This window comes from Dipodomys merriami, unplaced genomic scaffold, assembly GCF_024711535.1.
Source record: "Dipodomys merriami isolate MVZ:Mamm:240054 unplaced genomic scaffold, mDipMer1.0.p SCAF_142, whole genome shotgun sequence".
Classification (NCBI taxonomy): domain Eukaryota; kingdom Metazoa; phylum Chordata; class Mammalia; order Rodentia; family Heteromyidae; genus Dipodomys; species Dipodomys merriami.
This window is the reverse complement of record NW_027202738.1, coordinates 1,617,754-2,107,360: the sequence shown is the minus strand read 5'-3', so window position 1 is coordinate 2,107,360 and position 489,607 is coordinate 1,617,754. Positions and strand designations below refer to the sequence as shown.

At 46.4% G+C, this 489,607-nt stretch overlaps 15 protein-coding genes, 3 long non-coding RNA genes and 1 pseudogene across 31 annotated transcripts; 13 read left to right on the top strand and 6 right to left on the bottom strand.

Annotated features, from left to right (window-relative positions):
* Positions 1–16,115: 16,115 nt before the first annotated feature.
* On the bottom strand, positions 16,116–46,967 carry LOC138826384 (BRCA1-associated protein). Its single transcript, XM_070021482.1, has 12 exons — positions 46,716–46,967; positions 43,345–43,506; positions 41,894–42,089; positions 40,352–40,541; positions 35,207–35,320; positions 33,577–33,725; positions 28,160–28,235; positions 27,412–27,550; positions 25,967–26,076; positions 23,769–23,858; positions 19,082–19,185; positions 16,116–18,233 (listed from the first exon to the last, which is right to left on the bottom strand). The coding sequence occupies exons 1-12, from the start codon at positions 46,795–46,797 to the stop codon at positions 17,870–17,872; spliced, it is 1,776 nt and encodes a 591-aa protein (XP_069877583.1). The 5' UTR covers positions 46,798–46,967; the 3' UTR covers positions 16,116–17,869.
* Positions 46,968–47,013: 46 nt separating this feature from the next.
* LOC138826383 (acyl-CoA dehydrogenase family member 10-like) lies at positions 47,014–79,505 on the top strand. Of its 4 annotated transcripts, none has more exons than XM_070021480.1 (22): positions 47,014–47,116; positions 49,097–49,214; positions 51,047–51,246; positions 53,487–53,635; positions 57,822–58,016; positions 59,984–60,142; positions 60,921–61,080; positions 62,648–62,789; positions 64,746–64,814; positions 65,223–65,404; positions 66,068–66,218; positions 66,954–67,099; positions 68,738–68,911; positions 70,179–70,579; positions 71,355–71,495; positions 72,552–72,689; positions 72,787–72,877; positions 73,924–74,082; positions 74,723–74,895; positions 77,336–77,425; positions 78,345–78,422; positions 78,877–79,505. In XM_070021480.1, the coding sequence occupies exons 3-22, from the start codon at positions 51,060–51,062 to the stop codon at positions 79,015–79,017; spliced, it is 3,126 nt and encodes a 1,041-aa protein (XP_069877581.1). In that variant the 5' UTR covers positions 47,014–47,116; positions 49,097–49,214; positions 51,047–51,059; the 3' UTR covers positions 79,018–79,505. The 4 variants fall into 4 exon arrangements, with proteins under 4 accessions (XP_069877581.1, XP_069877579.1, XP_069877582.1 ...); XM_070021478.1 differs by having other exon boundaries at positions 77,336–77,479; XM_070021479.1 differs by lacking the exon at positions 47,014–47,116 and adding an exon at positions 47,136–47,672 and having other exon boundaries at positions 77,336–77,479.
* A 2,171-nt stretch (positions 79,506–81,676) lies between these two features.
* Positions 81,677–100,035, top strand: LOC138826382 (aldehyde dehydrogenase, mitochondrial). Its single transcript, XM_070021476.1, has 13 exons — positions 81,677–81,888; positions 87,849–87,953; positions 88,891–89,031; positions 89,859–89,938; positions 92,505–92,616; positions 92,969–93,097; positions 93,380–93,493; positions 94,179–94,281; positions 94,614–94,798; positions 95,830–95,994; positions 96,581–96,738; positions 98,389–98,503; positions 99,684–100,035. Exons 1-13 carry the CDS (start codon positions 81,763–81,765, stop codon positions 99,714–99,716), a joined length of 1,566 nt encoding a protein of 521 aa, XP_069877577.1. The 5' UTR covers positions 81,677–81,762; the 3' UTR covers positions 99,717–100,035.
* Positions 100,036–109,858: 9,823 nt separating this feature from the next.
* On the bottom strand, positions 109,859–112,422 carry LOC138826381 (uncharacterized). The gene is made up of 2 exons (XR_011371697.1): positions 111,872–112,422; positions 109,859–110,183 (listed from the first exon to the last, which is right to left on the bottom strand). It is a non-coding gene; the product is annotated as an uncharacterized lncRNA (long non-coding RNA).
* Positions 112,423–112,514: 92 nt separating this feature from the next.
* LOC138826379 (MAP kinase-activated protein kinase 5) lies at positions 112,515–136,564 on the top strand. 3 transcript variants are annotated; one of them, XM_070021473.1, is made up of 14 exons: positions 112,523–112,899; positions 118,969–119,042; positions 119,606–119,681; positions 120,962–121,059; positions 122,255–122,363; positions 124,117–124,206; positions 124,954–125,049; positions 126,303–126,383; positions 128,372–128,559; positions 129,063–129,183; positions 131,444–131,574; positions 131,824–131,945; positions 133,609–133,713; positions 136,373–136,564. In XM_070021473.1, the coding sequence occupies exons 1-14, from the start codon at positions 112,864–112,866 to the stop codon at positions 136,465–136,467; spliced, it is 1,422 nt and encodes a 473-aa protein (XP_069877574.1). In that variant the 5' UTR covers positions 112,523–112,863; the 3' UTR covers positions 136,468–136,564. The 3 variants fall into 3 exon arrangements, with proteins under 3 accessions (XP_069877576.1, XP_069877574.1, XP_069877575.1); XM_070021474.1 differs by having other exon boundaries at positions 112,524–112,899; positions 131,824–131,939; XM_070021475.1 differs by lacking the exon at positions 120,962–121,059 and having other exon boundaries at positions 112,515–112,899; positions 124,121–124,206.
* Positions 136,565–137,390: 826 nt separating this feature from the next.
* LOC138826378 (disintegrin and metalloproteinase domain-containing protein 1b-like) lies at positions 137,391–142,897 on the top strand. Of its 2 annotated transcripts, none has more exons than XM_070021472.1 (2): positions 137,391–137,601; positions 138,507–142,897. In XM_070021472.1, the coding sequence occupies exon 2, from the start codon at positions 139,066–139,068 to the stop codon at positions 141,523–141,525; it is 2,460 nt and encodes an 819-aa protein (XP_069877573.1). In that variant the 5' UTR covers positions 137,391–137,601; positions 138,507–139,065; the 3' UTR covers positions 141,526–142,897. The 2 variants fall into 2 exon arrangements, with proteins under 2 accessions (XP_069877573.1, XP_069877572.1); XM_070021471.1 differs by having other exon boundaries at positions 137,580–137,601; positions 138,654–142,897.
* A 1,096-nt stretch (positions 142,898–143,993) lies between these two features.
* LOC138826374 (disintegrin and metalloproteinase domain-containing protein 1b-like) lies at positions 143,994–152,991 on the top strand. Its single transcript, XM_070021468.1, has 2 exons — positions 143,994–144,255; positions 148,601–152,991. The coding sequence occupies exon 2, from the start codon at positions 149,160–149,162 to the stop codon at positions 151,617–151,619; it is 2,460 nt and encodes an 819-aa protein (XP_069877569.1). The 5' UTR covers positions 143,994–144,255; positions 148,601–149,159; the 3' UTR covers positions 151,620–152,991.
* Positions 145,161–199,128, bottom strand: LOC138826377 (uncharacterized). Its single transcript, XR_011371696.1, has 4 exons — positions 198,896–199,128; positions 165,381–165,462; positions 155,289–155,370; positions 145,161–145,276 (listed from the first exon to the last, which is right to left on the bottom strand). It is a non-coding gene; the product is annotated as an uncharacterized lncRNA (long non-coding RNA).
* On the top strand, positions 154,089–163,083 carry LOC138826373 (disintegrin and metalloproteinase domain-containing protein 1b-like). The gene is made up of 2 exons (XM_070021467.1): positions 154,089–154,349; positions 158,693–163,083. Exon 2 carries the CDS (start codon positions 159,252–159,254, stop codon positions 161,709–161,711), a length of 2,460 nt encoding a protein of 819 aa, XP_069877568.1. The 5' UTR covers positions 154,089–154,349; positions 158,693–159,251; the 3' UTR covers positions 161,712–163,083.
* On the top strand, positions 169,150–171,626 carry LOC138826348 (disintegrin and metalloproteinase domain-containing protein 1b-like; the record flags this gene model as incomplete). The annotated part of the gene is made up of 1 exon (XM_070021417.1): positions 169,150–171,626. A coding segment is annotated over exon 1 (2,289 nt), but the record flags the coding sequence as incomplete, so codon positions are not given.
* LOC138826371 (disintegrin and metalloproteinase domain-containing protein 1a-like) lies at positions 189,178–192,538 on the top strand. Its single transcript, XM_070021465.1, has one exon. The coding sequence runs from the start codon at positions 189,915–189,917 to the stop codon at positions 192,342–192,344; it is 2,430 nt and encodes an 809-aa protein (XP_069877566.1). The 5' UTR covers positions 189,178–189,914; the 3' UTR covers positions 192,345–192,538.
* A 12,655-nt stretch (positions 199,129–211,783) lies between the features above and the next one.
* LOC138826375 (endoplasmic reticulum resident protein 29) lies at positions 211,784–220,814 on the top strand. Its single transcript, XM_070021469.1, has 3 exons — positions 211,784–212,051; positions 217,621–217,759; positions 219,998–220,814. The coding sequence occupies exons 1-3, from the start codon at positions 211,803–211,805 to the stop codon at positions 220,498–220,500; spliced, it is 891 nt and encodes a 296-aa protein (XP_069877570.1). The 5' UTR covers positions 211,784–211,802; the 3' UTR covers positions 220,501–220,814.
* Positions 220,815–221,982: 1,168 nt separating this feature from the next.
* LOC138826372 (N-alpha-acetyltransferase 25, NatB auxiliary subunit) lies at positions 221,983–269,971 on the bottom strand. The gene is made up of 24 exons (XM_070021466.1): positions 269,885–269,971; positions 258,763–258,848; positions 257,025–257,163; positions 255,936–256,054; positions 252,450–252,524; positions 251,386–251,493; positions 251,030–251,108; positions 249,749–249,860; positions 247,930–248,019; positions 246,854–247,023; positions 244,561–244,673; positions 242,777–242,987; positions 240,823–240,912; positions 239,548–239,728; positions 237,161–237,260; positions 233,518–233,669; positions 232,939–233,064; positions 231,731–231,974; positions 231,242–231,365; positions 229,617–229,682; positions 228,243–228,340; positions 226,082–226,192; positions 225,246–225,392; positions 221,983–224,598 (listed from the first exon to the last, which is right to left on the bottom strand). The coding sequence occupies exons 1-24, from the start codon at positions 269,940–269,942 to the stop codon at positions 224,476–224,478; spliced, it is 2,922 nt and encodes a 973-aa protein (XP_069877567.1). The 5' UTR covers positions 269,943–269,971; the 3' UTR covers positions 221,983–224,475.
* Positions 269,972–269,983: 12 nt separating this feature from the next.
* LOC138826376 (uncharacterized) lies at positions 269,984–279,287 on the top strand. Of its 2 annotated transcripts, XR_011371695.1 has the most exons (5): positions 269,984–270,641; positions 271,085–271,141; positions 271,814–271,965; positions 276,455–276,584; positions 277,246–279,287. It is a non-coding gene; the product is annotated as an uncharacterized lncRNA (long non-coding RNA). The 2 variants fall into 2 exon arrangements; XR_011371694.1 differs by having other exon boundaries at positions 269,984–271,141.
* A 2,131-nt stretch (positions 279,288–281,418) lies between these two features.
* On the top strand, positions 281,419–293,771 carry LOC138826370 (TRAF-type zinc finger domain-containing protein 1-like). 4 transcript variants are annotated; one of them, XM_070021464.1, is made up of 12 exons: positions 281,419–281,489; positions 283,600–283,664; positions 284,287–284,422; positions 285,045–285,098; positions 286,307–286,712; positions 287,344–287,550; positions 288,035–288,111; positions 290,533–290,763; positions 291,499–291,619; positions 292,167–292,506; positions 292,752–292,821; positions 292,943–293,771. In XM_070021464.1, exons 2-12 carry the CDS (start codon positions 283,618–283,620, stop codon positions 292,994–292,996), a joined length of 1,743 nt encoding a protein of 580 aa, XP_069877565.1. In that variant the 5' UTR covers positions 281,419–281,489; positions 283,600–283,617; the 3' UTR covers positions 292,997–293,771. The 4 variants fall into 4 exon arrangements, with proteins under 4 accessions (XP_069877565.1, XP_069877561.1, XP_069877562.1 ...); XM_070021460.1 differs by having other exon boundaries at positions 292,749–292,821; XM_070021461.1 differs by lacking the exon at positions 281,419–281,489 and adding an exon at positions 282,109–282,240 and having other exon boundaries at positions 292,749–292,821.
* Positions 293,772–300,101: 6,330 nt separating this feature from the next.
* Positions 300,102–428,188, bottom strand: LOC138826369 (probable E3 ubiquitin-protein ligase HECTD4). The gene is made up of 76 exons (XM_070021459.1): positions 427,935–428,188; positions 402,791–403,308; positions 399,616–399,705; positions 398,768–398,898; positions 394,526–394,634; positions 393,052–393,190; positions 391,019–391,189; positions 384,563–384,755; positions 383,663–383,821; positions 379,469–379,582; positions 378,415–378,555; positions 377,157–377,389; positions 376,645–376,790; positions 374,780–374,850; positions 373,630–373,735; positions 372,944–373,064; positions 371,687–371,815; positions 369,707–369,831; positions 367,145–367,298; positions 366,626–366,726; positions 363,358–363,556; positions 360,834–360,953; positions 359,189–359,293; positions 358,183–358,346; positions 357,405–357,638; positions 356,079–356,271; positions 355,301–355,405; positions 354,131–354,219; positions 353,649–353,824; positions 349,793–349,928; positions 349,534–349,675; positions 349,277–349,443; positions 348,118–348,264; positions 347,096–347,280; positions 344,731–344,884; positions 343,035–343,315; positions 342,668–342,857; positions 341,027–341,108; positions 339,313–339,515; positions 339,075–339,210; positions 337,031–337,213; positions 336,428–336,592; positions 335,642–335,811; positions 334,514–334,629; positions 332,801–332,904; positions 331,291–331,452; positions 331,025–331,173; positions 330,558–330,637; positions 330,129–330,292; positions 327,696–327,933; positions 326,130–326,266; positions 325,592–325,718; positions 323,902–324,039; positions 322,174–322,310; positions 321,613–321,773; positions 319,446–319,627; positions 318,454–318,659; positions 318,058–318,188; positions 317,604–317,809; positions 316,093–316,272; positions 314,499–315,805; positions 313,064–313,271; positions 312,132–312,355; positions 311,885–312,036; positions 309,295–309,401; positions 308,750–308,873; positions 306,714–306,904; positions 305,714–305,860; positions 304,977–305,096; positions 304,377–304,532; positions 303,119–303,222; positions 302,788–303,009; positions 301,436–301,602; positions 300,936–301,131; positions 300,596–300,818; positions 300,102–300,331 (listed from the first exon to the last, which is right to left on the bottom strand). Exons 1-76 carry the CDS (start codon positions 428,106–428,108, stop codon positions 300,195–300,197), a joined length of 13,254 nt encoding a protein of 4,417 aa, XP_069877560.1. The 5' UTR covers positions 428,109–428,188; the 3' UTR covers positions 300,102–300,194.
* LOC138826338 (PACRG-like protein pseudogene) lies at positions 351,263–353,442 on the top strand (annotated as a pseudogene).
* A 9,136-nt stretch (positions 428,189–437,324) lies between the features above and the next one.
* On the bottom strand, positions 437,325–440,544 carry LOC138826368 (large ribosomal subunit protein eL6). The gene is made up of 6 exons (XM_070021458.1): positions 440,280–440,544; positions 440,091–440,189; positions 439,072–439,215; positions 438,670–438,718; positions 437,833–438,017; positions 437,325–437,513 (listed from the first exon to the last, which is right to left on the bottom strand). Exons 1-6 carry the CDS (start codon positions 440,520–440,522, stop codon positions 437,361–437,363), a joined length of 873 nt encoding a protein of 290 aa, XP_069877559.1. The 5' UTR covers positions 440,523–440,544; the 3' UTR covers positions 437,325–437,360.
* A 4,229-nt stretch (positions 440,545–444,773) lies between these two features.
* Positions 444,774–487,230, top strand: LOC138826367 (tyrosine-protein phosphatase non-receptor type 11). Of its 4 annotated transcripts, none has more exons than XM_070021456.1 (16): positions 444,774–445,007; positions 461,199–461,321; positions 463,573–463,767; positions 465,418–465,610; positions 466,132–466,248; positions 468,220–468,333; positions 473,296–473,392; positions 475,258–475,337; positions 475,448–475,606; positions 476,975–477,106; positions 477,347–477,501; positions 478,537–478,604; positions 479,078–479,229; positions 480,915–481,030; positions 482,247–482,312; positions 483,154–487,230. In XM_070021456.1, the coding sequence occupies exons 1-16, from the start codon at positions 444,994–444,996 to the stop codon at positions 483,164–483,166; spliced, it is 1,794 nt and encodes a 597-aa protein (XP_069877557.1). In that variant the 5' UTR covers positions 444,774–444,993; the 3' UTR covers positions 483,167–487,230. The 4 variants fall into 4 exon arrangements, with proteins under 4 accessions (XP_069877557.1, XP_069877554.1, XP_069877556.1 ...); XM_070021453.1 differs by having other exon boundaries at positions 476,975–477,107; positions 477,336–477,501; XM_070021455.1 differs by having other exon boundaries at positions 476,975–477,107; positions 477,336–477,501; positions 482,247–482,346.
* Positions 487,231–489,607: the final 2,377 nt, after the last annotated feature.

The window sequence follows — 489,607 nt, the reverse complement described above, 5'->3', positions numbered from 1 at the left end:
TGTTTCATTCCTTATCATTGCTGAATAGTACTTCACTGTGTAAACATGTATTTTGTGTACCTCTTTGGTACTTGATGAGACTTTGATGGTGTCACTTTTTTCTTTTTTGCTATTATGAACAGCACTGATGTGAATATTTGTGAGCATGTCACGTAACCACGTGAACACATGTTGTAGGTCCTTTGGCACTCAGTACTTTCATGTCTCTCAAGTAGTCTCCAATGAAAGGAATTATTGGGTGGTAAACTTTTTTTTTTTTTAAACTTTTTTCAAATCCTTTCCAAGGATACAGTGTCATTTTGTTTCTTTTCTTTTTCTTTCGTTTTTTCTTTTGGTCAGTCATGGTATTTGCACTCAGGGCCTCAGCACTGTCCTTGAGCTCTTATGCTCAAGGCTAGCACTCTACCACTTTGAGCCAAAGCACCACTTTCGGTTCTCGGGTGGTTAATTGGAGAAAAGAGTCTCATAGGGACTCTTCTGCCCAGCCTGGCTTTGAACAGTGATCCTTAGATCTCAGCCTCCTGAGTAAGATAACAGATGTTAAGTACCCAGCTACTGTGTCATTTTCTATTCACACCAAATATTTTCACGTTTACCATAAAAATTGGTTTCTTCTTTATATTAAAATGGATACTGAGCTGGGCACTGGTGGCTCACGCCTGTAATCCTAGCTACTCAGGAGGCTGAGATCTGAGGATCGCGGTTCAAAGCCAGCCCGGGCAAGAAAGACCGTGAGACTCCTATCTCCAATAAACCACCAGAAAACCGGAAGTGGCGCTGTAGCTCAAGTGGTAGAGCGCTCGCCTTGAGCTGAAGAGCTGAGGGACAACGCCCAGGCCCAGAGTTCAGGCCCCACGACCGACAAAAAAATAAATAAAAAATAAATAAATAAATAAAATGGATACTGATAGTTTCAGCCAGGAAGGAGGTATAGAGATGGGAGGATAAACACTGAAGGCCAGCAGAGTCAAAAAAAAAAGTTACTGCAACCTTATCTGCAAAAACAAGCAGGGGCTGGGAAGGTGGCTCAGTAACACACGCACACACACACACACACACACACACACACACACACACACGGGCTGGGAAGGTGGCTCAGTAACACACACACACACACACACACACACACACACACACACACACACCCAAGTGGGTGTGTGTTACTCATGTCTTTCACTTCATCTGTGGTAGAACTTGAGATAGGAGGATCTCAGTCCAAGGCCAAAAGCACCAGACCAAAAACATGAGACTGTATTTCAGCTAAAAATAAACTACAAGCAAAAAGGGCAGTGACTTTTTCAAGTGGTAGACTTTTTACCTAGCAAGCATAAGACCCAGAGTTCAAATCCCTGTTACAGGGAAAAAATTGGAAATCGAATAACTTCCAACAACAATGCAACCCCAGCATAGTCGGAGGGAGGAAGATTGTGAGTTCAAGGCCAGCCTGGCTACATAGACAATGTCATAGAATCTAGAAAACATAAAAGCATGGAGGGCCTGGGAATGTGGCTTAGTGGTAATAAGAGTGCTTGCCTAGCATGCAAGAAGCCTTGGGTTTTCTTCCCACTACCAAATACATGTAAAAAGCCAGAACTGGCACTGTGGCTCAAGTGATAGGGTGCTAGCCTTGACCAAAAAGAAATCTAGGCCCAGAGTTCAAGCCCCAGGACTGGGGGAAAAAAAAAAAAGCGTGGAGAAAGACTCTCAGATTTAGGAATTTATTCCTAACGATTTTTTACTTGCTATCTGATTTTCAGTGGAGCAAAACAAGGGACATGACCATGTTATTAGCCTGTGAAGTTTCAGGACTTCAATGATTAGTCAGAGCTCAGCATCTGGAGATGACAAACAACAAGGCAGAAATACCAAGAGTGATTTCAACTACATGGGCCCTATCACATGACTTAATCCCTAGCAGTGACTTCTCTTGCAATCATTTCTTTTCAGCTCACTCTGTTTTGTGTTTAATATATGATAATACATTATTCAATGGTCTTGATTTCACTTTCAAAATCATGAAAATTAAATCAAAACTAACTTGCACGCTCCCCCCCCCCCAAAAAAAAGTCCATCCTCTTCAAGTTTTTGTATGGACCAATCATCTTTAAAAAAAAAGAGCAGATGTAATTTCAAAAATAGAACCATAGCTATTACACCAATGTTTTCTTTTTCCAACCATGGTTATTCAGAATTCTTAGAGACTAATCTTAATCTGTAGACACCCCAGGAATCCCAAAAGACCAGAAGCAAAGAAAAGAAAAAAGTATGTGGGGTGGGGCTTCCAGGAATATGTTTATTATGTCTATATAATTTCTCCTAACTTTGAGGGGGGGTGGCAAATTCCTCAAGAACACAGCAACATTATTTGAAAATCTTTTGAGATGATCTGAAACCTCACGCAAACTTCTGGTTGTGAAATTGCTCATTTAGTTTCACATTGTGGGACCGAATAAAGATGCAGTAACATTGCTCTTAAGGCAAAGCTGGATGCCAGCGGAAACAGGCAGAGAAGAAAGAACCATTTATTTTTCACTGGAAATGCTTGGGCTGTGCAGAGCCCGAAATGTAAGAAACTTGAGTCTTCTGCTTTTCCTCTTTCTCAGCTTTCCTCAGGGAGCTATGAAACGTGGACGGTTTGGGGGTACACGATTGGAACATGGAAAGCAGAAGAGTCTAAATGGACTTGAGTTCATGCGGATTCACATCATTCTCTTGCTTCAGCTCCCTATTTGCCCAAGGACCTGTTTTGCGCCTGGCACTGGTGGCTCACACCTGTCATCCTAGCTACTCAGGAGGCTGAGATCTGAGGTTCATGGTTCAAAGCCAGCCCGGGCAGGAAAGTGCGTGAGACTCTTATCTCCAATAAACAGCCAGAAAAATGGAAGTGATGCTGTAGCTCAAGTAGCAGAGTGCTCGCCTTGAGCTGAAGAGCTGTGGGATAGTGCTCAGGCCCAGAGTTCAAGGCCCATGACCAACAAAAAAAAAAACAAAGAACAAAACAAATACCTGTTTTGCAAAACAGGGTAGGGTTAGAGAACCAAGTACAACTGCAGAGCTGTGTAGAGCATTCACTCTGTACTGGGTCAGTCTGCTTCACCAACTGCTGCCAACTTTCCCCTTTGTTACGCTGGTAGGGGCTGCTGCTGCCTATCTTGTGTACAGTGGCCAAGGCTGCTGCTTTGTGGTGTTTCCAAATAAGATTTCAGCCAGGGCTGGGAAGGTGGCATAAGTGGTAGAGTGCTTGCCTAGCATGCATGAAACCCTGGGTTCAATTCCTCAGTACCACATAAACAGAAAAAGCCAGAAGTGGTGCTGTGGCTCAAGTGGTAGAGCGCTAGCCTTGAGCTGAAGAACTCTGAGACCGTGCCCAGGCCCCAGGACTAGGGGAAAAAAAAAAAAAGATTTCATCCAGGCATTGGTGGCTCACGTCTGTATCCCAGTGACTCAGGGGCTGAGATCTGAGGATCATGTTGGTCCAACGGCAGCCCGAGCAGACAAATCTGTGAACTTGTGTCAGACAAATCCGTGAAACTTGTGTCTCTAGAAAACCAGAGTACAACTGTGACTTAACTGCCAATGAGTGGGAAAAAAGATAAGTGAGAATTCAGGCCCTAAGTTCAAATCCCAGTACTACCAAAAGAAGGAAAAACAGGGATGGTAAGGTGTCAGAGCACTTGCCTTGCATATTTGAGGCCCTGGGTTGGATTCCTCAGCACCACATAAGCAGAAGTGGTGCTGTGGCTCAAGTGGTAGAGTGCTAGCCTTGAGCTGAAGAGCTGAAGGACAGCGCCCAGGCCCAGAGTTCAAGCCCCACAACCAACAAAAAAGAAGAGGAGGAGGAAGGAAAAACATTAAGCGAGCCCAGCAGGTGTTGAGATAGGCCTGGATTGTGCCTAGGTTTTCATCCAGGTTGTTCTTCGACTGTGAGCTCTGGTTTCCAGCCTGTCTTCCCCCAAGGCCTTTGATCTCATTTGATTGAGCAATGCCCATTGCGCCACTCGACAAATATGCCACATATTCCAGGCCAACCTAGCAGGCTTTCCTTTCCCCTACTTCCTGAAGGACATTCACTTTTAGTAGAATGTCCCCGACACTAGGCTTGAAGGGGGAGAGGAAGTCTTGTAGTCACGGCTTACGTGAAGACAGATCTACTAGTTTAGGGTGTTTGCTACACGGGCCTCACTTGGCCTCCTCTTTGCTTTATGATTGTGTTCAGACAGAACTCAACACCTGGCCTGTGCTAAGCGGGCATTGCACAATGAGCTAGGACCCCCCCCCCCCCCGCCATTCTGTATGTTTTTAGAGAGTGATCAGTGTTTTTTTTTATTTTTTTATTTTTTTTATTTTTATTTTTTGGGTCCGGTCGTGGGGCCTGAACTCTGGGCCTGGGCGCTGTCCCTCAGCTCTTCAGCTCAAGGCTAGCGCTCTACCAGAGAGTGATCAGTGTTTATAACCTGATTGAAGAAATGGCTTACAGACATGCAGGTGTCAGAATTCATCACATAATACATGGCATGGATGTGCAGTCTGTTATGTACCCAGCATACCTCAAGAAAGTGGCAATAAAAACAAGATTTCATAAATTCAAATACTTTCAAAGAGCACAGAGAAATGGTCTCTCTCTCTCACCTTTAAACTCTGGGCCTGGGCACTGTCCCTGAGAAGGCTAGCACATTACCACCAAGCCACATTCCCAGTCTCCCCCCCCACCCTGCACATTCTTTTAACAGTACTGAGATTTGAACTCAGTGTCTATTGGTCTAAACCTATGAGAAAAGAGCTCCTGTTCAAGACAGACAGCAGAGAGCAGAGTCTAGAACGGTAAGTAGACAATAAATGGGGGTGTGTATGTGTGCGTGTGCGTACATGCACGCACATGTTTGCGCAGGTACTGAGGCTTGAACTCAGAGCAATGTCCTTGAGCTTTTTCCACTCAATGCTGGTGCCCTACTATTTGAGCCCCACAGCTCCACTTTTGGCTTTTTACAGGTTAATTGGAGATAAGAGTCTCAAGGACTTTCCTGCCCAAGCTGGCTTCAAATGGGAATCCTCAGATCTCAGACTCCTGAGTAGCTAGGATTATAGGTGTAAGTGACCGGTGCCCGGCTCTGGTTGTTTTTTTTTTTTTTTTTTTTTTTGTTGGTCCAGTCGTGGGGCCTGAACTCTGGGCCTGGGTGCTGTCCCTCAGCTCTTCAGCTCAAGGCTAGCGCTCTGCCACTTGAGCCACAGTGCCACTTCCAGCTTTTTTCTTTTTGCTTATGTAGTGCTGAGGAATCGAACCCAGGACCTCAGGCATGCAAGTCAAGCACTCAACCACTGAGCCACCTTCCCAGCCCTCCATGAGACTCTTATTTCCAATAAACTACTCAGAAAAAGCCAGAAGTGGTGCTGTGGCTCAAGTGGTAGAGTGCTAGCCATGAGCAAAAGAAACACTGGGACAGTGCCCAGGCTCTGTCCAAAAACTAGGGTGGGGAGTGGGGGGGGGGGCAAGAAATGGAATTTCAAGTCCAGTGCCGGTGGCTCAAGCCTGTCATCCTAACAACTCAGGAAGCTGAAATCTGGAGATCACAATTCAAAGCCAGCCAGGGCAGGAAAGTCCATGAGAACTTATTTCCAATGAATCACCAAAAAATCAGAAGTGGAGCTGTGGCTCAATTTCCTTCCTGCCTCTCCTCCTCTCCCCAAGAGGGGGGATGGCTTCAGTGACTAGCCTACAGCAAATTGCATATGGTGGAAGGGATGGTGTGTCACTACAAAGACTCTCCCCTTGTGCTGGCTCTCCTGCTCCCCTTTGGACGCTCACCCTGGCAGAGGTGTGTGGGGGTGGTCCTGATGTCATGTCGTGACCCCCTCAGGTAGCTGCAGAGATGCCCATGTGGCCAGGAAGCCATGGGGAAATGGAACCTGCCAGGGACTACAGGAACGTGCCTGGAGGAGCACGAGTCCTTGTCATGGCCAACAAGCCAGTCCTCACAGGTGGGGCTGGACTCCTAGCGGACAAATTCACTGAGGAATGTTGCAAGGCTCAACCCACAACACTGGGACTTAATCTTCTCCTCCTGCATCACTATTTACAAGCTGACCTGGTTCCTACGCAGGTGCTTCTTATGTGGTAACAGACAAGGCCCACAGCAGCTCCGGGCTTCCATTCCCACCAGTTCTGCAATCCTACAAAACAGCTTGAATAAAAGTTCTCGGGCCAGCCAGGGGCAAGAGGCTCATGCCTGTAATCCTTGCTACTCAGGAGACTGAGATCTGGGGGTTGTGGCTCAAAGCCAGCCCAGGCAGGAAAGTCCATGAGACTCTAATCTCCAATAAACCATCAGAAAACTGGAAATGGAGTTGTGGCTCAAAGTGTAGAGCACTAGCCTTGAACAAAAGAGCTCAAGATCTGAGCCTAGGCCCTGAGTTCAAACCCCATAACCAACAATAATAAAAGTTCTAGGGCGGATACTTATTGGTCAGGACTGTGTTACATGGTCTTTCATGGACCTACCACTGGTTCAGGTTTAGAATATGCTGACTAGTTAGGCCTAGGTCATGTGGCCTTTCCTGAACCTATGGTGGCTCTTCATGAACCTATCACTGTGCTTAGGCTTAGGACAGGTCAGGCCTGATTGGCCAGGCCTAAATCACATGGTCTTTCATGAACCTATGTTGCATTCATGAATTTATCACTGTACTCAGAATTGGAATATGCTGATTGGTCAGACCTGAGTCACATGAACACTTCCAGGGTAGGAGTAGGCAAAGGAATGGTGAAGGGTAGTGCCCTATATTTTGGAGGACAAAGTGACAGATGTCCACAGAACGGCCGATGTGTCCTTCTCTGCTTCTTGGCAACGTGCCCCAAGTGTCGGCCCATCAAATGTTCTGTGTCCCTGGAGCATCTGTATCGTTCCTTTTGCTGCCAGGCTTGTTCCCCTCAGGGGCTACCCCTCTGCCTGTTTTGGTCCTAGGTGTCAGGTGTCCACTCAAGATGCTGTGGCAGGGCTGGGAAGGTGGCTCAGTGGTAGAGCACTTGACTTGCATGCTCGAGGCCCTGGGTTCAATTCCTCAGCACCACATAAGAAAAAAGCCGGAAGTGGCACTGTGGTTCAAGTGGTAGAGTGCTAGCCTTGAGCTGAAGAGCTGAGGGACAGCGCCCAGGCCCAGAGTTCAGGCCCCACGACCGGACCCCCCCCCCCAAAAAAAAAAAAGATGCTGTGGCAGTGGTCACAGGGACCCAAGGCCCGATGCCAGGGCCACTGTCCTCCGCCTGCCCTGCTTGGGCTCTCAGCCACACGAAGCCCCTCCTCCCCACCTCTCACCTCTTTCCTCGGCACCCCGCAGGGTCCTCCAGCCTTCCCTTTCCACCCCAGTGCTTTCTTCCTGGGCATTCCTCTTCACAGCTGTGGCTGGCTGGGCCCAGGCCCACAAGGTGGACACTCAGATCCATCCTGTTCTGAGCTCCAGACCCCCTCCCCTGCCTCAGCCTGCTGTTCACAAGGGAGCCTCCCCCCACCCCAACACACACCTGGCCAGAGCAACGTCCCCACGTGAGGCTTCCTGGACTGGGTGACAGTTCTACAACTTGGCAGCTGAGAGAACACTGCTCCATGGCCCAGCACGTGCAAAGGTCCTGATAGAAAAGAACTCAGAAAGTCAAATTATGTATGAGTTGAACTGTGTCCCTCCCAAGTTTGTAACTCTGGTGAGAGATGGGTTTTTAGAGGTAACCAGTTAAAAGGAGATCATCGGGATGAGTTCTAACCCAGAAGCACTGGGGTCCTTATAAAAAGATGTGCACACATAGCTGGGCACCAGTGGCTTGCATCAATAATCCTAGCTACTCAGGAGGCTGAGATCTGAGCATCAGGGTTTGAAGCCAGCCTGAGCAGGAAAGCCCGTGAGACTCTAATCTCCAATAAACTACTCAGAAAAAGCTGGAAGTGGCACTATGGCTCAAGTGGTAGAGTGCTAGTCTTGCTTAGTCTTGAGCATAAAGAGGCTCAGGGATAGTGCCCAGGACCTGAGTTCAAGTCCCAGGACTGGCAAGAGAGAAGGAGGAAGAGGAGGCCGGGTGTCGGTGGCTCATGCCTGTAATCCTAACTACTCAGGAGGCTGAGATCTGAGGATCTAGGTTCAAAGCCAGCCTGGGCAGGAAAGTCCGTAAAACTCTTATCTCCAATAAAGCCATAGAAAACTCGAAGTGGCGCTGTAGCTCAAGTGGTAGAGCGCTTGCCTTGAGCTGAAGAGCTGAGGGACAGCGCCAGGCCCAGAGTTCAAGCCCCACGACCGACCCAAAAAAAAAAAAAGAGGGAGTAGTAGAAGGAGGAGGACACAGTTGGGAAAGCCATGTAAAATGGCAAGGCAGAGGCCAGGGTGATGCGTCTGGAAGGAAAGTAACAGTGAAGGCTGCCAGCAGCCCAGCGGAAGGGAGGAAACGCCTGGAACACATTCCCCTTCAGGCCTGAGGAGGAGGCAAGCCTGCTGGCCTTGACTCACATGGCTTGTTTCCAGACCAGAGTGGTAGCACATCTGGGTTTTGGTGTTTTTTTTGTTTTTTGTTTTTGCTTTTCTGTTGGTTGTGGGGCCTGAACTCTGGGCCTGGGTGCTGTCCCTCTGCTCTTCAGCTCAAGTTGAGCACTCTACCACTTAAGCCACCGCGCCACTTCTTGCTTTTTCTGCTTATGTGGTGTTGAAGAATGGAACCCAGGGCCTCATGCATGCAAGGCGAGCGCTCTACCACGGAGCCACCTTCCCAGCCCTGGGTGGGTTTTTGAGATGGGAGACTGCGTAACCTAGACTGGCCCTAAACTTGGAATTCTCTTCCCTCAGCTTCCTCCTGAGTACTGAGATTATAGGTGTGTGTCATCATGTCTGGCAAAATGAAACCCTGTGTGCTTCAAAGAGAAAGGGAGCTGAGCACTGGTAGCAGCAAGCCTGTAATTGGAACAACTCAGGAGGCTGAGCTCTAAGAATCATGATTCAAAGTCAGCCTGGGCAGGAAAGTCCGTGAGACTCTTATCTCTAATGAACTACCAGAAAAACAGAAGTGGCATTATGGTTTAAAGTGCTAGGGTGCCAGCCTTGAGTAACATTCAGGCCCTGAGTTCAAGCCCCACTACCAGCATGAAAGAGATAGAAAGAGAATGAAAAGACAGTCCACAGATTGGATTTAAAAAGAAAAAAAGCAAGCCGGGCGCTGGTGGCTCACGCCTGTAATCCTAGCTACTCAGGAGGCTGAGATTTGAGGATCGAGGTTCAAAGCCAGCCCGGGCAGGAGAGACCGTGAGACTCCTATCTCCAATAAACCACCAGAAAACCGGAAGTGGCGCTGTAGCTCAAGTGGTAGAGTGCTCGCCTTGAGCTGAAGATCTGAGGGTCAGCGCCCAGGCCCAGAGTTCAAGCCCCGCGACCGACCAAAAAAAAGAAAAAAGCAAGCTACACACCGGTGGCTCATGCCTGTAATCCGAGCTCCTCAGGAGACTGAGATCTGAGGATCTCAAATGGAAGCTTGTATGGGCAGAAAGGTCTGTGAGATTCTTATCTCCAACTAAGCAGCAAAAAGCTTGAAGTAGAGCTGTGGCTCAGGTGGTAGACCACCAGCCTTGAGTGAAAAAGTTAAGGGAGAGTTACTTTGCCCTGATGTTAAGCCTCAGTACTGAAACAAAGGAAGTAAATCAATGAATTAAATTGGTCCTGCTGTGTTAGAAAAAAAAGGTCCTTGTGACACATTTGCACACCAACACCTGGCACTGAAGCACTAGGCCTACTAATGCTTTATAATATCCCCAGTAGTTTATAAGACCGGCTTAACACTTCTTTCTTGCCTACTTATCCCATAATAAATTAAAAGCTGCAGAGTTCTCTGACCCCAGAGAATCTGGCTTATGCTCCCCTGCCCCCTCTTTTCTTTTTTTTTCTTTTTTATTTGGTTATGGGGCTTGAACTCAGGGCCTGGATGCAGTACCTGAACTTTGCTCAAGGCTAGTACTGTACCATTTGGGATACAGCTCCACCTCTGGCTTTTTTGGTAATTTATTGGAAATAAGAGTCTCACAAACTTGGGGCTGGGAAGGTGGCTCAGTGGTAGAGCGCTTGCCTTGCATGCAAGAGGCACTGAGTTCGATTCCTCAGCACCACATAAGCAAAAAGAAAAAAGCTGGAAGTGGCGCTGTGGCTCTAATGGTAGAGCGCTAGCCTTGAGCTGAAGAGCTGAGGGACAGCGCCCAGGCCCAGTGTTCAGGCCCCACAACTGGACCCCCCAAAAAAAAAAAAAAAAAAAAGAATCTCAAACTTTCCAGCCCAGGCTGGCTTCGAACCATGATCCTCAGATCTCAACCTCCTGAGAGGCCAGGATTACAGGCATGAGTCACTGATTTCTGGCTCCACTTCCAATTCTCAGCAAGTGCAAGAAATCTCTATTAGCTTTAGTGTCCTACCAATAAAACATTGCCTAACTGGGGTGACCACTGCCTGAAAGATGTCTCTTGTAAACCTCAAGCCATCATGATAAACCAGATGCGAGTGGCTCTCACCTGGTAGTTCACACCTGTAATCCTAGCTACTCAGGAGGTTGAGATCTGAGAATGGAGATTCAAAGCCAGCCCAGACAGTTAGCCACTAAAAAGATAGACTTGGAGCTGTGGCTCGAGTGGTAGAGCGCCAGCTTTAAGCAGGAACGCCAAGTGTACATACACACACACACACACACCACAGAAAGAATGTTATCTTGGAGGTAACAAGAGCTATCTAGGGAGGACAGTCTTTTTTAGATTGTTCTGTTTCTGAAGGCCATATAGCAATTATTTGCAACCATGAGAGGCAGAGGGAAGCTGGGAAAATAGAAGGCAGCTTGGAGAGGAAGAAAGACAAGAGGCAAGCCTTAGATTTTAGCACTACTCGGGCCAAACAGAACCAGGAATCTCAACAACACCAAAGTGCAGGATTGGAAGCGACTGAGAATCCTGCACGGACTTTCAGGAAAGATTCTGGGCCGCAGCATGGGGCCTCTTCTGTCTGGGCCAGGAGAATTCTGGCAGCAGCCCCCGGCCCAAGCATGTTCCTACATAATTGAAGTCAAATGTGCTGGGGGAGGGGAGACAGAGGCGGCCTGCGGTCCTTCCCGGCTGGTTGTATGCGCGCGTGCACGCAGTCCTCCTCGGTCCTGAGCCCTGCAGTTGGCCTTGTTTGGGATCAAAGCCAGTTAGTGTTGATTTTTGCAGCCTGGAAACAAATGCAATGAAGTTGTTTTCTGGAGGCCTGCATTTGGAAAAGAGGGTTTTAGTTGGTTTCCCTAAGGACAGGGTGTGTGAGTGTGTGTGAGTGTGAGTGTGTGTGTGTGTGTGTGTGTGTGTGTGTGTGTGTCAGGGCTCTGCCTTTGCAAGCCAGTGCAGGGCTTCTGCCCTAACAAAAGGAATCAAAGACGGTTCAGCTTCAGCTAAGGCTGCATCTGTCAGCAAAGATAAGTCCCCAAAATGCTGCTGCCAATCCCCTTGGGCCGTGGGTGAGAAGTCACCGTCTGGAGTGTTTCCGAGAGAAAAAAAGTTCCTGATGCCTCCTAAAATTTTCCACTGACTCTCCTTCCTTCTCAGGTCTTTCTCTGGGATCTTGCTTCTTCTGCTCCCGAAATGAGTCCCCTCAGCATGGAAGCCTTTGGTGCTCAGCACTGTTAATGGTGTCAAGTGACACGGGCAGATTTCTGAGGTGGTATTTAACAGGTGCCCGGACTCCTCTGGTGTTCAGGGGAAAGTCAGAGCCTTTTACTTGTTGGACCATCATGGAGGCAGCGAGACAGCTGAGGGCGGCTGCTGGACTCTCCTTATTTGCTGTGTGTGTGTGTGTGTGTGTGTGTGTGTGTGTGTGTGTGTGTGTGTGTGTGTGTGTGTGTGTGTGTGTGTGTGTGTGTGTGTGTGTGTGTGTGTGTGTGTGTGTGTGTGTGTGTGTGTGTGTGTGTGTGTGTGTGTGTGTGTGTGCGCGCGCTCTCTTGGGAATTGATACACTCATACCTAACTGCATGCCCAGCCTTAGGGCTCTTCCTTTGTAGAGGAGAAAAGAATAGACATGATCTGATCTGGGATCTGCTGCTTTTGGGCAAAAGATGGCAAAAACATCTCACTGGAGGCAAGATGGAATAGCTGTCCTGTCTGGCTTCCCATCTCTGCTCAGGGCTCCAGGTTGATTTGGATGATTTGAAGAATGGCCATACCAGCTGCATGCATTATACAGGGAGATTTTTTTCTTTCATGTGTTGGTACTGGAGCTTGAACTCAGGGCTTAGCCTCTGTCCCTGAACTTTTTTTGTTTTTTTGCTTGGTTGTGGGGCCTGAACTCTGGGCCTGGGCGCTGTCCCTCAGCTCTTCAGCTCAAGGCAAGCACTCTACCACTTGAAACACAGTACCACTTCTGGCTTTTTCTGCTTATGTGGTGCTGAGGAATCAAACTCAGGGCCTCATGCATGCAAGGCAAGCACTCTACCATTGAGCCACCTTCCTAGCCCCTGAACTTTTTGTTGTTGTTCATGGGGTTTGCATTGAGGGCCTGGATGCTGTCATTAAGCTTTTTCACTCAAGGCTAGTGCTCTACCACTTTGATCCACAGCACCTCTTTTGGTTTTCTGGTAGTTCACTGGAGATAAGAGTCTTACAGATTATCCTGCCCAGACTGGCTTCAAACCGTGATCCTCAGATCTCAGTCTCCTGAGTAGCTAGGATTACAGCATGAGTCATGGGTGCCTGGCAGCAGGGTGGTTTATTGTGGGTCTCATTAGCCCTCTTGGTGAGGACTGTGCCTGTGATTCCAGGCTGGGTCAACTGCCCTGCATTAATTCTGAGGCAATCTCAGGCTCTGAAAGGAAGGTTTCAGGTCAGGGGATTTAGAACAAGGTCTGAAAAGAAACAAAGCTGCTTTACTCAGTGGACTTGGTAATTAGTCTTGAGTAACGAATATTATCTGTAGCAGTGCAACACCCGTGACAAGTACCCAAACTACATTTTCTGGGTGATTCTGGACTTGGAACAATTTAACACGAGGCCCCAAAGTGAATGATCATCTTGTATGATTGTTCATATCTTCCTTCAATGCAGCAACAAGTGCACAGATTGAGAAGCTGCTGCATAAGTGTTTTTCCGTTCACCCTAAACTTGCAGGATCACCGTGGACTGCTTGGTTCCTCGGCAGAAAGCTTGCTAGCTGCCATGATTTTCAAAGTGTTGCCCTGTGGGAACAACCTTGAGAATTAATCTGCAACAGAACTTGCCTGTTTCTTCCTGGGAGAGATCCAGGGAGAGCCCATGTTGCTGGGATTCAAGATAAAGAAAGATGAGCATTAAAAACAGAAGTGAAGGGGTTGGGAAGGTGGCTCAGAAGGTGGCTTGCCTTGCAAGCATGAGGCCCTGGGTCTGATTCCTCAACACCACATAAGCAGAAAAAAGCCACAAGTGGTGCTGTGGCTCAACTGGTAGAGCACTAGCCTTGAGCTGAAGAGCTGAGGGACAGTGCCCAGGCCCAGAGCAGGCCCCATGACGGGCCAAATAAAAAAAAAAAAAAGGGAAGGTATTATGTTAGGATAAAGAGGGGCATGATTACCCCAAACCTGCAGTTAAAGAAAAAATAAAAAAGATACCTTTATAACCTCCCCTAATTCACAAATGAAAACTTGTTTGCTCTAAACAATGCTGGAGGGGATAAAATCCAATCTGTATCACTGAGAGGAGACATGTGGCTTTGGAGGATCAGGCTTCTGAAGGGGAAGCCTTTTCTATGAAATTGGCTATACCTGATGATGTCACCTAAAAATATTGTACTTTAAGCTGGGTGTGGTGGTGCATGCCTGTAGTTCCATCTATCTAGAAGATGGAGGCAGGAGTATTTTAGCATCTGGGCAAAGTAACACTTCATCCAAAAAGCAAAATAAAAAAAAATAAAAGGGCTGCTGAGAGCTGGTGGCTCACACCTGTAATCCTAGCTACTAAGGAGGCCAAGATCTGAGGATCAAGGCTCAAAGACAGTTCAGGCAGTAAAGTCTGTGAAACTCTTTTTTTTGGTCCGGTCGTGGGGCCTGAACTCTGGGCCTAGGCGCTGTCCCTCAGCTCTTCATCTCAAGGCTAGCGCTCTACCACTTAAACCATAGTGCCACTTCCAGCTTTTTTCTTTTTGCTTATGTGGTGCTGGGGAATCAAACCCAGGGCCTCAGGCATGCAAGGAAAGCGCTCTACCACTGAGCCACCTTCCCAGCCCCAAGTCTGTGAAACTCTTATCTCCAACTAACTACCATAGTGCTGTGGCTCAAAGTGGTAGAGTGCTAGCCTTTAATAAAAGAGTTCAGAGAGATCACCCAGGCTGTGAATTCAAGCCCCACAACCAACAAAAAACAAAAATGCAAAAAATGCAAACAAACAAACACAGGACAGGGCACTGGTGGCTCACGCCTGTAATCCTAGCTACTCAGGAGGCTGAGATCTGAGGATTGCGGTTCAACGCCAGATCGGGGGGGGGGGGGGGGGGTGGCCCTGGGAAGGTGGCTCAGTGGTAGAGTGCTTGCCTTGCATGCATGAGCCGTGGGTTTGATTCCTCAGCACCACATAAGCAAAAAAAGAAAAAAAAGCCGGAAGTGGCGCTGTGGCTCAAGTGGTAGAGCGCTAGCCTTAAGCTGAAGAACTGAGGGACAGCGCCCAGGCCCAGAGTTCAGGCCCCAGGACTGGACCCCTCCCCAAAAAAACAAAAAACAAAAAACAAAGCCAGCCCAGGCAGGAAAGACCGTGAGACTCCTATCTCCAATAAACCACTAGAAAACCGGAAGTGGCGCTGTAGCTCAAGTGGTGGAGCGCTTGCCTTGAGCTGAAGAGCTGAGGGACAGTGCCCAGGCCCAGAGTTCAACCCCCACAACCGACCAAAACAAAAAACAAAAAACCCAAAAAACCAAACACAAGACAAGCAAACAAACAAAAAAACCCACACACAAAACGTTGGGTACATCCAGAGTCTAAATGCAGCTATTCTAGCATTCCCATTTTAGTAGTTTTCACAGGCAAGAATGGAGTCTGGATGTGTAGCTCAGTGGCCTACTATATAGTTAGCTTAAACAAATCCTTGGGTTCTATCCCCAGTGCCAAGAAGGAGGAAAAAGAAATCAGTGGGGTTGGGGGAGCAGTGTATGGCTCCAGTTGTAGAGCAAGCAGGAGTGCCTACCAAGCAGGATGTTTTCAATTAAATCTTTAGTACTGGGGGTGGGGGGAGGAGGGATGGGGGTAGAGGTTCAGCAGCATGGTCACAGAGCATCTGGTGTGTCCTAGGTTGATGGCTGGGTCTGCGCACCCAGATGTCCCTGCACCATCAAGGAGGTGGTTCCTGACTCTTTCGAGGCATAAACTGTGCCCAGTGCATGGATGGGACACTGTGCTCAAGTTAACGCGTCTCTTAGATATGCCTAAATGCCATCACTGAGACAAAGTATGCCCTCAGCACCATGGCATGGTGTGCGCGGCAGCCAGATCTGGTGGCTGGTACTTGCAGTGTGGATATTCTGGCTGCACCAAAGGGTTTTCCAGCCACGACAGAAGGCTGTTCATATGCCATGTGCCAAGTTCTCACACCCTGCTGGCTGGCTGCTCACAGCCTTGGATGAGGACTTTGCTGTGCAGGCAGGAAGGGGAGCTGCTTCCCATGCTCTTTATTACCCAATGGGACCCAGCGAGTCATGTATGCCACACTTTCCAAATATAAAAATCGTCTGCTTGGTGTACGATCTACACAAGATTGACTTAGTTGGCAAGAGTAGTATGTCTGGGCTTCCCTCCATCCAAGCCACCAAATTCAGGTAATTTCCTAAAGTACCAAAAGTTCAATTTTTTTTCTTTGAGACAGGGTCTTGCTGTGCTGCCCAGGCTGTCCTCCTGGTCTCAAGGAATCTTCCTGCCTCCGCAATTTTCTTCCCAAAAAACTGGGTATGGGTTTGGGAAGCTTAAGGAAAGGGCTGAAAGGTAGATGGATGGATGGCTTGCTGGGCTGTGAGGAAGGTGACCTTTATGTGGCTTGTGAAATCCAGGCCACTGACCATTTCTTGGATTCTCAGACAGGTGCTCCCAGGCACTCAGAAACAAAGATTCACGCAGGGCTAATAATCCCAAAGGTTGGCTATTTCAATGCAATTTAATTGTTCAGGTAGTATGGACAAGTGGTTCATCTCCATCCTGAAGGAAAACACTTAACAGCTCCCACTTAAGTAATTCTGTCCAAATCAAACAATGCTTTAACCTTCTGACGTATCATGGTGTGCATCTTGGTGTGCTTGTTCCCCAGCACAGCCTTAAGTGTTTGTCCCACCGTGCAAAGCTGGGCTCTCAGCCGGGTAGGGCTGCCTGCTCGCCTGCAGGGGTGATGTTAATGAACCGCAGAGAATACTTTGCAACTACATCTGATTCTGGTCATTAGTATGCCACCACCCACCCTGGCTTCCCAGGGTTGTACATGCAGGACAAGCACAACAAGCACTTGGCCAAAACAGCAGGACTCTTAGCTAGTGTAAAAATAGATTTTAAATAAAATAGAAACTCTATAGGAAAGAGAATTTGATTATGCTTTCCATTCTCATTCTTGTTTTAAGATGTCTGTATATTCAAGTCCAAAGAGAGGACTTACAGTCTGGTCTGTCCTAAGCATGAGATTCAGAATGGCTGTGCACACTCATTCTGCAAACTCTCAAGGATTCTGGGAAGGTCAGTGGCAGCTCACATGGATGGCAACAAGGAAAGGGGGGTGGGGAGAATCACGGACTAAAGAAACGATTCAGAAATGTGCTAAGTAAAATCCTTTGGCTAATTAGAAAGCAAAAACCAAAACCCATGGTTGAACAGTAAGCCTTGTTAACCTAATCGTTACCTCTCCTAGAAGCTAAATTCTAACACGGTTGCATTTCAGTTTTGCTCAGTTCCTGTAGGTCTGGACTGATGCTTTCGGCTCTAGAGGAAGTGCACAGATACTGCTGGCCCACCACAAGCCTTACAAAGGGCTCTGTGGAAATTCCAGGTTCTGGAATTGGAAACAGCCTTTGGCTGTACCTTGAGAACATAACTGAAAACCTGCCCTGTCTCCCTCTGGCTGCAGCCGTGCAGGCCCATCTTCTAGCAAAACACATGAAGTGAGACAGGGACCCCCTCCCCCACTTTTACATGGATGATTATCCCTGCAATTTTTTTCACTGGATGCTGGGACGTGTGCTTGGAGATTTGAGTCTTGGAGTGGCCACCAAGCCTCTTTCTTAAGTACAGTGAGTAATGCTGTAGGGAATCACCAAAAATAAACAACATAAACTGCCACCATTTTCCTTACCCTGGGTCTACTCGGTCTAACTCAGGCTGTTTGTTTTTCCTGGCTAGACTTAGAGAGCAAGTTGAGATGGCTGCTGGGGACCAGCCAGCCTCTCTTCGTATAACATCGGAACAATCCTCCAGCTATGAGGCAGAGGGGTGGGAGGCGATGAGGGCCAAGCTTTTCCCAGCTCTTCGGTAGCGAAGGGACCTCTCACAACAGCTGCTCTGAGCCCTGGGAGGTCAGAGCTTGGGTTCTGGGTAATGTTACCTTCTAGATCACAGTAAAACTTCGTGTCTTAAACCGATGCCCAAAAGAACGATAAATACTCCAACTCAATAAATACAACTGAAAAATGCCCTATGGGGGTCGGGGCACCTACCAGGCAGAAGGCAAAGTGGGCATTGTGTAAGGTTTGTGACCAGCACCACGCTGAACACACTGCCATGGCCTTCAGCCCTGCACTCAGCACACCACACACAAATGAAAGGGCAAAGACCAGCTTATCCTCACTCCTGCTTCTTAGGCTCACCCTCCTGCAGTGCAGGGCACAGTCATGGGGACGCTTCTCCGAGGGTCACTTGCCCCGCTTGCTGCGGCCCTTCCTGGAGGGCAGCCTCCCACTGCTCCCAGAAGCAGAGGGGCTGGGGGCCGAGGCCACGGCGATGTTAATCTGCCCCTCCTGGATTTCCTGCCTGGTCTCCACAGGCAGGTGGCTGATCTGCTGCTGCGCCTCCAGGTAGAACATGACGTCACGCAGCTGCTCCTGGATCTCCGTGATCTGCAGGTCCTTCTGGTCACAGGTCTCCTTCAGCAACCTCTCCCCATCCCTCACCTTATTCTGTAGGAGGGCCTGGTTGGCGCGCAAACACTTGTTCATTTCCTGCTCCTCCTGGAGCTCGGTGGTGAGTCTGGCCACTTTCGTGTTCAGCTGGGAGCACCTTTGGCAAAACAAAGGGAGACAGAAACCCGTTGGCATTTGCTGACACAGTCCCTCTCCTGCCTGGGACTAAGCCACTCCTACCATGCCAAGGGAGGCTGTTCATTGCCACTGAAATCACTGTGCATAGCAATCCTTGATGTAACTTCAAGAGAGTTTTAAGAATCAGGAAACTTTCAATCACAGAAAGCTGTGATTCAGGCCACACTTGGAGGTTCTGCTGCGCCTCGGTGTGGCAGTCAGTGAGTACACAGGGACCCCAGAGCCACATGCTCTCGGAGAAAAAGTGACATTCTTGGAGAGTCAAGTGCTCTGACCTCACTGCATTTGCTGGAGGAAGAAAAAGGTTGTGCTGGCAGGAATTGGGAGCGCCCAATCTTACTTATTAGTAAGGAATGACAAGTTGAAGTACGTGCGTGCGTGCGTGCGTGCGTGCGTGCATGTTTGTGTGTGTGTGTATCCTGGGGCTTGAACTCAGGGCCTGAGCATCATCCCTGAGTTTTGTTTTTTCCCCTCAAGGCTAGTGCTCTACTACTTGAGCTAAACCTCACTTATAACCTTTTTTGGCTTAATTGGAAATTAAGAGTCTCATGGACTCTCCTGTCTGGGCTGGCTTTGAACGGAGATCCTAAGATCTCAGCCACCGAGTAGCTAAGATTTCATGCATGAGACACAGGCACCTGCTTCACCTACCCTTTTTTAAAAAAGCTGCTCAATCAGGGAACCCCCAGAGCCTGCTGACACACATGCTCAAAACTGAGGGTGTCCCAACATGAAGGGACTGGTTTTATTTCCCGGGGTCTACTGTCATACAGCAACACATTTCAAGGACAGATGAAAGCCACCTACTTTCTTTCCACAGATTGTTTTTCCTTGAGGAGATCGTTCAACCTGTGCTCCAAACTGTCACACTTCTCAATTGTTTCTTTAAATTTGGTCTTCATGTTGTTAATCTGAAAGAGCAAAATGGAGAGATCCTTGTTACTAATGTACACTTTTCCTTCCTAATTATGTGCACGTAACTGTGACAATCCAAACTTAGAAAAGGCAGGGTGAACAGCTGACAATTTCTGTGGTAGGAATACTAACAGTGAGACCCCTTTTCTTCTTTACCACTTCACTCTGCCTGGAACAAGGTGTAGAAGCTGCTGGCTATGCAGGGGAAAGCTGGAAATGAGCCAGCTGTTTAGGCTCTGGAATGTTAGAGGCCAGAGCAGAGTACTAATGCCCCTCCCGAGCTTACACGCTACAAGTTATTATCCACTGGTCACCTGACAAACTTGTGAGGGTGGCTTCTACTTATTTGATAGTTTTGTTCCAAAAATTTTCTCACCACGAGGCTATATGGAATGTAAGCAGTTCATGTTTTGCTTGGGTTTATGTATAAAGGTAATGTATCAAAGGAACTAATGCATAAAACGTAGGAAAATGAAGCCAGGTGCCGGTGGCTCATGCTTTTAATCCTAGCTACTCAGGAGGCTGAGATCTGAGGATCACGGTTCAAAGCCAGCCCGGACAGGAAAGTCTGTGAAACTCTTTTTTTTTTTTTTGGTCGGTTGTGGGGCTTGAACTCTGGGCTTGGGCGCTGTCCCTGCGCTCTTCAGATCAAGGCGGGCACTCTACCACTTGAGCCACAGCGCCACTTCCGGTTTTCTAGTGGTTTATTGGAGATAAGAGTCTCAATCCGGGCTGGGAAGATGACTCAGTGGTAGAGTGCTTGCCTTGCACGCATGAGGCCCTGGGTTCGATTCCTCAGCACCACATAAGCAAAAAGAAAAAAGCCGGCAGTGGCGCTGTGGCTCAAGCGGTAGAGCGCTCACCCCATGACCAGACCTCCCCTCCCCCCAAAAAAGAGTCTCAATCCTCAGATCTCAGCCTCCTGATTAGCTAGGATTACAGGTGTGAGCCACCAGCGCCAGCTCTGAGAGACTCTTATCTCCAATAAACCACTCAGAAAACCAGAAGTGGCATTGTAGCTCAAGCAGTAGAGTTTGCCTTGAGCTAAAGAGCTCAGGGACAGTGCCCAAGCCGAGTTCAAGCCTCACGACCTATCAAAAAAAAAAAAAAAGTTAGGAAATTACAAAATTTGGGATTAATGATGCGTTAGCAGTGATCCTAGCTAAGAGCATGCTGGAGTCTAACTAGGGGAGCGTGGACTGTCTCAGGGTGAAGGTTGGCAATTGTAGGAACTGCCTCACATCCACTGTCTAGGCACTGGGAGGCAAGGTGGGGAGGGAAACGGGCAGGTGAGTCACCAGGAGGTAATGACAGCAGGAAGCGACTGACTGAGGTCTTAAATCCTATGGCCCAATGCTGGTGGCTCAGGCCTGTAATTCTAACTACTCAGGAGGCTGAGATCTGAGGATCATTGTTCAAAGCCAGCCTGGGCTGGAAAGTCTGTGAGACTCTGATCTCCAATAAACCACCTGAAAGCTGGAAGTGGTGCTGTGGCAAGTGGTAGAGAGATCACCTTGAGTTGAAGAGCTCAGGGACAGCGCCCAGGCCTACAGTTCAAGCCCCATTACAAAAAATAAAAAAATAAAAATCCTGTGGCCCAGCTATTGACTATGTGTGTCATAGGCAGCGTCTTGTTCCTCCCTCCTAACAAGCCAATGTTATAGATAGTCCACTGTGAACAGAAACTCAGGCTTAAGAGAAAGGTGACACCATATGTCAAGATCACCCAAAATCAAGTCTGGGGTCAAAGCCAAGTTCTAAACCTTGCTCAGCACGTGGGAGTCTAAAGCTCTACAGCAGAGGAGACATGACCTCTGGGCTAGATTGAAGCTCTCCACAGAGACCCTGACTGTGGTTCATGTGACATCCATCGTGTCAGAAAAGGACATGCTTCTAACCCTTCTTTGTAATATTTTCTTTTTCTTTTTTTGGGGGGGTCCGGTCGTGGGGCCTGAACTCTGGGCCTGGGCACTGTCCCTCAGCTCTTCAACTCAAGGCTAGCGCTCTACCACTTGAGCCACAGCGCCACTTTCGGCTTTTTTCTTTTTGCTTATGTGGTGCTGAGGAATCGAACCCAGGGCCTCAGGCATGCAAGGCAAGCGCTCTACCACTGAGCCACCTTCCCAGCCCCCTTTGTAACATTTTCATATAACCTTCCTACCCAGCTTCTAATAGCACTGCCTTAAAAAAAAAAAATTGTTTTTTACAGAAAGTATGTTTATAGTCAACTTCATTAAGTTGGAAGAACATGGGAGACTTCTTGGTGACAGCCTAGTTAGCACAAAGCTTTGATTTCAAACCCCAATATAAAGGAAGGGATGGAAAGAAGGAAGGACCATAAAATTGCTCAAATTCCAGTTTGGTTTGTAAGTAAAGTCCACAAGAATTTGAACCCTGGTCAATCTCCATGAACAGGAATCTGCTAATAAAAGCCAGGGTCCAGGTCATTGTCCCCCTGCAGAATCCACTGCTGGAGAAACTTGTGGATAGACACTGGTCAAAAGTACAGATGGGTGCTGGCAGCTCACGCCTGTAATTCTAGCTCCTCAGGAAGTTGAGATCTGAAGATCAAGGTTCAAAGCCAGCCTGGGCAGGAAAGTCTGTGAGACTCTTACTTCCAACAAATCACCAGAAAACCGAAGTGGCACTGTGGCTCAAGTGGTAGAGCGCTTGCCTTGAGCTAAAGAGCTCAGGATAGTGCCCAGGCCGAAAGTTCAAGCCCCATGGTCAGTAACAACACAAAAAAGGTTCAGGACAAAAGGCAGCCATGAACTTAGGGGACAAATAACATTTGTTACTAGAAAACAAAAGCATCCTTTCAAGTGCTGTGAGCTTCCTTGTGATGCTGCCCTGGTCTCCACTTGTCCCTCCTACAAGCAACCATGAGTGATTTCCACAGTGCTTCCATTCCCTATTCCTGACTTACTTTTGTTGGCATGTCTTAGGGAATGGAATTAATCCTAAAGAAGCTTAACAGGTGGAGAAAATCCTGGGCTGAACCCTCAGGGGGCTGTGTGAGGCACTTTAGGTGGTCACAGCAATACCCAAAGTAAAACTATTATCAAAAGCTGCTCTGTCTCCCGAGTCCAAGGAGCTCAGCTGAGCCCAGCCTGTCCTGTTCCTCCGGTGTGCGCTCCAGCGAAGCTGGCTTCAGAGCAGAGTCAAGTGTCCTCAACGTGCCTCTGCAAGGACACATCCCCTGCTTGGATGGCTCTTCCCTAAGTTCTAACCAAACAACATTTTGTTACTGGTGTTAAGCATTATTTTACTCATTTATTTGTAAGCCTCCTTCTCTCACGGATAGGGCCCAGGTAATTAATGGTGGGACCTCACCAAGTCACTAAAGTCATCATTTGATTAAATTTAAAGCCTTCACTTAACACTAAGAGAGCCAGGCGCCAGCAGTTCACGCCTGTAATCTTAGCTACTCAGGAGGCTGAGATCTGAGGATCAGGTTCAAAGCCAGCTGGGTCAGAAAAGTCTGTGAGACTCTGATCTCCAATAAACCACTAGAAAACCGGAAGTGGCGCTGTGGCTCAAGAGGTAGAGTGCTTGCCTTGAGCTGAAGAGCACAGGGATAGCGCCCAAGCCCAGGGTTTTCAAGCCCCACAACCACCACCACCACCAACAAAAAGCTAAGAGAGTCTCTGAACTAGACACTAGCTGCAGGTCCACCGACTGACCCTCTGGAATCTAACTATACGAACCTCACTGGTTTTCAATGCACTTTCCTAGAACCTTCAAGGGTCCTTGAATCTGCTGGTGATGAGGAAATCACGCAGGAAGAGCTCTGGGATCTCCATGTGAGTTTCCACCAAAATCATAAAACCACTCTTCTTTTTTACATGTCATAAGTAAGCATATCACCTTACAAGATGTTTTTGGTGAAAACCACTATCCCAGGCCAGCGATTCACCTGAGACCAGTGAAGCGCCAACATCTCTGTCTGATTTTTTTTTTTGTCGGTTGTGGGGTTTGAACTCAGGGCTTGGGTGCTATCCCTCAGCTCTTTAGCTCAAGGCGAGCACTCTACTACTTGAGCCACAGCGCCACTTCCGGTTTTCTGGTAGTTATTGGAGATAAGAGTCTCACGGGTTTCCCTGTCCAGGCTGGCTTTGAACAGTGATCCTCAGATCTTAGCCTGAGTAGCTAGGATTACAGGTGTGAGCCACCAGCGCCCGGCCTCTGTCTGATTTTATTGCCTTCAGCTCAGAAGGGCTCAGCACTATCTGACTGCCTCACTAGCCCACTTCTACATCCCAACGCAGCTGTTCTCAAGTCCGCAAAGCAACTGGCCGACTCAAATTACAAACCCTCATCTACATACTTGGATGTTTTTAACAGAAAAGCACAAGGCACTAGAAAATCTGACTGAGGCCAGAAACTAACAGAACCACTTAAGGTCCCAAGACACCCAAAACACTAAATCCTTTAAATTCTTTTTAGAGGCAAATAGTTCTCTACTAATGATAAGACTATAAAGGAAAGATTCTAAAGATTCCTTTCTCCCTGTGCTCCCCCACCCGTCACCAGGCTGGCAGGCCATGCAGCGCCTCAGTAGTCATCAAACCAGACTTACTTCCTCGGCCGTGTCCTTCTCTATGCGAACGATCTTGTTTTCCCAGTAGATTCGCTGAGATTCCAGCTGGCTTGTTAATAAATACGAATACTAGAAAGAAACACAGAGAATAAACATCAAAATGTCAGCCAATGTTGTCGCTCTCTGAAATCCAATTAAAACCTGACCTTTCATGATCTACTGAAGAATAAAAGTGACAGCAGAATTTTCTTAAAGACAGTGTCTTGCTACATTGCTCACACTGGTCTAACAGCACAGGCAATCTACCTACTCTGCTGGGACCATGGCCACCAGGCTGGGTGTCTCAGCATATTACCCTTGGTGACTGTGACAATCAACAGGCACAGCCCGGGACAGAGAGTTGACAATCTAGTTGGAAGAACTGTTCATCGTATAAAAACTTATTCTAGAAAGTGGGGCTGTAGCTCAAAGTGGTAGAGTACTAGCCTTGAGCAAAAGACCTCTGGGACAGTGCCCAGGCCCTGAGTTCAAGCCCCACAAATGACAAACAAAAAAACAAAAACAGCTTTTGGGCTGGGAATGTAGCTTAGTAGTAGAGTGCTTGTCTAACATGCATGAAGCCCTGGGTTTGATTCCTCAGTACCACATAAACGAAAAGCTGGCCGTGGCGCTGTGGCTCAGCACAGAGAGGCTCAGGGACAGGGCCAGGCCCTCAGTTCAAGCCCCAGGACTGGCAAAAATGAAACAAAACAAAACAAATTTATTCTGGCCCAGCTGATTTCGAGAAAAACCACGTCATTTTAAGCATACATATAACTGGCCAGTGCCCATTTGGCTCCCGCTGCTCCATGCTTCAGGTTATTAGCACTGACCCTGGGTGGGGCTCAGTCATGGGCTGAGTTGGTTTGGCTCTGATGGCACTGGAACTTTCTTCAAGTGCAGATACTAGCTATACCTTGTGTCTCTCAGGCCTGACCCACACTGGATGTTGACAAATGCTTGCTACATTTGTCTGGTGAGGGGACAGGTGGCACCTAGAATAGGGTCCGGTGAGAGCTGAGAGGGCTTTTGACAGGAGAGAAAAGCAATCTGACTGCAGAGAACTTGGACCAAGTCAGAGCTGTGAACATTTAGGGTCTCCAGTGCTGGAGAAGTAACTGATAGCCTGGGCATTTAGGCAGGGATGGGACCTGTGGAGGGCTGTGGGCTGTACACTGAGACTGTGGTCCAAGGGGAACCCAAGGCCAAGCAGCAGTAAAATCATATCTCCATTTTGGAAAGGCCATCCAGAAGGTAGAAGGAACCTGAACATGTTGCGTGTATAGGCTACAGAGAAAGCACAATCAGGAGACTCCACTAGACTATATGCTGCATTCAAGGTTGTCTCAACCCCAGTCCTGGGGTTTCTGGGCACTGTCTCTGATCATTTTTGTTCAATGTTAGCACTCTAGCACTTGAGCCACAGCTCAGAGAACTCTGGGAGACTCTTATCTCCAATACACTACAAAAATGTCAGAAGCAGATCTGTGGCTCAAGAAGTATAGAGTTCTAGTCTTGATGCTCAGGGACAGCTGGAGCACTGGTGGCTCACAACTAATCTTAGCTATTCAGGAGGCTGAGATCTGAGGATCTCAGGCAGCCTGAGCAGGAAAGTTTATGAGACTCATCTCCAATGAACCACCAGAAAACCAGAAGTGGAGCTGTGTCTCAAAGTGTGTGACTCAAATGTGTCTCAAGAAGTAGAGTGCTAGGAACAATGCCCAGGCTCTGAGTTCTTGAGTTGCAGCCCCAGGATTGGCATGCGGGCACACGCACACATGCACACGCACACACACACACGCACACACACACACACAAAAGAAATCTAGAAAATGCCAGAGCAATGCGAATGAAAATGCTTCTGGTGAAGTAGAGACACTTCCAGGTCCTCCTCCTGTTCCCTGAGTGTACCCGCCCTGCACAGCTGCTAGGGTGCTGCCAATAGCACATTCTACTTTCCGCTTTATGGGAGCTTCGGAATTTGAACTGGAGACACCTAGGAACTTCACATCAAACAGAAGGCACAGAGAACATAAGACATACCTTCAAAGACGAAAAAGGGAATAAAAATATTTTAATCTTTCCCAACAATGTCAGACATGTAGGGTCAATGGAAAAGCAGAAGTGGAGCCACCTTTTGGTCTGGAAGGTAAGAAGCGCAGCAACAGGCACTTAGGGAGTGCTGTGAGTCATCTTACCTCTAGCTGCAAGGCATCAATTTTCTCTTCCTGGCAGGTGTCGCCCTCACACTCATACTGCACTATCTTTCCATCTGTTTTACTTGCAACAAGCCGGTGGACGTAATTATCTAAGGAGAAGAACAAGTCAACCAAACTGGACTTCTTCAAAGGAAAAAAAGGGCTCCATGAACACTGAAATCTGAGAAACTCTTTTTACAGATCTAAATTAAATAAATAGTTCTTTTTTTTTTTGTTTTTTGGGTCCGGTCGTGGGGCCTGAACTCTGGGCCTGGGCGCTGTCCCTCAGCTCTTCAGCTCAAGGCTAGCACTCTACCGCACTCTACCACTTGAGCCACAGCACCACTTCTGGCTTTTTTCTTTTTGCTTATGTGGTGCTGAGGAATCGAACCCAGAGCCTCACGCATGCAAGGCAAGCGCTCTACCACTGAGCCACTTTCCCAGCCCCTTGTAATAGTTCTTTAAAAGTGGGGTAATCATATGAAATTTTTTTTGTTCTGTTTTTGGTCAGTTGTGGGGCTTGAACTCTGGGCTTGGGTGCTGTCCCTGCACTCTTCAGCTCAAGGCGAGCGCTCTACTGCTTTAGCCACAGCACCACTTCCGGTTTTCTAGTGGTTTATTGGAGATAAGAGTCTCATGGACTTTGTTGCCCAGGCTGGCTTTGAACCGTGATCCTCAGATCTCAGCCTCCTGAGTAGCTAGGATTACAGGCGTAAGCCACCGGCGCCCGGCTTCATATGAAGTTTTTTGTTGTTGTTGTTCTTGGAGACCAGGATTCCAACAATTTTTTTTTTTTCGGTTGGTCGTGGGGCCTGAGCTCTGGGCCTGGACACTGTCCCTCAGCTCTTGAACTCAAGGTGAGCGCTCTATCACTTGAACTACAGCACCACTTCTGGCTTTTTCTGCTTATGTCGTACTAAGAAATGCAACCCAGAGCCTCATGCATGCAAGACAAGCTCTCTACCACTGAGCCACCTTCCGAGCCCCAGGATTCCAACTCGATCTGATGTTTTGTTTCTTGCCAGTCTTGGGGCTTGAACTCAGGGCCTGGGCACTGTCCCTGACCTTCTTTTGCTCAAGGCTAGCACTCTACCACTTGAATCACAGCTCCACTTCTGGCTTTTTCTGAGTATGTGGTAGTGAGGAATCGAACCCAGGGCTTCATGCTAGGCAAACACTCTACAGCTAAGCTAACTTCCTAGCCCTTGATCTGATGTTTTTGCTCACTGACACTCTACCACCTGAGCTGAACTATGCCTCCAAACCCTAATCATATGAATTTTCAGGAGCAGAGGCAAGAAAAGAAGTATAAAGCATCTTAAAAGGTGATTCAGACCATGCCTAGAAAGTAGAACCCCCAGGGGAAACATGAGAACTGTAGTTTGCAAGGTCTGTTGGGGAGGTACAGGTCAGACTGAGAGGGAAAGTTCCCACAGAACACTTACCGCCAGCATAGTCCCATACCCGGTGGTTGGTGAGCTGCATGGCATATGTGTGTTGTGTCTCCTCAAAGTGCTTGTATGCATGTCGACTCACATATCGCCCACATCCTATGTGCCCACAAATTAAGCAAATCCAAAGATTCTGTCATGGATGTAAGATCTGAATTAGTTACATAGAAGTATATGATCTTGCTCATTTGGCTTAGGAATGAAACTCAGAGTTGTTTCTATAGGAGTTTTGAAAACGTATGTTTAACTCTGAAATCTGTCTGGTCTCTAAGGAGCTCTGAGTAAACAGAAAAAAACAAAAACAAAAAACCCAAAAACACATCACTGATTTTAAAAGCCCGTCTTTTTTCTTTTGTCAGTCGTGGTGCCTGAACTCTGGGTCTGGGCGCTGTCCCTAAGTTCTTCAGCTTAAGGCTAGCGCTATACCACTTGAGCCACAGCACCACTTCTGGCCTTTTCTGCTTATGTGGTGCTGAGGAATTGAATCCAGGGTCTCATGCATGCAATGCAAGCATTCTACCACTGAGCCACTTTCCCAGCCCACCCAAGTCTTTTAAAAGGACAAAAGAAAATAAAGGCAGAGTTTATGTGGAGTAATATATTTATGTATGCATATACAGTACCTTGCCTTACTCTAGACCAAAAAATAAATAACTAAACCAGTGTCAAAAGAGATCTTAGCTACATTAACCAATAAAAATACCCTCAGCTGTTCATATTCGCTCTGCCACCCATTACTTACTTCCTGGACACCACATTCAAAACACTTATTTTCTTCTACAGGTTCTGGTGTTTGACAGTACCGGCACACAGGACACCTAACCAGGACAACAAAAGATAATGGTACAAAAGTCAAAACAGGGCATTAAGCCTCCTTTATTTTATTTTTTTTATAAGATTTTTACTATCAAAATACTGTACAGAGGGGTTGGTTACATGAGCAAGGTGATGAGTACATATCCTATCAAGCATTGTTGCATCCTCCTTTGTTTTTCCCCTCCCATCCCTTCCCTCCCACCTCCACAACTAAACCTTCCCCCCTTCCTCCTACTGTACAGTTCGTTTTCTTTCTTTTTCTTTTTCTTTTTTTTTTTGGAGTCCAGTCCTGGGGCCTGAACACTGGGCCTGGGCGCTGTCCCTCAGTTCCTCAGCTCAAGGCTAGCGCTCTACCACTTGAGTCACAGAGCCACTTCCAGCTTTTTTCTTTTTGCTTATGTGGTGCTGAGGAATCGAACTCAAGGCCTCATGCATGCAAGGCAAGCGCTCTACCACCGAGCTACCTTCCCAGCCCATAAAGTTTGTTTTCAACATAGTGTCTTGTACATCTCATTGTTACAATGGGTCAACCTGTATTCCCATTTAAGCATTTTATTTTTTCCCTTCCCCTCCCCGTATTAGAGAAGTGTATATACAAGATGCAGGGTAGGGCTGGGAAGGTGGCTCAGTGGTAGAGTGCTTGCCTTGCATGCCTGAGGCCCTGGGTTCGATTCCTCAGCACCACATAAGCAAAAAGAAAAAACCCGGAAGTGGTGCTGTAGCTCAAGTGGTAGAGTGCTAGCCTTGAGCTGAAGAGCTGAAGGACAGCGCCCAGGCCCAGAGTTCAGGCACCACGACCGGACCAAAAACAAATAAACAAACAAAAAACAAGATGCAGGGTACCAACATCAAATGCAGTGAAAACAGAGGTTATGCTGTGGGGGAGGAACACACAAAGAAACAAAAAAATCACATAGTACGTTATAAATGTTAGAAACACAATAGCAAGAAAGAAAAAAAAATATTTGTGTCCCTATCTTGGGGTTCATTTTCCTTAACATCATCTTATATGGTCATATGTACATAGCTTGTGACCTATTTTATTTGTCCTACACATATAGTAGTTTTTGCAAAAAAGGGAAACCATGGGACCTATGTTTCTTTGGGCCTGGCTTACTTTACTTAATATAATTTTTTCCAAGTCTTTCCACTTCCTAACAAATGGGTAAGCCTCTTTTTTTATGTACTATTCTTATTTTTTTTTCCTATTTTATTATCTTAATGTTTTGGTTTTTGTTTTTTTGGTCAGTCGTGGGCCTGAACTCTGGGCCTGGGCGCTGTCCCTCAGCTCTTCAGCTCAAGACTAGTGCTCTACCACTGGAGCCACAGCTCCACTTCCGGCCTTTTCTGCTTATGTGGTGCTGAGGAATGGAACCCAGGGCCTCATGCATGCAAGGCAAGCGCTCTACCACTGGGCCACCTTCCCAGCCCTATCTTAATGTTTATCATAGCTAAGGGCATGTTATCACATGTATTTGTGAGCTACTTCAAACAAATGAAATAACACAAAATTCTGATAAGGCAGAAAAAAATAAAAAAATTAATTTGTTGCACATCATTTCCTACTATTCTGACATTAGATGAACAAACAACTGAATGTTTACAAGCTAGCACTAGGACTCCTATGTCCTCATTTCCAAAACATTTAAAAGATTAAATACGTATCCTGTCCTTTCTCTATTTTTCCTGAGATCTAAAATCTGTAAAGTTACCTTTTTTTTCTCTCTTAAAAGATGGATATGAAGCCAGGCAACAGTGGCTCACACCTGTAATCCTAGCTACTCAGGAGGCTGAGATCTGAGGATCACAGAGTTCAAAGCCAGCCCAGGCAACAAAGTGGTGAGACTCTTATCTCCAATAAACCACAATAAAACCGGAAGTGGCGCTGTGGCTCAAGTGGTAGAGCACTCCCAGTGAGCTGAGGAGCGCAGGGACAGCACCTAAGCCCAGAGTTCAAGCCCCAAAAAATAAAAAAAGATGGATATGAGTTGGGCACTGGTGGCTTGTGCCTGTAATCCTAGTTACTCAGGATGCTGAGATCTGAGAATCGCGGTTTAAAGCCAGCCCAGGCAGTAAAGTCCGTGAGACTTTTTTTTGGCCTGTCCTAGGGCTTGAACTCAGGGCGTGGGTACTGTCCCTGACCTTCTTTTGCTAAAGGATAGCACTCTACCATTTGAGCCACAGCACCACTTCTGGCTTTTTATGTTTATGTGACAGAGAAATCGAACCTAAGGCTTCATACATGATAGACAAGCACTCTACCACTAAGCCACATTCCCAGCCCTGTAAGACTCTTTTTTATGCCAGTCCTAGGGTTTGAACTCTGGGCCTGGGCGCTGTCCCTCAGGTTTTCAGCTCAAGGCAAGCACTCTACCACTGAGCCACAGCACCACTTCTGGTTTTTCTGATGGTTTATTGGAGATAAGAGTCTTACGGGGGGCTGGGAAGGTGGCTCAGTGGCAGAGTGCTTGCCTTGCATGCATGAGGCCCTGGGTTCGATTCCTCAGCACCACATAAGCAAAATGAAAAAAAAAAGCCGGAAGAGGCGCTGTGGCTCAAGTGGTAGAGCACTAGCCTTGAGCTGAAGAGCTGAGGGACAGCGCCCAGGCCCAGAGTTCAGGCCCCACGACCGGACCCAAAAAAAAAAAAAAAAAAAAAAAAAATCTCAGACTTTCTTGCCCAGCTGTCTTCGAACCATAATCCTCAGATCTCTGACTCACGAGTAGCTAGAATTACAGGTGTGAGCCACCAGCATCCAGCCCTAAGACTCTTTTTTTTTTTAATTGTGAAATACTGAACAGAGGGGTTACAATTACATGGGCAAAATAATGAGTACATTTCTTATCAAGCATTGTAGCCTTCTCCTTTGTTCTCCCTTCCCATCCTCCCCCTGCCCCACCCCCAGCCAATCCTCCCCTCTCCTCCTAAGACTCTTATCTCCAATCAACCACCAGAAAACTGGGAGTGGAGCTGTGGTTGAATATGGCAGAGCACTAGTCTTAAGCAAAAAGAGCTGAGGGACAGTGCCCAGGCCCTGAGTTCAAGCCCCAGTACTGATAAACAAAATAAACAATTAAAAAACAAAGACGACAATGAAACTTCCAGAAATGTTCACAACATCTTGCCTAGCCATGAACATTGCCTACAAGAAACCATAGCTTGGAGTTTTTAAGTTTTGATAATGAAATCTTTTGGTGCCAGTATTGGGCTTGAACACAGAACCTGGGCATTAACTCTTAGCTTTTTCACTCAAGGCCAAAATTCTACCCTTTGAGCCACCTTGGTTTTTGGGTGGTTAATTGGACATAAGTCTCATGGATTTTCCTGCCTGGGCAGGCTTTGAACTGCAATCCTCAGATCTCAGTCTCTTGGGACTGGCATTACAGGCATGAATCACTGGTGCTGGGTTTATAATCCTTTTCTTAGTTAAGACAAAGTAGTACTGAAGGCTGGTCATGAATATTTTTTGGCCAACAGACCAACATGACACAAAGTCTTTCTGACTCAGACCAAAAGAAAAAAGGCTGACTGAATTGACACACAGAAAAAACAAAAAACAGAAAACAAAAAACTCAAGGTATAACTAGTATTGGCTTGTTTCCCAGCTGAGTCAAGAAGATGAGAAAAGGAAGCATGCAGGAACACTAAGTTCTCACTTCGTTCTCCTGAGACAAAGCTGGAGGATCCAGATTGTCTCTTCAGCATCAAAACGAAGACAGAAGGGCCGGGGGTGTGGCTCAGTGGTGGAATAGAATAACTGCTTAGCATGTGTGAGGCCCTGGGTTCCATTCTCAATACCCAAACTAGTGGGCAGGAGAAACCGAAGACAAGCTGGAAGGGTTAACAGGAATGGCAGCTGGTCAGTGGTGAGCAGCTCTGTGCGTCAGAGGTGGAAACCAGCTCTGTGTCATTCCTTCTGTGTGTGTGGTGCCTGGGGAGGCTAGATAAGAAAACAAAACTAATTTTGAAATTGAATTCAGATTAGATCTGTGCCAGAATGATCTTTCTGGAATTTAAATCTGGTGGTGAGAATGTAAAAGGCGAAACAAACTTATTTGTAGCATACAATAGTTTATTATAGCCCATCTCATGGGTTGATTAGAATATAGTTAGCAGTTTATGAAATCGCTCCTGCCTCCCTTGCCAAAAATACTCCAATTCTGTCTTCTCTGTCTTGTGGTTTCTGTGGACTTCCACTCCTCCTCACTTTTGGACTTGAGAATAGAATCCTTTTCCTTCCCATGCATGCCCTCCTGCAATGGCCTTCCCTTGCTCCTCATCCAACTCCCACCATCCTTCAATACCACTTCTCTGTGGCACTGGCAGTTTAGGTACCATGTCTTAGATTATAAGGCTGCACACTATGAGGGGTGTGATGTCACATTTAATTGGGCATCTATCTATTTTTCTCTCTGTACATGGAAGCCGCAAGGGCCAGCACTTATACACCTTTTTTTTTTTTTTTTTGGGTCCGGTTGTGGGGCCTGAACTCTGGGCCTGGGCACTGTCCCTCAGCTCTTCAGCTCAAGGCTAGGGCTCTACCACTTGAGCCACAGCGCCACTCCTGGCTTTTTTTCTTATGTGGTGCTGAGGAATTGAACCCAGAGCCTCAGGCATGCAAGGCAAGCGCTCTACCACTGAGCCACCTTCCCAGCCCCACCGGTTGTGGGGCCTGAACTCTGGGCCTGGGCACTGTCCCTCAGCTCTTCAGCTCAAGGCAAGCACTCTACCACTTGAGCCACAGTGGCCACTTCCAGTTTTTCTGGTGGTTTATTGGAGATAAGAGTCTCATGAAGTTTCCTGCCTGGGCTGGCTTTGAACTGTGATCCTCACATCTCAGCTTCCTCCTGAGTAGCTAGGATTACAGGTGTGAGCCACCGGTGCCCGGCTACTAATACACCTTTTGAACTATGTCTCACAGTGCATGTTTTGAAGGTATAATCTAACTTGAAGTAGGAAGAATACAAAGTACAGGTGCCAATGCAGTTCTCTGCAGCACTGACTTCTACAATAAAGGCCACTTGTACGCTATACGAAGAACATGTAGCTGTGTGCCTCATACCTGTTGACTGCTAGTGTCCCTGGCCACTCCACCCAAGGCATCAAAGCCCAGGCATTGCTCTTGGGAGGAAATAACAAGTGTGATGCTGCCTTGAGAAGTCCATAAGGATCCAGTCAGCACCTCCACTAGTGTAAGAACGCAGACCTGCTTGTGAAGGGAGGACAGGAGAGAAGAGGAGCCTCTGCTCTTCTGGGGCCAGGTTTGTGGAGTGGAACATGTGAGGTGGTTCACTTGTTCAAAAGGGCACGAGGCTGGCTATGTGGGGACAGCGCTGCACTCACGTGGTGTCGTCCCAGCGCTGCAGGCACTGGCTGTGAAAGCTGTGGTTACAGAGCGTGGTGAGGATGCCGTTCACAGACTCATCCATGCGCTCCAGACACACCGTGCATTTGGGGAGCTCGGTCAGGTCCATCACAGGGAGGCTGGCGCCCTGCAGGGAGACATCTTATATAAACCCCACTCCCCCTCGCCCCTCAGCCATCTCTCTTGTGACTCCCAACAAGGCATTCTCACACTGTCTACTCTGGGCAGACAGACTGAATGGGCAATGCGGAGTGTCATTTCCACCCACTCGCTATACTGGGCCCTGGGAACACAGGGGATGTGCCGGCTGTGCACGGCAGCTTCTTCACCCTAGGAAGGCGCTTCGGCCATAGCAGACTTAACTTACCAACCTAGAGTGGGGCCGACCCTAGCTCTGACCTGCAATGTCTATGACGATGACAGAGGCCAAAGGAATGAAAGGAGAAGTGCAAGGAGTGGGGATGGCTATCCACAGTAAATAATATCTCAACACAGTCTGTTTAGTTTCCCAGGACTGACAATGCTGACGTCATTTCTTTTTTTTTCTTTCTTTCTTCTTTTTTTTTGGCCAGTCATGGGGCCTGAACTCTGGGCCTGGGCGCTGTCCCTCAACTCTTCAGCTCAAGGCTAGCGCTCTACCACTTGAGCCACAGCGCCACTTCCAGCTTTTTCTGCTTATGTGGTGCTGAGGAATTAAACCCAGGGCTCCATGCATGCAAGGCAAGTACTCTACCACTAAGCCACCTTCCCAGCCTGCTGATGTTATTTCTTTGTGCATTTAGCACATACTTATCGAATCCTTGCTGGGTGTGCCACACAGCAACTGAGAGGAACAATGGTGAGCAAAACCAAATTTGGTGTGGGGTGACACAGTAATAGAGTAGGATTGATTGGAACATACTATAAGCATGTGGAAATGTAACAATATCCCCCTACGTATAACTAATGTGAGCTAATAAAAAAAAAAAAAAGGTAGGCGAGAACAGGTAGCTCACACCTATAATCCTAGCTACTCAGGAGGCTGAGATCTGAGGATCACAGTTTGGAGTCAACCCGGGAGAAAAGTCTGTAAGACTCTTGTTTTTTGTTTTTTTTTTTTTTGCCAGTTGTGGGGCTGAACTCTGGGCCTGGGTGCTGTCCCTCAGCTCTTCAGTTCAAGGCTAGCGCTCTACCACTTGAGCCAAAACGCCACTTGCGGCTTTTTCTGCATATGTGGTGCTGAGGAATCGAACCCAGGGCCTCATGCATGCAAGGCAAGCACTCTACCACTGAGCCACCTTCCCAGCCCTGTAAGACTCTTATTCATCAAAAAAGCCAGAAGTAGAGCCTTGGCTTAAGTGGTAGCGAGTTAGCCTTTAGCACAAAAGCTCAGGACAGTGTCCAGGACCTGAGTTTAAGCCCTGGAACTGGGAAAAAAGGAAAAAGAAAACTTCTACTTGTTAGCAAATTACTGTCCCTTCTTGCTTTCTTCCAGCTCCCTGGTAACAACTATACACCTACTTTCTATATCTATGGTATTCCTTTCTGGACCTTTTCATGCTATCTCAGCATCCAATGTTGTACCCATAGTCTACATTTACAACCCATCACAGGCATCCTTGTACTTACGTCTTCAGATTTCAGTACTTCGGCTCTTTCCACATAGACCAGCTGGCAAACGTCATCTTCTATGGAGTTAAACTGGCGGCCATTACATGCCATATAAAAACTGTCTGCATCAGCCTGTATATACAAATGGGAAAAAGGAAAAAATTAAGACAGATATACCGAAAATATGCTTCATATTTAAGATGCATGACCTCTGCTATTCTTCTCATCCATTTAAGAAATCTATACTTAGAAGAAAAAACAATCACTAGAAGTAATATGTCCTGCAGCAAGCTGGTAAACTGACTGAACTCTGAAGGTCCATATTCTATGTCCTGACTGTTTCCTGAGCCACGAACTGCCAGAAGGTACAGGAGTGCCACACGTAGGCAGCTAACACATACTAGTCTACCAGCCATATACATTTATCTTGATCCTTTTTCCCATCCAGTCAGCACTTACAGATGAGAAAATACTTCTGCAAAGCCTGGACTCAAATCACAAATGATTTGTATGGAGAGAATTTATTTTATAAAAATGTCAGCATCTGTGTTAAAAAAAAAAAAAAAAAAAAAGAAACCAAAGGACTGGTATGGGATGAAAAACCAACTCCTCTTCACTAAACCAAGTGGGAGTAGTAACATAGGGGAACTGGGTGAGGATCCCCTCAGGACAGTCTAGTAGCAGAAGCAAAACTCACAGTGAAGATCAAGAGATCTAAGACAACCAGACAACCAACCTTTAAGACACGAAGCACTGCAGGTACACCTGCAAAGACACATGCCCATTTATAAGCAAGGACTTAGAAAGCTACAGACAGATGGTTTCAGTTTTAAACTCAGTTAGCTTCTGCAGCAAAGCCACAGCTTGTCTGCATCACTCTCACATGGACAAGCCCTATCAATGGGAACAAGCTGCTTGGGGTGACTGAGGATTTTCAAAGAGACCACTGTACTGCCGTCCTCTACCAAGACATTCCAGGCTGAGCCAGGCAGGGAGTCCTGATTGGCCACTCTCACAGGGTTCTGAGTCTCAGCCACTGTAAGCTTCTTGAGTATCCAGTGAGGTAATTCCACATGGATTTAGTTATTTATATGCTCTTAACGTGACCAAGTGAGCTATGTTAAACCTCTGAGGAAGGATGAGCAGTTCTGCAGGTGAGGGGTGGAGAGGTTTTCACATGCCTGAAGGAAATAATCCATGCACTGGTTATACTACAGGGCTATGTACAGCAGGTTGCTGGAATACACATTTTTTAAAATAAGAAGAAGAAGCAACCTACAGAGCAACGGCTTTTCACTGAGATGCTACTGGATTGACATGCCAAGGAAACCAACCCGCAAGTCAGGCTCAGATCAGCACTTCAGGCCTGCAGCACCAGCAGGCGCTGGCTATAATGCAAGGAAAGGCAAACCCCTCTGGAGCAGAGCTCTGGAGATGTTTACCAAGTGACCAAGCATCATCACGAGAAGAGAAAGGGAAGAGACCAAACCTACTCAACACCTGAAAAACCATTTTCTTGGAACAGTTGTTGATCTGCAGTAAATAAAGGTAGTGTTGTATGTGTTTGTGTGTGTGTCCTGGAGCTTGAACTTGGGGCCTGTGTGCTATCTTTGAACTTCTTTGCTCAACACTAGTACTCTGCCACTTGAGTCACAATTTTAGAGCTTTTTGGTGGTTAACTGGAGGTAAGAAGCTCATGGAGGGGCTGGGAATGTGGCTTAGTGGTAGAGTGCTTGCCTAGCATGCATGAAGCTCTGGGTTCAATTCTTCAATACCACGTACACAGAAAAAGCCAGAAGTGGCACTGTGGTTCAGGTAGTAGAGTGCTAGCCTTGAGCACAGAGAGGCTCAAGGACAGTGCCCAGGCCCTGAGTTCAAGCTCCAGTACCAGCAAAAAATAAAAGAGTCTCATGGACTTTTCTGCTTAGGCTTGTTCTGAACCACAATCCTCAGGTAACAGCCTCCTGAGTAGCTAGGATTACAGATGTGAGCCACTGGCACCTGGTCTTTATTTTTGGTTAGTCATGGGGCTTGAACTCTGGGCCTGGGCACTGTCCTTCAGCTCTTCGGCTCAAGGCTAGTGCTCTACCACTTGAGCCATAGTGCCACTTCCCATTTTCTGGTCATTAAAGTCTCATGGACTTTTCTGCCTGGGCTGACTCTGAACTGTGATTCTCAGCCTCCTAAGTATCTAGGATACATGTGTGAGTCACTGGTGCCGGGGGCACATGCACTGTCGCTGTCTTGCTGTCTTTCTTTCTCTCTCTCTCTCTCTATATATATATTGTTGGTCATGGAGCTTGAACACTGTTCCTGAGCTTGAGCTCTTCAGCTCAAGGCTAGCGCTCTACCACTTGAGCCGAATGCCACTTCTGGCTTTTTCTGCTTATGTAGTGCTGAGGAATCGAACCCAGGGCCTCATGCATGCAAGGCAAGCACTCTACCACTGAGCCACCTTCCCAGCCCCTGTATTTATGTTTTAAGACATGGTCTTGCTATGTAGTTAGAGGCTTGCCTCTAAGTCCAGTTCTAGGATTATAGGCATGCACCATCATACTCAGCACAAATGTACTTAAAAAAAGACAACATCTACAAACAACTGAGGTTTCCAATTTAAAATCTCAGCATCAGAATGCAGCTTCACTTGCAGCATATTTTCTTAGCACCTACTATGTGCTAGGCGCTATGCTCAACTCTAGAAAGAGAACAAAGCACATATAGTTCCTGCTTCATCTCATGTCAAAATAGAATAAAAGCTTGAAACCAACTGTACAGGACAAATCAGTAACTTTTAATGTTTATATTACATGTAGCTAAAACTTAAAGAAACTGAACAGTTGTTTTCTCCTTGTGCCTGAACTCAGAAAAAGACAAATTAGTTATGATCTAGACTCCTTTAATGTCAGGGTCAAAGACATATTTAGCTTCTCAAAAAAGGGTACCAAAAAAAAAAAGAATAAAAAAGGAAGTAGCGCTGTGGCTCAAGTGGTAGAGCACTAGCCTTAAGCTGAAAAGCTGAGGGACAGTGCTCAGGCCCAAAGTTCAAGCCCCATGACTGACCAAAAAAAAAAAAAAAAAGGGTACAAAAAAGGAGCACATCTGGGGCATAGAAAAAAACGGGTACAAATACAATCTGATTCTAATTTCTTTTCATTTCCTCCATGTGTCCACTGATGGCGCCAATACTATCAACTCAGGAGCTATCAGTGAAGAAGAGAGCAATCAGGCTTTGAGTCACCACTGCATTTCACCCAGAGGGTTCTGTGGCTGGCTAGAAAGGTAATAGCAATGTCCCTACAGATACAACCACTTAGTGACTGGCAAGTTGTTTAATTCAGGTAATGAATATATTTGTTTTTGAAAAGTGTCACCTCTTTCCTCATTTTCTCCTGATCCCACTATCTTATTCTTATATGTGATAAGCATACATGCTCATAGGAATGGGTTAAGTAAAACCCCACTGGAGGACTGAGGAGTCTAATGTAGGAAATGAAATGGAGTGAACAGTATCAAAAAGTGTCTACAACAACACATAGACACTTTCAAAAACTAAAACAAGGACTCTAGGCATTCACACACAAACAGACTTAAGGAGGATATCCTTAGGGGAGAGAAGCAAAAGCGTAACTTCTCTGAACATTTAAAATACATTTATTAACATGGAAACATGTTGTATTTGTTATTGTTCTTTTTCCTTATTGGTCATGAGGCTTGAACTCAGGAGCTGGGTGCTGTCCCTGAGCTTCTTTGCTCAAGGTTAGTACACGACCACTTTCAGTCATAGCGCAATTTCCAGTGTTTCTGGCAGTTAATTAGAGATAAGACTCATGGACATTTGTATCCAGGCTGGCTTTGAATGGCAATCCTCAGATCTCAGCCTCCTGTGTGTAGCTAGGATTATAGGCCTGAGCCACCAGTGCAACATGTTTTTTTTGTTGTTGTTGTTGTTACTGTTGTTGGTTGTGGTGATGGTGTTTTTGATTTTTTTTTTTAGGGGGAATATAGAAAGCGAGGAAGGAAGGGTGAGTAAATACAATCATACTATTCAGTATGTACTATGTGGAAAATGACCTATAACTTATAGGCAGGGATGGGTGGGGGAAACTAGGGGAAAGCAAAGGAAGGGGTGTCATTGTCCACAAAAAGAAATGTATGTATTCATTACCTGACATCCAATCGTAACCCCTCTGGTATAACACCTTAGTAACAATTACTTAAAAATAACAACAACACAACTAAACCTAAAACATCATCTATTTACCAGTGGTTCTGGCTGTTAATTCTACTGGTTTCCAATCTGACCTGTCAAGCATCCCTAACACTCCAAGAAATGTATCTTTTTTTTTTTGGTCTGTTTGTGACTCTGGGTCTGGGCGCTGTCCCTCAGCTCTTCAGCTCAAGGATAGCGCTCTACCACTTGAGCAACAGCGCCACTTCCGGCTTTTTTCTTTTTGCTTATGTGGTGCTGAGGAATCGAACCCAGGGCCTCATGCATGCAAGGCAAGCGCTCTACCACTGAGCCATCTTCCCAGCCCTCCAAGAAATGTTAAAAAGAAAATTCCTTCTACTATCACAATTTTTTTTTAAAGGATATTTTTGTGCCAGTACTGGGGCTTGAACTCAGCTCAAGGCCTGGGTGCTTTTTTGCTCAAGGCTGGTGTTCTACCACTTGAGCCACACTTGACTTCTAGCTTTCTGCTGGTTAACTCAGATTTGTCTGCCCTCAAGGACTGGTCTGGAACTGTGAACTTCAGAGCTTAGCCTTCTTGAATAGCTAAGACTGCAGACAGGAGCCACCAGTGCCTGCCCAAAAAGGATTTTATTTTTCTAAATGTGTCAAAGAGCACCTTGTGAAAGAAGGAGTGATGGCAAATAATGTGATGGTATCAACTCCAAGTCTGGAAACTACTGCCTCACTGCACTAGAGACCATTGGATGAGAAAACTAGCCCCTGGACCCATACCTACTCGGCTGCATGGAAAGTCATGGGTACGACCTATAACTGTACTTCCACAAATTGGGAGATACAGTTACAGCAACAGTCCCTTAGAAGATATGTATGTCAAGAGCCTTAGGTGCAAAATGTCAATCACACATAGCTAATATCACACAGTTTATAAACAGTTTCTGTGGCAAAGAGATTTTTAAGATCTTAACTTTTACCTGTGCACTAAACTTTATCAGCACCATATATTGATTTGGAGTAGAGTCTCTGATGATTTTCATTTGTTCAATTACTTCATTAAATGGGGCGACAAACTTCATAAGGTCATGACTGGTCATTGTAGCAGGGACTGTGAGAATACACAGCATGGCACTGCGCCTCACATCTTCTTTTAAGGAGGTCATCTTACTAATGAGACAATAATTAGACTGTCTTCAATAGATGAGGCGTGGTTAGTTCAGATAACACTAATCAGACAACTCTTATGCCCAATAACAGGAAAAAAAAACTTGTCATATCGCACAAATCAACTTGAACAGCTTAAACTAGATGAGTGAATGTAAAATCCCTTACATATACCTGCAGTAGATTTTAAGGCAAGCTTTGAAATATTCCATATTATATATCCCCACAAGAATTTTCTGTCTTTAGTTAAAGGCTCATTGGGGTAATGAATTTGCATGAGCAAATTCACAATTTTTTTCCTCTTTTTTGTCGGTCATGAGGCTTGAACTCTGGGCCTGGCACTGTCCCTCAGCTCTTCAGCTCAAGGCTAGTGCTCTACCACTTGGGCCACAGCGCCACTTCTGGCTTTTTCTGTTTATGTGGTGCTGAGGAATAAAACTCAGGGCCTTGTGCATGCGAAGCAAGCGCTCTACCACTGATCCACCTTCCTAGCCCTTCTCTTAATTTTTGAATCATAATCTCTTGTTGGGTAAGTTAGAAATACAACTCTAGCTAGTGACATCTCTTAAAAGGTCTAGAAGCAAAGAGACTCTAAATCTAAATCTGCAAGACAATTCTAAACCTTGAGGATATGACTAAAGGTAACAGCAACTGTTACTGGGTTAGAACAGATTAGCCACACCTCCACGAGGCAACTAGCTTTTGAAATACTGCAAACTCACTTGAGAGCTATGAGCCAAAATGGTTGCTTGAATAGTCACTGTTTTCCCAGGAGGGACCTGGCAAACAGACAAGGACAAGGATAGCCTTTGAACATCAGCTACCAATTATCCAAGGAGCTGATATCCTAGCTTGCAGAATACCTAGCCAAATGCTTCCTTTCCTTGGGTGTCCAGAAAAGGATAAAAATAAACAATCAAAATACAACTAGTTAACTGACCTCCCTTACTTTAGTGAAGATTTGGTGGAACCTGAGACCACAATGATGCTGTGGAGCATTTCCTTTCCTTGCTTTATCACTCTTCCCTTCAATTCACTAATCAATGCCATGCCTACCTGCTTAGAGAACATTTCCTAGGCATTATCTTAAGTACATCTACATGTTTCTTCTATAAGGGAAAGGTTTGACACATTCACAAGGTCAAGGAAATGTAAAACATCTAAGAATTCCGTAATACACAATCTATGAAAGAACTGTCTCTCTGAAACTCCAACTACCCGTCCTTGTCCCCGTCCCTGGCTCCCTGCCCACCCCCCACCCCACCCCCAACCAACAAGACCAAGAGAGTTTCTCTGCCCAAATGCAAAACACAAACAACACAGACCAACCCAGAAGGAGAAAAAGTTTTTCTTACTTCGTCTTGTATAGGTGCATAATACCATGAACTATTTCAACGGAAGGATTTCCACTGAAGAATGAAATCTGGTCTGGAAGCTGTTTGGATGGGGAATCAGGAGCTGTATTTAAGCATTCTTTACTTTGATCTCGGCTTCTCTGTGCAGTTGGGGATACGTCTGAAGACTTTTCTTCCATTGTATCTTTTAGCTCATCTTTCACAAATCAAAAATCAACAGATTAGAAACATGCTGAAGGACTTTAATTAGGTTACGAGTTCAAGTCAGAACAAAGTATGGGAAAACTGTAACATGCCACATCAAAAACAATATTCAAAGAACAGCCATGTTGGTGGTATCCCAACTTTAAAGTTCTCTTTATCCCATATCCCATATCCAGGTCAGCTCTTACATCCAGCAGTGCTACAATACAGGCAGGCATCTTCCATCTCATTTCCTAAGTGGGACAGGGCTATTAAAGTCCAGACCTACAAGCTCTGCCCACACACCTGCTCAAGAGGCAGCACATTCCCTCCACCTCAGCTGGAATGAGCTGGCAGAAGATGCATTTCATGATCTGCTGGACTTAAGTGGAAAGAAGTTCTCTCCCACCAGCTAAAGCAGCAAATCCAGTGTGGTACGACTAATCAATTTTTCTTTTTCCTGGGCTTGGGCTTGAACTCTGGGCCTGGGTGCTGTCCCTGGGCTCATTTTTCCCAAGACTAGCATTCTACCACTTAAGCTACTGTGCCACTTCTGGATTTTTCTGTGATTAATTGGAGATAAGAGTCTTGGTCTACAGGCTTGAGTCACCATGCCTGGCTTTAGGTTTAATAACCTAACATAAAGAACACAGGCAGAGGGGCTGGGAAGGTAGCTCAGTGGTAGAGTGCTTGCCTTGCATGCCTGAGGCCCTGGGTTCGATTCCTCAGCACCACATAAGCAAAAAGAAAAAAGCCGGAAGTGGTGCTGTGGCTCAAGTGGTAGAGTGCTAGCCTTGAGCTGAAGAGCTGAGGGACAGCGCCCAGGCCCAGAGTTCAGGCCCCACGACCGGACCCAAAAAAAAAAAAAAAAAAAAGAACACAGGCAGAGAAAGGTAAAAGTATAATAGAGGTCAACATCTTGGCCTTACCAAGTATGTATAAAACATTTCACAAGCCGGGCTCCGGTGGCTCGCGCCTGTAATCCTAGCTGCTCAGGAGGCTGAGATCTGGGGACTGCAGTTCAAAGCCAGCCTAGGCAGGAAAGTCTGTGAAACTCTTATCTCCAATAAACCACCAGAAAACCGGAAGTAGTGCTATGGCTCAAGTGGTAGAGCACTAGCCTTGAGCTGAAGAGTGGAGGGACAGTGCCCAGACCCAGAGTTCAAACCCCACAACCAACAAAAAAACAAAAAATGAAAAACGAAAAAACAACAACAACAAAATAAAGTCACATTACAACAAAGGATCCAGGGTTTTCCACGGCATACCTGGGTTTGCCTTCATGGTTTCAATGATCACATCTGTCATTTCCCGACGGCCAAGGTGCTGATGAATGATAGCTGCTTTCTCCCCGGGTGACTTCCCTTCTAAACAAGCTACAGCTGAAGCCAATGTCTTCTTTTTGATCTCTTCATCAGACATTTCCCCAGCTAAAGAACACATGAATCATTAATACCGATAATAAAACAAGTTCCTCTCCATTTTCAATTTACCTGTAGATGCGTTTCCTTTTTCTCTCTGATGGTCCCTTTACCCTCATAAATGATACACCTCTGGGACTTTCACAGTACCCTCAACAAACAATCAACAGTCAGTACAATAAACTGAGAAATGCAGGCTGTTAAATCATATGCTTTCACATTAATCAGGCTGAAGCTTGCCTGAAAAATGAAATTCCTGAGTTCAAACTCCAATATGACCAAAAGAATCTAACAGTTTTCTACAGTGGCCAGTAGCTAGTGGCTCACGCCTATAATCCCAGATACTCGGAGGGCTGAGATCTGAGGATCACAGTTCAAAGCCAGCCTGGGCAGGAAAGTCCGTGAGATTCTTATCTCCAAACCACCACCAGAGAACTGGAAGTGGTGCTGTGGTTCAAGTGGTAGAGCGCTAGTCTTGAGCTGAAGAGCTGAGGCACAGTGCCCAGGCCCAGAGTTCAAGTCCCATGACTGACAAAAAAAAAAAAAAAAAAAAAGTTTCTACAGTGATTATGAGTAAACTAACATATGGGTAATACCTGAGAAACTGAGACCCTGGTGTGAAATCTAAGCTTAAGGTAGTTTGTTCGTTAATAGAAACCCTTTACAAGTCATAGTCCTAAACATCCTGGATACTGGTGGCTCACACCTGTAAAGCTAGTCTGAGATCTGATCACAGTTCAAAGCCAGCCAGGCCAGGCAAGTTCTCATGAGACTCTATTTTTTTTGGCAGGCGGGGGGTGGGGGGGGTGTTAGTACTGAGGCTTGACTCAGGGACTAGGCTCTGTATCTGAGTTTCTTTTTTTTTTTTTTTTTTTTTTTTTTGGGTCCGGTCGTGGGGCCTGAACTCTGGGCCTGGGCGCTGTCCCTCAGCTCTTCAGCTCAAGGCTAGCGCTCTACCACTATGAGCCACAGCGCCACTTCCGGCTTTTTTCTTTTTGCTTATGTGGTGCTGAGGAATCGAACCCAGGGCCTCGAGCATGCAAGGCAAGCGCTCTACCACTGAGCCACCTTCCCAGCCCTGTATCTGAGTTTCTTTTGCTCAAGGCTAGCACTCTACCACTTGAGCCACAACGCCATTTCTGGCTTTTTTTCTGTGTATGTGATACTGATATACTAATAGAATATACTGATACTAATAGAACCCAGGGCTTCATGCATGCTAGGCAAACACTGTACCACTAAGCACATTCTCAGCCCCCCCCCCCACCTCCAATAAACCACTCAAAAACCAGAAGTGAATGCCCTGTTCAATGGCCATGAACACCACCACCACAAACAACAAAAATCCTGGGTTATCTTCACTCTATGAATCAAACTATGAGAATCTATGCTTTGTTTAAAATTAATGGAACACATAAAACAAAAAAAGGAATCCAGACGTGACTAAAATACCCTTCATATCATAACAGCTGTCAGAATACAGACCAGCTTGTGTCTTCCAGATACCACTAGAATTTGTTGAATGATTCTATAACTGACCCATGTAGATGTCAATTTAGTTTACTTTCAAAACTGAGGGGAACCTTGGAACCCTTGAAAGATGCTCATAAACCTCACTGAACTCATACTCAGTGGTGACCAGCCTAGGCAACATGGTGCCAAACACATAAGAAAATCATGTTTAGCTGGGCGCCAGTGGCTCACGCCTGTCATCCTAGCTACTCAGGAGGCTGAGATCTGAGGATCATGGTTCAAAGCCAGCTGGGGCAGCAAAGTCCGTGAGATTCTTATCTCCAATAAACCATTAGAAAACCGGAAGTGGTGCTATAGCTCAAGTGGTAGAGTGCTCATCTTGAGCTTAAGAGCACAGGGACAGCGCTCAAGCCCAGAGTTCAAGCCTCACGACTGACACACACAAAAAAGGAAAAAAACAAAAAGAAAATCATGTTTAGCCTTAATTTGCAGCTCCAAAGTGCACATACTTAAAGAAGTGTCCATAACAGCACCCATTCCCACCCCAGCCACTCTGATCTCGTTAAGTTTCCTCGACGCTGTCTCCTTTCTTTCACAACACTTCAGCACAGTGCAACCTTACCCTTACTCTGTACTTAATTCACCTGCCTCCCCATTGAACTGCTGGTCCAGCAAAGCAGAGACCATGTCAAATTCTATACACAAGGAAAGCTCCAGCAGGTGTGGTGCATCCCATAAATATCTCTTGAATTAGTTATTCCTTGGTAATTTCAGAGGGACCAAGGAAAAGAAAATGAGCCCTTTTCCTTGCTGAGAAGTTGCCTGGCTGGTGTTGCTCAGACCCAAGCCAGCTGAGTCAGAATCCCAGTTTCACCAAACCTACCAGCTCTCTGGGGCAAATAGCTTCTTGCCTAGGCCTGGGTTTCCCGAAGTATACAAGACACTCCCCTATCCATCTCCCACCCAAGATGCTGCAGCGATCTTTAAAGATAATGCACTGTCGGGGGTGGAGAGCAGTTGCTCATGCCTTGTAATCTTAGCTACTCAGGAGGCAGGGTCGGAAGACAGCGGTTCCAAGCCAGCCTTGCTGGGCAGACAAATTTCAGCGACAAGAGTCCCAGGAGCTTAACTACCAGAGCAGGCATGGACTCGCGATCCCTGGACCTCAGCCTCCTGAGTAACTAGGATTACAAAGACTCATCGTCAATTAACCACCCAGAAGGCCGGAAATAGAGCTGTGGCTCAAATGGTAGAACGCCAGCCTTGAGTGGAAAAGCTCAAGGACGGCGCCTAGGCCCTGAGTTCAAACCCCAGACTGGCACACTGGCACACACACACACACACAAAAGAAAGAAAAAAGCTACTGCCCCACGGAGGTCGGCGCGGGGTAGAGGCAGCGCGTGATGCCCGCGACTGCTATTACGATTATTGTTCTGGGACGCCCCGACGTGCGCCGGTGCGAAGGGGGACAGGGACGGGGGCGACGCCGTCGGCGCGTCCGCCCCACAGCCCGACCCTCACGTGGGACGCCAACGGCCGGCGGTGGGCTGGGCTTGGCGGACAGCACGTCCTCCAGGCCGCGGAGGGGCGGACGGGCCTCCTGGCCCCCACCCCGTTCCCACCTCGGCCTGAGGCCAAAGCCCCCGCCCCCCGCCCCCCGCGAGGCCCGTCCGGGTCCGGCCCGAGGCCCCGGCCCGCGAGGCCCCGGCCGCGGCTCCGGAGTGGGCCGGCGGAGCGGCACTCACCCGCGGCGCTGAAGCCGAAGTCGGCAGGGACTGGCGAGGGCTCCGCGAGCTCCAGTCGGATGACTACCAGTGACACACTCATAGGGTGGGCGCTGGCCGGCGCGGGCCCCGGCGGGCTCAGCTGAGGCTGGGAGGCGAGCCGAGAGGCCGAGCGGCCCGGGGCCGGCTGCGCCGCCACCGCCTCAGCGCCGCCGCCGCCGCTGCTTCAGCAGCAGCAGCCGCAGCCTTCCCGCAGCTCGCGGAGCCACAACAACCTCCACTTCCGCCTCCCGGCCTCCGTCGCTGACCCGCGAGGTCACGCATGCGCGCGGGGGTAAGGCGGGGCCGCGCGTGCGCCGTCCGACCGGAACGCCGCGAGGTCGGCCGGGAAAGGACGAGTCCTGGGCTCCGCGGGCCGAGCGGTGGGTTTGCGCCCGCGCTGGGATTATTAACCTCTGCCTGTCCGCGAGGCCGCGGCCTCAGCCCGCCGCGGCTGACGGCTTCGCCAAGCCTCGGGAATGCTCGCGGGTCCCGCGCTGTTCCCGCAGTTACGGCTCCGACACGGGAGGGTGGTGGTGCCCGGCCCGCTTCCCGAGCGGGACGCCGAGGCCGGGGGGCCAGGCCGGGGCCGGGGGGCCAGGCCGAGGCCGGGGCCAAGTTGCTCCTCGGAGCACCCGTGGGGAGTCGGCTGAGGGACGGCGACGGCCAGGCCGAGAGCGCAGTGCCCGGAACAGATCGGCGCCCTGTCCCCGCGGTTCCACCGACGTTCAACTGAGCGCCTAGACGTGGGGTGCACACTGTTGGGGTACCGTGGCGAATCGAGTAAACACGGTGTCTGCCCTTGTGGAGTCGACCTTCATCTCCGCCTGCGCGATCGTGAACTGGCCGCTGCATGGTTATCTGGTGGTTGTGGAGATGCAGTGGCTGCGTATGGAAGGCGATGGCGTTATTTCCACTCTGCCAGACGGCCGTTACCACGTAGATACTGACCATAAGCATTCTAGAGGCTGGGGGGGAGGAAGTCAGGTTCAAGATTCTGGGCTACCTAGACCCCTGTCTCAAAGCATCAACACCTAGACTGTAGCTTAGCACGAGCATGCACAAGACCCTGAATCCAGTCTCCAGCACCAGAAAGACAGTAACAGCCACAGGCTGGTATTGCAAGTACAAGACAGAATGCTATTCTGGGTACATGCTGTAATGATACACAGGGTGTGTCGGAGGACAGCATGGACATGTGTGTATCATGAGCAGAAATATGTGCAGAAATATAGCTTGTGACTGCATTCTATGTAAACATGCCGCATACTTTGCTACTGAGTGGCTCAACCTTTGTACCATTGACATTTTTTGAGCCCTGATAATTTTTTGAGGGTTGAGGATGTGCCCTGTGACACATTAAATGCCAGTGGCACTTTCATCCAGTGGTAATTACTCAAACCGTGTGCAGATATTGTCAAATATTCCTTGGAGCCCAAAGCACCCTCTGTTGAGAATAAAAAGTGCATTAGTCATACACAACCTAGTATAGGCATATGCCTTGAGACATATGAACTTTTAAAGTAGTGTGTAACATGTTTTGCTGGTGCTGGCCTCTCTAGGGTCTTGAGCACACTGAGTACATATTCTTCCACTGAGACACACTCCTTTCCCATTTACTCACGTATTAGGTACTAACCAGAATGTTTTACATACTTTATCTTAAGCAATGAGAACACAAACTATGAGATACTTTGTCTCCACCTTGTAGAGAAGGTAGCTTAGGTACAGGGAGAGTAATGTGCCCAGGATCTCAGTAAATGGACAAAATCCTTAAATCTCTTTACTAAACCTTCTCAATATGGATAGGAATTATGCATTATTCTAAACTGATTATTCTCATTGGCCAGCAGAAGTCACAGGAGATGCATGCACTAGAGAGCTAGAAAACTAGATTTGTTAGCCAGAAATGGACAAAGGACTTTTTTTTTTTTGTGGCTGCCAACTCCTATGCAAGTCTTCAGCTTGTCCCCATTTTCTTCCTCTTTTCTTTCTTCTTCCCTCCCTCCCCCACTCTGACCTGGAACTCTAGATCCTCCTGCCTCCTCCTCCTGACTGCTGGGATTACAGCCCAGCTCTTATTGTCTGATGTTATCCACGTTATTCATCCCTTCAGCCCATGTGCTGAGCACAGGCTCTGGGTCTAGAAACCACTGAGCCTCAGGGAATAGATGTATGTGAATGTGAGTAGCATAAGCCTTGCCTCATTGTCTGATTTATGAAATAGCGACCCCTTCACATAACACCTTAATAATAGCAGTATAATTATGTGTGTGTGTGTATATATATATATATATATATATATATATAGTGATAAGCTTGTCTTACCATGAAAGGAGCAGATACAATGTTTTCTGTAATAGGGTAAGGGATCTACTGAAGGTATGAAGAAGGAGCAAGAGAAGTGAAAATTGTCTCAATCTGCCTGGGAAAAGAAAAAGAAGACTTCTATTAGAGCAGATAAAAAGGCAAGGCTGTGAGGTAAATGTCAATGGCAACTCACTAGGCAGATAAAGCCCAGAAATGTGCCAAGCACAGCAGGTTCTGAGGCCTGGGGGGAGGGGAGGTCCAGGACTCTCCTGATCTGAAGAGCATGACTTGCCTCACGTGTCATGTGTCCATTAGTAGGAGTGTGGGAAGAACTGGCCTCAGAAAGGTACTTTAAACTTGGCCCTTTGGGACTCAAATATTTTTTCAGCTCTTCCTCACACAAAATGTATAGAACTTTTACAGGCCTATCGTGTGGTGTTTTGTTTTGTTTTGTTTTTGCCAGAACTGGGGCTTGAACTCAGCCTGGGTATTATCCCTTAGCTTTCTTAGCTCAATGCTGGTGCTCTACCATTTGAGTCACAGCTCCACTTCTGGCTCTTTAATAGTTAGAGATACAAATCTTACACCTTCCTGCCTTGGCTTGTCTTTGGACCAGGATCCTCAGATCTCAGCCACCTGAGTAGCTAGATCACAGGTGTGAGCCATTAGGCTTGGATTTAAATTAATTTCTAATAATCTTTGAAAAGGCCTATCAACCTTCCAGCCTTTTTTCCCCCCAAATCACTCCCAAACTCAACACATTTCCAATTACCCAAGAAGTAACATCATATCATTTTCAAAATTTACTACTGAAGATTCTTAGCTGGTTGGAGTGGCATATGTCTATAGTCCCAACTCCTTGGGAGGCTAAGGTAGGATGATCATTTGAGTCCAGGAGTTCAAGACAAAGCATCATCTTAAGAAAAGAGTTCTTCCCATGTTTTTTTCTTTAGAGGCTTCATGAAGAAATGAAGCTACATGTCTCCAAGGAGCATTTAGACTTAGGCAGGCAGCAAGAGCAGCATTCCAGATCAAGGGCACAGCCTTTACAAAGACACAGGAGGATATCATGTTTTTTTTTTTTTTTTTTTTGTCTTCTTTTGGTTTGTCGTGAGGGCTGAACTCAGGGCCTGGGCACTGTTCCTCAGCTCTTCAGCTCAAGGCTAGCGCCTGACCACTTGAGCCACAGCACCACTTCCGACTTTTTTTCTGTTTATGTGGTGCATCCAGGGCCTTGTGTAGGTGAGGCAAGTACTCTACCACTGAGCCACCTTTCCAGCCCGTTTTTTTTTTGGGGGGGGGGGTGGGGGTCAGTTGTAGGGGGCTTGGGTGCTGTCCCTGAGCTCTTTTGCTCAAAGCTAGTGCTTGACCACTTTGAGCCACAACTCCACTTCTGGTTTTGGTTTTGTGAGTGGTGGAGGTAAGTTTCACGGGGACTTTATCCTGCCCAGGTTGGCTTTGAACCATGTCCTCAGCTCTCAGCCTCCTCAATAGCTAGGATTACAGATGTGAGCCACCAGTGATCAGCCCTGGTCCTTTTAAATTTTGTTAATGTGTCCATGCTGGCTGGAACTTTAGGTCCTGCTGTCTTAGACTCCTGACCAGCTAGAATGACCTCCATGTGCCACCAGGCCTTGCTTCCATGGGAGCTTTTAAATGGATTAAGGTGGGACCAGATTTGCAGTTTTGCTCAATGCCTTTGGCCAGTGAATAAGGAAGGAATTGGAGGGTGGTTTTCCAAGAAGCAGGAGACCAGCTGGGATCTGAGGATGGAGATGGCAGCAGGAGAGGAGGAAGGGGGGTAGTTAGCAATTTCCAAGGGGAAGAACAGACTGCACAGAATCCCCACTTGGTGACTAAGGTAGAGAGGGAGGAGGCACGGAGGTGAATGAGGAGTGTGATAGTTGGTGTCCAGTTCCTCCCCTCCTCCCCCAGGCCTCAGGATGGAAGCCTGGATGGAGATGGTGCGGCCAAGCTGTGCCCTGTGTCCTTCTTCCTGGCAGCCTCGAAATCACTATGTACATAAGGCGGCTTTGCTGGCCCTCCCGTCTCCAGTGTGCACGGAGGGCAGCTGTCCCGAGACACGTCCAGTGCAGGCAGCAGGAAGCCCACCGATGGAAACATTTGGGGTGCGGTACCTACCGAGCGGTGATTTTTGACATGGGCGGAGTTCTCATTCCCTCTCCAGGGAAAGTGGCTGCTGGTGAGTTCTTTCTTTCTTCTTCCTCTTTTGGAGACCAGGGGTGGGAAGAAGAGAACAGAGGGTGATAGGAAGACAGAGAAGGGATCTTGGGCAGCAGTGCACCCCAATGGGTAGTACTCTGGCCCTGAATCAAATTCCAAGCACCACTTCGTCTTGGAAAAGTTAGTTTCTCTGTCTTAGTTCCTCACCATGAAATAGCAATTTATATTATAGTAATAAGTTAATCGTGTGACTTAGCATGGGACTTGGGGCGAGTTAAATGAAATAGTTCATAGGAAGCCCTATTTAGCCCAGAGAAGGCTTGTCTCAACCCATATTCTCAGTAGATGAGAATGTGTTTATGTGTGGTGATTCTTGTGTTTAAGCACTTTACTCTAGGAACAGGACTACTTCTAGAAGCTTTTTTTTTTTTGGTCCTGGGCTTGATCTTAGGGCCTGGGTGATTTCTTTGACCATTTTCAGCCCAAGGCAAATGCTTTATCACTTGAGCCACAGCTCAGCTTTTTTGTGTGTATGTGATTAATTGAAGATAAGAGTCTCATGGACTTTCCTGCCTAGGCTGGCTTTGAACCTAAATCCTTAGATCTCAGACTCTTGAGTAGGTAGGATTGTAGGCATGAGCCACTGGAACCTAGCTTACCTCTAGAATTTTTTTTTTTAACCAGTCCTAGGGCTTGAACTGAGAGCCTGGGCACTGTCCCTGAGCTTCTTTTGCTCAAGGCTAGCACTCTACCACTAAGCCACCTTCCTAGCCCCTACTTCTAGAATCCTTTTTTTTTTTTTTTTTGGTCAGTCAATCCCTTTTTTTTTTTTTTTTTTAACTCTGTGTTTGGGCGCTGTTCCTGCACTCTTCAGCTCAAGGCCAGTGCTCTACCACTTGAGCCACAGTGCTACTTCTGGTTTTCTAGTGGTTTATTGGAGATAAGAGTCTCATGGACTTTCCTGCCTGGGCTGGCTTTGAACCCAGATCCTCCGATCTTGGCTAGGATTACAGGTGTCAGCCACTGGTGCCCAGCTTACTTCTAGAATCTTAAATGCTGAGTGAACTCCCCCAGGAACACAAGACTATGATCTTTCCTTTCCCCTACGCCTGCTGCCTAAGACACCCCATCAAACTCTGCTCCGTGGCTCTCCCTTTATCAGTCCAGTGCACTGGATTCATTTTGGTACCAGGTTCCAAGCCAGCCCAGGCTGAAAAATCCATGAGACTCTTTATCTCCAGTTAACCAGTAAAAAGCCAGAGGTGGAGCTGTGGTTCGGTTCAAGTAGTAGACAGATAGCTTTGAGCAAAAAAGTCAAGTGAGAATTTGAGGCCCTGAGTTCCGTGAAGACCTGAGTTCAAGTCTCAGTACCTGTACAAAAAACAAATTACATCCTAGAAATATAATTATGGTCCTGGGAGTATCACTTAGTGGTAGAGTACCTGCCTAGCATGCGTGAAGCTCTGGATTCCATTCCTCAGTACCACATAAAAGAAGCAGAAGTGGCGCTGTGGCTCAAGTGGTAGAGTGCTAGCCTTGAGCAAAAGAAGCTCAGGGACAGCGCCTGAGTTCAGGCCCTAGTACTGGCCCCCCCCCCCAAAAAAAAATATGAGTATGTATGTTTATATATATATATATATATATGAATTTTATATATAACACATATAAAGGCTCAGCAACTGTATTATAATGAAAAAATAAAAACCTCAGTCTGTACAAAAAATTAGATATAATAATGTCCAGATATTCCCAGAATCAGGTCTGTGAACTACTTTAGTCTTGTGCATAGAAATCACCTTATTTATTTCACAAGGAGAGCAGCCCTGTGTGCCACGTGGCACAGTGCTGCGCTGCCATAAAAGATTACCGTAGCTTACAACATCAAGGGAGGAGGAGGAGGTGGTCAGAATCAGGCACAGTCCCTCAGGAAGCTCCTTATGTGCCAGGGCTGACTGAGTGACCTCATGTCATTGGTGTAGCCTGTCATTGCCTGAAGCCAGTGTAAGGCCTGATGCTCACTGGCTTATTCTCTCCATCATACAAAGTAGAAGCTCTCCTTCAGAGGGCTCAGGTTGAGTTTGTACGTCATATATTCCTCTGAATCCCCAGTGACCCCTGTGTGGGCATCACCATGGTGCCATAGGACCTGGCATAGAAATTCTCCCAGCCAAAAAAAAAAAAAAAAAGAAATTCTCCCAGCCCCTGAGTCCCAGCTATGTGGGGATGTATCTCACTTTTGGATGTTTTACTTCCGATAAGAATGGGAGGTTCGGAACCAAATCCCTCCTGGAACTATACTGAAGGCCTTTGTCAAAGACGGTGAGAATGGGATCTGGATGAGATTTATGAGAGGAGAAATAAAAACCAACGATTTCTTACAAGAATTTGGGAGAGTTTGCTCTGAAATAGTAAGTAATAAAGATATTTTCTGTTTCCATATTTGCCTTTTTTGCCTTTTAATGTAACACTCCACCCTGTTGATTAGCTTGAAAATAAAATGAAACCCCAATAACCCATTATATGATTCTAAGCTATTTATCCCCCTCCCTAGGCACTCAACTTTATACATGAATAAATAAAAATGTTCTTTCCTCAAAGCCATCTGCAGGTATTGAAACAGGAGCCATCTGCATAATGGCTTTGATTCCCAAGCTTATGAAATCAATAGAAATATTGATCATTGCCCTCATGCTAAGCTCTTATTTCTGCTAACTCACATAACCTTCACATAACTCTACTAAAATATAATTTAAAATGTAATAGAAAATTTCTGTGGTGTGGACAGATGGTCCTACAAAAGTGTGACTTAATATCACTTAAAAATTGTCAAAATGGTAAAATTTATGTTATCTACACTTCCCACAATTAAAAAGAGTACCTAAGTGAAGTAGTTCATCTGAAAATCATGAAGCTGAGTGAAGAAGCCAGTCAGAAATTATGGTGTGAGGGCTGGGAAGGTGGCTCAGTGGTAGAGCGCTTGCCTTGCATGCCTGAGGCCCTGGGTTTGATTCCTCAGCACCACATAAGCAAAAAGAAAAAAGCCGGAAGTGGCGGTGTGGCTCAAGTGGTAGAGCGCGAGCCTTGAGTTGAAGAGCTGAGGGACAGCGCCCAGGCCCAGAGTTCAGGCCCCACGACCGGACCCAAAAAAAAAAAAAAAAGAAATTATGGTGTGTGTCACAATTCTAATTGAGCATTTCCAGCATACTCAAATCTATAGATACAGAAAGTAAATTATAATATATACTAATAAAAAAATCTTTAAAATTGGGCAAAGGAGCTAAGGAGAGACTTCCCAGAAGAGGAGGTAAGAATGGCAAAGAAACACATGAAGAAATGCTCATCAGCCCTGGCCATAAAGGAAATGCAAACCAAAACAACCCTAAGATTGCATCTCACCAAGTTAGACTGGCCATCATTGTGAATTCAAGCAACAGTAAATGTTGCACTGTTGGTTGGGCTGTAAAACTGGTATAACCACACTGGACAGTAGTCTGGGGGTTCTTCAAAAACTAAATATAGGTTTTTCCCTATAATCTGGCCATACCACTGCTGGGCATCTACCCAGAACATCACAAGCCAGGATACACTAAAGACACCTGCACATCCATGTCCACTGCTGTATTATTCACAATAGCTTAAGTTGTACAAACAGCCCAGAAGCCTCACAATAGATGAGTGGATCAAAAAAAAAAAAATGTGGTACCTAAACACAATGGAATTTTACACAGCCATTAGAAAGAATATGTTATTTACAAGGAAATAGATGGATCTAGAACAAATCATGTTAAGCTCAGAGAGACAAAACAGTGCATGTTTTCTCTCATATGCAAAAGCTAGATCTAAAATACACTGAGACATGATAAATTATACAGGACTGTAGGCCTTCACACACAATGTGGTTACAGAGGAGGACACTCTTAGGAGAGGAACACGAAGGCACAATGCCTACGTGCATCTGATCATACAAAATTCCATTTATCAAAATGAACTCCAGGAAATGGAAACAAGAGGCTTTTTCTTTTTTGCTGTTTTTGTTTTCTTTCTTTTTTGTTCTGTTCATTTATATGTCTTTGGGTACAGGAATGGAGGGACAAATAGTGAACAAATCCAACAGTGGTATCACTGGACACTATGTTGAAAAAGAACTATACAACTTGTGGGTGGGATGGAAGGGAAAAACTGGGAGAGCCAGGGAAGGGGTGACATTGTCCAAAAAGAAATGTACTCTTTACTTGACTTGTGTAGCTGTAACCCCTGGGTACATCACCTTTATAATAACAAAAAAAAACTTTTTAAAAAATAAAAAAAGGAAAGTAGATTTTTTTTCTTTCCTTTTTTTTGGGGGGGGAGTGTTAGTGGGGTTTGAACTCAGGGGCTTTCCCTTGTGTGGCTGATGTACTATCATTTGAGCCATACCTCTAGCCCTGTGTTTTGCTGGTTATCTTAGAGATGGAGTCTCATGGACTTTTCTGCCTGGGCTGGCCTTGAACTGCCATCTTCTAGATCTTAGTCTGATTAGCTATAATTACAGCTATAAGCCACCTGGCCTGGCTTGCTTTTGTTATGGTCTTGCTTTCTGCCTAGCCCAGCCTGGATCATAGTCCTCCTATATACTCTTCCCATATAGTTGGGGTGACAGGTACATAACATTATGCCCAGCTTTTTACTAGTTGAGAGGAGTCTCTTGAACTTTTTTTTTAAACCAGTCCTGGGTCTTCAACTCAGGGCCTGGGCTCTATCTCTGAGCTTCTTCTGTTCAAGGCTAGCACTCTATCATTTGAGCCACAGCACCACTTCTGGCTTTTTCTGCTTATGTGGTACTTAGGACTTGAACCTAGGGCTTCATGCATGGTAGGCAAGCACTCTACCACTAAGACACATTCCCAGCCCATCTCTTTTCTTTTTGCATGAACTGACCTTGTTTCTGTCTCTTGGGTGGTGAGGATTTACAGGTGTGAGCGATTTCACCTGTCTAGCCTAACAAGGGCAGGGCTCTGAGTTCTAAACCTAGTAGCACCACCAATAACAAAAGGATGAAAAAGGATTAGTGGTTTCTTGGACTTAGGGCATTGGGTGTAGGGTAGTAAAAGTGTTCAATAATTATGTGGTTGCACAATAATGTGTTCATATTAAAAACCACAGACTAGTACACTTCAGATTGGCAGATTGCTATGTCAATTATATTTCTGTAAAGCCATTATGATATTTAGGCATTTGTCTGGACTTTGCAGATTTTGATGCATTGACTGATTTTGGTGCCGAGGTTGAAATTAAAAACAAGAACATTGGGCTGTAGCTCAGTGGCAGAGCACTTACCTAGCATGCATGAGGCCCTGGGTTCAATCCTTAGCACCAAAAAAAGTCAATACAACTATAGTTTATAATGGGGATGCTAAGTAAAGGCAATATAAAATCATCAAATGCTTGTCTTCTAGATCATTAAAAATAAATTACTTCTGCTTAATATACTTTTAAAGTTTAATATATCTTCTTGTGATGTTCTGGCTTTTTTCTTTTCTAAACTGTCAATCCATAAGCAGAGTAACTGCAGTATTGATATTCTCTAATCATTGTAACTTTGTGGGGTTTTTGAAACAGTCTTACCATGTAGCAGATTGACCTTGAACTCATGATTCTGCCTCCATCTCACTAGTACTGAGATGATAGGTTTGTACCATCATATCTGGATTCTAGTCTGTTATTTTGTTTTTTTCTTTTTTTTTGTACTGCTCCATGGCCTAGGCTCAGCTCACGGCTAATGTTCTACCACTTGAGCCACAGCTCCACTTCTGGCTTTTTCTGGTGGTTAATTGGATATAAGAATCTCCTGGAGCCGGGTGCCAGTGGCTCACGCCTGTAATCCTAGCTACTCAGGAGGCTGAGACCTGAGGATCATGGTTCAAAGCCAGCCCGGGCAGCAAAATCCGTGAGCCTCTTTATCTCCAATAAACCACTAGAAAATCGGAAGTGGTTCAAGTGGTAGAACGCTCACCTTGAGCTGAAGAGCACAGGGACAGCCCAAGCCCAGAGTTCAAGCCCCATGACTGACAAAAAAAAAAAAAAAAGAATCTCATAGACTTTCCTACCCAATCTGGCTTTGAACTGCAATCCTCTGATCTGAGCCTGCTGAGGAGCTAGGATTATGGGTGTAAGCTACTGGTGCCTTGTAGCCAGGCACAATGGCACACACTTGTAGTTGTAGCTACACAGGAGCCTAAACAGGGGGATCCTTTGAGCTGCCTGTTTGGGGCTACTCTGGGCAACATAGTGAGACTGTTTCAAAAAACAACCAAATAAACAGAACTCCCCTCACACCTGTAATCCTTGCTTCTTAGGAGGCTTGTCCAAGTGTTGCTTTCAGATCTAGCCTTACCTCCAAAGAACCACCATAAAACTGGAAGTGGCACTGTGGCTCAAAGTGGTAGAGCACTTGCCTTGAGCAAAAGAGCTCAGGGACAGTGCCCAGGCCCTGAGTTCAATCCCCACAACTAACCAGAAATTTTAAAAAATCACAGGTGGAATTCAGCGTATAGGTGAGGAGCCGAGGGTCATGGATTGAAGCTCATCAGGGCTCCTCCCGTTTTGTGTCTGCAGTCAAAGACCACTGTGCCGGTGGACTCGTTCTTCTCTCTGATGACCAGCAAGCAGATGGCAAGGCCGTTCCCAGTGATGACCGAGGCCATTTCTCAGATCCGGGCCAAAGGCCTTCAGACCGCAGTCTTGAGCAATAATTTTTATCTCTCCAATGGGAAAAGCTTTTTGCCCCTGGACCGGAAACAGTTTGATGTGGTAAGCTGAGGGGAAGGCTGTGGAAACAGGGTCTCACACTCACCCCAGGATGTAACATTGAATGCTGCTTGTGTGCAGCTCTTAGATTTGACTGAGATAGGTGTTGGGTTGAAGTGGAGCTTTTACAGTGATAACTCAGCCCACACATCTGAAAGGGTTCTCTGACCTTTCCTAAGACCAACTAGAATCATTCATTTATTTAGGTTTTATTTCTGTTTATTTTCTAATAGTGTGCATTGATTGCACATTGTTTTATTTCTACACATGCAAACAATATACTTTGATCAAATTCATCTCAATTATTCTTTTGTATCTACCCTTTCATCTTTTTTTTTTTTTTTTTTTGTCGGTCGTGGGGCTTGAACTCTGGGCCTGGGAGCTGTCCCTCAGCTCTTCAGCTCAAGGCGAGCGCTCTACCACTTGAGCTACAGTGCCACTTCCGGTTTTCTGGTGGTTTATTGGAGATAGGAGTCTCACGGTCTCTCCTGCCCGGGCTGGCTTTGAACCGCGATCCTCAGATCTCAGCCTCCTGAGTAGCTAGGATTACAGGTGTGAGCCACCAGTGCCCGGCCCTTTCATCTTTTATTTTCTTCTTTTTTTGGTGCTGGTTCTGGGCCTTGAACTCAGGGCCTGGGCTTTTTTTTTTTTTTCCTCAAGGCTAGCTTTCTATTACTTGAGTCACACCTCCGTTTCCAGCTTTTCTGGTGCTTAATTGGAGATAAGAGTCTCACAAACTTTCCTGCTTGGGCTGGCTTTGAGCCTTGATCCTCAGATCTCAGCCTCCTGAGTAGCTAGGATTATAGGTATAGACTACAGGTATGGCTCCTTTTTTAAAAACAATTTTTATGTTTTATGGCTTTTATTGTTCTGTTTTCATACGTACATATGAAGTACTTCTGGCATGTTGGTCCCCTGCATCCTTTCCTTCCCTGCTTTGCCCTCTGACCAGTCTTCCCCAAAGCCCTCTTTTATCAAGACCAACCTGATTGCCCTGTTTTTGTGGTGCTAATTCCTGCACCATAATTTGGTACACGTGTCCTTTAATGTTTATGACATAATTTAGACACATCTGGCTTTGTGTAGATGTCTATTTATGTCTTACATAAATAGGATTGACCCTCTAGGGGATGCAAAGCCCACAGTGGCAAGAGGGTTTCCAGGGCCTTCTACAGGGAAGATGGGAACCCTATCACTGTCCAGCCAAGAGTTATGTCCTCTGGAACACACCAGAGGGAATTTCTCTGGCAACTTAAGTATTTGACATGTAACTTCACAGCACCATCTGTTTCTTTCCATTCTGGGAGAGGCATTAGGTGTGCTTCTAGGAGGTGGCATGTCCCCTTTGCAGCTTCACTTCTGCTCGACGTCACCATCGTGGGTGACAGGATGAAGTGCCGACATGCAGACAGTGAGGAAAGTGTTTGTGTGGCCACAGTGTCCAATATAGAACCCATGTTTGTCCCTCGGTTTGTAGCCCTGAATTTCCCAGCTTAAGAAAACAGCGCCGGGGCTGGGAAGGAGGCTCAGTGGTAGAGCACTTGCCTTACATGCATGAGGCCCTGGGTTCGATTCCTCAGCACCACATAAGCAGAAAAGGCCAGAAGTGGCACTGTGGCTCAAGTGGTAGAGTGCTAGCCTTGAGCTGAAGAGCTCAGGGACAGTGCCCAGGCCCAGAGTTCTGACCCCATGACTGGCAAAAAGAAAACAGCGCCATTTTATATCACAGCACTGTGAGCGGTTTGAGATTTAAGACAAGGTCTCACTAGATAGCACAGTCTGGCCTTGAACTCACAATCCTACTGCTTCAGCCTCCCAAGTCTGGGATTATAGATGTACACCACCATGCCCAGCTAGTACAGTACACTTTTAAGTTACATATTTCAATAAAACTCACGTGCCCACGTTCTGCGCTTTATCTCAAGAAGCATGTCAGAGCTCTTCCTTTAGGGGCCCGCTCTCCTCCCTAGGTGGTGGAGTCCTGTGTGGAAGGCATCTGTAAGCCGGACCCCAGGTTGTACCAGCTGTGTCTGCAGCGCCTCGGCCTGCAGCCCTCTGACTCCATCTTCCTGGATGACCTGGGACCAAATCTGAAAGCAGCTGCCAGCCTGGGCATTCATACCATCAAAGTAAGAGGCACTGTGCTTTGAACCCCCGGCCAGACACCAGGACTTAGTGCAAGCATCCCTGGGGGGGGTCCTCTTACATTTGTAGCTGTAGGTTACTTTCAGAGCTTTCCCCACCTCATTGTTATACAGTGAGGAAACCAGCATGACCCGCTCCTTGCGTTTCAGCGGGCAGCAAAGCTGCTGTGTACAAAGAAGGCCGCTGGAGTAAAGAGCTGCCAGGCATCCAGACTAAGCCAGGCTTTTCTATGATGGGAGCCAGGGGCTGCCAGGCACACAGGCTGCCCTGCTCCCCTCCCTTCCCCCCCCCTCCCCCCCGCCCTGGCCCAGCCCTGTGCGAGGGCTCTCTGGCTAGCCTTTTTACATTTGGATTTGTATGGTTAAGCTGAGTTGCTGGAGGGACAGAGCCAATGCTGTGTCCCAGTCATCTGCTCTCTTGGCACGAAATGTCTTCTGAACTCTTAGACAGGGTCTCCCTACATAGCTCAGGCCAGTGTGGATGCCCCTGCGATTACAGGTATGCACCACTATGCCCGGCTTATTGTAAGCTTTTAAGCAGCACTCTTCTGTGCATGTAGGAAGTTGAGAGTGGTTAGGAATTACATTAAAGAGAGTCAAACAGAACAGAATCTGTTTCCTCATTAGTTGAGTGTGCTGGCTCTAGAGCCTTCCTCAGAGGACTGACTCCTTGGGTGTTTCTCCCTGAGGATCGGCTCTGGGAGAGACAGGTGAAGACGGACAGGGCTCACCCCCATGAGGTTGAGATTCTCTTCCAAACCAGGTCGACGACCCAGAGACTGCAGTGAAGGAACTGGAAGCTCTTCTGGGTTTTCCATTGCGCATGGGCATTCCCAACACACGTCCTGTGAGGAAGAATATGGAAATTCCAAAAGATGCCTTGCAGACGTACCTCAAGAACTTGCTGGGGAGCGGAGGCCCAGGTATGGAAGGCCGCGGGGTTTTGTGGCCCTGTGCGCAGCCAGGCTTCCAGGCTGCTGCTCACTTTCAACCCCTGGTGGACGGGCAGAGAAGAGCCCTGCTTGCAGTTTTGTGTGGGGAAAGTAGCAAGCTCCTTTCTCTTTCCCTTTCCTTTTTGTGTCTTTCCTTTTCCCCCTTCTTCTTTCTCCTTTATTTTTCTTTCTCCCTTTCTCTTCCTTCCTTCCTTGCTTCCCTCCCTCCCTCCCTCCTTCCTTCCTTCCATACTAGGGCTTGATTTCAGGGCCTGGGCATCATCCTTTAGCTTTTTCACTCAAGGCTGGTCTTCTATCACTTGAGCAACAGCTCCATTTCCAGCCTATGCTGGCTTTGAACTGTGATCCTGAGATTTCAGCTCTTAAGTCGCTAGGATTACCGTACCCGGCTTACAAGCGCCTTGCTTTGGGATCACAACAGTACACTGTGGCTCAGCAGCACTGTCCTGCAAACTGCCCTAGAGGAGGAAGGAACTTGGGGGACTACTGTTTGTGCTCAGGGGTAGTTGGGAGTTTGTCAGTTTTTTTTTGTTTTTTTTTGGGGTCCGGTCATGGGGCCTGAACTCTGGGCCTGGGCGCTGTCCCTCAGCTCTTCAGCTCAAGGCTAGCGCTCTACCACTTGAGCCACAGCGCCACTTCTGGCTTTTTTCTTTTTGCTTATGTGGTGCTGAGGAATCGAACCCAGGGCGCTCTACCACTGAGCCATCTTCCCAGCCCAGTTTGTCAGTTTTTGACGCGACAGCTGGTTTGGTGGAGGTGAGTTCTAAGTTGCATGATTTAAAAAAAAAAAAAAAAAACAACAAGCTGGTGCCACTTTGTCTGGACTCCTTCTTTACACTTCAGCTCAGACAAGTGGTGTACCGATGCTGGGCAGAGGTTCCCACCTGCTACTCAACTCTGCTTGGTCCTTACAAGAGATCCACGCTGGGACGTCTCCCGGCGATTACAGCCGTGGTGCTCCTTTGGTTCTTGTGGGGACCACGCTGGCTGTTTCCAGCCTGCTCTCTCTGACAGGAATCTATGTAAGGCTCGGTGTTGTCATGAGGCCAAGTGTGGGTGAGGTCCACTTCCGCCAGGAGCTGGCAAGCAGGCCACAGTCCTGGAACTTTGGCTGGCGCTGAAGACACAACGTGTAGCTGACACATTGGTGTTGGGCACGGTTTGGTTGAGTGGGGTGAGGGACACACCAGGGCACTTTCCATCCTTGTGGCCAGCTGGGTTGTCATGTGTGTGCTGTAGTTCACGGGGCAGGAGCCGGCCAGGGGGACTGTGCGGAATACCAGGCAGCATGGGAAAATGACCAGGTACAAAGGAAGTGGTCTTTGCCATGCTGTGGTGACCTCTGACTTTGTCCCACGCCAACAGGGTGTGGCTGGGGCTCAGTTGCCTTACCCAAGGAGGAGGTTTCTGGGTTTTTTTTTTTCTGCACTGCTTCAAAGATGATGTTCTGTACTCCAAAGGCAGAAGTCAGGGAAGAAGGGGCATCTGTCCACATCTGGCTCTGGCTGTGCTCTGAGTATTGTTTGGAAACTTGCAGGTCCTCTAGAACTCCTGCAGTTTGATCACGGACAGTCAAATCCAACTTACTACATCAAGTGGGCTGACCACCAGCTGGTTCTGAGGAAGAAGCCTCCAGGGGCTCTCCTTCCGTCTGCCCATGCAGTGGAGAGGGAGTTCAGGTAAGTTGTGGGGCGGGGGGCGGGTAAGAGTGTGCAGCCCTGAGACCATAGGTCAGTTTCTGTGAAGGTGCCACGTAGTAGTGTATAAATCTGCATTGTAGCCAGGAAGCACAGCTCAAGCCTGTAATCCCAGCTACGTAAAAGGCATAGATCAGTGGATTGTGGTTTGAAGCCAGCTTGAGCGAAAAGACTCCATCTCAACCAATAGCTCTGGATGAGGTGGTGCACCTGTTATTTCAAATGGCTGGGCACAGTGCTGCACACCTGTCATCCCCAGCAACCCAGCAAAGCATAAACAGGAGGACCACATTCCAGGCTGGCCCCGGCACAAAGTAAGACCTTACCTCAAAAATAACATGCAAGCTGGGCACCAGTGGCTCATGCCTGTAATCCGAGCTATTCAGGAGGCTGAGATCTGAGGATTGAGACTGGAAAGGTGGCTTAGTGGTAGAATGCTTGCATAGCATGCATAAAGTCCTGGGTTTAATTCCTCAGTACTACGTAAACAGAAAAAGCCCAAAGTGGTGCTGTGGCTCAAGTGGTAGAGTGTTAGACTTAAGCAAAAGAAGCTCAGGATCAGTGCCCAGGCCCTGAGTTCAAGCCCCAGGACTGTCCAAAAAAAAAAAAACTAAAAAAATAATACCTTGAATATTCTACAAATGTCAGTCTAGTCAGCTGTTGATAGCTTTGTTCAGCTCTATGTCTTTACATAAATCTAACTTTGGTTCTATGGCTACTGAGAGGGATGTTTCTCCTCAGTTGTGATCATTTTTATGTATTTTGAAGCTGTATTATTATGCACATATGTGTTTGCTATTATAATGTCTTGTTTGTAATGTCCTCTTTGTCTCTGATAATTGCTCTCACTTATTAGACTTTTCAGTTGCATGGTACTCCTTTCCATCTTTTTATTTTCAGCCTATCTATGGTGATTTGTTCTTTTTTTTTTTTTTTTTTTTTTTTGGTCAGTTGTAGGGCCTGAACTTTGGGCCTGGGCACTGTCCCTCAGCTCTTCAGCTCAAGGCTAGCACTCTGCCACTTGAGCCTCAGCCCCACTTCCAGCTTTTTCTGCTTATGTGGTGCTGAGGAATCGAACCCAGGACCTCATGCTTGCAAGGCAAGCACTCTACCACTGAGCCACCTTCCCAGCCCTGGTGATTTGTTCTATACTGTTTTGTTTTTCTTTTTCCAACCCTAGGGCTTGAACTCAGGGCCTGTTTGCTGACTCTGAGCTTCTGTTGCTCAAGGTTAATAGTGTTCTACCACTTGAGCTACAGCTCCAATACTGGCTTTTTCTGAGAAGTTTTTTAAATTTAATTTTATTTTTTGTTGGTTGGGGAGCTTGAACCCAGGGTCTGGGTATTGTCTCTGAGCTCTTTTGTTCAAGACTAGTGCTCTGCCACTTGAGCTACAATGCCACTTCTGGTTTTCTGGTGGTTAAATGGAGATAAGAGTCTCACAAACTTTCCTGCCTCGGCTGGCTTTGAACTGTGGTCCTGATCCTCAGATCTCAGCCTCCTGAGCTAGGATTACTGGCATGAGCCATGGGTCCCACGCTATATTTTTTAAAGTATTCCTTTTGTAGACCTCATATAGTTAGGTCATATTTCTATCCAGCCTGACAATTAAGCTATTAAATTTAATGTAATTGCTGATATATTTGATTTAAGTATTTTCTTGTTTTGTGTTTTTCTTACCTACTTTTGGGTCCCTTGAATATTTTTTAGAATTTCATCTTAGTCTTTGCACGTCCCTTGTGTGTGTATGTGTGTGTGTGTGTGTGTTGTTGTTGTTGTTGTTGTTGGGGATCCAACTAAGGGCCTCCTGATGCAGCTCAAGCACCATACCACTAGGTTACAGCCCAGCTCCAGCGGACTGTGTTGTAAATCAGAAAAGCAATCTGCAGAGGCTCATCAGTGTTTCCCCCGCAAGGCTCATTTTTCTTTGCTCTGGCAGAATAATGAGAGCCCTGGCAAACGCTGGCGTGCCTGTCCCCACTGTTCTGGACCTCTGTGAAGATTTGAGGTAAGGTTCACATGGTTCAGCGACTGTGTATCCAAGTGAAGAAGAGAAAAGCCCCTTCACTGGCTCAAGTGCCATTTTGGTAGAGATAAAGCAAATACAATTTGGGTGGGAGAGAAAAGACTCTATAGCCACTTCCCTCATGCACGTGTGCGCATGCACCAGTACTGGGGCTAGCACTTAGGTGCTATCCCTTAGATTTTTGCACTCAAGACTGGCCCTGTCACTTGTATCACTCTTCTACTTTCAGTCTTTTGCCAGTTACCTGGAGGTAAGAGTCTCAGACTCTAAACGCCCTGTACTTATGTGTAGAGGGACCAGGAAATGTCTAGTATGGCCAGGGTGAGCTCTTCCCGGGCACCATGCCTACACTTGGCCCCTGAACACCTCTGTGTCTCCCCTGCCCCCCAGTGTTGTAGGCACACCCTTCTATTTGATGGAATACTGCCCAGGTCTCATCTACAAAGACCCCTCCCTGCCAGGCTTGGACCCAAGCCATAGACGAGCCATCTACACCGCCATGAACAAAGCTCTGTGCACAATTCACAGTGTGGACCTGAAGGCCACAGGGCTAGAAGGCTATGGGAAACAAGGTGAGCAGAAGCTGCTGGGCCTCTGCAGTTAGGGTCTGGATGGTAGCCTTGAACTGAGGCCTTGCACTCTTGCTCGGCTTTTTCACTCGTAACTGATGCTCTATCACTTGAGCCACACCTCCAATCCATCCATCCACTTTTTATAAAATTAATGCATGTGAGTTTTAGGTGTTTCTCATTCTGCTACCCATTTCCTTCCTCCCTTCCTTCGCCCCTCTCTCCCTGTGTCCCTCCATCCCTCCCAGACAGAGCCTCACTGTTTTCTAGGCTGGCTTTGACCATTTTGGCTCAGCCTCCTGAGTAGCTGGTACCCAAGGCTTTACATACTTTATCATCCCAGAAACTTAGGAGAATCATTTCATGGATGAGAAAGATAAGGCACAGAAGGGTTAAGTCATATGTCTGCTTGTCTGGCTGCAGAGTTCATGCTCTTAGTTGGCCATTGTTGTTTGGACAAAAGGGACTGACTCTAGGCTATTAGGAAGCTTACAAGGTATGCAAGATGGCCGGGGTTCACTAGGAAGGCCACGTGGAGCATACAGAACCAAACAAGGCAGACACTGACATAACACTCCAGTGTTTCTGAGGGTTTCACCACCCTGGCTAGTTTTCAAAGCCTTTGTAGGTTGCTGGCACCACAGGTTCTAACTGTGGTCCCCACAGGGGACTATCTTCCCCGCCAGGTGCAAACCTGGACCAAGCAGTACCGAGCCGCGGAAACCAGCACCATCCCCGCCATGGAGAGGCTCATCCAGTGGCTGCCGCTCCACCTCCCCCAGGAACAGAGGACCACGGTGGTGCATGGGGACTTCAGGTGGGCACATGTCGGGGAGTGGAGTACTAGATGGGAAAGATGATGGGCAGGGCCCTTGAAGAGGGAAATCAAACCATGGGCCATGGTCCATTTGACAGGAGGAATTATTCCTCTTACCTCATGCTTTGTCAGCCTTGACCCTAAGGCATTTGGGGGGAGCTGCTCTCCATGGTGGCTTCTCCCCACCCCCAAGTTGTAACCACTAGAAGCACCTGTAGACAGTGTCTCCTGGGCTTTTTGGCTGGTGGCTCATGGCTTTGAAGGAAGCCTTGTCACCTTTCCAGACCCAACCTAGACCTAGGAGTCCCCCTGCATCCCTGCTCCTTACCGTGTATTTGTTAGGGGCCTCAAGAGGCGAGGCGTTAGGCTGGAATTTTTGTGGCATGACCATCAAGGACTTTGCACCTCTGCTTTCGAGTCATTGGAAGGTAGCTGTGGGGAACGGGCTGCCTGGCCAGCGTTGTGGTCCACAGTAGAGGAATTCTGCCACCCTCCGCCCTCTGCCAAAAGGAAGCTCGGCAAATAACTGGTCAGGCAATCTCCCGCCAGTGCTTCTGATTGGCTGAGTACAGTGGGAAGTCAGAACAGGTGACCCCGCAGTCCACATTCCCAGCACAACCAGGGCAAGCGGGGTAGGGAGGGTGCTTGGAAGAAGGAGTGGACCGTGCTGGTACAGAGCATACCTTCGGGCAGAGTCCCCAGAGCCATCCATCTCATTCCTATGTGGCTTTTCAGGCTCGACAACCTGCTGTTTCACCCAGAAAAGCCAGAAGTGCTTGCTGTCCTGGACTGGGAACTTTCCACCTTAGGTGACCCCCTCTCAGATGTCGCGTACAGCTGCCTGGCTCACTACCTGCCGTCCAGTTTCCCACTGCTGAGAGGTAAGAATGGCCCCGCCTGGGGAGCCAGCCAGCCCAGCACTGGGAGCTAGTCTGGCCGAGGGGTGACTGGACTAGGTATGACCACACAGTCCTGGGCTGGATGTAGAAATCATGTAATGTGTCCTGTCACTGTTGGGGTGAGTGGGTGTACGAGGCATGGCAGGGGATCAGTGTGCCTGCCTAAAGCCCTCCTGCACATGCTCACACATGGCTAATTTCTACTTGATTTTTAAATTAAAAATACAATATTAGGGATAAAAGTGTAGCTCAGTGATAAGGTGCCTGACTACCTAACTCAAGGCCCTGAGTTCAAACCCCAGTATTGCCAAAAATAAAGAAACTTCAGCTGGGTGCTGGTGGCTCATGCCTGTAATCCTAGCTACCCAGGAGGCTGAGATCTGAGAATGATGGTTTGAAGCCAACCTGGGCAGCAAGTTTCCTACGAGTCTCTCTCTCTCTTTTTTTTTTTTTTTTTTTTTTTTTGTCGGTCATGGGGCTTGAACTCTGGGCCTAGGCGCTGTCCCTCAGCTCTTCAGCTCAAGGCGAGCACTCTACCACTTGAGCCATAGCGCCACTTCCAGTTTTCTGGTGGTTTATTGGAGATAAGAGTTTCACAGACTTTCCTGCCCAGGCTGGCTTTGAACTGAGATCCTCAGATCTCAGCCTTCTGAGTAGCTAGGATTACAGGCGTGAGCCACCAGCTCCCAGCCCCTATGAGACTCTTTATGTCCATTTAACCACTAGAAAACCAGAAGTGACCCTTTGGTTCAAGTGGTAAGCCATGCCTCCAATTCTGACATTTTCCCTGGCTAATTGGAATAAGAATCTCCAGGATTTATCTGTCTAGGCTGATTCTGAATGATCACATCTGAGCCTACTGAGTATCTAAGATTAGAGGCACTGGCTGCTGAGACTGGCATCAGTGGAATTTTTAATTTATTTTAATTATTTTTTGCATAATTTGATGGGGTGCTCTTCCAATGCCTCTGTGTGTGTGTGCGTGTGTGTGTTTTGCTGGGAATGGAACCCAAGGCCACGTGCTAGTCAAGTGTTCTACCACTGAATTGCAGTCCCAGCCCTTCCTGTGCTGGTGTTAACCTGGCCAAAGAACAAATATCTTCAAATGCTTGTTGAGAATATCTACTTGCTGTGAACTGTGGTCCAGGTAGAATCTGAGGCCACAGTCCTTCCTTTACTGCTGATTTTTTTTTTTCTTTCATTCATGGGGCTTGAACTCTGGGCCTGGGCGCTGTCCTTCAGCTCTTCAGCGCAAGGCTAGCACTCTACCACTTGAGCCACAGTGCCACTTCCGGTTTTTCTGCTTATGTGGTGCTGAGGAATGGAACCCAGGGCCTCATGCATTCAAGGCAAGCACTCTATCACTGAGCCACCTTCCCAGCCCCTACTGCTGATTGCGTCTGAAACCTTTCAGAGCCAATTTGTGATGCATAGCTCCATGCCTAGAGCCCTGGCCATCTGATGGAGGGAGAAGGAGCTGCTGACATCACAAGCTTCCTTCTGGAGCTGGATATGAACTGAATTTCTAGGGCCTCTCGAAACCTGCATGTTCAGCCCCTCGCCAGCCCTGGGGCAAGGCAGGCACTGGCTGATGGCCCAGGTTCATCTCCTTCACTGCAGGTTTCAGTGACCAGGATGTGAGGCAGCTGGGCATCCCCAGCGCAGAGGAGTACTTCAGGATGTACTGTCTCCACATGGGCATCCCTGCCATTGAGAACTGGAACTTCTACCTGGCCTTCTCCTTCTTCCGTGTGGCGGCAATCCTACAGGGAGTCTACAAGCGGTCGCTCACAGGTAACGGGGTGGCCATTCTGATGAATCTCAGCCAAGACAGTGCTCAACTGCTCTTCCTCTTACCCTAGAGGTATGGCAGGAACTGGTCTGACCAGAATTCTATAATAGTTTATTCATTCATCATAAAAACTTAATAGGTAATATTTCTCTCTCTTTCTTTTTTAAATATCAGCTCTGGGGCTCGAAGTCATGACTGGGCTGTGTCTCTGAGCTTTTTTGCTCAAGGATAGCACTCTACCACTTAAGCCACAGCTCTGATTCTGACTTTTTAGAGGTTAGAGATAAGAGTCTCACAGAAGCTGGGTGCCAGTGGCTCACACCTGGCTACTCAGGATGCTGAGATCTGAGGATCACAGAAGCCAGCCTGGGCAGGAAAGCCCATGAGTCCTTTATCTCTAATAAACTACTCAGAAAAGGCCAGAAGTGACACCGTGGTAGTGTTACCCTTGAACAAAAGAAGCTCAGGAACCAGGCACTGGTGGCTCACACCTGTAATCCTAGCTACTCAGGAGGCTAAGATCTGAGGATCGCTGTTCAAAGCCAGCCTGGGCAGGAAAGTCCGTGAGACTCTCCAATAAACCACCAGAAAACTGGAAGTGGCGCTATGGCTCACGTGGTAGAGTGCTAGCCTTGAGCTGAAGAGCTGAGGGACAGCACCCAGGCCCAGAGTTCAAGCCTCATGACAAAAAAAAAAATCTCACTTTCCTGCCCAGGCTGGCTTTGAACCTCGATCCTCAGATCTTAGCCCCCTGAGTAGCTAGGATGACAGCTGTAAGCCACTAGTGCCAGCTTAATTATTCTTTAAATAGGAAAAACAGTCCTCCTGAAAAGACTTGGTGCAGGCATTTCAGAGAGCATAGGGCGAGCAACTCAAGTGAGCAGCTAGTGCTGCTTGCTGATCCAGACAAAATGCTGAGTAGCCCCTAGCCATCTGTCATCACGTGACTGTTGTCCAGCCAGGTGGCTGAGCACAATACAGGATGCCTCCTTGCCCGCCGGTGCAGCACGAGTCACTGGCGCACCCATAGGTGAATTCAGTTTCCTGAAGTGAAGCACAGAGGGCAGGTAGACCTGCCTTTGACTTCGAGTTCCCTGTCCGTTCATTGGCAGCTTGAACAAGTCACTTCCATCCCTGAGCCTCAGTTTCCTGTGCAAAGTGCAGATTAAGACAGTGGTATGGCTGGAAATGAGCGGTAGTGGCGGTCACCTTTGCACATGTCAGCATCCCAAGATGCCTCTAATCGCTGCTGTCCCTCGTTCTGCTTAGGGCAAGCAAGCTCAGCGACGGCCGGACAGAGCGGCAAGCTGGCCGAATTTATGTCTAACTTGGCATGGGACTTTGCAACTAAAGAAGGCTTCCGAATTTTCAAAGAGATGCCAGTCACCAAACCACTCACAAGATCCCACCATGTGTGGAGCCGAGTGCAGGGCCTGCTGAGCCCCACCGGCACGAGGAGATACAGCTCTGTTCCAGAAGCTTCGCCAGCTCATGCCACCAAGGGGGATCTGGTCCTCTCTCCAGAGGGCCTCTCCCCCAGGGTCAGGACGCTGTATTGCCGGCTGCAGCAGTTTATGGAGCAGCAAGTGTACCCTGCAGAGCCAGAGCTGCAGCGACACCAGGCCTCCGCCGACAGGTGGAGCCCTTCCCCGCTCATAGAAGACCTCAAGGTAAGGAAGAGCTGGCCGCGGGTAACATGGCCGACCTCGGCCCTTACTCCAGGGCTCATCTGTGGCCCTCAGGCCCGCTGAGCAGAACTAATCTTGGCTCCCCATTCTCGGTTTTATCCTGAGTTCTGGCTGTGTAGTCACAAACACACAGATGGGTGTGGAAGAGGAAGGCTGTGTGGGCTTGGAAAGCCAGGCCAGCCGGGCTGTCTATTTCAGAATGGAAGCGATAAAGTGTGTGTGGTTTCCACTGATTTCAACCCCAGTACCAACACACACACACACACACACACACACACACACACACACACACACACACACACACACACACACACACACACACACACACAAATACCCATGTAGCGCGCGCACGCACACACACATACACACACACACTAATACCCATGTAGCACGCACGCACACACACACACACACACACACACACACACACACACACACACACACACACACACACACACACACACACACACAAATACCCATGTAGCAAACACCTTGAGAGAAGTAATGCCTAGTATAAATCTTTTTTGGTTACTTCTGGTCATACCTGAATAAATTCAGATATGTAAACCTGGGGGCCAGCTGACGGCCTGTCACTGCTGGCTGGCTCCGGCTGTTCCCCGGGGGCTTCTTGTGTTTCTGCATCTACCTATCCAGCCAGCGGCAGCCACTCAGGTCATTGTTCTTGAGACCACTGCATCTCTACTGCATCTCTCATCAGACATCCTTTTTGACTCTGGCTCATGTTTTTCTGTGACAGGACAAGGCCAAGGCTGAAGGACTTTGGAACCTTTTCCTTCCTTTGGAGAGCGACCCAGAACAAAAATACGGAGCAGGACTGACCAATGTGGAGTACGCACATCTGTGTGAAGTCATGGGCATGTCTCTGTATGCGCCTGAGGTACCCTTGCCATGCCTTGCTCAGTTCAAGAAGAGCAGCTCCCCACCCAGAAAGGCAGACTCAGGGCAGCTGACAGGAGCATAAACTTTTCATCTGAAAGGAGGACAGCGGTCAGCTCAGCAGGGCAGTCACCCAGGGATGGCAGAGACTCCAGCCCGGGCGCACACAGAGGGGTCTGCAGAGAATTTGAGATTTCATTTTAAAAATGCACGTGTGAGGGCTGGGAATGTGGCTTAGTGGTAGAATGCTTGCCTAGCCTGCATGAAGCCCCGGGTTCGATTCCTCAGTACCACATACACGGAAAAGGTGGGAAGTGGCACTGTGGCTGAGCAAAAGAAGCTCAGAAACAGTGCTGCGGGCCCTGAGTTGAAGCCCCAGGACTGGTACAAATATAAATAAATAAAAATGCATGTGTGCCTATAATTCTAGTTACTGAGGAGGTGGAGATCTGAAGATCCCAGTTCAAGCTTGCCCAGGCAGGAAAGTCTGTGATACTCTTAGCCACCAGAAGAGCACCCAGCCACTCTTCGAGCACCCAGCTTGATAGAAAAAGTTCAGGGACAATGCCCAGACCCTGAGTTTAAGCCCTACTACTACTACTACTACCACACACAGACACACACACACACACACAGACACACACACACACACAAACACACACACACACACACACACACACACACACACAGGGCATATATGAGCATTTTCTTTCTTTTTCTTTTTTTATGTCGGTCGTGGGGCTTGAACTCTGGGCCTGGGCGCTGTCCCTCAGCTCTTCAGCTCAAGGCGAACGCTCTACCACTTGAGCTACAGCGCCATTTCCGGTTTTCTGGTGATTTATTGGAGATAGGAGTCTCACGGTCTCTCCTGCCCGGGCTGGCTTTGAACCGTGATCCTCAGATCTCAGCCTCCTGAGTAGCTAGGATTACAGGCGTGAGCCACCAGTGCCCGGCATGAGCATTTTCATAGAGGGAGAGGAGGAGTACTTCCACGAGTCCTCAGCGGGAGTTTGAACGTGGCTGTGGGGGTCTCTGCTGCACTCTTTGTCCTTGGCAGATGTTCAACTGCTCTGCGCCAGACACGGGAAACATGGAGCTGCTGGTGCGCTATGGCACCGAGGAGCAGAAGGCCCGCTGGTTGATCCCTCTGCTGGAGGGCAGGGTGCGCTCCTGCTTTGCCATGACGGAGCCCCAGGTACCTCCCTTGGGCCATCCTGCCTTGCTGGGCCCGCCTAGTCTCTGCACAGAGGCAGGGACAGTGGCGGCGCTAACTGAAACGTGCTTCCACGCAGGTGGCCTCGTCAGATGCCACCAACATTGAGGCTTCCATCCGAGAGGAGGATGGTGTCTATGTCATAAACGGTCGCAAGTGGTGGATCTCAGGTATATGGCCTAGAATCAGCTTTCAAATACATGACAATGGGTATCAGCGAGCACGCTTCCTGAGGCCTGGTAGGCCAGGCAGCTCTCTCTTAGGTGACACTAAAAAGGTATTGAGTCAGGTGCTAAGCCTGTAATCCTAGTTACTCAGGAGGCTGAGATTTGGAGGGAGGATCAGGGTTTGAAGCCAGTCTGAAAAAAAAAACAATCTGTAGGATTCCATCTCCAACTAACTAGAAACATGCTGAATGAGAGCGCAAGGCCCTGAGCTCAAACCCCGATACCTGCCAACACCCCCTCACCACACACACTCACAAATCTAAACAGGGAGAGCCCGCCTCTGCTCTCAGCAGGAGTGCCACATGGGGTACACTGCTCTCACATGCTGTGTCGTGGGGACAAGGTATAACCCACCTGTCACCATCTGCCCCACATGTGACTCTGATCTGTCCCCTCTGTGATGGTCCCCTGCTTTTAGCTCAGGCGTGTTATATCAAAAGGGTTAAGAGCCTGGCCCCTCCCTGGGGTGTCGCCTCTCCCAGGCCCCCCACAAACATTCTCAACTGTCTCACTGACCCCCTCCCCCGTTTCTACAGAAGGCAGAGATTATCACCTAAAGTAGGACTCTGAGAGTGACCAGTTTCTGGGTGGCCAGTGGGAACCCAGAGGTCAAGTTCTGCCCGGCCCCAGGCCTATGCCAGTGCCATTGTTTACACTATGGGAACAGCAAAGCGCGGAGAGCAAAACTAATAGTATCTGTGGTGATTATTTCAAATCCAGTGTGACGATGCTGTTTTATAATCTTGTTATGCTGGATTCATGCCTCACTGGGACAAACCCAGTTTTGTTTTGTTTTGTTTTCCCTCAGTACTGGGACTGAACCCAGAGCTTTGCCTGGTGCTCTTGCCATATGAGCCATGCTCCCATCCCGTTAGCTCACCTGTGGTCCAGTTTCTGCACACTCGCTCATCCCTGACGTCTTACAGAGCTTGTCTTGCCTTGATGGCCCTGGCGTCAGCTGACAGGGCCTGTTTCTCCTCTCCTGGCAGGCATCCTGGATCCTCGCTGCCAACTCTGTGTGTTTATGGGGAAAACAGACCCGCAGGCTCCTAGGCACCAGCAGCAGTCCGTGCTTTTGGTTCCCATGGATACCCCCGGGATACAGGTCATCCGGCCTCTGACAGTGTATGGGCTCGATGATGCTCCAGGTTAGACCTCTCAGGGCCGGTCACCCCAAGTGTGGGTCTGATGCTGGGGAACAACTTTGGCGGCCCTTGCTCAAATTCAGGACCTGCCTAAGGTACGGGTCTGATGGTATTGGGAGTACCATGTTGTTCTGCATTGTATTTCCATAGTGAATACCAACCATGGATCAGATTTCAGATGTACTTGCATGGTATTTGCATGCATTGCCTCTTGGAAAGTGAGAGGAGGAACATGAGTCTGACATAAGGAAGCTGGGCAGGGCAGGGCAGGGCAGGGCAAGGCAGGGCCGCCCTCCTGGCCAGGTTCCAGCATGCACTGCAATCTACAGGGAGGCGGCAGCCCCCATCAGCTCCCCCCACAGTGTGAGAGGTGGTGTCGCAGGGTCATTACAGTGGCGAGCACATAACTACGAAGTTTCAGCCTCAGGTGCCTTCATTATGTTTGCATGGAGAAGTGGCCAAATGCGCAAACGGGTCACCATAAATCAGTGAATCCATCATCTTTAATGGTTCCTTGTGGCTCCCCTGCCCCCGCCCCTAGCAGGAATGTTGCCAGCTGAGCACCTGGGTCGAGGCTAGGAAGAAACACAGTGAAGGGAACCAGGATGGACCGCGGCTCATGGTGGTGTGTTTGGTCTTTCAGGTGGCCATGGTGAAGTCCTATTTGAGCGTGTGCGTGTGCCCAAGGAGAACATAGTCCTGGGCCCTGGCCGTGGCTTTGAGATCGCCCAGGGCAGGCTGGGGCCTGGCCGGATCCATCACTGCATGAGGCTGATCGGGTTCTCAGAGAGGGCCCTGGCTCTCATGAAAGCCCGCGTGAGTACCCCTTGCCCGTCTTTTCTGAGAGCAGACTAACCAGTGGAGCCAGTTGATGATGTGCTTCCCAGCAGCTGGGTCCTCAGCTTGGCTCTGCATCTGCTGCTTTGCCACTCAGAGCAGAAAGGCCCCACTCTGTCCAGGCGACCAGAGAGGGAAAGCCAGGCTCTGTGGCAGCTGATGGAGAGGTTCTCAGCCCCAAAGAGTCACAGCCTGCTCAGAGCCATTTGTACTCCTCCTGGTACATGGCTGAAACTGATGCCAAACTGGGTGCCAGTGGCTCACACCTATAATCCTAGCTACTCAGGAGACTGAGGTCTGGAGGATCGAGGTTCAGTGTTAGCCGAAGGCAAAACGTCTGTGAGAATCCATCTCCCAAGTAACCAGCATAGTTATAGGCCAAAGGCATGGATCAAATGGTAGAATGCTAGCTAAGGCAAGTGCAAGACCCTGAGTCAAACCACACTACTGGCAAACCATCAAAACCCAGATGCCAGGGTAAACCCATCTTGCTTGCTTCTTTACCCTGCATCTGGATTCCAGCATCTGGCCCTGGATTGCCCTCCTACTTCCAGCATGTTCCAAAAACGTAATGTGCTGTGGGCCCCTCAGAGGTTGGAAGTCTATGCAAAGGAGAGTTATTGCTAAGGATAAGAGTTCCATCACTGCTATTGATTCCACAAACATGAAGCAAACCTTGACACAAAAACAAGTATCTAACAAGAAGTGCTCTGCAGAGAACAGGAGCCATCACATGCACTTGGGTTCCAGAGCAGAACTGTGATATACATCCTTTTGCTTGAGACAGAACAGTTCTTGGAAAACACAGATCACTGTACCCCTTATTATATTACAACTCAGACTGGCCGAGTTTGACTGTAGGTGTCTGAAGTCCTCAGAAAGCAGCTGGCATTCACATGGCAACTCTACTCAGCGGGTGCATGGGCAGAGCTAAAATCTACAAAAGACTTGCCGCCAGGAGTCTAGCGCAGTACTGGTCCTTACAGCAAAATGTGTGGTATAGTCTTGCAAGGCTAACAGTGGATGATGGATCAGGTAAACCATGATGTAACAGACTAAAATCTAAAAAGAGATATTGTAGCGATCTACTTAACATAGCTATTCACTGTATTTTCTTAAGTGGAAAAGAAAAGTACTTAAAAAGCAATATATAGAGTATGACTTCATTTTTTTTTTTTTTTGGTCTGGTCATGGGGCCTGAACTTTGGGCCTGGGTGCTATCCTCAGCTCTTCAGCTCAAGGCTAGCGCTCTACCACTTAAGCCACAGCACCACTTCCGGCTTTTTTCTTTTTGCTTATGTGGTGCTGAGGAATCGAACCCAGGGCCTCAGGCATGCAAGGCAAGCGCTCTACCATTGAGCCACCTTCCCAGCCCTGACTTCATTTTTTTTGCCAAATAAAATGTGAGTAGATAAGTCTAGGACAGCCACAAACATATGGCTTTAGTTTTTTTTTTTTGCCATGGACCTTTGCTGTGTTGTCCAGACTAGCCTTGAACTCCTAGGCTCAAGTGTCTCCTGCCTGAGTTTTTTCCCAAGTAGCTGGGACTACAAACATGTGTCTCCATGCCCTGATCTGACAGCTACCAACTGTTAAATATGGGTGATTAGATGGTGGGACAGTAGGTAATTTTTTTTTTTTTTTTTGGTCGGTCATGGGGCTTGAACTCGGCCTGGGCGCTGTCCCTCAGCTCTTCAGCTCAAGGCGAGCGCTCTACCACTTGAGCTACAGCGCCACTTCCGGTTTTCTGGTGGTTTATTGGAGATAGGAGTCTCACGGTCTCTCCTGCCCGGGCTGGCTTTGAACCGTGATCCTCAGATCCCAGCCTCCTGAGTAGCTAGGATTACAGGCGTGAACCACCAGCGCCCGGCGGTACTTTTATTTTTTGTCTGAAAACTGATGATAGTTTTTTGTTACTAAATTGTGTAAAAAATTAAGTTACACACACACTCACATACACACGCACAGAATGCTTCTAACCCTTTCTGATGTCTTTTGGCCTGCAGACTTTAAAATCCTCAGTGCAAATGGGGCAGCCTTGACTTCCCCGCCTTGCTGCTGGTGGTGCTCTGGGTTGGGGGGTGCGAGGCTGGCTGTGGTCAGCAGGGGGCGCTCGACTCCTGTATCATGTGGGGCTTCCACAGTCATTCCCTATCTGCCAGCTTAAAGGGAAGCAGCCTTGGGCTAGAGCTGCCCATCCCTCTTGCTGTGTACGCTCAGTAAACAGTTCCTGGGAGTCATGTGCCCTGTCATCACAGGACTGTGCTCAACAGCACTCAGCTCTCCCACAAGTGCCCATGGCTGGCGAGTGGGCAGAAAGCGCGGCATGCTCCTGTCCTCCAGTCCACCCCGCGGGTCACTGCCTCCTCAGCCCTGCCCCCCGCCCCCCACAGCAGCCCTGTGTCTCTGGTATCCGCAGGTGAAGTCCCGCGTGGCCTTCGGGAAGCCCCTGGTGGAACAGGGCACAATCCTGGCAGATATTGCCCAGTCCCGTGTGGAGATCGAGCAGGCAAGGCTGCTGGTGCTGAAAACTGCCCACCTCATGGACGTGGCAGGAAATAAGGTGGGAGGCCGAGGGCTGAGCTGGCAGCATGGAAATCTGTCCTCTCCTCCTCAGCAAACATGGAGAAAACTAGGCTTTTTGTCATTGGTGGCTACTCATCTCTGCTATTCAAGGGCAGAGAAAGGCTCAACGAAAGACTGAGCTTGCAGTTTTACTGACTGGCTGGACTTGAACTTGAGTCTCACAGAACTGTGCAGCCCTGGTCTCCCAAGGCTTTGGTGCAGGAGTCAGACCAGACAAGTGAGCCAAGGAGAAGGACTACCAGCCCTGGCCCGAACACAGAATTGCCAACAGAGAGGTTCATTTCAAAGGGTGACAATACTCACTAGGTCAAAGCTCTTTTGTAACAGCCACCATTGCCTAGCGCCTTGTCCAGCTTTTCTGGGGGGTGGGCTCCATCCCCTGCCAAGAGCCTCTGTCTTGGGGAGCCAGCCCAGACTCAGTTGTGGGTTCTTTGACACAAGCGCTCATACACTGGAGGCTTTCAGGCACCTCACTCCAGTGCCCTCCGCCTGGACAGCTATGTGGCTTAAGCTTTTCCTGGATCCGCCTGTGCTCAGTCCTCTGTTGCTTGAAAATGGAGCTGCTGTTGCTGCTGCTATTCTTGTTTGTATGTTGCTGGGGCTCAAACTCTGCCTTGTGCCTGCGAGCAACCTCTTCAGCCCCAGCCCGCTGTGAGCTGGAACACAGCACCAGCCATTCCTCTCCACGTCCAGCAATGTGAATTCCCTGACAGCACAGTCCGCACTCGGGGCTCTGCCTGGGGGTGGGCTGTGGTGGGGGTGTTTTAATTTTTTACTTCTGGTGAAATGCATTGTTCTTCCAAGCACTCTGCCCCCTTTCTAATCTTGACCTCTCCTTGTAGGCTGCCGCTTTAGAAATTGCCATGATTAAAATGGTGGCCCCGTCCATGGCCTATCGAGTGATTGACCGTGCTATTCAGGTGAGCACCAACCAAGTGACGGTAGACATGTCACCCCCTGGCCTTTGGCTGCCCACGCACCGTGCATGCCCCTCTCCTTTTCCTCTTTGAGATGAGCACTGCCAGGGGGCCCATCTCACCCCAATAGGAACACGAGAAAGCAGGCACAGTGCAGGGCAGTGACCTGCCGTAGCTCACTCAGCCTGCGCCCTGCGCAGGGCCACTTCCTCCCGTCCTGTCACCCGACTTCCCTGGTGGCAGAAGCTGTCTTGCAGAGTAGGCTTGGTGAGTCTGGCATCCAGGTGACATGTGCCTCCATCCACATCTCTGGAGCATGCTGTGTCACACAGGTGTCGCCAGGGACACAGTGGGAAGACGGTGGCTGCTATCAGCCGTGCTGAGCAGGCTGTCATTTGCGGGGCCTCTGGGATGAGGGCTCAGCCAGGCCTCCCCCTTCCCCCGCCCTGTCTGCCAGGCCTTCGGAGCGGCGGGCCTGAGTGGTGACTACCCGCTGGCTCAGTTCTTCGCCTGGGCCCGAGCGCTGCGCTTTGCTGATGGCCCTGACGAGGTGCACCGGCTTGCCGTGGCCAGGATGGAGCTGAAGCCTCGGGCCTAGCCCTGTGGGAGTCCCTGCTGCCAGCTGTACCTCGCTGCAAATGGCGCCCCCTATCTGCCACAGTCATTGTGAACTCAGCCTTCCCTATCTTCATGGAAGCCATTTCCTTGTGAAGCTGAGACTCCTACTACAGGAAGGAAGAGGCGGGAGGCGGGTGGGGGGAGCAGAACAGAGTAGGCAGGTCCTCACACTCAGGTCTGCTCTCTCCCTGGCTGCAGGAATGGGGACACATGAGGAGCCTACTGGGTAACATGCTGCTTTCTCTCTGGAAACAGGCTGGAAGGAGAGGGTGGCCGGGGCCCGAGGGGGTGCTCTGGGAACACAGAGTGAAACCCGAATGGTGAACCTGATTTTCTTCTTTCATGTGTTACATCGCAGAGCACCTAAAGGGTTGTTTGGGGAGGGGGCTCGGGACGAGGACAGAGCACATCTCGTAGGCTTTGGGAACTTTCTATGTCACTGACACTGGAAATAAAAGTTCCACTTCACACTTGTTTCCCCAGCCCTTCCCTAGTGCATCAGTGACCCCACACAGGAGATATTGGGGGGTGTGGGTGTCTTGACTCCTGGCAGGTCCAGAGTCCCTGCTGCTGCGGCAGGTCCAGAGTCCCTGCTGCTGCCGCCTCACTGCCTATCTCCACACTCCTGTGCTCATGGAAATGTCACCAAAGGAACTGCAGCGTTGGGCGTGAGGCCCCTCAGCCTGCTGTGTACTCTGTCCGGGGGAGGGGAGCCAGCAGGCCACGTTCTGCTGTCAGAGGTCCCAGAGAAATGGGTGCCCCGGAGTCCCAGGCAGAGCTAAGCAATGCCACGCGATGCTCATCTCTTCACTTGTGATGGGGCTGACATTCCAGGCAGACAAGCAGGCAGGACCATGGTCCTTGTGTGCCGCTTTGCACACGTGACCACACCACCTGGAGAAACTGCTCACTGCTGAGGTGAAATCCCCACCTCTACTAACTGCGTTCACAACACCTGCACAATGGCGAAGAACCCCCTGTAAACTCTGGCAGGAGCCCAGGGGTCTGGTTTCTGCTTGGGACCTTGGGAAAAGGAAGTGGTTACAGTCCTACATTACATGCTCCTTAACCTGGTGCAGCCACAGTATGCCCTGGGTATGACCCCATTGCCCCTCGTGTTCCCTGCTTCAGGGCTGGAGGAGCCAGGGCAGCACTGGGAATGCTGCCTGCAGCATGGCTGGGCCCAGGGACGAGTTCACTGCTCAGGGTTGTCAGTTCTGTCACCGGCTCACTACCCATGGGGCGCAGCCCTGAGCTGGGCTGCTCTAGTGGATGTGTAGGGGAACACGGGCAAAGCTGCTTCCTTATGACAGTTATCTCCAGGGGCTGGTTGCTATTGACTTGGTATGACAAAGTGCCCAGAGTGGGTGTGATACGGTGTGATTTGGGTTTGTTTTTTTTTTTAAGGATCCACACTCCAAAGTTTACCAGGACTGAGAATAAAGGGATTTAGAGTTGGTTTGAAGTTCCCTATCACAGCAGAGGGCTCCAAAGGAACTACCCACAAAGTAACAAAAAGTAAACACAAGATAGGAGCAAGAGATCCAGAAGTAAGAGAGACTCTGACCTGGTCCCAGTCTCATTGGCCCTCCCCTCGACAGTGCGGGGCAGGGTGCACAGTGGCTGGGAAAGGCACAGCACATCATCAGAAAGTATTTTTCCTCTCACAGGACCCTGGTGCAGACAAGGGTGGGTGCTGGCTTTCTCTTGGTTGACCCCTTCAGAGACTCTGGGACTGCCTGAGCCCCCATAGTTCCATCCAGGATGCTGACTTGGGGGGGGGCTCTGACCCCTCCCTCATCTTCCTTGCAGCCACCTCTGGTCTGGGCTCTGGTTTCAGATACCGTCGAGATAATTCCAGAACAATCCAGAGGGGGGTTTTACTGTGTAGCCACTGGAATTCCAGAGCCTATCTCTAGAAAAATGCAAGGACAAGCCATTTGCTATCAGCTTTGCTGTGCAAAGCAAAGCAGCACCAGGTCTGGCTGGCCTCCTTCGGCCCGAGGCTCAGTGCTTGTGCAGAACACTTGATGGACAGCCAGCCTCACCGGATCATGCAGGCCACTCCTTAGCTTCGGGGGCCCTTTCCCCGAACTTCTCTGGACAAGCCACTGCTGGCACAGCTCAGCTCCTCACCTAGGCCTTGGCTCTGACACCTCATTGCTGTGCCCTGCCCTTGCCACCCATCGCCCTTGTTCTGGCCTTCTTGCGCCCCCAGTGCCACTTCAGGATGTTCAGGAGATAAACGCATTTGCAAACCCCTCACTTCCACGTGGCGTTTCTAAGGATCCGGGTCAAACCAGCGCTTCTTCCCCCAACCTCCACCTCTCAGCCTTTTGCACTGCTTCTCCTCCCTCGAGGCCGGCAGGCCCTCCGTTCCTCCCCTGCCTTAGCCCAGCTGGCCCGCCTGGCATCCCTGCGGCCAGCCCAGGAGCCGGAGGCTCAAGTGCAGGTCTGTCGGTACCCGCGGTTCGCGAACAAGCGCGCGAGGCGGGAAGGGGGAGGGGCGTTCGGCCGAGGGGAATCCTTCCTTCCAGGCCCGCCTGCCCATTGGTGGGAACGTCCCCAGGTCCGGCCCGTCCATTGGTGGGCGCGAGGCGGGCGGGGTCTCCGCCGCGGGGCTCCTTGCACCTCGGCCTCCGCACAGTCCGTCCTGCGCAGGCATCCACGCCGCGCTCCGCTCCGTCCCGGCCCCGCGCCTGCACCGTCCGCGCCCCACCGCAGCATGTTGCGCGCCGCCGCGCTCCTCGCAGCCCGCCTCGGGCCCCGCCCCAGCCTCCGCTCGCTATCGGCCGCCGCCTCCCAGGCGGTGCCGGCCCCGAACCAGCAGCCCGAGGTCTTCTACAACCAGGTGAGCTCCCCCGCAGGCCGGGTGCGAAGGCCGTGGGCCGGGGCCTCCGCTTACCCACCGAGGGTCCCCGGGCCACGGCCCCGAGTGCAGCCCGGCTTTGGGGGTTGCAGCCTCGTAGGCCCCGAGCGCCGTGCGGGCCCCACCGTTATTCAGACGGGCCGGCCGCCCTGGCAGGAACTTGCCCCACTTCTACCCAGGGAAGTTCAGAAGGATCTGCGAGGAAAGCAGCGGCGGGGTCCCCTCGAGCCTGCGGCCGGCCAGGGGCGCCCCCTCCTGACCAGGCACCCCCCCCCCCGTTTCTTGCTCAGCCAGAATTTTGGAGTATGTTTTGAACCTCTGAGTTTGGGTAAACGTTATGAAACAGTTCGTTTTGTTTATGCAACAAGTACAAGCTGGCTGTTCTCCTGAGCTTGGGTTTCCTCTCCCTCCCTCCCTCTCTGCCTCCCTCTCTCCCTCTCCCTTGCTCTCTCTCCGCTTTTTCTCTCTTTCCCTCCCTCTGTGTGTGTGTTGTTTGTAACAGTACTGGGCTTTGAACTTGTCAGGCAGGCACTCCACCATCTGAGTCATGCTTCCATCACTTGTGCTGGTTACTTTTGAGGAAGGGTCTTATTTAAATGTTCAGGCCGGCCTGGATGGGTTCCTGTTCATGCTTTCCTGTAGCTGGGGTAACCGGTATACACTAAGTCCCTGCCATTGGTTGTTTCTGCAGGTGCTTGCTTTGCTTCCAGAGGGCATTTTGGGAGATATTATTCTTTAAACTCGAACCTCTCCTGGATTGGCAGGGGTTAGTGACAAGCACACTCTCTCTTTGTGTATCAGTACTGTACTGGCCTTGAATTTAGGGCCTTAGGCTCTGGCTTGGCTTTTCCCATTTAAGGCTGCCACTGATTGTCACATCCCCACTTTTAGCTTTTTTTTTTTTTTTAATGGTTCATTGGAGATAAGAGTCTCATCAACTTTCCTGTCTGGGCTGGCTTCAAACCATGATCCACAGATCTCAACCTCCTGAGTAACTAGGATTACAAGTGTGGAGCTTGAACTCTGGGCCTGGGCACTGTTACTGAGCTCTTCAGCTCAAGGATAGCGCTGTACCACTTGAGCCACAGTGTCACTTCTGGTTTTCTGGTGGTTACCTGGAGATGTCTCATGGACTTTCCTGCCTGGGCTGGCTTTGAACCGTGATCCTCATATCTCAGCCTCCTCAGTAACTAGGATTACAGGCGTGAGCGACCTGTGCTCAGCTTTTGTTTGTTTTTTTAATGGCTTTCAGAGCCTTCTATTACCTGCTCAGAATCTACAGGACAACCCTGACTTACAGATGCCTGGGCTGTAATGTATGTGATACTGGGTCAAGCTGAATCCTGAACATGTGTGTTATGGACATGCGTATGTATTCCCTGTTCCCTTAACCACAGTTTTTGGTCACTTGTCTCTCATGCCTGCTCAGAGGACTTCCGTCTGCATCCTTCCCCTTCTTTCCACTTACAACTCTGTCAGCGAGGGGTTGTTGCTATAATCATGTCAGGAGAGAAAGCAGAGGCTCAGCAGCCATGTCATGTGAATTTTGAATTTCTAGGTGGGAAACAAGCTTCTGCCCAGCTCTGCCCAGGCTGCTCGCACCGTTACTAGCTGCCACACCGCCTTGTGACTGTGCTGTTGTTCACACGTATTTACATAGCAAAATATAAGACATAGCCAGTACTTACATAGTTACAAATACATAAACATTTGAAGTCTGTGCTGTTCATGTTTATATTCCCAGCCCTGAGCTTGGCATGGAAATACTGTTATATAAATATTGATGAGTGTCTGATGGTTGCCTTTTATGTAATTGTGTCTATGATTTTGTGTTGTAGGAGCCAAGAAAAAGGTCACTTAATGGGCGCCTAGTATTTTTTCAGGGAAAGGCAAACATGAGAAAGTACCTGGGAGTTTGCAGGGGCAGGAGGCGGGAACACATGGGCGGGTTAGAATTCAAGTGGGAGAGGCATGAGCAGATTAGAGCTGCATATTTGGCACAGTAGTTGTAATCCTCCCATCCTGGGAGTAATGAAATTGCAGCAATAGGCCTGGGAATGTGGCTTGGTGATAAAGTGCTTGCCTACCATGCATGAAACCCTGGGTTTTGATTCCTCACTATTATATAAACACAAAAGGCCAGAAGTGGCACTGTGGCTCAAGTGCTAGAGTGCTAGCCTTGAGCAAAAAGAAGTTCAGGGACAGTGCCCAGGCCCTGAATTCAGGCTCTAGATCTGGCAAAAAAAAAAAAAAAAAAAAAAAAAAAAAAAAAAAAAAAGGAAAAAAGAAAAAAAAGAAAGGAAGGAAGGAAGGAACTTGTAGGAATACGAAACTGCTGAGCCAGATAGAGGGTGAAGAAGGGGAGTGCTGGGGTTAGGTGTCAGAATATCACTAGCAAGTTTGGGGAGTTGGCTGCCCTTGGCCTTGATCACAAACTTATCCAAGATTCTGGATGATGATTGCCACTTAAAAGCTGTCAGGAATCATCCCATGCTGGAAACACCTAAGTATTTGCTCACTCCCAAGTAAGGAACTTGGATTTCCTAATAAACAAACCCTAATTCTTTTTTTTTTTTTTTTTTGGTGGGTCGTGGGGCTTGAACTCTGGGTCTGGGTGCTGTCCCTGAGCTCTTTAGCTCAAAGCGAGAGTGCTCTACCACGTGAGCCACAGCACCACTTCCAGTTTTCTGGTGGCTCTTTGGAGGTAAGAGTCCATGAACTTTCTTGTCTGGGCTGGCTTTGAAGCATGATTCTCAGCTCTCAGCCTCTCAGTTAGCTAGGATTACAGGTGTGAACCACCAGTGCTTGACTCTTGAACCACCTTAAGTCACTGCTACTGAACATTGTCTGATTTCACTGGGGACTCTGGGCAGATGGTGCCTCCTTGTTGTACTGGGATGAGGGGCAGTGGCTGGAATATCTTCTTTCCCATCTGGGTTGTGCTCTCCCCCCAGGGTCCAGCTGTCCTGGTCACTGCCCTGCTGACCTTGCCCAACTCCTGAGTCCTCCCTCCCCTGTTTCCCCCAGCCACCACCACTGACTCCTAATCTCTACGTGCACCTTGTTATCTGTAATCTGCTGGGCCAGGAAATAAACTGCAGCAAGGAATCATGCGTCCTTTACCTCAGCAATTCAGAGTTTCACACAGTGACCTGCCCTGAACAAAAATGCCTGTAAGTCGGAACTGGCTACTGCCAGGGGCACTGTCTTCAAGGTGCATTTTTAGGATGTGGGTAGGTGAACTGTGGTCTGTGTATGCAGGGAGGAATCTAGGCAGGGGGGTCTGCCTGTGACATAATGCCCAGAATAATCTGTGGTTGAGAGTAGGCCCCGTGGATGCTTCTGTCTCGCCCCTGACTCCAGCAGCAAGTGCGACCAGGGCTACCAGGGCTGTGGCCATGCTTGGCGGCCACAGGGGCCCTTCCTGCTGTCACTCCTCAGGCAGCCCCCACCCCCTGCACCATCCCACCCCTCTGTCTTGCGTCCAGCCCGTTCCTCACTCCTCACTTGCTTCTGGTTTACTCCCTCCTCTCCTGGAATCTAGCCAAGCAGCCAGGACTTTGCTGTTTTTCCAGGGCAGTGGTTCTCAGTAAAAGCACAGGGTAAGAATCTACTTTGATAATACCAACTGTGTATTTATGGAAGTGCAGAGATTAGAGCTTGTTGATGGAAACTTTTCATGTTTTACCAGTATCCAGGTTCCATCTGTCAGTTCCCAAGGCTCTGCTTCTAGAGCAATGTTGAAAGAGGAAATGTGAGCTGGGGGCTCCTCCCCAAGCCCGAGAAGGGTGACTGAATGTAACATGTTATGTAAGTGAGGCCTGTATTGCAGCCAGGAAGTTTTAAAACATCTGGCCTGGCCAGATATCTCTGCTCTCATGTCTTTTCAAACTGTCCTCACGTGGTGTGGAGCCGCTGCAGGAGCTTGTGCGGAGAGCCCTGCCTGCCTCCCCACTGAATCCAGCCACAGACCCCTGGGGCAAACCCTCATTACCTTACTAGCTGAGATGGGAAGACACAGTCACTCCTCAACAGTGACAGCTAATTCAGGGCTTGTAACCCTTCTAGGGCCTGGAGGGAATCTTCTAGAAGGGGAAGGCCACTAGCTAGATTGCCCACTTCCTTTTCTTCCTTCCTCATCTTTGCAAATGACCCATGAACATGGAAAGAGGCAGGTGGAGATCTGACCCTTGCTCTCAGGGATCTTAGGTCAGAGCTGCAGGATGCAGAGTCATGGAACAGGGCCCCTGAGCCAGGTCCTGGCCTAGGAATCCTCACACAAGTCCCCACAAGTACTGGTTCAAACCCAGATCTGTCTGGCTCTGATGGTGCTTTTTACAACATCAGATGAAAGTGGGGAGCAATCTGAAAAGGTGGGGTTGTAGGAATGAGAGCCCCAATCTCTGGAAGGCAGTGTGAACTGTGATTAGAGGCTAGGTTGATATCATGCAAAGAGCACAGGCCTTGGAGCCCCACAGCCTGGGTTTAAATCCTGTATGACTTTAAACCAGTGGCCTTCCCTATGGAGAGAATGAAGTTTGTCTTCTGTGAGGTTTGATGGGAACCCTTCAAACACCCACAACTCTGGGCACAGGGGCTGTTTACGGCATACAGGTAGCAGGAGGAGGGGAGGGGAGGGGAGGCAACATGACCAGCCAAATCTCTTCCTGCCACCTCCCCTTCCGATTTTCTTTGATGCTTTGCAGCAGTTGGTGTGAGGCTGGGCCCTGGGCCGGTGCTGAGGGTAGAGATCGGAGCAGATGCCCGGCTAGGGCCACCCAGTGCCTGTGCTAACCTGCTTCACCAAAGCATCTTCTGGAGTACCAGTTCCAGGCTTCACTTCTCTCCGCACCACCCCAGCAGGTGCTGTCTCGTGGCTCCAGGCCTGAGCTCTGTAGCCACACCTGTTCCCCCTCCCTGGAACTGCACAGGTGTCACTGCCTGATAATCACATGCCTAATTAATTAAAGATTAATGCTGACTAATAAAGCACACAGTTGCCAAAGTCTGGTTAACATTTATGCCCGGATCTGTGACTGAGTGCACAGAGTGCTCTGTGGCACGAGGGTGGTGTGGGATGGAGCAGAAACACCAAGTTGCATTCTGGTAAAATGACCTGCGCCAGCTCCTTCCCTCACCACTCCTTCCTGGGACCCAGGAACTGTCATCACAGCCGACACTTCCCCCCTCCTGGTGGAGAGGTGAGGCCTCCTCTTGGTGACAAAACCCAGAACAGAGAAGCCTGAGTCATCCAGCTCCAACTCCAGCCCTTTTTCGCTCTGGTTATTTTTAAGATTGTATCTTGATTTTTGCCTGTCTGGACTGCTATTGTCCTATTTACACATTTCACTGCTGTTGGGACGACAGGGGCATGCTATTGGTTGCAATGGGGTTTGGAGGACTTTTTGCTTTGAATCACAATCTTCCCAATCTCCACCTCCAGATAGGTCATGTGACTTTTAGGCTGGGCTCAGGAAGCCTTTAAGCTTTACGTGGGTCTCTCAGGACACTGTGGAGAGGCCCATTGCCACGGAGTAGCCAGAAAAGAATGAGCACACCAAGCAGGCTGGAAGTAAGGCACCATGTGGTGACTTGCTACCACCCACATCCAGCTTGGGTGGCCCTGGCCTAGCTCTTTGGACTGCAGCCCTCCCAGCAGATCCTAAAGAGGGGACATAACTCAGAGATTAGACACCACCTAAGCCACTGAGTTTGGGGGTGATCAGTTTCACAGCAGACGATCAATGGCACCACTGGAAACACGAAGAAGCCAAGGTGCTGAAGGTCAGGAGACTTACCCAAAGTCACATGGCAGAGTGGGCATTCCAGAGTGGACTGTCTCCTGCAGGCTTGTGAGGTGATCCACAGTTCTCTGCATGTGTTCTTCCTGATGTCTTTTTTCTTTTGACATCTCAGTACCAGGCTCTTCGTTCTCATTGTAGATCTTCATAAACAATGAATGGCATGACTCCGTCAGCAAGAAAACCTTCCCCACCGTCAATCCGTCCACGGGAGAGGTCATCTGTCAGGTAGCAGAAGGGAACAAGGTAAGAACTGGGGACTCATGGCAGTGTGAGCAAGGTTTCACTATTCATTCTGTGTGCGTCTGAATGGCTGAAACTTTTACTATCTACATACTATTGCATTCATTGTTTTAAAAGGCCAATTAAACATTTTGAGTGAATGAAATAAAGAAATTCCTGCTTCAAAACAAAGGTGCTAGATTGCATCTAGCCTCTGTAATTAATACACGGGTGGAGTGTCAAGAAAGGAGTGTCAAGAAAGGCTGATGCACAGCAGATGGAGTCTGGCTGGACAGAATTTGGGTCTTGAATGATAACAGCTCTGGGACTAGTCTGCAAGATGCATATTCACATAGATATCTATATAGATAGTCATTAGACATGAAAATGTGATAGTGCTCAGAAATTAGTTTAATAGTAAAATTATTTTTGAAATAATTTAAAACGTTAAAAACAGTTCAAGAATATTTCCTGCCCTCTGCATGAAAACAGTTCTGGGCACTTATCACATGAGGCCTTGCTTCTTTTGCTGAACACAAATGCAAGTACTCTTCTGGGCAGTCTTTTGCATATAAATAAGAAGTCTGTGCACACCTGCCTCCTGAGTGCCATCCTGTACTTGTGGAAGGAGAGGGAAGCTGGTCAGGCTGGCTTTGCTGGGGAATGCTGCATCACAGAAGGAATGGCTTCTTGCTGGGCCTGACTCCTTAGGAAGCAGGAAAAGTGGCCCAGTTTTAAGCTCTGACCCCTGGGTGTCTCTTTCTCCAAAGCTCCTGCAGGGGGGGATGAGAAGTGCAAATGCACCTTTGATGAGGAGAGAAAAGGGCATGAGACTCAGCCTGGTCACTGGATCTGTTTTAGGGTGGTTTTCCATGCTAGCCTGTACTGACAGCCATCTGGGCAGTATTCCAGGCACTTGCTGCAGAGAAGGCCTGAGATGTCTCGGTGGGTTGTTTTGCAGGAAGACGTGGACAAGGCAGTGAAGGCTGCCCGGGCCGCCTTCCAGCTGGGCTCTCCCTGGCGCCGCATGGATGCCTCTGACAGGGGCCGGCTGCTGTACCGCCTGGCCGATCTGATCGAGCGGGACAGGACCTATCTGGCGGTGAGTCCTCAGCCTCCTGCTGTTTCCACACGGGAAGGGATGGAGCAGGTGTGGAAAGCCAGAGGCCATGCTGCTGACATGTGGATTAGGCCGGACACCTTTGGTAAACATCCCTGGACCAACCAGAGGAACTCCTCCCTCTGTCCCTGAAGCAGTGGACAGGAAACTGGGAAGGGGTGAGGAGCTATGTTGGAGAGACTGTCAGGATGTGTCACCTCTCCTGGGGACCCAGGATCCCTCTGCACGGTCACTCTCTCCCTGGCCACTAGAGACAAGAAACCAGGAGGCAGATCCCTTCCCCTCAACAATCCATTCTGCACACAGCAACCAGAGTGGGTCCTCCGCAAGGCACATTAGTTGCCTGTGAGGTGTCATGTACCGTTAGGACTCTGCACATGGTCTACATGACCTGAGAAGTACGGGAGGTTTCCCTTACTCATACAGCTCTGCTCTGCTCACAGGCTGCCTTTGAGTACTGACACCCAGTTGTCCTTGAGCACCAGGGCCTTTGCACACATACTTCCTTCTGGCGGGGCATGGTGCACTTCAGCACCACGTGTGCTGTCCCCTTGCCCAGCTGTCTTAGGTTGGCCTTGCTCAGATGGAGTTGGCAGTCTTTTTAGCATTAACACATGTGATGGGTGGATTATGTCATTATTCTCCATCTCTGCTCTGAAAACCCTGTGCCCTGGACATTCAGTGCCCCAAGTACATTCTTACTCTGTTCTCCTGGTCCATCAGTCCAGGCCACCGTGCCATTGGTCAGTCCATTCGCTTTGTTCCATTCTGGCACCAACTTGTCCCTGCTGACCTTGATCTCTCACCAGGCTTTGGAGACCCTGGACAACGGCAAGCCCTACATCATCTCCTACCTGGTGGATCTGGACATGGTCCTGAAATGTCTCCGGTATGGGCTCAGGATTCCAGTTCTTTATTCAGGTTGTTGCCAAAAGGCAGGGAGGGAGGGAGGTTGGAGGAAGATACAGAATCAGCAAAATGCCAGAGGATCACAGGACTTGGAGAAGCTGATAGACTCCTCACTCTGCTCACAATTGTAACGAGTTGTGGGTATCTTCTCTTTTTTCGTGAGTCACTTTTGGTAACTTGTGTCTGTGTTATCTAGGCTTGTCTAATTCATTGGGCAACATACAGTTCATCCTTTTCAGCCCTTTCTAGCACTGTAAAATTGGAAGCATTATCTCCATTTCCATTTCTGATTTTAGTTATTTCCCTCTTTTCTTTTTTTTTGGTCGGTTGTGGGGCTTGAACTCTGGGTGTGGGCGCTGTCCCTGTGCTCTTCAGCTCAAGGCGAGCGCTCTACCACTTGAGCCACAGTGCCACTTCCGGTTTTCTAGTGGTTTATTGGAGATAAGAGTCTCATGGAAGCCGGGCACTGATGGCTCACGCCTGTCATCCTAGCTACTCAGGAGGCTGAGATCTGAGGATTGCTGTTCAAAGCCAGCCCGAGCAGGAAAGTCTGTGAGACTCTTATCTCCAATAAACCACTAGAAAACCGGAAGTGGTGCTATGGCTCAAGTGGTAGAGCACTCGCCCTAAGCTGAAGAGAGAGTGCAGGGACAGAGCCCAAGCCCAGAGTTCAAGCCCCACGACCGACCAAAAAAAAAAAAAAAAAACAAGTCTCACGGACTTTCCTGCTGGGCTGGCTTTGAACCACAATCCTCAGATCTCAGCCTCCTGAGTAGCTAGGATTACAGGCTTGAGACACCAGTGACCAGCTTTCCCTCTTTTCTTAGTCCAGCTAAAGGCTTGTCAATTTGTCTACTTTTTTTTTCTGTTCTCTATTTCATCTCTCTGGTCTATTTTCTGCTGTTCCTTTTCTTTTGCTAGCTTTGGGTTTCGTCTAATCATAAATGTCTTACTGACAAAGGACAGAAGCTTCAGGAGAGTTCTTGCAGCTGCCGGTAACAGCAATTCAGCCCAGCATAGGCAATCCTTAGAGCCCCTGAGTCTCAAAAACAAAAGGCCTTTGGGTGTCTCTCACTCTGTGTTCCCTTGCTTCATTCTTCTCTCCTAGTATGGTATCCTTTAGGGCCGGTGTTTGTGTTGGAACTGTCTAAGATGCAGTCTCTCAGTCCTAATGTCATGTTCCTGTGGGAGGGACCACGGTTGGCCGGCTTAGAGTATGGCCGGTGCGGGCAAGGCCGACAGGGCAGTGTGCAGATAGTGGCTGCTTCCCTAGGACATGTGGGCAGAGATAGTGGGGGAGGATCCAGTGCCCAGCCAGGGCCAGCATGTCCCCAGGAGACTGTGGGCAAGACAGAGGCATTGTAGGTGCTCCTAGCACCTAGTGGGGAGGGCCGGAGAAGCTGCTAAGCTTTCTGCTGCACACAGGACAAGCTCCACCGCAAGGGCTTTCCCAGCCCTGGAGGTGAGGAAGAGCACCCTGAAGGTTAGAGCAGGGCAAAGCTGGGTGAAACTCAGTGCCGTTCTCTTTTCTGAGCTTAGCATTCTTCCCCTACCAACTGAAGACCCCATGTGAGCTTTGCCGACCAGCTGAGTGTAGAGCTGAGCCGCAGAGCAGTAGAGGAAGGAGGCGCCCACCACTCCACTGGGCAGACCAGCAACTCCCTGGCTGTTTTTCCCACAGGGTCACACACCCAGTGTTCCAGCCTGGTCACCTGTGGTTTTTGGTTTACCATGCCAGACGATGCTTAATTCTGAGGTCCTCCTTTGAGCCCCATGCTTCACCTTCCTGCCTCTTCCTGTCCAACTTCCCACACAGTGGGATATGTAGCTCGTTTCCCCCCCAAGCTCTGATTACCTTGCTTTTCCATCACCCGAGGTAGCACCCAGGAGGTGGGGCCCAGCTGGGATTTGTGTTTTCCTGTGCCTGTCCAGTCTTAGAAATACTATGAGTACAGGAAGTGCCTCCATTTCAGGGGTCTTCGACTGTGCCCCAGGTATGGCCTGAGGTTCTGTGGTGCTCACCTGCAGTGCTGGGCAGGCCCAATGGTCACCATATAGTAATACGTGTGCACAGCCTGGATTGAGTGGGTTGGAAGGGGTCCCTGGAGCTGACACTTCTTACGAGTACCGCAGGGGTTCTGAGGCCTCAACTCACAGAGTGAGTGGGTCACTGACCCTGCCAGTTGTCCAGGATCATCTGGGGATAAACAGAATGTAAGGGCAGTTATCAAAAAAAACCCACTTGAAGACGTGTGGAGGTGGTCATGCCTGTAATCCTAGCTCCACAGGAAGTTGAGATCTGAGGATTTCTGTTCCAAGGCAGCCGAGGCAGATAAAACCTTGAGACTCTTGTTCCAGTTAATTGGAAAAAGCCATGGCGGCTTGGCTGGCTCAGGTTATAGAGAACCAGCAGTGAACAAAAAAGCCAGTGCTAACATACACGTAGACACGTATGATCCCCCTCACCCTGACCAAATTGGGTCTTTCTGTAGGGAACTATGGGGTCCTCAGCATTGACTAAAATTTGGACTTTTCTTTTTCCAAAGTTATTATGCCGGCTGGGCTGATAAGTATCACGGGAAAACCATTCCCATTGATGGAGACTTCTTTAGCTACACGCGCCATGAGCCTGTTGGGGTTTGTGGCCAAATCATTCCGGTGAGTGCCAGCTCCCCAGAGGTCATGGAGAGGGTGAGGCTGGCTATATACAGAGGGTCTGCAGGTGGCATTAGAAGGCGGCTGGGCAGTGGCTGAGAATGTGGGCTTTGACAACCCTACCCAGGGGCCTTGGGAAATCATTCATGTCCCTACCGTCTGCTCAGGGATGTATGAAGGGCTCAGCATGGTACCGAGGGTGGAAAATCAGTGCACTCACTGTTGTGTCACTTGCTCTGTTTTGGAGAACGTGGGCTTCAGAGGGCTCTGCTGCCTGTTCTTGGCGGCATGTTCTGCCATCTGGCGCGGTTCCTTGAAGTGGGCTTAGCTTTTGGCTGGCTGTTGTTTTGGGCAGTGGAACTTCCCCCTCCTGATGCAAGCATGGAAACTGGGTCCGGCCTTGGCGACTGGAAATGTGGTTGTGATGAAGGTTGCTGAGCAGACCCCGCTCACTGCCCTCTACGTGGCCAACCTGATCAAGGAGGTATGCCACCTGCTTCTGCCCTGACCACTAAATACCCTTACAGGAGTTCATGAACACGATTCTCACCTGAGCTGCTTAGGTAGGGGCACTCCCCAGGCACTACCCCACCCACAAAGCTGGCTTCTGTAGGAAGAGTGAGAGCTCAAGGCCACCCATGGCTGTGTAGGGAGAACCTGCGCATGTGTGTTCCCGTCTTGGCCTCTGGGAAGGGCAGGGGTTTGTCCTGCTCAGGCCCTGGGGGCAGGAGGATGCTGCCCGGGGTCTCCTGGCTTCTGTCTGCAGGCTGGCTTCCCACCTGGTGTGGTCAACATTGTTCCTGGCTTTGGCCCCACAGCAGGGGCGGCTATTGCCTCCCACGAAGATGTGGACAAAGTGGCATTCACAGGGTCTACAGAGGTGAGCTGCTCCCTGACCTCATGTTCTCTCCTGGTGGCTCCATCATCCTTACAGGAGCTTCGGAGAGGAGGGGCCCTGGGGCATCCTCGGTCAGTTTCTGTCAGGCCCCCCTCTGCTGGCTCCAGTGAACCCGTGTCCCAGGCGTGACATGGCAGGGCTGAGCCCTCTGTGGTCTCTGGGCCACTCCCGCTGCTGTCGGGAGGGGCTGTCCCCTTGGGGAATAAGGACTGGCTGACCTCTTGAGGTCCAGGGCTGGCCACCTCAGGCACCTTCAGCAGTACTGTTGGCATGGGCTTCGGAAGGCACAGGCTCAAGTCCTGGCCTTGCTCTTGTGACTAGGGGTGACTGAAGCTCTGTTCAGCTCCTTGAGAACAAAGTGGTGCCCTCGGCACTCAGTGGCGGCGTAGTGGGAAGGTGGCAGGCTCTGGAGCAGCACTCACTTGCCATGCACCCTTGGGACAGCCATCTAAACCCTCCACATGCCCCTCTGTAAAATGGGGAGTGAACCTACAGAGTTGAAGTGCCTTGCTGGGTGGCTGGTTGAGTGTGGCCCGGCTGGCGTGTGTGCAGGGCAGCAGGGAGGCCTGCTGCTGTGGTGACTTCCTTGAGCTGGGGTTCTCCATCTGTCTCTGTAGCACATTGACGACTCCTTCTCCTGACGAGAGCCTGTTTCTGTGACCTCCAGGTTGGCCATCTGATCCAGACTGCTGCAGGGAGCAGCAACCTCAAGAGAGTGACCCTGGAACTGGGGGGCAAGAGCCCCAACATCATCATGTCAGATGCTGACAGTAAGCCAGGGGCCTACAGTGATGGCGGGCTTGATCCCCTCCCATGATCCTCTGCTTCAGCCCACCCTCACCCTGGTCCACTCACGTCTATAGGCCACTTGGGCCTCCATTGCTTCCTTTGTTCTGGTGCTGCCCACAAACTCTTAGACTTTCCCTCCCCGCAAGGGCTCCTCCTCTTGCCTGTCCCCCGGCCCATTCCCAGGCTCCCAGATGGAGAGAAGCTCTGCCTTGTGCTGGCCTAATGCTGGGCGAATGCACTGCCTGGGTGGGCGATGCTGGAGCCAGGGCCTGCCTTCTCATCCTCACCATCCTGTCCCGTCCCCTCTCCACAGTGGACTGGGCTGTGGAGCAGGCCCACTTTGCCCTGTTCTTCAACCAGGGCCAGTGCTGCTGTGCTGGCTCACGGACTTTCGTGCAGGAGGACGTGTACGCAGAGTTTGTGGAGCGCAGCGTTGCCCGGGCCAAGTCTCGGGTGGTTGGAAACCCCTTTGACAGCCGGACCGAGCAGGGACCACAGGTGAGTCTGGCAGCTCTAGGTGGGCCTGAATGTCCGGAGCCAGAAGAGGTGCAAAAAGCACACTGGCTCAGTCAGGTGGGGCTGCTTCAAGTCTCACCTCTACACATACCTTCAATTTGTCCTTCTGGTGTGAGCACAAGACCCCTGTTACGGTTTCCCATTTTTGCTCTTTTTTGCCATACTGTGGTTTGAATTTAAAACCTTACACTTGCCAGCTAGGTGCTCTACCACTTGAGCCATGCCCCCAACTCTTTCACTTACTATTTTTCAGTTAGAGTCTCATATTTGTTCTGGAACCAGCCAAAGTCTGTGATCCTCTTGTTTTCTACCCTTTCAGAGTTGCATCACAGGTGCACACCACACTTGGCTCAAAGGTTGAGTGGGGTCTTTGTTTTTTTGCCTGGCCTGGTCTTAAACTGTAATCCTCTGATCTCTGCCTCCTGAGTGGCTGGGATCATAGGTATACATCACCATGCACGGCCTTATTTTCCACATTTTGGAGGCCTCATAAATCTGGGCAAGGGAGCTATAGCCACATGGGAAGATAGGAAGGCTGCCCCGTGGAATGGGGCTGTAAGCCTTCTCTTTTTCTTTATCGCGTCTACAGAGATACAAGCACACATCAGAGTATGCCATTTTAAGTGTATAATTCATGAATTTTTTAAAAAACAGTATATTCTCCATTATATTTATTGCTACTGTATTTTTTCATCCTCACTTTGGTGCTCTTGATTGTACTTTTTAGGACAAGGTCTTGCTAGGTAGATAGGCAACTTGCCATTCTCCGAATGCTGCTCCAGAGTGCTGGGACTACAGGCATGTGTGCTGCCCCACCCTGTCAAAACAGTGAGCTTAATACACATTGCTTATGGCAAATGAGATTGAATTTTGTGTATTGTTTCCGGGCCCTGTGTTTCCTCTTTAGCTCTTGTTACCTCAAGTTCTTGGTCCATTTCTCCGCACCCTCACTGCCTGTGTGTTTACAAAGCCCAGGAGAGTCTGGCATCTCGGTGTTGTGCTTTCTCTCACAGGTGGATGAAACTCAATTTCACAAGATCCTTGGCTATATCAAGTCAGGAAAGCAAGAGGGAGCGAAGCTCCTGTGTGGTGGGGGCGCAGCTGCTGATCGTGGCTATTTCATCCAGCCCACTGTGTTTGGAGACGTGCAAGACGGCATGACCATCGCCAAGGAGGAGGTCAGCAGCCAGGGCACTTCAGGGAGGAGAGGGGATAGCCTGGCATGGTCAGGCCAGACATTGGCTCTGGAATGACTTGAGGATAGAACAACTTAAAGTTCCCACTCGATAGCACTCTCTTGATGGCCAGCACTCTTGGAGAACACCTGACTTCCTGAGTCTAGTAAGGTTGTCTCCTGGCCCTTCCTGAGGCCTTGCTATAGCAGGATGAAGCATTAGACCCCGGCTGACTCCCTGCTTGGTGCTTGCCGAGATTGGGAGGCAGCATTTCTGTCTACTCTTTTATACTCCCAGCACGTGTGTCTTGGTTTCTAAATGTCATGAAATGAGCCAGAGCTTGAGGGAAATGGACCTTTCTGGGACTGGGGGAGGAAAGTGCAAGTGAAGCCCGCACCACGTGGAAGGAGGGCACCACACTTCGTTTGTAGCCGTCTCTTTGGTGTCCTGTCTGTGTCTGGTGCATTCACTAAATTTGGTAGACTGCCAGTTAGGTATGGAGACGTGTCCTGCCTTTGCCATCACTGCACAGCGCTGAGGCTGGCAAGCAGGTGCCTCCATGCAGCCCACACTCACACTCCCCTTTCAGATCTTTGGCCCAGTGATGCAGATCCTGAAGTTCAAGACCATTGAGGAGGTTGTTGCCAGAGCCAACAATTCCAAGTATGGGCTGGCTGCAGCTGTCTTCACGAAGGACCTGGACAAGGCCAGTTACCTGTCCCAAGCCCTCCAAGCAGGCACTGTGTGGTAAGAGCCTCCTGGGAGTCCCCGCAGATGTTTCTAGAGCCCCGATCTTCTAGACTCCGTTTCCTCTGAGTCAGGAAGCTTCCAGCCCCCCTCTCCCCTAGGACCGAGCTCCTTCCTCTGGTAGCAGTGTCCTTGAAGTTCTCCTAAGGCATCCAGCACTGACTGGACGGACCCCTGGCCTGACGAGCCTGCAGTGCTGACCTTAGAGCTTAGCACATTCCAAACTCACTGGGATGGCTGTCAGTTGAAAACAAAACTAACCAAGAAGAGAGGTGGGCACAGGAGACTGATGTCTGAGGATTGTGGTCTGAAGCCAGCCCAGACAGGAAAGCCCACGAGACTCTCTCTTATCTCCAATTAACTACCAGAAAACTGGAAGTGGAGCTGTGGCTCAAAGTGGTAGAGTGCTAGCCTTGAGCACAAACACTCTAGGACAGCACCCGGGCCCTGAGTTCAAGCCCCAAGATCAACAACAAAAAAAAAAAACAAAAAACTGAGGTTGAGGAGAAATTAGAACCTCATACATCCCTTGTAGGGTAGGGGTAATGCAATTAGTGGGGAATAGTTTAGTAGATCCTCAAAAAGTCTAGTGTAGACTTTACCACGTGACCCACTGATTCTATACTTAGGTACATACCTGAGGAAGAAAACACAATTGTACAAAAACACGCATGTAAGGCTGGCATAATGGCTTATGCCTGTAATCCCAACTATGTGGGAGGATGGAAGGATTGTAGTCTAAAGTGCAAGATGCTATCTGAAAAATAAAGTGAAAGGGAAGGGGATGTGGCTTAAGAGGCAGAGCACTTGCCTAAGAAGGGAGAAACCCTGAGTTCAAACCTCATACTACCCAAACCCAGTAACAAATGTCCATCAGTGGATGAATGGATCAGAAAAATGTTGTCTACCTATAAGTGAAAAATGATTCAGCCGTGAAAAGGATTGAAACCAGGTGTCAGTGGCTCATCCCTATATTCCCAGTTTCATAAAAAGGTGAAATCTGGTAGGTTGTGGTTCAAAGCTAGCCTGAGTAGAAGAGTCCAAACTAGCAAAAAGCCGAGCTGGAGACATGGATCAAATGGTAGACTGCCAGTCAAGAAAGCAAGCTGAGTAAATCTAAGGCCCTGAATTCAAACCCCAGTACTGGGGAGAAAAGGGGAGGAATAAAATCCCGATGCATGCAAAGAGCATAGCTGAATCTTGAAAGCATGCTACTAAGTGACAGGAGTCATAAAATCTCTGGACTCAAGCCAGCCCATGAGGACAGGAAGTGGACTAGTGCTGATCAGGGGCAGGGTGACAGGGAGGTGCTGCTTATTGGGCACAAGGATTCCTTTTAAGGTCAACAGAAATGTTGTGGGATTGGGCCGCAGTGATGGACACATCACAATGGAACCACTGTATACTTCAAAGTGAAAGTTAAGTTCAGTGTTTAAGTTGATAAAAGGAGGAAAGAAAAGCCTAGCAGCCAATGATTCGAAGTGATTACATCAAGTCTGAAGGTGTCACGTGGCACAGGTATGACATCCATCTGACCATACCGTGAAGGATGCTAATGCAGCAAGGCTCGGTAAGACTGTAGAGCCCTGCAGGATCCCAGGGCCAGGCACATCCCTGATCGAGGTCTCTGCCTCGCATTTCTACCTACAGGATCAACTGCTATGATGTATTTGGGGCCCAGTCCCCATTTGGTGGCTACAAGATGTCGGGGAGTGGCCGGGAGCTGGGCGAGTATGGCCTGCAGGCATACACTGAAGTAAAAACGGTGAGCACTGGGCCCCCTTGCGGTTCTCCATGTGTCCTTGGGCTGGAAGGCATCTGTGCTTGTTATGTCTCTCATTTTTTTTTTAATTTAATTTTATTTTATTTGAGAACATACTGTACAGAGGGGCTACAATTACATGGGCAGGATAATGCATACATTTCTTACCAAGCATTGCAGCCTCCTCCTTTGTTTACCCTTCACCTCCCTTCCCAGCCTCCCCCCTCCCCCCACACATGTCTCTCATTTTTAAGCCAGAGAAGCCACAAAAGAGGTTAAGAGCTCAGTAGACAGAAGCAGCGAGGAAAACTTGAGTAAAAATTAGCCTGGTGGCAATGAGAACCTAGGCTGTACCACAGCCACCGAAGACTTGGTTTTGCAATTTCACTGACTGGAACACAGCCCGAGAAGCCAACCTGAAACTCAAAGTATGTGGTGGTTCCATGTGTCGGTAACCACCAGAGCGCTCTTGGAGGAACGCCATCCCAGCCCACAGCCAGGCCTTCCCCATCCCCGCCCCATCCAGAATTTGTGCTTTATCCAAACTGCAAACCTGTAGCAAGATGGCAGGTGGGTGGGAAGCTGGCCCAGGGTTCCAGAGGTGACCTTGGACAGGAAGCCTGATTCAGTGAAGAGACAGTCTGAAATCTTGGGTGTGATGTTGAGGATATATAAGGACCTGATTGACAAGGTAGGCTTAAGCTGTTATGTGAGCTGGAAGAGTAGGTTCTTCGAACAAGGGAGAAATTTCACCATGCCTGACTGGAGGCAGTGCTCTCCATTTTCCAGACAAGGAAATATGCCACATCATCACCCAGATACAGCGCAGATCTTCTACTTTCCCACTCAATAGACTGTGAGGCCTGCACGCTTGTGCAGATGCATTTGCTTTGCAGAGAGCGCAGGGAGGTGGGTCTGGTTTTCCGAGGCCTGGATCATTCCTTGTTTGGGAGGCTTTGTCTTTCATCCCCTGTGACAATCAAATATGTCCCCTGGGGGGGCCTGATCACTGTTGGCTGAGAACCACTGGTTCAGGGGGAGAGGGGATGACATCCCACAGAGCAGAGCCCTGCAAGTTCTGCCATGGGTGGGCTGGCATTCTACCATGAGAACACCTAGCTCCCCAGCCGTGCACACACCAGGAGCATGGAGGTTTAAACATTCCTTTCTGTCCCCACTGCAGGTCACCATCAAAGTGCCTCAGAAGAACTCATAAACAACCGTGCCAGCTTCCTTCCTTCTCCAGTGCCAGAAAGCCTCACAGGCCCAGCTGGAAAGCCCAGGAAAACCACCTCTGCAGGCTGCAAGTCTCAAGGGAGAAACCTCTCCTACAAAATCTGTTGGGTCAAGAAAGTCTCAGGATTTGAATTGAAAAACAGGGTGGGTTATTCAGGTGAAGCCCATGTGGAAAGCTTCCCCCCTTAAATTAGTAGACATTAGTTATATGGGGCTAGGGGAATTGTGTTGTGACTTGTGGCAAGCGTTCAGGGTGGTTTCTTTCAAAAATATATTCAAATGTTTTCTTTCTGCTGTAACTTGTCTGTCTGGGGGAGAAAGTCATTGTTTCTAGTTGTATGAGCATTGAGGGGACACTAGCACCTTGCTTTTGTGTCCTGGCCTAAAACTTGTTAAAAAACAAAGCCACTGTGGGTAACTGCGAACTGGTAAAATGCCAACACAGGAGACAGAGTGGGAAGCCAGGTGCATTTGTTGTGCTTGAGTGAGAACAGGTACGTACTTTCTGGAACCAGATCTCCTGAGTTGCCTTCCTTTAGTCAGAGGTCCTGGTAAATGAGTTACGAGTGTTCTTTAGCAACAGTTAATCAAAATGGGATCGGTGAGGGCTGGGAATGTGGCTTAGTGGTCGAATGCTCACCTAGCATGCATGAAGCCTTGGGTTCGATTCCCTAGTACTGTAAGGTTTTAGGCGAAGAAAGACAATGCAGAAGGAGGTAAAGGTGATGAAAGGAAAGTTTTACTGAGGTACTCCTTGGTTGGGATCAGAGAGGTCATGCTGGGTCTAATTAAGGCTGGGTTTATATGGTTGGGGGGTGCGGAACATTTAGCCAGGGGGATTTTTAGTAAAGAAGTGTTTTTCTCAGCTGCCTGTTCCCTCCAGGGGCTGACAAGTACCACATAAACAAAAGCCGTAAGTGGTAGAGCGCTAGCCTTGAGCACAGACAGGCTTAGGGACAGAGCTCAGGCCATGAGTTCAAGCCCCAGGACTGAAAAAAAAAAAAAAGGGGATCAGTGAGGTGAAATGCAGGTTATGATGTTTGTGATGGGGGAAGGGAAGGTGAGACTCCTTTGAGAACAGAAGGAAATTTGCCCTGTCCTGAGAAAATCACAGCCCAGTGTGATTTCTGCACATGCCTGGGGTAGACAGATGACGCTCACTAGTTGGACCCTAGTCTTTCACCTAGGGTAAGACATCTAGGTAAGGCATCCCTATTCCACTGGAGACTAACTTTACTTATATGATTAATAGATCACAAGTTTTTGTGGGAGTTGGTTGTGAGGCTTGAACTCAGGGCCTGGGCACTGTCCTTGAGCTCTTTTTGCTCAAGGCTAGTGCTCTAACACTTTGAGCCCCAGAGCCACTTCCAGTTTTCTGGTGATTAACTGGAAATAAGTGTCTGACAGAGTTTTCTGCCTGGGCTAGTTTTTTTTTTGTCGGTCGTGGGGCTTGAACTCTGGGCCTGGACGCTGTCCCTCAGCTCTTCAGCTCAAGGCGAGCGCTCTACCACTTGAGCTACAGCGCCACTTCCGGTTTTCTGGTGGTTTATTGGATATAGGAGTCTCACGGTCTTTCTTGCCGGGCTGGCTTTGAACCACGATCCTCAGATCTCAGCCTCCTGAGTAGCTAGGATTACAGACGTGAGCCACCAGCGCCCGGCCCTGGGCTAGTTTTGAACTGTGATACTCAAATCTCAGCCTCCTGAGTAGCTAGGATTAGTGAGCCACTAGTGCCTGGCTGTATCACAATTTTTGTCATACATATATGCATATATCCATACTGTTAACTCACCATTAAACTAATTTACCTTTTAGTCTCAACATATGAAAACACCTTATGCCCATACACAAAATTAAGAAAGAATTTAATTGCCTGAATCTACAGACAGCACCAACCAAACCCATATGTTACACAGACTGGAAAGGGAACCCAGGTCCGGGCAGGGTGACGGGATGGTTGGCCTTCAGCAATGTAAATACCTGTCAGTCTAAATTCCAAAGTGAAATGCGGAAGTCAGTCATGTAAAAGCTATGAATGAATACAGATGAACGATTTCAACTTGTTCACGAACCAGAGGACCAATAAGACTAGAGCAAGGCAAACGACCTTACTGAAAGATTGGGTGTGGCTGTGAAGGGATGGCAGGGAAAAGGTGACATCAGGTGACAAGCCTGGTTAACGGCTCCTGAGGCAAGATGCGGTCCGCTTGCATCTCCAGGGAGCGCAGACCTATACCGCAGTACCGATCATGCCACAGAATCTGATCTCTTAAATTCAGACGGTGGTACCATCTCCTACAGTAGGCTTGACAAGTCCTTTCTGTCAAAGGCTGAAGTGGAGAATGTGCAGGCAGATTGTGACATCGTTGCCAGCAAGGTGAGTGTAGTCAGAAACACACCATATACTTGAAATTGAGGAGAGTAAGCTGAAACGGTCTCACCACAGGCTATGTGAGACATATTAATCAACTCACATCGACATTTTATAATGTAGGCGTATAAAACATAAACACTGTATGTCCTGTCCCTCAGGTCTCACAAAAGCTGTGTCAGAAAGCCAAACAAAGTCCTGGGAGAAAAGGAATATGGTCCCTCATTCCCAGTCTGGCTGTAGCGGTGGCTACCGCTTGATACCCAGCCTCAAAGCATTTCCATTTCCTGGCTCCACCCTTACTTGTCAGTGGGGCCCATTTTGTTTTTCTCTCCTGAGAAGAGCTAGCTTTCCTCACACACCTCCAGCCTCACCCCTGCTAGGCTCTCAAGTCTGCTAACAAGGATAAAGTGCTACACTAGCTAGCCCTGCCATCCATGCCACCTGGTCCAGCTGATGGGATGACCCCTATCCCCAAACACGTGCCCGAGGGGTGGGGTATAGTGAGGAACTTGACTGACAAGTGCCATGCCTCCTCCCCGCCCCCCCACTTGGCCCACAGGGAAGGTATGGGACCCTCCAAACAAAGCCAGATCTATGGCATGAAAAGGAGGAGAGAGAAACTGGGAGTTAGCTCCCTGCCGGCAGCTACACAGGACCTCTTTGGGGGCCAATCAGAAAAACAGAAATGTAATTCTTGTGCTCTCACTGTAAGAGAACCAGCTCTTTACATCAAGGAGTCACAAAGGAGATGCCAGCTATGAAGATTTGTCGGTCATACTGGCTTTGACATCCTAGACACCTTAATCCCCTGGGGCTATCAGTGACAGGAACCAAGTAGAACTTTAAGGAACTACCTGAAGTAAAAACAAAGTTCTCAGGTTATGAACAACCTAATCTCCCTGAGTTTTTGGATGTGGGTCAGTCACAGGAGTATTGGGTGAAAAGCTGCTATTTCTGGGGTTAACCCTGGTCAAGCCCCCAAGAGAAATATCTGGATTCTGGTTGAACAAAGGGCAGTGGGAGCTTTCTCTGCAGCTGCCTAAGTGTCAGCATCACCTTGTAGAATATACGTAGAACTATTGTGCTGTTCTCTCCAACAGCAGATACAACAGGCCTTCTTGCTGCAGACAATGCAATGAGGATCAAGAATTCAGGGTCAGCTCAAGGGATAGAGCATCTGCCTGGCAAGCTCAGGGACTGGGATTCAATTCCAAAACTGCATAAACAAATAAATACAAAATAAGAGGGAGCAGGCAGGGTATATACCTGAAGAAAAGAAAACAGGTACTCTAGCTCAACCCTAATGTCCACCAAGGGATGAATGGGTTAATGGCATGTAATAGAGCCGTACAATGGGATAATACCCAACTATAAGAAGGAATGAAGTTCTGACATGTTACGGTGTTGACCTTGAAAACACCATGCTCAGCGAATGAAGCCAAACACAAAAGGTCCTGTGTTGCACCAGGTGCTGGTGGCTCACACCTGTAATCCTAGCTACTCAAGAGGCTGAGATCTGAGGATTGTGCTATGAACTTAACCCAGGTTGAAAAGCTTGTGAGACTCATCTCTATTAACCACCAAGGATAGTAGACTGGAAGTATGGCTCAAGAGATAGGGTGTTAGCTTCAAGGGAAAAAGCTTAGTGGGAGCACAAAGCCCCGAGTTCAAGTTCTGACATATCACACAATGCCATTACATGAAATGTCCAGAAGAGGCAAATGTGCAAGCACGGAAAGCAGATTTTGGTGACTGCCAGGGGCTCACACATGGGGCAGATTATAGGCAGTGGGTGGCCTTTCAGGATCAGGAAAATGTTTGAAACTAAATACAGGAGGCGTAGTTCCTCAACACAGTGAGTGTACAAAAATTATTTCCTCTGAAACAGTGTCATGTTATGTCAAGTTCACTTCAATGTAAGAAAGTAATCTGATCATTATACATCATATACAGTTACTGAAATGCCTGTAGCTCACAAACAGGTTGCAATCATTACATACTAAATAAAATACATGTAAGTATCTAAATGAAACCACCCCTCTTTTCCCTCCTCAGCACTTCTGAAGTGTAAGTGCGCATGAGAAGCAATGCCGGGTATGGGAGGGCAGCAGGTCCGTCCTCACAATGGCTGCCCTGGGCTCCTAGGGGAACCAATACACCCACAAGCCCTGCAACAAGGTGTTCTTTCTCTTTCACACATCATGGGAGGACCAAAGCTACCTTCAGAAAGCTTGCCTCTGTTTTGAAATTATTTCAAACTTCCAGAGAAGTTGTAAGACTGGCACCACTCTCTCACGCTGCCCCGATTCACTTATTTCCTGTATCTGTCACACTTGATCTGTACCACTGCCCCCTCTACCCACTTTTGTGCCATGTTTTTTTCCTAGGTTCTGAGTGGGTTGTAGGCATCATGCTCAACCCACTGCTGAGTTTGGAAATTTATCTAAGACACTCCCCACAATAACCAGTTTACTTTCTAAACTTGGGGATTTAACTGAATCTGCCCTGACACAGTACTTAAGGCAGTGTGTGACAACACTGCAAACATCCGAGGAACAGGAGTATCCTGGGCCAATCAGGTAACATTTCCTGGTTTTAGGCTGTCCACACAGCTGATGGGCCCCTGTTGGGACATTTTCTACCAGCCCTTCTGGAGAAGGGGCCATGCACATGGTACTTCTGCTTCCAGGGCAGGGTGGACACCTGAATTTGACACTGTGTTGGGTGAGGTGGAATGGAGAAAGTCCTTGCAGTCTGGAATGGTAGATCAACCCTGCAGACTACAGAAAGCTGGCATGACAGCAGAAATGAAGGCCAATCGTGCTAGAAGAAATCTATTGCTGCATAACCAATGGCCACAAACTGCAGCTTTAAACAACCCACACTTATATTTTTTGTGGGTCAGAAATCCGCTGCAGCTCCAGCAATCCCTCCTCTGGGCATTTAGCTAAATGACCACAAACAAGACCATACTAAGGCTACCAGCACAACTATGTTTATCACAGCATTATTTACCAAAGCTAAGAAATGGAACCAATCCAGATGCCCCTCAGTAGATGAATGGATCAAGAAAATGTACTCAGGAGGCTGAGATCTGAGGATCGCGGTTCAAAGCCAGCCCGGACAGGAGAGACAGTGAGACTCCTATCTCCAATAAACCACTAGAAAATCAGAAGTGGCGCTGTAGCTCAAGTGGTAGAGCGCTCGCCTTGAGCTGAAGAGCTGAGGGACAGCGCCCAGGCCCAGAGTTCAAGCCCCATGACTGACAAAAAAAAAAAAAAAAAAGAAAATGTGATATGCTTGCCTTGCATGCATGAGGCCCTGTGTTCGACTCCTCAGCACCACATAAGCAGAAAAGGCCAGAAGTGGCACTGTGGCTTGAGTGGTAGAGCGCTAGCCTTGAGCTGAAGAGGTGAGGGACAGCGTCCAGGCCCCATGACCAGCCAAAAAACAAAACCCAACCAAACATATGACCACATAGGATGATGCTAAGCGAAATGAACTCCAAAACATGGACACAAGGTTTTTGTTGTTTCTTAATGTACTATGATTTTTTTGTTTCCTTTGTATGTTCTTCCCCCTATAGTATATCCTTTGTTGTTACTGTATTTGATTTTGGTACCCCGGTATCGTATATACGTTTATCTGAATTAGAGAAGGGAAGGAGAACAACAGAATGGTGAGACAAAGGACAAGGAGGAACCAATGCACCAATGCACAAGACAATATGCTGGAAACGATCTGTACAACTTGAGGGGAGGGTGGGAGAGGGGAGGGGAAATAGGAGAAAATTGAGGGAAGGGGTAACAAGGTTGACAAGAAATGTACTTATTACCTTATATAACTGAAATCACTCTGTACATCACCCTGACCAAAAAAAAAAAAAGTGCTGTGGCTTTGCTATGTGCTTAATAGTTTCCAACAAGGTCAGGGCTCAGTCACCTCAAAGCTCCACTTTGGAGTCCATTCATTGGATCCTGTAGGTTCAGGTACCACACACAGACTCCTCTACAGGGCAGTTCACAATACAACTAATATGGCGGTTAGCACACCTCAAGGAAGCAAAGAGAAGCCAGGCGCTGGTGGCTCACACCTGTAATCCTAGCTACTCAGGAGGCTGAGATCTGAGGATCGCGGTTCAAAGCCAGCCCGGGCAGGAGAGACCGTGAGACTCCTATCTCCAATAAATCACCAGAAAACCGGAAGTGGCACTGTAGCTCAAGTGGTAGAGCGCTCGCCTTGAGCTGAAGAGCTGAGGGACAGCACCCAGGCCCAGAGTTCAAGACCCACGACCGACAAAAAAAAAAAAAAGAAAGCAAAGAGAAGTCACAATTTGTCTATTTATTTTTTGTGTGCTGGTACTGGAGCTTGAACTCAGGGCCTTACACTCTTGCTCTATCACTTGAGCCACAGCTCCACTACTGGCTTTTTTGGCATTTAACTGGAGAGAAAAGTCTCATAGGTTTTCCTGCTTAGGATGGCTTTGAACAGTGACTTTTAGATCTTGGCCTCCTAAGTAGCTAGGATTCCAGGTGTGAGCCACCAGCACCCAGCTACTTTTCATCTTTCTGAGACCTTAGCAAAACTGGTGTCTTTTATTCTATTTTTTTGTACTGAATGTGTCTCCTATAAATTCTAACATTAAAGCTCTGATATCCAATGTGACAGTAGGTAAAAAAACGGGGTCCATGAGAGATAATTAGGCTTATGTGAAATCATGAAGTTGAGTTTAGTACACTTCTGTGAAGAATGCTCTTTCACGTGGACACAGTGAAAAGGCCTCCCGAAGAACCAAATCGGCTGGGATTTCCTGGCCTCGCAGAACCGTAAGAAATACAGGTTTGCAAGTCAACCGCTCTGTTTCGCTGTAGCAGCCTTAGTTTAATCCTGAATGAACCTTATTCACACTAGGCAGAACAGGCAGAGCTGCTATGATGATTCAAGATAAAAACCACACACACACAACAGAAGCTTATTGTTCCTCACTTACCAGTTCTTAGTGGACACGTAGAACAAGGGAGAGGACCCAGGGTCTCCTTTACCCAGAAATCTTCAATCTTTTTGTTTTTAATTGTGAAAATACTGTACAGAGGGGTTACAATTACATGGGCAAGATAATGAGTACATTTCTTATCAAGCATTGTAGCCTCCTCCTTTGTTTCCCCTTCCCTTTCCATCCTCCCGAAATCTTCAATCTTAAAGCCTATCATCTTCAGAATCTGGTCATCATTGGCTTCTGGCTGACAGATTAAATAACAGCATGAAGGAGCACCTGTTGAAGGCTGGTACAGGCCAGGCCTGGGCACTGCACACTTTCTTCCATTTACATTCCATTAGCAATAGCATAAGTATAAGCCCAAGGAACAGACTACAGGTGTATGGACAATTCTGGTGGAGAACTAAGTCTCCACCATAACATTCAATTATTTGATTTATCCTCTGGATGATGCCAGAAGAAGCTCAAATTAACAGGGAGTAAAGAACTCTGGCCAGGTGCCGGTGGCTCATGCCTGTAATCCTAGCTACTCATCATGAGACTGAGATCTGAGGATGGCAATTCAAAGCCAGCCTGGGCAGGAAAGTCCATGAAACTCTTATCTCCAATAAACCATTAGAAAACCAGAAGTGGTCCTGTGGCTCAAGCAGTAGAGCACTCATCTTGAGCTGAAGAGCTGAAGGACAGTGCCTAGGCCCAGAGTTTAAGCCCCACAACTGACAAGGAAAAAAAAAACAACCAACAACTCTGGACTGCTCACCCTCACCCTGATCAAGTCTTTTATTCACAGAAAGCAGGCATGCTCATCATCCATCCTTTTGCTTTAAGCCAAACATACAGAAGTTATCCACAACTCATCTCTTATCTTCCCTCCCATATCTAATGCTTCAGGAAGACTTATCAATGCTACTTCCAAACATCCTTTTTATCTGTCCTCTTTCTCCATCTTTACTGTCACTGCCTTAGTTCAAACTTCTCTGCAGTCTCCAACAGTGCCCTAATAGTATTCTTGCTTGTGTATATCCCATTCTCTAGGCAGTTCACTGATATTTCAAAACAAAATCTTAATCTATTACTCTTCAGTTTAAAACTCTCCAGTGGTTAAAAAAAAAAAAAGTAAAGTAATAAGATCACTGAGGTATTTATGATGCAGCTCCTGCTCAACTCTCCAACCTCACCTTGCCATTCTCCTATTCGTTCTACTGAAGCACTGTTACCAGCACATAAAAAAGGTGACCTCTTGGGAGACTGGGGCCTGGGGGAGGGGATTCCATGTCTCACCAGAGTCCACCATGCAGATAGTCTCATGCAAAAAGATGAATTTAGTGGGGAAGTGGATAGCTGACTGGCCAGGGACACAGCACAGATTCGGGAGCTGTGGCTGCGACCCCAACCAGTCCTCAAGCTGGGGTTTTTAAGGGCAAAAACCATGTGAACATGCCTGGCCAAACGCAGGTGGCCAATGGGATTGTCACACACAAAGCCTGCATAGTCATGTCAGGGCCACACACAGGTAGTCAATTGAAACTGGAGTGACAGCCTGCCTCACAGTAACTGTTTGAACTAACCTATCATATTGGTTTGAATTGGCAAGCAAATTTGGTGAGCAAAAGGCTGGGTTTACTTTTTGGCAGGCAAAAGGCAGGCTTTTTCCAGTAAGTTTGCCCATCTGCAAATCCTTTCCAGAAACAAATAGGGCTGCAGGGCCTGGCTGGGCTGTTTTACTATTGTTAATCTCCAACAATTCACAAGGTGGGTCGTCAAGATTACACAATCTTGGGGCTGGGAAGGTGGCTCAGTGGTAGAGTGCTTGCCTTGCATGCCTGAGGCCCTGGGTTCGATTCCTCAGCACCACATAAGCAGAAAAAGAAAAAAAAAGCCGGAAGTGGCGCTGTGGCTCAAGTGGTAGAGCCTAACTTTGAGCTGAAGAGCTGAGGGACAGTGCCCAGGCCCAGAGTTCAAGCCCCACGACTGTACTCCCCCCGCCCCCGAAAAAGATTACACAATCTTATCACAGCAAGCAGAGGGACTTTCCAGTTTTGACATTTCCTGGGGTCTCAACAGATACAGCATATTTCCTGACCCTGAGGTGCTTGTGAGAAACCAGTATTTTGATTTTCAGGGGCAGGAGAACTCTTAGTGTGTTGAAGATGGAGTCAGTTTTTGCTCTCCTTAACACTCCTCCCTTTTCCTTTAGCCTAGTCAAATCCTTGACTCAGTTTCTTCCATACTGAGAGGAGGGTATTGAGTTAGTGGAATTTAGTACTGTGAAGACGGAGTTACAAGAGCCCATTCAGGGTTAGTGGCATCCTCCCCCTCTCTTCTTGAGTGAGGCTCGTGAGTTAGAAGACGCAGGGTGGAGGGACTGTTGTCCTGGGGGCATGAGCAGGTTTGAGCTTATGGTTTGGGCTTGGGCTCAGAATCTGGTTGGGTCCAATAGGGCGTGGGGGGTCTCTGATGGTATAACTCATTATAGAGAATTTTGCTCCTCTATCTGGTCCTGACTTGTAGTATCTAATTCCCCAGGTACACCCCAACTGCCATTTTTGGTCTGACGGGTTTTTAACTTATATATATATATTTGTGCATGGTCTGGAAACCGAGCGGGTCCAATCAAGCCAGGGACTACATCCATCTGTTGTTATATATCCTACCTCAATGTCTGGGTCTATGTTGGTCCCCCATGCCAATGCAAAAAACTGTCCAGGCTTTTCACAATGATTTGTCCTTCGGGGACACATATAAAACTGGATGGCATCCAAACTAGGGTTTATTGGAGCTAAGTGACATAGAGAGAGATTAAACTGAACAGTCTGTAGGGTATACCATTCTTTTTCCTGTATACTTTCCCCATCCGCTGCTCTGTACAATCTCTACAAGAGTCTTTCAGTCTGATTGGGTGCATCTTTGTCCCTACCACTCTGCATCCAAGCCATAAGATCATTACTAATCTAAATTTATTACAAACATCCATTTCAGTGAATTGTCGCAGGATTGCACCACCTTCCATTTGTCCTCCTTGGTCAGGTTAGTTGCCTTGATGTGGGAGGCTTGGATCCAGTCTTCAGGCCGTCCACCTTAACAGCAGTAGGGGTAGTCAGAATTATGGTGTAGGGAGCTGGGTGCCGGTGGCTCACACCTGTAATCCTAGCTACTCAGGAGGCTGAGATCTGAGGATCATGGTTCAAACCAGCCTGGGCAGGAAAGTCCATGAGAATCTTTTTTTTTTTAATTGTGAAAATACCATACAGAGGGGTTACAATTACACCGGCAAGATAATGAGTACATTTCTTATCAAGCATTGTTGCCTCCTCCTTTGTTTCCCCTTCCCATCCTTTCCCATCTCTCCCCACTTCCCCCCGCTCCCCGCCCCGCTCCGCTCCCGCTCCCGCTCCCGCTCCCGCTCCCGCTCCCGCTCCCCCTCCCCCTCCCCCTTGAGAATCTTATTTCCAATAAATCATTAGAAAACTGGAAGTGGTGCTATGGCTCAAGCGGTAGTGCGTACACCTTGAGCTGAAGAGCACAGGGACAGTACCCAAGCCTTTGTTCTTACCTCATCATTCTATTGACTGATACTTCCTAACATTATACTCTGTGCTTCTTCCTTATTTTCTGATTCTATTTTCTGAAAGATCTATGAGCAGGTACTATATGTCTTGTTCCTAGCATTAATTCCAGCAAGATACTTTGCTAGGTTTTGGTTTAAATGTTACCACAGTCAGCACAATACTCTTATCCTCATTCTTTGTGCCCAGTGAGACAAGAATTCAGACAGGATGTGAAATGTGACAGCAATGTTCATTAGGAAAGGATTCCACCTCCTTTCCAGAGACTGAAAGCCAGTCAATTCAACTCCTGGGTGAGACTGACAAGAATTTTTACTCACGCACAGGTTTTTATTGAGGTGTAAGTACATCCCCAGGGCCAGACCAGTTACAGTCTCAAGGTATGAGGCATTTATTGAAGTTTTTTTTTTTTGCCAGTTGTGGGGCCTGAACTCTGGGTCTGGGCGCTGTCCCTCAGCTCTTCAGCTCAAGGCTAGCATTCTACCACTTGAGCTACAGCGCCTCTTCCGACTTTTTCTGCTTATGTGGTGCTGAGGAATTGAACCCAGGGCCTCATACATACAAGGCAAGCACTCCACCACTGAGCCACCTTCCCAGCCCAAGTTAAGATTTATAGTTGCAAGAAAATGTGGACCTGCTTTAGGCTGGAATGAAGCCAGTCATTAATCTCGTGTGTGCGTGTGTGTGCCCCCAAAAAAACCACCTTGTGACATCCCATGACCCTGGTGGGCCAGACAGTATAGTCACCTTTAAGTTAAGAGGCTTAATTACGATATTCTCTGTCAAAGACCCTGTCATCTGGGTCTCAGCATTTCCCCATTGCTCATTTGCTGTGCCACATAAAAAAAAATCACAAAGCTGGGCTGGGAAGGTGGCTCAGCGGTAGGGCTTTTTTTTTTTTTGGCCAGTCCCGGGGCTTGAACTCAGGGCCTGGCGTACTATCCCTGAGCTGCTTTTTGCTCAAGGTTAGAGCTCTACCACTTGAGCCACAGCGCCATTTCCGGCTTTTTCTGTTTATGCGGTGCTGAGGAATCGAACCCAGGGCCTCATGCATGCAAGGCAAGCACGCCACCACCTAGCCACCTTCCCAGCCCAAGGGGCTCTCTTTCTTGACCACTCTCAGCTGAGCATCTGTGCCTCAGTTTACCAAACTTTGCAAATCGGGAATGAGAACATATTTACCTCAGTGAAAAGCCTACCTTATAAAGATGGGAGGAAGCAATGGTGGATAAAGGCTCTGGAAGAGCTAGCAAACACTGTTCCGTTTCCTCTGGGCAGGCCACCTCCCGGTGCCCATTCAACTCTGCCTCACCCACAGCCGGGCGGCCCTCAGCGCTCCGTCCTCCGTGCACGGTGCCTTCCGCTGGGTCTTCCACCCGGGTGCCGGCACGAGGTTGTGTTCAGCGTGCGCGCGCAGAGCACGTGCCGGCCAGCGGCGATTTTCATTGGCCCGACCCAGTCGGCAGCCCCTTACGCCATCCTGAGGCGCCAACTGGACCTAAGGCCCGGGGGCCTGTCTTGCTGGCGGCGTAGTCCGGGCAGGCCTGTGCAGACGCCTGACTATCAGCCAAGGGGCTCCCGAGCGTCTCTGAAACCCCAGCAGTCGGCGGCGAGGGGCGCGTGGAGCTTGGGGCCGCGGAACCGGGCGGCGGGAGGGGGTGTCCCGGCGTGCCAGCGGGGCACAGCGCGGGCGGCGGCCGGCGGGGCTGCCCGGCGCGGGTGTCCCGGCGATGTGTGGCGCTGAAGCGGCGGCGGGACAGGCAGCAGCACCGGCGGCAGCGGGCTCGGCTTCGCGTCGGTGCCGGCGGCGGCGGCGGTGGCGGCACAGGTTCTCTGGGAACTGGCGAGTCCAGGCCTAAGCGGCGGCCCTGCGAGGCCCGCGCACGGTGCCCCGGGCCGGGGCCCTCCTGGCCTAGCCCTGCCCCGGGAGCCCGTCTCCCCGGCCGGGGATGAGGCCTGGAGGCGGCCGCGCGGGGCCCAGCACAAAGGCTCGTCCCCAGGGGCCGCCGCCGCCGGTGGCTTAGAGCCGCCCGCCGAAGCGGCGCGGGCGCCGGGGACTTCCTCTCTGCCGGCCCCCGGGGGCGGCTGCTGCCCGTCTCCCCGAGCCCCGAGCTCTCTGCCCCCTCGGCTGCCAGGGCACCGCGCAGCCGCGCAGATTGCACCGCTCTTGGCTGTGGGGACCCGGCGGAGCATGTCGGAGGAGAGCGACATGGAGAAAGCTATCAAGGTAAAGGGAAGATGCCAAGCCTCCGCGCTGTTTTCTTGTCTTTAGCCCCAGAAAACCGAGAGTGTTCGGGGCGAAAGGCTTCGACTATCCCGGGGTTTCGGCCGCCTCCACCCCCCGCCCCCGATTCCTCGGGCCGAGTTTGACAGCCCTGGGGCGAAGGGATCGTGTGTGTGTGTGTTCGTGTGTGTGTGTGTTGGGTTGGGTTGTCGGGTCTCTTCCGCTTCCCCGAGCAAGGTGAGTGGCATGAAGATGAGTGGGAGGGAGGGGCCTGCTACCCCTTTTCGTTTCCATCGCCCCCAAGTGCCTCCACCTAGAGATTTGCTTCCGTGTGGTCCCGTGTGGTCGGCTGCAGCTACGTTTGCAGAGTGGCTTTCATCCATCCCTCTTGATGTGTTTGAAATCACCTCCTCGAAGACTGCAGTGTGACAAGAAGGTGGTTCGTCTTCCTGTGAAAACCTGCCCTTAGGGGAATAGATTGCTCTTTAATGTGTTTTCTCTTCCCTCTTCGGTGCGGGGGAGGGGGGGAAATCACTGAGAGGCGCGCGCGCGCGCGCGCGCGCGCGCGCGTGTGTGTGTGTGTGTGTGTGTGTGTGTATGTACGTACACGTTTCTTTGTATTTAGAAAGACTTAACAGTGCTCGGTTTCTTTCTGTTGTTTTACAAAAGAAAAGCAAACATGTTCTGAAATTACTCAAATAAAATAATAAATTTTCTGAAACGTGTGTGTGTGTTGTGCGCAGCGTGCCAGTATGGGGACTTGAAATCAGGGCCAGGGTGCTGTTCCTAAGCTTTTCAAGGCTAGTACTAGGTCTCCCACTTGAGCCACAGTTCCACTTCCGCCCTTTTGGTGGTTATTTGGAGACAAGTCTCAGGGACTTTTCGTCCAGGTTGGCCTCATAATGATCTCCATGTCTCAGCCTCCTAAACATCTAGGATTACCGTTTGAGAACCTGGCTCCTAGTTATTTTTTTATTAGCATAATTAATTGTATGAGTGTTGAGTTCATTGTGATACTTCCACACATCAATGGACAGATTTTATGAGTTGTGTGTCTTATAGTTAGGAAATTAGGGTTCATGTAAAGCTAAAGTTAATGTTTTACATCTGTTAACCTAGTGCATTTAGAATTTCATTTTCCCTTGAGGGACATACAACTATTGGCAGCTTGGGGTTATTTTCCTCTTCAAGCTATTTCAGGATAGTCTCTAGTGCTATATAGTACAGTATATAGTTTATCAAAATCCTCAGTGATTCCAAAGAAAAAAGTAACTTTATTTTTTACCTTTTGTGGTGCTAGGTAGGCAAGTGTGCCACCACTGTGCTATACAATCTTACTCGGCAATGTCCATGGTGGCCTTGAACTTGCCATGTAGTCCAGGCTAGTCAGCACTTGGGATCCTCCTGCTTCTGCCTTGAATGCTGGGATTAAGGTATAACACCATGTTTCACATGCTTGGTGAGGCTGCATCTTCTTTTTTTTGTCGGTTGTGGGGCTTGAACTCTGGCCTGGGCGCTGTCCCTCAGCTCTTCAGCTCAAGGTGAGCGCTCTACCATTTGAGCTACAGCGCCCACTAAGGGTTTCCTGTATTTTTTTTTTTTTTGGAGATAAGAGTTTCACGGACTTTCCTGCCCAGGCTGGCTTTGAACCGCTATCCTCAGATCTCAGCCTCCTGAGTAGCTAGGATTATAGGCATGAGCCACTGGTGCCCAGTGAGGTTGCATCTTCTAAAGGAGTTTTAAACATATATATTGGACTGTGGATATAGTGCAGACAACATAAAATAACAAGCTGGGTATTATGAGAAGTCTATTCGAAATTCAGGTAAAAACAGCCGTCTAGCTAGGGCTTCTACATTCCTAAACCCTTTTATCCTTATTTCTTCTAGCCCTCAAAGGACAGTCATTTGGTGATGATGTTTTCCCAGCACAAATCCAGATACAAAAATCAGAGGTTTAAAAAAAAAAAGAAATCAGAGGTTTGGGGGTGGGCATGTAGCTCAGTGATACAGTGCTTGCCTAGCATGTGCAGAGCCTCAAGTTCTCAAGTTTCTTTTTTTTTTTTTTTGTCGGTCGTAGGGCCTGAGCTCTGGGTCTGGGCGCTGTCCCTCAGCTCTTCAGCTCAAGGCTAGCGTTCTACCACTAGAGCCACAGCGCCATTTTCAGCTTTTTCTGCATATGTTGTGCTGAGGAATCGAACCCAGGGCCTCATGCATGCAAGGCAAGCACTCTACCACTGAGCCACCTTCCCAGCCCCTCAAGTTTGATTCTTAGCATCACAAAAACAAAAACCATAGATAGATCAAATTTTAAATAATAAAAATAAGGATTCTGAGAGACTGCTTTGATATATATTTTCCCCCACTTGGTTTGGGTTTTAGCGTTCGTTTCTCTAGGTAGACTAATGATTAAAATCCAAGCCTCGCCATTTATTAGCTTTGGGTTCTTGTTTAAGTCACATCATTGCTCTGTCCTTTGTCTCCTATACAAAGAAACTGTTTCCCAACTTATAGGAATTTTTTGAGGTTTAAATGGAAAAATGTACTAAAAATATACTCAAAATAACAGAGCTCAATGAATATTAGCTTGTAGCAGCATAAGCATGATTTAGGAAGAAATTTTTTTAACCAGTTGTTGATTATTGTCTAGCCTAATTTTCTGAAGTTTTCAAAAGCTTTTCTGCACTAAAATTACTTGATAGGTCACTAGTGAATTTCCCTATTAATCTGGGCTTGTCTGACTAACTGATGGAGTTAAAAATTTCTGATTTGGCAACCAGTGCTAACTAGGATATACCCCCTTTGGAAGCAAATTAATATTACAGCAAATAAAACTTTTTTGAGCTATTTCATTGTGTTGTTTATTGTTTCACTTTTTTGAGGTGTATATCAAATAGTCCTGAGACCTGTAGAGTTCAGCTAGAAACCTGTTGTCCTGGGCTTTTACCACAGCCTGTGAAGTTCTGTGGCCTTACTATCTTGAGAGTACACTGATTAGACTCTTATTAAATGCTCATTTTTATTACTTTAAAAAATAGCCAGCCGTCATAGCTTATACCTGCAATTCTAGCTACTAAGGAGGTTGAGATCTGAGAATCAAGGTTCAAAGCTAGCCCAGGTAGGAAAGTTTGAGACTTATCTCCAATTAGCCATTAAAAAGCCAGAAGTGGAGCTGTGGCTCAAGCGGTAGAGTGCTAGCTTTTAGCACAAAAACTCAGGGACAGTGCTCAGACTCTTGAGTTCAAGCCTCAGGACTGGTGCGCATGACTGCACACACATACACACACTATATATATATACCTATATGCATATAAAAGGCATCGTGACTCATGCTTGTAATATGATCTGGAGAATCACATTTAAAAGCTAGGCTGGTCAGGGCTAGGAAGGTGGCTCAGTGGTAGAGCACTTGCCTTGCATGCCTGAGGCCCTGGGTTCGATTCCTCAGCACCACATAAGCAAAAAGAAAAAAGCTGGAAGTGGCGCTGTGGCTCAAGTGGTAGAGTGCTAGCCTTGAGCTGAAGAGCTGAGGGACAGCACCCAGGCCCAGAGTTCAGGCCCCACGACCGGACCCAAAAAAAAAAAAAAAAGCTAGGCTGGTCAGAAAAGCTTTCACAGACTCCATCTCCAAGAGACCTGGCTCAAGGGGTAGAGTGGTAGTGGAGAATGAGACGAGCTTAAAGGCCCGAAAGTCAAACCCCAGTATTGCCAAAAAAGAAATTAGGACAGTAACTGAGCCTGGGAACTCGGGCCTATAATCCCTATGGTCAGCTACTCAGGAAGTGGAGATTAGGATTACAGTTCAAGACCAACTCGGGAAAAACTGAGATTACCCCCTCCCTTCACCCCTGCATCTCAACCAAAAAGCCAGGCATTGTGGTATGCACCTAGGATCCTAGCTATGTGGGAGGCCTTAGGATGTGCCCCAGGCAAAAGAAAAATATATAAATAAAGCCTTATCTGAAAAATAAAGCAAAAAAGGACCTGGAGGACCTGGAATATTGCATGAGAGGCAGAGTACAGCCAAACCTGAGACCCTGAGTTCATACCCTAGTACTGCTCCCTCTCCTTCCCCCGAAAAAAAGCTCAAAAAGCAGATAGTGTTTTCTATCCTCACAGCCCACTGCTTAACTACCAAGGCACCTAACATGTACCCCAAAATGCATATCCTGCCCAGTGCTAGTGGCTCATGCCTGTACATCTCACTACTCAGGAGGCTCGAGATCTGAGGATGGGCGAAGTGGAGGTGTGGTTCAAGGGTTAGAGCACAAACCTTGAGGGGCTGCTCCCAAACCTTGACTTCAAGCCCCAGAACTGGGAGAAAAAATTAAAATTGAAATTAAAAATAAAAAAAGAAAGGGAAAAAAATAACCCTCTTGGGTAAGTTTTCTGTTGTTTTTGTAGCTGTTCTCTTTGAGGAGTTTTCTCTAGGTGATATATTACTAGTCTACTTTGGGATAATACTGACTTAAATCTGATAAAATAAACTTTTGCTCCAGTATCACTCTAGTTTTTCCTTCCTCCTTTGTGTACTTATTGCTAAGTGTATCTGTTATATTTAACGCTGACAGTTCAGTTTAGTGACTTGTCATTTTTAACCATCTATGTTTATTAAAGGAAGAGAAGAGCTGAGCATGTCTCGCATTACCAGTAATCCCAGCACTTGGTAGGCTCAGCCAGCAGGATCATGAGTTTGAGGCCAACCTGAGTTAGAGAGCCCTGGTCTCAAAATTCAGGAAATGAATGAATGCAGGCATGCATGATTTTTCTTCCATGTTTACTTGATCTGCTCCCTTTCTGTGCATCCGAGTTGCTGCTCTCAGAAGTGCTTTCTTTAGTTCTTGTAGAGCAGGTATTCTAGCAATGAATTATTTCATCTGTTAATATCTTTTATTTCTCTGTCGTTTCTAAGGGATATTTTTATCCAATACAATTGAATTCTTGAATTTTTCCTTTCAGTGTGTGATTGTTATCTCTTAGCCTTGTTTCTGATGAAAATAGCTATTACTTGTTTGGTATATGTTTGTATATTTTACGTTCAACATGTTTTGTATAATTCTGTATACTTTATACATATTTGAATATAGTAGTTGTATATTTTGTATATGAGCTGTCACTGTTTTTCTTCTGCTTAAATATTTTTCCTGTCTTTCAGTCTTTTGACTAATTGTTTATTATTATTTGACTAATGTGTTTTTGCCTACTTAGACTTTGATGAGCTTATTGGAGCAATAGACTGAATGTGCTTGCATTGTATGAGTCTCATACAGGTTTTGGAGCTTGAATTCAGAGCCTAGGCACTTTCCTTTAGCTTTTTCTGCTGAAGGCTGATGCTCTACCACATGAGCCATACCTCCACTTTCAGTTTTTTGCTGGTTAATTGGAGATGAGAGGCTGGCTTCGAACCTTGATCCTCAGATCTCTTGAACTGCTGCTGGTGCCTAGCTCAAGCTTTTTTTTGGTCAGTTGTAGGGCTTGAACTCAGGACCTGGGCACTGTTCCTAAGCTTTTCTCCTCAAGGCTAGCACCCTATCACTTTGAGCCACAGCACTACTTCCAGTTGTCTGGTGGTTAATTGGAGATAAGAGTCTCACAGATGTTCCTGACCAGGCTATGTTTGAATTGCAGTCCTCAGATCTCAGCCTCCTGAGTAGCTAGGATTACATGTGTGAGCCACCTGTGCCCAGCTTAACTCAAGCTTTTCTTTTTAGTTCAGATTCTTTTGCTACCTGGAATCTGTTGGGCTTCTCTACTGAACTTTTCATGTTAGTTATAATAGTGTTGGTTTCCATGTGATTCTTCTTCGTGGTATCTGTTACTCTGTTGAAACTCCTGTATTTGTTGGATATGGTGGTACACACTTGAGACCAGCAGTTTGATGAGCTTGAGCAGCACGATGAGAGGCCACCTAAAAATTAAGTCCTGTTTTGTCTCAGCATTCATAGTTCCCTTTATTCTTTGAACTTATTTAAAATAGTTGCTTTTAGTTAGGCTTAGTGGCTTAAGCCTGTAATCTGAGCAGCTTCTCAATAGAGGAGTCATTATTTGCCTTCTCCCTTTTATATTTTAATAGGAAACTTCCATCTTAGAAGAATACAGTATCAATTGGACTCAGAAGCTGGGAGCTGGAATTAGTGGTCCAGTTAGGTAAGACACCCATGAAAGAACTGTGGTAAAATTGTTCAGAGCAGGGGTTTGTGAAATATGTCTTGAATAACAAGTATCACCTGTGCCAGGTGATAATAGATAACTGCTGGGAATTGAACTTAGGCCTTGTGGGTATTAAGCACAGACCCTTCCACAGAGCCACAACCTCAGCGCTAAGTAGATTTCATGTTAGTTTCTGTTTCTTTCTCCTGCATCTGGAAATATAGCTGAAGTGACCATGTCACATGGTCTGTAGTAGGAATGGCAGAAGATATGGATACTATGAGGCCACTTTGAGAGTTACCTGAAGCAGAAGAGCCATTGCTTCTTTATTGGCTTATGTTGGTGAATTAGTGTTACACACTCAGGACCTGAGACCTGAGCTAGGGCGCTGGGTAAAGTGAGATGCTTTACTCTGTCATCACCTGCTGCCCTGGGTGACTTCATTTTGCTCACCTGGACATATGTCCTTGATTAGAAGTATAATTCCCAAACAACAGACTTGGAAAATTAAATTTTCTGTACATAGACTATTGCTGATCTTTCTCTCCTTCCAAATCTAGAGTCTGTGTGAAGAAATCTACCCAAGAACGGTTTGCACTGAAAATTCTTCTTGATCGTCCAAAAGCTAGAAATGAGGTATGGTCCTTTACTGCCTTGACTTGCATATTCAAGGAGCCTAAGAATTCATTTATTTATTGGCTGTTTTCCCTTGGCAGTATTGGGATTTGAACTAAAGTCCTGACTAGTGCCTACTAATCACCACCAAGCCGTGTCTCCAGCCTTGGTACTTGGACATTATTTTTGAGATAGTCTTGCTTTCTGCCCAGGCAGGCATTTCATCACAATCCACTTACATTAGACTTCCTGGACATTAGGAGAACAGACCTCTCCATATAGCTCTTCCTCAAGAAGGAGTCTTGTGAACCTGGCTGGCCTCGAACTATGATCCCCACAATCTCAGTCTCCTAAGTAGCTTGGACGACAGACATGAGCCACATGTACCTGGCAAGAATTATTCCTTTTATAATTACGCTGCTTCCTGGAGAGAAGAGATGCAGGAGAAAAATTTTGTCTTCCCTATTAATGTTATCATTATAAAATAGTCTTATCTTTCCATATGGAAAGGTATTAGCCTGTAGTCTAGTTTCCTTCTGGCCTCCTCACATCTTTTTAATTTCTTTCTTTTTGCCAGTCCTGGGGCTTGAACATGGGGCTTGGGCTCTGTCCCTGAGCTACTTTTTGCTTAAGGCTAGCACTCTACCATGTGAGTCACAGCACCATTTCTGGCTTTTTCTGTGTATGTGGTACTGAGGAATTGAACCCAGGGCTTCATGCATGCTAGGCAAGCACTCTACCACTGAGCCACATTCCCAGCTCTTACATCTTTTTTAATTAATGATCTGTTGTATTCTGATATATTCCAGTTTTACTTCAGTTTTTGCTTACTGAACATGGTGCTTAAAGGATGGAAATAAAATAGATTGATGAAGGGTCAAATGAATGCTGTATAGATTCTGAAGGAGGATGCGCGCGTGTGCGTGTGTATGTGCGCACATGCACACACACATGTGCTGGTACTCGGGCTTGAACTCAGGATCTGGGTATTGTCTCTTAGCTTTTTCATTCAAGTTTGGCACCCTACCCCATGAGCCACAGCTTCATATCTGGCTTTTTTTTTTTTTATAGTTAATTGGAGATAAGAGTCTAAGGAATTTTTCTGCCTGGACTGGTTTCAAACCACAATCCTCATATCTCCACCTGGTGGGTAGCCAGGATTACAGGTGTGAGCCACCAGCACCTGCTGAAGTAGACTTATCCCTTAGGCTTAGTGTGGTCAGTTCTGAGATAGTGGGAAGTGTAGAGAGAAGATGTTGTCATCCTCTTGTCACAGAAACATCTCCTCTTTTCTCTTCAAGGTACGTCTGCACATGATGTGTGCCACACACCCAAACATTGTTCAGGTTGTTGAAGTGTTTGCGAACAGTGTACAGTTCCCACATGAGTCCAGCCCCAGGTAAGACCACGCAGCGGCAGCTTCACATGCCTGTGTGCGGGCCACAGTATAGCAGTGTTCCTTTCACTTATGTACTCTTTCCTTCCCCTTCCTCTCCCTCTCCCCTGCTATCCATTTCCTCCTCTTTCTCTTAGAATTTTGGAGAAAATTTAAACATACATAAAAGCAGATCGAATTTTGTAATGAAGCCCCGAGTACTTATTACTCAGCTTTAGTTTTGTGGAAAATCTCTGCATAATTGCTTTCTCTTAGAAAATAAAATATATAAAACATTTAAGGGCTGAGAATGTTGCTTAGTGGCAGAGTGCTTGCCCAGTATGCACAAGGCCCTGGGTTTATTCCCCAGCTCTAAAAAATAAAAAATGAATGGATAGAAGGAAGAGAGGAAAGCAAAAGGAAAGAGAAAAATAGATAAAGGGAGTTTCCAGTTTAACAAAACACTTTAGAAGTAGTTGGTGTACTCCTATAATTCCAGCACCTGTGAGGCTGAGGCAAGGATATCTAGAGTTTGAGGCCAGCCTGGGAGACCACAGAAAATCCTGTCTTAAAATAATAATAATATAGAAGATAAACAGATTGTATTTCAAATAATCGAAAAGGGGCCAAATGTTATTGTAGGCAGAGTCTTAGGCTGCTATATAGCACAATACCGTCTTGGTTAGTCTAAAAGGAAAAAGTTGACTTTATTCTTTGAGCTGTCAATTGTTTGGCAGGCACACTGGGTGGTATTTGAAGTGCATTCATTTGGAGATGGAGATGAAATCACCCTGCAGGCAGTGTTGGTAGGACATGAGTACAATCTCTGACTATTCTGATTCTTACAAGGACAGGCACTTCTTGTGTCTGAGAGGTGTGATGTCCCAGAAACATGTGAAGTCTAGCACCTGAAAAGTAGGTATTTTACAGGTGGAGGAAGATGACAGAAATTTAAAGTTATTTTTTACAACTATGCTCTGTTGGTGAAAGCATTTGGATGGAAGCTGGAAGCATTTATATCAAAGAATGGTAACCAAAATTCATGGATTTTTTTTTTTTTTTGAGAATGGGAGAATTTTTCCTTATATTTAGTAGTTTGAGTAGTTCGTATTATCTTGGGCTTGTCTTACAGATTTGATAGGTGAGATCTCTTTAGGTCAGTTTTTTAATGTTTAGTTTTTTTTTTTTTTAACTTAACAAATCAAATGCTTTCAAACAGGGCTCGACTCTTAATTGTAATGGAGATGATGGAAGGGGGCGAGCTATTTCACAGAATCAGCCAGCACCGGCACTTTACAGAGAAGCAAGCCAGCCAAGTAACAAAGCAGGCAAGTGAACCCCGGGTACCAATCAAACTACCAACTATGTTGGTTAACCAGTGCAATTTCATTAGGGAGAATAAAAGAAAGCTTAAGAAAAGCTCTATTTGACTTCTCATTGCCTGCTTTGTTATGTAATAAGAGAGGATGTCTTAACTGGAGAAATGTGACCCCTTTTATACTTTTTTTGGGGGGTGGAGGGCCTATTATTAATTGGTTGTCAACCGCTTCTTGAGGCCTACTGTAAACAATAAACTGAAGGAAGATAATCTTACCTCCTTCAATGACTGTTGATATTATATTTCAGGTGCTATCCACAACATTTTATCTATTGGACTTTGAGATAAAATGCTGTGGACGGCACCTGAAAAGCTGGATGGTACAAACAAATAAATGTTCTAACGTCTTTGCACATAGGATGCTTCTTGCACAAGCCAACTATCATTTCTGCCGATTTTAATAGGATTCTCACATCTTTGTAATTCCAGGTTATTTCCAGTTCTGTTTGACATTACATTTTTATTGCTGTAGAAATGATTATTTAAGTCACATTCAATACTAGGAATCTGACTGGTGCCGATCTCTTGTCCAGATAAAAAACTCAAGGTCTATCTTCAGACCAAGTAAGCAGGACAGAGAGAAGCCAGAAGCACAGTCCACTTAGATTTTAATAAAATCTTTCTACATTTCCTACAGTCACTTTTAAAACATTATAAGTAATATTTGGAATGCTGAAAAAATTCCATATTGAGAGTTGGAGAACATTAGAATTTGTTCTTTCCATTATACTTCTTTAAATCTTTCAGTTTTTAAATATTAGGACTAAAAATGATCGCTAATGATCTGTAAAACAAACATCAAAAATCCACTCAAATCCATACAGGCAACAAAAGTAAAAAAGGGATTTTGTTGTCCGTGCCAGTCCTGGGGTTTGCACTCAGGGCCTGGATGCTGTCCTTGCTCAAGGTTAATGCTCTACCACTTGAGCCACAGCTCTACTTCTGGCTTTTTGGTGGTTCACTGGAGGTAAGAATCTCATGAACTTTACTGCTCAGCCTCCTGAGTAGCTAGGATTATAGTTGTAAGCCACCTGTGCCTGGCAATATTTCAACAAGTAATCATGACATAAGTTGGAAAAACCCCATTAGCTGGTTTGAAGGAGCCTGCCATCCAGCTCCCTCAAGAACAGTTGTGTTTTGAGCCAAGTAGACCTGTTCCTGCCTAGTTGGGGAAATCCATGCACACTGAAGATTGCAGCTAAGTTTCCTTTACAGTGCCTGTCACACCTCAAGCAAGTAAAAGTGGGAGCAAGTGATTTTTTTCTATTTCTTACAGTATGTCATTAGTTTTTGTTTGTTTTGCTGGACGTGGGGCCTGAACTCTTGGCCTGGGCGCTGTCCCTCAGCTCTTCAGCTCAAGGCTAGCGCTCTACCACTTGAGCCACAGCGCCACTTCCAGCTTTTTCTGCTTATGTGGTGCTGAGGAACTAAACCCAGGGCCTCATGCATGCAAGGCAAGCACTCTGCCACTGAGCCACCTTCCCAGCCCGTCATCAGTTTTTTTGACAGTTATTTTAATGTTATAGTTTGTGTTTTTTTAAATTATTATTTAACAAAATCTAGGTTATAGGCTAAATTAAAGCTGACCACTGTCTTAACCGACTTAATGATGGCTTACTTTTTTAAAGTCCCAAGTTTTCTCCCATAGGATATTCAGGATTGTTCTTTTCTCAGAGGTGGCTGCCCACTGTGTCCTTTTTCAGATAGCATTGGCTCTACAGCACTGTCACTTGTTAAACATTGCACACAGAGACCTCAAGCCTGAAAATCTGCTTTTCAAGGATAACTCTTTGGTGAGAAAACTTAATTTTCTGCATGCTTAATGCTTCCACTCTTAACACAGTTTAGGAGTAGGGGTGTGTGTGTGTGTGTGTGTGTGTGCGTGTGTGTGTGTGTGTGTGTGTGTGTGTGTGTTGCTCCAAATCCATGGTGACAAGGCATTAAAAGGGTTTCTTGTACTTCTTCTTCCCTTACTAGAGACTCAGAAATTCTGCCATATCCTTGGCACTAGTAATTTTGGATGATACCAGTACTTTTTTGTGGGATTTAGGATTTTAAATATTGTTTGAAGGGCCTTTGGGAATCTATACATTGTTAAATATTACTTTAAAACTTTAATTTCGGTTACTGTTTGCCCTGACAAGGTATGTTTCTCCCTTTATTCCCTCTCCTTACTCCATATCCCACCAAATAAGTTGTCGTAGCTGTCATGATCAGGGTGAAGCAGAGCCCTGGATTAATAACAAGGAAGGGTTCCACAGAGTAAGGGCCAGAAGGGCTAAGACGTGGACTTTAGAACTGCCTTTGCAAGTTATAAATCAAGGCCAACCAAATGGATAGGTAGAAATCCCTTTTCTTCTGTGTTATAAAGAACAATTTTTCAATGTGAATTAATGTCTCTAGACTGGGAAGATGTTATTCATAGCTTAGTCTTAGCCAGAAATTTGTAAGAGCTCAGGGTCACATGACCTGCATGTAGATTTTTCTTTCAGTGTTTACTGAGAATTCTGAAACAGTGACTCCTGTTTATTTCATGTCAGGATGCTTCCGTGAAGTTGTGTGATTTTGGATTTGCTAAAGTTGACCAAGGTGACTTGATGACACCCCAGTTCACCCCTTACTATGTAGCACCTCAGGTAAGTAAGCATGTACTATTTTTGCTCTGCAGTGTATCAGCAAGCTGCCTACTGTCTCAGGTTCCTTCTAATTTGTACCAAAAGTATGCATGTTTCGTAGCTGGGAGGCAGGAGGTGGGCAGCTTAGCTCCAGAAACCTACCGACTACTTCCATTTGGCACAGATAGTCTTTCTTTTAAAAGCTGGAAAAGAGCCAGGTGCTGGTGGCTCATGCCTGTAATCCTAGCTACTCAGGAGGATGAGATCTGAGGATTGGGGTTCGAACCCAGCCCCGGCAGAAAAGTCCCCATGAGACTCTTATGTCCAGTTAACCACTCAAAAACCCGGAAATGGCGCTGTGGCTCAAGTGGTGGAGTGTTAGCTTTGAGCACAAAGAGGCTTAGGGACAGTGCCCAGACCCTGAGTTCAAGTCCCACAACCAAGAACAACAACAACAAAAATTCTCTCCTAAAACTTGCAGGGGGGGCTGGGAAGATGGCTCGGTGGTAGAGCGCTTGCCTTGTGTGCATGAGGTCCTGGGTTTGATTCCTCAGCACCACATAAGCAGAAAAAAAAAAGCCAGAAGTGGCACTGTGGCTCAAGTGGTAGAGCACTATCTTTGGGCTGAATAAGCCAGAAGTGGTGCTGTGGCTCAAGTGGTAGAGCGCTATCCTTGAGCTGAAGAGCTGAGGTACAGCACACAGCACGCAGGCCCAGAGTTCAGGCCCCACGACCAGACCCCCCCCCCAAAAAAAAAACAAAAAACTTGCAGGGGGTATGCTTTTACTCAGGCAGAGTCATCCCCAGAGTCACTGATTGCAGATTTTTTTATATGTAGAAACAAGACATTTAGGGGATAAAGATAAAAAGGACTTATGTGCTTTACCTGGATGTGTTTTTGACTGATTAATTATTGCTTTTGGTTTGTAAAAGTGCTATGTTGGTGTGAAGTTAAGATTGTTTTATTGTGGGTTTTTTTTTTTGGGGGGGGGGTCTGGTCGTGGGGCCTCTGGGCCTGGGTGCTGTCCCTCAGCTCTTCAGCTCAAGGCTAGCGCTCTACCACTTGAGCCACAGTGCCACTTCCAGCTTTTTTCTTTTTGCTTATGTGGTGCTGGGGAATCGAACCCAGGGCCTCAGGCATGCAAGGCAAGCGCTCTACCACTGAGCCACCTTCCCAGCCTGTTTTATTGTTAACTGGCAGTTAACTTCTAGTAGTCTGAAGTTGTAGGACTTTGGTGGTATGGTTTTCAGTAAGATTCCTTTTGGTCTGACAGGTACTGGAAGCACAGAGAAGGCATCAGAAGGAGAAGTCTGGAATCATACCTACCTCGCCAACACCCTACACCTACAACAAGGTAGGGAAGAGGTACTTATACCTGCACTGCCTGTGTAGCCTCTGTGTTCCTGTGAGCTATTTGTGAGATTGGAAGTGGCCAGAAGTAATACAATTAGCTAACTATTTATAAATATTTTTGTGCTGTTACTGTGGCTTGCACTCAGGGCCTGGGCACTGTCCCTTAGCTTTTTTGATCAGAACTTACACTGTATCCATGGAGCCATAGCTCCATTGTTTATTAGTAGTTAATTGAAAAGAAGACCCTCACAGATTTTCCTGCCTGTGTAGTTTGGATTACATGTATAAGCCACTGACAGTTAGCTGTAAAAATTATTTACAATTCTGCTTTTTTTCCTTACCATTTAGCTTCTGCAGTGAAATTAAGGCTGATGGTCACAGATTATTTATTTGGCTGGCTGTACAGGCCATTGATCACGTTAAGAGAATGAGGTTGGGTTACATTTTTAATATACCAAAGCTAGAGAACTAGCTTTTTGGTGATCGTTTTGGTATCATTCATTCATTCTTTTTTTTGTCAGCTGTAGGGATTGAACTCTGGGCCTGGGTGCTGTCCCTCACTCAGCTCTTCAGCTCAAGGCAAGCTCTCTACCACTTGAGTCACAGCACCACTTCTATGAACAATGTCTAGTACACATTACAAGTGTTTCTAATATTACTCATTACTTCTTCACTTGTAGGCCACCTAATGAAGCATTTTTTTTTTAATTGTGAGAATACCGTACAGAGGAGTTACAATTACATGGGCAAGACAATGAGTACATTTCTTATGAAGCATTGTTGTCTCCTCATTGTTTCCCCTTCCCATTCCTTCCCATACTCCTCCCCTCTCCCCACCCAATCCTCCCCCCACCCCCACCAAAGTAGTTAAGTTTGTTTTCGACATAATGACTTGTACAACTCATTGTTGCAATGGGTCCACCTGTATCCCTAGTTAAACAATTTTTTTTTCCCTTTCCCTCCACAAATTATACCAACATCAAATACAGTGAAAGTATGGGTTATACTGTGGGGGAGGGACATACAAAGCAACATAGAAATCATCTTATAAATATGTTAGAAACAATTGCATGAAAGGAAAAAAAAAAACAGCATTTGAATACTTATATTGGGGTTCATTCCACTAACATCAACTTATCTGGCTTCTTCTGCTTGACAGAATTTTGTTTTGATGCACAAGAAGTTTGGTGGGTTTTTTTTTTTTTTTGGTCATGGGGCCTGAACTCTGGGCCTGGGTGTTGTCCCTTAGCTCTTCAGCTCAAGGCTAGTGCTCTACCACTTAAGCCACAGTGCTACTTCTGGCTTTTTTCTTTTTGCTTATGTGGTGCTGAGGAATTGAACGCAGGGCCTCATGCATGTGAGGCAAGCACTACCACTGAGCCAACTTCTCAGCCTGATGTTCAAGAAGTTTAGTGTTTCTAAAAACAGGTCCTGGCATTGCTGAGTAGATGAAAAAAAACGGTGCTGTTTGTGGATTTGAGGCTAGATATGGATATTAGAGGATAGATAATAGAGGACAGGATATCAGAAACTAGATACTGGGCTGAGGACATTACAAAGACTGGGACATTTGCTTTGATCTCACCGTTCTTCACCTGTGTTGATTGACTGTGGTATCAGTTTCCTTATCTGTAAAGTGAAGGCTTTGAATTTGGTCATTTAAAAGAATTCTTTTAGCTAGATATTATAGTCCTTGAGCCTCTTAACTCCAGTTAGCCAGCAAAGAGCTGAAATGGACACATGGCTCAAGAAGAGGTAGACCACCAGCATGAGCAAAAATGCTAAGTAAGAGTAAGAGGCCCTGAGATCAAGCCCCAGTACTGGCATGAAAAAAGAGAAGTTAGGTTTCCTAAGATGTTCTGAAACAGTTTTAATGTCGGTTAAATAACTCTTGGAGGTATCACCTTGTATTATACGTCAGGGTTGCCTTTGGGTCTTACTTTGGAGCTGTCTCTGCTTGTGAGTTATTGTTTTCTTTTTTCCTTTCAGAGCTGTGACTTATGGTCCCTAGGAGTGATTATCTATGTGATGCTATGTGGATACCCTCCTTTTTACTCTAAACACCACAGCCGGACCATCCCAAAGGATATGCGGAAAAAGATCATGACAGGCAGTTTTGAGTTCCCAGAAGAAGAATGGAGCCAGATTTCAGAGATGGCCAAAGATGTTGTAAGGAAGTGAGTCCTTGGGCTGCTGAATGGGAGGTCTGAGAAGGCCTTGAGGTGGTAGAATCAAGATTAATGTTGGGTAGGGAAAAGCCATTTGTTTCCCTGGTAGCTTCAGCCAATTTTGATGTCAGGAGTCTGAGGTAAGAGCTCCCAATGTCCATACCTCAGTCCAAACTTTTTTCTCTGTTGCATCCTTAGACTTTCCCAGGGTGGTGAACCCAGGTACCTCTGTAGCCATTCTCTCTGGCTATTACTCGGGCCCTAAATGGTATACTTGCTGGTTTGCCTTTTTTTTGCACGTAAGCCAGCTGATGAGGGGCCTGATGTCAGGATACTGAACTAGGGTGCTGACATAACCATGACACATTTGGCTTTTCACATTTTGGATACTGTCAATAGTATGTGATTGTGTTTGACTTTGAAGTGAGCTAATTGAAGCCAGATCTAGGAACTTCCTGTGCTTCCTTTTAGGGCATCAGTACATGGCAGACCTGTTGGTGTTTTCTCTGTAGGCTCCTAAAGGTCAAACCAGAGGAAAGACTCACCATCGAGGGAGTTTTGGACCACCCCTGGCTCAACTCAACTGAAGCCCTGGATAATGTGCTACCCTCTGCTCAACTGATGATGGATAAGGTTTTGAATGATTGTTTTGTTGGCTGAAAAGGCTGTGTGGAGAAGGAAAGTTGGGGCTTGACTCAATGATGGGTTAAGGGAAAAACAATGGAGATCATGCTGTCTTTACTCAAAGATTATCTCTGGTTTTCTGAAAATCAGGATCTGAAATAAAGAACTTTCCATAAAAGACCAAATTAAGCCAGGCACTGATGGCTCACACCTGTAATCCTAGCTACTTAGGAGACTGAGAGTTGAGGACCAAGGTTCAAAGCCAGCCCAGAAAGAAAAGTCCATGTGACTTTCATCTCCAGTTAACCATAAAAAAGCCAGAGGTGTCGGTATAGCTCAAGTGGTAGAGTGCAGTCTTGAGCAGAAAAAGCCAAGCAAGAGAGAGTGTGTGTGACAAAGGACAGAGACAGAGACCTACCAACTGACTGACTGGCTGGATCAGAGCCTGCTAAATAATGCACTAAAGGAACACTCAGGGACATTATCCATATTTGTGCTATGGGTTTGTGGGACAAACAGCAATGTAAGATTACCTTTGCCCAGGGCATTTACAGAAGACTGGTTGGGAAGGCAAAAAAGTTAAGAGATCAAAGTGTCTCAGTGGGAAAGTCAGTCTGGCCTCACTCATGGAAAGTCAGTGAGATGGGTACAGCAGGACCAGACTTTGCCAGAAGAGTTTAAATCTAGGGGAATGGAACTGAGAGGCTATGGCACACTTTTGAGAACAATTTTACCTCTGGGAATATATTTAGGCGATAGTCAGTTAGACGTGCACAACTGCCAACCTGTGGCTTCAGGAGCAGTCTTCTGCAGGCTAACTCAGAGAGATACAGATGAGAGAATGGGCTCAGTCTGCAAATGGAGAAAAACAAAATTCTAGCTTTAGGTGACCAAAGATCTAAGGAGGTGGTGGCTGGCCTATGTGAGGATAACGTTGATGAACAGAGGGAAATCAGAGGAAGGAGGCTAATTTGGGGGAAGTGGAGTCTTAAGACACTGTTTGAGGTCAGAGGGACATTCAAATGAGTGGTTGTGTAGGGTAGAATAAGAAATCAGCTAAGAGCAAGGGATGGGTTTGAAATTTGACAAAGAATAAATGAATGGGGGAAAAAAGTGCTAGGTTTAGTAGGAACATAGAAGAAAGAGAGCTGGAGGAACAAAATTCTCTGTCATCTCTTTGATTTGTAGGTGGTTGACTTCTTGGTTTAAGTATATCCTCTTGTCCAGAAATGGTTTGGTCAGCTCAAAAGAATTACTTAGATCCTGGTTGCCAGGCACATGGCGGTTACAGTTTGGCATTCTTCAAGACATTGGAAATAAGGAGGTAACATTGCCTCTGGAATTACTTAAAAATCACTGCACGATGACTCAAGTCTGAATACACAGACTTTTTGAAAAATAAGAGTGGCTTTAGGCCTTGAAGGTGATACTGCAACTTTACTCCATTTCAAAGAAATCCTGTGTTCAAGGTGGGAATGTTCAACCATGTATACAAATGTGGAATAGAAACCATCTGAGTCTTACTCATGAGCCTGAGCTCAGGATCTTGAGCTATTTCCATGGTTTTGGTTGGGTCATTGCGGATGAGATGGATATAAGAATGCAGCCAGGACTGGCTATGAATACACGGTGTCCTTAGATGAAGAGTAGCTACTGTTTAAAGTTGTCAAATACAGAGGTGTTAAAAGAAGGAATTCCCTTTCACTTTTCTGCCAGTCTTTCTCCTTATAGATGAAGTATTCTATGAGCTTGATGTATCATGTATCCTTCCTGGTATTTTTCTGGACACATCTGGACATATTCCTGCAAAATAGTCTGTCATTTGGTGTCAAATTGCTGTTATCAGTGACTAAACATGAGCCTGTTAATATATATGTATTTTTTAGTTGATTTTCTGTTCGCACGGTCAGGGAAAAAGGGCTAGCTGATGGCTTTTGGTTGGCCTGGGCCATAGTAATTCAGGGGAAAAGTCCTCTGCCTTATCAAAATTTGTATAGCATCAGTACCAGAATGAAATTGCCATTTGAATACTTGGGGCTTCTCCTTACCACTTTCCTAGACATGGCTGTTTAGGTATCCAGCAATTAATGTGAAAAAAGGCTGACAAAATTGGGTCTAGTGGTTGGCGCATGCTTCTGGTCTCAGCACTCAGCAGGCCAGGGCAGGAGAGCTGCTTCACTCCAGAAGTTTGAGACTAATTTGGACAATATAACAAGACCTTGTCTTAAAATAAAAAACAAGAATAACTGATGTCAGTGTTTACATCTAGGCGGTGGTCGCTGGAATACAGCAGGCTCATGCAGAGCAGTTGGCCAACATGAGAATCCAGGATCTGAAAGTCAGCCTCAAACCACTGCACTCAGTGAACAATCCCATTCTAAGGAAAAGGAAGTTACTTGGGTAAGTGAGCTTATTTCTTCAGTTCTTCTTCTGCCATGTTTGAGGCTCCACATGAAAAGCTCTGTCAGGAGTCTGCCTTTTTTCTTTCTCTTTAAGTGGGTGGAGAACATAAGCTCTTTGAGTGGCATCAAAAGCTGGACACACTCTGTAGTAACTAATCTGAAAAATCTATTATCTTGTGTATAGAGTTTATAACCCAGAATTGGGTTCTGAAGTATCTGTTTTTGCCTCTCCCCCAAACTCTTAAAGCACCAAGCCAAAGGATGGTGTTTATATCCACGACCATGAGAATGGCACTGAAGATTCAAATGTTGCCTTGGAAAAGCTTCGAGATGTGATTGCTCAATGTATCCTCCCCCAGGCTGGTAAAGGTCACGCCATTTACTAATGCTCTGTGTACATGTGACTGTGTGCATGCGTACATGTGTGTATATACATGAAAAAGAGTGGATTAATTTGATACATTAGCTGTTTTTTCTTTGTATCATAAGTAAAAGAAGTGCATTATATAAATTAGCTTGTACACACTGAAAGAGTAGACACTGTAAATTTAGAAATGTGGTGAAGTCCTTCCCTCCTTTTCTTTGCTGTAACATTCTAGTATAGACTTAATGGCCAATGTCAGGTATAGCATGTCATTTTGGTTTACTTAGTCTTGACAATGGAAGCACAAAGTATAGGATAGAGAATGAAGATACGGACAGGTTCAGGAATAAATTACAAACTGTAAACATCATTTCCAGAGCCTTTAAAAATCACTGCTGTCAGGACTGGGAATGTGCCTTAGTGGTAGAGTGCTTGCCTAGAATGCATGAAGCCTTGGGTTCAATTCCTCAATACCACATAAACAGAAAAGGCTGGAAGTGGGCTGTAGCTCAAGTGGTAGAGCTCTATCCATGAGCATAGAGAGGCTCAAGGATAGTGTCCAGGCCCTGAGTTCAAGGCCCAGGACCAGAAGGGGGGAAAAAAAATTACTGCTGTCAGCTGGCCACTGGTGGCTCATACCTGTAATCCTAGCTACTCAGGAGGCTGAGATCTGAGGATCGCAGTTCAAAGCCAGGCTGAGCAGGAAAGTCTGTGAGACTCTTATCTCCAATTAACTACCAGAAAACTGGATGTGGCACTGTGGCTTAAGCGGTAGAGCACTTGGCTTGAGCCGAAAAGCTCAGGGACAGTGCCCAGGCCCAAAGTTCAAGAACCATGACTGACCAAAAAAATAAAAATAAAAATCTTTAGCCTGTGAATATAAAGAGAACATCTCCCTAGTTCAGAACTAGCCCTTTTGCTTCTTGGCTTAGACAAAATTACTTGCAAATAGATAAGCTTTCTTTCTCTTCCTTTTTAAAGTGTTGCGATGCGAGCAATTATGCTCAGCTGATGATGGTTTCATGTAACAGCCCAGGAAGTGTTGAGTTGACCTGTCTTGCTAGACTCCTGTGTCTTAAAAAAACTCATATAATGCATCTCAGCCTTTTTTTTATTTTTTATTTTTTGGTCCGGTCGTGGGTCCTGAACTCTGGCCTGGGCGCTGTCCCTCAGCTCTTCAGCTCAAGGCTAGCGCTCTACCACTTGAGCCACAGTGCCACTTCCGGCTTTTTTCTTTTTGCTTATGTGGTGCTGAGGAATCGAACCCAGGGTCTCAGGCATGCAAGGCAAGTGCTCTACCACTGAGCCACATTCCTAGCCCTGAAAGCCTTTTTAATAAGCAAAGGATGAGCTTAGGCGAAACAAAGTAGTACACTCCTGTTCTTCCTCCCTTTCTTAGTCTCAGGCTGCCCATGTTTTTGCTCAGTAATAGTTTTGCTGCAGCAGAACTAGACTTTGGGGCTCTTAAAGCATTTGTGCAAAGATAGTAAAGTAGAAGAGCTCAATGGCCAGAAACAGTGGCATATAACATAGGGATTCACAGTAAAGTTAGCATCTGGTAAAGTTTTACGCATTTAGTCATCATTTCTCAACTGGTTGGACATCATATCCTTCTATTTTTGACACATAGTATTGAAGTGGCAACTTCCTCTTCATTCTTATCAATAGGAGAGAATGAAGATGAGAAGCTGAATGAAGTAATGCAGGAGGCCTGGAAGTATAACCGAGAATGCAAACTCCTAAGGGACACCCTGCAAAGCTTCAGCTGGAATGGTAGGAACCTTAATTGGTCCTCGAATGCAGACAAGTAATTCTGTGTGGAACATGTAGGATCTGTCTGGGGCCTGTGCTGGGACTCTAGGTGAAGTAAGGCTGGTGAGTGGACTATGGTGGGAAAGAACTATGGTGGGAAGAGGGTTAACCCTTTCTTATTTGTTCCGGTATATCTGAATATCCAGTCTTTTCACTTGTCCAGAATTAAGGGTTGCACATTCACCACCAGATCGTCCCTATCACCCACCACAAGGCAAAAAAGGCGATTTCTGAACTTCTACATATAGGCAGCTCAGCAGGTCATTAAACAACACATTGTGAAAGGGAAAGAAGGATTCCCTGCAGAAAGTTTACACTAATGATGTACTTAGCATAGAGGAGAACCCTGAAACTGAAGAGTATAAGGTTTACCAAATAGTTGCTAGTGAATTTTTTTCCCCAAGTAAACAAGAGATAGATTTCTTCTTACTTAAAACATTATTGGCACTTTTAATTTAGATTTTATGTTGTCATTGTAGTTAGGCAAACTACATTTAAAAAGTTCCAGGAGGGCTGGGAAGGTGGCTCAATGGTAGAGCGCTTGCCTTGCATGTATGCGGCCCTGGGTTCCATTCCTCAGCACCACGTAAGCAGGAAAAAAAAAAACAACCGGAAGTGGTGCTGTGGTTCAAGTGGTAGAGCGCTAGCCTTGAGCTGAAGAGCTGAGGGACAGCGCCCAGGCCCAGAGTTCAGGCCCCACAATCGGCCTCCCCCCCCCAAAAAAAAAGTTCTAGGATCCTCAGGAAGGGGAGCAATGTTTTTTTGTTTTGTTTTGTTTTTTAATACATCATTATCTAGCTTGTTTGTTATAGATGTGCCATAAGAAATTTGAAGAGTCCTATAGAATTTCCTACGTGGGCTGGCTTTGAAACGTGATATTCAGATCCATTTGCTGAGTAGCTAGGATTACAGGTTAGGGCCACCGGCATACAGGGATACAGGGATTCTGTTTTAGCCATTTTGGTTAGTGTGTTTTGGTGTTGTAGTGTGGGCTTAGCTGGAATCATTCTGATAGCAGATGGGACTGTGAACTTTTTTTTTTTCCTGCAGGTTTGAACTTAAGAGCCTGGGTGCTGTCCCTGAGCCATTTTTACTCAAGGCTAGCACTCTACTGCTTGAGCCACATCTCCACTTCCAGTTTTCTGGAGGTTAAGTGGAGATAAGAGTCAGGTCCCAGTGGCTCACATATGTAATCCTAACTATTAAGAAGGCTGAGATATGAGGATCATGATTCTAAGCCAGCCCAGGCAGAAAAGTTTGTGAGACTCTTATCTCCAGAAAATAGAAGTAGAGCTGAGGCTCAAAATAGAACATTAGCCTTGAGCAAAGAAGAGCTCAGGAAGAGTGCCCAGGCCCTGAATTCAAGTGCCACAACTAACAACAACAACAAAAAATAATAAGTGGCACAGACTTTCCTGCTTGGGCTGGCTTTGAACTGTGATCCCCACAGATCTCAGCCTTCAGAGTAGCTAGGATTATAAGTGTGAGCTACCAGTACCCAGTGACTGTTCACTTTTGAAATGTTTATTGACCAGTTAGATTCCTTCTTTTGTGAAGTGTGAACTCATGTTGTTGGCCATTTTACTGACTTGTAACTTCCTTATATATGTGAAGGGCTTCTTTATGTATTCTGGATATGAGTTCCTTGCCAGACACACCATATTACATAATTTTTTTTTTTTTTTTGCCAGTCATGGGGCTTGAACTTGGGGCCTGGGCACTGGCCCTGATCTTTTGTTCAAGGCTAGCACTCTGCCACTTGAGCTACAGTGCCTCTTCTGGCTTTTCTGTTATGTGGTATTGAGGAATGGAAACCAGGGCTTCAAGCATGCTAGGCAAGCACTTTACCTCTAAGCCACTTTACCAGCCCAATCTCTCTCTTTCTCTGTTTTGCTTCTGTGGCGTTGTAATGAACTTTTAATTTTTTTTTTATTTCCTGGATAATAGAACTTCCCAATTACTAGCTGAGAAATGGGAGCTGTTTTTATTTTTGATTATTTTTGTTTTTTGTTGGTTGTAGGACTTGAACTCAGGGCCTAGGTGTTATCCCTGAGCTCCTTTTGTTCAAGGCTAGCATTTTACCACTTTGAGCCACAGTTCCACTTCTGGTTTTCTGGTGTTTTTTTTTTTTTTTTTGTCGGCCGTGGGGCTTGAACTCTGGGCCTGGCCACTGTCCCTCAGCTCTTCAGCTCAAGGCGAGCGCTCTACCACTTGAGCTACAGCGCCACTTCCGGTTTTCTGGTGGTTTATTGGAGATAGGAGTCTCACGGTCTCTCCTGCCTGGGCTGGCTTTGAACCGCGATCCTCAGATCTCAGCCTCCTGAGTAGCTAGGATTACAGGCGTGAGCCACCAGCGCCCGGCTCTGGTGGTTTTTTTTGAAGATAAGAATCTTATAGACTTTTCCTGCCAGAGCTGGATTTGAACCATGACCCTCAAATCTCACCCTCATAAGTAGCTAGGCGTGAGCCACCAGCACCTAGTTAAACTGCTTTTGAGTGCGGTTGGCCCACTCATTTATGAGGGTAATTTCAAGAATGGTAGGGCACACCTCTTAGATTCCTAACAAGAGTCCCTCAGCTCAATCAGTGAGAACTGACCTTGTTCTTTCTTGGGTTTCAGGTCATGGATTCACAGACAAAGTAGATCGACTCAAACTGGCAGAAATTGTGAAGCAAGTGATAGAAGAGCAAACCACTTCCCATGAATCCCAATAATAACAGCGTCAAACTTTGTTTTTTAAGAATTTGAAAAATTATTCCTTAATGTATAAAGTAATTTTATGTAAATTAATAAATCATAATTTCATTTCCACATTGCTTACAGTTGTTACATACATTAGGGGCAGAGTTTAGTATACTTGTTTGTTGGTCAAAGCTCAAATCTTAGAGACTATTGATTTAGGATTGTTTTAGTTTTAGTTGTATTTAGCAATAATATTGTCAGGAAAAGACTATTTTACTTATAATGAAGTATTCATAAACCACTTGGTAGAGGTAGATAAAGGACCAACTAAGTGACCTACTGCTTAGTGAACAAACAGTTGAGTCTAATACTGTGGAATCTCGCTCAGTTGCCCTGTGCGTTTACCTTCTACACCAGTGATAGATTCACTCAAGTGCCAAGAAACTGCTGTAGATCTGTCGTTGCAGATGCACAGAGGGGCCTGCGAGCTGCTTCCTGTGATGGAAGAGGCGGGAGCCGTGTCCTTCCTTTTCTTGCCTCTTAATTCCCAGAAAAAAAGAGGCAGTATTTCCTTTTTGTCGTTATAAGTGTGTTGCTTAAATCTAGTAGAATTTTTGTGGTGTGTGTGTGTGTGCATGCGCTACTTCTGGGGCTTGAACTCAGGGCCTCAACACTGTCCCTGAGTTTTTATGCTCAAGGTTCATGTTCTACCACCTGAGCCACAACTCCACTTTCAGCTTTTTGGTGGTTACTTGGAGATAAAAAAGTTTTACAGACTTTCCCACCTAGGCTGGATGCAAACCATGATCCTCACATCTCAGCCTCCTGAGTAGCTAGGATTCCAGGCATGAGCCCTCGGCACCCCACTTTAGTTTTATTGTTGACATGTTTACGCACAGCTTCCCTTTCCCGAAGTCCCATTGTGTTGAGAGAGCCCTCGCCTCCTCTACTACTTTGCTTTCCTTGTTTTTCTTGTTTCTTCTGGGATGATTTCCCTGTGCTACTTATATATAACAGAAACTTGACTAGTGTCTAAGATGATCCACTTTTGTTTTTGTTCCCCCCAACCTCTGCAAGGTTTCTGCCTGGATTTCTCATTGGCATCCTCTGAGCTGTATTTGTTTTCTTTAGTACCCTCCATCTTCAGAGCAGCTGTTTGAGTGAAAGTAAGTCCAGATGCTTTTCTAATATGGGCACAATTTTGTTGCTTGTTGAAACTTTTTTATTGGGTAGATGTGTTAGTAATAGAAGAGCTCACAGACAAACTCCCATCCCATCCAGAGAATTCACTTAGTTTCTAATGCTCCTATTTTTTTTTCTGAGAATATGCTTTCACAATGACATTTGGTTAGTATGCCCTGTATGTGTGGAACTCACTATAGGAATATAAATGATAAAAACATAACATAGCCAGGTACCAGTGGCTCATGCCTGTAATCCTAGCTCTCAGGAGGCTGAGATTAAAGGATCACAGTTCAAAGCCAGCCCAAGCAGGAACGTCAGTGAGACTCTTAACCACCAAAAACTGGAAATGGTGCTGTAGTTCAAGTGGTAGAGTGCTCACCTTGAGGACTGACAAAACACAAACAAAAAACAAAAAAACAAACAAAAAAAACCCCACCCAGGGCTGAAGTTGTAGATTACTGGTAGAGGGCCTGCCTCTAGGGAAAACACCCATAGGTTGATCCTCACAACTATAAACAACAAACAAGTACACAGAAAAACTAAACGTCTGAGCCACAAAAATTACAGCCCACTATTGAAACTGAAACAGGAGTATTGTTATGTTTTTTTTACAAACCCTATGCTGATTATCTTGATTAAGAAGACCTGATTAACTAGAGTTCACTTTTACTCTGAACTCAGTTTTAATGTTGAGGCAGTTGAGAGGAACTTAACTTTGACCAGGTCTCATATCCTTACCTGCTGAAAATAAGATCACACAACACTATGTCTGCTTTAGGAAAATGTCTTGGCAGAGAGGAATTACTTTTCACAAGATAGAAAGTCCTAAATCCATTTACTAAAAACAAAGAATAGTGATAAAAACTTGGACTATCATGATTTTCAGGGAGAGAAAAATACCAAATCACTGACTAAGGAGGACTGAACAGAGAAACATCATCCAGAAACCTGTAGACAAGAGGAAGAGGCAGTGGGCAACAGAGAACACTGTCCTGCTCAGAGATCCCCAGAGAATCTGTATCCCCTCCCCCAGGGCCACTTGCCAGAATGTTGGATTTGAAAGAATGAGCAGATTAACGGCTATCAGGAGCAGTGTGGCCTGGACAAAACAAAGTGAAATCAGAAATACTGTACTGCTGAACCACACCAAGCTTTCTACCTGGTTCATCTCTCCATGAACATAAAAAGAAACTTAGCCAGGGAACGTCAAACTGTGGCTGTTGAAAGGAACTCCTGTCTGCTGACTACTACTGAAGGCCAGGTAAGAAACAAGAATAGGAAAAGACACAGCCTGAAGGCCGTGCTTAAGTGTTGGTCAGCAACTGCCCACAAGGAGCCAGCACACCTCCGGGGATAGTACCCGCGTCTCAGAAGAGCTTGTCAGGCAACGTGCTGCTGATGGACACAGGCCTGGCGTTTGCCTGATCAACTGATTCCTTTGGGCCATGTCAGTGGTGACATCACCGAGAGTCTCAGCCTCCATCTTGCCTTCTCTGTGCAAAAGGCAAGTGACCCTAGAAGCAGTGGAGGTAATGTTTCAGACTTGGGCTCCCCAGACAAAGGGACTGAGGCCGGAACTTGCGCCAGGACATCGGTGTGCCAGGCTGGCAGCCATGTTGCTCCTGGGGGTAATTCTTCTCCCAAGCATGCACTGTGACCTGGAATCGGTACACGGCTCTTCCCATGAAATAGTCATCCCAGAGCAGCTGACAGTCAAGAGAGGTGAAGGTCTGGTCCAAACCGCATCGTACATGCTGTTCATACAAGGCCAGAAGCAGCTGGTTCACCTGAAGGTGAAGACAGACTACTTTGTGAGCGGCTTTCCCGTCTACAGTTACCAACGTGGTGTCCTGGAGCAAGCAGTGCCTTGGATCTCACAGGACTGCCACTATGAAGGCTACATAGAAGGAGTGCCACATTCTTTTGTTTCTGTCAACACCTGTTCAGGCCTCAGGGGCATCCTGATTAAGGAGGAGGCGTCCTACCGCATTGAGCCCATGCCCTCTTCCCAAAGGTTCGAACATGTCTTGTACGCCACGGCACATCAAGCCCCAGCCTCCTGTCGTGTGGCTTCCACACACAGCCAAGTGCTGCCCACTGGCCGGCAGCAAGAGAGCAGGGAGCCTCATCACCTCCAGGGGCTGTCCTACTTGTGGTCACACACCAAGTATGTGGAGATGTTTGTGGTGGTCAACTACCAGAGGTTCCAGATGTGGGGCAGTAACATCAATGACACGGTCCAGGGAGTACTGGACATCATTGCTCTGGCCAACAGCTTCACCGGGGGACTCAATACAAAGGTGGTGCTGGCTGGGGTGGAGATCTGGACCGAGGGGGACCTGGTAGAGGTCCCGGTGGACCTGCAGGTGGCACTCAGGAATTTCAACAGCTGGCGGCGAGACAAGCTCCTCCACCGTGTGAGGCACGATGTTGCCCACATGATCGTTGGGCATCATCCCGGACAGAGCATGGGCCAGGCATTTCTCGATGGTGCCTGTTCGAGTGGTTTTGCGGCGGCTGTGGAATCCTTCCATCACAAAGATGTCCTCCTCTTTGCAGCACTCATGGTCCATGAGCTCGGGCACAACCTGGGCATTCAGCATGACCACTCAGCCTGCTCTTGTAAAGGCAAGCACTTTTGCCTCATGCATGAAAACATCACCCAAGGAAGTGTCTTCAGCAACTGCAGCTCTGACTCCTTCTACCGTTTCCTTCTCAGACACAAAGGGGCTTGTCTGTTTAACAAGCCACAGCGCAGAAGCCGCAGGCACAGGAGTGCTAGGTGTGGAAACGGTGTGATAGAGGAGTTGGAGGAGTGTGACTGTGGGGATTCATGTGAACAGAATCAGTGCTGTGACACAAACTGTCACCTGAAGAAAAATGCAAAGTGTAGTAATGAACCATGCTGTTCTAGCTGTCAATTTCGAAAAAAGGGATTTCTGTGTCGTGCTCTTATGGGGTTGTGTGACCTCCCAGAATACTGTGATGGTGCTTCAGCAACGTGTCCTGCAGACAGGTATATGGAAGACGGATCCGTGTGTAATAAGAATTTCTATTGTCGTGGTGGTCGTTGCATGGACTATAACGGTCAGTGTACCTTTGTTTTTGGGAACACATCAAGATCTGCCTCAAAGGAATTATACATTAAAATGAACAGGAGAGGTGATCGATTTGGGCACTGTGGCCGTGTCCCTGGGCCTCCAGAAAGCTATATAAAATGTTCAGAAGAGAATGTGCAATGTGGAAAACTTGTATGTGTGGGTATTACTGTAATGCCAAAAATCACAGCCAGTCAAACACTCATTCAGATTCCTTATGGGCAGGCATTCTATTGGAGCATGGATGGATTTCAAAATACAGGTGTCCGCGATGAAGGAGATGTCTGGCTAGGTACTCTTTGTGGTAGAAAGAAAACTTGTCAAAATTATAATTGTATTCATACCAACATAATCAGGCCTACGTGCAATGTAGAGAAAATGTGTAATTCAAAAGGAGTTTGCAATGATTTGAAGCATTGCCATTGTTTAGTAGGCAGTGCCCCTCCAGACTGCAAAGATAGAGGAAATGGTGGGAGTGTGGACAGTGGCCCACCTGCAAATCCAAAAGAAAGCCTAGAACTTGCACAAAATGCCATGCAAAGAACCAATGTGGTGCAAAACCTTAAATTAGTAGTACTAATTACAGTAATGACACTAGCTATAATAGGCCTAACAGTTGGCCTCGTCTACATTATTAAAGGTGGGGAAAGAGAAGTAGTAGAACCAGAAGAGGAAAAGGAGGAAGAAACTTATCCAGAGACCCCCAAAGAGGTTCCAGAAGCCCCTACAGAGATCCCTGAAGAGATTCCTCCAGAAGAGGTGCCATCAGAAGAATCATTTAAAGAACTGCCACCAGAAGTGAATTAGAGTTAGAACAGGACGAATTAGAGTTAGAACAGGACGAAATATGAAGCTCATCATATCCAGCTCCTCAGGCACCATGCCACACTGAGAAGGCTGGGGAAACAGATGAACCTAGTATTTCTGACTGGAAGCTCTACAGACTAAAAGTATACTAATGTGGCAGGAGTGATTCCTCTATTTTAATTATTCATTTAGTAAAGACATGCTTATTAGCATATCAAATGCCTTAGTACATTTACTTTTTCATACTTCATTTGAACTCATCACATATATTTTAAATATCAATGTCCTTGTCACTATGGACTACTGCTATAAGTCCATGTATCTTGTTTGACATATAGTAATATACATTTCTGAATTTATGACTACTACGAAGATTCTTTTATTCAGGTTAACAACTACCCATCATATAAGGGCAATTTTCATGTGATTTGACTATTCTAATGTAACTTCTAACTTTGTATTCATGAAGCAAGAAGTTTTTAAATCTAAAGTAAATAAAATGTAATACACTAGATTACTAGACATGTATTCAGGGACCATGTAGACTTTTTTGAGGCCATTGAGTTTTGCAGCGCTGTTGGAGGGGTTATGGCTGATAAGGAAGAAGACCCTAACTGTTATCTAGGTTAACACGCTAGCACTAGAAGTGGCGCTGTATCTCAAGTGGTAGAGCACTCATTGTGAGCTGAAGAGCTGAGGGACAGAATTCAGGCCCAGAGTTCAAGCCCCACGACTGCCAAAAAAAAAAAAAAAGAAGAAGAAGAAGAAGCTAGCTCTGAGCCAGATGTGTGTGCACACAACTGTAATCCCAGCTACTTAGGCAGTGAAGACAGGAGGACCAGGAGTTTGAGGTCAGCCAGGCAAAATTAGCCAGACCCTCTTAAAGGATGTAGTTTAGGTGGTCAAAGCCCTGGATTCACCATAGTACTCAAAACAAAAAAATAAATAAACAAAGACATGTCAGCATTAAGCCGGGGACTGTAGTGCATGTACCTAACACCAGCACTCAGGGGGCTATGGTCAACATACATAAGTGATAATCTATCTCAAAACAACAAAAAGAAAAATAAGCCAACACTGGAGGTATGTGGTATGTGTTATGTGACAGATGTATATTTCCAGGTGCTCCCTACAGTCATGTTCTCTTTTTATTCAAAACATGTTCTTACAAGACAGCCTCTGTCTCCTTTCACTTTTACTGGCTAGTGATGAATTGCACACCCCTAAGTATCTCATAGCCAATGAACATCACCTAGCGTTAGGTAACTATTTTAAACCAATTTTATAATACTTATTATAACTAAGTTATCATACTTAACAGGGCTGAGAAAATGCATGGAATTAAAATGTTTCTTATTTTCTGTTTTAGAAAGTGTCTATTTGCATTCATATCCTGTGAGAGACCGTCAGGTGGCCCCTCTCCAGTGCAGGCTACAGAGCTCTGGAGGCGGGAGCTACTTCTCTGGGGGGAGGGCACAGAGCAAACGTATTATTCATACTGCTCATTCTGTGCCAGGAACAGGTGTCAATAAGCATTTGACTTTCATTGTCTTCACTGAAAACTCAGGTTGTCTTCATTTCAATCTCATGTAGCTCAGTGGTAGAGTGCTTACATGAAACCTGAGTGCTTCCCAGCACCACCTCCAAACCAAATCAAAACACATCAGACCAAACCAAAGGAAACCTCTCAGTTTCCCAAGGAAACTTCTCTTTGCTACTCAAGCACACAGACATCACAGAGGTTGCTCTTGGCCTAGACAATAACTGCTGAAGTCTACAATCCTTTTGCAGGTGTGACTGAATCTATGCTCTCCAGTACCTGATGAGCCTTTCCCTTCAGTAGAAAAGAGAAGATGCTGATACAGTTTTCTTGCCCAAAACATGTCTGCTTTCTCAGTGGATGCTAAAACAAAGGCCTTACAAGTGAACACTGTCCTCAAGAACCTACCGAATTGTGTAGTCATGAGAATCACAAAGTATCCTTTCCCCAACTAGAGCTGGACTGCATTGAGTGGCAAGCTAGGAACATCATTCAGTTCTGTAGAACCAGCTGACCAAGATGGTCAACACCTGCTAAACAACTGGATGCTTTAAGCAAAGCTAACATTAAAAAGAGAGGCAAGCCAAGCACCAGTGGCTCATGCCTATAATCTTAGCTCCTCAGGAGGCTGAGATTTGAAGATCATGGTTGGGGGGCATCTCAGTCAAGAAACTGTGTGGGGACTAAACTCTGGGCCTGGGCGCTGTCCCTCAGCTCTTCAGCTCAAGGAGAGCGCTCTACCACTTGAGCCACAGCACCACTTCCGGTTTTCTGGTGGCTTATTGGTGATAAGTCTCATGGTCTTTCCTGTCCTGGATGGCTTTGATCCATGATCCTCAGATCTCAGCCTCCTTAGTAACTAGGATCATAAGCGTGAGCCACCGATGCCCTGTTGCTCTGATCATTTTTTAGATGGGGTCTTGCTCGTTTTCCCAGGGCAACCTGCACGGTGGTGCTATTGTTTCCTACCATAGCTGGAATGGAAGCTGCTGATCACCTTGCCTAAAAAAAGCATAGCTACCAGATGCAAAGATTCTTAAAAACTTTCCCCCTGGGCTGGCCTGAAATAATAATCTGGCTGGATTTAACAAACAAACAAACAAATAAAACTAGATCGTGCTATGGAGCCTAGGGTGCCCACTGAATTTCATGATCATCCTGCATTACCCTCCTGAGTGCAAGAACTACAGGTATGTAGTCTGTGCCTTTGGATAATTCACTTATATTCTGAGTATCTGCCTCTCTTTTTCTCTTCCTCCCTCTTACTCCTGCTCTCACTCTGCTTCTCTTCCTCCTCTTCTTTCTCTATCTCCTTCTCTTTACGCAAAGATAAGATTTATTTATGATTCATGGGATTCTTGGGATGTGCCCTGGCACATCACTGCATGCAAGATCAAATGTAATGTCAAATCTAAAGCCAGAAAGGAGAACAATCATTCAGTTCCCAAAGGAACATTCACAGCTTAACTATGACACTTTCCCTTGAGTTTATGAGTATTAAATTAGTGTTGTTGAAACAATATGTTGAGGATGTATAGACTATCTTGTGATTTCTTTTAATGTATCTATAAATAGCATCATGGAACAGTTTTTATATCTCCCATTTTATGGCCATACTTTTTTTTTCTTTTTCTTTTTTGCTGGTCTTGGGATTTGAACACAGGGCCTGGATGCTGTTCCTGAGCCTCTTTGTGCTCATGTGTAGCACTCTACCACTTGGCCCACAGTGCCACCTCTGGCTATTTCTGAGTAGTTTATTGGAGATAAAACTCTCACGTACTTTCTTGCCTGGGCTGGTTTGAACCACGTTCATCAGATCTCAGCCTCTTGAGTAACTAGGATTACAGGTGTGAGCCACTGGTGCTTGGCAGCCTTATACATTTAATAAGACAAATGTGTTCATGGAACCTCCAGCCCACATCTTGTACTTATCTCTAAATAAAACCTATTCTTATTGTCAAGTAGAGTTTTAGTGTCCATGTTTCTTAAGTCACATTTGAGAACTCATCTCAATTTCAGATGTGATCTCTCACCAACTGGTACATAAAATTCCAGAAGACTCAATACTGGCATTCATCGTCTGTCAACCCTTTCACATACCCTTAGAAAGTAATCAAATTTGGACTTACCCAGATTATGTTAATGAAATAAGCTTTGGAGTTGGGCCTGCTTCCTTCTCATCAGATTGGACTGCTTGTTTTGCCATTTGGGCTGGACATGGAAAATGAGAATATAGAGACATTATTGGCCTGACGCATAACAGTGAAGGTATAGAGAGAGAACAAAAGAAAGAAGAAACTGGTGGTTGACGGAGAATATTGCTGCCTGCCCTGATAGTGGCATTAGTTAAATTTGAGACAATAGTTACTTGAGGAAGAGTTACTTGAAATTATCATAGCTTAAATTTGAGACATAGTTACTTGAGAAAGAGTTACTTGAAATTAAAATAGCTGTCTAGTTTGAATAAATCTACATTGATAAAAGTGTCAAAAGCAGGGCTGGGAAGTTGGCTCAGTGGTAGAGTGCTTGTCTTGCATGCCTGAAGCCCTGGGTTCCATTCCTCAGCACCACATAAGCAAAAAGAAAAAAGCCGGAAGTGGCGCTGTGGCTCAAGTGGTAGAGCGATAGCCTTGAGCTGAATTGCTGAGGAACAGCACCCAGGCCCAGAGTTCAGGCCCCACGACCGGACCCAAAAAAAAAGTGTCAAAAGCAACAGTGCTGCCCCAGCATGGCTGCTTTCACACTGGACCATGTTCACTCCATAGGGGCTAAGTGCTTCTCAACAAATGCCAGGTACCTGAAGACTGGCTGGCCATGGCAGGTACATGTTAGATAAATCACAGATCACTTTGCAGGATTAGATTACTAATATATAAAAATTGTATACTACCTCTCAGAATAAAATATTCAAAGAGTTTCCTAGTTTTCATGTCCGTTACACATCATGTTAAACAATCCAAAAAAAAAAAAGGAGGGGGGGAAACTAGTAAAGCAGATGGAAGAATAACTTCAGAGAAGTAAAGTGATGTGTTGAATTACTCTCAGGGAATACAGCAAACTGAACTTCTAACTGAAGCTCAGTGTTTCTAACCATCCATTAGATGACACAGATTATGATTTTCACAGGCCCTTTCTTCATAATAATAGAACTATAGTGGAAGTTCAAAGAATACCTTTTTTTTTGGGGGGGGGGGTTGCTGATCCTGGGGCTTGAAACTCAGGGATTGGCCATTGTCCCTGAGTTTCATTTTGCTCAAGGCTAGCACTCTCCCACTTGACCCACTGTTCCACTCCTGGCTTTTTTGGTATTTAGTTGGAAATAAAGGGTCTCACAGACTTTTCCTGTCCAGGCTGGCTTTAAACTGTGATCTTCAGATCTCAGCCTCTTGAGTAGATAGGATTATAAGAATGAGCCACTGGCACCCAGCCTATAGAATTCTAGTATTTAATAGATGAGACTCAAGGAACTGTTGAACAATGTCACATGGGCCAGTAGCAAAGAATTTTGGGCCATCCGATTTTAAGATCAGTTTTCAGCCTGGTATTTTTGCTATAAAAGAGGTGATTATTATCTGCTTCTGGGTGTGGTTATGATAGAAGAGGAAATTTTATTATAATTATATTTTTAAGTTATAAAGGAGAATGTTCTTCAATTATTGAACTTGATCTTTTTACCCCAACAAAAGAATTAACATAATTGGTCCTGATTATTTTGATATGATACAGGGAAACACCCATCAATATTTGACAATTGCCAAACTTCAAGTTGAAGAGGCTTTGCTCTTACAGAAACAAGAGGAAAAGATATCCAGTGGAAAATCATTTAACCTTTAAAAATGTTTCTGTGTGTGCCAGTACTAGGGCTGGAACTCAGGGGCTGGGTGGTGCCTCTGAGGTTTTATAAAAGGTTGAGCTCTAGTGAAGCCACAGCATCATTTCCAGTTTTTAAATGGAGAGAAGTTTCACTTTCCACCCCAGGCTGGCTTTGAACCATGTTCCTCAGATCTCAGCCTCCTGAATAGCTAGAATTACAGCTGTGAGCCACCAGTGCCAGCAATGGTATAATTTTTTTTTTTTTTTTTTGGTACGATCATGGGGTCTGAACTCTGGGCCTGGGCGCTGTCCCTCAGCTCTTCAGCTCAAGGCTAGCGCTCTACCACTTGAGCCATAGCACCACTTCCAGCTTTTTACTTTTTGCTTATGTGGTGCTGGGGAATCGAACCCAGGGCCTCAGGCATGCAAGGCAAGCACTCTACCACTGAGCCACCTTCCCAGCCCAATGGTATAATTTTTAAATGGGTTTCTGACATACCAATATGAATAAATATTCTTACTAGAAGCAAATAATAGCTATACAAAAATGAAGTATTGAGAAGAAATATCAGATCTTATAGAAGCATCCCATTCTATAGTGAAGTAGACAGGGCATTTCTCCATTATTCAAACACTCCCTTGTAATCATGCCTTGATTTTTTTAGGTCTGAGATTGGGACTCAAACATGGTACCTTCCACTTTACCCCACCCATATCTTGAATTTAAAGGTTGTAGACTGGAAATATTTGACTTCATATAAAGTTATATACATGTAAGGTAAAATGAAGTACAGTCTCATTTTAGGTATCCTTAAATACACAGAAGTTATCGGTAGACAAGGTTTCTTTTGCTTTGTAAATTTAGTGCTAGATACAGTGAGGAATTATTATTATTATCAACATCAAATCCAATCCTAGTATTCAGGAGGCTGAGGCAGGATAATTACCATTTGAAGGATAGCCTGGGCTATATTATATAACGTTTGAGTTGGCTAAACTTGATGACATTTTGAGACCCTGTCTCAAAAGACTAAGTGTGAGCCTGGGAATATGGCTTAGTGGTAGAGTGCTTGTCTATCATACATGAAGCCCTGGTTTCCATTCCTCAGTATTACATAAACAGAAAAAGCTGGAAGTAGCATTGTGGCTCAATTGGTAGAGTGCTAGACTTGAGCACAGAGAGGCTAAGGGACAGTACCCAGGCCCTGAGTTCAAGCTACAGGACTGACAAAACACAAACAAAAAACAAAAAAACAAACAAAAAAAACCCCACCCAGGGCTGAAGTAGTAGATTACTGGTAGAGGGCCTGCCTCTAGGGAAAACACCCATAGGTTGATCCTCACAACTATAAACAACAAACAAGTACACAGAAAAACAACGTCTGAGCCACAAAAATTACAGCCCACTATTGAAACTGAAACAGGAGTATTGTTATGTTTTTTTTTACAAACCCTATGCTGATTATCTTGATTAAGAAGACCTGATTAACTAGAGTTCACTTTTACTCTAATCTCTGTTTTAATGTTGAGGCAGTTGAGAGGAACTTAACTTTGACCAGGTCTCATATCCTTACCTGCTGAAAATAAGATCACACAACACTATGTCTGCTTTAGGAAAATGTCTTGGCAGAGAGGAATTACTTTTCACAAGATAGAAAGTCCTAAATCCATTTACTAAAAACAAAGAATAGTGATAAAAACTTGGACTATCATGATTTTCAGGGAGAGAAAAATACCAAATCACTGACTAAGGAGGACTGAACAGAGAAACATCATCCAGAAACCTGTAGACAAGAGGAAGAGGCAGTGGGCAACAGAGAACACTGTCCTGCTCAGAGATCCCCAGAGAATCTGTATCCCCTCCCCCAGGGCCACTTGCCAGAATGTTGGATTTGAAAGAATGAGCAGATTAACGGCTATCAGGAGCAGTGTGGCCTGGACAAAACAAAGTGAAATCAGAGATACTGTACTGCTGAACCACACCAAGCTTTCTACCTGGTTCATCTCTCCATGAACATAAAAAGAAACTTAGCCAGGGAACGTCAAACTGTGGCTGTTGAAAGGAACTCCTGTCTGCTGACTACTACTGAAGGCCAGGTAAGAAACAAGAATAGGAAAAGACACAGCCTGAAGGCCGTGCTTAAGTGTTGGTCAGCAACTGCCCACAAGGAGCCAGCACACCTCCGGGGATAGTACCCGCGTCTCAGAAGAGCTTGTCAGGCAACGTGCTGCTGATGGACACAGGCCTGGCGTTTGCCTGATCAACTGATTCCTTTGGGCCATGTCAGTGGTGACATCACCGAGAGTCTCAGCCTCCATCTTGCCTTCTCTGTGCAAAAGGCAAGTGACCCTAGAAGCAGTGGAGGTAATGTTTCAGACTTGGGCTCCCCAGACAAAGGGACTGAGGCCGGAACTTGCGCCAGGACATCGGTGTGCCAGGCTGGCAGCCATGTTGCTCCTGGGGGTAATTCTTCTCCCAAGCATGCACTGTGACCTGGAATCGGTACACGGCTCTTCCCATGAAATAGTCATCCCAGAGCAGCTGACAGTCAAGAGAGGTGAAGGTCTGGTCCAAACCGCATCGTACATGCTGTTCATACAAGGCCAGAAGCAGCTGGTTCACCTGAAGGTGAAGACAGACTACTTTGTGAGCGGCTTTCCCGTCTACAGTTACCAACGTGGTGTCCTGGAGCAAGCAGTGCCTTGGATCTCACAGGACTGCCACTATGAAGGCTACATAGAAGGAGTGCCACATTCTTTTGTTTCTGTCAACACCTGTTCAGGCCTCAGGGGCATCCTGATTAAGGAGGAGGCGTCCTACCGCATTGAGCCCATGCCCTCTTCCCAAAGGTTCGAACATGTCTTGTACGCCACGGCACATCAAGCCCCAGCCTCCTGTCGTGTGGCTTCCACACACAGCCAAGTGCTGCCCACTGGCCGGCAGCAAGAGAGCAGGGAGCCTCATCACCTCCAGGGGCTGTCCTACTTGTGGTCACACACCAAGTATGTGGAGATGTTTGTGGTGGTCAACTACCAGAGGTTCCAGATGTGGGGCAGTAACATCAATGACACGGTCCAGGGAGTACTGGACATCATTGCTCTGGCCAACAGCTTCACCGGGGGACTCAATACAAAGGTGGTGCTGGCTGGGGTGGAGATCTGGACCGAGGGGGACCTGGTAGAGGTCCCGGTGGACCTGCAGGTGGCACTCAGGAATTTCAACAGCTGGCGGCGAGACAAGCTCCTCCACCGTGTGAGGCACGATGTTGCCCACATGATCGTTGGGCATCATCCCGGACAGAGCATGGGCCAGGCATTTCTCGATGGTGCCTGTTCGAGTGGTTTTGCGGCGGCTGTGGAATCCTTCCATCACAAAGATGTCCTCCTCTTTGCAGCACTCATGGTCCATGAGCTCGGGCACAACCTGGGCATTCAGCATGACCACTCAGCCTGCTCTTGTAAAGGCAAGCACTTTTGCCTCATGCATGAAAACATCACCCAAGGAAGTGTCTTCAGCAACTGCAGCTCTGACTCCTTCTACCGTTTCCTTCTCAGACACAAAGGGGCTTGTCTGTTTAACAAGCCACAGCGCAGAAGCCGCAGGCACAGGAGTGCTAGGTGTGGAAACGGTGTGATAGAGGAGTTGGAGGAGTGTGACTGTGGGGATTCATGTGAACAGAATCAGTGCTGTGACACAAACTGTCACCTGAAGAAAAATGCAAAGTGTAGTAATGAACCATGCTGTTCTAGCTGTCAATTTCGAAAAAAGGGATTTCTGTGTCGTGCTCTTATGGGGTTGTGTGACCTCCCAGAATACTGTGATGGTGCTTCAGCAACGTGTCCTGCAGACAGGTATATGGAAGACGGATCCGTGTGTAATAAGAATTTCTATTGTCGTGGTGGTCGTTGCATGGACTATAACGGTCAGTGTACCTTTGTTTTTGGGAACACATCAAGATCTGCCTCAAAGGAATTATACATTAAAATGAACAGGAGAGGTGATCGATTTGGGCACTGTGGCCGTGTCCCTGGGCCTCCAGAAAGCTATATAAAATGTTCAGAAGAGAATGTGCAATGTGGAAAACTTGTATGTGTGGGTATTACTGTAATGCCAAAAATCACAGCCAGTCAAACACTCATTCAGATTCCTTATGGGCAGGCATTCTATTGGAGCATGGATGGATTTCAAAATACAGGTGTCCGCGATGAAGGAGATGTCTGGCTAGGTACTCTTTGTGGTAGAAAGAAAACTTGTCAAAATTATAATTGTATTCATACCAACATAATCAGGCCTACGTGCAATGTAGAGAAAATGTGTAATTCAAAAGGAGTTTGCAATGATTTGAAGCATTGCCATTGTTTAGTAGGCAGTGCCCCTCCAGACTGCAAAGATAGAGGAAATGGTGGGAGTGTGGACAGTGGCCCACCTGCAAATCCAAAAGAAAGCCTAGAACTTGCACAAAATGCCATGCAAAGAACCAATGTGGTGCAAAACCTTAAATTAGTAGTACTAATTACAGTAATGACACTAGCTATAATAGGCCTAACAGTTGGCCTCGTCTACATTATTAAAGGTGGGGAAAGAGAAGTAGTAGAACCAGAAGAGGAAAAGGAGGAAGAAACTTATCCAGAGACCCCCAAAGAGGTTCCAGAAGCCCCTACAGAGATCCCTGAAGAGATTCCTCCAGAAGAGGTGCCATCAGAAGAATCATTTAAAGAACTGCCACCAGAAGTGAATTAGAGTTAGAACAGGATGAATTAGAGTTAGAACAGGACGAAATATGAAGCTCATCATATCCAGCTCCTCAGGCACCATGCCACACTGAGAAGGCTGGGGAAACAGATGAACCTAGTATTTCTGACTGGAAGCTCTACAGACTAAAAGTATACTAATGTGGCAGGAGTGATTCCTCTATTTTAATTATTCATTTAGTAAAGACATGCTTATTAGCATATCAAATGCCTTAGTACATTTACTTTTTCATACTTCATTTGAACTCATCACATATATTTTAAATATCAATGTCCTTGTCACTATGGACTACTGCTATAAGTCCATGTATCTTGTTTGACATATAGTAATATACATTTCTGAATTTATGACTACTACGAAGATTCTTTTATTCAGGTTAACAACTACCCATCATATAAGGGCAATTTTCATGTGATTTGACTATTCTAATGTAACTTCTAACTTTGTATTCATGAAGCAAGAAGTTTTTAAATCTAAAGTAAATAAAATGTAATACACTAGATTACTAGACATGTATTCAGGGACCATGTAGACTTTTTTGAGGCCATTGAGTTTTGCAGCGCTGTTGGAGGGGTTATGGCTGATAAGGAAGAAGACCCTAACTGTTATCTAGGTTAACACGCTAGCACTAGAAGTGGCGCTGTATCTCAAGTGGTAGAGCACTCATTGTGAGCTGAAGAGCTGAGGGACAGAATTCAGGCCCAGAGTTCAAGCCCCACGACTGCCAAAAAAAAAAAAAAAGAAGAAGAAGAAGAAGCTAGCTCTGAGCCAGATGTGTGTGCACACAACTGTAATCCCAGCTACTTAGGCAGTGAAGACAGGAGGACCAGGAGTTTGAGGTCAGCCAGGCAAAATTAGCCAGACCCTCTTAAAGGATGTAGTTTAGGTGGTCAAAGCCCTGGATTCACCATAGTACTCAAAACAAAAAAATAAATAAACAAAGACATGTCAGCATTAAGCCGGGGACTGTAGTGCATGTACCTAACACCAGCACTCAGGGGGCTATGGTCAACATACATAAGTGATAATCTATCTCAAAACAACAAAAAGAAAAATAAGCCAACACTGGAGGTATGTGGTATGTGTTATGTGACAGATGTATATTTCCAGGTGCTCCCTACAGTCATGTTCTCTTTTTATTCAAAACATGTTCTTACAAGACAGCCTCTGTCTCCTTTCACTTTTACTGGCTAGTGATGAATTGCACACCCCTAAGTATCTCATAGCCAATGAACATCACCTAGCGTTAGGTAACTATTTTAAACCAATTTTATAATACTTATTATAACTAAGTTATCATACTTAACAGGGCTGAGAAAATGCATGGAATTAAAATGTTTCTTATTTTCTGTTTTAGAAAGTGTCTATTTGCATTCATATCCTGTGAGAGACCGTCAGGTGGCCCCTCTCCAGTGCAGGCTACAGAGCTCTGGAGGCGGGAGCTACTTCTCTGGGGGGAGGGCACAGAGCAAACGTATTATTCATACTGCTCATTCTGTGCCAGGAACAGGTGTCAATAAGCATTTGACTTTCATTGTCTTCACTGAAAACTCAGGTTGTCTTCATTTCAATCTCATGTAGCTCAGTGGTAGAGTGCTTACATGAAACCTGAGTGCTTCCCAGCACCACCTCCAAACCAAATCAAAACACATCAGACCAAACCAAAGGAAACCTCTCAGTTTCCCAAGGAAACTTCTCTTTGCTACTCAAGCACACAGACATCACAGAGGTTGCTCTTGGCCTAGACAATAACTGCTGAAGTCTACAATCCTTTTGCAGGTGTGACTGAATCTATGCTCTCCAGTACCTGATGAGCCTTTCCCTTCAGTAGAAAAGAGAAGATGCTGATACAGTTTTCTTGCCCCAAACATGTCTGCTTTCTCAGTGGATGCTAAAACAAAGGCCTTACAAGTGAACACTGTCCTCAAGAACCTACCGAATTGTGTAGTCATGAGAATCACAAAGTATCCTTTCCCCAACTAGAGCTGGACTGCATTGAGTGGCAAGCTAGGAACATCATTCAGTTCTGTAGAACCAGCTGACCAAGATGGTCAACACCTGCTAAACAACTGGATGCTTTAAGCAAAGCTAACATTAAAAAGAGAGGCAAGCCAAGCACCAGTGGCTCATGCCTATAATCTTAGCTCCTCAGGAGGCTGAGATTTGAAGATCATGGTTGGAGGGCATCTCAGTCAAGAAACTGTGTGGGGACTAAACTCTGGGCCTGGGCGCTGTCCCTCAGCTCTTCAGCTCAAGGAGAGCGCTCTACCACTTGAGCCACAGCACCACTTCCGGTTTTCTGGTGGCTTATTGGTGATAAGTCTCATGGTCTTTCCTGTCCTGGATGGCTTTGATCCATGATCCTCAGATCTCAGCCTCCTTAGTAACTAGGATCATAAGCGTGAGCCACCGATGCCCTGTTGCTCTGATCATTTTTTAGATGGGGTCTTGCTCGTTTTCCCAGGGCAACCTGCACGGTGGTGCTATTGTTTCCTACCATAGCTGGAATGGAAGCTGCTGATCACCTTGCCTAAAAAAAGCATAGCTACCAGATGCAAAGATTCTTAAAAACTTTCCCCCTGGGCTGGCCTGAAATAATAATCTGGCTGGATTTAACAAACAAACAAACAAATAAAACTAGATCGTGCTATGGAGCCTAGGGTGCCCACTGAATTTCATGATCATCCTGCATTACCCTCCTGAGTGCAAGAACTACAGGTATGTAGTCTGTGCCTTTGGATAATTCACTTATATTCTGAGTATCTGCCTCTCTTTTTCTCTTCCTCCCTCTTACTCCTGCTCTCACTCTGCTTCTCTTCCTCCTCTTCTTTCTCTATCTCCTTCTCTTTACGCAAAGATAAGATTTATTTATGATTCATGGGATTCTTGGGATGTGCCCTGGCACATCACTGCATGCAAGATCAAATGTAATGTCAAATCTAAAGCCAGAAAGGAGAACAATCATTCAGTTCCCAAAGGAACATTCACAGCTTAACTATGACACTTTCCCTTGAGTTTATGAGTATTAAATTAGTGTTGTTGAAACAATATGTTGAGGATGTATAGACTATCTTGTGATTTCTTTTAATGTATCTATAAATAGCATCATGGAACAGTTTTTATATCTCCCATTTTATGGCCATACTTTTTTTTTCTTTTTCTTTTTTGCTGGTCTTGGGATTTGAACACAGGGCCTGGATGCTGTTCCTGAGCCTCTTTGTGCTCATGTGTAGCACTCTACCACTTGGCCCACAGTGCCACCTCTGGCTATTTCTGAGTAGTTTATTGGAGATAAAACTCTCACGTACTTTCTTGCCTGGGCTGGTTTGAACCACGTTCATCAGATCTCAGCCTCTTGAGTAACTAGGATTACAGGTGTGAGCCACTGGTGCTTGGCAGCCTTATACATTTAATAAGACAAATGTGTTCATGGAACCTCCAGCCCACATCTTGTACTTATCTCTAAATAAAACCTATTCTTATTGTCAAGTAGAGTTTTAGTGTCCATGTTTCTTAAGTCACATTTGAGAACTCATCTCAATTTCAGATGTGATCTCTCACCAACTGGTACATAAAATTCCAGAAGACTCAATACTGGCATTCATCGTCTGTCAACCCTTTCACATACCCTTAGAAAGTAATCAAATTTGGACTTACCCAGATTATGTTAATGAAATAAGCTTTGGAGTTGGGCCTGCTTCCTTCTCATCAGATTGGACTGCTTGTTTTGCCATTTGGGCTGGACATGGAAAATGAGAATATAGAGACATTATTGGCCTGACGCATAACAGTGAAGGTATAGAGAGAGAACAAAAGAAAGAAGAAACTGGTGGTTGACGGAGAATATTGCTGCCTGCCCTGATAGTGGCATTAGTTAAATTTGAGACAATAGTTACTTGAGGAAGAGTTACTTGAAATTATCATAGCTTAAATTTGAGACATAGTTACTTGAGAAAGAGTTACTTGAAATTAAAATAGCTGTCTAGTTTGAATAAATCTACATTGATAAAAGTGTCAAAAGCAGGGCTGGGAAGTTGGCTCAGTGGTAGAGTGCTTGTCTTGCATGCCTGAAGCCCTGGGTTCCATTCCTCAGCACCACATAAGCAAAAAGAAAAAAGCCGGAAGTGGCGCTGTGGCTCAAGTGGTAGAGCGATAGCCTTGAGCTGAATTGCTGAGGAACAGCACCCAGGCCCAGAGTTCAGGCCCCACGACCGGACCCAAAAAAAAAGTGTCAAAAGCAACAGTGCTGCCCCAGCATGGCTGCTTTCACACTGGACCATGTTCACTCCATAGGGGCTAAGTGCTTCTCAACAAATGCCAGGTACCTGAAGACTGGCTGGCCATGGCAGGTACATGTTAGATAAATCACAGATCACTTTGCAGGATTAGATTACTAATATATAAAAATTGTATACTACCTCTCAGAATAAAATATTCAAAGAGTTTCCTAGTTTTCATGTCCGTTACACATCATGTTAAACAATCCAAAAAAAAAAAAGGAGGGGGGGAAACTAGTAAAGCAGATGGAAGAATAACTTCAGAGAAGTAAAGTGATGTGTTGAATTACTCTCAGGGAATACAGCAAACTGAACTTCTAACTGAAGCTCAGTGTTTCTAACCATCCATTAGATGACACAGATTATGATTTTCACAGGCCCTTTCTTCATAATAATAGAACTATAGTGGAAGTTCAAAGAATACCTTTTTTTTGGGGGGGGGGGTTGCTGATCCTGGGGCTTGAAACTCAGGGATTGGCCATTGTCCCTGAGTTTCATTTTGCTCAAGGCTAGCACTCTCCCACTTGACCCACTGTTCCACTCCTGGCTTTTTTGGTATTTAGTTGGAAATAAAGGGTCTCACAGACTTTTCCTGTCCAGGCTGGCTTTAAACTGTGATCTTCAGATCTCAGCCTCTTGAGTAGATAGGATTATAAGAATGAGCCACTGGCACCCAGCCTATAGAATTCTAGTATTTAATAGATGAGACTCAAGGAACTGTTGAACAATGTCACATGGGCCAGTAGCAAAGAATTTTGGGCCATCCGATTTTAAGATCAGTTTTCAGCCTGGTATTTTTGCTATAAAAGAGGTGATTATTATCTGCTTCTGGGTGTGGTTATGATAGAAGAGGAAATTTTATTATAATTATATTTTTAAGTTATAAAGGAGAATGTTCTTCAATTATTGAACTTGATCTTTTTACCCCAACAAAAGAATTAACATAATTGGTCCTGATTATTTTGATATGATACAGGGAAACACCCATCAATATTTGACAATTGCCAAACTTCAAGTTGAAGAGGCTTTGCTCTTACAGAAACAAGAGGAAAAGATATCCAGTGGAAAATCATTTAACCTTTAAAAATGTTTCTGTGTGTGCCAGTACTAGGGCTGGAACTCAGGGGCTGGGTGGTGCCTCTGAGGTTTTATAAAAGGTTGAGCTCTAGTGAAGCCACAGCATCATTTCCAGTTTTTAAATGGAGAGAAGTTTCACTTTCCACCCCAGGCTGGCTTTGAACCATGTTCCTCAGATCTCAGCCTCCTGAATAGCTAGAATTACAGCTGTGAGCCACCAGTGCCAGCAATGGTATAATTTTTTTTTTTTTTTTTTGGTACGATCATGGGGTCTGAACTCTGGGCCTGGGCGCTGTCCCTCAGCTCTTCAGCTCAAGGCTAGCGCTCTACCACTTGAGCCATAGCACCACTTCCAGCTTTTTACTTTTTGCTTATGTGGTGCTGGGGAATCGAACCCAGGGCCTCAGGCATGCAAGGCAAGCACTCTACCACTGAGCCACCTTCCCAGCCCAATGGTATAATTTTTAAATGGGTTTCTGACATACCAATATGAATAAATATTCTTACTAGAAGCAAATAATAGCTATACAAAAATGAAGTATTGAGAAGAAATATCAGATCTTATAGAAGCATCCCATTCTATAGTGAAGTAGACAGGGCATTTCTCCATTATTCAAACACTCCCTTGTAATCATGCCTTGATTTTTTTAGGTCTGAGATTGGGACTCAAACATGGTACCTTCCACTTTACCCCACCCATATCTTGAATTTAAAGGTTGTAGACTGGAAATATTTGACTTCATATAAAGTTATATACATGTAAGGTAAAATGAAGTACAGTCTCATTTTAGGTATCCTTAAATACACAGAAGTTATCGGTAGACAAGGTTTCTTTTGCTTTGTAAATTTAGTGCTAGATACAGTGAGGAATTATTATTATTATCAACATCAAATCCAATCCTAGTATTCAGGAGGCTGAGGCAGGATAATTACCATTTGAAGGATAGCCTGGGCTATATTATATAACGTTTGAGTTGGCTAAACTTGATGACATTTTGAGACCCTGTCTCAAAAGACTAAGTGTGAGCCTGGGAATATGGCTTAGTGGTAGAGTGCTTGTCTATCATACATGAAGCCCTGGTTTCCATTCCTCAGTATTACATAAACAGAAAAAGCTGGAAGTAGCATTGTGGCTCAATTGGTAGAGTGCTAGACTTGAGCACAGAGAGGCTAAGGGACAGTACCCAGGCCCTGAGTTCAAGCTACAGGACTGACAAAACACAAACAAAAAACAAAAAAACAAACAAAAAAAACCCCACCCAGGGCTGAAGTTGTAGATTACTGGTAGAGGGCCTGCCTCTAGGGAAAACACCCATAGGTTGATCCTCACAACTATAAACAACAAACAAGTACACAGAAAAACAACGTCTGAGCCACAAAAATTACAGCCCACTATTGAAACTGAAACAGGAGTATTGTTATGTTTTTTTTTACAAACCCTATGCTGATTATCTTGATTAAGAAGACCTGATTAACTAGAGTTCACTTTTACTCTAATCTCTGTTTTAATGTTGAGGCAGTTGAGAGGAACTTAACTTTGACAGGTCTCATATCCTTACCTGCTGAAAATAAGATCACACAACACTATGTCTGCTTTAGGAAAATGTCTTGGCAGAGAGGAATTACTTTTCACAAGATAGAAAGTCCTAAATCCATTTACTAAAAACAAAGAATAGTGATAAAAACTTGGACTATCATGATTTTCAGGGAGAGAAAAATACCAAATCACTGACTAAGGAGGACTGAACAGAGAAACATCATCCAGAAACCTGTAGACAAGAGGAAGAGGCAGTGGGCAACAGAGAACACTGTCCTGCTCAGAGATCCCCAGAGAATCTGTATCCCCTCCCCCAGGGCCACTTGCCAGAATGTTGGATTTGAAAGAATGAGCAGATTAACGGCTATCAGGAGCAGTGTGGCCTGGACAAAACAAAGTGAAATCAGAGATACTGTACTGCTGAACCACACCAAGCTTTCTACCTGGTTCATCTCTCCATGAACATAAAAAGAAACTTAGCCAGGGAACGTCAAACTGTGGCTGTTGAAAGGAACTCCTGTCTGCTGACTACTACTGAAGGCCAGGTAAGAAACAAGAATAGGAAAAGACACAGCCTGAAGGCCGTGCTTAAGTGTTGGTCAGCAACTGCCCACAAGGAGCCAGCACACCTCCGGGGATAGTACCCGCGTCTCAGAAGAGCTTGTCAGGCAACGTGCTGCTGATGGACACAGGCCTGGCGTTTGCCTGATCAACTGATTCCTTTGGGCCATGTCAGTGGTGACATCACCGAGAGTCTCAGCCTCCATCTTGCCTTCTCTGTGCAAAAGGCAAGTGACCCTAGAAGCAGTGGAGGTAATGTTTCAGACTTGGGCTCCCCAGACAAAGGGACTGAGGCCGGAACTTGCGCCAGGACATCGGTGTGCCAGGCTGGCAGCCATGTTGCTCCTGGGGGTAATTCTTCTCCCAAGCATGCACTGTGACCTGGAATCGGTACACGGCTCTTCCCATGAAATAGTCATCCCAGAGCAGCTGACAGTCAAGAGAGGTGAAGGTCTGGTCCAAACCGCATCGTACATGCTGTTCATACAAGGCCAGAAGCAGCTGGTTCACCTGAAGGTGAAGACAGACTACTTTGTGAGCGGCTTTCCCGTCTACAGTTACCAACGTGGTGTCCTGGAGCAAGCAGTGCCTTGGATCTCACAGGACTGCCACTATGAAGGCTACATAGAAGGAGTGCCACATTCTTTTGTTTCTGTCAACACCTGTTCAGGCCTCAGGGGCATCCTGATTAAGGAGGAGGCGTCCTACCGCATTGAGCCCATGCCCTCTTCCCAAAGGTTCGAACATGTCTTGTACGCCACGGCACATCAAGCCCCAGCCTCCTGTCGTGTGGCTTCCACACACAGCCAAGTGCTGCCCACTGGCCGGCAGCAAGAGAGCAGGGAGCCTCATCACCTCCAGGGGCTGTCCTACTTGTGGTCACACACCAAGTATGTGGAGATGTTTGTGGTGGTCAACTACCAGAGGTTCCAGATGTGGGGCAGTAACATCAATGACACGGTCCAGGGAGTACTGGACATCATTGCTCTGGCCAACAGCTTCACCGGGGGACTCAATACAAAGGTGGTGCTGGCTGGGGTGGAGATCTGGACCGAGGGGGACCTGGTAGAGGTCCCGGTGGACCTGCAGGTGGCACTCAGGAATTTCAACAGCTGGCGGCGAGACAAGCTCCTCCACCGTGTGAGGCACGATGTTGCCCACATGATCGTTGGGCATCATCCCGGACAGAGCATGGGCCAGGCATTTCTCGATGGTGCCTGTTCGAGTGGTTTTGCGGCGGCTGTGGAATCCTTCCATCACAAAGATGTCCTCCTCTTTGCAGCACTCATGGTCCATGAGCTCGGGCACAACCTGGGCATTCAGCATGACCACTCAGCCTGCTCTTGTAAAGGCAAGCACTTTTGCCTCATGCATGAAAACATCACCCAAGGAAGTGTCTTCAGCAACTGCAGCTCTGACTCCTTCTACCGTTTCCTTCTCAGACACAAAGGGGCTTGTCTGTTTAACAAGCCACAGCGCAGAAGCCGCAGGCACAGGAGTGCTAGGTGTGGAAACGGTGTGATAGAGGAGTTGGAGGAGTGTGACTGTGGGGATTCATGTGAACAGAATCAGTGCTGTGACACAAACTGTCACCTGAAGAAAAATGCAAAGTGTAGTAATGAACCATGCTGTTCTAGCTGTCAATTTCGAAAAAAGGGATTTCTGTGTCGTGCTCTTATGGGGTTGTGTGACCTCCCAGAATACTGTGATGGTGCTTCAGCAACGTGTCCTGCAGACAGGTATATGGAAGACGGATCCGTGTGTAATAAGAATTTCTATTGTCGTGGTGGTCGTTGCATGGACTATAACGGTCAGTGTACCTTTGTTTTTGGGAACACATCAAGATCTGCCTCAAAGGAATTATACATTAAAATGAACAGGAGAGGTGATCGATTTGGGCACTGTGGCCGTGTCCCTGGGCCTCCAGAAAGCTATATAAAATGTTCAGAAGAGAATGTGCAATGTGGAAAACTTGTATGTGTGGGTATTACTGTAATGCCAAAAATCACAGCCAGTCAAACACTCATTCAGATTCCTTATGGGCAGGCATTCTATTGGAGCATGGATGGATTTCAAAATACAGGTGTCCGCGATGAAGGAGATGTCTGGCTAGGTACTCTTTGTGGTAGAAAGAAAACTTGTCAAAATTATAATTGTATTCATACCAACATAATCAGGCCTACGTGCAATGTAGAGAAAATGTGTAATTCAAAAGGAGTTTGCAATGATTTGAAGCATTGCCATTGTTTAGTAGGCAGTGCCCCTCCAGACTGCAAAGATAGAGGAAATGGTGGGAGTGTGGACAGTGGCCCACCTGCAAATCCAAAAGAAAGCCTAGAACTTGCACAAAATGCCATGCAAAGAACCAATGTGGTGCAAAACCTTAAATTAGTAGTACTAATTACAGTAATGACACTAGCTATAATAGGCCTAACAGTTGGCCTCGTCTACATTATTAAAGGTGGGGAAAGAGAAGTAGTAGAACCAGAAGAGGAAAAGGAGGAAGAAACTTATCCAGAGACCCCCAAAGAGGTTCCAGAAGCCCCTACAGAGATCCCTGAAGAGATTCCTCCAGAAGAGGTGCCATCAGAAGAATCATTTAAAGAACTGCCACCAGAAGTGAATTAGAGTTAGAACAGGACGAATTAGAGTTAGAACAGGACGAAATATGAAGCTCATCATATCCAGCTCCTCAGGCACCATGCCACACTGAGAAGGCTGGGGAAACAGATGAACCTAGTATTTCTGACTGGAAGCTCTACAGACTAAAAGTATACTAATGTGGCAGGAGTGATTCCTCTATTTTAATTATTCATTTAGTAAAGACATGCTTATTAGCATATCAAATGCCTTAGTACATTTACTTTTTCATACTTCATTTGAACTCATCACATATATTTTAAATATCAATGTCCTTGTCACTATGGACTACTGCTATAAGTCCATGTATCTTGTTTGACATATAGTAATATACATTTCTGAATTTATGACTACTACGAAGATTCTTTTATTCAGGTTAACAACTACCCATCATATAAGGGCAATTTTCATGTGATTTGACTATTCTAATGTAACTTCTAACTTTGTATTCATGAAGCAAGAAGTTTTTAAATCTAAAGTAAATAAAATGTAATACACTAGATTACTAGACATGTATTCAGGGACCATGTAGACTTTTTTGAGGCCATTGAGTTTTGCAGCGCTGTTGGAGGGGTTATGGCTGATAAGGAAGAAGACCCTAACTGTTATCTAGGTTAACACGCTAGCACTAGAAGTGGCGCTGTATCTCAAGTGGTAGAGCACTCATTGTGAGCTGAAGAGCTGAGGGACAGAATTCAGGCCCAGAGTTCAAGCCCCACGACTGCCAAAAAAAAAAAAAAAGAAGAAGAAGAAGAAGCTAGCTCTGAGCCAGATGTGTGTGCACACAACTGTAATCCCAGCTACTTAGGCAGTGAAGACAGGAGGACCAGGAGTTTGAGGTCAGCCAGGCAAAATTAGCCAGACCCTCTTAAAGGATGTAGTTTAGGTGGTCAAAGCCCTGGATTCACCATAGTACTCAAAACAAAAAAATAAATAAACAAAGACATGTCAGCATTAAGCCGGGGACTGTAGTGCATGTACCTAACACCAGCACTCAGGGGGCTATGGTCAACATACATAAGTGATAATCTATCTCAAAACAACAAAAAGAAAAATAAGCCAACACTGGAGGTATGTGGTATGTGTTATGTGACAGATGTATATTTCCAGGTGCTCCCTACAGTCATGTTCTCTTTTTATTCAAAACATGTTCTTACAAGACAGCCTCTGTCTCCTTTCACTTTTACTGGCTAGTGATGAATTGCACACCCCTAAGTATCTCATAGCCAATGAACATCACCTAGCGTTAGGTAACTATTTTAAACCAATTTTATAATACTTATTATAACTAAGTTATCATACTTAACAGGGCTGAGAAAATGCATGGAATTAAAATGTTTCTTATTTTCTGTTTTAGAAAGTGTCTATTTGCATTCATATCCTGTGAGAGACCGTCAGGTGGCCCCTCTCCAGTGCAGGCTACAGAGCTCTGGAGGCGGGAGCTACTTCTCTGGGGGGAGGGCACAGAGCAAACGTATTATTCATACTGCTCATTCTGTGCCAGGAACAGGTGTCAATAAGCATTTGACTTTCATTGTCTTCACTGAAAACTCAGGTTGTCTTCATTTCAATCTCATGTAGCTCAGTGGTAGAGTGCTTACATGAAACCTGAGTGCTTCCCAGCACCACCTCCAAACCAAATCAAAACACATCAGACCAAACCAAAGGAAACCTCTCAGTTTCCCAAGGAAACTTCTCTTTGCTACTCAAGCACACAGACATCACAGAGGTTGCTCTTGGCCTAGACAATAACTGCTGAAGTCTACAATCCTTTTGCAGGTGTGACTGAATCTATGCTCTCCAGTACCTGATGAGCCTTTCCCTTCAGTAGAAAAGAGAAGATGCTGATACAGTTTTCTTGCCCCAAACATGTCTGCTTTCTCAGTGGATGCTAAAACAAAGGCCTTACAAGTGAACACTGTCCTCAAGAACCTACCGAATTGTGTAGTCATGAGAATCACAAAGTATCCTTTCCCCAACTAGAGCTGGACTGCATTGAGTGGCAAGCTAGGAACATCATTCAGTTCTGTAGAACCAGCTGACCAAGATGGTCAACACCTGCTAAACAACTGGATGCTTTAAGCAAAGCTAACATTAAAAAGAGAGGCAAGCCAAGCACCAGTGGCTCATGCCTATAATCTTAGCTCCTCAGGAGGCTGAGATTTGAAGATCATGGTTGGGGGGCATCTCAGTCAAGAAACTGTGTGGGGACTAAACTCTGGGCCTGGGCGCTGTCCCTCAGCTCTTCAGCTCAAGGAGAGCGCTCTACCACTTGAGCCACAGCACCACTTCCGGTTTTCTGGTGGCTTATTGGTGATAAGTCTCATGGTCTTTCCTGTCCTGGATGGCTTTGATCCATGATCCTCAGATCTCAGCCTCCTTAGTAACTAGGATCATAAGCGTGAGCCACCGATGCCCTGTTGCTCTGATCATTTTTTAGATGGGGTCTTGCTCGTTTTCCCAGGGCAACCTGCACGGTGGTGCTATTGTTTCCTACCATAGCTGGAATGGAAGCTGCTGATCACCTTGCCTAAAAAAAGCATAGCTACCAGATGCAAAGATTCTTAAAAACTTTCCCCCTGGGCTGGCCTGAAATAATAATCTGGCTGGATTTAACAAACAAACAAACAAATAAAACTAGATCGTGCTATGGAGCCTAGGGTGCCCACTGAATTTCATGATCATCCTGCATTACCCTCCTGAGTGCAAGAACTACAGGTATGTAGTCTGTGCCTTTGGATAATTCACTTATATTCTGAGTATCTGCCTCTCTTTTTCTCTTCCTCCCTCTTACTCCTGCTCTCACTCTGCTTCTCTTCCTCCTCTTCTTTCTCTATCTCCTTCTCTTTACGCAAAGATAAGATTTATTTATGATTCATGGGATTCTTGGGATGTGCCCTGGCACATCACTGCATGCAAGATCAAATGTAATGTCAAATCTAAAGCCAGAAAGGAGAACAATCATTCAGTTCCCAAAGGAACATTCACAGCTTAACTATGACACTTTCCCTTGAGTTTATGAGTATTAAATTAGTGTTGTTGAAACAATATGTTGAGGATGTATAGACTATCTTGTGATTTCTTTTAATGTATCTATAAATAGCATCATGGAACAGTTTTTATATCTCCCATTTTATGGCCATACTTTTTTTTTCTTTTTCTTTTTTGCTGGTCTTGGGATTTGAACACAGGGCCTGGATGCTGTTCCTGAGCCTCTTTGTGCTCATGTGTAGCACTCTACCACTTGGCCCACAGTGCCACCTCTGGCTATTTCTGAGTAGTTTATTGGAGATAAAACTCTCACGTACTTTCTTGCCTGGGCTGGTTTGAACCACGTTCATCAGATCTCAGCCTCTTGAGTAACTAGGATTACAGGTGTGAGCCACTGGTGCTTGGCAGCCTTATACATTTAATAAGACAAATGTGTTCATGGAACCTCCAGCCCACATCTTGTACTTATCTCTAAATAAAACCTATTCTTATTGTCAAGTAGAGTTTTAGTGTCCATGTTTCTTAAGTCACATTTGAGAACTCATCTCAATTTCAGATGTGATCTCTCACCAACTGGTACATAAAATTCCAGAAGACTCAATACTGGCATTCATCGTCTGTCAACCCTTTCACATACCCTTAGAAAGTAATCAAATTTGGACTTACCCAGATTATGTTAATGAAATAAGCTTTGGAGTTGGGCCTGCTTCCTTCTCATCAGATTGGACTGCTTGTTTTGCCATTTGGGCTGGACATGGAAAATGAGAATATAGAGACATTATTGGCCTGACGCATAACAGTGAAGGTATAGAGAGAGAACAAAAGAAAGAAGAAACTGGTGGTTGACGGAGAATATTGCTGCCTGCCCTGATAGTGGCATTAGTTAAATTTGAGACAATAGTTACTTGAGGAAGAGTTACTTGAAATTATCATAGCTTAAATTTGAGACATAGTTACTTGAGAAAGAGTTACTTGAAATTAAAATAGCTGTCTAGTTTGAATAAATCTACATTGATAAAAGTGTCAAAAGCAGGGCTGGGAAGTTGGCTCAGTGGTAGAGTGCTTGTCTTGCATGCCTGAAGCCCTGGGTTCCATTCCTCAGCACCACATAAGCAAAAAGAAAAAAGCCGGAAGTGGCGCTGTGGCTCAAGTGGTAGAGCGATAGCCTTGAGCTGAATTGCTGAGGAACAGCACCCAGGCCCAGAGTTCAGGCCCCACGACCGGACCCAAAAAAAAAGTGTCAAAAGCAACAGTGCTGCCCCAGCATGGCTGCTTTCACACTGGACCATGTTCACTCCATAGGGGCTAAGTGCTTCTCAACAAATGCCAGGTACCTGAAGACTGGCTGGCCATGGCAGGTACATGTTAGATAAATCACAGATCACTTTGCAGGATTAGATTACTAATATATAAAAATTGTATACTACCTCTCAGAATAAAATATTCAAAGAGTTTCCTAGTTTTCATGTCCGTTACACATCATGTTAAACAATCCAAAAAAAAAAAAGGAGGGGGGGAAACTAGTAAAGCAGATGGAAGAATAACTTCAGAGAAGTAAAGTGATGTGTTGAATTACTCTCAGGGAATACAGCAAACTGAACTTCTAACTGAAGCTCAGTGTTTCTAACCATCCATTAGATGACACAGATTATGATTTTCACAGGCCCTTTCTTCATAATAATAGAACTATAGTGGAAGTTCAAAGAATACCTTTTTTTTGGGGGGGGGGGGTTGCTGATCCTGGGGCTTGAAACTCAGGGATTGGCCATTGTCCCTGAGTTTCATTTTGCTCAAGGCTAGCACTCTCCCACTTGACCCACTGTTCCACTCCTGGCTTTTTTGGTATTTAGTTGGAAATAAAGGGTCTCACAGACTTTTCCTGTCCAGGCTGGCTTTAAACTGTGATCTTCAGATCTCAGCCTCTTGAGTAGATAGGATTATAAGAATGAGCCACTGGCACCCAGCCTATAGAATTCTAGTATTTAATAGATGAGACTCAAGGAACAATGTCACATGGGCCAGTAGCAAAGAATTTTGGGCCATCCGATTTTAAGATCAGTTTTCAGCCTGGTATTTTTGCTATAAAAGAGGTGATTATTATCTGCTTCTGGGTGTGGTTATGATAGAAGAGGAAATTTTATTATAATTATATTTTTAAGTTATAAAGGAGAATGTTCTTCAATTATTGAACTTGATCTTTTTACCCCAACAAAAGAATTAACATAATTGGTCCTGATTATTTTGATATGATACAGGGAAACACCCATCAATATTTGACAATTGCCAAACTTCAAGTTGAAGAGGCTTTGCTCTTACAGAAACAAGAGGAAAAGATATCCAGTGGAAAATCATTTAACCTTTAAAAATGTTTCTGTGTGTGCCAGTACTAGGGCTGGAACTCAGGGGCTGGGTGGTGCCTCTGAGGTTTTATAAAAGGTTGAGCTCTAGTGAAGCCACAGCATCATTTCCAGTTTTTAAATGGAGAGAAGTTTCACTTTCCACCCCAGGCTGGCTTTGAACCATGTTCCTCAGATCTCAGCCTCCTGAATAGCTAGAATTACAGCTGTGAGCCACCAGTGCCAGCAATGGTATAATTTTTTTTTTTTTTTTTTGGTACGATCATGGGGTCTGAACTCTGGGCCTGGGCGCTGTCCCTCAGCTCTTCAGCTCAAGGCTAGCGCTCTACCACTTGAGCCATAGCACCACTTCCAGCTTTTTACTTTTTGCTTATGTGGTGCTGGGGAATCGAACCCAGGGCCTCAGGCATGCAAGGCAAGCACTCTACCACTGAGCCACCTTCCCAGCCCAATGGTATAATTTTTAAATGGGTTTCTGACATACCAATATGAATAAATATTCTTACTAGAAGCAAATAATAGCTATACAAAAATGAAGTATTGAGAAGAAATATCAGATCTTATAGAAGCATCCCATTCTATAGTGAAGTAGACAGGGCATTTCTCCATTATTCAAACACTCCCTTGTAATCATGCCTTGATTTTTTTAGGTCTGAGATTGGGACTCAAACATGGTACCTTCCACTTTACCCCACCCATATCTTGAATTTAAAGGTTGTAGACTGGAAATATTTGACTTCATATAAAGTTATATACATGTAAGGTAAAATGAAGTACAGTCTCATTTTAGGTATCCTTAAATACACAGAAGTTATCGGTAGACAAGGTTTCTTTTGCTTTGTAAATTTAGTGCTAGATACAGTGAGGAATTATTATTATTATCAACATCAAATCCAATCCTAGTATTCAGGAGGCTGAGGCAGGATAATTACCATTTGAAGGATAGCCTGGGCTATATTATATAACGTTTGAGTTGGCTAAACTTGATGACATTTTGAGACCCTGTCTCAAAAGACTAAGTGTGAGCCTGGGAATATGGCTTAGTGGTAGAGTGCTTGTCTATCATACATGAAGCCCTGGTTTCCATTCCTCAGTATTACATAAACAGAAAAAGCTGGAAGTAGCATTGTGGCTCAATTGGTAGAGTGCTAGACTTGAGCACAGAGAGGCTAAGGGACAGTACCCAGGCCCTGAGTTCAAGCTACAGGACTGACAAAACACAAACAAAAAACAAAAAAACAAACAAAAAAAACCCCACCCAGGGCTGAAGTAGTAGATTACTGGTAGAGGGCCTGCCTCTAGGGAAAACACCCATAGGTTGATCCTCACAACTATAAACAACAAACAAGTACACAGAAAAACAACGTCTGAGCCACAAAAATTACAGCCCACTATTGAAACTGAAACAGGAGTATTGTTATGTTTTTTTTTACAAACCCTATGCTGATTATCTTGATTAAGAAGACCTGATTAACTAGAGTTCACTTTTACTCTAATCTCTGTTTTAATGTTGAGGCAGTTGAGAGGAACTTAACTTTGACCAGGTCTCATATCCTTACCTGCTGAAAATAAGATCACACAACACTATGTCTGCTTTAGGAAAATGTCTTGGCAGAGAGGAATTACTTTTCACAAGATAGAAAGTCCTAAATCCATTTACTAAAAACAAAGAATAGTGATAAAAACTTGGACTATCATGATTTTCAGGGAGAGAAAAATACCAAATCACTGACTAAGGAGGACTGAACAGAGAAACATCATCCAGAAACCTGTAGACAAGAGGAAGAGGCAGTGGGCAACAGAGAACACTGTCCTGCTCAGAGATCCCCAGAGAATCTGTATCCCCTCCCCCAGGGCCACTTGCCAGAATGTTGGATTTGAAAGAATGAGCAGATTAACGGCTATCAGGAGCAGTGTGGCCTGGACAAAACAAAGTGAAATCAGAGATACTGTACTGCTGAACCACACCAAGCTTTCTACCTGGTTCATCTCTCCATGAACATAAAAAGAAACTTAGCCAGGGAACGTCAAACTGTGGCTGTTGAAAGGAACTCCTGTCTGCTGACTACTACTGAAGGCCAGGTAAGAAACAAGAATAGGAAAAGACACAGCCTGAAGGCCGTGCTTAAGTGTTGGTCAGCAACTGCCCACAAGGAGCCAGCACACCTCCGGGGATAGTACCCGCGTCTCAGAAGAGCTTGTCAGGCAACGTGCTGCTGATGGACACAGGCCTGGCGTTTGCCTGATCAACTGATTCCTTTGGGCCATGTCAGTGGTGACATCACCGAGAGTCTCAGCCTCCATCTTGCCTTCTCTGTGCAAAAGGCAAGTGACCCTAGAAGCAGTGGAGGTAATGTTTCAGACTTGGGCTCCCCAGACAAAGGGACTGAGGCCGGAACTTGCGCCAGGACATCGGTGTGCCAGGCTGGCAGCCATGTTGCTCCTGGGGGTAATTCTTCTCCCAAGCATGCACTGTGACCTGGAATCGGTACACGGCTCTTCCCATGAAATAGTCATCCCAGAGCAGCTGACAGTCAAGAGAGGTGAAGGTCTGGTCCAAACCGCATCGTACATGCTGTTCATACAAGGCCAGAAGCAGCTGGTTCACCTGAAGGTGAAGACAGACTACTTTGTGAGCGGCTTTCCCGTCTACAGTTACCAACGTGGTGTCCTGGAGCAAGCAGTGCCTTGGATCTCACAGGACTGCCACTATGAAGGCTACATAGAAGGAGTGCCACATTCTTTTGTTTCTGTCAACACCTGTTCAGGCCTCAGGGGCATCCTGATTAAGGAGGAGGCGTCCTACCGCATTGAGCCCATGCCCTCTTCCCAAAGGTTCGAACATGTCTTGTACGCCACGGCACATCAAGCCCCAGCCTCCTGTCGTGTGGCTTCCACACACAGCCAAGTGCTGCCCACTGGCCGGCAGCAAGAGAGCAGGGAGCCTCATCACCTCCAGGGGCTGTCCTACTTGTGGTCACACACCAAGTATGTGGAGATGTTTGTGGTGGTCAACTACCAGAGGTTCCAGATGTGGGGCAGTAACATCAATGACACGGTCCAGGGAGTACTGGACATCATTGCTCTGGCCAACAGCTTCACCGGGGGACTCAATACAAAGGTGGTGCTGGCTGGGGTGGAGATCTGGACCGAGGGGGACCTGGTAGAGGTCCCGGTGGACCTGCAGGTGGCACTCAGGAATTTCAACAGCTGGCGGCGAGACAAGCTCCTCCACCGTGTGAGGCACGATGTTGCCCACATGATCGTTGGGCATCATCCCGGACAGAGCATGGGCCAGGCATTTCTCGATGGTGCCTGTTCGAGTGGTTTTGCGGCGGCTGTGGAATCCTTCCATCACAAAGATGTCCTCCTCTTTGCAGCACTCATGGTCCATGAGCTCGGGCACAACCTGGGCATTCAGCATGACCACTCAGCCTGCTCTTGTAAAGGCAAGCACTTTTGCCTCATGCATGAAAACATCACCCAAGGAAGTGTCTTCAGCAACTGCAGCTCTGACTCCTTCTACCGTTTCCTTCTCAGACACAAAGGGGCTTGTCTGTTTAACAAGCCACAGCGCAGAAGCCGCAGGCACAGGAGTGCTAGGTGTGGAAACGGTGTGATAGAGGAGTTGGAGGAGTGTGACTGTGGGGATTCATGTGAACAGAATCAGTGCTGTGACACAAACTGTCACCTGAAGAAAAATGCAAAGTGTAGTAATGAACCATGCTGTTCTAAATGTCAATTTCGAAAAAAGGGATTCCTGTGTCGTAATGTTAATGGTGTGTGTGACCTCCCAGAGTATTGTACTGGTATGTCCGCAGGATGTCCTGCAGACAGGTATATGCAAGATGGCACTAAGTGTCATGAAAATTTTTACTGTCTTGGTGCTCAATGCATGGATCCTAGCAGTCAGTGTGCACATATTTTTGGGTTTAGGTCCATATCTGGTCCAAAAGATTGTTATAAGCATGTGAACCGCCTAGGGACACGATTTGGAAACTGTGGTCGTTCCTCTGAATCTCAAAATAACTATGTAAAGTGTTCAGATCAGAATATACAGTGTGGGAAACTTGTGTGTACAAGAATTACTCTCCTACCACAAATGAAACCCCGCCATACATTTATACAGATGCCCTTTGGAAATGACTGGTGCTGGAGCATGGATGCCTTTCAGCAAGAAGATATCCCCGATGACGGAGATGTGTGGGGTGGCACTATTTGTGGCGCAAATAAATCTTGCCAGGATTTCAAATGTGCTGATGATCCTGTGATAAAGATTCCCTGTAATTCAGAGGAACTATGTAATGGGAAAGGTGTTTGCAATGATTTAGGGAATTGCCACTGTCAGCCTGGCTTTTCACCCCCTGACTGCAAAAATGAAGGAAATGGTGGTAGTGTGGACAGCGGTCCACCTGGTAATCTAAAAGAGGAAGGTGCCGGATTTGGCCAAAATCCTGTTAAGCAGGATGATTCAATTCTAAACATAAAATTATTATTATTGAATATAATTTTTGGAATATTAGTAATAGGTATCATTATTTGCTTCATCTACGTTGTTAAAGGAGCAGAGACTGACAAAGAAAGTCATTCAGAGACTACTGAACAGGCTTCAGAAGAAGCCTTGCCAAAAGAGGAGCAATTAGAAGAGTCATATGCAGAGCCACCACCAGAAACAGCAGAGGATAAAGAAGAATTAGATGAAGAAGAAGAGTCATATGCAGAAACCCCACCAGAAATGACAGAAAAAGAAGAAGCAGAGGAAGAAGAAGAAGAAGAAGAAGAAGAAGAAGAAGAAGAAGAAGAAGAAGAAGAAGAAGAAGAAGAGGATGAAAACTGAAGCTAAATACATCCACCTCCTCAAGTACCATGTGACAATGAGAAGCCTGGGATAACAGGTTAGGTGGGAACAGGTGGGACTAGTCTCTCTCACTGGAAGCTCTACAGACTATGAATATACCCATGTGGCTGAGGAAATTCCACTACTTTTATTATTCATTTAGTAAATGAGTGTTTATTACCATATCAAATGTCTTAGTATGTTTGCTTTTTCATATTTCACTTGGAGTCATCACATGTATCCATAGATATTAACATCCTTTTCACTTTTCGAAAATGGTTTTCAGGACATACACTCTTTTATGTCACTTGTTTGACAGTCAAATGCAGGAAATACTTTTATATGATTGACTGTTGTAATTTAATCTCTAAATTTAATGAAGCAAAAAGGTTTTTTTGTTTTGTTTTGGTGACAGTCCTAGTGCTTGAACTCAGAGCCCCTGCTTGAAGTGAGAGTCACTGCCTCTTAACTGTTTTGTTAAGTGGAGCCTCAGCTCCACTTCTAGTTTATTTTGTGGATAAATGGTATAAGAGTCTCACGGAGTTTTTTGGCTAGACTGGCTTTAAATCATAATCCTTAGACCTTGGCCTTTTGAGGAGCTAGGATTACAGGCATGAGCCCACCAGTGCCTAGAAAGCAAAAAGTTGTCACTTTTTTTTTTTTTTTTTGTAGTGAGGCTTGAAGTCAAGGCCTGGGAGCTGTCCCTGAGCTCTTTTTCCTCCAGTCTAGTGCTCTATCACATTCAGCCACAGAGCCACTTCTGATTTTCTGCTGGTTTAATTGGGGATCAGAGTCTCATGGAGAGCTAAGAATGTAGCTTAGTGGTAGAGGGCTTGCCTAGCATGCATGAAACCCTGGGTTCAATTCCTTAGTACCACATAAACAGAAAAAGCCAGAAGTGGAGTTGTGGCTCAAGTTTTAGAGCACTAGCCTTGAATACAGAGATGCTCAGGGACAAAGCCTAGGCCCTGAGTTCAAGCCCCAGGACTGGCAAACAAAACAAAACAAAAACGAAAAGAGATTCTCATGGCCTTTACTTCCTGGGCTGGCTTCAAATGGCAATCCTCAGATCTCAGACTCCTGAGTAGCTAGGATTATAAGTGTGAGCCACTGGCACCCAGATTAATGTTCTTTTTTTTTTTTTTTTTTTAATAGAAAACATGTTCTTACAAGACAGCCTCTGTCTCCTTTCACTTTTACTGGCTAGTGATGAATTGCACACCCCTAAGTATCTCATAGCCAATGAACATCACCTAGCGTTAGGTAACTATTTTAAACCAATTTTATAATACTTATTATAACTAAGTTATCATACTTAACAGGGCTGAGAAAATGCATGGAATTAAAATGTTTCTTATTTTCTGTTTTAGAAAGTGTCTATTTGCATTCATATCCTGTGAGAGACCGTCAGGTGGCCCCTCTCCAGTGCAGGCTACAGAGCTCTGGAGGCGGGAGCTACTTCTCTGGGGGGAGGGCACAGAGCAAACGTATTATTCATACTGCTCATTCTGTGCCAGGAACAGGTGTCAATAAGCATTTGACTTTCATTGTCTTCACTGAAAACTCAGGTTGTCTTCATTTCAATCTCATGTAGCTCAGTGGTAGAGTGCTTACATGAAACCTGAGTGCTTCCCAGCACCACCTCCAAACCAAATCAAAACACATCAGACCAAATCAAAGGAAACCTCTCAGTTTCCCAAGGAAACTTCTCTTTGCTACTCAAGCACACAGACATCACAGAGGTTGCTCTTGGCCTAGACAATAACTGCTGAAGTCTACAATCCTTTTGCAGGTGTGACTGAATCTATGCTCTCCAGTACCTGATGAGCCTTTCCCTTCAGTAGAAAAGAGAAGATGCTGATACAGTTTTCTTGCCCAAAACATGTCTGCTTTCTCAGTGGCTGCTAAAACAAAGGCCTTACAAGTGAACACTGTCCTCAAGAACCTACCGAATTGTGTAGTCATGAGAATCACAAAGTATCCTTTCCCCAACTAGAGCTGGACTGCATTGAGTGGCAAGCTAGGAACATCATTCAGTTCTGTAGAACCAGCTGACCAAGATGGTCAACACCTGCTAAACAACTGGATGCTTTAAGCAAAGCTAACATTAAAAAGAGAGGCAAGCCAAGCACCAGTGGCTCATGCCTATAATCTTAGCTCCTCAGGAGGCTGAGATTTGAAGATCATGGTTGGAAGGCATCTCAGTCAAGAAACTGTGTGAGGACTGGGGAAGGTGGATCAGTGGAAGAGCGCTTGCCTTGCATGCATGAGGCCCTGGGTTCGATTCCTCAGCACCACATACGTAGAAAAAGTCAGAAATAGCTCAAGTGGTAGAGTGTTAGCCTTGAGCTGAAGAGCTGAGGAACAGAGCCCAGGCCCAGAGTTCAGGCCTCATGACCAACCAAAAAAAAAGAAAAAGAAATCACTGAAATAAAGTATGAATTAAAAAAAAAAAAAAGAAACTGTATGAGACTCTTATTTCCAATTCACCACGAAAAAGCTAGAAGTAGAGCTATGGTTCAAATGGCAGACTTGTTAACCCTGAGCAGGAAAACTCAGGGATAGAATACAGGCCCTGAAATTCAACCCCAGGATCAGCATAAAAAGAAAGTAAGAAATACTGTCTCCATTTCTTCCCCTCAGCATTTCCTCTCTGCCCCCCCCCCCCCGCCCCGGACTGGCTGTAGCTCTCCCCGTTCTTGTTCTCACAAACACTGTGAAACTAGTACATAGCTTTCTATATTCTTTTCTGGGCATCCATTTTTATATAGGCATTTTAGACTCATCCTTTTAGGAAAGAAATCCATATTTCCATTTCTTTGAATCTGTTTTCTCTCTCTAGTGGCAAGCTCATCAAGTCGTACTTCTAAATTAATTCTTTTCCATGACTAGTATTTCATGACTTGTTAAGAATTTTTGTTATTTCTTCCATTTTCGCATCTCCTCAAGATTTTAATTTTGGTTTTAGCAATTACAAATAGAAGACCAATGAAACCACACAAATCAAAATATAGTCCATGTAGGAGTTTCTCCTGGACCCTCTAGTTCTTTTGTCCTGCCTGCTTGTTATTACGTCCCATTGCTCTCAACCCACACAATCCGGCTGACCCACAGGACAATGACAGTCATCATGTTCAGGAAACACAGACCAGGTAAGAAGACCACCAAATGTCCTACTTCAGTCAATCCTTTTTTCCCTGAGTTAATTTGAGTTTTGAGCTGCCTGTGTCCCACTTGTTATGGAAGACAATAATCTCACAGTTGAAATGTGTCACTGTCAGCAGTAAATCATGCTAAGGGGCTGATGGGAGCCCCTCCCTCTGTTTCATGGCCTTGCAGAGGCTGGCTCAACAGGATGCCATTCTGTGGAAGGAAATTATTATTATTATTATTTTGGGTCCGGTCGTGGGGCCTAAACTCTGGGCCTGGGTGCTGTCCCTCAGCTCTTCAGCTCAAGGCTAGCGCTCTACCACTTGAACCACAGCGCCACTTCTGGCTTTTTTCTTTTTGCTTATGTGGTGCTGAGGAATCGAACCCAGGGCCTCGAGCATGCAAGGCAAGCGCTCTACCACTGAGCCACCTTCCCAGCCCGTGTGGAAGGAAATTATTAACATCTGTCCCCAGACACCTGATTAAGGGCTAGAGATTAAGGGTTCTTTAAGTCTGTTCAACTTTCTGCCCCTTCAAAATACTGTCCAAAGCCCAGAACTGGTGGCTCCTGTGTGTAAGCCCAGCTACTTAGGAGGCTGAGGTCTGAAGATCTGGGTTCAAAGCCAGCCTGGGCAGGAAAGTCTCTGAGACTCTTTTTTTTTTTTTTGGTCGGTCGTGGGGCTTGAACTCTGGGCCTGGGCGCTGTCCCTCAGCTCTTCAGCTCAAGGCGAGCGCTCTACCACTTGAGCTACAGCGCCACTTCCGGTTTTCTGGTGGTTTATTGGAGATAGGAGTCTCACGATCTCTCCTGCCCGGGCTGGCTTTGAACCGCGATCCTCAGATCTCAGCCTCCTGAGTAGCTAGGATTACAGGCGTGAGCCACCAGCGCCCAGCTTGAGACTCTTTTTTTAATGGTCAGTCATGAAGCCTGAACTCTGGGCCTGGGCACTGTCCCTAAACTCTTCAGCTCAAGGCTAGTGCTCTACCACTTGAACCACAGGGCCACCTCCGGCTTTTTTGGCTTATATGGTATTGAGGAATCAAACCCAGGGCTTAATGCATGCAAGGCAAGCACTCTACCACTGAGCTACCTTCCCAGCTCTGAGACTCTCATCTTCAGTTCACCTCCAGAAAACTGGAAGTGGAGCTGTGGCTCAAAGTGGTAGAACACAAGCATTGAGCACAAAAGCCCAGCGATAGCACCTAAGCTCTGTGTTCAGGCCCAATCACCACCAAAAAAAGAAAACAAAACCACTCTCCAAATAAACTCTAAACTGCAAATAGAGACACGGCACGTCCCATCCACTGACCAGCTGAGGGTTATTAACAGAGGTTAGTCATAGCATCTGGACTTTGAAGTTAATAGTGACTCAAATTTGAATCTTTACCTTTCAAAATTTTTTTTCTTTTTTTGGTTGTGGGCTTGAACTCTGGGCGTGGCAGCTGTCTCCCATCTCTTCAGCTCAAGGCTAGTGCTATACTATTTGAGCCACAGTCCCACTTCCAGCTTTTTGTTTATGTGGTGCTGAGGAATAGAATACAGGGCCTTATGCATGCATTCTACCACTGAGCCACCTTCCTAGCCCCAATTGTGTGTGTGTGTGTGTGTGTGTGTGTGTGTGACTTTCTGTCTTTTGGAGATGCAGTGCTGAGTTTGAACTCAGGGCTGTAGGCTTGGTAGGCCACAACTCTAGTCTTTTTTATTGTTATTATTATTATTTTTTGGGTCCGGTTGTGGGGCCTGAACTCTGGGCCTGGGCACTGTCCCTCAGCCCTTCAGCTCAAGGCTAGCGCTCTACCACGTGTGCCACAGCACCACTTCCGGCTTTTTTTCTTTTTGCTTATGTGGTGCTGAGGAATTGAACCCAGGGCCTCAGGCGTGCAAGGCAAGTGCTCTACCACTGAGCCACCTTCCCAGCACCTTTATTGTTATTTTTTAATGTTTTTTTAATTGTGAAAATACTGTACATAGGGGTTACAATTACATGAGCAAGATAATGAGTACATTTCTTATCAAGCATTGTAGCCTACTCCTTTGTTTCCCCTTCCCATCCCCTACCCCCCCAGCTCTTCTCCCCCTCCCGCCCCCCCCCCCGCCAAAGTTGTAAAGTTCGTTTTCGACATAACGACTTGTACGTCTCATTGTTGCAGTGGGTCCACCTGTATCCCTATTTAAACGATTTGTTTTTTCCCTTCCCCTCCACAAATTATAACATCAAATACAGTGAAAGCAGGGGTTATACTGTGGGGAAGGGATACTTTTTTTTGTTTTTTGTTTTTTTGTGTGAAAATACTGTACAGGTAGGTGGGTTAAAATCACATGAGCAAGGAAATGAGTACATTTCTTATCAAGTATTGTTGCCTCCTCCTTTGTTTTTCCCCTACCATCCCTTCCCTCCCATCTCCACTTTATTGTTATTTTGAGATGGGGTCTTGCTCTTTTTCCCAGGACAGCCTGCACGGGGGTGCTACTGTTTCCCACTGTAGCTGGAATGGCAGCTGCCTAATAAACACCTTGCCCAAAGCACAGCACAGCTACTGATGCGAGGATTCTCACAAACTTTTCCCCTGGGCTGGCCTGAAATAATAATCTGTCTGGCTTTAAAACACAAACACAAAACCTAGGTCACACTTTGTAGCCTAGGGTGCCCTAGGCACTTCAATTTTAAAAATCTTATTATGTTTTGTTTGTTTTGCCAGTCCTGGACTTGAACTCAGGCCCTAGACACTGTCCTAACCTTCTTTTGCTCAAAGCTAGCACTCTACCACTTAAACAAACTAGTTTTAAAAAATTAGTTTGGGTGAACTAATGCAATGGTACCACTGAAAACTGTGTTCAAAATGAACACAGTGGCTTAGTGGTAGCGTGCTTGCCTTGCATGCATGAGGCTCTGGGTTCGATTCCTCTATACCACATATGCAGAAAAAGCCAGAAGTGGTGCTGTGGCTCAAGTGGTAGAGCCTGGAGTGAAGAGCTGAGGGACAGCGCCTAGGCCCAGAGTTCAGGGCTCACAACCGACAAAAAAAAAAAAAAAAAAAAAGAAAGAAAATGAACTATACAATTTGTGGATGAGGGGTGAGAGGGAGTGGGTGAGGGAAGAGATGACACTTCGAAAAAAGAAAAGCATTCTTTGCCTAACTCATGTAACTGTAATCCCTCTGTACATCACCATTATAATAACAATAAAAAATGAAAATAAAAACGTAGTTTCTCAAAGCACAAATAAATCTAGTTACCATACTAACAACCATTCCACCTATGGATACATAGTATGCCTCAAAAATATGAAACAAGTATCCATACGAATACTTGTACATTAGTGTTCATAGTAGCACTGTTAATATTTGAAAAAAAGAAACCAAATACCCATCCACTGATGAGTAGATAAAATGTAGCATATGTATATAATAGACCATTATTCAGCAATAAAAGGAATGAAGAGAGCTCAGCATGATCAACACAAGCAGGAATAAACACCTAAATATGCTCATAATTGTAGTTTTAGCTCAATAACTAACCAGGATGCTTTCAGTTACACAAGTGTTAAAAGAAAATTATATATATTTTTCTCTCTGTCCTGTCTTCTCCCTCCACTACTCCTACCCATCTCCATTTCCTCAAGTGTGGAAATTCAAGAATGTCTCTATATCTCCAGGCAGGGTCACCACACTCCTCTCCCATCTTGTTGACCATGGCAGTGAGTGAGAGAACATACAGGATAGCAAGGACACAATTCTGGAGAATAACACCTGCATTTTGGAAAACAAGTAGGCCTAAGGTCACCATGTAGGCCTAGTCAAGCCTTGGCACGTGTACCTGGAAGCCCATTTTCTTGGGCTTTTCTATGAAACTTTTCTTTCTCCCTCTCTGATTCTAAGTCTGTGCTTTCTTCTGAGATAATAAATATATCAAGTCCTTAATTTGCCTGGTAATATTAATGAATATTTATTTTCTTTTCTCCAAGGCCTGGATCTCATTATTTGTGAATTGGCATTGAGTTCTGGGGACTTGATCTCAGTATAAAAAAAAAACAAAAACAAAAAACAACCAATCAAACAAACAAAAAATACAACAGCCAGTTGCTAGTGGCTCATGCCTGTAATCCTAGCTACTCAGTTCAAAGCTACCTTGGGAAGAAGTCTGTGAGACTCTTATTTCCAATTAACCACCAGAAAATAAAAAGTGGAGCTGTAGCTCAAAGTAGTAGAGTGCTGGATTTGAGCAAAAGAGCTCAGGGACAGCACCCAGGACCTACATTCAAGCCCCATGGCTGACAAAAACAAACAGCAAAAAAAAAGCCAAACAACAACATCAACAAGAAGAACAAACCTGAAAATTTGATAATGGTGGCAGAACAAAGGGAAGAACCTCACCCTGAACTTAAGGGCAGGGGACACAATTCTGTGGGAAACCCCAGAGTCAAACTCCAAGACAGTAAGTGTGTGTGCCTGATAGGTAGCAGTTAGGCATGAGCGAAAGAGATGAGTGAGAGCACTAGGCACTGAGTTCACTCAGGTACTGGCCCAAAAAATAAAAGAAAGACTAAAAGAAAAAAATCTTATGACAAGCCAGGTGTGGCAGAACATCGGTATTCCCTAGCTATCTGGGAGACAGAGTCAGGAGGATCACAAGTTCAAAGCTAGCCCATGTAAAACTATAAAGACTTTATCTCAAAATCTAAATAAAAACAAAAGGGGGTGGCTATAGCTCACATGGTAAAGTGCTTGCCTGGTGAACATAAGACCCTAGTTTCAATCTCTAATACTATGGCTAGGGGGAGAAGATGTTAGAAGAGAGACAGCCCACTCCTCATCCTGAAGCTTTATCAAGAACTAGCACCTGTCATAGCCACCAAACCAGCACAAGTCCTGATTGTGTTCTCCCCATTGAAAATAAGGGAACATCTGTTCTCTATCTTGTGGCTTTGAGACTACAGCCACTCCTGCTGAAAGCTATGTCCAAGCATGCCTCTGGGGACCAGGGAAGAACCCATCAGTATACTGTATCTCCAGGATCAGGAGTACCAATGCCACAGTGCTATACCTGCATGGATACCAAAACCGTAAGCCAAAATGACACCTACACATGCCCTGGGAGACCTAGGGAAGGTGTCCTTCACAGGTTACAGACTTGAGCTTGATGTTGGTGTCAAATCCCTTATATGACTTTTTTAAAAATTTTTTTTGGGTCCAGTCATGGGGCCTGAACTCTGGGCCTGGGCGATGTCCATCAGCTCTTCAGCTCAAGGGTAGCACTCTACCACTTGAGCCACAGCACCACTTCTGGCTTTTTTCTTTTTGCTTATGTGATACCGAGGAATCGAACCCAGGGCCTCATGCATGCAAGCAAGCGCTCTACCACTGAGCCAACTTCCCAGCCCCCCTTATATGACTTATATTTGTTCCCTGGAACCTGGAGATAGTATCATCTGGTTCCCAGAGCTTCAGGAGAGCAGGTGTGAGTACAATAAGCCCCAGAACCACCTACAAACCATCCATAGGACCTACAGAAGGATTTCTTCATGTTCTATAACCTGAAGTCCCACAGGACCAAGCACCATAAATCCTAGCATCACCTGTGCTCATCCGACAGCACATGGAGAAGTTCCTATCCCATCCTGGGGCTCCAGAATTGTGATGGTTGAGTCCCATAGACCTAGATAATCTCTTGTATTCATTTGGAGAGATCTGAGAGGTCTGTGGGTGCTGGTATCATAGCCTTTGCTGTCAACTATGCTTTCCCTGACTGAAGACAGGTCTCTCTACATCCTGTATCACTGAGAATAAGCCCCAGTGACATCATTGCTCAACTCTGTGTAATCCTGGGACACATACATTTGGAAGTCTATGTCCATTGTATAACCGTGCAACTACCATTATATTTTGAGCATCAGGCGCTCAAAGACATTGCTTGGATCACCCAAAGTTGACAAAATTAGACGTTATACTTTGAGCTTCCCTATGACCCAGGCCAAACACCTTCCTGACTCTCTCTAACCTACCTAAACAAAATGTCTTCCTACATAAGTTACTCAATAAAACTGGTAGAGGCAAATATTACAACAGGTGTACAGACACTAATGAAGGTACTATAAAAAAAAAACAGGAAAAGATCTTTACCAGCTATATACACATCTGAAAAGGGCCTAATATATAGAATATTCAAGGAGCTCAAGTAACTAACACCACTATCCCCAACCCACTCGCCTCAGAACTCAATAAGTGGGCAAAGGGCAAAGGAGATATATAGAGACTTTTCGGAAGACACAATAATGAAATACATGAGGAAATGCTTAACATCCCTTGATATAAAGGAAATGTAAATCAAAACAACACTGAGATTCCATCTCACGTCAGTAATATTTGTCATTGTCAATAATAAAAACAACAAAAGCTGGGCCGGGCGCTGGTGGCTCACGCCTGTAATCCTAGCTACTCAGGAGGCTGAGATCTGAGGATCGCGGTTCAAAGCCAGCCCGGGCAAGAAAGACCGTGAGACTCCTATCTCCAATAAACCACCAGAAAACCGGAAGTGGCGCTGTAGCTCAAGTGGTAGAGAGCTCGCCTTGAGCTGAAGAGCTGAGGGACAACGCCCAGGCCCAGAGTTCAAGCCCCACGACCGACCAAAAAAAAAAAAAAAACAACAAAAGCTGGTTGAGAATTGAGGAAAAAGAAAGCCTATTATTATACTGTTAATGGGAATGTAAACTAGTACAACTACTCTGGAACAACCCTGTGATCCCGCAATATCACTCTTGGGCATCTACCCAAAAGGTTACAAGTCAGTAATATAATAAAGACATCTATGAAAACATGTTTATTGATGTACTACTCATATTAACTACGTTATGGAAACTGCCCAAATGCCTTACAATCAATGAGTAGATCAAGAAAACATAATAGATACATGCAATTGAATTCTACTTATCTATCAGAAAGAATAATATATCATTTTCAGGGAAATTGTAGGCCTAGAAAAAATTAAGTGAAGTCAGGCTCAGAGAGACAAATGGCATATTTTTTCTCATATATAGAAGTTAAATCTAAAATATAAACATACATGAAAGTGTACACAGGGTTATATGCTTATAGACACAACAAAACTGACTAAAAGGATGGTATACTCAGGAGGAGTCCAGGGGTATACCTCTTTTGAACAACTGATGAACTGTTTAACAAAATGAATATCAGTGAGTTAAAACAAGTTCTGGGGGGCAAGAGAGCACTGAGAGGGGGTGCACATAAATGGAGGAAAGGGGCAGCATATATAGTCATTATATTCTATATACATTATGTAAAACTGAACTACCTAACTTGAAGTATGGGGAAGATGGGAGAGAATGGTAGAAGGGGTGACATTATTCAAGATGCGTTATACTGACTTCTGGAATTGAAACCCCTTCATATAACTACTTGATAAAAGACTTTTTGTTGTTGTTGTTGTTGGTCATGGTACTTGAACTCAAAGCCAGGGCACTGTTCCTGAGCTTTTTTAATTTTTTTTTTGGTCAGTTGTGGGGCTTGAACTCTGAGCCTGGGCTCAGCTCTTCAGCTCAAGGTGAGAGCTCTATCACTTGAACCACAGCACCACTTCTGGTTTTCTGGTGGTTTATTGGAGATAAGAGTCTCACAGACTTTCATGCCTGGGCTGGCTTTGAACTACCATCCTCAAATCTCAGCCTCTTGAGTACCTAGGATTACAGGTGTGAGCCACCAGTGCCTGGCTTCTGAGCTATTTATGTTCAAAGTTAGTACTGTACTACTTTGAGCCACAGCACCACTTCTGGTTTTCTGGTAGTTAATTGGAGATGAGTCTCGGACTTTCCTGCCCTGGCTGGCTTTGAATCATGATCCTCTGATCTCAGTCTTCTGAGTAGCTAGGATTTTAGGTGAGAGCCATCAGCAACTGGCCAAAACATTTTTATTTTATTTTGTTTTTTGCCGGTCGTGGAGCCTGAACTCTGGGCCTGAATGCTGCCCTTCAGTTCTTCAACTCAAGGCTAGCACTCTACCACTTGAGCCAAAGCGCTACTTCCGGCTTTTTTTTCCTGCTTATGTGCTGCTAAGGAATTGAACCCAGGGCCTCAAGAACGCAAGGCAAGCACTCTACTACTGAGCCACCTTCCCAGCCTCCAAAACTTATTTTTTTAAAAAAGAGAACTGGGAAGGAGGCATAACATAAAATAGAAAACAATTATTCTCCAGAAATAGATCCCAATTGGGAGGAAACTATGAAGCTCCTAAAAAACAATAAAAAATAATGATCCTGAAGAAACTCAGTTATATGCAAGAGAATAGATACAGAGACACAGAGAGATAAAGAGAGACAGATACAGAGACAGAGAGAGATAGTGAATTCAGGGTCGGAATATGGAAGTTACCAGAAATGTTAAAAGAAACAATAAGTTACTAAAAAGCAACAATGAGAAGTATTGACGCTTGAAATTTCAATGAAATAAGGAGTAGAGATCTTCCAAAAGACACTACAACAAAGAAATGAATTTCTGAACTATATATAGGATGGGTATTTTCAATTAGCCAAAAAAGAAAGGGAGAGGGTGAGGGAAAAGAGAGATATGGGGAAAAGAGTGAAAATAGTCTAAAAGAATGAGAAAAGGCTAGGCATGGTGGCTCTTCCCTAAAATCCTAGGTACTTCTGAGCCAGAGATCTGGGGAAATCATGGTTCAAGGTTATCCTAGGCAAAGTGTCAGGGACATTTCATCCAAAACAAGAACAAGCTGAGTGTGGTACATGGACCTGTCATCTCAATTACATAGGAAGCTCAAATAGGAAGATCCAGGCTGGTTTCGGCATAAGCGTGAGACCTTATTTGAAAAATAACTAAAGCAAAAAAGGCTAGAGACATGGCTCAAGAAGCAGAGAACCTGCCTAACAAGCCACCAGGCCTTAAAATCTAGGACCATACTAAAATAATAATAATAGCCTGCAAGACTTAGGGAACAATGATAAGCAAAAATATCTGTATTACAGGAATTTCAGAAAGTAGAGGGAAGGAACTGAAAACCTATTGCATGAAAAAGAAAGTCTGAAAGTCTACCAAACATGGGCATGCAGATGCCAACAGCTCAAAAGATTACAACTAGATTCAACCAAATAGACCTTCATAAAAGGATATAATATAGAAATGTCAAAAGGATTAAGAGAAAATTCTACAAACAGCAAGGAACATCTGGTCTTGTCTAGCATCTTGTCGACTGGATTACAGCATATTTCTCAGTACAAAACTTATAGTCTAGAAGAGAATCAGATGATACATTTAAAGTTCTAAAAATAAAATCTTACCTACCAGTCAAGAACTAATATAACTTATGAAATTTCTTTTTTTTTGGGGGGGGGGTCCGATCATGGGGCCTGAACTCTGGGCCTGGGCACTGTCCCTCAGCTTTTCAGCTCAAGGCTAGCGCTCTACCACTTGAGCCACAGCTCCACTTTCGGGTTTTTTTTCTGCTTCTGTGGTGCTGAGAAATTGAACCCAGGGCCTCATGCATTCAAGGCAAGCGCTCTACCACTGAGCCACCTTCCCAGCCCTAACTTATGAAATTGAAACTCCTTTATACACTTACATACTATGGTATATCTATATTTTTGGCCAGCCCTGAGCCTCTTTGTGCTCAAGGCTAGCACTCTACCACTTGAGCCACAGTTCTACCTCTAGCTTTTTCTGAGTAGTTTATTGTAGATAAGAGACTCAAGGCAGTTTTCTGCCTGGGCTGACTTTGAACTACGATCCTCAAAACTCAGCCTCCTGAGTATATAGGATTATAGGCATGAGCCACCGGTGCCCAGCTATAGATAGTATTTATTATTATTTTTTTGTTGTTGTTGTTGGTTGTGGCTCTTGAATGACTGGCCTGGGCACTCCCTCAGCTGAATCTTCAGCTCAAGGTGAGCACTCTACCACTTGAGCCACAGTACCACTCCGGCTTTTTCTACTTATGTGGTGCTGAGGAATCGAACCCAGGGCCTCATGCATGCAAAGCAAGCACTCTACCACTGAGCCACCATCCCAATCCCTATATTTTTAAGACTACTATACTCAACAAAATTACCCTTCAAAAATGAAGAGGGGGGGGAGGATTGGGTGGGGGGCCGGGGGGATGTGAAGGGTAAACAAAGGAGAGGCTGCAATGCTTGATAAGAAATGTACTCATTATCTTGCCCATGTAATTGTAACCCCTCTGTACAGTATGTTCACAAAAAATAAAAATTAAAATTAAAAAAATGAAGAGTAAACTTATTTCAAAAACAATTATTTCCTAGACTCAATAGAAACTGAGGCAATCCATCACTACTAAGACTAGTCCTATGGGAAACAGGAAAAGGAATTCTATATTAGCAATAAATGGATGTTAACTTCCTCTATGAAAACGCTAAAGCATATGCAAAAGACAAAGAAAAACAGCATGAGTGAAAACTATCAATTATGAAAGTAACAGAAAGTGGGTAGGGACAAAGAATTTATAAACTGAAAAACAAAAAGATGAACAAATTTATACTGGTTGAATGCATTTAAGAACTTCCTCAGCAGTGTCTGAGGGTTCCATTTACTCAATATCCACAACGACTTTTGCTGTTGTTTATCTTTTCACTTTAGCTATCCTGGTATGTTTTGATACTACCATGTGGTTTTTATTAGAATCATCCTGATGACAGATGGGACTGGGCAGTTTTGGTTTTTTTTTTTTTTTTTTTTTTTTTTTTTTTACTGTTTATTGACCAGTTAGATTGCTTCTCAATTTCTTGGACATGTTTACTGACTTGTAACTTCCTTATACAATTGTAGGACTTCTTTATGTGTTTTGGATATGAGTTTCTTGTCAGATACAAATTACATATAAATCTTTTTTATTTTTTCATTCTGTGTGGTTAGAGTGAACTTAAATTTTTTTTATTGTCAGGCTAATGGAACTGCTCCATTGCTAGGTGGAAAACCTGGGCATATGAACTGCATTTGATTAGTATTGGGGTTGGCCCACTCATTTGTGAGGGTAATTTCAAGAATGGTAGGGCACACCTCTTAGATTCCTAACAAGAGTCCCTCAGCTCAATCAGTTTGAGAACTGACCTTGTTCTTTCTTGGGTTTCAGGCCATGGATTCACAGACAAAGTAGATCGACTCAAACTGGCAGAAATTGTGAAGCAAGTGATAGAAGAACAAACCACTTCCCACGAATCCCAATAATAACAGCTCAAACTTTGTTTTTTAAGAATTTGAAAAATTAGCCGGGCGCTGGTGGCTCACGCCTGTAATCCTAGCTACTCAGGAGGCTGAGATCTGAGGATCGCGGTTCAAAGCCAGCCCGGGCAGGAGAGACCGTGAGACTCCTATCTCCAATAAACCACGAGAAAACCGGAAGTGGTGCTGTAGCTCCAGTGGTAGAGTGCTCGCTTTGAGCTGAAGAGCTGAGGGACAGCGCCCAGGCCCAGAGTTCAAGCCCCACGACCGACAAAAAAAAAAAAAAAAGAATTTGAAAAATTATTCCTTAATGTATAAAGTAATTTATGTAAATTAATAAATCATAATTTCATTTCCACATTGCTTACAGTTGTTACATACATTAGGGGCAGAGTTTAGTATACTTGTTTATTGGTCAAAGCTCAAATCTTAGAGACTATTGATTTAGGACTGTTTTAGTTTTAGTTGTATATGGCAATAATATTGTCAGGAAAAGACTATTTTACTTATAATGAAGTATTCATAAACCACCTGGTAGAGGTAGATAAAGGACCAACTAAGTGACCTACTGCTTAGTGAACAAACAGTTGAGTCTAATACTGTGGAATCTCGCTCAGTTGCCCTGTGCGTTTACCTTCTACACCAGTGATAGATTCACTCAAGTGCCAAGGAACTGCTGTAGATCTGTCATTGCAGATGCCTGCTGGAATTCCCAGGATGCACAGAGGGGCCTGCGAGCTGCTTCCTATGATGGAAGAGGCAGGAGCCATAGCTTCCTTTTCTTGCCTCTTAATTCCCAGAAAATAAACAGACAGTATTTCCTTTTTGTCATTGTTTGTATATATGGTACCAGTGTGTTGTTTAAATCTAGGAGCACATGCTTTGGGGTTTATTCTTTTTTTTCTTTTTTTTTTCTTTTTTTTTTTGCCGGTCATGGGGCCTGAACTCTGGGCCTGGGCGCTGTCCCTCAGCTCTTCAGCTCAAGGCTAGTGCTCTACCACTGGAGCCACAGCACCACTTCCGGCTTTTTCTGTTTATGTGGTGCTGAGGAATCGAACCCAGGGCCTCATGCTTGCAAGGCATGCACTCTACCGCTGAGCTACCTTCCCAGCCCCTGGGGTTTATTCTTAACATGTTTAACCACAGCTTTCCTTTCCCTGTTCTCCCTTTCCTGAGTTCCCACTACTTCTTTCCTTTCTCTGCTCCTCTGGCCTCTGCTAGGATGATTTTCCTGAGGTAGTCATAAATATATAATAGAAACCTGACTAGCATCTAAGATGATTTACTTTTTTGTTCCACCAACCTAGAAACCTTCCCTTTCCTCTGCAATGTTTCTGCCTGGATTTCTCATTGGCATCCTCTGAGCTGTATTTGTTTTATTTAGTACCCTCCATCTTCAGAGAAGCTGTTTGAGTAAAAAATAAGGCTAGATGCCTTTCCAGTTTTCTGTGATGAATACGGTCACAATTTTGGGGTTTTTTTTGTTGTTGTTTTGTTTTTTGTTTCTTGATCCGGTCATGGGGACTGAACTCTGGGCCTGGGCACTGTCCCTCAGCTCTTCAGCTCAAGGCTAGCACTTTACCACTTGAGCCACAGCGAAACTTCCGTTTTTTTCTGCTTATGTGGTGCTGAGGAATCGAACCCAGGGCCTCATGCATGCGAGGCAAGCACTCTACCACTGAGCCAACTTCCCAAGCCTTTGGTATTGTTTTTGTTGTTTATTTGTTCAAGGTGATTTTTGATGGGTAGGTATGTTATTAACAGAAGAGTTCACAGATAAACTACAGCTCATGGAACAGAAGAAAACTATGAGTAACCTCAGTTATTTAGTTGTATCCCACCCCATCCCATCCAAAGAACTCACTTCTTTTTTTTTGGGTCCGGTCGTGGGACATGAACTCTGGGCCTGGGCGCTGCCCCTCAGCTCTTCAGCTCAAGGCTAGTGCTCTGCCACTTGAGCCACAGCGCTACTTCCGGCTTTTTTCTTTTTGCTTATGTGGTGCTGAGGAATCGAACCCAGGGCCTCATGCATACAAGGCAAGCAAGCCCTCTACCACTGAGCCACTTTCCCAGCCCCAGAACACAACTTATTTTCTAATGTTTCCATTTATGCTTTGAGGGCAAAATTTTGATAGCATGCCCTGTATGTACATGTAGGACTGACTGATGGAATATATATTGTAAAAACACAACGTATCTTTAAGTGTCTCATGGATTTTCCTCCCCTGGCTGGCTTTGAACCAGTTTTCTAAGTAGCTAGGATAAATAGGTTTGAGCCACCAGTGCCCAGCTCCACAACATTTCTTTTCTTTCTTTCATTTTTGTTTTCCCTAGGTTGGAGTTTGGTATATAAACTCATTGGTTAGTAAGCACTCTACTTAACCTGAGGCACACCTCCAATGTATCTTCTAAGAGTGAATTTATTAGTCAGGTGCCAGAGGATCACACCTACAATCCTATTCAGAAAGCTAAGATCTGAGGACCAGGGTTTGAAGCCCACCTGGACAGGAATGCCCATGAGATTCTTATCTCCAATTAACCACCAGAAAAAAAACACCAGAAGTTGACACTCTGGAGAAAAGTGGTAGAGTGCTGGCCATGAGTGAAAAAGCTCAGGGACAGTGCCCAGGTGCTGAGTACAAGCTCCATGACTGACAAGAAAAAAAAAAGAATTAATTAAACAGACATCTTGGAGTCTACATCAGTTAAGGAAATGCCACAGTTTAATACCAAGCACCACAACCAAACAAGCAGGCAAACAAATATCTACCAAACACTTACAGTTCAATTTTATTACAAAAATGGAAATAGACTTCTTATAGATCTATACTTATAATATTGATTGAGAAGTCCAGACCTGTTTAAATCAGAATTCACTTTTACTCTGAACTCAGTTTTAATGTTGAGGCAGTTGAGAGGAACTTAACTTTGACCAGGTCTCATATCCTTACCTGCTGAAAATAAGATCACACAACACTATGTCTGCTTTAGGAAAATGTCTTGGCAGAGAGGAATTACTTTTCACAAGATAGAAAGTCCTAAATCCATTTACTAAAAACAAAGAATAGTGATAAAAACTTGGACTATCATGATTTTCAGGGAGAGAAAAATACCAAATCACTGACTAAGGAGGACTGAACAGAGAAACATCATCCAGAAACCTGTAGACAAGAGGAAGAGGCAGTGGGCAACAGAGAACACTGTCCTGCTCAGAGATCCCCAGAGAATCTGTATCCCCTCCCCCAGGGCCACTTGCCAGAATGTTGGATTTGAAAGAATGAGCAGATTAACGGCTATCAGGAGCAGTGTGGCCTGGACAAAACAAAGTGAAATCAGAGATACTGTACTGCTGAACCACACCAAGCTTTCTACCTGGTTCATCTCTCCATGAACATAAAAAGAAACTTAGCCAGGGAACGTCAAACTGTGGCTGTTGAAAGGAACTCCTGTCTGCTGACTACTACTGAAGGCCAGGTAAGAAACAAGAATAGGAAAAGACACAGCCTGAAGGCCGTGCTTAAGTGTTGGTCAGCAACTGCCCACAAGGAGCCAGCACACCTCCGGGGATAGTACCCGCGTCTCAGAAGAGCTTGTCAGGCAACGTGCTGCTGATGGACACAGGCCTGGCGTTTGCCTGATCAACTGATTCCTTTGGGCCATGTCAGTGGTGACATCACCGAGAGTCTCAGCCTCCATCTTGCCTTCTCTGTGCAAAAGGCAAGTGACCCTAGAAGCAGTGGAGGTAATGTTTCAGACTTGGGCTCCCCAGACAAAGGGACTGAGGCCGGAACTTGCGCCAGGACATCGGTGTGCCAGGCTGGCAGCCATGTTGCTCCTGGGGGTAATTCTTCTCCCAAGCATGCACTGTGACCTGGAATCGGTACACGGCTCTTCCCATGAAATAGTCATCCCAGAGCAGCTGACAGTCAAGAGAGGTGAAGGTCTGGTCCAAACCGCATCGTACATGCTGTTCATACAAGGCCAGAAGCAGCTGGTTCACCTGAAGGTGAAGACAGACTACTTTGTGAGCGGCTTTCCCGTCTACAGTTACCAACGTGGTGTCCTGGAGCAAGCAGTGCCTTGGATCTCACAGGACTGCCACTATGAAGGCTACATAGAAGGAGTGCCACATTCTTTTGTTTCTGTCAACACCTGTTCAGGCCTCAGGGGCATCCTGATTAAGGAGGAGGCGTCCTACCGCATTGAGCCCATGCCCTCTTCCCAAAGGTTCGAACATGTCTTGTACGCCACGGCACATCAAGCCCCAGCCTCCTGTCGTGTGGCTTCCACACACAGCCAAGTGCTGCCCACTGGCCGGCAGCAAGAGAGCAGGGAGCCTCATCACCTCCAGGGGCTGTCCTACTTGTGGTCACACACCAAGTATGTGGAGATGTTTGTGGTGGTCAACTACCAGAGGTTCCAGATGTGGGGCAGTAACATCAATGACACGGTCCAGGGAGTACTGGACATCATTGCTCTGGCCAACAGCTTCACCGGGGGACTCAATACAAAGGTGGTGCTGGCTGGGGTGGAGATCTGGACCGAGGGGGACCTGGTAGAGGTCCCGGTGGACCTGCAGGTGGCACTCAGGAATTTCAACAGCTGGCGGCGAGACAAGCTCCTCCACCGTGTGAGGCACGATGTTGCCCACATGATCGTTGGGCATCATCCCGGACAGAGCATGGGCCAGGCATTTCTCGATGGTGCCTGTTCGAGTGGTTTTGCGGCGGCTGTGGAATCCTTCCATCACAAAGATGTCCTCCTCTTTGCAGCACTCATGGTCCATGAGCTCGGGCACAACCTGGGCATTCAGCATGACCACTCAGCCTGCTCTTGTAAAGGCAAGCACTTTTGCCTCATGCATGAAAACATCACCCAAGGAAGTGTCTTCAGCAACTGCAGCTCTGACTCCTTCTACCGTTTCCTTCTCGGACACAAAGGGGCTTGTCTGTTTAACAAGCCACAGCGCAGAAGCCGCAAGCACAGGAGTGCTAGGTGTGGAAACGGTGTGATAGAGGAGTCGGAGCAGTGTGACTGTGGGGGTTCTTGTGACAATGACCCATGCTGTAACCAGAATTGTGAACTAAAACGTAATGCAGCATGTAGTAATGAACCCTGCTGTGCTAGATGCCAAATTCAAAAGCGTGGATTCATGTGTCGTGCTCTTTTTGGGTTGTGTGACCTCCCAGAATACTGTGATGGTGCTTCAGCAAAATGCCCTCAAAACAGATATTTAGAAGATGGCAGTCCATGTAATGAAGAATACTATTGTCTTAATGGTCATTGCATGGACTATAATGGACAGTGTATGTTTGTGTTTGGGGAAAGTGCAAAATCTGCTCCAAGGGCATGTTATGTTGCACTGAACAGCAAAGGAAATAGATTTGGACACTGTGGCCGTGTCTCTGGGTCTTCAGGAAGCTTTGTAAAGTGTCCTGATGAAAATGCAGTTTGTGGTAAAATTGTATGTATGAGTGTAACTTCAATGCCAAAAATCACACCTGGTCATACCCTTATTCAGGTACCTCATGAGCACGATTTCTGTTGGACCATGGATGCTTTTAAGACGGCAGGAGTCCCTGAAGATGGAGACGTATGGAGAGGCAGTATTTGTGGTGACAGGAAAACTTGTCAAGATTATACTTGTATTCACACTGAAATAATAAAACCTTCCTGCAATTTACATACAATGTGTAATTCAAGAGGAGTTTGCAATGATTTAATGCACTGCCATTGTATACCTGGCACTGCACCTCCAGATTGCAGAAATAGAGGAAATGGTGGGAGTTTGGACAGTGGCCCACCAGAGCAGCCCAAGAAAGAAGGTCCACAAGACGAAGCAACTAAAACCAAAAATGAACTGGCTAAAAGCACACAAGTTATAATTGTTGTGATAATTTTGTCAATAATAGTATTAGGAGTAATTATTTACCTTTTATGTGTTGCCAAAGAAGAGGAAGAAGAAGAATTAGGGGAAATGGCAGAGAAACCAGAAGTGCAAAAGGAAGAAAAACCAGAAGAGGTGCAGAAAAAGGAAGAGGAAGGTGAAGAGGAAGAAGAGGAAGAGGATGAGGAAGAATCAGACTAATAAGAGGGAAAATGGAGTCCAGTATATCCAATTCCTGAGGCACGATGTGACAATGAGAAGGTCGGGGAAACAGGTTAGGTGGGAACTGATGGGCTTAGTGTCTCTGACTAGAAGCCCTTCAGTCTAAAATTATACTCATGTGGCAGGAGGGAGTCTTCTATCTTTATTATTAATTTAGTAAATAAGTGATCATTAATGCATCAAATGTCTTAGTACATTTTGTCACATTTCATTTGAACTTATCAAATGTATCTGGACATCAAAGTCCTTGTCACTTGGACCTTTTTTAAGTTATTAGAAACTCTTTTTTCAGGACATGCTGTCTTCCATGTAACTTGTTGGTGTATGATACATTCCTGAATTATTATATAGTATGATGTATTCCTGAATTTATATCTACCAGGATATACTATAATCTGAACCTAGGTCCTAGCACTTGCTAATCACTTGAACTAAACTCTTAGTTTTTGCTTTAGTTATTCAAATGGGATCTTGCATTTCTGTCTAGGTGGCCTTGGATCACAAGCCTCCTATTCATGCTTCCAGTATAGCTGGGATGACATGCACAGGCTATTATGTCCCTGGGTCATTGGTTGAGAGATTCCCTAACTTCTTTTCCAGGCTGGCCTCAGACCATGATCTCACTGTTCTCTACCTTCCCAAATAGCTAGAATTGTAGGTGAGAAGTACTACACCGAGTAAGCTCAGGTGGTGAAAGTTCCACAATCTGTAAACATTTCCAAAACCAACAGATTGTAAGCTTTAAATGGGTGAATTTTAGAGAATGTAACTTATATGTTAAAGATACTTTTCAGTATTTTTTTCTTTCATTACTTTTTGGTGATACTGGGGTTTGAATTTAGGGCCATATGCTTTCTTTTTTGTTTTGTTTTCATTTTTGCCAGTAATGGAGCTTGAACTCTGGGCCTGGGCGCTGTCCCTGAGCTCTTCAGCTCAAGGCTAGCACTCTACTACTTGAACCACAGGGTCACTTCCAGTTTTCTGGTGGTTAATTGGAGATGAGAGTCTCACAGATGTTCCTGTCCAGGCTGGCTTTGAATGTTCTTGCCTGGGTGACTTTGAACCGTGATCCTCAGATTTCAGCCTGCTCATTAGCTAGGATTACAGGTGTGAGCCACCAGGGCTTGGCAGGCCATATGCTTTCTAAAGAGGTCCTCTGCCACTGGAGCCAGCCCCTTTTAGGGTTTGTAATTTTCAAGATAGTTTTCTTCTTAATGCTCAGGCTGGCCTGCATTGTAATCTTCCTCTTTTTGCTTCCCTATGTCCGTGGGACATAATGTTCATGCCACTTCTCCAAATTAATCAAAATGTAGTCTTTTATCTTTTCCCAGGGTAATCTTGAACCACTGATCTCTGCTTGTCAAGTAGTTAGGGTTACAGGCTTGAGTCATTGCACCCAGCAAATATTTTTCAGCAAACATAATTAACTCTAAAAGGAGACACCAACGCTAATGCAAAAAAATTTGAGGAGAGTAACATTCTACTTTCGTCAATAGGCAGATCTCCTAGAGCAAAAATACCATCAAAAAAGCACTGGGGTTGGGCTGGGAATGTGGCCTAGTGGTAGAGTGCTTGCCTCACACGCATGAAGCCCTGGGTTTGGTTCCTCAGAACCACATACACAGAAGCCGGAAGTGTCACTGTGATTCAAGTGGTACACCACTAGCCTTGAGCAAAAGCAGCTCAGGGACAGTGCCCCAGCCCTGAATTCAAGCTCCAGGATTGGCCAAAAAAAAAAAAGCAGCAGAATTAAGCTAAACCATAGACTATATATTGTACATTTATAAAATACATTAACAGCTATAGAATGCTCAGAGAACAATCTCTATGGTGACAGGAGTTTAACTCAAGAGCACTAAACATGGAGGGAGAGTGCAAATAAGGGCACTCCGGAAGATGGGACAAAGAAGTGATGAGAAGAAAAAGAAAAACAGAAGAGAGTGTCAACAGGCAGGCACCATCACGTAATACTCAGAAATGTGAGCAGCTACACTCCCTGCAGGCAGCTTAGCTTTAATCTTTGACCAAAAACCCGTACCACTAACAACAAGTATATCCAGGAAAGGAACTGAGAAAGGCCCAGGATCGTTGGCTCTTTCACTCTGGCTATGACAATAGCATTCCCTGTAGTTTAATTGGCCTCCTGACTCTTCTATGAAGTTTAATAGTCATAGATTAAATTTGGTGTATTTTTTTAATCTAGGAATTATATGGAGAGATTGAGAACAGAATAGTTAGGCTGTAGAACATTATCTTGCTGATGACAGAAACACTTTCATGGGCAATTAAGTGAGAGATCTCTACTATCAAAGTTATGGCTAGGTACATGACAGTGTACAATGGCAGAAGGAAAAGTAGAATGGTCTAGGTCCTACTTCTGAGGATAATGGAAGGTTTGAGTTGTGAGGAAAATGAGATTGTCAATACTTTCCTAGTCAATACTCATTAAAGTAAGAAACATGCCTTTTATACAGAATGAGCACTACTTCCATGGGTATACTAAAATGGTCACCTATATTTTTTTCAACTACAGCACTTTCTCACGGCTAAAGGAAGTTCTGAATTGACATGGCACTGTCTATATATTTTTTGAGCATATGGTTGACATATGACATATCTGGGAAATCAGATGAATCTATGCAGTCATTGGAGATGAACAAGAGAAGCTCTGAACCACTTCACAATTTCAAAGCAGAACAGAACCAATTCCTCATTTTATATCTATATCTATATCTATATATGTATATATAGATATATATATAACATCTATATATATACATATATAGATATATATTCATAAATGGCTACTTCCCAAATATTTAGAAATGTTTATTGTGGTTGATAGTTAGTCCTAAAATGAAATAATGTATGTGGCAAAAGACATCCATGCGCTCATCAAGTATTACATGAATGTGGTAAATGTGCAAGTAACATTTACTCAGTTCAAAATAAGGACAGAAAGAAACCTAGTACAAATATTCTAGAATCTTGGGGCTGAGAAGGTGGCTCAGTGGTAGAGCGCTTGCCTTGTATGCATGAGGCCCTGGGTTCGATTCCTCAGCACCACATAAGCAAAAAGAAAAAAGCCGGAAGTGGCGCTGTGGCTCAAGTGGTAGAGCGCTAGCCTTGAGCTGAAGAGCTGAGGGACAGCTCCCAAGCCCAGAGTTCAGGCCCCATGACCAGACCCCCCAGAAAAAAAATATTCTAGAATCTGCAGACATCTTTTTTTTTTTCCTTTTTATTTTGGGTCCCTTATCTCCAATTAACCAAAAAACCAGAAGTGGAGCTGTGGCTCAAAGTAGTAGAGTGCTGCTAGCAAGAGCAAAGGAATTCAGGGACAGCACCCTCACCCTGAGTTCAAGTACTATGATCGATGACCAAAAAAAGAGAGAGAGAGAGAGAGAAAAGAAAAAGACCTTACCTTGGCAACATAAAGGCCACACCACCAAGTGGACAACTATAATCTCACCTATGTTAAGAATACATGTGAAAAACATCTTAAGACATTGTTATTCATATTACAATAAATGCCAGACCCAGATCACCACTTCCCACTCAATAGAACAGAGAGATTTCCAGAGCCAGTTTCCCTTCTCAAGCAATATTCATCATAAAATTCATGAGATGATTCTTAGCACTGGCAATGATAGAATTTAATCTGTATTACTAGAGTCTGAAAAATAGAGCAGGAAATTATGTAAGATTTGAGTACCCAGCCGGGCGCTGGTGGCTCACGCCTGTAATCCTAGCTACTCAGGAGGCTGAGATCTGAGGATCGCGGTTCAAAGCCAGCCCGGGCAGGAGAGACCGTGAGACTCCTATCTCCAATAAGCCTCCAGAAAACCGGAAGTGGCGCTGTAGCTCAAGTGGTAGAGCGCTTGCCTTGAGCTGAAGAGCTGAGGGACAGCGGCCAAGGCCCAGAGTTCAAGCCCCACAACCGACAAAAAAAAAAAAAAAAAAAAAAAAAAGATTTGAGTACCCATCATGATTGTAATTCTACCTACTCAATCATGTCTCTAATTCTAGCTACTCAGGAAACTGGGTAGATAACTACTGAGTATGCAAACAAATTCTCTTAAGAAAAAAGGCAAGTATGAAATCATACAGTAACCCTCCCTCTTTTGATAATAGTTTTGATAGATGTTTAGCTTTTTTCTTTTAGACCCAGAAAGAAATGATATTTTTGTACCTCTTGAGTGGAATGAAACTCTATAAAATACACAACTCGGGGCTGGGAATGTGGCTTAGTGGTAGGTGCTTGCTTAGCATGCATGAAGCTCAGCGTTCAATTCCTCAGTACCACATAAACAGAAGAAGCTAGAAGTGGCACTGTGGCTCAAGTGGTAGCCCTGAGCAAAAGAAGGTCAGGGACAGTGCCCAGGGCATGAGTTCAAGCCTCAGGATTGGCAAAAAAAAAAAAAAACACAAAAAAACAAGTACCTAACAGAAAAGCAATAACATGCCATTGTTGCTTTAATTGGGCAAGGTCAAATAAGCTCTTTTGATATAAAACCTTTAGATCCTAAAAAACAGAGTATGTAAAACTCTACTTGTTAGGTTAGTGGTATAGCTTAGTAGTAGAGTAATTGCTTAGTATATAGGAGGCCTAGGTTCAAAGCCATTGCACTGTAACACAAATATTCACTGCTTGTATCAGAAACTCTAAAATAACTTAAGAATTGTTGCTACCCACTTGGACTCTACAAGGAAAGATTTTGAACAAAGCATTAAAACAAAACAAAACAAAACAAAACAAAACAAAACAAAAACCAGGATAAGTCAGGTGCTGTTGGCCCACAACTGTAATCCTAGCTACTCAGGAGGCTGAGATCCAAGGACTGCAGTTTGAAGCCTGCCTGGGCAGGAAAACCCATGAGACTCTCATCTCAAATTAATCATAGAAAAAGCCAGAAGTGGTGCTGTAGCTCAAGGGGTAGAGAGGTAGCCTTGAATAAAAAAAGCTTAGAGGCAGTGCCCAGGCTCTGAGTTCAAGTCCCAAGATAAGCACACACACACACAAAAACACAACAACAACAAAAAACTCAATTAATATGCAATGAAATACTATTAAGCAATAAAAAGGAATTCGTTGTTGTTGTTATTGGTCATGGGGCCTGAACTCCGGGCCTGGGCACTGTCCCTCAGCTCTTCAGCTCAAGACTAGTGCTCTACCACTGGAGCCATAGCGCCACTTCCAGTTTTCTGAATGGTTTATTGGAGATAAGCGTCTCAAAGACTTTCCTTTTCTTTTCTTTTGTCCATTGTGGGGCTTAAACTCTGAGCCTGGGTGCTGTCCCTCAGCTCTTCAGCTCAAGGTTAGCCCTCTACCACTTCAGCCACAACGCCACTTCTGGCTTTTTCTGTTTACGCGGTGCTCAGGAATTGAACCCAGGGCCTCATGCATGCGAGGCAAGCACTCTACCACTGAGCCACCTTCCCAGCCCCTCTCACAGACTTTTCTGCCTGGGCTGGCTTTGAACCTTGATCCTCAGATCTCAGCCTCCCAAGTAGTTAAGATTACAGGCATGAGCCACTGGCGCCGAGGAAAAAAGGAATTATTCATACATGCTAAAATGTACAAACTTCAAAGCATTATATATACTACATGAAAGAACAATATACAAGATATCACATATATTATTTTTGCATTTACGTGAAATGTCCAGAAAGGCAGATGGATAGAAACAAAAAGTAAAATAATGGTTGCCCAGGGCGAAAAGGGTCGATTATAATACACAATTTGGTAAGTTTACTAAAAACATCACTGAATTTTACACTTAAACAGGGGAATATGTAATATGTAAAATATGCACATGTATACATTAAAAGTTCAGATGTGCTGACTTAGCATTCTCCTCTCTTATCATTACAATACTGGACAGTGTCTCAAATCCTGTTTGTGAATTGAAGAAGCCAAGATCCACCTTCTTTAGATCCACTTTGACTTTCTGCAAACCAATACTGTCATCATCACAGATTATACTAATATAGCAGAGGAGAACAAATGCTCTCCCTCTTCCAAGTCTGTATTGCCAATCCCAATGTAACAAATGCAGCGCCTCCCCTGGCTTTCTCCAAGATCTTTTCCTTTACTATAGTAACAATGATAGATTGACATGGAGCCAAAGATTTCCCTTATTGAATCAAACCAGGCAGAAATAGCAGGATTAGCAGTACTGCTAAATTATGTTTCCTATAATAAAACCTTTTTTTAATATGTGTACAGCAATGGAGAAGAGGAAGTAATGTCAACAGAATAGAAATTCAGTGGCAACATGTTTTTTTCTTTGATTAACCTGAAAAAAATGTGCCTCTAGTGCTGAGTGCTTATACTGTTTGGCATGGATATATAGGCTTATTTTAGCCTACTATTCTGGGAGTTTTTGTTTTGTTTTGTTTTGCGGTCGTGGGGCTTGAACTCTGGGCCTGGGCACAGTCCCTCGGCTCTTCAACTCAAGGCTAGCGCTTCCCAACTGAGCCACAGCACCACTTCCTACTATTCTTAACTATTAGTTCTGAATAAAACTTACCAGAGGAGATGTGTTCTGTCCACTCTGTTTCATTCTCAGCTCTGTATACAGATACCAGATGTAACTGACAGTGTAAAGAAATGAGGAAATGTAGAATATCTAGACAAAAATCAAAGCACCCCATCATAACTGTCCCACTCTAACTTCCTAAAATCTATTATTTTCTAGTATTAGAATCCTAACTACTGGCTTGTTGATAATATACCATCAGTATCCATACCACACAAATGAGATCACTTCTAGGTATTTCACTCAAACCTACCTAAAATAAGTTCAACTTACTATATATCCTTTTGATTGTTCAGAAGAGCAACAGAATTATTCACCTCCTCTTACCTAAGTACTCCACTTTTATGAAATCTTCTAATATTTATATATTTTTTTAATTTTTAATTTTTATTTTTTGTTGGTCATGGGGACCGAACTCTGGGCCTGGGCATTGTCCCTCAGCTCTTTGGCTCAAGGCTAGCATTCCACCATTTGAGCCACAGTGCCACTTCTTGGCTTTTTCTGCTTATGTAGTGCTGAGGAATCAAACCTCATGCATGCAAGGCAAGCACTCTACCACTGAGCACCTTCCCATCCCTTGTACTATTTTTTTAATTGAAAAGACAATATGGATTTTAATTTAGAATCATAATAGCTATAGTGGTCTATTTTCAGTATGGTAACAAAATACCTGAGGCAGGTTCCTTTTGTTTGACTTTTTTTTTAATGTGGTACTGAGGAATCAAATCCAGGGCTTCATGTATGCTAGGCAAGCACTCTACCACTGAGCCACCTTCCTAGTCCTGGCAGGTTCCTTTTGAAGAAAAAGGCTTCCTTTGATTCCTAGTCCAGAAGTTACAAATTCTACGGTCTTTGTCTGGTAATAACTCTTTTGCTAGCAGAGTCCTAGCATGATGTAGAACATCACAGCAATAAACAAGGAACATACATGTCTGTCTATGTATGTTACTCTCCCTCTGCTTATCCACCAAGATTCACCGTGGGGTCTCCACTCTATAAAGACCTTACATATCCTAGTCACTTCGTTAAGGCCTTGCTCCTAAACACCCTAGTCAAAGTAAGTTTCCATCTCTTAATATCATTAGCATATTTGATCTGGGGGCTTAAACTACCAAATAAATTTAAGGAAAGAAAACATCTTCAATGAATAGCAATCTAGGCTATTTCCATTCAAAAGAAATAAATATGCTGGATATTTATAAACATACTGGATCACTATGCTGAACTTTTTTTAAAAGATCCTTACAAAAATAAAAGAATGGCATAATAAGGAATTGGCAGGACAAAGTTTAAGGGCAAGAATTCCTGTTTTCAACATCAATAACAAAAATGGTTATTGTAATCTTCCTCCCCACCCCAAAATGGATTTTTTTGGATTAGGCAAACATTTCTTAGATGTAGCACCAAAAGGCCAAACTAATAAACTGGACTTCATCAAATTAACACTATTGCTCTTGAAAACTGTACAACTTAGTAATGTTGCCTTGCATGCATGAGGCACTAGTTGATCTCTAACACCACATGAAAAAAGAAAAATAAATGTTAAGTATGTGAAATGAAGCTGGGTGCCAATGGCTCATGCCTGTAATCCTAGCTACTTGGAGGCTGAGATGTAAGGATCAAGGTTCAAAGCTAGCCCAGGCAGGAAAGTCCATAAAACTCTTTTTTTTTTTAATTTATTTTGGAAATACTGTACAGAGGGGTTACAATCACATGAGCAAGGTAATGAGTACATTTCTTATCAAACATTGTTGCCTCCTCGGTTTTTCCCCTACCATCCCTTCCCTCCCATCTCCACAACTACATCCCCGCCCCTCCCAATCCCACCTAAAATTTAAAATTCGTTTTTCAACATAGCGTCTTGCACATCTAATTGTTGCAATGGGTCAACCTGTATCCCTATTTAAGCAATTTGTTTTTTCCCTTCCACTCTCCAAATTATACCAACATCAAATACAGTGAAAACAGGGGTTATACCATGGGGGGAGGGATATACAAAGCAACAACAAAAAAATCACATGGTACCTTATAAATACGTTAGAAACGATAGCAAGAAAGAAAAAAACCACCTGTGTCCTTATCTTGAGGTTCATTTCACTTAATGTCATCTTATCTGACATTTTCTGCTTGTCTCAGATATACTAGTTATTGCAAATAAGGGCAACCATGGAACCTATGTTTCTTTGCGCCTAGCTTACTTCACTTAGTATAATTTTTTCGAAGTCTTTCCATTTCCTAACAAATGGGGCAGTATCACTCTTTCTTATGGAGGCATAGAATTCCATTGTGTATATATACCATATTTTCTCGATCCATTCATCTACTGAGGGGCACCGTCAAACTCTTATTGAATAAACCACTAGAAAATCAGAAGTGGCACTGTGGCCCAAGTTAGAGAGTACTAGCCTTGAGCTGAAGAGCTGAGGGACAGCGCCCAAGCCCAGAGTTCAAACCCTACGACTGAATTATAGACAGGGAATAAATGTTTGCAATATATATACATAAAGGACTTGATTCTAGAATATATAAGAATTCTCAAAAATCCACCATAGGGGATAAATGAGCAAAATGATGGTGTATGCCTTCATCCCAGCACTAAGAATTCTAAGACAAGAGGATTGTGAGTTCAAGGTAAGCTAGGACTACATAGCAAAACTCTGTCTCAAAAGAAAGATAAAAGGAAAGAGGGAAGGAAGGAAGGAAGGAAGGAAGGGAGGAAGGAAGGAAGGGAGGAAGGGAGGAAGGGAGGAAGGAAGGAAGGAAGGAAGGAAGGAAGGAAGGAAGGAAGGAAGGAAGGAAGGAAGGAAGGAAGGGAGGGAGTGAAGGAGGAAAAGAAGATGACAGAGTGAAACAGTGTTATAGCATTATAACTCATTTATCTTTCTTTCCTTATTTCTGGTGTTTCTCCATGGGATCAGCTCAAGGAGATTGTCTTTAATTCACCCATCTTTACCTTCTAAGCACAGGAGGGACCTCAAAGGTAATATCTGCCAAGTATATTTAAAGGCAATATAAATAGCCTTAGCCTGCTGAGGCAAGAGATAACAGATGGGTTGAATAGCAGAAAGTAGCTAGGCAAGGTAGCTCAAATCTATAATTCTATTTGAGATGGCAGTCAAGGAATCACAGTATAAAGCCAAAACAGACATAAAGCAAGACACTGCCTCAAAAATAACCATGCCACTAAATGCCCACCAGCTGCTCACAGGCAGGAAAGTCTGCAACGCTCTTCTGTCCAATTAGTCACCAAAAATCCAGAAGCAGAGCTGTGGCTCAAGTAGTAGAAACACTAGCCTTGAGTAAAAAAAAAATCTCAGGGACAGCATCCAGGCTCAGTTCAAGCTCCAAAACCAGCACAAAAAGAAGCAGAAAGTTCTAGCCAAGTGGTTGAGGTGGCAGACTGTCTAGCAAGCAGTACCTTTACTGTATTATTTACTTGTTATTGTGTTGTTTGTTGATTGTGGGGCCTAAACTTTGGGCCTTGGCACTGCCCCTCAACTCTTTAGCTCAAGACTAGCTCTACCACTTGAGCCACAATGCCACTTCCAGCTTTTTCTGCTTATGTGGTGCTGAGGAATAGAACCCAAGGCCTAATGCATGTGAGGCAAGCACTCTACCACTAAGCCACCTTCCCATCCCCTGTATTTACTTCTACCCAAAGGTAAATGCCCAAGAGTGGTATCCCTAGATCATAGGGTTATTCTGTGTTTAGTTGTTTGAAGAATCTACACAACACCTTCCAAAGTGGTTGCAATTGATTACATTCCCCCCAACAGTGTAATAAGGTTACTTTCACCAGGATTTGTTGTTGTTCATGTGCTTTTTGTGATTGTGGGGCTTGAACTTGCTGTCCCTGAGCTCATTTTGCTCAAGGCTAGTGCTCTACCACTTTGAGACAGCACCACGTCCGGTTTTCAAACTCCAGTGTTTATTATATCCCAATAATATAAAACTATGCTGTCATTTCAAAAGTGGTTGCAGAAAAGTGTAACTCATTACATAGAAATATGGTCAAAATATTTTGACTAATAAAAGCTGATTACAAAAAGTATTAACACTACTTTGTGTATTAAAAATATACAGGTGCTGAGAATGGCTTAGTGGTAGAGTGTTTGTCTAGCATAGATGAAGCCTTGGGTTCACTTCCTCAGTACCACATAAACAAAAAAGCTGGAAGTGGTGTTGTGGCTCAAATGGTAGAATGCTAGCCTTGAGTAAAAGTAGTTCAGATGGGCACTGGTGGCTCACACCTGTAATCCTGGCTACTAAGGAGGCTGAGATCTGATGATCGCAGTTCAAAGCTAGCCCAGGTAGGAAAGTCTGTGAGACTCTTATCTCCAATTAACAGCTAGAAAACCAGAAGTGGTGCTGTGGCTTAACTGGTAGAGCGCTCCCCTTGAGCTGAAGAGCTCAGGGACAGTGCCCAGGCCCCCAGAGTTCAAGGCCCACAACTGACTAAAAAAAAAAAAAAAAAAGAAAAAAGTTCAGGGACAGTGCCTAGGCCCTGAGTTCAAGCCAAACAACCAATCAAATACACACACACACACACACACACACACACACACACACACACACACACACACACACACACACACACACACACACACACACACACACACACACACACATTATACATAGATATGATACTGATGGCACTGGTGGCTCAAGCCTGTAATTCTTGCAACTCAACAGGCTGAGATCTGAGGCTCACAGTTCAAAGCCAGCCTGGGCAGGAAAGTCTGTCAGCCTCTTCTCTTATCCAATAAACTAATTCTTCCCCCCCCACAAAAAAAGCCAAAAGTAGAGCTATGGCTCAAGTGATAGAGCCCTAGAACTGGCACAAAAAAAAGTGTATACACACATATAATATTAAAATTATTATGATGACTGGGCAATTTTTGTGTGTGTGCATGTCAGTTTTTCTGTTCAAGGCTGGTGCTCTACCACTTGAGCCACAGCTCTGCTTCTGGCTTTTTGGTGGTTAACTAAACATAAGAGCCTCATAGACTTTTTCATTTGGGCTGGCTTTGTACCTTGATCCTCAGCTCCGAGTAGCTAGGATTCAGGCAAGAGCCACTAGCACATGGCTGATTTTTTAATTGTTTATCTTTATACCTCTCTGAATTTTCCAAAATTTCCATAACAGATAAGTAGTGTTTTCTATTGGATTTTGTTTTAAGACAGAGTCTTGCTATTTAGCACAGTCTGACCTTGAACTCTGATCCTCTTGCCTCTACCTCTTGAATGCTGGAACTACAAGCACATAGTACCATGAGTGGTAGCAGTTATGTATATTATGAAAAATAATGAAAGCTATTCTTCAATGTATAACAATAAAAAATACCTCTATATTTCCCAGAATATATATCCTCAGCTTCTTATTTAGGTTTGATTGTGTGTGCACCCTTGAAAAATACGGTTAGTCTAATAGCACTTACCTGTCCAATTGTTTGCAGGTTATAGCAGATGATGTCCTTATGGGCTAGGGAAGTTCTATAGAAAAGTGCTTCAGTGAGTCGACAAATTCCCAGGAGCAGGTCAGAGAAGCTCAAATAAATGAGTGACTGTATCTACCAAAAGTCAAAATCTTCATTTAGTAAATGATGTAGCTAGGAAAATGTAACAATCACTTTGTTTGTATTGTATATGGGCCTCTTGCTCTCCCTGGGTTGCTCATGGCTATTGCTTTACCACTTTAGTAATGCCTTTATCTGCCATTTTGCAGGCTAATTGGAAACAGAGTCTCATGGACTTTCTTGCCTGGGCTGCCTTTGAACTACAATCTTCAGATCTCAGTCTCCTAGGAGGCTAGGAGTCACTAGTATTATAGGTGTGAGCCACTGGCAAACAGCCTTGAGCTATGTTTAGAAAAACAGTTGTTATATATGGTATATAACATGTGAGCACCGTTATATATCACAGACTGTGATAGACAATTTGCTCCAGGAAAGTTAGAATGAACTTGTGACTTTAAATGAGCATCATTATTCCACAATACTGTGAATTTCCGGAAATTAAGTAATCACTTAATCACAATCAAAAAAAAAAAAAAAAAGAACCTCGGGGAAGGGAGGGAGGGAGGGGATGGTAGGGGGAAAACAATGGAGGGGGTAACAATGTTCAAGAGGAAGTGTACTCATTACCTCACTCATGTAACTGTAACCCTCTGTATAGTATCTTTACAATAAAAAAAAACACAACAAATAACTAAAAAAAAAAAAAAAAAGAAAAACAGTTGTTAAACTCTTAAAATGTTCTCTGAGCTAGTAAATATACCACTTTCCCTATATTCTATTAGTAAGGAAGGCTTTAACTTGGTCTTTTTGGAATGAATAGTTTTACCAAGGATGTAATTTTGTTCAACATTAAATTTTAATTGCCTAGAACAGGGATAAGGAAACTTTTCTTTCAAGGGCCATTTGGATATTTGTAACATCATTCTTGGACCACAGAAATAATTTTCATGGCCCAAATGTTCTCCATCCCAAACTAAATGGACAGAATAGCAAAACAAGTATCTACATATACCAAAGTCAGGGAACTATCTCTAATAATTTTCCTAGGATATAATAATCAGGACTCTCCCATTCTTAGAGTGAATGTAGGCTTTAGTATTTCAATACTGTTTCCTTGATAATATATACCAAAGAAACCTAACATGATAATCAATATCTGAAAATTCAATGTTATAATTAAAATATTGCCTGGAAGAAAAGGGAGCAGTATTGACATTTCCTAAAATATCTCTACCTTATAATGAGGAATTTACAAACAGTTCATAAATTGATTCCATCATTTAGAGGTACTGTTTCTTTGTTACTTATTTCAATGCCTAAGTTACTAAAAGTTCAAATTCAACTGAAAGAATTGCTCATCTCCGGAGATTTCTGTACATTCTGGAATACAGCATAGGTAATAAGTGAGGTTGAATCTATAAGAGATATAATTGATCGTCATTAAAGCAGGATCCTAAGACTTCTTTACTCTTGCTATTTATTTTTAACAATTTTATTGATGCAACTAATGTAAAATAAATCACAAATATTTTTATGAAATATAGAATGACTTATGAATTTGCACGTCACTGTTCTTTAGAAATTATATCAATCTTCTCTATATCAGTTTTAATTTTTAATACATGGGATACTGAAGAAAGCACTTTGCCATTGATTTTGCAGTTTTTGACCAGTTTGTCCACTGATTTTAAATGTTATCTTTCAGTCTCTTTTTTGGTTATTATTGTTGTTTCTTAATTCGAAAGTTATTAACATAGTGAAGAATGTCATTTCTAACTAAAGAGTAAAAAACTGCAACATTCTCCAATTTTGCTTTGCTTGTGCTAGACAGTCATCGTATACAAAACTAAATGAACATACCTCAGAATAACCATGACAAACTGTACCCACTTTATTGCAGAAAACATCCAAGTGAAACAAAAATATACTTTTACATTTGATATTCAATCTAACACAAATCTCTGTTTATTAACCATCTCTTTAGCACAAATTCTTCTTTGAAGCCTAATCAAATTTACAAGTGTGAGAATGAGTGAAAAGGCTGATCAGGCTCTAAGAAGGCAGGGTGGCTTCTTTGTTTCTCTCATCTTCCTACTCCTCTAGGAATCAGTAAAATAAAAAGAATAGAAAATGACTGAACTTGAACATGGTGGCTCATGCCTGTAATTCCAAGACCAGCTTGTGCACAATGAGTCAAGATATAGGAAGATCTCGTCTCAACAAAAACAAGGACTAGGGCTATAACTTAGTAGTAAAGCACTTGCCTAGCATGTGAAATCCCCAGGATTTCACTACTACAGGAAAAAGAAGACCAGACAAACTATAATGAAATAATAAAATAAGGTGAATAAAAAAAGAAAAGTTGACTGGGAACTAATAAGCTGGAGAAGTAGAAAAATTAATTTTGACAGTGAGGAGGCAGAATACAGAAAGAATGAGTTACAAAGACAAATCCTAATGAAGTTGACAGACATAAAACAGAATAGTAAATGATAAAGAAGAAAAGTTAATTAACTGTGGATAAAAAATACAGAACAGAGGGCTGGGAAGGTGGCTAAATGGAACAGTGCTTGCCTTGCATGCACAAGGCTCTGGGTTCAATTCCTTAGCATACATAAGCAGAAAAAGCCAGATGTGGTGCTGTGGCTCAAGTGGTAGAGAGCCAGCCTTGAGCTGAAGAGCTGAGGGACAGCGCCCCAGCCCAGAATTCAGGCCCCATGACCGACCAAAAAAAAAAAAAAATACAGAACAGAGAGGTAGAAAGAGGAGCTAGGAATAGCTTTTCACCTCAGAGTCCCATTTGTCCTCCTGGGTGCTGGCCTCTCCCAGGAAGGCCATGGGGACTTCTGTCCCAAAATCCCCTCAAGCAGCGGATCCTCTTTGTCAGATTCTAAATCCCAAAGCTGCCAACAGGTAGTTGGACTTTTCCCCAGCTGGACTCCTCCCTATCTAATCTTATATTGTTTGGTACCTTGAGGGCAAAGCCAAAGAAAAAGTCCAAAAACAGAAAGAGCAGGTGACAAGAAAATAAAGGTACCAAGAAGTATTAAAAATTGTAGAAAGGTACTACAAGCAGGAAGAATGAAGAGAAAACAGAGAGAATGAGTTATAGTAAAAGATAAAGCTGTAAAAGAGATGGAACACAAAAACCAAAAAAGAAATAAATGGAGTATAAGGGAGATTTGCTTAAAACTTGTCCCTGTTTTGAGACTTCAGAAGCAGTGAAGGGAAAGAGAGATTCCATATTCAACTAATAAAGTTTTAGTAATAACAGTAAAAATTTAGGAAAGGGGAGGTTATTCATGCTTATCATATTAAATATTAACATCTACTTAAATATTGTGAATCCAAAATTTCTAACAAAAATGTTACTAAATTACACTATTCATTTAAAAAATATTTATACCTAAGTATCAGTATTCTGGGAAGCAGAGTGCTTTAGGAGATTTAAAGGTAAGTAAGATACATTTCTAGTCTTCAGGAGCTTATAATATACTAGGGAAAGAGCTAGAAAGCCAAAAACTCAAACTATCTGCATATAGCAACAATGAAAACAGTGGCATGTAAACAGGATTTCAAAGGACTAGTAAGATTCCAACAAAAAAATACTGTAGGAAAGAGAAAGCAAGAAAGGGCATTCATGTAAGTCTTCACTGATCTTTAATCTAACCATACTTTCATATTCTGCAAATGTTTGGTGCTAAGGATTGAACCTAGGGCTGCAAAAATACCAAGCATATATTCTATCTGACTGAGCAATAACCCCAACCCCCCAAAACTGTGACTGTACTGCAGTTTGAACTCAAAGCCTCATGCTTGCACTGAGCCACACTCCACCTCCCAAATATTTTTTGTCAGTCAGGGGGCTTGAACTCAGAGTCTGGACACTGGACAGTGTCTCTGAGCCTCTTTGTGCTCAAGGTTAGCTCTCTACCACTTGAGCCACAGCACCATTTCCAGCTTTTTCTGAGTATTTTTTGGAGATAAAAGTCTTGTGGACATTTCTGTCTAGGCTGACTTTCAACCATGGTCCTCAGATATCAGTCTCCAGAGTAGCTAGGAATACAGACATGAGCCACCAGTTACTGGTTCCAAATATTTCTTAATGATATAAATTGGGTCACTTGCATGGCTGGAATAACTTAAAACATGATATTCCTGTCAGGTTAAGATAATACTCTGGAGTGGAATATCAGGCATTATTAAATAAAAAGATTGTTGTAATAACTTTAAGCTAAAATTCAAGTCCTAGGAAATGATGGAAGAGGTGACGTTGATCAAGATGCACTGTACTCATAACCTGACTTACGAAGTTGGAACTTCTTTGTACAACTTCTTAATAATAATATAAAAATACTAGGATATCAAAAATCTCCAGCAAAAGGTCTTGGGGAATTATATGCCTACTTAATAAGGGTGGGGATAGTAATAACCATCATCAAGTAATAAGAAATGCTTTTGGAGGGGCTGGGAAGGTGGCTCAGTGGTAGAGCGCTTGCCTTGCATGCCTAAGGCCCTGGGTTTGATTCCTCAGCACCACATAAGCAAAAAGAAAAAAGCCAGAAGTGGTGCTGTGACTCAAGTGGTAGAGCGCTAACCTTGAGCTGAAGAGCTGAGAGACAGCGCCCAGGCCCAGAGTTCAGGCCCCACAACCAGACCCCCCCCCCAAAAAAAAAGAAATGTTTTTGGACAAAAGACTCTTGTCTAAGTACAAATCTCAAATTGTTCAGAGAATAGCCATGCCAAACTTGGGCTGTTCTTGACAACATACTCAATCTGAGAGAACTTTTCTCTTTAGCATTCCTTCTAATATGTGCATGCTACCTTCCAACATTTAGAGATTCAAATTAAACCCTGCCTTAAGTATATTAAGCATTTTTCCATTTGGAGTATCTTTGGAAACTCGTGCCCTCTTCCTTTTTCTAGCCCAAACCCACACAATGAAGCAGGTGGTACTTACTTTGTTTTCCCTTTTGTAGCAAAAAAAACTCCTAAACAAGTTCAAATACATCTGAGCTTTCATTTAATGTCATGGGTACAATATATATTACACATCCGTTGAAATTGGCCCCTTCATTAAAAAAAAATTGGGGGGAATGCCGGTCCTGGGGCTTGGACTCAGAGCCTAGGTACTATCCCTTAAGGCTTTTTGTTGATCAATTGGAGATAAGAGCATAGGGATCCTTTGCTGCCCTGGTTGGCTTTGAAGCTCCATCCTCAGATCTCAACCTTCTTGAGTAGCTAGAATGACAGGGTGAGCCACTGGCACCCAGCATCATTAAACTTCTACCAGGAGCATGTAACTCAAATAGATATAAAGGAACATACTAGTGTGGTAAAATATTTAAACAAAATGCTTCTAAAAATTAAAGATTTCTAAAAATAATTGATGTAAATTTTCAAGTGCTTTCTATGTGTAAAGATCTATCCTTGACAGCCAGGTGCCAGTGGCTCACGCCTGTAGTCCTAGCTACTCAGGAGGCTGAGATCTGAGGATGGAGGTTCAAAGTCAGCCTGGGCAGGAAACTTCATGAGACTCTTATCTCCAATAAACCACTAGAAAACCAGCAGTGATGTTGTGGCTCAAGTGGTAGAGCGCTCGCCTTGAGCTGAGGGACAGTGCCCAAGCCCAGAGTTCAAGGCCCACGACCAACAAAAAAAAAAATCTATCCTGGCCATTTTAATCCTTTACACAGCCTATGAGTTAATAAGTAGTAGTATTGGGGTTGGAGGCATGGCTCAGGTGGTAGGGTGCTTGCCAATGGTTGTAAAGCGTTAGAAACTGAGTTTGAGTCCAGGTCTTGAACAACGATTACAACAAAAATTAGTATTATTCCTGTTTTTACAAATGAAGAAGCTAATTAACAATTGTCAATTCTCAAGTTGGTAGTAATGGTCCACTTCTGCTTAGGCAAAAGGATTTCTGTCTGAGGCTGTCCCTAAGCAAAAAGCATGAAAATCTATCTGAAATTTTAAAGTAAAGCAAAAAGGGATGGAAATGTGACTCAAGTGGTAGGGCACTTGCCTAAAGCACTGAATTCAAATCCTAAGATTTCAACCCACCCACCCACAAACAGCTGTCCTTCCTCTAAGACCAGAGTTACCAAGTGGACACAACATTCAAACTCAGTCGGACTGTTGTGCACCAGTAGCTCACATCCGTAATCCTGGTTACTCAGGAAGCTGAGATATGAGCATCACAGTTTGAAACCAGCCAAGATAGGAAAGTCTGTGAGACTGTGTGTGTGTATGATGTGTGTGTGTGTCGGTCATGGGTCTTGAACTCTGGGCCTGGGCGCTGTCCCTCAGCTCTTCAGCTCAAGGCTAGCGCTCTACCACTTGAGCCACAGCGCCACTTCTGGCTTTGTGAGACTCTTATCTCCAATTAACCACAAAAAATCCAGAAGTGGAGTTGTGGTTCAAGTTGTAGGGCACTAACCTTGAGAAAAAAAACCAAAACTAAACTAAACTCAGGGACAGTATGCAGGCTGAGTTCAAGCCCTAGTACCAGTGGGCAATATGAGGTACTGGTTATATTATCATTCCTATGTCTCCTTTCCCAACAAGAGTTCCTTCAGCAGAGTCTTGCTCACCTCTACGCTGACTTCCCACAGGCAAAACCACGATGCGGCATAACATGTTTGGCGCAGGGCCGGGCTCACGGGCTCAATCTCCAGCGTGCTGGGATTGCAAGCTTGCACCACAGCGCGTGGCTGAATGAAGTCTGTCAAGTTTCCTGGAGCCCAAAACCCAGGTGGGCAGGTTTTCAGCCTGCGTTGCCTCCCCGGGGCCGCACTCGGGCAACAGGCCTCTCCCGGGCAGACCGGCCCAGGAGAGGGGAGGGTCTGAGGCCTAACCAGGCCGCGGCGCCTCGACTGAGGCTCACGGGGCGGGCTGAGGGAAACAGCACAGTAATAACGGGTTCCAACCGACTTCCAGACGGACCACAGGCAGCAGGGCATGATGGCCGGCCTAGTCGCTTCCAAGGAGAGGGAAGAGAGCTAGGAAACTCAGCGAAGGAATTCCCAAAGCTTCGTCGCACACGCGCTTTGCGCCTCTCCTCACGCGACCGCCCGCGAGGGAAGCCTGGCCGCCTGCGCGTGCGCGGCAGGCTCACTTCGCCCCGCCTCCCTTGCTCACGTGACCCAGATCGCGCTCTTCGCGCCTCATCTCACGAGGCGCCGCCAACCCGGCCAACCGAGGCGAAACGAGCCGACTGCGCGCGCGCGACAGTCCACTCTCACCCTCCCCCAGCTCACGTGATCCGCCGTCGCCGGTAGCCCGCGCGAGCATCTCCAAGAGCGCGTGCGCGACCGGTTCCACTTCCCCGTCCCGTCAGGAGGCCCCTCCCTCCCACCCTAGACCTGCTCGTGCTTACCCAGATGTCCGAGTGCGCACGCGTGGCCCCGCCCTTCCCGTCACGTGTCTGCCGGCTCCGCGCGTCCTCGCTACAGGTTTCCCACCACCGGCTCCCGGAATCCGGCGTTCTGGCTGCCGCCATGACCCGCGCCGCCCTTCTCTCTCCACTGCATCCCCTCCTCTTGGGACTCCTCCTCCTCTCCGCTCCGCAGGGCGGCAACGGCCTGCACACCAAGGGCGCCCTTCCCCTGGACACGATCACTTTCTATAAGGTAACGGGGGCCGGGGACGTAGCGCGCAGGTGCCGCCGGAGTGGGGAGGGGACCCGTGGGACCGCGAGCCCGGGGGCGGGTGGGAGGGGAGACGTTGGGCACGGAGGGCCGGGAAGAGGCGGCGTCCGTGCGGAGACCACGTCAGCGCTTCCCGCCATCCTGTAGGCCCCGTGGAGTCCGGGGCCACCCGGCTCCTCACGGCCGCGGAGAGTCGCGGAGGTGCCGCGGTGGGAGCCGTGTGCCCGCCCGCCTCCCCTTTGCCGGTGGGGCCGGGGCCGGGCGCGGCCCGCACCTCGGCGCGCCGCGGGGCGCTCGCTCTGCCCGGGGAGGGGGCTGCAGCCTGCTCTGCCCTCCGTCAGCCGCACCCATCTCCCTGAAAAGCGCATCCGTTTAGAGTAAGCCCCACGGACGGGGTTTGGGGCCCAAGCGATAGAAGGTCTGCCTAGCAAGGGCGAGGGCCTGAGTTCAAATCCCAGTACCACCACCACCAAAAAAAAAAAAAGAAGCTCCAGGCCCGGCTCCCGTCGCTCACACCTGTTGTCCCAGCTGCTCAGGAGGCTGAGATCTGAGGATCACGGTTCGAAGCCAGCCCGGGCAGAAAAGTCCATGAGACTTTTATCTCCAGTAAGCCACTAGAAAGCCGGACGTGGCGATGTGGCCCAAGTGGTAGAGTTCAAGGCCAGTGAAAGAGCTAAGAGACGGCGCCCAAGCCGAGTTCAAGCCCCACGACCTACCCCCCCCCCCCCCCACACACACAAAATGCTCCAGTTTAACCAGTCTTTTTAAGGGAACATCCTGGGTTTGGGACCTCCTGCCACCATTCCCATTCCCCTTTCTTAAATTGTGGGATCCTGGACTGGGTCAACAAGAGAGTGGAGATATTGAAGGCTGAATGTAAAAACCCCCTCCTCTTCTATCTGTCCACAGCCACCTTTAACTTCCTGTAACTAGGCAAGCTACTTGTTGAGATAGTTAAAAGTTTCTTGTTTTGTAGTCGTTGGGGGGAAGTGATACCAAGAAGTGGCATTCTAAATATGTCTCTCCAGTGGTCGAAATCTTCGCTTATTATGGTCTGGGCACTTGTTCCAGTAATTTCCCAGTCTAGGTATAACAGGTTCATCACAATCAAAGTGTGACAGAGACATTGTACCATGAGACTTACCAGTATTTCCTCATCAGTGTGTGGTTCCATTTTTACTGCTATCACCCTGACCTAGGCTGTCAGACTAGCTTCTGCACTGAACTGACTGACCTGTTTCCACCTCAAAGCAAGTCTTAGATGATCTGCCCCATATCCCCCTCTGCCCCAGCCATACAAACCTTCCTTCTGTCCTTCAAATACTCCTAGTTTCTTACTGCCAGTGCACTAGCTGATCCTTGTGACTGGAACTCCCCAGGATTGAAAAGCCAGTTACTTCTCTTTGAGGCTTAGGTTAAATGTTACTTCCTCAAACCCTAGGTTTTGGACACTCCTAGGCCAAAGGGTTAGGCATTGTTTTTTCAGTAGGGTACTTTAACTGATTGTTTTTTCCTTCCCAATTTTATCATCTGTCTCGAAACTAGCTTATTACATACCTGTGAAGCACCAGGTCACTTTTGTTGCTGACCATGCACACAGCAGGTGTGTGAGAAGTTCAATAAAAACAATTGGTGAAATGAATGAGTAGGTATTTTCTCCAGTCTCTTGCAAAATGGCACTCTCTTCACTATTGAACACCGCGGGTTTTTTTCTTTTCTTTTTTTTGGGGGGGGGTCCAGTTGTGGGGCCTGGACTCTGGGCCTGGGCGCTGTCCCTCAGCTCTTCAGCTCAAGGCTAGCGCTCTACCACTTGAGCCACAGCGCCACCTCCAGCTTTTTTCTTTTGGCTTATGTGGTGCTGAGGAATCGAACCCAGGGCTTCATGAATTCTAGGCAAGCATTCTACTACTAAGCCACCTTCCCAGCCCTCAAATACTGCGGTTTTGTCCAGCAGCCTTGTTCTATGCTTTGCCTTTTAGGGGTTTCTAATACCTTTTTGTTATTGTTACCCTTTACAAACAGTGAAATGTCCACTCCTTTAAATAAGACCCTGTCTATTTTGCCCACTATTGTATTCTCTTGGAATGGTGTCTGGTCCATAATGGACCCTTTGCAACATTTTTTTGTCAGTTGTGGGGATTGAACTAAGACCCTTAGGTGCTGTCCCTGAGCTCTTTTGTTCAAGGCTAGCGTTCTGCCACTTGGAGTCACAGCTCTACTTCTGGTTTTTGAGTGGTTAATTGGAGATAAAAGTCTGAGACTTTGCTGCCCAGGCTGGCTTTGAACCGCAGTCTTCAAATCTCAGCCTCCTCAGTAGCTAGGCATAAGACACCAGCACCCCACATTCCCAGAGCATCTTGAGTTACATACCAAGTTTATAGCCAACATGGGGTCCACAGTGAGACCTCTTTAGATAAATAAATGAAAAAAATGAGTCCAAAAATAGTCTCTGCTTTGAAGAAGGAAGTTGTTTGGTTGTAGATAAAGTACCACAGTTACCTCAAGGATGAGAGAAGAGTGATTTCTTTTTTTTTTTTTTTTATGTCGGTCGTGGGGCTTGAACTCTGGGCCTGGGCGCTGTCCCTCAGCTCTTCAGCTCAAGGCGAGCGCTCTACCACTTGAGCTACAGCGCCACTTCCGGTTTTCTGGTGGTTTATTGGAGATAGGAGTCTCACGGTCTCTCCTGCCCGGGCTGGCTTTGAACCGCGATCCTCAGATCTCAGCCTCCTGAGTAGCTAGGATTACAGGCATGAGCCACCAGCGCCCGGCAGAGAAGAGTGATTTCTAAAGCAGTTAAATACAGACTGCATAGAATAGAAAGTTCTTCATGCAAGTATTTGTTATTCAGAACCACTGCTTTATCCTTGTTAGCTAAGAATGTTGAACGTAAACATTTTTAGTTGTAGTGGTATTAGATTACTGTATGATTATTAATTTTGTCCTGTTATATAAGTATACTCCTCCTCCCCTTTTTATTTTGCATCGTGGGAGGTGGGGGGAGGTCCAACCCAGGGCCTCATGTATGCTGGCAACCACAAACCACTGAGCTATGTCCCCAGCTCGAGTGTAGGCAGGTATTTGTGCAGTGAGACAAGTATGTTTGGTTTTTTTTTGTTTTGTTTTGTTTTTTTGTGGGTCGTGGGGCCTAAACTCTGGGCCTGGGCACTGTCCCTCAGCTCTTCAGCTCAAGGCTAGCACTCTACCACGTGAGCCACAGTGTCACTTCCAGCTTTTTCTGCTTTTGTGGTGCTGAGGAATACAACCCAGGGCCTCATGCGTGCAAGGCAAGCACTCAACCATTGAGCTACCTTCCCAGTTCTATAGTTTTTGGGGTTTTTTTTTTGAAGCATTTTCACCCTCCCCACTCATACCTCTAGATCGTAGCACCTGCTTCCAAAGGTGACCAGAGTTCTGTTCATCATACATTTCCAGACATGATGGGGCCCTAGGGATACAGAACCTAGGCCACAGAATGGCTGTATTCTCACCAGCATCTGTCCTAGTGGAGAGGATAGAAGCAAGCCAGTGGAAATTTCAGAGTGATAAACGCAGTGAAGAAGAGACATCATCAGGATGGAAGCTATGAAAGGAATGATGGAATATTAGATGATTGGTAGACTGTTAGAAGGCGACATTTGAACTGAGGCTTGTCTGAGAAAGAGGTGGCCTAGGCAGAGAATTCCAGCCAGCATAGCAAGCGGGGGTACAGTGCACTGCACTGAAACAAGGCCAGTTGAGCCACAGGGATGTGATCTGGTTTATATTTTAAGACTACCTGCTTTTTCAGCCCCTAAAATTCAGGCTTTTGGGTGTTAGTGACCACTCACAGCTTTTTCTGGAGGCTTTCCACCTTGCATGTCTAGGCATTGTTAATAGTCTCCAAAACCTAAAGCCAGATGGACATCAATATACAAGTAGGGACCAACAAAAACATTAATTTAGGTTCTTTGGTTTCTGCTGGACTTATGTCATCTTGACATAATTATGGGTAGTGACAGCCTATGCTGAAAAGCTGAAAACCTGACAACGGTGACCACTAGAATAGAAAAAAAAAGTTAAGGGAGGAGAAGAAAGCAGTGTTTCTAACTAAAGTACCATCTACAGGAGCCCCCGAAGTAGAAACCACCATGAGTATTTGTCAACCTATACATGTTTTCTTTTTTTGGGGGGGGGAGGCAGTCCTGGGACTTGAACTCAGGGCCTGAGCACTTTGCTTTTGCTCATGGCTAGCACTCTACCATTTGAGCAACAGAACCACTTCTGGCCTTTTCTGTGTATGTGGTACTGAGGAATGGAACCCAAGGCTTCATGAATGCTAGGCAAACAGTCCACCACTAAGCTACATTCCCAGTCTGATACATTGTTTCTATTCAGCCCTGAAGAGGTATGAAATTCTAGCCAGGCACTAATGATTTAACACCTGTAATCCTAGCTACTCAGAAGCTGAGCTCTGGAAGATGGCAGTTCAAGGCCATCCTAGGCAGAAAAGTTCACTAGCCTCCCCATCCCAAAATATTATTTATTTATTTATTTATTTTTGTTGGTCATGGGGCTGGAACTCTGGGCCTGAGCGCTGTCCCTCAGCTCTTCAGCTCAAGGCTAGTACTCTACCAATTGCGCCACATGCCACTTCCAGTTTTCTAGTGATTAATTGGAGATGTGTCTCATGGATGTTCCTGCCTGGGCTGGCTTCAAATTATGATCCTCAGATCTCAGCCTCCTGAGTAGCTAGGATGACAGGCGTGAACCACCAGTGGCACCCTGCTCATAAAAATATCTTTATAAGCATTAGACTAAGGCAAAGAAGCCAGATACAAAAGGCTCTCTATTGTGTGATTCTATCACAATAAGCAAATCTATAGAGCTGATGGGGGCAGGGAGGATGAGGTGGAGTACTTGCCTGGCTGCCACAGGGATTGGGGTGATGACAGTGATCTGCAAGTAGCTAGTATTGGGTATATAACATTGTCAACACACTAAATCAGGGTATCTTGGGCAAATTTTACTGCAATGGAAATGAAAATCTTGGCCTTCACAGCTTAGGACCCAGTCGTCCAGTTCAAGGGAGCTGTGGTCTGGGGAGGGGACACAGGCCCAGCAAGGGTCTTTCACCAACTTATCTGCCCGAACTTGCCTAGTTCACTTAGTCAACTCCTTTCAGATGGTTTGTTTTTGTCAGATTTCTGGTGCAGTGGGGTGACAGCAGGTGTGATGAGACAATGGAGTGCATGCTAAGGTTTTCTGGAACTTTCCAAAAGGGACTTTAGAGACAGAGGCACTCATTTTGCTTCCCTACAACTTTGTCTATTCTAGATAGCGTTGTACATGTTCAGTTAGTGTGAACATACACCTGAGGTGCCCAAGGCTTAGCAGATAGTCACGAAATAAAGTGACTCAGTGGGTGAAATGAGTAAATAGTAGTTTGTGAGAGCCCGTCTCCTTCACGGGCTTGCTTGTTTCCAATGTTTCTGAAACAGGGGCCCCTTGGGAAAGAGAAATAGCCCCCCATGTTCCCGGAACACCCCACTTGCTCAGCTCTATGCGCCCTCAGGTCATTCCCAAAAGCAAGTTCGTCTTGGTGAAGTTCGACACCCAGTACCCCTACGGTGAGAAGCAGGATGAGTTCAAGCGCCTGGCTGAAAACTCGGCCTCCAGTGATGATCTCTTGGTGGCAGAGGTGGGGATCTCAGGTATGGATGAGCAGGATGACTGGGAGGGCAGAGAGGGAGGAAGTTAGGAATGGTGTCCCTGCTCCCAAGGGAGAATAACCAGGGTCTTCCCAGATGAGCCACTCCCAAGGGTTTAATGGGATTGTGGACATCAAGAATTCATCAAGTAGATTCTGGGCCTTTGGAACCTGAGGCTTAGCCTTGAAGTCTCCTTCCCCCAACCTTTACCTTCCACTTGGCTGGCCTTCAAGGTGCAGTGAGAACTTTGAACTTCCCCGGAAGAGGACTGGGCCATGGGGCCTTTTAGTGGAGCAGCATAGTTGGCTCTATCTTCACCTTAGCATTTATACCAAAACCAGGTCTGGGATGTGCTCAAATGATTGGAATTTGGCTTTAGCTTGAGTACACTGGCTTACTGTTAACTCAAGGGCAGCTCTGAACCACACTAACTTTTTTTTGGTGCCAACCTCAGGGTTTGAACTCAGGGCCTAGGTGCTATCTCTGAGCTGTTTTGCTCAAGGCTAGTGCTCTACTACTTGAGCCATAGCTCCACTTGGTTTTTTTGGTGGTTAATTGGAGGTGACACTATCACAGATTTTTCTGTCCGGGCTGTCTTTGAACCATGATCTTCACCTCTTGGTCCCCAGATTAGCTAGGATTACAGGTGTGAGCCACCGTGACCAGTCCATAGTGACAGCTTTTAATAATAAATGTAATAGCAACACTTAACAGGCTATACAGGTATGATCAAATTTTTCATCTTCAATTGAACCCTGCTTGAGAAACAAGATGGGTTATCTCCACGTTCCATTTGAAAGGCTAAAGCCCTAGAAGTTTAGTGACCGTCTGGCCCTGGGGTGTGGAGTAACTTCACCCAGTACTCCTAAGTGTTTTTCCTGGCGGCTGTGATCTCCCGGCCTAGAGACCTGCTTTCCCTGTACGAGGCTGGCACTTATCAAAGCTTGGTCATGGTAGAGATGGCAGCCAGTCAATTTTAATGGACTTCAGTCAATTCCCTTGGTCCTTTTTGAATAACAGATAGCAACAGCTAAATGTTCACCCTGGTCACTGTGCTGTGTTTTATGTGTTTCCCTCTGTGATGAGTCTGGAGGAACCACTTCATAGAGGCACTGTGCCTCCCCCACACCCCCATTTTTTTAAGTCATGAAACTTGTTGCCAAGTGCACACCTTTAATCCCATGGCTTGAGGCCATCCTAGGAAAACCTAGCAAGACCTTATCTCAAAATAGAAAAAGTCAGGGGTGTGGCTCAGGGGGCAACACAGTTGCCTAGTAAGTGTGAGGTCTGAGGTTCAATCCTCAATACTGTAACAAAAACACAAAAACAGCCCACTTGCTTATATTAATATCAACATTATTGCCCAGTAATAGTCAGCTGAGCCATTTCTTCTTGCCAAAGTATAAGAAATGAATTAATGGGCTGGGAAGGTGGCTCAGTGGTAGAGCGCTTACCTTGCATGCATGAGGCCCTGGGTTCGATTCCTCAGCACCACATAAGCAAAAAGAAAAAAGCTGGAAGTGGCACTGGGGCTCACGTGGTAGAGCACTAGCCTTGAGCTGAAGAGCTGAGGGACAGCGCCCAGACCCAGAGTTCAGGTCCCACGACCGGACCCCCCTCCCCCCCCCAAAAAAAAGAAATGAATTAATGCAGCTTTTGACGACTGGTGTTTACTCTTAGGAAGGACAGATTTTAGCATAGAGTTCTTACTAGGTCTCAAGTACACAGGGACTTCCTCAATGATCACCTGCTTTAAGCCCCCATTTGTACAAGCCTCCTGTCCTCTAAACTCAGTCTACAGAGCTTCTGTGCTTTGGACTGCTTTCTCCCTGAGACATGCTTCCCAGATCTTCATGTGTTTGAGGGACATTCAGGTCGCTTGGGTGCTGGTACTTTCAGGCAAGCTCTATGATGACCTGCAATGGGCTTTCTTAGTGTTTTCATTGTGTCACGAGTCAGTTCATTTTACTTGTTCACTATCTCTCTTCTCACCGTTAGAATGTAAGAACCTGGATTTCTCACATTCTGAATCTAGGCCTCACACCTAGAACAGCTTCTGGCACCATAGATAAAGATTAAATAACTTGATTAATGCCATAGTTATCCATGGCATAATTAGAATTCAGAACCTACTTTGAACTGCTCTACAGCTAAGACTAGTCCTCTCCACTCAGCCCCCAGAGCAGTGTTCTGCCCCAGATGGATATAGCCTTGCACCTCATCTCTGGTTTCTGCTCACAGATTACGGTGACAAGCTGAACTTGGAGCTGAGTGAGAAATACAAGCTAGACAAGGAGAGCTACCCAGTTTTCTACCTCTTCCGGGATGGGGACTTTGAAAACCCAGTCCCCTATAGTGGGGCAGTAAAAGTTGGAGCCATCCAGCGCTGGCTAAAAGGGCAAGGGATCTACCTGGGTATGCCTGGTTGCCTACCTGTGTATGATACCCTAGCGGGAGAGTTCATCAGGGCCTCCAGCATGGAGGCGCGCCAGGCCCTCTTGAAACAGGGGCAGGACAACCTCTCAAGTGTGAAGGAGACTGAGAAGAAGTGGGCTGAGCAGTATCTAAAAATCATGGGGAAGGTGTTAGACCAAGGTGAGGACTTCCCAGCGTCTGAGATGACCCGGATCACCAAGCTGATTGAGAAGAACAAGATGAGTGACGGGAAAAAGGAAGAGCTCCAGAAGAGCTTGAACATCCTGACTGCCTTCCAGAAGAAGGGGGCTGAGAAGGAGGAGCTGTGAAAGGCTCCAGTTTCCTAGGGTTTGCTGGGGATAGGGAGGGAAGAGTTACCTGTTGGCCTTGAGACCCATGTAGGATGGATGGGGGGAGGGGGGAGGAGTTGGAAAAGGTGTTATTAAACCTGAGCCCTGAGTGTGTCTGGACGTTAACCATGCTTGGGCATCTCTCAAGCCCATCTGGGGAGAGCTGATGGCTCCACTCAGACAGCCAGCAAAAGGCCCCCTGGGAAGGAATTGGTGCTATATAAAGAGGGTACTGTCCACATCCACTACAAGAAGTTTCTGATCCAATAAACATCCCTGTGTTTGGTTAAGAACTGGAGCCACGTGGGTTTCTTTGAATTGTATTTCAGCTTTTTTGGATTTTTAAGCTGGTATCTACTCCACGTTCCTGGTAATCCTGCTGCAAGGCAGATTCTAGCACAAGGGAAAGCCTCCGTTGATTTCCACTTGTTATTTTCTACTCTTGTAAATTAACTGTGGCTCTTAAATATGTTGCCTATCTTCTTGTCCTTAAAACTCAACACTAAAGAACACAGCAGTTACTTTTCATGAGATAGGTATAGTATTTCTTAGTTTTACTGATAACCTTTTTAGAGTTTTAGATAACTAGATGATATAATTCAGTCCAACTTTAAAGTTTAAAAAATATTTTCTACTGACCACTGGAAATGCCATCAAACTGCATCAGAGATGATAATGTCTGATTTGTACACCAACAAAGAAATGCAAATTACGGGCTGGGAAGGTGGCTCAGTGGTAGAGCGCTTGCCTTGCGTGCCTGAGGCCCTGGGTTTGATTCCTCACATAAGCAAAAAGAAAAAAGCTGGAAGTGGCGCTGTGGCTCAAGTGATAGAGCACTAGCCTTGAGCTGAAGAGCTGAGGGACAGTGCCCAGGCCCAGAGTTCAGGCCCCACGACTGGACCCCCCCCCCAAAAAAAAAAAAAAAAAAAAGAAATGCGAATTACAAGGAGTTGGCAAATAAATCCTTAGATTGCTGCTTTTCTGCCAGTTAAGCCAGGTTGACATTTAAGTCACTGGAAACAAAAAGTGGAGGAGCTGCATAGAAAAACTCCTAGTAGCTTAGGCAAACAATTCAAAGCTTGATAAGAGACACATTTAAACATAACCAGCACAGATACTGGTTCCACAAAGACACTAATTTTAAATTTAAAAGTTGGCCTGAGCATAAAATTTAAAATTCACAAATAATTTGGTTGCAGATAGAGCATTCAATTCAAAATTGAAGTAAATTTTGTCATTTAGACTAAAACATGAAACGGGAAGAAGCGCCAATTTAAAATCTAAAAGTTTATATAAACCCATCCAATTTGAAGACGTCCTATGTATCACTTAGGAAGACTAGACTTCCTGCCTATATTAATGAATCACATCAAATTAGGAAGTTTCAATAACAAGGCTGTAGATACATTGAAACCCCTTTTATATTAAAAGTTAAAATGAAAGACAAATCCAGAGTGAACGTAAGTGATTGCAAAATATAATGCAATTTTGAACAAAATTATGAAAATATACAAAATTGATGGGCAACACAACTAGGCATTTGTACATCTTCCATTATGTGGAGAACACTAAAAATGTCTCTTCCTTTTATCCACAGAGATATGATTTAAACCAAATGTTTCCTATGGAGAATCTTTACTTAGGATCTCAGTAGTATAAAAAGCAATCATTTTTCAGTCTGTAAACAGTAGTCGTGGTTTCTTTCCTTAGCTTTTTTTTTTTAAATATGAATTTACCACACAAAAACAAAACAAAAAACCTATACAAACCATAAACAGCAGCAGCAGCACTGGGTTATTTGGGAATTCTCTTCAAATAGCAATGACATACAATTGCTGGGAGATGGTGGTTTTACTCACGTAAGAATATATATATATATGTATATGTATATATATTTAACTGTACACAATTTATAGTGCATGAGTTTTCAGAACAGATAAAAAGGTAGCTATTTCTGCATAATTTCATTCTTTTTTACAATTATCTCAAAATGTTAAGAATCGGATCTAACTGAAAAGCTACATTTAGTAGGAAAATCAGCAAGTAACAAAGAGAACGTAACTCCAGTCTAATGTTTTGTGTCAGTAACACTGGCAGAGGTCCTAGATGTCCCTGGGCAGGAGAAAGGTTAAAGACCACTAGTCATGCGGTGCCCTTAGGACCACTGCCAGCCCAAGTGCATGCTAGATTGATTTCAGAGCGTTTCTATTTGTATAGGAACATCATTCCCAGAACATGTGCCATATATACAACCCCTCCCTGCATACACACACAGTCCATCTGAAGTAGGCCATAGATCATGAAATATGTTGTTAAAGGAGTCACAATCAGAATGTTCAATTCATCTTTTTTAAGATCTTCCTTTTAGGATGGATCTATGACACTGTCTACTAATTTATATCAAAAATAGTATTTTACAATTACTCAATGGTATAGGCTTTCCAACAGACCATAGAGTAATTTCTAAAAGTTCCCATGAAGTTTAAACAGTTTTTAATCACCATATCAAACTGTTAATTTAAGAAAGTCAAGATGAAAGACAAAATGCAGGCTCTGTAAAGATTTTCCCAGCTGGCTTTTAGTTGCTTTAGAAATGACCCCATTTCACTGGAGCAGCATGTAGGAAGGGCTGTTCTTATCTACCAGACCCATCCTCCACCAGATGCGTACGGTTCCTCATCAAATTCATTTCTTCACTCGTATTACAGAATTACCAACTCAATATTCAGGTAACAAAGACCAAAAACAAGCAGGGATTCAAACACAAAAAAAAAGTTGTCAAACTGAAAATTGTGTAACATTTTCAAGAGCAATTTTTATCTTTTTCTACCAGGCAAACCTCTGGAGCCACAGTCTTGGGACTAGACTTGCAGGTAAAGTAAATAGCATCCTGGTGTGAGTCTCAAAGCCTCGAGAAAGTGAATCAAACATCAAATCCATTAGATAATCATTTCTTTTGTCAGCCTAAAACTTAAAACCCAGATTAAATCCATAATATACAATTCCTTCCTTCCCAAATCCCAGACTTAAAAACACTAAAAAAGTATATCTTATTTTCAAGCATATATACACACATATAAGAACCACCTGCAACAGATGACTCACAAAACCAATGGAATTAAGTATCTGACTCACCACGTAAGTTATATACACCTTCTCATTAGCCTAGTGATTCTTATCTTCGCTAAATGGATGACTCCAGGAGGCTTATGAAGTGACCTGTACTGCTTCTCAAAACAGCTGGAAATTAACAGCTTTTCCTGTCTCCCTGAGACTTAACTCTCAAAGAAGCTAGGATAGGGGATGTCTTGGCTATCAAGACTATTAGACTGAAGACAAGCACCTGTGGTCATCTTGACGGGTGCTTTCAATGGCAGGCTCTAATTACAAGCCTCCTGTGAGGCCCTCAGTGGACCTGCCATGGCTTCCGTGGGAGTTGGGAGTTGAGAAGCCTCGGAATGAGACTGCAGCTGTGGGAGGGCTCCATCCATCCCAATCTTGCCTCCTCTACTGCCTTCTGCCTCACAGCTCAAGGAACAGAGCAAAACTCCTACTGTCAGTATGGAAGGGCAACTCAGCGGCTTCAAAGTGGATGCTCTACACCTCAGTTCCATTGCTGCTTTTGTAGAACACCACCTCCCCGAGATGTGTCTGGTGATAGGAGGGAAGAAGAGTGTGTGTGTGGGGGGGGGGGTTCTCTTGTTGCTGCCACATACATATTAACATGTATAAAAAGTTGTCGAACCCACTTCAGGGCTCCTGCTTCTGCTTTATATACAATAATTTAATCAGTTGTACATATTTAATACCTCAAAAAATTAATTCACGATCAAAGTCCATGCATTTTATGAGGAAGTTCTGGATTAAAACGATGGTCAACTAGTGTGGCTTTTGCTGGGAAGATGGTTTCATCGTTTTCAGCTGTTGTCATCAAGGCCTGTGGATTGTACCTTCTTAAATCTTTAGCTTCTTTGTGGTCTCAAGTCTTTTTTTCAGCAGCTCCCCTGTCTCCAGGAGTGAGTGCAGGTAACTGCTTCTCACCTTCCCTTGAACAGTCTTTGAAACCTTCCTTTCTTCCTACAAAGACAGTCAAAAAATAAGCAGTCTTGCTCAAAATTCATTCTCACAAGTTAGAATTCCTCAGATAACAACTCACTGCAAGTGTCATTCGAACAGGAATTTTCTATGTCAAAGGGTAAAACAAAAACAAACAGGCTCAAGCCGGATGCAAGTGGTTCATGCCTATAATCCTGGCTACTAGGAGGCTGAAATCTGAAGATCATGGTTCAAAGCCAGCTGGGGCAGGAAAGTCATCTCCCCATAAACTACACAGAAAAGCAGAAGTGATGCTGTGGCTCAAGTGGTAGAGCACTTGAGTAAAGAGAGGCTCAGGGACAGAGTCCAAGCCAGGCAGGAAAGTCCATGATTCTCTTATCTCCAATCAGAAGAAAACCCAAAGTGTCATGTGGCTCAAAAGTGGTACAGTGTTAGCCTTGAGAAAAGGGCTCAGGGACAGTGCCCAGGCCCTGAGTCCACAGCCTGACTACCCACCAAAAAAAAAGGAACTACTTCCCTAAACCAAGCTCCCCCCCCCAAAAAAAAACTACTGCCAAATTACCTTCTAGTCTCCAGTCTTCAAAGGAGAGAATACCTTTTCCTTGTGATAAAAGGCAACATTTAACTATATACACTGAAAAACATTGCTGGTTTTCTATATCTCTTACCAGAGAGAATGAAGTATCTTCTAAAATAAGTTCTTCAAGCTTAAGTGCAATTAGATGTGCTTCAAGCCCTTTAACATGATCCACAACATTGGAGATTAAAGTCTGAAGTCCAGTAACATAGTCTTGGAAACTGGTGAAGACAGGCGGCTGGGATTAAAAAGATTAAAGGGGAGCTAAAAGATTATCAAACATTTCCAGAGTTTACATTACACAATGTGTACTAACTTCATTATACCAGTACTCGATGCTATTAACAACAGAAATAGGGCCAGGAATGTGGCTTAGTGGCAGACTGCTTGCCTAGCATGCATGCCCTGGGTTCCACAATCCTCAGTACCACATAAACAGAAAAAGACAAGTTGCGCTGTGGCTCAAGTGGTAGAATGCTAGCCTTGAGCACAGAGGGGCTCAGGGACAGTGTCCAGGCTCTAAATTCAAGCCCTAGGATTGGCAAAAACAAAAAACCAACGCCAGAAATAGACACAGTTTGGGACAGCAACACAGCACAGCCAGGCACAGTGATGCACGTGAGAGGTATAATATGCAACTGTCGGCCCAGCGGTGTAGGAAACAAATAGGATGGAGGCCAGCCCTGGCAAAGACACTTCTTGAAAAATAATGAAAATAAAAAGGCTGGGGCATGGCTCAAGTGATAGAATGCCTGCCTGGCACACAAAGGCCGAGTTCAAACCCCAGACGCACACACTCTTGCTTTCTCTCTCTCTCTCTCTCAGAGAAAGAATGCCTATAAGATCCGTAAGACTTGTACAACATGGAGGAAGAGAGAAAAGGCAGGCAGCCTGCAATGAGATTGTGACATAATTTTCTGATACTACCATGATGATGCTAGTTTCTTTTTTCTTCTTTTTCTTTTTTTGTAAATTTAGTTTGAACGGTCGCAGGATGCTCTCACAGTAACTGGATACCCAAAGGATAATAGAAATAGTCTGAAAGAGGAAAATTTGCAAATTCATCAATTAAAGATTATACTCAAGATTATCAGGCAGTTAAAGGCAAAGGATTAAACAAATTCTAACTGGTACTTATTTACGTATCTTTTCCATTTCTGTTGTCAATTTCCACTCTCTTTCCTATAATCACATGTTGATCTAGGTGTTAAGGGTTGCATGTGAGGTCTTCCCTAAAATAGCTCATGGGTTAAAGGCTTAGTGCTGTGAAGTGGTTGCACCATAGACTGCTTTCACTAGTGGATTCACACACCACAGATGGATTTGTAATGACAGCCTTATTGAAAAGAGATGGAAACTAAGAGGTGGGGCCCCACTGGAGGAAAACAGGTCTGTATACTTGTCCCACCTCTTCCTGTCTCCCTCTCTTTCTCACTGATTCTTGGCTGCTGAATGGGAAGAGAACCCTACTCCACTGTCCCTACCCTTTCTGCCTCTCTGCTTCCTGGCCGCATAGATGAGCAGCCTCCTCTAGTGTGACTACCACCACCATATTCTGCCCCACAGAAGCCCACAGCCACAAGCTGATGACCATGGGCTGAAACTTCTGAAACTGTGAGCCAAAAAGATTGTTCCTCCTTTTAAGTTCTTTCAGCAACCAAAAAACCTAAGTCACCAGGCCTCTATCTACTCAGACTAGTGTAATAGCCTAACACTTTATCCTTTCTACTGGCTGCCAAGCTCGAAGCCACCCTCCACTCCACTCTGGTTTTCTTTAGCATTCCTATAGAAGAGGGGTTCTACAACTCTCTACTCACACAGTAAAAAGTCCAAATTCCTAGGCATGGAATCCAAAAGTTCTTTATATATATATGGCTCTCTGCAAACACTTACCAGGTAAGATACCATCTTACCTACACACCTTGACTTATGGAGGAACAGGAAGTATCTCTCCCTGTATTGATCATTTGGACATCTCTTCCTATGTTACGGTGTTTATATGTACATGTATGTGTAGTTACTAGTTATTTGCTTACTACCTATCTCTTAGGCAGTCACCACGTGCTAGTCACTAGAATAGTATATACTGCCTTCAGGAAATTACACACTAAAAGGGGGAAAGAAAACAAGTGAAAAAAAGGAATAGGATACTGGAAAGATACTGGATGACAAGGTCCTTCTCATTTAAAAAAAAGTTCTACTGCCAAGAACGGTGATGGAAACCTACAGTTTTAGCACTTGGAAGTTTAGCACATATAGTTATAGCATGAAATAAAAAGATCATGAATTTGAAGCCAGCCTGGGCTATGTAGTAAGTCCTTTTCTAAAAAGCACATCTGTGCAAATATAACAGTGATATCCCCCTCTGTATAATTAACAACATAACCTAAACAATTAAATATCAACAAAGAACTCCTGATTTAACAAATACAGCAAAAGGATGGGGATGGGGGCTGTAGATGTGGTCTAAGAGCTTTCCATCTACAAGTGCCTTCTGTACTAACCCATAGATTCCTTTATACTGCAGAGTATCTCAGTAAACAGCAAACAATTAAAAAAAGCTGGAATGATTTCCTTAAACTACATCTAGGAGAGTCAGAAAGGATAACAGAGAGAAAACAGCTAGACTTAGAGTAATTCTGGAGAATCTGAGATGAACAAAGCAACTTTAAAGTTCTACCTACTAACCTGAATGAAATATTAAGATTTGTAAAAGGAATTGATTTAGAAATTTATTTAAACTGGGCTGGGAAGGTGGCTCAGTGGTAGAGCACTTGCCTTGCATGCCTGAGGCCCTGGGTTCGATTCCTCAGCACCACATAAGCAAAAAGAAAAAAGCTGGAAGTGGCGCTGTGGCTCAAGTGATAGAGCACTAGCCTTGAGCTGAAGAGCTGAGGGACAGTGCCCAGGCCCAGAGTTCAGGCCCCACAACTGGACCCCCCCCCCCAAAAAAAAAGAAAATTATTTAAACTGCTTTTTAATGAATCAGAGCTGGGTTACGTAAATGAAACTGCAGGTATAAAGCAGCTATTACCTGCTTATTGTTGAAAAATGAATCCTGAACAACATGAAAAGAACAAAAACATACCTCCACAAAGAAGACAAGATTTTCTAAAAGAGTAGGATGTGTTTTCAAGTTGCCATCCTTAACTTCTAAGAGGTTGCCTTTACATTTACTGAAGATATCTGAAAATAGAAAAAATACATTTATTCATCTTGGCATTCAATACTACTTTTAAGAATACAATGTATAAACTGAATTATAAAAGCTTTTTAGGGGCTGGGAAGGCAAGCATGAGGTCCTGGGTTCGATTCCTCAGCACCACATAAGCAAAAAGAAAAAAGCCGGAAGTGGCGCTGTGTCTCAAGTGATAGAGCACTAGCCTTGAGCTGAAGGACAGCGTCCAGCCCCCCGAGTTCAGGCCCCACGACCGGACTCCTCCCCCCCCCCCAAAATAAAATAAAATTAACTCTCCACAAAGCAGTTGTTTCTTAAAAAAAAAAAAAAAAAAGCTTTTCATTTCTTTTAATCTCACATTTCAACTTAAATCAAACATCAGAGTGTAGCTTTCAATAAAAAAACATGTTGGGCCCAGCGCTGGTGGCTCACACCTTTAATCCTAGCTACTCAGAAGGCTGAGATCCAAGGATCATAGTTGGAAGCTAGTCTGGATAGGAGACTCCTATTTCCAATTAACTATTCAAAAAACAAGAAGTGGTAGAGTGCTAGCCTTGAGTTTAAAAAAGCTCAGGGTCAGTTCCCAGGCCCTGAGTTCAAGTCCCATAAAAGACAAAAAAAAAAAAAAAGAAACCAAAAACCACATTCATTACAGGTCTATAGTCTTCACATATAAATAATTGCCTTAAAATTTATATATACTAGGGCTAGACATTAACTAAGACATTTCAGGTATGTCATGGACACATTAACTTTAAGACTGAGTGAATGACATGTAAGAACTTGTGTCACTAAGGACTGAATAACCAAGAGTACACTGTGCAAACACCTCTTTACGCCATGTCTGATGCTGTACTCTTGACTATCTTTTAATTTTTCAGACATGCTTCATCTCAGCAATAAAGTAAAAGATGATTTGAGAAGAAAAGCCCTTACAGATCTAGAATTCTAAACAATTTCATTCCTAGAAATTAAATTCCAAAGCAATAATCAAGTATCCAAATATCCCAATACATGAATTTCAGTGATGATTATAAATGTAAGAAATAATCCTAACTACTCAGGAGGGTACTACTGAGAACAAATCCAAAGATTCTTATTTTTAATTAATTAGCAAAATACCAGACTGGATGGAAGAAAGGCTCAAGTGTTAAGAGCACCAGCCATGGGCAAAAAAGCAAGAGAGCACAAGGCTGAGTTTAAGCCCAGTAGCGGCCCAAGAACAACAACAACAAACCTATTGCTAATATCCATAGACAATTCAGGAATACACGGGTTACTTACCTTTTAACTGTTCTAGTAAATACTTAAGACTATTCTCTACTCGCTCCTGTATCTCCACTGTATCCTCTAGAATTGGGGGGAAAAAAATAGCCCTTTTTCAGATTTTCAAATAACATAAAGCAGGAAGATCAACATCTGGGAACAAATCATGAGCAAGGACCTTCTTTATCACTAAGAACAAGACATCTAAATTCCATTATTCATGGTGGGGATTGGGAGGGCAGAAAATGACAGAGGGAAAGGAAAAGAAAAAGAAAGGTACCAGGGCTCAGAAGGTGGTTCAGTGGTAGAGCGCTTGCCTTGCATGCATGAGGACCTAGGTTTGATTCCTCAGCACCACATAAGCAGAAAAAGCTGAAAGTGGTGCAGTGGCAAGTGGTAGAGTGCTAGTTTTGAGCTGAAGAGCTGAGGGACAGTGCCCAGGCCCAGAGTTCAGGCCCCACAATCGACCAAAAAATTAGGTACCACCTAATGACCTTTCTGCCAAAGGAGCATGTAAAATTGTGTAAAAAGATTTGAAATCCATGTGATTGGGGTACTTTAAACCTGTTAGGCTTGTAGAATCTACAAACCATATGCAATTAGGGAAAAAAAAAAATACAAACAAGTCGGCACCAGTGGCTCATGCCTGTGAATTTTAGCTACTCAGGAAGCTGTGATCTGAGGATCACAATTCAAAGCCAGCCCTCACAAGAAAGTCTGAAAGACTGTTATCTCCAATTAACCACCAGAAAACTGCAGGTGGTGCTGTGGCTCAAAGTGGTAGGGCACTAGCCTTGAGCAAGAAAGTTCAGGGACAGTGCCCAGGCCACAAGTTCAAGTCCCACAACCAACCAGCCAGCACACTCCATTGAGCTGAAAACTCAGAAACAAAATTGCTTTTGATAGTTTAGTATTTCATTTTAAAAATACAATCAAGCTGGGAACCAGTGGCTCATGCCTGTAATCCTTGTTGCTCAGGAGGCTGAGATCTGAGGATCACAGTTCAAAGCCAGCCAGGGCAGGCACGTCCATGAGACTCTTATCTCCAATTAATCACCAGAAAACCAGAAGTGGCACTGTGGCTCTACTGCTAGAGTACTTGCTTTGAACTGAAAAGCTCAGGGACAGCACCCAGGCTCAGAGTTCAAAAATCCCACGTCTGACCAAAAAATACAATTCAATGTGAAAGTTCAAGAATATCTAGAGGGGCTGGGAAGGTGGCTCAGTGGTAGAGCGCTTGCCTTGCATGCCTGAGGCCCTGAGTTTGATTCCTCAGCACCACATAAGCAAAAAGAAAAAAGCTGGAAGTGGCGCTGTGGCTCAAGTGGTAGAGCACTAGCCTTGAGCTGAAGAGCTGAGGGATAGCGCCCAGCCCAGAGTTCAGGCCCCACAAACGGACCCAAGAAAAAAAAAAAAGAATATCTAGAAGTACCTAGAAGCTCTTCCCCTTTTAGATCTAACACAACTTTAACACAGAGATGACCTCTCACGTAGCGCTTTGAAACCTGTCAGATATTTCCAGAACAATTTCCACCTTGCATCTATCTACTGCACCTGTTTCTAAATGTGAAAACTTAAATTTTATTCATTACTAGGTTTTCACTGGCAAAAAAAACAACAAGAAAGTACATGTGTATACTTACCTAAACCATTGGTATCCAGCTCATAAATATCATTAATGAGATAAAAGGAACTTATCTGGCATTGGGAACAGCCAGAATTAAAGAATCCACTCATTCTGGTGGGTACAGGACCAAGGAAAGGATACTGAAATGAGAAACAATGCTGTCCTTTAATCCATGCAAGTTAAGAAGACACTATAAACTATTAGGTAAAACTCAATCTGCCCGGGCCCTGGTGGCTCATGCCTGTAATCCTAGCTACTCAGGAGGCTGAGATCTGAGAAGACAGGTTCAAAGCCAGCCCAGACTGAGACTCTTATCTCCAATAAATCACCAGAAAACCAGAAGTGGCGTTGTGGCTCAAGTGGTGAGGGCTTGAGGGACAATGCCCAGGCGCAGAGCTCAAGCCCCACAATCAACCAAAAAAAAAAAAAAAAAACAACTCAAAGTCCTATCTTTTAAAAGAAAGTCTGAGTGTAAGTACTGTAAATGGCAAATATATATTGATACCTGAATTTCCTTCTCAATGAATCTCTTTCCCATTTCCACAGCTACCTCCAGCTGTTGAAGGAGCAAGCGGAGAATATCAATCCGGGAGGACACACCATTCTCAGCACTTTTCTCAGAGTTCTTTGGCTCCATGGGGTGGTTGAGGCTGGGAAGTCCACTAATAAGCCTTAATGTGAGGGAGCGGATCCTTAACCACAGGGTCTCTTCTTCCAAGGAAAGTCTCTTATGTTCTTCAGAAACATCCCTTAAACAGAAACATCCCAGACCATCTGTTTTATTCTGACCTGTTGCCTTCAAACCTTTCAATATCACTTTCACCAAGATGCCTCTGAATAGTCTCTCAACTTTCATTTACTGTCTGACTGATTTTAGACAAGCAGAGAAACTACTGATTCCCGTTAATTTTACTGTCAATAAAATGGGCATGATAACCTACCTAATGAGTCATTCTTTCTCTTAAGATTTTTTTTTCTCTGATGTTTAAAATACTACATGATAGAGGCTCAAGGCTAGAGCCCAGGCCCTGAGTTCAAGCCCCAGGACTTGCCCCCCCACCAAAAAAAAAAAATCCAGGCACCAGTGGTTCACGCCTGTAATCTTAGCTACTCAGGAGGTTGAGGGGTTCAAAGCCAGCCTGGAAGGAAAGGCCGTGAAACTCTTATCTCTAATAAAAACCACCAGAAAACCGGAAGTGGAACTGTGGCTCAAGTGGAGAGTACTAGCCTTGAGCTGAAGAACTGAGGGACAGCGCTCAGGCCTAGAGTTCAAGCCCCATGACCGACCAAAAAAAAAAAAAAAAGTTCTTGCCAGTAGAGCTACAGTTCTGAGCAAAAAAGCTAAAGGAGAGCACCCAGACCCTGAGTTCAATCTTGGTACTGGCACCCCCCACCCCCCCCAAAAAAATAAACAGAGTAAGATAGCTACCAAATTCCAAGAACAACAGCCATTGCTTAAAAATTGGCGTTGAGCCTATTAATCCATCTGGAATTTATTCTGATCTGAGCTGTGAAATATATCTAACCTTTAGATTAGCCACAGTCCTAATATAGGGTGAGACATATCTTATTTATCTGGCTTTACTTACATTTTCTGATCCCAACAACATACCACATTTACATCAAAAGGAGCCTTTTATTCACTTTTTCATGTAAATCTTAGATCCATCCTGATTCTTTCAAAACTAATTCTTGAGGTTGAGTTCCAGTTACCTGTCTTTTGGATCCCAGCTGAAAAAAACATTTAGGTCTCTGTTGTCTCGCAAATCTTCCCATGGAATGTCATCTTCTTCTGGCCTAAGATTCATTGATTTTATACTTTCTGCTAAGCTGCTCGATCTGTAATAAAGATAATTATGTTTTATTTCCATAACAAAGCAGTCATAAAAAATTAGGACTTTTTTTTCATTACAAAGAAAAAAGGGGGAAGAGGAAAAGAAGCTAAGGAGTAAGGCTCACATAAAATAAAATACAACACAGCAAGATAAATACTTCTTAAGTCCAACCAAGACAAAGACCAGCACTAACTTCTGAGAGCCCTGCTTGTAGAAGAGGGGAACCTGGTGAGTATATATGGACCAGGACATGAGGACCACAGAATGCAGCTCTGTGCGAGATGTAACTGCTCCACGATTCTTCACGACAGGCTCAAGAGTCTGTGGTTCCATTTCCACACTCTTACTCCCACCCCATTTTTCCTCAATTTAAATGGCAATGATACCCATAGTGGCTTGGAGCATCAGATCTAACCCCTTAGCTTCTGTGACTGTAAGTTCCTTATGAAATACTTACATATTTGCTTCAAGTAGAAGGTCTAACAGCATCCGTTCAGTACGGACTTGTGCAAAATGAAGAGAATTATTCAGCCTGTTCCTAAAAGCGATAAACTCTGGGATCTTCTCAAATGCACCATATTTGTAAGCTTGAATGATATATTCTGAGGTCTAAGAAGGAAAGATATCACCTTCGTGTAAATATTTCACAAGTCAGACAATGTAAGCAACGCTTCTATTTTTGGTCAGCAAAAACACAATACTTGTGGCTAAAAGTAAGGCTTTGAATCTGATCTTTAAAGGTCTTGGTCACCGAGCTTTAAAAAATAGTATTTTTCTTCCTTTAGTAGCTGAGTCAACTGTCCCTTTTCTTAGTGTTCCCAACCACAGTGGCCCAATGGTAGTAGGTATGGCTAGCATCTCACAGATTGGGCAATCCTGCCTCTCAGTGCAGCAGGACTGATGGTGTCAGTCAAAAGGCCCATTGTGCCATTCTGGAAGGGATTTACTCCATGTCTGTCTGCATCACAATAATCTACATTTTTATACAAAGATTCCAAGGATGCCAGAATAATATAGCCACACCCCACCCAGAGTGAAAACGAATTTCCTTCAAAAAAAGGCTGATCTCTGTTTCTTTCTTTTTGAACACAGCACCAGACACACAGGGCAGATTTGCATTCTTTCAGGATAGAAGACACTACAAAGATTCATAAAAACTCATGTCAGAATCCGTTCTGACAAAGACTTCCTTCCACAACCAACTTTCTATGCGTCCAGACTACCCAAGATCTCTGCTTGAGATTTCCAAGTAAAAGGAACACTCGCCACAAGCATTTTAATCGAGATTAAAAATGGATACATGAAATGGTACAGAACAGAGGCAAGATAAAGAATTGTCAATGGGAATTTCCATGGGAATCCTGGCAACATCAAAGGCACGCTCAGGGAAGAACATTTCACGGAAATGGGCCTATGCCATCAGGATCAGAAGACAGTGGTCACCTTTTTGGCCAAGAAAAAGATTTAGCTCAAAACTTTTCCCAACAAAGATCCTTTCTAGAAAAGCTGGCCTTTTGCATAGCCTCAGCTTGTCAGCTCGACCCCCAGCTCTATTGTGTCTCAGTAATTTGCCAAGTAGGAAAATAGGCCAATAGTCAACAACATACCCTCTGATACACAGCCTCGCAGGGTTCATTTCAGGCCGCGGGATTGCGCCGCGGGCGCTGCTAATTCAACTGCATTCGATGCGGCTTTTAAACCCCCATGGGACACCTCGGCGAGCTGTTTGCCTGCAGTATCTGGAGAAATTAAAGACGGACGGACACAAGAAAATTAAAAAGATTACTTGTGATCCTGTATGTTTAAAGAAGGACTATCTGAAAAAAGCTCAACTGCACCTTCTAGCTTGATGGAGGACAGTGAAATGCCCCATCAAGCGGAGGCCAGTACGTTAGTCAATCCTACAGCCCCTGGGCTTAGAAAACAGCGCAAGCTTTATTACCAGCTCTTGCAATAGGGAGTTACAACTGGAAAAAACTGGGAATATTTGATTGAGTAATCGAGATAAGATATATGATTTTTGCAATTCCAAGCACATTTATAAACTCCAGCTCCAAAATATGCTATGGTTAAAGGAGAAAACCCATCCTTCGCCAAGCATAGGGGCAGTTTTATTTCTGAGTGGTCCATGAAATACCACTTTAGGAAGAAACATATATTCGTTTCAAAAAAAGACCAGGCGGTGTAACTCCCCACTTGTGTCATTTAGATAGTCCTCCTTAAACACAGCAGCAAAGTACCGCTGCAGAGCCAGACAAGGAATTGGGGAAGTGCCGCTATGGGAGAGGACGGCCCCCACGGGAACTGCAGGCAAACCCAGAAGCCACAGGCACTGTGAAGACTTTTGAGTGGAGTATGGTGTCCGTAACCTACAACTTATTTACTGGTGAGGCTACTTAGATCCCGGAGAAAGTCCTGAAATGAACCCTGGTTACTCTAAAAAATAGCAAAGTGCATGGACATCAGACCCTAAACAATAACCTTTATGAATACAAGTACAATATAAGTACAAACATTTCAGTCATTTTTTGGATAGGAAAATCTACCACTGAACAAGGAGGCATCAGAGGCTTACACCTGTAATCCTAGCTACTCAAAAGGCTAAGGTCGGAGGGTTGGCTCAGGAAGACACAGCCTCCACTCTTATGCCTCATTAATCAGCTGGAAATGGAAGCATGACCCAAGTGGTAGAGTATCAACCATAAGCAAAAAAGGTAAAAAAACCTAGCAAGAGCTCAAGGCCCTGAGTTCAATCCCCAAAACTAGCATGCACACACCACGCAAGTAAATCAAATATATTTTTAACCTCCTCATAAACGCAGAAGGAAAGCCAAAATCATGAGATTTGATGAAACTACTTCTTTTGATTTTCAACAAATGAAATTCCTTGAAAACCTAAGAAGGCAAGCACAGACACTGACTGGACAGGAGTGAAAACTCAGCCTCAGCCACCCACCTACATGAAGAGATTTACAGACCCAATGTTGTAAGGGACACCAACCTGCCTCCAAGTCAAGCCTTGTGCTCAGGGGCTGATATGCACTTCCTATTCTCCCTAGTCAGAAGCTGTGTCTGATCAGCTATCAGTCACCGAGTAACAGGGAGAAGGGTCTGAGAGGCCCTGTCTCCTACATGCCTCAAGCTCTCCTTTGCCGCTCCACTCATGGAGGCCAGGCCCTAAAGTCTGTTAGAACATAACCACCAGAAACTGGGAACAAGGAATCTGTATTTAGCAATGCTTCTGCACTGCCTTCCATGTAATACACTCCACTGAAGAACCCGATGGCAAATAAAACAGCCATGGCTTTTATAGTTAAAAAGCGTTTTTAAAAATTCAAGAATGCTTCCAAGAAGATCTCCAGAAGGTAAATTCCTCAGCTGCAGAGAGAACATAAGAATGGAAAGCTATGGGCAAATATCCAGCACCCCCAAGTTCCAGGCAGGAGATGTGAAAACCAAGCTGGCAGTGACCTCACCTACTTCTTGTGTAGCTAGACCAAGGGTAGCTGACTGACAGCATTATTATTTTTCCCCCAAAACCTCCACTTAACCCAACTTGGCGCCCAAGTTGGCTTGCAGTAAACCTACAGTCCAAGTCCCATCCTGGAATTATGGCACAAAGAAGCTCTCAGTTACAAAATACAATTGACCAAGGTTTCCTTAAAAGTCCTTCAACTGATCAGCTTCATAATCCTACATACATTACCTCTAATTCTAACTGCATGCACCATTGGCACAGAGCACAGTGAACTTCACAAATTAAGGTAACAGGAACCAGGCGCTAGCAGACAATTCCACGGCATCCCAGGCTCCAAGCTTCCGGGCTACACTATAGCCTTAGAGAAAGGCTCTCAAAGACACATCTGAGAGGCAAAACACTTCTTAGTCTGTTAAATATCCGTTTTCAGTGTGACTTTCCAAGGACTCCATTGAACATATCCACATTTCAACATACACAATTAAGTCTACCTCTTTCCGAAGGACCTAGCCTAAGGACACCTGACAGTACTACAGCAGGGAGCCGTAGCACGTGTCCTCGAGACACAGGTAGTGAACTTTGAAACCATGTCAGTCAGTAGAAGAAATGGCTTTTCACTTACATCTTTCTGGTTGGAGTGGAAAAACCTGAGTGCGAAGTTACAGGACTGGGAGGCAGCAGCGTATTGACCTAGGGATGCGGCGTACCGGGTCAAAAGATAACTAGATGAGAGAAAAGAAAAAAAAAAACAAAACACATTTTCTAACTCTGGTGGCAAATACATGCTTCAAATTACTATGGCAAGGCATACTATGCAAGGTCTCCAACCAAAATAAACTAATACACAGAAATAAATTAAAAAATAAAAATCAAAGTTCATTTGGTTTTATGGGAAACCTAAAGTTCTATGCAATACTTTCTTTTCCTCAATGATGAATAGAACACAAAACTTGTAAGAAAACATAATGCTGTCTTTTCCCCACTTCTGCCCCGATCAGCTGTGGGGCTTGAATCAGGGACTAGGGGCTGTCCCTGAGCTATTTTTTTGGTCAAAGCTATTTGCTCTACCACTTTTGAGCCACACACCCACTTATGCTTTCTGAGTGGTGATAAAGAGTCTCCTGAAAACTTTTCTGCTCCGGCTGGCTCCGAACTGTGATTCTCAGATCTCAGCCCCCTGAGCACCTAGGATTAGACACTGGTGCCTGGCTAATGCTGACTTCTTAAACATCACTGTAAGGGACATTAAATGACCTCAAGTAATAATAGCCAAAACCCAAATCTGAAAGGATGTCTCAATAAGAAGTATATGTGTATTGTGTATGACATAAACACAAATATGTATGCATATAGTATACACACAAAACAAATATGTATGTATGTATACATATAAAAGGATATCTCAGGATAATAAAGTACATATCTCTATTTCAATGAGAAAGAAGACTTCAAAATAATGTGCTGCTGGATAGAGTGGCTCAAGTGTTTAGTCCTGGCTACTCAAGGCTAAGATCAACAGGATCAAGGTTAAAGGCCAACCCAGGCAAAAAGTTCATAAGACTTCATCTCAACCAACAAAAGCTAGACATTGTGGTACATGTCTGTCATTCCAGCTATCCTAGCTATTATGAAGCATAAATACGAAGAATCATGATCCAGGAAAATTCAAACAAAAAAATCACTACTCAAATAAGGCTGGCAACATCGCTCAAATAAAAGACTGCCTGGCCGGGCGCTGGTGGCTCACGCCTGTAATCCTAGCTACTCAGGAGGCTGAGATCTGAGGATCGTGGTTCAAAGCCAGCCCGGGCAGGAGAGACCGTGAGACTCCTATCTCCAATAAACCACCAGAAACCCGGAAGTGGCGCTGTAGCTCAAGTGGTAGAGTTCTCGCCTTGAGCTGAAGAGCTGAGGGACAGCGCCCAGGCCCAGAGTTCAAGTCCCATGACCGACCCAAAAAAAAAGACTGCCTGCCTAACAAGTACAGGCCCTAGTTTAAACCTTAGTACCATCAAAACAATAAGATATGAAGCCAAGTACTGGTGGTTCACACTTGTGAATCCTGGCTACTCAGGAGGCTGAGATCTGCAGATCAAGGCAGACAAAGCTGAGAGACTCTTACCTTCCAATTAACCAGCAAAAAGTCTGAACTAGGGGCTGGGAAGGTGGCTCAGTGGTAGAGCGCTTGCTTTGCATGCATGAGGCCCTGGGTTCGATTCCTCAGCACCACATAAGCAAAAAGAAAAAGCCGGAAGTGGCACTGTGGCTCAAGTGGTAGAGCGCTAGCCTTGAGCTGAAGAGCTGAGGGACAGCGCCCAGGCCCAGAGTTCAGGCCCCACGACCGGACCCCAAAAAAAAAAAAAAAAAAAAACTAGAAATAGGTTGAGGAACAGAGTCAAACCATGAGGGAAAAAGCCAAGCAAGAGCAAAAGCCCCAGTTCTGGCACACAAAAAAAGAAGGTTCAAAATACATATAGTTTGAGTCAGGCACAGGTGGCTCACACCTAGAATCCTAGCTACTCAGGAGACTGAGATCTGAGGTTCACATTAGAAGTCTGCCCAGGCAGGAAAATCCATGAGTCTCTTATCTCCAATTAATCACAGAAAAAGCCAGAAGTGATGCTGTGGTTCAAATGGTAGCATACTAACCTTGAATAAAAAGCTCTTAGGGACAGCACCAAGGCTCAGAGTTCAAGACACCCCCCCGCCCCCCCAGAATACATATAGCTTGTCAGCACACATAGCATTAAAAGGCCCTGGGTTTAATCATTAGCATCAAAAAGAAACTGTATGTAGCTGGATGCTGTCCTTGGGGGAAAAAATGTGACCATTTAATAAATGCAAAATTTTAAATTATCATAAAATCCTGGGTGATAGATGATCTGCAACAAGTCATAGTAGGTGCTAAATTAACATCATGAGCAGTTGTACTGCTCAAATCTAGTCAGAATCCTACATTGCCTTGCTGAGGTGGCTGCCTGCCCATTACTCAGAGTATATACTACCAACCCAATGGTATCATGCTGGATATGTTTAGCATCGAGGCTGGAGTAAAGATCCACCACCGGTTCAAATGCACCCAGCATACAGTAGATTCGAACAAGCAGCAATTTGAACTGAGCGTTGGAAGGGCTGTGGGCTAACCCTTCTTCCAGCAAAGTCAGGGCCTGCCACACCGCAGTCTCATCACCTAAAACCAGAGTAGATCATTATCCCCTGATCTTGACAGCAGAGTTTCTCAAAACAAATAAAGAAAAACCCTTTGATACCATCACCTCCCTTAAGTACTCCACAAATAATTTTAGGTAGCAAGTAATCAATTTTAGTTATAAACCTGTGAACTGAAATAGGAAATTTCCCTAATAGCCCCTCAATTGTTAAGCTAATTCTTAAATATGCCCTCTACAAAAAACTCAAGAGTTACTGGGCACCGGTGGGCTCAAGACTACAATCCTAGCTACTTAAGAGGCTGAAATCTGAATAATGTGGTTTGAAGCCAGCCCAGGTAGGAAAGTCTGTGAAATTTTTAATCACCAATTAACCACCAAAAAGCCAGAAGTGGAGCTGTGGCTCAAGTGGTAGAGTGGTAGCCTTAAGTGAAAAAGTTCAGGCCCTGAGTTCAAGCCCAGGACTGGCACAAAAAATAATAAATAAATAAATACATCAGAACTTACTCCAAAAAATGTACATCTGTGTATATAAAACTGTCTTAGGTAAATAGGCCCATTCTGTTCCATCTACTTATCATATTGCCATTATCATAGCTTTGTATTATTCAAACACACCTGGAAACAAACTAGAGATGTATGAACTTAAAATCATCCTGATTACAGGTAGCAGGATAAATTTAAGTCTTGATTCCTCTATTAGAGCCACTGAAGAGTACAAGAAAGACCTAAAAGCATGAAGCAATTCTTGAGTTACATCCTAAGGAGAGAATCCAGTACTTACAGTCATTAAAAAAAAGGAATCAGAACTGAGTTCTAGTGGCTCACACCTGTAATCCAGGCTGATCTAAAAATGGAGGTTCAAAGCCAGCTGAGGCAGGAAAGTCCATGAGACTCTTAACTACCAATAAGCCAGAAATGGAGGTGTGGCTCAAAGTGGTAGAGCACTAACTAGCCTTGAGCACAAAAGCCTAGGGAGAACGCCCAGTCCCTGAGTTCAAGCCCCAGGACAAAACCGAAGATAATGATGTAACAGCTGGCAAAGCATACTGCAAATAGTTCAATCCAAAGGACAAAAAAACAAAAACAAAAGTAACATTGAAATTATCAGACTCACTTGTTTCTCTCCATACATCAATGAGCACGTGGACAGCAAGGAGACAGTAATAGTCAGAAAATTGCAATTCTGTTTTCAAACAGGATTTTCCTATGAGGAATTAAAAAAAAGTAACATTTGTTCATTTATTACTATTTATTACTGTCCCAAAGGTTTTTTGTTTTCTTTGTGTATGTGTGTGTGTGTGTGTGTATATGTGTGTGTGTGTGTGTGTATGTGTGTGTGTGTATATGTGTGTGTGTGTATATGTGTGTGTGTGTGTGTATATGTGCGTGTGTGTGTGTGTGTGTGCGCATGCGCGTGCACGCCAATCCTGGAGCTGTTTCTGAGCTGTTCTGTTTTGCTCAAGGCTGGCACTCTACCACAGAAGACACAGTTCCACTTTTGGACTTTTGGTGTTTAGAGCTAAGAGTCTCATGAACTTTCCTGCCCAAGCTTCAAACCTTGATCCTCAAATCTCAACATCCAGCATGGCTAAAATTATAGGCATGAGCCACCAGAGGCCCACCCAAAAGATTTTTTTTTTTGTCGGTGTGGGGCCTGAACTCTGGGCCTGGGCACTGTCCCTCAGCTCTTCAGCTCAAGCTTAGCACCCTACCACTTGAGCCACAAAGCCACTTCTGGTTTTTTCTGCTTATGAGTTGCTGAGGAATCGAACCCAGGGCCTCATATATGCAAGGCCAAGCACTCTACCACTGAGCCACCTTCCCAGCCCCCTCCCCAAAAGAGTTTTTAAAGGAAGGAATGTGATGAGAAGAGGAAAGGGAAAAGGAAACAAAAACAGGCTGAGTACCAGAAGAAATGCATAAGGGCTGGGGAAGCAGCTATGTGGTAGAGTTTTGGCTAGCTTATGTGAGGCTCTGAATTCAATTCCTAGTTCTGTGCACTCTGGGTCATGAATGAAAAGATTAGATTATACTCAGCTAGACCAGAGAGAGCCCAAGCGAACACACAGTATTTAGCCTGGACCCAATGTGAAGGTTTCAAAAAGTTTTTAGGTAAAGAATCAAGGCCCATATATAAATAACTATATTAATATCATACACCTTACTTCATCTATTTTTTTTTTCTACCAGTCCTGGGGCTTGAACTTAGGTACTGGATTCTGCCCAAATGTCTCTGTACTCAAGGCTAGTGCTCTACCACTTAGGCCACAGCACCACTTTTGGCTTTTTCTGCATAGTTCTCTGGAGATAAGAGAGGCCAGGCGCCAGTGGTTCATGCCTGTAATCCTAGCTACTCAGGAAACTGAGATCTGAGAATTGTGGTTTAAAGCCAGCCCAGGTAGGAAAGACCATGAGACTCCAGAAAACCAGAAGTGGTGCTGTGGCTCAAATGGTAAAGTGCTAGCCTTGAGCTGAACAGCTGAGGGAGAGCACCCAGGCCCAGAGTTCAAGCCCCATGAGCGACAAAAAAATAAAAATTAAAAGATATATATATATATATATATATATATATATAATGGCTTAAGTGGTAGAGTGTTAGCCTTGATCAAAAGAAGCTCAGGCCCTGGGAAGAAAGAAAGAAAGAAAGAAAGAAAGAAAGAAAGAAAGAAAGAAAGAGAGAGAGAGAGAGAGAGAGAGAGAGAGAGAGAGAGAGAGAGAGAGAGAGAGAGAGAGAGAGATTCCTTTTCTTAACTATAGAGAATATTAAAGCCTATATGTGTGTGTGTGTGTGTGTGTGTTATTCCTTTTCTTAACTATAGAGAATATTAAAGCCTATATCCCCCCAAATATGACAATCATCAACTATGCAATTCATATAAAGCTCCATATAGCAGGAGCTATACTCCCAATTATAATGATCTTAAGCTCCCAGTGTGGGCAGTATCCCCACCCAATAAAATGTGCTCCTTAGCAAGTACAATGAGACATGTGGTGATGGCTGACCAAACAGCTGACTTGGAAGTATAAACAGGTCAGGCAAATACTGGACATCACACAAGGCTACTCACCAAATTCTAGTCCATGCTGGTACCTTAACATCAGTTCTCTGACCACACTCAGTTTCTGATTTTTATCCATAGTGTGGTACAAACCGAGTAACCTCGTCAGCTGCACCACACACAAATGCTGCTGCAGAGCTCGGATGTCAGCAGGCAGTGCAAGCTTATCATCCTCTGTGGGTGTCGACAAAGGAACGACTCCAAGTAACTGATTAATGAACTGCAGAATGAGAAAAAAAAGGAATACAAATCTCAAACTGTAACTCCACAAATAGAAATGGTCTGGATAAAGCTATCAGAAACAAAAACAAAAACATAAATTCCAGATTTAATACACCATTTTCCATCTACTAACAGCTTATAAAGGTGGCTCAGTGGTAGAGTGTTTGCCTAGCATGCATGAAGCCCTGGGTTCCATTCCTCAGTACCACATACACAGAAAAAGCCAGAAGTGGCGCTGGCGCTATAGTTCAAGTGGTAGAAGGCTAGCCTTCAGCAAAAGAGGCTCAGGGACGGGATAGCACCCAGGCTAAGTTCAACCCAACTCCCGAGGAAAAAAAAAAAAAAGATGTCAGGGCAACACAAATGCTGTGACTCAGGTGAACCTAGCACATTCCTTCACTGCTGTCCAAAACTATGACTTGTACCCTTACTACAGGTCTACAGAAATCAAAAACATCATAAAAATATTTCACAAGTTGTGACATCTTGAGTATGTACTAGAGTAATGAAAAGGTATCATAAGGAAGACTTAAAAAAAAAAAGGTAGCCAGGCATCAGTGGCTCACACATATAATTCTAGCTACTCAGGAGGCTGAGATTTAGGGATCGAGATTCATAGCCAGCCCAGGTAGAACATCCATGAGACTCTAAATATACATGAGAAAAGCCAGATGTGGAGCTGTGAACACTACTCTTGAGAAAAAAGCCCAGAGAGAAGGCCCAGGCTCTGAGCTCAAGCCCCAGGACTGGCGCACACACACCATAAACTGCATTTACAATAAATTATTTTGTGGACAGTATTTGGGTTATGAACTCAGGGGCTTTGTGCTTGCTACCACATGATCCATGCCTTCAGCCCTTTTGCTTGCATTGTTTCTGGAATAGGGTCTCATTTTTTTGCCCAGGTTGACTTAGACTAAATCTTCTCATTTATACTTCCCTCAGTGCAGAGAACAGTCATGCACCAACACACTCAGTTTTTATTGGTTGAGGTGAGTTTCTAGAACTTTCTGACCAAAGCTGACTTCTAACCTCCATCCTCCTTATCTCAGCCTCTTGAGTAGGGAGGATTATTGGTGTTGAGCCACTATGCCCAGTGATTTACAAAGAAATTTGCTGGGGGTACAGGTCCTGAGCTCAGGTACTGTTCTACTTTGCTTGCACTTGAGCCTCATCTCCAACTAACACAAAAATCTCCAGTTATCCCAGAATGAAATGATATAATGGGGGTAAGTCTCAAGTGACAGAGCCTAGTAGGCAAAAGTCCTGAGATGGGGGTGTGTGACTCCAGTGGCAGAAAGCCTGCCTTGCAAGCACAAAACCCTGAGTTTGATCCCCAATATCACCAGAAAGAGTAATTTTTAAAAAAGACTCCAATCACCTTCCAGGTGTTCATTCCCACTATAATTTGCCTTGAAGAGAAACTGTGCCTTTGATGTGATAGCACTCAGAGTACTTAACTGACCAGCGAACTCACCATGTACCTCATGTTTGCTGTTCCCACACATTAAGGAAAGGAATCCCAAATGCTTAACCTAGTTTTCATCAACAAAATTCTGAAAGGTACTTACTTTTGTACACTGTGTAGCTGGCAATAGGTCAACAAACACTTTAAGGTCTGTAAAACAACACGGTTTATCTCCAAACATTTTAAAATACTGGAACATCAATTCTTCCGGGTCTCCTAAAAGGGAGAGAAGAAAGTCACTAAATTATCCATAAACTTTAGCAATTTCTAAATCAAATGATTTTTATTTTATAGCATTCATTTTGCTAAGTGCTGGTGGTTCATGCCTATAACTACGGTTTGAAGCCAGCAAAGACAGGAAAGTCCTTGAGACTCTTTAACTCCAATTACCAAAAAAACTAGAAGTAGAGCTGTGCTTCAAAGTGGTAGAACATGCTTATGGCTCATGTCTATATCCTAGCTACTCAGGAGGCTGATATCTGAGGATCACGCTTCAAAGCCACCCCAGGCAGAAAAGTCTATGAGACTCTTATCTACAATTAACAACCAGAAAAATCGAAGTAGTGCTGTGGCTCAAAGTGGTAGAGTGCTAGCCTTGAGCAAAAAGAGCTCAGGGACAGTTCCCACGCCCTGAATCAAGTCCCATGACTAAAAAAAAAAAAAAAAAGGCAAGGGCTCTACCACTGAGCCACCTTCCCAGCCCCGATGTACTGTTCTTTTTTATTTTAATTTTTGGTGGTACTGGGGTTTACACTTAAAGCCTGTTTTCTTTTTTCTTTTGCTCATGCCTATAATCCTAGCTACTCAGGAGGTGATTCGAGGATCAGATTTCTCATCCAGTGGAAGCAGGAAAAGTCCATAAGACTTTTAGTTCCAATTAACCACCAAAAAGTCAGCATAGAGCTATGGCTCAAATGGTACAGCATTAGCCTTGAAGAAAAAAAAAAAAAAAAGCTCGGGACAATGCCCAGGTTATGAATTCAAGCTCCAAGATCAGTACCAAAAACAGTAATAATAAAAATATTAACCAGGCCAGGCACTGGTGGCTCACGCCTGTAATATTAGCTACTCAGGAGGCTAAGAGCTGAGGACCGCGGTTCAAAGCCAGCCTGGGCAGCAAAGTGTCTGTAAGACTCTTAATCTCCTATTAACTACCAGAAAACCAGAAGTGGCACTGTGTCTCAAGTGGTAGAGTGCGAGCCTTGAGCTGAAGAGCTCAGGGACAGTGCTCAAGCCCAGAGTTTAAGCCCCATGACTGACAAAATCATCATCATCATCAATGTAAAAAAGGGGCTAGCAGGCTCCAAATGGAAGAGCATCTACCCAACAAGCATGAAGTCCTGAGTTCAAACACCAGCACTTCCAAGGAAAAGAAGACATGATATCATAGCTATTCAACAAATGTGAAGATCAGGCTAATACCCATACCAGCACATTTGTAAGATATAAGCTGTTGAGTGGAAGAGGGAGCTAGGAAATCCACAGACATTCATGTTCAGATTGCAAAGAAAGTAAGCCTCCATTTCTGTGGCTAATATATCCAGTGAGGTCTAATAATGTAGCCCAAAAGAGGAAGCCAACACAGAACTAAACACTGGCTATGAATAAGCTACAAAGGGAATGACAGAGAAAGAATACTGATTTTAGGATGAACGGCCAAGAACACTAATTAGATAATAAAATGGGTGGAGACCACAGGACAGATGACATACACTGCAGGCGCATTATCACAGGACAAGTGGCCACCAGAACACATGTGGACCAGCCCTAAAAAGGACCAAACGTTCAGTGATAATGAAGTTTTTTAAAAGTTTCTTTGGGTCTCTCTTTTTCAAAAGAATACTGAAAAAAATGACAATTTTTACCTAAGTTTAGTGAATGCCAGAATTTAATTGAAACTATGAGACAGTTACCTTAGGGAAGGCATTCACAACATTGAAAAGTAGCAACAAGGGGCTGGGAAGGTGGCTCAGTGGTAGAGTGCTTGCCTTGCATGCATGAGGCCCTGGGTTCGATTCCTCAGCACCACATAAGCAAAAAGAAAAAAGCCGGAGGTGGTGCTGTGACTCAAGTGGTAGAGCGCTTGCTTTGCATGCATGAGGCCCTGGGTTCGATTCCTCAGCACCACATAAGCAAAAAGAAAAAGCCGGAAGTGGCACTGTGGCTCAAGTGGTAGAGCGCTAGCCTTGAGCTGAAGAGCTGAAGGACAGCGCCCAGGCCCAGAGTTCAAGCCCCACGACCGGACCCAAAAAAAAAAAGAACAGTATATGATCTATTTTCCAGTGAATACTTTCAGATGACTTCAGATTGCTACACTTCATCATCACTGGAATCAGAGGCACTGAGGACATCCCTATGCCTACTCCAGGGTCCACAAACACTGTACCACTTCTTACCCAGCTTGTACTCATCATTACACCCTTGATTTCGTAAACGCCTAATCAGCTCCAGTTTAGCCAGATGTGGTCCTCGGAGATGGCGGGAGCCTCTGGACTCCTCTGTTATCCGGTCTTCTATAAACTTCACAGCCTCTTCTGCTGAATAATGTACTTCTCCTTCTAAAGAGCTGGGTACAAACACATTAAAAAAGGTATTTTATTACCTCTACCGTCCTTCCAAAAGGTTAAAGCCAAGTGGAATTCATTGTTTTCTATGTGGGTAAGAGGGCAAGATGGGTTCATATTTGGTATCGTTTTTTTTTTGTCCAATGATAGGGATTAAACCCAAATGTCAACAACTCAGGGCTTGACCACTGTCCCTGAGCTTCTTTTGCTCAAGGGTAGCGCTCTACCACTTGAGCCACAGAACCACTTCCAGCTTTTTCTGTGTATGTGGTACTAAGGAATCAAACCCAGATTTTCATGCATGCTAGGAAAGCACTCTACTACTAAGCAACATTCCCAGCCCTCAAAGCTATCTTAAATCCACAACTGCTATTTTAGATCTCCTCTACCATAATTCCTATCTTAAACATTATTCCTGCATTCATTATTTTTAAAATATCCCATTTCTGGGCTGGGAAGGTGGCTCAGTTGGTAGAGCGCTTGCCTTGCATGCCTGAGGCCCTGGGTTTGATTCCTCAGCACCACACAAGCAAAAAAGAAAAAAGCCGGAAGTGGCTCTGTGGCTCAAGTGGTAGAGCACTAGCCTTGAGCTGAAGAGCTGAGGGACAGCGCCCAGGCCCAGAGTTCAGGCCCCATGACTGGACACCCCCCCCAAAAAAAATCCTATTTCTGTTTATTATAGTATTACCTATAATAAGAAAGAAAGAAAAAAGAAATAAAAAAAAACAAGTATCATCAATAGAGAAGTTAAATAAATCATCTCTAAGACAGAGGGAAAAAAATGAGAGAAAAAAATCTTACTTTGAAAGGATTTTACAGTTCAGACAGAATTCAATTAGCTTCTGCTAAAAAATAAAAAATAAAAACCTATTTGAAAGTGCTGTTGTAATTCAGGAAAGATGACTTACTGTTCACCTTCAGCGGGAGGGGTCCAGGCCTCTTCAATCAGTCGAAAGACAGAATCGAAATAAGTCAGATAGAACTGCCAGTCATCTGAGCTAAAATCAGATTGAATGATGCACACAGGATTAAATACAAGTTGTGATAAATCTGTCTTATGCACCATGTAGCATTACTTTTGTTCTAAGTTACGTTTCTTTGTAAGTAAGGAATGGTTCACCCATTCCTGTAGAAACTCTGCAACTCTTAAGAGAATATCACTCCAGAAGCATTATCATCAAAGTGAAAGACTTAAAAACAAAAAACAAAACAAACAAACCTGTGTCCCTTCAAAAAAATAACCATGCTGGGTACCACGCCTGTAATCCTAGCTACTCAGGAGGCTGAGAGCTGAGGATCTCAGTTCAAAGCCAGCTCAGGCAGGAAAGGCCGTGAAACTTTTTCTTTTTTTGGGGGGTCTGGTCATGGGGTCTGAACTGGGCCTGGGTGCTGTCCCTCAGCTCTTCAGCTCAAGGCTAGCACTCTACCACTTGAGCCACAGCGTCACTTTCGGCTTTTTAATTTTTGCTTATGTGGTGCTGAGGAATCGAACCCAGGGCCTCATGCATGCAAGGCAAGCACTCTACCACTGAGCCACCTTCCCAGCCCCAAGGCCGTGTAATTCTTATTCCCAATAAACCACCAGAAAACTGGAAGTGGTCCTATGGCTCAAGTGGTAAAGCGCTAGCCTTGAGCTGAAGAGCTGAGGGACAGCGCCCAGGCTATCAAAGAAAAGTAACCTTGTTGTTTGGTTAGTTGGCTGGTTTTTGCACTTACTAGGGAGGTATTTTACTACTTGAGACATGGAGCCAGCACAGTTTTTTCCAATTGGTTTTTAGGGTAAGTTTTGTACTTTTACCCAGGCTGGCCTCATACCTCTATCTTCCTATTTGTTTCTTGTTAGCTAAGCCCATGCCATCTCAACCCAGCTTTTTTTGGTTGAGATAAGAGTGTTACAAACCTTTTGCCTGAGCTGGGCTTGAACTGCAAGCCTCTCAATCTTTATCTCTTAAACAGCTAGGGTTACAGGCATAAGCCACCTTGCCCAACCTAGAAATTTTACTTAATAGATGACTGTCCAAATGAGCTCTGTTTTTTTTTTTTTTTTTGTCGGCCGTGGGGCTTGAACTCTGGGCCTGGTTACTGTCCCTCAGCTCTTCAGCTCAAGGTGAGCGCTCTACCACTTGAGCTACAGCGCCACTTCCGGTTTTCTGGTGGTTTATTGGAGATAGGAGTCTCACGGTCTCTCCTGCCCGGGCTGGCTTTGAACCGCGATCCTCAGATCTCAGCCTCCTGAGTAGCTAGGATTACAGGCGTGAGCCACCAGTGCCCGGCTTATGAGCTCTTCCTATATAGGAGGTGGTGTCCTAAGAAGGAAGACTCTTTTGGGCCAATATTGGTTGCAATACATTTATAATATTCAGCATTCATTCTCCAGGTCTAGCCACCATGGTGACATTAAGTACCATTGCACCTCCTTAGCAAAAGATGAAGGCTCTTCGAAAACTTGCTTTTTAAAAATACCAATGAGGAAGTGGCACTGTAGCTCAAGTGGTAGAGCGCTCGCCTTGAGCTGAAGAGCTAAGGGACAACGCCCAGGCCCAGAGTTCAAGCCCCACGACCAACAAAAGAAAAAAAAAAATGGAATCTTAAAAATACCAATGATACAACTACTGAGAGAATTTTCTCTCTACCTAGAAATCTCAAAATACACAGGCACAAAAATTGTCAATAATGAGTCCAGGAAACCCAATGATGATCTCAGCACAAAATCCAGGATCTACTCACTTTTTCAGTAAAAGGCGCCGGGAAAGAGCGTTGCACTCCGGCCACCTGCTCAGCTTCTTGTACATAGCCATGCATTTGTTCTCTCGACTCTGAATCTCACTTGTCAACTTCTCTATAACACAAAGTTACGAAAGTTGGTGAGTTGGTGCCATTTCCACCCCAAACCAGAAAAAAGTCCAATCATAAATGGGAAAAGGTTTCATTTTCCTTATTTACTCCTTAAAAAATGGGATTGCTCTTAAACCCAAGCTTATAATAAAGATTTCACTTAAGAGAACAAAGGAGGGGCCCTGGGTTCAATTCCTCAGCACCATATAAACAGAAAAAGCTGGAAGTGGCACTGTGGCTCAAGTGGTAGAGCGCTCACCTTCAGCTAAAGAGCTGAGGGACAGGGGTCAGGCCCAGAGTTCAAGCCCCATGACCAACCCCTCCCCAACAAAAAGAGAAAGCAAAGGATATTTCTAATGCTAAATTTTTATAATTGCTTTGTCAGTTAAAAACAAGGGTGCACTGGGCTAGGAATGTGGCTTGGTGGTAGAGTGCTTGCCTAGCATACATGAAGCCCTGGGTTCAATTACTGGGAAAAGCCAGAAGTGGTGCTGTGGTTCAAGTGGTAGAGTGCTAGCCTTGAGCAAAAGAAACTCAGGGACAGTGAGTGCCCAAGCCCTGAGTTCAAACCCCAAGAGTGGCCAAAAAGGAAAAAAAAAAAAAAAAGAGGTATACAATGGAGATTGTGTATGTGGAAGACTCATAAAACTACTCCAACAAATTTAGCCCAGGCAAACAGTTGGGGTTTTTTTTGTTGTTTTTTTTTTGAGGGGGGGGAGTCGTGGGACTTGAACTCAGGGTCTGGGCACCATCCCTGAGCTCCTTTGCTCAAGTCTAGTGCTCTACCACTTTGAGCCACAGTGCCACTTCCAGTTTTCTGGTGGTTCACTGGAGAGCCTCAGAGACTTTCCTGCGCAGGCTGGTTTTGAACCATGATCTTGAAATCTCAGCCTTCTGAGTAACTAGGATTACAAATATGAGCCACCAGTGCCTGGCACAGTTCTTTTGTGTATGTGTTTGTGTGCATGCATGTGACTGTATGCACTGAAGTGGTGCCAGAAAAATTAATTAACAACATATAGAAAAATCTGTAAGAATTTGTAATCAAAGTTATCAATCACAAGTGAATCCATAACATTTTAACATGTTTATTTTTTATGAGAAAAAATTTAGCACAATAAATAATTTTTATGCTTAAAGAGAAAAAAAATTCAGGAAAACTTTTAAAATTACCTCCTAATTTCCCCCTAATGACATCCAAGGCTTGCTGGTACTTCCCCAAGCGTTCCAGGATCATATAATAAAGTTCAACCTTACAGAAGACATAAATGAGGACAACCATTGCAATTTTTCAATAATAACATGATCACGTGTATGTTTTTGTTGGTTTTTTTTTTAACACTTATTTAATAGAACACTATCCTCCAGTGACATGAAACTTCCCACCCACACATCTCATCCTAGGGTATTTGCTAAAGACCAGAAAGCTTCAATTATAGGCAGGGCAGAGATGGAGAGGCTAGATGAAACTAGACTAGAGTTAACAGTACTTTAGCACAATATTGTGAGACTACTAAAATCACACTCACCTCAGCCTCAGCTTCGATCTTGTCCTCTTTCACCATTTTTTCTACCATTCTCTCGGCAAGGGGCAGAAACATGGTTTTAGACAGGTTTTCATCCTGTGCTGATATAGACTAGAAGGGGAAAAATAAATGTTTCATTCTAACTTTTCCCCTGCTTGCACTATTCCTATTAACACGCAACTCTGGCTTATAACTGTTGATCCAACGTGTCACATAGCTGATCTACTCTGAACCTGCCAACTGGACATCTAAGAGATTATGTGCTTTACAAGAGATTCCTTCACCACAGCTTCACCAACCAGTGCATTTTTGAGATGCTAGACTTCCACCATGACATATCCCTGCATTTCTTTAGAAACATAGGCCCTGTATAAGCTTGTCATACGTCAACAATGTCCTCAGCTGTAAGGAAGGAGAAATGCCGATTCTTCTCATTTATAGTTACTGGCTACAATTACCTTAAATACTGTCTGATCCCAGAATGCCTATTCTTAATCACTACATTTTAACTATTCTTCCGCATCTTCTCCTACAAAGAATCTCACTTTGCTGCTTACAGTAAGCATCTCCATTCCACAAAAGAGCAAGCCAAGGCTCAGAAAGGAAAACACTAAATGAAGGCTGACCCATTCAATGACTGCTCACTCACCTCTAACACTGCCTCTATCATCTCCAGACTGAGCTTCATGACTGACCAAATAATCCAGCAATGGATCAAACACTCAGGGGAAATTGAGTCTCTGTTATGTACAAATAAAATACCAGGCCTAAGGCCTGGTATCCCAGAACTCAGGAGGCAGAAGCAGCAGGATCTCCAGTTTTAGCCTAACCTGGGCTACTTAGAGTTCAAAGCCAGCCTGGGCTGTGTAGAAGAAAGGAGGGAAGAAGCGAAAGAAGTGGAAGAGAAGGAGGAGGAAGAGGAGAAAAAAGATACCAAGTATCCCTACCTAGGAAAATCACCTGACAATAAGTCTTATATTTAACACTCACTGCAGTACGTTCAGAAACACTTTAAGAAAATAAATTTTTAAAGACATACTTTGATGCATTCCAAATGCCATACTCACTTGCATAATTAAGCTCATCACAGACCAAAAGTAGTAAGGGTTTTTGGGGACAATCTTATATAGAGCCATGCCAGCCTGAAAGAGAGCCATTAAATTAGAATAACTAATTTAGAAAATATCACATAGAGATCAATTAATAAGCTAGGTATGAAGGAAACAATAAATAAAAATAATCTAGGTACGTAGAAGAAGTTTCCTAAAAGACCAGCATCACATTTACATATCCCAGATGAGAGCCAAGTTACTTAATGATGACAGCAGTCATCAGAAGGGGGTTCTACATCTTGAGTGCTATTTTCACCTTTCCAACTATCTTATTCTAAGAGAAAAGTCCAAATATTCACAGACTACAACATGATCTAATACAGTTCTACAGGCTACCATGCAAACACACAAGTCTTACAAATATTTATCAGTAAGCAATCATTCCTGAAAATGCCACAATAACCATTTATAGTAAAACAAAGAAAAGCAGATAGTAATAAGGCAGCGTGGCACATGCCTGTAATCTGGGCACTAATGAATCAAAGGATGGAATATCAAGAGTTTAAAGGCCAGGCTGGACTATATAGTACCAAACAAGCAAACAACAGAAAAAGAAAACAAAAAACCTCAAACAGAATATTTAAACATCAAAATCAAGAGTACAAGGACATAAATCAAAAATAATTCTTAAATTAGGGAAACAGTTAGGTTCTTTCAAGATAGCAATCAAAATTAAGCCTTTCATTGTGAAATGTACAATATGCAGCATTACTTCAAATCAGGGACATGACAAAATGAAATAATATACTTATTCAAGCATATCTGAGAACGTATTCATAATGAGCTAACTAGAAGCTAGAAGTCTGTTTACTAATCATCATAGTCACTGTTTTATGTCTTTTACTCTTCTGCCAACTGTCAATCCACTTCCAAAGTTACATGAGCCCCAATAAAGCTCTAAAAGTTAAGAAAAGAACTCTTGAAATCCTAGGTTTCATCCCCTGTAAGGCCAAAGGGTGTAGGGGGGAGGGGGAGGGGAGTAGCAAGCGGAGAAGGAAGGGGAGAGAGAGAAGAAAGAGAAGCTAGGAAGATATGATAAATACACAACTGCAATTTAATTAACAATAAAAATGCATACTAAAATACCATGGCAGTGCTGGGAATGTGGCTCAGTGGTAGAGTACTTGCTTAGCATGCATGAAGCCCTGGGTTCCTCAATACCACAAAAAGAGATAAAGCTGGAAGTGGTGCTGTGGCTCAAGTGGTAGAGTGCTAGCCTTGAACAAAAGCAGCCCAGGAACAGTGCCTAGGCCCGGATTTCAAGCCCCAGGACTGGCAAAAAAAAAAAAAAAAAAAAAAACACCATGGTATGGTAGGCTTTTCCAAGAAAAATTTAGTTAAGTTTATTTCCTTTCTACTTTCTTTAAGGAAAACTGGGAGGAGACTGGTATGTGTAAAGCCTCTAGGAAGCAGCACTCGTTCAGCAGTCAGACAGGTGCTGCCAGGCAAAGACCTGAGGTGAGGCTGTGGATGCAAGAACAAATATTTGGCTGGGGGTAAGTAACTACATCAGTTCTAAGATGGGAAAAATATCAAAATAAGTAAAAAAAAAACCTAGGTGAAGTTCAGAGGTAGCTTAGCAAACACGGGGTCTGTGTCCAATTCCCAGAACCCCTAAAAAAAAAATAAAAAAATAAAGGGCTGAGATGTAGCTCAGTAATAGAATACCTGCTCAGCATGTATGTGCAAGGACCTAATTATAATCTCCAGCACAATTTTTAAAAGGTGGGGGAGATCTTTGGAGGCATGGCTCAGGTGGTAGAGCCCACCTAGCAAGAACCTAGCAAGCACCTTGCAAACACCTAGCAAGCACCTTGCAAGCACCTAGCAAGCACCTTGCAAGCACCTAGCAAGCATAAGATGGAATTCAAAATCCATGTGCCAGTGGTTCACACCTATAATCCTAGCTACTCAGGAGACTAAGATCTGAAGAGCAAGGTTGAGGCCAGCCCAGGCAAGAAAGTCCATGAGTCTAATCTCCAATCAACTTGTGGGGGGAAAAGCCAGAAGTGGAGCTGTAGGCTCAAGTGGTAGAGTAAAAAGAAAAGCTCAGAGACAATACCCAGACCCCCAGTTCAAGCCCCAGGACTGGCACAGAAAAAAAGGAAGGAAGGAAGGAAGGAAGGAAGGAAGGAAGGAAGGAAGGAAGGAAGGAAGGAAGGAAGGAAGGAAGGAAGGAAGGAAGGAAGGAAGGAAGGAAGGAAAAGGGGTTGCAAGGCAGACTGTGGGTATCTTTGTTGAGAAGTCTTTGAAAAGGACTCTATAGAAAGCAGGGAAATGATACATATAAATCAACTTTTCAGGGAATTCTATGTTAGCACTACTGTGCAGACAGAAAACAGGAAGAAAGGAGGCATTAAACAAGGATGAGGTAGATCAAAAAGAGAAGAGGTCTGAAAGCAATATGGAGTATATTCCAAAGGATTGGACAGACAGCCTAGGATGGCCTGAAGTCCCTGTAGCTGAGACTGGGGTACACACACTGGAGGAATGGGATGAAAACCGTTAGAAACAGTCTGACATCATAACTGTTAATGAGCTTTTTGTGTGGGTGTTTCATTCTTCTCCAATGTCAGCTTTACCAATACACTAGTTCAGACAGGTCCATGTCAATGAAGCTCCCTCAAATACACATACAAAACACTAACTGGCAAGAAGCTGCCTCAGGAAAATATTAAAAACAAAAAGTCACTCAAACAATGAAGACTTTTTTTCCCCTTCTAAAAAATCTCACCATGGCCTGGCCCTAGCAGTTCAAGCCTGTAATCCTAGTTACTCAGGAGGTGAGATCTAAGGATTGAGGCAAAAAGCCAGCCTGGGCAGAAACGTCCATGAAATTCTTATCTCAAGTAAACAAGCCAAAAGCCAGAAGTGGAGCTGTGACTCAAGCAGAAGAGTATCAGTCTTGAGCAGAGAAAACCAAGAGTGCAAAGCACTGAATTCAAGCTCCAGTGCTGGTACAAATTTAAAAATAACCACAACAACAATGAACAAAAATAAAAACCCCAGCAGATTAGAGTTGTCCAGAGAGCATGGCTCAGCAGCATTGCGTTAGTTAAACATGAGGCCTAAGTTCAAACCCAAGTGCCACCTAAAATTTAAAAAACAAAAACAAATTCCAGAAGGCTACAAACACTTAAATTTACAAACTAGATGAAACTTTAAAATTATTCTCCCGATAATCTATTCATTTCAGATTGCTATCTGATGCAGTGGGACAGTTACCGAAACCAAACGAAACATACCATTTAAGCCACACAAGAACAATCAACTCTTTCTCAAATAAGACACCTTTAATAAATGTGGCTGATCACCACAAACCAACATATAATTTTAATTCTCTACACACACACACACACACACACACACACACACAGCAATTAAACCACATTACCACTTAACAGTAACCCCACAGCCCGATAGATATGGGGCTCAAGTTACCTGTTGCATTTTCTTGTATTCCCCTACTCTGGCATAGGCCATGAAGAGGTGCGAGTGGTATTCCTCACTATTGGGAACTTTCTTCACAGCTGCCTCATAAAGTTTTGTAACTAACTCCGCTAAGACAAAGAGAAATAAAAACTTCAGCATGCTTCAATAATCAAAGCAAATCCTAACAGCATTTAGTGTTCTCTCTATTTGGTACAAATGGAGGTGTGCTACCAGTGAGGAGGAGGAACGCATTCGCTTTGCCTTTACATCATCTGATATTCACTTTTTTTTTTTGATGTGTATGTGTACAGGTCCTGGGGCTTGAACTCAAGGCCTGGGTACTCTCCTTGAGCTTTTTCTTACTCAAGGTTAGCCCACTAGAGCCACAGCTCCACTTCTAGCTTTTTGGATAGCTAACTGGAGATAAGAGTCTCACAGACTTTCTTTCCTAGATTGGCTTCAAACTGCAATCCTCAGATCTCAGCCACAGGCATGACCCACCAGCATCTGGCTGATACTGACTCTACTAGCTGTTGTTTGGCAGAAGCACAAAGTAGCTCAGATCACCTCATTACATTTACAACATACAACAGCAGCCAGGACCCGCTCTGTCTCCTTCCTAATTCTTTCCCCTAGTACTTCATTGTTAAATTGTTTTAGTTCCACTCAGAGACATGAAATCTGGATATTGAGGCTCAAAGCCAGCCTTGGCAGGAAAGGTCAGTCCATGAGACTGACCCACAAAAGATATCCAGGCAAAAGACAGAAGTAGAGGTGTGGCTCAAGTGACAGAGCGGAGTGCTCAAGCCCTGGTACTAGCACCAAAAACAAAAGTGAAAACAAGGGGAAAAGACTTCATTTAGCAAATCATAATGACACAAATAAACTCACTTAAAACTTCATTCCACTTCATGGAACCTAACTCTCGTAAATATATTTTCTGTTCAAGAGCTTCCATCAACAAGCCCTGGCTACTGTGTCAATCTAACTACTGTCATCATGTAAATCATGGCTGATACCTAAACCAGACAAAGCAAATAGAGAAGTCCTCAGAAAAGGGGACAGCCTATGCTTCGCAGTGGAAAGAAAGCAACATACGCCGATGCATCTCCCGGTAGAGAATGGTCAGTGCTTGGAGTGAGTTGTCATCTGTGGGCTCCAGAGCGGCCACTTCCTGAGCCAGAGTGAAAGCTTCCTCTTGCTTTCCAGTTCTCTGTAAACCAATTGCCTTTAGGACCTACCAGCAAGGAAAGAAATGTCAGTTTTGCTTGTTTTTTTTTGAGGATGGGGGGGGGGGGAGTAGTACTGTGGTTTGAACTAAGAGCTTCATACTTGCTAGATAAGCAATCTACCACTTTAGCAATGCGTCCTACCAAATCCATTTTTAAAATGAAAAGCTGAGCTGGGTGCCAGTGGCTCATGCCTGTAGTCCTAGCTACTCAGAGGCTGAGATCTGAGGATCATGGTTCAAAGCCAGCCCAGACAGCAAAGTCTGTGAGACTCTTATCTCCAATTAACCACTCAGAAAAAGCTAGAAGTGGCACTGTGGCTCAAGTGGTAGAACACTAGCCTTGAGCACAAAGAGGTTCAGGGACAGCTCCCAGGTCCTGAGTCAAGCTCCAAGACCACCAAAAGAAGAAAAGGAAAAGCTGAGACAGGAGAAAGAAATGGAGAGTTCAAGGTCAATCCCTAAGGCAAGCTTATGTGGCAGTTTATGGATCAGCACAATCTTAAATTTAAACCTTAAATATGATATAATTTAAGATTTCTTCCTATTTGCTTAGTTTTTTGTTGTTGTTTTTTTTTTTTTGGTCAGTTGTAGGGCTTGAACTCTAGGCCTGAGCGCTGTCCCTCAGCTCTTCAGTTCAAGGCGAGAGCTCTACCACTTGAGCTACAACGCCACTTCCCGTTTTCTGGTGGTTTATTGGAGATAAGAGTTTCATGGACTTTCCTGCCCAGGCTGGCTTTGAACGGCAATCCTCAGATCTCAGCCTCCTGAGTAGCTAGGATTACAGGCGTGAGCTACTGGTGCCTGGCTATTTTTGTTTTTTGAGAGTAGTTTTTTGTTTGTTTGGGGGGGGGGGCATTGTTCTGGGGATCAAACCTCGAGCCTTGTACATTCTAGACAAGCACAATACTTGCTGGTACCTTTGCTCAGGACTGCCTCCAACTCAAGATCCTCCTGTCCCCTGAGATTACAGGAGTGTACCAACTGCCAGACAGACCTTAATTTAGTCATACTAAGAGTGTATAGTAGCCACATAGGGCATGCTATAAAATATTCTAAAAATGGCACAAATACATCTCCTTTCTTTAAGGAACTTAAAAAAAAAAAAAAGCTGGAGATGTGGCTCAAGTGGTGGAGTATTTGCCTAGAAAGCTCAATGCAAATGTAAACAATCCCAAAGCTCCAACTTCAAACTCCAGTACTGCCAAAAATAGTAATAGGGCTGGAAATGTGGCTTAGTGGAACAGTGCTTGCTTAGCATGCATGAAACCCTGGGTTCGATTCCTCAGTACCACATAAACAGAAAAAGCCAGAAGTGGTACTGTGGCTCAAGTAGTAGAGTGCTAGCCTTTAGCAAAAAGTAGCTCAGGACAAGGCCCAGGCCCTGAATTCAAGCTCCAGTACTGGGGGAAAAAAAATAGTAATAATAATAGTCTTTAACTCCTTCATGGGAAGCAGGAAAGGTTTCTATTTCTCCCTCCTTTAACCTTATTTTTATACTTAAAAAATTTTGCTAAAAGGAAAAAAAAAAGTTGTAAAAAAGGAAAGTCCAATTAAGAATTACAAATATAACCATATATATGAACACTCGAGCTCAAAAAAACTTACCTTAGCACAGTGAAGATCCTTGTGTTTCTTCAACAATTTGTCTGCCTGCTGAATTGCCATTTTATTATTCCCATTATCAAGATAATCTACAAAGAGAAAATATGTTATAGTCATTACATTCCTACAGCAAAAAATACAAAAAATGGGTGGCATTTGCAGGGAAATGGATGGAGCTAGAAGGAATCATGTTGAGCGAGGTAAGCCAAGAACGAAGAGACAAACAGTACATGGTCTCCCTGATAAGTGGATGATGAATCCAAAAGGTTAGGTGATATGACAAAACTAACAGGACTTAAGAAACAAAGAACTCCCACTCATCTGGTTGAACCACTACTAAATATCCCCATGCTGCTGATCACATATATGGTATATAACATATGAGCACCGTTATATATTACAGACTGTGATAGACAATTTGCTCCAGGAAAGTTAGAATGAACTTGTGACTTTAAATGAGCATCATTATTCCACAATACTGTGAATTTCCGGAAATTAAGTAATCACTTAATCACGATCCAAAAAAAAAAAAAAAAAAAAAAGAACCTTGGGGAAGGGAGGGAGGGAGGGGATGGTAGGGGGAAAACAATGGAGGGGGTAACAATGTTCAAGAGGAAGTGGAAGTGTACTCATTACCTCACTCATGTAACTGTAACCCTCTGTATAGTATCTCTACAATAAAAAAAATTAAAAAAAAAAAAAAATAAATCATATGCATGTAAGTTGGAAAAAAAAAAAAAAAAAAAAAAAAATACAAAAAATGGGGGAGGGAGGTTGTTCACATGGTAAAGGACCTGCTTAGCAAGCATGAGTCTCAGAGTTCAACTGCAATACTGAAAAAAAAAGAACTAACCACCAGGTACTGGTGGCTCAAACCTGTAATTCTAGCGACTCAGGAGACAGATCTGAGGATCATGGTTCAAAGCCAGCCTAGGCAGGAAAGTCTGTGAGACCCTAATCTCTAGTTAACTACCAAAAAAACGGAAGTGGAGTTGTAGCTCAAAGTGGTAGAGGCTAGCCTTTTACAAAAGACTCAGGGACAACACTCAGATCCTGAGTTCAAGCCCCACGACCAACAAGAACAGCAAGAGTCCCATGGACTTCTTTTCTGTCCATGCTGGCTTCAAGCCAAGATTCTCAACTCTCAGCCCCCTTAGAAGTTAGGATCACAGGCATAAGCCACCACAGCATATCTGACATACATATACAGTAGATTAACTTTCACTCATACATATCCATAACCTTGTGTGACTAGAGCACTTACAGTATATTATTAGTAACTATAGCCCTCAACCTGTATGTTAGATCTCTAGACCTGTTCATATAGCATAACCACACTGTGGCCTTATCACCTACATCTCCCTTATCTACCACTCCCAAACTTTGTCACCACTGGGGTGGAGAGGGAAGTCAAAGGGAAGGGGAATAAGCTCCTTTCTCAGGGTCTTCATCCCTGTCTCTTCATCTCTTCACCTAACTCCTGCTCTTCTTTCATATCTAAACTTATCACAGACCCTAGGTCTGATCCAGTATGGCCAAAAGATGAAAATCAGTTGGGATTACAAACTCCTAAAAATTAGAATCTTGTCTGTGTTGTTCTCATTCCCTTACCTTCCCTGTGCCTAACTTACAATAAGTTCTAAGTTAATATGCAGGATGAAGAAAGGAATTTATGTTGGGCCCCACTGGCTCACATTGAGATCTGAGGACCAAGATTCAAAGCCAGCCTTGGCAGACAAATCTTATTTCCAATTAACCAGAAAAAGCTGGAAATGGAGGTGTACCTCAAGCAGTTGAGTGAAAAAGCTAAGCATAAGCATGTGAGCCTCTTAGTTCAAGCTCCAGTACCAGCATCAAAAAACAAAAGAAAAAGAAATAAAAATAAATGCACAGGGGCTGGGAACGTGGCTCAGGGGTAGAGTGCTTGCCTTGCATGCATGAGGCCCTGGGTTCGATTCCTCAGTACCACATACACAGAAAAAGCTGGAAGTAGGTGCTATGGCTCAAGTGGTAGAGTGCTAGCCTTGAGCTGAAGAGCTCAGGACAGCGCCCAGGCCCAGAGTTCAAGCTCCACGACCAGCAAAAAAAAAAAAAAAAAAAAAGCACAAAAAAAATAAAGGATAAAGAAGAGGGCTGGGGGGCTAGGAAGGTAGCTCAGTGGTAGAGCGCGTGCCTTGCATGCATGAGGCCCTGGGTTCCACTCCTCAGCACCACATAAGCAAAAAAAGCCAGATGTGGCGCTATGGCAAAAGTGGCAGAGTGCTAGCCTTCAGCAAAAGAAGCTCAGGGACAGTGTCCAGGCCCTGAGTTCAAGCCCCAGGACTGGCCAAAAAGAAAAAAGAGAGGGTTGGGAAGGTGGCTCAGTGGTAGAGTGCTTGCCTTGCATGTGTGAGGCCCTGGGTTCGATTCCTTAGCACCACATAAGCAGAAAAAGCTGGAAATAGTGCTGTGGCTCAAGTGCTAGAGCGCTAGCCTTGAGCTGAAGAGCTGAGGGACAGCACCCAGGCCCAGAGTTCAGGCCCCACAACCGGAACCCCCCCCCCAAAAAAAGCAAAGAAAAAAGAGAGAGATGCACTTATCTGTAAGATGATACAAAGCAGCTAAACAATACTTATTTGAGCAGAAAAAGAAAGTGGCTGAGAGAACCTTTCCTTTAATCCAACAAAGATGATAAGCAATGGCCAGGTACAGAGGTACATGCCGTAATTCCAGCACTTGGGAAGAGGAAGCAGAATAGAGTTCAAGCCCAGACTGAGCTACAAAAATAGTTCCAGCCCAGTCTGTGCTACATAAACAGACCTTGACTGGAAAAAGGAAACAAAACACAAAGGGACCACACCAGGCAGCTCAATGCAAAGACTGGTGATACCTTTCAACTAATAAGGTAAATTTTTCAGAATGTTCTACTACCTTTTAAAGGACAATACATGTCACTGTAAAAACAAAACAAAACAGGATAAGGCTTAGCTGGGCTAGATGTGAGACTAAAGTGTGAAGGGAAAGGGAAAAAAAGACAAGTAAGCCAGGCACCAGTAGCTCACACCAGTAATCCTAGCTACTAAGGAAACCGAGATCTGACAAATGCAGTTCAAAGCCAGCTGGGGCAGACAAGTCTATGAGATTCTTATCTCCAATTAACAACCAGAAGTGGTGCTGTGGCTCAAAGTGGTAGCTAGCCATGACAGCCTTGAGCTAAAAAGCTCAGAGAGTGGCTAGGCCCTTAGTTCAAGCCCTCCCCCCCCCCAACAACAACAACAACAACAAAGTGAGAGAGCAAGGCCTTGAGTTCAAGGTGAGTACTTTAAAAAAAAAAAAAAAAAGCTTCCCCCAGCCCCCGCTTCAGTATTGAGGCTAGAACCCAGGACCTTGCACATGCCACCTGAACACTCTGCCACTAATCTCTGTCCCCATGACCACCAAAAACAACAAAGAAGTAGTGAAGAAAAAAATATGTTGCATGAAGTAATTTTTCTACAGAAAATCAAAAGTCTTCACTACCACAATACTTAGGGAAAACAGACAAAACTCATAAAGTTATTTTGCTTTTATGCCAGTCCTGGAATTTGAACTCTGGGCCTGGACATCGTCTCTGAGCTTTTTTTGCACAAGGCTAGCTAGCGCTATACCACTTGAGCCACAGCTCCACTTGCAGCTTTTTGCTGGTTAATTAGAGATAAGAGTCTTGTGGTTTCAAACCACAATCCTCAAACCTCTGCCTCTTGGGTAGAGGCATGAGCCACTGACGCCCAGCCAAAGATTTAATCATACTTAACAGGAAAGAAGTTCAGAATAAATATCGCCTTTGACTGATGATGCAGGAGCTTTCATTAATGAGTAAAAGCAGAATAATTTGCTGACATTTGACCAGACACTCAAAGGAAAAATTCAAACTCACCAAAGTGATCATGTCAGTGGCTCATACCTACAACGCTAGCTACTCAGATTTGAGGATCATGATTCAAAGCTAGCCTGGGCAGAAAAAGTCCATGAGACTCTTATCTCCAATTACATCAGAAAACAACTGGAACTGGCACTGTGGCTCAAAATGGTACAACGCCAGCCTTGAGTGAAAGAGCTCAGGGACAGTGCCCAGGCCCTGAGTTCAAACTCCACAACTGCCCCCCGCCCCCCCCACTCCAAAAAAAAGTGATTGCTGTTGAAAAGACACTGCTGGGAATCATGCATCCCTGAACTAGGCTGGTCAAAGACTGGAGGTACAACAGCTAGAGCAAGGATCTGTGCATGGGGCAGGGGTGCTAGTATGTATTTCTACTTTGAAATGTCACTATTCCTATTTTGCAATTTGCTAACCTAGTAATTCCCATATTCTACAGTTGTTAAATCTAATACCAGGCTATCATTTTCACTTCCAATTGGTTAAAAAGTGGTGAGAGGGTACTTCATTTAACAGAATCAAACTTTTTTTGGGGGGGGGGAGTCTGTTGTGAGACTTGAACTCAGGGCCTTGGGCACGGTCCCTGAGTTCTTTCCGTCAAGGCTAGTACTCTATTACTATACATCACAGCACTTCTTATGGTTTTGCAGTCGTTAACTGGAGATAAGTCTTCTCTAGGACTTTCCTACCCAGGCTAGCATTGAACCCCATTTTCGGATCAGTCTCCTAAGTAGCAAGGAGCCACTCACATCTGGCTTAAAAATACTTTTAAATTAAGCTGGGCACCGGAGGCTCAAGCCTGTAATCCTAGCTATTCATGAGGCTGAGATATGAGGATTGTGGTTCAAAGCTAGCCCAGACAGGAAAGTCCATGAGACTCTTATCTCCAATAAACTACCAGAAAACCAGAAGTGGCACTGTAAGCTCAAGGACAGTATTCAAGCCCCACAACCCACCAAAACAAACTAAAAAAAAAAGAAAAAAATTTTAAGTCATTGATGGTAGAAGAAAGTAACAAGTCATACAGGAGTACAAAAGCTAGTGGAGGGGTTGGGAAAGTGGCTCAGTGGTAGAGTGCTTGCCTCGCAAACATGAGGCCCTGGGTCCGATTCCTCAGCACCACATCAACAGAAAAAGCTGGAAGTGGCGCTATGGCTCACATGGTAGAGCCCTCGCCTTGAGCTGAAAAACTCAGGGACAGCGCCCAAGGCCCATAGTTCAAGCCCCAAGACCAACAACAAAAAAAGAACTAGTAGAAACTATATAGCACAATAGAACTATTTCAAAAAGTCAGCATGAAGCTGGACGCTGGTGGCTCATGCCTGCAATCCTAGCTACTCAGGAGGCTGAGATCTGAGGATCGAAATTCAAAGCCAGCCCAGGCGGGAAAGACTCCTATCTCCAATAAACCACCAGAAAACTGGAAGTGGCGCTGTAGCTCAAGTGGTAGAGCGCTTGCCTTGAGGCACAGCACCCAGGCCCAGAGTTCAAGCCCCATGACAGAAAAGAAAAAAGAAAAGAAAAGAAAAGAAAAATACTATCTTGAAAGAGCTGAAGTATCAGGCAAGGTTTCCCACAGCTGTAAAATCCTAAGACACTTGGCAGTCAGTACCTATGATGTCTTAGAGAGTTAATGATGGTAAACTGAACTTGGTGAAGCACTGGGCTCTCCTGTGAGCATACTGGTTCAATCCCAGATCTACGATATATTGATACAACACAGGGTAAGCTAATCTCCTTGGCCTTCAGTTTCCTACAATGACCCCCAAAATTCCACCTTAATAAGGCAGCCCAAGAGTAAGTAAGCACTCAATGGAATTACTCAACTTTTTTGTTTTTTTTTTTTTGTCGGTCGTGGGGCTTGAACTCTGGGCCTGCGCGCTGTCCCTCAGCTCTTCAGCTCAAGGCGAGCACTCTACCATTTGAGCTACAGCGCCACTTCCGGTTTTCTGGTGGTTTATTGGAGATAGGAGTCTCACGGTCTTTCCTGCCCGGGCTGGCTTTGAACTGCGATCCTCAGATCTCAGCCTCCTGAGTAGCTAGGATTACAGGCGTGAGCCCCCAGCGCCCGGCTTGAATTACTCAACTTTTGAATGGACAAGCTCCATCATAGACCACCTTGTTTACTTGCTAGCCAGTAAACATTAGAACTCAAGGGTTAACAGTTGTTTAAGAATATTAATGGAGGGCTGGGAAGGTGGCTCAGTGGTAGAGCGCTTGCCTTGCATGCCTGAGGCCCTGGGTTGTATTCCTCAGCACCACATAAGCAGAAAAAAAAAAAGCCAGAAGTGGCGCTGTGGCTCAAGTGGTAGAGCGCTAGCCTTGAACTGAAGAGCTGAGGGACAGCGCCCAGGCCCAGAGTTCAGGCCCACGACCGGACCCAAAAAAAAAAAAAAAAGAATATGGATGGGCACAGGTGGCTCATGCCTGTAATCCTAGCTACTCAGGAGGCTGAGATCTGAGCACCGCAGTTCAAAGCCAGCCCAGGCAGGAAAGTCCATGAGACTCTTATCTCCAATAAACCACAGAAAACTGGAAGTGGTGCTGTGGCTCAAGTGGTAGAGCACTCCCCTTGAGCAGAAGAGCTCAGGGACAGTGCCCAAGCCCAGAGTTCAACCCCTATGACTAACAACAACAACAAAAAAAAACCAGAGTATTAATATGTTTAAACAACAGAAGTCTGAAGTTCAAAATCAAAAGTGCTCTAGTCACTTGCTGGGCAATAGTGGCTCATGTGTGTAATCTACCAACTCAGGACACTGAAATCTGAGGATCAAGGTTCAAAGCCAGCCCCAACAGGAAAGTCCATGAGGCTCTTTATTTCCTATTAATCACCCCAAAAGAGCCAGAAATGAAGCTAAGCTTTGAGCAAAAAGACCTCAACCGGGCGCTGGTGGCTCATGCCTGTAATCCTAGCTACTCAGGAGGCTGAGATCTGAGGATCGCGGTTCAAAGCCAGCCCGGGCAGGAAAGACCTTGAGACTCCTATCTCCAATAAACCACCAGAAAACCGGAAGTGGCGCTGTAGCTCAAGTGGTAGAGTGCTCGCCTTGAGCTGAAGAGCTGAGGGACAGCGCCCAGGCCCAGAGTTCAAGCCCCATGACGGACAAAAAAAAAAAAAAAAAGAAAAAAAAAGAGCTCAGACAGTGCCATGAGTTCAAGTCACAGGACTGGCACTTCCCCCACCAAAAAAATAAAATAAAAATAAAAATGCTATAGTCTGTTCTCTTTCTTTTCCTATTCTTGCCAATTTCTGTTAATCGCTTTAGAGTTCCTAAAGAAAGCCTCTTCTAATCCTCTTCCCATGTTGACAATGAAAGTTACATAACTGTGACTTCTGTTTTGAGAATACATGTCACTTCAAGAAAATATGTTTAGCAGTGTGAAATGGTGCTTTTTATTAGACAGCTCAAAAACACTATTAATTCGAAATGAATATGGAACCAAAGGCATTTCTTTGTTCTCAAGAACTTTAAGAATTCAATTATTCTTAAAAGTACTCTTTTTTTTTTTGGGTCCGGTTGTGGGGCCTGAACTCTGGGCCTGGGTGCTGTCCCTCAGCTCTTCAGCTCAAGGCTAGCATTCTACCACTTGAGCCACAGCGCCACTTCTGGCTTTTTTTTTTCTGCTTATGTGGTGCTGAGGAAACGAACCCAGGGCTGAGGCATGCAAGGCAAGCGCTCTACCACTGAGCCAGCCCCTAAAAGTACTCTTTTCAGTTTAAAAAAAAAATTATAAGTCCACAGGCAAGCCAGGCGCTGGCGGCTTGCAGGGGTCCTGCCTGTCATCCTAGCTACTTGAGAGGCTGAGATCTGAGGAGCATGGTTTAAAGCCAGCCAGGGCAGGAAAGTGTGAAACTTCTCCAATTAAACACCACAATGAATCACACACTGATCCCTGAATTCAGTTTTTCTATCACCCATTCCATGCATCACTCCTGCCCTCTGAAGCAAGAGATGTTAACACCCAAAAATGGGAAAAAGGAAACCACTCACCACCTGTAGCCTTAGACAAGTCAGTGTTTACAACTCAAAGTGAGGGGATTTCTAGCTTACAGGGAGGGAGGCTGGGGTTCAAGTCCCAACTCCAAGGACTAGCTGAATGATTTCAAGTTTTCTTTCTTTTTTTTTTTTTTTTGGGGGGGGTCTGGTTGTGGGGCCTGAACTCTGGGCCTGGGCGCTGTCCCTCAGCTCTTCAGCTCAAGGCTAGCGCTTTACCACTTGAGCCACAGCGCCACCTCCGGCTTTTTTCTTTTTGCTTATGTGGTGCTGAGGAATCGAACCCAGGGCCTTATGCATGCAAGGCAAGCACTCTACCACTGAGCCACCTTCCCAGCCCTGATTTCAAGTTTTCTAAACTGTCAAAAAAAAAAAAAAAAAGTCTGTAGGCTGAGATCTAAGGATTGAAGTTTGAAGCCAGTCCAGGCAGAAAAAAATCCCTGAAACTCTATTTCTAATACAGCAGCAAAATGCTGGAAGTAGAGATGTGGTTCAAGTGGCAGAGCACTAGCTTTACACTAACAAACTAAGAGAGAGTGCGTCCCTAAGTTCAAGCCCTAGTACCAGCACTCCCCCAAAAAATTAAAGGGGCAGAAACATGACCCCCCCAAACAATATGTAACGATTAAATGGAAAATTCCATATAAAAGGCCAAGAATATGAAATATGTTAATGAAAACACTAAGAATGGAGACTTACGTGTATTCTCTACACTTTATTGTTAGCCACCTCATAGAATTGTTACTGGGATCAGATGTGAGAGGACTCGATCACGCAAAAAAAAAAAAAAAAAAAGCAGGATCCACTGAGCCAGAAACACGAACACCCACAACCCTGACAGTGCTCACACACACACTCACAACACCGACAGTCCTTACACACACACCGACAGTCCTCACACTCACAACACCGACAGTCCTTACACACACACACCGACAGTCCTCACACACACACCGACAGTCCTCACACACTCACAACACCGACAGTCCTCACACACTCACAACACCGACAGTCCTCACACACACACCGACAGTCCTCACACACACACCGACAGTCCTCACACACTCACAACACCGACAGTCCTCACACACACACCCCGACAGTCCTCACACACACACACACCGACAGTCCTCTCACACACACCCCGACAGTCCTCACACACTCACAACACCGACAGTCCTCACACACACACCGACAGTCCTCACACACACACCGACAGTCCTCACACACACACACCGACAGTCCTCACACACTCACAACACCGACAGTCCTCACACACCGACAGTCCTCACACACACCCCGACAGTCCTCACACACTCACAACACCGACAGTCCTCACACACACACCGACAGTCCTCACACACACACCGACAGTCCTCACACACACACCGACAGTCCTCACACACACACACACCGACAGTCCTCACACACACACCGACAGTCCTCACACACACACCGACAGTCCTTACACACTCACAACACCGACAGTCCTCACACACACACACCGACAGTCCTCACACACACCGACAGTCCTTACACACTCACAACACCGACAGTCCTCACACACACACCGACAGTCCTCACACACACACCGACAGTCCTCACACACACACCGACAGTCCTCACACACACACACCGACAGTCCTCACACACACACCCCGACAGTCCTCACACACACACACACCGACAGTCCTCACACACACACACACCGACAGTCCTCACACACACACACACCGACAGTCCTCACACACACACACACCGACAGTCCACACACACACACACACACACACACACACACACACACACACACACACACACACACACACACACACACACACACACACACACACCCCGACAGTGGTCATCCCTGTACCTTCCGAGACTACCTTTGCAAAAACCTTTGACCTTGAGGCTTCCCCCACCGAGGCCCCCGTCTGAGGGGAAGGAAATGTGGGGGGGGGGGGGCGTCTGGCGACGTTAGACCCGCTGCTGGGCAGGCCGCCTCACACTCAGCTCAGGGTGGGCGCCTGGGGTCGTGGCGTCGCGGTTCCAAAAGCCCGCGGGGACGAGGCCGAGCGGGGCGGCGGGGCGGGGGGGGGGGCGGGGGGCGGCGGGACGGCGGGGGGCGGCGGGGGGGCGGGGGACGGCGGGGCGGGGGGACGGCGGGGGGCGGCGGGGGGCGGGGGACGGCGGGGGGCGGGGCGGCGGGGGGCGGCGGGGCGGGGGGACGGCGGGGGGCGGCGGGGGACGGCGGGGCGGGGGGACGGCGGGGGGGCGGCGGGGGACGGCGGGGCGGGGGGCGGCGGGGGGGCGGCGGGGGACGGCGGGGCGGGGGGCGGCGGGGGGGCGGCGGGGGGCGGCGGGGCGGGGGGACGGCGGGGGGGCGGCGGGGGACGGCGGGGCGGGGGGCGGCGGGGGGGCGGCGGGGGACGGCGGGGCGGGGGGCGGCGGGGGGGCGGCGGGGGACGGCGGGGCGGGGGGCGGCGGGGCGGGGGGACGGCGGGGCGGGGGGACGGCGGGGCGGGGGGACGGCGGGGCGGGGGGCGGCGGGGGGCGGCGGGGGGCGGGGGGACGGCGGGGGGACGCGGGGCGGGGGGACGGCGGGGCGGGGGGCGGCGGGGGGGCGGCCCGGGAGAGCCGGGAGAGCCGCGCCGGGCCGCCCCCCGCCCCGCGCCCCCCGCGTGCGCCGAGCAGCTGTTTCCCCGCTCGCAGCTCGGCGCCCGGCGCCCGGGCCTCGCCGGGGTGACCTTGCGCCCCCCCGCGTGGACCTCCGTTTCTCCACGTGCACCCCAGCCCGGCCCATCGGGCAGCCCCCAGGCCCAGGCCCCGTGCGTCCGCTCTCTCCTCCCCCGGGCCGGGAGCCGGCACCACCCTCTCCGGAACCGGTCTCCCTGGCGGGGAGACGCCGGGCGCTCCCGGGAGCGGCCGTTAGCCACGCAGCCCGCGGGCGGCGCGGCCCCAGGGCAGGGCGCGCCCCGAGCGGCCTTCCGGACAGACCCGCTTCGCCGAGGCGCGCCGCGGCCCGGGCCGCGCCGCTGCCGAGCGGGGGCTCCGCCGAGCCGGGCCGGAGACTACGCGAGGCCGCCGCTGCGGCCTAGCTGCCCGCGCGGCCCGCCCCCTCGGCTGCCCGCTCCGCGCGCACGCTCCCTCAGTACCCCTCCCGGGCCCTGGCCCCGGGCAGGGCAGGCCTCGGCGTGACGGGCTGCTGACCAGGCTGGCCCCAGGCACTCACCGTAAATGGGCCGGAGGCGCCTGTCGTTAGGGTCCTGCACATGGCCCCGCGTCGCCATGATGACAAGCGCAGAACCGCAGTGCGCACGCGCCGGTCGGGCCCCCGGGAAGGGGCTGTTAAAGGGCCAGCGTCGATCCGGCCGCGGTATCGCGATAGTCGAGGGGCTGGGGCCGAGACTATGCGTGCGTGCGCGCGCAGAAGCGGAAGTGCTCCCCAACCCGTCTCCCGTGCCCGGCGCCCCTCTAATCCGTCCCGCTCAGGGAAATTAGCTGACAGGTGGGAAATGCTATTGAAACGGGGAAGAGGAGGAGAACGGTCTGGGCCGAAGCCAGGGCCGGGCCGGCCCCGCCTCTTTATCCCATCGGACCTCTGCCCCGAAGAACCAGCTCGAGAGGCTTTTCTCAAAATGGCATTTGTTACGCAGTGCGGAGGGATCGAAGCCCGGGCTAGGCGTGCCGGCTTGCACCCCACCACCGGGCCACCTGCCCAGCCCCAACGCCCTTAAAACACGAAACGAAACCGAACGCCGGGCTTGGATTAACTGTTGAGCTGCTGAGGAAAGGGAAATCCTCAGGAACCCTGACCCCAGGAAAGTACGGAAAAGAGGGCAGAGAGCCCCCTGGCCCGGGCCAGCCACCCTGGGGGGTGCCTCACGTAGACTCTAGGTTACGCTGGGGGCTCACCCCGGTCATCCTAGCTACACCGGACGCTGAGATCTGAGGATCAAGGTTCGAGGCCAACCTGAGCAGGGAAATCTGTGAGAGACTCTCTGATCTTTCCTAACCCGCTAATCTCCAGTGAACTACTAGAAAGTCCGAAGTGGAGCGCTGGCTAGCGCTTGCCTTGCACGCATGAAGCCCTGGGTTCCATTCCTCAGCACCACATAAGCAGAAAAAGCCGGAAGTGGCGCTGTGGCTCAAGTGGTAGAGTGCTAGCCTTGAGCTGAAGAGCTGAGGGACAGCGCTCAGGCCCAGAGTTCAAGCCCCATGGCAGGAAAAAAGAAAAACAAAACCAAACAACCCTTTTGCTCACTCTGGCTGAGGTTATTGGGAAACATTTAAATATTCCCCAAGATAAAGTTTATCAGACAAAACACAGTGTAACATTGGGAACATACTCATACATTATTATTTATCTGAAATTCAAATTCAGTTCAATGTCCTGTATTTTTGTTTGCTAAATCTGGTCATTCTATCTCAGGGAGAACGTCACGGTCACCGTACTAACCAACAAGGAAGGGAAGGGTGGGAGCCTCAAGTAAGTTGACCCCTGGATCTCTCTGAGAGGAAGTGACCAGGTATGACCTGGCTGAGATGGGAGTGGAGGGAGGAGACCTGGGGTTCACCTTTGGTGCAAGTGAGAGATGGAGAGGGCAGGGACTGTGGCTCAGTGGTAGCATGCCTGCCTAGCATGCATGAAGACCTGGGTTCCATTCCTCAGTATCACATACACAGAAAAAGCTGGAAGTGGCGCTGTGGCTCAAGTGGTAGCATCCTAGCCTTGAGCAAAAGAAGCTCAGGGACAGCGCCCAGGCCCTGAGCTCAAGCCCTAGGACTAGTAAAAGAGAGGGGGTGGGGAAGGGGAGGGGGAGAGAGAGAGAGAGATGGGGGAGTCACCTGGAATTTTCAAAATTTTCCCAGAATGGAAAAACACAGCACCCTGCGGAGGGGGTCACGGGAGGTGCCTGGCAAGGGCTGCTGCTGCTGAGTTACTCAGCTCTGTTTTTAGGTTACCTGTGTTGGCACAGCACCAGAGAAATGCTGGCAGGCTGGGCATAGGCTCCCTTCACTTGGCCAGGCCAGAACGTGGTGTGGGCCTGAGGTTAGCACCCTTAGTGGAATATATTTCCTTGTATGCTGGAAGCCAGTTTAACCTCCAGGTAGGAGGAATTGTACCTTCTCTTCTCCCATTTCTCTCCCTTGTTCTCAGAGCCTAGGAATGAAGCAAGGTTGCAGCTCAGAGCCTGTGCTCTGCTCCCTGGATGGCAGCCTCCACACCTTGGAAAGGGCTGAGCCATTTCAAGTCATTCCAGTCAAAAGAGCTGAGGAGCCAAATGTCCATCCTTGAAACTCTGAGAGAAGGTATTATGGGGTGGTGCTTGCTCAACATGCATCAGGTATTCCCATTTTCTCAACTTAATCCTGGCAAGTATGCACTTCATTCAGAGGTAGATTTGCTCTGGTGAGAAGCTTTCTCCCTGTGCTTCAACTGCTGGGGACATGGTGGTGGTTCTAGGTCTCTCCACCAATAACTCTTCTGGTATTTCTCTGCAGCCTTTATTTTTGTGCCAGTACTAGGACTAGATCTCAGAGTTTTATGCCCTTGGGTAGTATTTTTTCACTCAAGGCTTGTATTCTACTACTTGAGCCACTGTCCCTTTTTTGTTTGTTTGTTTGTTTGTTTTTACATCTCCACTTTTATTTTGGCTTTTTGGAGGTTAATGGGAGATACGCTGCTTAGTGGTAGAGTGCTCGCCTAGTGAAGCCCTGGTTCCATTCCTCAGTACCATATAAAGAGAAAAAGCCAGAAGTGGTGCCATGGTTTAAGTGGTAGAGTGCTAGCCTTGAGCAAAGGAAGCTCAGGAACAGTGCCCAGGTCCTGAGTTCGAGGCCCAGGACTGGAAAGAAAGAAAGAAAGGAAAGAAAGAAAGAAAGAAGAAAAGAAAAGAAAAGAAAGAAAGAGGAAGGAAGGGCAGGGAAGGGAATTACAGACTTTCTTGTCGGGGCTGGTTTTGAATCATGATCCTCAGATCTCAGCCTCCTGAGTAGCTAGGATTATAGGTGTGAGCCACCAGCGCCTGGCTAGTTTCCTGCACTTTTGACAGAATTAACAACAGTGCTGACTCTGAAATTGAATCGATTCCACTTCAAACCCAGGCTCTAACATCTATTGACTGTGACCTCCTAAGCAAGTGACTAGAAAGCCCTGAACTTCATCTGCAAAATTATAACAAAGGACACTACCTCATACAGCAAAAGAATAGACTCTGGTCCTTGTCCATATAAAGAAACAGACACAGACAGACATGATAGTGCATCCCTGTAATGCCAGTACTCAGGCTATGGCAGGGGGATTATGGGTTTGAGGAAAGACGAGTTTCATAGTGGCATGCTGTCTCATGAAGAAGGAAGAAGGAAACAGGAGGAGGAGGAAGAGGAGAGAAAAGATTTTATCTTTTTTTTTTTTTTTTTTTTTTTTTGGTACTGGGGATTGAACCCAGGACGTTGCGCTTGCTAGCCAAGCGCTTTGCCACTGAGCTACATCCCAGCCCAAGAAAAGATTTTTAAAAAGCACAAAGGAAGAGGGGCTGGGAAGGTGGCTCAATGGCAGAGCGCTTGCCTTGCATGCCTGAGGACCTGGGTTCGATTCCTCAGGACCACAAAAGCAGAAAGAAAAAATCCGGAAGTGGTGCTGTGGCTCAAGTGGTAGAGCACTAGCCTTGAGCTGAAGAGCTGAGGGGCAGCGCCCAGGCCCAGAGTTCAGGCCCCACAACCGGACCCCAAAAAAAAAAAAAAAAACACAAAGGAAGAAAGCATTAGCTGGGTATTGGTGACTCATCTCTATAATCCTAGATCTCAGGAGATTGAGATCTGAGGATCACAGTTCAGAGCCAGCCCAGGTAGACAAATCTAAGAGCCCTATCTCCAATTAACCAGAAAAAGCCATAACTATTGGCATGACTCAAGTGGTAGAACACCAGCAGTGAGCAAAAAAGCTGAGCAAGAGCTTGAGACCCTGAGTTCAAGGCCCAGGACTGAAAAAAAAAAAGTACAGGCAGATCAAAGCAGAGAACTACAGAACTGAAAACTAGAAGTTGAGATAAATTTTAGATATTGTCTTGATTTTACCAGTAGTTGAACGAGTGAATTTTTCCCAGCAGAAAAAAAGAGGATGGTGCCAGGTGCTGGCTGCTCATTGCTGTGATCCTAGCTATCTGGACGCTGAGATCTGAGGAGTGAGCTTCTAAGCCAGCCTGAGCAGCAAAGTGTATGAAACTCTTATCTCCAATTAACTGCAGCACAAAAGCAAATGGGGGGTGGGGGGGTGGGGGTGGGGGGGTGGGGGGTGGGGGCGGGGCGGGAAAGAGAATAGAGCACTTTCAGGCTCAATCCCTTTTGCTGTAGTTTCGCACTTCCAATTCTATCCACCAGATGGCACACAAGTTCCAAGTTGATCAAACCATTTTCCACATGAAAGGAATGTCTCATTGTTTTTCCTGTTTACGAAAACAGAATATTAATGTCATATATTATACATTACCAATCATTATTATTTGATACTCTAATTTCAAATATAGTTTTGTTATATTTTAATAATTTTACTTATCTTTATCAAGGTATAATTTATATCATAACATTCACCTGTTTTAGTTTGGAATTTATTTTTTAGTACCCATCCTAGGGCTTGAATTCAGGGTCTGGGTACTGTCCCTGAGTCTTCTTTTTTTTTTTCTTTTTGGGTCCGGTCGTGGGGCCTGAACTCTGGGCCTGGGCGCTGTCCCTCAGCTCTTCAGCTCAAGGGTCTACCACTTGAGCCCCAGCTCCACTTCTGGCTTTTTTTTCTGCTTATGTGGTGCTGAGGAATCGAACCCAGGGCCTCAGGCATGCAAGGCAAGTGTTCTACCACTGAGCCACCTTCCCAGCCCCTCCCTGAGTCTTTTCATTCAAGGTAGAGCTCTACCATTTGAACCACAGCTCTACTTCGAACTTTTTGGTCGTTAATCGGAGATAAGAATCTCACAGATTAGCCGGGTGCTGGTGGCTCACGCCTGTAATCCTAGCTACTCAGGAGGCTGAGATCTGAGGATCGCGGTTCAAAGCCAGCCCGGGCTGGAGAGACCGTGAGACTCCTATCTCCAATAAACCACCAGAAAACCGGAAGTGGCGCTGTAGCTCAAGTGGTAGAGCGCTCGCCTTGAGCTGAAGAGCTGAGGGACAGCGCCCAGGCCCAGAGTTCAAGCCCCACGACCGACAAAAAAAAAAAAAAAAAAAGAATCTCACAGATTATCCTTCCTGGGCTGGCTTCAAATCACAATCCTCAGACCTCAGCCCCCTGAGTAGCTGTGGTTACAAGTGTGATCCACCAGCGCTTAGCACTGTTTCCATTCTTAACACGTGAATCTTTGTCTTGTTTTGTTTTTTGTTTTTTGTTTTTCTGGGTCCGGTTGTGGGGCCTGAACTCTGGGCCTGGGTGCTGTCCCTCAGCTCTTCAGCTCAAGGCTAGCGCTCTACCACTTGAGCCACAGCGCCACTTCCGGCTTTTTTCTTTTTGCTTATGTGGTGTTGAGGAATCAACCCAGGGCCTCAGGCATGCAAGGCAAGCGCTCTACCACTGAGCCACCTTCCCAGCCCCAACACGTGAATCTTTGATCCATTTGGAATGTGTTTCCTTACGAGTAGTGAAATGGAGCTCCAGTTTTATTTGCACTAAACCCTTCCCACTGTAGAATCCATCTTTCACAAAGCACACAATGCCATATTTACCAGATTTTTAACTTGTGCATGTATTTCTGTCTAGTGGTAGAATAGCTTTCAGGCTCCAATCAAGGACCCAAACCAGGAGCTACAAGTAAGGAGTCCACAGAGCTAGTTGGCATCTGTGCCCTGAGCCTGAGCTTTCTCTGTGCAGCCTTGAACTGCTGCCTTTGGGTAAAACTGGTCAGTTACTTGAAACTGCCGGAGGCCAAGAAGAAGGAGACCCTCCAATCCAGACAAAGAGGCCCTGGGACAGCACTACTGCCTTAGAGGCAGGTATTGGGTATGATAAAGCCTAAGAGATAAGGGATTAAAAGAGCCAGAAAAACTACAAACCAACCCTAAAATTTATAAGTGCACATGACCTAGAATAGCCTAGAAGATCTTGAAAAACAGGAAAGCATAAGGTGACTTACATGACCAGATATCATGGCAATGTAAGTTACAGCCATTCAGACGACATCAACGTGGAATAAAGATAAACACAGAGGTAGAGAGAGTCCAAAAATGGATTCCATATATATGGCAGGAGCCCAAGTGCAAGGCAGTGGGTGAAGGAAGGAATGTTTCTCCCGGTATGTGCTCCATTGGGATTTATCTTTAAAAACTAGCCAGCCAGGTGTTGGTGGCTCACACCTGCATTCCTAGCTACCCAGGAGGCTGCGATCTGAGGATTCCAGTTCAAAGCCAGGCCAGGTGGGCAGAAAAGCCTCTGAGAATCTTATCTCCAATTAAGTACTAAAAATGAAAACAAAACTGGAAGTAGAGTTGTGGCTCCAGAGGTAGAGCACTGGACTTGAGTGAAAAAATGCTCAGGGACAGTGCCCAAGCCCTGAGTTCAAGCCCCAGGACTGACACACGAAATAAAAAAATTAAATTAAATTAAAATGAAACAGGGCCACAATGGGATGTCCTTAGGTGGGTTTGATCCTGAGCAGCGCAAAAAACAAGAAAAGGACACACTGTACACACTACATACTACACACATGTAAACTTAAATATAAAGAGACAATAGTAGCTCAGTGCTTGTGGCTCATGCCTGTAATTCTAGCTTATTCAGGAGTCTGAAACCTGAAGGGGTTTGGGGTTTCCACAGGACTGTCTCTCCAATTGAACAGCAAAAGGCCAAGCTGTGGTTGTAGCTCTGGGGTGGAGCCCCAGCCATGGACAAGGCGGTGCGGGGCCCGGAGCTCAAGGCTTGAGATGAGCAACAAATAAACATTCAGGTAGGTCAGTCTTGACAATTTGAAAAATGTGTTGGGGCTGGGAAGGTGGCTCAGTGGTAGAGCACATGCCTTGCATGCATGAGGCCCTGGGTTCGATTCCTCAGCACCACATAAGCAAAAAGAAAGTGACGCTGTGGCTCCAGTGGTAGAGCGCTAGCCTTGAGCTGAAGAGCTGAGGGACAGCGCCCAGGACCAGAGTTCAGGCCCCATGACCGGACCTCCCCCGCCAAAAAAAAAAAAAGAAAAAAAATGTGTCTATTATTCATTTTCCTTTAATTGCTCATTAAAGTCAAGGTGCATTCCAACTTAACCAAACACAGCAATTAATCTCAAACTTTTAATTTTATTTTTTTGCTGGTCCTGGGGCTTGAACTCAGGGCCTGGGTGCTGTCCCTGAGCTCTTTTGTTCACAGCTAGTACTCTACCCCTTTGAGCCACAGCTCCACTTCTGGCTGTTTTTGTGGATCATAAGAGTCTCACAGGGACTTTCCTGCCAGGGCTGGCTTTGAACCATGATCCTCAGATCTCGGCCTCCTGAGTAGCTAGGATTACAGTTATGAGCCACCAGCTTTACTCTCAGACTTTTAAAATGTAACTTCTGTGATGCCACCCCAGAAATATTTATTCATTTATTTGTTCATTTATTTATTTATTTTTGTAGGCCCTGGGGCTTGAACTCTGTGCTTGGGCACTGTCCCTGCACTCTTCAGTTCAAGGTGAGCGCTCTACCTCTTGAGCCACAGCGCCACTTTTGGTTTTCTAGTGGTTTATTGGAGATAAGAGTCTCACGGACTTTCCTGCGGGCTGGCTTTGAACCGTGATTCTCAGATCTCAGCCTCCTGAGTAGCTTGGATTACAGGCGTAAGCCACGGTCGCCTGGCTCAGAAATCTTTATCTAGTGTCTGAACCGTGGGCCTGGGAATCTGCATTCTCATCCTCTACGACACACCAAACTACTCTGAGAAAGACTGATGGAGCATAAACTATCTTCCCCTGAAATTGGGAAGTACTCTCCTATACAATGCAGGGGGAGACCATGGAAGGATTTTCTGGAAAACTCGGAGATACAAGTGCTCTCCTTACAAGGAGGACAGAAGGTATCTGGTCAGACATCTGGGGGAGGAAACTACCAGCAAAGGGAGGGAGCCCCAGCTCTTAGGAACTCTGCCTAGTAACAGGCTGGCCTGGAAAGTACCCAGCATGCTCTGAGACCTTGGGTCCAATCCCTGTCCTCATGAATATGTATGATTCCCCAGATGTCAACTGAGAACCAACCCCTCCTTTCTGCTCAAACACACACACACACACACACACACACACACACACACACACACACACACACACACACACACACACACACACACACACACACACACACACACACACACACACACACACTCTTCATCCTTCCTCTTCTCTACAATTCCTGGCAGAATCTCTAGTTCTGTGCTTAAAAACAAAGAAGAAAAAAATAATGTGAATATTTCATTTCAGGGTCAAGGGCACACCCACAGAGTGTATCAGGGCTGGCACCTCCATTAGGAAACTGGCTTCGAGCAGTGGGTTCACAAGCATTTTCCCAGTGACACATGAATATATTATTGTGGGTAGATACAAAATGCCATTAAAAAAAATCACACCAAAAAGGATGTTTACAGCCTGCCCTGAAAATCCTACATCCGTGAAGAAGACAAGGGCTCGCGGCGTGTGCGCTATACCTTGTGAGTTGCCTTCGAATATCACTCCCTTCCTAGTTTCCCTTTGTATCCTGTCAGTTGTCAAGCAGCTCTGAGCAAGTGACACACCATCAGCTTCCAGCCCTGGATGGCGCTGAGAAGCACCAGAAGAATATAAAAGACTTGTGGGTAGAAATGGAGAGGCTGAGACTGGGGATGTGGCTTCTGAAGGAGCCCTGTCCGTCCATGTAGGAGGCCCTGCGTTCCACCCTCAGCACCCACAAACAAGCAAAACAAACAGCCCAGCTTAGCTAAATACTGATGACTGGAGACCGGAGCGCCTCTGTTCACGTGGACACATGGCTGGATGGCTGCATTTTCTGGTTTTGGTGGTGATGGTGCTAGGAGTGGAATCCAGGGCTGCTCCACACCATGCAAGCACTTGATGGCCGCTGAGCTATACCCTCAGCTTTGTCGTAATACTGGAGGGTGGCATTGGTGTGGGCTTCTCAATTTACACTCAGAACCTCAGGTCCTTGAGATCCACTCATGAAAAGCTTTTCCAGGTGTCTCACCAGACAGAGAGGGTTACGGATTTGTTTTACTGTATTAGGGTTAAAGTAGGGAGAAAGAAAAAGATAAAACATTCTTGCTCCCCATGGTAATGGGCATTAAAGATTCAAAATGGAGGTTTTATATTATTTATTATTATTATTATTATTATTTATTAGTTGGTCATGGGGCTTGAGCTCAGGGCCGGGGTGCTATCCCTGAGCTCTTCTGCCCAAGGCTAGTACTCTACCATTTTGAGCAACAGCGCTCCTTCTGGTTTTCTGGTGACTAATTGGAGATAAGAGTCTCATGGACTTTCCTTCCTGGGCTGACTTCAAACCTAGATCCTCAGATCTCATCTCAGCCTCCTGAGATTACAGGATTACAGGTATGAGCCACCAGCACCTGGCTAGGATACACTTTAAATGGGTGAAATTCCATGTGGTATGGTATGTTAATAAGACTATTATATAATTTTTCGTTGCTCAGTACACTAATTTTTTATTTACTATATGTAATTCCAATAAAGTTTAAAACCAAATGCAAAATAATAGTACCATCCTTCCAGAGATACTTGAGAAAATGGGTGGAAAAAAAGGGATGTGGCTGAGTGCTGATTGGGCCACCATGAATCCAGGGCTCTGGAAGCTCAGGGTGGATTGCTACAGTTACCCTTTGTTGTATGCAAAAAAGTATCAGAATCAAAGCTGGGGGGCAGGGGCAGGAGGCAGTTTCAAGCTCGTCCTAGCTACTCTGGAAGCTGAGATCTGAGGAACAAGGTTCAAAGCTAGTCTGAGCAGGAAAGTCCCAAATGACTCTTAAGTCCAAATTAACCACCAAAAACCCAGAAGTGGAGCTTTGGCTCAAGTGGTAGGGAGCCAGCCTTGGGCAAAAAATTAAAGGGCAGCACACAGGCCCTGAATTCAGATGCCAGTACTGGCACCAAAATGAAAAAGTAAAAATTCAGCCCAGCCAGAACAGGGCTGAGGGAATTTAAAAAAAAATCGAATCCCATAAAAACATATTTGGTATTAGCCAAACAAAACAATGCTACCTTTTAGGTTTTTTTTTTTTTTAAATCATAAAGCAGCAGAAAGAAAGCTATTAAGTGTAAGAAACCGGTGAAAACTCACAAATACCTTGGTATCATTCTGCAAGTATGGCGCGTCTTCTACATGTCCTGGTGAGAGCTGGGCACCCGGCCAGGCATCTGTGACTCTGGACAGCTGCTGAGCTGTGAAAGTGGGAGAGAGGGAAGAGGCTGCAGCCTCAACCAAAGGAAAAGCTTTATTTTGTCAGGGAAAATCCTGAACTTTGAGTGGAGCTGAGACTGGAGGCAGCTGAGGACACTTGGGTGAGCAGCTTTGGAGGGACTGCTGCGGTGGAAGCAAGTCTCTACTGACATCTCAGCCTTGCGAGTGACAGCCTTGGCTGAATAGAGGGACCCAGCTCCCCGAAACCTACCTAAGCCTTGAGTTTGGCTGAATCGGAAAGGGCCTGAAACATCTCCCAGGGGCTTTATGAAAATTCCACACACACACACCCCCTTAGAGCCCAAGACACTGGCAATTCAGTTCATAGGATGCATTTGTGCAGATGAGGGGTCAAAGCAGTTGGGGGTTGCTCAAGAGCTTGACCTCAGAGCCTCAGGCTAGCCAGAAAGATGGCTGGTCCTCGATTTCTAGGGCCCTGTCTCTGCCTCTGGCATTTTGCTCCTTAATTGGAAGTCTCAAGGACTGTCCTGCCCTGGCTGGTTTCAAGTTGAGTAGTGAGAGCCTTGGGTGCTGGGCTTTGTTTACCTTTTTTCAGTAAGAAAAAAGTTTTTGTGTTCTTGTGTGTTTAGGTGAACTGCCTTTAGTTTTTGTGTTCTTGTGTGTTTAGGTGAACTGCCCTTCCCCTGTCATAAAACCGGGGCCCTTGGAATGCTAAGCAAATACTCCATCACTGTGCTCCAACTCCCAAACTTAAAAAAAAAAAAGTCTGCATATAGGTCAGTTAAAATAAGGTATCCCTAGGGATTGAGATCATCCTTATTTCTTCTTTATTCCTAGCTCTCCCGACCATGCTGCCAATCCTCCTGGTAAATTCTTTAATTCAAAGGAACCTCTGAGTCACCCACGCGAGGAGGACAGTTGTTCCCAGGAGACAGGTCTGCCACTCAGCCCCAAGCGGAGAAGCTAGCACTTGTACCTGTGTCTCAGGGCCTTGGTCCGTGCACTGCATAAAGCCGAGTGCTCTTATATGGTCAGAAGTCTCGCACAGGGCATTAGAGTCACAACAAGAGTGACAAATACATATTTATGGCCTATGACAGAACGCAATTAATTATCTTAATATATTAGGCTCATTCGTAATGTTTGCACAATATTATTCATGCAAATATTGTGTGGGGGGGGGCAGTTGCTAATCAGGCGCTCCGTCCAGATGTGCGAGGGGTTGGGGCTCTCAGGGACACGCTCCCTTGGAGCTTCGATGAACCAATCAGGGCTCGGAAGGCGGGGCCCGGAGAGAGACAGCAGTACTGTCCAATGGGCCCTCATCGGGGGCCGGCCCTGGCCAATGGGAGCGCTCCTCCGCGACGCCCCGCCGCGCGGAGGCAGCTCCGGGGGCCGTTGTTCGGCGGCCGTAGGGATCGGCGGCGGTGGCTGGCGCGGCCGCGTTCCTGCTCTCGTCCCGGGTGAGCCTGGCGGCGACTCGCGCCCGGGGACCCCAGGAGGCCCCGGGGGCCTCCGTTTCGGAAGGCGTCTGGCCCGCAGGGGCGGGGCGCGGCCCCGGGCGGCGGCGGGGCGCGGCGGCGGGGTCTGCGCCGGGCGCTGGCGGAGCGGCGCTGCGCTCGTCGCGGCCCGGGGGAGCCGGGGAGCCGCCGCGCCCCGCCGCCCCGCAGCTCCGGCCGCCGCGCCCGGGGCGGAGCTGGGCTCGGCGCCGGCCTGGGCCGGGAGCCCGAGCCTCGCCGGCCGGCGTGGGGTGGGGGCGGCCCGCGGGGAGCCGGGCGCGGCCTCGGAGCCGCGGGGCCCGGGTTCGAGCCCCGCTGGCCGGCCGCGAGGGTCACGGCCTCTGCGCGCCGCCTCTAGCCCGGGGCCGCGGCTGTCCCTCCCCGCGGGGCGCTCGGGACCGGAGGGTGTCGGAGCCGCGTTCAGCCGCGAACGCTCGCCCGGCGACGCCAACGGCCGGGCCAACCGCCGCTCGCCCCGGGCACCCGGGCACCCGGCCCGGCGCCGCCCGGGGCCCGCGGAGGCCCGGAGCCCCTCGGCCCCCTCGTGCTCCCCGCCACCCTCGGGAGCGCGGGGCAGCGGAGCGTCCCAAGGGCCAAAGCCCACAGGTGGCAGAACTCGCACCTCGAGCCGGGCCCGCCGGGCCCCCGCGTTCCTCCCTTCCCCGGCGCGCCCCGCGGAGGGCCGCTGCACCCGATCACCCCCGGCGGCCCGCAGGTCGGAGCCCTGCCGGGAGCCCGACCCCCCCGACCGGCTCTGTGCGCTTCGCATCTTAGGTTTGGTTTCGGTTTTTGTTCTTGCCGGGCCTGGGCGCCGCCCCCGCCGCCGGCCTTTCCCGCCCGGGCTGGCTTTGAACCGCGGTCTCAGACCTCAGCCTCCTGAGTAGCGGGATGACCGGCGCCCGGTGCAGCTCCGTTCAGAAGCCCCTTCCTGGGAAGCGCCTCCCTGGCCGCCCTCCTCCGAGTTCCCGCCATCTCATCCCTAGTTGTCTCTGCTTTCTCTTTAAATAGTCTGTGCAGGCCTGTAATCCTGCTCAGGAGGCTGAGAGCTGAGGATCGCGGTTCAAAGCCAGCCCGGGCCGGAAAGGCCGCGAGACTCTTCTCCAATAAGCCACCAGAAAACCGGAAGTGGCGCTGTGGCTGGAGCGCTCTCCGGGGAAGGGACAGCGCCCAGGCCCAGGGTTCAACAACGAGAATCCGCTTCATACATCCTCTTCGTTTTTCTTGGTCACCAAGTTGTTCTTTTGCCAGAAGCGATATATTTTTACAAGTTTGTAAACATTCTCAGTGCCAGGGCAGCTGGTTTGATCGTGCCAAAACTATTACAGAGCCTTTCTTAGGGCTCAGTGTTCAGACTTCTATTTTTTCTGTGTGTGTGTCATGGAAAGGAAAAATTTGAAGTAAATATTGGTAGAGAAGGTAACAGCGCTTTGCTTTCTGCATTGCCCTTTAAAAAGAAAGAAGTTTATTTTTTTTGGTTAGTCATGGGGCTTGAACTCAGGGCCTGGGCACTATTCCTGAGCTTTTGTGCTAGTGCTTGAGCTACAGCTCCACTTCTGGCTTTGTGGTGTTTTTTTTTTTTTTTTTGTCGGTCGTGGGGCTTGAACTCTGGGCCTGGGCGCTGTCCCTCAGCTCTTCAGCTCAAGGCGAGCGCTCTACCACTTGAGCTACAGCGCCACTTCCGGCTTTCTGGTGGTTTATTGGAGATAGGAGTCTCACGGTCTCTCCTGCCCGGGCTGGCTTTGAACCGTGATCCTCAGATCTCAGCCTCCTGAGTAGCTAGGATGACAGGCGTGAGCCACCAGCGCCCGGCTTGGCTTTGTGGTGTTTAATTGGAGGTAAGAGTCTCACAGCTTTCCTTCCAGGCTGACTTTACACTGTGATCCTCAGTCTCAGCCTCTGAGCAGCCAGGATCCCAGGCGTGGGTCACTGGTGCCCAGTAGGCCGGTGTTCATGTTCACTTCACTTTCTGGCACCTGGCATTTAACCAGATGGAGCCACACTTCCAGCGTGGTATTTTTACTATTTTTTGCATGTCACCCCCAAAGCAGAAATGAAAGTTCATCTTTCTTTGCAGTTCTCAGAAGAGTAAAAGATGGCGGAATTTCCCGATGACCAGGATACTCGTCTTTGTAACAACTGGTAAGAATTGAAACCTGATGTTCAATGAGGATAAACTAACCTCTGTAACAAATTGTTATTTTTGGTAGGTCAAAATTGCAACTGTATACTGTATTGTACAAGTCAGTAGAGCTAGAGCTGCTTAACAATTTTGAAAAATTGCCTGTTTTAGTCATTTGCTAGGGCAGCTGGCTTGGGTGGAGTGAGCAGCCGTGACCGGGCTGGGAGGCGGGGCTCTGCTTCCTGCATTTAATGACTGACTCTGTTGCATGGACTGTTCTGGAGCCTCATTTGCTTTCCTTGGCTTGCTTGGGATTGAACCCAGGGCTTTGGCATGCTAGCAGGCACTGTATCACTCTATATTCCTGGGCCCTAGACTCTTTACTTTCCTGAGAGATTCCATCTTGAAAATAACCAGCCAAGAAAAGGCCTGGCTCAAATGGTAGAGCACCAGCTGTGAGCAAGCAAGCCAAGTTACGGCAAAGCCCTGAGTTTAAACATTGATACCAGCAGAAACAAACCCTAAAAAAACAAACAAAACCCAACAACAGTAATTGAACAAATTTCCATATGATAGCACTGTTCAAGGTAAGGCACAGATCGATTAGTAATGCCTGTCTGTTGTTTTGGTCTGTTTCTGTAGCTCAAAAGAAATACCCGTGTTTAACTTTACCATCCATGAAATCCACTGTCAAAGGAACATTGGTGTGTGTCCCATCTGCAAGGAACCGTTTCCCAAATCCGAAATGGAGATTCACATGGCTACAGAACACAGTCAGGTGAGAGACACCAGTTCCCCCAGGGTTGATGTGTTTTACTTGCAGTTGTTCTTAAATGTGTTATACTTGTGATTTTGCAATAAGAGAAGAGCGTACTGTCTTTTTTTTGTATTGCTTTTTTCTTTTTTTTGCTTGGTTCTGAGGCTTGAACTCAGCCTGGGCACTGTCCCTGAGCTGCTTTGTGCTCAAGGCTAGTGCTTTACCACTTGAGCCACAGCACTACTTCTGGCTTTTCTGAATAGTTTATTGGTGGTAAGAGTCCCATGGACTTTCTTGCCTGGCCTGGAACCATGATCCTCAGATCACAACCTCCTGAGTAGCTAGTGCCGGCCACATTGTCTTTTTTTTTTTTTGTCGGTTGTGGGGCTTGAACTCTGGGCCTGGACACCGTCCCTCAGCTCTTCAGCTCAAGGTGAGCACTCTACCACTTTAGCTATAGCGCCACTTCTGGTTTTCTGGTGGTTTGTTGGAGATTAGAGTTTCATGGACTTTCCTGCGGGCTGGCTTTGACCCAAGATCCTCAGATCTCAGCCTCCTGAGTAGCTAGGATGACAGGCGTGAGCCACTGGTACCGGCCCACACTGTCATTTTACAGCTAGCTTATTCTGACTTTTTACCCTAGGTGGTCTGCAAATGTAACAAGAAGCTGGAGAAGAGGCAGTTGAAGAAGCATGAGGTTTGTAGTCATGTACTATGAAGGGAGGAACTTACATGGGTTGTTCTTACTAAGATTTCAGAGCACATGGAAAAACAGTTTGATAGACTTATTATAATTTTTTTTCTTTTCTTTTCCCTCCCTCTCTCCCTCCCTCCCTCCCTCCCTCCCTCCCTCCCTCCATTCCTCCCTTCCTGTCAGTTGTGGGGATTAAACTCAGGGCCTGGGCACTGTCCTTGAGTTTTATTTATTTATTTATTTATTTTTGGGTCCGGTCGTGGGGTCTGAACTCTGGGCCTGGGCGCTGTCCCTCAGTTCTTCAGCTCAAGGCTAGCGCTCTACCACTTGAGCCACAGCTCATGGCTTTGTAACCTGAATGGTTGCAACAGAGTCCAAGTGGAGTTTGTACTAGTGTGTGGCACCAGGAACTCTACACCATGTCCTTTGGATAGATCAAACACTTACGTCGAGTTCAGACTCAATGTCAAGTTCATTTTATGTACTGTTCTCATATCTTTTAGAGAAGCCTTACCTGGGGCCCATTCACATTTTTCAGGAAAATACTTTGGGAAAGCTAACAGTCTTTTTTTTTTTTTTTTTTTTTGCTGGTCATGGAGCCTGAACTCTGGGCCTGGGTGTTGTCTCTCAGTTCTTCAGCTCAAGGCTAGCACTCTACCACTGGAACCACAGCACCCCTTCCAGCTTTTTCTGCTTATGTGGTGCTGAGGAATCGAACCCAGGGCCTCAGGCATGCGAGGCAAGCGCTCTACCACTGAGCTACCTTCCCAGCCCCTGTTCTTGAGTTTTTTTGCTTAACGCCATCACTCATCACTTTGAGCCACAGCATTTCCCCTTTTCTGGTGGTTCATTGAAAATCAGAGTCTCACAGACTTTGCTGCTGTTGCTGGCTTTGAACTGTGATCCTCAGATCTCAGCCTCCTGAGTAGCTAGGATTGATTACAGGCGTGAGCACCAGCACCTTGCCTTGGCTGATTTTTAGTTATCGATGAACAAAACTACATGATGGCAGGGCAGCTTCGAAGATTCCTTCTAAGAGTTTCTTGAAGAACTCTGGAGACACACAGAGGAAACTGTAGTTTTCAAACCCTTAGAAAACTAGATGACCAAGAAAGCTAGGGATTGAAAGAGAAGATGGGAGTTTTCTTTTCTGTCCTAAAGGCACAGCCTCTTAAGAGTGTGTGTTAACTGCTCATTGCCGTGTGTTGCAGGAGACCGACTGCCCTCTGCGGCTTGCTCTCTGCCAGCACTGCGATTTGGAACTTGCTGTTCTCAAACTGAAGGAGCATGAAGAGTACTGTGGGGCCCGGACGGAGCCGTGCGGCAGCTGTGGACGCAATGTCCTCGTGAAAGACCTGAAGACTCACCCTGTCGTTTGTGGCAGAGAGGAAGTGGAAAAGAGGAACACCACTGCTATGTCTCCTAATGCGTATGATGAGGCGTGGGGTCAAGACAGAATCTGGATTGCTTCCCAGCTCCTCAGACAGATCGAGTCTCTGGACCCACCTGTGCGGCTGTCCTCGAGGCCCCTGAGAAGCCTTGAGTCAGACTCTGTGCACAGCAGGACTTCAAGCCAAAGGAATGTGCCAGCCCATTTTCCAATTCAGAATAATCTGTGTGAGTTACATTTGGGGTTAGGGTACCCCGGGAATGGCAGCACCATCCCTGGGGCAAATGAGGCCATGTAGATTATGATAGTAGAAGTCTGCCAGGCTAAGGAGAGTAGAGTTCCTACTTTTCCTGTGGAATAGCAATGTCAGAACCTTGGTAGATTTCTGTAGGGTTGATGCTGCTGTTGCTGCAAGTAGCTGATACTCCTTATATTTGTTTCTGCAGAGTGCTTTCCATGTATGAGCTCAGTTCTCAACAGGAAGAACATGCAAAATGTTTAGGCCAGTGCCTGGCCAGTAGTGGTGCTTAGTAACGGAGTGACTTTTCTTGTGCTGGGGAGGGAACCCACGTCCTTGGAGTTAGGCAAGCATGCCACCCGAGTTCCACCCCTCGCAATTGCTCGGTAACAGTACCATTTCTGTAGTACTGGAGAGTGAACTCAGGTCTCAACCTTGTCCATCCCCAAGCTATGCCCCCATTCCAGCGTTGCAGATCAGTAAAATACTGTAATAATAGTGCATCTTAATCTGATGGCACACGTAGGGTTCAGAGGATGCTGATGGACTCGTGTAGATTTGGAAACTTGAGGTCTGGCTATATCTCCAACGTATCTTGAGTGCTGATTGTTTTTGTTCAGTTGAAGAACAAGAAAGACAGGAAAGGAACAGAAGCCAGCAGCCCCCCACAAAGAGTGGTGAAGATAGCGCAAATCTGGACTTCATGCTGGCCCTCAGTCTGCAGAGTGAAGGCCAGGCCTCCAGCATGGCGGAGCAGGACTTCTGGCAGGCTGTGTGCGAGGCGGAGCAGCTGCACAGTGGTCCCGGTTCTTTGATTGATAGGAAAGGTAGGTGTGAACATTCTGCGTTAGACTAATTTTTGTTACATTATACAACGTGTAACATTGTCACACATTTTTGTAGGTGCTGGGATTTAATTCAAGGCTTCCTGGCTAGGCGGGCACTCTCCCTCTTGGGCCTTGTGTTTAGCCCTTTTTGTTTTTTGCTTGGGTTTTGCTGTTTTGCGTAGGCTAGCCTGGACTGCAATCTTGTGGATCTCGGCCAGGATCGGGCTTTAGCTACTGTACCAACCTGAAATATGTATATGTGTGTGTATATGCGTGTGTCACGGGGGATGGCAGGCATGCACCACTGGGCCTGTGCCACCGCACTCGGCCATTGGTTGAGTTTGAGTCTCCAATTTTCATCCCCCAATCTCTGACTGCCAAGTAGCTAGGATTGAGACACTTTGCCTGGCTAGGTTCTCACTTTTGTTGCTTTTTAATCAATTCCGTTTTTGTTGTTGTTGCATCTAACTGTGAGCTTACCTAGGTGCAGCAGATGAGACCATGCTGCCTTGTGAATTTTGTGAAGAGCTCTACCCAGAAGACCTGCTGATTGACCACCAGGTGTGTTGAGAACCGAACTGTGCAGTTGGTGAAGTCATACGCACACTCAGTGCCCAGCTGATGTGTGGCTGTGGAAGTCGGCCTTTTTTCCTCCTAGAAACACCATGCTCATTCTGGCTGTTGCCCTGTGAGATCACTTCTGGGTGATTTGGAGGTTTGCACCTCTGAACCAAGTTCCTCCATGGTAGCTTCTGAGTTTTCCTGATTCTTTCCTTTTTTCTTTTATTCTTTCCATTTTTATTTATTTTTTTTGCTAGTACTGAGGCTAGAACTCAAGGCCTGGGCACTGGGTCTTAGCTTTTTTTTTTTTTGGCTCAAGTCTGGCATCCTGCCACTTGAATTACACCTTCACTTCCAACTTTTTGGTGTTTTTTTTTGTTTGTTTGTTTTTGGTTGGTCATCATGGGGCTTGAACTCTTGGCCTGAGCACTGTCCCTGTGCTCTTCAGCTCAAGGCAAGTGCTCTACCACTTGAGCTACAGTGCCACTTCCAGTTTTCTGGTGGTTTATTGGAGATAGGAGTCTCACAGTCTTTCCTGACCTGGCTGGCTTTGAACTGTGATCCTCAGATCTCAGCCTCCTGAGTAGCTAGAGTTATAGGTGTGAACCACCAGCGCCCGGCTTTTTGGTGTTTTGTTTTGGTGTTTTGTTTTGGGTGTTTTTTTTCGGTCGGTCGTGGGGCTTGAACTCTGGGTTTGGGCGCTGCCCTTGTGCTCTTCAGCTCAAGGCAAATGCTCTACCACTTGAGCCACAGCACCACTTCTGGTTTTCTAGCAGTTTATTGGAGATAAGAGTTTCAAAACTTTCCTGCCCGGGGTTGGCTTTGAACCGCGACCCTCAGATCTCAGCCTCCCGAGTAGCTAGGATTACAGGTGTGAGCCACCGGTGCCTGGCTTTTGGTGTTTTGTTTTTTTTTTTTTTTTAAAAGATAAGAGTCGGGCTGGGAAGTTGGCTCAGTGGTAGAGCGCTTGCCTTGCATACCTGAGGCCCTGGGTTCGATTCCTCAGCACCACATAAGCAAAAAGAAAAAAGCCGGAGGTGGCGCTGTGGCTCAAGTGGTGGGGCACTAGCCTTGAGCTGAAGAGCTGAGGGACAGTGCCCAGGCCCAGAGTTCATGCCCCACAACTGGACCAAAAAAAAAAAAAAAAAAAAAAAATCTGTTAAAAAGAAGATAAGAGTCTTCGTGGACTTTCTTGCTCAGGCTGGTTTTGAACTTCGATTCTCAGATAGCAGTCTTCTGAGTACCTAGGAAACAGTCTTGCTGGGTGGCTGAGGCTGCTCTTAACTCTTTCCTCAGCCTTCCGAGTGGGACTGGGACTACAGACTTGCACCATCCTGCTAGTTTTACAAGGGAGTCCACTCGACTCTGACTGTTTGGCCTAATGCAGCATTTCCAAAATTGCTCAATGCTGTGGTATTTAGCTCTAGGTAATGGAGCAGACTTTCCTTCATGAATGGGATAATACAACTTAATACATGTACTTACTGATTTAGAAGCAGCAAAAGAAAACTTACTAATAGGAATAATAACCAGGTTGGGTGCCAGTGGCTCACGCCTGCAATCCTAACTACTCAGGAGGTGAGATTTGAGGGCTAAGGTTTGAAACTAGCCCAAGGCCAAAAAAAAAAAAAAAGCTTGAGACTCTTTTTGTCCAATTAAGCATAAAAACCTGGAAGTAGAGGTGTGGCTCAAGTGGTAGAGTTCAAGCCTTGATCAAATAAGCCAAGCAAGAGTGCAAGGCTAGGCTGGGAAGGTGGCTCAGTGGTAGAGCGCTTGCCTTGCATGCTCAAGGCCCTGGGTTCAATTCCTCAGCACCACATAAGTAGGAAAAAAAAGCCGGAAGTAGCGCTGTGGCTCAAGTGGTAGAGTGCTAGCCTTGTGCTGAAGAGCTGAGGGACAGCGCCCAGGCCCAGAGCTCAGGCCCACGACCGATGGAAAAAAAAATATAATATTTGCATCTTTCTCTTAGTTTGGTAGTATCTTGGATCTTTGTAAATTTAGAAAGAACAATCACATGAACAAAATAGGAAAACAGTCTAGGAGATGAGGGATGTGCTTTGGGTTCTAGTCCTAGTGCCATCCACACATACAAGATCATCCGGCTAGGTATGGTGCTCAGGAGATGAATGCAGGTGGGTACAGAGTTCAAGGTTGGCCGGAGTCGAAGTGAGATCCTACCTATTTCAAAATAAAGTTCCAAAGACAAGGCTAGAGGCATGGTTCAAGTGATAGAGTGGACTTACTGTGTATACAGCAATAGGTTCAATAACCAGAACCACCCAACACCATAAAGTAAACCAATAAAGATTCTAGTTATGTTCTCCTCACCCTTTTTTAGCCCTCCTCAATATTAAGTAGTAGTAAAATGCTTTGATTTTAACCTCTGATTTTTAAAATCTGGTGTTTGTTTTTTAATGACAGACAAGCTGTAATCCATCACGTGCCTTACCTTCACTTGGTCCTGACAGCTCTTCTTCCAGCCGGGTGGAGGATCCTGGCGATCTTTTCCAGAACATTCTGCAGCAGGCGACATATGACCAGTTAGGCTTTGTGACAGGCCTAAGCACTCTGTCTCCCGTGGAAGGCGGCGTCGTTATCCCATGTGAATTCTGTGGGGTGCAGCTAGAGGAAGAGGTGCTGTTCCATCACCAGGTACAAGCTCCTGGAGTGTCTGTCTGTCTGTCTGTTGAACCTCTGTGAGTGAATTTGAGCTTTCCGCACTTTAGCATTTCCACCTGTTCAGAAATTCATGCCCTGTTTTGGGACCTATCTGAGGGCCTGCCTTCTGGCCACGGACCTCAAACCAGGACTGCATTTATGTGGGCACAGAGCCTTTCGGGTTTCCTGCCTGAGCCACAGGTGCCAGCTTTACTTCACTTTTGTAAGAAATCTAAGCATTGGGCTGGGAAGGTGGCTCAGTGGTAGAGTGCTTGCCTAGCATGCAGGAAGCATGGAGCCTTAGGTTCGATTCCTCAGCACCACCTACACAGAAAAAGCCGGAAGTGGTGCTGTGGCTCAAGGGGCAGAGTGCTAGCCTTGAGCAGTCTCCAGGCTCTGAGTTCAAGCCCCCAGGAATGGCCAAAAAAAAAAAAAAAAAAAAAAAAAAATCTAGGTATTGGATGCACCACTGGAGACAATCAAGCGAGCTGCACTTGTCGGCACGCACGGCATGCTTCTCTGGGCCCCCGAGGCCAGCCCTTCCTCGGTGCCCTCAGTGCCTTTGATGCTGTGGGATGGCTGCTTGTCCCCACCGTGGGCTTCTTCCTTCCAGGACCTGCTTAGTGCCTGTCAGCCTCCCTCCACAGTGCATGATCACCCTACCTGCTGTGCCCCCTTTGCTCCCAGCCCTCTCAATTCGGATGACTAGTTTTGGTTTTGCTTGTTTAGGACCAGTGTGACCAGCGCCCAGCCACGGCACACAGCCACGGGACGGAGGGCTTCCGGAGACAGGATCCTCAGCGGCAGGAGGCCTCACCAGAGCAGCTCCGGAGGCGCAGCAGGCACCAGGGTACCCGCCCGGCTGCACTCAGCCGTGGCCTGGCCCGCCGCTGGCTCTGTACCCTCCGCCCCTCCTCTGTTGCCTTCTGGGGGCTGTGGGGATCTTGGGTTACCTGGCACCAAGGGTCTCCCGGGAAGCTCCACTGGGGCCAGTTGAGTGCCCCTGTTCTCCTGAGCTGTCGCCCTGAGGCTGCATTGCTGGGATAAAGGCTCTGGGTAGCCTTGAGTCCCATTAGAATTAGCTGTGCATCTCCTGTGCATGCACTGTTAGTACTGCTGTTAGTCACAAGACTCATGGCTAGAAAAGTGGACTATTTTCAAACTTACCACTGTAGAACCAATTAGAAATGAGGCTCGCACACACACTTTGTGAACCATTAGGAGACTCACTAGTGTGTGGAGTAGATCGTCCTGATTTTCTCCTGGAGTTCGGAGTTCAGGTATCCTTTAGGGGCCCCGTTGTTTTCTATTCAGAATAGTTCAGTTCCTGCCCGGAATCCAGCATTAATAGCAAGAGTAGACTTTGCTCTCAGGCTGTGACTCTTGTCTCTTCCCAGGAGACCTGTCTTCTGGTTACATGGAGGACACCAAGCAGGGGCCTGCGAAAGGCTCCGCCTATCCTCTGCCTCCCAGCAGACCCATGAATAATATGACCGCGACCTGCAACCGACTGTTAAAATCAACGCCAGGCCCCAGGTCTGGGTACCAGCCCAGCCCTCCACGAGTGCTGAAGCTCAACAACGCAGACGGCCAGGAGCTCCGGGGGCGGAGCTGGGGAGGACAGAATAGCTCAATGGCCACGGACCACCCCTCAGTGATTCACTCTATCCGAAATCTCTACCCCGAAAACCTGGTGCCCTCCCTCCCCCGTGGGCCTGCGGGGGGCTATGGAGCCAGGTAAGCACGGGTAGCTAGGGGTGGTACTTGGAGCTGGCACTTGAGCACAGCGCAGGGGAGCGTGGTCGGGTCTGGTCACTGCCTTGGCGTGCTGAGCACACGCTGCCTCCGCTGTCCGCCAGCTTTCCTGTTGATTTGCTGCGAAGGGCCGCTCTGGGCACCGCTGGGTTCTCGGTGTCCCTTCACCGTTGGACTCTGCTCAGGGGCATCTCGGGAGCTGGTGTTTCTCCCTTTTCTTCCAGCAGCAGGAGTGAAGGCAGCAGGAGCTCCCGGGCCGCCCCTGCCGCTGCCAACTACCGCAGCCGAGGCGCCAAGGTAGCGGGGTGGCAGGCGAGGTGGGGCTGGTTGTGGGAAGGACTTCCTTTGGCCTTTGGAGAGGGGGCTTCAGCCCCATTCCCCCCGCCGCTCAGCCTGCCTTCGTGTTGCTCTGGTGCAGGCGAAGCCAAAGCCACAGGGGGCTGGCGATGCTGAGGAGGAAGAGGAGGAGTGATGACATCCAGAGGCTTGAGCCCCGCGCCCCGCGCCCACCTTCTATGCACACAGCACTTGCCACCGCAGGCCTTTCTCTCAGGCTCTTCAGGCAGGAGAGGCTTCGTGGATTTTTTACTTTTTCTAGGTTCTGGCCATTTTGTGTCTTTGGGCTTGTGCTGCAGGACTCTGGGTGTGAGGGAGGGAGGGAGGCCGCGGAGGGAGGCCGGGAGGCACGTCCGGCCTCCACTGCCTCTCATGGCTCTGCCCACCAGGCTCTTGTGTTTTGACACTGCCGCCGCCGCTCCTTGGTGCTTTGCAGTCCTGGTGGAGGGAAGGGGGAGGGGAGGGTTTTAGGAAACTGGCAGCCACCAGTGATTTTTTTTTCCTGTGGGCTCTTAAGCTTGGGACTTTTGGGACCTTCCCTGTGTGCTTCCTGACCAGCTCCAGCCTCTGGCCTCTGATGCTCGCTCGTAGGCCAGTCATGGTGTCAGGAAGGAGGCCCGAGGGGAGTCGAGCGTAGGTGCGTGCGCGGGGGGCTGTGTGTTAAGCTGCTTCTGTGGCACTTGGCATCGCTGCCTCCTGTTCGGGTGGCTGCTGTGGCTTCCGGTCCTCACTGCCCTCTCCTCGGGCAGCTGGTGGCTGCCTGTCCTGGCTGGGCCCTGCTGTGGTCAGGACGGAGGCCCCAGGCCTAGGCTTGGAAAGCGCTGCTAGAGCCCCTTTCCCTTCTTTTTATTTTACTATTATAATTATTATCTGTTCCTTGTAATAGAAATAAAGTTTGTACTTGGAGTTCAGCCAGGCTGTCGGCTCCGTGGAGACTCGGGGAGCTGGTGGCGGGCAGTTTCTTCAGTACCCCGTCACCTGGCAGCCCTGCCGTGGGCATCCGGGGCTTGCAGGTGATCTGCCCCCTGAGCTGTGCCTGTACCCTGCGGCTCAACAGTTTTGACCTGGGCAGGCTTTGTGCCTGCCATGATCCTGCCTCTCCGCCTCCCGTGGGGAGATGGGTGTGAGCTACAGCGCCTGGTGTGGCAGCTTTTCAAGGAGAGGCTTGCTGAAGCTCCAGTGATAGCTCAGGGGGCCGGGGAGGGGGCTCTGACTGAACAGAGAAGGGCAGATTGTTCGCAAGCCTCAATTTGGAGCCAGGCACAGAAATACACCTCTGTAGTCGCAGCCCTTGGAAGGCCAAGGACAGCCAGGACTTCAGCTCCAAACAAAACCCAAGCAGCCTGCACGTGCTCTCATAGTGGCTCCTTGCTGGGACTTTCTCTGCCCACTCTGCCCATTGCAGTTTGTGCAGAGCCTTTCAGCCCCCTAGCTCATTTGAAGCTCATTTGTTCTTCCAACAAGCTAGTGTGTGTGTGTGTGGGGGGGGGGGGGGGAGGGGCGAGAGGAGAGGGAGGGCCAGTGCGGTGGTGGCAAGTAAGGCACATGGAAACAGTAGCAATTTACAGAAGGCTGTGCCACTTGCTTTTGACACATGGAGGACTCTGAACAAAGACTCATCTTGAGAAGAAAGAGCACTGTGCTGGGGTGAGATGTTACCCTGCTCGAGCTCAGGAAGAAGGAAAACCGTCCCGAGAGGCGCCAGGGTGGCCCAAGAGTGGCCACTGGCTTGGAGGTCCCTGGTAGCTGAAGTACAGCTCTTCCCGCCCTCAGCTGCGGGCGGGGGGAGGGGCAGGGGTGTCCCCCCAGGGGTGGGGCTTGGCTGTATCCAATCACGGTGGACTCATTTGCTTTCAGTTTATAGGAATGGATAGTTCCTAATAGCTTAGAAAGTGGATATAATTTTTGAAAATCTTTAAAGTCTTACCTGTAACTAAGAGTGCAGCTGAACAGTTGAATATTCATCTTAAATCATCTCCCCAAAGCCAACAGTGTTGAGGCTTAATTTTTTTTTCTGGTATTCACTGCTGTGTTTCTGAATGATTCATTTGACAGTACTTTTTTTTTTTTTTTTACTTCTATCACATTTGCTTTGTCATTCTTTTAATCCTTTTCCCTCCGGGACCAGTCTGCCTATTTTGGGCTGCCTGCCATAGCTCTAAGAACAGGCACACGTGCCATGATGCCTCGTGTCCAGGCTGGCCTGGAGCTATGATCCCCTCATCCTGGCCTCTCACAGCTGGGGTGACAGGCACGCACCTGTTGACTGAAGAAATCCCTTTACGTGCAGGCTGCCTCCCACTGAAATCTCCTGATCTCAGGCTCGAGTCACTGGTGCCCGGCCCGTTTGTGTGTGTGTGTGTGTGTGCGCACACACGCATTGAGTGCACCTACATGTGTATGCATGCAGGTACAGTAGCTTGAGATCCGCAACCTGGCATGCTCTCAGCTTGCTTGATTACAGCTGGCACTCTACCACTTGAACCATGCCTGCAGGACAGCATTTTACTGGTGAGTTGGACATGGAGTCTGGTGGACTTTACTGCCCAGGTTGGCTTTGAACGTCAGTCCTGATGTCAGCCTCCTGATTGTAGGCATGTGTCATTCACACCTGGTGTGGCCTTGAACTCTGACTTTCCTTGATGGCTTGACCTCTGTGAGTGCTGGTAGTACAAGTAGGTGCCACTATACCTGGCTTTAAAAAAAAAAAAAAGCTGGGGTCTTGCTGTGCTGCCTCAACTGCTCTTGAAATCCTGTGATGAGCTATCTTCCTGTCTCCAGCCTTTTTCTGTATAGCAGGGACACCTGGGCACACCACCACACCTGGGTCTCCACTTTAGAAATCACGGTAAAACAACTAACATGAAACTTAAACGGTTTAATCATTTTCATGTTTGTACATCGGTGGCGCTAATTTATTGTGTCGCACCATTATCACCATCTAGGTTTAGAAGTTTTCATTTAGTCACAAAAGGACAATCTTGAATCCATTAAGCACGTACTTTCTCAACTGCATGTCTGATTTGTCTCTGGGTTTTCCAGTTCTCTCCATTTGAAAGATGTTTTTGTTAGGTATAGAATTCTAGATGGTAGGTTTTTCTTTCTTTGAATTTGGTGCTGTAATTTACTTTTTTTTTTTTTTTTTAATTTAACTCAGGACCTGGGTGCTGTTCCTCAGCTCATTGTGCTCAAGGCCAGTGCTCTACCACTTGAGCCACAATGCCAATTCCAGTTTTCTGGTGGTTTATTGCTGAGGCTGGCTTTGAACTGTGATCCTCAGATCTCAGTCTCCTGAGTAGCTAGGATGACAGGCATGAGCCTCCAGCGCCTGCCTAGAGTTTATCTTGTTTGCATTGGTTCTATTAAGAAACTGGATGAAGGGCCCAGCTAGACCGTAATATTATTGTTGTTTATCTGTCTGGTTTGGAATGAGTGTAAAGCTTGATAGAACGAGCTTCGTGGTATTGCTTCCCTTTCTTTCAGTTCTGGCTCACACGACTCTTTCTCCCTGCAGCTGATTTCGGGCTCTCTCCCTTTGACAACTTGTGTAGTACCATGTTCTCCTTCTACTTTAAGTTACTTAATGAGTACTTTGTCTGGAAACTCATATCCTCTTTTTCTCCACTTTTCTTGAATTATGTTTCTCTTGGTTGCTACTCTTTTCAATTGTCTCTGTTTTTCTATTCCATGGATGATTTTAACCACATCCTTTGATCCTTACGTTCTTTTGTTACTGGGGCTTGAACTCAGGGCCTCACACTTGCTTGACTTGTTCACAGCTGGCACTCTGCCGCCTGAGCCATGCGAATGTGCAGTAGTGTCACAGCCTCATGGCACGGTGCGTGCTTCCTGTGAGGATGGTTAGGGCTCAGTCGCCCACGTTGCTGCGCAGTGTTCCGTGGAGGAGCTTCACTAGTTTGTGGCTGGGCGGTGCGCATTATTGCAGGCATGTATGTCATTTGGTAAGTGTATGTATATATTCCGGTTGGGTTTACACCCAGGAGCATTTCCAGTGCAGGAGATAAGAGTATTTGGTGCTAGTGTTTTCTAAACACAGTTGTAGCTACATTGCCACTGGCAGGTTTGTTTTGAACTCAGGTTCTTGCACTTTTGCTCAGCTGTCTTCACTCACAGCTGGTGCTCTACCACTTGATATACATTTTATAATCTTTTTGATGATTCATTTGGAGATGGAGTCTCAGACTTTGCCATGTGGGCTGGCTTTGTACGTCAATCCTCCATATCTCAGTCTCCCGAATAGCTGGGATTATAGGTGCGCCACCAGTGCCCAGATTCATAACAATTTTGAGTTTTGATTGTTCCAGTCTTCCCTGACTGTCTTTATCTTTTTAACCCTTTTGGTAGTGCAGTAAGTATGTGCTATTATTTTGCTGGTTCTGGGATTTAACTCAGGGCCTGGGTGCTATCCCTGAGCCTCTTTGTGCTCAAGGCTAGCGCTCTACCACTTTGAGTCACATCTCCACTTCTGGTTTTCTGGTGGCTAATTAGAGATAAGAGTGTCAGGGGCTTTCCTGCCGGGGCTGGCTTTGAACCATGATCCTCAGATCTCAGCTACTCCTGAGTAGCTAGGATGACAGGCGTGAGCCACTGGCACCTGGTTTGGATGGCATACTTTTAAGGTGTACTCATTTTTTTCAAGAGACAACCCAAGAAGATAGCCTTGGAGTTGGAGAATAGAGGAATGCTTTCTGTACTTAGCCAGGAGGAGCACAGGTCTCAACCCCCAGCATTTAAATCTAAACAAAGGTCTTCTCTTTGCTAGGAGGGGCTGTGCCCATCCACTTCCAGCACCCTGGGCAACACACAGGATGAGGAAGGGAAGAGGCGTGCCCCGTGCTCTCCTAATGAACACACAGTGGAGATCCTTGCTCTGAAAGTGCATTCATGAGGGAGGGGAAAAGAGGTGGTATGAGTAAGGATTCTCATGATAAATGAGAACCAAGTTAGGTTCTCAGGCATAGATGCTAGAGGCTATGTGGGGAGGGGATGCAGGGATGGATACAGACACACATGCACATTAACACACATACATATATACACACACACACACATGGGGGTGGGGAGGGAGAGTGAGCCCTGCCAGCTTCTTACCTCTTCATGCATCGCTGTGGCACAAAGTGGTGAGCTGTACTACGTGCTCCTGCAAGCCCGTGCCGGTGAACAGCCAGACTCCTGCTGTGGAAACCCTACCCCAGGCAGGGGAGCACAGAATGGATGGCAGGACACGCAGGCTCGGCTCGGCCCTGACCTTGGCTCTGGCTCCTTCAGCTGTCTTCCATGGGCAAGGTGGGCAGGTCAGAAGCCTGGTGGAGTAAAAATCACGGACTGCACAGACCATCGTCATTAGAAACACTTTAATTCCCAGCCACTTGGCGGCGCTCAAGGACCAGAGCCGTCCAAGCAACTCCAAGCTTTGAACTTGCTCAGCAAGAGTAGATGATCGCACACTTAGGGTAAATCAGAATTAGATGAAGGTTATTTATTGGTGTGACTTTTTTTTTTTTTCCTGTAGTGAGCTTCCTTTACACAGCATAGTGTAAATCGCATCGGATTGAATGAAAAGTCTGTTAAATGCAACCATAAATAATTATAATAAATATACATCAAGTAACTTTACAGCACACGTAGTTTAGGGCCGCGGTTTGGATCTGTCTGGACCTCAGTGTGCTCTGGGAGAAGCAGCTGAGTTAGCAGCGCTTTCCCATTCACGGCTCTCGTCTTCTGACCAAGTGATGGGCCGACAGAAGCTTCCAGAACCCCTCTCAGAGAGGCAGCTGACAGACTCCAAGTCCCTTCAAGGGATGTGGATTGGAGGGAACCAAGAACGTAGATACGGGGAAGAAACCACCTGTGATAATTCAAAGGCTCTTTCATTACGCAGAAGTGAAGTGAGAGGATCCTTGTGGGAGCGCATCCCGAGGTGCCCCATGCCTCAATCCGGGGGCAGGGGCGCCAGCCATCTTCTTTCAGAGCAGCGGACTTGCGGTGGACACTCATCTGGGGTGACTCTTGCCCGGTGTGGCTGTGGCATCACCAGGGACTAGGCTGATCTTGTCCTCAGGCTTGGGGGAGGGTCTTTCCTAAGACAGGAGGGGGGAGCCACTGCTGCTCGGGCCGCGGGGAAGGGGATGCGGTCCTCCCGTGCACCGGGCAGGCCCTCCGGGGCGATGTCACGCAACGTCAGCCTCCGTGGGAGCTGACAAAGCCAAGTGACAGCCTCCAAGGACGTCTGGGCCGCTCTTGCACAAAGTACCACTGGGCAGAAACTTACTTGGGGCGCCAATGCACTGGGTGTTGGGTGCACCCGCGGGCAGTTCAGCCCTGGCATGCACACACTTACTCGGGGCAGGAGGAATGTTGGGTGGGGTGGCCGGGGTGGGGTGGCAGAGGGACCCTCTGGAGTCTCCATCTGGACCTGCAGGTCTGAGTCATTGACGTAGACCCTGGGTTGAGCAGAGCACCTCAGTCTTGAAAGTGGGCCCGGAGCCCTTTTCTGTTCCTCGTAGGGAAGCGCCATCTCTGCGCACAGCAGCAGAGGACGCCCGAGTCTGTGCTTTCCTGATCAGTTTTGGGAAAGGCCCACCTTGAGCACTGTCCAGCTCCGGATGTCCTGTCCATGCTGGGCCGGGACACCCCAGCCTGCCCCTCCGAACGGAGGCCTGGAGTGGCCCCTGGGTCTCCGCTCCCTGGACGCCTCGGGGAACGCAGCCAAGAGGCCTGGAAGCGTGGAGGCAGATGGGGCTGCGTGGTGGGGCCGGGGCCCCTGTGGGCTTTTCCTCCGGAAAACCAAGGCCAGGAACAAATTGTAAAGCAGGAAGATGAACATCCAGCTCCCTGTCTGTCTCCTGCCTGTTTGGACAACAGCCCAACCATTTCAAGATGGAAGGAGGCTCACGGGAGCTGCTTGGGAGACTGGCTTTCCAGGAGGGAGGACAGGCCACTGGCTGTGGTCATCCCAGCTGCCGCCTGCGGGGGCTCCGTGGCGAGCAACCAGCGGACACCTCAGGGCATCAGAACCTGGTAGCCACGAGGGACAATGTCCAGGAAGATCAAATTAGACACAAACTGTCCAGGAACTAAACTATCATACACATACACCACAACAGGCAGCAAAAGGACCGACCCACCCACCACGAAATGGACAAGGACAAAGGCGAAGTCTCCTGAGAGACCCTGAACACGGACCAAAGTTCAGAAAAGCAAAATGTCGCCAACTCCTTGCGCAGGGCCCTGGAGGGGCGCGCCTGCAGCGCAGGCTCCCCAAGCCGGCACAGCGGTGCCACGGTGAAGGCCAGCTTTGGCGCTTTCTTCCATCAGCCACTTAGGGGGTCTTCCCGGTAGTGAATGGCGCAGCGCAGCTTCTCCAGCATGATCTCCGGGGAGGAGTACTGGGGAAGCTTGATCATGAACATGCACGTCTCCACGCGGATGTAGCGGGAGTCGGGGGATCCTGCAGGCGACATTGGGGTGCATGTCAGAGCTGAGGCCCGTAGCCGGGTCCGGGGAGCCTGCCTGGCCTCTGCCTTTGTCTCCTGGGCATTCCCGGGCCTGCCTCAGCTGCAGAACCTGGCTGGCTGTGAACAGGCTTCGTTCAGCCAGTGTCACCCCCATCCCTGGGCAACTGGGAACCGGGAAAGAGGTAGGGGGATGGGACGTTCTCCCTCATGTGGGGCCTGAGGGTCCCCGTTAGGAACAGGAGCTGGGGCGGGCAGACCTGCTGTGCCATCCGGAGGGGCGATCTTCATGGGGTACGGGGGCACATGGGCCGTGTCGGGGCCTCCGTCCTTGCAGGGACAGGTGAACGGGATGCGCTCCTGGTTGCAGGCAAACTTGATGAACTTGCACAGCTCCTCCTGTGTGAAGGTCTCCAGAGCCCCCCAGAAGAACTCGATGTGCTGGTCTGTCTCCATCAAGCCCACCTGGTACATGGTGTGCGCCTGGGGGTGCGTGAGGAGAGCGCCCTGAGCAGGTCCTGCTGCCCCCAGAGTCCCCTAGGCCCGGCTCCGCAGGCTGCATGGGGGCCACAGTGGGGTGTGCCTGGCCCAGCCACCTACCTTCAGGAACTCGAGGTTGATGTAGGGGAGGCCGCAGGTGCGCAGCTCCATCTCCAGGGGGCTGAGCGTGGTGAGCAGCTGCAGCGGGATGATGGAGCCCAGGCCGGCCCGCACGGCTGTGACGCACTCCACGTTGTGCAGCTCTCGAAGCCGTAGGCTCCGGATGGCCGCCGCATAAATATCCTTGTTCTCCCACCTGGCAAGGGGTGGGGTGAACCGAAGAGGCTGATGAGATTGCTCCTGGGCCTGGGGTCACTGTCCCCCCACCCCGGTCCCCCCAGGCAGGGTCCTGGCTGCTGCTCGCTCTGCTGGCTTCTGTCCCGGCACCAGGCTCTCCTGGCTCTGCCATTTCTCTCTACCCCTGGGGTCCCCTCCTTCACAGCTGCTGTTCCCTTGCAAAAGGCCTAAGCTCAAAACTGTCTTGCTGCCCCGGTGGCATCTGCCTGGCCCCTGCCCACCCCACCAGTGCCCTGGCTGGCCCTCCCGGCGCGCGCACTCACGCCACGGGGATGTGCCGCCCATGGCTGCACAGTTCCACCTCCTCGCCTGTCATGGTCAGGTAGGTGAACCTGCAGCAGGGCTTGCCCGGCCCTTCGGGGCTCTCGGTGGCCAGGTGCTGGGAGGCGATCTCGGCACACAGCGCCTCCAGCTCCGTCTCGTCGTTGATCTGTGGGGAGAGGGACGGTGAGGCTGGCCAAGGCCTCTGGAAGATATAACTCTGATCGGCAGCTGGACAGATGTCAACAGGTGGGACATTTCTCTCCTTGGCATATAGATCGGCCCAGGCCTGTCCACAGTCATGTGGCCTAAAACCTAGGGCCGTGCCAATTACTGTCTGGAAGTAAGCACCCAAAGAATAGTGGGCCTGCTACTACCATCTTTGCCGGCATGCTGCATGACATTGTCTGAGGGTGCTCAGTGGAGACAGGATCTTACTATGTAGCTCAGGTTGGCCTCAAGCTCACAATCCTCCTGCCTCAGCCTCTAGTGCTTAGATGCCATGCCTGACTTTGGAGACTCAGTATACTCCATGTCCCTCAGCCTCCTTCATTTCCTTCCGCCAGAGCTCTTGCTGTCTGCCCCAGATACTGGCTTGCAGCTCTGCCTGCCACAGTCCCTTGCTGCCACCCAGAGCCTAACAGAAACTTCCACTTCCAGCCCATGGAGGACATTCCTCAGACCTTAACAGACTCTCATCTTCCCTGACCTCCTTAGGAGCGCGGCTTTGCTCCCTTGCAGGCCCCCTAGTGGTGGTGGAAGGGACAGCTAGAGAGCCTGGCCTCAAGCCTCAGTGACCTGTTGCCTGTTGCGTCACACCAGTAGAGGCGGAATAAGAGGAACTTTCCGCCCAGGTCCCTGTGGAGCGTGGCCTGGGCCAGCCTCAGACTCAGGTCTCCTGGAGTAGCAGAGGGAGGCACCCCTCGGGGGCTGGCTCAGAGGAAAACCCCCTCCTCAGGTGCTGAGCGGCTCTGGCATAGGAGCTGGTCAGACCTGGGTCACTTGGTAGCTGTGCTCCCAAGCCTCTCCCTCCTCTGCCATGGCTGTGAGAATACAATGAGAACGGACGTGTGAGGCTCTTACTCTATTCTCACAGGAGTGTGTGGATCTGTGGTAGAGCACCAGCCTGGAGAGAAAAAGCTAAGCAAGAGCGTGAGGCCCAAGTTCAAGTCCTAGTACCAGCATTGCACACAAAGGAGCTGCAGCAGGAGCTCCCCTCACCCAAGCCCCTCTTTTGGCTGCCAGGGACACCCCACTGGGTCCTTGGGGGTGGGGACCTGGACGCCACGGTGCTCCTGCTGGGGTCTGGGTCTGGGTCTGGGGGAGCCAAGGCCCAGCATGCATTCTCACTTACACTCTCGAACTTCTTGATGTAATTGTAGGTGAGTATGTCTGCCTCCTGCAGGTCCTGTTCGGGGTCCACGGGTTCGCCCACCAGCGTCTTCCAGAAGGACGGCAGGAGGTCCAGGGGGAGCGGCACGTCTGCCCGGATGGCGATGCCCAGCAGCTGGCCCAGGAAGTGCAGCAGCTGCTCCTCCCCGTAGGTGATGGGGCTGGGCGTCAGGATGTACTTGCCCTGTGGGCGGAGATGGGGGGGACCCTCAACACCTGAGTGGAGGCTGCCACCGGGGCACCCCATGGCCGGGAAGGTTTGGGGAAGGTACAGGACAAGCCCGGGGCCTCACCTTGTTCTTGTTGACTGCGGAGCTGGGGCACAGCAGGAGCAGCGACAGCGAGGAGCTCTGCAGCTCCCGGCACACCTGCCACAGAAAGTGCCGGAAAGAGCCGCCTGCGGGGCAGACAGAGCATCAGTACCCAGGCCTGTGCCCACCCCCCACAAACACACACCATGTGCTTTGCCTGTTTGGAAAGAAAACTCAAGGACTGAGGACCTGGGGCCAAGTCCTGCACCCCTTGAGGTCTACCAAGGAGGGGAGGTGCTGGGGGGCAGCACTGTGCAGGCTGTGCCAAGAACTAAATGAGGGCAGGTCAGTCCGTGTCCCAACATGGGCCCCTCTCCCAGCCACAAGCACATCCTTGTTCCAGCCACATCCGTATCTGGGGCTGTACGGAGGGCGGGACCCCTGCTGCCTGGCTTGGCGCCACCCCCTGCCATGCTCCAGAGCCTGTCCTGCCACAGTGGTGCATCCAAGGACCGTCAGATGCTTAAATGCAGCGCATGCATCCGGCCCACGCTGGACTGGCACGCTGCGAGCACCGCGACCCTGCTCTTGGCACAGTCGGCCCTGCCCACAGTGCTTCCCGGATGCTGGTAGCAATGGCGCATTGGGCAGAGCAGAAGGCGGTGCAGGGACTCAGCCCTCTGCCCTCCTTCCACAGGAACCATGCAGAGCTGCAGGGGCCCGAGGGGCCGTGGGTGTGTGCTGTCACAGGCACCCTCAAGCTCTGGCCAGCTCTTTTTTTTTTTTTTTTTTTTTTTTTTTTATTGTCGGCCGTGGGGCTTGAACTCTGGGCCTGGGCGCTGTCCCTCAGCTCTTCAGCTCAAGGCGAGCGCTCTACCACTTGAGCTACAGCGCCACTTCCGGTTTTCTGGTGGTTTATTGGAGATAGGAGTCTCACGGTCTCTCCTGCCCGGGCTGGCTTTGAACCGCGATCCTCAGATCTCAGCCTCCTGAGTAGCTAGGATTACAGGCGTGAGCCACCAGCGCCCGGCTCTGGCCAGCTCTTGCTGGGCAAGAAAGCTGCCACCCCACAGGACGGTCAGCTGTGTGGCCACCACGTCCCAAGTGGGGACAGGGACCCTGGCAGAAGTGCAGGGTTGAGGATGTGGGATGGCAGCCCCTGGGAGTTTCTGTGCACTAACACCCAGCCTCCAGCAGGGGCAGAGGTGGGCAGGGGCTGGTGGTGATGGGCAGCAGTGGGCATGGGTGGACAGTAGTAGACAGCGATGGGCAGTAGTGGGCAGCGGCAGCGCTCACTTACTGGTGCCGTGGACTTCCTCCCCGGTGAAGCGGATATTGAAGGCGTAGGTGGGGTCGCCGCCACTGGCAAGCTTGACACAGAGCTGAGAGGATGGCACAGATGCCAGCTGCCTGGCAGCCTGGCAGAAGTAGGAGTTTTCAGAAGCTCTGATTTCCCCTGCAGAGGACACAGGAAGAGATGAGCATCTTCCCTCTCCATGTGGCTGTGCTGTCCTTCCACCCAGGCCTGTGCTGTCCGCCCCTCCACCTTCGTTCTGCCCTCAAGAGATCTTAAAACCTCTTGGCCTGGTGCCTTCTGCCTAGAACCACCTCCAAGGTCTCCAAGGTGCTGGTTCTTCATCTTCTAGAAGAAAGTAATCTTCTGATTACTTTCCTGACTTTCCCACCTGGCTTCTCCTATCTTCCTTCCTGCCAGTCTCGTCTCAGGCTATGCGGGTTCCAGCCCTGTCCCGGCAGCTCCTCCCTGTCCCTGACACCAGGCTGGGTGGCTCAACATGACAGCATGTGCCCGCTGGAGGATGCGCTGAGGGTAAAGGATTCTGGCCCTGTACACTTGCTCCCCTAGGAAAGCTATTTTGAGGCTCATGGCAGCCCACCGTACCTCCCACAATCTCCAGGGGGTCCAGGGTAATCTCGGGTGCGGCGTGGTCAGCCGTCCTCTGCACAGTGGCGTTCAGCACCCGATTCATCACAGTCACCTTCGTATCATAAAAGATCAGCCCTGAAGGGAAGAAGGTGGGAGACAGGAAGGATGGGGCTGCATCTCAGTCACCCTGGAGCACAGTGACCGCCTGCTGCCTTCCGGGCTGACCGTTAGAGGGTGCCATGCACGCCTTTATCCAGATGCTACGTGCTTGCCACACCTGATGCACAGCTCACACACATGCAGACGAGAGAGGTATCAAACCACCCTTTAAAAAATTATCTCTTGGGGCTGGGAAGGTGGCTCAGTGGTAGAGTGCTTGCTTTGCATGCCTGAGGCCCTGGGTTCGATTCCTCAGCACCACATAAGCAAAAAGAAAAAAGCTGGAAGTGGCGCTGTGGCTCAAGTTGTAGAGCGCTAGCCTTGAGCTGAAGAGCTGAGGGACAGCGCCCAGGCCCAGAGTTCAGGCCCCACGACCGGACCCCCCCCCCCCAACCCTCCCCAAAAAAGTCTCATGGACTTTCCTGCCTGGGCTGGCTTTGAACCATGATTCTCAGATCTCAGCCTCCTGAATAGCTAGGATTACAGGTGTGAGCCACCGGCGCCCGGCTTAGTTGTTTTTTTTGTAACGACTGCTCCCGGCATCCTGCTGATGTAAACGTGGCCTGGTCACTCCGGTGGGTCCGGGCACTCACCTTTGGCCTCTTTCAGCAGGGCGGCAATGCTGTGGGTGTACACAGGTGTCTGGCGGAGCTCTACCAGGGGCAGGAAGAAGGTCTCCAGTGTGGTGTTGAGCGACTGGAGCAGGGCAAAGCGCAGGCGCAGGCTCTCGATGGGCACATCTGGGGGCAGCAGCAGGTCAGTGTGGGGAGTGGGAGATGGCTGCTTGCAGGTGGCCCCGTCCCTGGGAGGGCCAACTAAAGGGGGGACCTAGGGCTCCTCCCCTGCTCTTGGGACTCCAGAGATGCCATCAGAGGTAAAGGGCCCTCACAATGCTCAAGCTGAGCTGGCAACAAACAGAACAAAGGGCAAGGCACTGGGACTCAAGGCCAGGCCAGGGCTGTATACTCAATTATTTTCATTCTGAACTCAGGTCCTTGAGCATGCTAATGAGTGCTCCAGCGCTGTTACAGCCCCAGCCTTACATTGGTCTGCTAACTTCTATTTTGGAATAATTAACAACAGGTAGTAACAAAACCAGTGCAGTCCTATGCATCTATCCCTTGGGTCCCAGATGGACGTCAGGATACCTCCTGACCCACCTTTGCTTCCTCAGTGTCCCAGAGTGGAGGCCCTGCAGCGGGTGGTGCCCTGGGCACAGCAGTGGCTTTGCCTGGCTGACTGGGAGGGAGCGACCTTTGGGGCACTAGTGCGTCACTGCTGCCATGCAGCTCCCCCCCCCACACTGCTGCACTGCCCGGCAGTCTGGCCTCTGTGGGCAGCACTGGCATGCCTGGCACGGGGTGGGTCTCTTATGAATTCCTGCATCTCCATACCCGTGGCTTGTTGCAATGAGCAGACAGAAAGCCACAGCCACAGCTCCAGCCTCCCTTTTTGCCCCATGGGTGCATGTTAGGGGTTCTCAAGTATTTCTGCAATCCATATCTACATGGCTTCAAGCCCGTGTAAACACATGTGTCCTGGAAGCACCCCTAGTAGGCCGGGGGAGGAGGGGTAGCCCCAGGGACCACATACTTGTGAGACAGGCCACCCTGGGGTCAGTGGCATCTGCAGAGTCCAGATACACCTCATGGGGGTGGAGCCGGGCAGGCGTGATCGCAAGGTGGCGGCATAGTCGGTTGATGTACTGCACCAGGGCCACATCCATTTCCAGAGTCCACTTCCTCGAGGCCTTCTGCGCATGTCGGACATCAATGCAGGCGCACCTGGGGCAGGGGAGGAAAGAAGGGCCAGGTGTGGCATTATCTACAGGGCAATGGTGGATCCCTCCTTCAGAGCCATGTCTCAGCCCTGGGAGCACATTCAGAAATGGCTTCCTCTTCCAGGGCGAGTGGGGAGGTGTGAATGGTGCAAGCCTCTGGCAAAACCAAGGCTCGATATAGCCCCGTGCAGGGCGCCGCCGGCTGCTGGCACTATGGCCACGATTACTCCCTGTGTCACCTCTGGCACACAGCTGTACATGCTCTGCTTCTTTGGGCCTGTGTATACTACATGAGGTTTGTAGTAGTGTGCACCTCCTTCCACAAACACTATGCTATTAACCCAAGATTGGCAGGTGGCCAGCCAGCAGGGGAAGGGGACGACGGGAGTCCCGATGGGGGCCTAGGGGCCTTGGGTCTGCCACAGAAATACCGTGCTGTTCTGTTATGGTAGCCTGAGCCAACTAGCACAGCTCCTAAGTCATGATGTGGAGGAACAGAATGGGGTTTGTAAAATGGGTCAGAAAAGTCCTTAGCAATTATGACAAGTTAGACTGGGCTCCCGCAGCATGATGAACAGGCAGGACGGAGCAGCTCCCAAATTGTGCATTCTTCCACACAGCTACTTGCTGAAAACTTCTCGTTTTTCTTTTGGGTGGTATTAGAGATTGAATTTAGGTTTTACACTGCAAGGCAGGTGTTCTACCACTAGCATCATGCTTCCAGCCCTTTTGCTTTATTTTCCCCACAGGGACTCCACATTTTTGCCCAGGTCACAATCCTATTTATGCTTCTTGTATCCCTGAATGACAGCGCATACCACCAGGCCCAAACCATGTGCAGCTATTGGTTCAGATGGGGTCTTGGGAACTTTTTTTTTTTTTGGGTCTGGTCATGGGGCCTGAACTCTGGGCCTGGGCGCTGTCCCTCAGCTCTTCAGCTCAAGGCTAGCACTCTACCACTTGAGCCACAGCGCCACTTCCAGCTTTTTTCTTTTTGCTTATGTGGTGCTGAGGAATCGAACCCAGGGCCTTAGGCATGCAAGGCAAGCGCTCTACAACTGAGCCACCCTCCCAGCCCTTGGGAACTTTTCTTTTTTCGTGCTGTTATGTGAACTTAAATAAGGGCCATGAAGTCTGGCTTGATTTTTTTTCTGCTCACGGCTAGCACTGTACCACTTGAACCACACATCCAATCCAGTTTTTTGCTGATTAATTAGAGATAAAAGTCTCATGGGCTGGGCACCGGTGGCTCATGCCTGTAATCCTAGCTACTCAGTAGGCTGAGATCTGAGGATGCCGAGTCAAAGCCAGCCCGGGCAGGAAAGTCCATCAAACTTTTTTTTTTTCTTTTTTTTTTTTGGTCGGTCGTGGGGCTTGAATTCTGGGCCTGGGCGCTGTCCCAGCTCTTCAGCTCAAGGTGAGCACTCTACCACTTGAGCTACAGCGCCACTTCCGGTTTCCTGGTGGTTTATTGGAGATAGGAGGCTCACAGTCTCTCCTGCCCGGGCTGGCTTTGAACCGCGATCCTCAGATCTCAGCCTCCTGAGTAGCTAGGATTACAGGCGTGAGCCACCAGCGCCCGGCCCGTCAAACTCTTATCTCCAATAAACCACCAGAAAAACAGAAGTGGCGCTGTGGCTCAAGTGGTAGAGTGCTAGCCTTGAGCTGAAGAGCTGAGGGACAGCACTCAGGTCTAGAGTTCAAGCCCCATGACCACTACCACCACCACCACCACCAAAGGAGTCTCATGGACCTATCTCTCTTGGGCTCAGATTTCTGCCTCCTGAGTAACTAAGATTACAGGTGTGAGCCACCAGTGTCCAGCTGAGAACTGAGGGTCATCTCTTACCTGTCAAAGTGCAGGTCATAGCCGCAAGAAAGAATCGCCCTCCAGACACTTCGGATGTCCTGCTTGGCTCGGTCAATAACGAATTTGTGGAATCCTTCCAACGTCAGGTATTTCTCCTCTGGGACTAGTGGAAGGGGGCACCAGTTCATCAATGTGGAGGAAGCTCAGAGCATGTGCCTCCCAGCATGCTCCTGTGTATAGCTGGACCTGCCTGACCCTGTCCACCTGCTGGGCTCCCTGCCCCAGGCTAGTCCCCAAGCAAGACAGAGATAGTAACTTTCTCCAATGCTGGCTGGGTCCCTGAGAGGCTGACATCTACACCTGGCTGAGGCAAGTGCCTTCTAGAAGAAAAGGGCCAACTAGATCTCCAAATCTCTAGTCACCACCATCTATTGTCCATCTTAGTTCCCCCTCTCTAAGCTAATAGGTATCACAGACAGCAGCCTGGCACGCCTAGCATTGCCTGTAACACTTTCTAGTGATTGCCCAAAGCCCAGGCAGCAGGGCCAGCGCACCCTAGCCAGCAGGCGCAGGCGCTCACTCACCCTCCTGCTTCCTGGTGGGTGACTTGTCTGGGTCCTTCTCGTCGGGCTTGCTCTTTTCAGGTGACTTTGGCTTTACAGTTGGCTTCTTCTCACTTAAGGCAGTCCTGCTGTGGAGGGACACTGCATGAGAACCCGTGTTCCAGCAGGGGTGCACACCCCACATGCTCAGTTCACAGACTGCAAGCCCAATGGGGCTCATGCTTCACATGGGTTATGTGGAAGACTGAATACCTTCCACGCAAGAAGAATTTCTGAGCAAATTACAAAGACAAATCAATGTTCCACGATGTAAAAAATTGTGAGCTTGGGCCAAAATGTTCACAAAAACTTGGTTTTTTTTTAAATGTGTGTGCCAGTCCTGGGGCTTGAACTCAGGGCCTCGGCACTTTCCCTAACTATGGTGCTCAAGGCTAGTGTTCTACCATTTGAGCCACAGCGCCACTTCCAGCTTTTCCTGGTGGTTATTTCGAGGTGAGATTCTCATGGACTTTCCTTCCCAGCTGGCTTTGAACCAAGAACCTCAGGTTTCAGCCTCCTGAGTAGCTAGGATTACAGGCATAAGCCACCAGTGCCTGGCACAAAACCCATTCTTAGCTCATGCTGGATGCAGTGGCATGCACTGTCACCATGGTTAAAATGAGAGGAAGCCCCAAGTAGATGGACTGTAGTCTAGGCAAGTGTAGAAGGCAAGGCCCCGTCTCAAAAATAAACCAGTGTATGCGGGTGCTGTGGCCCATGCCTGTAAGTCTACCTTTTTTTTTTTTTTTTTTTAGTTGGTTGTGGGGCTTGCACTCTGGGCCTGGGTGCTGTTCCTCAGCTCTTCAGCTCAAGGCTACCACTTGAGCCACAGCACCACTTCCGGCTTTTTCTGCTTATGTGGTACTGAAGAATTGAACACAGGGCCTCATGCATGCAAGGCAAGCACAATACCACTGAGCCACCTTCCCAGCCCAAATCTACCTTCTTGAGAGGCACAGATCTGGGCAGCAGTTTGAGGCCAGCCCAGGGAAAAAGTTCGCAAAATACCATTTCAAACAAGGGCTGGGCACAGTGGCTTGCACCTTTTGTCCCAGCTACAGGAAAGCGCAATACTGTGTGTGGTATCACCCCCAGTAACAAGGGAAAGCACAAGTAGAAGGACTGCTGCCCAGAAAGCCCAGAAAATTCTCCTGAAGGTAGGTTCAGATGTGGAATAGAATGCAGCTCCCAATATGGCGAGGGGAGGGAGGAAGCCAGGCCCCTGTGGGTGCCTGGCAGGTACAGCACCATGGAGCCTCAGCTGCAGGGTCACGCTCAGTCTCAGGGGCGTCGCTCTTTACTGATGTAGCAAGATGCGGTGAAACAGGAACACTGCAGAGCCGTGCTGTAGAGCCAGCACTGACACCGCACAGGGTGCACATGCGCACATACATTCTGTCTTCATAGACAGTTCTAGAAGGCCTTCCAAGCGATCTGGGTAGTCCTGGGAGGGAGCTTTGAGGTAAGGGTGGAGGGAGGAAGAATGTCTTCTCACTACATATGCTTTTAAGCTTTGGGCCATTTAAGAACATAATACAGAGGCTGGGAAGGTGGCTCAGTGGCAGAGTGCTTGCCTTGCATGCATGAGGCCGAGTTCGATTCCTCAGCACCACATAAGCAGAAAAAGCCGGAAGTGGCGCTTTGGCTCAAGTGGTAGGGGCACTAGCCTTGAGCTGAAGAGCTGAGGGACAGCTCCTAGGCCCAGAGTACAGGCCCCACGACCTACAAAAAAAAACAACAACAAAAAACCCCACAATACACATGCATAAATGAAAGGTTGTAGAGAGGCATTTCACTGTGTGGGTAAGTTGATTTGTGGATGCTGGGGATGGAACCCAGGCCTCACACAGGCTAAACATAGTTCTACACCCCACCACAAATTACATCTTCTTCAATGCACATAAACATTTTGTATCTTTCTGTAAGAGGTATGCACTATTTGTGTGGTTAAATGAAGTGGGATTTGGGTAGGGTGCTGGTGGCTCACACCTGTAATTCTAGCTACTCAGGAGGTTGAGGTCTAAGGATCACACAATTTAAAGCCAGTCTTGGCAGGAAAGTCTATGGGAGACTTATCTCCAATTAATCACAACCACAAAAAAAAAACCAGAAGTGGCGCTGTGATTCAAGTAGTAGAGCACTAGTTTTGAGCACAAAAGTTTAGGGACAGCAGCCAAGCCTTGAGTTCAAGCCCTAGGATGGGGAAGAAAAAAAAGAAGTGGAGGGGCTGGGAAGGTGGCTCAGTTGGTAGAGCGCTTGCCTTGCATGCCTAAGGCCCTGGGTTTGATTCCTCAGCATCACATAAGCAAAAAGAAAAAAGCCGAAAGTGGCACTGTGGCTCAAGTGGTAGAGCACTAGCCTTGAGCTGAAGAGCTGAGGGACAGCGCCCAGGCCTAGAGTTCAGGCCCCACGACCAGACCCCCCCCCAAAAAAAAAAAAAAAAAGTGGAATTTGAAACCTAATTCTATGCATTGGAGATAAGTTTTGCTGACGTAGCACAGTGGGCTCTCCACTTGCCTGGCCCGGGCTTCAGGGGATCAAGGACCCAGGACCCCCCACCCTTCTGCAGCACCTGACGCTGTTGAGTACAGCCTTGTCCTTGGTGGGTGGCTTGCTGGCGGGCCGCTTGGTGCTCACCACCTTCACTGGGTGCTGCTCCTTGCCCGCCTTGCTGTACTTGCTCTTGTCTACCTTGGGCTTCGGTACGCCATACTTCCTCAGGATCTGCAGGGCACAGAGGTGGAGAGGGGCTCTCTACCTGCCCCAATGACCCTGAGGCCCAGCCCGGGCAGGGCATGGGGCAGGGGGCAGGGGGCTACCTGTGTGAGCTGGTCCTCCAGCACCTTCTTTGGAGGCCGAACATTAGTGAAGAAGAGGTGGAGGAGGTTGCCGGGTGTCTGTGAGTTGATCTGCTCTTTGCTAAGATAGATGTCTGACACTCTGATGGGCTTTGCTGGTGTCAGGCTCAGCGTCTGCTCCGAATGGGCACAGCTCTTAAATATTTCCGTCAGGACCTCTCTGGCCCCAGGCACCAGCTTCTCACCTGTTCCAGAACAGTTCTGCTGTGACTATCTTTGGTCAGCACGTGCTCACAAGCATGCAGCTGACTTCTCACAAAGCACCCTGCAGCTGGACACAGTGGTGATCAGGCACCCCCTCTGACCTTGTGCCTCGGTGATGGGTCAGGCTGCGTGGCAGCAGCTCAACCTCCAGCTCTCGCACACACAAGGAATCAATGCCTCTATTGTGAGCTGCTATGGTCTCTTATAGTTTGGCCTATCGTAGCTTAAGCAGCCATGAACGGGCTGGAGAGTACCAGCTTTGGAGACACCAGCAAACTTCACACAACATTTTTGAAGGCCTCTCCCAGGGCCAGCGGGTACTCACTCTCTCTGCTTCAGGTCCAGAACATGCTGGAGGAAACCCGAGGGTGGACGGGCACCATGCAGGGAGAGGCAGGCAGTGAGTCCCCATCAGCCACCGAGGCCAGCACCGAGCCTCCAGCCCTGCCCTCCTCTACCCAGGGTGCTCGAGAGGGAAACAGGTGGGGGTGGACATTGCCACTCAAACTTCTGTAACCCAAAAACCGCTCCCATAAGAGGCCCATGATAGGGCTGGGAATGTGACTGAGTGGTAGAGTACTAGCTTTGAGCAAAAGCTCAGGGACGGTGCCCAGGCCCCAAGTGCTAGCCACAGGACTGGCAAGAAAAAAAAAAAAGGAGGTCTGTGATGACGAAACCCCACAGCCCACCTTTAATGGACTTGTCGTTGAAGTAGTCTTCCAGGCCCGGACTCCCCTGAGTGTCAAACAGACTCTGATTCACCACGGACACTGTGAGAATCTCCTCTGTGGACATCTCCATCAGTTCATCTTCCCCATCCAAACCCGATAAACCAATCAGATCGTTATTGTTAAAGAGACTCGCTCGAATTTTCTCAATTTTGGCTCGGGAGCGAATCTGTGGAGAAAGAAAAGGGTCAGGACCGGAAGCAGGGCTGCCCATCCCTCAGCAAGCATCATCCAAGGCCTCCCCGCCTCTCCTGGGAATTCCCCCAGGACCCTGCTCAACAGGCAGCGGGCCTTCCTGGGAGACTCCCATGTGCTGACAATGGTTACATTTAGGGATTGCTCTTATTAAACCCTGGCCAGGCCTGGGGCTTTGCTCTTCTGCACAGGCCAGGGAGGCCCCAGGAAGGAAGCCAGGGGATGGAAAGAGGCATTCCAGGTGCTGCTAGGAGAAAGCAATGCAATCTAAGGGTTTTACTTTTGTTTTCTGCTAGTACCAGAGTTTGAACTCTAGGGCCTCATACTTGCTCAGCTTGCTTACTTAGCTGGTGCTCTACCACTGGTGCCACACCATCAGCCTAGCTTTTTGCTGATTACTTTAGAGATGGGAGTCTACTGGACTTTTTTGCTCAAACTGGCCTGGAAACCCTGTTCCTTCAAATCTCAGCCTCCTGAGTAGCTACGATTACAGACATGAATTGCCAGTGCCTAGCTGCAACACAAGTTCTTAACTTGCAATACAAGTTCTTTATTGTCTGCTGGAAGCCAAGAACTTCTTTGGCCTGTCTTGGGCCTTGAATCCAGGATCTAGGTACTATTCCTGAGCCTCTTTGTGCTCAAGGCTAGTGCTCTACCACTTTAGCCATAGGGCCATTTCTAGCTTTTTCTGAGTAGTTTATTGGAGATAGAAACTCACAGACTTTCCAGCCCAGGCTGGCTCTGAACCGGAAACCAAGAACTTGTATGTATTGAGAACATGCTTTACCACTGAGATCCCCGAGAAATGCGGCTTTTACTGTTGAGTCTAAGTCTGCTATGCCTAAGTGTGGAAAAGCATGTGGTGGCAATCTGGGCCTGCACCCCATGTGGCTACGAGCAGTGTCCACCCTCCCTCCGCTCGGGTAGACACCATGCCTGGAGGCCTCTGAAGACACACCACCAGGGTGCACCGTGGCGCCCGACCCTGAGGCCCTGTGCTTGGCCTCTCAGCAATGAACTGCATTCGCCTATGACGCCAAACTGGTCATCGCTCCTGGACATGTGACCTCTGGCAGAATAGGTTCTGACAGTTGCAGCAGCCCTGGCTGTTCAAATTCCCCTCACTGGCCCATCTCTTGGAGATAACTCAGGATGCCCAAGGTGCAGGGGAGCAACACTGGAGAAGGCTGAGAGCTATTACCTCCACGACCGCAAAGCCCTTGATGGGGCGTGCCGCGAGGGGCTGGGTGTCCAGGGAGGTCACTGTGTACATGGAGCCCACGTCCGAGCTGGAGGCTGCCTCCGCGTTGTCCAGCGGCTCCCCCAGGCTGCCCAAGCTGCCCAGGCTGCCTGTGCTGCACAGAGAAATGTCCAGGCTCTCCTGACTAGACACCACGTGGGGCTCCAGCAGGCCCGGTGGGACAGGCAGCTCGAAGCCCGGGGGCAGAGGGTCCACCGAGAGGTCACTGACGGTCTGTGAGACGCCCTGGGAGCTGCACACGGAGGCCTGGCTGGTGGAGGCGGAGGCGCTGATGCTCATGGCAGGGGCCAGGCTGCTGGACGTGCTCCCTTCCAAGCTGTCTGCGCTGGGGAAGCCCAGCGTCTTCTCAGGCTCGGCCTTGCCGTCACTGCCCTCGGCCTTGTCTTTGGGCTTCTTGGGGTCATCGTCCTGCAGCGGGATGTAGATCTCGTCTTTGAAGACACCACCATGGGCATTGCAGGCCTTGCGGATGGCGCCCCTGACTACAGCCTCCTCCAGGTGGGTGGGGATGCCAGAGATGACCAGCAGGCGGCTGTGGGCAGTGGGGCCCACCAGAGCCTGGCAGGCATCAGCGATGGCGTCGCTCGTCACACCCAGGCCCTGCGGGTCCTTCCTGGCGAGGTGGCGGAGGATGAGGAGCAGGGTGAGGGCGCGGTGGAACCACAGCATGTCCTCGGGCTTGCTGCCCCCAATGCTGAGCACTGTGCTGTCTGAGTCCCCGCTGCGGGATGACTGGCGCTTCCCAGAGGAGGAGGCCTTCTCCCGCTTCATCTTCACTTTCTTCCTCTTGGACAGGAGGCTGGGGCTTTGTGGGGTTTGTCCTGGGGAGGATGAGGACGATGAGGACGAGTCACTGAGGTTTGGGGCGGTTGTTGAGGTCACGCCGCTGGCAGTGACACTCATGTTGGCGGGCAGGGTCACTTCAGCCACAGCCAGGCAGCCTTCCATGAGTGCGTGGAAATACGTGGAGAACCTGCCCTGCTCGCCTGTGACCACTGTCCCAGAGCCCCCACATGCACCACCCGAGACCCAGCCCTGGGTCTCCTCATCATACAGCTTGTGCAGCTCGGACTGCAAGGCCATGAGCATGGCCAGGCAGGGGTTGAGCTGGAGGGCGATGGAGGAGGACAGGCCGGCAGGGTGCTTCCGCTGCTCCAGAGCATGGATGGTGCGCAGCAGCTCTGCCAGGAGGTGGAAGACCAGCTCCTTCACGCACGCTGCCATGTCTGTGGTCCAGAGGAAGTTTCCTGAGCAGACAGAACACAGGAATAGCTATCACTCCACAGCGCTGAGGGCCAGTGAGAGGGGGAAGAAAGGCCCAGGGTACAGCCTACCCACTGGCCGGTGCTCCTCTGCTGCTGGAGCTCTGACCACCACAGTTTCCTATGGCCTGTGTGTTCCGCTGCTCGCTTTCCTGCCACCCTTCACCCCCAGGCACAGTGAGCGGCCACCCAGGTCACGGGCTTGGGGGTCTAGGCAGAAGATACTGAAGTCTATGTGCATGCCCCTACTTCCCCAGCGAGCCGGGCCTCACCAAGAAGCTCCACCACGTGCAGGAGGATGGAAGTGGGGATGGCATCAGGCTCGTCTTCTGCCCTCCCTTCGCCTTCCTCTGGTTTCCAGGACAGCAGCTGCTCGGCGAAGGCCATGGCCAGCGGGAACTCCAGAGGCAGGGAGTGTAACACCAGCACAGCTCCGGGGGGTGGGGACACGCCTACAAGGGCCCAGGAGGAAAGGGCATGGTTGGCAGCATCCGAGTCAGGTAAGCTTGAGCAAAGGAAGAATCAGGGGCAGAGAACTCAACCCTCATCTGCTCAAGGTAGGAGGAAGTATGAGTCCTGCACACTCGATTGAAGGACCTGCAGGTAGAGTGACAGAACCAACAGCAGGAATGGGAACCAAGATGGACAGCATCTCCTATTCTGTGATACCAACTGGTGCACTGGGCCAGATGTGGTAGTACATTGCCTGTAGTAGGGCTGTAGGAAGGCTGAGGAGGAGGATCTTGAATTTAAATCTAGCCTGTGCTACGCAGTTAGAGCCTGTCTCAAAAAAAAAAAAAAGAAAGAAAAGAAAGAATAGGAACTGACTTTATATTCCAGACAGAATTAACTCACCAGAGAAACTCTAAGGTTGGTAAAGAACTAATCAGTCCTAGGGGCTGGAGGTATGACTCAAGTGGTAGAACACCAGGCCAATGAGCAAAAGTGTAAGATACTGAATTCAAGTCAGTATTTTTTTTGTTGGGGTTCAGACAAAAAACAAACAAACAAACAAAAACCCCAAAACAGTCCTAGAAAGCATGAAGCCCTGAGTTCAAACCAAAGTACCTTAAAAATAAATAAATAAAAAGAAATAATCATTCATTTAATTTGGCTGAAATCCCATTAAGACCATTAAACCTAGTCAGGTGCTAGTGGCTCACGCCCTTAATCCTAGTGACCTAGGATGGCTGAGTTCTGAGGATTGAGGTTCAAAACCAGCAAAGTCAGAAAAGTATATGAGTTTCTTCTTCTTCTTTTTTTTTTCTGGTCAGTCATGGGGCTTGAACTCAGGGCCTGGCACTGTCTAGTTCAAGACTAGTGCTCTAGAGCACTAGTTCAAGACTAGTGCTCTATCACTTTGAGCCACAGCACCACTTCCAGTTTTCTGGAGGTTAACTGGAGATAAGAGTCTCATGGACTTTCTTGCCCAGGCTAGCACTGAACCTCGATCCTCAGATCTCAGCCTCTCAGCGCCTGGCAAATCTAAGATGGCTATCTCCAATTAACCAGCAAAAAGGTGGAAGTGGAAGTTTGACTCAAATAAGTGGTAGAGTGTCAGCCAAGTGGAAAAAGCTAAGGGACAGTGTGAGGCCCTGAGTTCATGTTCCAGTACACACGCACGCACGCACGCATGCACGCACACCCATATACCACTGCCCAGGCAGTCTGTTCTTCAACTGCATTTAGGACACAACAAGGTATGCTATCCCTCATATCTGCCTACAGAAGGCCCGCAGCCACGGCCATGGCTGCAGCCCCACAGGAGCTGAGGGGAACTCACCCAGTTTGATGTGGACCCTGTTTGTGGACAGGACCACAGAAGGGTACTGGTCGGCAGTGGGTGGAGGTGACAGCCCAGTGTTGGCTGGGGATGCATCCCGAGGGTAGCAGGCGGCCTCGATGAGATTCAGCTGGCCTGTCCGCTTCACTTTGTGGCCGAGCCCGTATACAAGCACGCGAGCCCATGGAGCCTTATACAGAGAGGAGCTGACAGGGAGAGAGCTGCTGGTTAAGACAGACTCACTACGCATGCCAGAAGGGGAGCTGAACCAATGTCAGCTCCACTGCCATCTAGAAGGCAGCTCTTCACCTGTGGAAATGTGGGAAGAACCTTAAATGATGGTGAAAGATCAAGACCCTGAGAGAGCTTTTCCTGTGCCAAGTCCCCTGCAAGGAAGCCCTTTGCTCTTCTCCTCCCCACCCGCCCCGCCATGTTGTTGAAAGGGGCAACTTACTCTTTGCGGAATCCAGACTGACTTTCTTTGCAAGACACCACCACAAAAGCAGCTCCAGGGAAATTAACGTCCATGTTGACCTTGGACTCAGAAATCGGGAACTCCTCGGAGGGGAACTGCTCCGGTGCTTTCTGCGAAAGGACACTAAGTAAGGACAGTGCAGACAGACCTAAGGGGCGGTATTTCATCTTCCCACCTCAGGAGTCAAAGCTATCACTAAGGCACCCACTGTGATAGACCCAAAATGACACAGAGGCCCTGTGGGATGAAGAAAGCCACCCAAGAGATGATATAGCAGCGGAAGAGCTGCTGAGAATGGGCAACCAAGTGGTGGGGGCCAGGGCAGGAGTGGGCGACTTGGCAGTAGCAGCGGTACGCTCGGGTGTAGAGCTGCACCTGCAGGAAGGCGCAGATCTGCTTGGTGAGCTCCAGAAGGCTGTCCTCGCCCTGCTGTAGGGTGCGGGTGATGGCCACGTGCAGCCATGCTCTCATTGTCTGGGAGCTGCCCTGGTAGAAGAGGTCGGTGGCGGAACAGTTCTGTGAATGGAGGCAGTGTTGCAGAGACTGCGCCAGGAGGATGGAGCTGGAGCTGATGGTGCCATCTGTAGTTGGGAAAGAAAATGGATGTGTCTTTAACTGCCATCCACAAAGGCTGGGCTGGATGGAGGCTAGCATAGATGGCACGTCACATCCTGGGTGACAGCCATCACCTACAAGGTCTATGGGGCAGGGGTAGGGGAGGTAGGACTCAGGGGAACAGTGGTGGCAAAGCTGTTGCCTGCAATAAGCTGCTTGTCAGATCACAGCGACACTGCTGGGTCTAAGAGATCTTTGGGCCTGACATATTTATTCAGCTGGGGCCGCACCCAGCTGGTCATCATAGGAGAGACTCTCCCATAGGTGTCAAGGGCCTCAAAGCCCTTGGGGGTGGCTGGCGGGTGCTGGGGTCCCACTGGGCCAGTGGGAATGTGGCACACACAGGTGCTGCCAGGGACCCCAAGGCTGCAAAAGCTGCAAGGCAGCTGCTCCCACTTCCCCACCTGCGCCCCCCTCTTAGTGGCTGGGAGATCAAGGGGAGCTGGTGGTGGCTGAGGCATCAAGAAGTCAAAGGGGCTCCGGAATCTTGGCCAGGCCAAGGCAGACTTCTCATGGCATTCAGCAGGGGACAGGCACAGGGTCCTTGAAGGTCATGCAGACACGTGAGCTTTGCCTGAGGTCTCTCTGCTTTGCAGGGCCCCGCAGCAGGCCTAGGTTTTCCTAAACACTCACTGTTCTGGACCCACCATTGAGGAGGCTCAGGGAGAACTTGGTAGATCACTACGTGACTCGAGTGATGAGACACTTCCATTTTTCAGAGTGAGAATGTGGCCAAGACTCTTGGTTCTTACCGGGGAGGGGAGGAGCGAGGAGCTGATCGGACAACAGCTGCAGGTGCTCCAGTGTGATGTCCTGGACGGCAGGGATGTGGAAGAGGCGGGTGAATGAGTGTGGCAGCTTGGGGGCGAAGATGCCGAGCAGGGCCACGCGGCAGTACAGCTTGGCCAGGGAGGCCTCACAGCGCAGCAGCTCTCTGTAGGGGAGAGAGTGTGTGGGAGGATGGTACTGTGTACCTCACCCCTGCACCCCTCCAGTGGGTGGGCTCCAGGACTGGTGGGGTTCAAGTTCTGCACCTCAGCAATCACTTTTTTAAAAAATAAGTTGTTGTTTTTTTTTTTTGCTGGTCGTGGGGCCTGAACTCTGGGCCTGGGCGCTGTCCGTCAGCTCTTCAGCTCAAGGCTAGTGGTCTACCACTTGAGCCACAGCGCCACTTCCAGCTTTTTGCTTATGTGGTGCTGAGGAATCGAACCCAGGGCCTCATGCATGCAAAGCAAGCGCTCTACCACTGAGCCACCTTCCCAGCCCCGGGTACATTTCTTATTAAGCATAGTTGCCTCCTCCTTTGTTTTTCCCCTAACATCCCTTTCCTCCCACCTCCACAACTACACTCCTCCCCACCCCAGCAATCAATTGTTTCTTAAAATCTTCACTAGTCATGTTTGATTTTTCCCAACTCAAAAAGCACCAAAGGAAAAAGAAGTGAAGATGTTTGTCTGACAGAAGCTCATGTGCCTTTTTACAGCAACACTGTTTCTAGTATTTTTGCAGTCCTGGGGTTTGAACTCGGGGCCTTGTGCTTCTCAGACAAATGCTCTAGCACTTGAACCACACCTCAGAACATTATTTTTATTATTATTTTTGTCTGTGTGTGCCAGTCCTGGGATTTGAACTCAGGGCCTGCGAACTATCCCTGAGCCTTTTTGCTCATGGTTCAGTGCTTTAGATCACTTGAGCCACAGCTCCACTTCCAGGTTTTTTTTTTTTTTTCTTTTTTCTTTTTTTGGTAGTTTATTGTAAATAAGGGTCTTACAGACTTTCCTGCCTAGGTTGGCTAAGAATCATAATCCTCAGATCCCCAGCCTCCTCAGTAGCTAGAATTACACACATGAGCCACCAGTGCCTGGTGTATCATCATTATCATCATCATCATTTTGCCAGTCCTCGGACTTGAACTGGACATTGTCCCTGAGCCTCTTTGTGCTCAAGGCAAGCTCTCTACATCTGAGCCATAGCACCACTTCTGGCTTTTTCTGAGTAGTTTATTGGAGATAAAAAGTTTCACAGACTTTCCTGCCCAGGCTGGCTTCAAAATATGATATGCAGATCTCAGATCTCAGCCTCCTAAGTAGTTCTGCTTATAGGTGTGAGCCACTGGCACCTGGCTTAGTAAGTAGCATTGTTTTTAAGACCCAAATTCCCATCAGCTTAGTGGTATACCCACACAGCAGAATTTTACTCAGCAAGAGACACAGAGATAAAACACCATGTGAGGAAGGAGGTGACACAGAGCTCTAGATGGAAATGAGCTCTGCATGGGGCCACAGTAAAGGGGGCAATGCCTGTGGAAGGGCACACAGTAGGGAGTGGGAAGGGCACAGAGCAGGGAGTGGGAAGCTCTAGCAACACCCACCCCCCACCATGGCAGGCGGTAAGAGGTGGGGCTGAAGCCTAGGTAGGAAAGCGATTGCCTCTGCAGATATGTAAAGCCCAGAAAGTGGGGGGAGGTTTGAGGGAGTACAGATCCCACCTTGCAGGCTACTATAGTTCCCTGGTAGATTTTTTTGTGAATCAGAGAGGCAACCAGGCAACAGCATGGAGGGGTGTTACATGGGGGACGGCACATCTGGACCAGGAGCAGCGGGAGGGAGAAAGTTCTCCAGGGACATCACACCTGCCAAACTTGCAGAGCATAGCATGCTTCCTGCCAAGACCCTGGCAGCCATGAGGCTGGGAGGTTACCATGACAACCTGTGGGCAAAGTCCATCCTTCACCCCAGGTGTTACTAGGCCCTTGAACTTCCTGTTGAAGGAACATCTGTGATGCTGCCTTGTGTACACTGAGTGGTACACACAGGCCCCACAGTACACACAGGGACACTCACAGAGGTACACAATGGTACATACAGGCCACACAGTCTGTGGGGCCTGGGCCCAGGGGAAAGAAGGGCTCAATTTTACCTGTGAATTTGAAGGTTGGTGTTGTCCAGTGTGACCAGCCCATTTGTGGCAGTCCTTCGGTAGCCTGCTGGTGGTCTTTCCAGCATATCAATGGGGTACCAATATCGTACCAGCACCCCTTCACTCCGGAGGTATGTTTCTACCTGCACCAACTCATTCACCTATAATGGGAATGAATGACTATTTCTTATTGTTTTTCCTCAGCATCAGCTTTGTTTTCCACATTTGTGCACACACACACACACACACACACACACACACACACACACACACACATACACACACACACACACACACACTCACTGAGTCTTGGCTTTTAGATAATGCAATCATAATTTGTACCTCCTTGCTATTTCATAGAGGAAATTAATGAACTAAAAAGGAAGTCATGATACTTTTTGAGTTTTTTTGGTGCTGGGTAAACCAAAGGCTCACACATGCTAGGCACGTGCTCAATCACCAAGCTATAACCACCACATATTGCAAGCTTATACTATATAAACTGGAGTCCGGGCCTCAATAAACACAAAAGGGTTAATGCACCTGTGGCTGTTCACTTACTGAATCAACATCCAGGACGACGCCATGAAGGCCAAAGGTTTTCAGCATCCCTCGGATGGCAAACTTTGGCAGAGCAGTTCCGACAGCACTGCTAGCGACGTTATTGCTGTCTGGAGAGCGGGTTACTACTGTGAGACCTGGGAAGAAGAAGTTCCTTCAGGAGGGAGTGCCACAGCACTTTGAGACCTGTTTTAAAGGGTCTGAAACAACTGCAGCCTTTGACAGCTTGCTGAGTCTTGTTATGACTTCAAAGGAACACAGCTCAGCTGGGAAGGTCATACAACAAAATAATGTGAAAACAATGACAATTCACAAATAAAAAAAAAAGCAAATCACTTAGAAATGGGAAAAGGGCTGGGTGCTGGTGGCTCAGGCCTACAATCCTAGCTACTTAGGAAGCTGAGATCTGAGGATCATGGCTTGAGGCCACCTAAGGCAGCAAAGTTCGTGAGACTGTTACTTCCAATAAACCACTCAGAAAAGCCAGAAGAGCACTGTGGCTCAAGTGGTAGAGCACTAGCCTTGAGCACAAAGAGGCTCAGAGACAGAGCACAGGCCCTGAGTCAAGCCTCAAGACCAGCAAAAAAAAAAAGAAAAAGAAAAAGAAAGAAAGAAATGAAAAGCATATGTAGCATATCCATAAAATGGAATTATTTATCCATAAAAAGAGTAGAGTAAGCCAGGCGCCAGTGGCTCACACCTATAATCCTAGCTACTGAGATCTGAGGATCAAGGTTCAAAGCCAGTCTGGTCATATAAATCCTTGAGACTTTTACCCCCAAATAGCTATCTAGACAGCAAAAGCTGAAAAAGTGAAAGGCAAGCACAAAGTCCAAGATCAGTACAAAAAAAAAAAAAATCCAAAAAGCCCAAAGAACAATAATCATGTGGTTTATTGGCTCAGAAGTCTGAAGTGAGCTGGAAACCTGTGTGCACAGAGTGAGTGTAGGCTCTGCCTTCTTCCTTCCTTCCTTCCTTCCTTCCTTCCTTCCTTCCTTCCTTCCTTTCTTTTTTTTTTTTAATTTTTTTATTGTAAAGATACCATACAGAGGGTTACAGTTACATGAGTGAGACAATGAGTACACTTCCTCTTGAACATTGTTACCCCCTCCATTGTTTTCCCCCTACCATCCCCTCCCTCCCTCCCTTCCCCAAGGTTCTTTTTTTTTTTTTTTTTTTGATTGTGATTAAGTGATTACTTAATTTCCGGAAATTCACAGTATTGTCCTTCCTTCCTTTCTTCCTCTCTCTCTTTCTTTCTTTGTTGATCATGGGACTGGAACTCTGGGCCTGGGTGCTGTCCCTCAGCTCTTCAGCTCAAGGCTAGCGCTCTACCACTTGAACCAAAGCATCACTTCTGGCTTTTTCCACTTATGTGGTGCTGAGGAATCGAACTCAGGACCTCATGCATGCAAGGCAGGCACTCTACCACTGAGCCACCTTCCCAGCCCCCTCCTCCTCACACTTCTTGACTTGCCTCACCCACATGTGCCAGTGATCAGTGAGATCTAGGTGTGTGGGAAAGACCACCAGAGACCAAACCCTTTCTTATACCCCACCAGGATGCTTGAGGGGCCCTTATGGGAGGGGCTAGAAGAGGGAAGTCATTCAGAGGGAAAGGAGACCCTAGGAGGGAGAGCCAGCGCGCTTGGCTCCTGCTTGGGAAAATGCACTTGCTCACTTGATGGGGAATTTCACAGGTAAAGGAGAAGGACACAGAAGCAGAACCTTTTCGAACTTTGTCAATTGTGAACTTGTTTGCTTCATCTTTAATGTCCTCAATGGTGGGAAGATAGAGGTCTCTTGGGATGCCACCATTCTCCTCATAGAGAAACTCAACTGTCTGCCGGGCGATGTCCACCATGCCTGAAAATAGAAGACACTGAATAATTCCCAGAGACCCAGCCTTCAGAGCAATGTGCCACTGCGCTGCGTGAAGCAAGGACACAACCTCTTAGGAAAGGCTGTGCCAGGTTCAAATTAGTACACGCATTATTTGTTCCTGCATCTCCCAGCAGGAACATGCACTGTAACAGTGTCAGCCCACAGTAACAACTAAACCATGGAGTAATGTGACAATAACATTTAGTTCTTACTCTCCAGATTTCCGTACTGCTCATCTTTACTATAATAAACACACGTTGCTGACTTAGAGAAGTAGACAGCCTCAGTGTCAGCTGTAACCCACCACTGTAATACGCTCTGTTTTGATTGATTGACATAGGGTCTCATTGTGTGGCCCGGGCTGGCCTCAAACTTACAAGCTTCCTGCCTCAGCCCTTGAGTGATGAGATTACAAGCACGAAATACTACACCCAGCTGCTGTGTTCTTCCCTCTCAGACAAAGAAGGTATCATTAAGTTTGAGGGCAAAAATGGGCACTGATATGCCAGGCACCAGGGGCTCATGCCTGTAACTCTAGGTACTTAGGAGGCTGAGATCTGAGGATCACAGTTCAGTCAGCCCAGGCAGGAAAGTCCATGAGATTCTTATTTCCAATGAACCACCAGAAAACTGTAAGTGGCACTATGGGTCAAAGTAGTAGAGCACTAGCCTTGAGAAAAGAGCTCCGGACAGCACCCAGGCCCTGAGTTCAGGCCCTACTACTGGGGGGGAAAAAGCACTGTTAATAGTCCAAGTACTACCTGGCTGAAGAAAGCACTGTGAGAAGCACAGTGAGGGGGGCTTAAAATCTTCCCTACTGGGGCTGCTTTATGTCCCACAATACTTAACAACTTACAGGCAAAAAAACAGCCTTGACAGCAAGCTGTTTGTCAGCAACACTACCTCCATCACCCGCATCTACTGCAGTGAAAAGACATAGGTGTAGTCTGAGTGCTTAAACAAAGAGCTGTCAGCCAGGGTGAAGGAGAAACTGGCCTGACATCAGCAGGCTATGGAATAATCATCTTTGCAACATTTCCAGAAGGGAGAGGAAAATACTACTCTGCTATCATTTAAGCAGGAGTCAGGGAACATGGAGGGGAGACCACAGGAAATCCTACAGAGGATGTGGTGGTTTCTTTTACCTCCTGGGGGCCCTGGTAAGAGGAGGGCCACTGGGCAGGGTTCTGCCAGCACTGCTGGGCATGAGAGCTATGCCCATGGAATGCTTACCACCTACCAGTCTGTTTTCAGGAGCTCTTCTATATCAACAAATTGACTTCCTGTGTGGGCACCACAAGTGACTCTCCTGAAGGAGGAAGCCCCAGCTCCCACAGCAGCCATATGGCTTCCATGGCAACCCTTCCAGCTGTGCATAGCAGCACGGTGACAAAGAAAAGCCTAGCCCTTGATGGAAGGGGAAAGACCCCAGCACACTGTCAAGGCAGGCACACCATGTAAGGAACACCTTCCTCATGGACATCCGCCTTGTCCCTCAAGCCTGTGTCTCCCTGGGAGAACAAAGAGCCCAGACCTAGTTGTAGAGCACCCTTGATCTGGTCCAGGCCTGATTTCCGCTCTGCCTCATTGCGGAAGCGTCTTCGGATGGTGGGGAAAACCTTGGTCTCCCATGCTTTCACCAGCAGGGCGTAGTGGTCCTCCTGTAAGAGGAGGAGGGAGACTCATGAGCTGAGAAGGAGCTCCTCTACAGCAGCACACCCTCCCCATGTGGCTCTCACCGGGCCTGGAACCCGCTCAGGGCCAGCCATGGAAACCCTGCTCCGAAACACCCTTCAGATGCGGGGAGGTACTCCTGGCTGAAGACATGCTCACAGCATTTGGAACTTCCTTGTGAGTAACTAGCAAAGTCCTCCATTCCTCAGCACCTGGACCTCTACCGGGCAGCAGAGCTCAGCCGACACGGCAACTGACAGGTGACTTCCCAGGCCCAAGAAGGAGCTAAAGGTACCCCACTGACCTTGACCTCATGTCCGAACCAGTCCCCAAGCTTGTCCTGACACCGGGAGCTGAGTGAGAACTGCCCAGGCCTGGGCCAGGCCACTGGTTCTCACCTGTGGGATGTCGTCATCGTCATCATCATCACTCTCATCGTCGGCAATGGGAGGCGGGTGAGGGTCTGGGCCAGAGGTGATGAAATTCTCATAGCTGAGTTCAACTTTGTAATGACAGGAGGTGTCACTGTCGTATTCTGCAACAAAGCATGACCAGATCAAATTCCAAGCAAGAGCTGGAGAAATCAGCAACTCCTCCCTAGCAAAACCTCATTGACTCTGAACCTGCATGCTAGCAACTAGATTCCTTGTAGAGTGAGACATTTCAAAGCACAGCAACACGGAATAACCAAGTATCTGATTACCCTGAAGCCTGATATCATCTTTTGGATATGACTTATTCATGTCAGAGGAGATTTGGAGAGTTCTTTATCATGAAAAAGCACCAAAGTTACTTTAGTTTGCAAATCAATCAGTATCCTTCAGGCCAACCAGGGCTTCCAGACAGTTTTAGTTTAGTGATTATTTGAAAACTTTCAAAATCAGGACAGAATTTAGTGCACTCACTAAATTTTACAACTGGAATTCTAATATTCTTTTATGACCTCAGCTTTAAAACATTTTTCAGTCTTTTTGATGGTGGTACTGGGCTTGAATTCAGGGTCTAGCATTTGTTAGGCAAGTGTTCCAAGCAATAGAGCCACACCTCTAGCTCTAAAATACTTTTAAAAAGCAGGTCACTGCTTCCGGCTTTTTTTTCTTCTGCTTATGTGGTGCTGAGGAATAGAACCCAGGGCCTCATGCATGCAAGGCAAGCGGTCTACCACTGAGCCACCTTCCCAGCCCTCCATGAGACTCTTATGTCCAATAAACTACCAAAACGGCTAGAAGTAGTGCTGTGGCTCAAGTGGTATAGTGTTAGCCTTGAGCAAAAGAAACTCAGGGACAGTTCCCAGGCCCTGAGTTCAAGCCAGGACCGGCAAATAAACCCCCAACTTCTTTTTTTTTTTTTTGTCGGTCGTGGGACTTGAACTCTGGGCCTGGGCGCTGTCCCTCAGCTCTTCAGCTCAAGGCGAGCGCTCTACCACTTGAGCTACAGTGCCACTTCTGGTTTTCTGGTGGTTTATTGGAGATAGGAGTCTCACGGTCTCTCCTGCCCGGGCTGGCTTTGAACCGCGATCCTCAGATCTCAGCCTCCTGAGTAGCTAGGGTTACAGGCGTGAGCCACCAGCACCCGGCTATGTGTCCTTTTTTTTTTTTTTTGGTCCGGTTGTGGGGCCTGAACTCTGGGCCTGGGCACTGTCCCTCAGCTCTTCAGCTCAAGGCTAGTGCTCTACCACTTGAGCCACAGCGCCACTTCTGGCTTAACCCCCAACTTCTTAAAAATGAGTAACCCACAGTTCAGGTTTTTAGCAGTCCACACTACTATGCTGGCACAACTCAGCAGACTTCTTGCAAGGGAGTTCACTTTCAGTGTGCCCTTCTCCTGTGTCTGGTTCTTCACCATGGCCTGTCATCCCATCATTATGGGACACCAAAGTCCACAGCCTCTGATGTTAGGAGCTGGCCAGGCACTTACCCTTCCCAAAGCAGTGGGGTCCCCGTGGGGGATGGGGAGTGGCTTACGTTGCTGAGCAGTGGCCACAGCAGCAATCCGGCATGGTGGCCCATGGGTGCCTGGGTCTGATGCTATACTGGTGCCAGCATCGTTGTCACTGTCAGATGCCATGGCAAAGGGCAAGGCCTCAAAGTTAGCGCTGATCTCCTCTGCCAGGTCAGTGCACAGGTCGGCGGCATTGCGGTGGGCCTGCCCTTCCGCATAAGCAAAAGGGCGGGAGCCAAAGTTGGCTCGAGTTTTGGTGTTCTAGAAAAGGGGATGAAATCAATGATTAAATGACCTAGGTTTATTTCTATTTATTTATAACACTTCAAGTGTACTTCATTAAGCATCAAATCAGGACTAAATGGATCAGTGATAATATGTCTGCCTAGCAAGCTTGAAGCCCTAAGTTCAAACCCCAGTACCACCAAAACAATAGCAAAACATCCAATCAGAGCAGCCCAGGGAAAGCAGCCATGAAGGACAGGTGCGACTGCACCCTACCTTACTCTCAGTCTCTTCCCTACTCACTCTACTCATTCCTCTGTTTTGGGATAAATCTATGTGGCTCAGGCTGGTTTGAACTCACAATCCTCCTGCCGTCGCCTCCCCAGTGCTGGGATTAAGGTGTCACCACCCGCAGCTAACAGTAATCTTGTCTGCCTGACATCACTGCACATATACTGCTCCCTCCACCTGGAATACTCTTTCCTCCAACTTTGTCTAGTTAAAACTAGATAATATCTAGACCTGGCTTAATTTTTTTTTTTTTTTTTTTTTTTTTTGCTGGTGCTGGGGTTTGAAGTAAAGGCCTGGGCACTGTCCTTGGGCTTCTTTTGCTCAAGGCTAGCATTCTACCACTTAAGCCACAGCACCACTTCCAGCTCTTCTGTTTATGTGGTACTGAGGAATTGAACTCAGGGCTTCATGCATGCTATGCTAGCAATCTACCGTAAGCCACATTCCCAGCCCTAACAGCACTTCTTCAAAGAACAAATTCTTAGTTCCATAAAGACAAATATTTTCATTCCCAATATTTGTTAATTTGTGATTTTACACACACACACACACACACACACACACACACACACACACACACACACACACACACACACACACACACACACACACACACACACACACACACACACACACACACACACACACACACACACACACCCCTCTGTGATAATCTAATGTCCAGTTCCTCTGTTACTATCCTATGAAGACAGGCGCCATATGGTTCACTCATCATTCTACATATAGAGCTTGACACAGTGCTTGACACATCATAGTATTTGTGGAATGTATTTGTGGAATGAAGGGATGGAAAAGGCTGAAAAATGATGTGTGAAATAATTCACTCATGTCAGGTGCCGGTGACTCCGGCACCCAGCCTGAGTAATCCTAGCTACTCAGGAGGCTGAGATCTGAGGATCACAGTTCAAAGCCAGCCTGGGCAGGAAAATCCATGAGACTCTTTTTTGTTGTTGTTGTTGGTCGTGGGGCTTGAACTCTGGGCCTGGGCACTGTCCCTCAGCTCTTCAGCTCAAGGCGAGCGCTCTACCACTTGAGCTACAGCGCTACTTCCGGTTTTCTGGTGGTTTATTGGAGATAGGAGTCTCACGGTCTCTCCTGCCCGGGCTGTCTTTGAACCGGGATCCTCAGATCTCAGCCTCCTGAGTAGCTAGGATTACAGGCGTGAGCCACCAGCGCCCGGCAAATCCATGAGACTCTTATCTTCAATTAACCACCAGAAAACTGGAAGTGGCACTGTGGTTCAAGTGGTAGAGTGCTGGCCTTGAGCTGAAGAGCTCTGGGACAGTGCGTAGGCCCAGAGTTCAAGCCCCCAAACTGACCAAACAAATAAAACGAAAAAAAAAATATCACTCTTCATGAGATGAAGGACAGTCAGACATGACATAGGCCAGGTCCTACAGACCTTATAGGTCATTAGAGACTTTTTACAGCAAGTGACATAGGAAGGCACTGACTGATCTGGAGAATCTTTTCTTTTTTGTGGCACTCAGACTGCAATTGAAGGCCTCACACATGCTAGGCAAGTGCTTGGTCCCTGAGCCACATGTATTTGGGGATGGGTATCTGAGTGTGGTCTGGGTGGAGATATGGATTTGGGGCTGAGCCGTATGCCATCAGTAGTTATGTCCTAAGCACATGATGTTGGGGCTCTAGGGAAAACAGGAGGCTAGAATGGGAATGCTGGATTCCTCCAAGCTTTGAGAGGACCCAAGAGGGCCACATTCCCAACATTCGCGACAGTCAAGAGAACACGGTGCTAAGTGCAGTTCAGGACAGAGCAGTGCCCAGTCCAAAGCTGTGGGGTTGACGGAAAGGAACCGACTCACTCAGGCTATCACGTGCAACTCTGGCTCATACAACAGCATCTTCCTTTCCTAACCAGGAAGAATCTGCTCTACTCTCCCTGCAAAGGAACTTGCCTTCTTCTGAATGTGAACCACAGGCCACATCCCACCCGAGACATCCTCGAGGTACGGTGAAAGGCGCTGCCCACAGTATGTGAAGTACACCCGGCCTTTGGCTGGCTGTCCCGGAGGAGGCGGGGTCCCTTCGGTTCTCTCCCAGCCAATTCCTGCCACATCACCTATGGCAGAGAACATTTTCCATATTGTAGATCATCAGGAACTCTCATTGCAATGTATGAGCATGTGAACAAAAGCAGAGAAGCCTATGCTAACCAGACAGGCAAAGAGGGTAGGGGCCTTGGGCGTGAACTTGGGGACAACCGTGACAAGAGTTTGGTTTTCACTGGAAGACAAGTTGTTCAATATATCTAACTCCTACCCAGGTAGACCCACACCTGGGGCCCCAGAAGCAAACAGGGCCAGGAGGCCCCAGCTGTCACTTACCAGGAGACAGAGTAACATCTAGGCGGACGCTTTTCCACTGCAGCAAGCTGGAGCCATTGTAGTGCACAGCCCGGCCATTGCTGGGAAGGAAAGAAGCAGGTCAGAAACAAGACTCACCTGCTTCCTGAGGTGAGAGAGAGGAGGTCAAGGGAGGCTTCAGCCTTCCCCAAATGCAAATGTATCCCCATGCTTGAGGAGAGAGGTTTTGGTGGAACTCCTCTAGCATCCCAAGGTCATGGCTGCACCCAGACTGCAATGGGTTTGGGTACATGTGGAAGAAGGAAAGCAGGACTGCAGGACAGCTCGGAAGGACCTGTGCCAGCATGTATGGGAGGAAAACAGCGTGCTGCAGTCCTCAACCTTGCTGAAAGACCCACCTTGATTGTGACTCGAGGGACGCTCCTGTTCTTTACCACAGGGACCCACTTTTCCTTTTTATAAGACTACAAGCAGCAGCAGCCACTTACTTGTGGAACAGGCAAGTGCCCACTGGATTGGTCCACGCCCCATCTCGTTTCTCTGCCTCTGTAGCAAAGCCAAAGGAAACGATTGGTCCGGTGTCGTCATCAGTGTCTCCATAGGAAACAATTTCAATTTCCCAGTAAAAGGATGGGGCCTGAAGAGACACCAGCACAGGTGACAGTCAGAGGGCTTGCCCAGGGCCCTGCCACCTGCTCCTCCTTTCATGGGTGAAGCAGAGGAGGAACCTGCAAAGACTGGCGCGTGGACTCACCTGCACTGGCAGAGGCGAGGTGGCATAGATGAAAGTGCCCCGGGGCAGACCTCCCCCAGCGCTGGGGTCGGCCAGGAAGGTGACGGAGGTCAGGTGGGATGAGAACATGCAGGCGCGCACTGGGGGGAACACTCTAGAGGGGCTCCAGGTGATCTCTCTGGGCTGCGAGGAGGAGAGAGGAGGGAAAGCCTTAGTCAGTACAATTGCAGACATAAATCCCACTGTCTTCTCAAAGAAGAAATAATTTTTATCTGATGATGTTAAAATCTCACTAAACATATACACACACTCACATATATTTATACATTTACTTAACCTTTGTGGTAGCTCTAGGTATTGAAGCCAGGGCCTCAAGAATGTTGAGACATGGGGCTGGGAAGGTGGCTCAGTGGTAGAGCGCTTGCCCTGGGTTTGATTCCTCAGCACCACATAAGCAAAAAGAAAAATGCCAGAAGTGGTGCTGTGGCTCAAGTGGTAGAGCGCTAGCCTTGAGCTGAAGAGCTGAGGGACAGCGCCCAGGCCCAGAGTTCAGGCCCCACAACCGGAACCCCCTCCCCCAAAAAATAAAAAAATAAAAAGAATGCTGGGACAACATTTGGAGCTATAGCCCAGCCCTATATACATAGTTAAAAGTGTTACCTATTTTTTTTCCCTAAAGGGAACTTGATTAGTTTACATCATGAATCCCTTCTATGTCTAGCCCTGTTCCCTAAAAATAACCATGCCTTGAACTGTGACAGGTAATGCTCATAGTTCCCTGCTTCTCCTTCTCATGCTTGCTCTTTGCCTTCTCCCTTTAAGCATCACTTTTCTTCCCTTAAAAGAAACATGGCCTGAATTCTGACACATGCTTCAATCCTTACACCAGGGAAGCTCATCCTTACAGACTACCTCCTAGTTAGAGGACAAATTTGGTTCAATTTCTAATCAGAGGGTACATTCCTACAACTGGATATGCAGCTCAGAGCTAAGCACAGCGCCTCGGATGATACTGTTGGGGTTGGTTCCCTCACTCTTTCACTTCCATAATAGTTAATATAATCATTGAAATTTCAGGCTTCTCTATCAGACAAAGCATTTTCTTTTTTGTACTAGAACTGGGACTTAAATTTAGGGCCTTGGCATTGTCCTTAGGCTTTTGTTGCTCAAAGCTGGCACTCTATCACTTGAACTACAGCTCGATTTTCAGCTTTTTGGTGGTTAATTGGAGATAAGAGTATCACAGACTTTTCTGGCCAGGCTGGCTTTGAACAGCAATCCTCAGATCCTGGGTAACTAAGATTAAAGGTGTGAGCTACTGGCATTTGGCTTCTTTCCTTCCTATTTTTCTCCCTCCCTTCTTTCCTTTAGCAGTCCTAGGATTGAACCTGAGGCCTTGTGCTTCCTGGGCAAATACTCTACCACTTCAGCTGTACGCTGAGCCCTCTATGATCATGATAGAGATGGCCTGCTGCCTGGCATTCTTTATAAGTAGCTGCAGTGTGGCAGGTGTGAGGCACTGAAGACTCACCTGTCTCCGGTCAGCCTGCAGGGGAGGCGGTGGGGGCCGAGCACAGTCCCGGTACAGCATCCTCAGTCGTTCGCACTGGACCTCCACAACTGCAAGCCGCTCACCTGTGGAGGGGAATCGACCTATGAAACACTCCCACCACCAAGAGGATACTGCACACTCCGCGCAGTACCTCCATGGTAAGAGTCACATAAAGAAATCATGGAAATCCTCACAGAAGACACATACACCCTGAGCCCACCCACTGTGTCTACTGCACCTCAGCACATGGTAGGCTAGGTAGGGCATGCTCTGGATCCAGCTGCCTATGTGCAGAGTCTGGCTCCATTACTGGTATTTTCTACCTCACTTCCAACTGGAGGATGTAACAATCCCTATGCCTCAGAGTCTCAATAAATGAGAGCTATTGTTCTTACTATCTAATAAATGAAGGCTGTTACCCTTTAATTCTACATTATTTTTTTAAAAAATGACTGCATACTGAATAACTCTTATAAGCAGTCACACTGTGAGATGCTGGAAAGCACAAAGTTATGATAAGATGTGGATGCACATGTTCTCTCTCTCTCTCTCTCTCTCTCTCTCTCGCTCTCTCTCTCTCTCTCTCTCTCTCTCTCTCTCTCTCTCTCTCTCTCTCTCTCTCTCTCTCAAGTAGGAGTCTGCAGATGTGGGCCCAGGACAGGAGAGTGGACGATGACTTCAATCCAGGACCTGAAATGGCCTCATGGAGACAGCATAAACTTACATCTCAGAAAAGACAGAATTTCAGTAGACAAAGAAGGAAGGGTATTCTGGTGGATTGAATCTATGAAGGTCTAGAAAAGTCAAATGCTAGAGGTATTAGAAATGCCTCTTATGGCACACAAAAATTAACATACAATGCCTCAAACACCTAAAGAAACCCCTGTAGTTAAAATTATAAAACTCTTATAGAGAAATCTAAGTTAAAGACCTTAGATTAGACACTATTTGTGGATTAAAAACTAATGGTTCTTAAAAAGTACATCAAAAGCATAAGCAATGAAACAAAATGGGATAAACTAAGCATCATCAACATGTAATCAAGCTGGGTGCTGGTGGCTCACCAGGCACTGGTGGCTCACACCTATAATCCTAGCTACTCAGGAGGCTGAGATCTGAGTATCATGCTTAGAAGCCAGCTTGGGAAAGAAAGTCCATGAGACTCTTAGCACCAATAAACTACTCAAAACAACAGCTGCAAGTGGTACTGTGGTTCAAGTGGTAAAGTACTAGCTTTGAACAACAGAAGCTCAGACCCAGAGTTCAAGTCAAGCAAATAAAAACCAACACATAAAATAGGAAAAAATGTCTGCCACTCTGATCTGGGATTAGTGTATGCAGAATGCACAGAGAACTCCTATAACTCAGCAATCAGAAAACGTGCAACAGTCAGAGGGCATGTGCCTACATGAGAGCTCACCAACAGTTCCAACAGGGGAAGAGAGACACTGGGTTAAAGCAAGTGGAGAACACAAAGTGCTCTGCCAACACCTGCTACTGGGCTGAGGAGGCCTGCGTATCTGCTGCCAGGGTAGCAGCTCCTCGCTCAACTCCAAGGTCTCAGGTGAGAGTGGCTCTGAGGAAGCCTCACGTCTGGAGCTCAGCTGAGTGATGTGGGTGTGGACACAGTCAAACTGCACAGGCGCTGAGCAGACTCAGCCCACAAGTGGGGACAGAGTCATAGGTACTCACCAGCACTACATTCATGGGCCACTAGGTTAAGGACTTCCACAGCTGCTGGGCACTGCTGTATGAATTCTTCACAAAATAAGCTGTCTTCCAACAGCTGGGCCATGACCAGGCATGCTCTTAATGTTAAAAGATTTATAATATTTCAAAATGATCAATCCATGTTCTTTTTCTCAAAAAGTTAACTGTGAAAAACATTTCAGCCAACTCTGTCCCTTTGTTGATGCTCCCTGCTTTTCTATAGGACTGATGTGGGCATGAGGATTCATCCTATATCAGATAGAAAACATGTGAACAACTGCATCTGCACTAGGCACGTGCAGATGTCTGTCTCCACACCTAAGGGGCGCAGTGTAACAAGTGCTTCCATGGTCCACAGCACCAGGTATTATGAAGTGGACTGAGGATGACTGAATTACATGACAAGTGCTGTATATGCCATTTTATGTGAAAGCTGGAGCATCTGAATTTAAGGGAGGATGGTGTAACTTTGTCACATGGTAACCACGGGGCTGCAGGGAAATGTCTGCTAGCTGAAGATACAGGCAGGTGAGGAGCCTTCTGAGCTTTCTCTGTACCATGTCCACTCCACAAGCAAGAGGAATCCCGCAGCTGGGTACAACTGCTCTGATTTCTCTCACTTGACTCAATATGTCAAAAAGAGAAACTCAATACTCCTGTTGAGTGGGAAGACTTGCTTCTCTTTCCTATACCAACACCCAGAATGTCCTGATTTTCCAGACATCATGTGGGAAAAGGAGGGGCCAGATAGAGACTAATGTGGCTTAGCCATCTTAGAAAGTGGCAGAATTAGCTGGGTGTGGTAGTACTGCCAAATGACAACACAGAAAGAAGTGACCGTTAATCCTGCAACAGAACAAGCAGGGCAGCAGTGCCTACATATTCTACACAGCACATTTCAAGTGTTTATTCTGTTGGCTTGATTTCACTGTGAAGTGAGGAAACAATCAGGGAACCACAGACTGGTGAGCAAAGCACAAGTCAGTGGTGGCTGCTTCTCACTAGCCTGAGCCTTGGGCCCAGAAAGGGGAAGGAGAGAGGAGGGCCCACCCAGTAGCCCTGCCTCCCTGGTCCTGGCTCTGCATGCAGGCGACATGGGGAAGGGCTCACCTTGTTCTGATTTCAGCCAGGAGCCGCACTACTGCCATCACAGGTGCTGCCCCATCCCCAGTGGCAGGAAGGGAGGTGTGGATAGAGAGACTTCCCTCCTGAGGGAACAACATAGACTGGACCGCCTGGACCACCTTCTCGGTGATGGACAGCTTATGAAGAGGCAGTGCCTGGGGGGTGGAGTGAGCAGAAGTCACAGTTGACTTGTATAGGAAAGGAAGGTGTTAGCATTAGCCAGAATTCTCAGTTTTTCAACGAAATAGTCAACACAGAAAATTGCAAACCAGATCAAAACTATCAAAAACAAATTATGCTGCACAGGTTGGGGTCAACTTACACCTATAATATCAGCTACTTTGGTGGTGATCAGAAGGATCTTATAGTTCAAGGCCAGCCTGAGCCAAAAGTAAACAAGACTCTGTCTCAACAATAGTTGGTGTGGTAGTACATCCGAACTATGCAGGAAACCTAACTAGGAGGATCATGTCTCGATATGCCTAGGCATAAATGGGAGACTCAAGCTCAAAAAATAATGAAGGCAAAGATTGCTGAGAGAGGTCCAAGCAGTATCAGCTTCCTAGCAAGCATGAGGCCCTGAGTTCAAATATACATACATACATATGTATTTATATAGTCACACCAATGTAATTATTAAATACCTAGAACTAATACATAAATACATAACAAGTAAAACTCAAGACCCCGGTGTCTTTGTGCTTCTCTGCTAGGCACAGAATCATTGCTCATTTCAGTACAGTAAACATTTGCAGTGACATTTTACCATACCTCTGATCTTGGAACACAGAGTCTAGACAACGGAATGGTCAAGGTGTCGGATGCCTGCGAAGTCTTTCGACAGTCGATGGGTGGGAATCTGACAGTAGCTATGCCTTCCTGCTCATTGATAGAAGCCACGACTCCAATGCTTCCTGATATTCCTCTACCTAAAACCTGCAGACAGAAGTGTATTAGTACCGCCCACTTGCTGATGTGCAAGCAGCTATCCAAAGTGAAAAATGGAAGAATCCATTACTGTCATCATTATCTGTGCTATAATAATTCTCTATTCTAGCGTGGATGCCATGCCCAGAGCATGGATGAAAACAGGTCCACGATCTTACGGCAAGGTGATGACAGTATGTATCATCACAGACCTTCAATTCTAAAATAGTAACAACATTACTGACATTATAGGACAAAGATATTGTATTTAGCATACCATATTTCATTAGTACCTGAATAAAGCACAGCATACTGTGAATTAAAATTCATGAGCTTCTTAGATTCATTACTTAGCTTAAAGGGCCAAGGACTGGTCCAACTTGTTAGGATGCTTACACATGGAAACAATGACTGGGGTGGCTGGGGCAGGATGGGATGGCTGGTTACCTGAACCTCAGATCCGATCTTAATCGTCTCCTTAAAGCCTCCCAGCGCACACAGTGCAGCCACAGCCTGGCGTGCAATCCTCTGAAGTTTGGCCAGTTTTCTGCCACTGCTGCTGCCATTTTCTAGAATACTTTCTGCATATTTCCCCAGCTGTGGAATGTACATCAATGCCTGAGACAGAACCTAAGCAGAAGAAGATACCAAGGATGATGAAGTGTCCACAACAGTGCCTGGGTCTGGTAGTATCCTGAAGGCACTCTGGATATAGGAGGGACCAAAAGCTATCAGGTATGGCCAGCAGCATTTTCCCCCATGTGTGCCTTATGTCATCAGACAAAATGTAGAAGAATCAAAAACCTGTTACTAAAGCTACTAAAAGAAGCAATCAGCCGGGCGCTGGTGGCTCACGCCTGTAATCCTAGCTACTCAGGAGGCTGAGATCTGAGGATCGCGGTTCAAAGGCAGCCCGGGCAGGAGAGACCGTGAGACTCCTATCTCCAATAAACCACTAGAAAATCGGAAGTGGCGCTGTAGCTCAAGTGGTAGAGCGCTCGCCTTGAGCTGAAGAGCTGAGGGACAGTGCCCAGGCCCAGAGTTCAAGCCCCACGACCGACAAAAAAAAAAAAAAAAAGAAGCAATCATTTATCTAAGGGAAAGCCAGGCCAGTATACTGCCCACATCTTAACGTGCAATTACCTTCAGGCCATGTCATAAGTGGTCATTTGAAGAACCACCATGAAAAGGAGGAACAATACAGAGCTCTGGTTCTGGGCAGCTGGAACACTGCTGTAATAACCAATTACTTGCAAGACTCAGGCAGTGGACTCACACAGAAGATGCCCTTGGGCCTCCTGAGTACACTGCACATGACCTCCAAGACACATGTCAATACCAGTCTAAATGTAAGCAAGAAGAAACAAGACTACCATTCTCTCTCTGAGGATACTGTCCTGGCCTCTATAAAATTAGAACAAGCAGGACAGGAGACAAATAGGAACAGAGCTCAAGCTACTCAGTCAAAACAAATGCCAGGGGAAAATGCCAATGAGTATACCTGACTCATATCCTACTAAAATGTCCTTTGTGCTGGGCACTGGTGGCTCATGCCTGTAATCCTAGCTACTTGGGAGGCTGAGCTCTGAGGAGTGCAGTTCAAAGCCAGTCTGGGTAAGAAAGTCGATGAGATTCTTAGCTCCAGTTAACCATCAGAAAAGCAGAAGTGGCTCAAAGTGGTAGAATGCTAGCCTTGAGTGAAAAAGCTCAGGGATAGCACCCAGGCCTTGAGTTCAAACCCCATGCCAGGACTGAAAAAAAAAAAATGTAGGCTGGAAAGGTGGCTCAGTGGTAGAGTGCTTGACCTTACATGCATGAGGCCCTGGGTTCAATTTCTTAGCACCATATAAGCAGAAAAAGCTGGAAGTAGAGCACTAGCCTTGAGCTGAAGAGCCCAGGAGCAGCGCAAAAAAAAAAAAAAAAAAAAAAAAAGGACTGGGCACCAGCGGCTCATGTCTGTAATCCCAGCTACTCAGGAGGCTGAGATCTGAGGATCACAGTTCAAAGCTAGCCTGGGCAGAAAAGACCATGAGACTCTTTTATTTTTTTGGTCGGTCTCGGGGCTTGACTCTGGGCTTGGGTGCTGTCCCTGCGCTCTTCAGCTCAAGGTGAGTGCTCTACTGCTTGAGCCACAGAGCCACTTCGGTTTATAGGAGATAAGAGTCTCACAGGCTTTCCTGCCTGGGCTGGCTTTGAACCGAGATCCTCAGATCTCAGCCTCCTGAGTAGCTAGGATTACAGGCGTGAGCCACTACTACAGCAAGACCATGCCACTCTTATCTCCAATAAACCACTCAGAAAAAAAAGGAGTGACACTGTGGCACAAATGGTACAGCACTAGTCTTGAGCTGAAGAGCTGAGGGACAGCGCCCAGACCCAGAGTTCAAGCCCCAGGACCAACTAAAATAAAATAAAATGAAATAAAATGTCTCTTGCTGTGCAGGATTCTAATGCAGGTGCCTGCTCAGTTAATCAGCAAGCCCACACTGACCTTTTCTGCCGTTGTGGTCCATATTTGAGCAGCATTTGATTCAGGCGCCATTAGCAAGCTGTGCAACAGGGCAATCACTTCTGCAGCCATGCTATTTGCCACGTGCCCGCTGATAAAGGGGCGGACGGGGTCAGTCCTGCAAGTGTCCACACAGAAGACTTGTCAATGCCAGTGATGGCTCCAAGTGTACCATCAGAGAGAAATATTCTTTACACACATGAAAAAGCAGAAGGTTTACCTGGCAAGTTCTGAGTTCCTCTCTCGGCAGATGGAAGTTTGGGCAGTTTTCTTCTTATCACCTGTGGACAGTCCACTCACAGTCTCAGGGTTGAGGGCTTCCACAGGGGGTCCAACGCTGACGATGAGGCCTGACTGTGCCCATTTGGTTGCTTTCCGCAGGGCGGCGGTGGCCTCTTCTGTAATGACTTCACAACAGCCACCCTGGGGGCAGTTTAAGACATTAATTACTCATTTTACTTCTGTCAGCTCTATGCCCTTTAAAACTCTTCCCCCATTACCAAAGCAAGTCAGGCTCATTTAAAAAATTCAAAACAGGGCTGGGAAGGTGGCTCAGTGGTAGAGTGCTTGCCTTGCATGCATGAGGCCTGGGTTCGATTCCTCAGCACCACATAAGCAGAAAAAGCCAGAAGTGGTGCTGTGGCTCAAGTGGTAGAGCACTAGCCTTGAGCTGAAGAGCTGAGGGCCAGTGCCCAGGCCGAGTTCAGCCCCACGACTGGCAAAAAGAAAAATAAATCAAAACAAAGTATTGTGTGTATGATGTTAAATTTCCATGCGTATTTGAGATAACTTTGAGTCCTCTAGATTTTGTCCATGCAAATTCTGATTTCCACAATTATAGGTCCTATTATATGCCTTTACATTTTGCTTTTAGCACTTTTCAGTTTATCATATACTTTATTATAGTTGTATATTTCATTATTCAAATATATGAATTTCATTAACTAATTTTCTATTTATGGATAGATGTAACCTATTTCATTTATTTTCCAAATAAAACTCTGAAGAACATGTTATTCATTTATTTTTGGTCATTTGAGAAGTTTACTTATCCTCACCTTGACAATAATGGGTATTTATATTTTACGTCTTTGCTTTTATTTGTTTATTTTTGTCGATTATGGGGCTTGAACTCTGGGCCTGGGTGCTGTCCCTCAGCTCTTTAGCTCAAGGCTAACACTCTACCACTTGAACAACAGTGCTACTTTTGGTTTTCTGGAGATAGGGGTCTCAAAGTCTTTCCTGCTCAGGCTGGCTTTGAACTGTGATCCACAGATCTCAGCCTCCTGAGCAGCTAGGATTGCAGGTGTGAGCCAACAGCGCCCAGCTTATTTTACATTTTTATAAATTGTTTGCTATAGTCCAAAATCTATTTTTCTCTTAGCAATCATCGTAATCTCAAAACCATTTGTAGGCTTTAAAAGAGCAAAGAAAAAATTATAAGTAAAAAATAAGAGTTCTCTTTTTTATCTTTCCCCAATCCTGGGGCTTGAACTCAGGGACTGGCTACCATCCCTGAGTCCCTTTGTCTTCAAGGCTAGTGCTCTATCACTTGAGCCACAGCGCCACTTTGAGCTTTTTCTGAGTAATTTATTGGAGATAAGAGTCTCATGGACTTTGCTGCTTGGGCTGGCTTCGAACTGCAGTCCTCAGATCTCAGCATCCTGAGTAGTTAGGATTACAGGTGTGAGCCACACATGCCTGGCTTCTCTTTTTCTCCCTCTCCCTCCCTTCTTTCCCATTAAGACATGATCTCAAATTTATCTTGAATTCATGACCCTCCTATGTTAGCCTCCTGAGAAGCTGGGACTACAGACACCTGCTACCATACCTGGCTGCATTAATTTTTAAAAGATTTCTCTTGAAGATCTAAAGCATGTCAAAGGCTCTTTCATTATAGGTTTTTTTCTGAGCAGGTCCCCTGTGAGGATTACCTTGGTCATGTCTCGATCCATCTTCACAACTTTCTCCATGTTGGCTCCAGTACCCAGTCGGAAGGGTCGTCCTTCTGAGCTACTGCAAAGGGGAAGGAAGATAGTAAACAGCCAGGAGGGCAATACTCATGGCCATGTGCTGCTAGGCACGGTCAGGATCAGGCTGTTCTGAGATGCTAACACTGGCTTTTTTAAAAAATTTTTTTTATTGTAAAGATACTATACAGAGGGTTATAGTTACATGAGTAAGGTAATGAGTACACTTCCTATTGGGCATTGTTACCCCCTCCATTGTTTTCCCCCTACTATCCCTTCCCTCTGTACCTTCCCCGAGGTTCTTTTTTTTTTTTTTAATTGCTAACACTGGCTTTTAAAACTCATAGTGTGCTGGGGGCATGGCTCAAGTGGTACAGTACAAGAAGCCCTGAGTTCAATCTGTAGTACTCAATAAATAACAGGCAATCCATAGATAGAGGCTTCGTTTTCCAAAAAGGAAACAATTTATTACTGCACAATTATAGCACTTATATAGAGCCACAAACAACAGCTATTTTTAGTTGTGGTGAAGCTCTAAGAAGCTATGTGAAAATGATGCACACACAAGAGCTGACTAGTGGGGGTGCTCTGAAGCCAGCTGCAGGGAAAGCCTGATGCCGGAAATAGCAGAAAGCTCCCTCCGTCTCACAGGGGCAGCAAGAGCTGTGGCAGCAGCATGGACCAGTTCTCTCTGCCTAGTAACTCTGTTCCCCCTACCTCCCCAACAAGCTCCACAAATGTCTTCACCAGATCTGGTCTGTGATTTTGGCAATGCTAAGAAAGTTTCTCGATTACTCTGCCTAAACTAACCTGTGGTGACCCTACAGAGGCAAGGCCATCTTGGCTGACAGTGAATTCATTATGAGAATGACAAAAGGGCCAGAGCCCTTGTTACCCCTCACACAAACACCTTGTGCTGCTCAGTAGGCCTCCCTGGTGCCCCGGATGCCACTAGCAAGGCTCTGTAGATCTATGATATATTTGAACAATATTTTTGCTTCCTGTTGTGCAATCCTATCACTCATCTGTCAAGGAATTAAAGCTTTAAAAAGCGTTTCCTAAGGGAAAAAACGAATGGTTTAAATAGGGAAACAGGTGGACCCATTGCAACAATGAGATGTACAAGTCGTTATGTCGAAAAACGAACTTTACAACTTTGGCAGGGGGAGGGGGAGGGAGGTATGGGGGGGGGAGATGGGAAGGGATGGGAAGGGGAAACAAAGGAGGAGGCAACAATGCTTGATGAGAAATGTACTCATTATCTTGCCCATGTAATTGTAACCCCTCTATACAGTATTTTCAAAATTTAAAAAAAAAAGTGTTTCCTTTCTTTCCCTCCCACTATATCTGTTGATGGCAACAGCTGAAACCCAGCTGCATGATTCCTCGTCACAGACAATGCGTGGTGTGAGTGTCCAGCACACAGGCAACGGCACACCTTAGAGAAGCCCCGTGTTAGGCTCAGAGCTTGAACCAGAGGTCAAGATCTGAGTTCCAGTTCTGTTTCACTTTCTTCCTTTTTCCTTAGGGGTCACAGTGGTGATATGGAAGGCCTGAGCCACGGGAGGAGCCATGGACACACAGTGTGGCTGTCACTATAGTCACCTTAGCAACGGCTGGAGGACTTCATGAGAGGACTGGTCTTCTCGCTTGTGAATAAAGATGGAGAGCTTGCCATCCACTGCTTCGCTTTCTTCTCCAGGATCCTTATCTCCTTTTAAGGAGTTCTTGGGACTGCTTTTTGTCAGTGTGGTATCAGGTTCAGAAGCAGTTGGGGAAAGAACTGTCTGACATCCTTAAAGCAAAAATCAAAGCCCATTCAGAAAAACTGCAGTAATGCCTGAGCAGTTTCCCAAACTATGAGAGGCTCATTCAAGGAAGCTCCCTCCCACTCCCTGTCTCCCCCAGTCTCCCTCCTTCAACACAGGACCCAGAAGGGAGCTATGCCACCCTCTGGTCAGGAGCTCCTCACCTGGGACTACATAGTCTGCCAGCTTGGCCAAGAGCAGGGAGGCAATCTTGGAAGCTGGATCGCTAGGATCCTCCTGCTCACTGTTCAGGGAGGGGACAGAATAGCTCCAGGGTGGGAGTTCCACGTTCCCACAGTCCTCCACGCTCATCAGAGGCAGGGCTGCTCGACACAGCTGGAGAATGATCAGGACCAGTTTTGGAGATGGCCGCTGGTCAAGCAGCAGGGAAAGGAGCTTGGACACACACGCTGGCTGGCTCAGGATGGCTTTTCCTATGTGACTCCTATAAAGGGAGCAAGAAGAGCTCACAACCCCGTCTGGAAGGGCTGCCGGCAGTCATGGAGAAGAGCTTCCTGGATGACCTTAAATAAGTGGACCTGGCATTTTTTTTTTTTTTGGTCAGTCGTGGGGCTTGAACTCTGGGCTTGGGCACTGTCCCTCAGCTCTTCAGCTCAAAGCGAGTGCTCTACCACTTGAGCCACAGCTCCATTTCTGGTTTTCTAGTTATTTATTGGAGATAAGAGTCTCACAGAGGGGCTGGGAAGGTGGCTCAGTGGTAGAGCGCTTGCTTTGCATGCATGAGGCCCTGGGTTCGATTCCTCAGCACCACATAAGCAAAAAGAAAAATGCAGAAGTGGCGCTGTGGCTCAAGTGGTAGAGCGCTAGCCTTGAGCTGAAGAGCTGAGGGACAGCGCCCAGGCCCAGAGTTCAGGCCCCACAACTGGACCCCCCCACCCCCCCTCCCAAAAAAAAAAGAGTCTCACAGAGTTTCTTGCCCAAGCTGGCTTTGAATTGTGATCTTCAGATCTCAGCCTCCTGAGTAGCCAACGTGTGTGCATGCACATGTGTGTGTGTCTGTCTGTCTGTCTTGAACTCAAGGCCTTGGCTCTGTCCCTGAGCTCTTTTTGTTCAAGGCCATTGTTCTACCACTTTGAGCCACAGCTCCACATCTGGTTTTCTGGTGGTTCACTGGAGAAGAGTCTCACAGACTTTCCTTCCTGAGTTGGCTTTGAACCACAATCCTTAGATCTCAGCCTCCTAAATAGCTAGTTTTACAGGTATGAGTCCCCAGTGTCCAGGCTGAGCAAAACATTTGATTAGCATTCACAACTAATCAGTGATACTCTGATTTTCTGATCTATGATATCTCAAGTTGGCATGTTCAATTCAGTGTGAGGACTAGACTATACCACCTAAGCTGGGTGCTTTTCTAACAGTCACTTCTTCATAATGTGTATCTCAAGGGCAAGGCTGTCAGACAGCTTCAGGGCTTGCCATGGCTGACTTGTCATCTCTCATGAAGATGTACTGAGCCCAGAGGGAACTGGAGAACACACTAGAGTATGAAGACAAACCATTGGGTCTCAGGCCTAGACCAGGGGTATTAGACCAACGTGGAACCACTCATGTTTAAGGTTAGAGAATGAAAGCTCTTGGCGGTTCGTGTTGTTTTGCTGGGGGTAGGGTGGTGGAGTGCTAGCACGTCTGCTCTCAAGGCTGTTGCCAGCAAGGTCCCCTACACAAACCTTCCCATTTTAGCACTAATATTTCATACCTCCATTCTCTATTGCTTTTCTTAAAGAACAGGGGTGTCAAAAGGGCCTAAAATTTGGATGTTTAAAAAGACAGCTATCAGCAAAAGGTAGTGTTACCAAAGGGGAAAACAAGCTGCCCTCTAGGCTTTGTGGGCTTCCAAACCTTGAGAGGTCATTGAGGAGGCTCAGGGCATCCTGCAGAGCGTCGTTCCCAGCAGCTTGGTTGCCACAGCACTCGGTTGCTCGGGCAAGATGGTTGGTGAGGAGGCTAGACACCTGACGGGCCAGGCCTGAGTGCACAGCCTCGGTGGAGCCACCTTCAGTTAAAGGAAGAAAAGGAAGAGGACAGTAACTATCTATGGAGGCCATAGACAGACTTTTCCCTTTGGCCTTTCTGCATGACAACCTCCCCAAGACACATCTTCTTCTTCTTCTTCTTCTTCTTTTTTTGGTCAGTCATGGGGCCTGAACTCTGGGCCTGGGTGCTGTCCCTCAGCTCTTCAGCTCAAGCCTAGCACTCTACCCCTTGAGCCACAGCACCACTTCCGGCTTTTTCTCCTTATGTGGTGCTGAGGAATCGAACCCAGGGCCTCAGGCATGCAAGGCAAGCGCTCTACCACTGAGCCACCTTCCCAGCCCCTTCTCTTTTTTTCTATTGTTGCTGTTGTGCCAGTATTGAGGCTTGAATTCAGGGTCTTGCTCTCTTGCTTAGCTTTTTCTGTTTATGGCTGGCACTCTACTACCTAAGCCATGCTTCCACCTCTGGCTTTTTCCATTTAACTAGAGATAAGAGTTTCTTTGATTTGTCTGCCTGGGCTGTGATCCTGAGATCTGTCTCTTTTTATTTATTTATTTATTTTTATTTTTAATTTTTATTTTTTTGTTGGTTGTAGGGCTTGAACTCTGGGCCTGGGCGCTGTCCCTCTGCTCTTCAGCTCAAGGCCAATGCTCTACCACTCGAGCTACAACACCACTTCCAGTTTTCTGGTAGTTAATTGGAGATAAGAATCTCATGGAACTGAGTGTTGGTGGCTCACGCCTATAATCTTAGCTACTCAGGAGACTGAGATCTGAGGATCTTGTTTCAAAGTCAGCCTGGGCAGGAAAGTCCGTGAGACTCTTATCTCCAATAAACCACTAGAAAACCTGAAGTGGCGCTGTGGCTCAAGCAGTAGAGCACTCACCTTGAGCTGAAGAGCTGAGGGACAGCGCCCAAGCCCAGAGTTCAAGCCCCATGATCGACCAAAAAAAAAAAAAAAATCTCATGGACTTTCCTGACCCAGCTGGCTTTGAACTGCGATTCTCAAATCTCAGCCTCCTGAGTAGCTAGGATTACAGGTATGAGCCTCCAGCACTCAGCTTTTTATTTATATATATATATATATATATATAGCCAGTTCTGGCGCTTGAACTCAGGGTCTGGGCACTGTCCCTGAGCTTCTTTTGCTCAAGGCTGGCAGTCTACTTCTTGAGCCATAGTGCTACTTCTGGCTTTTTCTGTTTATGTGGTACTGAGGAATCAAACCCAGGGCTTTGTGCATGCTAGGCAAATAAATCTACCACTAAGCCACATTCCCAGCCCCACAGATCTCAGCCTCTTGAGTAGATAGGATTACTAGTGTGAGCCACCAGTACCCGGCTATGACCTTGTTTCAAAAACAAAATAAAAACAAAAGGGCTGAGGGCATAACTTAATGGTAGAACACTGCCTGTTACGCGAGAGGCCCTAGGTTTATTCCTAATCTAAGAAGGGAAGCCGGGCACCAGTGGCCACACTTGTAATCCTAGCTATATAGGAGGCTGAGATCTGAGGATCACTGTTCAAAGCCAGCCCAGGCAGGAAACTCCGTGAGACTCTCATCTCCAATAAACCACTAGAAAACCGGAAGTGGTGCTGTGGCTCAAGCAGTAGAGCGAGCACTAGTCTTGAGCTGAAGAGCTCAGAGAATGTGCCCAGACACAGAGTTCAAGCCCCACGACCGACAAAAAACTAAAAAAAAGGGCTGGGAAGGTGGTAGCTCAGTGGTAGAGCGCTTGCCTTGCATGCCTGAGGCCCTGAGTTTGATTCCTCAGTACCACATAAGCAAAAAAAGAAAAAAGCCAGAAGTGGTGCTGTGGCTCAAGTGGTAGAGCACTAGCCTTAAGCTGAAGAGCTGAGGGACAGCACCCAGGCTCAGAGATCAGGCCCCACAACTGGACTCCCTCCCCCCCAAAAAAAAGAGGAAGGGAAGAGAGAGGAAGAGAGGGAAGGGGAGCAAATATGCAACTGCACAATCCTTTCCTAAAAATATGTATGTGGAAACTGTTAGTTGAGCAAGAGATAAAGAAACTGCCTTCTCTGTTTTTTGAGACCCTGTCCTCCTCTAGGGAACTTGGACACAGTGCCACACTGATGTCAAGGCCCTCAGGACATGGTCCACTGGTGAAGCTTACCTGAATAAGTGTAGCAGAGCCTTCCCCTGTCCAGCACAAACAAGTCACAGCCAGTCATGCCAACAGAAGTGTTAGGAGAAGGAGGCCATCCTCACCTTCCTCTTTCTCCCACTCCACACAGCGATTGGCCAGCACCTGGAAGGCAGCCCAGGCCATGGTGGCCACCTTCTGCTTCTTGGTCTGCTTCTCGCTGGAGCTGGACTCGGTCTGACTGCTCAGGCTGCATAGTCGGTCCATGAGCTGCACAAGGCCGCTGCGGACCAGGCACTTCTCTTCGCTCCTGGAAAAGGGGCACAGCACAGATGAAAGAACTGGACAGTCCAGGGAAAACTGACAGGAAGGTCTGTCTATATGCAAATAACACAAAACTTTGTTTCTTTTTCCTTCTTGTTTTCCTTGGCAGGTGGTCTGCCGAGCCACACCCCAACCCTTGTTTTGCTTTGGTTATTTCTGAGATAGTTTTGCTTTCTGCCCAGGACTTGCCTGAATTCCTCCTATTTTTGCTTCTGGTGATAGCTGAGATGACAGGCATGTACCACCATCCCCAGCTTCTTCCACTGAGATGGAATCTCAAGGACTCTTTTTGCCCAGGCTGACTCAGAACCCTGATGTTCTTGATCTTATGTGGCTAGGATGACAGGCACTCACCACCACGCTGTTATTGGCTGAGAAACTGTCTTGGGAATTTACTTCCCAGACTGACCTCAAACCTTAGTTGTCTCGATCTTAGTCTCCCAAGTAGCTAGGAATACAGATGTGAACCTCTGGCTTCTTATAATGACAATTTCCTTCATATACAAAAAAAGTCCCTCAACTTCTCTTCACATAATACAGCAAAAGTTTCCATAATAGAAAAATTATCATAAGAGTCATTAAAGATTGCACAAGTGCCTGACAACTCAAACTAGTAATTAAAATGACCATAGCCATGCAAAACTTTCCACCAAATATGTAAGTAATCTCCTAGGGGTTTTCTCTGAGGAGGCATCTCCTAAGGTTTCTTTGACCCTCCTCATCTTCACAGTGCGGTACAATCCATCATAAGTGAGTACTGGATAATAAAAGCATAATCAGCTGGAGTGTAACTATACATGGGAAAGGCTGTGTCTGTACTCACCTGGTATAAGGAATGGTACATAAGAGTCCAATGCTGTTGGCGCATGCGATAGGATAACGAGCACACAGAGACACAACCGAGGTCATGGTCTCACCAAAGGCTTCTTGGACCTGCTCCACCATCCCACCACAGGTGAGCTCTTCAATTCTATGAAACACAAATCAAAGCACATGCCTCCTGAACATGTCCATGACACAGATTGTGACTAGGCGAACAGAAGAGTTCCTTTGAGAAGCCCAGGGCCTCAGGAGGATCCCACACCAAAGGCACACCAGAACATACCATGCTCAGAGCCATAAAATACAGACCACACAAGACCACTGGGCAGGGTGTCTCTGTGTGCTTGGACACAGTGGTCCACATTCTAAAAGCAAGTCTGGGATATCCTAGCTTAGGGTAAGTTAAACAGGACTTTTTCTGTAGGACTTTTCAGAGCATGTTTCTGTTTTGTTTTTTTTCAGAGTATGTTTGGCAAGGCTAATGGACACAGTGTTTTCTAAGGACAATGTTAGGCAAACGATTCATTTGAACACAGGTACTATATTCCTCACAGCACTCAATACTGTAATCACAGATGCATTAATGAGAAAACCAAGGCCCAAATAAATCAGCCAATGTACTTGTTAAGTTCATGCTCCAATTATTAGTGAAGTCCAAGAGCCCAGTTGATATGAGTAAGACTTTTACAAACACAACATAGGGCTGATTCTATAGTAATTAATATTAACTGAGAATAGAAACTCCAAGATTGTAACATATATGTGTATATATATATATATATATATATATATATATATATATATATTTTTTTTTTTTTTTTTTGGGTCATGGGTCTTGAACTCTGGGCCTGGGTGCTGTCCCTGAGCTCTTCAGCTCAAGCCAAGTGCTCTACCAGTTGAGCCATGGTGCCACTTCCGGTTTTCAGGTGATTAATTGGAGATAAGTCTCATGGACTCTTCTGTTTGAACCGTGATCCTAGGATCTCAGCCTCCTGAGTAGCTAGGATTATAGGCGCAAGCCACTGTCACCTGACCCAATATACTATTTTTATAATAGCAAAAGTAAGACTGAGGCAAGGTTAAAAAAAAAACGGGATTGGTTAAGGAGTGAGACCCTTCTTGAGGAGTGTGTGGGTGAAGCAACAGCAGGAACAACTGACCTGGGTCCCCCCTGGAGGACCATTGTCACTGGCCCTACCAGGTGAGTCACTCCCCCGACCCGCACAGCTGCTGTCAGCAACTCCCGCATGTGCACCAGGGCCTGCTTGCGTGTGTTTCCCCGCCGCCACCTTGTCTGTGCAGCCAGAAGAAAGCTGCTGCTGGACACCTGAAACATAGGAGGAGGAAGCTCCTGATTCTGCAGACGGCCACAAGCCCCGCCACATCATTCCTCTGAGGGCTGCAAAACGTCACCTACTGCCTGGTCAGGGTTGGTGCCAATGAAAGCGAAGAGCTGCCCCAGCAGAACACTGTAGGTGGGCTTGTCCCTGCTGTCCTCAATAGCGAGTGACTGTAGGAGTGTGAAGGAACTGCTGCGGTGGCTGGTCCCATGGCGACGCCTACAGGAAAATTAAAGAAGCAGTAGACCAGCCAGACAAGAGCCACCCTTGGGGAGTTGGTTTTGACAAGTACATTCTTCTACATGTGAGCTCTAACCTTGGCCACAGGCCATTTACCTCTGATTAGCTCTAGTGAATTCTAGATCTTCATTTCCAATCATTTCCAGGTCAGAAGGAGCCGACATGCTGCGAAGAAAAGCCGGCTGCCGGACAGCATGAGATATCACTTTAGTTTCAGAAGCTGATTTACAAGCTGGAAGAAAAACAAATATAAGCTAACATCTCCACCACTGCATTGTTTATTTTGTTCTTGTGTGCAGTGGTGGGGCTCAAACCAGGGCTTGTACAGGTGAAGCCAGTGCTCCACCACTGAGCTCTACCACAACCCTCTGCTTCTGAATTCACAGCAACAGCAAAACTTAAGAGAACTAACTACCAAACAGAATGGATCTTTAGGCTTTCTGTCAGAGTCAGCTAGCACAGCATACTGGTAAATTTCAGACCAAAATTTTAAACTCAAATATCAGGCTCAAATTAGTTTAGCTTGAAAAATTAATTTTCCTAATTGGTCTTCCAACAGAAAGTTGAAAAATTAATTTCATAAGTGTGCTTATTTCAATATAAACATTCTAAAAAGCAAGAGAGGACATAGAATAATTTCTGCAAGAACAAGTTTCTTAATTCACATAAATCCAGACCCATTTTTACCGGGATGGCTTTTGTCTCTCTCTAATCTTAGATTTGTTTGGCTCCCTCATGGCAATTTGGTTGATGGTTCTCCTGTAACTAGAGCTGGTAGAGCCAAGGATCCACCTTGAGCTGGAATGTGACTGGCCTTTCCTGTTAGACATTTATTTTTTTATTTTTTTGGGTCTAGTCGTGGAGCCTGAACTCTGGGCCTGGGCGCTGTCCCTCAGCTCTTTAGCTCAAGGCTAGTGCTCTACCACTTGAGCCATAGCACCACTTCCGGCTTTGTTCTTTTTTTGCTTATGTGGTGCTGAGGAATCGAACCCAGGGCCTCAGGCATGCAAGGCAAGCACTCTACCACTGAGCTACCTTCCCAGCCCTAGACATTTATTAAGGGAAATCATTTTATAAAAGACTACTGAAATAGAAGCCAGGTACTAGTGGCTCACACTTATAATCCTATCTACTCAAGAGACTGAGATCTGATGATTAAGCCAGCTAAGCAGACAAATCTGACTCTTATTTCTAATTAACCACAAAGAACTGGAAGTACAAGTAGGCTCAAGTGGCAGAGCACCAGCCTTGAGTTAAAAGCCAAGCAAAAGCAAAAGGCCCTGAGTTCAAGCCCCAGTACTAGCAAAAACACAAACAAAACAGCAACAACAACAACAAAAACCAAACTCGTGGGTTATGCCCAGTATTGTGGATCTGTCTTAGGCAAGAAGACTCACTGATTTCCTTGAGAGACACATTGAAAGGCTAACAATTAAAATATGACCAAGACCCACAAAGCCTGTAACTTAGGTGGTGGCCAGTGTGAGTTGTAGTTGTTGGTGAAGCGAGAACTGGGCAGAAGCCCCAGTGTACAGAGCAAGGTGGAAGAGTAGTGGAAAGGAAGCAATGCAGAAATCAGATTGCTTTACAGATGTAAAGTTGAGAAACAGAGTTATCAGGTAACTTTGATCAAAAGACATCCACAAGCTCACCAATAAAATACAAGATGACAGTTCAGTGAGACAAATCCTCAAGACTAGTAATCCACTTGAGCCACAGCACCATTTTGGCTTTTTTTCTGTGTATGTGGTACTGAGGAATCAAACCCAGAGCTTCATGTATGCTAGGCAAGCATTCTACCACTAAGCCACATTCCCAGCCCTCTCAGTTATTTATTCTAAGGGAGATATTCCTTGCAGGTTAGTCCATGGTTCATAAAAGCACAGATTATAATGGGAATGCTCTCCTGAAATCCTTCCATTTGACCAGTTTCTTATTAGTTTAGCTGGGGGTCTGAGAGAAACAAAACATTCATATACCTTTGTGGCCAAGGAGAGTTTTAAAGAGTTATATTTATTTAAAGATGCTCCTGAAAAGGTTGTACCTTTGCTACCTAGGCTGATTCTGGTACTAAAGGCAGCTCTGGTCTATTCAGATGATGAAGTGTTTGGGAGAGGGTTGCGTGACCTGGTATAGTTAAGTGTCATCCTTGGTCCTTCTTCTAATGACCTGCTGACAAGCCTTTCCAAGAGACTAATGAATAAGAAGTTCAAGGAGCCCATCACTAGCACACTGCAGAAGCTTGAGCAACACGGTGGAAATGCAAGCCTTACAATCATCAAATCCAAAATTGCAACCTACTGCTCTATCTATATGCTGTTGGCTAAGGGAGCAAAGAGTTATCCTGCTTCTTTCTTACAAGTGTCATGCACTGACTACATGTACATATGGAATGTTTATTCAGTTCAGCTTATTCTTTTTTTGGGGGGGCCTGAACTCTGGGCCTGGGCGCTGTCCCTCAGCTCTTCAGCTCAAGGCTAGCACTCTACCACTTGAGCCACAGCACCACTTCCAGCTTTTTTCTTTTTGCTTATGTGGTGCTGAGGAATCGAACCCAGGGCCTCATGCATGCAAGGCAAGCACTCTACCACTGAGCCACCTTCCCAGCCCAGTTCAGCTTATTCTTTTATAGATCACATCCACAATTCATTAGCTGTTAGGTCAAGAGGAGTGTACATAATCCAGCCAAATCATAGTAAATGTTGTTTGTCAACAAAAGAAGACAGGTAATAACAGAAAGCTATTGAAAGAATTTCTGTAACAGTACAACTCTGTGGATCTTTTGTCTCATTTTTATCCTAGTATGAAAAACCAAAATTGAATTTATAATATCAGATGCATTTGTATTTATTTTCTAGTATATTTTTATTTAAAGCACCTCTTTGCAAATCTTTTTGTGCTGTGCACTTATTTCTATCCATGATTCTTTTGGTTATTTCTTGGTTTTTGTATTTTGCAGGGCTAGAGAAATTTAAAATGGAAGATAAGCAGTTTTTCTAAACATATATTTTATACTTGTAGAATGGTTGGAAGGATTTCATTCCAGAGAATTCTAGTTTAGGAAATTTGTTTTAAATATTCAAATTTTATGTATGTTGTTTTTTACAACTTGTTAAAAATTGCCTAAACTTTAGGTGTTAATTGTATTTAAGTAAATGTTATCTTTGAAATTCATAGACTGAAAATATTGATGTGTGTACAATGATATTTAGAAATAACAATCTTCTCATAAAAATAAAATGACCAAGAAATTGGCCATATTTTATTGACAAAATTGACAAAAACTTAAGCAGAAAGTTCCATAGAGCTTCTATAGAGGAAATGCAGGCTCAGCTCCTATCAAGAAGCAAGGATGGTGCATTCCAAGACTTACACGTTGGCTGTTTATACTACTGTGAACTATTATGTTTTTGGAGAAACCATGAAGAACACAGGGGCAATACATGCCGTTGGGCCTCCAGAGGCAGGCAAGGAAGTGCCACTGAGGCTGGGTGACTCAGAAACCACCACAGGAATCCAAGTACTTTGTGACCAGAGAAAGTAAAAGATAAACAGAGAAATGTTCACAGACCCTACCCCAATGCTTTTTGGTACTAGGGTTTTAACTCAGAGTCACACGCTGGCAAGGCAGGAATTCTATCACTTGAGCTATGTCCGCAGTCCATTTTGCTTTATTATTTTTAGCATCAGATCTCTCCTGTATGCCAGCTAGGACTGTGATCTTCCTATTTATGCTTCCCAGGTAGCTAGGAGGACAGCCACTGGTTGAGATGGGATCTCACTAACTTTTACACCAGATGGCCTCAACCCTGATTGATTCCCTCTTGAGTAACTGTAATTATAGGTATGAACTACTGAAACTGGCCCAGGAGCAAAGTCTTTTAGAAGTAGCTAATGTCTGTTTGATGAGGAGAATCAGCCCAGAAGCCCACGAAGCCTCTGGGGGCAGTACCTGGTGTCTCCGTGGGGGTTCCCGAGAAGCTCCTGGCGAGGCCTGTCTGGGCCGCAATAGTGACATGCAGCAGCAACTCAGCTCGGTTCATCAGACTCCTCACCAGGGCCTTTGTTTTGGCCAGTGGGTGTGAGGGCTTCTGAGTAAGAGAATTCACTTCTTGTAGGAACTTCTCCCTATAAAGAAACACTGAGGTATATTTACTTGTTCTTAGACTTGCCAAAACAAATTTTTTTAAAAAATGACACAGGACAGAGGGACAGAGGACAGAAGGAAACTAAGGCAGAGTATCCTAATAAACTTTGTTTACTGAGGGGAGTAGAACTATAACCTCTGGCTGGTTTTAGCTCTTTTTCTGTTTCAAATGCCTACGAAACCTTTTGAAGATTTGAGTCAAAGCTTCCAATTTACTACATGAGTTTCAACTCATATATCTCATGACAGCACATTAAAAAGGACTTAAAGAGCGTAGCATCACTAACCTGAGTGATAGGACCATGTTTTCAAGATCATTTCCATCAAAGGAGACTTCCTTCATTGAACACAAAAGTTCTAGTTCTTTCATTTTGTTCTAAAGAAGGAAAAATCAAGAAAAGATGGTATGCAGAATCTATGAAAATCAAGCTTCACTAAATAGTTATTAAAATGAACAGAAAATGTAAAGGAATAAGCATTACTTTTGGGCCACTTACAGTTACACTGAAAGTACTTTGCAAGTTATGATTTGTGTATGTGTGGGGAGAGGGTAAACACTGCGTCTTAATGGATATGGAACCCAGGGCCTTGGGAATGCAAGGTAGGCAGGCGTCTACCATGGAGCTATATCTCCAGCCCAGTCTATTTTTTCACTGTGTAGCTAGGGCTGGACTCAAACTCCAGTTCTCCTGCCCCACCTCCCTGGGCCTCTCTCCCAGGAGCTGCAATTACAATTTCCACATGTCCCTGTTGCTGGCCTTTCCTCAGTTTACATTCTGTAGACAGAATTCCAACACACTGTTCCATTCTCACAGATCACCAGGCAGCCTCTTACAATCCCACCTCATCACATGGACTAACATTTGGCTATTTTCCTTCTCATCTTTTCTTCTCCCACATTGTTAGATGTTTTGATGATTAAAAACTGCATGGTCGGGGCTGGGAAGGTAGCTCAGTGGTAGAGCACTTGCCTTGCACGCCTGAGGCCCTGGGTTCGATTCCTCAGCACCACATAAGCAAAAAGAAAAAAGCCAGAAGTGGTGCTGCGGCTCAAGTGGTAGAGCACTTGCCTTGAGTTGAAGAGCTGAGGGACAGCGCCCAGGCCCAGAGTTCAGGCCCCACGACCGGACCCAAAAAAAACTGCATGGTCTACTTTCTTATGCTATCTGTGGGATTTATAGTTCTATCTAATTTTTGCTTTTTTAACACTTGATAGCAAAACTTGATATAAAATATTGATACATTCTTTTGGCTTTATTAACTTTACTCAGTTAAGAACATCTATTTGTATAGACATGTTGATGTAATCTGTTTTCATTTAATCCCTTTAAAAACAGGCATGTTATTAAGAAGAGACATTACCTTATCTCTGCACATGTGTGTAGCACACACATACACACAATGCCTTTGCTCTATAAATGGCACTGTCCCTTTGGGGAGCCCTGGACATGGCTCACCTCATTAAAATGGTAATCATAAAAGAAAGGCATGTTGTTCTCCAGTCTCCCTTGAATGGCATCTTCAACCTCACTTTGCCACTTCTGTTCCAGTTCTGCAACACTCTAAGAGAAAAAACAAACAAACAAACCAGTCTCTAAACAGATGCAAAATGAAAACAAGATCAATCAATAAATTCATATATATGTATATATATATCTGTATATAAATATAGATATCTATATCTATATATAGATAAATATATGGGTTTTTGTGCCAGTCCTGGGGACTTGAATTGAGGGCCTGGGCACTATCCCTGGGCTTCTTTTTTTGTTCAAGGCTAGCACTCTACCACTTGAGCCACAGTGCTACTTCTGGCTTTTTCTGTTTATGAAATACTGAGGAATTGAACCCAGGGATTCATGCATGCTAGGCATGCTCTACCACTAAGCCACATTCCCGGCCTCATATATTTTCTTGTCACAGTAATTTAAAAAAGACTTAGATAATGGTTTGAACTTACTGTTGGTTTGGAGGAACTGGGGATTGCATCCAAGACCTCACATTTGCTAGGTAAGTGCTCTACCACTTGAGCTTTACCCCCAGCCAGCTCTTTTGTTTGTGAGATAGGGTCTCATTACCTCTGCATTGCTGACCACAAACTCAAGTCCTCCTGCCTCAGATTGCCAAGTTGCTGTGATTATAGAGCCGGCTACATTTTAAACTTCTCCAACTTGCCAGAGAGAAATGATCTCCAACAGTTATAAGACATGTAGAAAAGTCTTAGCTTTCACTCACTTGCAGCTGTCTCTCCATGGCATTAAGCTTCTTAAAGGTCTCTCCCATGATTTTACACAATAAATCATATTCCTCTGCATGTTCTTCTTGATATTGGAAATTGATTAGAGACTGCAGTGCATCAACCAAGTTCAAGTGCTTAATAACACATGATACCACCATCTCCTCCATCACATCCGGCTGAATCACTTCTCTGTATGACAGTGGAAATCTGTTAGGTCTAAGCCAAGCTCTCAGTTTATCAACACTGAGCTGGATAAGCTGAAGACTGCAGTCTTTGACTTAAATGTCTCACTGAGCCACCATACCTCCTCTATTATACTACTGTAAGGGTGTGAACAGTGTAGGTATTGTAGGTGGCAAATCATTCACTGGTAGATTTTTTTTTTTTTTTTTGGTGCCAGTCCTGGGGCTTGAACTCAAGGCCTTGGTATTGTCCCTGAGCATTTTTGCTCTCGTCTAGCACTCTACACCACAGCAGCCACAGCTCCACTTCCTGCTGTTTTGGTAATTAATTAGAGATAAGCATCTCACAGTTTTCCTGCCTGGCTGGCTTTGAATAGTACCCTTCGGATCTCAGCCACCTGAATAGCTAGCTAGAATTATAGGTATGAGCCACTGGTACCTTACAGAACTTTTAAGGGCTAAAAGTATGAAAATCAAAACTAAATATACTTCTTTTAGCATTTGTATATGTTGAGTTAGAACAGTGTGCTGGCACCATTTATATACTAATTTTTTGTAGTATTCAGGTGTGTGGAATTTAGTACATATGTGTTCTAGGATGAAAACAATGGCTTCTTTGGTATTTGTTTCACTTTAAGTTTCATCTGCTCCTTAAGTTTTGTGTTTTGGAATGACCCATCTTGCCTTTCAAGGCAGAGCAGAGGCCTACAAAAGAGACTTTAAACAGGAACAGCTCTAACACATTTGTGACTGCAAGGGTGCATATTCACTATTTCTCTAGAAGTCAAAAATAAAGTCATATCCAGACTCTGAGCAGGCCCCACCCCCAGAGTTCTGATTCAACAGGTATGCAACAGGCCTCTGGCTAACAATGATCCAGGTGCTCCCACCACAGCCAATGGGAACAGCGCAGCACAGGAACAGCGCAGCACAGCATGAGCACTTTTAACTGGGCACCAGCTGAGGGGTAGCATGCGTTCCCACTTCCTGTTCATTAATATTTGTGAGGACGTGCGCTCTACCACAGAGCTCCAATAAACATACAATTCAAGGTTCACTTACTGGACTATGAAAAGAAACACCCCCTTCACTGTCTAAACATCCCTCCCCGCCAACTGGAAAAAGTAAAATGTGACATACTTTATACTTGGTCTGAACTGAGGTCTAGCACGCCCAGAAATTTCCCTGAGCTTTATCATGACTCCGGGAGGCAGCCTGATCCGGGGCAGGTCGAGGTAGCCTCCGGCAGGGGGCACGAGGACATCGGAGGGGTAAGTGAACTCTCTGTCTTCCTCTATGGTGAGAGGCAGTGGAGATGGGCTTGGAGTGAGGGCAGGGGAGATGACGCCATTAGCTTCCACTTGCCATTGGCACCTGGCAGAGAGAAAAGAGCTCTTCAGTCTCAGATCAGGCCTCCTGGGAAACGACTTGATGTTTAGAGACACATCACACATATATATTAAGTATTTTTTCATCAAATCTTCAAAGACAAAAAGAGAAGTGAGACTCGAACAAGAGCACACCTTGGGAATCTACCTCCTCCCAACTTTTTATTATGAAAACATACAGAGAAATGAAAAGAATATCACATGCCACTGCCTGGCTCTACAGTCGATATATGGTCATGTCTAGCTATCATTTTGGGGACCCTTCAGTGGTGCGACACTCAGGCTGGAGAAAAGCTTATGCAGTTCAAATATGTAAATTTAATTTAGCACAGCGAAGGCCAGAAAGCACTATGGCATAAGTTTCATGTTCTTTTTCAGGCATAATGACACCCATGTCAGGGTCAGGCAGCAGGCACAATTCACTAGGAAACGTAATAAAAGTAGTTTCCCTGTCATTATGTGGTTCCCATTAGAGGAGTTTTCTTTTTCCTCTGTGGGCAAGAGTGGCTCAATTTGAACCCTTGTGTTACCTTTGCAAAAGTTTGGACCGCAATAGCTCCTGGCAGGCTTCTTCTTCTTTGGTAATTTCTGGTCCATTGTACAGGATTCTTAACATGGAACAAGCTAACACAGACAGACCTAAAGCCAGGTCTACCAGGAAGGGCAAGCCTCCTGAGACGTCCTCCGAGGACTCCTACAATGCAGACAGGGGCAAACCACACACGTCAGTGGACACCGGACTGCACTGTCCCCAGCCAGGCCTTACCAGGCGTCTCATGCCAGGGCTCAGGGACACAGGCAGAGAGTGCTCAACACCATGAGGAGATGGTGGCCCTGGGATGGCTACTGAGTGAGCCCTCACCACAGCTCTGTTCAGACTCGGCATAGAAATAGCACGAACCACAGAAGAAGCCAGCTTCTCTGGGGACTTCCTTTCCACTGTCCTATGCAGGTACAGATCACTGTTCCGTTTGTTGCTTCTACCCTGTGCTCAAACCATGATGTTGAGATTTGTTTAGGAAATATCTGAGTGCCTTCTATGTAGCAGCCAGTTCTAGGGAGATGGAGATATGTGAGAAGGCAAAACAAATGCCCTGTCTTCATGGAGCTTGGACGCTAGCAGACAGGCCCACTCTGGAAGAGCTTGGTTAAGCTTATGCAGTCGCTAAGTCTAAAATGCATTTTTAAAATCCAGAAACTAGAACATTGCTCAAGTAGAATTCCTACTGTTAAGATCCAGATTCCAAGTGTTAGATTATGTCTAGAGTGTTTGAGCAGAAGACGCTGGGGATGAGTTCCTCCCCAGGCAGGCCCTGAAGAGGAGACCCTCTCCATGGATTATTTTTGTGCCACTGAACTGACTTTAGGTCACGGCTGTCTCACTCCATCAAACAACACTAACTCGTAGTCACTTCCTACTGGCAGATGGAAGAGACGGATGACAGAGTGGCTCATATTCTGCCCTGTTTCCAAGGCAAATATGATGTATGTCGCCAAGGCACACAGGAGATAGCACACTTTGTTAGATTCAAGTACCTGAGCACGGACTGTGCAAGCAAAGCCCCACATAGCTTTGTCAGGAGTGTTGTGTTCACGGCCACTTCTCATTTCAAAGGAGAAGGTGACTGTATCGCCTTCCACCTTAAGATTGAAGGGGGGAGAATGCACTTTAAAATCAAGACACAAAATGTTTCAAGAGAACACTGTATTTCAGAGATTTACTTCCTTTTCTTTTTTTGAGACAGGGTCCTTCTGTGTAAGTCGCCCCAGTAGTTACCATTCATTATAGGCAGGCACTGAGGCTGCCTCAGAAATGAGTTTACTTTCTACAGGACCATAATAATACCTGACTCGTTCGTGTGTGTGCGTGTGTGTGTGTGTGTGTGTGTATACGCGCACGCACGCATGCGCACGCCCACACATACGTGTTGTGGTTTAAACTGAGGAGTTTCTGTCTGCTAAGCAGGTAGTCTACCACTTGAGCCATGCCCCTTGCCTTTTCGACTTTAGTTATTTGGGGGATAGGGTCCTATGTTTATGCCTGGGTCAGCCTGAACTACAATCCTCCTATTTATGCTTCCCACACTGCTGGGATGACAGGTGTATGACACCACACCCAACATCTAGTTGAGATTGCTAACTTGCTGCTTTGCGCCAGCTAAACTTGAAGTTTGATCCTACCCATTTCCTCCAGAGTAGTTGGGGTTACTGGCCTGAGCCACTGCACCCAGCACCTCTCACTTGCTTTTGCATTCAAATTTCATCCCTTCTCATTTAGACACCAATCTTTCAGGTGTCTCTCCTGACCAGATAGCTTTTGGGTTGAGGCATCTGTGAAATGGGCCATGACTGGATCAGAATGAAGATCAATCAAGTAAACTCCTCATTCTATTCCTTTTTCACTCCCTTTGCCTCTTCCCTCACTGGCAAGTGGCCAGTCCTTCAGAAGAACGTGATGCTGGAGGGCATGCTCCACACTGCAGAACCAGGTCCATGGGTAAGAACACAAGGCAGCCAATCAGAGGACAATCAGCATGTGCTGCCCAGATTTAGATATCGCCAGATCACACCCTGGACAGAATTAAAGATGCCGCATCCTATACACAATAAACAGAAAGTCTGTTTCCCTATGTCCTCAGGAAATAGACTTTAAGTACACTGTGGGGTTAAGGGGTTTTTGAGCTCATGTCACATTCTAGATACCAAGAAGTAGCTGAAGAGCCTATATATAAATCATGGCCTTAATCCCATCAGTTTGAGCAGGGATTATAGCTACCTCCAATGGCCCAAATTCACTTGAATAATTAACTTACCTAACTCAATATTTGTAAGTTGCAACAGTGCTGTGTGGTTCTAGGCTAGTGGTCTGTCATGAAGGAGTCTGGAGAAGTAACTGGAAGAACTAGCAGCCCCTTCCATGGAGGGGAAGGCAGAGCCATGACACACTCTGCAAGAAGGGACCAGTGCAGGGGACCCAGCTCTGAAATGCACAGGGGTCTGGCTTCCTACACATGGGGGGAGTCATTTTGAATGGAAGGAGTTCAAAGTTCTGGCAAAATAGCCCCTTTTCTATCAAGGCTGATGTGGCCAGTGCTTCCTGGCATTATGGTTAGTGCCCAGGCCACGATGAACCTAAATTCGCCTTTGCTTTCTAGAAGGCAATTGTGACTGGATACCATACCTTCACCAAGTCCTTCGGCCAACCAGTTCCTAAGACACTACGGCTGCCATATCCCAGAGTATTGCCTCCATATTCAGCAACCTTCCTACTGTTTGTGTTAGGCCCCGCGTATATCACCAACTTCAAAACAGAAAATAGACTGTTAGACTGTAAAAGAAAAACAAAAACAACATCTACCAATAAAAAGGCTGCAAAAATATTTGTTTAAAAACACATTTATAACCAGGCATTGGTATTATTACAACATAACTAATATGTCCTAATTAAGTCTAGTTCAGAGGCCATCAGCCATTGGCATTAACGGGACAGCCACAGACAAATAACAATGATAAAAATTAAAAGCTGTATTTTTATATTATCAAGTATTGTTGGCAGTAAAATTTAATTTAGTTATGCATATACATTTTTCAAATAGCTATTTTAATCCTAATTAATTACATATGATTCACTAGTAACAGAATTTGACCCCAAATTTAATAAAATGTGCACATACAGATAGGCAGATGGTTAATATCCAACACAACAAAATAAAAGCACCAAAAAAAAAAACCCTCCAATGAAGAAATAAGGATTTTAAAAAATGCAACAAATTGAAAACAAGCCATATATTCTTATAATATGCCTAATGGTGTAAGAACGTGACACAAACATAGGCTAGAAAGGGGTCTGTTTCTTCCTGGGTCCATTTTCACATGTCAGTGCTTTCATCCATAAAGAAATCACCTGGCTTTCTAAATGGAGGTGGAACACTGACAGCTCACTTCGCATTCACAGAGTTCCAGAGAAAAACTAAAGTCTGATGACTCTGCACTGCATTTGCATCTCTAGGCTTGGATGCTTATCAGGATGACTTCATATCCTTTCTGGACCTTAGGCTGACACCAGCAAGGGAGCACTGAAAAGTAAATGTACTTCCAATATGTCTGGAGCCTTTGTGCCTTATAATGTACATCAATGTCCATCATGGTGTAACTTAGAGCACATAAGAAGATGCAAATTATTCTTTTTATAGGAGAAATCAAATGATACAAAGTGGAGTGGGCACCTTCCATTCTCATATTAAACAGTCACTTCACCTGAACCTAGGAAATGGTGTAGCTAAGTAAATGCCAGGAGCCATGGAGCAGGCTAGGCTGATGCCATTGGATATAATTTTTTAAATATATATATTTATATAATACATAAATATATTTATATAACAGTATATAAATATATTTATAAAGCATATAAAGTATATTTATATGACATATACATTTACATAATATATAAATATACATATATATATATTATTTTTTTAAGGCCTACCAAAGACCATCTTTTTTATTTCTTGCTTCCAGCTAAGAAGAGTCCTGGGGACAAGCCTAAAACCTCTCCAGGCATCTGGGACTCCTGACCCTCCTAAAAGATAGTGGGGAGAGGTTCTGCAAATTCCAGTCATATGTTACACCATCTCATGGCAGACATAGTTAAGAAGTTCTTTTCTTTTTTGCTGGTGCCAGGGTTTGACACAATCAATCAAGCTTGCTGGCTTGCTTGACTGGCTAGCACCTCAACCACTTGAGTTGTACCTTCAGCCCAGCTTAATTTAGCTGGTTACTTTGGAGATGGACTCTCTTGAACTTTTCTGTTGAAGCTGGCCTTGAACATTGATCCTCTGAATCTCAAGTCTCCTGAGTAGCTAGGATTATAGGTGTGAACTGCCAGTGTCTGGCTTAGAAGTACTTCATTTTTAACCTAAAAGCCTCTCCTGGTGAGTGGGAATTAGTGCCATCTGCCCAGTTTACAGGTACAGAGGTAACATGTGATTCAGAGCTTTTTGTAGTAGTGTCATCAGCTAATCCTTCAGCCTTTGTCATGTTATATATCCCACTTTCATTGTCTTTCCTCAGGTCCATATGCTCGTCTACGATACACAATTAACAGCAGGAAACAAGACTTCAGCCCTCAGATAGTTCTTTTTTCTTGAAAACTGTTAAGGTACTAATTGGAAACCACTCTTTCTGAAAATCTACCTAGCAATGGTAAAGAAGAACAAGAATGAATGTGTGTGAGAGTGTGTGTGTGTGTGTGTGTGTGCGCACGTGCGCGCACACACATGCTCCAGATTCTAGCAAATTCTAGAAGCCCACCTTCTCCCCAAGATATATGAGCAGTCCCCGGAATTGGGCAGCGAGACCTTCCTAGATGAATGGCTATCACATATCTACCAGCGTCCCAAGAGGGAAGGCAGGAAGTCAGCAGAATAGAAGGCAATTGTCCCTTGACTCAGAACTGAGTTGTTGAAAGCTTGTCACAAAGGTATGCTCTTTCAACATGTCATCGGAACATTGCTCTGAGACTGCAGAGGTGGTGCTCCTTAACTCCCTCAAGCACGACCCTTCAAGGCACTATGTGAGGAAAGTCCTCCTCAGAGCTATCTGCAGACAGAAATAAGTCAGGACTGGTGGCCAGCAGCAAAGAAAAATAAGAAGCACTAAGAAGGGAATTCACTAGAGTGGTAGCAATATAATCTACTCTTGCTTACTTTGTCATAGTCATACTGTGAAGAGCACCTGCTGTCAAATCTCAGGTACAGGCAGCGAGCTCCAGGAATATGGACGGTCTCTTTAAACTTATAGTTGTCTCTGACGGGGTGAACTGTTTCCACGGTCTTCCCAGCAGCCCATGGGGCAGGAATCTTTAACCCAGTGAGGAAGCCTGGCTCTTCCTTCTCCTCCAGCACTCTACAAGTGGAGGAGGAACAGTGGAATGGCTCAGCAGCAAGTAAAAGCAAATGGTGCAAAATAGCACGTTCCATTTTCCATGGAGCACCCAGGAACACTGTTTTCATTAGTTCTTAGGTACTACATTACTTACATGGTAATATATAACCTTAGTATACATAAACATAATATATGTTTGGATTTCCCCCTTTTTTTCCTATGGAGAAGTCTGCTTGATTTACAGGAGACCTCACTAACTTTCATGTAAGGTTACTGGGGGGGTGGGGTGGGGAGAGATTGTAAAGAATCTTTAAGATTGGCATCTTTCCAAACCCTGTAGGCTTACTTCCCTGTGAAATTCCCTTTGGTGGGTGTTCATGCACCAGATGCCAAAAACTCCCCAATTCTACGTCACTCATTCCTGCTGGGATTTTTACTAGCAGAAGGTGCCTTTGAGCCCTCTTAACGTGCCTCAGAATGCAGAATGCAAACTCCTAAAACCCGAGCCTGGTGGCTTTGACCTCCTGTTTACTTTCAACTCCAGTGGTTGCAGAGCTGCACCGACTAACAATGCAGCTGCTACATTGGATTTCAAAGAAATAAAATGTGAAGCCCGTCTCTCAGTTACAGGGGCTTTGGATGGCACAGATACAAGTTTTCCTCAGTGCAACGACTCGCTGCATATATAGCTAAACCTGGAAAATCCCTTCTGACCAATCTTGAATGAAACAGATAAATAATACACTGCAAACATTTACAACATGCAACCTGGCAAGTTTTGATATTTGCATAGAGCCACAAAGTTTCCTTCTTTCCCTCTGCCACCTGCCCTTGTTCCCTGAGGCAATCACTGGATAGCAGTCTGCATTTTCTAGAGGTTGATATAAAGGGATCTGCGGTGTATGACTGGCTTCTTTCTCCCAGTGCAAGTACTCTGAGTCCACCCAATGTGCTGTTCGCCCACGGCCTGTGTTTTGCTGCTGGGGAGAAGCCTCTTCTGGGACAGCCCACAGTTTTCCACTCCCCCTGCTAAGATACACTGGGTTCTTTCCAGTTGTGAGTTTTGTTCGCTAAAGCCATTATAAACCTTCAGGTCTAAAATTTACAAACTAACAAAAAACTATAGCTGGGTTATATGGTAGGCGTATAAGTAACTTTTTTTGGGGTCCAGTCGTGGGGCCTGAACTCTGGGCCTGGGCGCTGTCCCTCAGCTCTTCAGCTCAAGGCTAGCGCTCTACCACTTGAGCCACAGCGCCACTTCCAGCTTTTTTTTTTTTTGCTTATGTGGTGCTGAGGAATCAAACCCAGGGCCTCATGCATGCAAGGCACCTTTCCAGCCCCGTATGAGTAACTTTTAAAGAAAAGAAGGCAGCCAAGTATGGTAGGTTGTGCCTAGTGATGTGGGAAGCTAATAGGAGTTTCAGTGGAACCCATCAAATTGGAGCCGACCTGGGAAACACAGGAAGACCTTGCTCCTTACAACAAAACAGGACAAAACAATAAAATCTCCTGAAACTGGTTTGGAAAGGGAGGGTAGGGAGGGTGAAGGAGAGTGACAGAAGAGTAAGTCTGATCAAGGTACATTGTATATACATGTGGACATGTGAAAATGAACTCCTCTTTTTTTGTCGGTCGCAGGGCTTGAACTCTTGGCCTGGGCGCTGTCCCTGCACTCTTCAGCTCAAGGCAAGTGCTCTACCACTTGAGCTACAAGGCCATTTCCCGTATTCTGGTGGTTTATTGGAGATAAGAGTTTCATGGAGGCTGGGAAGGTGGCTCAGTGGTAGAGTGCTTGCCTTGCATGCATGAGGCCCTGGGTTCGATTCCCAAGCACCACATAAGCAAAAAGAAAAAAGCCGGAAGTGGCGCTATGGCTCAAGTGGTAGAGCGCTAGCTTTGAGCTGAAGAGCTGAGGGACAGTGCCCAGGCCCAGAGTTCAGGCCCCATGACCGGATCCAAAAAAAAAAAAAAAAAGAGTTTCATGGACTTTCCTGCCTGTGCTGGCTTTGAACTACGATCCTCAGCTCTCAACCTCCTGAGTAGCTAGGATTACAGGTGTGAGCCACCAGCGCCCGGCTTTTTTTTGTGGAGGGGATGGGGGAGAGTTTTTTTTTTTTTTTTTTTTGGCTGGTTGTAGGGCTTGAACTCTAGGCCTGGGCACTGTCCCTGAGCTCTTCAGCTCAAGGCTAGCACTCTACCACTTGAGCCACAGTGCCTTTCCAGCCTTTCCTGGTTATGTGGTGCTGAGGAATCGAACCCAGGGCCTTATGCATGCGAGGCAAGCACTCTACCACTGAGCCACCTTCCCAGCCCCCCCCCCTTTTTTTTGTCGGTTGTGGGGCTTGAACTCTGGGCTTGGGCACTGTCTTTGTGTTCTTCAGCTCAAGGCGAGCGCTCTACCACTTGAGCCACAGCACCATTTCCGTTTTTTTTTTCTAGTGGTTTATTGGAATAAGAGTCTCATGGACTTTCCTGCCCAGGCTGGCTTTAAACAGTGATTCTCAGATCTCACCCTCCTATGTAGTTAGGATTACAGGTGTGAGCCACCAGCACCCAGCTGAACTCCTCTTGTATAACTAATCAATGCTAATAAAAAAAAAAAATGTGGAGCCAGGCGCCGGTGGCTCACACATATATCTTAGCTACTCAGGAGGCTAAGATCTGACAATCACAGTTGAAAGCCAGCCCAAGCAGGAGATTCCTGAAACTCTTATTAACAATAAACCACCAGAAAACCAGAAGTGGTGCTGTGGTAGAGTGCTAGCCTTGAGCTGAAAAGCTGAGGGACAGCACTCAGGCTTAGAGTTCAAGCCCCACCACTGACAAAAAAAAAAAATGTGAAGGGCAAAATACCCTGTCAAACTATTTGCTTAAGCCCTAATATTTTATTATATTCCTACCATTAGTATATGAGAGTTTCAAGTCAATTTCAAACTAATCATTTGATTCACAGGGCAATTTATTCTAACCTGATCCTACCATACATTTATAAAATAGTTGTAGTTATCTGTAAAATTTTATGCCAGTTTGATCATCCTTGCTGAAAATCAGCGTTGTAAAAGGACAGAAGACGGAAAGGACCAGCATTACCTCTCGTCTGGGAACAGCCTACACTTCTGGTCTGAAGAGCCACATGGCGAACAGCCCATCTCAGCAAAAACCGGACACTGAGTTTTAAGCAGCAGAGCCGTCTGAAACACAAAACCATATGTGTGTCTTAAAGTGCTTACTGTAGGTAACCTGGCTGCACAAGACACCAACTTACAATTCCCATTACAGTCATCGTTTAAATCCCAGTATGCTCTTTGTCAGTAAGAAATGCTTTGCTACTAAGGTCACCCAAAGTCATCTGCCTTAATCTGAGAGGGACCACATTCATCTTACTACTTTCAACTGCCCAGGTTTCAGTGGCTTTACATATTAATTTACACTTTTATAGCTGACTAGCTATCACCACTTGCTAAAAGACTAGCCAGTAATTTGCTCCAACAAACAAACAACACCTGTTCCCTGAACAGTCCAGTCTGTTTGGGGGACATAGCCCCCTTTCCTTGGATTCTGAAAGGCACAGGCAGACCCGAGAGCGGGTCAGAGGCCCGCAGGTCCCACCTGACTGGTGTAGAGCACCAGCTGTACAAGCTGAGGCATCAGGGCATCCGCCATGGTCAGGGTCTGCAGATTGGGGTGCATCAGGGAGGTCAGCAACACTGGGAGGAGGTGACCGAGCATCGTGGCCTTGGTGACTTGTTCCAAGCCTTTCAACCTACAAGTTCAAGAAAGTGCATATCATAAGCAGTGTCCTGACATAAAAAGAGGAAATCAACATTGTCTATGCTGACAAATACAGTGAAATACTTGTAGCTGTAGCCACCCTCCCGCAATTTCCCACCTCTTACCACTGAGGAAGGTTGACAGAGCTATTCATGGATTACCCCTCCAACCTGGACAGGGCCAAAACACACTTTACAAATGCATCCTGAAAAGCAAAGCTGTCCCCAGGTTCTTCTTGTCCCTACAGATGTCTTTCTGAGTCTTGCCCATAGTTGTGAAATTCTCTCCTGCCTGTAGCAATGGAGGCTCCTGTAGGGCACAGAAGTAGGCCCCATCGGGTTTTTCCACTTGTTTTTATTGTGGCAAAATTTATCCTCTTAACCATTTTTTCCCCAGCCTGGGGCTTGAACTCAGGGCCTGTGCACTGTCCTTGAGCATCTCTATGCTGAAGGCTAGCGCTCTACCACTTGAGCCACAGTGCCACTTCCAGCCTTTTCTGTTTATATGGTACCAAGGAATTGAACCCAGGGCTTCATGTGTGCTAGGTAAGCACTCTACCACTAAGCCACATTCCCAGCCTCCATTTTTTTTTTTCCTTTTTGTTGGTCACGGGGCCCGTGAACTCTGGGCCTGCACACTCAAGGCTAGTGCTCTACCACTTTGAGTCACAGCACCACTTCTGGTTTTCAGGTGGTTAACTGGAGATAAGTCTCACAGACTTTCTTTTTTTTTCTTTTTTTTTTTTTTGTCAGTCGTGGGGCTTGAACTCTGGGCTTGGGCGCTGTCCCTGTGCTCTTCAGCTCAAGGCAAGTGTTCTACCGCCTGAGCCACAGCACCACTTCCGGTTTTCTAGTGGTTTATTGGAGATAAGTCTCACGAACTTTCCTGCCCAGGCTGGCTTTGACCCTCGATCCTCAGATCTCAGCTTCCTGAGTAGCTAGGATTATAGGCGTAAGCCACTGGCGCCTGGCTTCTCATAGACTTTCTTGCCTGAGCTGGCTTTGAACTGCAATCCTCAAATCTCAGCCTCCTGGGTAGCTAGGATTAGAGGCATGAGCCACCAGCGCCTGGCCCAGCCATTTTTAAAGTACACATTTTAGATATGCAAACCACCAACATCTATCTCTGTAATGCTTCATCTTGTAAAACTCTACCCTAGCAAGTACTATTCCACTTTCAATCTCTGCAATTCTGACCACCTTAAGGAGGCAGATTTTGTCTTCAACATTCACCAGAAGAATTAAAGTATAAAATCTCCTAGGGCACTGAGGACACTGGTGCCAACAGAAACAGATGGCAGTCTCAGCCTGCCCCTTTACGCTCCACTCCTTCTACAAACCATGGGTGGATGCTACATGTCCTAAGCAGCCCTGGCACAAAGCGAGTCTGGGTTATACACTTCTCAGCCCTGTCCCCAGTAGCCCCCTGCCAGTGGGGGAGAATCAAGGAAATGGGGGCATACAAGGCCTATTGTCTGCATGAAAATTATGCTGCACTATTGTTTTTCCTCCATATCTCTTAACCAGATTATCACATAATGGCACACAATGCAGCTGTAAACACCAGCCAGGGCAGTCATCGCAATGGAAGGCTGAGAAGGACTGGGTGACTGTGAAGGAGTTGCCACCCTCTACAAAGGCCAGGCCTGGATCTGGAGAAGGGCAATTACAGTAAAATCTTGAGGTGCCATGTCAATGCTGACCTCTGTGTAGCAGCTGAGTATCACTTCTTCCTCTTTAAAGTGAATGTGGAGCTAAGCTAGACAGTGAAGAGAAAGGCCAATTTGAGAATGATGACAGAAGTCCCAAATGTGTTGTGTGCAGTAGCTCACATAGTGATCCTAGATACCCAGGAGGCTGACACCAGAAAGATTGTGGTTTGACACAAACTATGCCCAAAAATTTCTAAGACCCTATATTAATCAATAAACTGGGTATGGTGGTGCATGGCAGCCACTCCTAGCTATGCAGGAAGCATGGATATGGTCCACACCCACCCAGGCCAAAAAAGAAAAAAGAGAGAAAAAGAGATGAGAGATCCTATCTGGAAACAACTATAGCGAAAAGACCTGGGGGCATGGCCCAAGTGGAAGAGACTCTGTATAGGAAGCATAAGACCCAAGTTTAAAATGACAAAAATAAAATGATCCCAATGTCAGAGTTGAGGCTGTCACCAGAACCCTTCAATCCCTAGGTCATGGCTACTGGCTCAATCTCACCTCAAAGCACATTAAGGAGGAGGCTGATTGCTCGTGGCTTTGAAACATGGCTAGTCTAGCCTATTCTCACAGAAATGTCTCTCTATAGCAAAAGACTGTTTTATGATCTGCCCAGAAAGATCTCACTTTCACAGCAATTCTCCTGATGAAGGGTGCAGGCCCCATCCTGCCTGCCTCCTCACCTCTGCTCACGGTCGGGCAGGTCACTGTGGATGAGGGCAGTGGTGACCTGCTGTAGCATCTCCAGAACCTCGTCACAGCCCGTCAAGATCTGGGTGGCAAGAGCCAAAATACTGACCTTTAGCTCCTAGGTGGAAAAGACAGCATATTATTTTTAAGTTTTATGATGACCAAACACAGTGACAACATAACATGATGTATTTGATGATGCATTCTCAAATGAAATGAGGTGGCCAGAGTGAACCCAAAGCAGAGAGCCCCTCTGGGACGGCAGGCAACAATCTGATTTGGGAGGCCAAGGGGTGGGTGAGGCCAGAAATACGTAGTATTTCACTGGGAGCGAATGCACGCCTAGAAGGAAAGGCCTTGCTCCCATCCCATCCAGCACAGGAGAGCTCCTGGTGGCCAGCCCAGAAACTGTCCAGGTGGAAGACTGCCTTGGGTAGATGAGGACAGCTAAAGAGAAAAACAGAACAGTAAAGCATGTATAGGCGGTGAATAAAATGAGACAAAACCACAACATTCTGAAACAGTACGAGTGACCTTCTCTTCATGTCTCAAAACTCATTACACTGAAAATCAGCAAGTTTAATAATTCAAAGTAGCAGGCAGTTCTAGGCCATTAAAAATTAAAAATGACTGTTGGGGGGTTCATGGAATACACATACTAAATGTGTTAAGAAACACTAGTTAATATCATATAAGTAATTATTTTACGATTATTTTTTAATTAAAAAAAACAAATTAACTCTCTGGATGATGTCTATGTGTCTTAAATTTTCCCCTGGAAAACCTATACAACCAAGTTTTATTCTGCCTTTGTGAAGAGTCTTCATATTTCTCTCCATGATTTAATTAAGAATTTGAAAAGTTTAATCTTTCACATAGAATAAAAACCCTGGTATATATTTCTTGGTAATTTCCAGGGTTCTTTTTTGTATTATTAAATAAGTTTATTATTAAAGGAATTCTGAACTGACAGACTAGCTGGACCATGACTGTCACACTAATGACAATGATATCAATGAGAGAAAGAGAGAAAATGTTCTTCTTTGATTCATTTTCAGTGTGTTCAAGTCAACATTTTCAGGAAGAAAAAGTTCTGATTACTTTCTCTAGCTTTCCCACAAAGATGAAATGCTGAAGAACAATGCAAACAACTGCCTTGAGCACCGCTACAGAAATCTTTCAACTTTCTAACTGGTCAGGCGAGAGTGAAGGACTGAGCTCACACCGAAGCTAGCTTAAAAGTAAGGACAGAAAATGAAATGAACTATAGATTTAGAAATTAAACTATTCAATACAAAGAGAGAAAATATCTTTTTTTTTTTTTTTTTTTTGGTCAGTAGTGGGGCTTGAACTCTGGGCCTGCGCGCTGTCCCTCAGCTCTTCAGCTCAAGGCTAGTGCAGCGCTCTTCAGCTCAAGGCTAGTGCTAGCTTGAGCCACAGTGCCACTTCCAGTATTCTGGTGGTTAATTGGAGATAAGAGTCTCACGGACTTTCCTGCCTGAGCTGGCTTTGAACCGCAATCCTCAGATCTCAGCCTCCTGAGTAGCTAGGATTATAGGCATAAGCCACCGGCGCCCAGCAGATTATCACTTTTAAATGGTTATTTGGGTCAGAAAATATAGTAAACCATCAAATGTCAAAACTATTTAAAATGCTATGTTCCTCTGTGTGTGTGTAAAACTTCCAGGTATGATGAGGTCACTGGTGAGTGTGTATTTCATGGTTCTCAAAGAAAGATGACAATAAGCAAAGGCGCAGAGATTGACAGGAGCACGTGGATGCCATATCATGAGTCACAAGTATGGCAACCACTGTAATGACATTAAAATCTATGAGATGAATGGCCTGGCACTCCTCAGAAGACTCTAACTCACATGGTGAATTCTGACACCATACCACACAGAAATATGCCCATTACACTGTGCTTTACATACTGGGTAGAAAGCATCTTTAAAATAAAGCTCGGTGTTTACCTGTACCTTCAATGTCTCTCCCTGCAAGGAGTTGTCACTGTCATCATTCTCATCAGGTTTAATCAAAACAGTGTTACTGAGAAGGTGATTCTGAACTGCCATCAGATAGCGCAGGCAGGAAGATGCAGCCTTTAACACAAACAAGGGTGTTTAAGTGACTGAGCCCTCTTGAGAACAGGGCTCATGTAATCCTCAAGCTTTTATAAGATTCCCATAGGGAAACAAAAAGAAAAGTACAGAAAACAGAGCAGGTTAGTTTCTCAGGTTATTTATATGCATATGACTTCCAATATAGACTCTGAGACAGTACCTTCCTTCCTCCTTCTGCACAGGCCTCACTAGAGCTAGAAGATCATTTGGGTTTTTGTCCCTTAACAGTTCCTTCCCTTCCCCTCACCTCTCCATATGAAAACCCCACCCACACCCTGAAGATTCTTTTTTTTAGCCAGTCATGGGACTTGAACTCAAGGCCTAGGTGCTGTCCCTGAGCCCTTTCTTTGTTTGTTTTTACTGTATTTTTTTTGTCTTTTCTTTTTTTTTTTTTTTTTGTCAGTCGTGGGGCCTGAACTCTGGGCCTGGGCGCTGTCCCTCAGCTCTTCAGCTCAAGGCGAGCGCTCTACCACTTGAGCTACAGCGCCACTTCCGGTTTTCTAGTGGTTTATTGGAGATAGGAGTCTCACGGTCTCTCCTGCCTGGGCTGGCTTTGAACCGCGATCCTCAGATCTCAGCCTCCTGAGTAGCTAGGATTACAGGCGTGAGCCACCAGCGCCCAGCTTGTCTTTTCTTTATTGGTAATGGGGATCTTGCTAGGCAAGCGCTTTGCCACTAAGCTACATCCCAGCCCCTCCTGAGCCCTTTGCTAAAGACTAGTATCCTAACACTTTGAGCAACAGCTCCATTTCTGGTTTCTGGTGGTTAATTGGAGATGAGCATCTCACAGACTTTCCTGTTCAGGCTCGCTGTGAACTGTGATCCTCAGATCTTAGCCTCCTTGAATAGCTAGGATAACAGGCATGAGCCACAAGTACCCAGATCTGAATATTCTTTTGATCACTTTCTTTAAAACATTAATAGCTTAGAAAGTAACACTAAATTAACAGGCAGAAAATCCTCACCAAACAAAACCCCAAATATAGTCAGACAACTATTATCAGCGTGCGTGCGTGCGTGCGTGCGTGCGTGCGTGCGTGTGTGTGTGTGTGTATGAAAACAGGGACTTGAGGCAATTTTGGTTGCAGTAAACACATCTTTACTTACAGGCACAGTTGAAAGGAGCTTTTGAAAATCATCTTTAGAGACAGTTTGGCACTTGGTAATTAAGATACAAGATTCTCGTACGACAATCTTCAAAATGTAGTGTAGGAGTTCATCATTTAGTCTTTCAATTGCAGGAAAATACAATGATAAAATATTGATGGTTTATTAGTCACAGGGTAAATTTGATACAACTAGTACAAGATGACAAACACAAGAAATAAATTTTTTAAAAGATATAAAATTAATTGACTCTGCAAGCCAATCTCCTTATTCAGAAATGATGCTAACAACTAAATATATTATCTAAACTAAACCTATAAAAACAAAATGCTACCAAACCATCTAATCAAAGTACTTTATGAATAACATAGCAAAGTAAGACTTCCTCCCCATCCCCAGCTTTGGATTGCCCCCTCCACCACCCCCTGATAGCATATTTCTAAAAAATCTTCCTTCTGTTACTTCTGCTAAGCACTTTTTGCCCAGGCAAATGTGCTATCCCTGATTTTTAGGTCTGGGATTTATTACTTGGTAATCAATTATCCAGGCTTTAGGCCTCCATACTAATGATCACATAAGCTACAATGAAGACTAACACTGGCCAAACATATTTCAATGTGAAGACATTACTCTTAGAAGAAGGTAAAGAAGAGACTAGCAGTGAGTGATTAGCATCATGTCATCACCTGTAATGATCATCCTCATCGCTGCCGAATCGATTATTTTGAAGCTGTTCAGCTAAACTGGTGAGGATCACATCTCGCAGCTGGGCAAGTCCGCTGTTTCTCTCCCCTAATACACAACAAAGCTCTGTGAACAACCTTGGTGACAGTGCTTAGAAAACTGATGCTTTTTAAAACAAAGTTTTTAAATGGTAGGTTGTGGGCCTAGAATCTGGAGGCACCAACCTAGACGAACACGACAGTAGCAAAACTATATGCCAGCCAACTATACTGCTTTCTGCGTGGGTATCCTGGCCTCTTCAAAGAGTGACTGCCTTCTGGATTTTCATAAAGCATGATTTTTTTGGGGGGGGAGGGGGGAGGGTTAGTCGTGGGCCTGAACTCTGGGCCTGGGTGCTGTCCCTCAGCTCTTCAGCTCAAGGTGAGCACTCTACCACTTGAGCCGCCACTTCTGGCTTTTTCTGCTTATGTGGTGCTGAGGAATGGAACCCAAGACCTCATGTATACATTGGCATGCAAGGCAAGTACTCTACCACTGAACCATCTGCCCAGACCCTTATAAAACATGATTTCTGATTCCTTAAGGCTGTTTGTCAATGCTGGTCATCTTTAACACTGGATGTCTTCTTGTTGTTTGTTACCTTAAAGTTTGGATTCTAATGTGGAGAAAGGGGGAACTGGTTTAGCAGTCACCAAGAAGTCATTTATCTTTAAGTATGGTAAACATCAGGCTGGGAATGTGGCTTAGTGGTAGAGTGCTTGCCTCGCATGCATGAAGCGCTGGGTTCAGTTCCTCAGTACCACATAAACAGAAAAAGCCAGAAGGGCTCAAATGGTAGAGTGCAAGCCTTGAGCAAAAGAAGCTCAGGAACAGTGCCTAGGCCCTGAGTTCAAGCCCAGAACTGGCAAAAAAAAAAAAAAAAGTAAACATCTACAGTCAGGTAGGTACATCAGATGATGCCTTGGAGACAGGCTTACAAAGCCTGAAGATACATAAGCATGGTTTCTCTTTCAGTGTGACTGAAATGTTGCATCCGTGCAGATACAGTTTTCAAATATTTTGACTAACAGATAAGAAGGAAACAAGACTGTAATCTGGATATCTAGTTGTTTCCTTAGGGACAAACTACTAGGGTTGAAGAGTAATGCTTACCTTCAGTTAAGACCAGCTGAAGTAAGTTATTGATTTCAGTTTCACCAGGGTACAAGATGTTTAGGCCAGAGCTGAAAGACAGAAAAGCCAAAAAGTTTGTAAGCAAATTTTCTAGAGGCTTTGAATTTGAAATGTTTACAATTTGATTTCTATTAAAGATGCGAGAATGGACCAACATGGTAGTACATACCTTAGTCCCAGTGCTTGGGAGGGTGAGACAGGAACATGCTGAGTGTAAAGGCAGCCTGGGATACATAGTGAGGCCTGCACACCAGCCTGGTTATGTAACACTGAGGTACACTTCACCCAGTTTATTTATTCATTGGCTACAGTGCTGGGGATCAAACCCAAGACTTCAAGAATGCTAGATAAATCATCAACCACTGAGCTATATCCCCCACTCCCAGCCTGAGGTTAAGTTTTATGACTAAGAAAGCATTTGAACCTAAATATATGGACAAAATTGAATCCAATCACTTCCTTGAAAAATGAAATCCCTCTGCTGCTATCTGTGAATTGCCAAGAAAGTAACTTATTTGAAGCCCTGTGTGAAAATAGAGAGAACTGGTAAGCTATGAAAAGCCAGTGTAGCCAAATCAATCATACATTCAGATTGTGTCCTTCAAAAAAGTCACTTGAGAAAGAGGATTTCTAATCCTTGGCTTTTCCAAAAAGGATGGCAAGGAGAGTAAAAAAATAGTTCTTTTTCTTCTTTTATTGAAATGTGATAAATAATAAAGTGCATATAGTAAAGTATACAATTGGATAGATTTGACTTGCGTATGTACCTATAAAACATCCATTTTACCATAAGGAAAAGAACGACACTGCCTGTCACCTCCAGAGGTTTCCTCATGGCATCAGAATTTAGTTACTAGCTTTAATATCCAAAAGAAAGCATCCTGCTCTTGGTAGTCACATTAAGGTTATGATTTTAGATGAAAGTTCACTGGACCTAAAGTTGATAGAGAGTGCTCATAAACTCACAAGAGAGTCTAGGCTTTAAGCAGGTTCATGAAAGCCAATATCCTAACTTGCAACAGAACTTCACAAAGCTCCACAGGAGGTAAAATGTCTAAGCCCATTCTCCAGCTGAAGATGGAGAAGCATTAAGCCAAGACCCAGGAAGTGAGTAGCAGACTGTGACTACCACAGTCTCTCACATTGTAAGAACAGTAGCTTAGAAACCAACTATCCAGCCAGAAGCTGGTGGTTCATGCCTATAATCCTAGTTACGGCTGAGATCTGAGGATCGTGGTTTGAAGCCAGCTTGAGAAGGAAAGTCAGTGAGTCTTTTTTTTTTGGGGGGGGGTCCAGTCGTGGGGCCTGAACTCTGGGCCTGGGCGCTGTCCCTCAGCTCTTCAGCTCAAGGCTAGCATTCTACCACTTGAGCCACAGCGCCACTTCCGGCTTTTTTCTTTTTGCTTATATGGTGCTGAGGAATCGAACCCAGGGCCTCTTGCATTCAAGGCAAGCGCTCGTACCACTGAGCCACCTTCCCAGCCCCTCAGTGAGTCTTTTATCTCCAATAAACTTCAAAAAAGACAGAAGTGGTGCTGTAACTCAAGCGGTAGAGTGCTCGCCTTGAGCAAAAGAAGCTCAGGGACAGCGCCCAGGCCCAGAATTCAAGCCCCAGGACTAGCAAAAAGAAAAGAAAAGAGCTATTATTTAAAGGGTATCCAAAAGGTTAGATGAAGAATGTAGGCATGCCTTTGGTCCACTAGAGCGGAGCACAAATCCTCTGATAAAATCATCCCCAGTGCACAGGGTCCTAGCTGCAGAGCAGGCTCAGAGGACCATGCTGCCAATTATGGGGAGAAGTACAGTGCCTGGCAGGAGCACTAAGGGAACCACCTGCTGTTTACCTGATGGCAAGGCAGACCTCCTTCTGAATCTCAGGGCAGATTTGATCTTTGGGTGCCATCAACAACTGCCAAAGAAGCAATCCTGACCGTCGAATGATGTCTCGGTTCCTTTCACTTTGTGGGCTGAAGAAAAATTTAAACACCACCTACAGAAACATATATACGGGGTGAATCTCAACATCCTAATTTCATTGGGGATAAAATTAACCTTTAAAAGAAGCACATGGTAACTAGCCTTATGAGGATATAACCAGGTAGTTTTTTAGCTGCAATGTCACCTACTGTGTAACAGTAGTAAATATTTTACATACATTCCAGCAATAAGCTATGTACAGCAAGACTCCATTAACTGCAGTGAAACATCATCATTCTAATCAGAGGATTAGAAGAGGTGAAGATAGAAAAGCAGAGATGCTACTGAAGGTGTGATCTCAGGTAGAAATCAGCTGGCTGAATGCAAGGGTTGTGTTCTTTTTAGTCTAGCATACTTCATTTCAGAACAGTCCTTTTACCTGAAAGACAACGAGGATGCAGCGTATGATGCAGGTGTCTCCGTTGACCATGGCCTTCTCCATGATGTCACAAATGCTGCTTAGATGGTGCGCTTCGATGGGATGCTGCTTGCCCAGGACGCTTGTGATGGGAAGGTTGGGGTTGGTGGCCAAAAGATTGAGCTGGTGGATACACATTGCACCAACGTGGTGCAACAATTGGTTGATAACCTCATTGGTGGTGATGGCTTCTTCTGGAAGATGAAGAGAAAGCGTGAGCAAACACCACTAGTGGTTCTCCGAGGTACAGACTCCCAACTTTCATCACTGCTGCTAGAGAAGCCAGATGTGAGGTGAAAACAATTGGGATTTTTATTTAGTTACCACTTATTGGGCCCACTCTCTATGCTGGATGATGGCTCATGTTGGACATGCATTACCTTACAACATGGTTATAAACTTAGACTACTGAGGCCCTTTTTGCAGGCTGGTAAGCCACAAGTAGAGAGGGTTAAGGAAGTCACCCTAGGTTACACAACTCCAAAGTGATCGAGCATCTCAACCCATGCTGGAAACAAGACTCGTAAAATATGTCCTTCTTCCTCAGGTACCCTACAGTAGAACCACCTGGCTATAAAAAGCTCATCCTCAGTACTCAATGTTTCTATGAAACATCTACAACTAAACCTGTGGGTATCCACAAGCATCCCCTTATATAAACGGTTTGAAAAATGGCTTATGGATGTGGGCTCACGTGGTAGACTGCCTGTCTAGCAAGCCTAAGACTGAATTTAAACCCCAGTAACACAATGATGGAAAGAACAAAGGGAGGGAGGGAAAGGAGGAAGAAAAGTCTTTAGGCCACATCAGAACCTCTGTTGATTTATATACTTTTCTACTTAATCTATTAACCAATCTCTTCAGGTTAAAGAAAGATTTTGGGGGCTGGGAAGGTGGCTCAGTGGTAGAGCATTTGCTTTGCATGCATGAGGCCCTGGGTTCGATTCCTCAGCACCATGTAAGCAAAAAGAAAAAAGCCGGAAATGGTGCTGTGGCTCAAGTGATAGAGCACTAGCCTTGAGCTGAAGAGCTGAGGGACAGTGCCCAGGCCCAGAGTTCAGGCCCCATGACCGGACCCCCCCCAAAAAAAAATAAAAAAAGAAAAAGAAAAGAAAGATTTTGGGTTTCTAATTTCAAAGAAAGAAGGCTGTTGGTACAAGTCCCACACATGGTGCTCTGTAGGTTGCCAGATTAACAGAAGACCAAGAGAGCACCTGACCTTTGGGCTCTGTGATAACGTGGCTGACGCCCAGTCTCTGGCACACGTAGTGGAAGGCCTGGTTCCCGGGGTTGCACCACTGATCAATGTAGTCATTCGAGCATGTCCACAGCATGTTGTTCACTGTGTCATAACAGGCACCTGTACAGAGCAGAAGGGTGAACATTCCCTCTAATGCTAACAACCACACCCAACCTGCAGATTGACTCTGTCAAGCACTAGACTGGGACCCAGCAAGAAGCCAGGATTTAGCTGGCTGTGGTGATCCCAGCACCCAGGCAGCCTGGGCCACACAGTGAGACCTGTCTCAAAAACAAAGGGTGAAGCCAGGATTGTACTTTTAATTTTTTTCCATTTCTGGGACTTTATTTCAATACATAGTATTTTGTAGGATCAGAGACACAGAGGCATTGAACCTTTGTGTTCTTCCCTTAAGGGAATCCTCCTTTGGTCTCACTGTATGTAAATGTCTAGAGTCTTGTATAATTGATCACGTCCTGATGTATTTTCTATCTAGCTTCTGGATATAAGAGAAAACACGCACTGTATGTAGGATTTTATCTTTTAAATTTAATTAACTCCCATGTGAAAAGAAAGTATCTTATAAAAAATGATCAGTTCTTAATTGTGATCTGCTTCCAAAAACCGTTTAAGTGGCTTACTAGGTAATAACAGGACCAACAAACATAAACAAGAAACAAAACCTGGATATAAGCTTTCTAGTAGCTAGCATAAAGGTAAAATCCACTATACAGCAACATGTTCACTTTCTAAAAATCACAGGAATCAAGTTTTTTGAGGGCACAGACTTTTGAGAAGAATATTATAAGCATTACCATACAACTTAATGGACAGGATCTCAATGATCCTTAATTAGGTGAAGAATTTTATGCATAACAATTTCTTATACTGATTCCTCAAATTAAAGAGCAATTTTTTTGTTTTTGTTTTTTAACTTTTTCATTTCAAGGAAACTATAGGGAATTGGGAAAATATTTCGAGAGAAATTGCTAACACCTTGACTTTCAGAAGGAAATGTGCATTCATTTCTTACCCAAGCCAGGTACAAGAGCACCACGTCCCAGTGAGCTTCCAGCAGCATCTATGAGATCCGCACGGCTTGTGAACTGACCATCCGAAATATTATACACCAGGCTGGAGGCGAGGACTTTGGAAACAAACAGTCAGGTGTTCAGTGAGCCAACAGACCACTTTTAGGCTCTTAACAAGACATTTATGAAAAACACCCCCTTTGGTTGTCCATTGGTTGTAACAATGAGACAGAAACTACACACACAAGACCACTGAAAGCCTAAGTTAAACCCTAAACTATACTCTTTCTTTCCCATTCCATTTTATCCATCTATCCATTCGTATATTTTTGTGGTACTGGACGTGAAAATCAGGGCCCTGTGTATCCAGGCAAGCGCTCACCACTGACCTATGTCCCCAGCCGTAGCAGCTTCTGCAGTTCCAGCAGCACACCAAAAGAATGATGGTCCCCAGTCTTCCTCCTCATTGAGCTTACTATACATACATGTCTTCTCTACTCAGCCACTTACATGAATACTACTCATTCCTGACAACTTCTAGGCGGCCTCCTTCCTGTGTGCTACCCACGGTCCTTCCTCCCTCTGCCCCTGCAGCATATCCATGTACTCCCAGAGCCACCAGCAATGACACAGCGAGACTAGCTCCGTCCCCATTTCCACATTTTCAACTAGATGAGAAGCTCCTGAAGGCAAGCACCAGTTTTCCTCCTTACAGCAAGCAGCCTCCACAGTGACCAATGTGGAACGTGGGCACATTATTATATTATTGTTGTTGTTGTTGTTATTATTATTACCAGTCCTGGAGCTTGAACTCAGGGCCTGGGCACTGTCCCTGAGCTTCTTTTGCTCAAGGCCACTTGAATACCACTTCAGATTTTTTCCGTGTATGTGGTACTGAGGAATCGAACCCAGGGCTTCATGCATGCTAGGCAAGCACTTTACCACTAAGCCACATTCCCAGCCCCAGAGGATATTTAAGCATTTACTGACTTGTCAGGCCAAAATACAATTAATGGAATATACATCGTCATGAAAAGAATGACACCATGCAAAGGAGAATACTCTTAGGGGACAAACATGAAGATACAACATGACTCTGATCATATAAAATAGTTATCAAAATGAACTCCAGGAAATGGAACAACAACAACAAAAAGAACAATACCATGAAGACCTGCTTTACTCAAATGAAGCCAACTTCAAATGAGTAAAAAAAAGCAATACCAAGGAGACTAAAAAGTGTTTAATAAGTCTAATGATCAGTAACTCAGAAACAAACTAAACATTTGGATAGATATTCCTCCAAAACAAAGTCACTCAACACATGAAAGTATGCCCAGTGTTGTTAGTCATTGGACAAATACAAAACAAAGCTACAACCAGGTCCTTTCTTATGACCATTAGGATAGGTGCAACAAAACCAAAAGGAAAATCACAAAGATGGCCGGAAATGGAGAAATCCAGGCCATTTCACTTTGCCAATGAGAACAGAAAGGAGCAGCCACTTTGGAAAACAATGTGGCGGCTCCTTCAAAGAATGAGCACTGTCACACAGTTACCAGAGGACCCGGTAAATCCACCTGTGCACATAGGCAGGAGAAGTGGAAACCTGCCTCAGCAGCCACAGCAACATCACTCAAAACAGCCAAAAGAAGAATCAACTCAAATGTTCAACAAGCGATGATCCCCTACAACGGAATCGAATTCCAACCTAAAAAGGAATGAAGCTCACTATTGCTACTGGAGGAAACAATGCTAAGGGGGAAAAAAACCAGACACAGACAGACACACAGACACACAGACACACAGACACACAGTCTCTCTCTCTCTCTCTCTCTCTCTCTCTCTCTCTCTCTCTCTCTCTCTCTCTCTCTCTCTCTCTCTCTCTCTCTCTCTCTCTCTCTCTCTCTCTCTCTCTCTCTCTCTCTCCTAATTGCATTTGTATGGAAGTCCAGAACAAGAAAATCCAGAAGCAGAAAAAGATAAGTGGATGATGCTGGGTACTCAAGACTCATGCCTATAATTCTAGCTACTTAGGAGGCTGAGATTTGAGGATCATGGTTTGAAGCCAGCCCAGGCAGGAAAGTCTGTGAAACACTTATCTCCAATTACCTACCAGAAAACCAAAAATGGCACTGTGGTTCGAAGTGGTAGAGTGCTAGCCTTAAGCAAAAGAGCTCAGGGACAGTTCCCAACCCTGAGTTTAAGCTCCACAACTCACCAAAAAAAAAAAAAAAAAAAAAAAAGATAGGTGAATGCCAGGGATTCAGTGGTGGGGTGAATGACCACTAAGGAGTGTATGGCTTCATTTTGGAGGTGATATACAGACAGTGGTGAGGGATGTAAGCCTCAAATTTGTGAACATATTTAAATCCACTGAACTATACGTTTTAAAAGGATTAATTCTGTATGTGAGCTAGATCTCAGTAAAGCTATTAATAATACTTAAAGAAAAATAAAAAAGCTAATGGTAAATTTGCATGAGTTACTCTACCTTAGAGACTTAAGGGGATATGGATATGAACTGACAGCAGAAAAAAAAGCATTGAGATAAAGTCCAACCAACTTGATTGGAAAGGCAGAGAGAATGTGGGGCCGTCAGGAACAGCAGAGGTTCAGCATATGCAGCAAGCTGAGACAGCCTGACACTGGCTGCACTGATGCTGACACTGCCTCAACTGCTGAGGTCAAATTTATCTAAGGCTTTGGTGAGGGCAAGAAATACTTTTCTAAAATCTAAATGTGAAATAAAACCCTTTCAAGGAATTACTGCTAGAAAAATTATTTTAAGAGGACATTATGAAATACTGGGAAATAAAATGAAGTAAACTAACTCTAGAACATTTTAATATCCTGTGCCTAAAAAAGTTTCAAGAAAAAATAAAGGTTTAATGATGTCCCTAAAGTTAAAAAGGAATAAAATGATAGTTCCAAAAGACTGTATATTTTATTTCATTTAATTATTTGGCTACTGTGAAGCCAAAATTATGCTGATTTAGTGATGTTAGTGTGTCCCCTCTTCCATAAAAATCATTACCAGTGGGCTGGGAAGGTGGCTCAGTGGTAGAGCGCTTGCCTTGCCTGCTCAAGGCCCTGGGTTCGATTCCTCAGCACCACATAAGCAAAAAAAAAAAAGCCGGAAGAGGCGCTGTGGCTCAAGTGGTAGAGCGTTAGCCTTGAGATGAAGAGCTGAGGGACAGCGCTCAGGCCCAGAGTTCAGGCCCCACGACCGGACCCCAAAAAAAAAAATCATTACCAATATATTACATTTAGAAAACATTAATAAATTTTACATGTATTACTTCCTTCCCATGTTGTTGTTTTACACTTTGCATAGTTTTTGTTTTTTGTTGTTTTTTGGGGCCTGAACTCTGGGCCTGGGCACTGTCCCTCAGCTCTTTAGCTCAAGGCAAGCACTTTGCCACTTGAGCCACCGCGCCACCTCCAGCTTTTTCTGCTTAATGTGGTACTGAGGAATCAAACTCAGGGCCTCATGCATGCAAGGCAAGCATTCTACCACTGAGCCACCTTCCTAGCCCCCACTTTGTATAGTTTTTTATATATTTATTTAATAGTTTCAGAATTTTATCAGTCAGCAGAACTCTTTCCATAACACCAGTAAATACATTATTTCTTTCTTTACTAAAACTTCACTAAGCTGATTACTATTTCTAGTAATCTTATAGAGTGACAGTTTATAATATTATGCCATCTATAAAAATTGTATTTTGGGCTGGGGGATGGAGTTTTTGTTTTTGTTTTTTTTGTCGGTCATGGGGCCTGAACTTCTGGGCTTGAGGGCTGTCCCTCAGCTCTTCAGCTCAAGGTTAGCGCCCTATCACTTGAGCCAAAGCGCCACTTCCAGCCTTTTCTGCTTATGTGGTGCTGAGGAATCGAACCCAGGGCCTCATGCATGCAAGGCAAGCACTCTACCACTGAGTCACCTTCCCAGCCCCTGGGGGATGGAGCTTGAGTGTAGAGCATTTGCCTAGCAGCACAGGTCCTGGTTCGATCCCTAGCACCAAAAATCAAAAATAAAAGTAGCTCCCAGGCTATAACAACATTATAATTATTATTTTAGGTTGCTATCAGAGAACTATCCCAAACAACTATTTAGCAGAGTAAGTTTAAAATAATAAATAGGGAAGTCTTAAGTTTCAGGTAAATTAGGAAAAGTACAACTAAAATGCACTTACTTTTTAAAGACGACAAACCGCTTGTTCCACCAAAAAGAGAGCGTGTGGCAGAGCTGCCTGATCCTCCTGGAGGTGGCACCAGCATCACCAAGTATGTGCCACAGGTGTAGATGGGTGTCTTCCGCAGCATCTTCAGAGGTAGCCCACAGCTAGTATTTGCTGGCGAAACAAATGAAAATGCTAAGTGAAAATATCAGAAAGACTAGTGTATTATAAAGGTGACCCAAACTTAAAACAGGTATCCCCAGATTAGACACAGGCAGAGTGGATCATGCCTCTCATCCTAGCAATCAATGGAGAAGGTTGAGATTAGGAGGATCATAATTTGAGGCCAACCCAGGGGAAAAGTTCATGAGACTCCTTCTCAACCAACAGCTGGGTGTGGTAGCATGTGCTTGTCATTCCAGCTACATGGGAATGTAAGATCTGAGGATTGTGGTTCAAAGCCAGGCAGAAAAATCAATGAGACTCTTATCTCCAATTAACCATCAAAAAGCTGGAAGAAGAGTGCTAGCCTTGAGCAAAAAAAGCTCAAAGACAGCACCTAGGCCCCAAATTTAAGCACCAGAAGCAGTGCGCGCACACACACAAAGCAGCTGAGACAAACACCAGTGGCTCATACATATAATCATAACTATTCAGGGGGCTGAGATCCGAGGATCATTGTTCAAAACCAGCCTGGCCAGGAAAGTCTGTGAGACTCTTATCTCCACGTAAGCACCAAAAGAGACTGGAAGTAGAGCTGTGGCCCAAGTGATAGAGCATTAGCTTTAAGCTCAGGGACAGATTCTGATATCAAGCTCCAGGACTAGCATAACCGACCCCCCCACACACACCCCAAAAAAGTAGCTGAACACGAGCATCCAAGGAAGCTGTCCTGGGGTGCACATGGCATCATACCCGCTTGGTCCTCCTTCAGTGTGTTGGAGATGGTGGAGCCAGTCAGGGCCGCAAGCGTTGCCGATGGGGAGGCTCTGTACCGAGACAGCCTGCTCAGAAGCATCTCATTAATGCTCTTGGCAGACTCGCCCTCTTTCCTCATGAGGATCGTACGTTCCTGAAGCGGGTTGGCTACAAGTACCCCATTTTCAACCTAAGATTTAAAGTGCAAGAGCTTCTGAAATGATACCTGTTTCCAATTAGGTATTACTGTGACCTGGTTGCTTAACATTTCTAAAATTGCACCTGAGTGGGCATATCCCTCAAAACTTCCATGCTCTATAAGTGACTACAGGCTACACTGTTTGAGATCTGTCATTTTTCACAACAGCCCAGATTATTCTGAATGTAATCAGCTGGGTTTAATAGGCTCTCTGAAAAGTAGTTGATTAAAATTCCTTAGACTGCATTCTGCAGTCAGAGCTCACTAATCGTGGCCTCTGACAGTTACCAGGAAGACAGAGGAAAACAAATCAATCAGGCTTTGAGTTACTGTGAGGACAACTGTGAGATTGATGTCTTCTTGAACTATAATTGGTGGCTAAAATCCAAACTCTCGATGAACAGTAGTTAATATTCACTCCAGCTGCTTGGACCCTGGCAGGCTAATACTGGAGCAAGGCAGACCTGGCTAAAAGTGCACGCCAACCTCAAGTGCACCCTGCTCAGGCCTGGTAGCCATCTCATTTGTCACTGGAGCCTTTCCCATCTCTGGAGTGGTGCTGCCAGTGTGGGGCCTGCCCTTAGCACCCTTCCTTCCTCTCCTTGTTCTTGTTCTTCTTCCATTGATATCCTTACTGCCTAAAAAGATGCAGACCGTGTCCTATAGCTTTTCCCTCTCATTCCTCCAACTCTAGGATCTTTAAATCCACTCTCATACTTGCCCTTCTTGCTTTCCCAGGAAGAAGCATCTTGGGGCTGGGAAGGTGGCTCAGTGGTAGAGCGCATGCCTTGAATGCCTGAGGCCCTGGGTTCAATTCCTCAGCACCACATAAGCAAAAAGAAAAAAGCTGGAAGTGGCGCTGTGGCTCAAGCGGTAGAGCGCTAGCTCTTGAGCTGAAGAGCTGAGGGACAGCGCCCAAGCCCAGAGTTCAGGCCCCACGACCGGACCCCCCCCCCTGCCAAAAAAAGGAAGAAGCATCTTGCCTCACATAATTTAAAGCTAATTTTCCTCTTCCACCTTACGTCCTAGGCTTGCTTCTGTCCCTTCCTCCTGATCAACATTTCTCCTACATCAACTCTCTTCTCTGTGTTCAGATTTCACACACCTGTGCATCTTAGCAAATCCTCCGTGTCTATGAGCATACCTCCCTTTCCCCACTTCCACTGTCAAATGTCCCAGCTCTATCGCAAGTGCCTCATAGGCTGAAGGTCCGTCATTTGAACAGGTCCTAGAAACTCATTGTGCTGGGAAGGCAGGCACAACTGGCCTATTGAGGCGCACGAAGACAAGAGGGAATGAGAGTCCGATGAGGTGGGATCCTCTGTAAAGCCCACAGAAAGTGAGTCCCAAAGGAAATGCTGGTAGCCGACAAGAGGCCAGGGAAAGCACAGGCAGGAACAAACCTAAAGGGCTGTCCGCACATTCCCAGATGGCAGCAGAAAAGAGATCTATGAGAGAGAAAATGTTGCTTCTTCCCATCTTGTCTGGCCTCTCAGTTCCACTCCCAAGTGAGCAGCTACTCATGACTGGACCAGAGAAACCCAAACTCTTTCCTTGACTTCCTCGCAGGGTGGACCATGACTGGCAGCCTTCTTGAGATTCTCGTTCCTGCATCTCAGCCTCAGCCACAGTGACAGACCACACTCCTGATTAGTTTCTTTCACATATTCAGGGCTAGAGGGTGGAGCAGTTCAGTCTCTGCCCTCCCTCCTCTCCCATTTCCTCGCTGGTCCCACATCTCCAGTGAAACTCTACCTCTTGGGGCCCAAGACCTCCATCTGGGACTCTGCCCAGATCTTCCTTCATGCCTCAGGCAGAATGCCACCTACTCAAAGAGGCCTTACTTGATGACCAAGCTAGAAAAGCACTTCCCCCCCTCCCCAGAGCATAGCACGTAGCACTCTGAAATGACTCTGCTCATTAATTCCCTACTGGCTTGCCCTTCCATTGTCCCTTCTCCCAACTGAATGCCAGCTGTCTGAGAGCAGGGTGCCTGCCAGATTCCCCTGGGATGGCCACACTCAGGAGGCGGTAGGTGGGTGGACACATGATGCCTTACTGGACACACAGATCCAGGCCCTCTCTTGTCAATGTCCACCTCTGTAACAACTCCCAGGCTTGACCCACAGATCCACGCTTGCTGCTGAGACCTGGCCTCACTATCTCAGCACCCATAACCGCTCCATTGGCATTTCTACTCCAACAGCCTGTCTCCTACAAACCCACTCCCCCCCTCTTTTTGGTGGCACTGAGGTTTGAACTCAGGGCCCTGCACTTGCTAAGTGTGCTACGACTTGGGATCCACCTTCCCAGATCTCCTTCTTTTGGCATTGTTTTATCCTCACTCTCCTACTAACTAACCTTTGGTAGTCATACATCTATTTATGTTGCACAATTCTAAATATAACCCTTTAAAAGCATCCAAGATAAAAATCAATCTCTTTAAGCCTGACAGTACTGATCTGGCCCTATGAGAAAGTCAATAGATAGCTTAAAAAACAAATTATACCAGGCACTGGTGGCTTATGCCTGTAATCCTAGCTATGCAAGAGGCTGAGATCTGAGGATTGAGGTTCGAAGCCAGCTTGGGCAGAAAAGTCCCTATGAGGCTCTTATCTCCAATTAATCACAGAAAAAGCCAAAAGTGGTGCTGTGGCTCAAGTGGTAGAGTGCTAGCTTTGAGCAAAAGAAGTCCAGGAACAGTGAGTGCCCAGGCCCAGAGTTCAAACCCCAGGACTGACCCCAAAAAAAAAGAAAAATCACAAACACATCCCCTACCTGTTAACTCTGCAGTGACTTCACATGGGTTACAACAAAAGCCACACTCCTGCCCTAGTTCTCTCCCTGGCCTTGACCTCCTCTCCAATGCAACTCCATGCTGCCTCCTAGCTCTAGGTCCCACTTTATTTTTGTCAGTCGTGGGGCTTGAACTCTGAGCCTGAGCGCTGTCCCTCACCTCAATGCTAGCTCAAGGCTAGCGTTCTGCCACTTGAGCCACAGCGCCAGATAGCCATTATACTGCTGCCCATATCTTTAGGAAGCAACACTGAGAAGATAAAATAGCAGCACTAAAACTGTCGATCTAACTGGCTAAAAACACTTTATGCTGAGGAATGGGGGCACGGACTATGAGACTAAAATGGAAGCCACATGTAAAAGTGGTCTGCTAAGGCAGAGAAGTTAGAAGAGTCACAAGTCAGAATGTTCCGCAACAGGCATTGGCCACTGTGTCGTCCTCAAGTCCCCATGGCTGCTTAGCAAGCGAGAACCGTGAGGCTCAGAAAGGCTTGAGGATTGCCCTTCTTCCCTGAAAACAGCTCCATGATGCCCAGGTTTAGCCTAGGTCACTGCAATATGGAGATCCAGCAGACGGGAGCCCTGGGGGCTGAGACAGCCCAGCCAAGCTCCTGGGAACCGAAATGGGAACAGGGATGGTCAGACCACAATGGGTGATGTCTTCTCTTCTTTATACAAAGAAGAGCGCAGGAGTAGGTGGACCTGGAGGCCCAGGCACAGGCTCTGGCTGAGAGATCTCAGCCCACTCAGCCTGCTGAGATGCTGAAGGCCACTGAGGAGGATGAACAGCAAGTGCAAAAAGAAGGGTCCCAGAAACAAGCGGGTCCATGTGAGGGATATGGCGAGGTAGACAGGCTAAAAAGGAACCATAAGCAAGCAGAAAGCCAGGAAAAACAGTGCCACTTACATCCAATCCTGCTAAAGGTCAAGTGAAAAGAAGACTGAGTTGAGGAAGACTAATCTTTGCCAGGTATAGGAGTACATGCCTGTAGTCCCAGAGCTCAAGAGGCAGACGCAGAACAACTTCAAGTTAGCTGGGCACCAGTGGCTCACATCTGTAATCCCAGCTACTCAGGAGGCTGATATCTGAGGATCACGGTTCAAAGCCAGCCTGGGCAGGAAAGGCCGTGAGACTCTTATCTCCACTAAAGCACTAGAAAACCAGAAGTAGTGCTGTGGCTCAGGCGGTAGAGGGTTCGGCTTGAGCAAAAGAGCTGAGGGACAGCGCCCAAGTCCAGAGTTCAAGCCCCACAACCAACAAAAAATAAAAAACAACTTCAAGTTCACGGTTAACCTGGGATCCATATCAAGGCCCTCTCTCAGCAAACAAACAAGTAATAAAAAAAGACTACAAGCCTTGCCAGGCGCCCGTGGTTCACGCCTATAATCCTAGCTACTCAGGAGGCTGAGATCTGAGGATCATGGTTCAAAGCCAGCCCGGGCAGGAAACTCTGTGAGACTCTTTTTTTTTTTTTTTTTTTGGGTCCGGTCATGGGGCCTGAACTCTGGGCCTGGACGCTGTCCCTCAGCTCTTCAGCTCAAGGCTAGCACTCTACCACTTGAGTCACAGCGCCACTTCCGGCTTTTTTCTTTTTGCTTATGTGGTGCTGAGGAATCGAACCCAGGGCCTCTTGCATTCAAGGCAAGCGCTCTACCACTGAGCCACCTTCCCAGCCCCTCTGTGAGACTCTTATCTCCAATAAACCACTAGGAAACCAGAAGTGGTGCTGTGGCTCAAGTGGTAGAGCACTCGCCTTGAGCTGAAGAGCACAGGGACAGTGCCCAAACCTAGAGTTCAAGCCCTACGACCAACAACAACAACAACAAAAGACTACAACCCTTTAGTTTTATCTACTGTTCCTAATATTTCTTTTCTTTCTTTCTTTTTTTTTTTTTGTCGGTCATGGGGCCTGAACTCTGGGCCTGGACGCTGTCTCTGAACTCTTCAGCTCAAGGCTAGCACTCTACCACTTGAGCCACAGCGCCACTTCCAGGTTTTTCTGCTTATGTGGTGCTGAGGAATTAAACCCAGGGCCTCATGCATGCAAGGCAAGCGCTCTACCCCTGAGCCACCTTCCCAGCCCCTGTTCCTAATATTTCTATATTCAAATTTCAAATGATCTCCAAAAAGATTTTTTTTTATAGTAGGCTTATTTGATTTGAACCCAAAAATGATTCCAAGGTACCTCTCTATTGTAGAGTAGGCCCTTTCCTCCCTGATGTTTGATTTCATGCTGTGGGCAGGGGTTATTTTAGGTATTCCATTTCCTCCAGGACATGTAGGAGCTTTTGAGCTATAAGTATACGAGCAAAAATATGAGCTGGGCACCCACGGTGCACACCTATAACCTAGCTACTCAGGAAGCTGAAATCTGAGGACTATGGTTCAAAGCCAGCCGAAGTAGATAAATTTGTAGGACTCCTATCTCTACTTAACCAGCAAGAGCTGGAAGTGGAACTGTGACTCAAGTGGTAGAACACCAGCTTTGAGTGATAAAACTAAGTAAAAGTGCAAGGCACTGAGTTCAAGCCCTAATACAGCAGCAGTAGCCACAGAAAGCACTTGAAATATGGTTAATGCAAATAAGTTTTGAATTTTACTTAATTTTGATAACTGAAATTTGAGTAGCTATATGTGGCTAGTGGCTTCTGCAATGGACACTCTCCTTTTCTGAATTTGAAACATCCCAGCCCATATTTATTTCCTAATACATATTCATTCCTGCCACTGGATCTTTGTACTTTGGCTCAAGGCTAATGAGCCCAGTGCCACTTCAGGCTTTTTCTGAGAAGAGTACTGAATCTCATGGACTTTCCTGCCCAGACTGCCTGGCTTCGAACTGTGATTCTCAGACCTCAGCCTCCTGAGTAGCTAGGATTACAGGCATGAGCCACTGGCGCCCGGCTTCCTCAAATTCTTTATCTGCTACCACTTTTCCTTCACTGCCTTGAATGATCTTGTTCTAATTTGCTCACTTGTTTATGGTTATGATTATTTTATTTCTCCACGACCATCACCCCCATTCCTAGAGGCATAACTCAAGTTCCATTTGAACATAAGCATTATTCACCTTGGCAGTCACTGGAGGCCTCCACCTACATGGCACAAATGCTGTTTAAGCTTTGGGCTAATAATGCACATTAACTGTCACCTCTCAGGGACTCAATTCCACTTTGTGAGCTTTCTCACTACTGCAGGGTAGCCCCACACCAACACTCATTAACATTTCTCCTTCAGTATCACCTGTCAGCACACCCAGTACTGTTATCTCCTCTCTGGCCCAGATTAACTTTCTGAGATCCCAGCTCTATGTATGCCACTCAATGCTAACAACAATAAAAAGTCTTCAAAGACATTTGGGAGGAAACCCCGCCATAAGGAAACAGGACCTTTGGACACTGACAATAAGTGAGAGCTAATGGAAATGTTTCCTCAAAGATGAGAGTGGAACGCTTACCCCAAGTTCAAAAATGTCCATGAAGACCGAGTGTCCCTTGGGAGTTTTCTCATTCAGACTGGCAGGGGACCAGATCCAGTAGAAGTAAGTGCCATCAGAAGAGAGGTGTACGGTGCTCATGGTGCTGCCAACAGGGAGGTGGTTGGGTGGCATGGGCACCATCTGACACACCTGGCCGGGAAAGGGGAGATGTCGTCCTTTAGTGAGACTCAGACACCCTGACCATTGGTCATAAACTGTTTAGATATTATGTCCAAAATAAGGAATCACTGATCTTCCTGGGTCAAACAGAACTTATTTACCTCTAAGAAGAATATATAAAACTTACATGGCAAAAATATAAAATCTCTGCTGGGAAGGTGGCTCAGTGGTAGAGTGCTTGCCTCACATGCATGAGGCCCTGGTTCGATTCCTCAGCACCACATAAGCAGAAAAAGCCAGAAGCCACGCTGTGGCTCAAATGGTAGAACGCTAGCCTTGAACTGAAGAGCTGAGGGACAGTGCCTAGGCCCAGAGTTCAGGTCCCATGACCAATAAAAAAATAAAAATTAAAAAAAATATAAAAACTCATAAAGTGGGTAGTGAAATAATTTGATTAGCCATGTATCAGATGAAAATATGGAGGGCTAGGAATGTGGCTTAGTGGTAGAATGTTTGCCTAACATGCATGAAGTCCTGGATTTGATACCTCAGTACCACATAAACAGAAAAGGCCAGAAGTGGCACTGTGGCTCAAGTAGTAGAGTGCTAGCCTTGAGCAAATGAAGCTCAGGGACAGTGCCCAGGCCCTGAGTTCAGGCCCCAGGACAAAACCAAGATTAATTTCTGAGATTAAGGGAAAATATTTTTACTTGATACTTTGAATCTGCTATGCATGTATATTTTATCTAACATTTAAAATGAAATTTTAAATTGGGCATGGTGGTACCCACTTATAATTCCAGCACTTGGGATGCTGAGGGAGGATGATTGTAAGTGGAAGGCCAGCATGGGCTAAATAGGCCCTGGCTCAAAACATGTACACATCCCCCACAATTCCACGCATACACAACATACATGCTTTAAAAAATTATGTGTATATATACATATATATATGAGGGACTGGGAATAGGGCTTAGTGGTAGAGTGCTTGCCTGATGCATGAAGCTCTGGGTTTGATTCCTCAGTACCACATACACAGAAAAAGCCAGAAGTGGAGCTGTGACTCAAGTGGTAGAGTGCTAGCCTTGAGCAAAAGAAGCTCAGAGGGGCTGGGAAGGTGGCTCAGTGGTAGAGCGCTTGCCTTGCATGCCTGAGGTCCTGGGTTTGATTCCTCAGCACCACATAAGCAAAAAAAAAAAGAAGCTCAGAGACAGTGTCCAGACCCTGAGTTAAAGCTCCAGGACTGGCAAAAAGAAAAAAAAAAACTAAACTAAAAATATAAACAACAACAAAAACAAAGTGAAGTACCTTCTAGAATTTCTTTAGTAAAGGAATTTAAGACCATTAATTTTATTTCAAAGACAGGAACCATGTCTTATACATTTTTATATCCCTGGCACCTAATGAAGAATCTCATTTGAAGTAATTTAATAAATATGTGAGAATAAAAGAAAGAGCTAAAGATACTGAGAAAGAAAAGGCAAAGGAGAGGGCAAGGGAGAGATTCAGGAAAAAAAAAAAAAAGAAAGTCTATGGCAGATCCCAACTAAGCACATAAGGGGCTTACCACCCACCAAGTCCATGGTACAAAAAGAAAAAAGAAATTAAAAAAAAATAAATAAAAGAAATAGAGTGTGTGCTCAGCATGCACAAGTTACTGGGCTGATCCCCAGTGCAAAAGCTAAAAAAGAAAACAAAAAGTTTGCTGTTGACCTTTGCAATCAGTCAGATCTGTGGGAGACCGGAAGTCATTGTAGAAAAATTGTAAACAATGAAAGGAGGTCAATCCAGGAGGCAACTATATCCACCGTATTACTACTATTTCTGATGACATCAGGAGCGTTTGTCACTGCCTCCAAAATACCAAAGAGAACGCAGTGTCTTCTGTTTACCTGGAGTGTGTTCTGGTCAATGACCTGGAAAAGGGAATGAGGTTTGTTGTCGAAAGACACAGGCCGGTGGAGGAGACTGCCATTGCCGAAAGCCACCCATCCTGGCTCCAGCTCCTCGTTCCGGCAGTATACAAATCCTCTGGAAGCGAAAAAGACACAGGTAGGACCCTGACATCGGCAGGTAGCCCAACCATGAGATATGACAGACAACTGTGACTAAATTTTTTTTAATGACCAACAAAGTAAAACAGCTGAAGAAGAGATTATGCAGGAACGACCAGCAGAGTACGGCAAATGTTAACTTTACACAAGGAGTTGGGAAAAGGAATGGCTAGGTAAAGCAATTCACAAAACATACTGAGCTAACTGCAATTTCTGTTGTTCAGAATTTATGGATCTGGGGGGGGTGGGAGGGGAAAAACAAAGGAGGAGCCAACCATGCTTGATAAGAAATGTACTCATTACCTTGCTCATGTAACCCCTCTGTACAGTATTTTCACAATAAAAAAATTTTAAAAAAAGAAATGTACTCATCAACTTGTTCATATAACTGTAACCCCTCTGTACAGTATTTTCACAATAAAAAACTTATTTAAAAAATAAAAAGAATTGGGCTGGGAAGATGGCTCAGTGGTAGAGCGCTTGCCTTGCATGCTTGAGGCCCTGGGTTCCATTCCTCAGCACCACATAAGCAAAAAGAAAAAAGGCAGAAGTGGCGCTGTGGCTCAAGTGGTAGAGCGCTAGCCTTGATCTGAAGAGCTGAGGGACAGCGCCCAGGCCCAGAGTTCAGGCCCACGACTGGACCAAAATAAATAAATAAATAAATAAAAAGAATTTATCGATCTAAGCCAGGCACTGGTGGCTCATGCCTATAATCCTAGCTACTCAGGGGGCTGAGATCTGAGGATCACGGTTCAAAGCCAGCCTGGGTAGGAAAGTCTGTAAGACTCTTATCTCCAACAAAAACCACCAGAAAACTGGAAGTGGCACTGTGGCTCAAGTGGTAGAGCACTAGCCTTGAGCTGAAGAGCTGAGGGACAGAGCCCAGCACAGAGTTCAAGCTCCATGACCGACAAAAAAAAAATTAAATTAAAACATAATTTATGGATCTAGTATCTCAACCGTAAACTTCAGCTAAGCTAATGTCAAATCTAAGTAGAAAATGACTTATCTAGCAAAATGTGTCCATTTGTCAACCTAGAAAAGTCATGATGCTCTTTATAGACATCCAGACTACAGAAAAATGTCTGGACAGAAACAACAGACTTGGGGCAGGAATCAACACAAAGCTAAAGAGCATTCATAAAAAAAGATGGAGAAAGTGGCCATCAGAAAAGCCTGGAGTCCTTTGCATTGAGACCTGTTGCTGGTACTGGTGAATGGAGAACGGGGATATACCCCCACATCTTCTCAGAGATTGATGTAAGAGGAAAATGTTTCAACCAAATTATTCAGGAAGTTCCATGCAACTGACCTGAGAGTACCATGTAATCCAGACCCCAGTTTGCTTACTCCTCTTCCAACTGAGTTAGTGGTGTACAAGTAAAGACCATCCGCAGTGAGACAGCGCCCCAAGTCAGCATCTGCAATCCATGTGCCACAGGTAAATTATATACACGCTTCTTTAATGAAACCATAAACATGCTTTTTTTTTTCCTAATGAAAACGGCATTAAGAGGCAGAGTGAAAGATAATCTTTCATGTAAAAAAAAAAAAGTGAAATGTGACTTTTAGGATGGATGGCTTGAAACCCTCAAATCAAACGTTCAGAAAGCCTGTGGGCACAGGGACCAACAGCAGGTAGTTCCTGACACAGGCACTACCTGTTAAGCCTGCCAAATGCTTTTTCTTTCTTTTTCGAGAAACAAAGGTCTAAATCAAGTTTATACATTCTAAACTTGAACCTGAAATGACCAAGAAGCCACATCTCCACTACTGATTGCACAGCGAGGAAGGAACAAGTTCTTAGGGCCTTTTGTGTTTGGGTTTTTTTGTTGTTGTTGTTGTTGGTCGTGGGGCTTGAACTCTAGGCCTGGGCGCTGTCCCTCAGCTCTTCAGCTCAAGGCAAGTGCTCTACTGCTTGAGCTACAATGCCACTTCCGGTTTTCTAGTGGTTTTTATTGGAGATAAGAGTCTCACAGACTTTCATGCCCGGGCTGGCTTTGAACCATGATCCTCAGATCTCAGCCTCCTGAATAGCTAGGATTACAGGCGTGAGCCACCAGCGCCCGGCTAATCTTAGGGCCTTTTGGAATGCTGGCCTGGTCATCTGCAGGACAAGATAAAGGCACTGTCCACAAAGAACAAATGGGATTGCCCTGATGGTAATGGAACCTTGGACCTACACCCAACCTCTGCCAGAAAGCTCCCATTCTCACATTCCAATTTTAGTTCTGGAGGGAATAGCAGGAAAGTTTCGCCAACCTCTCATGAGTGAATACAAGTAATAAAATTATTTTAGAAACTTAAAACAGCAATTATACTGTTAACTATATCTTCCCTGTACTAAAACATGATTTCTGTATTTGTTGTTGTTTTATTAGTTGGGGGGCTTGAACTCAGAGCCTGGGCTCTCTCCCTGAACTCTTTTGCTCAAGGCTAGTACTCTACCACTCTGAGCCACAGCACCACTTCAGATTTTCTGGTGGTTAATTGGAGACAAGAGTCTCACAGACTTTTTTCCCTGCCCAGGCTGGCTTTGGACAGGGATCCTCAGCTCTCAGCCTACTGAGTAGCTAGGAGTATAGCTGCAAGCCACCAGCAGCCAGCCTAAAACACAATTTCTATATATGATAGTAAATGATTTACAAATCTTCAAGAATTCGCCTTAGAGCTCATGGATAAAACTTTCAGCACTTTCTATCAGTCTATTCCCTATATTTCAGGGGTGTGGTCTGTCTGAAGCATGTCATATTAGTTGGAGGAAATTCAGTAGCACATCATGCAAATTAATACTGTGGCTGCTATTATCTTAAAAACTTGATCTACTAATCTGAGATAACCAATCAGGACTTGTACCTACTGTTTACTAAAAAATATCATTTTAAAAAGGAATTTCAGCCGGGTGCTGATGGCTCATGCTTGTAATCCCAGCTACTTGAGACTTAGATCTAAGGATCGCAGTTCAAAGCCAACCTAGGCAAGAAAGTCCACAAGACTCTCATCGCCAACTAACTGCTTAATTAAAACCAGAAATAGAGCTGTGGATTAAGTGGTAGAGCAAAAACCTTGAGCAAAAAAGCTCAAAGACAGTGTCCAGCTGGAGCCCTGAGTTCAAGCCCCAGGACTGGCACATACACACACACAAAAAAAGGAATTCACACTTCAAACACTTTTGTACATACTCATAAACTATATTTCTTATTTATTATATAGTGTGGTCTGACAGAATAGAAGTGAAGGGGAAAGAATAAACCAATGGGCAGAGGCTGAATGAGGACTGTACAGGGCTCATTAGAGCACTATAGTACTCTCCCAAATTCTGACAAGAATGAATACTTCCATGTGAAAGAATTAATCTAACTAGCAGGCTAAGGTGGTCCCTTGAGCCCCAGAGGTTGGGGCCAGCTTGGGCAAGATAACAAAAACCCATATAAAAAATTATTCTAGCCGGGCACCAGTGGCTCACACCTATAATCCTAGCTACTCAGGAGGCTAGATCTAAGGATCACATTCAAAGCCAGTCCAGGCAGGAAAGTCTGTGAGACTCTTATCTCCAATAAACCACTAGAAAACCAGAAGCGGTGCTGTGGCTCAAGTGGTAGGACATTAGCCTTGAGCAAAAGAGCTTAGGGAGAGCACCCAGGTCCTAAGTTCAAGCCCCACAACCACCACCACCACTAACAAAATTATTCTAAAAGTTAATATTATAAGAAAAACATCTTGTATCTAGATGCAACCCAAAGGAACAAGAGGGTAACCAGCAAGGAGATCAGCTAACACCAGCCCTCAGTGAGTGCCTACCCTAGCAGATACCAAAGTGGATAAAGAAAGAGCTCCAGTTCTTTTTTAGTTTTTAGTGTTTTTTTTTTTTTTTTTTTTGTACAGAAGAGATGTTGGGGAGGGACCTGCACATGTTAAAACACTGGCAAAATTCATTCTTGCTGTAGTATAAAGCAGCCCCTTACAGGAGACTATGGCTTCAGCCACAAATGAGGAAGACAGACTGTAGAAAAGGACTGTGGAGAACTGAGAAGGAGCTCATTTCTTCTGTACAATTAGCTATTAGACTCGTCTCTATGTGTGCCAGAGTGTTAAAAAAAAGAAAGCCAAAATGTCAAAGAGTGCTCATTTTTTATGTTATACATTAAAAGATGGTTCCAACTTTGAGAAGAAAAGGATGGGCTTTACCTCTCTGCATGACAAAGTATGGCCCATCACATGTGAGGATAGCTGGACTGCAGGCTGTCTGCTTCCCCAGCTAACCCAAGTCGGGTCATGAAGGGGGCCAGATCGGAAGCTGCTGCTGCCTCCCAGCATTCTGAGGCTGGGAGGTGCTGGGCTGCCTGCTGCTGGCTTGGGCGCTGTGCCCTTAGGCTAGCTCAGGGAAGGTGGGAAGCCAAAGGGTAGCCACACAGGCCTATAACCAAGCACACCCCCAACCACTGTCCCAAGGCTCATTTGGTTGAATCTTTCTAAAACAGACACTTTCTTGGAAGAAATCGTCTCTGGTGTATTTTGATTCCTATGTCATCAGTTATATAATATCTAATCATATGGCAACATGAGTCTAATACCATTATAATAACTGATGATATAATAAATATGAAGCACAGTAACAAACTAGTTTTGGGAGCACAGCCCAGGCTTGGTGAGCAGCAGCACAGCTCCACAGGCGGAAGGCCATGCAGGAAGAACCACTGGCAGCGTAGGTGAAGGCCTCGGCCCTGGTCTGCTCAGTTAGGGAGTGAATAGAGAGGCCTAATTTGCCTGGAAGTCTGTTAAGTAGGTCACTTAAAAGAACTTCTGCCATTTTTGCTGAGACAATGTAATAAACTCACATGTAATTCTGTTAAACCATGCAACCTACTTTGTTTAATGGAGTTACTGAATAATCATGCTCCCTCCCTTGAACCTTCTTTTGTGCTTATTACACTCATGACAAATTACTAAAAGGAACAGTACCATGCAGCAATATCCAATACTCTGTCAGATGACCAACAATTTCAACTATGGTTTCCAAGCCTAAACTCAACCACCTAGGAAGTAATTTAAGTAACCACACTGCCCTGGAAGGACTGAATACGTAGTCCCTTTTTCTGGAAAGTAAGACCTATCCATTTTCTTACCTCACTAACTAAATATCAGCTTTTCTACTTTTACTGATAAGCAGACAAGGAGCACAGTGTATAGGAACCATGAGCTCTTATTAAAGGAATACAGAACCAGATGCCAGAAGCTCACCCCTGTAATCCTAGATACTCTGGAGGCTGAGATCTAAAGATCACAGTTCAAAGCCAGCCCAGGCTGAAAAGCCCCTGTGAAGACTCTTGGCTCCAATTAACTACCAGAAAACCAGAAGTGGAGCTGTGGCTCAAAGTGGAAGAGCATTAGCCTTGAGCAAAAGAGGTGCCCAGGCCCTGGGTTCAAGCTCCACAACCAGCAACAACAACAACAAAAGGAACACAGAGTTATAGCTAAAGTCTTTATCACTGTGACCTAAAACCTTTCCTCTTCCATCTTAATATTAACCCCAAGACCCACAAGCTTGAGTTACCTTTGTTTTCAGAACTGGAGCCCATGTTGCTGTCTGGGGCAGGCAGCATGTCTTCATAGCCCCATGATACTATGTGTTTGCCCCCAAGCAAACATGAGGGGGAGCCAGGCCCTCCTTCCAAAAGCAACAACCTGGAAGGGGAAGGGAAATTGCAAGGAAAGTAAGACTGTCTAATGTAGCAAGAAAAGTCAAAGAACATTGGGCAGGGAATGTTGCTTAGTGGTAGAGTGCTTGCCTAGCGTGCATGAAGCCCTGGGTCCAATTCCTCAGCACCACATAAACAGAAAAAGCCAGAAGTGGTGCTGTGGCTCAAGTGACAGAGTGCTAGCCTTGAGCAAAAGAAACTCAGGGACAGCGTGCAGGCCCTGAATTCAAGTCCCAGGACTGGTGAAAGCAAGCAAGCAAGCAAACAAGCAAGCAAGGAAGGAAGGAGAGAGAAAAGTCGAAAAGCAGAAACTAAAATAGCTTTATACAAATATGTGTCTCAAGATACTCACAGCATATTTTCAATGAAAAACAATCACATAGCAGTGCTTATAGAATTGGTATAAGACAATTCTATTTTTATGAAATGGAGAAAGAAAAGCACATGGACAAATGCTGGAAGTGTTCATCTGTAGGGCATGAGATTGTGAAGGATTTTTACGTCCTCTTCATACCTTAGTAAATTCTCATCTCAAATTCACAACTAGAATGTGTCACAAGCTATTGCAGTTTTTAAAGATACAAAATACGAAAAAGAATATGTTTAGAGGCACTTTCAAAGAATGAAAGGTACAAAGCAAGAGCATGGATTATCCATTGATAAGAGCTGTGTTTGGCAGAATGAATGTAAAGCAGCAGCTCACCTATACAGTACGTCAGCGACAGGCAGGGACCCGAGGTCAGTCTGTTTTTGCAGTAGATGGACTGTGTGGACAAAAGTTTTCAAGGAGCCCCTAAAAAAGAAAAGAAAAGAAAATCACCATAACTGAAAATTAGCTGGGCACAGGAGGCTATAATCCTAGCTACTCAGGAGGCTGAGATCTGAAGGTCTCAGTTTAAAGCCACCCAGGGCAGGAAAGTCTGTGAGACTCTTATCTTAAATTAACCACCAGGAAATGTGGTTCAAAGTGGCAGAACACTGGCCTTGAGCAAAACAGCACTCAGGGACAGTGCCCAAACTGACTTCAAGCCCCACAACCAATACCCTCTTACCCCCTCAAAAAACACCTGAAAAATCAAATAATTGAGGAAGTTAGTGTTAATTTTATTAACCACATGGGAAGATACCAAAATATGTCTGCTACTGTCAATCAGAAAATGTGCTATACAAAACACCCTTGATTCTTACCTATAAAGGGGCTCTTACCAGGGGCGTGGCACCTTGCTGACTATGAAGAAGCTCTCCTTGCCTCTGGAAAAGTAAACGACTTTTCCTCAACACACAAGCACCTAGCAATATGGGTATTCTGCTTGGATACCATTTTTATCCCATGTTACCTAGTCAAGGACCAAGCAACCTTTGAAGTCTAACAGCAGTTCTGGGCTTGCTTTTTCAAGCCTTAACCAAGTTCATCCATTTCACATGACATTCAGTAGGAACAAAGAAACAGCTACCCAGTGCTTGTGCCAACAGGTGTTCCTCCTGCACCCTGTGATGGGAGACACAGGGTGACTCTGCCTGCAGACTCGCTGAGAGCTGGTTTCCCTGTGCTTCCTGAGGCCCCAGACTCTTGGGAGTCTGTAACATGGTCAGCAGGATCTAAAAGAAGGTGCTTTTAAGAAACACCAGACCTACCTGGCCACGTTCCAAGTATAAATCACCACAAGAACACTTCCAAATGAAATGATCACCTATATCAGATGGCCGACTCCGGCTTGCCGCCCTCTCCTCTCAGCCAAGGCTCTAATTGCTAGGTATCATATCCCTAAATTGCAACAGAAATGGAACCCCTATGCTGGACCAAGAAGGCCTAAAGACTCTCTTAATAGCTCCTTTCAGAATAGGGCAGGGAGGCGGCACAGTATCACAGCACCACTTGGGAACAGGACACAAGGCTTGGAAGCCTGACACTGCCACTCACAGCTGCACAATCTGTCCCCTCACAGATGAGTTTTTCCCCTTCCGACTCCCCAGCGGATGTCTCCCTCTCTGCCTCTGGCTCTTTTGCATGGCTAGCTCTTTCTCCTCACCCAGTCCTCAGTTCTAATGCCATCTCTCTAATAAGACTTCCTGGTACCGCCAGCTAGCACTGTTTCTAGTCATACTCCCTCAAATACCCAGATTTCTATTCCTGTGGTGGCTATCCATCTCTGAAATTCTCCTTTTTTGTACTGGTCATTGGGTCCCTCATTCTTGCATAAAGTCTACAGTTTTTAAAGTCCACCTGGGCCTGGGAATGTGGCTTAGTGGTAGAGCACTTGCCTAGCATGCATGAAGCCCTGGGTTCGATTTCTCAGTACCACATACACAGAAAAAAACAGAAGTGGAGCTGTGGCTCAAGTCTCAGAGTGCTAGCTGGAAGCTCAGGGACAGTGACCAGGCCCTGAGTTCAAGCCCCAGGACTAGCAAAAACAAATAAATAAATATACCAATACATAACAATAGTAATAATAATAATAATAATAAAGTCCATCTCCCTGATCACTACAGGATACCCATCACCTGGAACACTGAGTAAGCAACAAGGTTCTGCAGAATCCATCACCCTGACTCCACTCAACCATCATCTCTGCTGGCTAGGGACTTCTGGAGACAATGCCTCCTACAAGTGAATGTTCTCAAAAGGAATTCTTTCATTGATTACAGATCTGTAGGTTGGGCACTGATGGCCCCATCACACACCTGCAATCTTAACTACTCTGGAAGATGAGATCACAGAATTATAGTTTGAAGCTAGCCCAGGCAGAAAATGCCCAAGACTCTTATGTCCAATTAAACAGCAAAAAGGCCAAAGTGGAGATTTGGCTCAAGTGATAGAACACCTGCCTTGTGCAAAAAAGCCAAGTGAGAGTGTGTGAGCAAAACACAGCATACTATTAAATCTTGATGTATGTGAAGAGAATTTTCAGTTAAATCAATGAAGGAAAACACTGGGGTCCAGAAATGCAGTTTGTAGCCAGGCGCCCGTGGCTCACGCCTGTAATCCTAGCTACTCAGGAGGCTGAGATCTGAAGATCACAGTTCAAAGCCAGCCCGAGCAGGAAAGTTCGTGAGACTCTTATCTCCAATAAACTGCTAGAAAACCGGAAGTGGTGCTGTGGCTCAAGCGGTAGAGCGCTCACCTTGAGCTGAAGAGCACAAGGGCAGCGCCCAAGCCCAGAGTTCAAGCCCCACGACCAACAAAAAAAAAAAAGAAATGCAGTTTGTGACTTAGCCTTGGGATGGAGTCCAGATGATCAATAGCCACTAACCAACTGCCAACACATAAATAAAAGTCAAATGCTCACTGGGCACCCAATGGCTGTAATCCTAGCTACTCAGGAGGCTGAGATCTGAGAACTGTGTTCAAAGCCAGCCTGAGCAGAAAAGTCCCTGTGAGACTCTTATTTCCAATTAACCACCAGAAAACCAGAAGTTGGGCTGTGGCTCAACTGTGGTAGAGTATTAAGCTTGAATAAAAGAGCTCAGGGTCAGCACCCAGGCCCTAAGTTCAAGCCCTACAACTGACAAAAAAAAAAAAAAAAAAAAAAAAAAAAAAGTCAAAAGCTCTCCACAGAAAGCTCTGCAGCCCAGGAGGAATAAAACCAAACATCTTTGGCTAACTACCTGACGCAGAACATTCGCCATGTCAGCGTGTACAGGCCAGGGGTGGCACTCACTGGAAGCTGCTGTTATGGTAGAGCTCGGGGCCTGGCATTAGGTTTTGGCAAAAGCATCGCATGCTTGGTCTGGGCTGTGAAACAAACACTGCAAACCTAGAAGGGCTCGGAATGCTCAGACTTCCATTCAGAGCTTGGCCTCTTACTCACTTGCCTGACCCTAGAGTGGAAGTCACAGATGGGGGGGAAGGGAAAGGGAGTAACTTCCGTTTTCCTTACCTGGCACATGCCAAGGCCACCAGGGCAGCAGCAGCATTTTCTTTCTGTTTCTGTGGGATGTGTCGGCCTGTGTCTGAAGTCTCCTCTAGCCACGAGCACAGCAAGGTTTCGATCCCGTTGAGGCAGTCAGCAGGCTCCTTGGTGAGGCTCAGAGGCTGGCAGTCGCGCAGGCAGTTCAATAGCACCTCAGCAGTTAGGTTACAGAGAGAGGGGTCCGTTCGACTCTGGGACTGGATGAGGGGGAAGACCAGCAGCAGCCCCATCCGTGACGTGAAGGGCGCTTGCTCTGGCTGCTGCAGCAGGCCCTGGCGCTTGAGCAGGGCCAAGGTTTCTTCATCTCCAGAACTTTCCCTCTCATGCTGCTCCTCCAGGGCCAGCTGGCGCTGGGCGTTCCACAGCCCTCGCAAGGCATTCAGGCGGTATTCCAGCAGGCGGGCATAGGCGTTGCTCTGATTCCCACAAACAGAGCGCAAACGTTCTGCTAACTCTGTTGGGTTCTTGGTCTCAAAGGTTAAAATCTAAAGGAACATACAACAGAGAAGTGAGTGTGTGTTGCTTTCATCAAAGTGGCTATGAAAGCAAGTCTGTCTAATGGCATCTAATAGTCCACATCAAGATTATTTTAATTGCAACCAAATAAAAAACATGTACTCTATGTATTCTTCTGAATAACTAATGTAAGCTAACAAAAGATTGTAAAAAGAAAAGGCAGGGAGGGAAGGGATGGTAGGGGAAAAACAAAGGAGGAGGTAACAATGCTAGATAGGAAATGTACTCATTACCGTACTCATGTTACTGTAACCCCTCTGTATACTATTTTTACAATAAAAAAATTTAAAAACCATAAAAAACCAGGCACCAGTGGCTCACGCCAGTAATCCCAGCTACTCAGGAGGCTGAGATCTGAGGATCACCGTTCAAAGCCAGCCCGGGAAGAAAAGTCCGTGAGACTCTTATCTCCAATTAACCACTAGAAAGCCGGAAGTGGTGCTATGGCTCAAGTGGTAGAGCACTGGCCTTGAGATGAAGAGCTGAGGGAGAGCACTCAGGCCCAGAGTTCAAGCCCCATGACCGACCAAAAAAAGGGGGGGGGCAAATATGGACTATAAAGTCCTTAGCTGATGAAATGACCCTGCCAGGCTTTTCTGTTAGTGCTTTGATTAACATCAGCATTAGAGAGACTGGAGACATAGCTCAGTATGCACTATGAACCATACAGGCCCTGGGTTCAATCTTCAGCAGGAAGAATGAGGGGGTGTGGGAGCAAGGGAGGAAGTGACACAGAAAGACTCAGAGGGCAGACACAGAGGGAGAAACAAACCCAGGTAAATAAGAGCTCAAGGTAGGGCAGAGTGGCACACTTGTAATCCCAGCTCTTCAGCAGCCAAGGCAGGAGGATTCAGAACTTTAAGCCAGCCTGGGCTACACAGACATTTAAAAAGAGAAAAACATCACAAACTCAAATTATAAAAGCATACCATTAAATGTGAAAGCATAATCCAGTTAACTTTATTTTCGAAAAAATCAAAATACTAATCTTCATGAAATGGTCTTGAGGGTTTGGGTGTTTGGTTTGGTTTTGAGACAATCTTAACTGTATAGCATAGGCCTGGGATAAATCCATGTACCACTACACCTGGCTAATCTTGAGTTCTAAATATGGTATGACTAATTCTTACTACCCCCAGATGGACTGTGAGTGAAAAGTAACCCAAATCGTATCTTTATTCTTCAAAACCTAATATACCCACTAATAAATGATTTTTACTGCTCTTGGGTTTTGAAGCTATCCCCCTCTTCTTTTGTTCAATCTTAGGTCTGTGCTCAGTACAGACTTACCCATGCACCCTTTGTTCTTTCCAAAACATATGATTACCAGGAAGGTTTCTCTAGATTTTCATGAGCTGGGAGATAATAAAGTCATTACATCTTCTAGCAACTCTATGAAGGACCCAGCTTTTAGGATAAATTATTAAAGTATTGTACAACTACTTAAAAATGATCTAAGAATGTTTAAAAAAATAAAGCAGCGCCAAAGTAAATTTCCAATGCAGAGCTTCTCATAAGGTGAAGGAGGACACAGCAGCAGTAGCACACTATGGCCAGGGCTAGGTTCTCAGAGGACCACAAAGTCAGGGTGGGATGAGGCTTGGAAGGAAAGCAAAGCAACTTCAGCTGGGTTGTCTGACATTAAGAACGGTCCTACTACACTTTATGCAATGGAAATTGCAAAATCTGCCTTTCTATCTAAACTTTATTAGTCTAAGAAAGTAACAAGAACTCTCAGATAATGCAAATGCTCTAACTGCTTTGCTTAGCTATCTAGCTGTGTGGAACTGAAAACCTGTTCATAGCGGAAAAACAACATAGCAGCAAAAAGGAAAGAGCAAAAACTAAAGAAAAACAAAACAAGGTGAGTCAAAGAAATTGCTCAGCTTAAGTAGAAGATGAAGTTGTATAGCAAGCATTATAATCAAAGAGGAAAAAAGATATTTGGGGGAAAGCTAATAACATAGAAAAATGGGGGACCTTGTGCAGGTACTGGACTCACCTTTCTGCTCGTGAGCTGGGGCAGGTTACAGGAAGCCTGCCCAGGGCTTCCACTAGCACATGAGGTACTCAATGAAATAAATGTACCATTTACAGAGCAGGAACACTGCTCTGCAGAGGAAAAACTGAGCAAATGGGAAGTCAGGAAGAGGAAGCTGAGGCTTGGATATACAGATCTAAGAACTCAAAGAAGTCAGCTAGCAGAGGTGTAAAGGGCAGGAAAGCTGCTGGGTCAGGTGACCTGAAGTTGCAGGTCCTGTGTTCCTCCCTCTGCAACGTAGTCAAGGGGGAAATTACTACAATTCCATGAACACACTTTCTTTTGCAGTCCAAAAAAACCACCAAAAAGATGTTCTTGGCAAAGAGTCATCAACTGTTGGACTCTCATCAAATAGATGACCAAGATGAAACAACTTTCGGTAGATTTAAGAAAGAACAGGGGAAGATGTTACAGAAGCGAAACACCTTTAGAATGATCCAAAGGTTTGGCCACATATTTTACTCTTTGTATAACAGAATAGATGCTTTTGGAGTAAGAACTGGGAAATATAGCAAGAACAACTGGAAGATGGGAAATAAATAAATAACAGAATAAATAAATGACAGGGCAAATAAGGAAGGGCCACGGGAAAAATACAAGAAACTGGTCAAGAGGGTAAAAGCAAACCAGGCACTGCTGGGTCATGCCAGTAATTCTAGCTGTTCAGGAGGCTGAAATCTGAGGATCTCCATTCAAAGCCAGCCTGGGTGTGGTTGTTCATGCTTGTATCTCAGCTATGTGGGGATAAATAGGAGGACTATGTCCAGACTGGCCCTAGCATAAATGTGTGATACCCTATTCAGAAATAACTAAAGCAAAAGAGGGCTGAGGGCATGGGTTCAAGTAGTAGAGTACCTGCCTAGCAAATACAAGGCCCTGAGTTCAAAATTCAAATTTATAATCATAACAAAAAAAGTGTCAGTTCATCTAGTAGATCACATACCATACCTAATCATCATAAAATCCCAACCAACTTAACCAAAAATGAAACAATTTATTGATGAACAAAACTTTAAATGAATCTCAATGGAGTTTTGTTGAGTGAAAGAAGCCAATTTCAAAAGATTACATGAAGGGCTAAGGGTGAAGTTCAGCAGTAAAGTACAGTCTTACTAGGCGCAAGGTTCTGGGTTCCATCCCAATCACCAAGAAAAAAAAATTTAAAACCAAAATATCAAAAGGGACTGGGTGCCACTGGCTCACACCTGTAATCCTAGCTACTGACCAGCCTGGGCAGACAAAACCTCAAGACTCTTATCACCAATTAACTGGCAAAAAGTCTGAACTAGAAGTGTAGTTCAAGTGGTAGAGTACTAGCTGTGAGCAAAAAAGCCAAGCAAATAGCGTGAGATCCTGAGTCCAAATCCCCAGTACCAATACACACACAACTAAGGACATTTTACTTAGGGCAACATACTCACATAAGTTAGAGTACTTTGTCTGTTTTACTTTTTTTTCAGAGGCAGTCCTGGGGTTTTTACTAGGGCCTTGTGTTTGCTCTACTACGTGAGGTTCAGTTCCATTTTCTGCATGTTGGTGGTTAATTGGAGATAAGACTTCAAGGGACTTTCCTGCCCAGGCTTGCTTTGAACTGCGATCCTCAGATCTCAGCTTCCTGAGTAGCTAGGATTATAGGCACAAGCCATCAGTGCCTAGCTTAAAAAAAAAAATCATGAGCTGGGAAGGTGGCTCAGTGGTAGAGCTCTTGCCTTGCATGCATGAGGCCCTGGGTTCGATTCCTCAGCACCACATAAGCAAAAAAGAAAAAAGCCGGAAGTGGCGCTGTGGCTCAAGTGGTAGAGCGCTAGCCTTGAGCTGAAGAGCTGAGGGACAACGCCCAGGCCCAGAGTTCAGGCCCTGTCACTGGACCCCCCCCCCCAAAAAAAATCACCTTTTTAATCTGAACAGCTTTAAACGTTTATGGACATGTGAATAAGAACTATTATAGCATTTCTACAATGATTTTGTGATTTCTTTTTCCTCGCATACATTTGTACTTATATGCACAAGTCATGTACTTAGTCATCTGAAGCAACTACTCAATAATTCAATCCAAGATTTTATTGAACTCAAGAATGAAAGAGCAACTCAGTAACAGTAAATCCAGCTATTTCTTTTATTATTTATCTCAAACACTGAGTGCCTCTGAAATATGCTATTTCATGGTACATAAAATGATGTATATGTAGTGGAATCTAACTTTAATATTACAATTAGCTAATAAAAACTATATAATAGGTTTTGTGTCTTTCTGAAAAGTCTATTTTTATAAGTCCTTCTACTGTGTTTTAGCATTCCACTTGAAGGACGTATTTTTCTAAATGGATCATAGCTGTAATAAAATTAACCAAATGTTGTGTTTATTGATTTAGTGGGATCCAAAGCACACTGCTTTCAGAAACCCATTAGACTCCTCAGCAGTACCCATCTCAACAACTGTCTGCTGCGAAGCTGCTTTTATAATTCTCAACCTTGAAGGTCATGGCCTAAAATCATTTTATGAAGACATTATACCTTGGGGTTTTAGTAAGTCAGCTATGGAGGATCTATTCTGGTACTCATGAATATTGAATGACTTGTCTTAGATCCTTATATAAACCAGTATACTCAGTCACTGCTCTTGACCAAATCTCATTAGAAAATTAATATTTTTTAATCCCAGCTACCCAGGAAGCACAGACTAGGAGGATCATAGTTTTGAGGCCTGGACAGGGAAAATGTTAGTGAGATACCATCTAAATTGACAAGCCAAGAAGGCAGGTGCTGGTGGCTCATGCCTGTAATCCTAGCTACTCAGGGAGTTGACATATGTAAGACCATAGTTTGAAGCTAGCACAGGCAGAAGAACCCATGAGACTCTATCTCCAATTAATCAGCAAAATGCTGGACTGGAGGCATGGCTTAAGTGGTAAAGTACCAACTTAATGAGCACTGGTAGCTCACACCTATAGTCCTGTCTACTCCAGAGCTGAGATCTGAGGAACATGGTTTGAAGCCAGTCTAGGAAAGTCTGGGAGACTCATCCTCAATTAACCAGCAGTGGAGCTGTGACTCAAATGGTAGAGCAAAGAGGGCTTTAAGGGGCAGTGCCCAGACCCTGAGTTCAAGCCTAGGACTGGCACAAAAGAAAGAAAGAAAGAAAGAGAGAAAGAGAAAGAGAGAGAGAGAGAGAGAGAGAGAGAGAGAGAGAGAGAGAGAGAGAGAGAGAGAGAGAGAGAGAGAGAGAGACCTGGAAATAAGCCAAATATTTGCCAATAGAATGGATAGACTTGGATATACTTACACATATAAGGTAAAAAAAAAAAAAGTACATATGGCATACAATATGGAAAAGCAAAAGAAAAAATTCAGGATCTAAGTCTCCCATGAGAAAGAGCTGGAAGGTTAGATTCTAGATCACATAGCAGACTTATTTGCTTGCCTCTTTATTTAATGCCAGACTAAATAAATATTAATTGTAATTTTTATTGACTCGTATTCCAGCATGAAAAGTAGACCACATTACTGTGCTTGCTGCTCATAAGCACTTAATGGTTATTCCAGGGCTGTAGCTAGCAGAAAGCTGGGGTTGGAGGAAGATACTGCTTCCAAGAAGACATCTGGCAAGGCCTACAGATATACGTAGGGGTGAGTGAGTGAGTGAGTGAGTGAGTGAGTGAGTGAGTGAGTGTGTGTGTGTGTGTGTGTGTGTATCTATGTATAGGGTATTATTTCAAACTCTGTCCAGATAGCTTTTAAGTTTCTCTATTTTGTTCACTAACACATCCCAAGCACCAGGTACCAGGATTCAATAACCATTTTTGGGTAAATTAATGGCTAAGAGTCCTGCTCAGCATGCACTTACCTCCCCTACCCAAAAAAGTGGAGTAAACAACAGACCCACCACACCCCCAGACCAGCCCTGCTCCTGGAGATCCTCCTCTCTCCCAGTTAGGCTGTCCACTTCTGCCAAACCAAGCTAGCAGCCTGTCCTGTATTTTGCTTAGTGGATCAGAGACATGGATTCTGCATTTGTGGCCCATCAGTGCTTGGCTGTGTGACGCAGGAATACAAATTTGCGCGCATTTGTGGAAATCCCTAGTGGTGATGCTCTCCACAAAGGCCCTCAAAAAACCCTGAGAAATGCAGCTTTGTGGCAGCCTCCCTGTGCCACGGAGTCTTATCCTGCTCCTCGTTTCCTGCTCACAGCTGTGCTGGCTAATTAAGACTGCCTGGAAACCTCGTCTATTGCTTATTTCTTCTAAATCAAAAGACTCCTCTTTAGAATTCCAATCCATCTGTCTCCCTCTGTCTGCAGAGAACGAATGTTCAGAAAAAAGCTAACCAACCAGCTAAAATTAATGTACCTCTCCCGGTTAAGGCTGCTCAGGCACAGTTGGGTGCAGGGAGCCAGAAGCCTATGGATAAGACACTAGGACCAGTGCAGACCCATCTGGGCAGAGCCGGGCAAATGAAGAAACTTCTGGTGAAACTGACCCACGTCAAACAGGGCTCACTCAAAATAGTGTGACGTCTAGCCTGTGGCCTGCTGGAGATTGCCTGGCCCTCAGAAACCATTCCAATTCAAGAGTGTCTTAAAATGCTGGCATACTGAACAAACCCAATCTGTACATTGAATCTGGTATTCTGAGTGTAGGTTGCAATCCCTATGGGTTCCAATTTTTCATACCTCAGTTTTCCTTTTCGCCATAAATATATGCATTTATTACATACGGCATACATTTATATATTTCACAGGAAGGAGAGCAATGTTAAATTATAAATGCCTGGTGATGAGTTAATTAGCATCTGCCAAACAGGCTCTTTGAAAAATAAGATTCCGGGCTGGGAAGGTGGCTCAGTGGTAGAGCGCTTGCCTTGCATGCCTGAGGCCCTGGGTTCGATTCCCCAGCACCACATAAGAAAAAAGAAAAAAGCCAGAAGTGGTGCTATTGCTCAAGTGGTAGAGCACTAGCCTTGAGCTGAAGAGCTGAGGGACAGCACCCAGGCCCAGAGTTCAGGCCCCACGACCGGACCCAAAGAAAAATAAGATTCCAAGTTAGGAAGAACAGTAACTGTGACTGAAACACAAAGCAGGAACATTTCACGAAGTTACCTAACTCTACCACAATGTGCCTACACCACAGGTCCGACCCATCATGGACAATCCTGAACTAAGGTTCTCCGTCTTTCGTCTATTCCAATAGAGCAGAAAGCCACACTGCACTCTGGGTCTCCCCAGTGCCACCACACTCAGGCAGAAAGAGAAAAGGCTTGTGGCAGGTGCGTGGGGCAGAAGGAGAAGAGCCCCATGGCAGGTGGCAAGAACTGCTGACTTAGAACAGAAGAACAGTATGCTAGTGCAAGCTGTGCTTGCTCTTGTGCCAACTGCTGCCAGATGAACTATAAACACATTCCGTTTATATGGGTGATGTGTAACAGGACAACATACAGAATTCCACACTCAGCCGGGTGCCAATGGCTCACGCCTGTCATCCTAACTACTCAGGAGGCTGAGATCTGAGGATCACGGTTCAAAGCCAGCCCGGGCAGGAAAATCCATGAGACTCAATACCACTCGAAAACCAAAAGTGGCACTGTGGCTCAAGCAGCAGAGAGCTCACCTTGAGCTGAAGAGTGCAGGGACAGCGCCCAAGCCCAGAGTTCAAGCCCCACAACCAACAAAGAATTCCACGCTCAGGTTTTGACAGGCCATCACCTTACTGACTCTACCAGCATCCCTGCCTGCAACTCCCGGTCCCCAGAGATGGTAGAACAATGCTCATCTCAGTTCGACAGTCTATGAAATCAGTGATGGAATGCAGTGAATATACATGCTGGACATTGTAAAGACCAAACATTCCAACAGCGGGTAAAAAAATGTCTTCTTATATGTGGTACCAAAGTCAAGTCACTGCACAGCACAGCCAAGAGTTATTCCTGCATTGATACTGAGAGACAACTTTTTTTTTTTTTTTTGGTCAGTTGTGGGGCTTGAATTCTGGGCCTGGGTGCTGACCCTCAGCTCTTCAGCTCAAGGCGAGTGCCCTACCACTTGAGCCACAGTGCCACTTCTGGTTTTCTGGTGGTTAATAGGAAATAAGAGTCTCACAGACATTCCTGGCCAGGCTGGCTTTGAACCGCGATCCTTAAATCTCAGCCTCCTAAGAAGCCAGGATTACAGGTGTGAGCCACCAGAGCCCACTTGAGAGACAACTTGGATTGACACAAGAGTAGTTCTATAGGGGCATATCAGGAGCTTGGTCCTTTATTGACTCTAGAATCTTTGTATTTGTGTAGCCACTCTAAGGCAAGAAGTCAGGAGCAGCTCATTTGATGGGCAAGAGACATAAGTCTCAACACCTAGAGTCAGGCACCCTCTAAAACAGGAATGGTTGCTCATGCTCCTGAATGGCGGGCCCCACAGAGCTACTGGAAAAAGTTACTTCACAAAGGCATAATGTGGACCATAATACTACTTTTATTTAAAAATGTGCGAGTATGTATGTGTGTGTTAGTGTGTGTGTGTGTGTGTGTGTGTGTGTGTGTGTGTGTGTGTGTGTGTGTGTGTGTGTGTTTGTGCTTATCACTTGAGCCACAGTTCTACTTCTGGCATCATTGGTGGTTAATTGGAGATAAGAATGCTGGGAAGGTGGCTCAGTGGTAGAGCGCTTGCCTTGCATGCCTGAGGCCCTGGGTTCGATTCCTCAACACCACATAAGCAAAAAGAAAAAAGCTGGAAGTGGCGCTGTGGCTCAAGTGGTAGAGCACTAGCCTTGAGCTGAAGAGCTGAGGAACAGCGCCCAGACCCAGAGTTCAGGCCCCACGACCGGACCCAAAAAAAAAAAAAAGAATCTCATAGACTTGCTCAGACTGGCTTCAAACTGCAATCTGTAGATCTCAGCCTCCAGAGTAGCTATGATTGTAGGTATGACCTACCAGCGTTCAGCCTTTTTACATATAAAAGTACGTATGAGCCGGGCGCTGGTGGCTCACGCCTGTAATCCTAGCTACTCAGGAGGCTGAGATCTGAGGATCGCGGTTCAAAGCCAGCCCCAGGCAAGAGAGACCGTGAGACTCCTATCTCCAATAAACCACCAGAAAACCAGAAGTGGTGCTGTAGCTCAAGTGGTAGAGCGCTCGCCTTGAGCTGAAGAGCTGAGGGACAGCACCCAGGCCCAGAGTTCAAGCCCCACGACCGACCAAAGAAAAAGTACGTATGACACAAAGGCGATGCCTATGTGCATGTGATCATATAAAGTAATACTTATCAAAATGAACTCCAGGAAATGGAAACAAGAGGCTTTTTTCTTTGTTGCTGTTTTTGTTTTCTTTTCTTTTTGTCTTATTTGTTCATTTATCTGTCTTTGAGAGGGTAAGTGGGGGCCACAGAAATAGAAGGACAAGGCTCGGGGGCTGGGAAGGTGGCTCAGTAGTAGAGTGCTTGCCTTGCATGCCTGAGGCCCTGGGTTTGATTCCTCAGCACCACATAAGCAAAAAGAAAAAAGCTGGAAGTGGCGCTGTGGCTCAAGTGGTAGAATGCTAGCCTTGAGCTGAAGAGCTGAGGGACAGCGCCCAGGCCCAGAGTTCAGGTCCCATGACCGGAACCCCCTTCCCCCCCCCCAAAAAAAAGAAGGCCAAGGCTCGGGAATGTGGCTTAGTGATAGAGTGCTTGCCTAGCATGCATAAAGCCCTGGATTTAATTCCTCTGTACCACATAGGAAGTAGCACTGTGGTTCAAGGGGTAGAGTGCTAGCCTTGAGCAAAAGAAGCTCAAGGATAGTGCCCAGGACCTGAGTTCAAAGCCCCAGGACTGGCAAAAAAAAAAAGAAAAGAAAGAAAAAGAAAAGAAAAGAAATAGGAGGACAAAGAGTGAACAAATGTAGCAGCAGTACCCACTATACACTATGTTGAAAATCAACTATATAATTTGATGAGGATGGGCGTGAGGGATGGAGTGATATTGGTAAATTTTTTAAAATGTACTCTTTACCTGACTTATATAACTGTAATCCCTTTGTTTCATTTTGCTTTAATGTTAATATTTTATTGTTATTATAAAGGTGATATACAGAGACTGCAACCTCATTTTACATCACCTTTATAATAACAATAAAAATTCAGTTTTTTAATGTAAAGTACATATGTACATATACTAGGCATTTATATATATAAGCTGAAAAGTTTAAAATCTCAAAAGTGAGAGACTTTTTTAATCTTTATTTTCCAGTGTGTACAATAAACACTTATTTCCTTTGAATGTGTGAATGAAAATGGACGAATATATTATAATAGGAAAATATTTAGAGGACTGGAGATAGAACAGTAGTAGAATGCTATCCTGGCATGCAGAGGGCCCTGGGTTCCATACTCAACACTGCCATAAAAAGAAGAGAAAACACACTGCAAATATACCATTAAGTGCAAGTGCAGCAGTGATACTGGGTAAAGATGGGAGAGAGTAAAGGAGGGGGTGACATTGATTATCTGACTTATTACCTGAAAGTGTAACCTATGTACATCACCCTTATAATAACAATAAAAACTTAATTAAAAATAACATTAGCCAAATAAAACCATGAAATAAAAAACATTATACATAGTGAAGTCTACAAGCAACTATTAGAACTGACATTTTAAGTTTTTTAATTTTAGCTGGGTGTGGTTGGCTCACATCTACAATCCTAGCTATTCTGGAGGCTGAGATCTAAGGACCATGGTTCTCTGCCTAACAGATATATCCAAAAGACTCCTCAATTAACTGCCAAGAAAAGCCAGGAGAGAAGTGTGGCTCAAATGGTAGCGCACCTCCTTGAGTGAAAAAGGCAAGCAAGAGTGCAAGTCCAGAGCTGAACTCTAGTACCAGCACAAAAAATAAATGAGTGGTACTTTCTTGTCATTTTATTGTGCAGAAAAGTCTAAATAGCAAATACACACCAGAAATATTTCTTGCTTCCTTTCCCACCTTCTCCTGGGGAAAAAGTCATACGAAAACTTTGCTTCTTGTGATAATATATGAGTCTGAGTCTCAATTTATTCAAGCTGTGAACACATGGCAAAAGAAATGGGCCCAGAGCACAGGAATGGCAGAGCAGATACAGTGATCAGCAGGAAGCACAGATCCTTAATCCCAAACTTTTCCTACAAACAGTGCATGGAGTCTGGCAGAAGAAAACTGGGTGAGCAGGTGCAGGAGAATTTTACTTTTCACAAAGGCTGAGAGCAGAGGAGAAAATTGGATGCGATTAAAGAAGACTACTTAATTCTAAACTGGGTGCCAGTGGCTCACACCTGTAATCCTAGCTACTCAGGAGGCTGAGATCTGAGGATCATGGTTCAAAGTCAACCCAGACAGAAAAGTCTGTGAGACTCTTATCTCCAATACACCACTAGAAAACCAGAAGTGGTGCTGTGGCTCAAGCAATAGAGAGCTTGCCTTGAGCTGAAGAGCACAGGGGCAGTGCCCAAGCCCAGAGTTCAAGCCCCATGACTAAAAAAAAAAAAAAAAAAAAAAGACAAGTTAATTCAAGAAAAGCAATGAAAAAGTCAGGAATACCTTGAACAATTTCGTATTTCTGAAAAGTTTTCTAGGCTTTAAAAAAAGTCAATGATGGGGGCTGGGAAGGTGGCTCAGTGGTAGAGCACTTGCCTTGCATGCATGAGGCCCTGGGTTCCATTCCTCAGCACCACATAAGCAAAAAGAAAAAAGCTGGAAGTGGCACTGTGGCTCAAGTGGTAGAGTGCTAGCCTTGAGCTGAAGAGCTGAGGGACAGCGCCCAGGCCCAGAGTTCAGGCCCCATGACTGGACCCCAAAAAAAAAAAAAAAAGTCACCAATGAAAAGAATACCATTTTTTTAAATTTTGGTATGAAATGACTTGTTAGAAGTTGAAACATAAAACATGCTAATCTTACAAAATAATCAAAGAAAGTGGTCATTATTTCTGGGGCAATCACATGTTCTTGGAAAAACATTATTTCATGTAACGTGTTTTGTTTGGAGCAGTGCTGTTATGTTCTAAGCAAAGTGTGTAGGAACACAAGGATATACTCCTGGGAGATTAAAGTACCCATTTAACTTTTCTTTTTCAAAAATCTGAGCAATGCTGGGCACTAATGGCTTCCTCTGTAATTCTAACTACTCCAGAGGCTGAAATCTGAGGCTCATGGTTCCAAGCCAACCCAGCCAGCAAAAAGCCAGAATATGGAAGTGTGGTTCATGTGGTAGAGCATTAGCCCCAAGTTCAAGTGTCAATACCAGCACACACACACACACACACACACACACACACACATACACACACACACACACACACACAGTGGGCTTGGTTACTGGCTACCTGGCTTCTCATCCTACCTTTCAGCTGCATCAAACTAGCAGTGTTGCATATCCTTCCAGATTTGCTTTACCACTAATAGAAAGGCTGTCCCAACCCTCCCCTGCCCCATACATGAAGAAGAGAAGGCTCATTATCCGGTCAGAGTAGTGGAAGGACCTATCACTTCTCACCAAACATGCAGGGTGGGGTCACAGTTGTGTCTGCCAGGACAGGGATAAGGGAGTCTGGCTGGCACTCTTGCTATCTCAGAATACCCCTCATAGCATTTAGGTAAGTCCTGAAGTGTGGAAATTACTATAAGGAAACAAAAACATAGGCGACAACTTTCTGAAATGTAAACATAGGCGCAATCCATCAGCCTGGTGTTGGTGCTCACTCCTATAATCATATCTACTTAGGAGGCTGAGATCTGAGGATTGGGATTTGAAGCCAGACTGGGCAGAAAAGTCCACAAGACTCTTTTCTCCAACTCATCACAGAAAAATCCTGAAGTGACACTGTGACTCAAATGGTAGAGTGCTAGCCTTGAGCAAAAAAGCTCAGGGACAGCACCCAGAGTTTAAGGAGGATGGGGCAGGGGGAGGGGGGCAGCTCTGTACACCAAAGAAACAATTACTAGAATGAATAAACATTCCTCACAAGGAAGAAAGTCTTTGCAAGTTATCACTGGACAAAGGATTAATATTCAGCATATGTAGGAAATATATTTTAAAAAATTAAACACCAAAAGAAAAAGAATTAACAGACGAGTAAATGAACTGAGAACAGTTCTCAAAAGAAGTTCCTTCACATTCTTAAGCATTTCATTTAATAATAAGGAAAGCAAACGTATTACAAAGATGAGATAGCGAGTTCTCATTTCCATCTATGTCCAGGAGCTAGCTAAATGTATTATATTAGACTTTATTCATTGAAATTATCAATGCAAACCGCAAAAGGACACATAAAGCATGAAGAAAAGATCTATTACAAATACAAGCTCAATGATAATATTTTGTTGGTGTAAAAGTTCTGCTTGAATGAGGCATCTGTAGTTATCAGCATTACTAAACCTACAATTTGCATAGTTTACAAATTATGCATCACTTTATTGCTAATCTAAAACTGCTACACACTGTGCTCTGACCTAGTAATTCAACCAACTATAGGTTTCCGTAGATATGAGGGATGTGAACGCACACACTCCCATGTGCCTTATGCTGGGATATTAGCACATCTACAAATGTGCTAGACCTAAAGTTACATACAAATTCTCAACATTACTGGGTGTTGGTGGCTCATGCCTATAATCTACACAGGAGGCTGAGATCTGAAAATAATGGTTCTAAGCCAGCCCCAGCAGGAAAGTCTGTGAGACTCTTTTTTTTTTTTTTTTTTTGTCGGTCGTGGGGCTTGAACTCGTCTGTGAGACTCTTATTTCCAATTAAGCACCAAAACAAAACAAAACAAAACCCAGAAGTAGAACTGTAGCTCAAGTGGTGGAACACTAGCCTTGAAAAAAAGCTCAAGGACAGTGCCCAGGCCCTGAGTTCAAGCCCTAGGACTGATACCAAAAAAAAAAAAAAGCCAAAGAAAGGGGAAACTAGGGGAGAAAGTGAAGGAAAAGGTGACACTGTCAAAAAAAAAAAAAAAAATGTAACCAGGCACCAGTGGCTCATACTCAGGAGGCCAAGATCTAAGGATCACGGTTCCATGCCAGCCCAGACAGTGAAGTCCATGAGATTCCTATCTCCAATGAACCTCCAGAAAACCAGAAGTGGTGCTGTGGCTTAAAGAGGTAGAGTGCTAGCCTTGAGCTAGCCTGGCTGAAGCCTCATGACTGATCAAAAAAAAAAGCACTCATTACTTGGCTTATGAAACAGTAACCCTTCTGTAGAACACCTTAATAATAATAAGTCAATTGACTTTTAATCATTAATCATGAATTCATAATTAACCAAACTTTATCAAACATAAATTCCTAAAACTGGTGTTCTCTTTACAACAGCAGCTTAGAAGAAGTCACAATAATGGAGAAGACCAGTTACAATACATCCATAAATTACTATGCAGCCACTTAAAACTTCTTGAAGTTGGGCACTGGTGACTCAAACCTGTAATCCAGCTACTCGGGAAGCTGAGATCTGAGGATCGTAGTTCAAAGCCTGTCTGGGCAGAAAAGTCCATGAGACTCTTATCTCCAATTAACCATCATAAAACCAGAAGAGGCACTACGGCTCAAAGTGGTAAAGCACTAGCCTTGAGTGCAAAAACACAGGGACAGTGCCAAAGCCCTAAGTTCAAGCCCTGGACCGACTAAATAAAAAAACAAAAAATTAAAAAACAAAAAACCTGAATGAAATCTAATTCAATAAAATGTATATAATAGCTGGGAGCTGGTGGCTTACGCCTATAATCCTAGCTACTCAGCAGGCTGAGATCTAAGGATCGCGGTTTAAAGCCAGCCCGGGCAGGAAAAGTCTGTGAGACTCTTATCTCCAAGAAACCACCAGAAAACCGGAAGTGGCGCTGTGGCTCAAATGGTAGAGTGCTCGCCTTGAGCTGAAAAGCTGAGAGACAGTGCCCAGGCCCAGAGTTCAAGCCCCATGACTGACCAAAAATAAAAAATGTATATAATAAATCAATAATGAATCCAAGTTGTATATAATTTCTAACCCCAGGTATATGCACAAGTGGAAGAAGAAAATAGTAAAATTTACCTCTTCAGATTAGTATAATCCCAGGCTGCTGTCCTTTCAACATTTTTCAATATTTTCTCCATTTTCTGCTACAACTATATATTCTTTTTTGCTTTGTGCCAGTACTGGGGCTTGAACTTGGAGCCTCAAATTCTTCTCTAATTTCAAGTGCTCAAGGTTGGCACTCTACCACTTGGTCCATTATTGTCTTTTTGTTAGTTAATTAGCAGTGAGTCTTTTGAGGTTTATCTGCCCAGATTAGTTTGGAACTACAATTGTCAGATCTCAGCCTCCTGAGTAGCTAGGATTGATTATAGGTGTGATCCACCAGTACCTAGCGTTGTATTTATTAATTCTTTGTTACCAAAAAGTATCTAGCATAAAACATGTTCTATGTAATACCCAGTTATTTTTCATGTAGGTACAAAAAATGTGGATTTACACATTATATTAGCATGTAAGAGAGAAATTTTTAAGGGAGTCCAGGGATAAGTACTTTAACAACTACTGTGCACTTCATCTCTTCCTGGTGAGTGCAGCTCCCTGCCTTTGTAGGCCTCTGGTAACATCTGCAAACCAGCACTGATTACTGGGTCCTCCCTCTCACCTGCCTATATATGGACATGCCCAAAGGAGAGCAGGCCCAGGGGAGTGCTCTAAAATAAAGTGATGAGTGGACAGCCCAACAGAGAGAACTCTGGCTTCCTGCAGCCAACCAAGTTCAGCACTCATTCCAGGTGCAACTATATCTACTAGACTCATCAGTGGAGTAAGAATCTGTGGCTTAAGTGAATGGGAAATTTAAGCAAACTCTTGAGTTCCATGGGGGTGTAAAGAAAGGAGACTCTATCAAACTAATACTGGCAGTATAAACTGCTGCAAGCAAACACTTGGAATAACAATTTGGCAGTATCTATTAATATCTAAAATAGTTACCTGTCAGGCAACAATTCTGCATCTCAGCACCTACCCTAGAGAAACACGGTCATGTGCACCTGCAGGCATGATGCCCTCTGCTCAGTAATGGCACCTTCAGCAAGATACCAGTGGCTCATGCCTGTAATCCTAGCTACTCAGGAGGCTGACAACTGAAGACTGTGCCAGCCAAGGTAGAAAAGTCCATGAGACTCTACCTCCAATTTACCAGCAAAATACTGGTCAGTAGTAGAGGGCTAGCCACAAACAAAACAGGCCAGTAAGAGAGCAAGAACTTGAGTTCAAGCCCAGGTACCAGTAACATGCACATGCACACATAAGTTAGTTAATTAATTATTTAATTAATAATGTTATCTTCCCAAATGTCCATGTCCTAATCTCCCAAAACTGTGGAGGCAAAGGAGACTTTGTAGATAAGATTAAAGCCAGGATTTGAGAATGGGTTGATCTTGATCATGGCGTGTGGGGGAAGCTAAATTGAACCAGAAGGAAGAATAAGGTTCATATAAAAAGGATGAGGGGTAGCTGAGTGCTGGTGGCTCATGCCTATAATCCTAGCTACTCAGGAGGCTGAGATCTGTGGATCATGGTTCAAAGTCAGCACAGGAAGGAAAGTCTGTGAGACTCTTATCTCCAATAAACTATTCAGAAAAAGCCAGAAGTGGTGCTGTGGCTCAAGTAGTAGAGTGCTAGCCTTGAGCACAAAGAGGCTCAGGCACAGTGCCCAGACTCAGAGTTCACGCCCCAGGACTGGCAATAAGTAAATAAATAAGCAAGCAAGCAAGCAGGATGAGGGGGAGTCAGTTGGGAGGGCCATGCAGTGCAGACTGAGGCCCCATCTCTTTGGAAGGTGGAGGAAGTAGCTATAAGCCAATGAAGGCAGGGGGTCTCTAGAAACTGAGAACAAAGCCAAGGAAACAGATTCTCCCCTAGGGTCTACAGCAGGAACCAGACCTGCCAACAGGCAACTTTTAGCCCAGTGACACTCACTGTGTACTTTGGAAAAACAGAAGGCATAAATTCATGCTGCTTGAAGCCATTCAGTGTGTGACAATGTGTCAGCACAGAAATAGGAAACTACCACGTTCTTCCATTAGAGAAAGGGCGCCAGACATGTCACTGTGTCTTCTGGAGCACCCAAAAGTAAATCTATATATGGAGATAGAAAATGATCAAAACATTGTATCAAAAGTGGGTGCTGGTGGCTCACGCCTGTAATCCTAGTGCTCAGGAGGCTAAGATCTGAGGATCGCGATTCAAAGCCAGCCCGGGCAGAAAAGTCCATAAGCCTCTGATCTTCAATAAACCACTAGAAAAACCAGAAGTGGCATTGTGGCTCAAGAGGTAGAGTGCTCGCCTTGAGCTGAAGAGTGAAGGGACAGCGCCCAGGCCCCGATTTCAAGCCCCACAACCACCACCAACAACAACAAAAAAAAGAATCACAGTTCGAAGCCAGTCTGGACAGGAAAGTCCATGAGACTCTTATCTCCAAAAATTACCAGAAAATGCCAGAAGTGGAGCTGTGGGTCAAGTGGTAGAGTGCTAGCCTTAAGCAAAAAGAAGCCCAGGCTCTGAGTCTAAGCCCCCAGGATGGGCACCAAAAAAAGTAAAAAAAAAAAAAAAAAAAAAAGTATCAAGTTAAATAAAAATACAGATGAGCACTCGTGGCTCACGCCTGTAATCCAAGCTACTTGGGAGACTGAGGTGTGAGGACTGCAGTTCAAAGCTAGCCAGACAGAAAAGTCCTCTGAGACTCATCTCCAATCAACCACTCAAAAACCAGAAATGGCACTGTGACTCAAAGTGGCAGAGCACTAGTCTTGAGCAAAAGAGCTTAGGGACAGCCCAGAGGCTCTCAGTTCAAACCTTACGACTGACAAAAGCCAAAAACAAAAAATTAACAAAGGGGCTGATGAGAGAGCTCGGTGATAGAGTTCTGGCCTAGTATGCATGAGATTCTGAGTTTGATTCTTAACATCCATCACAAAAAGATAATGTTTTAAAAATTAAAAGATTTCATATCCATATGAGATGTTTAAAATGCAGGACCAAAGCAGTAGCTACACAATTTCTTCAGTGTAAATAAAATAACTATGCATTTGTCCCACAGCTGATCACCTGCTGTTATTTACATTCATGTGCATCTATGGTCTAAATATCTTGCAAAGCAGACTACACTCCTTGTGTTTGCCCCATCGCCACTATGGTGAAGAAGATGAAAAGTGGGGAGAGGAGGCGGCGAGGCACTTTGGGGATTGATGGTCCTTACACCTTAGGACCTAAGACAGAACCTAGAGCAGGTTCAGGACAAGACACCCAGCAGCCCTAGCCAATGGGTGGCATTTTGTGACAGTCAATCTGGAGGCCAAGAAGACAGACAACAACAACAACAACAACAACAATTAACCTTTTCAGGTTAGTGTAATCCCAAGCTACTGTCCCTCTGGTACTTCTCAATATTTTCTCCATTTTCTACCATATCTATATATTAATTCTTTTTTTGTTTTGTGCCAGTACTGGGGCTTGAACTTGGGGCCTTGAGTTTCTACTTGGTTTATAGCTCAAGGTTGTTGCTTTACCACTTGAGCCACACCACGGTCCACTACTGTCTTTCTGCTGGTTAATTGGAGATGAGGTTTGTCTGACTGGATTGGCTTGGAACCTCAATTGTCAGAGCTCAGCTGCCACAGTAGCTAGGATAAAAGCGTAATCCATAGGTACCTGGCTTTCTATTCATTCCTTTTTTATTTTTGCGGGGGGGTTGGGAGGGGGGGAGTCAGTCATGGGGCTTGAACTCAGGCCTAAGTGCTGTCCCTGAGCTTTTGTGCTCAAGGAAGGCCTATGCTCTACCATTTTGAGCCACAGCACCACTTCCAGTTTTCTGGTGGTTAACTGGAGATATGATGAGTCTTACGGACTTTCCTGCCTGGGCTGGCTTCAAGCTGCAATCCTCAGATCTCAGCCTCCTGAGTAGCTAGGGTTGACACTGGGCTTCTTTTTTTTCTTTTTTTCTTTATTTTGCCTATCTTAGGGGTTGAACTCAGGGACTGGACATTTATGCTCAAGGCCAGCACTCTAGTACATGAACCACAATTCTATTTCTAGCTTTTTAGTAATGTTCTAGAGATAAGAGTCTCAGGGACTTTCCTTCTGGGGGAGGGGAGGGCTTCAAACTGTGATCCTCAGATCTTAGCCTCTTTATTAGCTAGGATTACAGGTGTGTGAGCCACTGGTACCTGGTTGTATTCATTCTTTGTAGCCAAAAAGTATCTTGCATAAAACAAATTTTACTTAATATCAGTTATTTTTCATATAGGTGCAAAAAACGTGGACTTTCAGCCAGGTACTGGTAGCTTACACCTGTAATCCTAGCTACTCAGGAGGCTAAGATCTGAGGATCGTAGTTCAAAGTCAGCCTAGGCAGAAAAGTCTGAGACTTATTTCCAATAAGCTACTCAGAAAAAGCTGGGGGTGGCACTATGGCTCAAGTGGTAGAGTGCTATCCCTGAGCACAAAGAGGCTCAGAGACAGCACCCAGGCCCTGAGTTCAAGCCCCAGGACTGTCAGAAAAAAAAAAAAAAAGTGGACTTTCAGGCTGGGAATGTGGCTTCTTAGTGGTCTTCAGTACCACATAAACAGAAAAAGCCAGAAGTAGTGCAGTAGCTCAAGTGGTAGAATGCTAGAGCAAAAGAAGCTTAGTAATAATGCCTAGGCCCTGAGTTCAAGTCTTAGAACTGGCAAAAAAAAAAAACAAAACAGGTGGACCTTCTCATTATATCATTGCAACTTTCAAGGATACTTCCCCCCCCCCCCCCCCAGGGAAGTTGGCTCTTGCTGTTGTCTCCCTGCAGCCAGATGGTCCACTTCCTGATGTCCTTCAGGTAGCTATTCAAAAGCCATCCTGGGCTCTCTTTCCAGGTTCACTCAACATAGACTAGTCCTCCCATTGCTGTCCAGCTCTTCATCCAACTTTACATGTGTCAGAGAGACTTCATGATGCCAAACACACACACACACACACACACACACACACACACACACACACACACACACACACACACACACACACACACACACACACACACACACACACACACACACACACACACACACACACACACACACACACACACACACACCTCCTCTCCCCTCCATTCCAAACATGAGTTGCCCTTCCATATCTGTGGGATCCATACCCAGGGACTCAACCAATGGTGGAGTGAATTTGGCTGGAGGAAAGCACCACAATGAATGTGCACATCCCCTCATCTATCTCAGGACTTCTGGTGTTTCTCTCCAGTATCCATTGCTGGAGCCTAGTTTCCCTCACATTAGCTTTGTGGAGCATATAGAACTAGTTTACTGCAAACTTTCTTCTTGTCATTATCCCCTAACCAACACAATGTAACAATGATTTCTATAATATATTCATTGTATTAAGTGTTGCAACTAAGTGTTGAAATGATTTAAAGTTGACCAGGGGGTGGTGGCTCAGATCCTTAATTATAAAACTTCTCAGGGGCTGGGAAGGTGGCTCAGTGGTAGAGTGCTTGCCTTGCATGCATGAGGCCCTGGGCTCAATTCCTCAGCACCACATAAGCAGAAAAAGCCAAAGTAGCGCTATGGCTCAAGTGGTAGGGTGCTAGCCTTGAGCTGAAGAGCTGAGGGACAGTGCCCATGACCAACAACAACAACAACAAAAAACTACTCAGAAAACAGAGATCAGAGGATCAAGGTTTGAAGCCAGCCCAGCCCCCAACCTCCCACCCCCCCCCAAAAAAAAAGTACTGGAGACTACCATCCAAAATAACCAGCAAAAAGCCTACCTGGAGGTATGGCTCCTATAGCAGAGCATCTGCTGAGCCCTGAGTTCTAAATCTGTTCTGGTAAGAAAAAAGTATACAGAAAGAGGTGCAAATGTTACATATGAATAATATATTGCTTTGCAGGGAACCTGATCATCTGTGAGGTGTTTTTGTTTGTTTTGGGGGGTTTTGCAGTCCTGGGGCTTAAACTCAGGGCCTGGGCACTGCCTCTGAGCTTCTTTTGCTCAAGGCTAGCAATCCACCATTTGAACCACAGCACCACTTCCAGCTTTCAAACCAGGGCTTCACGCATGCTAGGCAAGCACTTTACCACTAAACCACATTCCCAGCCTCATCTATGAGTTTCAGTATGGGGGGGGGGGATGGGGAGAGAGCCTGGACCCCATCCTCATGGATACTAAGGGGCAAATGCATATGGTATTATCTGCTTATCTGACATTGTCTTTATCCTTCAAATAAAACATAGGCTTTTTGAAGACAAGGATTTTATCTCATCCATAGCTATATCCTCAGCACCCAGGGCAGTGAACTCCACAAATATTTGTATTAATTTGTTGATTAAACATTATTTATTGACTTGTTTTCCAAAAACTTGCCTAAAATTTATTGGGAAGAAAAAAATGAAATTCAAATATCCTGATCTTGCACATAAATATTAAGTCAATGTTTAGCTCATATTCTTTTTTCGAGATTGACATTTAACTTTGCATAGCACGTACTGAGAAAAAAAAATATTATTTCACAATCAGGAAAGCACAGCTAGCCATGCAGCAACCATATCCAGCATGGTGGCTACAGCCACCATGTGTCTAAATGAGGAAAGGAAGGTTCCTCCATGCTTTACATTTTGTGACTACACTGCAGTCTTATTCAGTCACATTGTCAGTCATAAATTATTCAACTTACTTTGAGTCTCATCCCCCCATAATGCAAAATTGTTAACTGAAGGATTCTACATAATTACAAAAGCCCATAAAGAACAACCATTATTCACCCAGATGTCTACTGGAAGGAGGTCAGAAGAGTGAACTTCATACAGGTGGTGCAAATGGCTCTTTAAACGCTGATAAACCTCAAATATGAAGAGAAACAGAAAGGAGCTAAAGAAAGCTGTTATTATTCCATCCACAGCCAGCTGTGGAACTTACAATAATAAAGTATAGAGGGCTGGGGGTGTACCTTGGGTCCAGAGGGGTACTAGGCACATGCAAAGATCTGGGTTCCCTCCCCAGTACTGCAAAAAGAAAAGAAAATACAAATATAAATCTCACACAAGCTGGGCGCTGGTGGCTCAGGCTTGTAATTCTAGCTGCTCAGAATGGAGATCGTGGTTCAAAGACAGCCCAGGCAAGGAAAGTTCGTGAGACCCTTATATCCAATTAACCACCAGAAAATTGGAAGTGTGCTGTGGCTCAAGTGGTAGAGTGTTAATCTTGAGCTTAAGAGCTCAGAGACAGTGCCCAGGCCCAGAATTCAAGTCCTATGACCACAAAAACAACAACAACAACAACAAAAACACCTCACACATATCCAGAGGCAGTAAGGAGCAGATGATTTGAGATAAACAGAATTATGACCAGAACTGAGTTAATTTCCAGGTTGTCTAACTAGATGACCTTTAGCAAGCTGCATACCTGCCTGGCACTGACATTGCTCATCTGTACAATGGGACAATGAGTAACAAAACATAGCTAAGGTCTTTTGAGAATTTAACAAGAAACTCCCTGACAAACAATATATTTACTCCATATTATTATTAAATAACTAAAAGTGCATACATTCCTACAGGCAAATCAAATGGTCTTGTCACTAAATCATTCTTAGTCATTTATTTCTTTTGCTGCTGTATGGCCTGTGTAACAGCAGGTAGAAAGAAATGGAAAAAGTTCATCACTACTACAGTCATAAATGCTTGTCACCAGGCTGCGAATGTGGCTTAGTGGTAGAGTGCTTGCCTAGAATGCATGAAACCCTGGGTTCAACTCCTCAGTACCACATAAACAGGGAAAGCCGAAGTGGCGCTGTGGCTCAAGTGGTAGAGCGCTAAACCTTGAGCACAGAGAGGCTCAGGAACAGTGCCCAGGCCCTGAGTTCAAGCCCCAGGACCAGCAAGCAAGCAAGCAAGCAATCAATGCTTGCCACCTATCTACTTATTGGCTTCAGAGAGGTAATACCACAATTTTGTTTAGGAATCTACTAAACCAGAATCTTTCTTTTAAAATACAGTCTGTAATGGTAACAGCTGGCAAATTCACACAAAACATACACAGTAAACATTTTAGGAAGCCAATGTAAGAGGCTCAGACATTTTAAGTCACCCTGCTCTACTCCTAAAAATAAATCAATTACAAATATTAAAAAAAACATTTGCGGTTCCACAAACGTAGATTAGTCTCAAAGAACAAACAGAAAAGCAACCACTTCTCACCGTCCACAACCAAGCCAAATTAAATAAAAAACAGTCCACATCACAGGAAAATACCCCTCGAGTTTTCAGGCAGGTAAGATACTCAGACACACCTCGATTTTTTTTTTTTTTAAGAAAAAAAAGAAAAACCAGAATAGGTCCAAAGAAGACACTAATATTCAGATTCCACGTTAATGATTCCCGGCCAACACTTTCCCGGTAAACAAGGGGGTTAAAGAGTTCAAGACGCGAGATGCTACACAACCTCAAAACCAGACACAAAAAACCCCAACGCCTCCGCCAAGGCGAGCCCCACACCGACGCTTCCAGAAGACACACGCGGCCCGGGACTCTCCTCCGTTCCCACGGCGCCAGCGCCCGCAGGACCACGAAACACAAAAGACGCGCTGGAGGGCCGGAGGGCAGGCTCTCCCCGCCCCGCAGAGCCCCGCAGGAAGGTTCGTGACGCCCGGGGCTTACCTACACCAAAACGTCACCCACGGCCCAGGGGCGGCGGCGGCGGCGGCGGCGGGCGTCTGCATCCGCCGCCGGGACCAACCCCACCGCGAGCTGCCCGCTGCAACCTCCTCCGGGCAAAGGCGAGGCCCGTGCGAAGTTCCCCGGAGCACCCCGGGTTCGGTTCCGCCTCCGGCCCCCGCTGAGATTTGCTGGTGCACCTGCCACCGCCGCGGCGGCGCCGGCCGGGGCTCGCCGGCCACCCGGGGAGCCCCGCAAAGGCCCTGCGGCCTAGGGCGCCCGTGACCCTTGGCCGAGATCGCCGCCGCCGCCGCGGGTCGCTGTCCACACCGCCCCCTTTCCCTGACAAAGACCCTCTGTCAATCCCAGGCCCGACACACACGCGCGCACGCACACGCACACACGCGGGGGGGGGGGACAGGAGCGCAGGCGAGGTGTGTGCAACCTCCGAATGGTAACAGCAATAATAATAATAATAACAACTAATCATCATCCCCATCAAGTGTCCCCAGGGCTCGGCCACCTGGGCGTGCCCTGCAAGTGGGTGCAGGGGCCGGGGGTGGGGGAAGGGGAGCGGGCCGCGGCCGCGGCTCCCCGGGGCACCCAGGCCGTGCCCGGCGTGGCTCTAATCAAATGCCGGGGTGGCGGAACGGGCCACGGGAAACCGCAAACGCAATCCCGGCGGGCGCCAGGCCTCAGGCGGCCAGCGGGCTGCAGACCCGCCCGCCCCGCACCCACCCGCACCTGCCCGCCCGGCGGCCAGCGGGAGGCGCCCGCTGGGCTGGGGCGCCGAGGCGGAGGCCCGGCTCCCCACGGCGGTGGGGGGCAGTCGGACGGCGGAGGTCGGAGCGTGGGGGGGACCCCCGGCCGAGGCTGAGGACGGGGGGCGGTCGGGGCCGCCTCGCTCGCTCACCTCCAGGTCGGTGTCGGCGGCCTCCGGAGCCCCGAGGATCTCGCTGGGCAGCTCGGCCAGGTCGGTGACCCGGATCAGCCCGTCGTGCAGGAAGATGGTCTCCTCCTTCACCGAGAGCCACTGCGCCGAGTCCGCCGCGGCCGCCGCGGCCGCCGCCGCCGCCGACGAGCCCATGGCCGGGGCTGAGGCGCCGACGCCCGGCGGGGAGACGCGAGCTGGGGCCGCGGCGCTCACCAGTCCATGGCAGCGGCTGCCGCGCCCGTCGGGCCCGCGAGGCTCCACCCTAGGCGGCCCGCGCCGCCATCTCCTCACACCCGGGCCCGGGAGACCCCGGCCCCGCAGCCGCCGCCGCCGCCGCCGCCGCCCTGAGGAGCAGGACCCGCCTCTGCCGCTCAGCAGCCAACTGTCAGTGAGACTCCATGTTGGGGGCGGGGCTCCCGGCATGCCCCGCGGAGCGGACAATACCGGCCCCGCCCACCGCCCGCCTGGCCCCGCCCACCGCTCCCTGCACACCCGGCCCGGGGCTGCAGAACCTGGAGCTCCGTCTGGGTTCCACCCCGCCCACTGGGGTGACCTCTCCGTGGGCCCTTCCGCTTCTGACTACTCGGGGTCACGCTGGGTCTGCCCTGTACCACCAGACCCCGCCTTTTCTTCCCTCCTTACTGAGGTGTGCACCTCTCGCTGTAGCCAGAGCCACCACCCTGTCCTCAGAGCCTACCGGCTGTCACCCTTGCTTTCTGGTTTGGGTGAGATGCATGCAAAAACCAGGTGCCTGGGCTTCAAGCGTGGCTCAGGGGTACAGTGCCAGCCTAGCAAGTGCAATCCCATTGCACTTCCCAGGGAGCTGAGGCAGGAGGATCTCCAGTTTGAGGCCAGCCTGGGCTACATAGCAAGACTTGTCTCAAAAGAAAAAAAAAAAATGCTCGACAAGAAATGTATTCATGCCGGCGGCTCACACCTGTCATCCTAGCTACTCAGGAGGCTGAGATCTAAGGATTGTGGTTCAAAGCCAGCCAAGGGGCAGGAAAGTCCAGGAGATTCTTATCTCCAATTGATCACCAGAAAGGTGGAAGTGGGGTTGTGCCTCAAGTGGAGTGGTAGAGCTCAGCCTTGAGCAAAATAAATAAATAAATAAAAATAAAAAAGCTCAAGAACAACAACAACAAAAACAAAAGGTTTAGGGATGCATGGAAGGGGAGTGGAGCAGCCCTGTCACACTTCTTTGGGCTTATTTCAAGTTTTGCTGAAATATATCCTCAATATTTTTTAGAAGGGCAATGGTAGAAAAACGTCTGAACTGTGTACACCTATCTGGGAATGCCTTTATTTTGCCTTCATGGTGTGTGTTAATAATGGTGAGTGTTGGATATATGACTCTAGGTTAAAACCAACTTTTCCTCAGAAATTTGTAGGTATCCTTCCCTAGGAGAAGAAATTTGGTGCTCAATTGATTTTCATTCTCTTTAGTGACACTGCATCAGGCCAGGCCTGGGGTACACATCTTTCATCCTAGCACTTAGGAAGCTCAGTCAGAAGGATGGAGAGTTCTAGGCCAGCTACATAGTGAGTCCAAACCAGCCATTTTTCTGCCTCAGCTTCCTGGGAACTAGAATTACAGGCATGTGCCTCAGTGCCCAGTCAAGAAAAACTAATATAGATATGTATATATGCATATATACATATATATGTGTACATATATCTATGTATGTTTTCCACAGGGCATGGATATTCCTCTTTCATTTATTTAACAAATGTTTTTTTTGCTTCCTGCTCTTTGGCATTGTTACTGGTGTGGGGTAACAAAGATGAGCAAGGCAGGAAAGTCTTCTATCAGAGAACTGACAGCCTGATAGGGGAAACTGACAAGAAGTAAGAAAACACCGAATCAGTTTAGAGCAGATGAGTGCAATGAAAGTAAAAGGTGTGTGTGAGAGAGAGAGAAAGAGAGAGAGAGAGACAGACAGAGACAGACAGACAGAGATGGAATGGGGCCTGGGAGGAATGGAGCTCAATGATAGGGCAGGTACAAGATCCTGCATTGAATCTCAACACCAAACACAAACAAAAAAAAAAAAGGTGGTAGAATTTTTATCACCTCTTCAGAAGAATCATGAGGAAGGAACTGTATTTATTTATTTAGGTGCCAGTCCTGGGGCTTGAACTCAGGGCCCAGGGAACTGTCCCTTAGCTATTTCTACTCAAGGATAACACTTGACCATTTGAGCCACAGCTCAATTTCTGGCTTTGTTTGCTTGTTTGTTTTTGGGTGGTTAATTGGAGATCAAGTCCCAGGGGGCTTTTCTTCCTGGGATGGCTTTGTACCTCAATCATCAGATCTCAGCCCCTGAAAATTAGCTAGGATTACAGGTATGAGTCACCAGTGCCCTGTCCTTCATTGCCTTTTCTCACAATTTCCAAATCTAAGGACAGTCATCATTTTTATTTACTTGTATTGTGCTGGTAATAGGGCTTGAAATCAAGGCCCTATGCTCTTGCTCAGCCTGCTTGCTCACAGCTGGTGCTTTACTGCTGAAGCCACACCTCTAGTCTAGTGTTTTTATTTTTTTTATTGTGATTAAGTGATTACATAAATTTCACAAATTTCATAGTATTTTGAGATAGTGATACTTAGTTAAAGTCACAAACACATTCGAACCTTCATGAGGCAAACCGTCATTATTGTTGTCTATAAAGTTTGTGAATTCTATGAGCTTTGAAAATACAGCTATTTCTTCTACATCAGGTGATATGTACATTTCTTTCCTTTTGCTTACTGTTAGCTGTTCCCTCTGTCCCTCTCATTTGCTCCCTTCCATCGCTGCCCTTGAGTTGCTTAGTTCATTTTCATCAATGTCTAGTGCAGTTGATGGGTCCCGCTGTTGTATGTGTTCCCGTTTCCCTCTGTTTCTGTGTCCTCCTCCTAATTTCCCTCAGATGTGTGCATATATACCACGAGATCACTTAGTAATGATACGACAAGATGAGTGGAGGTCCTTTGTTTCTTGAGTCTTGTTTAGGCTAGTATTTTTCAGGTTAAGTGGAGGTGGAGTCTTGCAGACCTTTCTGTCCAGGCTGCTTTTGAACACCAGTCCTCCAAATTTCTTCCTTCTGAGTACCTAAGATAGTTGACAGTCACCAGTGCCTGCCATCAATCACAATTTTTGTGGGGCACCTGTGGCTCAGGCCTGTAATCCTAGCTACTCAGGAAGCTGAAATCTGAGGATCACAGTTCAAAGCCAGCCTGGGCAGGAAAGTACATGAGAATCTTGTCTCCAATAAACCACCAGAAAACCAGAAGTGGTGCTGTGGCTTATGTGATAGATGGCTAACCTTGAGCTGAAGAGCTGAGGGACAGCGCCCAGGCCCAGAGTTCAAGCCCCATGACCAACCAAAAAAAAAAAAATCACTAATTTTTGTTTTGTTTTGTTTTTGCAGTGCTGGGAATAAAAACCAGGGCTTCACATATGCTAGGCAAGTAATCTACCATTTAGCTATATCCACAGCCCCCATCATTATTTTCATTTTTATTTTTTGTCAGTCATGGGGCTTGAACCCAGGTCCTGAGTGTTGAGTGTTATCCCTGAGTGTCCCCCCCCCCCCAAGGGTAGCACTCTATCACTTTGAGCCACAGCTCTACTTCTGGTTTGTAGTGGTTAATTGGAGATAAGAGTCTCACAGGGACTTTTCTGCCCAGGCTGGCTTCAGATCTTGATTCTTAGATTACCGCCTCCTCAGTAGCTATGATTACAGGCATGAGCCGCTAGTGCCCAGCTCCCCATCATTATTTTATTTTGTTTTTTTATTTTTATTTTTTGTCCCGTCGTGGGGCCTTAACTCTGGGCCTGAGCACTGTCCCTCAGCTCTTCAGCTCAAGGCTAGCGCTCTACCACTTGAGCCACAGTGCCACTTCTGGCTTTTTTTTTTTTTTTTTTTTGCTTATGTGGTGCTGAGGAATCGAACCCAGGGCCTCATGCATGCAAGGCAAGCATTCTACCACTGAGCCACCTTCCCAGCCCCCCATCATTATTTTTACTGATTTTTTTTTTTTGGGTCCGGTCGTGGGGCCTGAACTCTGGGCCTGGGCGCTGTCCCTCAGCTCTTCAGCTCAAGGCTAGTGCTCTACCACTTGAGCCACAGCGCCACTTCTGGCTTTTTTTTTCTTTTTGCTTATGTGGTGCTGAGGAATCGAACCCAGGGCCTCAGGCATGCAAGGCAAGCACTCTACCACTGAGCCACCTTCCCAGCCCCCCATCATTATTTTTAAAGGGTACTACACTCTATAAATAGGCAGCTCAGCGGGGTGGCACGTGGCTTACACCTGTAATCCTAGCTACTCAGGAGGCTGAGATCTGAAGATGGTGGGTTTGAAGCCAGCTTGGCCAGAAAAGTCTCTGTGAGACTCTTATCTCCAAATAACCACTCAGAAACTGGAAGTAGCACTTTGTCTCAAAGTGGGAGAGCACTATCCTTGAGGAAAAATGCTTAGGGATGGAGCCTAGGCTCCATGAGTTCAAGCCCCACAACTGACAAGAAGTAATAATAATAATAAAAACATAAATAGGCAGATTGGTATCTCAGAAATTTCTCTTGCTCTTTTTTGAACTCTGAGTCTGGGCTGTCCCTCAGCTCTTCAGCTCAAGGCTAGCGCTCTACCACTTGAGCCACAACACCACTTCTGGCTTTTTTTTCTTTTTGCTTATGTGGTGCTGAGGAATCAACCCCAGGGCCTCAAGCATGCAAGGCAAGCACTCTACCACTGAGCCACCTTCCCAGCCCCAATTATATAGTTTTTAAGATGTTATATAGAGGAGCTACCATTTCTTTCTTTTTGCTTTATACTGCCTCTGCCTCTCAAGAGCCAGGGATTACAGGTGTGTACTACTAGGCCTAGCTTCTTCTGCACTTAAATGTTTATATTTCAAGATCAGGAGTCAAGATGTCTAAAAATGATTGTCTTTCCCTCTAATTAAGGAAAACGGCCCAGATCTGGAGCTTAAATGTCTTAGATTGCATAATAATAGTTATTTAATATTTTAGCAACAGTAATTAGTCATAGGACTATAGGACTGCTATTGTACCTTGATGAGGCAGCTGATGAATTAATATTTATAGAACCCTCTCTGGAAATAAGACCATTTAGTGGGAATTTTTATACGAGATCAGCAAGACAAAGGAAGTCTCTGATCAAAAGAACTTCACACTGGCAGCCTATGAGCAGAGAATCCATATTTAGAAAAGACAAAATACGTACACACACACCTATATATATGCACATACATGCATGTGCATGGAGAGCCAATCATAAGAAGTTTTATGTAGCTAGGAAAGTGGCTCAGTGGTAGAGTGTTTGCCTTGCATGCATGAGGCCCTGGGTTCGATTCCTCAGTATCACATAAGCAGAAAAATCCGTAAGTGGCGCTGAGACTCAAGCCCTAGTCTTGAGCTGAAGAGCTGAGGGACAGTGTCAGGCCCAGAGTTCAGGCCCCATGACCGACCAAAAAAAAAAAAAAAAAAGTTTTATGGCTGTGACTTTTTGTCTTTAGAATTGTCCTTTCTACTCTTACATTTGAGAATAGAAGAACAGGATGGGGACATGATCAAGGAAAACTGACTGGGTAGCCCAAATTCAGAATCAGAGGAAGCATGGGGCAAGCAGAAAACTCTCAGTAGGTTGAACCTCAGTCACCCCGGGGAGGTGTCTCCCCAAGAGGGCGTGAGCTTGTTGACGGAGACCATCTCCTGATGCCCTGGCTGACGTGATAGGCACTGCCCTTGGCTCAAGCAGGCCCTTTGGGATTTTGTGATATCACACTCTTCTATTGACTTCTGTGTGCCAGCTGATGCTTGGAATGAGTCTGTAATCCTTGGGCCTGAAATATGTGAGTGTAGCCTGGAGATAAGCAAGGCTGCATAATCTTCATAGAGCCTGAAGATAGCTCTAGCTGGGACAGCCATATTTATGCTTAAGGCCCTTCAAAACACCAAGGAGAAAGCACAGGAACATCTGCCCTCTCTCTCTCTCTCTCTCTCTCTCTCTCTCTCTCTCTCTCTCTCTCTCTCTCTCTCTCTTTCTCTCTCTCTCTCTCTCTCTCTCTCTCTCTCTCTCACACACACACACACACACACACACACACACACACACACAGTCAAAACCTGTGGGAAAGATTGACTATAGACATCCAATGAATCATAATTTCAAAGAGGAAAGACATACACCCCTGCTGGAAGTCTTTCTAAGGGATCTGGGAGGCCCTGTTCATTATATTTCAAGGAAGATTGTTTGGACTCCTGGGTGGGTCTCTGAAGCAGCAGGCAAGTCAGAAGAGAGGTATTTGAAAACCAGGAAGGAGAAATTTTCCTTGGAGTTCTGCTGAAATAGCAGAAGGAAGGGACAGGCCTCCACCCCTGATGGCCCGCCCTAAGATGAGGCAGCATTAAATGTAGCTCTCATCTTCCTTTCTGAAAGAACACCAGGAGATCGGGACCATACTGTGTGCTCCAGCGCCCCTTGGTGGTCATCAGAGGCATTGATGCAGCAGAATTTTCCAATATTCTCTTGGAAATGTCATCCAATCACCATGATGCAAAACTGAGATGAAATCAGCCAGGCCTCCGTGGCTCACGCCTGTTATCCTAATTCTTCAGGAAGCTGAGGTCAGAGAATCAAGGTTTGAAGCTAACTGAGGCAGAACAATCTACCATCTTTTAAATGGCATCTTGCTAGGCGCTGGTAGCTCATGCCTATAATCTCAGGAGGCTGAGATCTGAGGATGAAGGTACAAATCCAGCCCAGGAGTAAAGTCTGTGAGATTCTTATCTTCTACAAATGAGTTGTAGCTCAAGTAGTAGAGTGCTAGCCTTGAGCACAAAAGCTCAGGGACAGGTTCTGAGTTCAAGTCTCAGGACTGGCACTAAAACAAAAGATAGGTTGATGAGATTTCTCAGGATTGTCCATATTACTAGTATATTATTTTTCTTCCCAGGGTTGTTTTTTTTTTTTCTCCCTTTAGGTTTCATGCTTACTGATCACCCTACATCACAAATGTAGTTATCGAATTACTTCCTCATTTTCCAGCTAACACTGCAAGGTCTGGTAGCTCATTGTCTCCATGTATTAAAACATCCATGCCATGGGTTGGGAAGGTGGCTCAGTGGTAGAGTGCTGACCTTGCATGCTTGAGGCCCTGGTTTGATTCCTCAGCACCACATAAGCAGAAAAAATAAATAAATAAAAGCTGGAAGTGGCCCTGTGGCTCAAGTGGTAGAGTGCTAGCCTTGAGCTGAAGAGCTGAGGGACAGTACCCAGGCCCAGGTTCAGGCCCCATGAACGGACACCCCCCCCCCTGCAAAAAAAAATCCATGCCTGTGTTGTGTGTGCGTGCGCATGCATGCACACATGCACATACTGAAGGTGTTTGAATTCAAGGCCTTGCATTTGCCAGCAGTGTTCTTCCTCTGAGATAAATCCCCAATCCAGCAAAGGACTCTCACTCTTTTTTTCTGCTCAAGATTACACTATCACTCCAGACACATCTCTATTTCAAGCTGTTGGTTAATGTCTGGTATTTTTTTTTTTTTTTTGTATTGATGTGTGTGTGTGTGTGTGTGAACTCAGGGTCTGGGAACTGTCTTTGAGCTTTTATGTGCTCAAGGCTAGCCCTCTAACCACTTTGAGCCACAGCTCCACTTCTGGCCTTTTTTGGTAATTGGAGATTACCAAGTCTTGTGGACTTGCCTGTCTGAGTTGGCTTTGAACCATGGTCCCTGAGTAGACCCAGCTCTCTATGCTTTTTCTTCTACAATATTGGGTTGAAGTGTTCCTTCCAAACTTAAATCTTGGGTGGGAAGGTAGCTTAGTGGAAGAGTGCTTGCCTAGTATACATGAAGCGAAGCCCTCAGTACCATATAAACAGAAAAAGCCATAAGTGGCGCTGTGGTTCAAGCCGGTAGAGTGCTAGCTTTGAGCAAAAAAAAAAAAAAAAAAAAAAAAAACAAACCAAGCCACAAGTTAAAGCTCCAGGACTGACAAAAAAATTACATCTGCAGAATTTATGAATGTGACCTTCTTGGAGGATAGAACCAGATGTGACAGTATACCCCTTGTATTACAGTACTAGGTAGTCAGAGGAAGATTGAGTTCGAGACCACCCTCTGCTTGCAGAGGAAAAACACTAGAGTGATGTTTTAAACTAGACCCTAGCCACCCTAGCCCAGTGTCTGGTATCTTTTAAAAAGGGGAAAATATTTTATCTCAATTTTTACCGTGCAATGGGATAAATGGAGGACCTTGAGCAAGCACCTTACTTCTTGACCAAGAGCCAGAAATTTACCTTCTCCAAGTCAAGGGCTATGTAGTGGATCTTTCAGATCACAAGGCTGAGGCTGGGGCTACAAAGCAAGACACTGACTTTTCTTACAAAAGCAGTATACTTGTACCTTCATTTGGTTAGTAAAGGCAGGCTTTCCATGGTTGGTTGAGTGAACCCCCCAGTCCTGTTGGCACTACCTGCCTTTGTGAACATGACAGTCCTGTTTTAGGATTCCTGTTGAGCTGGTATAGATAAATGCCACGACTTCTGTTGAGTGGAAATCTTTTTTTTTTTTTTTGTCGGTCGTGGGGCTTGAACTCTGGGCCTGGGCGCTGTCCCTCAGCTCTTCAGCTCAAGGCGAGCGCTCTACCACTTGAGCTACAGCGCCACTTCCGGTTTTCTGGTGGTTTATTGGAGATAGGAATCTCACGGTCTCTCCTGCCCGGGCTGGCTTTGAACCGCGATCCTCAGATCTCAGCCTCCTGAGTAGCTAGGGTTACAGGCGTGAACCACCAGCGCCCGGCTGAGTGGAAATCTTTTCTTCTTAGGTCTAAGACCTGGATTCAAATATAGTAGCAGCCACCTTCACTCACTGGCTAGCACTTGCTGCCAACCCTGAGATGGGAGTCTTGTGGACATTTTTGTGTCAGTACTGGAACTGAGCCACATTGAGTCTATACCTCTGAGTCCAGCTTTTTGCTGGCCAATAGCAATCCTCAAGCTTTTTTGTCCTGGGTGGCTTCAAACAATGATCCTCATATCTCAGCTGCCTGGGCTAGCCTGGAATGGATACCTTCCAAATCCTGGCCTCCCATGTAGCTCCGGCAGCTAGCCATCAATTGAAACAGTCTTGACAACTTTTCTGCCCAGGCTAGGCTTCAAACTGTGTTCCATCCCAATCAATTTCAGGTAGCTAAGATCAGTCATAAGCCACTGGGACCTGGGTGAAAATAAGCTGGCCTGGAACATGGTACCCGGCCCAGGCTGGCTTGAACTCAACCCTTTGTTCATTAACCTTTCAGTGATCCCATTTCTAAACAAAACCAAAAAAGAAAGCCAAAAACTAGAAAGGACACAAACAAAATGTATAAATGATTTAATTAGGCTCTTGGTAAGTTTAGAACACTATTTTGTGAGGATAAATTCCATTTGTTAGGGCAAAAAGAGATCTCATGTAGCCTTGGAGCTGAGGAATAGCTTTGATTTTGGGTAGAATTTGTGAGTCCACAGCCTTCTGATCAACCTTGCGCTGTTCTGTAACCTCGTATTTCTAAATGAAGAGAAAATTAAACAATTAGTACAGAAAATAACACATATCTTGTCAGGATGAATTACAGAAAATACAAGCAGTTAGGGCAGCCTTGCCAACTCTTACACTGGAGCAGTGAAATAAATACTATACCTTTGTACAATGAATGGAGTGGCTTGTTTATTCTACAGCAAGCCAATGACAGATAAAGGCATCCCTAGTGATTCCCCTAAAACACTGTCACTCTAAATTTCAGCTCAGTAGTAAAAACTAAAGGACATTACCCCATTCCAGAGAGAGACCTGTGCTACTGCAGGAGGCAGGTGACAGGAACACGCACCTCTTTTTCTGTGTCGAAGATTTCACCCTCCTGGTGTCTAGGCTTCCGCAGCTTCTTCTTCTTGAAATAATCGTCAGTGAGGTGTTTAGGGATTTTCACCTTGCTGATATCAATTTTTGTGGAGGTGGCAATAACAAATTTCTGGTGTGTTCTACGCAGAGGAACACGGTTGAGGGACAGAGGTCCTGAGAAAGAAAATGCAAGGTGAAAAACACTTCATACTAGCTGCGCAGGCAGAGCCTCATGTGGAAAAATTCTAATGCCCCAGATCTCAAGTCTGTCCAGGAGTCTTTCCTGTTCTAGTCCCTCCAAGTGATCCAGGTTAGTCAAAATCAGTGATCCCTAATTAACCGCACCCATTTACACACACCCCATTGCTTGCCTGGAATAAACAATTCACTTACTAGTTCAAACTCTACCCTGATGCCAATGACAGCTCAATTGTTAGTTTACACAGGATTATTTCCTGAAGGCCAGCAGTCAACCATTCTGTACTATATTAAGTTTACTTGATGAGTTGGAACAAAAAGCCCAATACCTGCTTACATTTAACCCACAGATCCACAAAGCAGTGTATCACACCTCACATCCTTAGTCACGAAAAACTACGTAGATGGAGCAAATGTGTATACATACCTCAAGCTTTTGAAACCACCTCATCTCCAGTTAACTACCAAAATAATATCTAAAAGTTGAGCTGTGGCTCAAGTAGGTGTGCACTAGCCTTGAGCAAAAAAGCTCAGGGGCAGCACACCGGCCCAGAGATTAACCCCATCGACCAGTGTGTCCATACAGGCAAGCATGAGTGCTCACACACATACACTTGGATTTTCTTACCAGTCACAAGTAGTAAGCCACTGCCCAGCTGCTTCAAGAAAACCACTCTCTGAAAGCCAAACAGAAAACAGTTTTCTACAATTATGAACCGACTTCTGTATTAAATCCTAGTCAATAAAGTCAGAAGCTTGGGGAATAGCCACAGTTGGCTACTAAATAAAATACACGTTCTGCAAGTGGATGTAGTGCCATTTGCAGCACACGATATAAATAGCCAACAATTACACATCATAAACTTGTCATTTAAAATAGGGAAATTCGATGAACAGTGAACTGCCATGTCAATGCTAATTCTTGCCCCATCATGGAGTGAATGAACAGCCCTGCCATGACAGAACCGAGCAAAGCCACCAAAAGCCCTCTGGTACCCGCGGCCCTGCCCCGCTAAGGCAGCATGCTCACCTTGCCTCTGTGGCGCCCAGTGAGGATGATGAGGATGGTCCCTGGAGTGATGCTGGCCCGCAGCCTTCGCACGTGCTGACTGAAGGGCTTCTTGCCATGGCTCAGCAGCTTCCGAGGCACATCCTCAGTGGGGTAGTATCTAGGCTGGAGAAAACCCACGCCTTAAACTTATTTCAATGTTTAGGACCCCTGTGTCACAGGCCCTGACTTGAAACTCCAATGCTCTATCCTCCTCTTTTTTTTTTTTTACTGTCCCCAGTAGGATGACAATGATTTCCATGTAAGCCTTGTTTAGTCATCAACTTTGGATAAATCATCATTCAGGATGAGCTTGGGTGGCTCATGCCTGTACTTAGGAAGTTGAGATCTGTGGATCATTGTCACAAAAACAAAACCCACACAATCATTTGTTCAGAAAAAGATATCCAAAACAGTTTACATCACAGAAGGGGTAAACAATGGAGATACAGCTTTAGTTTCCATTTAAAGTAGGCTGGAAGCATGACTTCAGTAGTAAAGCATCTGAATAGGAAGTACAAAGCCCCCTAAGAAAAATATAGAAACCAAGAATAACGCATGCTACATCCCCTGTATCACAACTTAACCTCGCAAAACCATGCCTTACTTGCATTTTATGCAAAGGGAAACAAATCTCTCAAGACTGAACTTCAGGATTTATTAATCCACTTACTGGAAAGTAACACACCATGGGCTAGGAATGTGGCTTAGTGGCAGAGTGCTTGTCTAGCATGCATGAAGCCGAGTTTGGTTCCTCAGTGTCACAGTAACAGAAAAAGCCGGAAGTGGTGCTGTGGCTCAGCTCAGGTGCCCAGGCCAAGTTCAAGCCAAAAATTGACCAAAAAAACACAAACCACCACAAAAGTACTAGGAGTAACAAATAAAATAGGACACTCCCCCCAGTCCCTTGGCAGTGTTGGAGATTGAATTCCGGCAAGCACCTTGCCAACTGGGTGGCGTCCCTAGCATACCCAGCCATCTGATATCCCTTCAAGTCTCACCATTTTCCGAAGCTTAACCACCCGGGTTCCTCCATTCTTGTCACCACCAACTGGTTTTGTGACAGTTGCAAGAACCTTCTCCTTCTTTTTCTTTTCAACCTACAAAGACAGACGCACACACACGCACAAAGTCAGTGCCGACGATTAAAGTTCAGATGTTAAAGGCCAGCGTTCCTTTTCTCCCCTTACCTTGGACTTAGCAGCTGAGTACTTCCTCTTGTACATGGCTTTTCTGGAATACATTGCAGACCGTGAGTATCTGCCAATTCCTCGGACCAGGACAGGATTTCGGCTGCAGTGGGGCATCCCTTTCTTGGGCTTTTTATTTTTAGCCTTTGGGGTAGCCTTCTTCACCTTGCCATCGGCACCAGCCTTCTTGGCTGCAGGTTTCTTCTCCTTAGCATTCGGCTTCTCAGCCTTTTCACCCGCCATCTATGAATATTGTAAAATAAATAAGACACCATCCTACACACAAAAAAAGCAATTCTAAGTAAAACTACAGAGGGGCTGGGTTCCCCCCCCCCAACCTCGAAGGCATCACCCTTCCAATTCCTACTCTTAAACCTCATGCGGCGAACACACTATGATCTTCTGAAACTTGAGTGTGTTGGTTTGTAGCCTAAAGTCCCCACACCATTACTGTCCCTGTTTTGTGGGTCAGAAAAACTTAACAGAGTCTTTTAACACACTGGGCCCAGCATAAAGCAAGCAGAGACGCCGGGACGGCTTCGGGGGATGGCTAAGGGGACGTTAAGGTTTTGGCCACGGCCGCAGGCTCCAACGTGGCTGAGGCCAGTTCGGCGGCAAACTCGGGAACCTCCACCAGGCCTCAGAATCGCGCGCGGAGTCGCGCGGTCGCTCTCGTCACACCACCTCGCTACGGCACCTCGTAGGGGCCTCGTCTCCCGGGTCCAAGGCGACAACCGGCCGGGGCCTTGTCCGCTCCCCACCTACCCTCCCTTCGCTCCCCACCAACCCGACAGAAAGAAAACGTCCGGGGAGGCCTCTAAGTTAAGTCTGGACATGTTCGACCGTTGTAGGTGTGAAATTAGTATCCTTCGGTCTCGGATGGCGAAGGATTAGGGGGTCCTGAAATCGAGTCTTGCAGAGGCGGCAGCCATTCTTACCTTGCAAGACGGGAAAGAGGACTACGTTCCCGGCTTCCGGTCTATAAGTGATGACGGGAGGCGTCTCGTTGAACTTCCTTCCTGGACGCGGCATCATGGGAAATGTAGTTTTCACTTCAGCATGTAGCTGTAATTCCTGAAATAGGGAACAGTTTTTGTAGGCCCAACGCAGAGGAGGCTGAGATCCGAAGGTCAGAGTTCGAAGCCAGGCTAGGCTGGAAAAGGAGTTGTGGTTCAAGTGGTAAGCTAAGGGACAGTGCCTAGACCCTGAGTTCAAACCCTAGGACTGGCAAAAAATAAATTAAAAAAAAAAAATTGAACCTGTTCGAAGCTAGCCTGGGCTCCTAAGTAAGACCTGGTGTAAAATTAAATAAATAAATCACTAGCCACTAGCTTGCTTGTGCCTTTAATTACATTTAATTTTTTTATTTAATATTTGGAGCTTGAACTCAGGACCTGGATACTGTCCTTGAATTTTTTTGCTTAAGGCTAGCGCACTCCACCACTTAAGCCACAGTTCCACTTCCAGCTTTTTTAGCAGTTAACTAGAGATGAGTCTCCAGTGAAGCTGGCTCTGCACCAGGATTCTTTTTTTTTGAGGGGGTGGGGTTGGAGGTGGGGGCTAGTTCTGGTGTTTGAACTCAGGGCTTGGGTGCTGTCCATGAACTTCAAGGCTAGCATTCTACCACTTGAGCCACAGCTCCACTTTTTTTTTTTTTTTTTTTTTTTTTAGTTGTTGGCTGTGTAATTATTGGCGATTAAAATCCCACTGACTTTCCTGCCTAGGCCAACTTCAAGCTGCAATCCTCAGATATCAGCATCTTAAGTAGGTAGGATTATAAGTGTAGCTCCTATGAGACTCTTACTGCCAAAACCAGCAAAAAACATCATTGGAGGCTTGGCTCAAGTGATAGACTACCAGACTAGTGAAAAGGCCAAGCAAGATCAAGAGGTCCTGGGTTCAAGCCACAGTATTGGCACAAAAAAGGAAAAAGAGTATATTCAAATCATTATTATAGGTAGGTGTTGGCATAGGAAGATTTTTCACACACATACACACACACACACACAAAAAGAGAAAGTGACATGAAAAGGAAAATGCAGTTTTTGAAGTTGAGAAATACAAAATAAGAGTCATTAAATGAATATCTGTTGAGGTTGTTATAAACCAGGAGCTATGCTATATATAGACAAAGATTACTTTGTCTTAAAAGGAGCTCTTAATCTAAGGAAGGAGCCAGAGGACTCAGCCATCTGACACTGAAATGTGTTAGGTACTGATAGAAGAATGAGCAGGCAGCCCAAGAGCATAGGAAGGGGCCTCTGGTTTATTTTGAGAACGTGGTCAAGGGGAGTGGTGCAAAATAGAGCTGGCTATTTGAGTTAGAGCTGAATCTTGTATGACATTTAGTTTTATATATGGAAAAAGGCTGAAAAGGGGCTGGGAATGTGGCTTAGTGGTAGAGTGCTTACCTAGCATGCATGAAGTCCTGGGTTTGATATTTCAGTACCACTTAAACAGAAAAAGCCGAAGTAGTGCTGTGGCTCAAGTGGTAGAGCACTAGCCTTGAACACAGAGAGGCTCAAGGACAGTGGCCAGGCCCTGAGTTCAAGCCCCAGTACCAGGTGGAAAAAGGTTTGTAAACCATAATCCTAAAGAACTACATTTTGGATGGTTGGTATGTAAAAAATAGGAAAAAGCCTTGGAAACTGCTAGATTATATGAGGGTGTTATCAAGGGCCATGTCTAGAGAACCTCATGAGTGAATGGAGGATTTCAAATAAATGCTAACGTCTTCGAGCCTACTTCTGGATCATGGGAATGACAAGGTTTGATTCATACAGAATATAGTGTAGGAAAATCTGGGAGGGTAATGGGGGGTCTGCATTCGAAGAGCTTATAGTTTACTTTGGGGAAGATGCAAATGAGCTGGGTGCTGGTGGCTCACAGCTGAAATCATGGTACTCAGGAGTTTGTGTCCTGGAGGATTCTGGTTCCAAGCCAGCCAGGCAGAAAAGTCTGCTGTCTTCAAGTATCCAAGAAAATGTGGGACTAGAGGCGTGACTCAGTGGTAACACCAGCTGTGAGCAAGGAAGCCTAGAGAAGCTAGGCACTGATGGTGAGTGTCCATAATCCTAGCTATTCAAGAGGCTGAGATCTGAGGATCAGTTTGAAGCCAGCCTGGGCAGAAAAGTCTCCAATTAACCACCAAAAAGCCAGAAGTGGAGCTGTGGCTCAATAGGTAGAGCACCAGTCGAGCAAACAAGCTAAGAGAGTGTGCCCAGGCCCACGGTTCATGCAAATATGAATATATATATTCATTTATATCCATATATAAATATGAATATATATTCACATGAATACATATATTTTTTTTGCCAGTCCTGGGACTTGAATTTAGGGGCTGGGCACTGTCCCTGAGCTTCTCTGTGCTCAAGGCTAGCACTCTACCACTTGCCACAATGCTTCTGGCCTTTTCTGTTTATGTGGTACCGAGAATTGAACCCAGGGCTTTATGATTGGTAGGCAAGCATTCTACCACGAAGCCACATTTCCAGCCCGAATATATTCATATGAATATATTCATATATGTATGAAATAAGCACGAGTGTACATATATGCCACATAAAGGAATACAAAGAAAAGAAAAACCTGAGTGTGAGATCTAGAAGGCTCTAAAGAAAAGACAAACCTGGTGTGTTGTTTCATGTCTGCAATCTAGCCACTCAGGAGGCTGAGATCCAAGGATCACGATTTGCCAGTTTAGGCAGAAAGTTCATGAGATACCTCCCCATCTCAACCGGAAGAGCTGGTGCAATGGCACATACCTGTCATCCCATCTACCGCAGGAAGCATACACAGGAGGGGACTACACGTCTAACGGTAAAGTGAGATTCTCAAAAATAACCACAGCAAGATTTAGAGGCATATCTCAAGCGGTTTTTGTTGTTGTTGTTCACCGTTATAACCCTATTGTCCAAAACAGAGCCTCACAAGTAGAAAACGCTCCGCAGACATCTAGCTTCAAGAACAAATAAAACTTATAGAGCACTTACTACACAGGCCAGGCCCAGTCCTGAGCATTATACATTATTACAGAATAATCCCATCGGTACAATTACTATTTTAATTTTCACGGGCAGCAAGGCAAGGGGGAACCCGAGGCTCAGCAAAGTACGCAACTTTCCCGCGCTCACGCAATCACTAGAGCAGCCCAGGGCCCGTGAGACGCGAGAACCACGACGCCCGGCTCGGCAGCGCGCGCGGGGAAGGGAATGGAGCGGGTGGCGGGGCTGCGACCGAGCGCAAGCCACCACCCTGCGGCAGCCCGAAGACCAACGGAGGAAGCCGCGGGGGTCTCGGGGGAACCGGTGACGGCGGCGACCCCGCTATCCCGCACCACCCGCGGCCCGGTCCGCGGGAGCGGCGGGAGCGGCCGTCCCGAGCCCAGGCAGACCGGAAGCAGGAAGTGGCGGCGGGCGTCGCGCGAGGTGACGTCACGAGGGCGCCGCCGCCGAGGGGCGGGGGGCAGGAGGAGGTGGAGGAGGGGGGGAGGAGCGAGCCGGGCTCGGGGGGCGGCTGCACAGAGTCCGGGATCCCCCAGGTCTGGAGGGGGGGGTCTGCGCGCGGCCGGCCGGCTCTGCCCCCTCCAACGCCGCCCCCCCCCCCGTCCGGTCCCGAGCCGGCTTCCTTTCGGGGCCAGCCTGATGTGACGGGGCCCCGCGGAGCCTGAGCGCGGAGCGGGCCCGCCGCGGAGCCGGAGGGCGGGAGGAACATGACATCGCGGAGGTGAGGAGCCCCGAGGGGCCCGGCGGGGCCTCGGCCCGGCCCGCGTCGCCTTCGCTCGGCCCCGCCCGGTGGGGGCGCCCGGCCGGGCTCCGGGCTCGGTCCCGGCTGCCGTGCGTGTGCGTGTGTGCGTGTGCGCGTGTGTGCGTGTGCATGTGTGTGTGTGTGTGTGTGCGGGGCGGGGGGGGGTCGGGCTTCCCCACCCGCCCGTTCTCGGCCTCCCGGCCTCGGGGGGCGGCCTGGCCCTCCGCGTCCCCTCCCCGCGGGTCCCCATTCATTTCCTGCCTCCCCGAGTTCCGGCTCCCGCGGCCCCGGGGACGCCTGTCGGGACGCGGGGGGCAGGTAGGGGCGCCCCGGGGACCGCGGACGCCGGCGGCCCGGCCCGGCGCCGCATTCCTGACCCATTGCCTCATGAGAATTGCCTCATGGAGATTCCGAAATAAACCCGCTCGCTCCGTGGGTCGCCGGCCCGGGCCTCGGGCCGCAGCCCTGCCAGCCGCCCCGGGCGCCCCCTTCCCCTCGCCCGCCGCCCTGCACTTGGGGACTTCGCCCGGGACCCCCTGATCCTTTGAATGTCCCCTTGCGTGTCCTTTTCCTCCCCGTTCCTCACGTGCCAGAAATGGAAAAACTGACGGTATCTGCAGCCACTACGAGTATTTCCTTCCTCCGCCGTCTTCGCTTCGGGAGGCGGGAGGGGACGGGAGCTTTATCGAGTTACTCCGGGGCTACAACCTCCTAAGACAGGTAACTGACGGCCGCGGTTGGGTTTTACGGATGTGGAAACTGAGGCTTTGAAAGCGAGGTGCCGATGAGAGTCAGAGGCGTCACGGGAACCTCTGGAAGTCGAGGCACGCACACGGTTCGTCACTAATGGTTAGCCCCCCTCACAACGATCCTTTGAGGCCTACTCTCCCACTCTACAGTTGAGCAAACTGAGGTTTAGAAGTAAACTGGCCTGACGTCACTCAGCTAGTAAATGGTGGTGCCTGCACCCCCTGCCCCAGGTTAATTACCCTGTTGCCATTATTGTTTTGTAACTATTGCTAATCGTTTGCAAGTTGTAACTTTGTTGCTAAGTACCGGTTTGACCTCTAGTTTGATGCTGATCTTTTGTGTCAACACTGACACATAGGATCCATTGTCCTTTTTTTTGTTGTTTTTTGTTTTTTGAGGGGGGCCGTTGGTACTAGGGTTTGCATTCCAAGTGTCCTCCTGCTCGCCATCTAGATGCTGAACCACTCGATCCCTTTTTGTTGTGGTTGTTTTGAGATAGGGTCTCAAATGTTCATTTCCTCTGTAGCTGGGATGACAAGCAGGCACCACCAGGCCCAACTTTTTGTGTTGAAATGGGGGGTCTGGTGAACTTTCGTGCCTGGGCTGGCCTGGAACCACCAGCCTCCCTATCTCACCCTCTGAATAGCTGGGATGTCAGGCACACATCCCTTTGCCCAGCCCCATTGTTCATTCTTTTCCATAATTGTCCAGTTTATAGTCACTGCCATAGATATCTGAAAAACAATCTCCAGCTGTTGGGGCTATGTTATTTAGACACTTTTCAGAATATTAGGAGTCTCTCAAAACATACCGCCGTGTTATCCACTCATGGATCTGGAACAAAAAAAAAAGGGGGGGGGATGAAAAAGAAAATTGAGAAGTCTTAGGAAGTGAGTGACTTGGACAGGTCTCTTGGCCAGGGCTTTGCAGATCAGGGTAATATATAGCTGCATTTCACCAGAACAGTGTATGGCCTCAAAGGCTCGAATTCTTTAGGGAGCTTTTAAATAAAACCGTTGTCTGTTCTTTAATCTGTCAAATAGTCATTGGGCCTTTTGTTCCACGCGTCTGCTCTTCCAGACAAGTAAGGATCTGCTGCTTTCAACGACAAAAAGGCTGGGGAGGAGGGAGAAGGAGCTGAGCAGGAATAGACACGACATTGTCCAGCTTGTTAGTTTAGGAGCTGGGAGGTGTGGGCACAGCCAGAGTGGCAAGTGGTGATGATGAAGCTTGACAAGGAGTCGTTCCTTCGGCTGGCTCACGGAAGGATAAATCTCACTCACTGTTAAAGAAAAGAGGCATGTGTCACCTAAGAAGCGAGGCTGTGGAACATAACATGTAATGGGAGATTATATATTTTTAGGTTGTAAACTTCTATTGTGTGTGTGTGTGTGTGCTTTCTTTTTGGACAGAGTCTTTTTGGTATGTAGTTTAGGGTGGCCTTGAATTTAGGATTTTTCCAACCTTGGTCTCCTGAGTGCTGGGATTACAGGTAGCATTAACTTTCACGCCTGGTTCTCCTCCAACCCCCCCCCCCCCCTTGTGGGGCTTGAACTCAGGGCCTGAGCACTGTCCCTGAGCTTTTTTTGCTCAAGGCTAGCACTCTATCATTTGAGTCACAGTGCCATTGCAGGCATTTTCTGTGTATGTGGTACTGAGGAAGGGGACCCAGGGCTTCATGCATGCTAGGCAAGCTCTCTACCACTAAGCCACATTCCCAGCCCTGTCTTTTTTTTAAAATAAGCTTTATTGATATACAAATGATATATAATAAAATGATGTGTAATAAATTGCATATATTTGTACATTCTGATAAGATTTGATGTATGTATGCAGCTGTGTGCAGTTGTGAAACCATTACCACTGGTGATAATGAAACATCAGACTCATCCCTTATGAATCTTATAATCTCTCTTTTTGTTGTTGTTGTTGGTCTTGGGGCTTGAACTCTGGGCTCGGTAATCTCTCCTTTTTAGGCAGCTGCTGGTCCACTTTCTTTTGCTATAGACTGGATTTTGTTTTCTGGAATTTTACATACATGGAGCTAGATCTGTGTCCTCCCCCACTTTTTTGACCTATTTTTTTTTTTTTTTAAATAATGCCAATACTGGGCTTGATCTTTGAAAGCTCAAGTGCTGTCCTTTAGCTTTTTCTTTTTTTCCTTTTTTTTTTTTGCTGGTCATGGGGCCAGAACTCTGGGCCTGGATGCTGTTCCTCAGCCTTTCAGCTCAAGGCTAGCACTCTACCACTTGAGCCACAGCACACTCCAGCCTTTTCTGCTTATGTGGTGCTGAGGAATTGAACCCAGAGCCTCATACATGCAAGGCAGGCACTCTACCACTGTGCCACCTTCCCAGCCCATCATTTAGCTTTTTCACTCAAGGTTGACACTCTACCACTTGAGCCACAACTCATACTTTGGGCTTTTTGGTGGTTAATTGGAGATAAGAATCTCAAAGACTGGGGCTGGGAAGGTGGCTCAGTGGTAGAGCGCTTGCCTTGAGCTGAAGAGCTGAGGGACAGTGCCCAGGCCCAGAGTTCAGGCCCCACGACCGAACCCCCCCCCCCAAAAAAAAAAGAATCTCAAAGACTAAGCCGGGCACTGGTGGCTCAGGCCTGTAATCCTAGCTACTCAGGAAGCTGAGATCTGAGAATTGCGGTTCAAAGCCAACCTGGGCAGGAAAGTCCTTGAGACTTATCTGCAATAAACCACTAGAAAACCAGAAGTGGTGCTGTTCTAGCAGTAGAGCGCTCGCCTTGAGCTGAAGAGTTGAAGAGCGCAGGGACAGGGCCTAGGCCCAGAGTTCAAGCCCACAACTGACCAAAAACAAAACAAACAAACAAAAAAGAATCTCAAAGACTTTTCCTGCCCAGGCTGGCTTCAAACTGTGGTCTTCAGTTCTCGGCCTCCTAAACAGCTAGAATTAACCCCTGAATCACTGATGCTCACCTTGGTCTAACTTTAAGTTCGGCATACTTGTGCTGAGATCCATCCTTGGGGGTGGGTGGGGGTAGGGAGGTGTCAGGTGATAGCTTAGGTGCTTGTGGGTAGGTGTTTGCGTGGGTGTGTGGCTTTATTTCTCTGTCAGTATCTACTAGTGGAATAGTACATGCATTTCACTTTTTCAGAAATTGTTCCCCTCGTTTCTTTCCTTGTCTATGAGTTTCACAGTGTATATACTTCCTTGCCAACACTTGGTTTAATCAGACTTTTTTGTTTTTCACCCATTCTAGTGCATTTGTTGTCTGATTCCATTGCGGTTTTATTTTGTATTTTTCTTAATCACTAATAGTGATGATTATCTTTTCATATGTTAGTTTACCACTTCTATACTTTTTTTTTTCTTTTTTTTGGGTCCGGTCGTGGGGCCTGAACTCTGGGCCTGGGCACTGTCCCTCAGCTCCTCAGCTCAAGGCTAGCACTCTACCACTTGAGCCACAGCGCCACTTCCGGCTTTTTTCTTTTTGCTTATGTGGTGCTGAGGAATTGAACCCAGGGCCTGAGGCATGCAAGACAAGTGCTCTACCACTGAGCCACCTTCCCAGCCCCTATACTTTCTTTGGTAATGTTTCTGCTCAAATCTTTTGTCTAGGGGCTAGGAATATGGCTCAGTGGTAGAGTGCTTGCCTTGCATGCATGAGGCCCTGGGTTTGATTCCTCAGCACCACATAAGCAGAAAAAGCCAGAAGTGGCCCTGTGGCTCAAGTGGTAGAGCGCTAGCCTTGAGCTGAAGAGCTGAGGGACAGTGCCCAGGCCCAGAGTTCAGACCTCATGACCACCCCCCCCCAAAAAAAAAAAACAACCTTTTGTCTATATTCATTTAGTTATTTTCTTTCTTTCTTTCTTTTTTTTTTTTTTGTCGGTTGTGGGGCTTGAACTCTGGGCCTGGGCACTGTCCCTCAGCTCTTCAGCTCAAGGCTAGCACTCTACCACTTGAGCCACAGTGACACTTCCAGTTTTTCTGGTGGTTTATTGGAGATAAAGAGTCTCACAGAGTTTCCTGTCGAGGCTGGCTTTGAATGGTGATCCTCAGATCTCAGCCTCCTGAGTAGCTAGGATTACAGGCGTGAGCCACTCATACCCGGTTAGTTATTTATTTTCTTACTATTGAGATTTGAGAGTTCCATATGGACTGTTCTAATTTTTGTGTAATCTTATCGTAAGTGCAAATATTTTCTCCTCTGCGGCTTGTCTTTTCATTTTTCTTTAACTGTATTTTGATGAGCAAAAGTTTTAAAATTTAAGTAGTTATACAAAGGTTTTTTGTTTTTTTTTTTTTTTTTTTTTTTTTTGTGCCAGTCCTGGGGCTTGAACTCAGGACCTGGACACTGTCCCTGAGCTTCCTTTGCTCAAGGCTAGTACTCTATCACCTGAGCCAAAGTGCCACTTCCAGCTTTTTCTGTTTATGTGGTACTGAGGAATTGAACCCAGTGCTTCATGCATGGTAGGTGAGCACTCTAGCATTAAGCCACATTCCCAGCTCCAAAGGTTATTTGTGTGTGTGTGTGTGTGTGTGTGTGTGAGAGAGAGAGAGAGAGAGAGAGAGAGAGAGAGAGAGAGAGAGAGTGTCCTGGTACCTGAACTCTGGATCTGGGCATTGTCCCTCAGCTCTTCAGGTCAAGGCTAGTGCTCTACCACTTGGGCCACAGTGCCACTTCTGGCTTTTCCTGCTTATGTATTGCTGAGAACTCGAATCCAGGGCCTCATGCATGCAAGGCAAGCATTCTACTACTGAGCTACCTTCCCAGCCCATCCAAAGGGGTTTAACTACACAAATCAGAGTATGAGCACAAAATATCTTGATCAGTCAACCCACCATTCTTCCCCAATTTTCCCAGTTCCATCCCTACCCTCAACTTTCATATAACATACATTGAATATAATGGCTGTATTTACCCACTCTTCCTTCATTTGTAAGCCCCTGCTCAAAAAGCAAAAACAAAAACCCATCGTACAAAAGCTTCAGGAAGTTTTTAAATTAAAAGTCTAGTTTGCCAATTTCTTCTTGTATGGTTCATGCTTTAATACATCTTAGATTAAACTAAAGCTTCAGATGTTTTCTTTTTGCATGTGCATGGGTGTACGTATGTGGGTCTTTTTTTTTTTTTTTTTGAGACAGGTTCTTCCTATGTATTTTGGACAATATTCTAAGTCACTAGTTAAGGCTGTCTCACAAGTATTTTTGTCCTCCTTGTCTCCACCTCCAAAGTATTGAGATTAAAGCAGTTATGCTACCATGCCTGGCTGCTATTAGTTATGCTGTGGAGTTTAGGGAAGGTCTCTGAGGAGGTAATCTTGTGAGCAGATCTTTATTTGACAAGCTTTTTGCTTATCACAGCAGTTCCTTTGGGCCTGTTTTTTGTTCTTTTTGTTCTGAGAGTTGAACTCTGGGCGTCCAGCTTGCTACACTGGTGCTTTACCTCTTGAGCCACATCTCAGCCCTTTGGTATGCTTAGGTTTTGGGGAGAGGACCCTGCATTTTTGTCTGAACCACCTCAAGATCCTTCTATTTATGCTTCCTGCATAGCTGGGGTGACAGGTGCATGCCACCACACCTAGCTTTTTAATTGGTTGAGATTAATGAGGTCTTGCTAATCTGCTAGCCTCCAGTTGCAGTCCTCTCAATCTTTGCCTCCTGAGTAGCTGGGATTAGTGTCTGTAGGGTTTATGTATTCAGTAATTAACACATGAGTATAGGTTTTAAGATTGTTTCTGTGCCCTGCTCTGCCAGTGTTCTCCAGTGTGCCTTCAGCGTGGGATTCCTGCTTTACAGTTGCTGTCATCCCAGGAAGACCCCAGTGGCGATTTGAGTTTCAAGGGCAACATTGAGCTTTTTCTCAGACTTTTGGTTTATCTGTTGCAGGTCAAGTACATTTTGTCCCAGGCTTTCCCTGGCGGCCATGTTTGTTTATCTCCTGTGGGAGTAAATAAACTCGCCCTGCTGAAAAGCTGAAAAAATAAGAGCTTTTCCAGTGGAAACTGGGTTTTCTTTATTAATGTCGTGTCCTGACATAAGGCCAAGTTTGGGGCCAGCATTGCTCAAGTACAGAGGCTGCTGCTAAGATCTTCTCCTGCCTGGTTAATGGGGGCCCTGGGAAAGCAGAGCCAGCCTTTGGTAATTGTTACTAGCAGGCCTTAAGGCCCTTTGTTAGGGAGCTACAGAACAATAGGGACACACTGAGCGCACTCCTCTTTCCTTTGGGAAGCACAGAAGGCACTTGCCATGTAAGGCTTTTAAGGAAAAGCAGGGCAAATACTGAGGTTCTGCAGGCCCCGTGGGAGTGGTGGATCACAGCAGGGTTTGGGATCCCTGCCCTAAAGTGCAGCCCAGTTTATTGCTAGGATTTTTGGGAGGGCTGTGTGCATTCAGTAAACATACAGTGCTGTGATTCTTGGTATTGCTGTAATAAGAGGATCTCTCTATCCTTGTTTGCAAGGAGCACTGAGTTTGAATGGAGACAGACTACATACCAGCATGGATTGGGTTTGATTGTTACTAATCAGGCTGCAACCTGATTCGTATTAGTGAAACCTGAAATGTATTAGTGCATAAGATACAGATAGACAGCTTATTACAGTTATAAGGAAACACACGAGCTAGGCATTCATTCATTTATGCATACAGTCATTTATTTTGAGACATGGTCTTACTGTGCCTTAAACTCAGTATCTTCCTGTGTTCTCCCCAGTGCTGAGACAATAGACCTGCACTGTTACATCTGGCTCATTGAAGACTAATTGTGAGACAGATAACTCAGTGACAGGCCTGGTGATGCCACTGGGTGTTGTGAGGCTTAGGAAGCGGCGTGTGTGTGAGTTCCGAGGTGGGGAGTTCTTGGGGAATGTAAAGTGCAAGGGAGCAAGCGCGCGAGCTCTGCGCCTGAGGAGGTGGCTGTGGTGCAATTTTCTTTTTTTCCTTTTTGTTCCGAGGATGGAAGCTAGGGCATCGGTATGTACAGCAAGCAGCACACCCTCTACCACTGAGCTACACGCCCAGCCCTGTGCAGGGGCTCTTAAGGTCTTCAGTGTCAAGTGCACCATGGGGAGGAGTGTGGATTGTATTTTAAGATCAGGACAAAACCATAGAAGGATGTGATCGGGGAGTGGCATGAGCTGATGTGAGCTGATGGATTTAAAAATATCCTGGTGCTGGGGCAGGGCTGAGGAGGCAGGAGGGCGTAGGGGTGCCGGGGGTGGGGGGCTTTGCATCAGGGCAGCAGAAGTTTGTGCAGAGCCATTTTGGGAGGCGGTTTTCTTCATTACCTAATCATTAGAGAAGAGATGCTGATCAAGGAGAAACCATGAGAAGGCAGTGATTTCTAAAGACATAACTGCATCCACTAAAGAGCTGCTTCCACACTTTTTTTTTTTTTTTTTTTTTTTGCCAATCTTGAGGCTTGAACTCAGGGCCTGGACACTGTCCCTGAGCTGCTTTGGCGCTAGGCTAGTACTCTACCACTTAAGCATAGCACCACTTCTGCCTTTAGCTGAGAAATCGAACCCAGGGCTTCATGCATGCCAGGCAAGCACTGTACCACTAAGCCACGTCCCCAGCCCTCCACAACTTTTTTTGTAGCTTCTTACTCACAGTGTATGTCCCTGATGACTGCTGTTCATAATTTATTTAATTAATTATTTATTTTTTGGGTGCCAGTATTGGGGCTTGAACTCAGGACTTAGGTACTGTCCCTTAGTTTTTTTGCTCAAGGCTAACACTCTACTACTTGAGCCACAGTTCTACTTCCAGCTTTTTGGTGGTTAATTGAAGATAGGAGTCTTCACAGCGGGGTGCCGGTGGCTCACACCTGCAATCCTAGGTACTCAGGAGGCTGAGATCTGAGGATCTCGGTTCAAAGCCAGCCCTGGCAGGAAAATCCATGAAACTCTTATCTTCAATAAACCACTGGAAAACCGGAAGTGGTGCTGTAGCTCAAGTGGTAGGGTGCTAGCCTTGAGCTGAAGAGCTGAGGGACAGCGCTAAGGCCCAGAGTTCAAGGCCCACGACCAACCAAAAAAAAAAAAAAAGTCTTCACAGACTCTCCTGCCTAGGCTGGCTTTGAACTGTGAGCAGATCTCACTCTGCCTAGAGGAGATCAGATTACAGGCAGGAGCTGCTGATTTCCAGCAATTTATCCTTTTCCTATAGTATAGTAAGATTTAAATAGAAAAGAGAGGTAAAGCTTTAGAATCTGTAGAAAGTAACCAAATTATAACATTTGCCTGAATGACAAAGAGTAATTTTTCTGGAGCATATAACCACGATCACTTGAAATGTAGGCAAGAAACTGATATTAGATTTTGGACCCTTAATTTAAGCCCTTTTCTTAGTACAGCAGCTTTGACAAGAAGTTCCTGAAATTGTTGGCTTGTACTCGCACATCGCTGGGGGGGGTGGGGGGGGCGGTGTGCAGAGACCGAACAAAACACTCAGCTTCACTGTATTTGGGTTTCAGCAGGGTTTTTAGAAAGTTTCTAGCCTTTTTAGAATCTGTGTTTACCACTCAAGGGCGGATTTGTTTTTATTTATTTTATGTTTTACAGTGTTGAGGGTGGAGCCCCAGGCCTCCTGCATTCCCCGCCGCCCCACCCCCCCCATCTCCATTCAGGGATCTAGGCTGTCTTGTGATTTCTCTGTGAACAGTTTTAATTGTGAACTCTTACAGATAGTGTGCCTGCTGCTTCTTCACACTCACGGGCTTATGTGTGATAGTTGTTCCTGAAGGCAGTTTTAGGTGTGAGGCTCTTTTTCACATGTGCTGGTGGTGCCGGTGGTGCTAGTGGTGTGTTTGTGTGTCTTTCTGTGGAGTGGATGTTACCCACTTGGGCCATATTATGATCAGAGGTCTTTAGTAAATGTGAACAATGTTAGAAGTGGGCAGGTTAGAAGAGATCGTTGAGGACCGGCAGGTGTGACAGGTATTAGAACGAGCAAGAGTGTCTTCATAAATGTCTGGGCTGCCCTGGGGATTGAAACCAGGGCTTCACACATGCTCCCACCCTCTGCACCACTGAGCTCCACCCCAGCCTCCCCCTTGCCTTTTACCCTTCTTTCCCCTCAACATGCATTCAGCCTGACTAGGTGTCAGTGGCTCATGCCTGTCATCCTAGCTACTCAAGAGGCGAGATCTGAGGATCCTTTTGAAGCCAGACTGGGCAGAAAAGTCTATGAGACCATATCTTCAAAATAATCAGCAAAAAGCAAGCTGGAGCCATGATTCAAGTGGTAGAGCTTCAGCAGAGCAAGCAAATTGAGCAAGCACATTACTTTTTTTATTTGTTTGTTTTGGTTGGTTGTGAGGCTTGATCTCAGGGCCGGGGAACTGCCACTAAACTGTTAAGACCAGTGCTCTACCACTTTAAGCCACAGCTCAATAAGAGTCTCATGGACTTTCCTGCCCAAGCTGGCTTTGAACCGGGATCCTCATGTCTCAGCCTCCTGAGTAGTTAGGATTATAGCCAGGAGCTACCAGGGCCCAGCTACCTTTTTGTTGTTGTTCGAGGCTAGGACTGACACTTTCCCTAATTGTTTGGTGCTCTACCAACTGAGCCACACCTCCATTCCCAAACCCTATTACTGACAACAAACATGAAGGGCAGTATAATTTAAGTGACAGACACAGCCAAAGGTGTATGGAAAACTATCATAAGTATGCACAAGAACAGTCTATCCTGTGTGGCATCCACCAGTAATAACAATAATGATAACAGTGGAAACTAATGCTTATTAAGCCCTTAGTCTGTCTAGCCAGTGTCTAAATGCTGGTTACTAAGGTCTCTTCAAAATACCACTCACTTGTCTGCTTTTAATAACAGGATAGGTGTAATTATGAGTTGTAAATGAAATAATGCACTTTATTTAATAAAAGGGTGAAGAGACCACCCCTGCCTTATCTCCCTCCGCTGATTCTGCTGATGGGTGGAGGTGGTGCTCAGTGGGCCTCATTTAAGAGATGAGACAAAGCTGCTTCGACAGTGTCTCCCACACCCAGGATGGAGACAGCAAGCCAAGGCAACCATGCTGCTTACAGTAGAGGGGCAGCTGAGTTCTGAGTCCCACCTTGCAAAATAGTGGCAGAGTATAATGCTTGAAAGGCTGAGTTCATTGTTGCTGGTTTTCTTTTTCATTTTCCCTCCTTCCTTCCCTTCCTCCTTCCCTCCTCTCTCTCTTTTTAATTAGTCATAGGGCCTGAACTCTGGGCCTGGGCGCTGTCCCTCAGCTCTTCAGCTCAAGGCGAGCACTATCACTTGAGCCACAGTGCCAGTTCTGGCTTTTCCTGCTTATATAGTGCTAAGAAATTGAACCCAGGGTCTCATGAATGCCAGGCAAGCTCTCTACCACTGAGCCACCTTCCCAGCCCTCTTTCTTTCCTTCCTTCCTTCCTTCCTTCCTTCCTTCCTTCCTTCCTTCTTTCCTTCCTTCCTTCCTTCCTTTCTCTCTCTCTCTCCTTCCTTCCTTCCATTCTTTTTCTTTCTTCCTCCCTCCCTCCTTATTTGTTTCTGTCATTGGACTTGAAATCAGGGCCTGGGCGCTGTCCCTGAACTTTTTACTCAAGGCTGGTGCTCTCCCACTTTGAGCCACAGCTCCACTTCCAGTTTTCTGGTGGTTAATTGGAGAGAAGAGACTCCTAGACTTTCTTGCCTGGGTTGGCTTCAAACTGTGATCCTCAGAGCTCAGCCTTCTGAGTGGCAAGGATTACCGGTGTAAACCACCAGCGCCTGGCTTTTTTTTTTCTTTTTAAATGCTGGTACTGGGACTTTAACTCAGGGCCTCACACTGTTGGCTTTTTCACTCAAGACTGGCATTCTACCACTTGAGCCACAGCTCCATTTGTGGCCTTTTGGTGATTAATTAGAGATAAGTCTCAAGTACTTTCTTACCTGGTCTGGCTTCAAACCATGATCCTCAGTTCTCATCTGTTTAGGATTACAAATGTGAGCCACTGGCACCTGCTTAGAAACTTTTACATTTTTTTTTTTTTACTTTCACGGTTTTTTAAGCTACAGTAGTAGCTTAAAAAATACATAGTACAAATATTTTTTACACACATTGAAATGTTTCTCACCAAACTAAATTACTCTTTGAGACCATGTAGAACTGTGTCTTCTTCTCCATGTTTCAATTAGGAAGAGATGATGATCTAGCAGCTTGTGGTTTTTATGCTATGATACCTAGGTTTATTTAGTGTTTGTAAAACGCAACTCGTGTTACTAAGTGAAAATGCATATTATTTCTTTGAAACATGAATGCTTGCTGGCTTTTTCTGAAGAGAAATAGAATCTCGAACATGTGATACATATATAGATATAGATATATATTTGACATGTGTCCATATATAAATGTACATTTGTATATGTGTATACAGTTGTTGTTAAGCACACTTAATAGATATTAAAGCTTAAAACTAGTCAGTGTCTGTGGCCCTGGTAGCATGCTGACCCTCACAGATATGTTTGTGGCTTTGATGGAATTTCCCAGGTTTGTCAGAAGAAGCAGAAAGCTCCGTTGCTGTCCATGGGGTGTGCCGATGGGCCGCTCGCTGTGGTCAGCTTCAGCTGGTTATGTAGGGAGAACCTGAGCACCTGCCATTTTAAGTCTTCACAGGTTTCCACGATGACCTGCACTTTCCTTCACCTGTGGGGGGTTTCATGGGGCTGGCCTGGGAGAAATGCCGTCAGGGTACTGGCATGGTGAAGATGGAGAGTGGGAAGAGGAGGAAGTCCTTCTCCCCATTGGTGTTAACTTAAATTTGGCATTTCCAAATGTGGGAGTCTAGAGGCAGGCATTTGGCCTATGATGCACAGGGTCCTTAGATACTCACTGTCAAAATTCCTGTTAAAATCCTGCAGTAGGGCTGGGAAGGTGGCTCAGTGCTTGCCTTGCAAGCATGAGGCCCTGGGTTTGATACCTCAGCACCCCATAAGCAGAAAAAGCCAAAAGTGGCGCTGTGGCTCAAGTGGTAGAGCACTTAGCCTTGAGTTGAAGAGCTGAAGGACAGTGCCCAGGCCCAGAGTTCAGGCCCCATGACTGACCCCCCCCTCCCCCCCAAAAAAATTATCTAGTAGCACACAGTGGGGGAAAATTCCCTCTTCTGCTCCATAAATTCAGGAAGTAACTGACCCAGAAACACCCACTATTTGATTCTGTCAAGCAAAGAGCTGTTGGGGCTGGGCACAGTGGCTCGTGGCTGGAATCCCAGCACCTGGAAAGCTGCTGGGATTGAAAAGAAGATGGCCTCTTCCCAACTGAGCGGCCAGCTGTGGCGGATGCCGACGGTGAGGGAGAGGCAAAGGCGGTTGACTGGCTGCTCGCCCTTCACTTCGAGCTCCGGGTATTCATTAAGAAACTGCTGGGTCAGCCCTTGGCCGGGGGCTCAGGGCTTGCTGGGGAGGAAATAGACCTGTCCCCTGTCCTCGTGGGGCCGCCTGTCAAACCTTCAACGTGGCAGTGTGGAAGTCTGTGATTGGGCATGGCTGCCAAGGCCCAAGGGCTGTGTGGGTGAGTGAGAAGGTGGGATGGGCTGTGGGCTGTAAAGGACGGGCAAGTGCAAAGGCCGCAAGTGCCCAGTTTGAGAAATCTCAACGGGAGTGTGAAAATCAGTAAGGGCACCATCTTGCCGTACCCAGGTAGAGTCTAGGACTTTACTCAAAGCATAGTATTTTCCTCTGGCTAACAGCAAAATTCCTAGCTCTAAATACGACCCTCTGAAGGGTGGTTTGGGCTACACATTTTACATGTAGTAATTTACTTGCATCACGCCACGGTGGTATAGATTGTTAGTATAGATTGTTATCTAAGCAGGGCAGGAAATCCAGAGGCCCAGTGGAAACTTTGATAAATTTAACCTCACCAAGATGACCTTCTATGGAAAACACCAACACCAAACCCACAGTAAAAACGGGAGGAAAAAGCTAAGACAAATATTTGCCATGCTTATAACAAGGGGTGGATGAGCTTTTCGGTTATGCCAAGAGTTCCTACATGCTAATAAAGAAAAAAGAGAAAGGAAATGAGCATTGCTGCATTGACAACTCAGAAAGGGAAAATAAACTGTTTGAGAACATGAAAGATGTCATTCTTACAAAGAAATGCACCTGAGTGCTACCATTTTCCATTAATCAGATAGACAGAGATGATGAAATTTGATAATATGTGCAGTGTTGGCAACAGTGAGGGAGAATGGGACTTCACCTGCCATTTGTGTTTTCTTTTGAGGGCAGTTTGGCAATAAAATAAAAAGATTAAAATTTAGGGGCTGCAGGGACTAGTCCAGTGATTGAATGCGTCCCTGAGATAGCTATTTCCCTGCGTTCCATCCCCATCCTCAACAAAGGATGTTTTAAAGTTAGGTGCAGGGCACATGCCTGTAGTCCTAGCACTTAGGAGCCCAAAGCAGGAGAATCACTTAAGATCAGGAGTTCAAGACCAACCTAGGTCTTGAATCTAATGAGACCCTAGCTCAAAAACAAGATATTGCCAGATCCTGATGGCTCACACTTATATCCTAGCTACTCAGAAGGCTGAGATCTGAGTATTCTGGTTTAAAGCCAGACTGGGCAGAAATACCTATGAGACTCTGATCTCCAATTAACCATGGAAAAGCTGGAGTTAGAGCTGTGACTTAAGTGGAAAAGCCAACTCCTGAGTTCAAGCCCTAGCACAAAATAAAAACCAAACAACAAAAACAGCCCCCCCCCCCACTCCTCCCAAAAAAGAAAACTCAGAAATGACATCTGTAATTGTCTGGGAGCAGATCCATGGTAGATGTGGGACCAGGCTGGGTTCTGTGTTTAAAGTGTGAGTGCTGAGCCTATGGTGTGTGGTTTATGAAGGCTGATAATGGGGTAGGCCTCGAGAGAGTACTATAGCTGGGATTTCTGCACTTGCCATAAGGAGGAGACAAAATCTTTCCCTTCAGTAACCCAGTAATTATAGGCTTAATGACACTTTTGAAATGCTACAAGATATCCATCATTATAAATTAAAAATAATTAGGAACCTATTAGAATTAGGAACAGGATGTCCACCTGTTAAATCACCCAAGCAAGAGCTGGGAAGGTGGCTCAGTGGTAGAGTGCTTGTCTTGCATGCATGAGGCCCTGGGTTCGATTCCTCAACACCACATAAGCAGAAAAAGCTGAAAGTGGCAATGTGGCTCGAGTGGTAGAGCACTAGCCTTGAACTGAAGAGCTGAGAGACAGCGCCCAGGCCCAGAGTTCAGGTCTCACGTCTGACATAAATAAATAACCCAAGCAGCTGAGTAGGAAAAGAGACAAAAAGCAAAAAAAGTTGAAAACACACTGGTATCTATGAGATTAAACTTAAGCTGTCAGTAATATTGGGTTGAGAGCCGGGCTCTGGTGGCTCATGCCTGTAATCCTAGCTACTCAGGAGGCTGAGATCTGAGGAATGTGGTTCAAAGCCAGCCTGGGCAGGAAAGTCCGAGAGACTCTTATCTCCAATAAACCACTAGAAAACCTGAAGTGGCTCTGTGGCAGTGCCCAAGCCGAGTTCAAGCTGCATGACTGACCGCCCCCCTCCCAAAAAAGGAATGAGAATCCCAGCTTTTGACTTAGTCAGGTGGCATTCCCCCCCAACCCCATTGTAGAGCTAGAACTTGGGGCCTGGGCTCTGTCCCTGGGCTTCTTTGTGCCCAAAGCTAGCACTCTACCTACCACTTGAGCCACAGTGCCACTTCTGGTTTTTGAGTGGTTAATTGGAGATGAGTCTCACAGGGACTTTCCTGCCTACACTGGCCTTAAATTGTGATCCTCAGATCTCAGCCTCTGGAGCAGCTAGGATTATAGGCATGAGCTACCTGCACTCAGCTCTATGAGACTCATCTCCATTAAACTACTCAGAAAAAGCTGGGAGTAGCTCAAGTGGTAGAGCGCTAACCTTGAGCTAAAGCAGCTGAGGAACAGAGCCCTGGCAGAGTTCAAGCCCCAGGACTGGCAAAAAAAAAAGAGACAAATTGGAAAAGAAAGAATGACAACAGATAAACAAACAGGTGACAGAGGATTTGGGTGATACCAACATTATCAGGCTAAGTAGGATTCAGGATAGAATGTTAACTGGGCTGGCAGCATGGCTCAAGTTGTAAAGCACCTGCTTAATGAGCTTAAGGCCCCGAGTTCAATCCTAAGTACCGCAAGGGGTGTGTGTGTGTGCGTGTGTGTGTGTGTGTGTGTGTGTGTCTGATAAAAACTATTAAATAATTATTTGCTTGGCTGAGGGCATTGCTGAAGTGGTAGAGCACTTGCCTAGCAAGGTTGAATCTTGAGTTCAGTCCCCAGTTTTACAAAAAAAAAAAAAAAAAAGAAAGAAAGAAAAAAGAAAAAATGTTCTACTCAGGGTAGCTTAGCCATGATGAATGGAAAGCAGGAACCCTTTGCCTCCCATTGCATTTCTCCTTTTCCAGATGGTTTCACCCAAACATTACTGGCGTGGAGGCAGAAAATCTACTGTTGACCAGAGGAGTTGATGGCAGCTTTTTGGCAAGGCCCAGTAAAAGTAACCCTGGAGACTTCACGCTTTCCGTTAGGTAAGTCGGAAGGAGAAGAGACTCCTAAGCATTGGGAATTGGGGCCACACCTGGCCAGCTGTGGCCTGCCCCTCTGCAGAGGCGCCTTGCAGGACACTGACTGGCCCATCACAGGCTCCCTGTGCCCGCTGCAGTGAGAGCCCCAGAAACTCAGCCGAACGGGTGCCAAGGTGCACGTCCTTATGTCTGAGCAACTGCTGAAGATGCAGAAGGCAAAGCAAGGTTGCGGCCCAGCCCCACGCTTCTTGACCATGGCTTCTGCACTCTTCCTCTTCCCGCCATACATTTCTACCGGGGAAGGCCTCTCTGAGGGTTTCTTTAGATCACTTTCCTTTGTCAAGAAATAGAAAGTCAGTGAGGAAGTTGTGGTCCCTTTTGTTCCCCTGCTCATCTCTCCGGAGAGTAAACCACCATCCAGAGGTTGGCATAGGTCCTTCCTGAGCATGTTTTGGTGCTGACTGTGTTGGTACCAGGTGCGGACTAACCATGTAAGTACTTCAGTGATGACATGCAAACTTTGGCACCTTGACTTCCATGCCAGTGCTTCTTCATGGCTGTAGCAGTCTGCTGGTGGCCACACACAAGTTTACCTGCCCTCTTTCTCATGAACGTCGGAGTGTTTTCAGTTTATTTAAAAACTTTCCGTATTTACCTTCCTGGGTCTTGAACTCAGAGCCTGGGCCCTGCCCTGAGCTTCTTTTGCTCAAGGCTCAAGGCTAGCACCACCTGAGCCTCAGCACCACTTCCAGCTTTTGCTATTTATGTGGTGATAAGGAATTGAACCCAGGGCTTCATGCATGCTGGGCAAGCATTCTACCACTAAGCCACATTCCCAGCCTGTCCCTGAGCTTTTGTACTCAAAGCTACTGCTCTATCACTTGAGCCACACCTCTACTTCTGGCTTTAAAAAAATTTTTTTTTGTTATTTTAAGGGTGATGTACAGAGTAGTTAGTTATATAAGCCAGGTAAAGAGTACATTTCTGTTTGGACAATGTCACTTCTCTTGCTTTCTCCTAATTTTTTCCTCCCTTCCCTATCCACACGTTATAAAGTTCATTTTCCACATAGTGTCTGCTGAGTACCACTGCTGCATTTATTCACCCTTTGTCCTTTCATCACTTTTTTGGTAGCTAATTGGAGATAAGAGTCTCATGGACCTTCCTGCCTTCAAACCTGCCTTCCTGGCTTCAAACCTTGATCCTCAGATCTCAGCCTCCTGGTAGATAGGATTACAGGTGTGAGCACTGGCGCTAGGCTAGTGTGGCTCTTTTTTTTTCTTCCCCAAATTTTTTATTGTGATTAATTGGTTACATAATTTCCCAAATTTCACAGTATTGTGGGATGGTGATGCATACAGTTACTTCTTCCACATTGGGTGATATGTACATTTCTTTTGTTTTGCATAGCATCAGCTGTTCCCTCTTTCCCACTTGTTCCCTCCCTCCCATTGAATTGCCATTGAGTTGCTTAGTTCATTTTGGTCAATGGCCAGTGCAGCTGATGGGTCCCACTGGTGTATGTTTTTCCCTGATTCCATCTAGTTCTGTGTCATCCTCCTGGTTTCCCTCTGGTGTGTACATATATACCATACATGTGATCAGCAGCATGGGGTTATTTAGTAGTGATTTGACCAGATGAGTGGAAGTCCTTTGTTTCTTAAATCTGTTAATTTTGTCATATCACCTAACATTTTGGGTTTAACATCCACTTATCAGGGAGACCATGTGCCGTTTGTCTCTTTGCACTTGGCTTACCTCAACATGATTTCTTCTAGCTCCATCCATTTCCCTGCAAATGCCATTATTTTGTCCTTTCTAATGGCTGCATAATATTCCATTGTATATAGATACCACAGTTTTTGGATCCATTCATCTGTGGTGGGACATCTGGGTTGTTTCCATATCCTGGCTATTGTGAACAGTGCTGCAATAAACATGGAGGGACATGTGTCCTTGTATACTGGTTCCTGTTGTTCAGGATAGATGCCTAGAAGTGGTATGACTGGGTCATAAGGGCGGTCAATAGTTAGCTTTCTGAGGACCCTCCAGACTGCTTTCCAAGTGGTTGTTTAAGTGTGCATTCCCACCAGCAGTGTAATAGGGTTCCTCTTTCTCCGCATCCCCTCCAGCATTTGTCGTTGGCTGACTTGAGGATGTGGGCCATTCTGACTGGGGTAAGGTGGTATCTCAGGGTTGTCTTTAGTGTGGCTCTTTATTACTTCTTCTTCCCCTTTCTGATGGACTATTGTAGAAGAAATGGAGCTGTCACCCACATCAAGATTCAGAACACAGGGGACTACTATGACCTCTATGGAGGGGAGAAGTTTGCCACCCTGGCAGAGCTGGTCCAGTACTACATGGAACATCACGGGCAACTGAAAGAGAAGAATGGAGATGTGATCGAGCTCAAGTACCCGCTGAACTGTGCAGATCCTACCTCTGAACGGTCAGTACCTGTGAGTGACCACGTGGTCTGCAGCTCTCCTGGGCCATGTGTTATGCAGCTGTGTTGTGGGGTCTGTGTGTGTGTGTGTGTGTGTGTGTGTGTGTGTGTGTGTGTGTGTGTGTGTGTGTGTGTGTGTGTGTGTGTGAGTGTGACTGTTTCCACAGTATTACAGGATGTAATACTGAGGCTTGAACTTAGGAACTAGTCCATGAACATTTTTGGTAGGTTAGCACTCTATGACTTGAGCCACAGCTCCACTTCTGGCATTTTGGTGGTAATTGGAGATGAGAGTCTCTCAGACTTCCCTGTCTGGGTTGGCTTTGAGCCTTGTTCCTCAGATCTCAGCCTCCTAAGTAGCTAGGATTACAGGTGTGAGCCACTGGTGTCTGGAAAGGCATTCTTTTCTTGTGGGATCTCCAGTCAGTGGAACTTATGGGCGTTCTCTGGGGACCTCGTACTATCCTACATATACTGCCTGTGCTGTACCTGCTGTAGTTTTAAGATTGATCCATCACTCGTGGGGCTTATGATAGAAAAGCATAACGATCAAGATTGCCAGAACAGCAGCAGTCTCTGCGGCTCCAGCCAGTTGTTCAGCCACGCCACCAGCAGATGTCAGCTTGAGTCTAGAAGTGGGAGAGCAGAGTGTGTAGAGGGGCAGCTTTCCCACCATCCCTCCAGTGTTACATCCATGCATGTGGGAGTGAGCCTGACTTCGCCTATGGGGAATTGTGTTATTTTAGAGATTTCCTTCAGCAGTTGACAGCTGGGTTTAGCTCACATGCACAATTGCATTGCTTTTTTTTTTTTTTTTTTCTTCTGCATTCCCCTTTCTGACCCAGGATAAATTCTGGTCTGTATGTTTTGTGTCTTAGGTCCATTTTTCTGGCTCACATCATATGTCAGTGCTGTCATGTACTGATGACAATTTGTTTCTCCAGCTACTACTGTAGCTTCAGACAAAGGGCTCTCCGTGACTTGGCGTGATTTGCTTTTAGATTCGACTCCTTCAACTGAGCGTGGATGAAGACAAATACAGTCTGTTCCTTTAGTGATCAGCCATTAGCATTGCTGCTATGATGAGCTTGCTTTCTTATGAGGAGCTTGAGGGAAAAAGCTCTAAATTAGTATGGCTGTCAAGATGGTTTCCATGTCACTTAGAGCAGTACTGTCTCAAGTCTGTCCTTGGATGACTTTGGATGGCCTTTATCTGGGCTCTGGAATGATGGTTTAAAATACAGATTCTATGGGCTCCATTCAGACTTAAATGTCATCTCTGCTTGGGGGCATAGGAATGCATACTCACAGTGAAATCCTTCAACACTACCCCAAGTTTTATGTGCATTAAAGATTGAGATGACAACTCAGTAAATACTCAAGACATGGACAGCAAATTGGAGGCTGGTAAAGTAAGTGTAGATAGGAAATCAGGGAAAAATGTGAATCGCTTGCGTTAATTTGTTAAGAAGATTCTTTTTTGTCTAGGGCCAAACCAAGACCAAATGTTTATTTTTTTATGTATTTTTTATTTCGTTTATATATTTTTTGTTGTTTCTACCATGTATCTCCTCAGATCTCATCCTCCTGAGTAGCTAGGATTACAGGCATGAGCTACTGCTGCCTGGCTCATTTTTCTTTGTAAAAATTTAGGTGGTTTCATGGTCACCTCTCTGGAAAAGAAGCCGAGAAACTGCTGACCGAGAAAGGAAAGCATGGCAGCTTCCTTGTACGGGAGAGCCAGAGCCACCCTGGAGATTTTGTTCTCTCTGTGCGCACCGGTGATGACAAGGGAGAGAGCAACGATGGCAAGTCTAAAGTGACCCATGTCATGATTCGCTGCCAGGTGAGCTGCCCCTGCTCCGGGAAGACAGAGCTGTGACATCCAAAGTCAGCTTCTTTGTTCTTCTATTCCTTCATTGTTTATCCCACTCGCTTCATCACTCTGGAACTGTTGCAGTTTTTATTTTCAGTGTAATTCTGGCAGATTAACTCAGACCTGAGTACATGAGTTACCCTCTGCCCTACAAGATCTGGTCTTAAGACCAAGCGATATCAAATAATATCACACACACACACACACACACACACACACACACACACACACACACACACACACACACACACACACACACACACACACACACACACACACACACACACACACACACACACACACACACACACACACACACACACACACACACACACACACACACACACACACACACACACACACACACACACACACCCCTAGCCTGTCTTCATTATTCCTCTGTTGTCATTTCCATATACTGAAGACTGGGAATGGGGAAAACCAGCGATGTAACATAAACATGACAAGCATCATCATTTTTGTCTTAAAAGGAGCTGAAATATGATGTTGGTGGAGGAGAACGGTTTGATTCTTTGACGGATCTGGTGGAGCATTACAAGAAGAATCCGATGGTGGAGACATTGGGCACAGTTCTACAACTCAAGCAGGTTGGAAAAATGAAGCTTCTATTCCCCCTCAGAGTTTAAAAATACAGATAGTTTCCATACATGCAGAATGTATCAGTCAGCTTTCTGCCTGTGACAGGACACCTGAAAGAATCTGTTTTGTAAGGAGAAGGGGATTTTGGCTCACGGTTTCAGGGGCTTCGGTCCCTTAGCCCTGTCATTTTTGGCCTGTGCAGACACAGTCGTGGTAGGAGGAACCTGTTCACCTCTTGGTGGTAAAGAAGACAGGAAGGGGCTGGCTTCCAGTGACCTAACTTCCCAGCAGCACCACAGGCTGCAGACCAACTGTTTGACACATAGGCCCCTGGGCAATATTTAAGATCTGTATTATAATGGAGAAGGAGAGGAAGGAGTATCAGCTTCCACATATATTATCCATCTTCAGTTTGGATTCAGTTCTTCCCTCCCTCCCTCCCTTCCTTCCTTCTCTTTTTTTTTTTTCTTTTTTTGTCAGTTGTGGGGCTTGAACTCTGGGCCTAGGCAACGTCCCTCAGCTCTTCAGCTCAAGGCTAGTACTCTAGAGCCACAGCACCACTTCCAGTTTTCTGATGGTTTATTGGAGATAAGAGTCTCATGGACTTTCTTGCCCAAGCTGGCTTTGAACTGTGATCCTCAGATCTTAGCCTCTTGAGTAGCTAGGATTACAGACGTGAGCCACCGGTGCCTGGCTTCTCTTTCTTTCTTCTTCTCCTCTTCTTCCTCCTTCACACAGGGTCATGTTATATAGCTCAGACTGGTCTGGAACTTGTGCTCATCTTACTTCTGTCTCCTAAGTGCTACGGTTAAAGGTGTGTTGTGTGCTATGACACCTGGCTCCAAATGTTTCCTTATTACTCTACTTAGTGGATACCACTTGTGGTGTTTGGAAACAAATTCTAGGTGTTATATTATTCCCATATATACCCATTTACATAAAAGGGCTTACAAAGTTGTGGGTTTTTTGGGGGGGTGGGGGAATGGGTTGAGGATTTAACTGAAGTCATTGCACATGCTAAGACTCCGCTAAAGGAGTTTTGCACAAGTGTTGGCCTACTCATTTAATTGTGTACTACGCTTACACTTAATTACCCGTGGCTCTTTGAGACAGGATCCAGTGTGTTGCTCAGACTTAACTTGAGTTTGCTCAAGCTTGTCTCATCAACTTCTCTATTCTCCTGATTCAGCACCCCAAATGCTGGTGCTACAGGTGTGAATCACCACATCTAGCTAGATTTCTTTTTTCCAGTACTGGAACTCAGAGTCTCATACAATTGCTTGGCTTTTTCACTCAAGGCTGGTGCTCTGCCATTTGAGCTACACCTCTACTCCTGGGCTGGCTTGCAACCATGACCCTCAGATCTCAGCCTTCTAAGTAGCTAGAATTATAGGCATGAGCCACTGGTGCCTGGTATGGCTAGATTTTCTAAGGCAGTATTTGGCCAGATTTTCTTCAGAGATCCGCTCTTGGCTTCCTTTCATTGGTCACGTTTGTTCTCTTTTGGAGTTGTTATCTCCCAAGTTTTTGACAGTGTGTCATTTCTAAGTCATGTTGAGGTGAATTCAAACCCAGGTTTGAATTTGTAACAACAGGGTTAATTATTTGCTAAGACGGAAAAAAGATCCAGTTCCTGAGAGAACAGAAAAGAAGGTGAAACTGCCTTTGAACAACTGTATTGTGCATTACTCTGTAGTATTCGTTACTACCAACAGAATTTTTTTGTTTTTACATGAATGCCTTTCTTTTTTTTTTTTTAATTTAATTTTATTTTGAGAACATACTGTACAGAGGGGCTACAATTACATGGGCAGGATAATGCATACATTTCTTACCAAGCATTGCAGCCTCCTCCTTTGTTTACCCTTCACCTCCCTTCCCAGCCTCCCCCCTCCCCCCACCCAATTATACCCCCCTCCCATGAATGCCTTTCTAAAACACGTTTGCTTCCTCTCCTACCCGCTGTTGGACTTGGTCAGCCTCTCAACACGACTCGGATTAATGCTGCCGAAATCGAAAGCCGAGTTCGAGAATTGAGCAAGTTAGCTGAGACCACAGATAAAGTCAAGCAAGGCTTTTGGGAAGAGTTTGAGGTAAGTTATTATGAAATTGGTTTTATGTGACGTTTAATGGATAAGGTGTTAGAATTTGATCTGAAAGACCTGAATCCAATCCTTTCTTAATTCAGCCAGTGACTGGCTGGAAGCCAGTAGCTGAAGGGCTGCTAAGGGACAGAGGGCGTTGTCCTCAGACAGAGGAGTTGGCAGTTTGTGTCGAATGGAGGAGCCAGCACTTCCATTTGGTGCTTTCAGTTGGGACTGCTGGCAAAGTCCCAGAAAAGCAAAAGACTGGAATTCCATTGGAAGATTTCCAGTGCTTACTGGGGTCTTCAGAAAGCCGGGGCAGCCTCATTACTCTGAATGGTGGGAGGGAAGTACTAGCTGTGCTCCAGAAGGTCAGGTAGGTAACTTCGGGGACCGGGTGGACCAATTTCTCCTGCGTAGCTAGGAGAATATCCTGAGTGAAAGATCCTCCATTCCCCTTTCCTGTCACCCCTGATCCTGTACTCTCTCTCTCTCCCCTCATCCATTTGACAGAAATCTTTCAAACACGGTGATCTTGGTGCTCAGGGCATGGTTCAGAAGTAGAGCCTAGGATTCATGAGTTCCTGAGTGCAGGCACTATAAAGAAAAGAAAAGTAACCACAAACTCCCAGGTTTTTGGCATCCTCCTCCTGCTCCGGGCAATACTAGGATTTGTCTCAGGGCTTCTCCCTTGCTAGGCTGACGTGAGGCCACTGAGTCACATTCCCAGCATTGCTTTTGACGTAGTTACTGTCCGAGTTATCTCAAATGCTCAGCACAGGGCCTGGCACACAGCGGGAACTCCATAAGTTAGTGTTTCTCGACTGACTGCTTTAATTTAGTGGCTGTTTACCTCCTTTTATTACTTTTTATTTTTAAATAAGTTTTTTTTTATTGTGAAAATACTGTACAGAGGGGTTACAATCACATGAGCAAGGTAATGAGTACATTCCTTATCAAGCATTGTTGCCTCCTCCTTTGTTTTTCCTCTACCATCCCTTCCCTCCCCTCTCCAAAACTACACTCCCCCCCCCTTACCTCCTTTTATGAATGTTCTTTCCATCATCTTTGGAAGACTGTAGAATTCAGTGGCGCTGCGGAATGGACAAGTGAGTAATGACTGAGGGATGAAGTCCTTTCCGCCTCAGTGTGTCAGAGCAGCCCGGTGGGCTCACTGTCAGCTCCCTCGCAGAGCTAGCAGCCTGAGGCACTTCACGGCACACGTAGACTCCAGTTGCGTTCCAGCCTGGAGGAGCTTGTGTGGAGCAACCGGGTGCTTGCTCAGGACAGTGCATTGCAGGACAGGCCCTGCAATTCAGCTTCATTCTATTTTCTCCACAGGCCCTGGAGACACCTGAGGAACACTGGGGCGGTGGGGGGGGCGGGGGGAGATTCTAGTGGAGTGGAAAACTAGCGATGAAGAGCATCAGTGAAACACGATGATAAACGTAACGAGTTAGAGTTGTTATTTTAAATTTACTTTCCTCATTTGTTGCTGAGAGTCACATGCTTTATCACCCAGCTGCATCCTTGGGCTGTCATTACTTATTTTAAACATTGAAATATTTCTCTAAAGCTTTTTTTTTTTTAAATCACCAATACAGATTAAATATTTATTTCTTCTTACTAAGTAGTTTTCAAGGTCATGTTTTCTAAGTTTCTTTTACTTATTGTACTTGTTTCTTACCTGGGACTGTCCTTGACCTGCGGTCCTTCCGTCTCCACCTTCCATGTTGCTGAGGTTGCCAGCTGACAGCGCTACACCTCACCTGTTACCAGCTGACAGCACTGTACCTCACCTGTGCTCATGGATTTTTTTTTTTTTTTTGTCTGTCGTGGGGCTTGAACTCTGGGCTTGCGCACGAGCTTTCCCTGAGCTCTTCAGCTCAAGGTGAGTGCTCTACCACTTGAACTGCAGCAGCACTTCCGGTTTTCTGGTGGTTCATTGAAGATAAAGAGTCTCATGGACTTTCCTGCCCGACCTGGCTTTGAACCGTGATCCTCAGATCTCAGCCTCCTGAGTAGCTAGGATGACAGGCGTGAGCCACCGGTGCCCGGCAGTGCCTTCTTTCTTGGGCCTGGCCTGTAATGTGGTTTCTCCTGCATACTGCAGTCACTTTTAGGAAATACACTTAGTGCCTTTTTTTCCAGCAATTCCAGCAGTCCTTTCTCCAGTCCCTCCTCCCTGTGCTGCTTTAGCTCCTCAATCCCCAGTTTTCTTGGCATCTCCGCCCTGCAGCACACCATTACTAGTTTGTTCCTTTCCCCTCCCTTGTGTCTTGCTATTCCCTGCAGTTCTCCCACACGCCTCGCCGAGCCTGGTGGCTCTGGAGGACCCGCCACGCTTCTTGCTCCACACTCTCAGCGTGTTCTCCTTCCCTGGAGTTCATGCTGCTTTTGGGCTCTGGGGATACCGTTCGGCTTGTGCATTCCACATTGCTTCTCGGCTGTCATCTCTCTTCAGACTCAGGCGTTCCAGACAGGACTTGTGATTTTCTCCCTCAGAGCAAATCTTAGCTTCCTGTCCTTGCTAGTCATGTCTTTTTAAATAATCCCATCCCTATAGTGCCTGGATTCACTTTTCTCCTCTTCCTCCCATAGTTTATTGTGTGCCAAGTCCTGTTGATTTTCCTTTTCTAACATCTTTCTAGTTTTTTTTTTTTTTTTTTTTTTTTTTTCTGGTCATGGGGCCTGAACTCTGGGCCTGGGTGCTGTCCCTCAGCTCTTCAGCTCAAGGCAAGCACTCTACCACTTGACCCACAGCACCACTTCTGGCTTTTTCTGCTCATGGGGTGCTGAGGAATCGAACCCAGGGCCTCATGCATGCAAGGCAAGCTATCTGGGGCTCTGGAAGACATCTGGTGCACCGCCAGGTCTTCTGAGGTAGATTAGACTTTGTCCAGGTGCTCTGCCGGACCAAGGTACCTGTCCAGGGTGGCCCAGCTGAGGGTACTCTCTTTGGCTCTCTTTGCTGGGATCCCACCCCTCTAGCCTTACTTGCCCGCCCCCCCAGCCTTCTCTTCTTCTCTCCTCTAGATCCCTTCCCCTCCTTCCACAAATATGTATCCCTTAGTAGCTTTGTTTTCCAAGTAAATCCCATGGCTTGTACTTGCCTTAAAGTTCTCCGGCATTATTTGCTTATTTTTGTTTGTTCATTTGTTTTTCGGAGCTGGCGGTGGAACCCAGTGCCTTTTACCCAGAAGACCCATGCTCAGCCCACCAGCATCGTTATTTTTATCCCGAAGTAGTTGGGCTCTGCTGCTCCAAACAGTCTTTGGAGCCGGCGGAGCACAGGGGCACTGTCTCTGCATGTGCCTGTGTGCCTCTCTTCCTCTTGGGTTTCCATTCTTGAAACTCCAGTCCAGAGCCAGGCCCAGAGCCTGTGGGAAAATCTTAGTCCTCAGTGATGGGGCTGCTGCGCTGGGTACCAGGTTGGCAGGAGTTCAGAGAAGAGATGCTTGATGTGCGTGATGGCAGTAAACACAAGGAGCCAGCCTGTGCAATGAAACTTGTCCTCTTCCTTGGTACTCCTGCTGGGCACTTGTACATGTTCCCCACGGGACGGGACAGGCGTTGGCTTTCCTGACGCCTTTGCAGGTTTTGTGTGGGCTCTGGCCTCTAGAGTCTGCTGAGAGCTCGGCCCTGATGGTGATAGAGGGGAACCGGGCAGGGCCGGAGGGCGGGGCCGGAGGGATCCGCCCTCCACAGTGATGGCGGCCGAACGCCCTCCAGGAGTGCAATGGCTCCTAAGCGAGGGCTCCCACACCGGGGAGCCAGGTTTGTTTTAAATGAGGCTGCTACTTCTCTCTCCCTTTACCATTTTTTGCTGAAGTTTTGTTTCACTTTATCACGACGGTTGACTTTTAAGTGACAGATTTGGTTCAGTGTTTGAACTTCTCTTTGAACCTCACCTTGCTACCCTAAGCATCCAGCACTGTTGCCAGGCAGGGCTGGCTCACAGTTCAAGAAAATGCCAGCTTGCAGAAGGCACACAGCTTTAATTAATCTAGATGAGTATGTCTCTCCCTGAGTCCTGCATGCTTGGGGCTTGTTTCTGTTAAGGTTTCCGCCAGTGGAACACTTTCTGTTATGAGCTGTGTGTTGAGGCTGAATATTGCATTTTGAAACTGAGAGTCAAATACTAATTTAAAACCCTGACTTTTATACCTGCCTTTGAAATTCAGATAAATGAAATGGAACTATCACAGGGCTGCTGCACTGCAAAATATCGATTCTGTCTCTTCTGGCAGAAATCTTTAAGGGGTAGTCGTTGTGGCATTTTTATATAGAAAAATTGCTTTTCTTTTTAGCCTACTTTTCACTTTCCTGTTTTGCCCATTTGTGATTTCCCATTAAAAACTACCCTGCAGGGAGTTGGCTGGCGGGGGAGAAGTAGAGGGTGCAGCTCAGTAGGACAGCACTTGCCTAGCAAGTGCCAGAGGCCCTGGGTTCGATCTCTGGGATTGCAAAACCCAAATAGCATGTTGGAGACTAATGACCCCTCCAGAGGCACATTCTGTGATTTTGGAAAGGGAACACACTCCTTGAGTGTTCTGCTGCCTGGCCGGTGCCCGCCTCGGGCCTGCCCGCACAATTGTCTTCTTTCTTCCCCCAGTTCCCTATTGATGTGGGCCAGCCCCACGGTGGCTGGCTGGTTCAGTGTCTCTCTCTGCCTGATGGGGTTCCCCACCTCCTGGTCCCAGAGAGGGCTCAGTGAACGCCTCATACCCATCCCTGTCCCTTCCCAAGCCTCCTTCCACCATGTCGTGGCCTGGCCACACGGGCTTGACATCGGAAACCCCAACGCTTCACTGGGAGAAGTCACATTCCCATCATCCAGTGACGGCAGACCGCCCCGCCATCCTGTACCAGATCAAGCACGGGCCCCTCCCCTCCTCCCTCCTCCCTTCTCTTCCCTTTTGTTTCCTTTCTCTGCTTTTGACGCATCATAACAATTACTTTTCTTTCTAGACACTACAACAGCAGGAATGCAAACTTCTCTACAGCCGAAAAGAGGGTCAGAGGCAAGAAAATAAGAACAAGAACAGATATAAAAACATCCTGCCCTGTAAGTATCCATATATCCTCCTTGATAATGAATAGTCACTGTGCCCAGGGCCGGGTGGGGGTGGGGGTCGGCAGATGTTTTGCTCTTGTTAACAGACCCCAGGCCTTAGCATCTTAAAGGGAGAGCAGTAGTTTCTAAAATAATCAACAGCAGAGGGGATGGATGGTCTTCTTCGTGGGTTTCTAGGATACCGGTTGCCATAAAACAGCCACGTGGAGGTTTTGTCTGTGGTCCTGTCCTTCTGTTCATTAGTTTTCTGTCTGCCCAAGTGTAATCATCTTAAGGTTGTGACCATACAGAGTCAGGCCGTGCCATGAGTCACAGGGTCTGAGATCAGTGCCTTGGCTCTCCAGCATGCACCCCAAGTCATGGGGAAGGCTCACCTCAGTTCACTCATGTGGGAAAAATCAGAAAACACTCCGGAGTCTGCCATCCAACTATTCCTCTTGCTAGTCCCCTGACTTGTAGTGACACACCTGCAGTTGCTCAAAAGAGGACCATGGGAATATTTTGGAAGCTGTACTTCCTTTCATATGCAGATGCTGCCAGCAAGAGTCCAGGTTGAACCTGGAAGGAGGTCCCTAGAGCAGGGACCCCACGAATGGTCCCCCACACATGTGCAGTTCACCTCTCTAGAGGGCAGACTCTGCCAGTCTTTGCAGCCTGATGTTTCCTAATCTGGACCTCATGGGCACAGAGCAAGTGTTCTTACCCACATGCCAGAGACTGTTTAGCAAGGCGACAGGTGGCATTCCAAAGGCGCTGTCCTCGTGCCATACAGGGGCCCCAGATTCACGCCTGTGATCCCAGCTACTCAGGACTTAGAGACTGGCAGGATTACTATTCAAGGCCAGTCCAGGCAAAAAGTGCGACCCCCATCTCAGCACAAGCTGGTGTAGTAGCACACGACAGTCATGCTAGCTACATGGGAAGTATAATAAGCAGGAGGATGGCGGTCCAGCCCTGGCAAATACTTACGGACAACATTATGTTTAGAAACAGCAGTGATTACTCCTTCATCTTTCCTACCGCCTGTGACCCCATGAGCACCAGGGGAGCCCCTGAGCAGAGGGAAAACATAGATATAAAAGAAAGAGGTCTCACCGGGCGCTGCTGGCTCACGCCTGTAATCCTAGCTACTCAGGAGGCTGAGATCTGAGGATCACAGTTCAAAGCCAGCCCGGGCAGGAGAGACCATGAGACTCCTATCTCCAATAAACCACCAGAAAACCGGAAGTGGCGCTGTAGCTCAAGTGGTAGAGCGCTTGCCTTGAGCTGAAGAGCTGAGGGACAGCGCCCAGGCCCAGAGTTCAAGCCCCATGACCGACCAAAAAAAAAAAAAAAGAAAAAGAAAGAAAGAGGTCTCTTGGGCTGGGAAGGTGGCTCAGTGGTAGAGTGCTTGCCTTGCATTCCTGAGGCCCTGGGTTCGATTCCTCAGCACCACATAAGCAAAAAAGAAAAAAGCCGGAAGTGGCGCTGTGGCTCAAGTGGTAGAGCGCTAGCCTTGAGCTGAAGAGCTGAGGGACAGCGTCCAGGCCCCACGACCAGACCCCCCCCCAAAAAAAAAGAACGAGGTCTCTTGAGATCATTAGCCCCCCCCATCTGATAAGTAACCAAAGCCAGAAGGTCTCAAAGAGGCCCTGAGTTTAAACCCTAGAACCCACCCCCCAAAAATAGAAAGACAAAAGAAAGAGGAGGAGAAGGCAGCCGTGGGGGCACCTGTGGCATTCAGGGAGTGTGTGTTTGTAGTTTATTTTTCATGCCATCTTCTCGTTGAGGAGGGTTTTATCCCTTGGAGGGTTGAGGGTGAACTGACGGGTGCTGACGCAGAGTTCTCACGGGGCTGTGCTCTCCCTTCCTTCCAGTCGATCACACCAGGGTAGTCCTGCATGATGGGGACCCTAACGAGCCCGTTTCTGATTACATCAACGCAAACATCATCATGGTAAACCTGCCTTTCTCACTGTTTTCTGGTTGCCTGTGGAGGGAAGTTTTAACCTTGTGTCCTGGAAGCAACTTCCACATGTTTGAAGGACTTTCTTCCTAAATTTGTAGCCTGAGTTTGAAACCAAGTGCAACAATTCAAAGCCCAAGAAAAGTTACATTGCCACACAAGGCTGCCTACAGAACACGGTGAATGACTTCTGGCGGATGGTGTTCCAGGAGAACTCCCGGGTGATTGTCATGACGACCAAGGAGGTGGAGAGGGGGAAGGTATGCCACACACCCTCCCTCCCTTCCTCCCTCCTTCCTCCCTTCCTCCCTCCTTCCTCCCTCCCTCCCTCCCTCCCTTCCTCCCTCCTTCCTCCCTCCCTCCCTCCCTCCCTCCCTCCCTCCCTCCCTCCCTTCCTCCCTCCTTCCTCCCTCCCTCCCTCCCTCCCTTCCTCCCTCCTTCCTCCCTCCCTCCCTCCCTTCCTCCCTCCTTCCTCCCTCCCTCCCTCCCTTCTTCCCTTCCTTGAGCTTGAACTAAGGGCCTGGGCATTGTCCCTGAGCCTCTTTGAATTCAACACTAGCACTCTACCACTTGGGCCACAGCACCACTTCCAGCTTTTTCTGAGTGCTTTATTGGAGATAAGAGTCATACGAACTTTTCTGCCCAGGCTGATTTCAAACCATGGTCATCAGATCTCAGCCTCCTGAGTAGCTAGGGTTACAGGCGTGAGCCACCAGCACCCAGCTTCCTTTTCTTTTTTAACACAGTGGAGGCGTGGACTTTATGCATGCTAGGCCACAACAACTTGGGCCACAAGCCCAGCCCTTTTTGGCTTTAGTTTTCACATAGATCTTGGGCTTTTGCTTGGTCTGGCCTTCAACAACAGTCCTCCTACCCGTAGCCTCCCACGTGTCTGGAATAAGTGTGCTGCCATATCTGGCCCTCCTTGTGGGTTTTTAATGTGGAAATATCATGAGTTTTTTTGGGTGTTTTTGTCAAAGTTCTTTCTGTTCTGTCTGTAACTGGTTTATGTAAGAATTCAGTGGAGCATGACAGCCACATCTAGCAGTGAACCAGGGGCAGATGAGGATTTGGGACTGAGGTCCTCTGGGGCAGCTTCTCTGCGCTGTGAGGGTGGGGCAGTTGCATAAGATTCGTGTTTGGATTCCTGGCTGGTGCACTTCTGCACATTCCTGAGGTTAAATCTGGGCACATTCAGTGAGATGCAGGCTTCCTTGAGCAGTGACATTAGATGTTCTCAAACTCATGGGCCAATGACAGCATCTTCCTAATTTCTGCTTCAGGTGAATGCTGCTGGCCTGATGTGGAAGGAAGGGTTGAAGCCCCCTACCTTCCTTCCTGCTGGCTTGGGTGTTCAGGAGGCAGCTCATTCACAGCACTTGGGCTGTGATAGGCATCTAGGGGCTTTCAGAGTCTCAGTGCCAGACCCCATCAGAAGAGCTATGGAAGCTCTCAGAACAACAGGCCTGACCAGCTGGCTTGGTCCCGATGCTAACTCCCTTGCCTCCATCTCTGTTTGTGCCATGGGCCACTTTCCATGAGAGTGGTCATTTTGCAAGACTTGGACCTTTGTTTGCTGCTGGCTCCAGCTCTCAGAGATTAACTGTCTGTCCTGGGATCCCTTCCAGAGCAAATGTGTCAAGTACTGGCCAGACGAGTATGCGCTCAAAGAGTATGGGGTCATGCGCGTCCGGAACGTCAAAGAAAGCGCGGCTCATGACTACACGCTAAGAGAACTCAAGCTCTCGAAGGTTGGACAAGTAAGTATATTGTATTTGAAGACTTCGGTAACGGTGTTGGGCACTTAGGATCCAGCGTCTCTGGTTACCTGTGTTTGCTCGCGTTCGTGCGTCTGTTCACTTACTGACTCGGCCGTTCCAGTGCGGGAGGAACCTCTGGGCCACTGGCTGGCCTAGGGTCTGGGACAATTTGAAGGCCAGCGATTCCTCAACTCCCTGATTTATTTAATTCTTTTCTGGTTTTTCTTGGCTCTACTCCAGGGGAATACGGAGAGAACGGTCTGGCAATACCACTTTCGGACCTGGCCGGACCACGGCGTGCCCAGTGACCCCGGGGGCGTGCTGGACTTCCTGGAGGAGGTCCACCACAAGCAAGAGAGCATCATGGATGCAGGCCCTGTCGTGGTTCACTGCAGGTGACAGCTGGGGCTTGCTTTGCCTGCCCACCCCTGGCTCTCTAGGGGACACCTGTGACCCCCAAGTGTATTTCTCATAGACCTAGTATGACCTCCAGGCAGAGGGGACAGAGTGGGTGAGGTGGGCCCAGGCCTTACTCTCAAGGATCCCTCATTGGGTTAGTTCTGCTGAGTCTTCTTTTTAAATATAGTCATAATGTAGGGCTCATGTCTGAGTGATATGTTCATATAGTAATAATGTAGGGCTCACGTCTTAGGAATATATATTTTCCTACACTGTTTGCTTCTTGAGGTGTCAGTCACTTCCCTCCTTGGTGGTGGCTGTCTCTGGACCTCCAGAGGAAAGTGGGGTTGCCAGTGCCCCACTTGGGCTTTGTGCCTGCATGGGGGACAGTCTGGCTCTCCGTATCTCCTTCCTGTGCTGGGCAGGTAGATGTGTGAAACTGGCATTGTTCCTAGTTTTCAAAAGCTACATATAGCAAGCCCTTGTTTCGTGTCAGCCCCTAGCTGTGCTGTTGCCCCCATTTCACAGACATGGAAACAGAGGGTCAGAGGGCTGCAGGGACTTGCCTTGAGCACCCTATTCTAGGAGGCCAGGCTCCAAGTGCGGAGCCTTGTGTTTGTTGCCAGTGTATTTGTAGGTAGGAAGAGGCTGTCTGTAAACCATGGCAGAGCAGATACTCCTCTTAATATTAGCAGCTTGTGTGTGTATGTGTGTGTGCGTGTACACGTGTGTGCTGGTCCTTAGGTTTGATCTCAGGGCCTAGGCACTGCCCCTGTGCTTTTTTGCTCAAGGCTTGCACTCTACCACTTGAGCCACAGTTCCACTCCCACCTTTTTGGTGGTTAGTCGGAGATAAGAGTCTTAGTAGGCTTTCCTGCCCTGGCTGGCTTTGAATCCTGATCCTCAGATCTCAGCCTCCTGAGTAGCTAGGATTTACAAGTGTGAGACACCAGCATCCAGCTTAGCAGCTTGGTTTTGAGTGTACGCCACCATGACCGACCCTGCTGTCCCTGCTTCTCATCTTGCCCTCAGTGCTGGCATTGGCCGGACGGGAACATTCATTGTGATCGACATCCTTATCGACATCATCAGAGAGAAAGGTAGGTCGTATGGAGGGTGAGGAGACAGCGCTGGCTGTCTCCAAGGAAGGTGGGTGCGGGGGGGGGGAATCGGGAGTCCAGAAACCTCCCAGCACTCCACCATCACTAGTCACCTGAGAAGAGAGTGTCTTATTTGAGATGAAGCCCAGGGGCTAGCCCTGTGCTGTGGCTTTGCTGCTCTGTCCCTGCCTCTGAAATGGAGTAGGGTCACTGGGCAGTGAGAGCACCTGACTTCCTGCCCTGGTCATGCCATCCTGGTGCCATCCTGAGCCCTTAGAGACACTGCCAAGGAGCCCCGGGCTGTGGCCCTTAGCACACAGTTGGGGAGAGCAGAGACACTGACCCTGCAGCCAGCTGGAGCTGGGCCTGCAGCTCCTCCTGACCACCGCCCAGCCCTGCAGCTCCTGAGCTCCTTCCCCCCAGCCCAGCAGCCCCTCCTGCAGCTTCATAGTCTTTGCTTTTTTGCTTTGTAGGTGTTGACTGTGACATCGACGTTCCCAAAACCATTCAGATGGTCCGGTCCCAGAGGTCAGGGATGGTCCAGACAGAAGCACAATACCGGTTCATCTACATGGCCGTCCAGCATTATATTGAAACACTACAGCGCAGGATTGAAGAAGAGCAGGTACTACTGGAGGCCCAGCCTGGGCCTCCTTTCCTTCCTGGCTTCTACTTCCCTTTGCTTTGCACAGAACACAGGCTCAGATCAATAGTTCTCTCTTTCTCCTTCTCTCCCTCTCTCTGTCTCTCCTCTCCCCTCAGAAGCAGTAAGGAGGAGCTGGGAAGGTGGCTCAGTGGTAGAGCGCTTGCCTTGCATGCTCGAGGCCCTGGGTTCGATTCCTCAGCACCACATAAGCAAAAAGAAAAAGCCGGAAGTGGCGCTGTGGCTCAAGTGGTAGAGGGTTAGCCTTGAGCTGAAGAGCTGAGGGACAGCGCCCAGGCCCAGAGTTCAGGCCCCACAATCGGACACCCCCCCCCCAAAAAAAAGTAGTAAGGATTGAGCCCTGCTTGTTAGGCAGGTGGTATATCACGTGCTCTCCCCCCCTCCCCCGCCCCTGTCTAGTCCATTTACTTTTTAGTTTTTTCAGAAAGAGCCTTCCACCTTTGCTTGGCCAGCCTCAGATTGTCTCCCTCCATCTCTTAAGTAGCTGCTGAGATTATAGTCATGGGCTACCATACCTGGCCCTCAGGCACCATCTTCATTTGGGAATGAGAAACAGACACCCACCTCACAGGACCCCTTAGAGACTAGCATTGTCCCCACTGACAGCTTGGGGTTCAGCGACATCCTGTGGCACCGCCTCGTTGTCCCGGCTGCCCAGGCTGAAGCTTACATGGCAAGCTTAGAACTCAGAGCCTTGACGCTCGCAGCCTGTTCCAGCTTTGGTCTGGCCCACGTTCATCCCAGTTCCATCTTTTAAAATGAATATCTCTGTTGGCAGCACTGGGGTTTGAACCACTAATCTGGCCGAGTTGGAGACTGTGAAATTTTGCTTTTTTTTTTTTTTTTTTTTGGGTCCGGTCGTGGGGCCTGAACTCTGGGCCTGGGCGCTGTCCCTCAGCTCTTCAGCTCAAGGCTAGCGCTCTACCACTATGAGCCACAGCGCCACTTCCGGCTTTTTTCTTTTTGCTTATGTGGTGCTGAGGAATCAAACCCAGGGCCTCGAGCATGCAAGGCAAGCGCTCTACCACTGAGCTACCTTCCCAGCCCTGAAATTTTGCTTTTTAACACACTGTGCGTGATGACGGAGAACTAGAGTCGGAGCCTTTCCCTTTGAAGCAATTCACAGACAGAAAGCTTAGTCACTTAGGGGATACCCTACCAAGGTGGATGAAGACAGCTGCTCTTTTGGGGAGCTGTGTGATCTCCCTGTCCACAGCCCTGCTGGGGTGTGCATGCCAGTTGAACTCTTCCTGGGCACTGTCCCTGAGCTCTTGGGCTCAAGGTTGGCACTCTACTACTTGAACCACAGCTCCACTTCTGACTTTTTGGTGATTAACTGGAGGTGGGAGTTTCATGAACTTACCCGCGCAGGCTGGCTTTGAACTACAATCTTCAGATCTCAGACTCTTGACTATTACCGCTAGGATTTAAAGGTGTGAGCCACCAGTGCCCAGCTTAGTCAATGTATTTTTCACCGTATGGTACATTTATATAAGTTCCCTCATAATTTGGTCAACATATCAGTATTTTAGCCTATTTTTTGTCTCTTTTTCTTTCTCCTCTCCCCCTTTGATGAAGTGTCTTTATGTTTCTTTTTAGTTTTTTAAAACCACAGCCCCTCATATCTGTGCTTTTCCATCTTTCAGAAAAGCAAGCGGAAAGGGCACGAGTACACCAATATTAAGTATTCCCTGTCGGACCAGACGGGTGGGGAGCAGAGTCCCCTCCCGCCCTGCACCCCGACGCCACCCAGTGCTACCGAGTAAGTAGTGGTTGGAGGGCTTTCTAATGGAGCGCAGTTGTGTGGGCAGGCGTGTTCCGCCACCCCTCCCACGTGTGCACCTGGGCGCCCAGCGGCCTGCCTCTTCTAGCGCTTGTCTTCCTCTTCCCGTACTGCAGGCTGATTGCGTTCAGGTGGGTTCTCTGAGAGGCAGGTGTTTGCACCCGGGGAGGGGAGGCGCGTGGGGGGGGGGGTTACTACTGCAGAGCCAGGCAAGTAACAGTCCTTAGGATGTGCTGAGGCTTTGCCAAATGCCAGTAAACACATGGGTTACTAAGGTGTCAGCCAGCTCACGACCTGCTAGAAACCCACCTTTCAGCCAGTGGTCAGAAAACAGCCCACCAGCCAAATTGTTTAAAAGCACCACCACGTTCCCTCTTCCACCTCTAAAGAATAAAAATGTATGACAGAGACTGTGTGGCCCACACAGTCTGAAACATCCACCCCCTGGTTCTCCCCAACTCCCCACAACTGAAACACAGCAGGGAAAACATTTGTGGAAGCGATCATGTGAATAGTGCTTGTTTTTCTCTATATTCTGAAGTCACCCACTAGTATAACATTTACCTTTTATTCCCCCCAAGAATCTGACCTCTGTTTACTTCTGATTTGGATGTTTAAAGCTCTTACTGACTTGGGTATTATATGTAAGTGTTTTGGAGAGCAGATACATGCTGTGTTTATGTTCACTTTCTGTCGAACATTGAAATGAAATTCCACAGTAGAAGCCCTTCCTCCTCCACCTTCTCCTCCTCCATCTTCTCCTCCTCTTCCACCTCTTCCTCCTTCTCCCTCCCCCCTCACCCCCTGTGGGCTTCCATGGCAAATCTAAAGCAGTCTGCAGTAGAGCTAGAAGGCGGGTGTTCCTGGGGTCACCTGGCTCCACACTTCCTCTTACAGTGGCAAACCTGCTCTGCTCCCTCCTGCAAACATGGATGCCTCTTCATGTCTAACTCAGTGCCTTGCTTCACAGACCTCCCTGCCTGCCTGCCTGGAGCACACCCCCCAGTGAGCACAGAGACTCTCAGCTCTGACTGTCCTAGTAACTTCCTAATGCTGTATGTCCTTTGGAGTGAGGAAGGGTTTGCACATAGCTGGGTCCCAAAGAATGGCGTGCGTGCCTTGCAAATTCCGCATCCTGGGCCAGCCCCTGTGAGGCCCGTGCCGTGGTCCATGCGTGCCTTCTCTTTCCCTGCAGCCTGAGGGAGGACAGTGCTCGAGTCTATGAGAACGTGGGCCTAATGCAGCAGCAGAAGAGCTTCCGGTGAGGGCGCTGCGGCACTCCAGCACAGAAATAGGTATTTAAATGAAAGCCAGCGCTCGCCGGGGACTGCTTATATAATCACAGCGGTTTGGGAGCAGGCAGGCGATTTGTGAATATTTTAGCAAAGTGTGCCATCATGGAGGGTTGCACACCAGCCTCCCCTTTCTCACCCTGTGTTTCTTTCACGAGCAAGGTTTAGTTGACAATTCATTAGCCATGAAACTAGATGCAGATTTCAGTGTGCAGCTGCTCCAGGGGTCTAGCCCAGGGCAGTGGGACGAGCAGACATTTTTTGTGGGGGTCTGAGCTGGTACTGGAGCTGGAACCCAGGGGCTCTTGCTACTTGGTTTTTTAGTTCAAGATGGACATTCTACCACTCAAGTCACACCCCCACATCCGGGCATTTTTTTTTTTTTATTAGAGTTGGGTGACCCACACTGTGCCAGCCCCATCTGTCAGCATCTGTCAGGGGCTGGACACGGCACTCGGTGGTGCCCAGAAGCAGAGGCTCCTGAGTCCTGCCTGGGTCAGCTCCACCTTTGCCGCTCGACTGTGGGCATCAACTCCCGCACATCCTCTCCCTGCCAGTCACCTTTGCAGACCGAACACGTGATGATGGGCATTTCATGGATAGGCTGGGAAGTCATAGTTTCAGAATTTTGTGCTGAAATTCCCATCTCAGCGCAGAGTGTATTGTCCTTGTTTCGGGCTCGGGTATTGCGCGGTGGTAGAGTGCTTGCCTCATGGTGTGTAAAGCCCTGGGCTCTATCCCCCACACCACACGGAAAATGAGTCAAATGTTTCGCCATGCTTTCGAAATTCAAACACCTTTCTTCCTCAGATGCGGACTTTGACCCCTCCCCCACGGAGGTCAAGAACAGATGCAGGGAAGTTTACAGAAGAATGAACTGGAAGGCTTGCACGGTGGTCTACTTTTTGATAAGAAAATTGGAAACCATTTAAAGGCCATTGTATTCTAACTCAGAAGTTCCTGTCCTCAGATACGAAGAAATCATCTCTACAATGTAGACAGTGTTCTATTTTATAGGATTCTGCTTTGAGTTGAGGAAGCAGTTAAATTGTGCTCCTATTTTACAGATTATGGGATTCAGAGTCTAGCTGTGGGCAGTTGTTTTTTTTTTTCTTTTCCTTTTTATAACTTTAAGTGATTTGACTCCTCCCCCTCCCCCCACCTTTTTCTGTAAGAATCATGTGACACATGTAAGAAGAAATGTCTTGGGGAAGTTAAGTAGCAGGTTCCCTGGGAAGTGAGAACAATTCCATTCACCTTGGCTGCCATCTTACCCTGGTTTATGTTGTACAGAACACTCCAGACACAGCCTGTATCAATTATCACATAGTTGCAGAACGGAAAGCCACATCCTGCTGTGTGTAGCAGAGCAGAGGGCGCCTCGGGGTCACCGCAGGCGGGGCGGAAAGCCACCCTGTGGATGAACCCCCATCACCCCTATGGTTCCCCATCTCTGCAAGCATCACACTGGGGAGCAAGTGTCTAAGAAGTGCGGTTGGGGACCCAGTCAGCCAAAGCAGTTATCCAGCCAGCAGTGGATAGTCACTTTGGTGGCTTCTTTCTTCCCCTCCAGTTGATTACCTTTGCATTGCTAATAGTCACAGGAATCAGGGGAGGGGGGCATGGCTCAGGCAAGAATTCACCAGCCTAGTAAGCAAGAGGTCACACAAGTTCACACTGCTGTACCTACCCCCTTCCCCCAAAAAAAGAATGAATTAAAAAGTCATGAAGTCATGAGAAACAAACTTACGAATTAGGGTGAGATGTATTTTCCTCTTAGCAGACAGCCAGGTGCCATGACCTGTCAGATAAAGGCCTGAGGGGATGGCGGTCGCTCTGCCCTTGCATTTGGCATGTTCGTCTTGTGTTCAGAGCAGAGAAGAGTCACGATCATGAAATGTCAATAATGTCTCCCACCTTGGTCCTCGCTGGGTCAATTGGGTCGGTCTGCAGGGCCTACAGATGGTCACTGAGGTGGTCGGCAGGTGCCGGAGGTGCTGGGATGGCCCGCTTCTGTCTCTGGGTAGAGTCCTCGGGTCTGTCTCTATGTCATCTCTGGTGTTCTCCACAACATGGCAGCTCAGGCCTTCTTCAGGCTCAATTCACAATTCTGTGGCTCCCCTCTGTGCCCTCTGAGACAAGGCAGGCCCACCCGATCCAAGAAGAGGGCCCAGTGCAGTGGGCTTCACCGGAGGCCACCAGTCCAGGAGAGGCCAAGGGAGACCTTGGGAGGCTGAGGCCCCTTAACAGTCAGTGACAGAGGCAGCAATCAGATGAGAAAGTCACCAAGAGCCTTCAAGAAGCTCTGAGCAGTCCTGCCAGTGACTTGCACATCTGCTGAACCAACCGAGTGCGGGGACAGAGCATGGGGCAGCAGAGCTCCCGCCGGTGACGCCCGCAGAGCCTGGCGGCGGGGGTGCTGTCGGGTCCGGCCGCAGCGAGGAGCCGAGCGGAGCGGGCTCTTGTCAGATGCAGCCCGCAGTGGGATTTGCGAATGTTCTGCCCTAAGTGCCTTCTCCAGAGACCTCGCTCAGCCTCTCGTGCGGCGGCAGCGGCGGCGGCCAGTGAAGCAACTCCGCGGACGCGTCGGCTCCTGCAGAGTCCGGCTTTCCTTGCTCAGTCTTCTTGCTTTGGCTCTTGAAAGGAAGGACTAGATGCCCCCCCCCCCCCCAGCCCAGCAGAGGTTCCTTTCTGGAACCCTGAGGAACTTGGGGCTGTGCAGTGGCCTCCGTCCATCCCCCCACCCCTTCCATGCCCCTTGCTTCAGAGCAAGGCGTCTGTCACCGTCCTGGAATTGTGATGACTGTTGTCTTTTTGTCACCATACTGGGGTGTAATGGCTGCTCTCTTCCTGCCAAGCCTGCAGAGAAGGAAATGCTAGCTCCGTGTGTGCGCACGGGATTGTGAATCGCCTGTTTGGGGGGACTGCTTTGACTCCGCACCAGCACACACAGCACGGATTGTACAAGTAGGCCTGCCGCATCTGCATGTTGACCTGCTGTTGACCGTCTTGGGATGGTCAGCGTTGACTGCTGTCGTGCACTGATTCCGCGTAGGTTCCCTCCACAAAGCCAGCAAGCTGTCACGTTACGTAAGCAGATCCCAGACCAGGCTGGTGACATCGCCAGTGGCTGAGTCTGCCAGGTGTTGGGTGGAAGGCCGTTGCAGGGTCTCGGGTCAGGCGGTTCTGTATGTGGTAAGGCAGGTAGGGCTGGGGAGATGAGGGCACTTGGGGTGCAGGTGTTCCTCCAAGTTGCTGAGAGGGTCTGTGAGAAGGCGAAGGCTCAAGGCCAGAGCAGTCAGTACTGGGTGAAGCAGAAACACGGATGTGACAGGAACACAGCCAGCCTACATCAGGCTTGTTGGTGGTCATGAAAAATGCACAATATGCCATAGCTGGCTGAGCGTTTTAAAATTAGAAGCGTAGGGGTGAGATTGGGGTGAAATAAAATTTCTGGCACATGATACTGAGCTTTTTGAAAATCAAATTTAAAACACTTAATTTCTTTTTTGATGGAGAAGTCATCCCAGCTCCATGGGAGGCTGAGATCAGGAGGATTGAGGTTCCAGCATAGCCTGGGCAAAAAGGAAAAAGCCCTGGAAAAGCCAACCATGGTGATATATGTCTGTCATCACAACATGGCAGGAAGCGGGAGAAGGAGGATCCCAGGCCAGCCTGGGCAGCGGTAGAGCACCTGCTTAGCAAGCGTGACACACTGTGTCAGATGCCAGCACTGCCCCAAAGTGAGATCATCAACTCCATAAAGTGAATCTAAACCAACAGCCCCTCAAGTCTAGGGTGTGACCCACCCATCAAACCCAGCGCCCTTGGACACATGGGACAGGAATTCACGCAGGGCCGCCTGTATCTCTGCTTCCTCAGCCAAGAAAAACGGTCCATATGATTTTTTTTAGAAGCTATTTTACTGGGGATTTTAAAGAACTGTTATGAATTCTTGGGTTATTTCTGGGTCGAGGGATTATGGGAAAGTATGCAGCTGTTAGGTGTTGTAGATTAGGGGTCAATTAGGGAGGGGGTGTGGATGGAAAGCTGGCCCGGGGCAGGTCTGTGTGCTGTCCGTGGTCGGGGTGAGTTTCACGCAACAAGCACACGGCCTCCCTGATAGTAAGAAGCCTTTCTTAGGATCTGTGTTAGTCCTTAATTCTGTTGAAACATTTTTCCTTCTTCCTTTTGAAAAATAAGTTCCAAAATAGAGTTTATTGTATCTTTCACCACTAAAGTTTGTTTGTTTTTTTTTCCTTTTTCCCTATGGGCAAGTTCACACAAGGCCAAAATATAAAGCAGTTGGTTTCACTGTGTCTTATAACCTTGCTATATATCAAACTAATTTTTACAAGTTTTCATCCTAAACCTCAGATCATGTAATTAATAATTTGCCTGTTTATTTATGACCTAATTGTGGTTCTTTTATTAATAAAAGCTAATGGGAAAGGATCCTCTTTTAAGCTGATGACTAGACCTACATTTAATTTCCCTGCAGTGTATGGAATATTGTACCAGAGTATTAAAAGATATGTAATATTTTATTGATAAATCTATCCCTTAAAAGGAATACGTTTTAGGATGTCATCATTTTGATATGAACTATGTAAATGTTGATAATATGCTGTTGGTTATACATTTAGTGTTTCAAGAGATTCACTTACTTGCCTTTTTTTGCCCACATGCAGTACGTAGTCTATTTGCAGTTTTTTTTTTTTTAATGACATTAAAAGAATAGTTTATGTAGAGAAACATGAGTGGGTGTTTTCGGCCCTCCGTGGGTGATGGGTGTTAGTTCTATGCTTTGGTAGCCGTGAAGCCGTCAAGTGTATTTGCAAATTGTCTGGAACAAAAAATTAGGAATAAACCCATTTTCTTACGTTCTGGGACTCGTTTTCCTCAGGGGAGGCTGAGGCCCTAGCCACCGAGCCTGGCACGCTGGTGAAGTGCTGGCATAGACAGTGTTTAGCTAGAAGGAGCCAGAATGAGGGGGGGTCGGGGAGTTCCTCCTGGAGTAGCTTCAGGAGGAAGCTGTGAGTAAGGAAAGGCTCCGAATCACGTCTTGGTCTGCTCCACAGGAAACAACAAACCACAGAATGGGTGGTGCTGTGGCTCAAGCCTGTAATCCTAGCTGCTTGACTGGGAAGTTCCCAAGACTCCATCTCAACCAGTGGTTGCGTTCGGTGGTGCGTGTTTGCTATCCCAGCTACAGGGGAGGTGTGATGACTGACACACACATGCACACGCGCACACACACGGGGTTTGAATAGTGTTAAGGGTATAAGTAAAGATGTTGGAAGGCTTGCAGGACTGAGCTACCCCATAGGATGCCATTGCTTTCCTGGAGTGTAGGTTTTAGGCCACCTTTGAACAGGTGGCGGTGGGGATGGAACCCAGGGCCTGACTCCTGCTCCCGTGCTCTACCACTAGGCATGCCATTGGCTACCTGTCAGCCGTCATAAAGCCAGGGTAGGCTGGATTGCTTCTTTACACCTGTCACACGGTGTGGACCGATGGAGCTGCTTTCTGCCGGTAACGAGAGCAGCTGGCTTAGCTGGTCAGCCTCGTCCTCTGTCCATTTGGAAAACGCAGCACCTCTGAGTGCCTGGTACCCAACCACCCAGCACAGTGACTGTCCACCAAGGGAGCTGGGCGGGATGCACACAGGAACATAGCTGAAGGTCCTGGCAGCGCTGCCTGGCCGGTCAGGGAGAGGGGCGTCAAGTGTGGGTTTGGGGCACAGACTGGGGGCTCCGAAGAGGTGCTGTGTATGCCGTTGGCCAACTCTGTATCGCCCTGAGATCCTGGATGCACACGGAGGGCAGTGGTCATGCCCTGTCCTTAGCGATGGGCCAGGATGGAACCTTCTGGTTCTCCAGAGAATCCCAAGTGGGTGTGTAGATGGGAGACACAATGAATGTGACCGAGTGAGTCACAGAGTTCCTGGACATGGGAGAGGATGAGTGGCCGTCAGCTTCGTGTCCACGCCAGTCCTTGACTGAGTGTGTCAGTGCTGGGTTTCCAAACACTGAATTTGAAAAACATTCACGAGAGAGAAGGAGAGAGGGAGGAGAGGGGGGGAGGAGGAGGGAGAGAGGGAGGGAGGGAGGGAGAAATTGGCTCATTTATGGGTGGTAATGGTTTAGTTACTGACAAGCTAGCAAGCTGACATTCACCTCTTTTCAGGTCAGACTATTTAAAATTCTGAATACCATCAGGATGAAATATGGCTCTGTGTGTGTGTGTGTGTGTGTGCGCGTGTGTGTGTGTGGGGGGAGGGGTGGAGATAGAGAATGATGAATAGGTCCAGGAGCTCAGTTTGATGGGAGGAATAGCTTCTGTGCTCTGTAGCACAGAAGGGTAATTATGGTTGAAAACAATTAATAGTATGTGTCAAAGCAGTGGTAGAAGGGATTTTGTCTGTGTCAACACAAAGAGATGAGAGATATTGATGGTGATGGATGCCGATGATGGTGATCTGATTGCTACACGGGGTGACTACTGAAAATGTCACATTGTACCATGGAAATAGGTGTGTATATATATATATATATATACCTATTTAACTTTTAACTTAAAAAAAAATGATAAGCTGGGTGCCAGTGGCTCACACCTGTAATCCTAGCTACTCAGGAGGCTAAGATTTGAGGATTGCAGTTCAAAGCCAGCCCAGGTGGGAAAGTCCATGAGACTCATCTCCAATAAACCACCAGAAAACTGGAAGTGGCGCTGTGGCTCAAGTGGTAGAGCGCTCTCCTTGAGATGAAGAGCTCAGGGACAGTGCCCAGGCCCGGAGTTCAAGCCCCATGACCTACCAAAAACCTAATAACTAAAATAATGGTTATAAGAAAGAGATGCCTAGCTGGCCATCGGTGTCTCACACCTGTAATCCTAGCTACTCAGGAGGCTGAGATCTGAGGATCACGGTTCAAAGCCAGCCTGGTCAAGAAACTCTGAGAGACTTTCATCTCTAACAAACCACTCAGAAAACTGGAAGTGGCGCTGTGGCTCAAATGATAGAGCTCTTGCCTTGAGCTGAAGAGCTGAGGGACAGCGCCCAGGCCCAGAGTTCAAGCCCCACGACCAATAACAACAACAACAAAAAGCAATGCCTTACTACAAGGCCTGTGGGCAGCTAGGCAAAGGAATCGTGTGTGGTGATATTCTACTGCATGGTTATACTGAGGACAACCATATTCAGGGTTCACATCCTCTTCCCCTTGGTAATGCTTAAGCCAGCTGCTGGAGGTGAGGATGGGTG

Bases quoted from the DNA above. Each gene is read 5' to 3' on its own strand.
- LOC138826384 (XM_070021482.1), bottom strand. From the start codon at position 46,797: ATGAGTGTGTCACTGGTAGTCATCCGACTGGAGCTCGCGGAGCCCTCG. The intron at 33,726-35,206 runs GTAAGTACAAGG...GTCTCCCTGCAG, and splicing joins AAGTACTGAAATCTGAAGAC to GGCGCCAGCCTCCCTGTGAT. The intron at 23,859-25,966 runs GTAAGATGACTC...GTTTCTTTCTAG, and splicing joins TTGATGCCTTGCAGCTAGAG to TATTCGTATTTATTAACAAG.
- LOC138826383 (XM_070021478.1), top strand. From the start codon at position 51,060: ATGTACATAAGGCGGCTTTGCTGGCCCTCCCGTCTCCAGTGTGCACGG. The intron at 65,405-66,067 runs GTGAGCAGAAGC...TGGTCCCCACAG, and splicing joins AGAAGGCTATGGGAAACAAG to GGGACTATCTTCCCCGCCAG. The intron at 77,480-78,344 runs GTGGGAGGCCGA...CTCTCCTTGTAG, and splicing joins TGGACGTGGCAGGAAATAAG to GCTGCCGCTTTAGAAATTGC.
- LOC138826382 (XM_070021476.1), top strand. From the start codon at position 81,763: ATGTTGCGCGCCGCCGCGCTCCTCGCAGCCCGCCTCGGGCCCCGCCCC. The intron at 89,032-89,858 runs GTGAGTCCTCAG...ATCTCTCACCAG, and splicing joins GGGACAGGACCTATCTGGCG to GCTTTGGAGACCCTGGACAA. The intron at 94,282-94,613 runs GTAAGCCAGGGG...CCCTCTCCACAG, and splicing joins CATCATGTCAGATGCTGACA to TGGACTGGGCTGTGGAGCAG.
- LOC138826379 (XM_070021473.1), top strand. From the start codon at position 112,864: ATGTCGGAGGAGAGCGACATGGAGAAAGCTATCAAG. The intron at 126,384-128,371 runs GTAGGGAAGAGG...TTTTCCTTTCAG, and splicing joins CACCCTACACCTACAACAAG to AGCTGTGACTTATGGTCCCT. The intron at 128,560-129,062 runs GTGAGTCCTTGG...TTTTCTCTGTAG, and splicing joins GCCAAAGATGTTGTAAGGAA to GCTCCTAAAGGTCAAACCAG.
- LOC138826378 (XM_070021472.1), top strand. From the start codon at position 139,066: ATGTCAGTGGTGACATCACCGAGAGTCTCAGCCTCCATCTTGCCTTCT.
- LOC138826374 (XM_070021468.1), top strand. From the start codon at position 149,160: ATGTCAGTGGTGACATCACCGAGAGTCTCAGCCTCCATCTTGCCTTCT.
- LOC138826373 (XM_070021467.1), top strand. From the start codon at position 159,252: ATGTCAGTGGTGACATCACCGAGAGTCTCAGCCTCCATCTTGCCTTCT.
- LOC138826371 (XM_070021465.1), top strand. From the start codon at position 189,915: ATGTCAGTGGTGACATCACCGAGAGTCTCAGCCTCCATCTTGCCTTCT.
- LOC138826375 (XM_070021469.1), top strand. From the start codon at position 211,803: ATGTCCGAGTGCGCACGCGTGGCCCCGCCCTTCCCGTCACGTGTCTGC. The intron at 212,052-217,620 runs GTAACGGGGGCC...ATGCGCCCTCAG, and splicing joins ACACGATCACTTTCTATAAG to GTCATTCCCAAAAGCAAGTT. The intron at 217,760-219,997 runs GTATGGATGAGC...TTCTGCTCACAG, and splicing joins GGCAGAGGTGGGGATCTCAG to ATTACGGTGACAAGCTGAAC.
- LOC138826372 (XM_070021466.1), bottom strand. From the start codon at position 269,942: ATGGCGACGCGGGGCCATGTGCAGGACCCTAACGACAGGCGCCTCCGG. The intron at 231,975-232,938 runs GTAACTGGAACT...TTTCTGTTTAAG, and splicing joins AGCTGGGATCCAAAAGACAG to GGATGTTTCTGAAGAACATA. The intron at 225,393-226,081 runs GTAGTATCAGAA...TTTTAATCCCAG, and splicing joins AAGAAACTAGCATCATCATG to CCGCCTGTCTTCACCAGTTT.
- LOC138826370 (XM_070021460.1), top strand. From the start codon at position 283,618: ATGGCGGAATTTCCCGATGACCAGGATACTCGTCTTTGTAACAACTG. The intron at 288,112-290,532 runs GTGTGTTGAGAA...TTTTAATGACAG, and splicing joins ACCTGCTGATTGACCACCAG to ACAAGCTGTAATCCATCACG. The intron at 292,822-292,942 runs GTAGCGGGGTGG...GCTCTGGTGCAG, and splicing joins ACCGCAGCCGAGGCGCCAAG to GCGAAGCCAAAGCCACAGGG.
- LOC138826369 (XM_070021459.1), bottom strand. From the start codon at position 428,108: ATGGGCTCGTCGGCGGCGGCGGCGGCCGCGGCGGCCGCGGCGGACTCG. The intron at 360,954-363,357 runs GTAAGCAAGAGT...TCTGTTTTGAAG, and splicing joins CACAGTATGACTATGACAAA to TTGGTGATATACGCGGGGCC. The intron at 339,211-339,312 runs GTAAACCTTCTG...GGACACTTGCAG, and splicing joins AGGAACTCAGAACTTGCCAG to GACTGACCCCGTCCGCCCCT.
- LOC138826368 (XM_070021458.1), bottom strand. From the start codon at position 440,522: ATGGCGGGTGAAAAGGCTGAGAAGCCGAATGCTAAGGAGAAGAAACCT. The intron at 438,719-439,071 runs GTGAGCATGCTG...TTTGGCTTTCAG, and splicing joins CTGGGCGCCACAGAGGCAAG to AGAGTGGTTTTCTTGAAGCA. The intron at 438,018-438,669 runs GTAAGAAAATCC...TTTCTTTCTCAG, and splicing joins TGGCTTACTACTTGTGACTG to GACCTCTGTCCCTCAACCGT.
- LOC138826367 (XM_070021453.1), top strand. The intron at 468,334-473,295 runs GTAAGTTATTAT...TTTTCTTTCTAG, and splicing joins GCTTTTGGGAAGAGTTTGAG to ACACTACAACAGCAGGAATG. The intron at 477,502-478,536 runs GTGACAGCTGGG...TCTTGCCCTCAG, and splicing joins CCTGTCGTGGTTCACTGCAG to TGCTGGCATTGGCCGGACGG.